Here is a 576,716-nt window from a genome sequence, read left to right as displayed (position 1 = left end):
TCTGATTTGGGCTAGCCTCAGGGGTGTTAGGTGGTATCTCAGGGTTGTTTTAATTTGAATTTCTCTTATGGCTAATGAATGGGAAAGCTTTCTCATATGCTTGTTGACCATATGGGTCTCCTCTCTAGTGAAAGTTCTTTTCAGTTCTTTTGCCCACTTCCTTAGGGGGTTAACCGTTTTCCTCTTTTTGCAGGTCATGATGGTGTTGGAGGTTTTAGTAATGAGCCCTTTGTCCGATGTGTCATTACTAAATATCCTCTCCCAGTCTGTGGGTTGTCTTGTCACCCTCTTGATGATGTATTTCTAGGCTCACAGGTACTTTATTCTTATTAAATACCATTTGTCAATTTCCAGTTCACCTGTGGGTGTCCCCTTCCCTATTGCAGTGAGCCTATGTGCTCCCTGGGCCAGTGCTCTCAGGTTTGTTCTGATTCCCTCCTTGATGGTCCTGATGGTTTGGGGTTTAACTTCTAGGTCTGTGATCCACCTTGAGTTTATTCTTGTGCACGGGGTGAGGTAAACGTCTTGTTTTATTTTTCTACATGTGGCTATCCATTGTTTCCAGCACCACTTGTTAGAAAGGGCCTCTGCTTCCCACTTGATGGTTTGGGGACCCTTGTCAAAGATCAGTTGTCTATATGCTGATGGTTTTATTCCTTGGCTTTCTATTCTTTTCCACTGGTCTAAGTGTCTGTGATTGTGCCAGTATCAGACTGTTTTGACCACTGTAGATCTGTAATAGGCATTAAAATCAGGTAAGGTGAGTCCTCCAACTGTATCCTTCTTCTTGAGGAATTCTCTGTTTATTCTGGGTTCCTTCCCTCTCCATATAAAATTGGTGATCACTTTTTCCAATTCTTTGAAGAGTGTTGTTGGTATTTGAATTGGAATAGCATTGAACTTGTAAAGTGCTTTAAGTAAGATTGTCATCTTTACTATGTTAAGCTATGTTCCAATGCTTACTATGTTACTATGTTTACTATGTTCCAATCCATGAGCAGGGAATGCTCTTCCATTTGTGGAAGTCGTTTTTGGTTTCCTGTAGTAGGGTTCTTATAGTTTTCCTTGTATAGGTCTTTATTATTATTTTTTTTGCTAAATATATTCCTAGGTATTTCACTTTGTCCTTGGCAACCGTGAAGGGTGCTTCTTTCTTGATCTTCTCTTCAATGATCCTGTCCCATGTGTATAGAAAACCTACTGACTTGTGTTTGTTGACCTTGTATCCTGCCACTCTTCCAAATTCCTCTACTCCTGTTGTGAACCTTTTGGTGTTTTCAATGTACAGGATCATTTCATCTTAAAATAGTGATAGTTTCACCTCCTTCTCTCCCATTTGGATCCCTTTGATGTCCTTCCGCTGTCTTATATTGTTAGCCAGAACCTCCAGAATAATGTTGAATAGAAGTGGGGACAGGGGGCATCCTTGTCTTGTACCCTTTATCAGTGCAATTGTTTGTGTCTTTTCTCTATTAACTATGATGTTTGCCATTGGCCTTTCATAGATAGCTTGTATCAGCTTGAGGAATTTACCTTCCAATGGTATCTTCATGAGTGTCTTAATTAGGAATGTGTGTGGGATATTGTCAAATGCTTTTCTGCATCAATGAATAGTATCATACGATTTTTATCCTTTTTCTTCTCGATGTGGTGTGTAATATTGATGGATTTTCAGATGTTAAACCATCTTTGTATCCCTGGGATGAATCCTACCTGGTCGTGGTCAATGATATGTTTTAAATACTTTTGTATTCTATTAGCCAATATTTTGTTAAGGATTTTGCATCTATGTTCATTAGAGATATTGGTCTGTAATTCTCTATACATGTGGGGTCTTTGCCCTGTTTGGGTCTCAAAGTTATGCTGGCTTCGTAGAATGAGTTTGGGAGTTTGCCATCCTCTTCTATGTTATGGAATACTTTGTGGAGGATCGGTGTCAACTCTTCCCTGAATGCTTGGTAAAATTCTGCTGTGTAGCCATCTGGCCCTGGGGCTTTTTTCTTGGTAGCTTTTTGATGACCCTTCTATTTCTTCTTTTGCTATGGGTTTGTTGAGGTTCTTGACCTCTGAGATAATCTAGGGAGGGACTGTTTTTCCAAGTATTTACCCATGTATACCATATTTCTGAATTCATTAGAATACAGACCTTCATAGTACTTTGTGATTGTCCTTTTAATTTCAGTGGGGTCTGTAGTAATTGCCCCTGTTTCATTCCTCATCCTGGTTATTGATGTTACCTACTTTCTATTCTTGATCATATTCACTAGTGGTCTAACTATTTTGTGGATCTTTTCATAGAACCAGCTTTTAGTTGCATTTATCTTTTGCATTGTTCTTTGTCTTCCCACTGGTTTAACTTTTCCCTGATTTTTATTATTTCTTTTTCTCTTGCAATTGGAGGGGCTGCTCTGCTGACTCTGTTCTAGTTGTTGGAGGTTTTGTATTAATGTACCTGTCCTAAGCCTCTCTTCTTTTTTCATATATGCATTTAATGATAACAAGCTACCTCTGATAACTGCCCTCACAGTATCCCATAAGTTTTGATGCATTGTAGTCTCATTCTCATTAGTTTCTAGAAACTTTCTAATATCCTCTCTAATCTGGGTGGGTAGCCATTTGTGTTGTAGGAGATCATTGTTCATTCTCCAATTGGTTGCCCTTGCTTTTCTGGACGTCCTCTTTTTAATCTCTAGCTTTGTGGCATGGTGATTTGAGAAGGACATCTGAATAATATTTATGTGTTTGAGTTTACTCAGGCTTGACTTGTGCCCTAGCATGTGGTGTATTCTTGAAAATGATCCATGTAGGCTTTAGAAAAATGTGAAATTTTGCATTTGGATAGAAAGCTCAATAAATGTCTATCAGGCCCCATTCCCTAATTACATTGTTTAGCCCTATGGCCTTTTTGATTAGCTTCTTTCCCAATAATCAGTCTTTCTCTGAGAGCAGAGTGTTAAAACCACCTACTATGATTGTTGTGTCTGTGATTTCTTTTTTCATTTTTTTAATAGTTTGTTTGACAAAATTCACCTCAAACGTATTGGGTGCATAAATATTAAACATGCTAACTGGTTCTTGGTTTACTGAGCCTTTGAGCATTATGTAGTATCCATCCTTGTTTCTTTTCAGGGTTTCTTTTTATGGCCCATTTTGTCAGAGATTAAGAGAGCCACCCCTGCTTTTTTAAAGTTGCCATTTTCTTGGTATACTTCCCCCAGCCTTTTATTCTTAGCATGTTTTTGTCTGTGTGCTTAACATGTCTGTCATGCAGGCTACAGATTAATGGATTCTTTTCTGAGCCAGTCCTCCAGCCTTTTTCTTTTAATCTACGAATTAAGCCCATTGGAATTCAGAGTTATTATCACTATCTGTGGATTCATAGTTGTTATTCCCTGTCTTGTGCTTTGCATGCTTCTAATTCCCTTCATATCAGTGTGCTGTGTTTGAGTGGAGAGTTTCTATTTTGTCTTCTTTCCCCCCCGAGACCCTGTTGTCCTGGTAATTGTTGCTGGCATGTTGGCTTCTATATGGAGATGGGCTATATGGTGGTCTCCTGTTTGTTCTTGGTGAAGGTTGATCCTCTGGCCATAATAAGTCAGCCAGTATCTTCTGCAGGGTCAGGTGACTTACAGCATATTCTTTGAGTCTTTTCTTGTCCTAGAAGACCCTTATCTCACCATCTATCATAATGGATAACTTGGCAGGGTAAAGGATCCTGGGGGGGTGCATTTTTTTTTTCTTTCAGCTTTTGGAAGATGTTGCTCTACTCTCTCCTCCTCTTCATGGTGTCTGCTGCTAGGTCTGAGTGTAGTATTACCTGCGCTCCTTTGTATGTGACTGTCTACCTTTCTCTTGCGGCTCCTAAAATTTTCTCTTTTTCCTTGAAGTTGAATATTTTTACTATTATATGTCTTGGCATGTTCTTCTTTGGTTTAGTCTAGCTGGTATACTTTCTGCTTCCTGTATGAGCACCTGCTTATCACTTGTTAGGGTGAGAAAGTTTTCTTCCAGAAATTCCTTTGCTATATTGCCTGTCAACTTGTGTGGTGTGTTGGGCTCCAGTAAACCAATTATTCGAATATTATTCCTCTTCATAGCATCTGTCATTGATCTCAGGTTATCTTCTGCTTCTTTAATTTTCCTATCTGACCGTCTTTCCCACTTGCTTAGGTCTGTTTGAGTGTACTTGAGATCACTGATGCGGTTCTCTGCCTCCTCAAGCCTAATCGTAACTTCTGTGACTTTTTGTGTGGATTCTGCTACCTCCTTAGTTAGCTCCTGTAGTTCCTTTTGGTGTATGGACTTCATCCCCTCTATTGTGGACTTCATCTCCTCTACCATTGCATCCTTATCCTGGGTTGCTTCCCTAAGCTCCTGTATTGCTGTGAGTGGACTTCAGAAGATTTCCTTCTGTTGCAGATCTGTATCTGATTCTTTTATGAGAGACGTTAGCTCTGCTACTGTGTTTTGTCTCTGCTTTTTTGTTGGGAGTAATGTGGTCTGTTGATTTTTCCTTGATCCTTTGTAGGTCCCATGCTTCTGGGAGACCAGGGCCCTTATCTGTGTTACTGTTAAGGATGCTTTCATGGGGCTGATTATGACCTACTATAGAAATGGGTCAGACTGCCATGTAGGCAGAGTTCCCAGATGGCTTAGTGGTCAGCAGTGGTGATAACAATAATACTGAAAACAGAGGAAGAGAGAAGGAAAAAAGAGAGAGGAAAGAAAACAAAGAAAGTAAATAAAGAACAGAAAAGAAAGAAAAAACAGCAGGAAAAATATATAAATTTTCCTTTCTATTTTTCTTCCAATTTCTAGCGATGCCTAATAGAAGGAGGAGGTGGGCAAGGCCTCGCGGCCACGGGAAGTGGTGCTGATCTAGGGCTCTGGAGCTGGTCCCTGCAAGCCAGTAGAGCTAACCCACTAGACAGAGGCTACACCTGTGGGAGACGCACCTCAACAGTGAGCCTCCTGCTCCAGAGGAAAGGATTGGGGCCACAAGAGATGCTGAGGGAGATGCCAGCTGCAGCGCCCACCTCCTATGGTGACTGAAAAGGGCTGTGGCAGCCTGGCTTAGAAACTGGTGCTGGGTACCCACAGTGCTCCTCAGTGGTGAGAGCCAACTGGAGCCGACAGAGACGGCTCCAGTGGGGACCACAGAACTACACCGTCAGGCTTCTTAGCAAGCAGGACACTTATCTTTTGTTCCGCTCGCCCTGTGAACAGCAGAGGCTCCACAGTGACGTGGTCTGAGCGGGAACGGACAGTGGGGGTTCCGGCGGAACACAGAGGGCAATGGCGCCCGCCCTCTGCACCCAGAGGAATGCGCTGGGGCGGGCAGGCTTAGCGCTGGGAGCTGCTTGCACTGGAAACCCTGCAGTGCACCAGAGAGGCCAAGCCGGCTCCCGCAGGGAACGCAAAGCCATGTCATTAGCCTTCTTAGCAGACATGAATGTTCACTGTCCAGGCCACCAGCACTGTGAGTGGCACAGGATCTGGGCTATGACAGCAGTCCACTGCACTGAGAAGAATGCACTGGGGTGGGCAGGCTCAGCACTCCAGGCTGTGGGCACAGTGCTTTGTGGTGATTCCAGCCAGTCTGAAGTGGCTCTGGGGGAAACGCAGCGCCGAGGGTAGACGCGGGATGTGCTCCGCAGTGGGCTGGCACTGGTGGGAAGTGCACAGCACTGGCGGTTGAGAGTGTGCCCCAGCACAGCCTCCCAGGCAGGAAGCTGAGTGGAAGTGGGAACGAAACTAACGGGAGCAGGCAGGCGGGCAGGCAAACGAGGTGTTGAAGAGGTCCCAGCAGCAATGGGGGTGGAACGTCCCCCGTGAAGGTCACCCAGCCAGCCACCGATAGATTGCAGGTCTGTATCCAGGGCCCTGGGTGAATGGAGGAATAGACCTAAGCCCAAGGGCAGATCACTGCCACGTGGGGAGAGTGGAACCGCGGAATGGAAACTTCTCTCCTAGTGGGGCCCCACGAGTGGGCAGCTGCTGTAGGGGGTCCCACCACAGCTACACGTGTCTCGGCAGAGGAGCCAAGCAATTCCAGGCACCGGGCACTGCCTGGGCTTGCAATGGAGTATTGCCGAGCGCAGCTGGGTGGCGGTGTGTGCTAGGGTTGCTCAGCTTACTGACTGGAGATGTTCCAAGAATTTGATCCTCGATCACTGAGGCCCCAGCTCAAGACAAATGTATGGGGTTGGAGTGGGGTGATGTCCCAGGGGGATCTTTCACTCACCAGACTCTTTCCACTTGGCTACCTAGACACTAAACCCACCTTCTTTGAAAGAGCCCTCAGAGCGTGCAGCTCAGCTGGTACACTATCTTCCATTTTTTCTCCCCTAATTGTTTATTTTTATTCCCTAGTTGTTCCCTTTTCTACATCATTGTTTGCTCACCTCTCCCTTCCCAGACCTCCTTTCCCCACTCAAGTCCCTCTAGAACTGTTGGTTCCATGGCTTTCACTTTGGGCTTGCTTCCCATACTATTAGGCAGGGTTTTCTAGAGAAACAAAACCAGGATGCTTAAGATTATATAGATATATAAAAGGACAGGTTTATAAGCAAGAAGGAATATAACTAAGGTGACCAGATTTTAACATTGGTAAAAAAGGACACCAGCAGGACACCATTCAGCTAATTACTCCATACAGCAGTACAGAGGGCTCAGTTCATCTTACATTTGTGGAACAGTTAATATACTGAAAGTCTTTCAACTCATGGAAGGGGCTTTGATCCAAGGTCAAGGAAGCAGACAAAAGTTTTCCCTCAGTCAAAACAGGCAGAGTCTTCCCACAGGCAGAAAACAGCAGGGTGGGTCAGGTATAGTCAGCAACATTCAATAGCACATGAGTTTAGAGAAAGCAGGCCCAGATGGGATATTGAACTCAAGCAATGCAAAGTGACAGGATCCAACAGCCTCAAGCTCAAGTAGTGTATGCACCAGCAGCATGGTAAAGCTCTAGTGACTTGATGTATGGGTTGGCTTGGCCAACAGGTAGCGTAGCACACAGATTGAAGCAGGCTTAGCAAAACCATTTATCTATTTGGCCTCCAATCAAACTGTGACCTGATTTAATCTCTGCCTACATGTTTCAATTGGCCAGGTTGGCACAATAAACCCAACTGTCACAGTCCACCCTTTGCCAACATGGCACCTGCACACAATTCTTTAGCCATATATAATTTCCAGATATTAATGGACTTACAGATAACATCAAATGTCTATCATACATACAAATGAAAACATACTGAATCTAATTGTATCTGGTATGTTGTACATGAACAAAGGAAACGTATTTAATAAGCACATATAAAGAAGAAATACAATCACAAACATTGCTTTTACAATTGACCATGTGGTCAAAATTGATAAGTAAAACTACGTGTTTTACTACCCATTCTGTATTTTCTTTGCCTTGAGCCATCACCTCAGCTGGCCATGGTTCTTTGCCTGGTGGGGTGACCAGACCTTCATTACTGAGAGGTCTGGGTCAGTTGAAGTTTTTTTCAGGATGGGGTTGCTGTAATTTACCATTTACTTTAATCACAGGACATGGGAGTACTAAGGGATGGCCTAGGGGATCTCCATGATTCCAGGCATATTTTTCTTTCCTCCATTGTGTCTCATCGGTCCAATTTCAACTTGGCAATCAGGGTCAATCACACCACTCAGTACCGGGACACATTTCTTTATCTGTTGATCCAAAGGCATGAGAAGCCCAAAGTGGCCAGGGGACATTCTTATTGCCAGTTCAGTGGAATCAGTGCTGTGTTTCCAGGCAGGAGAGCTCCTTCCTTTGGAACTAGGACCTCCAGGCCTGAAGAGTGTAAGGTTTCTAGGACAGGAAGCAAAAGTGCTACAAGTGAATCACTAGGAGTAATAGTGAGTGGTGCCACTCTGGCTTCCACTTCTTGTTCCTGGACCTATGAATACTGGCTATTGGAGACACAGCACCCTATAATGGCCACTGGTTTAGAGTGTATACAGCTTCTTGGAAAACATTTCCCCAGCCCCTCAAGTTGTTGCCACTTAGCTGGCACCATAATTGTGTCTTTAGAAGACCATTCCATCGTTCTATCAAACCAGCAGCTTCAGAATGGTGAGGAACATGATATGACAAGTGGATTCCATTGACATAGGCCCATTGCTGCACTGCATTTGCTGTGAAGTGAGATCCTTGATCTGAAGCAATGCTATGTGGGATGCCATATTGGGGGATAAGGCATTATATAAGTCCATGAATGATAGTTTTGGCAAAAGCATTGGATGCAGGGAAGGCAAATCTATATCCAGAGTAGATAGATGTCTCTTCCAGTAAGAACAAAATGCTGCCCCCTCCATGACGGAAGTGGTCCTATGTATTCAACCTGCCACCAGGTTGTTGGTTGATCTTCCCAATGAATGTTCCCATATCTTGGCCTCAATGTTGGGTTCAGCTTCTGAAGATGGGGTACTCAGCAGTGACAATGGACAAGTAAACTTTGGTGAGTGGAAGTCCATGTTGTTTTGCCCATGTATTATCTCCATCCCTACAATGATGTCCACTCTGTTCATGTGCCCATTGGTCAATGGCAGTAGTGGTGGAGACTAGTCTCCATAGTGAGTGTCATCTTATCCACTTGATTGTTAAAGTCCTCCTCTTAGAGGTAACCCTTTGGTAAGCATTCACATGAGACATGATTACCTTTACTTTCTTGGCCCATTCAGAGAGGTCCATCCACATACCGCTTCCCCACACCTCCTTGTCACCAATTTTCCAATCATTTTCCTTCCAATTCCCTGACCATCCAGCCGAGCCATTAGCCACATCCCACGAATCAGTATACAGTCTCACATGTGGCCATTTTTCCTTATATGCAAACTGAATGACCAGGTGCACTGCTCAAAGTTCTGCCCATGGGGAAGATTTCCCTTCACCACTGTGCTTTAGGGAGATCCCAGAAAGGGGCTGTAGTGCTGCTGCTGCTGCTGTCCACTTAGGAGTGGCACCCACATATGATGCAGGGGCATTGGTAAACCAAGCATGCATTTTCTGTCCCTCAATCAGCTTATCATAAGGAACTCCAAAAAAGGCCATAGGCGCAGACTGGGAGAAGGAAGGTACTGTGATAGCAGTGGAGACTGGGCATTTGGGTCACTTTCTTCATGCAGCTTACTTGTACCGTCAGGGCCTGCTCTAGCCTGAGCTCTTATATACCACTTCCATTTAACAAGGAGTGTTGCTGTGCACGGCCAAAATTATAACCCTGGGTCAGATAATACCCAGTTCATGATAGGCAGCTCAGGCCTTATGGTGACTTGGTGGCCCAAGAAGAGGCATCAATCTCCACTAAGGCCCAGTAACAGGCCAACAACTGTTTTTCAAAAGGAAAGTATTTGTCTAAGGAGGATGGCAAGACTTTACTCCAAAATTCCAAGGTTTACGCTGTGATTCACCAATAGGGGTCTGCCAAATACTCCACACTGCATCTCTATCTACAACTGACACCTCTAGCACCATTGGGTCAGCTGGATCATATGGTCCCAGTGGAAAAGCAGCTTGCATGGCAACCTGAACCTATTGAAGAGCCTTTTCGTATTCTAGGCCCCACTCAAAATTAGAGACATTTTGTGTCATTTGGTAAATAGGTCAAAGTAGAACACTCAAATGAGGGATATGTTGCCTCCAAAATCCAAAGACACCCACTAGGCATTGTGTCTCCTATTTAGTTGTTGGTAGGGCCAGGTGCTTATTCTTCACTTTACTAGGAATGCCTCAACATTCCCCACATCACTGGATCCCTAGAAATTTCACTGAGGTCTGGATGCTGTCTGAATCCTCATTGTGTTGATTTCCCAACCTCATGCATGCAGACGTTGTACTAATGAATCTATAATATTTGATACATCCTCCTTAGTTGGTCCAATCAGCATAATGTCATAAATATACTGGACTAGTGTGACGTTTTGCAGAAGAGACAGGCAATCAAGTTCCTTTCAGACTAAACTATGGTACAAGACGGAAGAGTTGATGAACTCCACGGGAATTTGTGAAAGTATATTGTTGCCCCGGCCAGCTGAAGGCAAACTGCTCTTGGTGGTCCTTTGAGACTAATATTGAGAAGAAGGCATTAGCCAGATCAGTAGCTGCATACCAAGTACCAAGTGAAGTATTAATTTGCTCAAGCAATGAACTCACATCTGGAATAGCAGATACAACTGGAGTCACCACCTGGTTAAGTTTATCATAATCCACTGTCATTCTCCAGGACCCTTCTATCTTCTTTACAGGCCAAATAGGAGGAGATGAGTCACTCAGGGTTCAGTGTAGCAACAATGAAACTCAAAACCTTCCTCTAGTTCCTAAACGCTTCCTCCCCTCCCAATTATCATGACCCCAATTCTACCTTGCGGACCTGGTTATACCAGAGGAAGTACAGCGGTGCAGTAGGGATCTGGAAACACAGGGAATCTAGGACAGACGAACCCCTCAACCCCAGCGGTGGGAGTGGTGACACCAGGAGGGAAGGGGGTGTAGAAAGGGAGAACCGATTTGGAGATCTATTTGTAACCTCCTCTCTGGGAGATGGGCAATGGGGAGGCGGATGAGGGGAGATACCGGGGAGTGTAAGATAAGATATAATAATTATTTATAAACTATCAAGGGACCAGGGGGGAGCGGGGAGGGAATTGATGTATGTACAGATTGTGATAAGAGCTTTATGAGCCCAATAAAAAGATTGAAAAAGAACCAGAGGAAAGTTGTGCGTTTCATCATTGCTATACTTCACCCTGACTGGCTGATCTCTCACTTTTGACCCTTCTGTGAGGGGATGTCCAATATTTACAGATGGGCTTTGGTTCTCCACTACACACACACACACACACACACACACACACACACACACACACACCCCTTCACATTGGTTATGATTTTGTTGTGGGTCTGAGATGCCTGATATCTGATCATCCCATCAACACCTCATGATCACACAGGCTGGTGTGCTTCCTCCATATGGGCTTTGTTGCTTCTCAGAAGAAATCTCTCTTGAAGGAGCCTAAAAGCTCCTTAGAAGCAAGGAGTTTAGCCTCACCTGACTTAGTATCATTCACTTTGGACATGTTACCAAGAGAGAATAATCCATGGAAAAGGCCATAATTTTCCTTGATAAAGTAGAGAGACAGAGAAAACAAGGGAGACCCTCTGCAAAATAGATTTGATACAAGGTCTGCAACAATGTGCTCAGATATAACAATTGTGAAGATGTTGCAGGAGAGAGCAGTGTTTTATTCTGTTGTACACCAGGTTGCTTTGAATCAAAACTGATTTGATAGCACTTACCAACAGCAGTAAGAAACAGATGCTGGATTTATTCATTCGCAGTGGTACTCCAAAGCCTGTATGCTTGGTATTGTGCTATCCTAAAAAGTGATAGGATAAATAGCAAATCAAAATAGCTTTCAAATATGCCTTCAAATTGATTTATTATATACAAAATTAAAAGAATCCAATTTCAAGATGTAAAATCTAGAGTGAGTGTTACTAATAATGGGACACCTAAAATAAATCTTCATAGATCTTCACCATGTATAGTTCTTGTCCCCAAACCACAGCATCTCCAGAAATATATTGAGAAGTAAGGATGGCTAAGAAATAGAAGTGGAATGTTTACCTGGCAACTGTCCCATTTTTCACAAGCCTTTGCAGATTCCATAAGTATTTTAAAAAAATAAAAAAATATTTTAAAAAATATTTAAAAAAAATAAAAGTTAGTGGTCATACATCCATTTTTCAAAGGGCAAAAAGTATACAATGGACATTTATTGCATGTCTGCTCGGAGGCATGGGGCATTACCACTGAGTTGCTAACCCCAAGGTCAACAGTTTGAACACACCTGTTGCCCTGAGGGAGAAAGATGAAGGTGTCTCCTTCTGTAAAGACTTAAAGTCTTCAAACACAAAGGGCAGCTCTACTCTGTCCAGTAGGGTCACTCTGAATTGGAATCACCCGGACGGAGGTGAGGTGGACATGTCTGACTTCCCTGGGTGGATCAAATGATTAACATGAGGGGCTGCTAATGGAAAGGTTAGAGGTTGAAAAGGAGCTACCCAAAAGAAGCTTAGAAGAAGGGGGGGGGCTCTAGTTTACCAGGCCCGAGGTCCATTTAAAGGATGGTCAAATAACTGCCTTCTCATCTGTGCAGAGGTTTCATAAGCACAATCACATGTTTGAAATTTCCTTTCATTGCAATGTTATCTATAATTTGTTATGACCCACATAGCCAAATGCCTTTGCACACCCAATTAAATACAACTAAACATCTTTCTGGTATTCTCTGCTTTTAGCCCAAATCCATCAGATGGAAACAATTATATGCCTCATCCTATGTCCTATTCTGAATTTCGCCTGCATTCTGTCAGCTCCCTGTTTAAAAACTGCCACAATAATTCAAAAATTATCTTCAGCAAAATTTTACTTTTATGATATTCATGGTATTGTCCAACAATTCCATCAGCCTGTTGGATCACCTTTCTTTGGAATGGACACAGCACAGATAATTTCCAGATAATTGGCAATTCCAAATTCCTTGACATACGTGAGTAATTGCCTCCAGTTGGGTCTACTTGTTAAAATGTCCCAATTGGCATTCTGTCAATTCCCAAGATCTTTATTTTCATCACATGTACTTCTTCAATCCCATCTCTTCTTGATCATGTGTTATCTCCTGCAATGGTTGAATGCCTACTACTTCTTTTTGATACAGTGACTTCATGTGTTCCTTTTTCCTTCCCTTGATGCTTCCTTCATTGTTCAATATTTTGTCCAGAGAATCTTTCAATATTGAAACTTAAGGCATAGGTTTGTTTTCCTTCATTTATTTCAACTTAAGAAATGTCAAGCCAAGATGAAAGTAAAAGGAAATAGAGGAAAGAACCAGGAGGCAAAGGACATTTATAGAGCCCTAAATACAGGCATGTACATATGTAAATATGTATATATGTATGTATATATATATATAATAAGAGGGGAATAGAACTATGTACTCATATCTATATGTTAAGAATTGAGGTTGCAGGTGGACATTGGGCCTCAACTCAAGTACTCCCTCAACACAAGAACACTTTATTCTAACAATCCGGCATTCTGTGATGCTCACCTTCCCAAAACCATCGCTAAGGACAAAGTGGGTGCATAAGCAAATGTGGTGAATGTAGGAGGCCATAGGCTGGTCCAGGTGTTTCTTGGTGTGTGACTAATTAGTCTCCTGTGCCTCTGTTTACCTTGCAGCTAAAAGCCTTGAGAGATAACTTAGTTATTTATGACCTCTTTAAGTTCTCTGGAACCCTGCATGTCATTGTGCTTGTTAGAATATAGTGATGTTATTATTCAAGTGTTTAGACACTGTCACTAGTTAAGTAATGTTTACATAGATAAGAAGTTCAGAATGTTTTTTTAATTAGTGCTTTAATGTTTAATTTGTAATCATTCCCTTGTAAGAAGAGTATAAAAACCAAGCTTTGAATATATTCGCTACTTCAGTACATCAGACTGTTGTCCTCCCAGTCCCATGCTTTGTACATGTCTCCTTCTTTTCCTTTCATCCGCACACCTCATTTCAGATGCAGCTTGAGGTGGGATAGCTGGTCTAATCGCCCACAGGTGAAGAAAGCTGATGGTGCTCGGCTATCAAAAGATATAGCATCTGACATCTTAAAGGCTTAAAGACAAACAAGTGAACATCTAGCTAAGAAGTAACAAATCCCACATAGAAGCACACCAGCCTGTATGATCATGAGGTGTTGATGGGATCAGGTATCAGGTATCGAAGCCCCAGAACAAAATCATACCCATTTGGGGGGGGGCATGGAGTAGAGATCCAATGTCCATCTGTAGACAATTGGACATCCCCTCACAGAGGATTCACAGGACAGAGGTGAGCCAGTCAGGGTGCAGTATAGCACTGATGAAACACACAACTTTCCTATAGTACTTTGATGCTTCCTTCACCCCACTATCATGACCTCAATTCTATGTTACAAATTGGATTAGAACAGAACATGCACACTGCTACAGATAAGAGCCTGCAACACAGGAAATCCAGGATAGATAAACCCCTCAGGACCAATAACGAGAATAGAGATACTAGGAGGATTAGGGGATGGTGGAGGGAGAAAGGGGGAATTGATCACAGGGATTAATGTAGAACCCCTCTCCCGGGGGATGAATAATGGAAAAGTGGGTGAGGGGTGACAGAGGACGATGTAAGATATGGAAATAATACCCTATAACTTATCAAGGGTTCACAAGGGAAGGCGGGCAGGGGAGGGAGTGGGAAGAAGTGGAGAGGTGATATCAGAAGCTTAAGTGGGAAGAGAATGTTTGAAAATGAGGATGGTGGCATATATACAAATGTGCTTGACACACTGGGTGACTATGGATTGTGATATGAGATGTAAGAGCCCCCAGTAGAGGTATTTTAAAAAGAAAAAGAAAGAAAGAAATGGCAACATGTTCTTTTATTTTGATCTTCTGATTTGAGGTCTTTGTATGACTTATTATAGTATTTTACTTTTTCTTCTTAAACTGCCTTTAAATCGTGTATTCAATTCTTTTATTTAATCTTTTCTTCCATGAACTTTAGCTACTCTATTTTTTAATATGGAACGCTTCACTAATTTGCATTTTGTCATGCTAATCTCTGTATCATTCCCATGTTAATATATGTGCTGCAGAAGCTACTCTAATTTCAAGAGCAAGTTTCATAGTCTTTTTTGACATGACCCTTTGATTTTTGTTTCTTCCCTGACACCTTAATAATATTTTGCTTTCTTTTTGCATGATATTTTTGATGTCATCCACAACTCAACTGAATTTGGCCATTGGTGCTCAGTGTGCCAAATCTGCTCATAAAATGATCACTAAATTCAGGCTGCACCTTGGCTTTTGTGGATTTGCAGCCTAACTTGAACTTAGCAATGATCAATTATTAGTCTACTCTGATTGATGATATTCAGCTTCCCCATTGTCTCTTTGCCCACATGTAGTCAATTTGATTAGACTATATGCCACCTGGCAATTTCCACATGGATAGTCACCATTTATAGTGTGGAAAGGGATATTTGCAAAGTTGTTGGCTTTACAAAATTCTATTATGCTGTCTCTGGCATTATTTCTATTACAAAGTTCATATTTTCCAATTACCAATCTTTTCTCATTGTTTCCAACTTTCAATCCAAATTACCAGTAAGGTCCATGTAGCTTAATTATATATTTTATCCATTTAAGACTGCAGAAATGGATTAAAATGTTCAATTTATTCATTTTAGCATTAGTAGTTGGTACATAAGTTTGAATAATACTCATATTAAGTGGTCTCCCTTATTGAAGTATTCTATCCCTGACTTTTTGATGATGAATCCAATATCATTCCTGTTAAATTAGTCTTATCGTCTGATCCAAATGGGCAACAGTAGCAAATTTTGACTCACTAATGCAAAATCCTTATGCATTACATTTAATTTTTTATTTCTAATTTTCCTAGGTTTATTCTTTTTACATCCCATAGTCCAATTATTCATGGATACTTACTGCTGTTTCTTCTAGTTTCGAGTCATACCACATCAGGAAATGAAGGTTCCATGAGCTTTACTCCTCCCATGGCACGAAGGTTGCCTCTCATTTGCGGAGGCAGCCCTCCCCCAGTCGTATTTTGAGTGCCTTCCGATTTTTCTGATTTGAGAGTTTCACCTGCTGATACGATATCAAGCAAATTCCTCTGCTATTCATCAAGTTTTCAGTGGCAATTTTTTCATAAGTATATTGCCAGCCCCTCCTTCATTGTCCGGAACCTTCACTGAAAGCTGTTCACCATGAGTAAACCTACTAATATTTTAAATACAGGCATCATAGCTTCTAGCAACACAGTAACACGCGGTCCTCCAGAATGTTACAAACTGACCAAAGAGTAGTGTATTACATTACCATAAAGATGATAATTAAATAAAGATAGTCAGAAGTAGATTTAGAGGTATTTGAAAAAACACTTCATATTCATGATAAAATCGTTTTCAAGTAACCCAAACTCTACCGCTGACTATCTTTGTGGTCTGCTTTGTTATTTGGGTTAAAGAAACTTAGTACACAAGTAATTCACTATGTGTTGCTTCCATAAACTGCCACTAGATGGTAGCATTTTTGTTATTTTCTCCCTGCTGTGAAACCTGTGTGTTGTGTTACATCTCATAACTAAGTCATTTATTCAAACCACTGGCACAACAGATATGGTGTACATTTAGACACATTTCTTGGGGGTTGAGAAGGTAAAGTAGGGAAGAAGAAACCTAAGCTGTCAACAATGGTGTGTCTTGCTGACAAGTCTCCTGAATCTTTGACCAGAATGAAACATGATGAGCATCACTGGATGCTCATTTGAATGAAACTTGGTTGCTTTCCTTTTGGATGGGACACTATGTGATGGCAGAAGTGGGGCGGGTAGAGATAGGTGTCAGGATAAAGCAAGTCCACTCCAGAAGAAACTGGGTGTTCTTTCCACTGAAGAGTGACTTCTGAAATGGGATAGGCAACTTTGGTGTCAGAGACATCTGGACTTGAATATTAATTGTTTGTGTGTTCTCAGACAAGCCTACATCACTCTCTGGCCTCAGCCTCTGCACTGATGTGCAACATCTAAGAGCTATCCTCTAAACAATATGTTCTTGGACTTCTCCTCTCTTCTTTTTGATGCTATTCAATAACCCCTGGGTTATGAACAGCTATGTTTGTACTTTAATAGTATGTAAATTTGCCCTCACTTTGAAAGGACTGAAACCACCCCACTCACAATACATTCATCATCACAATCACCTCCACTTGCTGCACTTGCAGGTTCTCATTACTGAAAAGGTTTAGAGCTGTTTGTTGTACGGAACTTGAAAAACATCTCACTACCATTTAGTCGATTCCAATTCATAGCTGCCTCTGTGGATTTCTGAAACTGCAACTCTTTATAGGAGTAAAACGTCTCATCTTTCTCCTGACTGGTCTCTAGGGGCTGTTGAATAGCTGAACTTTCAGTTAGCAGTCCAGAGCCTAACCCACTATGCCACTTTGACCCGATCCCACTTGTTGCACTCAGGCAAGGTCAATAAGAACTGGGTACACCAATTCTAACTTACCTTCAATTCCTGAAAGCCACATTAGAAAAGATAACTCATTTGTAAACTGAACACTGCCTTTAGCTCACTTTCCAATATTGCAATTCAAGAAGAATTCCTTAAGTGCTACAATAAAGACAAAAAGTATGGGTCTCTTAAGGGGATTCTAATGTACTGAGGCAAGAGAACTTATAGGTAGACATTCTAAACAGCATATGACCCGGTGCTCCCTTGGACTCTCTCTATGTTATAGGAATTTATAGACTGAGGAGAAGCACCAGTGGATATAAGAGCAAGGCTTTGAACTGGGTCTCCAAGTATCTTCAGAAGTTCAGCTGAGGTGGGGATGGAAGAGAAGATGCTTAATACAACATAAATATGACACTTGAAGACAACATGTATTTTGGCAATAGCAAGCAAGTAAACTTGATTCAAGGGATACGTAGGATGTATAGGAGCCTACATTGAATTACACACAGTTGAACTGTTTTTATTTTCTTTAGGTCAAAACGTTGAGTATATTAATCAACGAGAGGAATTGACACCGTGGCTGCCATAATGGGCCAGCACAGAACAACTGTGAGACTGGAGCAGGACCGGTTTCCTTCCGCTGTGCACGGGGTTCTTCTGTTGTGCACGGGTCACTATGGATTGGAATCAACTAGATGGCACCTAACAACAACAACAACACTGCTAATTAATTTGGACATAAGAAAGGGGCCCTGTATTGATCCCTGAGCAGACAAGAGGGTTCCTCCATCCGACACTGATAAGCCCCTTAATTAGTAGGCTGAACTTATTCCTTTTTCTTAAGTTGGAAATGCATTTTTGTTTTAGATATAAGGTGGGAGATGATTGTGACTATACCCTCGGTTTTTTACTTAAAATCATCAGCCTCCTCCCTGTATAATGTTTAAAAACAAGCAGAACAACTCAAGTTGTCAAGAGGGCCCAGAGCGGAGGCATTTTCTCACCTTCCTTTGTAACATTCTATTATCTCAGGTATTCCTCATGAAGCTCACACAGTCTTTCAACAAATATGTCATCCTTGCTTTAAGGCATTAAGAGGTAAGAAAAATCTAGTGTCTGATTCCAGAGGTATAGATAAAATCACCTTAAAAAAGAGGGAAACATAAATGATTAAGATATCATGTCAGTAGCTGGGGAAAAAAAAGAGTGGTATTACCAAATAGGAAAATTATAAAGGGAGCAGAGGGGAAATGTAGGATTAATTCAAGTTCAAATATTTATATTTTTAAAGGAATGTCTTTTATATCCTGGAAAGAGCCCAAGAGCTAAAGACTCATGAATTCCCATAAATGAAATGAGAACTTGGGTCGGGGTCCAGAGTTCCATACATTGACTAAAATGACAAATAACTATGACTCCAACCCTTGTGGAAACACTCACTGAGCTCGCAAGAGTTAAAAGACAGTCTTGGTGAAGGGTTGGATGAAATGACTAAAAGCCAGATGTCATGTTTGCTGTCAGGATCACGGACATGAATCTGGCTTGCGATTTTAAGTTGAAATCTCACTAGATTTATACACCCCATTGGAAAATCCAAGAAAACTTTTATCACATTTCTAAGTTTAATATACAATGCAAGTATGACAGTCAGAGTTTGATGGAACTTCCTTCTTTTTCTGAGTCTCACAAATAAATGTTCTACCTTTGATAGTGTGCAATCTTTTTTTTTGAGTGTGCAATCTTATTACATTTCTATTGCTCTCTATTAATGGGAAGTATTTGAGTTTTCTTTCTCTGATTGATTTAAACTTTTCACCAAGTCTAGTTTCCATGAATTTTACTGTATTCTATTTGTAAGAATTACTTAGGCGCTTAGAGATAGAGTCAAGATGGTGTCCAGGTAAAATACCCCAACCAGTGCTCCTGTTATTATATCAGAAAATTAAGAGGTAAAGAGGCCAATATTGGGAGGCTGGGTGCTAAAAGTAGATTCAGTGTACTAGGGTCTGGTTCAGGTCTCCCCCTCCAACTTTAGCCTATGGAGTCATTCAAGAACTCACTGAAATGCTCTAAGTTCATCGCATCTGCCCAAGGGCTCCACTAATCCTTTACCAGGTCCAGTGGGAAGGCATTTACCAGTCCCTTCCTGCATCCAAGATCTAAGACCCACAGCATGCAGTAATTTTCCCAGCCTGATGTGTAAAAGTGGTCATAATACCAGGTTTGAAGAACATTTCCAAGAACCAGCCACGAGACTTCACACCGAAGTTCCCCTCTCTGCTATTCTTCCCCGATCTTGCATTCTCAGGCCTTGCATCTTGCCTCCCCAGCCAGGAACAGAGTGACTACATTGGCATCCCCCTACCCCCATTCCACAACTCCATGCCTGCCAGCATAGGTAACTCTATAATTAGACATTAATTTGCAGCAGTTGAAGAGCCACTAGGATATTTACCTGGACAGAATGCAGATACTGTAGCACAGCATATAGAGCAGTTCAGGAGAGCTGAGAGTGACACAGGAGTGCAGCCAGGGGAGAATTCAGATCCAGTCAGTCCCAAATCCACTTGGCTAATCTGCTCCCCCTCCACTAGGGGATAGCACAGCACAGCCCTGATACCAGAGCACCCCACAAGCCCATTATAATAAATAGATAGATAGATAAATATGAGATGAAGTCCATGATAGAGGAGATGAAGTCCACCATAGAAGGAATTCAGTCCATGTACCAAAGGAAAATACAAGAATTAATGGATGAGATAACAGAAACAAAAATCAAGATGACAGACTGCGACAACAGACTAGAATAGGCAGAGAATCATACCAGCCATCTCGAAGACAACAAGACAGACTTCAACAAACAGGAAAGACAGTAAAACAAGATAAGCAAAGAGGCGGAAGAAAACCTGAGAACAATGACAGATGCTACAAATAGGGACAATATTAAAAAAATTGGTCTACCAGAATAAGACACAAAACTCTTATATATGAGTTTCTGTGGATTTGTTTCTCTAAATTACCCAGACTAATACAAATTGTGAGGATGACACAAGGTTGGGCAGTGTTTCACTCTGTTATATGATGAAGCCGTCTGACTTGACCACACTGAACAATAACAACAGGTGTCTTTTCTTCAGCTTATCGTTCTTGAAAATTGTTATTTTTCTTATGAAAAAGTGATATACATTTCTTATTTTTACATATAAAATAGGTAAAAGTGATAGTTCACAAAAGGCACATAAAGTGAAAAGTGAGCTTCTGCCTCATTTTACCAGTAGGAGTGTTGTATATATCTTTTCGGACATCTTATGTCCATAGTACTTTCAATATATTTTTTTAGTCCACAGTCCATAGTTATTTCAATATATATTTTTGCCAGCACCATAAACAAATGCACTAATTCTTATTTGATCTTCCTTATCCATTGTCCAACTTTCGGACATTCAATTTGGGTTTGATCTTGTCAAAGGAAATTGATGTTCAAGATAGGTAACTTGCCTTACTTCTTTTTTTAAGTTAGGGATATGAAATTTACCCTTAATGTTCTTTTCATTAAATGAAGCTTTCTCCAAATGATGACACTCCCATTGAGAGTACTACAGTGTAGTTCTATAGGACACACCCAGACATGCATCTGAATCACTTATGGAGCTATTAAAAATGTGTATATTCTTGTCTAATTGAACAAGTTGGTGGAGGGAGGCCAGGCATTTGTGATGACTGGCTTAGGTTAGTGATGCCTGGTCATGTGATGCTTGGTTTAATTTAACAATCACTGTTTAATGGGAGTAGTTTCCCAGTCACAGGTCCTGACTCTTAAATGTAGGCTAGTATCCTTCGTTCTCAATGCTCAGAACTGGTCCCAAGTGATCACAGTTGGTCCTAATTTAAAACAACACAAATAAATCATATGGAAACCTCTTTTTCTTAGGGGCTGTTTATAGAGAGATCATTTTCATCCTAATGTTTCATTATCATGAAAATGTATTTCTTTTAGCTGAAAATAGCTCTTTCTTATTAATGAAATAATGTATGTGATGCTTTTTAAACTGTTATATACAGGGCTTAGGTATGATATGACCATTATTATTCTATAAAGCTTGTTCTTCGCAGAAAGATCCATGATCATTAATGGCTGAGTGATTGCTTATTAAGAATCAAACTCTTCTCAAGCATCATCATATGTTATCCTCATAGGCATCTTATGGGGTAGATTCTATTGTTAGCTCTATTTTATTGATGAGGTAACTGAGGCTGATGGAAGTTAAGTGTCTGGCCAAATAAATAACACCCCTTCCCTCCCCACCCCACACACCATGCAGAGCTAGTCAGAGTTGGCTGCTGCAACTCTCTCCGGACCTTGCGCTCGGCCATGTGCGTGCTCAACCGGGAACTAGGAAGTGCTCCCTCAACTGGCTAGGGGCACGGACGTGCCTGCGTCTACCAATCACCGGCAGTCTTCCTCCGTTGGCGAGGGGCGTGGACACGCTTGAATTCCCCAATCACCAGCAGTCTTCCTTGGATGCGCCAGTGCCTGCCAATCCCTGACCACCTTACTAGACACAGGCCCAAGGCCAGCCCAACCGCATGTCTCCAGGGGATAAAAGGATCATTTGACTAGCCAGGAGATGCGACTCCCCAAGCCCGGACAATGCAGACTGTGGGACTTTGCCCAGGTGGGTTTTTTTTTTCCCCCTAAATAAAGCCTGTTTGCTTAAAATTCGGCTGATTCGGTTTCTGGCGCCTCTTGACTACCTTACATTAAGTAATTATCCAAATGTCTGACAGCAATGAAACTAAGGTTTAAATACAGAGCAGTCTCACTTCAGTATTTGAATTCTTATCATTTATGTTTTATGCGATTGTACCTGTTGTTGTTTGCGGCTTTTCAGAGACTTGCTAAATACTTGGGTATAGTCCAGTTACAGAGGTGGGAGGATTGCTATGGGCACCAGCCTCCTTGTCTTGACCATCTACCATCTCGATTCCTCTTCTTTTCCTGGATTATGGGAGCGTGAAACTAAGGTTTTTCAGAATATGACACACCCCTAGTTAAAATATTCATAACCCTTGAATTGCTACAATGTTGTTGGAAACTTTCTCTGGCAAAGCACCTGATACACAGTATTTTTATATTTTAAGTAGTCCATTTGGGTATTTTTGTAAAATACTTATACAGATGCACTTGACTGTTGTAGTCATGTTAAGTTGCTCTAAACATTTGTAATAGCAACTCTGAGTTTCTGAACTTATCTTGCTGCAGATAGTAACAAACACGTTTTCAGACTAACCGGTCCTGGCCTATAGTTGGAACAGCATTGTCTAAAGAGCTTTTTGCCCCTTTCCACCATATGCCACAAGCTGTCAGGGTTAGTCTTTCATAATAAAATAAGTTGCCTACCACTGTTGCAGCCAAAGACAGAGAGCAGGATGATTTGAGAAACTCTCAATGCTGAAAGCTTGATATAGAAGGAAATGGTATGATTTTCTACCTCCAAACTGCTTTAAAAATCTAATAAATATTAAGCAAGTTATAGATCCCAATATGACAAAAAGCAGGTTTTGCAGTGATCACAGGAAATGATCTAGACTTAGATTTCTCCGGGGGTTACCAGACAGGCATTACCTGAGTGCGTATGTTCTATTGTTTATCTAAATGGGGGATGCTTTGTGGATGGCTGCTTATCTTCATGGCCCCATTTGCTGCCTTCCTGACTTAGGACATCCTGTCTGAGTAAGCTTAAAAGGAATTTTTACTGCAAAGGAGGGAGCTATTGCATTTTGGATTTCCAACAGATGGAATCTTCAATTATGTTATATTTCTGGTAACTGGATTAACAGAAGCCTAACTCTTTCACCCCCTCTACCACCACCAAGGCTCCTTAAGTTTCCAATAAAGAAAAATTAGTGTAGCCCCCTCTTTGTGGTCCTTGCTGGGTTCTGGACAATGACAACATTTGCTCCATTTTCATTGTGGTCTCACATACTTGGCAGCTACCTGGAGTGGTTTTGTTTTGTTTTTGGACAAAATCATCGCAGCCCCACTTCCCTAAGACCCACTGGGACTTCCAACTCTGTGCAACGTGGTATAACTCCTCAGGGGTTGGGCCCCTGACCCAGTCGTTTCCCTGCATCATTCCGAGGAAGAAGTAGACACAACTTGCCAACACAGCTTTGCTGCTGTGGACAATGGTGGGCTTGGTTTTACTCATTTTCTATCCCTATCTTAGAATGGGAGGAGCAGGCTACCTCACCACCAAGAAAAGTCTCTCACTTTCCTGGTCGGGGTCCAGGAGGTAGGGAAGTAAAGAGAGTCTAATAAGGCCAACCATCATGGTGTCACCGTGGGGCTCTATCTGAGACCTCAAGCAATTTTGCACTATGGAGATGTCTTGTCTTAACTGCTCCTGGTTGGTAATGAGTGGAGGAATGTCCATGAGCTTTGAGGAAGGTCATCTGCATTAGTGATGGAGATTAGGAGTAGCTTCCTGTTTCAGACTCTGCTAGATCCCTGATAGCACCTCCTTGGTGAACAATAAGGATGCTACAGCTACTTCAGCATGTACAGGCACACATGTACACAATCCTTCAGGGCTGTACATTCCAGTTCACTTTGTCCTGAGCCTGTTCTGCCTTCTTCTACCCACAAAGACTCAGAAGAGTGGTGGGGCTGGCCGAGGTCAAGATGGGACTGGACAGTGCATCCTTGCCACATTCACCCTGGCCCCCTATCCTCCTTCCTCTCTCCTTGCCCCAGGATAGCTCGGGGCCCTTTTGTTAGAACTCTGAAGCGGGTTTCTCACGGTCTGAATCAGGTGAGGAGAAGTGGTTTTCACATGGTAGGAGTTCTAGCATTCTCTCCTTCCATGCAGGGTATGTTGGCTGCATCCTCATCCCAGTTACTTCCCAAAGCTGCCGCTCATCTGTTGGTGGACGCTCGCATGCTGCTGGGGTATCGAACCAGAAAAGAGTACAAAGGATCTCCTGACAGTCCCCTTCCACAAATCCAGGCAGTGAAAACCTTATGGATCATGAAGGTCTGGTCCTGCAGTCCACGGGGTTGCAGTAGGGCAGGGCAACTCAAGGATGCTAATGACGGCAGACATTCTCTAGAGACCAGACTTTTCACACACTCTGTCTCTCCTCTCAGGGAGGAGGGTAGTTCTCTGGTTATGTGCCCTCCCATCTCTATCCATCCCTGTGTCACTTCTAGACTTTAGAAGACAAAGGCAGAGCTGCAGCTTCTGGGGCAACTGCCAGTCCCACTGACAATCCCTCTCTGTGAGAAGACTGCTTGCAGTAACTCTCCCGCTTGTCTTGAGGCTGAGCTAACCACTCCCTGAGTCATTAGGAGTAGAGGTACTGGCAATGGGCCTGACTCTGGATTCTGAAAAGCTTCTCACAATTTGGTAGATGTGGTGTTGTTCCTTCGATTTGTTTATTTTTTAGGAGGGCACCATTGCCTTAAAGGAATGATAGCTACAAGGTCAGGGGTTTCAAACCACACCAGCCATTCTGAGGAAAAAAGATGAGGTTTTCTATTTCCATAAAGCCTTACAGTCTTGGAAACCCACGGGGGCAGTTCTCTGACCTATAGGGTTACTTAGGGCTGAAATAGGCTCTCTGACAGTGAGCGAGTGAGTGATCCCTCAGTCTTGTGGGTTATTGGTGTGTGTGTGTGTATGTATGCTGTGTGTATATGTATTTGTGTATGTGTGGGTGTATGTGTGTGTATGTATATGTGTGTGTGTGTGTGTATGTATGGTTGGAGGCCTTGCTGCACATCTTACAGCTGCCTCACTGACACACTGACAGTAGCAAGTGTGGTGCTTTCAAGTAAGAGCTCTCAGGTCTGCTTCCTCTACCTCTTGTTCTGGTAGAAATCAAATGATCTTTTAAAAGTCTTACTCCCTGGTGGCAGTGCCTGAGTGGTGCCTCAGTTAATGTGCTCAGCTGCTAAGTGTAAAGGTGGGCAGCTCTGGTCCCCTTTAGAATCACTTTGGAATAACTCCCTGCCATCCCATCAGTATTGGCTCATTACGACCCAATAGAACAGGGTAAATTTCCCCTCTGAGTTTCTAAGACTATAACTTGCCTCCACAAACCAAAGGCTGCATAGATTTATGACCTGTTAACCTCTTGATGTGGAAGCATAGAAACTAGGGAAGAAAGCCTAAGTGTGGCAGTCCATGTTCAGCTGATCAGAGGGTGGCAAAATGTTAAGGCTTAGTAACACTTAAAAGTTCATGCAGCAGAAGCACACTTGTAATCCACGTGACTTTGATGAGGGAAAGGGAAGTTTCAGGTTTTACAGTCTCAGAAAGTGCATGCTATATCTGGAAAGCATACAAAGCCTCACAGGATTTCTTGACAACACGAAACACCACGTGGAGAGAATGCTGCCACAGGAGCATGAAGCTGCCTGTGTGGAACCAAGAAATCCCCAGAGGCCACAAGTGAGGACTGAGAGGGAGCCCAGCCCCAGGGCCCAAGCAGGACATGTGCACAGGAATGTAGAAGAGATTCCCATCCTCCGGCCGCCAAGCACCCCTGAAATAAAGAGGTGGCTTGTCCTCAGTACTTTTATCCCCACTGGGGGTGGGGAGGCATGGTTAAGGATATTGGCTAAGTTTAGGTGCACCTGTGATACTGTGTTGCTGGTGCTAAGGTGAGTGTGCCCTGGTTTAGTTTCAACTATGCCTAGGTGCGTCTAGCCTGTGCATGCCCTGTTTGGATTTTCCCATAGGTGTCTAATGGGTGCATGATTTCCCTGTAGCCCCTTTGTTGTGGCCCGAGGGAGGCATTTAGGGAGGACTCCCCCCTTTCCCCTTAGTCCCTAATCTGTCTACCTAGAATTCCACACTTAAGGAGTATGGACCCAAATCTTTGAGGGTAGTGGTGAAGACAGTCTCTGGCTACTTCCTGCTGTTAATGGACACAAAATGGGGCTTCGGGTCCATCCATACCCCTCCTATTCTCTTGAGCGGGGTTGTAATCCTCTCAGGGGCCTGCGGTGGATGAGGTTGGGGGAGCTCCAGGCACTGGTGATCCTGGGGATGGCAACTTGACTCAGTGCCATTAGTAATCTGATTAGTTCTGGAAGAAACAAAGCAGGTGGACAGGTTAGGTAAGTCTAGGGCAGATGCTATGGGATAACAATACCCATGGAAGTGTGGGTAGGCTCACACTAAGAGATTCCAAAGGAAAAATCAGGAGGTATTAACTCTGAGCTGACAGCAGAGCCTGCAAGCTTACTTTAAACATGGAGATGGTGTCAGAGCGTTTACTAGCTGAAAGCCTGCTGTGTGCCTGCGTCCAGGTTTTCTATAGAGCACCTACGTGTCTCAGAGAGTCGATGAAATACGAAGCCGTCTAATGGGTCACGTGTACTTGTCCGGCTCCATTTAATCTGCCTCTGAAGGAGTTGGTTCAGATTGTTTCCTCTGTTTTACCTATGAGTTGTGGAACTTTCACAGCAGCAAGGCTAGAGAGAATTCCTAGGAATGAGCCTTTGGAGACTTGTCGAAGCTGGGGATTGGGGTACCCATTCTTCCAGGCTTTGATAAGAACTGAGTGTCCAGGAAGGCACACAGGGGTCGTGTTAAGTGTTGGTTAATTCTCTCTCATAGTTCTGACGATTGTGCCCTCCAGGCACAGTGGGGACAATAAACTATACGAAGTGTCAAGCTACTGCTTGGAGTCTGAGGAAGGAGGTGAGGAGAGAGTAGACAGCACCAACTAGGAAGAAAATGTACTGACCTACCTGTCAACATCCACGCACAACCAGAGTCCAGACCACTAACAACAATCCTTTGCAGTTGGGCCAATCTGTTTGGACTGTTTCAGTCCAGTTAGCAGTTGCAGACTGGCCAACAGACCACTCTCCTCTTGGGCTTTCCCCATAGACCGAGTGCTGCCAGTGGTCACTTTGTTTACAGTGATAGCATGGCCCTCGTGGAGGCCTATTTGGCGACACACATGGGACTTTGTGCCCTGCCAGGGGTCTTTGGAATGTGGGAGGCAGTAGATGGGCACTAATGAGCTTTAGAGACCAATATCTTGCATGCCTAATACCTTTCCTGGTCTCCTTTTCCTGAGTCCAAGCATTTTGCTTAACATCTGTAACTGTGAAAGGTTCATTAGCAATAGTTAAACATCTGTAGTACATTGGGCACAAAGGTCAATACTGTTTCTCAGAGGAGAAATTCCTGAACGTAGGGACTTCTGTTCACTTTCCCATCTTTTACACATGTTAGGTTCTGGCTTATTAGTGTGGGGAGGGAAAGTGTGCTATGTTCTGGTCAGGATTCCCATCACCCAGAATACACCGGGGCCAGAAGGAGTTGCAGACAAACACTCATTTCCACTTCTTTAGTGGCTGTCCCTCAAATCTAGAACAATAGACAGGATATAGTATAGAGGCATTGTCTGAGGGACAGGCTCCTGGTTGGTCGCCCATCTAGAGAGCACACAACAAATGGTTTGAGGGCCTCATGGTCCTTAACAAGAGGTTCCTGTGCACATGGTACCTAAGTGCCTTGGACACATCCCTCTGTCCTTGGGCCCCGACTGTTCTCTATACAGGAAGCCAGGCATTCAAGTACCACCAGCTAGGGTGGCATTTCAGCAACTTTGGAGGGGCTCACCAGCCTGGGTGATCCACCAGGACCTCCAAAGATCTTGGGGGACTTGTCTAATGGCTCCATCTGAATGAAGGCAACTCTTGGGAAACTGGAACCCTTGGCTGGGCATTCAATGACCCAGCGGAGTTGTATAGGGATGTAAATGGCCCGGTGTATGGGCCACCCAATGTGGAAGCAGGAGGCAAAGCTGTGATTAAAGAAAAACCAAAACAAAATAAACCTCTTGAGTGACTTTGGAAATAACAAGATTAACAATTGGTTAGTGACCTTACTTCCTAAATGCCTCTTGCCAAAGCTTGGAAAAAGGAAAAACAAACAGGAAGGAAAACAGACCAAACACTGAAACCAAAACAGAGACGCACTCAAGCAAACAAGGCATCCCCTTTCACCTGGCTTATCTATAAGCCCGAGCAAGTCGGAGGCACCTCAAGGACCTGAAGGGGAACAAGTCAGAATGGGTAGGGGGATAGGGGAAGGGAAACTGGGAGGGACCGGAGGGTCTGGCTAGCCAACATGTTCTGACCCCAAGAACTCGTGGTCATATCAGTGGGTGGAGCAAGAAATGCCATCTTGCTGCACCATCATGGTAAGGTCAACAGAGGATCACGTGTTCAGCTATCTTGCCAAAGAAAAAAGGTTCCCTACAGAGGGACCAATTGATTTTAACAGCATGGGTGAGCAGCAGTGTGGGGATTACAAGGAAGGTAGTAACATGAGCGAAATGTGCCAGAAAAGTAAAGGGAGGTGGAAGGGCTTTAGGTAATGGCGTACAGGGCCCGCACAGGTGAGAGTCTTTAAAGGGCATCACAGGACACAGGTTCAGGGAAGCGCAATTAGCGAAACATGGAGGAAGGAATTGCACGGGAGAGTAGAGACAGGCGCTGCAAAAACATGGCAACAGGAAAGCAGACACGCAGTGGGGGTGGGGGTAAGGGTTCCAACAGCTATCTTATCAGAGCCCATGTTATCAACGTCTCTGTGTGGCCCTGTGCAAAATCAGCGGCAAGTTCACTACCGTAGCCATAGAATCAGCTCCCACTGGCAGCAGCTTCAAAGGGCAGGGTTGAATTCCCTAAGATCCGCAGCTGAGTCTGAGAGAAGCTCCCATCTCCCTCCCACAAAGGCTTGTGGTTCCAAACGGCAAGCCTCATGGTTTAGGTCTGACACTCAGAAAGTTCGATCCCGCCGCCAGAGCTTTCCAGCATCTATCTATTCGGCAAGGTGAAATCCGAAAGGAAAGGTGGACTGAAATAGTGAGACAGTGAGCAGAGTGGGAAAGGTTTGCCCCTACTACAGGGACAGAAGAGTGTGCCGAGCTGGGCTTACCTTGAAGGTGGAGTCCAGAGGTTTTTATCCGAGTCATGGTCCCAAATGGATAGTTTTCTGGGTTGGGGTACCTTGGTTCTTGCTTTGCAACGCTGAAAGAATTCATGTGGCAGAAGCACATTTCTAATGCAGGTGACTTATATGAAGGAAAGGGAAGTTTCGGGCATTGCAGTGTCAGAAAGCACATGCCATTTCTGGAAAGCATGCAAAGTCGTGTGGGGATTACGAACAATGAAAAACACACTTGGAAAGAAGGCTGGAACAGGAACACAAAAGCATGTGTGCGGAACCAGCAAATCCCCAGAGGCCAAGTATGAGGCCTGAGAGTGAGCTCCGGCCCCAGGGCCCCAAAGTGCACATGTGCCTACCTGTATGTGAAGAGATTCCCACCCTCCACCTGTCAAGCACCTCTGAAAGAGAGAGGTAGCCTGCCTGCAGACTCCTTTTATCCCCACTGTCTGGGGAGGCATCTTTGGGGGTATTGGCTGATCTTATTGGTTGAGTTTAGGGGCACCTGTGATGTCACATCGCTGGTGCTAAGGTTGGGGTACCCAGGTTTAGCTTCACCTGCACCTCAGTGATCAGACTCTGTATGCTCTTTTTGGATTTTTCCATAGGTGTCTAATGGTTGTCTGATTTCACTGGCTCCCCTTTATTTTGGCCTGAGGCAGGCATTTGAGGAGAAACAACCCCTTGGTCACTATTCTGGTTACCTAGCAAGATGGCATAATTGTAGAATACACAGAGAGTAGTCAAAGATTTAATACAACCAACCGAGGGCAAAGGATCTCAATAAGTCGTCAATCAATCATACACCCAAATAATACTTTAGATATACTTACTTAAAGAAAAAGTAGTATTGCCATTAACGTCACCTGTTTCTTCTTTCTTTCTTTGTTGTTTTTTTTAAAGTGGGTACTATAGTGCTGTGCTGGACTCCAGGAGAAAGCTGAGCCTTTTAATTCCCATAAAGAGTTATCCACAGGGACAGCTCTAGTGTCTTAGAGGATGAATGTGAGTCAGAATTAACTCAATGGCAGTGAGACTTATTTTCTGTTTGCTTTGGTGCTGGTTTCTGTGGTGAAAAGGAAACTGGCTTTTTGAAGGCTGTAATCTGGTGGGGCAAGATGTAAAGGTCAACCACCAACACACCACCACAAAGGCAACTGTAAATGTGAACTATATTAGGCCATGCAAATTTGACAAGGTGGCATGAAAGTGGGCGCGCTAGATGCACATTGGCTGGCGGTCACATTCAATGAGGTGATTGCACCACATTTGTCCTCGATTTTCCATTTCTACAACCCTACTCTGACTCCAGCTCATTGTCTCAGAAACCAGCATTGGCTAATAGCTGCTCACCCAGTTTCTTTGCCTTCACCCTCTCCTTCCTTTTAATGTATGTTGTGTATAATTGCCAAATCAATCTTCCTGAAATGCCATTTCATTCACTGCCATCGAGTCAATTCCAAAATCCCATTTGGACCATGTAAATCTTTGCTCCCAAGCTTCTACTACCTCCCAATTGCTGGTAGAGGAGCCGTTTGCAGGGACCTCCTGAGGCTCTCATTTTTCACTGCTTACCAGCAGCTCCTGTGGAGAAAGACTGGGCTTTCAAATCCAGGAAACTGTTGCAATCTCAGAAACCTCCAGTGGGGTACACTATTGAGTCAGCATGGACTCTGTGGTTGTGTGTGTGTGTACCTTTCCCTTATATGGATAACGACCCAGTTCCTGTATCACAGATGGCAATTTTTGACGTTGGAGAACATTTAAAGCCTCACTTTTGCTCGCATGTCTTCATCCCTGCCCTGCATTGCCAGCTGGGTCAGGGATGCTGGAGTCCTCACATAATTCTTCCGATACCTTGTTGTACTTCGCCCACGGAAGGGTGGGGAGAACATGTCAACAGAATTCCACCCCTGCCTTTTAACTACCTCAAGAACTCCTTCGAGAAGTTAAATACTTTTCTCAGTCTCAGTTTCCGCATCTGTTAAAACAAGGAGGCCCAGGGTCATTGGGAGTCCCTTGGTACCGAAAATGGTTCACTATGTTCCTTGTTAACTGAAAGGTTTGAGATTCAAGTTCACCCAAAGTTGTTTTGAAAGCAAGGCCTGGTCATTTACTTCTAGTCATTAGAAATCTTAAAAAAACAAAACAAAAACCAAAAGCAACAAACCAGTTTATTTGGACATAATCCAAATGTCATATAAACCCATAGTTCAGACATATCAAGAAAAGTTGTACAACCATCACCACAATGAAGTTCAGTGTCCTTTCTCCTTTCCTGTCCTCCTTGTTATTTGCTGCACATCACCCCCGCCCACCCCCATGCCCCCAGGAACCATTAATCCAGTTATTGGTTCTATAGATTCACCATTAAAGACCATGCGGAACACAGTTCACTGGGACACACATGGATCACCACGAGTCAGAACTGACTCGAGGCAATGGCTTGGGAGAGGAATCTGCACCTCTTGGGGTTAAGTAGATAAAAAGGGACATTGTGTGTGAAGCATTTCAGAGGTAAATAGCCTATAAATTTTAAATTGGCCTCTGTTTCAGTGAATGGTAAACCAAATACATATTCATTTAGAGCTATGCCTCGAGTGACTTTTAGGCCTGATGTCATTTTGCATCGCTGTTGCCAGGTAGCTGTCCCCTTATATTTGTCAACGGGCTGTGCTTAGCGGTAGTGCTGGACAGGAAGCCTGGTGAGAACTGGAGTTGCTGGGTCATGGGACTGGATGGGACCTCAAGAGACCATGCACTGTAGGGTTCCAGAGGCCCTTTAAAGTGGCCAGAGTCGACCCAGCGGGGTCAATGAGAGGGACTTGTCAGTGCTTAAGGGACCTATTGTCTCTCTTGCGCAGCAGTCTAATGGACTCCTCTCCTCCAGACACACAAATCCATGTTACTGCTGGTTTCTCGCTTGCTTTTGCTTACTCTTAATAAATGTCTTTTCGGCTTTTCTTGGATCAGTGAGGAACAGTGAAGAAAGACATAAGATGAGGGTATGAGGGAAGAGAATCTAGCCAGTCCTCAACTGTGAAGTTTCAGAAGAATAACTGCTTCATCTCTTCCTTTGTAAGATGTACCTAGACCTCCTTCATAAGGCCTCCATAGCATTAAACAGATGACAGATATGGACAGGTTAAAGCCACACACAGATTTAAGCCGTTACCAATTAGCTGCCTCTCCTCACTTCAACTTTTGCTAGGACTTGGTATAAAGCCCACTGTGAAAACAAGAAGGCAGCTTGAGCCAGTCTCATAGGGGACATTGAATAAGCAAGACTGAAGAAGACTCAATGCATTTGAATTGCGGTGCTGGTGAAGGATTTTGGAAGTATCATGGACTGCCAAAAGAACAAACAAATCTATCTTTCTGAAAGATGTACAGCCAGAATGCTCCTTAGAGGTAAAGGTAGAGAGACTTTGTCTCACATTCTTGTGGAATATTGTCAGGTGAGACCAGTTCCTGGAGGATATCATGCTTGTGGCGTCGTAAAAGAGGAAGGCAGTCGACAAGATACATTGACTCAGTTGCTGCCAACAATGGGTTCAAAGATAAGAACAATTGTGAGGATGGCACAGGACTGGCAGTGTTTCATTCTGTTTTACATGGGGTTGCTATGAGTCACAACTGACCCAATGACACCAAAAAATAAAACAGGGAATATTTCTTACTGTCTTTAAAAAATTATTTTGTTCACCTAATTTCATCCACCTTCATATGAGGAACATTTTTTAAAACATACTACAAGTCAAATTAAGGTAAATTTCCCACAATGGGCTTTTTAGTTAGAGAAAAAATATCCTGCTAAACTATTCTAGACTTCTGCTTTTTATGGGTGGTCTATTTTTGAATACATGCTGTGCACACTTGAAAAGATTGTGTATTTATTTGCTTGTGGGTGGAGCCCTCTGACCATATCTATCAGGTCAAGTTGTCTGAAATTTCTAGTTCTGTAGCCTCTTTGCTTAGTTTCTCACTGATCTATCTTTCTTGGAGAGTGGTGTATTGAAGTTTTCTGCTGTTATTCTGGATCTAGTGATTTCTTTTTTCATCTTTTGAAGGATTTTGTTGATGAACTTTGTGGGTCTCTTGTTGGACATGTTTATGATTATAATGCTCATGGGCTCTTTGTTTACTGCTCCCTTAAGTACTATGTAGTGCCCATACTTATCTCTGGTTATGTCCTGCAGCTTGATTTTGCCAGATATAAGAATTGCAACTCCTGCTTCCTCTAGAGTACCATTTGCTTGATATACTTTTGGCCATCCTTTACCTGTTTTTGTCTCCAAACTTGAGATGTTCTTTGACTTTTAATGACTGAATTCAGACCAATGGCATTCAGAGTAATTACATCCAATTGTGGATTCTTTCGTGCCACCTCATATCTTTGTGCTAGGTATTTTCTTACCTCCCCTACTTGTCTTCTTTCCACTGTTGAGTCAAAGAAGTCTTGGGCGTTGCCTTCAGCGACATGACTTTTAGGCAGTGTTACACGGTGTGGTAGTCTCATGATTGTGCTTTGTAGATGTCGGTCTTCTGTCCAAAGTAAGTTGGAAAGTGATCGTTGAGGTGCTGTTTTTGTTTTGTTTTTTTTTACAACATATTTCTCAAAAGTGGTCCTAATCCAAGAAAACACTAACCCTCCTCTTCTATTTGATGGAGAGTTTGTCAGGATAGATGATTCTTAGGCTACAGTTATTCTCCTTGAACTCTCTGAAGATGCTATTCCATTCTCTCCTCATCTTCATAGTTTCTGCTGATAAGTGTGAGCATATTCTTATCTGATTACCCTTATAGGTGACTGAATTTTTTTCTCTCTAGCTCCTGTTATGATTTTTTCCTTTTCCTCATAGTTGGATAATTTCACTGCTATATGCCTTGGTGTGTTCTTCCTGGGATTCAGTCTAATTGGTGTCTCTCTGCTTCCTGGATGATTGTTGGATCCTGTTTTATCTTATTGGGGAAGTTTTCTTCCCCGCAGTGGCACAGGGAGAGTGGGCTGTTAGGGAGCAGGCTTTGCACCCTTAACCAGGGAGAGGGGCAGAGAGCACAATTGAGCAGCTGGTGGCCCGGGGACACACTTGTATCGAGCAACATGGGGTTGCTTCAGGGACTCACGGAGTGAGTGGGTGACTGGAAGCTTAGGAAGAGCAAGTGGGGTGGCAGCACACAGACTCAGTGTTTCTCTGGGAAAGTGGGAGGGAGTTAACAGGAGCAGCTGGTGCAGGAATTCACTGGTTTATTTTTTCTACCAGACTCCCTTGTAGACCCTGCACTTTCTGGAGGGAGTGTGCAGTCCCTCAATTACTGAGTCCCTCAATTACTATGAGTTCCTCAATTACTATGGCCTGTTTATCATAGGTTACTACATGACTCTTAGCTCCACACATAAGGTCCAAGGTAGAGAAAACTATTGGAGTGGGGGTGGGGCTTACTAGCCAGGAACTCTTTAAACTAAAAAAGAACCCAACTCACTGTTGCCAACTGATTCAGTGATTCTCCACCTTCCTAATGCCGTGACTATTTAATGTGTGGTGACCCCATATGTGGGTGTATCTGCATGTGGGCGGCCCGCCTGGAGACAGATGGAGGAGCAGTGTCTCTGTTCCTAATACCATTGGAAATCTGGTCTTAGGCAACCCCTGTCAAAGAGTCATTCGACCCCCAAAAGAGTTGTAACCCACAGGTTGAGAACTGCAGATCTAATTAATTCTGAATCACAGCATCCGTAAAGAGCAGAGTTGAACTGTCCTTTTGGGTTTCTGAGAATGTAAATCTTTTGAGGTGCAAAATGCCTCATCTTTTTCTTGTAGAATGGGTGATGGTTTTGAACTGCTTACTTCAAGTTAGCAGTCTAAAGCATAACACACTACATACATCATGAGGGTTCCTGTTGTTGTTAGGGACCACAGAGTCATACTTGACGCACAGTGACCCTATGTACAACAGAACTAACTGCTGGCAAGTAGTCCTGTGCCCTCCTCATAATTGTTCTTACCCTTGAGCCCATTGTTGCGGCCACTGGGTCAATCCATCTTGTTGAGGGCTTTCCTCTTCCTCACTACCTCTGTACTTTACCAAGCATGTCCTTCTCCAGGCACTGGACTCTCCTGACATGTCCAAAGTATGAGCCAAGTCTTGCCATCCTTACCTCTAAGGAGCATTCTGGCTGTACTTCTTCTAAGACAGATCCTGGTTTTTTTTCCCTTTGGGTACCCCATGGTACTTTCAATATTCTTTGCCAGCACCATAATTCAGTTACATCAATCCTTCGGTCAGTCTCCCATATTCAATGTCCAACTTTAACATGTATAGGAGGCAATTGAAAATGTCATGGCTTAGTCCTCAAAGGAACCACCTTGCTTTTCAACACTTTCAAGAGACTTTGGGCAGCCCAGGATTGCCTACACCCTCAGGATTAGCAGAAGTGTTTGCTCTTCTTGGCTAGAGGAGAGTTGTCTTACTTTGTTATCTTTGAGATCACTGATTTAGTTCTCTGCTTCTTCTAACCTTTTGGGGAGGTCTCTTACCATTTTCTTGGACTCTGCTGCGTAGTCCCATAACTCTTGTATTTCCCTTCAGTATGTGGACTTGGTCCTCTGGATTTTTTCATCCTTCTTCTGTATTGATTCCCTCATATCCTTTATGACTCTAAGCAGTTTTCTGTTTTCTTTCTTTTTTAACCCTATAACGCTGAGTGTGATGTTTTCGTAAATTTAATTAAAACGTATCTGGTACTGAAATGATAAAGCTTTTGGAGCCGACGAAGATGTCGATGAAATCGTCGCACTTTACTAGTACAAATGCATAATGCTAGTCACGCATTTTAGCGGCAAAATGCTTGACTAGTGGCACATATGTTGACCAATTGTTCATTTGAGGTTAAATGCTCATTTGCGTTCAGTGCATTTTAGGGTAATATTCAATCTAGTGAAGTTTTAGTGTTGATATTTTTGTATATATGTTCATAAAACCATAGTTTTTATGTCAAAGGTGTAATATTCATAAAGACATTATATTTATTATATATTTCCACTTTTTCAAAACATAAATTCATTACGTTTGTGTTTTGAATAGGCAGTGACAAAAATTACCACAGCATGGATTGTGATTTGTTTTATGGAAAACGGTGAATTTATGACCTACATTGAAGCAGTACAGACTCAGATAAGGAACCAGATGTTAATATGGATGAAACCGGTAAATAAAATTTATATTATATTTAAAAATTTTTATACTACAATATAAAATTTTAGTTATATTGCTTTTCAAACTATTTCACTATTATCCTGAGGTCACAAACAGAGGTAGATGCAAAAATGTAAATTGTAAGAGCACACCAGTATTTTTCTGCAGCAAATGCAAAGTTCACCTTTGTATCAAAAAAGAAAAAATGTTTTCTTCAATTTCACGCTAACTAAAATTATTAAACGAATAAATTTTGTATTATATTTTATAAATAAAATAAGTTTTCAGTTTGTTTTCTATTTAATAATAAAATAAGATGAAAAATAATATGGAAAGGAAGGTGTATTTTTTATTTTTATAAATCCATGGACGAATGTGACAATTTGGTTACATTTAAAAAACATTGCAAATTTTATATTTTAAAAATATATTTCAGTTGTTATATATAGTGATAATTATGGAAGTAAAGAATAAAAATAAAAAAATATTTCTTTCTGAAATAAAAAAATCAGGCATTATAGGGTTAATCAATATATTGGGGGCTCATACAAATCTTATCATCATACATACTTACATCAATTTAAAAAAAATCATTTTATTAGGGGCTCATACAACTCTTATCACAATCCATATGTACATCAATTGTGTAAAGCAGATTTGTACATTCATTTCCCTCACCATTCTCAAAACATTTGCTCTCCACGTAAGTCCCTGGCATCAGCTCTTCATTTTTTCCTCTCCCTCCCTGCTTTCTCCTTCCTCATGAACCCTTGATAATTTATAAATTATTATTTTGCCATATTTTACACTGTCTAATGTCTCCCTTCACCCACTTTTCTGTTGTCCATCCCCCAGGGAGGAGGTTATATGTAGATCCTAGTAATTGGTTCCCCCTTTCCACCCCACCCTGCCTCCACCCTCCCGGTATTTCCACTCTCACCACTGGCCCTGAAGGGACCATCCATCCTGAATTCCCTGTGTCCCCAGTGCCTATCTGTACCAATGTACATCCTCTGGTCTAGCTGGATTTGTAAGGTAGAATTGGGATTAATTAGTGAGGGTGTCGGGGGAGGAATCATTTAGAAACTATAGCAAAATTGTATGCTTCATCATTGCTACACTGCACTCTGACTGGCTCGTCATCTCCCCGTGACCTTTCCATAAGGGAATGTCCAGTTGCCAACATATGGGCTTTGGATCCCCATTCTGCACTCCCCCTCATTCATGATGATATGATTTTTTGTTCTTTGATGCCTGATACCTCATCCTTTCGACACCTCATGATTACACAGGCTCGTGTGCTTCTTCCATGAGGGCTCTGTTGCTTCTGAGATAGATGACTGCTTGTTTACTGAAGATTTATTTCCCGTGACAGTTCAAAGTCTGCTTCTTTTAAGTATGTTACTAGGTTACGGTCCTCTACAGACATTGTGATTGGTTTCTCTTGATTTCGTATAGTGCCCGCTGCTGTGGGTTGTGGTCTGTGTGGCATTTTGGTGGAGTTGGTACTCTGCCTGTGGTATATAGAGTGCCATGGCCGGGCCCTGCATTTTTTATCACAGAGGCTAATAAGAATAAGTCTAAGAACTACCTGGAGCCAGCAATGCCTGTTTCAAGCTGCATCTTCTCACTCACTGGGGCTGGGTCTCTCCCTAGAGAGCTGGGGTTATCGATCTGATTTGGTGCTGCAGTGGATGTGGATGGTGCCCTTAATGCTCTGGTGTCTCCACCACTTCAAGCAGGCATCTCACACATGCTCCACAGCCGGCTGTACTTTCCTGATGGTCCTGCGGCTCTCTCTTACTTCTGAGATGCCTCACTCTCAGCCCTTTACTAGTGTTCCACACCCTGTTTGAATGATCCTAGCCTATCACTGGGTTGGTGTTACAACGCTATGACTAGAAGAGCCATTGCCAGTAGTTTCACTTCAGTACTCACATGTAGTGGCTCCTGAGCTTAGAGAACACCAATATTTTAGGAGGCTTGCAAGCAAACCATACCAGTCTTTGACCTGGAAAGAGATCTTACCTTTATTAGCACACAAAAAGTGCTTTCTGGAGGAGCTATTACTCCTACTTCCCAACGCTGTTTGCTGTATAGGTGCTCCTGGGGTGACCGTCTGTTAAAACAGCTGCCTGTTTCTCTGCTTGGGAGACATGCAGAACTCAAAGACCCATGGAAACGGCCTCCCAACATACCCATCCCTTATTTCTGGACCATTTTCACTTGTAGCATTCTTTTTGTCATGAGTATTACACTCCATTGACCACTCTGATGAAGCTGACAAATAAGTGCTCAGACCAACCCTGTTTAATCTGCCTCACAGCACATTTCATTAAGGGGCAGTTCCACCATTCTCTAGGGCGACGTGGGTCAGAATGGACTGCATGGCAGTGAGTTTGACTTTTCAAAAACATCAACAGGACTCCAAGCAGCAGGGTGAGGGTGTCCTCTGGTATTGACAGCAGTCATTCCAAACCCTTTCCTGACCTCAAATGATCCTAGACTGAAACCGCTGAACAAACCCCAGAAACCAGCAGGTCTGCCTTAGAAATAGCGTGGACTTTCTTCTTGTTTCTGGGTTTCCTCTTTAGCCCAAGGGATTAATCTAGAAATCGTAGGATGTATTAGGGAGTACATAGACTCTTATGTGGTACATAAAGAAAAAAATCTAGGGTAATTCTCTTATACTAAAATCTAAGGTAATTTTATCATGCTAATTAGGACAATTCTATCACTCCGCCATGCTATGATTGGCTAGTGACGTAAATAACAGTGAGAAATAATATGGTGACATCTGTCGCTTGAGCTAATGTAAGGCATACATTTTGCAACATCTGTTTCTAATTGATTACTCCTCTTGTATGGAAAACTGCTGACAAGGTGTGACGACGTATTCAGTTACCCTCTGGGACGCTTACCCAAGTAATAAAGATTGTGCCGGTTCTGAGATATCTGCCTGTGCTATTTTTGTAAACATGTGCTGGTCTCTTAGAAACACTCTTATGGTTTGAGGCACAAAGATTTGGGAAGGAAGGTTTGCAATGCTTGGTTTCCCTTTAACCATTATAATCCTGAGATGCACCTGGTCTCCTTGGAAAGAATGTTGATTACAACTATTTAGTTTCTCCAGTAATGCTGCATCAGCGTAGAGGAAGGACGGGGGCTGACTTGCTGTCAATGTGGTCTCTGGGCCCGCTGGTAAGTCTTAGGGTTGGTTCTTAGATATGTTAGAATAATTTAGGTGAGACCAAGGTGTCCTGCCTGTCCAGGACACTGGTGAAGTGGCATTTACTCACTTCACAAAATGACAGAATAGGAGGCAAGAGACCTTCACAGGTGTTGTCAGATGCTTACTTCTGAAGAACTGTGAGTTGAAGCCATTATTTACTGGTCCCAATATACTTCTTAGGAAGGTAAAGAGGAATGGCTGTCAAATCATGGTTATAGTCACAGGGGCTGTAAATCCCAGCCGTCAGTTCAGTACAATGTTCTTGCACCCGTTTGGTAGAGCTCCATAGGTAGTTTTCCTCGAGGCGTAGTACCAAAGTATAAAGTGTCATTACTGTCCTTCTCTCCTCCACAAGTCCAAGTAGCTAAGGTGTTTCCTCTTAGGGTGCAGAGGATGCTGTTTCCCCTCCACCTCCGCAGAATCTTTGTCTGCTCCAGTAGCTATAATCCTCCCTGTTCCGAATCAGCACCTGTTCCTACCTAGACCTTTTATCCAGAAGAGTTGGGTGGAGGAGGGACAAGGGAAATTTTGCAACACAGACACATTATGTCCCCCAGTTTGCAGACATGGGCTATTGTATAAGGACTCAGTGAGCAGTGTATTCAACCCAGAGTTCATTACTCTTATGATCTAGAACCGTGTCGGCCCAACAAGGGGAAGGAGGTGGTTGAACTCGAATTAAGTTTCAATCCCCCAGGGCTCATTTTGAACTGGTTGTCACCGGGGGGTGGGGGTGGGTGGGAGGGTGGGGGAACTAACCTGGTGGGGTCAGTGTTGTTATTAAGACAGAGCGAAAAAAAAAGAGAGACATCATGCCCAAGAACAGTTAGAATAGACTCCTGAATTCATCCAGATCATTGCTCAAGGAAGCGGCCGAGAGGAGGTGCTTCCTTTCTGGGGGAGGTGAACCGAATAACGATGCTGCTTTGCTAAGTTGTGTGGACTGTGAGGAGGTGAGAAATATCAATTCAGAAATATATATGTATGTATTTCTTTTTAGAGAGTTAAACTTAATTTGGAGATTCTTGGAGATTCACATACAATGGTTAGAAATAAGAGTGAGAGCACGTGTGTACCTTTTACTCAGGTTTCTCCAATGGTAGCATCTTGACAATCTATAGTACAATATCCTAACTAGGCTGTTGACACTGATGCAGTATGGCGCAGGACATTTCCATCACCATCAGGATCCCTCATGTTGCTCTTTTGTGGTCAAAAATCTTTTCCCTCCTTCCCCTCCCTTCTGGAAACTGCTGTTCTGTTCTCTGTTTCTACAGCTTCTTAATTTCAATAATATTATGCAAAAGACTGGATACTGTCCATATATCCTTTGTGGTCCATCCATACGTCCTTTGTGATCCCACTTGTATAAGTATAAGGCTAGCTGTAGATTCTATGTAGGCGTTATTTAGCAAGTTAAGAAAGTTCCCTTCTATTGCTATTTTGCTCAGAATTTTCATGGTGCTGAATTCTGTCCATTCAACTGCTTCTGTATCAATTGGTATGGTCATATGATTGCTTTTTTTCCTTTAGGCTTGTATTATCTTGAATCACACGGACTGAATTTTGAATATTGACCAAACCAAGAATTTCTGAAATAAAATGCCTCTGTTTGTGATGTATAATTCTTTTTATAAATTGCTGAATTCAATTTCTGGATGCTTTGCTAAAGTGTTTGTGAATCTATATGTATGAAAGAGATACTGGTCTATAGTTTTCTTTCTTGGACTGTGCTGGTCTGGATTTGGTATTATGTAACACTATCTTTATACTATGAATTGGGAGGTATTACCCCCTTTTTATTTTCCTGAAGAAAGTGTGTAGGATTGGCATTATTGCTTCCTTAAACATTTTTTAGAAATCTCCAATGAAACCATCTGGATCTAAAGAATTTAAAAGATGTGAGTCTTTCAATTATACATTTAATTTCTTTAACAGTTAAAGGGCAATTCAAGTTATTTCTTATTGGGTGAACCGTGGCATGTTAGATTTGTCAAGAAATCGGTCAGTTTCATCCAAGTCAAGTTTATGCATGTAAAGTTATTCATAGTTGTGTGTCTCCTTTTGATGCTAATAGAAATAGACTGTGTTGACTCTAATATTGGTGATTTCTGACCTCTGTTCCCCCTTGTCAATCTTGCTAAAGATTTGTCAATTTTACTGGTGTTTTTAAAGAACTGACCTTTTTGAATAGATTTTTTCCTATTTTTGTTTCATTAATTTCTGTCTCTGTCTTCAGTGCTCCCCTCTGTTTGCTTTCTGTGGGTTTATATTGGTCTTCTTTTCCTGATTCCTCTGGTGAAAGCACAGACACTGATCGAAGATTTGCCCTTTACTGATGTATGCACTCAGTGCTAAATGAGTTTTGTGTCAGCATTGCTTCAGCTGTGTTTACAAATATTGATATGTTTGATTATCACTAAGTTCAATATATTTGGTGATTTTCTAGTTGATTTATGGATTATTTAGAAGCATGTTGTGTAGTTTCTAAGATTTAGGAGATTTTATTCTTTTTGTTATTGATTTCTGATTTAATTTCATGTGGTTAGAGAACACCCTTGGTATGATTTCAGTTATTTTAAATTTATTTACATTTATTTTAAATACTAGCATATGGTCCATTCATGGGCATTTTGAAATAATGGGTTTTCTGCTGTTGGGTAGTGTTCTATAGATGTTGGTTAGATTGCATTGGTTTATGTTGCTTTGACTTTTTTAGTATTCATAATAATGTTCTTTCTAGTAATTCTATTAATTATTGAGAAAAGGATTTTGAAGTTTCCCATTATAATTAATTGTGACTTGTCTATTTCTCTTTTCCATTTTGTCAGTTTTTGCGTCTAGTATTTTGCAGCTCTGTTGTTTGATGCTTGCACTTTTAGGGTTGTGTGCATTGGAATTGACTTGGTGGAGATGGGTCAGTCTATTTGTTTGTTATGTTTTCTTGGCAGATTGAGCCCATTATTATATGAGGGAAAGTCAAAAAGAATTGCTACAAAAATCATAGAAGCCTTTCTGAAATGAAAATTTCAAAATATGAAATACGGCTTTTTTACCTAGCCTTCATTTAGGTCTACAGACATCCAAAGGTAGTGTTTCCATTTCTCTAATCCTTCCCTGACTTCTGTGCTCTTTCTACCAGGTCAGAAAGGCAGTTTGAGCACGCTCAAGGGACCCAGCTCATGGTCCTTTCAAAGGTTCTCTGAGCTCTGGGAACAAAGGGAAGCCTGAGGGGCAGGATCATGGCTGTAGGATGGACAGGGGAAGGTTTCCTAATAAAATGAGAACAATTTTCCTGACCTTTTCCTCACCAACCCAGTTTTCATTTTCTTAAAACACTTTCCTAAGAAGCTCCCATAATCGTGTCTCTGAAGTATTTTGCAAGAAAGTCTGATGAAGCACTTTAGAATTCCAGAACACCGTCACCGTAACTTTCTGAGCTGACCTCGTTGCATTGAATTTAACGGGCCCAACAGATGCTTGTTGGAAGCCATTGTTTCAATATGATGTCTTTTTTGGAAGCACTCAGAGACATTGCCTGCAGCCATCTACTGATGGACTGACTCACTGCCATTGAGTCAGTGCCAACTCATGGTGCCCTCCTGAGGGTTTTCAAGACTGTAACTGTTGATAGTCTTTCTCCTGCGGATCTGCTGATGGTTTCAAACTGCCAAACATGTGGCTCACAGCCCAACTGGTAAGCACCTCACCGCCAGGGATCCATCCACGGATGACAGAGACATATGTAAACATGTCTTGTTTGGAGTGGACCCGTGCAGCTGTGACTGCAACCCTAGCAGCAATAGGTTTTCACTCACCCTTGCATAACATCCTCTCTGCCGCTGGTGATTTTCTTTGCTCTGAAATCTGCTTTGCTGTATCACTATAGCCACCTCTACTTTATTTTGATTAATGTTAACATGTTATAATTTTTCATCCTTTTACTTTTAACCTCCCCCAAAGTGAATTTCTTGTAGACTGCATATAGCTGAATAATGCTTTTTAATCCATTTTACCAGTATCTGTCTTTTAATTGCTACATTTAGACCATTACATTTAATGTAATTGTTATGTGAAGGCTCAATTCTGCCATAAAAAAATTGTGTTCTTTTCTTGCTGTCCTGTGAACTATCTGGAAATTTTTAAAAGTTCTATGTTCATTTAACTACCATATTTTGAGTGTATGTATTTGTTATAGCTTTGTTCAGTAGTTTCTTTAGAAATTATAGCAGTGGTTCTCAACCTTCCTCATGCCGCGACCCTTTACTACAGTTCCTCATGTTGTGATAACCCCCCAGCCATAAAGTTATTTTCCTTGTTACTTTATAACTGTAATTTTGCTACTGTTATGAATTGGGTGACCCCTGTGAAAGGGTCGTTTGACCCCCAAAGGGGTCACGACCCACAGGTTAAGAACCGCTGTATTACCAGAACCGTGGTGGCATAGTGCTTTGGGCTTTCAACCTTTGGAAGCATTAGTCACTGTTTGGGTGCAAAATAAGGCTTTTTACTCCCATAAAGACTTGCAGTCTTGGAACCCCACAGGATCAGTTCTGCTCTATTCTATGGGGTCACTACGAGTTAAAATCAACTCAGTGGCAGTGAGTTTGAGCTTTTTACTTATTCCATGATATGTACATAACATAATCCACTGGTGTTATCATTTTACTACTTCAAATGAAGAATAGAAAATTTGCTTATCTTCCAATCCCTTTATCCTATTCCACTTTTAATTGTCTTGAGTATTTTCTCTATTTTAACTTAGAATCATATTAGACAGCGCTATAATTTTTAATTGTACCGTTGGATGTAATTTTTAAAACTCAAGTGGAGAACTGAAGTCTATTGCACTTACCCATATTTTCGCACACTGTGTTCCTTCTCACATCCTAATGGCCCATGGTTCTGTTTAGAGCAGCTTCTATTAGCCATCTTGACAGAATAACTATGCTGGTAACTCATTCTCTTAGAGTTCTTTATTTGCAACTATCTTGATTTCCGTTTCTTTCCTGAAGGAGACTGAATGCAACACTCTCAGGTTGCAGTTTGTTTCCTTCAGTATTTGACAAATGTTGTGCCAGTTTTTCCCCTAGCCTCCATGTCTCAAATGAGAGATTCTTTGTCAAATCATTTCACTCATACAGGTAAAGTGTAATTCCTATCTTGCTGCTTACAAGAAATTTTTTCCCCATTGTCAGTTTCCAAAAGAGTATGCGTCTTGGTGGCAGGCTCAAAACCACAGGCTGTTCTGTGGGAGGAAGCTGAGGCCCCCTGTCCCTGTCAAGATTAACAGCCTGGGAAATCCAGAGAGGGCAGCACTGCCCTGTCCCCTAGGGTTGCTGTGAATCAGAATAGACTCAATGACAGTGAGTTTGAATTTTGAGTTTCAGTTTTCTAAAGTTTGACTTCAGTGTGAATTCTTGTTTTGTTTATCCTGTTTAGGGTTTACTCACTTTCGTGTGTCTGTAGGTTTATTTCTTTTGCCAAATTTAGGATATTTTCACCAATTATTTTTTTCAAGTAATTTTAAGCCCTACCTACTTCATTCTTCTCTTTTTCTTTTCTGGGTGGGTCTCTGATGAAGGAAACATTAAATTTTTGGTTATAATCCTACATGCTCCTTAGGGACTGTTTTTTTGTTTTGTTTTTTGAAGTTTATTTTCTCTGTTCTTCAGATTGGTTAGTTTTTTACAGTTTTATTGGCACTTAATCCACATATCCAACATTTCAATGGTTCAATTGTTAAGTCATAACAAGGATTGTACATTCATTATCACAATCAATTTTAGAACATATCCCCCCAAAACCCTGTGATAAATCGCCTTTAAAATGAATTGTGGAATCACAATCCGCTCTAGTGCTTCCTGCCCCCTCCCGCCTTCCTTTTTATTCCTCTAATTCCCTCACCCTTTATATCTCCCACCCCGACATTCCCTATAAACCCTTGCATCAGTTATTACCACTAGGCATCCACTCCTTCTATACTTCACAAATTGGGAAACCCAACAGAAACCACAAAACAGAAAATGGAAATAAAGTGATAGGGGTAAAACAATAATGATGCTATTAAGATAAAAATACATAATGAGTAAGAAAGGAAAGCTCACCCTAAATATTTTTAAAGCCAGGGAAGAACTTGTTGTCATGGAACACAAGAGATACTTGCACCTAGAACAAATTCACGTTGAGTAAGTAGGGAGGTTAATGGACCAAGTATCACGTTCGATCCAGCATAATTCAAGATTACAATGATCTCTGTCTGATGGTAAGGCTGTTCAAGACCCTTGGCTGTGGCTGGTAGGGGTCTGCCGGCGTCCAGTGATGTAATCTGACTAGTTACTGTGTAGATGGGTTTGGGGCTCCTACTGTCCAACACAGCCTTCTATCAATTGGGTGTTCATAATTTTAGTTCTGATACTTTTTCCTTCATTGTATTTGATTACTTTACATTGTCATCTTTGGATCACACCAGCTGGTGTGCTTCTTCTGTGTGGACTTAGTTGATTCCTTGCTTGGCTTAGCTGACTGCTTGTTTGAGTATAAGCCTTTAAGACCCCAGACCCTCTTCCAATGCATAACCGAGCATCATCTGCTTTCTTCACGACACTATGCACCGTAATCTTCAGTGATCCTTTCATGAAGGTGAGTATTGAGCAGGGCCATGTGATCAGAAATAACTGTTTGGGAATAAGGGCTAGAGTTAAGCAGGAGCCCAGAATCCATCTCCATGTCCATGTGATGTGCACAATTCAGGTTTACTTCATGGCCATAACGTGACAACGTCAAAACCCCATAAGATCAACTCCACCAATAACAGCAACAAGCAAACCAGCAAACAAATAAACAAATGGAAAAATAAAACACATGAAAGCAAGGAAACAAAAACCCGTAGAAACAGAAAAGTGCAACATTGTCCATCATCCCCCTGGGGTATAAGGCACCTATAAAATCGGCAATTTCCCCAGAGACATAGCACCCCAGATACTGTCGGTATGAGGAGTCTCTCCCAGTACATTTCCATCTTGAACTGAAGCTCATGAGTTGTTGCTATACATAGTTCGACCTCCCATTGAATTGAGCTGTATTTACCCTAAGCATGGCGATTTGTGCCAGGGGGAACTTGTGTGCCATGCCCAGCCAATAGAAACCTGTCATATCACCACGGGGGTGATTCTGGGTTCCTTTCTATTGGACACCCAACAAGCTGGGGGTCCCAACACTGCCACAGTCCCGGGTCAGCCAACTTCTGCTTCCTCAGTCCAAGGGTGCAGGCAACTTTGAGTTAGGGCTCAGTTCATTCAGTCTGGCCACTATGGTAAGTTCCTTCTTGTGTAGCTGTGTTATGCCATGCTGCCTGCAAAGTTAGTTTCCACAACCATCATGGTGCTTAGTCTATGGCGGGGTTCACTGAAGGTTGGACAGAAATTCTTAGCGTCTAACCAGGAACATAAGTTCTGGCTCATTGTCACCCTAGGTTTCCTACAATCATTGTTTAGCACCCCTTTCCAATATAAGGTTACTTTCCCCCAATCATCTATTATACTCACCAACAGACCTATCAGCATCTTCTCCAAAATGTAGATGGTCCCCTCCACTAGTCTTAGCTTGATTTTTCTGGCAAGATTCTCTTTCCATTCCTGTGGGGGGTCCATTGATGTGCCCCAGCCTTGTGTGGATGTCCTATAGTCTCAGGTGCATGGTCACCTCCCATTTTCCCAACTCTTGAAGGAATGACCCCGGCAACGTGAGGTCCTCCTAAAGGGAGGTGATGATGGTTCATGGCCAGTAGATAGCCTTCTCTCCTTTTGTTCAGGAATTGGTTTTTAATATTTGCTTGATTGGTGTCTCTTATCATACAATACTTGTCCTCTTGTGATTGGCTTACTTCACTCAGCATAATGGTTTCCAGGTCCTTCCATGTCATGCTTTTATCTCTGTTCTTTAGGGATGCATAGTACTCCACTGTGTGTATGTATCATCATTTCTTTATCCATTCTTCCACTGTTGGGCATTTGAGCTGCTTCCAGTTTCCTGCTATTGTGAAATGTGCTGCTTCAAACATGGGAGAACATAACTCCATTCCTGTTGCATCTGTTACTTTTTTTTAAAAGAGTATATGTCTAATAGTTGTTTTGATGGATCTTATGGGGTTTCAATTCCCAGTTGTTTTAAGTATCGCCATACGGTTTCCCACAGTGGCTGTATATAGTTACAAGTCTACCCGCAGTGTATACAAGTCATAATCTTTCTACATCCTCTTCAACATTTGTTGTTTTCTGTTTGTTTGGTTTTTTGAGGGGAAGGGCTAGCATTGTGCATGTCACTGGTAGCTCATTGTGGTTTTAATTTGCTCTCACTCATGGCAGTGATCAAGAACATTTTTTCATGTGTTTGTTAGCCATTTATATTTCATTTTTGGTGTACTGTCAGTTCATGTCTTTTATCCATTTCTTAATTGGGCCTCTTGTTATTTCTTGTGGAGATTTTGTAGAGTGTTGTGTATTTTGGTAATTAGCCCTTTGATGTCTCTTTGGTAAAAAAAAATTTTCCAGATTGGGTAACATACTGTTTCATTATTCAATGCATTGATTGTTTTCTCTATTCCCTCCATTCCATTCGATTACTGTAATATTTCTTTGCTGAAGCTTTACATATTTTTGTTTCAAGTGTTCATAATTCTTCATTGAAGCATTTTTATGATTGCAATTTCAAAATATTTGTCATATCATTCTAATATCTCTGCCATTTTAATGCTGACATTTGTTGATTCCCTTTCTAATTAAATTTGAGATTTTCTTGGGCTTTGCTATTATGAGTGATTTGTTGATAGAAACCTGAACATTTCAGCTATTATGTTATCAGGCTCTACATCTTCTAGGAACTAGGTACTGTTTTAACTGGCTTTCTATGAAGTCACTTCAGGAAGGGCAGAAGTATGTCACCATGCCATTGCCAGCTGAAAACAGAAGCTCAGGTCCACCACATGGCCCCATTGATGCTTGAGAAAGATGCACTCCTTATTACTGTTAAAGGGGAGTATTGGGAGTCTAACTCCCCACTAGGTCAATGCTGATACCTTCCTGGATGTATGGGGTAGAAATAACTTCTTATTGTTTTTCATGTCCAATTACACCCCTGGCATGCTGCCTGTGGGGATGAAAGTCAAGGCTTCTTACCTAGCCTACACTAATTCCCTCCCCCCCAGACCCCCCACCACCCTTCACACTAGGCTCAGTTGGAATACCTCATTATAACCTCTTTGGGTTGGAAGTCTAGGCTCCCTACTCAGTCTTTGCTGTTGAACTTGTGGATGAGGGCCACATTTTTCTGTGGTGTTTGGCTGACCAACAGTTATTAGGCAGCTTCCATTGTTTGCCTAGAGAGAATACAATTTTGTTTGGGTTTATTGTTGATGTTTTTGGGTTGTCACCTGCTTTAGATCTATATCTGGAGTACTTTTGTTCCCTGTCATCAAGTTGGTCCTTGATTCAATACATTCTCATCCACAATAGAGCAAAGCACCGCTTGGTCCTGTACCATTTCCTCATCCGTTGTGAATCAGGTGGTTGGGATACATACTGTTTTCACTGGCTGATTTTGGAAGTAGTTCCTAAATCCGTCTTAGTTCATCTGTGCTGATACCTGTCTAGCACCATAGCAGCACACAGTGTCCATTGAGAGACAGGTGGTGACTGTGCAGGAGTTGGATTGGCCAGAAGTCAAATCTTGTTCTGGAGGTGAGTGGTCCAAATCTGCATAACAGATTCTTCCTCAGTTGAGCCTCCAGATGAGAGTACAGCTTAACTGACAACTCAAATATGGTTTCTGTGAGTCACAGCCCATTGAATGGGAGAAGGTTTTGTTTTTAAAAGAGGCCTCTAGCTGACAGCTAGAAAAATGTAGGACCTCAGTACAAAGAAATGAATTCTGCTGAGGAGCTGGGCAACAGATTCTTCCCCAATTGAACCTCCAGATGAGAATACAGCCCAACTGACACCATGACTGCATCGGACCCACCTAAGCTGTGCCTGGGCATTTGACCTTCAGAAACCATGGAATAAGAAATGGGTACTGTTTTAAGTGACTCTGGTTGTGTGATGATGTTACACAATAATAGACATACCAGCAAGCAGAGCCTCATCTATATAGTGAAGACTTTGGACATCTGCGGTATTTACATAATCTCGTGGCAATTTGAGGATATTAAGAGTGAAGAGCTGGAGTCTAGCCTGCCAATTAGATCACAGCGTGATGATGCCACCTTGTGGGCATGGCCTTCTCATGAGGATTCTGGGAATTTCCACTCTCTGGCTTCCTTGGTCTCCCTGCTGGCAAGCTGTCCTGCTTCCCTTCCTGTAGACAAGCCACACGGAGTCACACTGATGGCAGCCAGAGCTCTGGAGATGCCACCACTGCATTGGATCCACAAGACTTTGCACCCACTGGCCTGTGGTCTTCCTGCATTTAGCATCATTGCATATGACTATATGGTCCGAAGAGTGATTTATAGACTAGTGCTTTATGGGCTACTATCAGATTTACGGACTTGATTTGTACTAGGATGGGTTGTTTTCTCAATATCAATTGATATCAATTGCCCTTTGATATAAAGTTCTTTCTTACACATGTATGAGTGTCTCCGAATTTATTCCTCTAGTCAACCCAGACTAACACAGACATCTAAAAGTAGAGCCAACTGACAGTAGAGACACCCCCATTAAATCCTGATGGATGGCAAGTGGCCTGAGAGTTCATGTACCTTTGCAGGGAAGACTGCAAATGTGGATTGGAGACTTTGTGGAATGCTGAGATCGGGTTCCCTGGGTTGGGTATTCTCAGCCGATGGAGGTAATTACACTACTTCAAAAAGTGGCTGTAAGTATGACATAGGACAATGCAGGTACAGGTGTTTAGTAAAAGGCTTGATACCTGCCATGTTAAGTGGTCCAGTGAATGTGGCTTTTGTCATGTAATATGTCCATGAAACCGTGTCTCTTGCTAACATCTATGAAATCAAATGGCATTTGATTTTCAGGCCTCATCCCTCACACTTCCCCTGCCTATCTCCCCTCCTCACAACGGGTCCACCTGCAGCCTCATCTGCCTCATCCCCCACACTTCCCCAGCCTATCTCCCCTCCTCACAACCGGTCCACCTGCAGCCTTGTCTGCCTCATCCCTCACACTTCCCCAGCCTATCTCCCCTCCTCACAACCGGTCCACCTGAAGCCTCATCTGCCTCATCACCCCCACTTCCCCACCTATCTCCCCTCCTCAGAACCAGTCCACCTGAAGCCTCATCTGCCTCAAGCCTCCACTTCCCCAGCCTATCTCCCCTCCTCACAACCGGTCCACCTGCAGCCTCGTCTGCAGGATCAGGGCATCCTGTGATGCAGTCCTGTCTCAGCCACCAGCGAACAAAGCAACACTTCTCCTTTGTCCACAGCTACACTAGCCCTCAAAACCCAACTCAATCCAACTGAATCTGTCCTAACGCCCCCCCCTACCAAACTCTGGGCTTTTCCACAGAAACCACCATTTTCTACTTAATGAAGACTTCAAGGAAGGATTCTTGTGAAATGTGGCCCCAAACTCCAGAATACCTGTCCCCAAGAAGCAGGCCTTTGAAGCTTCTATTTATTCTCTAGAGAAAGTGAGGAAATAAATGACTCAAGACATGCCCTGAAAGTCCATCTGTGTCCACTCAAGTACTCTCTCAATGCAAGAACACTTTGTTCTATTAAACTGCGATTCCATGATGGTCACCTTCCCGACACGATCACTGAAGACAAACATGTGCAAAAGCAAATGTGGTGAAGAAAGCTGATGGTGCCGGCTATCAAAAGATATAGTGTCTGGAGTCTTAAAGGCTTGAAGATAAACAACTAGTCATCCGGCTGAGAAGCAACAAAGCCAACATGGAAGTAGCACACCAGCCTGTGTGATCATGAGGTGCCGAAGGGATCAGTTATCAGGCATCAAAAAACAAAAAAAATCATATTGTGAATGAGGGGGAGTGCAGATTGGGGACACAAAACCCATCTGCAGGCAACTGGACATCCCCTTACAGAAGGGTCGCAGGGAGGAGATGAGCCAGTCAGTGTGCATTGTAGCAACAATGAAACATACAACTTTCCTCTAGTTCCTAAATGCTTCTCCCCCCACCCCCCTGCCCCCACTTGCCCCCCCACACACTATCATGATCCCAATTCTACCTTACAAATCTGGCTGGACCAGAGGATATACACTGGTACAGAGAGGAACCGGAAACACAGGGAGTCCAGCACAGACGATTCCTTCAGGACCAGTGGTGAGGGTGGCGATATCAGGAGGATGGAGGCAGGGTGGGATGGAAAGGGGGAACCGATTACAAGGATCTACATATAAGCTCCTCTCTGGGTGATGGACATCAGAAAAGTGGGTGAAGGGAGATATCAGACAGTGTAAAATTTTATCAAGGGATCATGAGGGAGGGGAGAGCGGGGAGGGAGGGGAAAAATAAGAAGCTTTTGCCAAGGGCTTAAGTGGAGAGCAAGTGTTTTGAAAATGATGAGGGCAATGAATGTACAAATGTGCTTTACACAATAGATGTATGTATGGATTGTGATAAGAGTTGTATGAGTCCCCAATAAAATGATTTAAAAAAGGAAGAAAGCCCCTCTGTGGCCCATAGCAGTAGGGGTGCCAAGCCCCTTCCAATCCCAAATGCAGGGGGCTCAACTGTGTGCTGGGTGCACCATAACTTCATCTCAAGCACTGATTGAAATCAATCTGCTTAAACAAACCAACACAATTACCTAAAAGAACAGGCAACGCAGCACCAGGGCAAGGGCGGTCCCTGGTGTCCCACAACACCCCATGTTCCTGGGCCCCAGCTCCCCCTGGGGTCTGTCTCTGTTACCAGTGCCACATCAGCACCTGCGCTGCACTTCCAGGTTCCTGCTAGGATGCAGCCAGCAGCCCGTGGCGGAGGCGGGCCGGAGGCTGGAGGGAGTGGCGGGCCGGCGGACCAATCGGCTGCAAACGGGGACCCAAGGCCACCTTTGGATGAAGTCTGTCCTCAGAGGGCGCTCAGCAGGGAACCAGATGAGGTACATCTGGACAGCTGCTTCAGGAAGCTGTGCAGCCCTTTCACGAACCAGACGTCAGCTGGGCACGTCCTCTCCTCCCAGCCACTTACTAACTTTCCCACAGAGCCACCAGACTCAAGTTTAAAACTGTTCCCTCCCTCTGTGGCTTGATGGGGCCAAATCCCATCCAACACTGTTTAGTTTTCATGGGGCTCTAAATCAAGAGAACAGAAATGGTGACAAGAGAAGCCCAGTCGCCGTCGGGATTAAGTTGGCCGAGTGGAAAAATCAGTGCTCAGTAAACACACCGAGTTGGGTAAGTTTGGGTTACGAGTGGAAAACGTGTTTTCTCCGCTGTGATCTCTACTCTGTTTCGATCCTGCATCCTCTTGGTTCTTGGCTAGTCCTTCTCTTAAGGAAGGGAAGACAAAATAGAAAAATATTTATTCCTGCCATGAGCTACGCAGAACCTTGGCGTCCGTCTCTTCTGCTTTGTGAACAAAGTTTGTTTTACTTTTGATCAGCTGTATGTAATGTAACATTTCCTGGGAACAGAGGTTTGACGAATTTCCTACTTAAGCCTCTCCTAACTCCAAAGTTAAGCCTACTGACAAATTTGTTTTTCTCTTAATCTCTGTGAGAATAGTGCATATATTTGTAAAGTTGGTATCTTTAACCATCCACCACCCCCATCCTGTTTTTAAATAGTGTATTGAGGAAACTACCAGCTTTTTTCAGAATTAGCAAAACGTTTGCTGCTGTGAAGGGAATGGTTAATATTAAATTATTTAAAAACTGAATTGTACAGCTAGTTGCTGAATTTTCACTGAAATTCAAAGGTGATTGTAAATTCAAGGGTATACTGTTTCTATATTCTCCTATAGCCAGAGGTCCACATTTCTTTATGTGTTAGAACTCACATTGCACAAGTGACAGACTACTCTGTGCATAATATGATGTGTTAATCCATGATTCTGTCAAAATATCACTCAAGGTGATTGCTGGTATATGTGTTAATTTGCAGATGACTCTGGTATATATATTTTAGGATTTATAAACAGAAATGATGGAAAATGTTTGACTTAGGTGAATGACCAGCATCCTATTTACAGCGGTTCTCAACCTGGGGGTCGTGACCCATTTGGGGGGGTGGTTCAAACGATCCTTTCACAGAGATCACCTAAAACCATATTTCTGATGGTCTTAGGAATCAAAACACTGCTCCTCTATCCATCTCCAGGCAGGTCCGCTCACATGCAGATATACCCACATACGGGGTCACCACAACATGAGGAACCATATTAATGGGTCGAGACATTAGGAAAGTTGAGAAGCACTGTTTTAGAAACATCTATAATTCCAACTGTTTAACACATTGAATTTATCATGTTACTTACAGTCATGGGAGTCTGGGCAAAATTGACCAATTTCTGGCTCAGAAAGCAACATGGGATAATGTGGAGATATAATAAATCTTCAGAATGTGTGTTTGATCAGAAAAGCAATGGGAAGAGTGGGTCCAACAGCTGGCATGGTTTTCAGGGATACAGGCTTGGAAGAAGGATTGCAAAGCACACAAAGAGTGAACATAAGAACTTATACCTATACAATAAAGGAACACCAGTGGCACAATGGATTATGAATTGGACTGCCAGACTCAAGATCAGCAGTTCAAAACCACCAGCCCTTTCTCAGGGGAAAAAGGAGGCATTCTGCTCCTGTCAAGTTTCAGTCTTAGAAATCCACAGTGGTAGTTCTACACTACTCGGTCCTATAGGCTCACTAACTTGAGCCTCAAACTCCCTCTCTATCGTGCACAGGATAGTTGTCTTGAAAAGCCAATAAGTTAACCTACATTAAACACTTAGAATAGTTTCTGGATGAGTTAGCCTTTGTCGTTCTTGCTCTTTTTGCCCTCCTCCCTAGCTCCCCCTGCCACTTATTAGTTTCCCAGCTGCCACTCTGATCTCTGTGTCAGCAACTGGTGTTTGCTGAGCGCTGGCTACCTGCTAGCCAGGCACCGTGAGAGGCTGTAAGAAGAGAGAAGCTTAGACAGGAGCGAACTCTATTATGTACTTTAAGAAGCTCTAGACTAGAAGGTCTGGAAGAACTGAAGATGAAAGAGGCCATCTTATTCTAGGCTGCCTTCATGGGAAAGATGGCTGTCTGGGAATTTTGTCCAAATTCTGGTTGAAGAGAGAGTCCTAGGTAGCAGTCAGAAGGAAGGGAAAGTATGAATAAAGTTCCAGAGTCAGAAAGTGTAGAGTTAGTCTTGACTACAGTGGGTTGTGCTATGGAACAGTATATGGAAGTCCAGTGGGAGGAAAGGTTGACTCTTTATGTTGCCTATTCAGTCTGGAAAATGGGTTGTGTTATTCTGGGTAGACCAGAGAAACAAATTCATAGACACTCATATGTATATAAGAAAGAGGTTTATATACAAAAGCAATTGAGTATTGCTTTCTCTTCCTTCAGGCCATTGTGCTGAGGCAGAGAGACCTCCAGTTCCGGTCCTGACTCTGCTCCTGACCACCTGGATGACCTTGGGTGAGACAGTGAGTTGTGACAGTCCTCTGTGATCTCATCTGTAAAATCACCTTGAACGTCTCTTCTTCCTTGGATGACCTTATCTTATTCTCCCTGAACCCTGGCACCGTCTGTTGGTCTCCAATGGCTATTTGATACATCGGTGACTCACATTTTCTGACCGCCTAATAGATACCAGACATTGTTCCGAGTGCTTTAGCTGTCTTAGCTCATGTAATTCCCGCAGCAGCTCTTTGAGGATAGGGACCTATGGTGTCCTGTTTTAGAGTTGGAGCCATGTTAGGTTAAGAAACTTGCCCAACATCCACAGAGAACAAATACTGGAAGCACAACCAGTCTATGTAATGTTAGAGCCTAAGCCCTAACCACAAGGTGACGTGCCCTTAGGTGTAGTGCTGGTAGGACTGAGGGCTTTTGCGTCTAGTGATGATGGTCAAGAGATCCATGGAAGGATCCAAACATGGAGAAGGGAATGGGACCAGTGCCTGGATTTTAAAACCCTAGTTTTCAGAACGCTATGGAGGCGAGTGGAAGCTCACAGTGCATTTGCTGGGTGTCTGTGTGAATTGAGTCCCCAGTGAACCCCTAATCCCCATAGACATGGAAAACGAACAGTCCTGATATCAGACAAAGAGCATTCATTATAAAGTGGATTTTAGTGGCTGAATGTAACACTTTGCCATTAGATTTCCCTTTGGACCCTTTGTGAATTTATTCTAAATCTTTAATATTCTCTACTTTCTCTTAGATTGAAGTCTTTCTGTCTTATGTGGGATCGTTGTTACTGGGTTCTTTTCTGCCCTACCCCATTCCACCCTCCATGCCTGTTTTGTATGTTTATCTGTATAGAGAAACCAAGACTGAAGGATTCATGAAGACAGTAGCTGGATTAATTATTGCCTTTGGGCAGGGAAGGGGAGGGTAGGGGAGGTGAGGAGTACACACCAAGGGATTAAAGAAGGAACAACATGTGCCAAAGTTGAGTATGGTGATGATTGCACAAACCTTCCTGATGTGATTGAATGATTATATTGTATGTGTTAATTATAGCTTTTAAACAAAGGGTTAAGTGGAAGGAAGCTCAGCTTGGGCAAATTTGGAGAAGGTGAGTTGGCCTGGAGCAGAGGGAGTGGGGGGTGAGGGAGGTTAGAGAATGTCAACATAAGCCTTTCCAATGGTGTGGAATCCCTAGAAATTACAGACATTTTACTTGTTTATTAGATGGATCTCATAGTGAATTGAGACCTCTGTCTTGTTATCTTGTTGGATCAGAACCTTGCATGTTGTAGAGACAGAAGACACGTTAAAAACCATCAGTCCAGTTCCCATTTCTTTCAGGGTTTGTCAAACAACATACACCCTTTTAGGCTTCAGCACTTGTGTCTGAAAGGCGAGTGTCCTATAAGTCCATGTTGCTATTCCCACCATTAGGGATAGAGGTGTCAAATCCGCCCCCCCCCCGCCCGCCCCATTTACACCTTTAGTCTCTCAGTGTGGCCCTCTTGGGAGTAATCAACCAGTTCAGGTGGGGTGCCAAGTGTTGCCCCCCACCCACCCACTCAGAAGTCTATGCTCAGGATTTTCCAGGGACTTTGTGTGTTCCTCCCATCACTGATCTGTTGCACTCCCATCTCCGGGCGGAGAGATCAGACCAGCTTCTCTCCCCAAACTGTATCATCAGGGCTGTCCTCTGTAGCACTGTCATCTCGGGAGAGGACGTTATATCTTAAGCTGCAGCTGGCCCTGCAGTCATCTCTGTGAACAAGCTGGTCTGAGTAGGAACGTCATCCTTGTAAACTGGCACAGCAGAAAGAGGTCTACTGTCACTCTCCCTTACCTGTGGAAATATAATGAGACCTTCCCTTTGGGTGGGTTAGTGCCCTGAAAACACCCTCCCCATTGCTATTGTTATCCCACCCCACCCCCTCTGGGCTTAAAGGCATATGCGAGGAGGGCAAAAGATGCCTTGGGACACAAGTGCTATCTGCATCTGGTGTTGATATGTATGAAGCCTTGTCTCTGGTCTGGCTCTTGCAAGTATGTCTGGTCCTCAGTCTGGGAATTGTGTGTTGTGCATATATCCTCCTTATACCCATTCTGCTGTTACCTCAGTGGATGCCATGTTGTATGTGACCTTTTAGCTTGGCTAATTTCACTCTGCATACTATCCTCCAACTCTTGACATAACAGGAGGTGTTGCATAGTTTCATCACTATATTTTAGGGATGCGTAGTATTCCATTGTGTGTATGTGCCAGAATTTTTTTATCCATTTGTCTACTGATGGAAATTTAGGCTGTTTCCAATTTTTTGAAACTGTGAAATGTGCAGCCCCAAACATTGTAGAGAAGATATCTGGCCATCGTCTCTCTCTTATTTTTCTGGGTATATGCCTGGTAGTGGAATTTCTGAGTCGTATGGTCACTTGATTTCTATCTGTTTTAAGTGTCACCAAATTGCTTCCCACAGTGGCTGTATGTAGACACAAGAACATCCGAAGTCAATAAGAGTTCCTGTCTACCCACACCCCCTCCTACATTTGTTGCTTTCTGTATTTTTTAATTGAGCTATCATTGTGGGTGTTAGGTGGTATCTCATAGTTGTTTGTGATTTGCATTTCTCAGATGGCTAATGATTGGGAACATTTTTGTTTATGGGTAACAATATATTTATTGGCCATTGGTCCTTTAAGTACTATGTATTTAGTCTTTGGATTTCTTTGGGGTACCTTGTAATTTCCTCTGTTTCAACCTCAATCTGGGCATTTACATGTGCTCCTTCCTATATTTTGTTAGATTTGCTGGTAGTTTATCAATTCTGTTCATCCTTTTGAAGAACCAGCTTTCTACTTATTTGAATTTTTCCTTTTTTGCTTGTTTGTTTTTTCATTTCCCCACTCACTTAACTCTGCCCTGCTTTTTATAAATTCCTTTCTTTTTCTATTAGAAGGATTATTTGTTTACTCTGTTCCAACTGATTAAGTGTTCTGATAAGGTATCGACCACGTCTCTCTTCTTCATATGTGCATTTATTGCTATTATTCATCCTATCATAACTGCCTTTGCTGAGTCCCATAGGTTTTGGTATATTGTATTCTCATTAGCTTCTATAAACGCCCTAATTTCATCTCTGATTTGAGCCAATGTCCAGTCCTTTTCAAAAAGTATTCTAGTCTCCATAGATTTGTCTTTGTTTTTTCTTTTGTTGATTTCCAGTTTTATGGCATAGTGATCAGAGAAGAAAATCCGTGTGACCTCTATGTGTTTGAATTTACTTAAGCGTGACTTGTATGCCAACATATCATCTATTTTCGATTACGTACTATGTGCACTTGAAAAAAATTTGTGGGTTTTTTTTTTTTTTGCATTTGGGTAGAGAGCTCTAATATCTCTATTAGGTCAAAATATCTGATTGTAGAGGTTATTTCTTTTTTTGTTTTTTTACATTTTATTAGGGACTCCTACAACTCTTACCACAATCCATACATATACATATATCAATTGTATAAAGCACATCCATACATTCCCTGCCCCAATCATTCTCAAAGCATTTGCTCTCCACTTAAGCCCTTTGCATCAGGTCCTCTTTTTTTTGCCCCTCCCTCCCTTCTCCCCACTCCCTCATGTGCCCTTGGTAATTTATACATGGTTACTTTGTCATATCTTGCCCTATCCGGAGTCTCCCTTCCCCCCCTTCTCTGCTGTCCCTCTCCTAGGGAAGAGGTCACCTGTGGATCCTTGTAAGCAGTTCCCCCTTTCCAACCCACTCACCCTCCACTCTCCCAGCATCGCCCCTCACACCCTTGGTCCTGAAGGTATCATCCACTCTGGATTCCCTGTACCTCCAGCCCTCATATGTACCAGTGTACAGCCTCTGCCCTATCCAGCCCTGCAAGGTAGAATTCGGATCATGGTAGTTGTGGGGAGGAAGCATCCAGGATCTGGGGGAAAGCTGTGTTCTTCATCGGTACTACCTCGCACCCTAATTAGCCTATCTCCTCTCCTAAACCCCTCTATGAGGGGATCTCCATTGGCCGACACTTGGGCCTTGGGTCTCCACTCTGCACTTCCCCCTTCATTTAATATGGTATATATATACATATACATATATACATATACACATATATACACATACATACACACACTTATATCTTTTTTTTTTGCATGATGCCTTATACCTGGTATCTTGGCACCTCGTGATCGCACTGGCCGGTGTGCTTCTTCCATATGGGCTTCTTTGCTTCTGAGCTAGATGGCCGCTTGTTTATCTTCAAGCCTTTAAGACCCCAGTCACTATCTCTTTTGATAGCCGGGCACCATCAGCTTTCTTCACCACATTTACTTGTTCACCCACTTTGGCTCCAGCAGTTGTGTCGGGACAGTGAGCATTATAGAGTTCCAATTTAATAAAAGAAAGTATTCATGCATTGAGGGAGTGTTTGAGTAGAGGCCCAAGGTCCTTCCGCCACCTTAATACTTGACCTATAAATATAGACACATAGATCTATTTCCCCATCCTCCTATATATATTTGCATGTACATGTCTTTGTCTAGACCTCCATAAATGCCCTTTGACTCCTAGCTCTTTCCTCCATCTCCCTTGAATTTCCTCCTGCCCTACTACCATGCTTCGTCGCCACCTGGGCTAGAGTATACCTCTTCTCGAAGCAACCTTACCCTTGATCATTTCAAACCAGGCCTGCCACTCCCCCCTCTCTACCATTTGGGGTCCCATGTTTTTCCCTTGTCCCTGTGTTTGTTAACACCACTTCCTTATCCCCCTTTACTCCCCCACCCCAAGTCCCCCGGAACGGTCGGTCCCGTTGTTTTTCCTCCAAATAGTTCATCCAGCCTGTCCTATTCAGACAGACCTGTGGAGACACTAACATGCATGAAAACAAGACAGAGGAAAACAAAGCAACAGTATACAACCAGAGGTTTTTTTCTGTAGCCTCTTTGTTGAGTTCCTTTCCTGCTGATCAGTCTTTCTCGGAGAGCAGTGTATTAAAATCCCCTACTATGATTGTGATCCTATGATTTCTTTTTGTTTCCTTTGAAGGATTTGGTTGACAAATTTTGCAGGTTGCTCCTTGTCAGGTATATGTTTATTATGGCCGCAGGCTCTTGGTCTACTGATACCTTAAAGCATTATATAGTACCCATGCTTATCTCGTGTCATTTCCTACACCTTGAGATTGATTTTGTCAGAAATTGGAATTGAAATCCTGCTATTTTTAGATTGTCATTCACTTGATATAGTTTTGCCATCCTTTGACCCTCAGCCTGGTTTTGTCTATGAGCTTGAAATATGTCTCTTGCAGAGAGCAGATTGATGGGTTTTGTTTCCAAATCCAGTCTGCTAGGCTTTGTCCTCTTAATTGGTGAGTTCCGACTCTTGACATACGGAGTGGTTGCATCCATCTGTGGATTCTTTGCTCCCATCTTATACTTTTTCTGTTAAATATTATCCTACCTTGCTCCTTAATGCACATTGTGTGTGGATGGGGAATTCATTCTTGCCTTCTTTTTTGTTGGGTCAAAGAAGTCTTGAGTGTTGCGCTCATTCTTTTATCTCACTGTGTAGTTTGATGGAGCGTTAGTCAGAATAGAATATTCTCAAGGTACAGTTACCCTCTTTCAATGTTCTGAAGATGCTGTTACATTTTCTTCTTTTCTTCATGGCTTCTTCTGATAAGTCTGAGAATATTCATATCTGGTTATCCTTATAGGTAACTGAATTTTTCTCTGTATGGTTTTCTTCTATTCCTCAAAATTAGATAATTTGACTACTGTATGCCTTGGTGTCCTCTTCTTAGGATTCAGTATAATTGGTGTCTGCTCTGCTTCCTGGATGATTGTTGGATCCTCCTTTATTATATTGGGGAAGTTTTCTTTCAGGAATTCCTCACTATTTTGGCTGTTGATTTTTTGTTATGTTTTCCTTTGGTATCCCAATTATTTGGATATTCTTTCTCTTCATAGCTTTGCTCCTTGTTCTTAACACATTGTGGGTGGATCCTGAGTTTACTCGTGTTTCACACGCCATCTGTCACGGATGGATCATGAGATAACTCGTGGTTTCCACACGCTGTCTTCAGATGCCATCTGCTTGGATATATTTTAACTACTTTGTCTATTTAGGTGTTTACATCAGTAGTGAATGAATAAAACTCGATTGTCTTCATGTTCTTTTTGTTTATTTAGCATTTTAGTGCATTTTGGTTAAATCAAATAGTTACTATTTGTTTGAATTGTTTTTCAAGGATCTGTGCACTTATCATGATCCAACCTCAGTGAAATGTAAAACATCACCCAAATCGATCAAGTGGTCTCCCATTACACAAAAAGACATGAAGAAATTCTTAGCCCTAATTCTTCTAATTTTTCAAAGTAATAATGATTATGTTGATGATTTTTACAAGAAGTTTATCATTTCATGAGGATTATAGTTTATCAAAGTGACAGTGTTCCACACACAGTGCAAAACATTGTTTAATCATGTGAGACAACATTTTATATTCAAAAGCTGAAAGTTATAAATAAATATGATAAAAAGTTGATGATATGTAAAGTCATTTATGGTTTAATGGGAAAAAAAACCCTAACAGCCAAAAATTACCCGGCCTCTTGGGTAAGTTGGTAAAAAAAAATCTGCTCTTTAATGTGTTAGGTTTTCTTCTGCTTCTTTAATTATCTTGTTTGTCTTTGATTATACTTTCACATTTGTTGTATTCTTCTTGTATCATTGAGGTCTCATTCAGTTCCCCACTTCTTCCAACCTACTGGTGAGATCTTTTACCATTTTATTGTTGGTTCTGATACATCGTCCCTTACCTCTTGTACTGTAGCCTCCATTTTTTCATCCTTTTCCTGTGTTGATTCTCTCATAACATGTATGACTCTAAGCATCTTTCTCAAGATTTCTTTCAGTGGCAGCCCAAAGTCTGCTTCTTCTGTGTAGGTCACATGGTCCAGGTCCTTGTCAGACATTGAGATGTGTTTCTTTTCCATTCTTGTTGTGGCTGCTGATGTAGGTTACTGTCTCAGTGGCATTTTGTGGAGCTGGTTGTGGTATGTTGCATGTGGTGTGTACAGTGCAGGGGACAGGGCTGGCTGGGTCTGTTTGTGGCACAAGCGGCTATGCAGTGTGGGCTAGTGTGGCCGGGACTGTGTGTAGCAGGTGGTGCACATGTAAAAATAAGGGTAGGGTGGACTAACTGGTAGCTATGGGGTCCCAGTTGCACCAGATGCTTGGTTGGCCTGGCTGCACTTGCAGAGAGGTAGGACTGGCTGAAGTCATGGATGTTGGGTGCTACCATTGGCATGGGCCATGTGCACTGGGTTGGCCTGATCTGTGGACCAAACAGTGTGACAAGGGCTATATCTCTCCCTGGCCTCAGCCTGTAGGTGACATAAATGACAAGCGTAGCAGTTATAGCCTGATGGATCCACAGGCCTGTCAGGCTCCCCCAGGCTGTGCAGGCAGGAGGGAGGGCACTCTTCAGTCATGAGACATGAGCAATGTGCGCATCGTGGGCTACATGGGCTAAGCTGACCAGAACCACGGTCCATTCAGTATCTGGAAGTGGATCTCACGGATCATACTCTCAATTCTGGCGCTTACTTGAGAAACTATCAAATTATAATTCTACATCAGAAATGCTCATGACATGACAATCTCCTCTCAGTCATGCTTGAAGGTATGCTCAGGTTTTAAATGTTCTCATGATGAACTTAAATAAAAAAGCAGTGGCTCTAACAGAAAAAGGGAATACTGAATGGTTTACAATCAGGAAATGTGAGTGTCAGGGTTGTATCCTTTTACCATAGTTTTTCACTTTGAATGCTGAGTAAATAATCTGAGAATTTAGACTATATGAAGAAGAATATGGCATCAGGATCAGAAGATGGTTCACTAACAACCTACAATATGCAGATTTTCCAACCTTACTTATTGAAAACAATAATGAAGTTTAAAGACTACAACCTTCACTATGGATTATACTTCCTTGTAAAGAAAACCAAAATTATCAGGCATCAAAGAACAAATCATTGTGAATGAGGGGGAGTGCAGATTGGGCACCCAAAGCCCATCTGTGGGCAACTGGAAAAGGGTAAAAATGAGGAGCTGATACCAAGGGCTCAAGTACAAAGCAAATGTTTTGAGAATGATGAGGGCAACAAATATACACATGTGTTTGACACAATGATATATGTATGGATTGTGATAAGAATTGTATGAGCCTCCAATAAAATGATTGGGGAAAAAAAGAAAGCCAAAAGTCTCACAGTTGAACCAATAGTTAACATCATGATAATCAGGGAAATGATTGACTTGTGGTAAAGTGAAATTTTAAATTATGGCTCATCTATCCATTTCTGAGGACCAGAAATAGACTTGACAGCTGTCACAGAAGAAGTGCTATTGAACCTTGGAGATAAGGTAGAGGAAGATAGGTTGATGAGGGAGGGACCAAAAGCTTATGCTGCATAGGAATGGGGAAGGGAGGGTCAGAGAGAGTCCTTAGAACCATAATGTCTTAAGCAGATACTTGTTGGGGTGAGGGGTCCCCAACACTTGAATGGGTCCTCAGGAGCGATTGTGTAAAGTAATCAAGACAGACAGTAGAGCACAAGGCCACCTCCTCCCATGTCAATACTGAGAGAGAGAATATATTTTCCAATGGGTATACATAGGGGGGCTTACAGATCTTTCATAAGGCATGCACATCACACGGCTGATATATTCCATAGTCAGTTGGTAATATCACAAGCAGGGTAACATAATTAATAAGCAATGATGATGAGTCAGATAACCATCAGTCATAGGGCAGTAGCCAGACACAGAAATGATTCATCTATTCTGGTAGTTCCCTTAAGGCTGCTCATTAGTGGAGGGCTATTACAGGGGGTACTTTATTCAGCCTAGAGAATGTGTATTTGAAACATTTCTATCTTAGAACAATGGAGAGATTTCTTAAAATAGGGCTAGTTTGTCACGCCCACAGTTGTGAATGTCAAAATAAGATCAAATACTTTCTACCAAGTCCTCAGTTTAACACAGATACTGAGGTGATACAGTGATTAAAGCCCTTGACTGCTACCTGAAAGGTCCAGGTTTGGAATCCACTGTGATAAATAGGGTTGACTGGTCTAATGTTCATGACCTAGCCCAAGGGATCTAGGCTTGTTGAGAATTTCTGATGAGGTCATGGTCTAAAGGCAAGACGACCAACGGGCACCCTGGTGAGGCTAAGTGAGGCAGCCCACATTGAGCTGACCAGAACTCAACCAGATAAAGAGAAGATTTTTGAGCCTGTGAATTGGTGTATATTGTTGCTGACTTTATGGATGGCCTGTCCTGATATGACTTTGCTTATGAATGCAGACTTTACAAGGTACAACTGGATTGAAGATTCTTCACGTCAAAGAATATGATTGTCTCCTCAGAGTACTGGGTTGTTGTAAGTGGGCGTAATAGAAATTGGATACCCAAACTTGGGGGGGAATAAAGGCAGTTAGTGGTTAGCTTACAAACTTTCATAGGTGGGGGAATATATTCATAGGGTTGTAGGATTAATATATAGGTGTTATTTAACTGAAATTGTTAGGCATAAGATTTTTTTTGTTTTGTTCACTTATAGGATGCTATGTTTAAAATGAAGGTGGCATACATTGAAATGTATGCATTTTAGTTTTATTCTGTTACATACAGATATTATTATTTGTTTGAAAATTATATATGGCTAAAGAGTTGTGTGAATGTGTCAAATTGACAAGGGGTTGTCTGTAGTAGTTATATAATCTGTTGTCAATTTGAGAGGATTACGAGTGAAGAGGTTGAGTCTAGCCTGTCAGTCACTATATAGTCCATGAGGCCTCTGAGTGGGATGTCCTTGCCCTGAGGATTCTGGGAATTGCTGTATTTCCTCCTTGGAGGTGGGAGGCAGTCTTGGTTCACTCCCTTGGAGACTGTCTACTGACAAGGCTCACTCCCTGAGAGACGCTCTACTGACAAGACACATGACACTATGCTAATAGACCCTGTGCCCTGGGAACTGGAGGAGCCACATGGAGACCCCTGCTAGCTCTGAAATGCTTCTACTGCCACTGGATCCACAAGACTTTGCACCCACTGGCCTGTGATCTTCCTGCATTCGGTGTCATTGCATGTGTTTTGTGAGTCTGAAGAGGACTTTGTAGATTGGTATTGGACATCTGATCTGGGATGTTTTCTCAATATTTCAACTGCTCTTGTACACAAATCTCTTACATATATATATATATGAGTATGTCTATGGATTTGTTTTTCTAGTCTACCTGGACCAACACATCCACTAGCCACTCCATGGGAGGAAGATGTGGCAGTATGCTCTGTGACGAACTGCACTCTTGAGAACCTTATGTGGCATTTCTGTTCTATGGTTGCTATGAGCTGAAGTCAACTTGATGGCAATGGGTCTTTTGGTGGTGTAGGGAAAACTGATAGCCCTTGTGTGAAGTAATAAGGAGCTTTCATTACAGCGTAGTGTAGTGGGTTAAACATTGGATTGCTAACCATGTCAACAGTTCAAACCTACCAGCTGCTCTTCAGGACAAAGATGAAGCTGTCTGCTCCTATAGAAATTTGCAAAACCTCAGAAATCCTACATAAGGTTTCCATGAGTCATATTAGACTTGATGGTAGTGGATTTTTTTTAAAAGGAGAACTGAGAACCCCTGCATGGTGCAAAGACTTCGCACTGTCTGATCTTCAAAGATTTGGTGTTTGAATTCCACCCAGAGACATCTCAAGACAGTCCTGATGATCTCCTTCTGGGGGACCAGCCACTGACATCCCCTGGAGGGCAGCTTTATTTGGATACACATGGATCTCCCTCAGTCAGAATTAATTTAATTGGGTTTTTTTTTTAAAGAAAGGAAAGCAGAGGCCCCCAACTTCTTCATCCTTGGTATCTCTTTTGCTTTCTACCTCACCCATCAGTTTGTGTGTAGTCCTGGCACAAAGCCTCAATGTCATGAGAGCAAGTTAACCTTGGGTTCTTATTGTTTCTATGCAGTTTTGGGCAGGTTTTTCCACTAGAAGGAACAGATGGGTGAAGAACATGTAATCCTCCTGGGATAAGTTTGGGAATTGTTCCAGACATACGAAGCCTCCTTTTCTTTTTAAAACAGTGGGCTTGTTACTCCATCTTTTAAAGAATTATTGTGTGTCTGGTTAGGGGTGGGGGAAAGGAGGGGCTTGTTAATGAAATAATGTAGGTGATGCTTTGTAAACTGTTTGCAATGATGAGACCATGATCCTCCTATAAAGCTTGTTCTTCACCGAAAGATGCATGACCAGTAATGGCTGAGTGATTGCTTTGAGGTATCAAACTCTTCTCAAGGTTCTTCATATGTTCTCCTCATAAACGTCCTATGAGGTAGATTCTCTCATTAGACCCATTTTACAGATGAGGTGACTGAGGCTGATAGACGTTAAGTAACTTGTCCAAATGTCTCACAGCAAAGAAACTAAGGTTTAAACACAGGGCAGAATCATTTCAGTGTTTGAATTCTTACCATTTATGTTTTATGTGATTCTGCCTGTGGTTGTCTGCTGCTTTTTAGAGTTAAATATTTGGGTATGGTCCAATTACAGAGGTGGGAGGATTGCTATGGGCACCAGCCTCCTTGTCTTGCCTATCTGTCATCTTACTTCCTCTTATCACCACCCTTGATCATGGGAACTTGACATACTAAAGCTTGTTAGAATATGACACAAACTTGTAACATTTTTATGCATAATAAGCCAGAGAATGCCAAACTACTGTCTGTGTGAATATTTTTTCTGGCTTCTGGTTAGCATTTGGTTGTATATCTCTCTCTATATATAATCTGAGGTTGTTTAAAAAATATTTTTCTGTGTTTTTTACCTCTAACCTACACTAGATATTGGCAAGGTGAGCTCAATAAAGATATTGGCCAACTACATCTTGTATCCTTAGGGATTGGTGCCAGGAGTCAGAGTATGGGATGGAGAACTAATTTTCTGAGGGAAGACTGGATTAAAGGAACTCGGAATCTGCAAAGGCCAAGCCAAGGAAGCCAAGGTCTCTTCCTATGTCTAAGGAAGTTGGCTAAGCCGGTGCCATAAGCCTCTGAGACCAAAAAGGAGCATATGGGAGTATGCTCACCTAAATGGACTGTGATTGAGACCAAGAGTCATGTCTTGACCTGATTCTCAGAGGTCCGTGCCTGGTTCAGGGAAGGGTATTGTGGTATTGATGGGGTGGCACCTGAGCTCCTCTGACTTCACAGAAGGAGAATGAAATGCAGTATCAGCCCAAGGATGTTTCTTGTGAAGGGATGTCAGACATGGCTCCACTCTCCAACAAATCCTGACACAAACCATCCCTCACATGGGACTCTACTACGCTATTGTGTTTGATAATTCTTTGCATTGGCCACACAGACCATAATCACAATTACTTGGGTTTACTAGAAATGCAGGATCAGGAACCCTTACGATACAGCTTTCCTAGTCAGGAGAGCCCCCTTTCTGTCATGCCTATTGTCATGCCCAGACCCTGGGCCTAATGGGTTGCTTGGCCAAATGTTAAAAGATTGTTTTAGCTCTTACTTCTCAGCTCAGGCTACTTGACTTCTGCCCTGCTTTAGTAAGTATAACGCTTTCAATTGAGTACCCATTCTGCCAATAGTCTCAGCCCATAGGTGCTCAGCTCTAGTTTCATGGGCTGGCAAACCTAGGTCCTCTGATTAAGTGTCCGGAGGCAGTCTACTTTGCTGGCGAACCTCCTGCCTGAAAGTGCTCACCTTTCTCACTACGTGGGCTAGGAAGCCCATGTCTCTGCCTCGTACTCTTGATTTTTCTGCCTTTGCGTCTGTGCCATGTCTTTTGCAGTCTCTGGTATTACAACTCTTTGCCTCCTAGGTTGAGGAGGTTTAGCTCACAGATCTCGGGGTCCAAAGGATATACTCAGTCACAGGCTTTTCTTCCTTGATGGTACTGAGATCCCCATGCTTGTCTGGGGTGTCTCATTATATATCTGGCAGGATGGAAAAACTGGCCAGTCTCCTTATTTGGATTCCATGCATCTTACTCATGTGGTTGAATCCTCCATAGAGTGCTGTGCACTTCATTGATATTAGTAGGAGCTATGAAATCACCTTGGTGGACCACAATTTGCAAATTTCTATGTAGTCATTTTGTGGGCATTGCAAAGATGGGCGAGATGGGCCATATCAAGTAATTCACTGTGGGAGCCAGACACACATAATTTTTAAAACAAGGATAGTAAAATCATATTTGAGCCTAACAGGATTAAACTAAAATGTATATAACTAAAAATGTGCCAACCTCATATTAACCTAATATTCTATAAATAAACAAAACAGAAACAAACCAAAAATATCCTGTGCCTGGCAATTGCAGTTATGTGGACACCGCTTTAATCCTATAATTCTGTGGACATGTTCCCACACCAATAAGAGTTTATCCAGTTTCTATACTGTCCACTGATATCAGCCCAGTAACAATAGGCAGAAGAAATCCGAAACCTAGTACAGCCAGATCCTGTACTCAATCCTGGAAGCAGCCATAGTCAACCCTTATCGTAACTATCTTATCTAACCTTTAAAGCAGTCCAATGTGACCTGCAGTTTTCTCGCTTTGTGTAGCTGTTCCCTGGTTTGGGTACCAGGGTTATGCTGGTTTTGTAGAAGTGTGCGGTCCCTTTCCATTCTCTGGGATAGTTTGTGTGCCTTCTTAGATAAGGACTTTTTTTTTTTTTACTATTGGATTAGCAAAAAGTCCTAGAATGTCACTCTGAAAAGCAGCAGTGAAAATCACTTGAAGTGTAGTTCAACACTGACACACATGGCTTTCCCGTGAGTTGGAATCGGCCCAGCGTTAACTGGTTTGGGCGGTTCTTTGTTTTGTCTTTTAGTATGACATGTCAAAGGAAATGGATGTTCAAGACAGATAACTTGTCTTATTTGTTTTGTAACTTGGGGATATGAAAATTGCCCTGAGTGTTCATTAAACGCAGCTTTCTCCCAGTGATGACACTCCCACTGAGAGTCCCACGGAATAGTGCTCTGGGACTTACCCTGACTTGCATCTGAATCACTGATGGCACTATTAAAACATGTCTGCTCTTGTCTAATTGAACAAGTGGGTGGAGGGAGGCCAGGCATTTGTAAAACCGCCTTGGTGATCTGATGCTTGCCCTAGTTTGAGACTCGCTGTTTAGTGGGAATAGTCTCCCAGTCACAGGTCCTGACTCTTAAAGATAGGCTGGTATCCTTCATTGTCAATGCTCAGAGCTGGCCCCAAGTGATCACAGTTGGTCCTAATTTAAAACAACACAAATAAATCATATGGGAACCTCTTTTTCCTTGGGGCTGTTTATAGAGAGATAATTTTCATCCTGGCATTTCATTATCATGAAAATGTCTTTCTTTTAGCTAAAAAATGCTCTTTCTTGCTAACAAAATAATGTGTGTGATGCTTTTTAAACTTGTCTCTATAGGGCCTTGGATGATGCAACCATTATTGTTCTATAAAGCTGGTTCTGCACAGAAAGATGCATGACCATTAATGGCTGAGTGATGGCTTATGAAGAATCAAACTCTTCTCAAGGTTCTTCACATTATCCTCATAGGCATCTTATATGGTAGAGCCTATTGTTAGACCCATTTTACTGATGAGGTAACTGAGGCTTGGAGAAGTTAAGTAACTCATCCAAATGTCTGACAGCAATGACACTGAGGTTTAAATACAGGGCAGTCTCACTTCAGTGTTTGAATTCATGCCATTTATGTTTTATGTGATTCTGCCTGTGGTTGTCTGCTGCTTTTCAGAGTTTAAATATTTGGGTATAGTTCAATTACAGAAGTGGGAGGATTGCTATGGGCACCAGCCTCCTTGTCTTGACCATCAATCAACTTGATTCCTCTTATCATTTTCCTTGATCATGGGTGCTGGAAACACTAAGGCTTGTTAGCATCTGACACACCCCTTGTTAAAGTATTAATCATCCTTGAATTGCTACAATGTTGTTGGAAACTTTCTGTAGTAAAGCACGTGATACATCGCTTTTATATTTTTAACCAATCTGCTTGGGTATTTTTGTAAAAAATACTTACACAAATACGCTTGAATGCTATAGTAATGTTGGGTTGCTCTACATTTCTAAACAGCAACTCTGAGTTTCTGTACTTATCTTGATGCAGATAGTAACAAACAAGTTTTCAGACTGACCTGTCATGGAATATAGTTGGAATAGCATTGTCTAAAGAGCTTCTTGCCTTTTATTTTTGCCCCCTCACTTCGTGACACTACTTAGATCTTTCAATGGATTCCCATTGCATTTAAATAGTCCAGATGTTTACCATGGCTCAAAAGGTTCCAAGCTAATTGAACTCTGATTAGAAAAACACGACTTTCCCATGTGCTAAAGAAGTATAATTAGGCTTTGAGTTAAAAAAAGTAAACGAAGAGGTTCAAATAGAGAACAAATAACAATTTGGAGGGTGAGGTTCACTGCAAACACTGGAAAAGTGTTTACATGACTTTCTAGAAGTAAGGGCCTATCCACTGGCTTCGTAATGACTATGACAGAAAAGACCAAGTCCCAGAAAGATTCCTGAACAGTTTTGCTTGCTAGCTCATCCTAAAGATGCTCATATTTAGTACGTGTGCTTTGCCTGTGCTGCCCCCCGCCTCCTCCAAATAAAGAAAGACTTTTTAGTCCCATAAATATTTACCGTCTTGGAAAGCCATAGGGTCAGTTCTACTCAGCCCTATGGATCTCCAGGAGTCAGGATTGAGTCGATGCAAATGAATTTATGTGTACCTTTAAACAGTTTGTTTTATTTCCAGAATATGGACCTGTTGTGAGCCAATATGGGATAGGGTCATCTTAATTCCTCTTAAGATTGGGAGTAAAATGTTAGCAGTTCGTTGCGAGGTCCCTGAGTGGTGCACAGTGGTGACTGCTTACCCACCAATGGAAGGGGAGTGCTTCTCACTCACCCACAGGCCACTGGAAGAAAGTCCTTGCCATGTGCTTCGGAGGGCTCACCGTTTAAAAGACCCTCTGGTGTGCACACCTCTGCAATACGTGGTTCAAGGAAGACTCAACAGTCACTGGTTTGCATTCTCATTTATTATGATTATTATTACTGTTGGCAAAGACCTTCTGGTGGTGTTATTGTTAGGTGCCCTGGAGTAGGTTCCGACCCATAGTGACCCAACGCGGCAGGCGACCAGCCATCCCGCTTTTGGTGGGACAGTCCCGATTTTTAACAATTTTTCCCACGTCCCATGGCATTTTTACAAAGTCCCGATTTTTGGAAAGAATGCACGACAAGCTAGGTATACGGTTTTCGGCTGCCATGTGGCTATTTCGTCAGGATATGAGTTTTATCAATGGTGTCCCGCTTTACCAATGTTAAAATCTGGTCACCTTCGGTTCTCACAATTGTTGCTATACTTGAATCCGTTGTTGAAACCACTGTGTCAATGCATCGCTTTCGCTGCACTTCCCCTTTACCAAGCATGATGTCCTTGTGGAAGGACTGGAGAAGAATCTCCCGATTCTTGGGTAGGGAGCATAAAAACCATTGTCGTGTAATTATTTCATGAGCTGAGGGGGAAATGAGCTCGTGGACCAAACAAACAGTTTCTGGTTGGTTTAGGTTTGGGTCTCTTGTAGGGAGGTAGCCCAGATTCTCTCTCCAGCTCATCACGGCTTCCTAGTCTCCAGATGGCACACCAACATTGTAAGGAATGGGAAGGAGGTAGTTAGAGCCAAAATGGATCAAGCTTTAGCCCCAGAGAGTCATGGTTTCTAGAAAGCACACCCTTTTGGCTGCAAGCAGGTGATGCCTGTCCTGGACATCATTTTAGACTGACCTGCCAACACCCTCCTTCACTTCTCCTGTTAAAACAACAGCACCAACAACAAGAACTCTTTATGGTGAATTAGGTGAAGATTTACAGAGCAGACCATCAGTTTTACATCTGAGATTTCATACACATTTTGTTTCAATACCTCAGCCATTGCCATCCCCCCAACCTACTGTCACTTATCCGACTTCTTCCCTGCTTTCCCCATTCTTTCCTTATCCTACACTTGTCCTCCAGAATATTCCAGGAGTACCGAGAGGCCGGGTTGCACATCTGCTTCCCCAGAATTCACATCCCTACCTGTTGGTTTCTGGCTGCATTACGGGCTCAGATAAATGATAGCCACTCTAATTTCTTGAAGTTCAGAAGAGTCTGTATTTAGTTAACCAGGCTTCAGGAATCTAAGGTGATTCTTTAGATTGCAGAGCCAATTGGAGAAAATAGCCAGCATACAGAGGCAAAACCCATTTATCAGGAACTTCCCTATAGAGCGAGCAGGCATGACAAAAGCAGAAAGCAAAATTAATGCTATCATTCTTTAGAGTCAGTGAGCATTGGGGGTGCACGATGGAATATAACATCAGAAAGGAAGAATATTAAAGAATAACAAAATTGACCATAACATTTGAATTAAAATATCAAAAGGGACAATCTTGAAGAATAACAAGATTGATCACAACGTCCTGATCTCGGGAAGATAGGAGTACATTCTAAAATCAATCGTTAGTGGGACTTCCCAGAGGGGAATGGGGAATGGGGAGAGGGCAGGTCATCTTGCGGTCAGCTTTCCAAGATGGGAGGGGAAGCGCACAGATCATGTAGCATTTGACACAGTGGAGTTTCTTTGGCCGGGGCTCGTCTGTCTCAGCGGGGCAGGAGAGGTCTAGGTGGGGACGATATGTGGCTTGCTTTCTACAGCTTTATGGATGCAGAGTCTCATCTTTCTTCTGCTGTGTAAAGAACAGAGGAGGGCAAAAGGAGCTCTTGAAATGGAAGTCAATTCGAGTTTTGAGAAAATAGAGTGCTCACTATGATATTGAAACAAACAAACAATGATATTGAAACAAACAAACAACGATATTGAAACAAACAAACAAACAAGGCCAGGACCCAAGAGGGAGCCTCCTTCATTTGCCTGTCACTGTTTATAAAACTAAAACCAAAACCCAGCCCATTGCCATTGATTGGATTCTGACTCATCCACCCCTACATAAGGAGTCCTAGGCTCTAAATTCTTATGAGAGCAGATAGCTTCTTCTCCCTCCCATGACAGTTGGGTTTGAACCACCAACTTCACGCTTAACAAGGGTTACTACACGGTGCCATAGGGCCTCATTGCCACTGTGTCCAATTATGATAATTTCTGAAGGCTTGGGTGTTTATATTGGTTTGGGGTGTCTGATCTGCACTTCAAAAATGATTGTGGAATTTGGCGGGTATTCTGGAAGGTTCTTTCCTGGGACCAGTAGGCATGTCTGCTTGGAGATAGCCGGCTTCGAGGAGACCACAGGGAAAGCAGGGTCCTGGAAACAGTGTGTCCTCTGCCTTTTTGTTATTGCCAGTCAGCAGTGCCTGCTGCCTCCTCCTCATCCTCCCCGTTTATTCACTCAGTCCTCACCCGCTTTTACTTATGAAAACAGTCATGCTTTGGGGGCACGGAATGTAATGTCTGGCTATTCCTTTAGACCTGTGTTAGGTAGTGCTAGCTGGGGTCAGGTGCTGGTGATTCTGACGCACAGGACTGATGTGACAGAGTGGAACTGCTCCGGGGGTTCCAGGCTGCAGTCATTACAGGAGCAGATCGCTGTCTTTCTCCTCCAGAGCTGCTGGGTGAACTCAGACCTCCAACCTTTTCCTTCACATCTAAATATTTATCTGCTGCACCTTTGTTGCTGGGAACAAGGGCCCGAGTTGCCTGCCTCTGTTTCAGCCAAAGACAGAGCAGGATGATGTGAGAACCCCTTAATGCTGAAAGCATGAGATAGAAGCACACAGTGGGATTTGCTACCTCCAAACTGCTTTAAAATCTCATTAAAAAAATAAGCAAGTTATAGACCCCAAACAGTGTGACAAAAAAGCAGGTTTTGCAGTAATCACAGGAAATGATCTAGACCTAGATTTCTCCTGGGGTTACCAGACCCGCATTCCCTGAGTGCTTATGCTCTACTGTTTATCTAAATGGGGGATGCTTTGTGGATGGCTGCTTATCTTCATGGCCCCATTTTCTGCCTTCCTGACTTAGGACATCCTGTTTGAGTAAGCTTAAAAGGAATTTTTACTACAAAGGAGGGAGCTATTGCATTTTGGATTTCCAACAGATGGAATCTTCAATTATGTTATATTTCTGGTAACTGGATTAACAGAAACCTAACTCTTTCACCCCCCTCTACCACCACCGAGGCTTCTTAAGTTTCCAATAAAGGAAATATTAGTGTAGCCCCCTCTTTGTGGTCCTTGCTGGGTTCTGGACAATGACAACATTTGCTCCGTTTTCACTGTGGTCTCACATACTTGGCAGCTACCTGGAGTGGTTTTGTTTTGTTTTCGGACAAAATCATCGCAGCCCCACTTCCCTAAGACCCACCGGGACTTCCAATTCTGGGCAATGTGGTATAACTCCTCCCTGCATCATTCCGAGGAGGAAGTAGACACAATTTGCCAACACAGCTTTGCTGCTGTGGACAATGGTGGGCTTAGTTTTACTCATTTTCTATCCCTATATTAGAGTCGGGGGAGCAGGCTACCTCACCACCAAGAAAAGTCTCTCATTTTCCTGGTTGGGGTCCAGGAGGTGGGGGAGTAAAGAGAGTCTTATAAGGCCAACCATCATGGTGTCACCGTGGGGCTCTCTCTGAGACCTGGAAGCAATTTTGCAGTTTGGAGATGTCTTGTCTTGTCTTGTCTTAACTGCTCCTGGTTGGTAATGAGTGGAGGAATGTCCATGAGCTTTCAGGCAGGTCATTTGCATTAGTGATGGAGATTAGGAGTAGTTTCCGGTTGCAGACTCAGCCTCACCTTGTCTGGGCTTATTTGGATCCCTGATCTCACCTCCTTGATTAAGGATGTTGCGGCTGCTTCAGCACCTACAGGTACGTGTGTACACACCCTGGAGTGCTGTCCTCCTCAGTTCACTTTGTCCTGAGTGAGCCCTTTCTTGTTCTGCCCACGCAGGCGCAGGAAGCATGGTGGGGCTGCTCTAGGGCCAGTGTCTCCTTGACACATCATCTCCTCTCCCCACCGGCCTTCCTCTCTCCTTGTCCCAGGATAGCTCGGGGCCCTTTTGTTAGAACTCTGAAGCGGGTTTCTCACGGTCTGAATCAGGTGAGGAGAAGTGGTTTTCACATGGTAGGAGTTCTAGCATTCTCTCCTTCCATGCAGGGTATGTTGGCTGCATCCCATCCCAGGTATTTCCCAAAGCTGCCGCTCATCTGTTGGTGGATGCTCGCATGCTGCTGGGGTATCGAACCTGTTTCAGCAGAGTACGAAGGAATTCCTGAAGTCTCCTTCCATAAATCCAGGCAGTGAAAACCTTATGGATCATGAAGATCTGGTCCTGCAGTCCACGGGGTTGCAGTAGGGCAGGGCAACTCAAGGATGCTAATGACGGCAGACATTCTCTAGAGACCAGACTTTTCACACACTCTGTCTCTCCTCTCAGGGAGGAGGGTAGTTCTCTGGTTATGTGCCCTCCCATCTCTATCCATCCCTGTGTCATTTCTAGGCTTGAGAAGACAAAGGCAGAGCTGCAGCTTCTGGGGCAACTGCCAGTCCCCCTGACAATCCCTCTCTGTGAGAAGACTGCTTGCAGTAACTCTCCCGCTTGTGGTGAGGCTGAGCTAACCACTCCCTAGGTTGGGGTGTCAAACTGGCTGCCCGCCGACCGCATGCAACCCCTGAGGTCATTTTTTGTGGCCCGAGAGGCTCTGCAATAAAATGAAAATAGAAAAAATGATATTTAATTATATTTCTTGAGGTGTTTTATGGTGGGGGAGGATCAAGTGATGATGCATCTCCCACTAGTTTGATTGATGTTTGCTTTCCGGGTCATAAGAATAGCACCATGTCTCGCCACCAGTAATGACCTTGGGGGAAAAAAGTCTGGGTCGCTTCAGAAGTGCTCTTTCAAAGCATGACATGTTTCAACGCTCTTTTTCCTGGCCATTCAGAACTGGAGGCACAAATTTCACAGCGACCCTTCTCATTCCCCAGTCTTCCATTATAATTCGCTGAACGGAGCCCAAGACAGTCCCGATAGCTTCCCCATCTCTTCAAAGGCCCATAGCCAGTCTTTGAGCACAAGTGCACGGATTTTGCAGACATTTTCATCAACATTTCACCTTTGTTTAAATGAGAAAATCACTCATACACTTTTTTTTCCCATAGTGCTGTCCTTGTAAGGTGTGTTCAACATCACAACAGTTTCTGGGGCATTTTTCCTGAGCAGGAAACAAATTTTTTTTGGGGGGGGGGTTATTTTTTTTATTTTTTTAAACGTTTTATTAGGGGCTCATACAACTCTTATCACAATCCATACATATACATACATCAATTGTATAAAGCACATCTGTACATTCTTTGCCCTAATCATTTTCTTTTTTTTTTTAATTTTAACAATTTATTGGGGCTCATACAATTCTTTTCACAGTTCATGCATATACATACATCAATTGTATAAAGCACATCTGTACAGTCTTTGCCCTAATCATTTTTTTCTCTTTTCTTCTTTTACATTTTATTAGGGACTCATACAACTCTTACCACAATCCATACATATACATACATCAATTGTATAAAGCACATCCATACATTCCCTGCCCCAATCATTCTCAAGGCATTTGCTCTCCACTTAAGCCCCTTGCATCAGGTCCTCTTTTTTTCCCCCCCTCCCTCCCCATTCCCCCCTCCCTCATATGCCCTTGGTAATTTATACATCGTTGTTTTGTCATATCTTGCCCTATCCGGAGTCTCCCTTCCCCCCTTCTCTGCTGTCCCTCTCCCAGGGAAGAGGTCACATGTGGATCCTTGTAATCAGTTCCCCCTTTCCAACCCACTCACCCTCCACTCTCCCAGCATCATCCCTCACACCCTTGGTCCTGAAGGTATCATCCACTCTGGATTCCCTGTACCTCCAACCCTCATATGCACCAGTGTACAGCCTCTGTCCTATCCAGCCCTGCAAGGTAGAATTCGGATCATGGTAGTTGGGGGGAGGAAGCATCCAGGATCCGGGGGAAAGCTGTGTTCTTCATCGATACTACCTCACACCCTAATTAACCCATCTCCTCTCCTAAACCCCTCTATGAGGGGATCTCCATTGGTCGACACTTGGGCCTTGGGTCTCCACTCTGCACTTCCCCCTTCATTTAATATGATATATATATATATACATATATACATACATATATACATATACACATATATACACATGCATACACACACTTATATCTTTTTTTTTTTTGCATGATGCCTTATACCTGGTCCCTTGGACACCTCGTGATCGCACTGGCCGGTGTGCTTCTTCCATGTGGGCTTATTTGTTTCTGAGCTAGATGGCCGCTTGTTCACCTTCAAGCCTTTAAGACCCCAGACACTATCTCTTTTGATAGCTGGGCACCATCAGCTTTCTTCACCACATTTGCTTATGCACCCATTTGTCTTCAGCGATCCTATCATGGAGGTGTGCAGTCAATGATATGATTTTTTGTTCTTTGATGCCTGGTAACTGATCCCTTTGGGACCACTCGATCACACAGGCTGGTGTGTTCTTCCATGTGGACTTTGTTGCTTCTGAGCTAGATGGCCGCTTGTTTATCTTCAAGCCTTTAAGACCCCAGTCACTATCTCTTTTGGTAGCCGGGCACCATCAGCTTTCTTCACCACATTTACTTGTTCACCCACTTTGGCTCCAGCTGTTGTGTCGAGGAAACAAATTTTTACAGCCCCACGCTGTTCTCTTCAATTGGCCATCACAGAAAACAAGGTTAGAGAGAAACTGCTTTGACAAAAAACTTCACTGTGACCAGAGAGCCTTCCCAGGCATCACCACTGGGTGTACTAACTCAGATTGAGTTGCTCAATGTTCACCTTAAGTTTTCAACAATTCCTTTATTTTGGTTACCAAAATGTTGACAGCATATGACCCTATAAAATACATCAGAACTTCGCCATAGGGTTTCTGAGGCTGTCCATCTTTACAGAAGCAGACTGCATCACCGTTCTCTGAGAAGTGCCTGGTGGGTTTGAACCACTGACCTCTTGATTAGCAGCATAATATTTAATCCATTGCAGCACCAGAATACCTTTTAATCTAACCCATCTGAATTCCTGTAGCCTGAAACTACAAAAGAAACGAAACACCATCCAAAATTCAAGCTTGAGTCCTCATGGTGTAGTAGACTAGTCATTGGACTGCTAACCATGAGGTCAGCAGCTTGAAACCACCAGTCACTCCTTGGGAGAAAGAGGAGGCTTTCTAATCTTGTAAAGAGTTACAGTCTTGGAAACCCACAGGGGTAGTTTGAATTTGTCCCAGAGAGTCACTGAGTCAGAATCAACAGAATGGTAGTGAGTTTGGAGTTTTTATACTGGGTTCTTAAATCTATATTTGTTAATTTGTGTAGAGGAACAATATTAATATGATGTCTGATCACATTTGGTCACCCTTGTGGAATTCCTTCTTACTTTGGGTCTTAAGGCTGTCGTCTCCAAACCAGTTTTGAGAACAAGTAAAGCGTCATTAATTCACTGGCTCTGATTCAATTGCTGTGGAAGCCTGGGATTCATGAAAAGGCCAGAAGAGCCAATGGAAATCATCTTTGACCAGTGTTTATAACTGTATTAAAATATGAATTAGACTCCTATTTAGTATCAGGATTTCTAGGACCTTTCCTCACCCCATCCTCCATCTGATTTTAGAACCTGTTCATTGAGAAAGAGAGACATGCCTGTAAGCTCACTAGTGGTCAACTGCTATGATACCCCAGCTCCCGGGATCTTCCGCTCACCTCATGGGACCACCAATAGTTTAGACTAGAATTTTCATTGTATGAATGAGCTGTAGGCAACACTATTGGCTAAGAAATAGCCTGAGGGTAATTGTTAAGATACAGCATGTTTTGATAGAGATTTGGAAATATTCAGATGTCACAACCAAGTCAACCTGGCATCCCTCTCACTGAAAATGAAATGGATTTCAATTCTTTTTTTTAATCGTTTTATTAGGGGCTCATACAACTCTTATCACAATCTGTATATACATCAATTGTGTCGAGCACATCTGTATATTCATTGCCCTTATCATTCTCAAAACATTTGCTCTCCACCTAAGCCCCTGTCATCAGCTCCTCATCTCCCCCTCCCTCCATGTTCCCCCCTCCCTTATGAACCCTTGATAATTTATAAATTATTATTTTGTCATATCTTGCCCTGACCGACGTCTCCCTTCACCCACTTTTCTGTTGTCCGTCCCCCAGGGTGGAGGTTATATGTAGATCTGGATTTCAATTCTTTGAAGATAAACTATCCCTGAAAATGCTCCCTGCCCTCTTTCTTTGCGTGTAGCTTTCCAGTGCTTAAGACACGTCAGCCTGTGGTTGCCGTGTTCCTTATTTCCAGGAAATCTTTAATGGGTTGCCAGATAGAATGTAGAATGTAATTCCACTCCTGTTGTGGACATAAACAGACAGCAGCAAGTTAAATGGACACACGTAGTATATATACATGTACAGTTACTACAACATTTTAATAGCCAAAAGGTGGGAAAAAGGCAAATTACCATTGATGGATGACTAACCCAAACCAAACTCACCACCATGGCATCAGTGCCAACTCATAGCAACCCTGTATGGGAGGGGAGAACAGCCCTGAGACTGTGACTGCTTATGGGAGTAGAAAGCCTTACTAGGCAGGTAGATTTGAACTGCTGACTTTGCAGTTAGCAGCCAAACGTGTCACTGCCTTGGAGTCAATTCTGACTCTTAGCTATATGCAGGACCGAGTAGACCTGCTCTTTAGGGTTTCCTGAGACTGCACATCCCCGTGAAAGCCGACTTCGTCCTCTTTTTCCACTTCAAAGCAGTTGGGCAGTTCCCCACCAACCTTTCCATTAGCAACCTTTCCTTTGCATTCGTGGGTTCATACTTAACCTACTGCAACACACACACACACACACACACACACGCACACACACACGAGGTTTTAAGACATCCTATAGCATGGATGAATTTTGCATTCAAAGTACATACCAAATGTTATTTTGTATCAGACACAAAAGCTCCAGTGTTGTAGGATCACACTCGTGTGAAGTACCTATAGTAATCAAATGCACAGACAGAAAATAGTCTCATGGCTACTGCAGACTGGGAGAAGGAGAGAATATGGTGGTTATACTTATTGGCTATGGACTTATAGTTGGGAATGATAAAACTGTTTTTGGAAACAAAATATGTTGATGATTGTACTACATCATAAATATAGTAATTGCCACTTAATTGTACACTTAAAAATTGTAAAAACGGAGGGTTTTGTATTATATATGTTTTAACACACACAAAATACAAGGTGCTAAGTCACCTTTGAATTTGCTATAAACAATGCAAGCAATTTTGGGGACACATTTAATGCAAAAAAAGATCATTTATGTGAGCATCAAATTTAATTGTGGGCATCCTACACTCCTAACATTTCCCCCTAAATTTGCTCCCCAGTCTCCAGATTTCTGCAGCTGTGTCAAGAGTAGAAAGGCAATGACTGACACCACGGGTGGTGGTGCCGCACAGCTGCCAACGCTGTTTGCTGACCTGTTCTCTCAGAGGCTACAGGCACGGACATGCAGCTTTCTCAGAGAGCCCTGCTTTTCTTCATGGACATACTCAAGTGGGACAGTGGTGGTCCAGGGACAGTTACTTATTCCTCTTGGTGCCCTTGGTACGTTTCTCATTTACCTTCGGGACTTTGTCATGGACCTGTATGCTTGTGAGGTGGACACAGAAACAGCTGTGGTCTTTGGGCTCAAGAAATGCTTTGAGAGTTTGGGTCAAGGAACAAGTGAGCAGGCAAGAGGAACGGAGAGTTCAACAGCTTCTGATTTTTCAGAATGGATTTCATTTCCAATTTGATGTTCTAACATTAGACACTATGCTTTTGGGCATTTTCATTCCTTGAACATTCTCAACTTTTTAACATGGAAAATATCAAGTGGATAAAAATAGAGTAGTACCATGTTCTCATGACATTTTATATATCTAGGTTCAACAATCATAATCTCATGGACTATTTTGTTAGGTCTATATTTTTCTTTATCTACCTTTCCCCTTGGTAATTTTGAAGCTTATCCAAATCATCATATTTATCATAGTATTTCAATATATATTTTTAAAAGGAAAGTTCTTTAAAAATCTTAACTGCAAAACTCTGAGTCCAAGAAAATATCCTCTGTTCAAATTTTCCCAATTGTATCCTAAGGATATGTACTTTTTTTCCTTGTTGGAATTAGAATTCAAATGCAGCCCATTTATTGCAGTTATAGATATGTTTCAGAATTCTCATCCAATCTCCCTTTATCTCTTTTTTTTAGCCTTACAATTTTTCTGCTGAATAAACTAGCTTTTCCCGTAGGCTTTTGCATTTTTTAGATTGCATCCCTTTTAATCTGCTCTGCTATACCTGTGTTTCTTGTATGCTAGTCATTACGTATATAGGTTGGATGGAATTCAAGCTAGTGTTTCCCCCTCAATAATGCTTTGGAAATTGTGTATATTTCCACTACATAGCACATCTTGTCCCAGTATCTGTCTTATGGGTATCAGTAGTTTTTTATTATCATTGCTCGAGTTTATTAATTCATCAAAACCAACAAACAAAAGCAAAACTGTTGTCCAGTTTTCAGTCAAACAATGGACAGGCCTACACAGGGAACAAGAACACTAGTGATGTATGTACCATATGTACTCGGGTATAAGCCGAGTTTTTCAGCATATTTTAATGCATTTTTTTGTGGTAAAAGGAGTTTCCTTGGCTGATACTCAGATCAGTTTATACTCGAGTATATACAGTACTTCTTAGAATGATCAACCATTTGAGATAAAAATGACACAAATCAGAAAGGTTAAGAAGGAAAGGTGAGCTGAAACAGGAAACAAGGAGAAAGTGGGGTACGTGATGTTACATTGTGAGGATTGCAATCAATGACATGAAACGGAATTTGTATGAATCGTTGAAGGGAAAACTGATTTTCCCTGTAAACTTTCAGCCAACTCATAATAAAAACTGAGCCAGAACAAATAAGCAGAAAACCAAGTAACCATTGTAAAAATATGAATACTACCCAAAGTGATATGCAGATATAATGCAACCCAATCCAGATTCCATCATAATTTTTGAAGAGATAGAAAATACTTATCAGCTTTATATGGACAGGAAGGAGTCAAATAAGCAACGTACCGCTAGAGAAAAACAAGGTAGGAAGCCCCACACGTATCGATCTAAAAGCCTCTCTGTATCCACTCTAGTTGACATAGCCCAGGAGGAGAGCAACGGACACAGAGCAATGAAACTGAATTGAGGATCCTGATGCAAGTTCACCCAGCTACAAACAGCTGGTTTTTTGTAACAGGCAAACGTTTACGAATTTGGGGAAGAGACAGTCTCTTTAACAGACAAACAAAACAGGCTACATCCCTCACACCATATTCAGGAACTAACCCAAGATGGATGAAATATCTAAGTGTAAACCTAAAACTAGAAAGATCATCAAAGGTGCATAAGGACTTTGCCAAAAGAGAAGCGACAGACTGGGGGAAATTTTTCACAACAACATAGCTTACAAAGGACTGATCCCCAAAATTTACAGAAAACTTAAAAATCTCACAACAAAAGGACAAAGAATCCAATTTTACAATGGCTTTTTAAAAATGAGTTTACTCTTCACTAAACACGTATAGGTGGTCAATGAATACATGACAAAATGCTAGAAATTTCTTCATTTCCTCATTCTAAGAAACTCAAGATCCAAACCCTTGCTTTTCAGTTGATTCTAACTCATGATGATGCTAAATGGGATTTCCAAGGTTTTGTACGTGGTTATGGAAGTAGAGAGCCTCATCTTTCTTCCATAAAGTGGTTAGTGGGTTCAAACTGTCAACTTTGCAGTTAGCAGTTCAATGCCTAGTTCAAAGTGCCATCTCAACTTCTTAAATGAATGCAGCTCAAAAGCAATAATACTATATCTTCAGCCCAGCAATAACAACAATATTCAAAGTAACAGAAATTAACAAAGGTTGGTGGAGGCACGTGGAGACGGGAGCCCTCATGCATTGCGTGTGAGGCCGTAGCTTGCACAAGCACTGTAGAAAACGGAATAGCACTGCCCTAAGACTTTGTAAATAGCAAAACTACATCCAGGAATCTCACTACTAGATTTATATCCAATAAAAATAAGTCATGATACTAACATATGCACTTCCATGTTCACGGAAGCATTTTCACAATAGAAAAAAAGAAGGAAATAAACTGAGTTCCCATCAGTGGATAAATGGTTATACAAACACTGGTGCATGCCCACAGTGGGATACTACACAGTACTGAGAAATGCCAGTGACTCTGCGAAACACGACATGGACGAGTCTGGAAGACATTATGCTGTGTGAATTAATTCAAATGAAAAGGATTAATATTGGATAAGACCATTATTATAAAGCGTAACAAAGATTTGCACAAACACATCCTTCAATGGTTACCAGAATTGGGAGTAGAAGAAAGGATGAATCATTAACTAAGAGGTAGTCACGGATGAATTTGGGTGAAGGGTAGGCAATGCACAGTAAAGGAAGCTCAGCATGAAATGACCAAGGCAAAGGAAGCCACTGAAAAGTACACAGGAGTTAAAGGCAATAAAGGTAAGTACTATTTATAAATACACTCAGTGCCATCAAGTCAGTGCTGACTCAGAGAGACCCCTCCCCGTGGGTTTCTGAGACTGCAACTGTTTACAGGAGTAGAAAGGCCAGTTTTTCTTTTGCGGAGTTGCTGATGTTTTTGAACTGCCAACCATGTGGCTTCCAGCTCAATGTGCAGCCTCTACACCACCAGGACTACTGTTTACAAATATGAACCTGCAATCACAGAAAGACCAGTAATCTATGAGTATATGGAAAGATAGATATGCAAGCTGAGCAGTGTGGTAATGTGAAGGGGACTACACCAGTGAGTATATATAGGAGCGACAGAAGATTTCATATATATTTATTTAAATGTGCTGCAACTGCATCCTATGTGCATAGTAGAGCATACGAGGGACACAATTATGGAAGCTTCTTAGGCATAAACAAACACCTTGGGTCACTGTGTGTGAGAGCTCAGGACTGTGCTCAATAAACATCAAGGCCAATGTGCATGGCACAGTCGACAAAGACAGTGGTCTACATCTGAATTGGCTGGGTAGCTACCTGGGTCTTAAAAGCTTGTGAATGGCCGTCTAAGAATCAACTATTGGTCTCTCATCTGGTGCAAAGAAGAGTGAAGAAAATAAAAGACACCTGAAGACAATGAGTCCCGTAACCAAATAGATTGTGAACTTCAGCCTTCGCTCCCCCTTAGCCCAGAAGACCTAGATGCTGCCCTCTGCTGACCACTCTCAGAGCAGAAGGGGTCCTGGATACAGTGGGAGCAACAAATGTGGAACAAAACTCTATATTATGGGGAGAAAAACAAAACAGGCTTACCAGTCTGACCGAAACTGGTACAAGCCCTGAGACCATGACCTTTGACACCTTTCAGGGTTGGAACCAAATTAACCCCATGACTTAACTTGAAACCAAAATATAGGCCTCTAAGTTGGCCAATAACACAAGGGAGGTTTGTACTCCTAGAACAATGTGCCCACGGCACAGAATTAACACAGAGACAAACTGACAGGAAGGCAGGGACATAAAGAAGGCATGAATGGCTGGGAAGGATATGGGAACACGGCATTGCAAGTAACATCACAAAACAAAACATGCGTAAATTGTTGAACTGAGAGCTAATTTATTCTGTACATTTTTACCCCCCGACAATAAAAATAAAATAAAACTAAATTCTACCTGTCCATTCCTTCCCCAATTCAACTGTCCCTCCACCCTGCCCTGTGCCTGTTCAGTTTGTGTGTCGTGCTATTGTGCTGAAGGTAGTGTCCATTTGGGGCTGAGTTTGAATCTCTGTCTCCAGTCTCACCAGCCTGACCTTTTAGGTAACCTTTAGCTGAATCTGGATGGTTTCATATGTTGAATTGAGGCCAATGACAGTGTGTACCTCAGAGAGCTGCCATGAGGATTAGCTCTTATTTGAATACAGAAGGACACAGAGAAACCCATCGATAAATGTGAGCTACTATTTTGACATGAGAAAAATTTAAGGTGAATTTATTTATTTATTTGGTGGTGTACAAGATAGATTAAATGGTTTGGTTTGGTTAATTTTATTTAATATTTTGCTTTTATACATGATAGAATTTTAGTTCACTGTCACACGATGTAGTTGTGAAGATCCATCGATAGGGATGAGGTAATAGGTCCATTGAAGTTGTCGGGACAATTCAATCTGAGGTTCCCAGCTTTTATTCTAGGGGTGTAGCCTGATTATAAATAACTTCCATCACAAACATGTTCCAGACTGCTGCAGACAGAGAAAGGCAGGGGGAACTCCTTTTTGTTTGTTTTTAAAATAAGACTCATTGGATATAAATTGCTTAGAATAAAATCCAATACTTTTAAGTCTAGAATTATATGAGTTTTGACAAATGTTTGGAATTTGTACCATAATCAAGATATACACTATTCCCATAATCTAAAAAGTTCCTCGTGCCCCTTTGTGGGCAGTCACTGATGTGTTTTTTTTTATCACTACAGCTATGTATATATAATTTCATATAAATGAAGCTGTCCTTTTTGTTTTGTTTTATTTAGTCGGGTTTCTTTCACTTAGCATAATGCTTTTGAGAATTATCCAGGTTATTTCAAGTATTGACTGTTTCTTTTTACTGTAGAGATGTAGCATGTTTCTTTCATCCATTCACCAAGGCATGGACATTTGGGCTGTTTAAGATTTTTAACTTCTATGAACAAACTTTTGTGTGCATAAATGTTTTCATTTCTCTTAGGTAATGCCTTAAGCAAGTGTACAACTTTATAGTTGAATCATCAATATGTGTATACTGTGTTTTAAAAACCTGATAAGCTGCTTTCCAAAAGAAGCTTAGCCTTTTTTTCTTGCCTTGAGTGTTTTCTGGTTCGTCCAGATGCTCCTCAGTACTTGACATTGTCAGTCTCTTTAATTTTAGTCTACTGAGTGTGTGGAGGTGTATTATTTTTGTTTCATTTATCATCTCCCAAATGATCAGTGATGTTGAGCATCTTTTCATGGGCTTCATTGGTCAATTTTTTGGGAAAGTTTAATTTTTTGTTATGTCCAAATTTATTCGTCTTTTCCTTCATGGTTTTGCTTTCTTTGTATTGTGTTAAAAAAAAGTTACTTTCCTATTCCAAGGGAATAAAGATATTTTCCTCTAGAAAATTTTAGTATCTGATTTTCCTAATTAAATCTTTAGTCCCCTTGTAGCTTATTTTTGAACTTCCTTTGAGTTAAAGCTCTATTTTATCTATGAATAGAAACACAATGATACCACTATAATTTACCATTTGAATCATCACTTGCCATATACTATATTTTCGTCTTGCATGGGGTCTAGTTTTGCTGGTGTCGGAAGCCCTGGGCACTCTGACTTTGGCAATGGCAGTGCATACTTTTGTGCAAAGCTTCATTCACCTCCTTCACATGTGCTTGCTTTGTTAGAAAGGGTTAGGACTAGTCATACACCTATTGTGCCAAACTTACCCAAAGGTACTTGATAAAGATTTTTGGATAGAGCTAATGGCAAATCTTTTCCAAGTGCTGCCCTGTTCTTGGGTGGTAGTAATGAACTCTGGTGGTACAAGTAGCCCGAGTTAAGTGCTTGCTAGCCCCAAAGTGGTCAAATTGAACATAAGAGTTGTCGCTCTATGGAGCAAAGACCTGTTGATCGTCCCCTGTGAAGATTTCAGCCAAGGGCACTCTCTGGAGTGTTGTACTCAGGCTTAAGCCATTGCTGAGTGGCGATCCACTCAATGCCACACAGCAACGTGGTGGGGGAGGGGTGGATTTGGAATTTGGTAGCGATATATAAAGATGTTGACATCTGTCTCTGGTCGTTGCTGACATTTATTAAAGCCGGTGGCTAATCCCTTGTAGCTTCCGTGTCTTCGTGTCTGTGGTGCAGATAAGAGCTCCTTGAGTTAGCTCAGGAAATGCGATGAGCTCGAGTGTGAAACATTCTGAGCACAGAGTCGGCCCTCTCAGAAGGGGCCCTGGCGGCACAGCGGGTGGCATGTTGGGCTGCTAGTGCAAGGGTGGCGGTTCAAACCCGCCAGCTTCTCGACAGGAGAACGATGAGACTGTTCCTGTGAAGACGCAGCGTCTCGGAAACCCGAAGGGGCAGTTCTAGTCCGCCTTATAGGGCTGGGATGACTTGGGATCGTCTCAGCAACCGTGGGTTTGGTTAGGGCTTCGGTGAATTCTAAGCATTTTCCCGTCTCAGGTGCACCGCCGGCCACAGAAATATCACAGGCCCGTATTTATTTCCAGGACTTGGTTAGAGTTAGGCGACAACGTGGCATTTGTTGTTGTTCTTTAGTGACTGATTTTATTTTTAAGACCCAGTCTCTGTCTTGGCTCACCCTATGTCATATTGACAAGTTTAGAGCGCTCTTTGTCATCTGGGATGTTTGGGTAAGAAGAGTTGACATGTGCGGTGGAAGGTTTCACTTGCTTAAACAAAAGGCAGAGGAATAGAAAGGACGATAAGAAGGTAAAATATGGAGAAAGAGTCCCTGGGGGTTATTATCTTCTGACTGAGTCAGATGATCATTTCGACCTTAGGAGCAGCTGTGAGCAACCCAACTCCCCATGCGAGGCTCTATCATTGAACACATCAGGGCTGATGATGATACTGCAGGGATTAGTAGGAATGGGGAGGTTGGTGGTGGTGATAAGTCACTCTTAATCAATTGGTCAAGTGTCATACCATTCCCACAGTGATTGCCCCATACTACACGCCACCAGTGGTACCTGAGAATTCCAAACTCTCCACACTCACCAGCACTTGTCATTACTGAACTTTGCTGTTGTGCTGTGATTAGATGTTATCTCATTGTTGCCTTCATTTGCTTCTCTGATGGCAATGATAGCTAGCATTTCCTCCTGTGACTTTTGGCTGCATGAATATCTTCTTTAGTGACATGGCTGTTCGTGTCCTTTGCCCTTTTAAAAAAATTGGATTGTTTTTCTTGTTGAGGAATGGAGGTTTTTCAGGATTTTGTTTTTCAGTTTCGTCTCTTGTTGGATATGTTGTTGCTGAGTGTTTTTCCCAGTCCATAGGATCTCTTTTTACTCTCTCAGAGAAATTTTTTTGATGTACGCAAATACTATTCTTTTGGAAGGTCCCACTCATCTAGGTTATTTGCTGTTTGTGTGCATTTTTTATCATGTCTGATAGTTTATGCTACAAATTAGCATCCCTAAATTTGCCTTTCTTTTTCCTTTGATGATATACATATGTTTAGATTTGACTTTCAGGTCTTTGACCAATCTTGAGTTCAATTTTGTAACTGGTGTGAGGCATGAATATTGTTTCATTTTTTAGGAAATAGATATTCACTCATTTTTTCCAGTAATTTTGTTAAGGAGGCTGTCTTATCCTCATTCAAAGGATTTCAGCTCCTTGTGGAAGGAAAAGGGCTTTGTTGTTGGCAAAGAATATTGAAAACATCATGTATTGCCTGGAGAACAAGCAAATCTGTCTTGGAAGAAGTATAGCTAGAATGCTCCTTAGAAGCAAGGAAGGCAAGATTTTGTCTCACCTTTGTTTCACCGACTTTGGCCATGTGCTCAGGAGAGGCCTGTCCCTGGAAAACCACATTATACTTGTTAAAGCAGAAGGCCTGTGAACAAGAGGAAGGGCCTTGAGGAGATGGCTTGACACTGGCTATAACAATGGGCTCAAACATAAAAACAATTGTGAAGGGGGCTCGGGATTAGCTCTTTCTTTGTGTTTTGTACACAGGGCTGTTATGAGTCAGAACTGGCTCAATGGCGTCTAGCAAGAACAAGAGCTAGTTTTTAGGTTTTGAAATGGGGGAATATGAGACCTACTTCCATTCTTCTTTTTCAGGTGTGTTTTGCTTATCTGAGATGTTTTTTCTTTCCATATAAAGTTATTTATTTGGTTTTTCATCTGCTTAAAGAATGCTGATGGTATCTAGATCAGGATGGTATTATATTTATTAATTCCTGGGTAATATGGGCATTGTAAAATGTACACTGTCTACTCATTTGAATATTAGGCTCTTCTATAGACGTGTGTCTCTTTTAGCTTCTTGTCGTGCTCTTAGTTTACATCTTGTGTATTTCTGATTCATTTTATTCTGAAGTATTTTGCCTTTTATTGCTTATCTTCAATGGTATTACTTTCCCGATTTTCTTTGCTGAGTTTTCCTTGTTGGTGTAAAGAATCGGACTGATTTTTGTTTGCTGATCTTGTGCCCTGCCACTTTGCCGATTCTTTCAAGTAGTTTAAGTAGTTTTCTTGCTGAGTTTCAAGGGGTTTCTATGTATCACCTCCTATCATCAGCAAAGAGGAATAGTTTTATTTCTTCCTGGCCAATTTGTATACCTTCAATGTTTCCTGCCTTGAATTATTGCATTAGCTAAGACGGTCAGTGTAGGAAAGAAAGACGGCCAGTGTAGGAGCCCTGGTGGAGTAGTTGTCATCCTTGGGGATACGATCCACAAGGTCTGAAGCAAGAATCCACCCACCACTCTCTGAAGAAAGACAGGGCTTTCTGCCCTGTAAACAGTCACAGTCTTGGAAACTCACAGGGGCAGTTCTACCTTATCCTATAGGGTCATTAAGAGTTAGCAACGACTTGATGGTGGTGAGTTACTAGTTTATCTAAGACTTCCAACACAATGTTAATAGGAGTGGTGATAGAGGGCAATCTCATATCCTTTCCATTCACAAAGAGAGTGCTTTCCATCTTTTTCCATTAAGAATAATGCTGGCTGGTGGTTTCACATACACAACCATGATTTTGACGGGTTTAAACAGTGGACAATCACAGCAGGGAGACATATCCCCGGAACAATCAAACACATGAGCTCAAAAGAGCAGTATTTGGGGAGGAAGTTCAGAAGGCAGGAGTAGATAGAAAAGAGGGGCGCAGGGAATGGGGAAGAATTCTGCTGATCGGTGAGTGCTGTAACCAGTGTCACCAAGCAAGGTCACATCTAAATTGTTGGATGGAAATGGACTTACTTTCACTCAAATAACAGTCAAATGTGTGGCTGTCTCCACATAGCCAAGGGTTTTGTTTCTCAAAGCGGTATAACACAAAAGTGTTTTTGGAGAGTGCTTTTTAAGAATGTTGAATCCTCACAATTAATTTTTTGAAATGCAAGTTCCTGGCCTGCTCCCTCTGATGGGATGGCATAAGGTGCCGGAATCTGTGTTTTCTGAACCACTACAGCTGTGTCTGATAGCCTTTGCCGCACAGGACACACTTGGAGAGACACTGATGTAGGGTGATGGGGGCCCCTCAGGGTTTGTGGAGGTGCAGGAACTCATTCACTTATTAGTTGTTTAAGCCCCTCCCCCCACTCCAAAAACAAAACAAAACAAAAACCCAAACTCACTGCCACTGAGTCAATTCTTACTCATCGCAACCCTATCGGACAGAAGAGAACTGCCCCTGTGTGTTTCTGAGACTGTAAATATTTGCAGAAATAGAAAACCTCCTCTTTCTCCTGCTCTGAGTGGCTGGTGGTTTTGAACTCTTGACTTTATGAGTAGCGCCCCAACACTGAGTAGGTGCACAGTATCATGGGAGATACAGTTTTTACCACGGGTTTAACATTGATAAGGGAACTAGAACTTGTATACTGACAGGATGAAGACTGCCCTCTTGGTTAGAGCCAGATTGTTGTTTCTCTGTTTCCATTTCAATCTATGGAAGCCTCTGAAAGGCTTAATAATAATTTGGGTTTGTCTCTCTATAAGATTGTATGATCCCTGAGAAGCATTTTGACTTTTTATCTCTTTATATGAAGCAAATGCCTAAATGCAGTTGATATCATTCAACTCAGTGAATATCAATAAGTGGACGGATGAGTGTAGTGGTACAAAGATGTTTTACAATAATAAGGGGGATAAATTGGAGGTTGATTGAAGGAGTAAGGAGGACTATGTTCAGAACATTAGGAAATGAAAGTATGGGACAATGGGATTTCTCTTAGCAACTGAATACATTGATAAAGGAACATTAATATTTGCATTATACAATTATATATTAAATATTACATACCACATTAATATTTGCATTATACAAGGAATTATTTCTCTTTTTTGTATTTTTATAAGTATATCTAGGCACTTTGGCGATAATACAGGTTTGGTTTCAGACCACCACAATAAAGTGAATTATTGCACTGCAATAAAATGAGCCACACGAATCTTTCTTGGTTCCCAGTACATGTAAAAGTTATATGTACTGTATGCTAATTAGTTTTAATTATATGAAAGTTAGAAATATTATTAAATTGTGACAGAGAGACATGAAGTAGGCATGTGCTATTGGCAAAATAGGTCCAATGGGCTTGATCAACATAGAACTCCCTTCCGGTTTCTGTGAAGCACAATGAAACAAGGTATACTCTGGAAAGTTATACCCTCAAGTTTGCGGTCCTCAAAGATTTTAAAAATGAAATACATCCCATCTGAAATAACTAGATGGGTATGGCAATATAAACTCTAGGCTCTTTTTGTGTTAGTTTCTATTGCTTTTTTAAAAAGTCATTTTATTGGGGGCTCATACAACACTTATCACAATCTATACATACATCAATTGCATAAAGTACATTTGTACATTCATTACTCTCATCATTCTCAAAACACCCGCTGTCCACGTAAGCCCCTGGCATCAGTTCCTCATTTCCCCCCACCCTCCCCGCTTCCCCTCCCTCATGAACCCTTGATAATTTATAAATTATTATTTGTCATATCTTACACTTTCTGACGTCTCCCTTCACCCACATTTCTTTTGTCTATCCCCCAGGGAGGAGGTTATATGTAGATCCCTGTAATCGGTTCCCCCTCTCTACCCAGCCTCCTTCTACCCTCTCAGTATCGCCACTCTCACCACTGGTCCTAAAAGAATCATCTGTCCTGGATTCCCCGTGTTTCCAGTTCCTAACAAGGAATCATTTCTTATACCCATTTCCTACATGAGTCATAGCAGGTTAAACAAACTGGACAGAATTGTGCAATGGTATTTGCAAATAACAGGGTTTACTCCTGAGTCCTGACTCTAAGTGTCTTAGAATTTGTTATGTAAATTCCTTCTCTTCTTTCCTTGATTCCAATAGGTCTCCATCTTGGCAGCGCCATCTAGAAAGACAAGGGACACACTCATGCTCTCCTACTTAGGGCGGTGGGTTGAGATCGGCTAAAAGAGAATGACCAAATGTAGACCAAAGAATGCAGACCAAAGCTCCTCTTTGGACATTCTTGTACACCCCTGAGGCCGATAACCACTGAGATGTCTCCTTCCCACGGAGTCCTGGAATCCAGGGTTCCTTTTCCATTACACTGGTGCACGGTCGGAAGAAAGAAGGGGAATTCTAGTTCCATCAGGAGTTAGGCTCAGAAACGCACCGAGGCAATGCCACCCTGTCCTGCAGGGTCACTGTGAGTCGGCATTGATTCCATGAGAGTCAGTTTGGTTTGGTTCCAAAATTATGTACTTCTCCATGCATCCTTCACATGTGGCACCGACGACTCTTGTTGGATATCTGAGTCATCCTAACAATTCCGACAAATTGTGTAACCAGTGTGTTAGTTAGGGACATACCCGAGTCCTTCTGTTTCCCTGGTTTCTTCAAACTGTGGCTAACTTTCTGAGGCTGGAGTCCACATTGGTTCCCCAGGAGGCGCCTCAAGCACTTGGAATACTCTTCCAAGGATTGTTTGTCCCAAACAGTAGCAAGTATGGGGGCATATCCTGAATGCTTGGAGGTTTATTGCTTGACGTCACAGCAGTTTTATTACACTACTCTTTCTTACTCCTGCAACCTGTGGGAATCTCTTAGTTGCCATAAAATGTTAGGAATGGTTTGTTTTCTTAGAAATTATGGAATGTGGTGTATGGTATTACTGCTTCCTCTGATCATCTTGCAGGTTGAGATGAGAGGTAGTAAGGCACACTCCTTCTCTGTCACTTCAGTTCTCACAGAAGGTGGCGCATAACTGGCCTGGGAGGTGGGGCAACAGGATCTGAAACTGCCCTATTGTGACGTGATTGGGCAGGCAGGCTATTCAAAGGATGTGTTCCCTGAATATAAATTCATCCATGCATTGTGAAAGTTTAGCTTCTCTACTTTGTACTGGGAAGTTATTGTTTTGATCTGCAAGCAGGAGGAGTTAGCCATTTTTAATTTGGGGTCAGTCAGCCTCTGCTCTTCTGGAGTCTAGAAACACTGTAAATTCTTGGGAGGAAAGAACTAAGTTGGAATTGACTTTGAGGAGAGAGTGAAGGTAAGGAAAACTGAGCTTTTGACACTGGGGAGGGAGGGAGGGAGGGCAAGGAAGAACAGAGGATCCCAACATTAAAAACTCCCTATGGCTGTGGACACTGCTTTGAGTGTGTAGGCAAATGGTAGAGTCGAGCTCAGGAAAGCGTTCGTTTGCTTGGTGTAGTGGAATTTGCAGATGAATTTTGAAATGTGATTCGTTAACTATGATTTATAAATATTTTGTTTGGCTAGATGGCTTAAGATAAAACTTTAGCCTTTCCTCACCATACTGTGTGTGTTTCAATATTGAAATTTTGCCTAAATTAACCAATTAATTTGCCTAATTGGTTGCAATCTCACCCCAAATACCCAGAAAGCAACAAACCTGGAGAATCTTTTGTTCTATGCTATTTTGAGTTCTCTCCTCCTTTTGTGCCTGCTTTGTAGTTTGTGTGGCCCTAACACTAAGAATTCTCACTGAACACTTGATTTAGATCTTGGAACTTTCCCAATCTGGTCCCAAGTTCTAGAGTTTGAAAATAATGCCTTTCTGGGGAGTAAGTGAGTCATCAATAGAAAGAAAGAAAAAAAAAAAGAACCAATGAAGCTATCAGGTCAATGTTGCTTCTTGTCCTCAGCCATGAGGATGCTGTTTTGTGTCAGTAGGAACAGAAGCTTTCGCTCTTTGAGGTCTTTGAGGTCTTCCCGCTGTGCTCTGTCCCCGCTCCCATTCCTGACTCACCGCTGTTCGCTCTTGGCGAGGAACAAGTCGGTCAGGAAGCGCCCTGCCGCCATGGCATTTAAGGACACTGGAAAGACACCTGTGGAACCAGAGGTGGCCCATTCACCGAATTAGAATTACTCTGACCAGCCGCAGTGTGACATCCTTGGAGAAAGTGCGTGCTGACTTGATCAGAGGGGCTAAGGAGAAGAACCTGAACGTGAAGGGACCAGTTAGGATGCCTACCAAGACTCTGAGAATCACGACCAGGAAAACTCCCTGTGGGGAAGGTTCTAAGACCTGGGATCCATTCCAGATGAGGATCCACAAGCGTCTCATTGACTTGCACAGTCCGTCTGAGACAGTGAAGCAGACCACTTCCATCAGTATTGAGCCTGGAGTAGAGGTTGAAGTCACCATTGCAGATGCTTAAATCAACTATTTTAATAAATTGTTTTATCTGTTGGTAAAAAAAAAAAGGAACAGAAGCTTTCCTGTAGTAGAGAAAGAACAGGAGTTTTTAGGATGAACTGCAACTGGACGCCGCTGGCTTGATGTTTAAGCACATTGCTTCAGGCCTGGGTGACCCTCTTTCGCCAGGAGAGAACGAGGGGTGGGGGCAGTGAGACAGGATACTGAGAAGGATTTCCTTTCTCTGGCGAATTTGCCTGTCTTCTCAGCTGGCTGCCAGCAGTTAAGTTCTGTTGTGGAAGAGAAAGACCCAAAGCTTTCCTTCAAGAAGGAACCTATCTACCCCTTGGATTTAAATCTAATCCAACTCCGATCACGTGGATTTTGAAAAGCAACCAGCTGTACTGCCAGCAGGGAACCAAACACCTGTGCGAGCTGTGACACCTGGCTGGCTTGTCTGGTCTTCCAAGACTTCTACCTTCGACAAGAGGCAGCTTGTCACTTTCTCTCTCTCTTCATGGAAACTCATTGTGTTCTCCATTCTGACACAGTTACATAAATTCCCACCTTTGCACGTCTCACTGGGAAGATTTATGGATAATCACGTTCTGGGAGCTATGAGTGAAATGATGTTTGAGGGTGTGAACATTCCCGCTCTGTCCCCACCCTCCGCCCCCGCCCTGCCATAATGAAAGTAAAGGAAACTGAATGGTATTCTCATTGCTAGGAGTGAGTGAGTCTGTGGCGTCCCTTCCAAAGTACCAGATTTAACCCTGTTGCCATGGAGTCAATGCTGAGTCGTGACTGCTCCAGGTGTTACAGACTAGAACTGCTCCAGAGAGACTTCCTGATTATACAGCCTTTCCGGAAACCCACCGCCAGGTCCTCTTCATGTGTCACTGGGTAGGTTTGAGCTGCTGGACTGTTTGGCTGCTAGCCAAGTGCAAACCCACTGGGCCTTAGCCAGACAAATCCAGCAAGTCTACTGTGACTTCATTTCATTTGGGTATTTTAAACAGGGAAAGATTGGAGCCACCAAATTGTTTAGTCTGCAGATACAGAAATTCCATATTTGAACTGGAAGCAGGAACTTATTCTCCCCCCTGCTCTGACCACCTCATATTATCCTGCTTCTCAAACCTCCAAATGATCCCCCATCACCTCCATGCTATAGATAAATGACCATGCTAAGATAGGTTGATCCTCTCAGCTCTGGGTCAGCAAGAGCCTCAAAGCTGGTCGTGGGGGTGGGTGAGGAGGACTATTTGTCTTGAAGTCTTAAAGTCCCTACAAAACCAAACTCACTGCCATCTGTTTAGCTGATGCCCACTCATAGCTGCCCCTGTGGGGGTTTGGGGGTGGGGGCTGTAACTGTTTACAGGAAGAGAAAGCCCCATCCGTCTCCTGCTGAGGAGCTAGTGGTTTTTAACTGTTGACCCTGTGGATCCCAGCTCAACAAGTGACCACTGTGCCAACAGGGCTCCTTTGTATTCACGAGTAAACTCAAATATACATTTGGATATTCTCTCCAACATAGGCACTATGTTTTGTGTGTGTTCTAAAGGGTTTAATTATTTACATCTAAGACACTAAAAGCAACCACAAGTTTTGTAACTCTGCTTTGTTATTTCTTCCTTTCTAATATTCCAGGAGCCTTCAAAAATGGAGATGGCCTCAACAATTAACCTCTTAGAGGCCCTAACTACTTGCTACAGAGGCTGTGCAGTTTCTGCCAATACAGGGAGGCTCATGAGGACAGGCCTTTGACACGGAATCACACAAGTCAGCTCCTACTCATGGCACATGCTGTGCGTCAGAGTGGAACTGTGTTCCCTAGTTTACAGTGGCTGACTTTGGGGGAGTACGTTCCCAGGCTTTTCTTCAGCAGATCCTCTGGGTGTTCTCAAACCTGTAACCTTTCACTGTTTGCCCCACCCAGCGACTCCTGAAGATGTAATGATTTATCTCCAGGTTCAATTGCAAATAGAAAGAAGAGTAACTTTAGGCATCCTACTTTCAAGGAGTTTCTAATTGCAGTCAGTTTGTTAAAGAACCATGAAAGATCTCAGTACCTCTAAACCAGCAGCAGAAGAAAAATCAGAGGCAGTTTATGCATAATCGCCAAATATTGTGTGTAGATGCTTCTTGCTTTCTGCAGTTTAAACTTGTTCATCTTACTTGACTCGGTAGTTTTCCTTGTTTACTTTTGTTTTACTTGGGATGAGTTGAGGATGATGTGACATGGTTTGCTAAGACTGTATTTGTATGGCTGCTTGCTTTGGAGAGATTCATTGTAATTCTCATTTGGTTTGACTTTTGTTTCTTTTGGCACTTTTACTTGTTTTCCTTGGGGTGAGTTGAGGATAGCATGAGCTTGTTCAATAGAGCTGTTTTTGCTTTTGCGACTATTTTCTTTGGAATAACTCATTTTAATTCTGACAGCAGTGCTATGAAGGACTCACTAATTCACTCACTCCATGCCCCATAGGTGGCAAATAAACCTTGACAGGAGCAGACAGCTTCATGCTTCTCCGGAAGAGGGACTGGTGATTTCACCCTGCTGATCTGCTCATTCAGCTCAATGCATAGCCACTAAGCCACCAGGGCTCCTTGTGTGCTAGGAGCTGGAAGCTTCTATTTGTTCCATTGTCTGGAAGAGGTGAAATAACTTGCTCAGAATCACAGAGCGCATAAGTCATTGTATTAGGCTGGCGTACTTGGGAAACAAATCCAGTGGTACCCATTACCGAGGAAACCAGTCCCCAACAATTGTATATGACTAGAACATATAAAGTCATGGAGGACAGGAAAGAGAGGAGAGAGAATATAATAAAGGAGTCAGACACGTTTTATGGTAGCATGCTCACCTCGGCTACTTTGGATGGTCCATGTGGAACTGGGAGAAGAGAGTGCGGCTTTACTTACTTGTGACATTTATAGGTAGCCTAAGACATGCATGTTCAGTAGTGACATGCCTCACAAGGTCTGTGGTAACTACATCACGGTGCCTGAGTTAATAGGTGAGGAAACTTAATTCCTGCCTTTGGGCTTGGGTAAAAAGGAAGGGAGAGATAGCAAAAGGATGTCTGCTTCTACAGGGAGATAAAATCAACCATGTGCTCACTTTAAGGCAGCATAGCTGTTAGGGGAGAAGCTGTGGGAATGATATTTAAAGCAGGATAATGTACTTGGGTTTTACCTCTAACTTACCAAAGTGGAGGCTTTTCTACCATGGAATACTAGCTTTCCAGGTTTCTTCTGAGTTAGGGAATATAGTCCTCATCATATTTCCTTCAGTGTTAGTTTCCAACAACTTATATATGTGTAAGAAAGAACCTTATATTAAGAAGTAAATGCGCATCAGGAAAACACCCAGCCTAGTCCAACTCAAGTCCATAAGTCCCTCTGCAGACTCACACAGCCACATACAGTAATGCCAAATGCAGGAAGTTCACCGGCTGGTGGATGCACAATCTTTGGATGCAATGCGGTGCTTTGAGCAGGTTTCAGAGTGGCTTGCCAGCAGGAAGGTGAAGGGACTGAGAGAGGGGTCACCCACTAGAGAGAGCCATTTATCCCAGTTGTACATCCAAAGGGGGTCACCAAGCTGCGAGCTGACTGACAGGCTAACTTGACCCACATATGCTAACAAGTGCCAAGTTAGCACCAAAAACATCCTTAATTATCACATTCATTAAGTTGAAATTCTGACCTAGCGGTATAAGTCCAAAGCCCCTTACCGTCAATTTTTAACCTATTAATCTTATGAATCCCCTATTATTTAAAAGATTTGAGAACCAGATTTTTACACATTGCCTAATTGTTCAGTGCACTAAGAACATATGAACCTATAGAGACAGCAAGGGGAGTGAGGGTTTGGGTGGGGGAGCGGGATTCAGTGGTGGATGGGGGTGTGAAGGGGAGACGAAGGGTCATGTAGAAAATGAATGTTTGGAAACTGATTGTGGTGGCAATTGTTCAGTTCTACTTGAAGTGATTGGACTATGGAATGCTAATACATATATATATATAATATTTGGTATCTATCATTTCCAATGATATGTTTAAGATAAATTACTCAAAGGAGGCATCCTTTACCAGAGGATATAAACCTTGTGAGGCTTCTTAAAATATACCAAGTTCATTACCAGGAAGCTGAAATAATTTACAGTCTGTAGGCATCTTCCAATCTCATCTGGGTGGCTAATGCAAACCAACAGGAGAGTTCAGTAATCCTCTGATAAAGGTGGTTATCAGGATACGGATCCAAGGATTTTAGAACAGGAAATAACTTCAGCTATCGTCTCGGTCCAACTCCTCCTTTTAGTGATTAAGATACAAATTCAGAGAGGCTAAGGGATATGGTCTAAACTCCGTCACTAGTTCAAGTCAGAGTTAAGACAGAAACCCTGTATTTAGCACCATGTGATAGATTCAGTCCCTTGTATGATTCACAGGGGCATACATATCCATAGGTGGGTGTTCTGAATTGTCCATTTATGGTTCCAACTGGAAATGTGAGAATGTAGTGTGTGAGTTAGCTTCACCGTTTCCTCTAAAAGCTTCACAGTGTGGCGGAGGGATGTGAAAGTTGCCCCATGGGGTCTGGGCTGAACTTGAAGTTACAGTGTTCACTAAAGTAGACACAGAACTCTGATAAGCTGGGGGAACCCTGAAATCCTCTTTCCTGAGTTCCCCTAGATCTGGCCCCATGTCACAACAATAAGGATGATGTTAGACTCTCAATTATTCTTCCAACAGTATAATACAGAATAGAGAACAATTCACATTACTCAAACACGCATTTTGAGGCAGATTTTCCACAGCGCTGACCAAAGATAAGAGATATTTCTGTTTATTAGTCCGAGGTGGCTCTATCATGTTTTAGTACTGGGAACAGATGGCATCATCTGATTTGTCTTGGCGTGGCTAAACTGGGCTCAGCTCTTACAACAATGAGCTTCCAAGTGTCACTCTTACTAAACACAATAGAGGTGTTGCTTTCAAAATCTGAAGCAGGTTGGTTGGCCTTCCTCTGTGTTGTAGAAATGTTATCTGAGACACGTAGTTTCTAAGGTTGCCTAGATATCAGCTAGATGGAAGTCCTCTCACTTGCCAAGTTGGAAACATGCTTACAACGTGACGGGCGGAGATCCTGGGAAAGCATAAGAAGGGGCACTCACACAGGTATTTGTTGAGCGCTAATGGTCTGGAAAAGGTCATCATGCTTGGTAAAGTAGAGGGTCAGTGAGAAAGAGGAAGACTCTCAACAAAATGGACAGACACAGTAGGCACAGTGGGAGCATAACCCCAGACTGGGCAGTGGTTCTCTCTGTTTGACATAGCGATGCTAAGAGCCAGAGCTCCATGTCAGCACCTCCCAACGACAGCAATGGTCTTCCACAGGCTCCATGCTGGGCACATCAAATGATCTATGTAGGGAATTATGTAGACACTTTCAACTTACTGCATTTCTTAAAGCATAAATATGGCTCTACCACGTTTTATTGTTGCTGTTGTTTTAGGTAAGTGCTGCTGAGTCAGTTTAGTCTCACAATGACCGTATGTATAATATGTAGAATGAAACACTGAAGCCCTACCTGGTCATGCACCATCCTCGGATTCCTTGCTATGTTTGAGCCCATTGCTGGAGCCACAGTGTCCATCCACATCATTGAGGGTCTTCTTTTTCCTTGACCCTTTATTTTACCGAGCATGATGGTCTTCTCCAGGGTGGTGGTCTTCTCCAGGGCCTGGCCTTGCTGGATAACGTGTCCACAATATGAGACACCAAGTCTTGCTATTCTTGCTTTCAGGAGACTTCAGGATGCACTTTTTCCAAGATAGGGTTTTTTGTTGGTTTTTTTAAATCATTTTATTGGGGGCTCATACAACTCCTATCGTAATCCATACATCCATCCATTGTGTAAAGCACATTTGTACATTCATTGCCCTCAGCATTCTCAAAACATTTGCTTTCCACTTAAGCCCTTGGTATTAGCTCCTCTTTTTTACCCTTCTTCTCCACTCCCCCCTCCCTCATGAGCCCTTGATAATTTATAAATTATTATTTTGTCATATGTTTCACTGTCTGACCTCTCCCTTCACCCACTTTTCTGTTGTCTGTACCCCAGGGAGGAGGTTATATGTAGATCCTTGTTCTATGCCCTCTTTTGAATCTAGCTTGAATATCTATCAGCTCCTGCAGTATGCCTGACAATGTAATGCTACAGCAGTTTTGTAATTATATTTAGCAATGTTTTATTTGCATATAATATTAAGAATGTTGTTTGATAATTTACACATTTTTGAGTCACCTTTTCTTGGAATAGGTACAATTGTGGGTATTTTCCAGTTTGCTTGACAGCTAACTGTTCTACAAATTACTTTGCAGATACCCCTGAGTATTTCCAGGGCTACATGTATGTGTTGAAGAATCTCAGTTCGTACTCCATCAATTCTTGAAGCCTTTTTCCCCCTGACAGTGATGGCTTCAGTACCGCTTGGTCATCATCCTTTGATACCATTGCTTGTTTACCATCTGCTACCTCCTGAAATGGCTGGACATTGACAGGTTCTTTTTGTTGTGTATTATTGTGCACGAATGACTGCGTTTTATTTCCATCTTCTTCTGATGCTTTTAGCATCGTTCAGGCTTTTCTTATAAAGTCCTCCGGTATGGCAACTGAAGGCTTGAATGCTTACATCAGTCCTCTTAGTTTGAGAAATGCCAAGCATGTTTTCTGTTTGCGCTTTATTTCATCTCCTAGAGCCACACTTAAAAATGCTCTGTCCAATGGCGTTACTTAATCATTTGTTCTGTTCACTTTAGGTATTTCCTTTAAATATGCACAGTGTCCAGTTACATGGTGACATAGATGTTAACATCAAAAAAATTACTTTGGTGTTTTTTGTTTAAATGAAATATTTACTTAATATCTGTGAGATTTGAGAGTCATTGAATTCTCTACCTCTGTATCCTAAGTTGAAAATGGTAAAACAACCTCATTTTTGTGAGTATGTTGTAAAGAACAGGATAGAGATTTCATATAAAACATTTAGAACAGTGCAGTGTGTCCAATACACTTGAATTTTCATTCTTACTGGTTTTATTGATATTGTCATGATGTGTACTACTGTCAATAGTAATATTTTGTCCTTTGCAATTGGTACTTTACACATGATCTTCTGAAGTTGGTATATTTTATAGGACTAATCAATGTTTTGGTCTTCATAATGTGTATCTTTTTGTTGTTTTAGATCAAGATGGGGACTTTCCTCGGCCATGCTCTCCCTGGAAGCTTTTTCTATTTCATGGGTCTGTGGTGGAGTACAAAATACATTCTGAAGTATGCCTGCAAAAAGTACAAGCGGAGTTGCTACTTTAATTCCAAATCATCATTTTATCGAATAGAAATTTTGGAGGGAATCATAATAATTAGCATGGCTTTAATTGGTGAGTAGATCATTTCTGTCTTCTATTTTCCCCTTTTGGTATTTTTTATGCCAAAAAAATACAATACCAAATCAGGAAATTGCTGAAGAGAATTTTTAAAAATTCTTAACACATTCTAATTATAATTTCTATTGCTGTAATTTCTTAGGAGAGTGATGACTATCCCATGACGAGATCATTATAGAAATTAACTTACCTGCCTAGACAAAGTGAATCTTCTTGATAAAATTAGTTTGGAACCCTTGAAATAATTGCATTCCAATTATTATAATATCTAAAAGAGTAGACTATACCAGAAATCATTTTCAGAGTCACACTGAAGCCAGACAGCAATGTACTGAATCCATTATGGGAAATCAACAAGAAGTCGTTGCTGTCGGGCTATATGGCAGGGTCGGTGTTGAAAAAGTCCTTGCCTTATATACTATGTTTGCTTGGTTCTGAAGGAGAAGAAAGAAGTCAGACCAGACAACTTCTAAGATCCTTCATTACCACGGATAGTCTACGAATGTGTGCTGTCTTCTCAGAGTTCTACTGTCGCCTTTCCTTTATGAAAAGGGCAACATCCCATTTCTCTAATGGCTTTAATCCTCTTTATTTGTGGCACTAGCTCGTTGCTAATGGCCTTCACATTACTGAGAAGATTATTCCAAAGAGATGAGTTTCTTTGTCAAACTCGATAGACTGAAAATTCAAACAGTGTCTCTAAACAGGTTCACTGTTTGCATAACTGACTAGGCCATATGCTCTATGAATCTAAACAGTTAAACTTGTTGGGGGAGCTGAACCCTTTAGCAATTTTATCTTGAACCAAGCACAACCTCTCCTTCATGACAGTTATCCAATGATGCAATTTCTAAGAAAGCAGTAATCATCTTCTATAGGACTGATCTCGCATATCCAAGCACCCAAATCATTCAGAATTCATCTTAAGCGCTGCATTGAAATGGGTAGTGGAACTAAGGTCATCAGCTTAGAAGATCTGAAAAAGCTTTGTGATGAATATTGATTATCTGAGTTATTATTTGAAACAAAAATAACTTCCACAGACCGATGCTGTCATTGGAAACATGTCTAGGAAAGGAGGGTCCCTGTAAAAAGGATCCTGGGCAGGGATGACGAGCCCTGGTGACATAGGGGTCGCATGAGGGGCTGCTCCCGCAGAGTCAGCCCGTGGAAACCACCAGCCTCTCCCAGGGAGAAAGACGAGGCTTTCTCTATATGCTCCAGTAAAGAGAGACATCTCAGAAACCCACGGGGGCAGTTCTTCCGTGCTGCTATGACTCAGAATCAACCTGATGGCCATGACTTTGGAGCTTTTGGAGATTGGATGGATCAATGGACTAACCTCATACCTTCCAACATCTAGGTAAGATTATGCAGACCATTGTTAAAGTCTTGTTCTTCTGCAGGTATCACTGCGGAACAATTTGTTCCTGGTGGACCTCACCTGACCTTATATGACTATAAAGAAGGCCATTGGAAGCGTCTCACCAGCTGGCATCATTGCACCATGTACTTTTTCTTTGGACTGGTTGGTGTGACAAACATCTTAAGTCAAATTTATCGTTCACTTCCTGGATCATTACCCAAGCTAATGTTGTCAAATGCCTTTTTTGTGGAGGGTAAGTATGAGAGAGGAAATGAGAAAGAATGATGGGAGAAAGTACAGGAGAGGGAGAGGGAGGGAGGGAGGAGGGAGGGAGAAAGAGAGAATATGAATGGTCCTCAGTTTTACTGAAAAAGTCAAGTTTTTCTACCTCTCCCTTCTCTCAGCTTTTATCTTCCACAACCACACTCATGGCCAAGACATGCTAGAGGTCTTTGTGCATCAGCTGCTGTCAATGGTCATCCTTGTGACAGGCATCCTTATTTTCATCGATTTCATGAGGAGCAACATTATTTTAGCACTGTTGCACACAAGCTTCCTGTTGCTTCAGGGGAGTTGGTTCTGGCAGGTGAGTTTGGACCTCTAGTTAAGGCACCGGGTGTCTCTGCTTCGGACCTTGTTTTCTGTTTTGTGGGACAGCTTGTTCAGGAACTCTGAGACTCCCCATGAAAGTATCAACCTGTAGTGAGGATATGACCCATGCAGGGCCCACCAACCCTGCTAGGAGTGCTGACTGAGCAGGCAGAAAGGAAGTGGCGTGTGCATATCTGTGTCACACACCCAAGGCTCTGTTACATGGGAATTGTTAGCTGGTGCTTTTAGTTGGAAGCAGTTCCTGACTCTGAATCAGCTCACAATCTTATGGTATTAAGCTTAAGAAATCCATCAAAGGTAAGAAAATGGAAGGGGCTATGATTTCTTGATAAACTGAGTACCCCAAGTTTCACTTTGCCCCACAAAATCTGGATCTTATGTGTTATCATCAGATAATCAGATAAGGAAAACTTATTGAAACCCCGTTATTTTTCTAGGATCACATAACTTTGGAACTAGGGTTCAAATGTGGATCTGTCTAGCCTCAAATCCCAAGTTTTTCTTGTAAGAAAGAAATGATTCTGTACTGTTGGTGAGAAATGAGTTCCAATCAGTGAACACATATTTTATAGAGATGGATAAATCATGTTCCTAGGTATATACATAAAAACATAAACAGTCAGTAAACACATATTTTATAGAGATTGCTAAATCATGTTCCTAGGTGTACACACACACACACACACACGGAGCATCTGAGATGGCAGCTGAATGAGGTGCAGTTAGGGAAAGGGTTTTGGTCACCAGAGAGACAGGTTGGGAGGATGGGGTTATTTCAGGGATTTGTGTTCCTCACGAGGAGTGTTCCAAAACCACTGGAGAGTGTTATTAGGTGCTGGTGAGTTGGTTCTGACCCATCTTGAACGATCCTCACAACTGTTAAGACTGAGCCCGTTGTTGCTGCGACAACGTGCGTCCATCTCCCTTTGAGGATCTTTTGCTTTTATGCTGACCCTCTACGTCCCCAAGCACGGTGGCCATGCGGGGACTGACCCTCCTGGTAGCACAGTGCCTTCATACTGTCCCTTTCCCCAGAGACATGATATTTTGGTCCCCTTGCCCCAACTTTTCTAATGCAGAACTCTAAGGTGAAAAACTTTGGACATAAATCTTTATAAGTAAAATAAGTTTTAAAAAGTGTTCCACCTACCAACATGTCTAGAAGAGTTTTGTTTTTTCCACCTGGTGGCCAGACTAAATAATATCGAGTCTTAAGGGAAGATGAGCAGGTAAGGCCACTGGCATCACACTGGCAGGAAATGGAGTTTAAGCCACGCTGCTTCTCTACAGAGACAAAACTGCCTGGAGACAACCGTGAGTTTCTTATGCTTCCATGTGTGTTCCAGGTGAGGGGGTCTTTAAAGAGTTAATCGAAAAACCCATTAGTTCCATTTCCTCACAAATATGTAGAAGGCCCCCCAGATGTGTGATACATGAACCTTTACGGCCGAGTCTCTGTCTTCAGCTCTTAACAATAATACATTGTGATGTATTTGTTGCTCTATATTTTCACTTGCTATTACAGCATATCTGGCTAATTTCAGTGTGTACAATATGTATGAATATATTAGGAAAAATACACACCTAGACTGTAAGAACCATAGGATGTAGATGTAAGCTGAAATGAGACAAATCCTCAGACCAGCTTCATTTTTATTACCCATAAACAAATAACTAAGTAATATGCAAATACAGAGGAAACTCCCTTCTCAATCTATAAAAACATTTTCTTTCCTGAATCACACTGCAATTGAGAAAAAGAACATTTTATCACTAACTTAGCAGTGTTATGCAATTTATAAAATAAAGACAAGACCCTTTAGAATGCCTCATCCTATGAATTGTGCTTTCTATCACTGCGTGGTGACTATTGCTAAACTTCGCTTTTGCTTGGTTACCTCTTGACCTCCTTCCAACTGAAGCTACAGTCAAGGTGGCCAGGGAATGAGGGAGGCAACCCAGCTACCTGTGCTACTCATAACTTTTAACATTGTTCCACTGCACTTCATAGCTCTGTTATCACCTGGGGACTTTGGCCATGACTACCTACATCACTGGTTCAAATTAAAGCTCAACCTACTTTTGTTTTTGAGAGAAAATTTCATTCTAAAATCGCAGAAACACCCAACTAAGGAACAATGCTTTGATATGGTCGATAAAGCACTTCTTTTGTGTTGAGACAAATACTAGGTCAACAATTCAACTCAATGCCATTGAGTCGATGACGACACAAAGCAACCCTCTATTGCCCCTGTGCATTGCTAAGACTGTAATTCTTCCCAGGAGTAGAAAGCCTCAATCTTTTCCCCTCAGGGTTGCTGGTGGTTTCCAACCTCCGACCTCTCAATTAGCAGCTCAGTGCTCATTGAGCTATACCACTACGCCACCAGAGCGCCTAATTCTTTGGTAAGATGACTTAAAAACATGAAAACTTCAGACTCTCAACTATATGTGATATGCCGTTATCTTACTGGCTACTAAAGAACTGTTTGAGTTTTAAATATACTAACTGTGCTAGACAGGGTTCTCTAGAGAAACAAAACCAGAACACTAATAATTTATATTTATTTATACAGATAGATAGATATATAACATAAGAAATAAACAGTTAATTAAATTATAAAGCAGTACAAATGGCTCAGTGCAACCCACTCCCATGAGACAGTTGTGAGAGACTGGCAATCCTTGAAGCCTTGAGGGGCCATGGGTAGTCCTCTGTAGAGAAATTCAGGCTATCTGGCCACAGGCAGCAAACAGCAAGGCAGGTGACCAACAGTCAGCCAGATGACAAGGTCCAACAGTCCCCAGCTCAAGAGATGTAAATTCCAATGGTGTGACAAAACAGGTCTTGAAGAAACCTCAAATTACAGCGACACAGTCCATGGGTTAAGTGTTCCACAGGGAGTGTAGTTTGCAAATTGAGGCACAGAACAAGCAAGGTAGCTGCACACTGGTTTGATGATCAAAGAGCAAGAGACAAGAGAGGTGAGGCTTACCAAGCCATTTAGCTCTCCTCCCTTGAATTAATCCCACATGTGTTTATCAGCTAGGTGGGCACAATAAACTACCGTATATACTCGTGTATAGGCTGAGTTTTTCAGCACAAAAAAATGTGCTGAAAAACGGATTTGGCTTATACATGGGTCAGTGGTACCCCAGCGAGTCCTGTCCCCCCCCCCCCCCAGGTAACTGACGAGTGCCCATTATTTCACGGGTGATTGCCATTTCTCTGCTGTTCATACAAAGCCCCGCTGACACTGCAGGGCTTTAAATGTTTGTTTACTCACATGTAACTAATCAGAGCCATCCTATGACGTGGACGGCTCCAATTCGCAGAAGCACCCATAGTGATTCACTTCTGCTAGCAGCTGAACTGGTAAGGTTGTGTCTGTGGCTGCACTCTGTCTCTCCCCTCTGGTCTCTGTGTTAATTCACATCCTGCATCCCCCGCGCGCCCGGACTCCGCCCCCGCCTCCTTCCGGATAACTCGTCACAGGGGGAGGGGCATTACCATGAAAGTTCTTTTTCAAAGTCTTGTCTTTTTATCCTATTGGAAATGGATACTCTTGAACCAAAACAAAAATGCCGGTAATAAGAGGCTGATTTCAACATGAAGGTTGTGTTAAGAGCAAAAGAGAGCAATAACAGTATTGCAAGTAGGGAATCCTGTGTTGACAAAAAGCAAGTGAGGGAGTGATGGAAAATGAAGGCTGACTTGGAACAGATTCCAAAAGCTAAAAAAGCTCACTGTGGTTTAACATCTTTTTATGGGGCTCTAGAGAGTGAATTGCATAAATGGGTTATGGAGTGTCGTTAAAATGGTTACTGTGTAATATGCATGGGAATCCGTATACGTGCTCTACAAATGGCTAAGGATGACAAATATAAAGCACCAGGCATTGAAAAATTTGCTGTGTCAGCAGGATGGTGTACCAGCTTCATGAATAGGTTTTACCTACTATGTTTGAGACAAAGAACAAAGATTTCCCATAAATTTCCACAAGACCTTGAAGAAAAAATGATGTCATTCCAGTCATTTATTATAAAACAAAGAAGGATTTATAATTACGACCTGACAGATATTGGGAATATCTGAAACTGCCATGACTTTTGATCTTCCAAGCCACAGAACTGTGGCAAATTTAGGAGAAAAAAACATTTTTCTCAAAACTATAGGAAATGAAAAAAAAAAAAAACACTTTACAGTTGTTCTGTCAGGTTTGGCTAATGGAACTAAGCTGCGTCCTGTCATTAGTTTTAAAAGAAAGACTTTCCTAAAAAGATCAATTTCCCACCAAGAATTACTGTGCATGCACATGTTAAAGGCTGGATGGATGAAGACGGAACAAAAAAAAATGGCTGGAAGAAATTTGGAACCGGCAACCAGGAGCAGCCTTAAAGAAAAAGCCATCATTATTTGTTTGGGATATGTTCAGAACCCACCTATCAGATGACATAAAAAAAATTGGCAAAACCTAGTAAAGTTATTTTAGCTGTTATTCCAGATGAGCTTACATCTGTACTGCAGCCTCTAGATGTATCTTTGAATACACCTTTTAAAGACCGTGTGTGAAGGATGTGGCATGAATGGATTTCATCTGGTCAAGTCCCACTAACGAAAGGAGGAAATCTCATGAAGCCTGACATAGAGTTAATATAAAGTGGGTTCGAGATGCATGCAAAGACATTCCAGAAGACATGGTGTGACGTGCCTTCCAGAAATATAGTATTAGTAATGCTATGGATGGCTGTGAAGACTGCGCTTTGTATGAAAATGACAGCAGTGATGGTGATGACAGCGATCTCAGTGAGGACAGTGTCTATGATGACCTCACACCAGCTGAAGCTCTGCATTGGGATATGGATGATGATGAGGAATCCGGTTTTGAAGGATTCTAACTCTTTACATTTTAGCTTGGTTGCTGATTGAGCTCAGGGAATAGTACTCTTAAGGTATCATTGTTGATACCTTATTGTTTTGTTGAACCTATTTTCCACTTACTTTGCTGGTTTACTAATGCTAAATGACTTCTTGTTCTTTCATTTATGTTTTTTATTTAAAATAAATATGTAAATACATTACCCCACTGATGTCTCAATTTTTAGTAATTTTATTTTCATTTGTTTTGATTATTGAAACTCACCAATAGCTTCTGCATTTTCCACCCTAGGCTTATACTCGAATCAATCAGTTTTACTGGTTTCCCAGGTAATAATTAGGTGCCTCGGCTTATACTCGGGTTAGCTTATATTCGAAATATATGGTAACTAACCCATTAATGGAGCTTACACTATTCAAAAAACAAATGTTCAAGAGTGGCATACAATATAGAATAAAAAAACAAATTTTTTGCTAGTCTTTTTTTCTCCTCCTCTTGAATGTTTACATTAGGAAACAACTTAGGAGACTAGATAAAAGTTAACACCTATTCCTTACTTACTACCTCACTACTCAGCATCTCACATTCATGACAGTAATAAGAAGTCTACTCATCGGGCCTGAACACAAGAACACTTTTTTGTAACAATCCAGCATTCTGTAATGCTCACCTATCCGACACAATCACTGAAGACAAAATGGGTGCATAAGTAAATGTGATGAAGAAAGCTGATGGTGCCCAGCTATTTAAAGATATAGTGTCTGGGGTCTTAAAGGTGTGAAGATAAACAAGAAGTTGTCCAGCTCAGAAGCAACAAAGCCCACATGGAAGAAGCATGCCAGCCTCTGTGATCATGAGGTGTTGAGGTACCAAGTATCTAAGACCTAGCACAAAATTATAACCAAGATGAATGGGGGGTGGGGTATGGAGTGGAGACCAAATGCCCAACAGTAGACAATTGGACATACCCCTAAAGAAGGGTCACAGGGAAGAAATGAGCTAGTCGGGGTGCAGTATAGCACTGATGAAACACACAATATTCCTCTAGTTCCTTAGTGCTTCCTTCCCCCCACTATCATGACCTCAATTCTATCTCACAAATTGGATTAGACCAGAACATGCACACTGCTACAGACAAGATCCCACAATTCAGAGAATCCAGGATAGATACCCGCGCCCCGCCCCCTCCCCCAGGGCCAACAACGAGAGTAGAGATACCAGGAAGATTAGGGGAGGGTGGGGGGAGAATTGGGGAATTGATCACAAGAATCAACCTACTATAACCCCCTCTCAGGGGGATGAACAATGGAAAAGTGGGTGAGGGACAACAGATGATGGTGTAAGATATGACAATAATCAATAACTTATTGAGGGATGGAGGGAGGATGGGGCAGGGAAGGGCAAGAAATGGGGAACTGATATCAGGGGCTCAAGTGAGAAGAGAATGCTTTGAAAATGATAATGGCAGCATATATGCAAATGGATTGTAAAAAGAGATGTAAGAGTCCCCAATCGAAGTATTTAATAATAATAATAAAAGCAGTCCACTATCCACCTTCTTGGCACATCGATAGCAGATGTCCAGCAGTAAGAGTGCTGGGCCAAGGTACAGTGACCGTGGCTATGGTGGTTAAGCATAGGTGTCAACTTGGTTGAGCCATCATTCTCTGGTTTGGCAGAATGAATCCATGGCCAAATTGAATGAAGAGAAATGGGAAATTTCCACAAACAAAGCTCCTGCACCTGTAATGCTTCGATCTGACATTTATTCAATGATGTGATTTAGTAGTCATGCAATGATATAATGTGAAAGTTATAAAATTTCCCCCGTAATACTGATTTCATGGAACAACCTGGTCTCAAGAACCTAAACATGCTGATAATGGAACAGTTGCAGTGTCTTTTATATTTAAGAGCATTTAATTTAGGATCTCAATTTCTTTTATTATCCCTTTTATTCTGATATGATCATGGAGTAGTTCTATGGATTTCCATGAAATCTTCTAAAGAACATCTTCAGTTTTCAGTCTTGGGCACTAATGGTCCTGATGCAATTAGCAATCAGAGGTGCTCAACGTTTCTCTTTTTCTGGTAAAATTGATGACAACTAGCGGAAATGACATGAGATTTAATTTGGAGGTTCCAAAAACGAACTGTGGGGAAAGTAGCAGACAATTAAAAATCTATGGATCTGCATCTGGAAGACATGGATTTGTGTTCTAGATCTCCCAAATGAACTACATGAGCATACACAAGACAATCTGTGCCTATAGGTTTCCTCAAGGAGTTTCTTGAGGGACAAAAAGTTAAACATTCCACTATTCACTGAAAGCTTGCTCAAACCTCTTGAAGGCCCCTCCAAAGAAAATAGAGGCTATTTGCTCCTGAAAGGCCATGACTTTGAAAACAACCTGATCCTAAAACATCTAGCTAGAGTGGCCATGAATTAGAAATGACTTGACAGCAATAGGTTTCTTCAACTATCAAATGGAAATATCTCATAGGATTATTTTGTGATTGATCTCTTGAGGGTGCTTTAATTCCAGAGGAAGAGGGGAGGGATGTTGTCCAGGAGAATGAGGAATTAAATTGGGACTTGCAAGTTGAATGAGGTTTACCAATCTATTTGAGCTTTCAGTTGTGGGATGTGATGCTGCTTTGCTTGTTTTGATCTTGACTGGGAACCTTTGCGGATGGCATTAAGGAGCAATGGCGAGACTGGTAAAAGGGAATTTAGAGCTAGTTGCTACCTCCTTCTACTAATTTTCCACTTCTGTTTATTTCCAAGAGCTGCTAAGAGGAGGGCATGAGAAGCAGAGTCACACGGACTTGATGCCCAAGTGTTAATGGCTGTCCTTGAACTGGAAGTAACTATGGGGCTTGAGTTTCCTTCATGTAGTTTCTTGGAAAATGTTGCTTTCTTCCAGGGGCTTCAGGACCTGGGCTTTGGGTACTTTGGTTCCCACAAGAGTTTCCCCAGTTCACTGGAATGATGTCTTGCAAAACATGGGACTATCTAAATAGAGATGGAATTTGGTTTTACTTAGTATCACAAACTATGTTTTTTTTTAACTAAAAGATTTCATTTATTATGAGTGTGCTCATGGACATGCCATTAAATGTCCAAATATTCTTATCTGGATAATTAGAATAATAATCTATGAATGGCACCAATAGCACATTTTTATAATGTAACTGCAAAAAGGGTAATCAATTTTGCAGGCTGTTGTAAGGAAACTCCTAAGCCCTGTAACTAACATTTAGCTAGCCATCAAATGATGAACATGCTTAACATTATCACAGTAAATTCAGTGTTTGGTTCATTATTTATATTGTTGTTTTTAGGTGCTCTCCAGTCAACTCTGACCCAAAGTGAACCCATGTATAATAGATTTAAGCACTACCCATTCCTGCACAATCCTGATAATCAATGCTAGGTTTGATTCAATCATCTTAGACACTGTGTCAATCCATCTCATCGAGAGCCTTTTTCACTGATGCCCTTCATTACCAAGCATGGAGTCCTTCTCCTGCTGACAAGTCCAAAGTACACGAGAGCGTCTCGTCAGCCTTGCTTCTCAAGGGCATGCTGACTGCACTTCCTCTAAGAGAGATGTGCTTGTTCTGGCCATCAAGGGAAACAACAAAGTTCATGGAAACATTCCATTATCTCTTTTTGTTTTTACCATTACTATCTAATTCCATTTTCAGGTCAACTTTCTAAATCCCTCTGATATTTAATATTTTTCAGAAACACCAAAATTCAAAAGCACCAATTTTTTGGTCTTCATTATTCATTGTCCAACTTTTGCATGTGTTTGAGGTTATTAAAAATACCATGACTTGGGTCAGGCACCATTACCTTTAAAGAGGTCACTTGAATGCCATGCATAGTTTGTTGTCCACACTGCTGCTTCTATGAGTGTTTATTATGGATCCAAGTATTATTATTTATTTTATGGAGGTAAAATTCAGGTAACATAGAATTAATCATCTTGTAGTACACAATTAAGTGTAACTTGGTACACTAACAATGTTGTGCAGCCATCTCTTCTATTTGCCAAACATTTCTATTACTCCCAAAGTAAACCTTGAACTCATTAAGTAGTCCCTCTTCGTGTATTCTCTCTTCAGTTCCTGGCACCCAGGGGCTGTCTGTCCCCATGCACTCACCTATTTTGAAGGCTTCATACACGATGCACGTTTCTGAGTCTGACTTCATTCATATAGCATGTTTTTGAGATCCATTTTTGGCATAGGAGTGTACTATTTTGATTATTCATCATTGTTCGATGACATTTGGATTGTGTTTCATCTTTCATCCACTATGTGGATAGTGTCTTAATGAGCATTCATGCACAATGTTTTTTGTTTTTCAGGGCGGGGGGTGCAGGGCAGCTGGTAGTGGTTTTTGCACAGAGAATTTTTCTTTCTCTCTTAGCAGAGAGAAAGAAATCACCCACCAGTCCACATGACTGGTTCTCTGGTTCTTCTCTCTGCCCACCCACTTGAAGCAGGCTTTTAAATATTCACAGAGAAGAGACTGTTGGGAAATTCCCCTGGAGCCGTCTGAAGATATTGCAGAGATTCTTTGTGTGCTCAGACCAAATATCCACCTTTGCTCCCATTTACCACATTCCCCTCTGAGATTCCATACTTAGGATTCTTTATGGAATCAAGATGAAGGTGTCTCTTCTGGGTCTACTTCCTGCGTTTGTGTGGCATGGTATATCATCGCCCTGCCTATATGAGTAGAAATCTCTCAATCTGTTGCATATTAAAGGAGAGCGAGCTCTTTCAGGTAGAGATTCTGGACTTAAGGCCATGAGTGATTCAGAGACACTGATCAGAAGACTTTCTCCTTCAGGATTGAGTGTGCCTCTTCTTTCAGAATATGCTAACAGCATCACACACAAAGGTTGTTCTAGGGGAAATTCTTAATTATTATGAGACCAAAGAAAACAGAGGCGAAAAGGGATTGGCACTCCTCAATACCACACCTGTATAAGAACAATACTAAAAAGCACAAATTGTTCTATGCTTCTCCCTTGTACTTCATTCATTAAAATTCTTTATTTAAGTGTTACCATAAAAACAGTCAGGAAGGGTTTTTTGGTCTAGCAGGATGAAATAAAAGAATATTTAAAACATTTTTGTACATGTTCTAGCTCTGAGAACATTTTTAGACTGCACTTTCTAATTTGTATGTGCCTGCATGTGTATGTGTCTGTCTCATGGGGACTGTGTGTATCATATCAAGGATAATTACACAGTCACCCACATATCTATTTTAAAGCATCCCCCCACATTCCATCCCCTGTTAAATTGCTTTTAAGATGATTTATGCAATCACAATCCATTCTAATGCTCTTCCCCATCCTGTCTGCAGTAGTCACTTCCCAAATCCCCTCTCCCGGCCGAATTCTCCCTCCTCACCCTGTATTCCATATATTCCCTTGTATCCGTTATTATCATTATGTCTCTACTTCTCCTGTGCTTCACACTCTGAGACCCAACAGAAAACAATGAAAACCAAAATCTCACTAAGGTGGTAAGGGTAAAAACAAAATAGCATACAGAACAAAATGCTAATAATGCGTAAGAAGGAAAAGACCCCCAAAATATTCAGAACGCCAGGAAAGACATTTCTGTCGTGCAACTAGTCAGACATACTTGCACAGAGAACAAAGTCAGGTTGCGGCTGTAGTTGGTCAAGTGGTCACACGTTGAATTCAATCTAGCTAGCGAGGAATACAAAGGTCTCTGGCGGGCATTAAGGCTGATGGGGACTCTTGCCTGTGACTAGAGGGGATCTGCCAGTGGCTCAGTCTGACCAGATACCCTGCAGATGGCTCTCTCCTTTCCCCATATCCTCCACATATTGGATGTTCATGATTTTTGCTCTGATATTTTTCAAGTTTTGTAATTGTCACCTTTGGATCACACAAGCTGTTGTGATTCTTCTGTGTGGACCCAGTTGACTTCTCACTTAGATGACTGCTTGTTTGAATGCAAGACAGACACTCTTCTGATGGATCGTCAGGCAACATCTGCTTTCTTCACCACACTTTGCTATAGCACTCTTTTCTTCAGTGATCGTTTCATGGAGGTGAGTATGTGGAAGGACTATGATATAAGAACTGATTGTTCCTAAGTTGGGTCTATTCCTGGATCTATGCCTTCATTTTATTTATTTATTTTAACATTAATTTTCTGTAAGTTGGGAGCCAATGCAGATGTCCTATTGCTCCATAGTTCAATCATGTCAAACATAATTTTACAATTTCTTGCATAATCATAAATGATCTCCAAAAGATACTTTCTTTCCTGGACGTCTTGACGTCCTCTCCCTCTTGTCTCCCCCACCCGGAAACACTTGCTATACTTTTTTCCCTGTAGACTCAACATCCCTGGGTTTCATTTACTGAAAAATAATGAAACAACACAGCTTCAGGAAGTTGAGGCCCAATGGCAATGTACCTCTGAGACACACTACAATGTAAATGAGCAGAAACAGAATATAACAGAATGGCCATCACAGGCTTGCTGCGATAGTACGTGTCTTAATACAGCATACCAGATGTTGATGTGCCAAGATCTCGTTTGTTTGCCAACCAACAGTACGCTGCTGTTGGTACGACTGTCTTCTTCCACCGCAGACACCGTGTGTTTTCTGGCTTAACTCCGTAGGGTACAAGTGTGTCTGAGGTAGAGTCCAGTTCACTCAGTGGAATTCCCATTTGGGGAATTATAGATGCAGCCTCTACATCATGACTTGCACTCTGAAGGTGAAGAGCCAGTGTCCCACTGCTCTGTGACACTCTTCCTGGGTGCCCAGATTCCCTAGATCAATACTGCCCTCCCACTGCACACCACTAAAGACCCTCCGCTGTCTCTCCTCTCCCACCTGATGGCCAGCCTCCCTCCAGCACACTTGTAGCTATGTTTCCCCTGACTTGACCATTCCTCTCCCCTCTCCTGTGCTGCCCCTCCCAGTAGTAAGCCTCATCCTCTCCAGGGGACTTCACCCCAGGTCCTCCCGGCTACCACTCAGTGGACAGCATCCCCCCTCTCTTCTAACCACTGGTTCCCAGTTATTTTGAGGTGCCCTCTGGCCAAGTGACCTGCACTATACTTACCTGGAGCAGACGATGTGTGGTTCATCGGCACTAGTCCGGCCCTTTAGCAGGTTCTCTGGTCCCCGGCCAGAAGACTGGATGCTCTACAAGCTTGGGCTTGTGCCCCTTCTGCTGCTTGTCCCTAGCGCAGTGGGCTCATGCGGTATTTTGCCCTTTTTGCTCAACCAACTTCACTCAGCATAATGTCTTCCAGATCCCTCATGAGGTCGGGTGTTTCGTGGTTTCGTTGCTGCTTTTAAGGGATTAGTAGTATTCCATTGTGACTATGTACCAGTGTTTTTAATTTCTTTTCTTATTTTTATAAATCAATTTTTGGGAGACTCTTACAGCTTTTATAACAATCCATACATCGATTGTATCAAGCACATTTGTATATATATTGCCATCATCATTTTCAAAACATTTTCTTTCTACTTGAGGCCTTGGTATCAGTGCCTCTTTTTTCCCTCCCCGACCCTCTCAGCCTTGTGACCCCTTGATAAATTATAAAATATTATTTTCAAGTCGTACACTGTCTGGAGACACAGTGTGGAAATTGCATCTGATCTGACCCCACCTCACCGAGGCAAAACACTAAGGTCGTGCAGCAGCAATACAGCAAGGGGAGCAGAGCAAGGAAGTCCTGAGGGAGTACCAAAAATAGACTTTGGGGCCAGGCATGGCACCCCATCAGACATTCCTAAAGGTCAACAAACAAACATTAAACTATTTACAGACTTTTCTCTTTTTTTGTCATTGGCTTTTTGTTGTTGTTTTGTCCTCTTTTCTTTTGCTGCTTTGCTTTGCTCTGTCTTGTTTTTGTGCATATTATTATCTCTGCAGGTTTATCTAGATAAGATAGGCTGGATAAACTGGAGGAGAAAACAATGGGACGGATGGTTCCAGGGGGACATGGGAGACAGGGAAGTGGGGGAAAGGAAGTGGTGTTAACAAACCAAGGGACAAGGGAACAACAAGTGATCAAAACTCGGTGGTGAGGAGGATGTAGAGGCCTGGGAGGGTTTGATCAAGGGTAATGTAATACTGAAATACTGAAATCCAAATGAAGGCTGAGCATGATAGTGGGACAAGAGGAACATAAAAGGAAATAGAGGACAGAACTAGGAGACAAAAGGCATTTATAGAGGTCTAAATACAGGTGTATACATATGTAAATATATTTATATATGATGATGGGGAACTAGATCTATGTGCATACATTTATAGGTTTAGTATTAAGGTAGCAGACAGATATTGGGCCTCCACTCCAGTGTTCCCTCAATGCAAGAACACTTTGTTCTATTAAACTGCCATCCCATGATGTTCACCTTCCTGACACAATCACTGAAGACAAACTGGGTGCATAAGCAAATGTGGTGAAGAAAGCTGATGGAACCCAGCTTTCAAAAGATATAGCATCTGGGGTCTTAAAGGCTTGAAGGTAAACAAGCGGCCATCTAACTGAGAAGGAACAAAGCCCACATGGAAGAAGAACACTGTATGATCATGAGGTGTCAATGGGATCAGATATTAGGCATCAAAGAACAAAAAATCATATTGTGAATGAGGGGGAATGCGGATTAGGACCCAAAACCCATCTGTAGGCAACTGGACGTCTCCTTACAGAAGGGTCGCAGGTAGGAGATAAGTCAGGGTGTAGTGTAGTAACAATGAAACATACAATTTTCTTCTAGTTCCTAAATGTTTCCTCCCCTAGCACCCCCACTATCATCCCAATTCTACCTTACAAATCCAGCTAGATCAGAGGTGTACACTGGTACAGAAAGGAAATGAAAACAGGGAATCCAGGACAGATGATCCCCTCAGGACCAGTGGTGAGAGTGGCAATACCGGAGGGTGGAGGAAAGGTGGGGTAGAAAGGGAAAACCGATTATAAGGATCTACATATAACCTCCTCCATGGGGGATGGACAACAGAAAAGTGGGTGATGGGAGACATCGGACAGTATAAGATATGATTAAATAATAATAATTTATAAATTATCAAAGGTTCATGAGGGAGAGTGGGGTGGGGAGGGAGGGGAAAATCAGGAGCTGATACCAACGGCTCAAGTAGAAAAAATCAAATGTTTTGACAATGATGGTGGCAACAAATGTACAAATGTGCTTGACACAATGGATGGATGGATGGATTGTAATAAGAGTTGTACGAGCCCCCAATAAAATGATTAAAAATTTTTTCCCCATTTTCTTGGTAAATTTTTTGCCACCCTTTAGACTCTCTGTCAATTTTTATCTGTGAGCTTGAGATGTGTCTCTTGCGGGCAACAGAGTGTAAACCATTTTCCACAGTTGCTGCACTATTTTATATTTCCACCAGCAATGCTGTAGCTTCCTGTTTCTCTACATCCTCACAAATGCTGGTTATTTTGTTGTTTTTCTGATTATGGCCCTCCTAGTGGGTAGAACATGGCATCTCATATCGGGTTTCACTTTGACTAATGATGTTGACTAATGAATACGTTTTCATGTGGCTGCTAGCCATTAGTCCTTTGCCCATTTTTAAATGAGTTTATTTGCCTTTTTGTTGTGAGTTGTTTGAGTTTTCTTCTTTTTATGTAGTCCAGGTACTAGACTCTTATCAACTACATTACTTACAATAATTTCTCTGATCAAGTTGTCTTTTTTTCCACTTCTGATAGCATCCACTGGTAAACAGACTATTTAAAATGTTTATGGAGCTCAAATGATCTAGTTTTTTGTTTCTTTTTTGTGGTGTGTTTTTGACATCATATCTAAGAATTCATTGACAAATCCCAGGCCATGAAGGTTTACCCTTATGCTTTTTTTGCTAAGAATTTCATTGTTTTACTTCTTACATTTAAGTCTCTCTTCCATTGAGTTAAGTGCTACATAGGATGTAAGTTATGGGTAAAACTTCATTGTTTTCCTTGTGACTATCCAATTGTACTGGAGCCATTACTTCCACCATTGGCTAGTCTTGGCATATCCTTATTGAAACAGTCAATCAGAGAGTCTAGTCGATCAGCTTTATTACATTATTCTATATGTCATTGATTATTATGCTAGTATCACACTGTTGTAATTATCGTAGCTTTGTACTTTTGATATTAGGAACTTGGAAAATATTTTTTCAAGATTATATGACCATATGGATTCCCTTGTAAGTCCATATAAACCTCATATGAACTAAGTCTATAAAAGAGAACACTGGGATTTTGATAGTGATTGCATTCAATCTGTACATAGCCTTGAATAGTATTGCCATCTTAACAATATTAGAATAATCTTTCAGTGTACAAGTCTTACACCTTCTAGGTTAATATTTTCTCAAATATTTTAAGTCTCTTGATGCTATTATAAATAGAATTATCTCATTTATCTTCAGCTCTTTCATTGTTGATACATAGAAATACAACTGATATGGGTGTGTAGCATATATATTTTTACCTCTTTTTCTAATTACCCTGGGTAGATCTTCCAGTACAATGTTGAATAGAGGTAATAAAAGCAGGTATCCATTTTTACTTCTGATCTAAAGGAGAAAGCTTCAATCGTTCACCCTTGAGTATAATGTTAAGAGTGGGCATTTGTTTATTTTGAATCTTTTTAGATCCTAATTTAGAAATTATAGAGAGTAACCATATTTCTTAGAAACCGAGGCTATTCTCTGAAAGTCCATGTATCTTCAAAGATAATTATTATTCATATCCTGAACATTGATTTGAAATATTATTTTAAATCTTCCTTTCTTAAAAAATATAACCTGGTTTAAACTACCCATATTACTAAAACAGGTACAACACCTGATGTTTTACCAATATTTTACCAGTGGCAGTTCAGACAATGGGGGAGTAACATGCCATTAATCTTGTAACCCAGTACTTTGAGGCAAATTGCATTTGGAAATGCGGTGATTCTAATGTGTGCTTTAAAAAATAAAATTGCAGATTGGTTTTGTGCTGTATCCCCTCAATGGCGGTCCTGCCTGGGAATCCACGGATCACAACAACATGATGTTCCTCACCATATGCTTTTGCTGGCATTACGCGGCCAGCCTGACTGTTATCGGACTGAACTTTGCCCTTGTCACCTGGTAAGTACTGACCTTAAAATTCAAGGGAAACTTCACATCTTAGTTCTCTACAAGACAATTTAGGGCAGGGTAATTTTTTTGCTAATAAAAATTCCCATCAAAAGAATAAATGGTGAATGAAGGTTGAAATAGCTCAACAGTGCCTCTGCTAGGCTTCTGGCCCATGTGTATCTCATCAGTGTATGTCTGTGCATACACATCTTTCTCTTTGCTGCTCTCCCTTCCTAAGTAGGCCTGTCCACACTCTCATTTAATTCTTCATTTGCTCGTGTGTACATAGGATTCACTCATACTTTCCAAAGGTGTGGTGTCATTTTAAAATACTTGTAATTCTTGTATGTCTCCTATGAAGAAGCCCCACTGGCGTAGTAGTTACATGTTGGCCTACAACCTGAATGGTTGAAAGTTCTAAACCACTAGCAACTCCATGGGCGATAGATGGAACTTTCTCCTCCTGGAAACATTCCCAGTCTCCGAAACCCATGGGGAGGGTCACTAGGAGTTGGCATCACCTCGATGGCAGAGAGTGAGCGATGTCTTCTGTTAAAAAATGCCTACTTAATTGGACATTTACTTGACTTCCTTTAAAAGCAATACACTTTTATACGCATTCTTACAGTGCTTCATAAGGGAGTTAGAAGCAATTTAACAGTGTTAAGAACCCACATTTCTACCTTTGCTACTTATCAGTTGTATTCTGTTGGACAAATCACTTAACCACTTAGCTTCACAATGTACAAAACTGAGAAAAATAATAGTGCCTAAATAAGATCAAGTACTTACGCTGCCTAGCCAGTACAAAGAGCTCAATAATGTTGTTGTGGTTGTTATTTTTTATTATCTTCTTCATATTGTCCTCTGCTTTCTCCTGCCTATGTATCAAATGAGTGAGGTATGGACTCTGCACATGAAGCGTGCTTGGCCTTATTGGGAGAGAGGAACGATTAAAATACAGTACAATAATTGAAAACAGTAGACTCAAACCAAATGGAAGTCTTCCTGCAAATGAAAATTCAGCTACAGCTTGAGGGATGTACAGGAATAGAGAGGTCAACACAATTCCTCTAAGGCAGTGGTTCTCAACCTTCCTAATGCTGTGACCCTTTAATACAGTTCCTCATAGTGTGGTGACCTGCTACCATAAAATTATTTTTGTTGCTACTGCATAACTGTAACTTTGCTACTGTTATGAATCAGGTGACATGCAATGATACTGAAAGCAGGAAGGTTACAGGCCAGTTCATGAAGTCTTATAGAAGCATCTCAATGTTGGTGTGGGTCTCCATGAGGCTCCTCCAGTTCCAGGGTTCTGGCTACATCAGTGTAGCTCCATGTGGCTTGTCAACAGGAATGTCAAGCAAAGAGAGTGTGGGTTCCACCTCCAGGGAGGAAGATAGGATTTTCCAGTATCCTCATGAGAAGGCCATGCCCACAAAGAGGCCCCATTGTTTATGACCTGATTGATAGGCTAGACTCTACCCTTTCACAAGTTGACAGGAGATTAAACAACTGCCACACAAGATGTCTCTTTTAGATTTGCAAGAAGGTTGGCTCTTTTGATCAAGCAGTTGCCCTCTTGCAGACATCTAAGTGACTTTGGGTGCTGGGAAACTACTTATTTCTATGAGTGCTGTATCATTCCCTTGACACTTATGGATGAGCTAGTCAGAATTGGGTATTCCATGGAGTGAAACATGGCTTCTCCTGCTGTATCAGGCTGATATCTGGGTCTCATCCAATGAGGGGTTGGGCAGGCTTCAGGAATAAACCCAGCATTCCAAGAACATCTTTACCTCCTACCAGTTCCTCTTCAGAGCCCAAAGAAGACTACTCTCTCTTCCTGTTTCTAAAACCTGAAGATACAGAAAGATACTCCTCTCTACTTACAGTTCTGTATAAACCAGAATTCCCACTTATTCTTTTCCCCTCATTTACCCTTTCAATTGCCCCTTTCTCCATTCCTCCCCACATCACACACCTTATTCTACACTTGTGCTGTGATGTCTACGTCATGTCCATGTTAAATGCTCATCTCCTTTAAAAAACTTTCTGTGACTACTCTAACTTGTTTCCCTCAATGAATTTTAAAGTACTTTGTTTACTCTCTACATACCTATGAGCAAGGAAGATAAATCTTGAGATGTTTATTATTAACTTCTCTGTGTTAGATTTGTCTGTTAATTGAATCTCACATCCTTGAAGAAAGAAAACATCACATAAGTTCTGACAGTTTAGGGTACTCTGAATAGCATTTGTTTGCTCTTTCAGTAGGTCTCTATTTCAGGGCAAGTGGAGGATAGGATCAGTAGGTTGGAAGTCATTTTTATGTTTGTCAGTTTTGTTCTCATCTCAAAACCCACTGCCATTGAGTCAAGTCCAAGTTATAGGCACCCTATTCAGGGTTTCTGAGGAGGTAACTCTTCACAAGAGCAGACCCTCTTAATTCTCCCCTGGAACAGTTGGTGAGTTTGAACCAAGGACCTTGAAGTTACAGGTCCAATACTTACCTGAGAGCACAACCAGGGCTCCTATATATACACTGTGGTAGTGTTCTTGAGAAGACATGACAACAGATTAGTGAACTGATATACTTCAATGAAAGTGTAAGCAACAACATAAACATATGTGCCTTTCAGTGAGATCACAGTGAACCTTGAAAACCTGTTTGTCAGGCATTGCCTGGGGAGTGGTTTGTAATTCTGCCACAGTTGATGGCTTGTTTAAACATTTTATCACAATTTTTTTGACAGAGCACAAAAATCACATTGAGATGAAACCAGGTTCTGGAATCTGTGGGGGACCCTTCACTGCGCAGGCTCTGAAGTGTGATTCTGTAGTTCATAACTTTCCATAACAGTGGTGTAAAGATTGCCTCATCTAGCCCCACACCTGTGGTCTTGATGACACTTCATCAGTGTGTCTGGGAATTTTACTACATGTTTTATATATTGTGGTCCATATTTTACCCCCTGCTCCATGCAACTTTTTAAAAGAATCTCTCTTGTTCCATCTTAAGATTGCTTTTCTAAGTAATGATTCATGTGAGCCATTTTGAAGGACAAAGTAGAGTCGCCCAAATTCTAATCAAATGCTACTTTCCTGGCAGTTCGCCCAGAATCTCGGCTCTTCTCTTTCTTATATTGAGAACAGGCAGAACTAGAAGCCAAGACACCCTGCTCCTCACTTGCTGGGGTTGAGTCACTCAGTAACTAGTCACAGTTTGCTCTTCCTTCATTTCTCCGTCTGCCCTTGGTGCCACTTTCATGTGCGCTAATACTGACAGCTAGAGGGCACATAAGGACTGAGTTAAGGTCTAAGGGTGCCTCCTCTTGGGGGTTTGTAGAAACAGCAGAAACAAGAGGCAGTAGGAGTCACTAGTCTGTTAACAATGGATCTGCAACATACATCTAGGTCTCTGTTTTATTTTCCCCAGGAGTCATGGGGTGGGTGGGGGTGGATGGGAGATGAAACAATTCAGGGATTACTTTCATTAAAATGATATATTGTACAACTGTGAGGGTTTTTAAAAATCCTGCATCTGGTAACTTTTGTGTTAGACATTTTGGTATCTCCCTCCTCAGCAGTGTGCTGGGTGTATGGGGAATTCATTCTTGGCTTTTTTTCACCATTGTTCAATGCCGTCTTGGGCATTGGTTTCACTGAGTTGATTTCCAGATAGTGTTACACTATACAGTGGTCTCATGTTTGTGCTCTGTGGGTGTTGGCCTTCTGTATAAAGTGAGTTGGAAATAATTTTTTGTTGCTGTTCGGGAAAATTCTTCCCGCTCCTTCTATTTTGATGGATAATTTGGCAGGAGAGAGAATTCTTGGGTTATTATTATTCTCTTTCAACTTCTAGAAGTTGCTACTCCACTCTCTCCTCTTCTTCATGGTTTGTGCCGATAAGTCTGAGCATATTCTTATTTGATTACCCTTGTACGTGACTAAAAGGGGGAGCTGATAGCAATGATGACTGTGTAAGCCCACTCTTGGGGAATGAATAGCATAATTGTAGGTGAGCAGGTTCATTAGATGGTGTAAATTTGAGACTTTCAGCCTATCAACAAGCCCAACATGTTTCATGGGTTCTATGTTGTGCAGCTAACTGCTAGATCAGAAGTTCAAATCCACCAGCCACTCCTTGGAAGAAAGATGTGGCTTTCTCCTCCCATAAACAGTTACCACTGTGGAAACCCATGGGTGCACTTTTATCCCCTCCTACTTGGTCACTGAATCAGACTCAGTATTTAATTAATAATTATTCAAGCAAATTATTTCAAGAGGTTTTCTTTGGCCCTTAATGAGTTTACAGATGGTTACTAATAGTGTGCTTAAAACCAAACTCACTGCCATCAAGTCTATTGCGACCCTAGAGCACTTGGTAGAGCTGCCCTGATGGGTTTTTTAAGTACACACCTCTATTCCATGGAACCAGTGGTAGGTTGAATTGACGACCTTTTGGTTAGTAACCCACTATGCCAACAGGGCTCCACTCAACCTGGCTCAGTTGTTGCTTATTTGAGGAGTAAATGGTGAGTTTAAAAGGCCTGAAGAATTAGCCTCTATGAGCTGGTGAGTGATATAAACTTCTAGAAAACGCCTCCAGTGGCTGTTGATTCATTAAAGGTATGTTCAGCCACTGCTTCAGGGATCATCTTTTACTTTAGAGGCAGCGCAGTAATTAGATGATGTCTCTGCTGTTATGTAACTTATAGTCTAGTGGGAGTCTGAGGAAGTCAAAGAATAATAGGTCAAGTCTTCACTGCAGAAAATAAAAGAAAAATATTTGTTTATTGGACTTGTTTGTGTTTTCCTATAGATTGGGGTGCATTAACCATGTTTCATTTATCTGGCGACAGAACAAGATCTACAAATAATCATAGACTGGAAAACCTTTGCATGTAATCTTGTTATATGCTGTTTTCTCTCATGAGGGAAGTGAAGGGTCTACAGTGTTTCAGACACTAATACCCTTCATGTCTTCCAACGTCAAAAATGATCATTGTGGCTTCCGCTAAGCCTACAAAGTCTCCTAAGCTATGAAAACCGTCTTAAGCGGTGACGGCTCTTCACACTGGTTAATTCATCATGGGCAGGACCGTTACATGCAGTTGAGCAGCACAAAAGTGCCCTGAGGAAGGGGCAGGGACGGCTAGAACCCAGCCTGGAGTCCACAAGGGGCTCGACATGGGCTCCCTGCCCTGGAGAAAGAGCTGCCTTTGCGTATTTCCTTTACAGGAGAAACAATGGGTTTTTTGGTTTGTTTTTTTGCAAGACACACCTAAGGAAAGCCTTTATGGAGAAGCTCAACTGAGCTTCATTTATGCACTCTCTATAGCTCATAGAGTTTCCAGCTTGATTTAGAAATGATCACAATCTATTGCCATTTCATTGATTTCAACTCATGGTGACATATCTAACTCACTGCATCAAAGTCAATTCCGACTCCTAGCTTGACCATATGGGCCAGGGTAGAATGGCCCCTTTGGGTTTCTGAGACTTTGTATCTTTAGTAGACAGCCCCATCTTTCTCCTGTCAAGAAGCTGGTGAGTTCTAACTGGTGACTCTGTGGTCAGCCACTCAGTGCATAGCCCATGATGCCAGGAGGTCTCCTGCTGGTGACCTCATGCGTTACAGAATTGAAGCAAGCTCCATAGGCTTGTCTTGATTGTAATCTTTATGCCTGTCTTCACCTGCTGCTGGGTTGTGAAAGCTAATATTTCCACTAGTGTTTGGATTGCAAAATATTTGCAGCTATCACAAAGACGCCCAGGGAAACAATTATTTACTACACTTCAAAGTCATAGTGTGTCCATTGTTTGCACCTGTTTTAATTCACAAGGTTTTCAGGTAGCTCCCAAATCAAATAAAGTGGCTTTCCTTTTTGGGTTACCGCTACCATTTGCACAGAGGATAACTTGGGAGTTTGCTGTACTGTGGCTGCATATTGCTCTGCTTTTTATTTTAAACCGCCTCTGACGTGAGATGCTCTTTCCTCCTCAGGTTGGTGAAGTCTAAACTTAGGAGGTCCTGCCCCACGGAGGTCGGACTCCTGACAAAAGCTGAACGAGAACAGGAATCAGAAGAGGAGCTGTGACTCTGATGAATCTTCCTAGATAATCCATTTCTTTTCTGTATTGTGCTCATGGTTTTGCTTTGAGACTTTTGTCTACAGCTAGCCTTCAGTGTACTATTTGTATTTTAATTTTTTTTTAGCATACTTGAAATGCTTTATTTATAGATATTAAAATTGGGGGTTAGTTTTTCCTGTCAATCATGGTATTTAGGGGCTGAAATGATTACTCAGGTCACCTAAGGGTTGATGCCTCCACTATGAAAAATATTTGTTTAGTTTGCCTTATAGTATGCTTAAAGTTTCTTCTCTTGCTGTAACTTAATAAATGGAATGACCTTGGTTCATTTTGTTAAAGCAATGATAAAGCAATAAATGCATGCATTTCAGATTTGTCTTCATTATTCAACTGCAGGCCGCGCATATGTCATGAAGAAGCTGTTCCCTGACAAGGAGAGGCCTCTTATGAGAGACTTCCCTTTGGGACACCTGAATTCTCTCCCAGTGTAGTAGGCAAAAAGTAGGCCAGAGTTGTGCAAACTTTCAGAAAATGTACAGTATCAACGCACATGGGATCTACAGGACACGTGGTGGAAGAGCATGGCAGAGTGAGAGTTGTGATGTTAAGAATAAAAAAATTTAAAAACCACACAGCACAGCAGGGGCACCTTACTATCCCTCTGCTGAAGGAGGTGTGAGGTGAAAACAAGAGAAGTATTTTCTGGACTCTCAGACTGTAGGTGAAGGAGCCCCATCTGAGGTCAGGAGTTGTCGTTTCTGGTTCTGGCTGTGCTGCTCGCCAGCCACCATGTAGCCAGGTGCTGTTGCTGTGCAGTAGACTCTGACTCATGGTGACCTTGTGTGTCAGAGTAGAACTGTGCTGCAGCGACGGGGGTGGGTCCATGACTGAATTTTCAGAAGTAGATTTCCAGGATCTTCTTCAAAGATGCCTATGGATGGCGTTGACCCTCCCACCTTTTGTTTAGTAGATGAGTGTATTCATTGTTTGCATCACCCAGGGACCCACTCACGATGCACTTCTCTCTAAGGAAATTGAACTCAATGGGTTCTGAGATCCATTACGCTGTCACACTCTATGAATTGAGAAACTTTGAGATGAAATTGAAGCACGTATTCAGCTATTTTCAGACAATGGTAGTCCGAAAGTCCAGTTCATTCTGTGAGCATAATAGGAAGGAGGGATGCCAGAGTCCTTGCACAGCCGTCCAATCATAAAGGAAAATAATCTGCCTTATCAGCCACTGGAGTTGAGACATGAGTAATGACAGAAGCACTGAAAACTCTAGTCTGATATATGTCATATGAACACTGAAAGAGGGCGGGAGAGCAGGTTCTTCAGACCTAGTAACTGGCTGGACATGTTTGTTATGTAAAGTTTGAAAAGAAAAGATGTGAATGCTTCCAGGTTTATTTTGCATAATGTGGTAAACATTAGTGCATTTCTGGGCAGGGCTTCAGACCGGTTTATTTTGGTTACAGTACTGAGAATTCACATTTCCATGGTGACATTGGACTAGTAAACACAAAGCCAGTAGTTCAAACCGTGGGAGAAAGAAGAGGCTATCTGCTCCCATAAGGACGGACAGTCTTGGAATCCCTCAGGAGCGTTTCTCTCCTGTCACAAATCACTCGTGGTCCGAATTGACTTGATGGCAGTGGGTCGGTTGGTTTCATTGTTTTGGGTTATATACTCCAGATGTAGTGCATCAAAGTCTACATTGTAATAAGATTTTCCAAGGAGATTTAAAATCACCTGGTGGTACTTTTGGCAAGATGGTGGTCTATACTGACATGCTACATAAACCATCTACTTTGAATGATTAAATGAACGAGAGATGGATGTGAGTCCCGGAACATTGAGCTCTAGCACGAAAGGGACCGAGACATGCATGGAGTCCTCCCTAGGAGAAGGAGCTGAGCAAAAGGAGCCAGAGCAGAGATAGGTAAATGAAGCGGCAGCTGAACTGCTGCAACATGGCAAGCTTCGAATTTTGCCAGCAGTTTCAGTCGAAACCAAATGCACTCCTATCAAGCTGACTTCAGCGCACAGTTGTATGGAGGTTCTGAGCCATGAATCTCTCCGGAGCACGTAGGCTCTTCTTTATGCCACGGAACAGCCATTGGGTTGGAATTGTTGACCTTAAAGCAGGCCGCAACAAAACCTGATGCACGCATTCAACGAACTAAGAATAGGAGGGAAATGATTCAAAAAAATAAAGGGTATATTTCAAAAACAACAACCAACATCAGTGAAGAGAAACTGAAAGCATTCTCCATGCAAATGAGAACCAGACAGAGACCCGGCATCGCCACTCTTATACAATATTGTGCTGGAAGCTTAGAAAGGGAAATTAAAGACAACCAAATTGGCAAAGAAGAAGTACAATTCTTTCTATTTGATCTCGTTTCATCGTGGTGCACAGGATTGCCCTGAGTCAGAACGGACTTTCCAGCATCGAATGACAATGTGAGCAGCAAAACTGTGCACAACCGAACGAACCACTGCCCAGACCCGGGCGGTCTTTACCATTGTTGCAGCCATGGTGTCCGTCTAGCTTGCTGAGGAGCTTCCTCTCCTTTGCTGACCTTCTTCTTACCAGCCATTCTGTCCCTTCCCAGGCGCCAGTCTTTCCTCATAACATGTCCGTAGGGTGCGAGATGAAGTCTTGTCACTTTCCCTTCCAACCGGCATTCTTGCTTCTTCAAAACCAGATTTATTTGGTCTTCTGAGAGTGAATAGTATTTTCAATATTCTTTTTCAATTACAAAATGCAGATGTATCAACTCTTCAATCGCCTCCTTTTTTCAGTGTCCAACATTCAGATAGATATGAGGTCATTGAAAATACCAAAGCTGTGTCCGACACACCTTAGTTCTCGAAGTAACATCGTTGCTCTTCAACACTGTAAAGAGATCTTTTGCAGCAGGTTAGCCTGAAGCAAGACATGGCTTGATGTCTTGCTTGCTTCTTCCATGAGCATGGGTTGTGAATCCAATGAAATGAAACTTTTCTTGGTTTAGCACGATGTTGTCCTTTAATCTAGTTGTGAGGCTTTTGGTTTTCGTTATACCGAGTTACAAACCATGCTAGCATCTGTCATTTTAAATTCATATCAGCAAGTGTTTCAAGTCCTCTTCATCTGCAGGCAGGATTAGTCATCTGAATATCACGGTTGTCAATAAGCCTTCCTCCAGTGTCCATGCTGTGTTCTTAGTCACATAGTCAAGATCACAGATTATTTGCTCAGCATGCAGACTGAATGAGAATGGTTAAAGAGAGAATCCTGACACATGCCTTCCTGATTGCACACCATGCAGTTCTCTGCTGCTGTTCTGAAGACTTTCTCTTGGTGTTTATTTATACAGGTTCCACGTGGGTACAATGAGATGTTTTGTAGTTCCCATTCTTCTCCATGCTATCCGTAGTTTGTTATGATCCACATAGTCTAATGCATTTGCACAATCAATAAAATACAAGGAAACATCTTTCTGGTATTTTTCACTTTCAACCAAGATCCATCTGATGTTAGCTATGAGTGTCCTTGTGAGTTTACCCATGATATCCTCTTCTGAATCTGGCTCAGGCTTCAGGCAGCTCTCTGTCTAGGTACTGATGCAAACATTTCAAAATGATCTTCAGCAATATTTTACTTCCATGTCATATGAATGATATTAAATAATTCCTACATTCTTTTGGGTTACTCTTTTTTTTTTTTTTTGGACTGGACACAGCTATAGACCTCTCCTAGTCAGTTGGTGAGTTAGCTGCCTTCCAAATCTGTTGGCATAGACTAGTGTGTCCTTCCAGTGCTGAATCAGTGTTTTGAAACATTTCAGTTGGTATTCCATCAGTTCAGCAAGTGCTGCTTTTATCTAATGCCTACAACACAGCTTAGAGTCTTCCTTCAAGACCATCAGTCTTTTTGATGATTGTATTGACATATAATTCATGTACTATGCAGTCAATGGTTTAAATACATTAAGAAGAGTTGGCCAATATCACAATAATCACCTTTCCTTTATTCCCTTACTCATTATTATTGTCTCCCCATTTCTCCCTAACCTACACAGCGATAAAACTGGGAAACGATCTAGTTACTGTATCTACAGATTTATTTATCTTGGGTTTTATATAAACAAAATGATAGCAACTCCCTCACCTCCCCAGAAACAACAACAAAATGAAACACAGAAAACCTGAACCCACAAGAAAGCAGAAAATAATAAAATGAAGACACATTAAAAATGTGTCTTATTTTAACCTAATTATATGTCCATTATCCACTTTCCAATACACTCTGAGCGCATTTGAATCCTGGTCAATGGTCTGAGGGAATTAAATGGAGGCTTATTCCACATGGGGATGCTGTAAATGGATTTTGGTCTTTCAGTATCATCCAAGTTGTTGTTACCTGTCATCAAGTTGCTTCCAATTTACATAATGCATAAAGGAAAAAACACCACCCGGTCCTGTGAGATCTTCAAAATTGCTCTTATGTTTGAGCCCGTTGTTGTAGCCACTGTGTCGATTGTTCTTGTCAGGGCCCTCGTTTTTGCTGTCCCTCTGCCTTACCAAGCATGCTGTCTTTCTCTAGAGACTAGACTCTCCCGGCAACTTAGCCAAAGTATGTGAGACAATGTGTCACCATCCTTGCTTCCAAGGAGTATTCTGACTCTACTTCATCCAAAGCAGATTAGTAAATAATTCCATTTACAGAAACCACCCAAAAGAGGAAATATTTAGTAATTAACACAACCAGAGAAAGACCTTTGCAAAGAAAACGCACTTAAAATTTACTAGAAGAAAGTTACAACAAGGGAAGAATATATTAGTGTATGGGAAGAGTTAACATAGTTAAATTGTGACTACTACCCAAAGCAATCTATAAATATAATACATGATTCTTTAGATATAGTGCATAATCCAGCATCATCCTCCAGTCAGAATGAAAAACTAATCACCACCTTTATATGGAAAGAGACATTAGGAAAACAAAGCACTACTATAGAAGAACAAAATAGGAGGCCTATCAGGTCCAGATCTCAAAGTTTACTATATAGCCTTGGTAGTTAACACAACTTGATAGTGATACAATGATAGAAACATAGACCAATGGAACAATTGAGGACCCAAAAGTAAACCCATCCACCTATAGCAGTTAATCTTTAACCAAAGGCCAAAAAAGCATTAAATGACAAGATATAGCCTTTTGAACATGATACAGAAGAATAATACAGGACCTATATTTCATACTATGTACTAGAATGAATTCAAAATGCATCAAAGACCCAAATGGAATGTCTGGAACTATAACGTTGATCAACAAAAGATAGGACTAAATATAGAGGTCCTAATACATGGCCAAAAATTCACATTAAGCATAATGAAAATCTCAGACTACAAACTAGATGATTGGGACCACATAAAAATTAAACATATATGTGCATCAAAAGATTTCACCAAAAGAGTAAAAAGAGAACCCACAAATTCAGGAGGGAATTGGCTATGTTATATTAGACAACCATCACTTGCTTGTTGTCTTTTGTACTGCTATGCGTTATATGTGTCTGTGATGCTGGAAGTTATGTCATTGGTATTTTCAAACACCAGCTGGGTTACCTAAAGTGAACAGGTTTCAGAATAGCTTCCAGACTAAGAACAAACTACAAAAAGTAATAGTCTGCGATTTCAGAGTAATTAGCCACTGAAAACCTTTGAAATGCAAATATATTACACTGTATGGATCATAACAGATATGGATAACCTTGAGAAGAATGGGAATCCCAGAACACTTCATTATGATCATATGGAGCCTGTATGTGAATCAAGAGACAATTGTGTGGATGGAATAAGGGGATACTGCATGGTTTACAATCAAGAAAGATGTGTGTCTTGGCTGTATCCTCTCATCAGACTTATTCAGTCGGTGTGCTGAGAAGCTAGATTATATAAAGAAGAAAGTAGGGCAACTTTCATGCTCGGAGCAGCTTGTTCACAGAGAGGACTGCAGGGCTGGCCTCAGCTCAAGACTTCACATCCCCTCCCTAGATGTCAGCGCTACAGAGAGCAACACTGAAGATACAAGTTTGGGGAGTGTGGTCCGTCTGACCTGCCCACATGGGTGCAACAGACCAACAATGGGAGCAAAGCCACTAAGTCTCTGAGGAATCTCAACTGTAGACTTCTGCTTGGGGTACCACTTGGTACCTAATCTGAACTGGTTGGGGAATATGCACAAGGGGGAGGGCACAGGGAAAGTCTAATGGTGTAATGGGGTCGGGGTGGGGCACTAGACTGCTCCATCCTCGACAGCAGGAAGAGCAATGGGGTCTTGTAGAAGACCCCTTTGGGCGTTCATGCTGAAGTCTAAAAGCATTTAAGTACTGTTAGGTATGTGCGTCCTGGGTTATGGATCCCTGAACGAAAAAGGGATGAAGTTAAGATGGGAAACTTAGGCGCCCTTAGCCTGGCTGATGTGGTCTTACACTGCGTGTCTCTGGAAATGGAATCCGCACATTATTCAAAATGGAAAAGTATTACTTTGAAAGCAAATTGGACGAGGATATCGTCACACCGGTTCCAGTTAAAGAGGAACCTAATGGAGAGCAACCAAGTGAACAAGGTGTTCTTACACCACCAGAAGTCAAACCGAAGAAGCCTCGGAATAGAAATAAAGTTCATCTTTGTCAAACAGGCAAATAAGTCAAAGTGCACCAAAAAAGTAGGACAAACACAGACCTTCCTTTGTTAACTATTTTGCCTCTGGTTGATGAGGTACATGGGGACAGTTGGCAGAAATGGCTGCAGCAAGTCAATTTGAATACCAATGAGCAGAAAGTGGAAGTTTATCTATGATTTCAGCAGTGTGTTTACCCTGACCAAACCAGGACATTCCTGACATACCACAGCAAGCCTAGAGACAGTCAAGGTCAAGGAAATACAAGATCAAGCAACCAAGACTTGAGGATAAGGAGACAGGAGTTCCAGAGACAAGTCACCAACGTTGTTGAAGCGAACTCTCCAGCTCCGGAGGCCACACTGGCATCCTGGGCAAGGATTTCCTCAAAAGCACTTCAACCGACTGCTGTGAACTCTCGTCACCTCCACTCTTCAGTTGAGGCTTTATTTTGCCACCAGGCTTTGGCAGCAGATGGTGTGTGGTCCACGGCAAAATCCTCCCTGCAGAAACAGAGGGCTGCATAAATATAGATATGCATATATGTAAATATGCAAATATATGCATTTGTAGAAATGTGTGTGCATATATATATGTATAAATACAATAATGAAAGATGTTCTTTGGGCTTCTACTTAAATCTTACCTCAATACAAGAACAGGTTGTTCTAATAATGTGGCAACAATTACTGAAGACAAAATGGGTGCATAAAAATGTGGAAAAAATCTGATGGTTCTCAGATATTAAAGAGATAGTATCTGGGGTCTTAAAGGCTTGTTGTTAAACAAGTGACCATCTAGCAGGGAAGCAAAAAGACCCACATGAAAGAAGCACACCAGCTAGTGCAATCATGAGGTGTTGGTGGGAATAGGAATCAGAAATTCAAAAACAAGCAATCAAATTGACATGAAGGAGTATAGACACGGACTTCCTGGAAGATGCTGACTGAGTAACATATACCAGAGGGACTCCACAGAAATCAGCACAGGAGAATTACTAAGAGGGAAATTCCACACTGCCAGGTTACAGGAGGAGCATTATAAAGATACGTTGGCACAGATCCACTAGGTTTTGAGGGGCTGGGGGCTTTTGGCTTATCACAGTGGAGGCTGGCTAGGGTTTGACCTTAGCCCCGCCACTGTCTCAGCCAGAGCCGGGATCATTTGGAGCTGGTGCAGGGGCTTTATCTCAAGACAGCCACAGCTTCCCGCAGCCCCAGGGCAGGTATTAAACCCCTCCAGCCCCACAGTCAGAGCTTGGGCTTCGGGTATATGGTTACTTTGTTTCCCTCTCGTCTCTCTATCCTCCCACAATCTCAGCGGCTGCGTTTCCTTTCCTTTTTCTTTTCCCTGTTCTCTCACACTCCACTGCCAACCTCCAGACCACTTCCCTTAGCCTCGGGCATTTACGCCTGCCCTCCACCCGGCTGGCAGAGTTCCACACTCTGCAGCATAAACTGAGGCTGGGGAAAGCCTACCCTCCCTTCACCAGGGGATAGCACACACACCTTATTCCAGGGGAAATTCCACCTACCAGCCCTCTGCAGTGCTTAACACATGGCTGGATAAATCCCAACCACCTTCTTCTGGGGAAATCCTGCCTGTGTGACTAGACAGGAGATCCTATCCATCCTCTGTGGTCCCACGTGACTGAGGGAACTTCCTTCTGCCTGACATCGTGCCTCACATAGCCTTAGGCAGCTCGGCCAATAGCCGCCAACATTCCGTGCTGCTGTGGGAACCTCTGCCCACCCTCCACAGCGATCTACCAGACCAGGGCAATTCTATCCACCAGTTGCGGTGACATACATTAAAGCAGGCAACCCATCAGCCTCCTGTGGCACTCCCATTTCAGCAGGCCCCCCTGCACATCCTCTGCAGTGCCCCCAAGCTGCTGTGGGCCACACCATCACGGCTTCTTGTGAGATCACCCAGTGCAGCACCGGGTCCACAACCACCCAACCAGCATCAAATGAGAAGACCATCCAACTTGCCCTCCAAATAACAGAATACTGGCTGACTAGGGGAAAAAGTGAAGCCACAGGAGGATAAGGTGGTAGGCCAATTCCATAGTGAATAAAACAGGAAGTTTTAGAAAACAAGAGCAAACAATTGGAGGATGAATAACTCTATTTAAAAAGGAGAATGAGCTGGCCCAGAATAGAGATGAAATTGAGAAATTTCTAGAAACCAATGAGAATGAGAACATGACGTACCAAAACTTACGGGACACAGCAAAGGTGGTTATCAGAGGAAGTTTCATAGCAATACATGCACACATGAAAAAGGAAGTGAGTCTTATGATTGATATCCTGGCACAAAATTTATAGCAACTAGAGCAGAGTCAACAGGACAATCCTACTTATAGCAAAACAAAAGAAATAATAAAAATCAGGGCTGAGATTCAAGAGAGAGAAAATAAGAAAACTATGGGGAAAAATAATGCTGCTAAAACTTGGTTCTTTGAAAAGATAAACAGAATTGACAGACTGCTGGCAAACCTAATCAAAGAAAGGAGGGAACAAATTTCAATAGCAAGGATGAGGGGGTGAAAGAAGGTACATTACAACAGACCCTAGTGAAATCAAAAGGATAATTACACAGTATTATGAAGGACTGTACTCCAATAAATTCAACAACTTGTAAAACATGGAGAAGTTCTTGGGAAAACAATCCGTCCCTAGACTATCCCTGATGGACATCAAGAATCTCAACATACCCACAGCAATAGGAGAAACAGACAAGATTATCAAGGGATTGCCAACAAAAAAGTCCCCTGGACCAGATGGGTTCACAGGAAAATTCTACCAAGCATTCAGGGAAGAAGTAACACCAGTGCTACACAAACTCTTCCAGAACAGAAAAAGACAGCAAACTCCAAAACTCCTTCTGTGAAGCTAATATAACTCTGATACCAAAATTGGGCAGGGATCCCATAAGAATCAAGAACTACAGATCACGGAGCATTCGGGAAGAGGGCGGGTGGGGAAGGAAAGAAAGGGGGAACAGATAGCAATGGTGACTGTAGAACCCCATTTGAGAAGAATGAATAACAGAATTGTAGGTGAATGGATACATTGGATGTGTAAAATACAAATATATCTTGGGGGGTAGGGAAGTGTAGGGAGGGGATAGAGAGGAGCTTATATCAAAAAGTTCAAGGAGAAAGAAAATGTTTTGAAAATGATGGTGGCAGCAAATGTACAATCATGCTTGATCTAATTGAATTATGGGTTGTTATACTACCTGTAAGAGCTCCCAATAAAATTATTTGAGAGGGGGGAAAAAAGAAGAGTGTGGTATCAGGATTGGAAGAAAGCTTATTAACAGCTGTGTACAATATGCAGATGCCATAACCTTGCTTACTAAAAGTTAGGAAGACTTGAAGCACTTGTGGATGAAGTACAAGGTTTGTACCTTTTGGTATGGATTACAATTTAGTTTGTACCTTTTGGTATGGATTACAATTTAGTGTAAAGAAAATAAAAGTCCCCATAACTGATACAATAAGAGACATCACAATAAATGGAGTGAAGTTGTCAAGGATCTCATTGTGCTTTGATTCATAATCAATGTCCATGGAAGCAGCAGTCAAGAGATCAAATGATGCATTGCATTGGGTAAATCTGTTGCACAAGGCCTCTTTAAGGTGTTGAAAAGCCAAGTGGTTACTTTGAGGACTAGCATTTACCTCATCCAAATCATGGTACTTTCAGTTACTTCATAAGCAGGCAAAAGTTGGATATTGGATAAGGAAGATTTAAGAATCGATTCATTACACTTGTGCTGGTGAAGCGTATTGAAAATGCTACCAAAAGAACCAATCTGTCTTGGAAGAAGGACACCTAGAGTGCTCTTTAGAACTGCAGATGCCGAGACTGGTTCGTGGACTTTGTACATGTTGTCAGGAGAGACCAGTCCTTAGTCAAGGACATCAAGCTGGATAAAGTAGAGGGGCAGCAAAGGAGAGGAAGATCCTCGAAAAGATGAACTGACACCGTGGCTGCAACAATGGGCTCAAACATAAAGAGTGAGGATGGCACAGCGTGCGACAGTGTTTCATTCTGTTGTGCGTAGGTTGCAAATCAGTCAGAAATGAGCTGAGGGCACCTAGCAACCATACAACATATTGGACAAGAAACTCACCTCAAACATTTACACAGAGCTTCAATACCTCAACAAAGCAAAGACCAGTAATCCAGTCTCTAAATGGGCAGAAGACATGAGCAGACCCTTCACCCCAGAAGTCATCCAGGCAGTCAACAAAACATGAAAACATGATCATCATTAGCCATTTAAACTGCCCTCAGTCCCTGGCACTAAGTCAACTCTGACTCCTAGCAATGCTGTAGGGCGGAGTAGAACTCCCCCTCTGTGGGTTTCTGAGGCTGTCAATCTTCTTGGGAGTAAAAAGCCTCTTCTTTCTTCCAGGGAGCAGTTGGTGGTTTCCAATTGCTGATTATCAGTCCAGCTCACAGGCCACTCTGCCACCAGAACTTATACATCAGAATGCACATATCACTTCACATCAGTATTAATAAGCTCAATGCCATCGCGTCAATGTCAACTCAAAGGGACCCTATAGGACAGAGTAGAGATGTCTGCTATGAGTCTCACAGACTGTAACTTTTACAGGAGTAGGGAGCCACATCCTTTTCTTGACCAGCATTAATAGCGAACTTAAAAAGCTAGAAAATGTTTCTGAAGGTACAGAGAGACTGGAACCCTCATACACTGCTGGTGGGATTGAAAAATGAGGCAACTGTTGTGGAAAGCAGTATAGTGCTGCCTAATAAGTAAGAAATAAAAATGCAATCTGATTCATCAATTACTCTATTTGGTATCTATCTAGGAGAAATAAGCACCATGATACAAATATATACATCCATATTCATAACCACCCTATTCACAATAAGCAAGAAGATGGAAACTTAAATGTTGATCAATGGAAGATGGAGCAATAAACTTTGGTTCATACGCACGAAGCAATAAAGAATAGCAATGAATCACCTCATAACATGTATTAATCTGGAGGATATTATACTGAGCAAATTTAGTCAATCACAGAAAAATAAATATTGTGTAAGATCACTGTTACTGGGAGGGAAAAGCAAGAAATGTTGTTCAAAGGGAAAGAAACAATCTTTGATAGTTAGCAGGGGTGAGAGGGGAAGAGAGGGAGGGGAAGTCATCAGATAAGAGGAGAGACAAGTATTACCTTGGGTGAAGGTGAAACCAATAAACAAAAAGAGGGAAAATTGGCAAAACACGATGGAGGCAGAGAGAGATAATGGGAGGTTCCAAGAGGTGAAAGGCAGCAGAGGCAAAGGCTGCTCTCTACATGACCCTGCAGCAATGGTGATGTACAAGCCAATGCTTGGGTAGGCACAAAGTCTGACCAGGCATGGGAGGGAGAGTGGGAATATGTGGGAATATTCCCAAACATATTCATAAATTCATTACAGCATACAGGAGGCAAAGGTATAAAAACTTCTTAGACATTAGCAAATATCTTGAGGGAATGACTCATTCAGTCCTGGAGTTTCGGAGTTCTAAAGGCAACTGGCACAGCAGAGTTTACAAAAACAGTGCTCTACATCCCACTGTAGCGAGCAATCACTATACTCGGAAAAGCCAGTGAACAAGTATCTAACATGTACCAGTTGTTCTCTCTCTGCTGAAGGGAAATAACCAAAATCAGCCAAACAAATAAGGAGGCAAAAACTCTCTGGCACTGAGCTGATTTCTACTCGTGTTTTTGTTAGAGGCAGTCGAATGGGTTCTGATTCATAGTGACCCTGTGTGCAACGGAACTAAACAAACACCGCTCGGTCTTGTGCTATCCCTCAGTTGTTCTTATCTCTGCTCATAGTGACCCTCTGTAGAGATTCTGGGACTGTAAATCGTTACAGGAGCAGATAACCTTATACTTCTCCCGGGGCGTTGGTGGTGGTTTTGAATTGCCCACCTTGAAGTGACAGTCCAATGGTTATTTCACAGCATCACCAGAGGGGGGTAAAAAGGTAATAAAAATTAATCCAATGAACTAATGGACCATGTAAACATCAGTCTCCATAGAACTAGATGGTGCCCAGTTTTGAAAAGTACCAATTGCTTTAAAAAAAAAAAAAGATCCTATTTAATGGGCCTGGGTAGAGTGATAGGAAAATGTGGACCAGAACACAGACAAGGCTTGACTGGACAGAGACTGGGGGACCCCAAGACTATGACCTTTAGTCATCTTCAGGTATGGAACTGAACTCACACCTGTGTTAAAATATTCAAGGTCATAAGATCAAAAGGGCAGCACACACCGAAGGACAGAGAGTTAGGAAAGGAGGGGGCGTTGAAGCAGCAAACAGTGGAGGAAGTGAGATAAGCCTGGGATCTTGAGAGGATTGAACTGGATGAGTTGAAACAAACTGTGTTTGAATGACATTCTGGTGATCTGATCTGTAAATCTTCACCCAAGCCACGATAAAAGGAAAGGGAGAGAAATAACCTGGAGACTTAAAAGAATGACATGAGAAATCTTGTTGAGACGTTGAGATGAAGATTCTGATTTAGAACGTCGGGGATGAAATGCAAACTCTTAATACAAGGAAGATCTAGAACGAAGGACCACCCCAGAGACTTGTTTTAGGGAAATTATAAAGTATTATACACCACAGCCCTGATTTCATCCTGGCGCGGGTGTGTTCCATATATCACGACAGTTTCCAGTCCAACAAGTTTCTGTGACTTCTAAATTTGGGTCATACAGGAGTGGGCAAGAGGTGCAATTATTTGAAAATGGGATTACTGGTATCTGGGCCTGTAAGAGGTAAGTTTTGAGTTAATTTGACTAGGTCCGCATCCTCAGTGTTTTGGTAGTAAGGCCTCCCCCATAATGTGACCCACTATGATGTGAACACCTCCTTACAACCTCTAATCAGGTCATATATTAATGATAGCTCCTGAGGGGTGTGGTCTACTTCATTTGATTAAACCGCTCTGTGGAGACCTCTCTCTTCTTGCTGATATGGATCCTGCACCTGTTGCATTGATTTCAACTTTTTTGAACCTGAACCAACAACCTGCGTTATTTATTCACTGTCGATCTTGGCTACAATCAGTGGCCTGCTACAACCCTCCATCAGTTTCTGTGTCGGCCAGCCATGGTCTCCCTGCTTTGTCTTCCTGCTTCATCCTCTGGCCTCCCAGTTTGTCTTCCAGCTTCATGAATCTCTGACTTCCCAAACCTGGGTAGCTATATGAGTCAGGAAAATCCTCCAGTCTAATATCTGACACAGACTTGAACCAAACTGGGCTTGACCACTTCGACTAGCTGCTCCTCTTAATATATGCTTCTCATTTCATACATATATGTGATAGGAAGGTTTGCTGTGCCAACCTGGCCAATGAACACATGTGAGGTTAGCTGAAGGGCAGAGAGATAAATGGCTCAGCGAGCCCCGCCTCTCTTGTGTCTTGCTCTTTGATCACCAGACCAGTGTGCGGCTGCCTTGCTTGTTCTGTGCCTCCATTTGCAAGCTACACTACCTGTGGGACACCTAACCTGTAGACTGTGTCACTGTGACTTGAGGTTGCTTTAAGTCTTGCTTTGTCACACTACTGGAAGTTATCTCTTGAGCTGGGGACTGCCGGACCCTGTCATATGGCTGACTGTTGGTGACCTGCCTTGCTGTTTGCTGCCTGTGCCCGGATATCCTGAATTGCTCTACGGAGGACTACCCAGTGGCCCTCAAGACTTGAAGGACTGCCAGTGAACTAGCTGTCTCATGGAAGTGAGTTGCACGGAGCCATTTGTACTGCTTTATAGATTAATTACCTTTATTTCTTGTGTTATCTATCTAGATATATATAATGTGTTAGTCTGGATAGACTAGAGAAACAAATTCATAAGCACACATATGTATATAAGGGAGGAGTTTGTATGCAAGAGGAATTGAACATTGAGAAAACATCCTATCCCAGTCCAGTCCAAGGCCATACATCTGATATTAGCCCATATGTTCAATACCAAGCTATAAAGTCCTCTTCAGACTCATGGAACACATGCAATGAAGCCAAATGCAGGATGATCACAGCCAGTGGGTAGAAAGTCTTTGGGTCCAGTGGCATTGTAAGCATCCCAGTGCTGGCAGGGGTCTCTCTATGGCTTCTCTGGCTTCCGAGGTCTGGTTGCGTCCATGTGACGTGTTTTCTGCAGTGTCTCCCAGGGAGTAGCAGAGAGAGAGAAGTGTCTTCCGCCTCCAAGGAGGAACTACCAGATTTCCCAGATTTCTCAGAAGAAGGCCATTCCCACACAGAAGTCTCATTAATTATCTGCAGATTGACAGCCTTGACTCCACCCCTAAACTCTTAATCCTTAAACTGAAACCAGATTAGGTAACTACCACAATATATCTGTCACTGGTTTTGTTTCTCCTGAGAATTCAGTCTAACACAAGACCCAAGTAGGAATTACAGAAATACAGTATTCATAATTAACAAATACTGATATGTATTCTGATATGTGCCACTATTTAGGTAGTCTATCAATTAGGTCCAGTCTCTACAAACAAAGAACTGAAGTGAGGTGGAGCCCCATGAATTCTCAGGAGATGGAACTTTGGTTCAGGTCTAAGGTCAAAGCCTAGGACTATTTGCCTCTAGTCCCTGAAATGAGCAATGTATTTGTACATTATCATAGTAACTTTGAAAGAAATCCTAGTGGCACTCTGGGTTAGGCTTTGGGCTGCTAACCTCGAGGTCGGGGGTTTATACCCACAAGGCATTCCTTAGGGGAGAGATGAAGCTCTCTGCCCCATGAAAATTTTGAAAACACAAAGAGGTTGTTCTACTCTGTCCAATAGGGTCTCTTGGAGTCAGAGTCCACTAGCTAGCAATGTTTTTTTTAATTGAAATCAGCTCAATAACACTGGATTTGGTTTAACTTTCTTGTAACTTTGTAGCTATGTTTTTAACTTTCTAAAAGCATGTCATAAAAAATAACAAAATATAAGCAGAAGCTGAAATAGGAGAAACTGGCATTTTCTTTATTGTGCTTTCTGGGTAGCAAGTGAGAAAACCTTTTCTAAATAGTGAATTAGAAAGTCTTAGGTCAAGAGATAGGATTTAAAAAACTGACTCATCAGGAAGCATATTTTAGTAAAATCTCTGAAACTGTGAAAAAGCTATAACAAAAATATTAGAAATTCCATGCTGTAAGAGTCTAGAATAGGGGGAAATAGCTGTTAATTCCCTTTATCAGCTTGTGTACCTAAGGTGTGCCTGAGCCAAGCCATGGTATTTTCAGTTGCCTCATAATGGAAAGTTGGACACTGAATAAGGAAGACTGAAGAACTTGGGTATTTGAATTGTGGTGCTGGTGAAGAATGTCCAAAGTACCAGGGACTGTTGAAAGGACAAACAGATCTGTCTGGGAAGAAGCACATATGGCCAGCGTGCTCCACAGAGGCAAGAATGGCAAGACTTCCTCTTTCACACTTGAGGCATGGTGTCAGGAGAGACCAGTCCCTGGAGAAGAACATCACGTTTGGTAAAGGATCGGAGCAGCGAAAAAGAGCAAGGCCCTTAATGAGATGAACTGACACAGTAGCTGCAACAATGAGTTCACACACAGGGGAAATGGTGAGGCCGGCGCCATAACGGGTTGTGTTTCATTTTGTTGTGTAGAGTCGCTATGGGTTGGAACTGACTCGATGACATCACCACAACACTTTCCCTAAGTGGTGAAATGGTTAATGAGCCTGGCTGCTAACCGGAAGGTTGGTGAGTAGACATGCTTTGCCAACCGACTTGTGAAAAATCAGCATGGGAAACCCCAGGGAGGAGCACAGCCCTACCCTGATACATGCGGCAGAGTTGAGTCAACAGCAAATGGATTTGCTCTCATGCATATCATGGTCACGTATAAAGCAATGTAAAAGAGCTAGAGATACAGTGGTACTCAAACTAAGGAGCCCACCTTCATTGACATGTTTCCATGGGAGACACAGACAATCAACAAGTCAACAAATAAAGTATACAATATCTCAGAAGAGCAAGCAATGCAAAGAACAAAACATGTGGGGACGCGCATTGGCAATGGTGGTGGTGGTGGTGGTGGTGTGTGTATGTGTGTGCGTATGTGTGTGCTATTTTTCCCCTTGTGTGCTTCCTCTCCCAGGGCTTCCCCTAGCACGCTACCATCTCTCACAGAACCTCCCCATCTCTCTCTATCATCACCCCAAAGTGGTCTTTTGTTTCCGGGCAGTGTGGAGACTCTGGAACCAAAAGGTTGCCATCACCCAGGGGTGTGGAGTGCCCTTCCTCCCTTGATGTTTGTGTTGTGTACAATCTCTTCAAGAAGACCTGAGGTCTCCGTTTCTGAACTTTGGCTTAAACACTGCTTCGAGGTCATGTCCTGCTCAATTTCCTATAGCCCAAGGGAAGAAACCCTTTGACTAATTCAGTATGTGCCTTTGAGTGCACTTGCCAGAGTAAGGAGGATTGGGATATTTGGGAAAGCAAAGTGCTGTGAATAGGAAGGCTTTGTGGTGATATATATTATTATATGGAAGAGGGTGGTGGGAGCTGATGATTAAGCAATATAAACATTGTAAAACTGTGAAATGTGTTAACAGTTCCTCGGTGATTTCTGAAATAGTCATGCTGCCTATTGGGGCATTGAAAACTCTGCTCATTATAGAAATAGGGATCTGGGTCATGACCATGACCATGACTATGACCATGACCTTACTGGTGTCCTCCTTTCCATCCCAGAGTCACCACAAACCCATTATTAAGAAGACTTTAGTGTTGGGGCCCAACTTTAAGCATAAATATTTAGATTTTGCTTAAACATTTATAATTGGATTTTGAATTCAATGTTGTTTTTTCCTTAAGACCTTCAATTAAAAGATATCTCTAAATTCTTAAGAATTCTTACAAATAGAATACAGTAAAACCCATGGAAGTTATAATCAGTGTAAGGTGGAAATCGGTCAGAGAAGGAAAGCTCACATACTTCCCATTAACAGAGAGCAATAGACACACAGTAAGATTGCACCCTAGCAAAAGTAGAACATGTGTGAGGCTCAGCAAGAAGGCAGTTCCACCGAATTCTGGCTCTCATAGTTTCATTGTATATTAAATTTTGAAATGTGATCAAACTTAATTTTACAGGAAACAACTTAAGTTTTCTTGAATTTTCCAAGAGCATGTATAAATCGAATGGGATTTCAACGTAAAGTCACAAGCTAGATGTTGTCAGTGACCCTGACAGCAAACATGACATCTGACTTGCAGTCAGGCCTTCCGTCCGTCCCTTCACCAAAGCTGTCTTTCAGGTCTTGCGAGCCCAGGGAGTGCTTCTCCACGAGCTGGAGTCAGAGGTACCTGTCATGTTAGTCTATTTATGGAACTCTGCATGCACACACTGCCCAAGTTCTCATTTCCCTTGTGGGAGTTTATGACTCTGTATCCACTGGGATATTCCCAGGATATGAAAGACAGAGTGATGAGGAAAACAAATGTACAAAAATGCTCGACACAATGGATGTATGTGTGGATTGTGATACGAATTATACAAGCCCCCAATAAAATGCTTTAATTGTTATTTTTTTTAAAACCCTTCCTTTTAAAAGTATGAAGAATTGAACTTGAAATAATCCTACATTTCCCCTCACAATTTCCCTATTTGGTAATACTATTCAACTTTTTTTTAACAGATGTTGACATATCTTTTTTTTTTTGACATATCTTAATAATTCATAGCTCACTCTTTTTTAAAGGTAGTTTCACCCATAGCTCTGGAATCAGACATTAGTTTTCCTGAACTCTTAATGTCTTAAAGCAAGGATGACATATTTGTTGAAAGACCGTGTGAGCTTCATGAGGAATACCTGAGATAATAGAGTGTTACAAAGGAAGATGAGAAAATGCCTCCTCTCTGGGCCCTTTTGAGAACTTGAGTTGTTTGCTTGTTTTTAAACATTATACAGGGAGGAGGCTGATGATTTTAAGTAAGAAACTGAGGGTATAGTCACAATCATCTCCCATCTGGTAATTTGTGTCTGAAACAAACATGCATTCAGGTGCTGAGACAAAGGAATAAGTTCAGCCTACTAATTAAGGAACTTATCAGTGTCGGATGGAGCAACCCTCTTGTGTGCTCAGGGATCAATACAGGGCCCCTTTCTTATGTCCAAATTAATTAGCAGTGTTGTTCTTGTTGCTGTTGTTGTTAGGTGCCACGTAGTTGATTCCAATCCATAGTGACCCACGCACAACAAGAGGAAACAGTGACTGGTCCTGCTCCAGTCTCACAGTTGTTCTGTGTTGTGGCCCATTATGGTAGCACGGTGTCAATCCCTTTTGTTGGTTAATATACTCAACGTTTTGACCTAAAGAAAATAAAAACAGTTCAACTGTGTATAATTCAATGTAGGCTCCTATATATCCTACGTATCCCTTGAATCAAGTTTACTTGCTTGCTATTCCCAAAATACATGTTGTCATTAAGTGTCATATTTATGTTGTATGAAACATCTTCTCTTCCTTCCCTACCTCAGCTGGACTTCTGAAGATACTTGGAGACCCAGTTCAAAGCCTTGCTCTTATATCCACTGGAGCTTCTCCTCAGTCTATAAATTCCTATAACATAGAGTCCAAGGGAGCACCGGGTTATATGCTGTTTAGAATTTCTACCTATAAGTTCTCTTGCCTCAGTACATTAGAATCCCCTTAAGAGATCCATACTTTTTGTCTTTATTGTAGAACTTTAGGAATTCTCCTTGAATTGTTATATTGGAAAGTGAGCTACAGGGAGTGTCCAAGTTACAAATGAGTTATCTTTTCTACTATGTCTGTCAGAATTTGTCGGTAAGAGAGTAGGTGTACCCAGTTCTTACTGACCTTGCCTGAGTGCAACAAGTGGGGTCAAAGGGCATAGTGGGTTAGGCGCTGGGCTGCTAACTGGAAGATCAGTGATTCAACAGCCCCCACTGCCCAGCGGCTACGTGGGAGATAGATGACGCTTCTAGGCCACGTCAGACCCACAGGGACAGTTTTACCCGAACCTGTAGTGTCGCAATGAATTGGAATCATCTTGTTGGCAGTGGGATTTTTTTTTGGTTAGTGCAACAAATGGCGGTAATTTTTTCAGTAATTTAAAAGCTAGAAGTGCAGCAAATGAAGGTGACCTTAATAAAGAATGTATTGTGAGTAGGGTGGGTTCCGCCCTTTCCAAGTGAGGACAAATATGCATAACATTAAAGAACAAACAAGTTATTCATAACCTGAGGGATTATTCAACAGGATCAAAAGGAAGATTGAAAAAGTCCAAGAACATATTGCGCAGAGTAGATAGCTCTTAGATGTTGTACAGAAGTGCGGAGCCTGAGGCCAGAGAGTGACGTAGGCTTGTCTGAGAGCACACAGACATTTAATATTCAAGACCAGGATGTCTCTGACACCAAAGCGGGCGATCCCATTTCAGAAGTCACCCTTCAGTGGAAAGGACGCCCAGTTCCTTCTGGGGTGGACTTGCTTTATCCTAACACCTATCTCTACCCTAATTGTGCCATCACATAGCGTTCCGTCCAGAAGTAAAGCTACTAAGTTCCATTCAAATGTCTCTAGTGATGCTCATCATGTTTCATTCAGGAGACAGGTCACCAAGACACACCATTGTTGACAGCTTATGTAAACCCCCTACTTTGTCTTCCCAACCCCCAAGAAATGTGCCTAAAATATATGCCATATGTGATGTACTGGTATTATGAAGAAATGGCTGCGTGCTCAGAAGTAGCACAACTCACTGACTTCTCCGCAGAGAGAAAATAGCAAAAATGCTGCCCTCTAGCGGCAGTGCATGGAAACCACATAATGAATTATTTGTGTCCTTAAAAGAAGTTTCTCTACCGCAAATAACAAAGCAGACCACAAAGATAGTTAGCAGTAGAGTTGGTTACTTGAAAATGATTTAATCATTAATATAAAAGTGTTTTTCAAATACCTCCAAATCTACTTCTGGCTATCTTAATTTAATTATCATCTTTATGGCACTGTAATACACTACTCTTCTGTTAGTTTGCCACACTTTGGAGGCCCGTGTGTTACTAGAAGCTATGATGCCTGTATTTCAAATATTAACAGGTTTATGCATGGTGAACAGGTTTCAGTGGAGCTTCCGGGCAATGAAGGAGGGGCTGGCAATATACTTACGAAAAAATAGCCACTGAAAACTTGATGACTAGCAGAGGAATTTGCTTGACATCATATCAGTAGATGAAAGTCTCAAATCAGAAAAATCAGAAGGCACTCAAAATACGACTGGGGGAGGGCTGCCTCCTCAAATTAGAGGCAACCTTCGTGCCATGGGAGGAGTAAAGCTCACGGAACCTTCGTTTCCTGATGTGGTATGACTCGAAACTAGAAGAAACAGCAGTAAGTATCCATGAATAATTGGACTATGGGATGTAAAAAGAATAAACTTAGGAAAATTAGAAATAAAAAAATTAAATGGGATGAATAAGGATTTTGCATTAGTGAGCCAAAATTTGCTACTGTTGGCCATTTGGATCAGACAATCAGACTATGCTGGAATGACTAATTTAACAGGGATGGCATTGGATCCATCATCAAAAAATCAGTGATAGGATATATCAATAAGGAAGACCAATTAATATGAGTATTATTCAAACTTATGTACCAACTACTAATGCCAAAGGTGAATAAATTGAAGATTTTAATGTATTCCTGCATTCTTAAATGGATCAAGTATATAATTAAGATGGGTCCTTACTGGTAATTTGGATTGAAAGTTTGAAAAATGAGGAAAGATTGGTAGCTGGAAAGTATGGACTTGGTGATGGAAATAATGCCAGCGACAGCATAATAGAATTTTGCAAAACCAACAACTTTGCAAATACCCTTTCCACAACCTAAATGATAACTATCCATGTGGAAATTGCCAGGTGGGATATAGAGCAATCAATTGACTGCAAAGAGACAATGAAGAAGCTCAATATCATCAATCAGAACAAGCCTAGGGATCAAATTCAGAGCAGACCAACAAATGATCATATCTAAGTTCAAGTTAAGTTGCAAGTTCACAAGAGCCAAAGGATAACCTTGAGTATATCTCACCTGAATTTTGAGATCTTTTCATGAACAGATTCGGCACACTGAACAACAATGGCCCAATTCAGATGAGTTGTGGGATGACATCAATAATATCATACATAAAGAAAGCAAAAGATTACTAAGATGACAGGTGTGTTAGTCCAGGGTAACTAAGGAAACAAATCCATAGAAAGTCATATGCTTATAAGAGAGAGTTTTATATAAAGGGTAAGTGTACATTCAGAAAGCATCCCGACCCAGTGCTGTCCAAGCCCATAAGTCTGATTTAGTCCATATGTCTGACACTGATCTACAAAGTCCTCCTCAAACTCACAAAACACACACAATGATGTGGAGGTGTAAGCACCTCAGCGCTGGCAGGGGTCCCCACATGGCTTCTCCATCACCCAGGACTGCATCAGGGTGAGTCCATGTAGCTTCTCAGAGGTGTCTCACAGGAAGTGAGCCTTGCCAGCTGAGGCAGAGAACTAGTTAGGCAGCCGCACATTGGTCTGACCATCAGAGAGCAAGAGACCCGAGAACCAGAAAGGCGAGGCTCACTGAGTCATTTTATCTCTCCATCCTTCAATTAATCCCACATGTGTTTATCGGCCACGTTGGCACGATAAACCTTAACCATCTCAACAGGAAAGAAAGAAAAGACCAAGGTGGACGTCAAAAGAGACTCTCAAACTTGCTCTTGAATACAGAGGAGCTAAAGTTCACGGAAGAAATGACTACAAGAGCTGAATACAAAATGTCAAAGGGTGGTTTAAGAAGAAAAGGTAAGTACTATAATAAAATTTACAAAGATCTGGAACTAGAGAATCAAAATGAAATATGCGTGGCATTTCTTAAGTTGAAATAAATGAAGGGGAAAACAAGCCTTGAGTTTCAACATTGAAAGATTCTGGGGACAAAACATTGAACAATGCAGGAAGCACTGAGGGAAGAAGGGAACACATGAAGTCACGGTGTCAAAAGAATTAGTGAACATTCAACCACTGCAGGAGATAGCACACGATCAAGAACACATGAAGTCACTGTGTCAAAAGGATTAGTGAACATTCAACCATTGCAGGAGATAGCACACGATCAAGAACACATGAAGTCACTGTGTCAAAAGGATTAGTGAACATTCAACCACTGCAGGAGATAGCACACGATCAAGAACACATGAAGTCACTGTGTCAAAAGGATTAGTGAACATTCAACCATTGCAGGAGATAGCACACGATCAAGAACACATGAAGTCACTGTGTCAAAAGGATTAGTGAACATTCAACCATTGCAGGAGATAGCACACGATCAAGAACACATGAAGTCACTGTGTCAAAAGGATTAGTGAACATTCAACCATTGCAGGAGATAGCACATGATCAAGAACATATGAAGAAGTACGCGTGGTGAATAATAAGCTCTCAGGAACAGACAATGCCAACTGGGGTGGCTCAACAAGTAGACTCAACTGGAGGCAATCACTCATATATGCCAAGGAATTTGGAAAATATCCAGGCTGTGTCCATTCCAAAGAAAGGTGATCCGACAGGCTGATGGAATTTTTGGGCAATACCATGAATAGCATATGAAAGTAAAATTTTGATGAAGATAATTTTTAACTTACTGTAGCAGTACATCAACAAGGAGCTGCCACAATTCAGGCCAGATTCAGAATAGGACATGGGATGAGGCATATAATTGTTTACATCAGATGTATCTTACCTGTGTTGGGCAGGGTTCTACAGAAACAAAACCAGGACACTTATGATTTTATACAGCAATAGGTTTATACAGCATGAAGGAATATAACAGCTAATTATTCCACACGGCAGTACAGACGGCTCTGTTCAACTCACTTTTGTTGAATAGTTAATAAAAAAGTCCTTCCACTCACGGAGGGGCCTTCGGTCCCAAGTCAAAGAAGCAAACAAACCAGCCAGAGTCTTCCCCGAAGGCAGCAGACAGCTGGGTGGGTCAGCGAAAGTCAGAAGCATGAGAGCTTAGCAAAGCAGGCCCAGATGGGATATCAAACTCCAGCAATGCAAGGTGACGGTATCCACCAGCCTCAAGATCATGCTATGTACACACCATCAGCATGGCAAAGCATATCTCAAAGGAGCCACAAGCTCTAACTACATGATCCATGGATTGGATTGGCCCACAGGTAGTGTAACACACAGGTTGAAGGAGAGAACTCGCTAAAGCAGAACCACGTTGGTAAGATCACCAGAGAGCAAGAAAGACAGGGGCAGGCCTTGCAGAACCATCTGTCTCTTTGCCCTCCAATCAAACTGCGACCTGATTAATCCCACATGTTCCTATTGGCCAGGTTGGCACAATGAACCTAACTATCACATTGGCTAAAAGCAGAGACTGCCAGAAGGATGTTTACTTCTTTGTAATTGACTGTGCGAAGGAATTTGACAATGTGGGTCAAGGAAGTTTTTTTGACAGTCCTTTAGAAGGAAACCAAGCTCAGTGAACTAGAAGGTCCAGCCTTTCTTCTGAGCTCCTTTGAACCTCTAACCTTGGCATTAACAGCCACTCATCCAACCATTTGCACCACCAGGGAAGCCACGGCCATCAAGTCGATTCCAACTCATAGGGGCCCTGTGTGACAGAGTAGAACTGTTCCAGGGGGTTTGGGGACTTTCAGTCTTTACAGAAGTAGACAGTTTCATCTTCTCCCTGGGGGCAACTGGTGCATTTGAACTGCTAACCTTGGAGTCAGCAACTCAGTGCGTAATCCACTCTACCTCAGAGCAGACATGCAATAAATGTCAATTGCATAATTTTCCCCTTTGAAAAATGATTTATGACCACTAATTAAAGCAAAATTTAAATAGAGACATCATGGAACATTCAAGGGCGTGTGGAAAACGGGAGAGCTGCAGGGTAAGCATTCCAGTTTCATTTCTTAGCAGTCCTAATTTCTCGACATCTTTCTGGAGATGCTGTAGTTTGGGGATAAGAACTTTTACTGGTGAAGATCTATGAAGGCCTATTGTAAGTGTTCCGTTATTACTAACATCCAACCTAGATTTTACCTTTTCCTGAAAGTTTGTGCTTTTAATATTTGATCTACTAAATCAAACTGAAGACGTCATTTGAAAGCTATTTTGAAGTGCCACTTTTCAAGGCAGCACACTGAACAAGCACACAGGCTTGGGAGCACCACTGGCAGTGAATAGGTTCACGATCTGTTTCTTACTACCACTGGTGTTGGTAGGTGCTGTCAAATCTGTTTTGATTCAAAGCAAACTGGTGTACAACGGAACCAAGCCCTGCTCTCTCCAGCAGCACCTTCACAACTGTTATATCTGACCACGTGGTTGCAGACATTGTGTCCATCTCTTTTGTGGAGGGTCTCCCTTCTTTTCTCTGTCTCTCTACTTTATCAAGGAAAAGGAGGCCAGTTTCCATGGACTAATCTCTACTGGTAACATGTCCAAAGTAAGTGAGAATAAGTCAAGTGAGATTAAGCTCCTTGCCTCTAGGGAGCATTCAGGCTCCTCCAAGATAACTATCTTTGTTCTTCCAGCAGTCCACAGTACTTTCAATATTCCTGGGCAACATTAGAATTCACATGCATCAATTACTTTTTCATCTTCCTTATTCATCCCCCAACTTTCATGACATATGAGGTAATTGATCATATCTTTCCTTTGGCCAGGTGCACCTTAGTTCCCAAAGTGATATTTTTGTTCTTCAACACTTTCAAGAGGTTATATGCAACAGATTGTCCCAAAGCAATACATGGTGTGGTTTCTTGACTGCTGCTTCCATGAACATTGATTGCAAGTTCAAGTACAGTGAAATCCTTGACAATTTCAATCTTCTCTCTGTTTATCATGATATTGCCTGCTGGCACACTTGTGAGAATTTTCATCGTTTTTATATTAAGTTGCAACATGCACTGAGAACTAACTGCTTCAAGTCTTATTTGTTTTCAGCAAGTGGGGTTGTGTCACCTGTATATCACACGTTTGTTAACGTTTATACTTTACTCCAATTTTTGAACTTACAGCTATAGTTGCCAGATAGATGTCTTTGTCCATAGAAGTTGAGTCTGTCTCTGTGCCTGTCGAAGTTGTATACTTTCACCATCATTATGCAATCTGTCTGCTGACACAATAATCTGAAAAGCTGGGCTAGATGAAGGAAGAAGTGACATCAGGATTGTAGGAAGGCTTATTACTAGCCAGCAATATGCAGATGACACAACCTTTCTTGCTGAAAGCTAAGATTTAAACACTTACTGATGAAGACCAAACACGGGAGCCTTCAATATACATTCTACCTCAATGTAAACAAAAATTCTTGTTACCGGACTAGGAAAATATCATGATAAGAGGAGAAAAATTGTTGTCGAGGGTTTCATTTGAATAAATTCTGTGTCATTGTTTGAACAATTCCTTGCTTTCTGGAAATAGCCCCGTCTAATTTAAGACTTTTCTTGCCTTAAAATAGCCATTTTTCCAAAGATCCATGTTAATTTTGTGGGGTAATATATTTAGAGATCAAGCTTTAAGCAACAGCTACCCTCAATGCTAAGAGTGTTACTACCTCCGGCCTTCTGAAAAGACAGAGCTAAAAAATATGTATTGATGTCAATGTGTTATATTTCTATATTACAAACACATATATAAGCCCATCTATATTTTTATAAAGAACCCTGGCGGCAGAGTGGATGCCAAACCATTGGTCTGCAAACCATTGGTCAGGAATTCCAACACACCAGCTGCTCCACAGAAAGATGAAGCTGTTGGCTTTTAAAAATATGTATAGCCTTGGAAACTCCAAGGGGAAGTTCTACCCTACCTGTGTTAGTCTGGGTACTTTATAGAAACAAATCCACAGAAACTCGTGTATAAGAGAGAGTTTTATATAAAGGTTAAGTGCACATTAAGAAAACATCCCAACCCAGTGCTGCCCAAGCCCACAAGTTCAACATTAACCCATTAACCTATATGTCCCACACCAATACACAAAGTCCTCCTCCACTTCACAAAACAGACGCAATGATGCCAACTATAGGAGGAAAGCTGAGTCAGTGAATGTGCAAGTATCTCAGCGCTGGCAGGGGTCCCCACACGGGTGCTCCAGCACCCAGGGCTGCATCTGGGTAGATCCATACAGCCTCTCCTCAGGGATGTCTTGCAGGAAGTGAGCCTTGCCAGCTGAAGCAGGGAACTGCTAAGGTAGCTTCACCTTGGTGTAACCATCACAAAGCAAGAGACCCGAGACTAGAAAAGTGAGGCTCACGGAGCCATTTATCCCTCCGCCCCACATGTGTTTATCAGCCAGGTTGGCACAATAAACTAACTCACTACCGTATAGGGTCATTGAGTCGGAATCAACTCAATGGCAGTGAGAAAGAGGGATTTATTCTTATAGTACTTAAGTGCTGGTGTGCATTGATAGGAGCCCTGGTGGCACAATAGTTAAGTCATTGGCTGTTAACTCAAAGATCTGGTGTGCAAACCCACCAACTATTAAGTGGGTGGAAGATGCTCACCTCGGAAATGCTATGGGGCCATTATTTTCTGTCCTATAGCCTTGCTATGAGTTGTGTTGACTTGTTAACACTAACAACAATCTACATATGTTAAAAAACATGAATGTGTATTCAAAATCAAAACAAAACCCATAGTGACCCTCTTTAGGGCTTCAGAGTCTGGAAGATGACAGTGGATGTAATTTGAACAACTGGCCTTTCATTTTGCGTCCAATACCTAACCCACAGCACCACCAAGGTCAGTTGAGTTTATCCGAATAAGTCCATTTCAAGTCAACACCTTGGGGTTCCTTCTAGCTTTCTCCCTTTGCATATTTGTAACTTGTCCCCCTCTTCGTAGCGTGAAGGAGCCTTGTGGAATACTGTTCCTTGGGAGAAAGATGGGGCTTATAGACTGAGAGACCCTAGGGAGCAGTTCTACTCTGTCCTGTAGGGTGGCTATGTGTAGGAACTGCCTCTAGATGAGCTGATTTGGTGTTGGGTTTGGTCTCCTGGAACGCTATTTGTGAAGATCAGCTCAACACTAATGAGCAGTTGGATATTTGTTGCGTAGAGTAAGAAACCACTCCTATTATTCTTTCTTTTACCTGTTTGATCCTACCATCACCTCAGCCTCAGCCACGTGCAGACACCCTTTTCTCCTGCTTTCGACTCTGATTCCCAATTCCAGGCTGCTATCTCATGCGGATCCCTTCCAAACTCCCCTCTGTCTTTCTGCTCAGAAAGCCCAACCCATGTAAGCACGCTCTCCTTGATTCTCTACATGTCTGAAGCCTCCATACGAGGTGGCCCTCCAAAGGAACACCCTTCCCGCCTCCCTCTCACTTTGAACTCCTGCATTGAGCTCCCAGGTTGATATCCCTCCCACCCTCCTTGAAGCCGGTCATCTCATACCACGATGCCCCATTTGGGGTCGTCCTCACCTGGATGGGCTCTGAGGGTTCACTTTCGATTCTCCCTCCCTGTGGCAGTTACACAGTCGCCTGTCTGCTTACGAAGGGGTGGAGTCTAGCCTGTCAATCAGGCCCTAGCCAATGAGGCCTCCGTGTGGACATGGCCTTCTCCTGAATTTCTGGGAAATTCTGTCTTCCTTCCTGGAGGTGGAAGACACTCTCTCTGCTTTTTCTCCCTGTGAGACATTCCTGTTGAAATGAAACTGTGTTGATAGAACCAGAGCCCTGGAGCTGGAGAAGCCACGTGCAGACTCATGCCAGCGCTAAAATGCTTCCACCACTGGATCCGCAGGACTTTCCACCCACTGGCCTGTGATCTTCCTGCATTCTGCATCACTGCATGTTTTACATCTGAGAAAGAGTATACAGACTGGTATTGGACATATGGGCTAATGCTGGACTTATGGACTTGATCTGGACTGGGATGTTTTCTTAATGTACAAATACTCTTTCATATAAAACTCTCGCTTACATGCGCCTGAGCCTCCCTGGATTTGTTTCTCTAGTCTACATGGATGAACACACTCTCCTGATCTCATTTGGGCTTTAGCACACTGCTTTCAGCTCCTCCCTCTGCCCACTAACAGATACCTACCACACTCATCTTCACTACAGTATTCAGTGAAGAAATTTGTTGCTCAATATTGTGAAGTTCGTGTCTGATCGAAGCACATGGGAGCAAATGAAGGGGGAAAGGAGAGAATGGAGCACATCCTGGCCCACCAGGCCTTGAGGATGATGTTCCCACTCAGAGCAGCCAGTCCACAGAGAGGACCACATGGCTGGCCCCACTATGAGACATGACATCCCTCACTGACCCATAGCCCTACAGGGGACAACACTGGAGACACAGTGTGGGAATTTCACCCAATCTGATCCCGCCACATTGAGGCAAAACACTAAAGGTATGCAACAGAACAGCAAGGGAATGGAGTGGCGAGGTCACCAGGGAATGCCAAAGGTGGACTTTGGGGCCAGGGCTTGGTGCCCCAACATACTGGACTGGATAACATTCCTAAAGGCCAACAAACAGGCCTTGAACTAACTACAAGCTTTTCTTTATTGTTGTGTTTTGTTTTGATTTTTTGTCATTGGTTTGTTGTTGCTTTGTTGTATATTGTTGCTTGGTTTTGCTCTGTCTTGTTTTTGTGCATGTTATTATTTCCACAGGTTTGTCTAAATAAGATAGGCTGGATGAATGATATAGAGGAGAAAACAAGGGGACTGACAGTTCTGGGGGACACGGGAGAGGGGAGGGAGGGAAGGTAGGAGTGTTAACAAACCCAGGGACAAGGGAACAACAAGTAATCCAAATCGGAGGTGAGGAGGGTGTAGAAGGCCTGGTAGGACGTGATCAAGGGTAATGTAACCAAGAGGAATTACTGAAACACAGATGAAGACTGAGCATGATAGTGGGACAAGAGAAAAGTCAAAGGAAATAGAGGAAAGAGCTAGGAGGCAAAGGGCTAGGAGGTGGAGAGCAAATGTTTTGAGAATGATGAGGGCAATGAATGTACAAATGTGCTTAACATGATTGATGTATGTATGGATTGTGATAAGAGTTGTAGTAGCCCCCAATAAAATGATAAAAAATATATATTGTCAAGTCATTTCCACTCACAAGAAACCTGTGCACACCAGCCTGAAACCCCTGCCTGGTGTTATGTCTCCCTCACAATTGAGTCTATTGCTGCAGACAATGTGTCAATCCCCCTCCTGGGGATCCTTTGCCCTTTTCAATGACCCCCTAATTTAACAAGCATGATGATTTTTTCCGCAGACTGATTTCTCCTGACAACACACCCAAAGTACATGATGTGAAGTCTCACCATCTTCGCTCCTAAGGAGGACTTTATACTTTTTCCAAGACTTCCAAGATTTGTCTGTTCTCTGGTAGCCTATTATACATTCAATATTCTTTGCCAGACACATAATTTATATGCATTTATTTTCTTTGGCGTTCCTTATTCATTGTCTAACTCTCATATGCACATGAGGTCATTAAAATGCCATGGCTTCATAGGTTTGTTGAAACATTTCTATTGACATTCCATGAATCCCTCGTGCCTTGTCTCTAACAGTTCAACTTCGACTTCTTCCTTCAGTACCACAGATTCTTCATCATACATATTCTAGAAATGGTTGAGTGTCAACCAATTCTCTTTGGTACAGTGATTCTGTGAATTCCTTCCATTGGACGCTTCTTATACTTTTCTTTCTTTCTTTCTTTTCCCCCATGAAATCCTTCAATATTGACACTTGAAGTTTTCATTTTTTTCTTGTATTTTTTTTTCCAGTTTGAGATGTGCTTAGCATGTTCTTCCCTTTGGACTCTCCAACTCCAGGTCTTCGTATATTTTCATTATCATAGTTTACTTTGTCTTCTCCAGCTTCCCTTTGAAATGTTTTATTCAGCATTTTTGTTTCTTCCATTTGCTTTAGGTACCTTACAATGAAGAGAAAATTTCAAAATCTTTTTTAGTATCCACTTTGGCCTTCTCTTTCGTTCTTGTCCATTTAATGACCTATTTCTTTCTCCGTGAATGATGTCATTCATGCCACTCTACAGCTAAGCAGGTCTATTTTCTTTAGTGTTCAATGCAACAAATTTATTCTTCAGATGTTCTCTGAATTCAGTGGGATATATTAAAAGTTGGCTTTGGCTCTTGTGTATCGGTTTAAATTTGCGTCAGCTTCAACCTGAATTGATATATGAGCAACTGATGGTCTTTTCCAAGTTGGTTCCTGGCCTTGCTTTGACTGGTGATATTAATTTCTCTATTATCATTTCCCACAGAGGTAGTCAATTTGATTCCTGTGTATTCTATTTTGTGAAGTTTTTTATGTTGTTGAAAAGTGTTTGCAATGAAGTAATCTTTGATCTTGCCAAATTCAATCATGCAATCTCCAGCTGTATTTCTAACACCAAGGTCATATTATTCCTTCCTCTTTGTTTCCAACTTTTATTCCATAACAATAATTAAAAATATATCTTGGTGGCATATTTTCTAAATCTCAGATGGAAAATGGTAGAATTCTTCCAATTTCTTTAGCACTTGCATTAGTGTTTGGTATGTAAATTTGAGTAAATGTTGTACTAATTGCTCTTATGTGTAAGGACATAGATATTGCCCCACCACAGACATTCTTCTTCCAGATAGATCTTGAACTGTTAGTTATGATGGTGAATGCCTGGACACTTAAATGGCTGGTCCAAGGTCACAGAAAAGATGTGTGAGAGCACATTGACTCTTGTTCATTATTTTGTCCTCAACACTTAGCACAGTGTCTCCATATACTAGGCATTCAGTGGATATTGAATCGAAGAACCAAATAAATGGATTACATCTGTTTAGTTCTTTCCCTTTTGTTTTTTATTCATATATATATATATATATATATATATATATATATATATATATATATATAGAGAGAGAGAGAGAGAGAGAGAGAAAGATCCTCATTTGCACAATAGTTATTTATAATACACAATAATCCATGTCCTTATACCAATGTCTTTATTCCTAAAATTCCAGGTCTGGCAATTTTTTGCACTCAAGGAATTTATAGAGTCCCGGCTGCATATTTGGCATGCTTCCTAAACCTAGTCTTATAGATGAGAAAATTGAGGCACTAAAAAGCCACGGCCATTGCTATATCCCAGGACTTCAGTACTTCTATTAAGTCCAGAAGGTGAGAAAGATATTTAAACACTACCAAAGTCAGTTTTCAATCATTAGACCATGTCCAATTCAAAACATTTCGAATCCCACATGAGAAAACACTGTGATCATAAGTCAAACACAGTTCCCATTGCCAGTGTTTTTAGGCATACAGTTCGAAATAAGACTATTGTGAATGACTATCAGGGCAATGTTCCAAAGGAACACTAACTCCTAGAGGTTCATCATAGAATGGGTTCTGTGGTCCAATAATGATGCGCATGGGCACAGTAAGGATTTTGAAGAAATCCTAGAGGTAATGTAGCTGCTTACAATTTTTTTTTTAGTTTTTCTCACATTTACTTAATCATACAACTCCTGTTAAGACTATTACCTATTCACCCTCATCTCCTTTTCATGCTATGGCCTAAAAGCGTCTGTTGCGTGAATCTATGAATATAAAGATATGTAAAGTGCATAGCACAGTGTTTGGTGTTTGATCAATGCTACTTTCTTGGCAGTTGGAATTCAAAAGTTGGAAACAAAGAGGAAGGATGAGTAGTTGGAAAATATGGCCTTGGTGATGGAAACAAAGCTGGAGATCTCAGGATAGAATTTTGCAAGACCAATGAGTTCTTCATCACATATTCCTTTTTCAACAACACAAATGGCAACTATGCACCACTCCATGGAACACACAGAAGTCCATTTGGCTGTATTTGTGTAAGAAATGACAGGGAAGCTCAGAGCCAGAAGCTAAAGTGAGATCAAGGGTCAACTGTGGAACAGACTATCAATTGTTCATATGTAATTAAGGTTGAAGCTAAAGAAAATTAAAAGACAGCAGAGAAGGGGGGAAGGGAGACCCCGAATAGGGCAAGATATGACAAAATAACGAGGTATAAATTACCAAGGGCATATGAGGGAGGGGGGAAAGGGGAGGGAGGGGGGGGAAAAAAGAGGACCTGATGCAAGGGGCTTAAGTGGAGAGCAAATGCCTTGAGAATGATTGGGGCAGGGAATGTATGGATGTGCTTTATACAATTGATGTATGTATATGTATGGATTGTGGTAAGAGTTGTTGGAGTCCCTAATAAAATGTAAAAGAAGAAAAGAGAAAAAAATGATTAGGGCAAAGACTGTACAGATGTGCTTTATACAATTGATGTATGTATATGTATGAACTGTGAAAAGAATTGTATCAGCCCCAATAAATTGGTAAAAAAAAAAGAATATTAAAATAATAGCAGTGTAAAAAAAAAAAGAAAATTAAAAGAAGCCCATAAGAGCCAAAATACAGCCTTGAGCATATCCTAGCTGAACATTGAGAGCATTTTAAAAACAGATTTGACTCATTGCACACCAGTGACAGAAGACCCAGTGAGCTGTGGGAGGACATCAAGAACGTCTATGTAAACAAAGCAAAAGCTCATTAAGAAGAGACAGGAAAGGAAGAAGAGACTCTGAAGCTTGCTCTTAATTGTAGAGTAAATAAGGTAAGTTGATGAAATGATAATGTGAAATAGCTGAACAATTTCAAAGGACACCTTGAAGAAATAAAGTGAAATATTATAAAGAAACTAGCAAAGACCTAGAGTTAGAAAACCAAAAGGGAAGAACACACTCAGCCTATCTTAAACTGAAAGAACTGGAGAAAAAAATTCAAGCCTCAAATGGAAATGTTGGAAAATTATATGGGAAAAATATTGAACTATACAGGAAGCATCAACAAAAATGATTGAAAGAATACACCGAGTACCTGTCTCTTAAAATACCAGTTAACCATTTTAACTATTCCAACCACTTTAAGAGACAGAATATGATCAAGAACCAATGGTGTTGAATGAAGAACTCCAAGTTTCATTGAAAGCATTAGCCAAAAACAAGGCTTCAGGAATTGGTAGAATATCAATTTAAAAGTCTCAAACATCGGGGAACTTGGAAGACAGCTACTTGGCCACCTGACTAGAGAAGATCTGTATTTGTGCTCATTCCAAAGAAAAGTGACCCAACAGAATGGTCAAACTAGAACAATATTATTGATAGCACATGCAAGTACAATTTTGTTGAAGATCATCCAACCATTGTTGCGGCGCTACATTGACAGGGAGCTGCCAGAGGTCTAGCCTGAATTCAGAAGAAGACATGGAACAAGGGGGATCATTGTTGATGTTAGTTGGATCTTGACTCAAAGCAGAGAATACCCGAAAGATGTTTACTTGTGTTTTATTGACTCTGCAAAGGCAATATATATTCTTCTCATCCATTCCACTATCTCTATGACCTGTGTGGTAGTTACATAATCTTCAGTCCTTACATGCCCATCCACCCATCCTGTGGGAGTACTTTATCAGACCTTATTAAAATATCCATTGTGTGTCTGTATATGTTTGAAAAGTTCTACTTTTTGAAGTGACTGCTGTAGAGAATTTTTTTTTGGGGGGGTGGGGAAGCGGATACCCATAGTTGTTTAGGTTAGTGTTGAATACACCTTTAAATTAAAAGGTTTTCCGTGTAAAAGCTTTCTTTTGTAAGACCTTCTTAATACCGTCTTAAGGAATTAATGGTCAGCTACCCTTTAGTAATTAAATTCGATAGTCTGTAATTATAATTAGACTTAGTGGTGCAGTATATTAAGCATTGGGCTGCTAACTAAAAGGTAGGTGCTTTGAACTCACCAACTGCTCATGGAAGAAAGAGGAGCAATGTGCTTGTAAGAAGAATCCAGGCTGGCGGCGTGAAAACAGGAAACATAGGGAGGAAGCTAGATCAATGGGGGTACATTGAGGGAACTGCAATGGATGAGTTGAAACAAAATAAGTATATGAATTGTTGGATGTCAAACTGATGAGCTGGTCTGTAAACCTACATATAATTTATCATAAAGCATAAAAAATACAGCCTTAGGAAACCTGTGGGTCAATCCTACTCTGTCCTACAGGGCTGGGGTTTGGTTCATAGGAATCTCATCCTGAAAGATGTGGGCATATGATTTGAGGTATATCATTCATGACTTGTAACAATCCTGACACACAAAAGGAAACTGAGTAAGAGTTTGATGAGTTGAGGGAGGATTCAGTGCAGACCACAGCATCTACTCGTTCTACGAGGAACAGAACTCTTCAGCTGATGGAGAGGAAGGGGCGATGAAGGAGATAGGACAGTCTGGATAAGAGAGGGTACAATGATTCACAGGTGTTATAATGCTGGCTTGTGGTGTTTTTCGAAATTGAACTCATAGCAGTGATACCTAGTCGCCAATTGCAGCCGTCCAGGTGTAGGCACTTTAAAGAGGCGCAGACTGTTAATGTCTCACCGACAGCTGCTTGGTATAAAGTGCCTGTGTGGCCTGAGGCGTCTGCTGCTCTGTTTCCACTGGATCTTCCTAACACAACAGCATAGGAAGCAGGCTTAGGCTCCACTGCCTTCCTCTGTTTCACTGTTGTTGTCCTTTCCTTCTCTGTTCCACTGCTTCACGGTTTTGCTTGTAACATTTACCCTTTGACCCCTTTGGTCGCTCCCTCCCCCTTCCTTATTGCCCTGCGTTATCCTTGTTTCCCCACAACTCTGATCACTCTTTCATGTTCTCACCTGGCGAAGTGGGAGGATTCTGCAAGCAGAGTGTGAACTTCACATCAGGTGATTCAGCTCCACATTGTGATCAACTGCAAGAATCCTAAAAAATGAGGACATCTGCCTGATCGCTGGAAGGAGGGCTTCCTTTCATTTGTAAGATTAATTTCTGAGTCAGGAGGCACAGGAAGACACGGAGCTCGTTGTTTTTCGTCCAGGAGTGCATCTGTGGTCTGGCTTCACTATGGTTTCCTGTCGCATCTGTACCCTCAGAGAGCTGGTCGCCATAGTGTGTGGGCTGCTGACCACCGTCGTCTTGGGACTGGGCATTTGGAGGTCGGTGGTCAGGATCCAGAGAGGTAATGTAGTGCTACGTTTCACTTTGCACAGTGGCAGGCATTGTGCCTCTGTCCCTGTCACCAAACACCCCAGCATTGGGAAGCAGCTTGTCTCAGCCGAGGCTGCCCAGCAAGGTGCCATGTATGAAATATCAAAGACAAGGGACTATTGATGGCTGAGCCACACGGGAGCGAGTGTGTAAAGGTGCAAGGTGGAGAATAACATGGCTGAGGTGGTTTCTTTATGCTTTTGATAAAAATTAATCATTGACTAATAATTAAAATGATTCTTAGTTCAGACTTGGGTTAATTTAGGCAAGCCCCAAAAGAGATAAATAATGAAGAGCACACACACACACACACACACCATCTAACACGCAGAATAAAATTTCATTTCAGGCAAGTTATGTATGCTTTCACGAGAGTGGTAAACCAAATGATTGTGTAAAACTTACATAAAATTCCTACTTTCTAGGTGTAGAGCACTACTAAAAAATTATCATTTAAAAACATGTGTAACATGGTAACCAAAGATGGAGTAAAAATTTCCCTTGTCACTTCAAATACAAATAATATTTGGCACCTGCTGTATTCTGCGAGTCATGGGTGGACAAAGTAAGGTCGTCACAAATACCCTCCCACAGGACTTTACAGCAGAGGCTTGCCATGGTCTTAGAAGCAGTTTCTTGGGCTGTGGAGGGTTAGCAAAGAAAGAGATTCAAAGCTGGTGTGCTGAACATTCCCGTTAGTAGAAAATCCAGAGGAAGTTTCCAATAAGCAAATGAGTGAGTAAGAGGAAAGAATGCCAGTCAAGAGAGGACACGGGAAAGTCCGTGTGTGGGGGCAGAGGGTTGGGGGGAGCCGCAGATGGCCCACCGGCATGCTGCAAATGGTCTCCTTCTGAAGACAAAAGAGGCCATTGGCTGTGGATGAAGTGGTCATCTTGATGTGATGAGGTGATGCTGCTGAAGCTGCTAAGGGGAATGTTGCAAAGAACTTTAGAGAATACTTCCTCTGAGTGCGACTGTACCTGGCTATCAACTGAAAGGTTGGCGGTTTGAGTCACCTAGGATGCCTCTTAAGAAAGGTTGGTGACCTGCTTCTAGAAGACAAACCGCTGTACCCCGCCCATCCCCCACCCCAACACAGTTCGACTGCGAGACCCATGGGGCTGTCCTGCGTTGGAATTGCTGGAAGGCAACTCTTATTTGTTTTGGTATTAACAGCGTTTAGAGACGAGGGTGAGAAAATTAACCAGAACAAAGCCAAATAAAACGTGAACATGGAAAAGTAGTTTATGTTTTTATCTAGGGTTTGTGAACGTAGTTGAGGTTTATGTGAAGGTTTATAAACAAGTGTGAACATTAGCTCTCAGCCTTATTATCATTATTGGGACCCAGTTGATCCCTGCCGAGTTGATCCCTGTTCTTAAAGACTTCACATGTGTCCTAGTAAAATGGAGGCCCACGGGGCTCTTCAATGGCTGCTTTTTCTCGGGTAGATTGCCAGGCCTTTCTTTGGCGCTAACTCGGTGTGGACTTGAAATTCCAGTCTTTGGGGGGGCACCTGAGTGTGCTCTTTGATATACTTTACTTAAAAGGGGTACTTCTAAGATGACTTCCTTTGTTTTCTTTTTATGACTCCTACTTTTTCTGCTGCGGTATGTACACACATACACGTATACAGACACGTGCACATACACACACAGGGACTTTGAAAACCTTGTGGAAAATGGAATTAAGACATAATGGAATTTTTCGCAATTTTTAAAAAATATATGTCAAAACAGTTGTCATTTTAGTGTGTTTTAGACTGTAAAATTCAGTGATGTTTTAATGCTTACTATGTGCAAATATGACTACTACTCTTATACAAGATTTTCCAGTATCATTAACAGAAATTCAATTTCCCCTACACAATAATTTCTCCTTTCCCTCTCCATTCTGCCCTTGGTAACCACTGATAAATTTTAGTCCCTAACTTTTCAATTCTAGATATTTGATATAAGTAGGATCATATAACAGGTGTTCTTGTGTGGCAGACTTTTTTCAGTGAGCGCAAGGTTCATCCATGCTGTAGCTTGTATCAGGACTTCATTTTCCAATATGACTGAGTAATATCTGACCTGGATTTTAAAGGGAAATCAGTGGTAACACAAAGGACACAGGTACAATAGAAACATTGTACAACATTACAACCAGGTCCAAAGGGCAAAACCGACATGAGGAAGAAGGCATGGTGGGAGGCCGAAATGACGTGAAGGTCTTGGCTGGAGACAATTTCTACAGATAAATCTAATATGTATCCCTGAGCATCCAGCAGGTTAAAACCCAAATGCAATTATTGTTGTTGGCAAGAGGTAGGAATGCAATGCGCTATCCATTGCGCCACTGAGCCTGGTCACAAATGCAATTATTCTGCAGAAGGTCCCAGTGCGATGATTCGGATCCTTTTCACAACCACACAGCATATTTCCTGGGGCTGTGCCCTCTTCACAATCATCGTTAGGCTCGGGCCCGCCCGTTGTTGCAGCCACTGTCAATCCTTCTCTTTAAGGGTCTCCCTGTTTTCCACAGGCCCCTGCTTTACCAAGCATGATCTCCTGGGGCTGCTGACCCCAAGGTCAGCCATTCCAAACCAGCTGCCCCTCTGCAAGAGAACCATGCCGTTTTCTACCCCTGTCAAGATTTCTCTTGTCTTGGGAAACCACACAGGCAGTTCTCCATCCTCTAGGGTCCTTATGAGTTGGCATCGATTCGTTAGTAGCAAATGTATTTGTGTATTCTCCCCTGATAACGTGCCCAAAGTAGTGATTTCTAAGGAGCATTTGAGACATACTTCTTCTGAGATAGTTGTTGTTGTTCTTGAAGTCTATGATCTACTCAGTATTTTTGCCAACACCATAATTCAAAAGCACCGAGTCCTCTTCAGGCTTTCTTACTCATTGTCTGAATAAAACAATGTTTTTGAGCTCATCTTTCACAAGTATATGAACTGATTGAAAACACCACGTCTTCCGTCAAGTACACCTTCATGCGCAAAGTGACATCCCCAGAAAATAATTTTTTTCTTGTTTTGAGCATAATTTTCCTTTGATTCTTTATGTAGCTGTTTGTGAAAGAAAATGACCAGCTTTTGAGTAAACCCAGTGGAAAAAAAGAGGGTGCTCTTATCATTTAAAGAAAAGATTGAAAGACTGGTACTGTTTGTCTTGTATATTTAATGCAAAGCAAGTTTTAGATGGTAAAGCCTGTCTCATTCCATTTTATTCACTTCGTTGCACCTTTTTCTTTTCCAGTCTCTCTCGTTCTATCTAATTACTGTATATTCTCATTTTGGTTCCTTTACGTGGGTATAGTGATAAACTGTTTGTGAATTTATTATTTGAGGGAAATCATGGGTATCTATGAAACACAGATAACAATCATGAATGCTTTCCTTAGAAGGAGACATGCGTACATACATAAAACTCAGTATGTTTATTTTATTGTATTGGAAATTTATTTTCTCAACTAAAGTAGAATATTTTTTTAAATCTTTATAATGAAATATATCTCTCTCCCTTTTTATTTTCAATGAAAAAATAACTTCATCCTGAACAAATAGAAAAAAAGACCAGAGTATTATTTAATGAGATATTGCTGATGTTTGGCTGTAGGGTGTAATTAGTAACTATATACCTGAAATGTTTAAATTCTTACTGCAGTCGAGACATCTTATATAAATATTAAAACAATACATGTTACATTAACAACATCGCATGCATCATCTCATTTATTCCAACAACCATCCTGCAGGCGTATGCTATTGTCTCCAGGCTACAGAAGAGGAAATGAAGTTTAAAGATTGTTTTCCTCAGAGGGAAGGCAATGGCAACTCAATTATGTAATCCACCTTTTCGTTATTGATTCTTTATACAGTTAAATATCAAACAAGTGCTTTAATGCTTTGAAGCCCCAGTGGCTGAAAATAGTAATTTACAAAGATATGCAGTAGCCAATAGACTCAGAGCTTACTGTGGGTTTACAAGGCAAATTTAGATTTCTTTGAGAAGTTGTTGCTTTTGTCTTCAAGTAGATTAAATCTGTTATTAATACTGTTCATAAAGGTGTGCGTTAGCACCCCTGTCTCAGTTTTAAGATTTTCAGGGTCTTCAAATGGTGTCTCTAGATTTTTGGCTGTGGCGAACTTGTCTCACACCTGCTATGATGTTGTGTGAAAGCACTTGCTCTAGCTTGTCAAAATCATATAACTTGATCTTCGATCCCCTAGTTCAGAACAGCAAAAGATATTGTCTTTTCTAGCAATATTTTTTTTGGTGACTGTCTTTGGTTGAAAGAATTCTGACACTGACATAGCCCCCAACATTAAACTAGCCATGCATGAGTTCATAACAGTGCTTTCATTCTGTTTATAGTGGCCTCTGGGTTATGAATGTCCAATTTAAATATAACCCGTAGTTACAAATCAACTCCTATAGAGCCAGTTAGATTAAAAATTCAAGACACATAAATGGTTCATAATAACAAGTGAACATTATTTTGCAACTCTGAGCAAAACATTGTTATTACTGTACTCTGGTATTAAAAGTGCTTAGGGTATCTAGGACTATTTCTTTAATATTTTTATGAATAGCAAAGTGTGCTATATGCTACATACTAAGAAAAAATTGGAATAACTGGTATTGGATACCAAGCGTTCCTAATTGTTCAAATTTACATTCAAATTTGATGAGGAGACAGATTTAGAACAGAACTCATTCATAATCCAAGGCCAACCTATATTCTAAAAGCAAGCATTCCTTTTACTTGTTTTTAATAAATCATTGGTTTAGATATTAAACAAGTGCTTTAGGATGTGGCCTTCAGAATGGCAGTGAATTCACGTGTGTGTGTGTGTGTGTGTGTGTGTGGCAGTAGTAAACTTTTCTACTCTGCAATTGCTTCTTCATAAATTCCCTTGTAAAAAGTCTCAGTTCAAGTGTCTGACCACGATAAAATTGAAAGCATTTCATGATAAGATTACTTTCAAGATCATGGCAAGTTATTGACATTTTTCTATGTAGCTGATGAAAATGGCAAGAAATAATTAGTTGGTTTTTTTTAACCAAAGTATCACAATCCAGAACATTGTCAAGTCTAACACTTCTCCTATCTGCCTAATCCATTTTTTTCATTTTGTCTTAGAAATCTTTTTCAAAACTAAGCATGACCTTTGTTATTTCCAAGAAGAGCTTAAGCCTTTTCTGTGCGCCTTTTGCCTGTAATGCTCTTCACCCGAGTTCCCCGCGGCTGTCTCCGGCTTGGATGGCTTCGGCCGTCGGTTATGTCTCCTCCTGGAAAGGACCTTTCCCACGTGGGCAGTCCACGCTATCATGTCGTTCGCTCTCTTTCACATCGACTTTCTTCGTGGTTCTTATCGTCTGAAAAACTCTTTCTGAATTGCTTATTGTTTCACTATCCATTTCTCCACTTCCAAAATGAAAGCTTTTAGAGAAGAGTCCTGACATTTCAACATGTGTTTCCTACACTGAGAACCACACTTGTGGTCGCCGGTGCACAACCCGCACTGCTATCGAGTGGACTGACTCCAGGGGGCAGATGAATAAATGAAAGAATCAAGTGACAACCAGAAACAGGCTGAGTTGCCAGATAGTTGTTATTCCAGGTGAAATGCTGACACTACCAAGACCACGTAATTTCTTTTAAAATATGAAAGGGCAAGCGATTTTGAAATTATTTCTATCATGTCAGAAAGATAGCATTTTATTGGTCTTTCTCTTTCCAAGTCATGAGGCTCATTGATAATTCCTGGGACTCTCGGCTTCAGTGAGATTTCCCAAATTGAGTGGCCTCGCTTATTTAATCCTGCCAGCAGTCATTTTGTAGGCTGGTTCAAGAAATCACTTTTATGTTTGAGCACATCTAATTTTTGCCAGAGCACTGGCCTCCGCATATTGGGCATTCTTCTGGGAAATATACCCACTTGGTCTGATGTGCTTTCAGAATGGAGAGGCATAAATGGTTCCTTACTCTCTGTTGGCTTCATGCTTCCACTACCAAGAAATGTAACACTAGACTTTTCACTCTCTTCATACATGATGATCAAAATAACATGAAAACATAATTAAGCTTTATTTTATTTCTGTTCCTTCAGGTCTTCCAACATACACTAGACCTGATAGAAATATTAACAGATTCCAACAGCCAATTATGTTTTCTCTAATTTCTGCCAATGGGGAGGTATTAGTCTCACACGATATTAGCAGTTACAACGATGACCTGTTCAATCATGTCTGGCCCCTCTCTTCACCCACAGTATTGCATGCTCCCTGTCATCTCAGCTTTCCCTCCCTCCTCAGCTGTGCTGGCTTCAGTCCCTCCCACAGGCCTTCTTATGACTCAGACTCACAGTAGACAGGGGACTGAACTGTCCCCGGGCCCCCTGTCGAACTTCACAGGGATGACCTTGCACAGCAGGAAATAGAGACTTCGGTAACCTAAATAACAAGGGAGAACTGCAATTTGTAGTTTCTCAGAGACAAATGTGTTCACAAAGATTGCCTTTCATTTGACTCAATTGTAACACATCCTTGAAGAGGTAAGCTCCGTTATAAATCAAATCCATGGGACTATATCTGGAGGACAATTGCAGTGTGTGCGTGTGTGTGTGTGTGTGTGTTCAAGTGTTTTCTGGGTTGAGGATGTTGGACGTTAGGAAGTTGCAGTGTTCATCAGTTTGAGCTGGCTGCTGTAAATCTCTCTTCTCCTTTGCCCATTTCTCTGGCTTTTTCCCTCCCATAACCACCCTCTACATTAAGAAAATAATTTCCATGAAAAGGAAGGCAATGTTTTTTCTGAGGAATAAATTTTGTCATATAATTGGCTGAGTGCCAGGGGTTATTTTAACATCAACATTTGTGAAGTTTAAAGTGCTGATCCTATATTAAAAGTATTTTCAACAAACAGGCCAGAATCTTAGCTTGGTAGGCTTGTTATAATTATTATTTCTAGGTGTGAGACATTGTTATAGTAAATCTAAATGTGATCACCGTCTGTGGATCTCTAATGACACAGATGGTTAAAGAAGATCTCTTATAGAGTACATTTCCAAGAGTTGTACTTTACAGTAAGCTCTGGACCTACAATGTGGGTTCGATTCCCAATGCCACCATTTACTCACTGAGTAGTTCGGTGAATATTAAATTCATTCTGCAGTAGCAGTCCTATTATGAGGATGATAATAGGCTCTACCTCATAGAGCTGTTATGAAAGTTCTGAGTTAGTATGTTTTAAAGTTTAAATAACATCGCTTGTAGCAAGCAAGATTGTATTATCTGCGTACTGCAGGTTAATATGCCTCCCTCCAGTCCTGATGACAAATTCTTCTTCATCTAGTCCATTCCTATGCTTGTTTGCTCCACAAACAAATTGAATATATGGTGAGAGGATACAGCCTGACACATAGCTTTCTTTATTTCACACCGCGCAGGATTCCCTTGTTCTGTTCGCACACCTCCCTCTTAGTCCATGTACAGATTCCACATCAGCACAGTGAAGGGCTCTGGAATTCCCATTCTCTCAAGCCTATGAGGATGGTGCAGGGCCAGGAAGTGTCTCATTCTGTTGTGCATAAGGTCGCTGTGGACTGGAAACCAGTCCTAATAATAATAAGAATAATACATAATAAGCGCTAAATAAATGTTAGCTAACCATTAACCAGGTTCCTGGGGGCCCCAAAGAGTTTGCACTTGGCTATCTCTTCAGAGGTGCATGAGAATAAAGGTCTGATGATCTCCTTCCTGAAGATTACAGCCACTGAAAACCCCATAGAATGTAGTGGTACTTTGACACACGTGGGGTCTCCCTGAGTTGAAAATCACTCAGTGGCAATAGGTCTGATATTCTACTTTGTGTTTTCTGATTTTAAGCTGGTGGTGCAAATGGTAAATGCCAGTGGTTAGAGTCCATCAAAAGGTGTTTCAACAGGCAAACCTAGAAATTTGTTCCTGAAATATCACAACTTTATAAAAACCCTACGGATTGCCGAGTTGGAACCGACTTAAAGCAACTAACAACCCCATGAGCGAGAACAGAGAATAATTTCCTCCACACCATGAATTACACCTTGACCTGTAGAAACTACTGGCTGGGTTGAACTTTTTATTGATACTCAAGTTATCAGACTGTAGGTGTACAGTAGGTTTACTCATTAATTTTAACTGACTACTTCAGAACAGAAACAGTTCTACGAACTGCCATATACTTTACCATTGTTTTATAGTATTTATACTATATTCCACCATCAGTATGGAATCTTATGAAACCATTTAACCAATTTATTGAACTATTTAAACCAGTAGTTAATAATGAACAACCTTTCCCTTAAATCAAGGCATATTGAATAAATTTCATTTGTACACATCTTTCAGGTTTTTTGCTTTTGCAATTGAATAAACTTTAAGGCATGTTTCTCTCCTTTGGGCTGCTAACTGCAAGGCCAGCAGTTTAAAACCACCAGCTGCTTCCTGGGAGAAAACCAGAGGTTTCTAGTCCCTAGAGCTACTGTCTCAGAAATCCCTGGGGGCAGTTCTACCCTCTCCTAAAGGGCTACTATGAGTCGGCAACAATTCAATGTCACTGAGTTTGGTTTTGGTTTAACACTAAAATTTATTCTCATACACCCATTTAAAATCCCTAGTCTGGAACATATGATAAATAACTGGATTTTAAACTTTATATCTATATCATCTATATGTATATATGCCAAACATTATAAAGAATCTCCAAATGAAATTTCTGTGATGGAGAAAAAAGTTTTTATTACCCCACATCAACAAATCTAGAAATTTCAAAGCAGATTATATACTTCTTTATAATATTAGGAGAAGAAATTATTGTTTTCCCATTTAGAGTTTTAAATACGATTTCATGCTATTTTTTCAAGTAGCATGAAGTATGTGTGTTCTATGATTAATTTTTCAAGATGTTCAGTAAAAGCAATGGAAATAGGTTTAGTGTTTCTAATATTATTTATTATATTTTTAAAATAGGAAGGTATAATTGTTGACATGCTGGGATAAGAAAACGGAGCTCTGTGGAGGAGTGGCCACACATTGAGCTGGCTACCCACAAGGCTTCGAAACGGCCAGCAGATCTGTGGGAGAAAGGCGAAGCTTTCTACTGCTGAGAGTCAGTCTTGGAAACCCGCAGGGGCAGTTCTACCCTGTCCTAGAGGGTCGCCATGAGTCAGAATTGACTCCGTGGCACTGAGTTTGGGTTTGGGTTTTCAGTATTAGAAGAGGAAAATGCTGTTATAAATATATTCCAGCACATTGCTGCATTCAGAAAACAAAGTGGAGGTTCCAGCTCGCTGGGGTAAAGTCAGGCACTGTGACGAGGGACTAGGAAGACTTAAATAGTAACCACAGGATCTGAGCCGTGCTACCAGCCTGTGGCTTTTCTACCCACTTCTCTGTAAATAGCAGGCAATATGGCGGGCTCTTGACTCAAATCCAAAGAACCAGAGGTTGACAAGCCAGATGCAGGATCAAGACTTGGCACAAAGCAGGCGAGTTGTCCACAGCATCTATTGATAGATGAAGTAGGCTGCACCCCCAAAGAACTGCCTTTCGATTGCATTAGGGCTTTGACCTGAGTTAGGGGGTGCTTTAACCCTACTCTGCTTGGTTACTCACAGCAGGTCCCATCGTGGAGGAGATTGGGTACATTATATTAGGTCATGCCATGAGGAATTACTAGACCTCAACCACTTAGAACCCTAGCCCGCTAAATCGTGACATAAAACCCAGCTATCGCACTTGATCTTGATTGCCTCGACTCTCATAGAAGCCCCCTCAGTTCTAGGAGACCCTGAAGTTGCAAAGGCATTCCTTTGGTTTCCTGTCACAGCCTTTTGGGTTTGAGGTTTGTTACCCATGGTAAACTGTGCTTTGATTACGTTGTGTTTATTCTGCTAACAAGCACCATTTATTGAAAACATTTCTTTCCTAATTGAATTGGGTTGGCATCTTTTGGGAAAAAACATCAGTAGGCCATATCAGTTTTATGTTTTGATAAAACCTTTATTCTCTTTGAATGATTTATTTGTCTATTTCTATTCCACTAGCACACTGACACCTGCCTGGATTGCTGTAGTTTATTAAAAGTTTTAAAATTAGGACTATTAAGTAAGCTGTCACTTCTCTTCATTCAGAAGTTTCCCTTGGCGTTTCCTGGCCCTTTGCATGCTGATGAAGATTTTAACTTTTCCATTTCTAAGAGAAATATTGCGAGATTTTGACTATCACATCTTGGGGAGGAGTGAAAAAAAAAGAAAAGGAAAGCTCCCAAACCCGTTGCCATCAAGTTAATTCTGACTCCTGGTGGCTCCCAGTGTTAGAGTGAAAGGGATCTAGGGGGTTCTGAGCTGGAATCTTCCTGGAAGCGGGTCATTAAGACTTTCTTCACGGCGCTGCTGCTCCTAATTGCGGAAGAGGCACCAGTGTGTAGGGTAGTAGGAGCCGTCAACTGTAGTGCCACCCAGGGGTCCTTTGAGGAGACTAGCACAATCAAAACCAGAACAATCCCCAAACTCACTGCTGTCGAGCCAACCCTGCTCATAGCAACGTGATAGGACACAGTAGAATTGATTCAGTAGGCTTCCAAGACTGTACACCTTCTCAGGAGTAGAAAGCCTCTTCTTTTCCCTGCAAAGTGGCTGGTCATTTTGAACTATAGACCTTGAGGTTAGCAGCCCAACGCATAACCCACTACACCACCAGGGATCCTTTGAGAAGAATAGACATGTTATTTTTAACAGCCTGGTCCACTTAGAGTTGATATTTTGCCACTTACCACATATCAGATAGTATTACAACAGTTCAATACTATTTAGCCTCTATCTTTTAACTATTGTTGTGACTTATTTACATCCAAATACATAAAAAATCCGATTACATGCTGTTCTGCTTTTAAAATGTTCAGTTGTCTTTCAGAGAACTAAGATTTTTAAAGATTAAGAATGAACTAATTTTTATGTTTGCCCACTTCTTACCCTACCTGGTATTTGCCATTCCTCCGGAACCTCAAAGCTTCCACCTGGTGTTGTGTCCTGTCTGCCTGAAGAATGCCAGATATTTGTTGTATTGCTGATCTGCTGCGCACACATTTTCTAAAGTTTTGGTTATATGACAGTACTTTCATAATCTGCTCAGAGATGAGGGGTATCTTCAATGAATGACACATTTTGGAAGGATGGCTTTGTCTTTCTCCACTTGAAAGATGACACTGGATTGTCTTTTGGTTTCTGCTGACACTGATGAGAAATCAGGCATAGTGATGCCGTTGTTCCCCTTGATGTTGTTGTGGTCCCCCCCCCCGGCTGTTTGTGGGAGTCTCGCTCTTTATCTTTGAGCTATAGCTATGTAACTGTGATGTGCTCGTGTTAGGCTGGGTTCTCTTGAGAAGCAAAATCAGTGGCAATTGTGTATGTAGGTCTATAGGAAGAGATTTATATTGGGAAATGGCTCACACAATTTTCAAAGTGGGTAAGTTCTGGCTCAAGTCCCCAGGAAAGGTGTAATTTTCAGGCTTCTCCTGAATCATACAATGGCAGGGGCTGATGAACAGGAAGCAAGAAGATGAAGCAGGAAGACCACAGGTTGGTGGACGCAGAGCTGAATGAGTCTGATGTCTGCTGAATGAATTCAGGTCCACATCCAGCTGCTGGCTCCTGGAGCTGGCAGGTGATATAAAAAAGAGCTCGACAAAGTAGATACGGGATCCAAATCCAGTAGAAGTGAACTAGCTTCTGTACACTGTCAATCTATACTAAGATTTGACTAGCTAGCACACTGCCTAAGTATAGTTTTTGTTGTGTATTTCCTGCTTGAGTATATGACAGGGTGGTATCCTCTCGCCATACTTATTCAACATGTAATGCCAATCAAATAATCTGAGAATCTGGATTATACGAAGAAGAATACAGTATCAGGATAAGAGGGAGGTCTATTAAAAACTTCAATGTGCAGATAACCTGGTCTTGCTTGCTGGAGGTGAGGAGGAATCGAAGCACATACTGATGAAGATTTAGAATTGCACCTTCAGTATGGATTACAACTCAATGTAAAGAAAACCAAATGCATCACAACTAGACCAAAGGGTAGTATCATGATAAACAGAGACAAGATAGAAATTGTCATGGATTTTGTCTTGCGTGGATCCACAATCAATGCTCATGGAAGCAGTAGTCAAGAGATCAAAAAATGTGTTTGTTGCATTAGGTAAATATATTATAGAGACTATTTTTTAAAATCTTTTTTATTAGGGGGTCGTACAACGCTTATCACAAAATCTGTACATACATACAACCATTGATTGTGTCAAGTACATTTGTACATTTGTTGCCATCACCATTCTCAAAACATTTGCTTTCTACTTGAGCCCTTGATATCAGCTCCTCATTTCCCACCTCCCCGGGCCCCATTCCCTCATGAACCCTTTATAATTTATAAATTATTATTATTATTTTGGCATAGCTTACACTGTTCAATGTCTATCTTCATCCACTTTCCTGTCCATCCCCGAGGGAGGAGGTTATATGTAGATCCTTGTAATCGGTTCCCCCTTTCTACCCCAACTTCCCTCCATCTTCCTGGTACTTTTATGCAATGATATTCAAAGGAACAATCTTACAAATAATGACTAAGTGGCTACAACCCCGAATGGAGAAACTAATCAATTACTTCATATAATATTTTTGTTCTTCATTGCCGCTCTAGGAAGAGCCCCATCCACCACCCCAATTGAGTTCTGTAGGAATGGTGGAACCTGGAACAATGGCAGATGTATCTGTCCAGATGAATGGAAAGGTCTGAGGTGCACACACAGTAAGTCACGTGGAATATACCACGGGGTGAGATTTGGGTGGCTCTTTTGTTAATAGCAACAGAAGCAAAGCTTCTGGAAGACTCATTTAACAATTACAGAAACACTAGTCATAATGGTAACGATGGCTAATTAAATGCAATTAAATGATGGTAATTAAAATGTTTATCAGTTCCACAACTACATCTTATTGATTTGTATTGAGTTAATGAATTTTCTTCCTGGGTGACAGACTTGAACAGTTAATATACCCAGTCTGTCTCCAAATGTCAAGCTTCTCTGTAAACCCACAGTTACATTTTATTTCTCTTGGCTGCGGTGTCTGAATGAAAGCAAAGCGTGAGATGCTGACCAAAGGTTCATTCAGCCAGTGACATGCCACGTGACTCCAATAAAAATATCACAATCCCAGCATAGTTAACAGTTCTGAAACCAGGAAGTGGCTTCCTGTCAGAATACTCATATACATTCATTCCGTTTTTGAGTTGTTTTTTCTCTTTTCCTTGTAGATTTGCTATCAAATCAGTGGTTTTACTTCTGTTAATGATGTCTTAAAATTAAAATTCAATACCACTTATTGACCTGAAGGATGCTTCTGAGTTAGTCTAGGTAGACTAGAGAAACAAAATTCATAGACATATTTTAATGAGAGAGTTTTATATAAAGGGTAACACATTAAGAACGCATCCCAACCCAATGCTGTCCAAGCCCATAAGTCCAACATTAGCCTATATGTCTGACACAGACCTACAAGGTCCTCTTCCATCTCACAAAACACAGGCAATGATGCCAACTGCAGGAGGAAAGCTGAATCAGTGAGCGTGTAAGCTTCTCAGCGCTGGCAGGGGTCTCCACATGGCTGCTCCAGCACTCAGGGCTGCATCGGGGTAGGTCCACGTGACTTCTCCTCAGGGATGTCTTGCAGGAAGTGAGCCTTGCCAGCTGAGGCAGGGAACTAGCTAAGGCAGCTGCACACTCCTCTGACCATCAGAGAACAAGAGACCAGAAAGACGAGGCTTGCCAAGCCATTTATCTCTCCACCCTTCAATTAAACTGCCCTTCAATTAATCCCATATGTGTTCATCAGCCAGGTTAGCACAATAAGCCTTAACTCGCACAACTTCCCAATACTCTGCATACTTTGTGTTGGGCACTTAGGATCCAGATCCCTAGAAACCCCACTTCTCTTTCTTCCTGCATTCCAACCAGTAAGTACATGACAGGAACCCAATGGTTTCAGTCATTTTTTCTTTGGATTTGTCGTCAGGATGCCTCTTGCCACTGAGAGGTCATCAGTTCTCAAGATCCTAACTAATCTGATACATGATTCTTTGCTCGGGTGCTAGTGTTCATAGCCCATCTCTACTCAGTTATAGGCCTAATAATAGGTTATCCCACCTCTACCTAGGTATATGTACTTTAAGGTTTAGGTATAAGAATCTCTGTGGGTAGAAGTGGGATAACCTGCTACCTCACTGACTATTAAACTCAAATGTCAGTAACAGTAACTAGATAGAAAAGCGGGACAGCACCTGACAGGTCCATGGGTCACGTGGACCTTCAACCACTCTTGAAATTATGCTGGGAAGGTTTGGAACTTTACCTTTCATTTGCTTTCACATTTTGGGTGGGGAGGGTCAAGTACAGATTTATGAAGAATATATTTTCCTTATTGTTACAGTTAATTTCTGCAATGACAGCAGCTACCAGAATTTCACTTTTGAAAAAATCGCAGCAGGAAGATATGGATCTTCCATAGAATTATGTGAAAAGAACACTCCAAATGGTATGTGTTTTTTCTCTCACATCTTTTTTTGGGGATAAGGAGCCTATGCTGAGTGATACCTCTAGTCCCTACAACTAGCCTCAGGTCCCCAGTGCAAGCAAGGTTTGATGGGAGAACTGGACTCCTTTTTGTGATCTTCAGAACCGAGGGTGATGGCTGTTGGTAGGTTCCGCCAAGGTAGTTCGGCCTCTAGTACACCAGAATGCAGCATTGCCGGGTCTTGTGCAGCCCTCACAGATACACTGTGACGGTTGCGGCCCTCACAGATACACTGTGACGGTTGCGACCCTCACAGATACACTGTGACGGTTGCGGCCCTCACAGATACACTGTGACGGTTGCGGCCCTCACAGATACACTGTGATGGTTGCGGCCCTCACAGATACACTGTGACGGTTGCGGCCCTCACAGATACACTGTGACGGGTTCATTGTTGTGGCCACTGTGTCCATACACCTGTGGAGCACCTGCCTCCTTCCGCTGGCCCTCGAAGCATGACGCCATTTACCAGCAACCGATCTCTCCTGATAACATGTCTAAACCACCCGAGACCAAGTCTCATCATTCTCGAGTTTAAGGATCACCCTAGCTTAAGGACAAAATTGTTGGCAAAATTGAGGCCGGCACCTTCCATAATCTTAATTTTCCTCAAAACGTTCAAACGAATCAGTCGCTCTTTAAATCCTTCTCAAATTGTTTTTTAAACATTGTTCTGTCTCCTTTTCTCTGGGCTGTCCATTTGTCCCAAGTTTGTATTATAAATTCGCATCATCCTCACTCTCAGACTCCATTCTTCCAGCTGGATCTGCACAGGGAAGTCCATCAGTCCATATAGGGTAGCAGTTCTTTATTTCTGGGGTCATGTTAGTTGTCTACCTTGGAAAAGTCTCTATTCCTCATAACTTTCTTGGTAAAAGAAAAGATTATTTTCTTCTTTATGATAACCTAAACGTGATCTATTTCCAAAATAAAGTAGCAAGTGGTGGTTCCTCTTTCAAATTTTTCATGATAATGCCTAGTATTGTTTTGAATAATTTTTAACTTTTTTACTTCGGTGCTTCTGTGAGCAATATTTTCTGAGGATAGCCTATGGAAATATATTAACCACAAGATCGGCCATTCAAAACCACCAGCTGCTCCTCAGCGGGAAGATGGGGCTTTCTACTCCTGTAAAGAGTTATTTCCAGTCTGGGAAACCCACTACCCTGTCCTATAGGGTCACCATGAGTCAGAATTGACTCAATGGCCGTGATCTTGCTAACAATTAGAGCTCACCATGCTATCATTTCCCCTAAATGCTTTGCATGCCCTTTGCTGACACATGCCTAAAATACGTATAAAGATTATCTCAATCATTTCTTCATGGCTGTGTTCTCAAACCATTCTACAGTAAGTGACGGAAAACAATAACGATTTCGATTTCTCACAGTGCTGTGGGTTCACTCTGTCAGCAGAGCTTCCCAAATGACCCCCTCATATGTCTGGTGCCCCTCTGCCTGTCCACTTATCCGGCAGCCGGTTAATCTACGTCCGCCCATGAGGATTCCAGGACACTGTTCTGAGAGGGCTCAGACGGATGCTGTGAGGATCTGGAGAAACCTTGGCTCTGGAACTCACCACACACTGTAAATGCGTCCGCATCCTAGTGGTCAAAGCAGGTCGCAAGGGCAAGGGCAAGGGCACCCCAACTTCAGGTATGGAGAAATAGGGTCCACCTCTTGTGGGCTAGGTTTGGGGTAGCTGCTCTGGGAAAACAAAGAAGCCATCTGTTTCCGTAAAGATGTCATCTCAGAAATGCTCTAGAGGGGACCACCAGTTGATGGTGTTCTCTTCTTGGAGACCCGCCAAGCCCCTTTGCAAAGAGGTTGAGGATACAGAACTGGTGGGTGCTGTGGAAACCTTAGCAAGCATTTCACTTCCTAAAAACTCTTTTTAATTAAAGCTGGATCTCCAAAGGCAACTCGGCTGTGCAACCTCACTGAGGATGGAGAGATAGTATTAGAAGACGCAAATATAGGAAACTGTAGCGAAAATCTGGAAACGCTGGAAAATAAGGTATGCTTGCCAGGTGGCCCCCAGGACGGACAACTGGAAAACTGGGTTTTCCAGCGTGCAGTGGCTCTTCGGGTGTGTTGTGGTCAGATGCATGGTTTGAAGAGTGTCCAATTAGAAACACCAAAAACTGGTTCCTAGAACCAAGCTTATTCTTTTGAAGTTGACATTGGGGAGTGGGGCAGGGGAGGTTAAAAATCATTGAGCTTTCTGCCCCACTTCATGAAACGAGGAAATGAGAAGATGGTGGGTTTTTCTCCCCATAGACTGTGTCAGGCACTGTGGTATTTCATCCCGTGGAATATCGTAAAGGTCTCCCACAGACCAGACGTTCTTGACTGAAAGGAAGTATTTGCTGTCTCAGATCCTTCCTGTTCTCAGAGAAGTACTTTTAGAGTGGATGGTTTTCAAACGCAGACCTTTATTTTCTCACAGCTTCAGCAGGCTAACAGTCAGAATGCAGGTGCAGGATAGAGGAAGGCATTCTCTGTCCTTGGAAAACTCTCGTGTCCCCAGCTTCTCTTTGTCAGTTTCCGAGTGTTGCCTTCTCCATTTGTACCCAATATGCTCTTTCTATATGTTGAAATCGATTGGCTTAAATACGCTCTGGGACTGATGTGACCTCATCAACATGAAGAAACCCATATTCCCAAGTGAGATTTACATCCACAACCTGCCAGCTTAAGTATTTCATGTCATGTGCCATTGAGGAGCTCTGGTGGTGTGGTGGCGTTTCGCAACCACAAGCTGCTTCACGGGAGAAAGAAGGGCTTTCTACTTTTCTTAGAGTTATATTCTCCTGCTTCCCTTACTTAGCCATCAGGGGAAAACACTGGAGACACAGTGCAGGAATTGTGCCCGATCCTAGCCCACCACACCGGGCAAAACACTATGGACATTCAACAGAGCAGTAAGGGGAGCAAAGCAATGAAGTGCCTGGGGAATACCAAAAATAGACTTTGGGGCCAGGGCATGGTACCCCATCAGACTCTAAGAGAAAACACTCCTAAAAGTCAACAAACATACCTGGAACTATTTACAAGCATTTCTTTCTTTGTTGTTGTTGCTACTGATTATTTGTTTGGTTGTTTTCTTTTGTTGCTTTGTTTTGCTCTGATTGCTTTGGTACTTATTATTGTCTCTGCATGTCTATCTAGATAAGGTAGGTGGGATAAACAATCCAGAGGAGAAAACAGTGGGACCAATAGTTCCAGGGAAACATGGGAGAGGGGCAGATGGAGGAAAGTAAAGAGGGTATCAACAAACTCAGGGACAAGGGAACAACAAGTGATCTAAAATCTATGGTGAGAAGGGTGTAGGATATCTGGTGGGGCTTGATCAAGGGCAATGTAGCCCAGAGGAATTATTAAAACCCAAATTAACGCTTAAAATGATAGTGGGAAAAGAGGAAAGTAAAAGGAAATAGAGGAAAGAACTAGGAGGCAAACGATATTTATAGAGGTCTAAATACAGGTATGTATATATGTAAATATATTTATTTTAATGATAGGGAAATATATCTGTGTGCATATACTTATATGTTAAGTATTAAGGCAGCAGACAGACATCAGGTCTCTACTCAGGTACTCCCTCAACGCAAGTACACTTTGTTCTAATAACCTGGCATTCTGTGATGCTCACCTTCCTGACATGATCGCTGAAGACAAAATGGATGCATAAGAAAATGTGGTGAAGAAAGCTGATGGTGCCTGGCTATCAAAAGATATAGCATGTGGGGTCTTAAGGGCTTGAAGTTAAATAAGCGGCCATCTAGCTGAGAAGAAACAAAGTCCACATGGAAGAAGCACACCAGCCTGTGTGATCATGGGGTGTCGATTGTACCAGGTATCAGGCATCAAAGACCCAGAACAGAAAAATCATATCATTGTGAATGAGGGGGAGTGTGGAGGGGAGACCCAAAGCCCATCTGTAGACAATTGGGCATCCCCTTACAGAGGAGTCACAAGAAGGAGACAAGCCAGTCAGGGTGCAGTATAGCACCAATGAAACATACAGATTTCCTCTAGTTCTTTAATGCTTCCTTCCTCCTACCCTCTATCATGATCCCAACTCTACCTTACAAATCTACCTAGACCATAGCATGTACACTGGTACAGGTAAGAGCTTGCAACACAGGGAATCCTGGACAGATAACTCCCTCAGGACCCATAATGTAAATAGAGATACCAGGAGGGGAAGGGGAAGGTTAGGGAGAGAAAAGGGAAACTGATCACAATATAACCCACCCACCCCAGGGAAATAAACAACAGAAAATTGGGTGAAGGGAGACTGCAGACAATGTAAGATATGAAAATTATAATAATTTGTAATTTATCAAGGGTTTATGAGAGAGGGAGGGAGGGAAGAAGAAGGAAGGGAGGGAGGGGAAGGGGAAAAATTGAGGAGCTGATGCCAAGGGCTCAAGAAGAAAGAAAATGTTTTGAGAATGGTGATGGAAAAAATGTACAAAAGTGCTTGACACAATGGATGGATGGATGAATTGTGATAAGAGCTGTTAGAGCCCCCAATAAAATGACCAAAAAAATAAGTTAATCTCAGAAATGCACAGGGGCAGTTCTACCCTGCCTATGGGGCTGATATGAGTCAACATCCACTTGATGGTGGGTTTGGTTTTTGCTTTTCTTGTGGGGGGTGGGATGGGGGTGGTGCCAGTGAGTGGATTCCAACTAATGTCAGCCCCATGTGACAGAGTAGAACTACTCCATGTGGTTTCCTGTAATCACCAGGTCTGTTCTCCTTTGGAGTACGGAGGCACAGGCAGGTTCAAACCACTGAGCCAAAGGTTGAATTAAGCACTTCATCACCAGACCTCCTCTCCACTAGTATGTTAAGATATACAACACATATTCAATACATAGCACTAGACACTGGAGACTAAAAGGAAGGTCTTTGGGTGGTCTCTTGTGTCAATATGAAGCAAGCCAAGAAATAAACAAAAACTCTGACCAAAACCACCGAGAAAGGGAGCTTGTAGCCTGTGCTGCTGAGCCGTCTAGATTATGCTGAGTGATCAAATGCTGAAGCACAAACGCACGAAGAGCCAACACTTAGGCCAGGCATAGAGAGGAAGAAGGGGGAAAACTTACATTTTTATGTAGGCCCATGTGTGTGCCAAGCACGTTACATGTGTTATCTCTATAAACTCCTTGTGAGGTAGATATTATTCATATGTTATAGATAATTATATTTCATAATGCCCACCAATTATTGAGCACTTACTGTGTGTCAGATCCTGTGCAGAGCATGTTACGTGCATTATTTTATACAGCGTCTGAGATCAACTACTAACCAAAAGCTGGGCACTTCCAACCCACCCAGCTGGGCTACAGGAGAAAGACCAGGTCATTTTCTTTCCTAAAGATTAGGGCTATGAAAACCCTACAGAGCTCAGTTTTACTCTGTAACACATGGGGTCACCATGAATCGGAACTGGGGGTGCTGATGAGAGGGTTTTTTTAACTTTCAACATGCATTTTATTTTTTATTAAAAGACCATTTTATTGGGGACTCTTACAACTCTTATTATAATCCATACATCAATTGTATCAGGCATGTTTGTACATATGTTGCCATTGTTCTTTTCTAGACATTTACTTTCTATTGAGCCCTTGGTATCAGCTCCTCTTTATTCCCCACCCCCTTCGTGATACTGTGATAGATTATAAATCATTATTACTTTCACCTCTCACACCGACAGACCACTGTCTCCCTTCCCTTGTAGTTTTTGTTGTTCGTCCCCCTGGAGGGGGGTAAGTGTCGATCATTCTCCTGGATCGCTATTCCTATCCCTGTTCCTGGATTCCGTGTGTCTGAGTTGTATCACTTATCCATACCTGTGCACTAGCCCAGAGTGAGAAGCCGTACTGGGGTCACGATAGTGGGGGGTGAGGAAGCCTCAAGGAACCAGAGGGGTATTGTGTGCTGTATCGGTGCTGACAAGAGATTTTTTAAAGCTCTTTAATCATATTTCATTCTTGTAACCATACTCCTGAACTTGTACATGTTGCTGTGAAGGGGTTATAAACAACGCTCTGGTGTGCCTTCAGTTTGCACCTGGTTGCCAGACTAAAGCAAGGAAAACAAGTTCTAATCTGATGGAATCCAAGTGCTCCCTTGGCGGTAGTCTTTATAAATGCAGATTGAGTGCCCCTTTCTATGGGGCTCTTGGCTGGGTTTAAAATGTGACTAGAGGTTAGTAGTTGGGTGCAAACTGCTTATGCTCCGGAGACCTTTACAATCACTGAATATCCGTTTCATAGGTGAGAAAACGGTGGCATGGGACGGTCGAGTATTTTCCCAGGGAAGCGCAGGGCGGCCATCACCTTCAGAGTCCGTGTACTTGGGGGGTACCACGCAGCCTCCTTATCACAGGTGGGAGAGGCGTGGCTGCCAGACATATAGCGAGAGACTGCAGATTTTACAGCCAGGCGAGTCACGCTCGGTCCTGTCTCTTGCAAACTGTGTGAACTTTGGACAAGCTCTTTAATCTCTCCGAGTCTTTCCCGATGAGAAAGGGGCAGGAAAATGTTCAACACGTGGTGGTTTGAGTGTGATAACACATCTAAAACATCTTGCACCTAGCGCGGCTCTGGCACCTGGTAACTGAATAATAGAATCATTTGTTCTGTCTGCCCGTTGATTGGCTATTGTTTCTAATTCTCCCCTAAGCATGAAGTTGCAGTCCACTAAGTGTTGGCGTGCTAACCTCAAGGTCATCTGTTCGAAACCACCAGCTGCTCCTTGGCAGAATGATGCGGCAGTCTACTCCCCTAAAGATTTACAGCCCCAGAGGCAGCGTCCCTGTGAGTCAGAATGGAAAGGGTGGCAGTGGGATTTGGTTGGTGTCCTTGGCTTAACTTTTGAAGTAATGCTGCCATCTAGTGAGAATTAAGACACATGCATGTTGACATTCAACTCCATGAATGGCAACACAAATGAACATGTTTTAACTCACAACAGAGAGTCATGAGGCCAAATGGTTCCTGAATAGCTTGTCTAGGCCAGAGGCTCCCAATCCATCTATGATTTAAAAAATTAAGAAAATGTCAATATATTGAAGACCAACTGTTTTATAAAATATAATAAAAATAAATTACAGAAAGATGAAAGGACAACATACATGGAATATAAACCAATTTTTAAAGCATTAGATCCAATAGAAAAATTTACTATATGAAATTGCCCCCGAACTATCAACAAAAGGCAATATGGATACATTAAACTTGGTCACAGTAGCTGCTCAGAGGTCTAGGCACAGGACCTGTGAGGACCCTCGCCATGGCCAACACTTACCCGTGGTGCAGAAGCGAGGCACCCTTGTAGGTCCCAGGCCAGAGACAAGTGTGTGAGATCCTGAGGCAAAGCCTCATTATAGCCAAGTGACACCGCGCACCCAAAGGCTCCGGGCCACCCCGGCTGATCCAGGACCCACAGCGCACAGCTCCCCCCCTCCCCTGCCCCTCCCCAGCATGGATCCTGTAAACCAAGGCCCTGCCTGGCCAGGTGCTTATGAAGATGCGGTAGACAGAATCCAGACCAGTGGACTAGGCTCCAACCTGTGCATTGGAAGACCGAAGGGGCCTTGGAACCCACCTGCCCAGTGGACTCAGGTGTGAATGGAGCGGCCGTGACTGCCTGTGGCCTCACATCACTGCCTGGACTGCTCCGCCAACTGCCAATGCTCTTTTTGTGTGAAGGGTTGGGAATAGGAATCTTGAGCCTGGATCAAAATAGAATTTCTTAAGAGTGGGGAATATGGAGGCGTTGCCTCAATAATTGTAGCATATTTGAGAGGGCTGCACGGAGCAGATTCAAGCAAGAAAGTCAAGAACGGGCTAACTCCAAGGGGCTGGATGAGAACAGTCCCCAATGTTGAAGGGGAAATGGCTAGCTTGGTCTTTGGGGGACTGCCTTCCATCATCACACGGTGGTTTAGTCTCTCCCTGGGTATCTGATGGCCCGTCACTCAGACAGTAAGATGTCCACACAGAGAGATGGGTGGATACTGAGAACAGAAGCCATCCAAACAGGTTCAAGCCACCAGAACCACAGCTCATTAGACTGACCCTTGTCGGATAAGCAAATGTCGCTGCACACAGAGACAGACAAATCTCAGAGCTGCACCAACAGACAGCCTCCTTCCAAGGAGCAGGCCACAACTAGGTGGATGGACTCCCAACTGAAGAGAGAGAAAAACCAACAGCGTGACAGCCCAACCACAGAGAGTTTGCCAGACAGACAGCATCCTTAAACGACAGACTCCTTAGTTACGGACATGGAGGGCACCCAATCCGGCCTCCTTTGGCTTCCCTATTATCACAAGGTGGAGGTTAGACATGCCTCCACACTCCCTCCATTTTACCTCTTCTGACTAACCAACCAGCAAGAAACAGTCCCAAAAAAGGAAAAAAATAGTTCCTATCCAGATAAGACATCAGATCAGACCATTCCTAGGCTGGCAGACAAGAGTAAATTTACCCATGATGCTCCACAACTATTATCTTGGTCTCTAAGCTCCCTCCTAATATGGTCTCCCAAAACAGATATCTATTCCAAAATGTCACCTTCTCCCTGGCAGTCTCTAAGCTGTTACTTCCAATCCACTGCCCCCCAGGCTGTTGTAAAATCATCCTGTATCTATGATATGCAGAATTCATGCAAGCCTCAGCCAGCTGTCTGTACAGACACATTTATGATTCATTGAGCTGGTATCTATAAAGTGCTTTGTTCAAGGTTAAAAAAAAACTTGGTCAAAATTTTAAACTTTTGTTCTACCAAGGACTTTGACAGTGGATGAAAAATTAACCTATAGCTCTAAAGAAAAAGTTTTGGAAACACTTATTGTATAAGGTTTTAATATCCAGAATATATTTTTAAAATACATATAAATTTTAAAAAAGACAAATGACCTGATCAAAAACTAGGCAAAGGATTTGAACAGACATCTCATCTAGGAAGATCTGCAAATGGTCAACAAGATGCCCAACACAACCAGCCATTCCTCCATTCAAACCCGTTGCATTGAAGTCAATTCTGACTCATAGTGACCTTATTCAATAAGTTGAGAGGCTCCACAACGTGTCCTGGGGTATAAACCATAAAGGAAACTGCCTACTACCATCTTTGTCCCATGGTGGGTACAAACTCCTTCCCTCCCAGCTGGGCTCTTTATCGACCGCACCACATGCTTCCTTCTTTTCCCATGGTGGTGGATGGTGGGAACCATCTAGCCTAGTGGTTCTCACCCTGTGTGTCGCTACCCCTTTGGGGTCAGACGACCCTTTCACAGGGGTCACCCAATGCATAACAGTAGCAAAATTAAAGTGATGAAGTAGCAATGAAAATAATTTTATGGTGGAGGGGTCACCACCACATGAGGACCTGTATGAAAGGGCCGCAGCATGAGGAAGGTTGAGAATCACCGGTTTGGCCAGTTCTGACACATATCAACCCCACGCACAACAGAATAAATCACTGCGCCGTCTTGACCATTGATTGTCCTGTGCCTGAGCCCATTGTTGCAGCCACTGTGTCCATTCATCTCATTAAGGCCCTTCCTCCTTCTCAAAGCCTCTTTACCAAGCATGAAGTCCTTGTTCAGGGACTGGCTCTCCTGACAACTTGTCCAAAGTACGCAAGTCGAAATGAGATACCGCTTCCCCCTCAATAGGAGTATTACGATAAAACAAAGGACTAGAAAACAGGTGGTGGTAGGAGACGGAGCAGCTGGACTCTTCACCCATGGCCAGTGCGAATGCAAAGTGCTGTCGCTGCTATAGAAAACACCGTGGCAGTCCCTTAAAAGCCCACCATGGAGCTGCCACGTGACCCAGCAAGTCCACTCCAGCCATATGCCGAGCACTTGAAAGCAAGGCACGAGCAGAGACATGTGCCCCGGTGTACGTTGTAGCGCGAGTCACAAGAGCCAAAGGGTGGGAATGACCTAAATGTCCCTTAGAAGGTAAATCAAGTGCAATGTGCATCTGCAGAGACATATGTCACACACGCACATATCATGGACTGCCACTCAGATATAAAGAGAAATAAAATTCTACATACTGCAACATGGATGCACTTTGAAAACATTAAACAGTATACAGCAAGTCAGTCACAAAAGATTATCATGCTATCGAACCTATATGAAATATCTAGAACGGGCAAATAGAGAGAGACCAAATTTCATTCGTGGTTTCCAGGGGTGGCGAGGAGGAGGAGGAGAAGAAAGAGTCTATGTTCAGGAATTGTTGACTTTCTGTTTATCACAAACAAATCCAAAACAAAGACCCCACCAAACTCACTGCCCATGAGTCGATTATGACTCATAGGATGGAGCAGCACTTCCCCTTTAGATCCCTAAGACTTAAACTTTACGGGGACAGAAAGCATCATCTTTCTTGCTCTGAGTAGCTTATGGAAGAAAGCCTTTGACCTTGTGATTCCCAGCCCAGTTATAGCCCACTATGCCACCAAGGCTCCTTGACTGTGTGTTTATTCTGATAAAAACCTAGCCGTGCACATTGGTGATGGTTGCACAAGATGGTTAATGTAGTCATTGTCACTAAATTGTATGTGTGAAAAACGTTGAGTTGGCAAATGAAATATTGTGTCAAAAACATTTTTACGATGAAAACATTTATATGCATAATAAAAAGAATTATACGTATAAAGACTTATAAATACACATTTATTTCCTTTCAACAAAACCATAAAGATGCTATGGGTTTCTGAACACATCATTCCAGTTCTGCGCGTGTCGCCATGCTGACTTACACCACGCGGTGCCCTGACATTGGTCCACAGACCACGCTTTGAGTAGTTGTGCTTAGAGTTAATTATTCTTAGAGTAGCTATCCTTAGAGTTAATTAGTCTGAGCTCTTGTAAAGACTGGGAAACCACTGACCTGCATGTACATTGTCCTTTACACAAAGAAATAAACGACAATAGGAAAAACTGAGCAGATGTGATGTTCAGGAGACAGGTAACTCCAAAAAATAATAATAATATCCAGTGGATTGCAACTCATGGCGATCATACAGAATAAAAAGTGGAACTGCCTTTGTGGGTTTCTAAGTCTACATCTTTATAGAAGTGAAAGGCCTCATCTCTCTCCTGAGGAGCAGCTGTTGGTTTTGAACTGCTGATCTTGAGGTAAGCAGCTCAATGTGTGACCCATTATAATGGTAGGAATCCTGAGGTTCAGGTAAAAAAGCTCTGTTTATTCTTTTGAAGTTCCTTGGAAAGCATTTAGACATAGGTACATAAAGCGTGGTTTTTGTGTTTTGTTTTTAACAGATAGAACACATCTCAAAGCTTTCAGATAATATTTCTACAGAAGCCCAGATTTTAACATCTGACGCTGCTAAGCTGACCGCCGATAACATCACTGCAGCTACTAATGTGGTTTCACAGCTCTTCAACGCATCCAGAAATGCCACATCGGAGGTAAAACGTAGACTTGGGGGACCTTTTCGTAATAGGTGAAAGCGAAAGCCAGGAGCTCGGACTCCAACACTTGCCGTGATAGGGAACGTGGCATGGTTTGGTTGCTTTGAAACATGTTTGCTTTGTTTCTGAGAGATTTTCAAAGGGAAAAAGAAGAACTCCTTGTTCACAAGTCACCTTTGGACGGTCACCGGAGCATAGCATTAGCATCTCAATTCTTCCAGAAACCCCAGAGCAAATAAGTCTATGTCACTTTATTAATGAGGTTACCAATTACGTTCAACCTCATCAACTTCATCCCAAGTAACCAGTGTTCCACAAAACTCACCTCGGAATATGTGGTCTTAAACGACCATCTCTTTCTACTAGTTGATGTGGATTTTTTTCTGGACGTTGGAAAAACTTTAAACCTGGTTTACACATCAAATAACCTACTAAGGTGCTTTCCCTGAAAATAATGACAGGAGTCGGTAATTATCAATCAGTACTGATTGAACCTTGGTCAAGCATGACTATAAACTCCCAATACAGGCTGCTCCAGTGTCAACCAGTGGGATAGCAACAGGCTCCGAAAATATTGGCTCCTTTCTTGATTCCTGTTGAAAGTCTTATGTCATCATGGTTTTACGTGGCCCCTGGTGTCTCCCGGGGTGGGAACTCACGGAGTCTCTCCATCATGAACCTAGTCTCGAAACAGACCGTGCAGACTCATTCATAACATTTACTACCGATTTTAATCATAGAATAGCAGGTGATAAATATATTTGCAAAGGACTTAAATACAATATTTATTAGATTATGTGACTATCAACCACAAAGCGGTTTTATAATATATATATAATGAATTGCAGGTTTATTAATTCCAACCCTCTTAGTAACAGAGTAAAAACCTCTTAAGTTTTTTCTCCTTTTCCTCGAGTTAGTACTCCATTCTCAAGAGTTCTTGCTAGAAGCTCCCAAGTACTACTTACTACAATCCTGTCATCAACTCACTAGAAAATCTGACAAGATCCGTGACTATGAAAACAGTAGGGGCAGGTGGGGGAGAGGGGGCAACCCATCACAAGGATCTACATATAACCAAGCATCTACATATAAATGGGAGATGGACAACAGAAAAGTGGGTGAAGGAAGACATCAGACAGTGTAAGACATGACAAAATAATAATAATTTATAAATTATCAAGCGTTTGGGAGGGAGGGTAGGGAAGGGAGAGGAAAAATGAGGAGCTGATACCAAGGGCTCAAGTGGAAAGAAAATACTTTGAGAATGATGATGGCAACAAATGTACAAATGTGCTTGACACAATAGATGGATGGATGGGTTATGATAAGAGTTGTATGAGCCCCCAATAAAATGATTTAAAAACAAAGCAGTAGCAAGGAAATGGCACATGCTTGGAGCATGTGTGTACTACACTCTATGACTCAGCATCACTGTAATTGGGTAATAATTCCAACTCTGACCAGAGCAGAACAGAAGTTCCAGAGAGTAAATTAGTATAGTGTTTTAGCTTTGTAGGTATACTGATGCATGTAAACTGAGCTTGCAAGAGTGTTCTTGCTGTTGTAACTAACTACTGGGCTATTTTACTTAAAACAATAAATTTCTGCTGAAACACTGCCCATGAATTTACTAGCCAGTCATTATCACACCACCCCTTCTGACGGGGTACAGTAGGTAGGGTCGGTGGGATGTAAATAACAAAAGGGATGAAACAGAATTGAACGGGAAAAGTACCAGCCACCAAATGAGGATCTTTGGGCGGAATCGCCAGTGAAGCAGAAGGGTAGCAATTCCCCACAGAGGGCAGTTCAAGGGGAAGAGCCTGCTGTCCTCCTCCTCCAAGGTTTTCCAGGTGGGAGACAACCTGGAAGGGGTTATCTCAAGCCCTGTCGTCATGGCGGCTGCCGTGGGCTGTAAAGCTGGAACCAGCAGAGCCCTGGCATTCTCTCCATTTTGTTTTGGCTGTTACACCCAGACTTGTTTCTTTGGGGAAGTATTCTGTCAACGACCTTGCTAGGAGGTCAGATCCCCAAACCTGTCTCCTAACTGACCGCCTCAACGTATATTTTCAACTCTGCCTTGTCTTGGGTCTCTCTGCCACCTTACAGAGACCAGCGACCAGGCATTTCATTCGGGGTGGTGGGGGGACTTACTTTCCCTTGCCATCCTAATGGCACCTCGCACTTTCAAAATAACTGTTGGTGAGGATAGAGAGGATGATGTGTAATATATGTCTTGCATGATTGCTGGTGCACTCTCCTTGGTAGGCAAAGAAAACTGCTGTGACGACGGTGAGTCAGCTTCTAGATGCCAGTGAAAACGTTTTCCAACAAGCTGCTGTTCTTGATGAGGACAATACCTTTAAAACGTAAGCACCATTTCCATTCAGAAAGAATCCTTGCCAAAGAGTTGTTTATTTTCTTATGATAAGGCATTAAGGGAGGTGTCTACATGTCTCTCGTGGATCTACTAACTGATTCACGGTGCAGGGACGCAGATGAAAACGTTGGCTGTCCACCTGCACTTCACTGACTAAAAATCTAAAAACATTGTCTAATCTCCCGAAAAGAAAAATGGCTTATGGAAAACGTTCATGTAATGTTAGGGTTGAAACCAGATGTTTGAAGAAGGTTCATGAACTCTGTTGCGCATCTATCCTAGAGGACTAATCCTTTATGTCCTGTTAGCTGTGTTCTTTTGGAAACTCGGTGTCTAAGCTGCATATAAAGTATGGGAAATGATGTCAAGGTCTCCGCCTACATCTTGTTAAGCGTTCAAATGTTGAACATTAGCGTGGACGGAAAACAGCTGATGACGTACACAATGGTGCAAATCTTAAAAACAACAACAACAAAACAAGTCACGTGTTGATTTCAATTCAGATAAACCCCATGGCAACCAAGAGGTGATTAAAAAGCGCAAAAGAGGCCTACATGAAGGCTTGATTATGTCTAGCTAAGTCATTATATTTATCAAGCAGTTATTCATGATTTTAGCTCTCTTTTTTATCTCACTTGGAGAAGGGCAATATAGTGTAGTTGGAAAAAACAAGGATCTTTGAATACGAAAAAACTACTCTTTAACGAAATAATTCCATTGCTGGGAAAATTAGGTGGAACCAATCGTCCTAAACCAATGTTCAGCTTGTTTGTTTGTTTTGCCAACAACAAGACTTGGGCACAGGTTTCTCACAGGAAACAAGAAAAAGATAGAGACTCATGGCTGTTCGTGGGTAACCGCGGAGGTCCAGGTTTCCCCCACTCGCTGGCATTTTCCTCCCATCTATCTTTGAACAGAGCCAAAGCAGAAAAGGCCATCATGAAACTGTGCAGTGTTGAGTCCATCGCCCATGCAGCGAACCCAGGCTCTGACCTTCCATGGTTCGAGATTCACTCGATGACAGTGAGGTTTAGAAATCTGTCCCTCTTCAGGGCCAATTTCCTGCCCTCTACACGGAAGACTGGTCTCAGTGGAGACAGTGTAACAGGAAAAGGATCCGCGGAAGAGAACCCACTGGTGTTGCCGGCGTGCCCAAGTGGCTGCAATGTCACGAGTCATGTGGCCAGGTTGTCATGGTGGACAGTGGGAGCGACAACTCGCCTGTGATTTTAAAACAAAATCTTTATGCTACTCTGTGGTGCTTTATTCTTCGCAGGCTTATTGAGCAAATGGAAACTTATTCCTTGACTTTGGACAACAAGTCAGTGGTGGAACCTAATGTGGCGGTGCATTCTGTTACCCTGTCTCCCACAGACACCGAAGGATCTTCCAGTGTTCTCTTCTCTGTGCTGAAAGGTGAGCTGCTTCTACCAGCGGGGCACTTTCCACTGTACAACAATGCGGACTTTTAAAATTCTGCTTCCTTTGACTCCTAGGGTCTAGCAATTCTCTAACTGATGACTCAACAATGATAAATACAGGCGTGGACACCCTGAACCCAAGTGAGCAGACCGAACTTCAGATCCTGGTCAGCACCAAACAAAGTAGGTCTCAACAACATGATTAAATTGAAAAATTCACTAAAACTCAGGAAGATGACTATGTAAAATTTGCTGAGGGAGAAGGTTTGTTTATTTAACTTACAATGAATGTATTTGAGAGGTGTGTTTGATCTCCTACATAGTTTGGTCATGTCAAACACGTTAGTCTAAGTCATAGAGATGATTTCTTTTAAAACTAGCATGTCAGAGAGTAGCAATTGAAATGATGGGACCAGAAACACAAATCTGTTTTACAACAAAAATCTTGCTAAGCAGTCTTATTTACATTGGTGCCTTTAAAACTACAGTCAGTCCACAATCTCAGCTCAAAAATACTAATGACAGCTCACTCATAGGCGTAGCCTGTGAACTTTCTCTTGGAATTTTTTATGGAATTGGTACAGTCCTTATTTATTAATAGTGAATTTTGGTATCTCCAATTTGATGTCTGCCATACCATATATTCCCTTAAATGTTCCCAGGTCTAACTCAAAAAGTCTCAAAAACTCACACAAAATCTCCATGATCAATAGCATTCTGTATCATATATCTAAATAGCCATGTAATTCTATATCAGAGTTGTATCAATTTATTCACCATCATGTATCCAATCTGTATGCCGAAGAAGAAATCCAAGAGGCGGGCTCAATGAAGAAGCTGGCTTCAGGATGGAAGGAGGCTTATTAACAACCTGGGATATGCAGCTGACACAACCCTGCTGGCGGAAAGTGAGGAGGACTTCAGGCACTTGCAGATGAAGTTCAAGGGTTTCAGCCTTGAGGAGGAATAAATGACATCTTAATATAAAGAAAACAAAATTCTTCACAATTGGCTCTGCAAGGCACCATCAGGTTACAGGGAGAAAATACTGAACTTTGCCAAGGATTTCCTTCCAAACAATAGCTTCCGTTCGTCGTGCTCTGGGTGAAGTGACAGAGAAGCCTGGCTTCCCATTGGGCAGTTTGCACAGACAGTGAGTGTTCCCTGGGGGCTACATTCTTCACAGAGCCCCAGCACGCTCTTCACGTCCACGCTGGGCTCTCCGTTTCCTGCTTTGCTGCCCCGGCCGGTCTTCTCGTTGTTGCTTTCGGAAACTGTCATCCTTTTCATCGTGTATCACGTGATTGGTGGAAAGGACACCTTGCTTTCAGGTGGTTTGCTCCTCGTTTGACTGCAAGATGCTCTCTCCAGGCAGGACTTCAGAAGGTGACCTTTCGCCAGTGTCTCTGTCAGATTCGTTGTTTTGTTTGTTTGTTTGTTTGTTTGTTTGTTTGTTTGCTTTACAACCGTCTTGTACTCTTTTTGAGAGCTGTTCTTGTTTTCCTTGGGGATCCTAGTCAGAGTGGCCGGTAGAAGTAGTTGAGCACCATCTTCCTCTCTTGTCTTGGGGGTCACATTGACTGTGGCCCATGTGATCCATTGTACCTTTGGGCTGATCGTTCCCCCAGCCATTGGTCATTGGCTTTTGTCACTCTTAACTTGGCTTGATGCAGACCAATAGTTGGCAGCTCATGAGCTTTGATACCCCCAGACACCCCTCAGCAGAGTAGGATGTGAAAGATTGTCTTTGTGAACTATGCTGAGGGATGCCTTTCCTTCACCATTATCAACACATGTAGAAGCCAGTGGGGGCACCATAGTCCCTTCCAAGAACAGGTGTTAAGTCCCATAAAGAAGCCACGTTGTGAGCCAAACATGGTGAGAAGTTCTTTGAGAAGACTGGCAAGAATCTTGTGAGACAGCCAAGAGAAAAAAGTCTGGTTGGCACCAGGAATTGGTAAAGGAAATTTATTTTCTTATATAAAGATTTTATGATTTTAAAAAATTGTTGTGAAGACTTTTCTGTGTTTTGTAGCTCTTGATCTAAAACCTTCTCCATTTATTAGAGATCCCCATTCACACTTCATTTCCCTCTTACAACTGAGAACCCCTGAACTCTACACTGATCAGAAGGTCATCTACCTGGCAGTATGATGGCTTTGCATTTGTCTGCTACCCTCAAGGTCAACAGTTTGAAAGCACCAGTCGCTCTGAGGGAGAAAGACAAGACTTTCTACTCCCACGAAGAGTTATAATCTCAGAGACTCACAGAGGCAGTTCTATCCTGTTTTATAGGGCCACTGGGAGTCAGAATCGACTGGTGAGTTGGATTTTGGGGTATACAGGTACAGTAGTATACAGAACAGTAGCGTTTGGGTGGTAAAGTAGAAGAAAGAGAATGGTTGGTGGCCTAGCTATTAGACAGGAAAGAGATCCCAAGGTTAGAGGAATAGAAACTTTTGGGAGACTAGGAAAGAGAAAACACAGCTCAGCAGCATAATGTGCCATACACAGCGTAAGATGGGAAGTCAGACGAGCAAGACTCCCTGTTAGGACCCATTTGGACCTACTTTGTGGGGGATAGTGACCCAAGAATGGATATGGTAACATTAATACAATTTTGCGATTAGATTTGTTTTGTTCTAGGGCCAATAAATGGGATGGAAAAAAAGGTATGCAGAAGGTTTCACAGAGAATCATTTTAGGATATTGAGTCCCATACATATTTAGGTTATCTGGTGTTTCATACACTCGAGTTTTAAGGTGGAATTCTTTTTCTGTTTTACTTTGTTCAGAGAATTCACTGTATCTAAGCTTCTGATTCTGTATCAAGTTGCTGATGTTTGTTATAGAATTATCTAAAAAATCTCAGTTCCTTTTTACTTACAAGAAAAACTATTTCTTGTTCCCTATTTAAACTCTAAACTCTTAATAATGACTGTAAGGAACGTTGACATATACCAGCTTACTTGAAACTTACAGTGGCAGCTATGGTTTATTTATTTGAATTGGTATAACAAAGCCTTTAAAGAAGAAATCTAAGCTGGTTTGGTTTAAAGACAGATGGGGTCTTATAGGTTAAGTAGTCTTGATATTGTGGAAAACTGATTCAATAAATTCATTTTAACAGAGTCTTTTGTGTTTACAACAACCTGAAAAGCAAGATATTTCCAAGTCACTTAAGTTAGCTATTGTAGAATAGGTTTCATCTGTATAAAAAGGTGATTTTTTATGGTGAATACAGTAATTCCAGCATGAAAAGAAGAATGTGTATGTGTATTTAGGTCAAATAATTAATATATTCATTACAAAAGGAGGTGGGAGATTTACGTTGTGAGAAATATATGACAAAGACAAAGGGTATTGATACATTTGCTCAAGAATTTAGTTTGATATGATGAAGGTCTTTTCTATTTGTAACTAAGTGTTTGATAGGTTAATTCATAAAAATTTTAAGTTTATGATGCCAAATAACAGTTAATTAGATTTTTCACTGTTAAAATAACAAAATTTCCCTTGGTTACTGAGTTAGAGAGTTATAATATTCTTATGTAGTTTACCTCAAAGACAAGGATCTTAACAGAATAAATCCTTGATCAAATGAAGTCTGAATAATTTAGAACTTCACGAAAAGTCATAAAATATTGTTCTGTTTGTGATAAAGTGCTAAGAGGATTTTATTTAATGAAAGAGGTACCTGCTTTTCCTTTAGGCTGAAAAATTATGCTGTTGTTTCCCCTTGTGTTCTCTTTACTGTTTAACAGTAGGCTCGTGGCATTGCATCAGAGTTTTGTCCGTTTAAATTCTATTGTTAAGCTTTAATGCAACTTTGCTTCTTTTAAATATGACAATGATTTTATGTAAGAGAGCTATTCTACTGACCCATAAAGTTTAATTCAGATACTTAAAAGCTTGATGGTTTGACATAGAGTACTGCTTCCACATGATAACGTGGTTGTTCATTTCCATTAATCATTTCTATTTAGAGACAATCTTGGGTAAGTTTTTGAATGGGCTTTATTTGGCTTTACATGGTTTTATAGATATTCCTCTTAAGTTTCGAACTTCTCAATGGTATTATCATTATTAATTAATTACGGCCCCGTTACCATTTGCTATCCACAGTTAAAAAGAGATGGTGGCTGTCGTGTGTAGGGCCTTGCCGACATTCTGCATAGCTACCTTGATAAACAAGGAGCAAAATGCACCCTAATCTGCAGACAAAAGGGAGTAGCTTCAAGGTCATCCACTTGGAGGACACATTCTAAGGGTGAATTCTCTGGTAGAAATTCCAATTGTAGTACCCCTGAACACCCGCTTGCTCAAGACCCACCCATCTTCACCTGAGAGGGACATCAGTGGGCATTAAACTTCACTTCACTTGGCCAATGGCCAGAAGTAGATGACTATAAGTGGTAGAGAGTTTATCCTAAGATCCTGGAAAAAAGTCACTGAGGAGATGATGTGGGGCCTTATCTGACCTCCTCTAGCTTCAGGTGGAAGAAGGAGAATCCAACTCCACACAAACCTAACACCACTTGCCACAAGGCAGAAGGTCAGACATGCCTCTCCTCATCCCTCCTCCCAGCTCCCCCATCCTTGTCTACTCTGACAACAGCCACGCGCCCCACCACACTCTACTTCTCACAGAACTCACAGACAAGACTCAGGATTTTGAGGGTTTGTTAGAGAATCCGACAGGTTACAAAATGGTAAGAACATACTCTTTTTGCCTGTAGTTCCTCTTCTAAGCCATGCTGGCAGGCATGTCACTCTGGTCCTTGGTCTCTCAGCCACACGGTACTCTGCTCTAAATCATGGGCTCAGCGCTATGGCCTCTCGTGCCTCTGCTGCCTCTGCCAATTTAGACAGGGTCCTTGCACATGCTGTATTGGTCACGCTCTTCTTCCTTGCTGGTCCTGGGAGTTCCTCTCTCTGCTTATGAGATGGCTCTCTCACCCCAGAGGAATGGCAAGACTGACCAATTCCTTCTCGTGATGCTGTATATTGTTTTTGTTATATTTGCTGACTTGTTACTATTGCATGCCCTTAAAATTGCAGCCTAGATAGGTGGGAGTTATTAGAACTAGTGTTTCTTAATGTTTGCGTGTGCACTGCCATGCCTGACTAGTGTGGAAATAATCAACAGAAATTCCTTAAGTCACTCACCTAACATAGGCTACTCCTTTTAAAGAGTCTTTCTCCTCTTGATAAGAAGTCACTGATTTAATTCATGTCATTAAGAATGTATCTGCCACAATAGAAGAAGTAACTGGTGGCATTGCCGATATGTTCAGTTATTCAGTGAACTTAGGGTTTAAAGCTTCATAGTTACGTAACAAGCAAATCATTCCTCTAATGTGATCCTACTCCATACGAATGTTTACCTAAAGGAATCACTGAAAATTGGGTGCTATTGTTAGACATAAATAGGAAATTAGATGTCCCCATCTATCAGTAAGATAATGTCTCAGATCTTAGAGGATTGTCGCAGAAAAAGCAAACATCTAATGAATTTGTGAAACAATCCATGCAGAATAAAACACACCAACCAAAGTGTGATACATAGAATTTAAAACAAAAGTCATAATCAAAAGAAAACAAGTGTTGGAGTCTAATTTCAGAAGCAGTCAGCGTGTGTAAGCCACAGGTCTGAAATTGGAGCCCTAACTCTATCTTAGGTCCTGATGTGAATGAGAGAATCCCTGGTAGCGTAATGGTTTTGAGTTGGCCTGCTAACCAGAAGGCCAGCAGTTCAAAGCTACTGCTCTGAGGTTGAAGGCCAAGCTTTCTGGCCCAGCACAAAGTTACAGTCTCAAAACCCACAGGGGCATGTCTACCCTGTCACATGAGCTGGAGTGAATTTGATGGCCTGTGTTAGTTGACATGAATTGTCAATCCTGGTCAAGCGTAAAGACTGCCTGTCCTGCAGCAACTGTCCAGTTTGACTCTACTCCTGTCTTCCACCAAAAGTATGGTCATAAAATGTGATTTTTTTTAAATCATGCAATTCCATTAATAATAACATCAATAACTTCAATGGGGGAAACGATACCCAATGTTTTATAGAAATATCATAATATTCTTCAGAAGAATTCCCCAAGGTTCCTCCTATTGAAATAAGAGAAATAACTATTTCAAAAATACCTTTTGAAAAATAACTGATAAGAGGTTTGACTAACACCTGAGATGGGTCATAATGGTCCCTAAAGGAGTGTGTGTGTTCAGTTCACTTGTCCACAAAGTCTGCGAAGAATTTGTAAAACCATGGCTAATGCTTGGGATGATCTTCCCCATTTATTAACAGAAGATAGACCCTCTCTATTTTTAATCCTACCAGGAGGAGCAATTAGGGTCTTTACAGAAGACCTTGATAAGTTGGCCTGACCCATGGTCAAGCCCCTGAATACAATATCTCAAGCAACAGCCCCTACTAGCCAACAGGTAGACATGGGGGCAGGGAAGGCTCTAAGATTGATGTGGTGAGAGAAATAAAAAGATTGATGTGGTAGTGATTGAATAATGCCTTTTCATATGATTGAATGACTGTACTATTGAATTTTATGATGTAAATGATGTCCCAATAAAGCTCTTGGGTGGGGGGTAGAATTAGAACAAATCAAAGAAACCACTTTGGAGAATCAAGTCATACTAGACTACTTTCTGCTCAGGCATAATTATAGAAGTTCAAGATTAAAAGACATGTGCTGCACCAATCTTGCTTATAATTCTAAGTCAATTTGTCACTATTTTCCCAGGCATTTTCCTAGGCATGTTTGTGGGCTGTGCTCATTGTATTCCATTTATTTGATCATGTTTTACTACCTTGTAAGTTTGCTCTTGCTAGGTGTCACATTAAATATGAGGGGTTATCCCCCAAAAAAACAGAATTGCGCTGGGTGGAGTGGAACTTTTTTTTTTAACATTTTATTAGGGGCTCATACTACTCTTATCACAATCCATACATATACATACATCAATTGTATAAAGTACATCTGTACAGAGTGGAGCTTTCATAGTACATTTTCCCCCCACTAGGTGAGCATCCAGCAACTCAATCTGAGTTATTTCCCCCAGTGGTTTCTCCTGGGAAGGTTCTCTCTGGTCAAAGCAAATTTTTTGTAAAAGCAGTTTCACTTAAACTTTGATGGCCAATTTAAGAGCATAGCATGTGACTGTGAAATTTTGTTTTTCTTTGGATAAAAAGCTGCAGAAACTATTTTGATGTTGAACACAGCTTACAAGGACAGTGCTATGGGAAAAAATCAAGTGTACAAGTTTTCTTGTTTCAAAAAAGGTGAAATGTTCATTGATGACAAACTTTGTTCTGGACATCCGTCAAATTCCTAGACAAAAATGATGACTGGTAGTGCATTTGAATTTCATTCCACCAGGTCAGACTGTTAATCAAGCTTTCTATTTAGACGTTCTGAAAAGATTGCGTAACAGTGTGCAAGGCCTGATTTGCGGCAGAAGGTGGGCACTGGTTTTGCCATCACAACAAGCACCTGATCATGCAGCCATCTCAGTGTGCCAGTTTTTGGCAAAAAGCAGCATCTCTCTTGCTCCATGCACCTGACCTCACTCCGTGTGACTTCTTTTTGTTTCCATGAATAAGGAGGGACATGAAAGGACAGAGATTTTATGATATAGAAGAGATGAAGAAAAAGAAAAAAGGGAGGTGCTGTCAGCCATCCAAACAGATGAGTTTGAAAAATGTTTCCAAGGATGGAATCACAGATTTGGCAGATGTATTAAGTGTAATGGAGATTACTTTAAAGGTTGTTTTGTAAAAAAAAAAAAACACCAATTAATTCATAGCTTTTAAAAAATCCATTTTAGGGGAGTATCCCGTCATATAGTAACCTGTAGTGATTTGGGTGAGTGTTAATGTCTATTAATAGAGGCCTGGTATCTCAAAGGGAAGATTGTGATCATGACTTCAGCCATTTCTGTTCTAAGTTAGTCATGTTGAAGTATAGTCGATTCTGTTTAAGGCTTCATACGTTTCCCCCTGTATACTTTAGTTGTTTCTCTAGTGTTTGATCAGGTCTTTGGAGTATTTACTACCATAGCCCCCCTTTTGGGATCAGCTTCATCCTCCCATTTCCTGGTTATTGCACAAGACCTGACGAGGTAGCCACCTAGAAAGAAGATATCAAGATATTTTTCAAGAGAGTTCTTCTGTGTGTGCGACTCTGCTGTGTGATGTTTTTAATGATTTGTCTTATCACCTAAGAATTCTAGCATACCTCGATGTATTACATGATTGGTATTGTCGCCAAAATGAATTGAACACCCACCCATCTGCCTCTCTGCACCATTAACCTAGCTTTTCTGACAAACGGCTTTTCTCTTTCTCTGTTTTCCTTGGAATAGTTATTAATCGGGTCTGATAACTCTGAAGCATGAGCAAGTTTTCACGTAAAAGTGCTCCCTTGATCTGTTTGGGCAACTGGGAAGAGTTTCTGCATGAGTGTTCTGAATTCCCGTTCTTCACAATATTGTCCATGGTTTGTTATGGTCCACACAGTCAAATGCCTTGGTGTGCTCAATGAAACAGAAGTAGACAACTGTCTAGTATTCTTTGCTTTTAGTCTCTTCTGAATCCAACTTGAAATCTGACAGCTCCCTGTTGATGTGCTGCTGAGATTTTGTTTTAATTATTTTCAACATTTTTTTGCTTGCATATGATAATAAAGATATTGTGTGTTAATTTCTGAATTCCATTCAGTCACTTTCCTTTAGAACAGGACCTAATATGGATCTCTTCTAGTCAGTTGGCCAACATTGTTGAATAACATTGTAGAGAATGGGAATTCCAGAGCAGTTCATTGTGCTCCACCTGTACACAGACTAAGAAGTCATTTTCAAATAGAACAAGGAGCTACTGTCTGGCTTAAAATTAGGACAGGTGTGGGTCAGGCCTGTATTATTTCCATCATACTATTCCATCCGAATACTGAGCAAATAATCTGAGAAACTGCCATATGAAAAAGAATGGTGCATTGGAGGAAGGCTCTCTAACCACTCTTTATAAGCAGGTAACACGGTCTTGTTTGCTGAAAGTGAGGGATACTGGTATCTCTTACTGATGAAGATCAGTGAACGCAGCCTTTGCCATAGATTGCATGTCAATGTAAAGAAAACAGAAATCCTCACAACTGAGGCAATAAACAACATCATGATCAATGGGGGGGGAATTGAAGTCGTCTAGGATTTTATTTTACTTGGATCCATAATCAATGCTTATGGAAGGAACAGTCAAAAAATCAAGAAATGTATGGCAGTGGCCAAATCTGCTGCAAGGGCTCTGTCACTAAAATGTTAAAAAGAATAGGTATCACTTGGAGAGCTATGGTTTTTCCTGATCCAAGTCATGACATATTCAATGGCCTCACCTGTAAGGAAAAGCTGGACAGAGAATAAGAAAAATTGCAGAAAATTTGATGTCCCTAAATATGGCATCACCAAAGCATACTGAGTGCACCACCATTGAGAGGAACAAATAAATGTGGCTTGTAACAAGAACAGTAAGGATTTCCCTTAGAAACAAAGATGGCAAGAATTTGTCTCATGTACTTTGGATATGTTATCAGAAGGGGGCAGTGGCTAGAAAATGACACGATGGTCACATAGAGACATGCTCAGCAGAATCGAAGGAGACAGTGGCTGCAGCAATAGCCTCAACCTTCCCAACAGTGTGAGGATGGCAGGAGACCAAGAAGCGGTTACTTTACACGGGGTCACTGTGTGCATACGTATATGGAGGCTTCGAAAAGTTGGTGGAAAAATTAAAACGAAAAGATAACCACATTTTCCCACAAACTTCTTGACACTCCTTCACATATACCAAGATCTAAATTGCTCGTTATGATTAGGTCATGTCTTAGACAGCAAACCATTATTACTGTTCGTTATTCAAATGTGCAGTGGGTATGAAGTTCAACAATGACGTGACGGTTTTTAAAAATTAATCTTGGGTTCATATATTGATTTTAATGTCTCTATTTTCCCCCACAGAAGACATTGACAAATATGGTTTTGTTGTATATCAAAACAATAAACTTTTCCAATCAAAAACGTTTACAACGGCATCAGATTTTAGTCAAAGAATTATCTCAAGTAAAACCAATGAAATTCAGAGAGAACAGGACGTGTCTGTTGAAATGGTTTTTAGTCCAAAGGTGAGTTTTCAGATGAACATAAATAAAAATCCAGCCCTTTCTTGCCAACAAAAGTAAGAGTAGTTTAGATAAAGTATATTCCAGATAAATTTGAAGATTCAGTGAAAGTATTTATTTTATCTTTCTCCTTCCTTGTATCTTTTGTCAGACTAGCTGGGGGAAAAATTAACTAATTTGAATTATATGTCCCTTTTCTGGGGTGGAATGATGGGACTGTGTGCCATTCTGTTGCACAAAAAAGGTCAGTATGTCGAAGCTGACCAGATAGCAAGAGAAATCTATGACGACGGCGTCAATGCTTAGTAAATATTTCATTGATTTCTGGTGTGCCCACCCTATCTTTCTACTGAATTAAGCATTTGAAAATTAATTATTTGTATTGTCTTGTCAATTCACAGTACAATCAAACAGAATTCCAACTCCATTCTTATGCCTGTGTCTTTTGGAATCTTTCCAAGAATGACTGGGACACCTATGGTTGTAAAAAGACCCAAAAATTCGATGGATTTCTGCACTGCAGCTGCAACCACACCACTAACTTTGCTGTGTTAATGGTGAGAATGAAGACAATAATTTCTACCCAGACAGGAAGTTGCCGTCTACACACTTTTTATGCTGCTCAAAGGAGATCAAGTTGGGGTTTCCTTTGCATAGGCACTTAACCTTTGGGACTCCCTGAGGGCAGCTTATGTACAGATGTGCTTGACCCAATGGATGGACGGATGGATTGTGATAAGAGCTGTACGAGCGACCAGTAGAATGATTTTTAAAGTGAAAAAAAAGTAACAGAGTAATCAGGGGACTAGTGAGAAACAGTGGGACAGAAAAGTAAGAAAAGATGGGTCTTGTGGTTTTTACAAGCCTGTGTAACAGGATGGGAATTGTCTATAAAGAAAGGGGCTACTGCAGTAGTGAAAGTAGCCGGTATTTGTATAAGGATAGATGTTTAAGCCCTTGCACCTTAGAACACAGAAGTCAATCCATTCACATTTGGGCAACTGTTCTTTGACAAATGACCCAAACCCACTAAATGAGGAAGGGATAGTCTCTTGATCATCTGGTTCTATCATAGCTGGATATCTATTTACAGGAACATTAAACAGGATCCATATCTCTCATAAGATACAACTAGCTCAAGATGGAGCCAAGACCTAAATATAACATCTCAAGTTGTAAAAGTTATCAAAGAAAATTAGGGACCTATTCAGGCACCCTAACCCATGGTCTAAACATACTATCAAACGTAAAAATGTGCCAACAGCAGAAGACAAACTGGATGACTGGGGCCTGCGCATTAAAAGACTTCAGCCAACGAGTCCAAAGAGAACCTACAGACCTAGAAAGATGATTGACAGGTACATATTGCACCAGGGGCTAATATCAAACATTCACAGAAGCCCTCAGCACTTCAACTACAGCTCCATTCGAAAAAGGGCAGAACACGGCAACAGAGAAGACAGTCCAGGCAGTTAACAAGCACATGAAGCAATGCTAATAACCATGAACTGCCAAAGAAGGCAAATCAAATCAACATAAGATGTCATCTCACACCAGCATTAACAGCAAATTGAAAAAAGGGAAAATGCTACATCCTGGTGAGGGTTTGGAGAGACTGACACCCGCAGGAACTGCTAGTGGGGCTGTAAAGTGGTGCAGCCACTGAAGAAAATCGTGAGGCACATCCTTCTAAAGTTGGAAATAGAAATGATTTAGCAATCCTTCTACTAGAAACACATCCTCTAAAAACAAGATATATGTACCCCAGATAGGTGCAAACAGATATATGTACACAACATTCATTGCAGCACTAGTCACAAAATGATGGAAACAACCTACGTGTCAATCAATGAATGAATGGATTAAAAAAACCATGGTACATATACATAACATAATATTGTATGTTGTTAAACAATAACCAAAAAATCCATAAAACACCTAAGAGGATAGAGGAACCTGGAGGATATGCTGAAAAAATTAGTCAATCGCCAAAGGGCAAATCTGTCTGAAACCACCACTGCAAAGAAATCAAGAAAAGATGTACACACAGAATCATCCTTTGAAAATTGCCAGAGGAGGGAGAGGTAAGTCCCTAACTAGAGGGGAGGCGCATCGTATTAACCTGGGTGAAGGGAAAGGTCATATTCAAAAGGAGTGGTTAGCACAAAATGACAAAGGCAAAGGAGCACACTGGGAGGCACACAAGAGTTAAAGGCAACAAAGGTAAAGACTACGTATATGATCATGCATCAACAGTACTAATAATCTGTGGTTGATATATAGACATAGAAGAGTGGTGGGAAGATGGGACGACACTCACGAATATATATAGAGAGACAACAGAGACTATCTCTACAGGAATATGGGACTTTCTACTCCCAAGAAGAGTTAATCTTGGCAACTCACAGGGGCAGTTCTACCCTGTCTTATTGGGTTGCTATGAGTCAGCATCAACTCAATGGCAGTGAGTTGTTTTTGTTTTTAATCTACATATATATATATATTTATATGTGCTGCAAATGTATCCATGAATATAGTAGTGAATACAGGGACAAAATTATGAAAACTTTTTGGCCCAAACCCAACACTTTGAGGAAATGAATCCCAGGGCCTCGGGGCTCAGGCCCATAGTTTCTCAGGGGACGACAAGGCCAATTGACATGGCCTAGTCCACAAAGATCCTCTTTGGGTGGTGGACTGGGATCTTAAACATTCATGAACAGTCATTTAAGCTGAAACTATTGGTCTCCACTCATCGAGAGCAAAGAAGAATGAAGAGACTTGAAGGTACAAGGGAACATTCAGTCAACGAACTGGTCCATGAGAACCTTAGCCTCAATGACCCGAAACCAGAACTCGGGGATACCTACTGCTGCTAACCACTCCAAAGGACCGCCAGATGACTGCTGGAAAGAGCTGGAGACCCTGAAACTTGACATCCCCATAGCTCAACTTTCAGCCTGTCAGCAGGCAGGCCTGGAAAGGGAATAACATCTCCAGAGAGATCTGCACTTCTCGCAGGAAGCAATCACGTGATCACAATCTGCATCGATCCAGGGATACAGCTCAGAGGCAGAAAGGGTGAGAGAAGAGGCCGAAAGAAGTGGCAAATACAGGGAGGAAATGGGAAGAGGACTGTTGCCTTGTGGGGGTTCCAACCATGAATCTAACTGCGATGACTCCTCAAATAGAAAACCAAATGGCTCTGTAAACATTCACCATTTTAAACATAAAAGGAAAGAAAGAAAGAAGGGGGCAGAGAGACAGAAAGAAAAGGAACAGTTAGCAAAAAAGTGGGGAATGGGGCATGCTTTTGATGCTTGTAACAGGGTTACCGTAAGCCAGAATGTACTTGACCATAACACATTACTGCCGCTACGAAATCCCCAGGGAGAAAAAGACAGTCTTTCTTCCTACACTAGGATGCGGCTGTATTTAGGAAGCCTATGGAGATCAGTAGACGGACGGGGATAGCATAGAACATCAAAGGACAAAGCCTTGCCTTAAAAAAGGGGGGGGGCAGTTCTTTTTTTTAAATTATCTAAACACTTATTTTAATTGGTTTTGCTGATGTCTTTACTAACTTGTGCTACTCCACGGTCTGCTTTCTCAAGCAGCTGATCTACAAGATCATTTCTTAAACCTTATGTGTGTGTGTGTGTGTGTGTATGTGTGTGTGTATCTTGAGGCCATCAGGACTGTTGGCTAGCTATACAGATGTGGAATGACTAAGCTTACTTTGTCTTCATTGTCTTATCGATGTTACCAAGTTAGTTTTAGGTTTTGAAATTAAAAAAAAAACAAACCAACTGATCACTAACCAAAGACACAGGCTTTGACGGCTAAGGGGGGTGACAGGGGAAGAGAAAAGTGGGGAAGTAATAGGGCAGAAGAGAGACTTGGTGAAGGGAAAGGTAGTCGCCAACCAAAGGGAGAAGGGAAAAAAGAGGGTATGTGGAGCACAACTATAGGGAACTCGATAGGTTGTTAAAACTGTAGAAGAAAAATATGATGATCTGATATGTGAACCTCCACATAGCTCACAAGGAAAAACATTTTTAAGACTTAATAGGAATAGTAAGAGTAGATAGGTTGAATAAATAAATTTCTGTGACCCAGAGACCTAGGTAGACTATAATTCTTTGTGCATCTACTCGACCACTACGAATTCTGTATACCAGAAACACAGTGACATTTTTGTTTTGTGGGGTTTTTTTCAAAGTGGATTTTATTATTTTTTTCTACAAAGGAAACTATCCCTGTTATGTAAAATAGGACGGTTTATGTAATAGATGTAAATACGTTGATAAAGAGGAGCATTTAGAAACGTGCTTCATGGGATTTCCAGGGTCTGATTTAAAGCAGACCGCCAGGTCTTTCTTCCACGGTGCTTCTGAGTGGACTCGAGACTTCAACCTTAAGGTGAGGCTGGGTTTAGTGTTTGCATCAAACTCAACCTCACTACTGTGGGTCAATTCTGACTCACCGTGATTCTGCAGGACGGGACAGCACTGCCCCTGGGAGGTCTGAGACGGGAACTCTTTACGGGAGTAGAAAGCCCGTCTTTCTCCTGCAGGGAGGCTGTGGTTTCAAGCTGCTGACCTCGCATGATGTAGCCTAAAGCCAGCAGGGCTCCTCCCATAATGGTGGGTAGCCAGTAGGAAAGACAGGCATTTCCTGGTGCTTATGTTTCTATATCAATTTCCTGATTTACAAGTAAGCACTGGGTTGTATTCTAACTGTAGCAATTTTAAATATCAGAAAGTCAGACAAGCAAACCATTCCATGTCATCACTTTTCCGATTGTTTTCTAAATGTAGATACTCTAGGAATATTCTTTTCTATGCTATGTACCAAGAGTCTTGGCAGTGCAGTGGTGAAGGCATGTGACTACCGATCCAAACGTTGGCAGTTCCCTCTCGAGAGAAAGGGGGCCAGTCTGCTTCTGTGCAGTCTGCTTCTGTGAGGATTAATAGCCTGGGAACTTCTATGGGAAAGTTCTTCTCTGTCCTGGAGGGTCCCTGTGAGTTGGAATCAACTTGAGACAGTGGGTGAGCATCATCTCTACCTGCTAGAAACAGGTATATTATATAAAAATGTACCACCCTTCCTAAAAAAAAAAAACACAACATTATGAAAAGCTTTCTATGTCCATGAATATATTTCTGCAACTTTGACTTTAGTTTAGACATGCAGGTCTTCCCTCGGACTATAGTGGCATATGAAAATTAAAAGTATCTTTATAAAAGTATCAATTAAAATAAAATAGTAACATAAAGTAATGGATAAAGAAAACCACTACAGCCAATATAAGTCAATCCAAGCAATTTTTACGGTAAACCTTGAAGAAATGTTCATATATTCTCCCCTAAGTTAATTAGCTGATCATCCCTCTCATCAAATCCCTTGGGTTGTTTGCGGTCTGTTTCCTTCGCTCAAGTCTCTAGGGAAATGGTTTAGTGATAAAAGGGTTCAGATAATATCAGGTATAAATAGCTTTATCATAAATAAAGATAGGGCTGGCACTTTTTGCTCCCTTTACTTGTGCTAATTCTTCATGGGGAGATCCTGTGGGGCACAACTCTGCTGCTGACGGAAAGGTTGGAGGTTTAAGTCCACCCAGCGACCCCTGGAAAGAATCTCCTGGTGGATGAATTTTGCTAAATCATCCATCGACGACCCGATGGAGTAGGATTCTACTCTCACAGACATGTACTCCCCTTCCTGGCATCTGGTTTGTTTTCTTAGTAACTCTTCATAACACTGACTTCCATAGACAATTTACGGATGATGATTTAAAATATGTAAAATCTTAACTTCCTTTCAGAGTTTCCAAAGAAAGTATAAATACCCTAAGTCACTGGATATATTATCCAGCGTTGGATGTGCCCTGTCTATCGCCGGCCTGGTTCTCACCATTATATTTCAGGTCGCCACCAGGTAAGACTGGAAACAAGTTCTTCTTGATAGAGCTCCTGGTCTTGTTTCAGTTGTTATTTGTTTAGGTCACTGTGTACCCACTGTGTACCTGGCCCATAGTTAAGGAATATCTGTAGAAAAAAATAGTAATTATGCATTTCTACCCAGTTTCCCCTTCAAGAGGTCTCACGAATCTGTATTTCCTTCAGAAGCATCTCTCTTCACAATTTTATTGACAGCTATTGCCTCAGGTGTGTAGAGTCAGAATTTAATGATTTATTACAGAAATTTTGCTTTTATGAAAATTTCACCAAAGTTTAATTTGAAAAACTAAAAGCCTCCAGAAAAATTGCAACAAGAGCACACTGAACACCCTTAGACCCTTCACGTAGGTTCACCAATTATTAATATTTTTGTCACTGTTAAATAAACTCTATTTCTTTCCTAAAATTTTGAAAGTATGTTGCAAGTATAAAATATTGCTAAAATTTAACCACGCATCTCCTAGACACAAGGTTATTTAGAATGATGCTGTTACCCCTGCTCATTAAAGTTATTTCAAGAAATTGAACATTAACGCAAAAATGCCATCATGTTAATGTCTAATCCATAGTTTGATTTCTCCATTGTCCCACTCATGCCCTCTGTAACTGCTTTCTTGATGATGACGATGATGATAATGATTACTTAGTTTGTTTCCCTGTTTCCTTAGGCCCCTATAGTCTAGACATTGGCTTGTTGAGAGATCCAGGCTGGAACAGTTGGGCCTTGCTCCCTTTCATATGCCCCAGGCCCTTCTCATGTGGTTCTTCACCAGAATAGCTGGATGGCTTTCAGGGACTCAGGACTGCCCAGAGCACCAAAGAGGACGTTGCCACCTGGCAGTTATTAGGACTTGCATGGGTTCTAGGCACGTTTGCCTTTGTAGTACAGTGCTCACACACACACACACACACACACACACACACACACAATTGCATGGCATGACTTCATTGACACAAAGATGGCTGTAGCAATGTTACATGCTCATGTTTGCCTTTGTAGGATAGTGCTCACACACACACACACACACACACAATTGCATGGCATGACTTCATTGATACAAAGATGGCTGTAGCAATGTTACATGCTAAGGTGTTTTTTACCTATACAGTTCAATGGTTTCTTCTGAATTTTAAGCAGAATTAAAATATGTTATGGGTCATTAAAAAATTGTAGGTCCTAAACACTGTGCCTATTATGTCTAATGTGTCAGTCGACCCTGACTGCCAGACCTACTGCTGTAGTGTAAGTTAAGTCACTGGCTGGCCCTGCAGGGAACTGCATAACTCATCAGTGCTGGGAAATACGACTCACTGGGGGCCTTTTGGGGGAGTCTCCATCACGTGTTTACCAGAACACGGTTCCTAGAATGTGTGCATCAACCTGTTCCCACTAACCCACTCTGCATGAGAATGAGGTGAGAGGTGGGAATATTATGCTTTTCTGACATTCTTGGGAAGGCGGGTTTACCAGTTAACCCCCTGGGCTATGAGTTAGATTTGCAATGAATGATAAGTATTCTGTTGTTCTCTCACAATTTCGCTGGAGTTTTTCTTTTTCCAGTTGTTTTGCTTTCTTTGTCATCCGTTCATCTATCTACTTACAGGAAAGGCAGAAAAACCTCAGTAACCTGGGTGTTGGTCAATCTGTGCACATCGATGTTGATTTTCAACCTCTTGTTTGTGTTTGGAATTGAGAACTCCAACAAGAACATACAGATGAGTGACCACAACATTCAAAATAGTTATTCCGCTAATGAAATGCTCAGCAGGGACACGGTCGACATCTCGAACCCCACGTGCACTGCGGTCGCTGCTTTCCTGCACTATTTCCTGTTGGTGACTTTCGCTTGGACTGGACTCAGTTCTGCCCAGCTCTTCTTCCTTCTAATTTGGACCATGAAACCTCTTCCTCATCATTTCATTCTCTACATTTCCTTAATTGGGTGGGGTAAGTGTTTGCTGCTTCACTGACTCAGGAATTTCATTGTATGGAAATCGTGTCATTTAAACAGGTACCTGTTGAAAACCTAATGGTCTAAGGCTTTGAGGTAGGGCTTTGAAGAGATAGGGCGCAAGGAATACCTTTGGCCTAGGAATTTACACTCCAGTGAACAGGGCCGCAGAAGTCCAGGCAAGTTTACAACATATGTAGTGAGGTAACTTAAAATTAATAAACTCTGTTTATTAACTTGATTTGAGGTGTGGAGCACAATACAATTCAAATCCTCACTACTTTTAAAGAAAGATTACAAAAGAGATGATCAATGTGTCTTTAAGAAAAATAAGTAGAAAATTTTACTAGATACCAACAAAGGATGTCGTTTTAGAAAGATGTTTATTTTAGTGATAGGTTTAAATCTACTTGAATTAAAAAGAAACTAGACCTTTAGGAATGATAATGTGGTAAAACATACGAAGAAATCAGAAATCCTATAGGGTTGATATGTCACTCCGCCACCCAAAGGGAAGGAAAAACAGAGGAAAATCGCACCTATTGTTGATCTAAATATTTAGGATCATTTAAGATACGAACCATGGTGGGAAGTACAATGATACATCCTGAAAAGGCTCCGATGTATGATTCATTCGTGGTCTTTTATTATTAATCCTTTGTCTTGGGTAAATTATTAATTCTTTGTCTCTGTTCGTCACACAGGAGTCCCGGCCATTGTGGTGGGTTTGACACTGGGAATTATTTATTCTCAGAATAAGGATAACTTCCCATGGGAGTTAAAATACCGGCAAGAAGAAATGTGAGTTTATATGTCTGTATTTAGATGGCCCTTTCTTGGTGCCCTGGTGGTGGTTGTGGTCAAGCGATCCACTTGGTCAGCAACTCAAAACCACCAGCAGCTCCAAGGGAGAAAGCCTGGGCTTCCTACTTGATGTAACCAGAGTCTTGGAAACTCAGAGGGAACACTATGAGTCAGCATTGACTCAATGGCAGCTAGTTCTCGAGGGTAAGAGAGTAATTAATTAGTGTTCTTGAAGTGGTTTCATAGTACATATATCTCTTATTTTATAATAGTCACTTTTAGCCAGAAGCATTTCAAATTCACTAAGAGCACATAAGTCATTTTGTAACGTGAACTTCACAGAATCTCAAACTTTCAAATATTCAATTTGTCTTCTTTAATTAAGTGTGGAACTCACGTAAGACAATAAGCATAATCCTCAGTGACTCCTTATTGTAGTTTTCTCATCACATCTTATTTCTTAATCAGGATAATGACATTAGTCGTACCTACTCTGGGCTTATTGCACGAAGTCAAATAAGCACGAAACATTTCATAAGTAGAAAGGCACTTGTACAAAACAAGTCTATCTTGACATTATTATAATGAATATTTAATGATTATTTGTCGCCCATAAATTCTTCCTGGGACTCTTGTATGATTAATTATCGGTTAATAACAAAAACAGCTGATGGGGTGCTGTTTGCTGTTTATGTGGAAAGAAAGAGCAGAAAGCTGAGCTGAATCAAAACTCAACTGCTTCCCTGTAGGTTTGCCGCCACCCTGAGCTCCTTCCTCGGGTCCCCTTTCAGAACCAGCTAACCATTCTTCACCAGATTCCACCTGACGTCCCAACCAACCCAAATGAAAACAAAGCTTGTAGAAATATGTATTTCCTCTGAAAATACACCCACCAGAAGATTGTGGGGTTGACAGCATACTAACCACTCCCCAGGCCTGGCCGTGCTGTAGACTGGGGGGCTGCCTGCGTGGCTTGATTTCAGGAGCCAGCTATGCACAAGCATTGCTTTCTTCTTGGTTAAATTATAGCTAAATGTCTTTCAATGGGCTTCTGAAGTTTTAATTCCACCCAGAGAGACAGGGGGTAAGGTGAAGTTACCCAAGGGAAAAGCAATACCCTTCAGATCTCGTTCTTATTCTGCTGCTCAAAAAGAGGCAGAGCTAGACCCACTCCTGTAAAAACCTGCAGGCAAAAGAAACGACTGGCTTCCATGTATCCACAGTGAGCTATAAATAATTGAGAGCAGATCCTTTCGTGGGCACAGTATCCAATGTCGGGGAAGACATTTGTTCATTGCTATTGAGCCACTTTTAACTGATGGGGTCATGATATGTAGCAGAAGAAGATACTGTCTGATCCTGTGCCATCTTCATAATTACTAGCGTGTCTTCGGCGCCATTGCCATAGCTACTGGGTTATTACATCCCATTGAGCGTTTCTCTCCCTTTGTTGAACCTCTCCCAAACACGATGTTGTTTTCTAGCAAAGGGATGACAGGTGGCTGATAGCAAAAATGTTGGGGAAAAGGACAGGGTATTTAACCTGACTATTAAACTCATCTTGGACTCCTGTTCTCATTCATTCTAAGCTTTCTTCTCCCAAAACCCACTCCCTTTGCCCTCTTTCACTTTTCCCAATCCCTATTTCCAGCCCCTGTTCCCTCCACGTCCCGCTCTACAAATATGCACAAGAAGGTCACAACAAACCTGGGTACATTGAGATCAAGGAACCCGAGGGGTACAGTAAGGAGCCTTGGAGGTGTGGAAGTTAGGCATTGGGCTGCTAATCCCGAAAGCAGCAGCTCAAAACCACCAGCTACTCCAAGAGAGAAAGACGGGGCTTTCTACTCTCATGAAGAGTTCGTCTTGGAAATCCACAGGGGAGTTCTAACCTGTTCTAAAGGATTGCTATGAATTTGCCTCAACTCAATGGCAATGAGTTTGGGTTTTGTGTTTGTTTGGGAGTGGGGCAATTGCTTAAGTGTTGGGCTGTTAATCAGAAGGTTGGCATTTGAATCCAGCCGCTCCAGGGAGACACAATGAAGCAGTCTGTTTCCATCAAGCTTTAATGCGTTGGAAGCTCTGTGAATGCCTCTACTTTTTTTCTATAGTAGTGGTTCTCAACCTTCTGAATGCTGCGACCTTTAATACCGTTCCTCATGTCATGGTGACTCTCATTGATACTTCATAACTGTAATTTTGCTACTGTTCTGAATCTGGCCGCCCCTGTGAAAGGGGTTAAATAAGGTTGCAGTTTAATTGAAGGGCAAAGAGATAAATGTCTCAGTGAGCCTCGCTTTGCTGTCTCTTGCTCTCTGAATATTGGACCAGTGTGCAGCTACTACCTTAGTTAATTCTCTGCCTCATCTTGCGTGCTGCGTTGCCTGTGGGACACCCAACCCGTGGACTGTGTTGCTGTAGTTTGAGGTTCCTTCAAGACTTGCTTCACCATACTGCTGGTGTATACATCACTTGAGCTGAAGGCTGTCAGACCCTGCCATCTGGCTGGCTGTGGGTGACCTGCCCTGCTGTTTGCTGCCTGTGGCTGGACTGCGTGTATTTCTCTACAGAGGACTCCACTGTCTGCTTCCTTGACTTGCACCCAGCAGCCCTCGTGAGTTGAAGGACTGCCAATGTATGAACTGTCTCATGGAAGTGAGTTGCACTGAGCCATCTGTACTCCTCTGTGGAGTATTTAGCTGTTTATTTTTTATGTTCTATCTGTCTATCTATCTAACAAATCATAAGTGTTCTGGTTTTGTTTCTCTAGAGAACCCTATCTAACACAATGATGCTCATTTATTTTGGGGCTATGAGGGGATAGTGCATTTGGAGTTCATTCCACCAGGTCAGACTGTTAATCAAGCTGTCTATTATGAGGTTCTGAAAAGATAGCATAACAGTGTGTAGCCAAAAAGGGGACTGATTTGTGGCAGACAGACAGGGGACTGGTTTTGTCACCGTGACAATGCACCTGCTCATGCGGCCATCTCAGTGTGCCAGTTTTTGGCAAAAAACAGCATGCCCCTCTTACCCCACAGAGCTGACTCACCTGACCTCACTCCATGTGACTTCTTTTTGTGTCTACCAATGAAGAGGGACATGAAAGGGCAGTGCTTTGATGACATAAAAGAGGTGAAGTAAAAAACAAGGACAAAGGCGGTTCTGTCTGCCATCCAAACAGATGTTTGAAAAATGTCTCCAAGAATGGAATCACAGATTTGGCAACTGTATTAAGTGTAATGGAGAGTCATTTGATGGTAATAAGGTTGTTTTGTGAAGAAGAAAGAAAGAAAGAAAATATATAGCTTTGAAAAAAATTCCAATTGTTTTAGGTACCCCCTCATAGATATCAGAAATTTCCCCCTAAAATATAAACGACTCCAGTCTGAGATGCATAAAGATCACTATTTTTCTAATTGCCCCACAATGTCTAAGTCTTCCTTTATTCAATAAAGTTGTTATATCATAAGCAAAGTGTAAAAGTGATGTGGTGAAAACATCTGACTTCCCCTAAATCCATGGGGGTGGGGGGGGGGGCAATCACCATCAGTCTTAGCCCAAGCTCATCTCTATAAAGAAATCTCTAATCTTTTCACCAATTTTGAGTCAAGCCATCTTCTTTCTATGTCCCTCCTGAGTTTGACAACTCATTGCCATTGTTGTTTTTCTTCTTGTTGTAAGGTACCATCAGGTCAATTCCAATTCACAGTGACCCTTTGTACAGCAGAATTAAACACTGTCCCATCCTGGCCTGCTTGATCTCACAATTGTTTTTATGATTGATCCCATTGTTTCAGCCATTCGGTCAATCCTTCTTGTCTAGGGTTTTGCTCTTTTTCTCTGTTCCTCCTTCCGTCCCCAATTTACCAAGCATAATGTCCCTTTCCAAGGAATGGTCTCTCCTGATAACATGCCCAAAGTACCTGAGATGCTGTCTCACCGCCCTCACATCTAGGTGGCTTTATGACTTCACCTCTTCCAAGATAGATTTGTTTGTGCTTCAGATGGCACACAGCATGTTCACTGTTCTTTCATAATTCAAACGCACCAGTTCATCTTTGTCCTTCCTTAGTCACAGCTAACTTCCACATGCATCGAATGAGGTGTCTGAAAATATCATGGCTGAGGTCAGGCACACCTTAGTCCTCCAATGGCATCCTTGCTTTTTTAACACGTTAAAGAGCTCTTTTGCAGGAGATTTCCCAATGCAATACATCATCTGATTTCATGAATGCCGCTGCCGTGAGTGTGGATTGTTACTCTAAGTAAAACGAAATCTTTGACAACTTCAACATTTTTCTGTTTATCATGGTCCAGTCATGAGGATTTTTGTTTTCTTTCTATTGAGCTGCAACCCATATAGAAGGCTGTAGTGCTTCAACGTCTCCTAATGTTTAGCAAGCAAGATATGTCATCTGCACATTGCAGGTTTTAAGAAGCATTCCTGCAATCCTAATGCTGAATTCTTCATCACGGAGCCCAGCTTCTCTGATTATTTGCTCCGCATGTAGCCTGAGTCAGTACAATGAAAGGATACTCGAGGTACACCTTGCCTGATTTTACACTAAAATTCCCTTGCTCTCTTGGTCGCTGTACAAGTTCTTCATGAGCATGATTAAGTGTTCTGGAATTCCCACTCTTCCCCCAAATTATCCATAGTTTGTTACGGTCCACCCAGTTGAATAAGACACAAGTAAATAGATTTCTTATATTCTCGGCTTTCAGCCAAGATCCATCTGGTGTCAGGAGAGCTATCCCTTGTTCCACAATGTCTTCTGAATCCAGCTTGATTTTCTGACACTTCCCTGTCAATATACCATCGCAGGTGTTCTTGGATTATCTTTAGCAAAATTTTACTTGCATATGATGTTAATTATATTGTTCGATAATTCCTGCATTCTGTTGGGTTACTGCTTTATAAATATATTTATATATAATTACTATCAATCTGGTTTGTCTCTCTAGAGAACCCTGTCCAACACGGTTACCTTTCTCTGGAAGGGACCCAAATTTCGATCTCCTCTAGTTGGTTGGCCACATAGCTGTCTTCTTCATAGACTAATGAGTGCTTCCAGCGCTGTGTCAGCTTATTGAAACACTTCAGTTGGCATTTCATCAATTGCTGGAGGCTTATTTTTCACTAATGTCTTCAATGCAGCATATCATCGGTCGTCATATTCACCTCTTAAAATGATTGCATGTCAACCAATTCTTTTTGATAGTGACTCTCTGTATTCCTTCCATCTTCTTTTGATGCCTCCTGTACATTCAATGTTCTGCCCATTGTATCTTTCAACTAGAGACTTGACATTTGTCTTTAGTTCTTTCAGCTTAAGATATGCGGAGGGTCTTCCTCCTTTTTTGGCTTTCTAATTCCAAGTCCCTGCATTTATCATTAAATGCTTTACTTTGTCTTCTCAAGTTGCCCTCTAAATATTTTGTTCACTTCTTTTTTTGTAGAATTAAAAAAAATCATTTTATTGGGGGCTCGTACAACTCTTATCACAGTCCATACATACATCCATTGTGTCAAGCACTTTTGTACATTTGTTTCCCTCATCATTCTCAAAATGTTTGCTTTCTACTTGAGTCCTTGGTATCAGCTCCAAAAAAAAAAAATCATAGCATTGTGAATGAGGGGGAGTACGGAGTGGGGACTCAGGGCCCATCTGTGGGAAATTGGACATCCCCTTGCAGAAGGGCCACGGGGAGAAGACAAGTCAGTCAGGGTGCAGTGTAGCAATGATGAAACATAAAATTTTCCTCTAGTTCTTGAATGCTTCATCACCCCCAACTGTCATGATCCCTAATTCTACCTTACAAATCCAGCTGGACCGGAGGATGTACAGTGGTACAGATAGGAACTGGAAACATAGGGAATCCAGGACAGATGAATCCCTCAGGGCCAACGGTGAGAGTGGCAATACCAGGACAGTGGAGGGAAGGTGAGGGAGAAAGGGGGAACAGATTACAAAGATCTACCTATAACCTACTCTCTGGGGGACTGACAGCAGAGAAGTGGGTGAAGGGCAACATATGATGTTGTAAGATATGACAAAATAATAATAATTTATACATTATCAAGGGTTCATGAGGGAGAGGGAGCAGGGAGGGAGGGGAAAATTGTTCACCTCTTTTACGTTATAATTTCTTCATTCATTTAAGTTACTGTATATTCAAGTGCAAGTTCCAGAATCTCTTCTCACATTCATTTTGGTCTTTTCTTTCTTTCCTGCCTTTTAAATGACTTTTGCTTTCTTCCGGATCCCTAGTGACATAGTGGTTATGAATTGGGCTGCTTACTGCAAAGTCAGCAGTTCAAAACCACCAGCTGCTTTTCAGGAGAAAGATGGGCCTTTCTACTGCTATAAAGAATACCGTCTCAGAAACTCACAGGAGCTGTTCAATCCTGTCCTACAGGGTCACTCTGAGTCGGCATTGACTCGATGGCAGAAAGATTTTTAATTTGTTTTCTTCATGCCTGATGTTCTTAATATCATCCCGTAACTTGTCAGATCTTTTGTCATTAGTGTTTAATGTGTCAAATCTGTTGGTGAGATGTTCTCTAATTCAGGTCGGATATACTTATGGTTGCACTTTGGGTTTCATGGACTTCTGATTTTAGTCAACTTCAACCTGAACTCACAATGAACAATTGATGACCCGTTCCACTTGTCCCCTGGCCTTGTTTTGGTTGGCAACAGTGAATGTTTCCATCACATATTTTCACAGATGTAATCTGCCTGATTGCCAGGTGTTCCACAGGTTGAAGTCCTGGAGTACAGTCATCTCTTATGCTGTTGAGAAAAGGGTTTTCCAATATGGATTCATTGATCTCGCAACTGTATCATGCAGCTTAATTGATATCACCAATGCCATACTTTTAACAATTTTATTGGCACTTCATCCACACATCACACAATTCAATGGTTCAATCATATCAAGAAAACTGAACAATCATCACCACAATCAATTTTAAAACATTTTCTTCTTCCTTTCACTTATTGTTATTCACATATTTTTTTAATTGTGGCAAAGATATACACAACAAAACATTCTTCAATTCAACAACTTCTACATCAGTGTCATGGATTACACTCTTCATGGTTTCCACCCATTATTGATATCCTTTTCCTAATTATTCTACCACCATTAACATAAACTCAATGCCTCCTAAGAAAATAAACTTCCTCCTTCACCCATGGTAACAATAGCTCAAGTTGGTGTGTTTGTTTGTCTGTTTGTCTTCAGCGGTAGCTTTCTTGATATGATATTCACATATCATACACTTCCATAGTTAATTCACTTTTTGAAAGAGTTGCAAGTACACCATCACAATCAGTTCTAATGCTCCCTTCCCCATGCCATGTTCACTGTTTATTCTCCAATTCTCCTCCTCTGCCCTCTCCCCCACCCAAGTCCCAGATAAAACATTGCATCAGTTAGTGTCTCTACACATCCACTCCTTCTGTGCTTCATAAATTTTATAGGTTTCTGGAAAACCTAACAAAAAAAATAGTAATCAAACCAAAAATGAAACAGAAAATAATAGTATAAAGATAAAAATAAAGAGTAAGAAAGAAAATATCACCAATAATAATTTTTAAAGCCACAGAAGAAATGTATGTCATGGAACAAGTGAGAAATATTTGAGCCTAGAGAAAATTGAGATTGGGTCAAGAGGGAGATTAGCTGACCAAGTATCATATCATACCATGGTTTGATCCATTGTCCTCGACAGCCTTCTACAAATTGAGTGTTCACAATTTAATCTCTGATACTTTTCCCTTCATCATATTTAGATCTTATTATCACCATCTTTGGATCACACAGCCTGGTGTGCTTCTTTGATGTGGGCCTAGTTGATGCCTCACTTAGATGGTTGCTTGTTTGAATACAAGCCACTAAGATCCCAGGCGCTATTCCAATTGATAGCCAGGCTTCATCTGCTTTCTTCACCACAATTTACTGTACCACCCCTATCCTCAGTAATCTCTTCATGAAAACGAATATTGAACAGGGCCATGTAATAAGAACAACTGCTTTTGGATAGGGGCTAGAATTACATGGGAGCCCAGAATCCATCTGCTTGTCCATGGGTTATGGACGACTTTGGTTTACTTTGGCAATCATATTATGACAAGGGGGTGGGGGGGACAACAAGAACAACATTTTTTAAAAAACACCAAATCAAATAAACCCCCCAAAACCAAAGAAACAACAAAGATAAACATTGTCAATCACCCCCCTGGGGTATAAGGCGGTTGCATTAATAACATCAATAATTTGTCCAATGACATAGAAGTTAAGGTACGGTTGAGATGAGGAGCTTATGCAAGTAGAGTTCAACTGCAAGCTGCCATCATGAGCTGTTGCTTCATACAGACTGATTTCTTAATTGATTGAGCTCTGTTTGCACTGAGCCATGCAGTTGGTGCTAGGGGAATTTTCCTGTATCATTTCCTGCAAGGGCAGGTCCTTGCCTGTCAGATTAAAAGCTGTCACATCAATGCAAGGAGAGCATTGAGGTACTTAATGTATGGTGGTTTGAGGCCCCCTTTCATTGGACACCACTAGGTCAGGGGTTCCACCCAAGGTTGAACAACTGCCATTTCCTCAGATTCACCAACACCGTGTTTTCCAACTACTGATCCTGCCACTTTGTTTCCAACTTTTGCATTCCAATTGCAAGTAATTATCAGTGTAGCTTGATTGCGTCTTTGGTGAACTTTAGACTAAAGAAGTTGGTAGAATTCCTCAATTTCTTTTTCGTTAGTTTTAGTGATTGGTATGTAAATTTGAATAATATTTGTATTGACTGGTATCACAGATAGCATTGTACTAGATAGATCTTGAAATGTTCTTTTTGCTGATCATCAATGCAATGGTATTCTTCCTCTATTTGTGATTCAAGGCATAGTAAACTATATGATTGTCCAACTCAAACCGACAAACGCCAGTCTGTTTCAACTGACAACTGACTAGGACATAAAGATTTATACCTTCATTTTTGACAGCTTCTCGCTTTCCTGGATTCACGTGTAATACCTTCCACCTTCCCATCATTCATGGATGTTTGTAGTGGTTTCTTCTCATTGTGAGTCAGGCTCCATCAGCAAATGATGGTCTGAAAGCTTTACTCCATCCTCGTCATTTGAGAGGGCGACTCTTTCTCAGCCATATTTTGAATGTTCTCCAACCAGGGGCTCACCTTCTGGCACTCTGTCTGCCCGCCTTATGCAGCTATTGGTAAGGTTTGAGTGGACAGCTGATTTCTTCCTCCGAGTCTGTTCTGACTCTGATACCTCACTCCACTGCAACCGTTTTAACATGGCAGTCCTGCCAGCATGTGAAGTACAGATGACATGTTCCCAGCATCATCCCAATGCATAAACCACCACAGTATGCAGTGGTTACACCGAACTCACAGAACCTACTAACAGCAGTGTGATTTATTAGAGAAGCAACAAATTACAATTCAGGATTAGGAATAACTAAAAAAAAAAACAAAAAAACCCAAAAACAGAAACAACTCAGTTGTAATTTTTGATCTTGGCAGTTTTTCCTTCCCCTCTGTTGCTGGGACACCAGCGTCCCTTGGGGAATGTGTCTCAACTCCTAACTCCACGGATCATCGATTCTCACTGAGAGTGTCTGGCCTTCTGTCTCACAGAACCGTCACGGTTGCCAGGCCTGTGCCACCATCTCTCACTGTCTTTCTTGTTACAACTTGTCTCTGGAGTCCAGGTGGTTCTCAGTCCAGGGGCTGTGAGTCCCGCGAACAAGATCTGCTCCTAGCTTATTTTCTTGGTGATACTGAGTCCCTCCCCCCTTCGCCCCCCACATCTGCTTGGGGGGGGGGGGCTCATTTGAAACCTCGTGCGATGCTAAAACTGACTAGTTCATTCATTAGGGTTTTGTAAATGTTTGTCTGTTTTTTGGCACGGTGGTACCCCCAAAAGGGTGTCATGTACCTCACCTTTATTTGCATCATTAGAAAATTCCTGAGTACCTTTAAGGAGCTCTGGTAGTGCTGTGGGATAAATATTGGGCCACCAATAGCAAGGTCAGAGATTCAAAACCACTATCTGATCCAGGGCAGAAAGATAAGGCTGCGTGCTCAATATCATTTTTCCCTCCGACAAAACGTTTCCATTTTAAAAAGAGACAACCCCCTACACACAGGTCCACATACCATACACTATAATTCTTTTTATTATTTAATCACTTTATTTTGGGCTCTTACCTCCACTGCATATGTTGTAATTCTTACCCTGACTGTCTACTTAATTTTTCTACATGGTATTTGTCACCATATGACATCATTAATATTTTACTTGCTTGTTTGCTATGTATAGTTTTCTCCACTAAAGTATAAACCCATTACAGGGGGGATTTTTGGTCTATTTTGTTCAAAGCTAATACTTTAGTGTCGAGAACACTGCTGGTACATAGCACAAATTTCATAAATACCTTTTAACTGAATGAATGAATTCTTTCAGCAATGCCATGATGTGGTAAAGTGAGAGTGCTTTCATATAGCAATTGTACCATGTCTTTGTAAATCCCACCAAATGATTGGGTGGGACCATGCAAAGAAGATATGTGAAACACCGAGAGAGGGGCTTGCTCACTTTTTCCATTCTGGGAGTAGTGGTAATAAGTCCAGAGAGCAATCCCATGCTCACCAGGAAAGAAAAGCCACCATCAGAGCCCAGCAGGGGCCACCTGAGGTCACATCGTGCTGAGACCACAAAACAGAACAGCGGAGCCAGGCTGAGGCCAGGAGGCAGAACAGAGGAGATGCACAAGGAGTGCAAGGTAACGAGATGGGCTTTCCTGACACAGAGCAAAGCAGAGGCCAAGGGACATCACGGCTGAGAGAGCTTGAGAGAGGTACGGCTGCTGGCTGAGAGAGGCACCGCGGTAGAAAAAAGACCGATCTCGACTAACTTGTCAAATAAACAAACTACAAGCTCATGGCCATCGCATCGATGATGCCAGGGTAGACGTGCCCCTTGAGCTTCTGGGACTGTGGCGCTGTACGGAAGTCAGAAGCCCCATCTTCTGCGAGCCATTGCAATGGCTCAGCAAACCCAGCGGAGAAGGAATGGCTGATGTCCACATAGGGTGAAGAAGGATGGAGGGTAAACACATGCCTGACTTCTGCCTGGTGTCGACTTGGACTCTTCTCCTTACTGACGCCGAAGGAAGTAAGACAAGCTGCCCACCCCTCCCCGCCGATGCCATTTCCTCAAAGGTGATTATTATTCTCTGCACTTTACAGAGGTGAGAAAGCATCATCACTACGACCACCGTTACCAACCACGAGAAATCCACATGCACTAAATTCAAGTAAATCTCTCAAACGCTTTTCGACATTACTTTGTAAAATATCCATCAAGAGGAAACTATTAAAATAGGTTATTCTACATGAAGACAAAGGAATACAAAGACAGCTTACTAAGTAATGAGGATAGTGTCATCTGATCTGGAGTGATCGTCAAGATACATGGTTAAATCAAGCATATATTATCATTTGTTTAAAAATTCAAAAAGACCATTCATGGGTTGACTTCAAGTTGCGTCAGACTCACAGGGTTTCTGAGGCCGTACATCACCAGGAAGGCGGAGAGGTGCGTGTTTCTCTTACTTGGCAGCTGGTGGGTTTGTACTACCTCTGCGCAGTGTAACAGTCTACCACTTACCCAGCAGCACCACTAGGGCTCCTGCACCACCTAACGCTAGGAGACAGAAACACTGATCGTCCCTGGGGGTGGAAACGGGGTGGCTGAGGAAGGATGGAGGAGGGAGTCTTGTTACCTTTTCATATTTAAAATGATGTAGATGTGTTACTTATTCAAAAAATAAACAAAAACACCGATAGCTTGCTTAAAATCAGATACCAAGGGAGTAACAACTTAAACGCACGACTTCATTGACCCAAAAGTCCATGTCGCCATATTGGCTCACAGAGAAATATGCCAGAACCAACGTACTTCACTTCGGTAGTGGATGAAATTTTTGAAGGTCATTTCAAAGGCACACCGCGTGCCTGGGGATTGACTTCTAGTAGATCCTTTCGGCTGAGTGGCTATCGACAGTTAATGGCATAGGGAAGCAGTCCGGATGTTTCCCTTGATCTGCTGACACGGTTTCTGTTTTCCTCCATAGCTGCTGGCTGGCGGGTCCAGAAGGCACCGATGTAAAAAACAGTCCCTTGTTGTGGTCATTCCTCCTCCCGGTGACGATTGTCCTCATCAGCAATGTTATTATATTTGTCATCATCACAGTCAAAGTCCTCTGGAAAAACAAGCAAAATCTGACAAGGTAAGATCCATGGAGGGGCTGCAGCCCGGCAAAGCCCGTGAGCGCGTTGCAGCTCGCTGGTCTACGCACAGTACGTAAGGCGGCTCGCGATTCTGGGATACTGGCCAGGGCACGGGGTTTGAGGACAGTTTCACTTAACATGTGGACCCAGCAAGTGGATTTCCTCCCTCCTAACAGCAGTGCTGTAATATATATCTGCTATGTTCCACTTTGGGGCTAATAAAGTCCACCTTCAAACACAATCCGATGAGCTGAAAGGGCAAAAAGTTTCTCCCCTACCCCAGATAGTCAAGAAACCAGAATTGAACTAATGATGAAGGGAAGCGTGTGAGAAAATGCTGGCTGGCTGCTATGTTTCATATGTCTGCTGTGTTGGATCACCCAACAACTTCATAATTTTCAAATTGGTATCAAGCATTTAAAAATGGGAATGACTTCACTTAAAAGTTAGAGGGTTTTTTTCCTTGACAAATTGGGACTTCTGGGACACTGAGCCCACATTCCCTGCCGATGGATCATACCGACTATTTTCACGGTACCTGTCCAGACAGCTCCTCTTCTTCGTATGACTTCTCCGGCCCAGAGAAGTATTTATATTGTCATCCTGATGTACAGCAAGAACGTTCAGTGAGAGAGACCAAGAACAGGGATTGTGAACTATACACATGCACATTTCCCCTCCCCCTCCAGCATTCACTTGGGGAGAACATTTTGCTCAAGAGGCTGGGGATTCAGTTTGGAGTTCACAAGACTCTGCTCCACCCAAGTAGACGTGCCCTAAGTAAACCTGCCAGCTCTGTGGGTCACCACGTCAATCTTGATAGAAATGGGTCAGTGGAAGTCACCGTCATCAGTGGAGAAAGAATCCTGACTATATGCTTTATGGCTCAAAGGTGAGTGGCCTTTGTGGAAGTGGACTGACACATCTTCCTCCCACAAAGTGCCTGGTGGCTTTGAATCACCAACCTGTCGTTTACTAACTAACGACTTAACCACTGCTCCACCAGCGCTCCTACACAGGGATTACATAGTGAGAGGAAAGATAGGGAGAATAGTACTGGTCCTCATAAAAGCCTGCCTTTTAATTGTTAAGCAGAGGAACCTTGGTGAGCTCATTGCAATATAGTAATAAATGGTAACATTTTGGGCCAACCAAATTCAGCTGTATTTCTAAGCTTTGCCTCATAGTCGATGGTTTTTATAGCATCCTCATTATAATTAAGAGCATGCAAAGTTAATGGTTGAAAAAATTATCTTCTCTGAGTCAGCTAGCTTTTACTGCCTGGCACACCACCCCAACACTTAGTGACTTCGCATGGAAAATGTGTTTTAGTTGTCGCTAGTTTGAGTGTTGACCGGGTATTTCTGGCCTTGGCTGACTTGCAGGCAGCTGGATGAACTAGGAAGGACCACATTCCCACTGGGTGGCAGTTGGTTGGGCCTCAGGGAGAAAGTGTAGTTGGGAAAAATCATCTCTGTTCCAGAGTCTCTCATGTCCTATTCCAGCAGCCAGAAGTTTTTCACACAGCAGCCACAGGGTCCAAAGACCAGTGAGCGGGCAAGCTCTTGTCAGGATACCAGCCCTAACACATCATCACGGGCCCGGTAGGCGCAACTGTACAGTGGTAATAAGTCAAGATTACAGTAAACTCGTGGAGAGCATGAGAGATAGAAGAGAGGCTGAAGTAATGGAGTCAGACGCATATCATGGTAGCATGCTCACCTCAGCCTCACTTGGTGGTCCACGTGGAGAGACAGATATTGCTATTCAAAGCTTTTATATTCTCTGGGGACATGCAAAGCCCCTAATTATAGGTAAAGACATATGTCACAGGATAGGGTTGTGCTATAGGCAATCCAGCAATGGGAGGGGGTGATCTAGGGGTATCCATGTAATAGGAAGGGGAGTATTGGGGGTATACATATGACAAGATGGGCAGATCCTAGATTCACATGGCAGCCTAACTTTAGATGTCACTGAGGTGGTTTGACCTGTTCTCTGACTCACTATAGAAACCATTATCAGTAGGGTGTAAACCCACCCTGCAGGGACCAAACTGGTGACTGCAAGCCTTTAGAGAGAAATAGCCCATTGTACTTAACAGCAGGGAGTGCGCCCTATTTGTGGTGGGACCAGACAGTAGTCTGGCAACTGACTGCTTTCAGGGAGGTAACACGACAATCATTTATCATTAGCTGCAAGCAGTGTCCTAAGTCTAACATATATTTGGGGGAGACAGCTTGGGAGAAATCATTCTGTTTCTCACAATCTACTAAGCAAATAATTTTTAAGCCTTAACTTATGGCATATCTGCGAACATCCCCGGGGTCAAAATAAGTCCCATAGTGAGATTCCAAGGGTGTAAAAAAGAATTCTGTGTTCATTTTTTACAGTCAACTGCACTCCCTAGAGCTTTCCAGGGATTCTCCTTAATTTCTTTTTTTAAAAATTATTTTATTGGGGGCTCGTACAATTCTTATCACAATCCATACATCCATCCATTGGGTCAAGAACATATGTACATTTGTTGTCATCATCATCATTCTCAAAACATTTGCCTTCTACTTGAGCCCTTAATAACTGCTGCTCATTTTCCCCTTCCCTCCCCATCCCCCCTTCCTCATGAACCCTTCATCATTCATATATTATTATTATTATTATTATTTTGTCATATATTACACTGTCTGATGTCTCCCCCTGCCCTCTTCTCTGCTGTCCCTCTGTAGATTCCTGTAATCAGTTCCCGCTTTCTACCCCACATTCTCTCCACCCTCCAGGCATCACCACTCTCATCACTGGTTCTGGAGGAGTCATCTGTCCTGGATTCCCTGTGTTTCCAGTTGCTATCTGTACCAATGTACATCCTCTGGTCTAGCCAGAATTGTAAGGTAGAATTGGGATCATGATAGTGGAGGGGGGGAGTATTTAAGAACTAGAGGAAAGTTATGTTTCATCGTTGCTACCCTGCACCCTGCCTGGTTCATCTCCTCCCCACAACCCCTCAGCAAGGGGTGTCCGGTTGGCTACCCTTGGGCTTTGAGTCTCCACTCTGCATTCACCCACATTTTCAATGATATGATTTTATGTTCCTTGATGCTTGATACCTGATCCCTTCGACAGCTCATGGTCACACAGGCTGGTGTGTTTCTTCCATGTTGGCTTTATTGCTTCTGAGCTATATGGCCACTTGTTTATCTTCAAGCCTTTAAGACCCCAGACGCTATATCTTTTGATAGCTGGGCACCATCTGCTTTCTTCACCACATTTGCTTATGCACACATTTGGTTTCATTGATCATATCAGGGAGGTTGGCACTCACCGATATGGTCTTTAGCTCTTTGATGTCTGATAACTGGTCCCTTCTGCACCTTGTGGTCAGACAGGCTCGTTTGCTTCTTCCTTGTGGGCTTTGATGCTTCTCAGCTAGACGGCCACTTGTTTATCTTCAAGCTTGTAAGACCCTAGACGCTATGTCTTTTGATAGCCGGGCACCATTAGCTTTCTTTACCACATTTGCTTATGCGCACATTTGTCTTCAGTGGTTGTGTCAGAAAGGTGAGCACCCACTGATATGATATCTGACAACTGGTCTCTTCTACACCTCATGTTCAGCCAAGCTGGTGTGCTTCTTCCATGTGGGCTTTGATGCTTCTCAGCTAGATGGCCGCTTATTTATCTTCAAGCCTTTAAGACCCCAAACACTATGTCTTTTGGTAGCCGGGCACTGTCAGCTTTCTTCACCACATTTGCTTATGCACACATTTTTCTTCAGTAATCATGTCGGGAAGGTATGCATCATGGAATGCCAATTTAATAGAACAAAGTGTTTCTGCATTGAGTAAGTACTTGAGTGGAGATCCAATGTCTATCTGCTGCCTGAATACTAAACCTCTAAATATATGTGCATAGATCTGTTTCCCCACACTCATATAAATATATTTACATATGTACATTACAGTCTTTGGACCTCTATAAATACCCTTGGTCACCTAGTTCTTTACTCTGTTTTCTTTTACTTTCCTCTTGTCCCACTATCATACTCAGCCTTCATTTGGGTTTCAGTAATTTCTCTCAGTTACCTTGCCCTTGCTGACTCCCTACCAGGCCTCTCACACCCTCCTTGCTACTGATTTTGGATCACTTATTGCTCCCCTGTCCCTTGGTTGGTCAGCACCACCTCCTTACCCACCATCTTCCCTTCTCCCATGTCCCCCCAGAACCATTGGTCCCGTTGTTTTCTCCTCCAGACTATTCATCCAATCTATCTTATCCAGATAGATCTGTAGAGATAATAATATGCACCAAAAATCAAGTCACTGCTAGATAGGCAATGAGTGAGAACACAGCTGTGACAATAAAAAGGGAAACCAATTACCCATAGAAGAATAAATTAATTAAAAGAAAAAATGTTAAAGAATAAAAAAAATGAAAAAAATTTTAAAGAAAGAAAAACCTGTAAATAGATAAAGGTCTGCTTTTTGATCTCTAGGCATGTCCTTCAGTCAGGCCCAATGGGGTACCATGCTCTGGCTCCAGAGTCTGTCCTTTGTACTCCCTTGGGGGCTCCCTGCTCTGCTCCCATGTTTGCTGTGTTGCATGCTTTTAGTGCGTTGCCTCAGTGTCACAGGGTCAGTCTGGGCCAGTCCCGACCCTGAGTCTCCAGTGTTGTTCCCCTTAGGGCCCTGGGCCATCAAGGGATGATGAGTCTCCTAGTGGGATCAGCCACACCGTCCACTCTGTTCATTGGCTGTTAAGAGTGGAGATATCATCCTCCAAGCTTACTGGGCCAGGATGTGCTCCACTCTCTCTTCCTCTCCCTTTTGTGCTGATCTGACATGCCCCTATCCCCTAGCTGGAGCTTCAGTGCCGTCCTCTCAAGTAAATTCTTCTGGGGTGAGGGGCAGTTGTCCACGTAGCTGGGTTGGGAGCCGAGCCCTCAGGTCCCTCCACTGGCTCCCCACTCCTTGTAGGCACACTGCAGTCATCTGGCACTGGCTTTATATCTGGACCCTCTTTCCCTGTAGAGACACAAGCAATACCCTCCCCTTGGGTGAGTCAGTGCCCTGTTCCCCCATCACACATCTTTTTTTCCCCCTTTCCCATTTCCTCCCTCCCCACCCATTTTAGTTGGTTACCGTATGTACCCCTGGGTTTGGTCTGGCCCCTGCCATACTATCTAGACCTCACCTCTGGAGTGTTTGTATACAGTAGCTTTTTCCCTGTGCTCCTTTTACACTTACCTTTCTGTTCTCTCTCTCTCTCTCTCTCTCTCTCTCATGTTATACTTGTCATTTTGTGCTTGGCTCACTTCACTTAGCATGATTTCCTCCAGTTCTTTCCATGCATCGATATGCTTCATGCGTTCATCACGGCTTTTTAGTGATGCACAGTACTCCATTGTATGTATGTACAACATTCGTCTGTTGATGGACATTTGGGTTATTTCCAACTCCTTGCAATTGTGAACTGTGCTGCAATGAACATTGGGGCACAGATGTGTGACCGTGGTTTGTTTCTTGCCTCTTCTGGGTATATACCCAGTAGAGGGATTGCTGGGTCATGTAGTAACTCAATTTCCATCTGTTTGAGAAATCACCAAATCGATTTCCATAGTGGCTGTACATACCTACGGGTCCACCAGCAGAGGATGAGATTTCCTATCTCTCCACAGCCCCTCCAACACTTGTTGCTTTCTGATTTTTTGAATTGGGCTATCCTTGAGGGTGTTAGATGATATCTCATAGTTGTTTTGATTTTCATTTCTCCTATGGTCAATGAACGAGAACATTTTCTCATATGTTTATTGGCCATTCGGATTTCTGCCCCTGTGAAACTTCTGTTCAGGTCCTTTGCCCACCTCCTCAGTGGGCAATTAGTTTTTCTCTTATTGAAGGCTTGCAAAATATTGTAGATTTAGTAATAAGTGTCATTGCTAAGGATGTTTTCCCAGTCGGTGGACTCTCTTATTACTCTCTTGGTGAATTATTTCTATGTACACAGGTGTCTTACCTTCAGTATATCCCACTTGTCTATTTGTGACTCCTCAGTGTTTGTATCCTTCCCTATTTCTTGCAGCCTATGTAATCCCTGTGCCAAGGTTCTCAGATTTGTCCCTATTCCCCCATTGATGGCCCTAATTGTTTGGGGGTTTACTTCAAGGTCTGTGATCCACCTTGAGCTTATTTTTGTGCATGGAGTGAGGTCAGGGTCTTGTTTCATTTTTCTGCAGGTAGATATCCATTTTTTCTAGCACCACTTATTGAAGATGGCATCTGCTTCCCATTTGATATTTTCTAGGCCCTTATCAAAGATCAGTTGCCTATATGCTGATGCTTTTATTTCTGGGTCTTCAGCTCTTTTCCATTGGTCTGAATATCTGTCATTATGCCAGTACCACACTGGTTTGACTACTGTTGCCTTATAGTACGTGCTGAAATCAGGTAGAGCAAGCCCTCCCACTTTGTCCTTCTTCTTGAGGAGTTCTCTGCTAATTCTGGACTTCTTCCCTCTCCATATGAATTGGTAATCTGTTTTTCCAGTTCTTTGAAGAAGGATGGTGGTATTTGTATCAGGATAGCATTCAACTTATATAGTGCCTTGGGCAGAACTGACATCTTTATTATATTCAGTCTGCCAATCCACGAGCATGGGATATTCTTCCATTTGTTGAGGTCATGCTTGATTTCTTGAAGTAGTGTTTTATAATTTTCCTCATACAGATCTTTCGGTTTTTTAGTCAGGCATATCCCTTGGTATTTCAATTTGTGCTTGGCAATTGTAAAAGGTACTACCTTTTTAATCGTGTCTTCTGTGGTCTTGTCTGATGTGTAGAGCAGTCCAATAGATTTCTGTTTGTTGATTTTGTATCCTACCACTCTGCCATATTCCTCTATTGCTTCCAACACCCCATTTGTGGAGTTTAAGGGATCTTCAATATATAGAATCATCATCTGCTAATAATGATAATTTCACCTCTTCCTTCCCCAGTTGAATACCTTTAATATCTTTCCTTTGTCTTATGTTGTTAGCTAGGACCTCCAGTACGATGTTAAATAGGAGTGGGGACAAAGGACATCCTTGTCTGGTCCCCTTTTTCAGTGGAATTGTTTTCATCCTTTCTCCATTAACTACCACATTAGCTGTCGGTTTTTCATATATGGCTTGTATAATATTGAGGAATTTTCCTTCCATTCCTTATCTTCTTAAGTGTCTTAAACAGGAATGTGTGTTGGATGTTGTCGAATGTTTTTTTCTGTGTCTATTGATATTATCATGTGGTTTTACCATTTTTCCTGCCAATGTAGTGAATAGTGCTGATGGTCTTTCATATGTTGAACCATCCCTGCATCCCTGGTATGAATCCCACTTGGTTGTGGTGAATTATTTTTTTAATATGCTTTTGTATTCTATTGGCTAGTGTTTTGTTAAGGATCTTTGCATCGATGTTCATTAGGGATATTGGTCTATAGTTCTCGATTCTTGTGGCATCTTTGCCTGCTTTAGGTATTAAAGTTATACTAGCTTCATAGAAAGAGTTAGGGAGTTTTCCGTCTTTTTCTATGTTCTGGAAGAGTTTGTATAGGATTGGTGTCAGTTCTTCCCTTAATGCTTGGTAGAATTCTCATGTGAAGCCATCTGGCCCAGGGGATTTTTTGTTGGAAACCCCTTGATTACCTTATCTATTTCTTCCTTTGCTATGGGTCTGTTGAGGTTGTTGACATCCATCTGGGATAGTCTAGGGAGGGATTGTGTTTCCAGATATTTGTCCATGTCTTACAAATTGTTGAATTTGTTAGAATATAGACCTTCATAGTACTGTGTAATTATCTTTTTTATTTCATTAGGGTCTGTTGTAATGTCCCGTTTCTTCCCTCATCCAGTGTCTTGTGGCAGGAAAGAGAGTGAAAGGAGAGGAAAAAGAGAGAAAGAGGAAGACACACACTGGGGCAATAATGCCAAGAAAACTGACACCCACACACCCACATACACCTAAAGTGCACAGAATAAACAAAGGTGAAAACAGTACAATAAAAGAAGCAAAAGAAAACAACTCTAAAGGAGAACTAAATCTGTTGAGGCTGTGATAGAAAATAGAGAAAACCTTGAAGGAGAGGAGAAACGAAGAAAACATGTAAGAAGATTGCAATGAAAGAAAAACAAGAAAAGAAAAGGAAGGAGGAGAGAGAATTTTAAAAATAGTTAAAGAAATAGCTGACCCTGTGCTGTGCTGTGTGTAGCACTGTCTTAAGGGTCAGCCTGCCCACTGGAGGACAGGGTTGCCCCAGGCTGAGTGTAGGGGTCTGGGAACCAGCAGTGGTATGTGCAAGGAATGAGAGGGAGCAGAGAGAATCATACAAGCTGAGAGAGAGGTGAAGAGAGCAATGACAGAGAGAGAAAAGAAAGAAAAACAGAGTAAAGATAAAGAAGGAAATAAACCCAACTGACTTCACTAGGGTTGGCTGTGGTGGTAAAGAGGGAGGAGAGAGGGAAGGATGAAATAAAGAATAAAGAGATAGCTGCTCCCTGATTGCTCGGATGTTGGGCCAGAGGGGTTTAGACCCTGCCCCCTAATGGTAGGTTGGTGTGCTCTTTTAATGCCGGGACCCAGTGGTGCTGGGCAGAATTGTCCTAGTTGACGAGATCCCCTTAGAGGTCTGAGGGAGATTCCCTCAGCAGCGCAGCACAGTGTGGGTGTTTGTCCCAGGTGCCTTGTGTGGTGTACAGCAGCACTCCCTCGGAGGGCAGGCTGGAGTTCCTCCTGCTATTTAGGTTGATTTGCCCTAAGCGGAGGGTAGTGACCCGAAAGCCAGTAGTGGCATATGATAGGAGAGAAGAGGAGTAAGAGGGGCAAAAGAGGGGTGAGAAAGAGGGATAAAGAAGAGAGAAAATAAAACCCCAACACAAACCTGAGCTTGTTGAGACTGAGTGCGGTGGAAAAGTTAGAAGGGCTAGTGAATATAGAGAGAAGAAATAGAGTAGTAGGTAAGGAGATAACTGATGCTTGATCACCTGTCTATGAGGCTGGAGGAGTTCCAACTCTTCCTCCAGGTAGCGGGGTGGGGTACCCGTTTGGTGTAGGCTTCCCCAGATGCTGTGTGGGGTTACTTCAAAAGCAAGCTTGCGCAGTGGCCAGGGTCACTTGGGTGCTGGAGTTCGCTGGTGTACCTGCCTTGTGCTGTATATAGCACTGCAGGAGGGGCTGGGAGGGGGGCACTGGGGTGTTCCCTCAGCCCTGTCTAGGGCCCCAGGATAGGCAGGGCCTCCCCAGCTATGGGTAGAATCACTGAGAGGGAAGCTGGGCTTGTTGTCCTATCTAGTCTGCTGGTGCTTACTAGATCAGAGAATTTTATTTAATTCCCCCCCCACACACCAGCTAGAATAAAATCAAATGAAATTGTCTCTTGCATTCACTGGGCAGCAGCTCTAGCTGTTTACAGCTGCCTTTTGCTACAGCTGGTCTTTGTTATGCTAAAAGCCGCCAGGCCCTGTAGCTGAGTTCTGGCATTCTTTAGCAAGGTTGCTTCTTATGCTGATTTATATGAATGGCCTCCACCTACGTGCTCCTTGGAGCTGAGCAACCAGCTTTGGGTTTGAGTAGTTTTAAACCAATAATATATATTTCACCCTTCTTCTTTTTGCTTGCAATGTGCTCCTATTTGGGGGCTGTCAGGCTGACCCCCAGAGGGGGAAATCCAGCTTATTATGGGGGTTATTTCCTTCTCTGCCAATTGGAACTAGGTTTGCTCCCTGGACTCCCGACTTTCCGCCTATGTTCTCCCACACCGCGATCTTCCTAAGGTAATAATATGTTTTTTCTTTTACTCTAAATTATGGATACCCATCGTCACTCCCCTGGGCATGAGCTCAAGACAGCCAACCATGCAGAGAGCTCCGGAGTGGGATTTCCCTCGTGTCTGGGATTCTGTCCCCTCTCCGCTGTCTATCTGCAGAAATCGCTGCCCCAGCAAGGGCACAGCCGGGGCCTGCGGGCTCGCCAAAGCTAGAGCACTTTAGAGCGTTCTTAGTTTGCTTTGTGAGTGGAAATCCCACACACAAAAATGGGTTCAGGAGAAACCCTGGTACCCTAGTTCTAATTTCAAGACTCCACCTCCCCGTTTCCTTTGCCTTCCCTCCCAATTCTCTGGTCTGACAGCAGGAGCTCCAGAGGGATGAGTCCTATCTGGTCGCCATTTTCTTCCCTCTCCTGGTCTATTCTTTGTAGAAGTAAATTGCCAGCTCTTTCTTCCTAGACTCGCTACTGTCTGACGTCTCCCTTCAACCACTTTTCTGTTGTCTGTCGCCCAGGGAGGAGGTTATATCGATTCTCCTTAATTTCTATGAAAACAGAAAACCCGGTAAATAGTCTTGAGGCTTGGCCAGGGTTGGTCAGCCTGTGCCCCGCCACTGTTATTACCATGCGCAGATGTGCTTCTCCTCGCCTGTCGCCTCTCACACACTGCAGCCTTTTGCCATCCATTACTTTCCCTGTTTGGAGAAAACAAAAGGGGACACTAGCTGATGCACTAGTGTTCAACCTATGAAGCCTAGATGCAGGGCTAGTTCAGAGTTACATCCCAAAGCTTTTAAATCCTTAGGTGCACCCAGACTTGGCACCTTGATAGTTAACCATTTATTTTGAGTTTTTCCCTGGCAAGGATTTCCTTCTGCAAAAACTATCAAAAGGCACAATGCTCGCAGGGCCCACAAGCCCACTGTCATTGGGTTGATTTGGATTTACAGGGACTCCGTGGGACAGAGCAGCACTCCCGCCTCTCCTCGGCTTTCAAGTATGTAAACCTTTCCGGAGCAGCTGGGCACTTTTGAAGTGATTAGCAAGTTCCTCATGATCATGATGCGGGCTGCAAGGGGTCTGGAAAGCCTGCCATTGTGTTATCCCCAAATCAGAGACTAGGTTGATTGGAGAAGTTCACAGTTCAATCCTGCAGAAGGAACACCGCCTGGTTTCCCCTCTGAACTGTTTCAGAGTTCAGTCAGTGGGTTAATCCACTTTAAACTGACTCAGTAAGTTAATATACTTTAAATTATGGGACAAGAAACAGGTTTCTTTAAACTAATGATCGTAGGTTTTTACAGTGATCACCAGATACAATTGGTACTCTAGGAAGGCAGATTTTGCAACAATTAGGAAATTATTCTTCATGCACCTTATTTATTCCTTTCTGAGTCAGGGTATCCTTGCTGATTAAGCTTAAAAGAAATCTTTACTGCAAGGTTGGGGCTGTTACATTTTGGAGTTTTAACAAACTAAACCTATTTTTTAATTAAAAGATCATTTTATTGGGGGCTCTTGCAACTCTTATAACAATCCATCCATCAATTGCTCTCAACCATATTTGTATATATGTTGCCATCATTCTTTTCTAGACATTTACTTTCTATTGAACACTTGGTATCAGCTCCTCTTTTTTTCTCTCCCTCTCCACCCCCAACCTCGTGACCCCTTGATAACTTATAAATGATTATTATTTTCATATCTTACACCGACTGCTGTCTCCCTTCTCCCATGATTTCTCTTTTTCTCCTCCTCCCGCTGGAGGGGTGTGTGTGTGTGGTTATGTGTCGATCATTGCAATTGGTTCCCCCTTCCTCCCCTCCTCTTCCCATCTTCCTGCTACCCTTCTGGTATTGCTATTACCATTCCTGTTCCTGGATTCCATGTGTCATGAACTCTTATCTCTTATCTGTACCTGTGTACATGCTCCAGTCTAGACAGAAGTGAGAGGCAGCACTGGGGTCCTGATAGTGAGGGGTGAGGAAGCCTCAAGGGACCAGATGAATATTGTGTATTTCACTGGTGCTTTACTGCACCTTGGTTGACTCATTCCTTCCCTGTGACCCCTCTGTGGGGGGATTCCCCATTGTCTACAGATGTGTTTTGGGTCTCTGCTCTGAGCCCCCTCATTCTCAACAATATGGTTTTTGTTTGTTATGGTTCTTCTGAAGCCTGTTACCTGGTCCCAACAACACCTATGATCACACCAGCTGGTGTGCTTCTTCCATGTGAGTTTGTTGCTGTTCTGCTACATGGCTGCTTGTTTAACTTCAACCTTTTAAGACCCCAGATCTTTTAATAGCCAGGCACCATCAGCTTTCTTCACATTTGCTTATGCACCCATTTTGTCTTCAGCAATTGTGTTGGGAGGGTGAGCATCACAGAATGCCGGGTTATTCTAACAAAGTGTTTTTGTATTGAGGGACAGTTTGAGCAGAGGGCCAAATTCCATATATTACCTCAGTGTATTGCCATATAAATATGTGTTCATAGGCCAATACCTCTATTTTAAGGAATTACTATATTTACATATGGACACACCTATGTTTATACCTCTATCCATAGCTTTGCTTCCTAGATCATTCCTTTGAATAAACTAAATCTTAAATTATATTATAGTTCTAGTATTTTCATTACCAGTAGACTACTCTTTTACACTTTCTACCAATCATTATTGTTTTGTGACTTCCTATTACTAGTAAAACATGTTACGATGATTGAGGATCATAGAATATAGAGGATTTATATTTCTGGTAGTTAATAAGAGAATGAGGCAGCAAGAGTCATTATATCTCAGCTGTAAAAGGAAAGCAAACAACAAAAAACACGAGAAAATCTTGTCATTTTTGATAAAGAGCTGAGCATATATAGCTAGCCTGAGGTGCACTATGAAATTTCATGTTATTTTTATTAATAAGGCAATCCAAAGTCATGTAATTGAAAAGTTTATTTTCCTGTCAATAATAACTAATATATTATTATAGTACATTAACTGAACTTTTAAAAAATCATTTTGGGTCCAAGTGATGTGTTTCCTAGACTCTCTCAGATTAAATTAGATTAGATTAGATTTATGGGAGCTGACATTTCTTATTTGATAGTTGTTTTTTTTTTCTCAAAGGGGAGACTCATTCTGTCTCAACAAAAATATGACAAGCGAGAATAAAACCAGCCAGAACCAGAGTGGGCAGGGGGCCAGGACCTGGGCTGGAAAAAAAAAAAACTAGCCAGAAGTACTATATTTCAAAAGCAAAAGATTATATAAGCAAGCCTGTCATTAAAAGGCAGTTTCTTTCTGTCACTAAAGGAAAGCTTCGTAGATTCTTTAAATGGATCAATGACATGAAAACTATCATAATGTTGTTATTATGGATAGATTACTTATATGAATCTTATTATTTATCAGGTCCTAAGCAATTTATATGTTCTCTCTCACCCCCAATCCTGGTACCAATAATGTGTTAGTCTGGGTAGACTAGAGAAACAAATCCATGGGCTCACGTGCGGGTAAGGAAGAGGTTTATATACAAGAGCAATTGTACATTAAGAAAACATCCCAACCCTGTCCAGTCCAAGGCCATAGTCTGATATTAGCCCATATGTCCAATACTGACCTATAAAGTCCTCTTCAGACTCATGAAACACATGCAATGAAGCCAAAGGCAGGACAATCACAAGGCAGTGGGTAGAAAGTCTTTGGGTCCAGTGGCATTATAACCATCTCAGTGCTGGCAGGGGTCTCTCTGTGGCTTCTCTGGCTTCAGAGGTCTGGTTGCATCCATGTGGCTTGTTCGGCTCAGGGTACTAACATAGTTCCATGTGTCTTGTCAGCTGCAATATCTCCCAGGGAGTGAGGTAGTGAGAGAGGGTATCTCCTGCCTCCAAGGAGGAAATACCGGATTTCCCAAAATTCTCAGGAGCAAGCCATGCCCACACAGAGGCCTCATTGGTTATCATCCGATTGACAAGCTAGACTCCACCCCTTCACTCTTAATCCTCAAAGTGACAAACGATTCTATATCTATCACAGGTCATGTTCCCAAATCTCTGAGTTGGGTAATACTCCCTCTTTTTATAGGTGAGAGGGAAAAAAAGGTTTAACATGAGAGAGAAGAAGATCATTCCAGGCTTTAATAACTTTTGCTTCCCTTATTAGCGAAAGCACAGGAAAGAAATTCTTTGAGAGCAAGATTCTGTATTAATAATTTTAATCACTAAATTCAAATTCTCTTTTGGAGGTTTTCCAACCGACTGGCATTTGCTTGCCATAGTATTTTGTTGTCTTTAAATTGTGTTTATTCTGTTGTTGAGAAGATACACAGCAAAAAGATACAGCCGTATCTACCTGTGCAATTTTGTGATGTTGATCATATTTTCTGAGTTTTTCAACCATTTTCACCGTTCTTGTTCGTGCTGTTCCTCCCTCATTAATATAAACCCGCTGATCCCTAAGTTTCTATCTAGTCCTTCAAATTACTGCTGTCACTTCGATCCCATAAAGGTAGTTCTTTAAAAGGCATAGTGCCTGGTAATTGGATGTTGCTAATTGGACGCTTTTAACCTAGTTTTTATTGGATGCTTTTAACCTAGTTTCTAGTCAATCCTTGGTGACCCAGCCCATGTGCTAGATCCTACTGGGATTTAAGATTCTGTTCTTTGGTGGCACAAAACATCCTTCATTGGCTAAGTAAACCAGACCTACCTCGAACTCACCTGTAGACCTTAGACTTAGGGCTGAAACCTCCTAGTGTAAGAAGAAGCAGGTGACTGCTATCCCAAGCATGTAGAACTGATGGACAGTGGACTTGGGTTCAGTGCCTTGCCTTGAGGCTGCCCAATGAATGGTGGGCAGTTCCGATCAGATACTTACAGGTTTAATGCCCCCTTGCTTTATTATGACATGTACTAATCTGGTAGGCAGTGTCCATGAATATTACTGGAAGGTTTGCCTTATCACCAACTCCCATCCATTATTTGTGTAGAAAGTGTCTAGCCACTTAAAAGCTTAATTTGTAAAAATCAACTATTCAAATATTGTGGTTCATAGTGGGTTTATACTTATATAATTTCCTTTTCTCAACTGTGTTTTAAATTCTACACCATTAGCTAAATTAATCATGCTATCAGTAGAATTACCTTATGGTCCAGGGAGATGATTGATAATATTCCCTAGCATAAAATGACACTGATGTTCTCTAAGATGAACCAGAGATATATACAAACCAGAGATGTAAAGAGAAGAAGAATGCTCGAGGCAGGCCTTTATGAGTAATTAAGCTAAACGATTGTTCGGGGGGTTTATGTGTAATGATTTTTTAAAATCATTTTATTGGGGGTTCGTACAACTCTTATCACAATCCATATATATAACCATTATGTCAAGCACATTTGTCCATTTGTTGCCATCATCATTCTCAAAATATTTCTTTCTACTTGAGCCCTTGGTATCAGCTCATTTCCCCCTTCCCTCCTACCCCCCCCATGAACCCTTGATATTATTTTTAACCCCTATTATTATTTTGTCATATCTTACACTGTCCGATGTCTCCCTTCACCCACTTTTCTGTTGTTTATCCCCCAGGGAGGGGGTTATATAAAGATCCTTGTAATAAGTTCTCCCTTTCCACCCCACCTTCCTCCACTGTCCAGGTAGCTCAACTCTCAGCACTGGTCCTGAAGGGTTCGTGTGTCCTGGATTCACTGTTTCCAGCTCCTATCTGTCCCAGTATACATGCTCTGGTCTAGCCAGATTTGTAAACTAGAATTGGGATCATGATAATAGGGTGGGGGGAGGGGGGCAGGGAAGCATTTAAGAACTAGAGGAAAGTTGTATGTTTCATCATTGCTACATTGCACCCTGACTAGCTCATCTCCTCCCCGCGACCCTTCTGTAAGGGGATGTCCAGTTGCCTACAGATGGGCTTTGGGTCCCCACTCTGCACCCCATCTCATTCACAATGATATGATTTTTTGTTCTTTGATGCCTGATACCTGATCCCTTCAATACCTCGTGATCACACAGGCTGATGTGCTTCTTCCATGCGGGGTTTGCTGCTTCTCAGCTACATGGCAGCTTGTTTATCTTCAAGCTTTTAAGACCCAACACACTATATCATTTTTTAAAAATCATTTTATTGGGGGCTCATAAAATTCTTATCACAATCCATACATACAATCACTGTGTCCAGTACATTTGTATATTTGTTGCCATAATCATTCTCAAAATATTTGCTTTCTACTTGAGTCCTTAATATCAGCTCCTCATTCTCCCCCTTCTTCCCCTCTCCCCCCTCCCTCATGATAATTTATAAATTATTATTATTTTGTCATATCTTACACTGTCCAACATCTCCCTTCAACCACTTTTCTATTGGCCATTCCCCAGAGAGAAGGTTATATGTAAATCCTTGTAATTGGTTCCCCCTTTGTACCCCACCTTCCCTCCACCCTCCAGGTATCGCCACTCTCAGCACTGGTCTTGAAGGTGTCATCTGTTCTGGATTCCGTGTTTCTAGTTCTTATCTGTACCAATGTACATCCTCTGGTCTAGCCATATTTGTAAGCTAGAATTGGGATCATGATAGTGGGGGAGGAAGCATTTAATAAGTAGGGAAAAGTTGTATGTTTCATCATTGCTACCCTGCACTCTGACTGGCTCGTTTACTCCCTGTGACCCTTCAGTAAGGGGGTGTCCAGTTGCCTACAGATGGGCTTTGGCTCCCACTCCACACTCCCCCTCATTCACAATGATATGATTTTTGTCCTTTTGATTCCTGATACCTGAGCCCTTTGACATCTTGTGGTCACACAGGCTGAGGTGCTTCTTCCGTGTGGGCTTTGGCTGCTTGTTTACCTGCAAGCCTTTAAGACCCTAGATGTTATATTTTTTGATAGCTGGGCACCATCAGCTTTCTTCACCACATTTGCTTATGCACCAATTTTGTCTTCAGTGATTGTGCCAGGAATGTGAGCATCATGGGATGCCAGTTTAATAGAACAAAATATTCTTGCACTGAGGAAGTACTTGACCGTCTGCTACCTTAAAACTAACCCTATAAATATACGCACATAGAGCTATTTCCCCACCATCATATATAAATATATGTACATATGTACATGCCTGTATTTGGACCTCTATAAATACCCTTTGCCTCCTAGTTCTTTCCTCTATTTCCTTTTACTTTCCTCTTGTCCTGCTATCATGCTCAGCCTTCATTTTGGTTTCAGTAATTCCTATCAGTTACATTGCCCTTGATCAAGCCCTACCAGGCTTCTTCCACCCTCCTCGCCACTGATTTTGGATCACTTGTTCTTTCCTTGTCCCTGGATTTATTAACACCACTTCCTTTACCCCACCTCCTCCCCTCCTATGTCCCCCCAAAACTGTCTGTCCATTGTTTTCTCCTCCAGATTGCTTTTCCAGCCTATCTTATCTTGATAGACCTGCAAAGATAATAATATGCATGTAAACAGACAGCAAAACAAAGAAACAAAACAACAACAACAAAATACCAATAACAAAAAAAGAAAAGCCTGTAAATAGTTCAAGGTCAGTTTGTTGACCTTCAGGAGTGTTTCTGGCCAAGTCTGATGGAGTGCCACTCCCTGGCCCCAAAGTCTATTTTCAGTATTCCCTGGCGACTTCGTTGTTCTGCTCCCCTTGCTATTCTGTTGCACACCCTTAGTGTTTTGCCTCGGGGGCGTGGGGTCAGATCAGGCGCAATTCCCACACTGTGTCTGCAGTGTTGTCCCTTGTAGGGCTATGGGTCAGTGAGGGATGTTGTGTCTCGTAGTGGGCCCGGCCTCTCTGTGCGTCTGCTGCTCTGAGTAGGGATATCATCCTCAAGGTTTGGTGGGCTAGGTTGTGCTCCACTCTCTCTTCCTCCCCCTTCATTTGCTCCCATGTGCTCTCATCAGACATATCCCTTTTCCTGAGCTGCAGCTTCAGTGCTGTCCTCTGAAGGGAATTCTTCTGGGGGGAGGGGCAGCTGTCCACGTAGTTGGGAATGGGGCCGGCCACTCAGATCTCTCTACTGGTTCCCTGCTTCGTGCTGGTATGTTGCATTCACATATTGTTCAATTTTAAAAAGACTCCAGGGGACATTTTTAGTTTAAAATTTAAAAATGGAACTGATTACAAGGATCTACATGTGACCTCCTCCCTGGGAGATGGGCAACAGAAAAGCGGGTGAAGGGAGCCGTCGGACAGTGTAAGACATGACAAAATAATAATTTATAAATTATCAAGGGTTCATGAGGGATGAGGAAGGGGAAAAATGAGGAGCTAATGCCAGGAGGTTAAGAGGGGAGTGGATGTTTTGAGAATGATGAGAGCAATGAATGTACAAATGTGCTTTATGCAGTTGATGTGTGTATGGATTGTGATAAGAGTTGTATGAGCCCTTAATAAAACGATTAAAAAATCAATAAAAAAAGATTTAAAGATAACGTCAGGGCAATAGTTCCAGGGGTGGTTCCAGTGGCATTTAAGGTCTTTTATGCTAAAGCTTTTAAGCCAATATAAATATCGGGGGGTTTGTCCACTTATTTCCCCCATTTTAAATTATTTGTTATGTCACTGTGTTTTTTTAAAAAGTTTGCTTACTGAATTCTATTTTCTCCAGAGTGACAGAAGTTTGCCCACCAGAGCATGATATTGATATTAACAATATTGTGCAGAGATATGAATAGCATCACACAGTACAGCAATGAATGCTCTGAAGTAAAATCTGAATGAACTGCATTTTCCTTCTTGGTTTCTCTCATCTAGCACCAAAAAGGTTTCATACATGAAGAAGATTGTTAGCACCTTATCGATTGCCGTGGTTTTTGGAATTACCTGGCTTCTGGCGTACTTCATGCTAATTGGTAATGAGGACTTAAGGATCATCTTCACCTGGGTCTTCTGCGTCTTCAACACTACTCAGGTATGGCATGCGTTGGTGTGGAAGTAGCAAACCAAGCAGAAGTGGGATGCTATCCCTCTAGGTCAGTTTTCTCCTTTGTATGTTCCTGAAGGCCATTTGGCTACTAAGTGAAAGGCCAGCCATTTGAATCCACCAGCTACTCTGGAGGGAATGGTGTAGCTGGCTTCTTCCATGAAGAGGAGTTTTGGAAACCTTACAGGGAATTTCTATTCGACTCTGTCCGCTTGCTATGAGTTGGAATTGACTCAACAACAATGGGTTTCTGTCATGAGATGGCCACTGCTTATTTTTAGAGGACTCTATTTTTCTTATTACTCATAAACTCTTTAAGACATATATCCCTATTCCTTCTGTTCTGGGCTAGTGGGCACATGATATAATTGCAAAGTGTTGTGTCATTTTAATCTTCTGTTCTGAGTAGAAGGAGGTCCAATGGCGCAGTGGGCAAGCTTTCTGCTGCGAACCAGAGGTCAGTAGGTTAAACTGAGGCTCTGCAAGAGAAAGAGGTGGCAGTCTGCTTCTGTAAAGGTCACAGCCATGGAAACCTCTTGGGGCAGTTCCTTCTTGTCCCACAGGCTTGCCAGGCACTGGAATCACCTGCGTGGGAATGAGTTTCATTTTGGGTAGATTTGGAGTAGAAGATATTAATCAAGCATCTAGCTTGGGAAACGCCTCCTTTCCCTTTTCCCCAATGCAGCGTGTTTGTTGTATGGACAGTGTTACAATTTTTACTCCAGCTTGGACTCCTGTGGACGTGGCTGAATTTTTTTCTTTTGATTATTTAAAAAACATAATAATTCAGGTTTGCATTGTGTCCCAGAATTTGGTGTATTTTAGTGAAAACAAAAACATTTGCCCTTGACAAAAAGGAGTATTCTGTCGATAGAAGGTTCGAATGGTTGGTGGCGTTGTTCAAGTCTTAGGTGGTTACCTATATATTTGTCTCGTTCTCTTATCTGATAAAAATATCCAAGTATGATCGAATATTTATCTATTCCTCACCATAATTCTCTCAATTTCTGCTGTATGTATTTTGAAGCTGTACTGTTAGATGCATATAAAATTATAATTTCTCGTCTTTTTGGATCAACTGATCTTTTTAACATTTTAAAATGTCCCCTTAAAACTAGTAACCCTCTGTCATGAAGCCTAGTCTCCTTTACCTTATATCCAGGATGATATTAATATGCTCCAGCCTTCTTCATGTGTACTGTTTACATAGTGCATATATTTGTCATTCACTTATTTTCAATCAATCTGTTCCTGTATTTTATTTTTAAACAGTTTCATTGGCATGAAATCCACAGATCAATACAATTCAGTTGTTCGATCATATTAAGAAAAGCTGTGCCATTATCAACATAATTTTCAGACATTTTCTTCTTTCATACTCATTCTTATTCTATCCTCATTCCCTCCCCCCCCCCCCAGCCTCCTTGAATTGCTCCTAAGTAGTTATTAGTTCAGTTACTGTCTCTATATATTTAGCTATCCTGGATTTCATATACAGAGAATTAGACAAAACAGCAAGAAACAACCTTCCTCCCAAACAAAAAAGACAAAAGACACCCCAACCACAATGTCAAAACAGAGAAAGAAAACCTCAATTGAAAATAAAGCAGAAAATAATAAAAACTGAGACAACTTTAAAATGAGTCAAAGGGAGATCAAATGATAAAGTATATCATTTTTAACCTCACTATTTCTGCCATAATCAGCTTTACAATGCTCTCTGTCTGAGACCCAGGCTATTCATGTCCCTCAACTGTAATCAGAGGGGATTCACCATAGGCTAAACCCATATGAGGACCCTGCAAATGGATTTGGGCCTCCACTGTTATCTACAGCACACCAGTTATTCACAATTTAAGTTATGTTACCATTCCTTCCTTCAGATTTGGATTTTATTAGTACAATCTTTAGCCATAGCAATGACACAATGGACAAGGGACAAATTACTAAAATCTATAGAAATCTGCAACATCTCAATAAGGTAAAAAAAAAAACCAATCCCATTAAAAGGTGTGTTAGGGACAACCATTGAAGGGCTAACAAACACATGAGGAAACGCTCCCGATCACTAGCTCTCGGGGAAGTGCAAATCAAAGCAATGATGAGTTATCACCTCACATCCACAACAATATCTTAAGTTAAAAACATGCAGAATAATAAATGCTGACGAGGGTGCAGAGAGATTGGAATTCTTATACACAGCTGATTGGCATTGTGCACATTCTACAACCACCGTAGAAAGGGACATGGCACTACCTAAAAGAACTCAGAATAGAAATACCATATAACCCAGCAATATCTCTACTGGGCACATACCCAAAAGAAGTAAGAGACAAAACTCAAAGAGGCGTATACACTCTCATGTTCTTTGCAAGAATCTGGAAACAAGCCAAAGACCAAGAATGGATCAGGAAACTCTGGGACAGACACACTCCTGGAAACAGTTATGCAGAGTGAAGTCAGTCAATCACAAAAGGACAAATATTGTCTGACTACACTACTACAAGGATAAACAGCAAGGCAGAGGCAGGTTTCTGTTCTCAGGCCATATAATCTCATCCCGTCTCCCAAGCAACCAGGGAGTGGGCCTATCTACTTAGTACTCATGGACCATAAATCATCCCCTTCATTTGTACAGATTGAAAAACACTGTGACAAAGGAGACCCCCCTCTAGCCAAGGTCAGTTTCTCAAGAAGGCGGGCAGAGAGAGAAGACAATTCAGTTACTGACATACAGAATTCTCCTACAGTCGTCCCAAATCGACAGAAATTCTGAAAAGAGTAACTAGTGAGACCAGCAATAGGCTCACGGGCTGCAGCCCTTTGAAGTGCCAATGCCAGCTCTAGCTGCACTCCTTTAACGATGAATTAAATAAGTAAATACATTTTATTATCAAGGAAAATAGAATTACTATAGTTTTATAAACTGGTGTGTCCCCTTTCTCTTGACATTCAAACTAGCCTGTAATACACGGACGTCTCACTTCCTCAACTAGAATGTCAGCCTTTGCATGCAAGAAACATACCTGTGTATATCTTCCAAAGGGTATATCTTCCAAAGCAGACAGTGTCGTATTCAATACCAGGGCTATCGGAAAAAAAGAAGAAGAAGAAACAACAAACCGCTGCTGTCCCTCCATTCTGACTCACAGTGGACCTGCCCGCTGCTGTCCCTCCATTCTGACTCGCGGTGGTCCTGCCCGCTGCTGTCCCTCCATTCGGACTCACAGTGGTCCTGCCCGCTGCTGTCCCTCCATTCGGACTCGCGGTGGACCTGCCCGCTGGTGTCCCTCCATTCGGACTCGCGGTGGTCCTGCCCGCTGCTGTCCCTCCATTCGGACTCGCGGTGGACCTGCCCGCTGGTGTCCCTCCATTCGGACTCGCGGTGGTCCTGCCCGCTGCTGTCCCTCCATTCGGACTCACGGTGGTCCTGCCCGCTGCTGCCCCTCCATTCTGACTCACAGTGGACCTGCCCGCTGCTGTCCCTCCATTCGGACTCGCGGTGGACCTGCCCGCTGCTGTCCCTCCATTCGGACTCGCGGTGGACCTGCCCGCTGCTGTCCCTCCATTCGGACTCGCGGTGGTCCTGCCCGCTGCTGTCCCTCTATTCGGACTCACGGTGGACCTGCCCGCTGCTGTCCCTCCATTCGGACTCGCGGTGGACCTGCCCGCTGCTGTCCCTCCATTCTGACTCGCGGTGGTCCTGCCGGCTGCTGTCCCTCCATTCGGACTCGCGGTGGTCCTCCTGCTGCAGAGGGAACTGCTCCAGAGACTTTTGTAGCTGTAATATTCTGAAAGCAGGTGGCAAGGGTGTTTTGTCCAGGATGCTGCTGAGTGGTTTGAAACGGCCAACCTTTTGGTTAGGAGATCAAAAACTGCTGTCAGTCTTGTATGGTCCAATTGAGGCAGCCATGTGGCACAAAGCATCGTCATCTTATGTAGGCTGTATTCCAGCCTCGTCATTATCGATTCATATGACGGTAGAGGTTGGGGTCAACAGCTGCTCTTATGACGTGCGTTGAGTCCATTCGACTCACAGTGGCACTCCTGGTCATCCCCGACATCTTCCACTTACAGCAAACTACAATCTCTGCTTTGCTTTGGCTGAGGGAAGATGGGGCACCGGCACATCTTACTGTAGCCATAGGTACTACATGTAATGTTGCAGCATGTAACTCCCAGATGTCCACTTGCACATGCTTGCATTTTTTCCAAATCTCAGACAAATATCCATTGTATTTCTGAAGATACTGATAATAAAAGGACGTAACAACAAAAGAAAAATAAAGAGTTATTCCACTTACATGAGAGCAGCGGATGATGCGGTCATAGTAATGGAATCCTGTGCAAAGCCAGGAACTGCCTCTGTGTTAGGACAGAGTAGAGCTAGCTGCTCCTTTAGAGTTTCCTAAGGTGCGACTTTATGGAAGCCGACCGCCAATTCCTTCTCCCATGGTGGATTTCCACTGCTGGCCTTTTCCCAAAGCACTTCAGGTGCCGTTTCACCAGGGCTCCTTCAGACCTCCGTGCTTTTGTGGACGACTTCGGAGGTTGACCCATGAGGTTACAGAGAATCCAAATAGCTTATGGCTTGTTTATGCCTTTGTCACCATGTCTTTGATTAAAAATGAAAATTGTTGGAAAAGGCATTCGGCAAAGGTGACTTGGCCTTAAATGTCAACAACTCAGAAGGTGGAGCCGCTCGGCTGTCTGAGATTGCCGTGTTTAGTGTTTGTCATTAAACCTCACCGGCTGCCCTGCGTCACCCTCCCTAGTGCCTTTAGGGAATAACTCTCGGACAATGGATGCTTGCCCGCCACTGTGTGAACGGGTAGGCGCTACTTCTGTGAACGCTCAGTGGGAATCCCCCTAGAAGGACAGTAAATAGGGTGTATTGTTTTGGGATTGCCAACTAGCCCATGGCCTTGTGGCTCTGAGTGAGCGGGGCTTTGGAGGAGAATCGGAAAGAAGGCATGGTCTAGGTCCTTTTCTTCTCCAAAGTTTAAGCTAAAAAACCCCAGACAACCTGAGACCACTGCCATAGAGTTGATTGTTGTGCATAGCGCCCCCTTCAGGACAGGGCATAACTGCCCCTGTGTGTTTCTGAGACGGCACCTCTTTATGGGAGGAGAGAGCCGGTCTTTTGCCTGTTGGAGCAGCTGGTGGTTTCCAGTCGCTGCTCTGGCGGTTACCAGGCCAACCCCCAAACACCTTGACGCCAGGCTCCTCCAAGTTTAAAAAGGACAGTTACACAAATAGAGGCGCAGTCAGCGTTACGTGGAATAATCGAGGTGCTGCTGCGGCACAAAGCCCGGTCATCTTGGTTCATCTGTATTCCAACTTTCCCATTCATAGGACTGTAAAATTTAGCACCCTATCATTTATCTCCCTTATGATCCATTTACATTTCTTCTAGTTTTGAATGACTTTTGCTTTCTATTTGATTGGCATTTTATCAGTTTTAGTTTGTTATTCCTGTTAGTTTTGTTTGTTTGTTTGTAATGTATTTGTGCATATGAAATCCAGGATAGGTAACTCTTTAGGGAGAGTAGCCAGATGAATGGTTCCCTGAGAGTATGGCAGGGGAGGCTGAGGGGAAATGGGGAGCTAACAAAGACGAATACAAGAATGAAGGAAAAGTCCTAAAGCTGATGATGCTGGTGATTGTACAGCTCTCCTTGATGTGACTGAACTTTTGAATTGCATGATATATGAGTTATATGCCAATAAAACTGTTGGAAAGTAAATAAATAAATAGCCACCCCCCTTTCCCCCCAAAAAAGGGGAAAAAAACCTTGGGAAAATAGCACTCAGCCCTTTGTGCGTTTGATTCCTCGTGGGCACCTGTTATTCCTGGATGAAGTGCAAAGCACAATGAGTAGGAGGGATCTTCACAAACTTTGCCTTTACGCGCACCACCTTTCTAGCCATGTTACCAACGCTCCAGCAAATGTTGAATCATCGAATGTTAGAATTGGAAGAAGAATTAGGGACCTCACAGCCACCTTCCTTTAGGGAAAGGAAGCTCACAGTGATCAGAAACCATGAGCACCCTACACAGTCAGCGAATCCATCACACTCCTGCAGGTACAGGTAGCCCTTTACGGGGAGGGCCTTGGCCTCCACCGCCTTCGCAGGTGTGCTGTAGCTGCAGACTCACATCAAGTGGGGGAGCCATTGTGTCTGGTGGAAGGGTGGCTGGTGTGAACAGAAATCCAAGATTCACATCAAAGCTTCGCTCTATCCGCAGGGACTGCAAATTTTTATCTTCTACACCGTCCGAACAAAAATCTTCCAGCGTGAAGCCTCGAAAGTGCTGAAGTCGCTGTCATCGTCCGCTGGGAGAGTGAAGTCCCTGCCCTCAATGACCCCGCTGAGGCTTCGATTAAGAGTGTACAATATGATCAGGTCCGTTCCCGCCCTAAACGAACGCTTTCGGCTCCTGGAGCAGCCTTTCTATGCTGAGGAAATGTTCATCTCTCACAGTGAGGAAGCCAGCGTTAGCGAGTAGACGGTACGACTGTTGCCGTTTGTGGTGCTCTTTCTGATCTACACACATGCCTTTCTGGTTTATCTCCTTCCTTTATTACCCGAAACCTTCCCTCCATCTATTTTGCTCAGGATTAAGAAGAAGGTGAGGCTTGTTTATTAACACCATAGATAATGGCTTTCGTAGCTGCTCCCACTTCTATAGATTACTAGCTGAATAAAGTGAAGAACTACACACAACATGCATAAAATACCCATGTTTTAAATCATGAAGTCTATGTGATAAACTTTGATAACATTGTAGAACCTGAGTGAAATTCTTTTACAATTTATTATAAAGGATGTGAGGTTGAGATTTTGCCTTCCACAGGGAAAAAAAAGATTCCTGGAGAACATTGTGCGTATACACAAGGAGGTTTTAAAATTCTTGCAGAAATTCCATTCTTTCAATTCCATTGTTCCATAAACTTTTTGAACTCCATTTTTGATTTATCGGTGCTTTAAAATTCTATGTGCTTGTGCTTCTTCCAATTAATAAACTTGTGCTAATTTAGTCTCTGGAAAGAAAAAATGAAGAGCTGATACCAAGGGCTCAAGTAGAAAGAACATTTTTTTAAAAGGATGGTGGCAACATATGTACAAAGGTGCTTGGTACAATTGATGTATGGATTATTATAAGAGCTGCGAGAGCCCCCAATAAAATGGTTTTTTAAAGAAAGGAAAAACAGAAATATGTTTTTTAAAGCATATTATGTGACTCAAGGTATTGGATCTATAAAATGAGTTGGGCAGAGGAGTTGCTTGGTAAAGTCTCTGATTCCAGTTCTTGATAAAATGCTTACAGGTGCTCTTTCTATTGATGAAATGGCACTGAATCCGTTACGCTGAAAAATTATTGACAATCACTCCTTATGGTTTATACAAGGTATAGGTGCTCATGGACTTCCAAACACGTTGTCAATGATGAGTAGTTACATTTTTAAAATGCCATCACTTGGGTGGGGAGCACTCCCTCTCCCACTAGCCTTAAGAAACAGTTTTGCACGATGTCCCTCACTGGCCCATAGCCCTACAGGGGACAACACTGGAGACACAGTGTGAGAACTGCATCCAATCTGATCCTGCCACACCGAGGCAAAACACTAAGGGGGTGCAACAGAACAGTAAGGGAATGGAGCAGCAAGGTCCCCAGGGAATGCTGAAGGTGCACTTAGGGGCCAGGGCTTGATGCCCCAACAGACTGGATGGGAAAACACTCCTAAAGGCCAACAAACAGTCCTTGAATTAACTACAAGCTTTTCTTCCTTGTGTTTTTGTCATTGGTATGTTGTATATTGTTGCTAGATTTTGCTCTGTCTTGTTTTTGTGCATGTTATTATCTCTGCAGGTCTGTCTAAATAAGATAGGCTGGATGAACAATCTGGAGGAGATAACAATGGGACCGACAGTTCTGGGGGGGATATGGGAGAGGGGAAGGTGGGGGAAAAGGTTAACAAACCCAGGGACAAGGGAACAACAAGTGATCCAAATCAGTGGTGAGGATGGTGTAAGAGGCCTGGGAGGGTGTGATCAAGGGTAATGTAAGCTAGAGGAATTACTGAAACCCAAATGAAGACTGAACATGATAGTGGGACAGGAGGAAAGTCAGAGGAAATAGAGGAAAGAGCTAGGAGACAAAGGGCATTTATAGAGGTCTAAATAAAGGCATGTACTTAGGTAAATATATATATGAGGGTGGGGAAATAGATCTATGTGCATATATTTATAGGTTTAGTATTAAGGTAGCAGATGGACATTGGGCCTCCACTCAAGTACTCCCTAAATGCAAGAATACTTTATTCTATAATGTTCACCTTCCCAACACAAGCACTGAAGACAAAGCGGGTGAATAAGCAAATGTGGTGAAGAAAGCTGATGGTGCCTGGCTATGAAAAGATATAGTATCTGGGGTCTTAAAGGCATGAAGGTAAACAAGTGGCCATCTAGCTCAGAAGCAACAAAGCTCACATGGAAGAAGCACACCAGCCTGTGTGATCACGAGGTGTTGATGGGATCAGGTATCAGGCATCATCAGAACAAAAAATCATATTGTAAATGAGTGGGGGAGTGAGGAGTGGAGACCCAAAGCCCATTTGTAGGCCACTGGACATCCCCTTACAGAAGGGTCTCAAGGAGGAGACAAGCAAGTCAGGGAGTGATGTAGCAATGATGAAACATACAACTTTCTTCTAGTTCCCAAATGCTTCCTCTTCCCCCACTATCATAATCCCAATTCTACCTTGCAAATCTGGCTAGACCAGAGGATGTACACTGCTACAGATAGGAAATGGAAATGCAGGGAATCCAGGGCAGATGTCCCTTCAGGACCAGTGGTGTGAGTGGCAATATTGGGAGGGTAGAGGAAGGGTGGGTTGGAAAGGGGGAACCGATTACAAGGATATACATGTGACCTCCTCCCTGGGGGATGGACAACGGAAGAGTAGGTGAAGGGAGATGTTGGACAGGGCAAGATATAGCAAAATAATAATTTATAAATTATCAAGGGTTCATGAGGAGTGGGGAGCAGGGAGGGAGGGGAAAACTGAGGAGCTGAGGTCAGGGGATTAGGTGGAGAGCAAATGTTTTGAGACTGATGAGGGCAATGAATGTACAAATGTGCTTTACACAATTGATGTATGGATGGATTGTTATAAGAGTTGTATGAGCCCCTAATAATACGACTAAAAACAAACAAAAAGAAATGGGAAGAGATTCTGATTTGTAAAAACAAACCCATCCGTTTGCTCTCGAGCTGATTGTGACTCACGGTAACCCCAAGTGGCACAGAGAAGAACGCTCCACGGAGCTGTCTTGGCTGCTGAAGACATCGCCAGGCCTTCCTTCCTAGTGTGGTTGGCTGGAATCAAATCTACAGCTGTACCTGAGTGCAGACCAATCGCGATACCCAGGGATCTTAGGCTTGGAATATAAAGTGTATGTTAATGTTAGCTTTAGCTCTAGCTAGAGCAAAATGTTCAAAGAAGGTGTTAGGGTTCTTTGTCTGTCCTTGTTTCCTGGCTTTGTTTGCCTTTATTCTCTATTAGGTTTTAGGAGACTGGACATTGGTCACTAGCTCCTTAATCCTGCAGTTTTTCACTGCAATAAGAAGAGACTTCTTCCCCCTTAGCACCCAAAGATCAAATCTAATAGAATGACTATTTCTACCCAGTGTCCAACAAGGAAAACAGAAGGTATTACAATGATTTAAAATAGAGGGAATTTTGGATAGGCACTTAGTCAGGCGACATTGGGGGGGGGGGGGGAACAACCTAGAAGACAAAGTAGAATACCACCATGAAAACACCGAGAATAGCAAATGGAGAAGGCTGCACCTTTGCTTAGGCTAGAGAAACAAAGTGGGAACTTCCATAGCCAGGGAGGGACTGGGGCTGAAACCATGGGGCTAGTGAAGGGAGCAGGAACCAAGGAGGGCTAGACTGCTTAGGCCAAACAAAAGGGAAAATCATAGCCACAAAGTCACTTCTGACTCATAGCGAGTGTGTTGTCAGGGGAACTGTGCTCTGCAGGGTCTTCTTGGGCTGACTTTTTGCATGCAGAATGACAGGCCTTTCTTTCCTCTGGAAATTCAGACATCCCACCTTTCTGTTAGATGGGGTCGTTAAGTGCACTACCCAATCACTCCTGGCCTGGGCAGGACCCTGAGTCCCTCCTCCCTTTGTGCAGCATTCTGTCTCCGTTGACTACAGCTAGCTGGAGACCGGCTGAGCAGAAGCTGCAGCATTCAGACCCCACGTGAGCAGAGCAGGGGCCTTGTTAGCAAAGGACCTGCAGGTCAACAGACCCACATTACTAAGCCCTGTGCCTACAGATAGTGTGCTCAGGGGTGATCGGCCACTGGAAACACACCTACTGGGAACTCAGCTGATTGGACAGTGCAGTGACCAGCATGGAGGTGGCCCTATCTGACCTCCTCTGGCTTCTCTATTCCCACGAGGCAGGGGTCACACAGACCTCCACTCTCCATCTATCTTGACCCTACTCTGACTCCAAGCTTTCTTCCCACAGCACTCTCCACTGATCCTGGGCTCCACAAACAGTTGCAAAAGCCACAGAGGACTCATGGACAATACTAATAATTAAAGGGGCTTATTAGGGGAGGGATAGGTTAGCAAGTCAGTGAACAATAAAGATAGAGACCTTGGTCCACCAGAGCACCTCTCCTCAGCCAGCAACCAAGTCTCCCTCTGGCCCTTAGCATCTCAACCACTTGGGTCTCCAAGGCTGTATGTAAATCTTTAGGAGAGCAGAAAGCCTCTCTCTTTCACCTGAGAAGCAGCTAGTGGGTTTGAACTGCTGATCTTGGAGGTAGTCTGTCATCCAACACTGGCCACAAGGGGGCGAGGATGGCACGGGACCTGGCAGTATTTCCTTCTGTGGTATATAGTGTTGAGTCAGAACTAACAGCCACAGTGGTGAGGAGACTGGAGAGCTACAGCAAGAACGGGGTTCTGGCAGCAAAACGGGCAAGGTGTTTTCCCCACACCGGCTGACCCAATGTGTGCTGGGAAATGAGCCACTTTCAGGCTCCCCAATCATTTCCTTCTCTCTGAATGAGCCCATTCTGTCATTGTCTGAGCAGGCTTAGAATGGAATCAACTGACGGCAGGCCACTATGCGGGCACCGACTCGCTGGCAGTGGGTTTGGTTAGGATTGAACATGGGCCTCACTGAAGAAACCCTGATGGCACAGTGGGTAAGAACTCTGAGAGGTCTTGGGTTCAAAGTCGCCAACAGCTGCATGGGTGAACGATCTGGCTGTCCGCTTCAACAACGATTACAGCCCAGCAACCCTGGAGGAAGCACGACTGTCCTACGGGCTCACTCTGAACTGGAATCGACTCCACAGCAATGGGTTCTATTTTCTTAATAAAACATCTCCTTTCTGCCTTAGAGTTACTGTTGTCGACTTGTTCTCCTAGAGATAGTTCCTTCAGAGTGCAGTGCTCAATGGGAACATTCTCTACTGACGGAAGTGATGTTTAGTTTTATTATGATGCCAGCGGATAATTTTGGTTCATAGTTTAAAGATTTCCTTGCAGCAAGTAATGCAGGGCTGCCTCAAGTACCCGTGGGTCCTGTAAGTCTAGATTCTATAATAATCTGGAGTTCTGCCCCACGTTTCTCTTCCCTTTTATCAGGGTCCAGTTATTGAGCCTTTGATCAAAGTCTTTAGCAATGGCAATTGGGTACTATCCAGCTTTCTGGTTTCCAGGTCAATAATTCAGTAGTTCGTGAAGGCAATTAGCCTTGCCTGGGTCTCCTTCGTCCTCTGCTGCTCCAGGTGAAGAGACCAGCTGTTGTACTTTAGTTGGCTGGTTGGCAAGCTCATGTGACCCAACGCACTAGAGCAGTGATTCTCAACCTTCCTCATGCTGAGATCCTTTCATACAGTTCCTCGGGTTGTGGTGACCCCTCCCCCAACCATAAAATTTTTTTCGTTGCTACTTCATAACTGTAATTTTGCTACTGTTATGAATCGGGTGACCCCTGTGAAAGGGTCATTCAACCCCCCCAAGGGGGTCGTGATCCACAGGTTGAGAACTGTGTGACTAGAGGGAAGAGCAAACATTTAAAAAACTAATATTAGGCCGATTGGGCAAACCCATGTAGTCAGGACCCTAGACCTCTAACCAGGATAATCAAGACTAGGCAAACCATGGTATAATAAACTTAAAAGATTCACAAAGTATATTTCTTTTTTTTTCCTTCAAAGCCATTTTATTGGGAGCTAATACAGACAGCACACCTTCTTAGTTCAATCACCTCCTGCAGTGTTTTATAATTGCTATGACTCCATAATTACCTACCTTATTGTCTATTTTCACATATTTTTATGCCTTCTGTCTGACTACATAAGAATTTTACAGAAATTGTAATTATAGTAAATTAAGTTTTATTTTAATTTTCACTTCCAATTACGAAGTAATGCAATCCTCATAATACTAAGATTTGCATAACTTACTAAGTTCTATTGTTAACTATTTATAGCATTTCAAATTTTATTTTTGTAGTAACATGGTGATGGATCAACTGGTACATATACACTCTTTCTATTCTTTTATTTGCTTATCATTAATTCCTTGAACTGGATTAAATATGTCAAAGTGTAGGAGCATTATTTTAATATCCTTGATATATATTATTCTATTGCTTTAAAATCATTACATTAATTTATAATGTCATTCACTCATTAAAATTTCGAGTAAAATTAACTTTTTTGTATGTGCTTGTCTATTCTGGTATTTTTAAAATGCATTTTGCCAATATAGCAACAGAGCAATTTTTTCTTGATAAATTTCTATTTATAAAGTACATATTTCTTATTTATTATTGATAAATTCCCCCCCAAACAACTCTCTAGTCCATTTTAATCCCCTCAAAAATTTAACTGATTAACTGCTACATAGTAAAATCCAATGCACCACAACCCTTTTGGACAGAGTAGAACTGTCCCCGTGGGTTTGCAAGAGAGTGACCTCTATGGGAGTAGAAAGTCTCAGAGAAAGAGGGTTGTGGTTGTGAACTGCTGGCTTGACCGCAGCCTAACTCAGCCCACTGTGCTACCAGGGCTCCTTTCCAACTCACACTTACCCCAAGGGACAGAGTAGAACTGCCCCATAAGGTTTCCAAAGCGATGGAAGCAACTGCCACTTCCTTGTCCCTGGAGTAGCTGGTAGGTTCAAACCACTGACCTTTTGCTTAGTAGCCAAGTGCTTAATCTCTGTGCCACCAGGGCAGATATTGCCCCTTTGATCGTATTTGGTGAAAATATTTTTCCTAATTTATTGTTTTCTTCGCTTTTTAATACAATAAGATGCTCACTGTGTATTTGATTCAGATTGTCAAAAAGATTAATAGAGCATCTTACATTTTCTGAGTTTGCACATCCTCACAAAGAGACTATTTTCTATTTTTTAATGAAATACATTAAGAACAGTGTAGAAACTTCTAAAAGGCAGAACAAGGGCATCCAGGTGCCAAGAGAGGCCAGATGAATCATGCTTGACAGGTTACATCTCTACGCCTTCATTCTACCCTATAAGCGTGGGGTGGAGTTCCGTGACAGTGTTATTTTTACCATTCAAATACATCTCTGTCTCTACCTCTATCCACCTTTTCATTACCAGGAAATACACAACTTAAAAAGAATTTATCACATAATTACTTATTAGCACATGCACATTTTACATTTAATGTAATCATCTACATTACTTTGTTTACATAGGAGGGAGCTTTTCAAAAAGTCTGTGGGAAATTAAATGGTATAAAGATTTTAAAAATTGGGTTTCCTTTATTTGGACAATGGAATTAGTACTCTGTTGTACAGGTTTAGTAGGAGTCTTGCTTTTTCCACTTTGACAGTGGACGTAATTAGTGTATATATACAATGAATGTGCCGATTTTAAATGTCTAGTTAGATGAGTTTAACAAATGTATCCACCTAAAAACATCTCATCACTTCATAACCTTTTCTTGTGTCTTTTCTGCATTCAAGCGTTTCCCCTGACTTTAACTTAACGAGGCAATTATTGAGCTGTTTTTTATCACCATAAGTTAATGTTTCCTGTTCCAGAATGCCATCTGAATAGAATCAAATGGAATCTCCTCTTTGGCGTCTGGTTTCTTTATTCGGCATAATGTTTTTGAGATTCATCCATGTGTTTATAAGTGGTTTATTTTTATTTATTAATTTTTTTGCTGAGGAGTATTATGTTGATCAGATATAGCACACTGTGATTGTGCATCTGGTTGTTTCCAGGTTTGGCCTTTCAAAATCAGAACCACTACTGATATTCCTGCTTATATGTTTGTGTGAAGGGGTGTTTTCTAGTATATTTGCTGAGCTATAAATTAAGTGTATATTTTACTTCATACGAAATCTCCAGTGTTCCAAAGTGGTTGTGCCATTCTATATTCTCACTAGCACTGCATGAGTCTTTGGCATTAGATCATCTGATTTGCGAATGATTTTGTACAGTGGAATTAGTGTATAAATCTTTTTGGAAAATCATTGCTGGTCATGTTTCTGGGGAAGCGGGGAACCCACAACTCATTCCTGAATATTTTGGCCCTTTAAAAAATAAAAGCAAAGTACAGTGGCATAATCTACTGCCATATTGCTTACAAACTGTATTTCACAAGGAACTAGAGTCCAATTCTTATCAGCAATTTCTTCCAGTGGACTTTTTGTACATGTGGAAGTGTGACACTTAGAATTCGACGACCTTTGATATAAGTTGCCATGAAACTGTGATATGATCGTCGAGACCTCTGGGATTATTTGCCCTAACAAAGGTGACCGTGTTTCCAATAGGACATGGAGTGTGGGAGATGTGGCATCAGTGACTGGTTGAGGAAAGGCATTTGTCTCCTCCGGGGGGAGAAGCTGGAGGTGCTACCTTGTTAAAGGAACTGGCAGGCTTAGATGAACGCCAAACTATCGCCTCAAAAAGTTTAAAATTTGAAATGCAGACTGAATTATTTTGAAATGTACTTAAAATTATGTGTCCCACCTAATACATGAGTACATTTTTCTTAAAAGGAGGGACGGCATTTTAGATGGAGCTAGAGCTCCTCTGACCACAGGCTCCTCTCCTCCTCCCCTTTCTTCCCAGACTTAACCAATGTCATGCTTTTGGTGTGAATCCTTCCAGAGTAGTAGGAAATGCACCCATAGAAATGCACAGGATTGACTGTAACTTTGTTTTACACAAATGGTGTGGGGGATTCCCTGCAGTCAATGATTGATTCCCTAGGGAACTCAGAGGACTAAGCCCGTGGGAGTCCTCGAGGCGATCTCTTATTGCACCGAAAAGATACAAGACAAACCAACAAAGGGAAAGGCACATGGGAGGAAGTCTGGGAGAAACTAGGAACAAGCTCCCAAGAGTCCTCTGTCGTGGAGTCACACAGAATCGAAAAATCCTACCCGCTGCCACCAAGTTGATTCGAATGCATAGCAACCATCGGGTTTGAGACTGGAAATCTTGACCGAACTCACCTCTTTCTCCCGTGGAACAGTTGGTGGGTGTGAAGAGCCAAGCTTTTGGTTGTCAGCCCAACATCTCACCCACGGTACTACCAGTGTTCCTTATAGTTACACAAAACCACCTTTCCACCCCCACCCCACCCCCAAACCTCAACTCATTGCCATCGAGTCAGTGTCAACACATAGAGACCCTGTAGGACCCTACAGAAAACCCTGTGGGTTTCTGAGACTGTAACTCCGATGGGAGTAGAAAGCCTCCTCTTTCTCCCACAGAGCAGCTGGTGGTGTCCAACTGCTGACTAAAGCACAAGCACTACTCCACCAAGGCACCTTTGGAATTCCTCCTTTGGAATTCCTTTGTGAATTAATCACAAGACATGATTAATTCCGCCAATGGCTCATTGTGACAACAGGGTGAAAGGTTGTCTACCAGGGAAGTTTATTAAAAACTCAGTGCCCTTGCATTGAGGAAGTACTTGAGTGGAGACCAAATGTCCATTTGCTACCTTAATACTAAGCCTATAAATATATTCACATAGATCTATTTCCACATCTTCATATATAAATATATTTACATATGTACATGCCTGTATTTGGACCTCTATAAATGCCCTTTGCCTCCCAGTTCTTCCCTCTATTACTCTTACTTTCCTCTCACCCGTATCATGCTCAGGATTCATTTGGGTTTCAGTAATTTCTCTCGGTTCCATTGCCCTTGATCAAGCCCTACCAGGCCTCTCACACCCTCCTTGCCACTGATTTTGGATCACCTGTTGTTCCCTTAGTCCTTGGTTGGTCAACACCATCTCCCTTCCCCACCTTCCCCTCTCCCATGTCCCCCAGGAACCATTGGTCCCATTGTTTTCTCCTCTAGACTGTTCATCCAGCTATCTTATGTAGATAGATCTGTAGAGATAATAATATGCACAAAAAAACAAAGCATAGCAAGACAAAGCAACAAAAAAACCACAACAATGACAACAAAAAAAACCCAATGACCTAAATAAATAAACAAAAATTTTAAAAAAGAAAAACCTGTGAATAATTCAAGGTCTGTTTGTTGACCTCTAAGAGTCCTCCAGTCAAGTCTGATGGGGTGCCATGCCTTGGCCCCAAAGTCTATCTTTTGCACTTCTTTGGGACCTCCCTGCTCTGCTCCCCCTGATGTTCTGCTGCATGCCCTTATTGTTTTGCCTTGGTGCGGTGGGGTCAGATCAGGCCAATCCTGACACTGAGTCTCCTGTGTTGTCCCCCGGAGGGCCATGGGTCAGTAAGAGATGTCGTGTCTCATAGTGGGATCAGCCATATGGTCCACTCTGTGCTTTGGCTATTCAGAACAGGGGTATCATCCTTCAGGCTTGGTGGGCCAGGATGTGTTTCACTCTCTCTTCCTGCCCCTTCATTTTCTCTCATGTGCTCTGATCAGACATGTCCCTCTCCCTGAGCTGCAGCTACAGTGCTGTCCTCTGAAGTAAATTCTTGGGGCAGGAGGGAGGGGAGAAGTTGTCCATATAGTTGGGATTGGGACTGAGCCCTCAGACCCTTGCACTGGCTCCCTACTCCATGCTAGTATGCTGCATTCACATCCCAGAACACCGAGTTTAATTCTAGTCCCTCTTAAATTGGCTTTCCATGATGCACACCTTCCCAACATGATCGCTGAAGACAAATGTGTGCATAAGCAAATTTGGTGAAGAAAGCTGATGGTGCCCGACCATCAAAAGATATAGCATCTGGGGTCTTAAAAACTTGAAGATAAACAAATGGCCATCTAGCTCAGAAGCAACAAAGCCCACATGGAAGAAGCACACCAGCCTGTGTGACCATGAGGTATCCAAGGGATCAGGTATCTGGCATCAAAGAACAAAAAATCATATCATCATAAATGAGGGGGAGTGTGGATTGGAGACCCAAAGCCCATCTGTAGGTAATGGGACATTACGGGGTCACTGGGAGGACAGGAGCCAGTCAGGGGGTATTGTAGAAGCGATGAAACATACACTTTCTTCTGAGACTTAAATGCTTCCTCGCACTCAATATCATGATCCCAATTCTACCTTAAATCCGGCTCGACCAGAGGATGTACATTGGTACAGATAGGAACTGGAAACACAGGGAATCCAGGACAGATGATCCCTTCAGGACCAGTGGTGAGAGTGAGGATAGAGGGAGGGTGGGATAGAAAGGGAGAACTGATTACAGGATCTACATATAACGTCCTCCCTGGGGGGATGGACAACAAAAAAGTGAGTTGGACAGCATAAGACATGACAAAATAATAATAATTTATAAAGTATCAAGGGTTCATGAGGGAGGGGGCAGTGGGGAGGGAGGGGGAAATGAGGAGCTGATACAAAGGACTTAAGTAGAAAGCAAATGTTTTGAGAACGATGAGGGCAACAAATGTACAAACGTGCTTGACATACAATGGATGGATGGATGGATTGTGATAGAGTTGTATGAGCCCCAATAAAATTATTTTAAAAACAAACAAACAAACTCAGTGTCCTATCACATAGGCACCCTTTGCTTAGCACATACCGAAACTCCAGACTTCCAGGAGGAAGGGGTCTTGACAAACAGCAGGTGTTCTGTTAAGTCATATGGTGCAAAGCTCCTCGTTCATCCTGGGGCATTTCCCTTTCAATTCAAACTCAGAAAGGATGCACAGTGGTCATGCAAAACTGTCTACAGGAGACACATTTTTTTTTTTTTAAAAAGGAACAATTTCAAGTTACTAAGAGCTAAAATCTTCTACTCCTAGGGAGCTAGGAACTCTTTGCTGGACCGCTACTCCTTTTTTGTGTGTGTGTGTTTTTCCCCCCTATAAAATGATGGTGAACTTCATTTTCATTAAATACATAGAGGATAAGGTTATAGGTTGGGCTGCTAAGCATAAGGTCTGCATTTCAACATCACCAGTCACTGAGGAAGAAAGAGGAGCGTGTGGGAAATCCACAGGGAAGTTCTACTCGGTCTTTAGTGGGTCACTGTGAGTCAGAATTGACTAAATGGCAATGAGTTAGAGGGGTTTGGGGGATTTTTTTCATGATATGATCTGCTTTTCTTTGGAGATACAAAACTTTAGGAACTGTCTTCAAGGACCAATTTCCCTAAAGAAAGGTTGGAAGTGTGTACCATAATAAGGCAAAGACGTGTTAAAGTCTCCTAGATGTGCAGCTGACAAGAGAAATGAAGGCGTTTTGCTTAGTTAATGCTCAGAATTTCTCACACAGAGTAACCTACCTAGGAAGAATAGCATTCCTTTCTTCTCCACCATCTCCAAATGGGAGTGGAAGCTTCTTTTGTTTCCGGAAGCATATCTTTATCTTGAACCAGTGAAGGGGAGGCGGGACTGCCCAGCTGGCACCTTGGGGGTTCCCATGAGTTTCCCCTTCATTTTGGAGACCTCATTGGCTGATGGCTGCCATGACAGAGCAGGACCGTCAGGGAAAAACATGATGTCTCTTTCAGAAATTCTCCTCAGGGAGGGACTTATCTCTCTATCTCTTAAATCCCCCATGAGGATGTCTGGAGGACAGAAATTTTCAGAACGATTCACACTGATTTCAAAAGAGAGCATGATGAAACAGTCTCACCCAGTTTGCTTGTAAGACCCAGTGTTTGTCCTATTTCCCAGCCACTCTGAAAATCCCTTTCTTACAGGCTGAGCTATACCTCCTGAAATACATGTTGGGATCCTGATTGCTACACATGTGACTGTAAGCTCATTTGGGGCTCAGGTTGCTTCTGCTGTCTTAATGAGGTTGGATCCTTCTAGGGTGTATCTTAAGCCTTCTCTGAACTTACTGTAATTCTGAGCTAGAGAGAAGGCACCACGGCACAGAGAAGCACACAGGTACAAAGGAGGAAAGACAGGGACCATGTGGAAAAGCTCCACCACCAGTGCCCTGCCTGTGGACTCCCAGGCTCCTACAGAAAAGACAAAGATGCATTGACATAGTGGCTTCAACAACGGACCTAAATGTAATCGCTGTGAGAATGATGCAGGATCGGGCTGTTTGCTTCTGGGTTGCTAGGAGTTAGAGTCAGCTTAACAGCACATGATGACAACAAAGCCTCATAAACTGTGAAAATAAATTGTTCTTCATTAGAGCCGCTCAGTTGTCATATTTGTTACAGCCGTGCCAAGAGCCTAGCTAGGTAGACTTTCAGGGGGCAGAGCAGGGTAAGTCCTTGAGGATGACTGCCTCTCTGAAGAACTTCAATTGCCTCGAATCCACAATCCAGGCTCATGAAAGCAGCGGCCGAGCAATCAAATGACATATTGCATTGGGCAAATCTGCTGCGCAAGACCTCTTTGAAGGGTTAAGAGCAAAGGCGTCACTTTGCGGACTAAGACGGGCCTGATCCAACCCATATCATTTATTTTTTTACATTTTATTAGGGGCTCATACAACTCTTATCACAATCCATACATACACATACATCAATTGTATAAAGCACATCCACACATTCTTTGCCCTAATCATTTTCAAAGCATTTGCTCTTCACTTAAGCCCTTTGCATCAGGTCCTCTTTTTTTTTCCCCTCCCTCCCCGCTACCCCCTCACTCATGACCCCTTGATAATTTATAGATTGTTATTTTGTCATATCTTGCCTTATCTGGAGTCTCCCTTCCCCCCCTTCCCTGCCATCCTCACCCAGGGAGGAGGTCACATGTGGATCCCTGTCATCAGTTCCCTCTTTCCAACCCACTAACCCTCCACTCTCCCAGTATCGCCCCTCACACCCTTGGTCCTGAAGGTATCATCCACCCTGGATTCCCTGTGCCTCCAGCTCCCATATGCACCAGTGTACAACCTCTGCTCTATCCAGTCCTGCAAGGTAGAATTCGGATCATGGTAGTTGGCGGGAGGAAGCAACCAGGATCTGGGGAAAAGCTGTGTTCTTCATCAGTACTACATCGCACCCTAACTGACCCATCTCCTCTCCTAAACCCCTCTGTGAGGGGAATCTCCAGTGGCCGACAAATGGGTCTTGGGTCTCCACTCTGCACTTCCCCCTTCATTCACTATGGTATATATATATATATATATATATATATATATATATATATATATATATATATATATATATATATATAAATTTGCATGATGCCTTATACCTGGTCTCTCTCTAGCTCAGAAGCAATAAAGCCCACATGGAAGAAGCACACCAGCCTGTGCAATCACGAGGTGCCAAAGGGACCCATAGCATTTTTAATCAGAACCCGAAGAAAAAGTTAGAAGAGTCCTGGTAGCATAGTGGTTACACGTTAGCTGTTAACTGGGGGTTGGGGGTTGGGTTGAGGTTTCTACTGTAAAGAGTTACAGTCTCAGAAACCCTCAGGCAGTTCTGTTCTGTCCTATTAAAAAAAAAAGATCACTATAAGTCAGAATCGACTTGATGAGAGTGTGTGAGTTCAGAAGCCCTGGTGGTACTGCCCAGGACACAATTAACTCTGGATTTCTAACCAAAAAGTTGGCAGTTAAAGCCTATTGGATCCTATAGGGTCACTATACCTTGGAATCAACTCGCTGGCGGTGAGTTTTGGTTCAGAACCATAGTTAAGATCATGATAAATGGATTGATGATGTCAAGGATTTTGACTTAGTTGGATCCATAAGCAATGCCTATGGAAGCAGCAGTCAAGAGCTTGACAATGTACAGCTTTGGGTCTGCTGCACAAGGCCTGTTGAGAAGCAAGGGCATTACTTTGAGGGGTAGGATGCACCCGCACCAAGTCACAGTATTTTCAAATGCCTCAGATGCACGTGAAAGCGGGACATTGAATAAGGAAGACTAGAGAAAAATAAATGCATTGAATCATGGTGCTGGCAAAGAATAAGCACCATGGATTGCCAAAAGCACAAGCCAATCTGTCTTGGGAAAAGTACAGCCAGAATGCTCCTTTGAGGCAAGGATAGGCAGACTTTGTCTCCTGTGCTTTGGACATGCTATCAAGAAAGACCAGTCCCTGGAAAAGGACATCGTGCTTGTTAAAGTAGACGGGCCGTGATAAATTGGAAGGCCCTTGACAAAATGGATTGAGACTGTCACTTCTACGACAGACTGAAATAAAGAACAATTGTGAGGATGGTGTGGTGTTTAGTTCTGTCGGTAGGAAGGTCACTATGAGTTGGAACGGACTGGACAGCACCTAACAACAACAACACATGCGTGTGAAAGGCGGACAGTATATAAGGAAGATCGGAGAAGAAATGGTGCATTTTATTGTGGTGTTGGTGAAGAGTCTTAACGGTACCATGAACTTCCAGAAGAACAAGCACACCAGTCTTGAAAAAAGTACAGCCAGGATGCTCCTTAGAAGCCAGGATGGTGAGACTTGGTCTCGTTTTGGGTATGCTATCAGGAAAGATCAATTCATCGTGCTTGGTAACGTTGAGGATCTGTAAAAGAAGAAGATGACCCTCAGGGTATGCGGTTGACACCATGGCTGCAGCAAGGGGCTCAAACGTAACTGAAGTCATGAGGGTGGCACAGAACAGGGCTGTGTCAGAGCGCCTCTCAAACCTAAACACAGCCTCTCTTCAACCACAGTGCGACATACACTTCTTCAGAGGTCTAAACATGGAAGTGACCTTTGAACTGCAGAGCCTCATCTCTTCTCTTTGTGCGGGCTGGGTCAAAGGGTTTTCCTTACACGGCTTCTGTTTGTTTGTTTTTTTACAAAGTCTTAACTCTCACATACTAATTACTGAGGATTTTTTCTGACTCAAAGCTATCTTTACAGTTTATTTACATGGGGCAGAAGGCCAGATGTGCTTGAAGTTCAGTACCTAGTTCAGTTCAGTTCAGTTACTCTAGTTCAGTACCTTTCTAGGCTCCAGCTGTAAAAGCGAGAATCAGATGTCTTCTGATTAGCAGGCATTGAAAGGCGATTACTTAAAGAATCACTGACACAAGGACAATCTTCTTAATGTTATGCTTGATGTTCATTCCCACTAAGCATGACCATAAATACTTAGTAAATGATCATGTAACTTTGAACGCTGTCTTCACTAATGCAAGGCAGCATTACTAACATCAGTGTCTACACTTGCTATGGGAGAAACTACACTCTTGGTAAGGCTGGTAATTAGTTTAATGCAGGTCATCTGTAGATGGTCAGTTAGTACCTGTATTTTGTGGGATTCTAAGTACAAAGACCTCAGCAGCTGTGGGTATTCAGCACAGAATGAGCAATAACTACTCCACTGACTCAACAGATATTCATGGAATGTCCACTATTCACGCGGTGCAACGCCAGATGTAAAGGGCAATGACTATAAGCACTGCCCTCAGAGGAGCTAAAGGTACAAACACTCTAACGCAGAAAGATAAGTAAGAATACAGAAAATGACAAGGGAGTTCATAAATAACTAAATGTCTATTTGTCAAACATTTGGTACACAGAGGGTTAGCCTGTAGTCTTGGTGATCTTGAGAAAGACCACAAAGTACTACTTACACATTTCAAGTAAAAAAAATCTTCACCCTACCAAGTGTTGGCATCATCTTAAGCAATGAGATACTTGCATAATCTACCATCTAGCAATTTGCATTAGTCTGTAACCCTGGGAAACTCTCTTAAGAGGCCTAGACAAGAATGTCCATAACACAGAGTGAAAAATGGGAAACCACTTAGACACCTTTGATGGGAGAATGGAGACACACACACACACACACACACACACACAATGTGGTATGATCATTGAGAAAAACCACGTCAGCAATGAAAATAACTCCAGCTACATGCAAGTGCATGGGTTTATCTTAACATAATGTTGACTGTAAGAGAAAACTGCACATACATGATCTGCTAGTCAACACATATCCCAAAGTTCCTTCAAGGGCACGTTCAGGCAAGTCCTTAAGGACTAGGCCACCCTTCCCTAGACTGCTTCGTGGTGGTAGTGATCCTCTTTCTATGCATTCTGCCCGAGGGCAAGACTGTTCACATTGCCGGTAAAGGGTCACAAAGAATTTAGTGGTGGCTTTCCTTGCGGACACTTGAAATGCACCTTGGGCTTTCACTGTAACCTTAGCCTTCCACAAACTTCATGCTTGGAATTTAAGCTCTAATATACACATGTAAGAGGTCTATTGCTGCAGGTTTGCCCAAGACAATATATCATTAGATTTCTTAGCTGCTGCTTCCATGGGTGTTGACTGTACAGCTAAGTCAAAGGAAATTCTTGACAACTTTAATCTTTTCTCTATTTATCATGATGTTGTCTATTGGTCCAGTTAGGAAGGTTTAGCTTTCTTTATGTTAAGGTGTAATCCCAAGTGAAGACTGTAGTCTTTGATCTTCATTAGTAAGTGTTTCCAGTATTTTCATGTCAGCAAACACGGTGGTGTCATCTGAATATCACAAAGAATGAGTGAGTCATTGAGTAAAGACCTGAGGGCACATCTGATCTCCTTTGGTTACACCAAGTAGAAGAACTGGACTCCATGCCAGCCCAGGACTGCTTGCCACAGGGCATCGATCAGACCTGTGTCCCTGTTCCATCCATATTTACTCTTTTCTGACATCAATATCTACTTGTGTGTTGGGCTCAATAATCTATTGCAATGGCCACACAGAACTCAGACGATCCTCATGATTATGGTGGTTACGGAAGCTAACTCGTTCCCACAAGTCAGGATCAGAAAACAGTTAGGAAACAGCCTTTGGTTGATAGCAGAGCCTTACCTAAGTCCCTCTCTGGTTCTCAGCCCCTCAGCAAAGAGGGGCTTGGACTCTCTCCCTGGGCCAGGAAGCCTGCCTGCCACTCTACCTCACTGTCTCATGGTTTGAGGGGTGCAGACTCCCTGCTCTGTGTCAGTGTGGCTCTTTTGTTCTGTCTCATAGTCTCAGTGCCCAACTTTAATCAGGGATTCTCAAATGTTTTCTACTGGTGGCCCTTCTTCCTTGAACTAAACAAAACAAAATAACCTAACTCACTGGAATTGAGTCGATTCCTACTCATAGCTACTATGAGTCTTTCTGGAGGGCCTTGGCATCCTTTCCATTGCTGCTTCTGAGATTACTCTTACATGCACAACTGATCCATGCCGAGGTAGCGCCCTCTCTACTTTATCTTCATAGTCTCACCCAGTCAGTTGATGGGAGTGATAGAGGACTGGATGGACGAGCCATAAGCAACGAATTTCACTTCAGCTGTTTCCTTCAACTCTGTACTGCATTCTTCATATGGCCCAGCTTCTCGGGTTTGCAGATTGAGACAGTGTAGTGAAAGGATACAACCCTGACCTGAAACTTTCCTGATTTCAGACCTTGTTCTGTTCAAAGGGCTGTTTCTTTGTCTGTGTACAGATTCGGCATGAATGCAATGAAATGTCCTGGGATTCCCGTTTGCAGTGTTATCCATAATTTGTATGATCCACATAGTTGTATTTCTCTGCATAGTCAATAAAATACAGGTAAACATCTCTCTAGATCTAGCTGACATCAGCAGTGATAGTCCATGCCCTCCTCTGAATCTGCCTTCAATTTCTAGCAGTTTCCTGTTGTTGTACTGCTACAACTGGTTTTTCAATTATCTTCAGCAAACATTTACTTGAGTTTGACTTCATGATATTGTTTGACATTTTTCACTTTCTGTTGGATCATAGAAACCTTCTGGAATATTTCTACTCTGTTGAATAGGGTGACTATAAGTTGGAATCAACATGATTGCAATTGGTTTTGTTTTATTGTCTTTGCTTTTCTAGCTAATGGCTTGGGAATGATGCACAAGGGAATTGCAGCATGGAAATCTGAAAATGCTTTCAGAGCCTCAAAGTTGTAGCTGTTCACAAGGCCATCTTTTTTTATTTTAAACATTTTATTAGGGGCGCGTACAACTCTTATCACAATCCATGCATATACATCAATCCATTGTATAAAGCACATCTGTACATTCTTTGCCCTAATCATTTTCTTTTTTTACATTTTATTAGGGGCTCATACAACTCTTATCACAATCCACACATATACATATATCAATTGTATAAAGCACATTGTACATTCTTTGCCCTAATCACTCTCAAAGCATTTGCTCTCCACTTAAGCCCTCTGCATCAGGTCCTCTTTTTTTTCCCCTCCCTCCCTGCTCCCCCCTTCCTCATGAGCCCTTGATAATCCACAGATTGTTATTTTGTCATATTTTGCCCTATCCGGAGTCTCCCTTCCCCTCCTTCTCTGCCGTCCATCTCCCAGGGAGGAAGTCTCATGTGGATCCCACAAGGCCATCTTATGTGCATTTCTTCCTATATTCCATCTGGCCACACTGTAGTAGGTGTTATATTACTCCTTATTGGCAGAGCTTTTGAGTACTTTCTTCCTGGGAACCTAGAGGAAGGAATTCCAACACCTCCCCGCTCCCCACCCCCTACCCTTCACCCCCCACACTCCCTCCACTGTGCCCCTTATAAGGTAAGTGTTATACATTGGGATGCTAACCACCAGGTCAGCAGTTTGAAACACCAACTTCTCTGTGAAAGATGAGGCTGTCTGGTCTTATAAAGCATTATAATCTTGGAAATTCATAGGGGCAGTTATACCCTGCTCTATGCTGTCACTATGAGTCAGAATTAACAACGGATTTACTGTTGTTGATGTTGTTTAATACCGGAATAGGGTTATCTCCTTATCTACTATTTCAGCATGGCATCTCTCTAGGGAGGAAGGACAATGGCATAATTTACTTTCTTCCGGGAATATTCTTTCTCTGTTCACCTAAGTGATGTTTTAGCCAATAATCCTTATTTTCTCATAAGTACATTTCTTCAAAATTGGATAATTCTATTATAAATAGCCAGCAACAAAGTACCTATTTGCTTAGTCTCTACCTTAAAATATAGGTCGCTTGCTACTTTTAAAATAGTATTTTCTCTTATGCTTTCATCATGCACACATCACCACCACCCCACCACCACCACCACCACCTCCACCACCACCACCACCACCACCACCCCACCACCACCACCACCACCACCACCACCACCACCACCACCCCACCACCACCCCACCACCACCACCACCGCCACCACCACCACCACCACCCCACCACCACCACCACCAAATATTTAGTGCTCAGTCTGATCCAGGTCACTCCTTCTATAAATAAGCACAACCAAACAAATGCTTAAAGGAAGAGAGAAGTGTAGGGTAGGCTCCAATGCCTTATTCGCCAATAAAACATCTGGAAGTATGTTTGTTGTTATGTGTCATCAGATTTGTTCTGGCCCTCAGTGGATACTTTACCTATTCCAGGGTTTCAAACCAGCTCCATCATTGCCAGCTCAGTGATATTAGAACAGATACTAAGTTGCAAAATATGGATGTACTACAACAATAACTGGAAGGGGAAAAGTTATGAGTTGAAGCTGTAGGAGACTTGAAAGAGGTATCTAAAAGGAGAAGGGAAAACTCAGTGCCATTGAGTTGATGCTGATTCCTAAAAATCCTGAAGGACAGAGTAGAACTGCCTCTGAGGGTTTCTGAGACTGTAAGTCTTTGTGGGATTAGAAAATCTTATCTGTCTCCTGAGGGGCATCTGGTGGTTTAGAACTGCTGACCTTGAGTAACGAGTAAACCAAGGAGTTGAGCCTACTGAGTGATTGAGCTCACCAAGTAACACATATGGATGTTGTTGCTCTATGGTGACACTGAGTCGTTTCTAACCTATAGTGACCCTATGCACAACAGAACAAAACACTGCACGGTCCTGCATTATCCTCACAATGGTTTCCACTTTGGAGCCCATTGCTGCAGCCGCAGTGTCAATCCAATTCCTTGAAGGCCTTCCTCTTTTTCACTGCCCAGCTACTTTAACAAACATGATGTCCTTCTCCAGGGACTGGTCTCTCCTGACAACATGTACAGACAAAGCCTTGCCATCCTTGCCTCTAAGGAGTACTCTGGCCATCCTTCTTCAAAGAAAGATCCGTTTTTTCATTTTAGCAGTTCCTGGTACTTTCAAAATTCTTCTCCAGCTCCACAATTCAAACGCAGCCATTCTTCAACAGTCTTCCTTATTCAATGTCCAACTTCTATATTCCTATAAAGCAACTGAAAATACTATGGCTTGTGTCAGGTGCACCTTAGTCCTCAAAGTCATGTCTTTGCTTTTTAGTACTCTGAAAGTCTTGTGAAGCACATATATCTAATGTAACTCATCCTTTGATCTCTCGACTCCTGCTCCCATGAGCATTGATTGTGGATCCAAGCAAGACAAAATTTTTTGACAACATCCAGGTTTTTCCCATTTATTCTGATGTTACCTCTTGGACTGGTTGTGAGGATTTTGGTCTTCTTGACGCCGAGTCATAATCTACCCCGAAGGCTGCAAACCTTGGTTTTCATCAGCAAGTGCTTTGACCCTATTCACTTTCAGCATGCAAGGTTTTGTCATCTACTTATTAATAAGCCTTCCTCTAATTCTGATGCTATATTCTTCCTCAGACAATTCAGCTTCTCTAATGATTTGCTCAACATACAGATTGAACAAATATGATGTGAGCATACAAGCCTGACACACACACTTTTCTTGATTTCATATCGTGCAGTTTGCTCTGTTCTCACATGTGTAAGTTCCATGGACAAGTTCTCTATGAGTACAACAAAGTGTTCTGGAATTCCCATTCTTCTCAAGGTCATAGCTAATTTGTTATGACCCACACAGTCGAATGCCATTGCAAAGTCAACGAAACACAAGCCAATGTCTTTCTGGTATTGTCTGATTTCAGCCAAGGTCCATCTGACACTAGCAATAATTTTTCTTTTGCCATGTCCGCTTCTCAATCTGGCCTGAATCTCTGGCAGCTCCTCTCAATGTGGTAGTGCAGTCATCGTTGGATGATTTCCAGTAAAACTTCACTTGCATGTGATATCAGTGATATTGTTCTGTAATTTGAGCATTCTGTTGGGTCATCTATCTTTGGAATGGGTACAAGTATGGATCTCTTCCAGTCAGTTGGTCAAGTAACTCTCTTCCAAATTTCCTGGCAAAGAAGAGTTAGTGCTTCCAGTGCTTCCCCAATTTGCTGAAACATTTTAATTGCCATGCCGTCAATTCCTGGAGCCTTGTTTTGGGCTCATCTTTCAGTGCAACTTGTTCTTTTTTAAGCACCATTAGTTTCTGTTTAAATGCTACCTCCTGAAATGGTAGAATTCCAGCTAGTTCTTTTTGGTACAGTGACTGTGTATTCTTTCTTTTCTCTTGATGATTCATATATAATTCAATATTATTTCCATAGAATCTTTCAATATTGAAATTTGAGGCTTGAATTTTCCCCTCAGTTCTTTCAGTTTAAGATATGCTCAACGCTTTCTACTACTAATAAAATATATGCACACTCAAAAAAAAAAAGATATGCTCAGTGTGCTCTTCCTTTTTTTTTGACTTTCCAATTCTAGGTCTTTGCACATTTCATAATATTTGGCTTTGTCTTCTCAAGTTTCCCTTTGAAAATATCGTTTCAGCTTTTTGACTTCATTCTATCTTCCATTTGCTTTAGCTGCTCTATGATTAAGAGCGAGTTTCAGAGTCTGACATCCACTTTGAACTTTTCTTTCTGTCTTTTTAATGACCATGATCTTCTTGATGTCCTCCCACATATCATCAGGTCTTCTGTCATTAAATGTTCACTGCTTCAAATCTGTTCTTGTGATGTTCTCAAAATTCAGGTGGGATAGACTTAAGGTCATATTTTAGCTCTAGTGGACTTGTTTTGATTATCTCCAGCTTTGTTCTGAACTTACACAAGAGCATTTGGTGATCGGTTTCAGAGTCAGCTCCTGGCTTGCTTTTAGCTGCTATAGAGCTGCTCCATTTTTTCCCCCTCACAGATGTAGTCAATTTGATTTCTGTATATTCAATCTGAAGAAGCCTTTTGTGTTTTTGAAAAAGGTATTTAATATGAACATGTGTTTGGTCTTGCAAAATTCTATCTATCGTGTGTTCTCCAACTTTGTTGCTGTGTTAGTCTGGGTAGAGTGAGAAACAAATTCACAGACACAAATATGTGTATAAGGAAGAGTTTTATATACAAGAGGATTTGAATATTGAGACAACATCCAAGCCCAATCCAGATTAAATCCTAAATCCGATATTAGCCCATATGTCTGATACCAATATATAAATTCCTCTTCAGACTCATGAAACACTTGTAATGATGCCGAATGGAAGAAGATCACAGGCCAGTGGGTGCAAACTCTAGTTGATCCAGTGGTGGTAGAGGCATATCAGTGCTGGCAGGGGTCTTCACATGGTTCCTTCAGCTCCAAGGCTCTGACTGCCATCAGCCTGTCTCCATGTGGCTTGTCAACAACAATGTCTCTCTGGGAGTGACCATGTGGCTTGCCTCCAGCAAGTTATTTATCTCCTCAGCTCCTCCAAATGAGGTCATAAATCTGCCTGATTGACAGCCTAGCCTCCACGCCTTCACTCTTAATCCTCTCAAATTGACAACAGATTATGTAACTACAACAGTTGCTCTTACCAAGTCCATATACAATCCCTTCACAGATAGCACTCTACTTCATGATTTTGCAATGTCATTTTAAACAATGAATGGCATGTCATTCTTTTTGTTGATTGTGTTACTCCCAGCATAAGCAATCATGATTTTCTGATACAAAATGGCAAATGCCAGTTCATTTCAGCTCACTAATACCTATGATATCAATCTTTATCTATTCCATTAATGATGACTTCCAATTTTCCTAGATTCATCCTTGGCACATTCCAAGTTCTGATCATTAGCAGATTTTGCAGCTTTTCTCATGATCGAGTGTCCTCTATCAGCAAATGAAAATCCTAAAGGTACCACTCCCAGGCTTCACCCCACTCACATTACCATGGTCGACTCCACGCAGAGAAAGCAGCTCCTCCTCAGCCAAGTTTTGAGTTCCCTCTAGCCTAAGGATCTCATGCCCTGGGCACTACCTCCAACAATTTTGGGTTTCCACTTTTTAGGCCTTTAGTACTCGACAATGTATCAAAGCTATGCAAACGGTTTTCAGTGGCTGCTTCCTCCAAAGTGGGGAGCCAAGACCTTCATGGTCTGATTTGAGACCGGAAGCTCCACTGAAACCTGTTAACTTTAGGTGACACTGTTAGGCAGATAGGCAGGGATGGGATGTCCATTGACGCATGCCCAAGAGAGCCAAGCATAGAACAAAAGCCTAGGTTTTCCTGCTGGTGGGCACGGATGGGCGTTAAACTTGGATCAGCCCACCTGGGCCAGGTGATTACAATTCAGCCAATGGGATTGACCTGGGGTCATTCACCATGCCTCCCCCGGGAATCCTTGTAAAGGCAGGAGACAGGGGGAGAGAGGGAGAGAAAAGAGAGGAACTGGGGAGAGAACTTGAGAAAGAACTTGAGATGGGTCTCTTTTGGAGGAAAACTTGGGAGAGAGATCTTTGCGTGACCCCGAGCAGTCTCTGCCAGGCTGCACGGTGGAAAGGAATCCTGTGGGTGCTGCGTAAAACCTGAAGCTTCTTTTAACTCTCATTAAATTCACTTGGATCACGAGCCAGGCTTCAGCGTGAATTCTTCCTCGTGAGGAGCCAAGGACCAAGGTGTAACTCTAGCCTGGAGAGAGAGATCTTACAACACTGCTGGCATCTGAAATGCCCACGACATAGCTGCCAGCCTCACAGCAACTCACAAGGCGCCACAGTCTGACAGACAAGTGGTGGAAGAGGCATAGGAAGCCCTTTTAGACACTTACTGCGAGATAGGACACAGAGTAGTCGCACTATTACCATGTGAGACATTCATTATCTGGCCTCTGGAAAATGACACTTTCAGAGTGAGGTAGTCAGCTGTCATTTTTTGAGGGAGGCACCCTTGGGTTATCCCAGACTCTGCTGGCCAATTAATTGCTGTCCAACATGCAATGGATGTTGCCCCCGATTTTGAAGAGGAAGATTAACTTTCTAGCAGGGTGTTGACTCTATTTCCCTACATTTCACAGATTCAACCATATTTTAGAAATTTGTGTGGTTCTTGTTTTACATAGGACTGACTGGACTGAGAATTGGCTTGAAGCCCAGAGGATTCACTCACAGCCTGGCAATATACAGCTTTGTCTTGTCTCTTAAATGCCGTACTCCCTGCTGAATTGGGAACTCCTCCCACAAACGGATTCATCCATATACGCAGCACAGTGCTTGGGAGCCTAATGAATGAATGAATTTATAGAAGGAAACGGCGAAAATGGGTATTTATTTTCGAACTATGAGTAGAAAGAACTACAAAGATCAGAGAACGAGAAGAATAAAAGCCCAAACTTGGACAAATTTCCACTTTCATCTAATTCTTAAAAAACGGTACAGCCTACTCAGCCACGCCCACAGGTGAAGGGGGAAAACACAAGGATTCCGAAACACCGGAAGTTCCTGGCCCCGCCTCGCGCATGCGTGCAGCCGTTCTTCTCGCACTTCCTACACTTCGTCATCCAGTGAGAAGGCGCGCAGAGCCACTTCCGCCGACGCAGACCGCGCTCTGCCGTCGGGCTCCGCGCCCTTCGCCACTGCGCGTGCGTCCCGAGCTGAACGCGCTCTCATTGAGGCGGGGCGAAAGGAGACTTCTTTCTTGCGCCCGCCCCTCGTCTCCCCCACCTGCCACGTACTGGCCCGACGCGCGCTAGGCCGGGTGGGTCCGCGCGATTGGCCAGGGCTCTAGCGAGCCGGAGACCCACTGTGGCGGCGGCGGCGGCGGCGGCAGCGGCAGCGGCAACCAAGCGGGTGGTGACCGCAGCCTCCCCCTGACGCCCCAGGCCCCGGCGGCGCCTCACACCGGCCTGGCCCAAGGCGACCTGCGGGGGACGGCAGCGGCGGCCTCCACCAGCCGGTAATGATGACCCAGGAGCCGGGGACGCCGCGGGCTTGGAGCAGAGAATCCCCAGAAAGGCCTCGCCCCGACCTCCGGCCCGGACAGGCCGTGGGAAAGGGGCTGGAGCTTGGGGGAGGGGGGGGCGGGCGGAGCCGCTGGTGGGGGAGGGGTGGCCGTGGTCTGAGGTGGCTGGGGAGGGGAGCTCGGGGGTCCTTGGGGCCGCAAGTGCCGGGCTCTGGAAGGGCGGGGGTGGGGTGGGTGGGCGAGTAGGGGAGTCGAACCCGAAGTGCCTTTGGGATAAGTTGAATCTCGTTCTTAGGCTGTGTCAGTGTTCAATCCAGCGCCGTCTGCAGGCCCAGCTTGGTTTTATTTGTCGTAGCTAACTTTTAAGAGTTTTACTATTTTCTAGGCTCTATGTTAAAAGTATCCGATTCTTGGCAACCGTTGAAGGCAGGGTAGATGGATTTCCGAGACTAATCTTTACAACAGTAGAAAGCCGCCTTTTCACAGAGCCCAGCAAGCCCACCAGGGACCCCACGAATGGGAATTGACTCTGCGGTAGTGAGTTTGACTTTCTGAGTGTTGAGTATACAAATCAGGGTGGTGCACTGGTCATAGCTCTGACTGCTGATGCCAAGGTGGTCAGTTTGAACCCACCAGCCGTTGTGCAGGAGAAAGACGTGACAGGCTGCCTTCTGTAGAGTTTACAGCCTTGGAAACCCTGTGGGGGAGGTCTGCCCTACCCTGGTGGACCCAAATGAGTAGGAATAGGAACTCAAGGAAGTGGGCTCGTTTTTGTTTTTGTATTAAATATTTTAGAGGCAAGATCTCATTATCACAAGGATCCGTCCAAACTTCCTGATGATTTCAATTTTGCTGATGATGAAAATGAGTTTCTGAGAAGGATTTGCGCGAGGTCTTACAACTAGTTATGGTAGTCTTTAGCATTGTCCTACACAGGTTACGGTCAGGCAGGATTTGGGGCCCCTGGCAGTCTTTACAGGAGCCCTCATTGTGTAATAGTTGTTACAGTTACACAAGCTAAATCACAAGGTCAGCTGTTCAAAACCACCAGCTCTCCGTGGGAGAAATACAAGGCTTTCAACTCATATAGAATTACAGCTTGCGAACCCAAGGGGCAGTTCTACTCATCCTGTAGGGTCGCATTGAGTTGGACTCAGCTCCATGACAGAGTGAGTTTGGTGGTGGTTGAGAGTATTCTTTGGAGTAATTAAGGGCTGATGCTGCGTTGGATTTTCCACCCTTGTGGAACAGTGGTTAATGGCTTGGCTGCTAACTGAAAGATCTGCAGTTCTAACCCACTAGCCACTTAGTGGGACAAAAATTACAGCTCTGGAAACCCTTTCCGTCAGTTCTGCTTTGTCTTCTAGGGTTACCACAGTCAACACCAGCTGGGTCACCATGAATCAAATTTAAACTCCTCACTGCCATTGAGTTAATTCTGACTCCTAGACTGACAAGAAACCCTGTAGAACAAAGTGAACGGACCCTGTGGGTTTCCTGAAGTGGGAATCTCTCAAATACTCACTGCTAATGAGTTGATTTTGCCCCCTTGGCAACCTTATAGGACAGGGTAGAACTGCCTCCTTAACCAAGGCTTGACATCTTCACCAGAGGAGTCTCTTTCTTTTTCCACCACTGAGGCTCCTCCCACCACGGGTAGAGGTGCCTAAACTGTCCCTTTGAATTTGAGAAAGCCCCTCCCCTCACCATTAGTGGAGCTTGAGGTTTGACCACTGAATGTAACTCTTGGTTCAGGAGGCAGACTTTTTGTATGTGCCTTTGGGCATGTCTCATTCTCCAGTGTGGAGGGGAATGTTCCTCTTGAAGGATTTTCTAATTAGGTTAGTGGTCATGAGTTTTCAAGAATTTAGAGGAGGTGGAACAAGGACCATTTGGGGCAACAGAATACCTTAAGGATCTTGTAGGCATTCCTAGGAGTAAGTTGTTCATACCAGTCTCTTACCAGTACCTGAAATTGGGAGGGGAAAAGAGGAGCAGAGGTTTTTGGGTTTTTTTTTAAACATAAAGAAATGTAAAAGTTTGAGATTCCCTCCTCACAAAGCGACAGTTTTCCGACACACTGAATTTATCATTCCTTTATGATTCCTGGAAAATGCTGACACAGACTGGGAACAGCTTTAGGAAAGATACCCTGGATCCAGGTGCCGGCCCTCTGTTGTTTTTTGCAATCAGTGACAAATGCCCAGGAACTAGCTATTCTTAGTGTGTTAGGCTAGAGAGAGAAATCCAGTGGCACTCCTATATGTATAAAAAGTAGTTATCAAGCAAGCACCCCAGCCCAGTCTGATACTAGGGCATAAGTCCTCTTTCAGACTCACACAGCCTCCTGGAATCATATAGAACACAGGAAGATCCTAGGCCAGTGGGTGCAGAGTCCTGTGGGTCTAAGATGGTTGGCAACATGGCCGGGCTTTGCAGCTCCCAGTGGCCAGCTGGGGAGACGGGGGGGGGGGGGGGGGGGGGGAAGTCCTCCTTAGGAGAAGGTCACACCCTAGGAAGCACCATCATCAGGTTGTGACCTGATTGACAAGCCTAACAACAGCCCTAGCCAGTTGTGTGTGGTTGGTGCAGATACGGCACTGAGTGTATACATGACTCAGGCTTTAGAGCGGTTCGAGTTGAACATTAATAACCCCGTTTGCCAACCAAAATGATGAATTAATCGGTTATATATGATGTAGGAATTTTGGAGCGTTTGCCGATACAGTGAGTCACTTCTAGCAAAGCAAGGAAGATAGGGTGCAAAGGTTTGCTTTAGAACACTGCAGCTTTCTTTTCTTGATCCCATTTTCTGCACTTTTTCATTCCTCATTCACTTTTTAGAGAACAAAAACTTTAGATACCTACTGTCAGGCGTCATACTGTCCTCCAACATGGGACACGCTATTCTATATGTCACACATTCCTTTGTCCTATAGGGTGCTGTGAGTCAGAAATGTTTTGATGAGTTTGAATATTTTAGCGCTGGAACCCCTTTGGGTTAGTTCTTATTTCTATGGGATCTGTTGGATTGCTCACCAAAAGGTTGGCAGTTAAAGCCACCAGCTGCACCCTGGGGGCAAGTGAAGGCTACTGGCTCCTAGAAAGGCTTATAGTCTCTGATAATAGGGTTACTCTGTTAATGGGTGGTGGATTGGGGTTTTAGGGTTTGTTTGTTTTTTTTTTGCTATTTGGGGTACTGTGTGTCAGGGACTATTCAAATTGCTGCTAGGAATAGGTAATACTGTAAGATCTCTCTCCGGGCTAGAGTTACACCTGGGTCCTTGGCTCCGCACGAGAAAGAATTCACGCTGAAGCCTGGCTCGTGATCCAAGTGAGTTTAATGAGAGTTAAAAGAAGCCTCAGGTTTTGCGCAGCACCCACAGGATTCCTTTCCACCATGCAGCCTGGCAGAGACTGCTCGGGGTCACGCAAAGATCTGTTCCTCCAAAAAGCCCCTGTCTCAAGTTCTCTCCCCAGTTCCTTTAGTTTCTTCTCTCTCCCCCTGGCTCCTGCCTTTTCAAGGATTCCAGGGGGAGGCGTGGTGGACGACCCCAGATCGACCCCATTGGCTGGATTAAATTCACCTGGCCCAGGTGGACTGATCCAGGATTAGTGCCCACCCCTGCCCACCTGAGGGAAAACCTAGGCTTTTGTTCTCGTCTTGGCTCTCTTTGGCATGCCGTCAGTCAGTGGACATCCCATCCCTGCCTATCTGCTTAACAATACCACATAACCAGCGCTAAGCACTAGTCTGTACCGACAATATAGGTTTACACATCTGGTAGATAAGAGAATGAATTACTGATTTCTTGAAAGATCTCCCTTTGGCTGCTAATGAAACCAAGGTCCTACTAATACTGAAGTAAATGTACACCAGAGCTGTTGGGTAAATGTTTTCTGGTTGAACAGGGCACGTGTGCTTAGCAGATGAAGGGTTGTATTGGCGAGAGGTTTCAGATCATTTGAGTTTTCTTAAGAAAGTTGGGAGATGAAAAGTTAGCTGTGTTCATATTTGCACTTGGACATCTAGATCGTGAAATGAAACCCACTGTATTCTGCCTAGATCTTGGAGGGTTGCCCCACTTTAAAATGGGTATTAATAAATATTAGGTGAACTAGTTAGTAAGAGGTCAAAAAAGACCTTCATTTAAGGAATGGCCTGAGGGGTTTATGTAAAGTGGGGGTGGGGTAGGGGTGTGGGGCGGGATCCATGAATTTTTAAGTATTTGAAGAGTTAATACGTTAGGAGACAGGTAGTTGTAAGGCCGAATGAAAGCCAAGTGTGAGACTGATGGAGGAGCGCATTTTAGGAGGGGCCTGTGAGTGCTCGGTTTTGCTGAGTGCGGCCAGCAAGTGGTGGCTGCCCAGCTTAAAACAGATTATTGGTTTCGGAATAAAGGGCTGATGTTCAAGAAATACTTGTTGGCTATAGATAACAGTGTTTTGGACATGTCATATAACCATGTAGCTAACTCATACATAGAAAATATGTGTAGGAAACTATGGGAGGCATTGCTAGGCTTACCGAAAAAGCCTGTAGTGCTTGTTACGGTATTGGCCTTGAAAGATCATGAAAGATAATTTAGTGCTTGCTCTAAGTTTATTCTCTGCCATTGCATAGTGACTGTTTTGGTTACTGTAGAAGCAAAGCTGTTGGAATTACAAAGTCATCACAGAATAACCATACAAAGCCTGACATATGCTGAAAGCAAACTTCAAGAGAAAACTTTGTAACAATGAAGTATTTAGTAGCTAGGAGCTGTGGCAGGGCGGTAATTAAGAACTTCCCTGCTAATGGAAAGTGCAGCACTTTAACCCACCAGCTTCACCCAGGGAGAAAGATGTGGGCTGCACCTGTGAAGGTTTCCAACCCTCTGCGGCAGTGCTACTCGGTCCGTAGCGCTGTGTGAGTCAGAATTGACTCGTTGGCAATGGATTTGGTTTGGTTTTTCTTTTTTTTAAAAAAACATTTTATTAGGGGCTCATACAACTCTTATTACAATCCATACATACATCAATTGTATAAAGCACATCTGTACATTCTTTGCCCTAATCATTTTCAAAGCATTTGCTCTCCACTTAAGCCCCTTGCATCAAGTCCTCTTTTTCCCCCTCCCTCCCTGCACTCTACTCAATACATATTCATTCAAGTCTGGAGGCGGGTATGAAATGTGCAGCACAATAATGGACAGTTTTCTTGGAATCTCAGGAAGAGCATTTTCGGTTGAAAGGGAAGATCTCTGAGAACGCGGTATTGAACAGGGGTCTGAACGATGTGAGAGTTATGACAGAAAGAAAGGTGCAAGGCAAAGGGAGCAGCTGGAGTGGGAGCACACGGGTGCCTGTAGAGGTGTGATGATGGCAGGGGAAGGTGGTGAAACGGGGAACTTTGGCCTTAGGCCATATTTAGTTAGAAGTCTCCAGAGTGCTGATTTCTGGCCTGCAGTTAATAGATGTGTAAAATACTGCCTATAAAAGACTAATTAAATTTTTATATATAATAAAATTACTTATACATAATAAAAGGGGAGTCCTGATAGTACAGTGGTTAAGCAGTAGACTGTGAACCAGAAGGTCTACAGTCAGAACCCTCCAGCTGTTGCCTCAGAGAAAGATGAGGCAGGCAGGCTGCTTCTGTAGAGCTGCCAACGTTGGAAGCCCTAGGAGACAGTTCTACTCTGTCCTGTTGGATCACTGGGAGTCAGGATTGCTTTGAGAGCAATGGGTTGGGTTGAGTTTGTATAATAAAACGAAGTTGACCCATTCTTTGGGACAGTGAGCGATTCTGTTTTGAGGGCCAGGGTGTCTTCTAATAGTGCTCTGTTACTGGCTATTTAAGTTTTCATTGCTTTGCTTTTTTTAATTGCCAAAACTTTCTTTTTAATCAGCCTTTCTTTAGAGTGGTGCATATAGAGCATCCTGGAGTCCACCATGAATGGACAGTTGGACCTAAGTGGGAAGCTCATCATCAAAGCTCAACTTGGGGAAGATATTCGGCGAATCCCCATTCATAATGAAGATATTACATATGATGAATTAGTGCTAATGATGCAGCGAGTTTTCAGAGGGAAACTTTTGAGTAATGATGAAGTTACAATAAAGTATAAAGATGAAGGTAAGAGTGTTCTTAAGACGAGATTTCCAATCTAAGGATTATATGTGTTCGTTTTCATTGGGTCCCTTTCTATTCTGTTCTCTTCCATAGGAATTGAGTGTCAGCTTTTATTTAATAGGTGTTTATGCAGATATTACAATTCCTTTATAAGTTAAAAATAGTTAACATGATTGATCATTATAAAAAGTTTTAAGTGATAAAATGCTTTCACAGACAATTTTACAAGCCTTTCTTTCCTTTGTCCATATGACTGGTTTTTTCTTATGAAACCAAGCTTCTGTTTTCCCAAATTAGAGAGCTATTAGTAGATGTTGAATGAGAAAGGATTTCATTACCAAGTAGGTATGGGAAAGTTGGTTTAAATAAAGGTAAATGTGTTTGCATATTGCAGAAATTCTCAGAACTTGTAGTCTGTTGTGTATGTTTTTACTATGTTGTGTTCCTAGGCTACAGAGCCGTGCCTCATACAAACTAAAATTTACCCAAACACAATGGAATGATGGGTATCCTCCTATTTGCTACTCATTTACCTGCTTTCTTGGTTAGCATCTGCTGAAATTAGCTCAGTATCCTTATTGCTGAATTTACTTCCAGCCTTTTACATTTTGATGCCAATCTCTTTGGCTCAGGCATCCACACCACTCTGATTCCTTAACAGCATCTCTGATGCTGTGCTGTCCTGCTTTCCGGTGAACCCTGTCTCTGAGTGTTGCTTTAAATTCCAGCTCTCATGAAATCATTCTAGGATCCAAGTTGACCAAAGCTCTTATCTTCGCTTCATGGCACACAAGCTACAAGCTCCTCTTGGGCAGTGATCTCCAGCAAGTAGTGGGTAAAGACAAAATGTGGCAATCGGAGGTTTTACTTGCCAAGTCATAAGTGTTGTAGATGTCACATGACTGCTGAGATGGACGTGGTTGGGAAATACAGTTCCAGACTGGGCAGCCACTTTCCATCTTAAAATTTTTTTTGTTTTTAAACATTTTATTGGGGGCTCGTACAACTCTTATCACAATCCATCCATACATCCATTGTGTCACACACATTTGTACATTTGTTGCTATCATCATTCTCAAACATTTGCTTTCTACTTGAGCCCTTGGTATCAGCTTCTCATTTCCCCCCTCCCTTCCTGCTCCCCCTCCCTCACAAACCCTTGATAATTTATAAATTATTAATATTTTATCATGTCTTACACTGTCCAACGTCTCCCTTCACCCACTTTTCTATTGTCTGTCCCCCAGGAGGGGGTTATATGTAGATCCTTGTGATCTGTTCCCCCTTTCTACCCTACCTTCCCTCCACCCACCCAGTGTCACCACTCTTACCACTGGTCCTGAAGGGTTCATCTGTCCTGGATTCCCCATGTTTCCAGTTCCTATCTGTACCAGTATGCATCCTTTGGTCTAGCCAGGTTTGTAAAGTAGAATTGGGATCTTGATAGTGGGGGCGAAGAAGCATTTAAGAACTAGAGGGGGGGGGAGAACTAGAGGAAAGTTGTATGTTTCATCGTTGCCACACTATACCCTGACTGGCTTGTCTTCTCCCCCGACCCTTCTGTAAGAGGATGTCCAGTTGCCTACAGGCTTTGGGTTCCGACTCTGCACTCCTCTTCATTCACAATTATATGATTTTTTTTGTTCTTTGATGCCTGATACCTGATCCCTTCGACACCTCGTGATTACACAGGGTGCCGTGCTTCTTCCATGTGGGCTTTTGCTTCTGAGCTTGATGGCTGCTGGTTTACCTATAAGCCTCTAAGACCCCAGACGCTATATCTTTTGATAGTCAGGCACAGTCAGCTTCACCACATTTGCTTATGCACCCGCTTTGTCTTCATCGATAGTGCCGGTGAGGTGAGCATCATGCACTGCCAGTGTAATAGAACCATTAAACTAGCCTTTCCTGAGAACTGTTTCAGAGGAATAGAAAACCCCATCTCTGTCCTGCAGAGCCACTGGTGGTTTCAGACTGCTGACCTTGCCATGAGCAGCCCGACTTGTAACCATGAGAGCATAAATCATAGTAATCAGCTAAGCTGAGCTGCGGATGGACTTTTCCTGCTTCGTGTAATATGTGATCTAAGAGCAGCAGAAATCACTTTTTAGGAGTTCCACACATTAGGCAAAAATGGGGCAAAGAATGAAACCCAGACTCCCTGCCATTGTGAGTTGATGGGTAGAGCTTCTTTGAGTTTGAGACAGAACAGGGAGTAGAAAGCTGTGTGTTTCTCCTGCGGAGCACCTGGTGGTTTCAGGCTGCTGACCTTGAGGATTTCAGCCCACAGTGTAACCACTACACCACCTTGCAGTGTACTGAGTTTGACTCAACAGACACATGCCGGATCTGGCCTTAACTTGACTGGTGTATTATTCTCTTCACTTTACAACTCAGAACTTTTCTCTGTTTTTAACCATAGTATTGGGCGCTACTACAGATAATCCTGTTGTCCCATAGTTCAATCACATCAAGCAGTTTTGTGCATTTACTACCACAATCAGTTTCAAAACATCCTTTTCCTTCTTGAACTGCTTGACATCAGCGCCCTGTACTCCCCAGAAACTCATTCTGCGTGCTGTCCCAATAGCTCCTCGATCCTGGGTCCACAGACTGGAAAACATTTTAACAACAATTCAAGAGAGCCACCCCAAAGACCAAATACCTCTGAGATGAACCCTAATATGAACAAACAGAAAATTACAGAAAATGTTGGGGACCAGATCAGGCCCAGTGTGCATCAGAGGGGGATCGAATGACAAGGTTTTCTCGGCTCAGGTCAGGTTTACCGTTTTGATCTTCTGTAGTCATCTACCCAATGCACTGTTTGGTAAGCAGTTCCTTCCCGTCCCACCATTATGGATAGAGAAAAATCACCAGAGGCTTATTTCCCGTGTAGATGTCACAAAATGTATCTTGGGCATACTTCTTTTGCTAGACAGTGAAAACTTGTTTTTGTTGTCAGTGAGTTCATTCCTGCTCATAGTGACCCTGTGTGCAGGAGGGTTGGTTCCAGCTGCCAGCATCTCAACTTTTTAACCATGTAGTCCAGTGCTCAACTGTTTGTGGTACCCGGGACCTCCTGAGGAGCACTGGCCGCAGAGCAGTCATGTGCTGGACTGCTGCCTACAAGGGCTGCAGGTTGAAACTCGGCTCCTCCTTCTCCGGAGAAAGAGGATGGACGCTTTCTACCCTCCTGCAGAGTTACTTACTGTCTCGGAAACCCAGTGGGCAGTTCTGCCTAGCTTTGCCCTGCCCTGCAGGCTGCTGTCAGTTGGAACCCGATATATGGCAGTGAGTTTGAGAAATTCCTGACTTCAGATTTAGCAGATTGTAAAACAACTTCACTGTTTAACTGGTTTTCTTTTAATGCCTTTAGTTTTAAGAGAGGAGGACACGTTTTCTGGAAAAGGCAAGACAATATATATTTGTCGACCACATGCAATCTCAATCTCATCTTTTTTTACAAAACAATCTTTACAAATGTAAGACCCATTTGTCCATTGGTTCTCATTTGCCATCTACTTGAATTTTTTTTAACATATATACTTTATTTTCTTTAACATGTGTTTGAGTAGTATCCCCCAGAACTGAATGTTGCTAGACATATATGTTAGAAAAGGTAGGTCTGATCAGAGAAAGCTGAAAATAATGCATAGGATCCTTAATTATAGCTTTTACAAATATCTTTGTCTAAAGTTAGTGCAGCACAGCATCCCCTCTGAGCCGCTCTTCTAGCTGTGTCTGCCAGGATACGCTGTGCAGGCCCCTGACCCCTGGGCCAGTTTGCTTTTCTGTTCTTACAGTCTTTACAGAACATTTTCCCCCCTAGCCCCTTGAAAGCTTTGGGGCCATGCAGTTGATATGCTAATTATAGCATTCTTTCTCCCTGGCATCTGGAGGATTTCAAAGTCTTAAATGTGCTCTATTTCTACATATCAGGGACTTGCAAGAATTGGTAATTACCATCTTAATATCAAAATGATAGTAACCAGAAAGACTCCATTATCCTTTTGCAACTGAGTTATTGTCAGTCATGGCTTCTTCTCCACTAGTATCAGTGACTTGTGGGGAAGTAAAAGAAGTAATGCTACTAGGGGTCAAGGTCATACATGCATGGCTTTATTTATTTCTAAACGTTTAACCCTGTTTGTAATCAGTGCAGGGCTAGAGAGACAAGTTTTCCCCGTGATACAATTGTAGTCTCCCGGGGTGCCTTCAGAAGAGAGGTCCCATTAAACCAGTGGCTCCCAAGGAGATCTACTGGGCCTAATATTGAAGGCCGAGAGTTCAGCTCAAGGGGTTATGGTGACTGCAAATTCCAGAGAGATCATATTGATAGATTTCCTCACAGGATAGAGGATGATCGTGGGGGCTTATTCTGAAGTTTCAAGAAAATAGAAAATTGCATTGGTAAAAGGCTGTCCTCTGAGAATTTCATTGGGAAACCTCCCCCCATTCATCCAGTAGAACTATTTGTAATCTTTACAGCCCTGTTCTTGGCTCTTCAGACTTCTTTTTGTTCCCTAGATGCAGAACATTGAAAAGGGACATGGTTTGGGTCTCTAGGATGCCAACACTGCTTTGATGTGTAAATGAAGAGCTCAGAATTCTGGGAAGCATTAGAGATGGAAATATTTGTTCCTAGTTTCACAGTTTTATCTTTTTAATTAGGTTCTCTCTGATTATATAGCAGTATTTTTAAATGATTCCCATTTTACTGGAATGAGAATTTTGAATCTTTAAAATCCCTTTTAATAAAATTTTTGAGAAATACCTTAAAAGTAGGGGAAGGAATATTTTCAGCCTCCTAAACCAATGATTGGTTGATACTCCTATCTAATAGCTCCTCCTGGTGATTAATAAAAGGCCATTTAATTACTTAATTTTAGCTACACTTTTGGCTTTCTTAATGAGGAAATCTTGCTATAGAGTTGTAAAGAAAATTGATAAATTTTTCAGATAGGTTTTTCCCGATTCCTTTAAAAAGTTTTGTGTGAGATTCTAATTATGCTCTGTAATATGTGTTATGGATTTTAACTTTATATATGACCTAGTTTATTACTGATAAAAAATATGAAATTATTTTTTTCTTTATTCCAGATGGAGATCTTATCACAATTTTTGATAGCTCTGACCTTTCCTTTGCGATTCAGTGTAGTAGGATACTAAAACTGACATTATTTGGTAAGTGGCCCACACTCTAGTAAATTTGTGTTATTTTGGTTTTCTTAAAAACTGGATATTTTCCTTTTAAAGACAACAATTAAGTGATAATTTATCCAAAGTGTTTAAATTAATTTGCATTAAAGAACAGTTAATTATTTTAAGCTTCTGGCTCTGTGTGTGTGTGTGTTTTAAATGAGAAATTTAATTCAGTTACAGCTGAGTGTGTTAACATTTTGTTTTTAACAGATATAGCTTCCATATCTCTAATAGAATCTTACTGCCTTTATTTAACCACATTAGAATTTTTGAATATAGTCTTAAGATTAAAAACTAAACTTACTGCTGTAGAGTTAATTCTGACTCATACCCACCCTTTAGGATGGGAAGACCTACCCCTGTGGATTTCTAAGACTGTAGCTCTTGACAGGGCTAGAATTTATCTTTTTCTCAGAGTCTTGTGGTTCTAAATGCACCCCTGTCAGTTACCAGCCCAATGCTGTAACCCAATAATACGCCACCAGATCATCTTAATTGGGTAACGTTCCATATTTTGGACAGTGAAGTATATCTTAAATTCCACTTCTGTGTCTAGTCCTGTTCGACTCGATGACAGTGAAAATTGAACTTGAGTTGTGTTATTTGTGTGTTTCAAACCTGGGTGGAAAATGATTGTAGGTTTAATACTACTTTTATTAATCAGAGTTCCTAAGAATTTATCATTATTTTTCCTTATAATGTAGTATGGAGCCCTGGTTGGGTAATGGGTTACACATTGGGTAGCTAAAATCAGCTGTTCAAATACCGCCAGCTGCCCCATAAGTGAAAGATGAGGCGTTCTGCTGTTGTAAAGTTTTGCAGTCTCAGGATTACATGGGGCAGTTCTTCAAGGTTGCCTTGAGTTGGACTCAACCAAATATTTAGAAAATGTGTGCTTGCAGACTTGTACTTTATGGATGGTTTTGCAAGGAGTGGTAAAGATTTAAGACAGTTTTGTTTAAGAAAATCTAAGACTCACGTTAATCCTTTTGATTTTCTTCTAGATGTGACAGGTTTCCAAGATAAAGCCAATATAAAGTTGAGGTAGACATGTGATTATGTAAGAAATGTCATGGGCCTTTGTTTGTGGGTATTTTATTTAGCACTGAAAAATAGTGTTGCACCAAACCCAGGGAATTTCATGAGACCCCCCTCCCTCTTCATGATCTCTGGAGTGAAGTGTCATCTTGCCCTATTAATTTGTGTTTATTTAATCCTCATTCAGGAAGGATAAGTAATAAGTTAAAATGTTTTTATAGCAAGAAACATTGAAAAACTGTAAACATTCAAGATATCTTTGTATAACATTAAGAGTTCTTGGTGGTGCCTGTAGGGCAAGCCTTGGGCTACTAACTTGAATGTTGGTAATCCCAGCCCACCAGACACTCACAGGAGGAAGATGAGGTTATCTAGTCCGAAAAGATTTATGAATTGCAAAAACCGGTTTTCAACCAGTGGGCCGTGACTCCTTTGGGGGTCTCACAACCCTTTCACAGGGGTCGACCCATTCATAGCAAGAGCCAAATGACAGTTATGAAGTAGTAACGAACATAGTGTTATGCTTGGAGTGGGGGGGAGTGTCACTGTATTAAAGCGTTGGTGGCATTAGGAAGGTTGAGAATCACTGCTCTAGAGAGTCGATCTATGTCAGAATCAACTTGATGGTAGGGTGGTGTGTATCATTTTGAACCTGACTAACACTGAAAAAGCCAAGCCCACTGCAGTGAGTCCATTTTGACTCAGAGTAGAACTACTGTGTAGCTTTGAACTGCCGACCGTTTGGTGACCGCCCGGTCCTTAGCCCCAGGGTGGGTAGGGCTCCTTGTAAAATTAGGTGGCGTGAAATGCCCTCCAGAAGTGAGCACCTGCTGCTGACAGACTATTACAAATACATTTTGAGTTAAATAGGTTGACTCTCCTGGATGTAAGGAGAAAATTCCAAGGCCCAAAGTAGATGGACAGAAAAGGCCAAGGCTAAAGGACTGTAAACTAAGGTTTGGGGTGCTCTTGATGGCACCTGTCAAGGCTTTTCAACTGTGTATTCTAGGGGCTTCGCGATTAGTATCTAGGTTTCTTGATTATCTAGGCTTGTTGTAACACAAATACAATGGGTGGGTTTCAGAGAACAGATTTATTTATTTGAAGTTCAGGAAGCTAGAAGTCTGGATTCATTGTCTAACTCTACAGGGGAGGTTTTTCCTTACCTGTTTCTGTTTTATGCTTGGCACTTGTTGAGTTCTTAAACTTAGAAAGCTCATTGGCCTTCTTTGTGTTCAGATAGTGTCTGTTTTCCCCTTTTATGTGCCCACTTTTGAACGAAACAGGCTCTGTTACTCAGAATTATTAGGTTTAGGACCCAACCTCCACCAAGTTAGCCCTGTTGACATTAGCATAGAGGACCCTGTGCCCCCAAGAGGACTACGTATTCCAATACATTGGGGGACAGAATTCAATCTACAGCAATATGTATAGGCCTTGGGCCCTAGGCCCTTAGGGTTACAATTTTTAAAAGAATATTCTAGAAATCCTGTGGTAGAAAAGTGAAGGAAGCTTGACTGTCATACTCTGGTCTATTAGCAACTTAAACATCTTCCTTGAGGATCTCTAACCCTTGTCTTGAGATAGCATAGATAAAAATTTAACATGTCTACATATTTTTAGAACTCCCAAGTCCTCAGCTATTATAAGTTTACTAACAGAAACAAAGACAAAAACATTGTTAGATTTCTCTGGAGCTAGAGTTATACCTCGGTCCTTGGCCCCGCGCAAGAAAGAATTCACACCGAAGCCTGGTTCGTGATCCAAGTGAGTTTTACGAGAGTTAAAAGAAGTTTCAGGTGTACACGGCACCCGTAGTTCTCCCGACCATGCAGCCTGGCGGAAGTTGCTTGGCATTACTCAGAAAAGGCATCTTGACTCTGGGCTCCTGCCTTTAAAAGGATTCCACAGGGAGGCGTGGTGGACGATCCCTGATGGACTCCATTGGCTGAATTGAATTCACCTGGCCTGGGTGGGCCAATCCAGGTGACTTAGGTGGGCCAATTCAGGTTTAGGGCCCACCCATGCCTACCAGCAGGAAACCTGAACCTCTGAGCATGTGCAGTGCACCACTCTGTTGTTTCCGTAGCTTGGCCCTCTGGGCATGCTTTATCGGACATTCCCCAGCCCTACACTAGCCTACCGAACAATGTCCCTGGAGTAGAGCCTTAATTCAGGTCACACAGGTGGCTCTCTATTCTCTTGATGGATTTGAGTTATAAGTAAGATATATGAACAAAATTCACGTAAGGAAGAAAATGGAAACTAGTTCATAGACATTACTACTGTACAAGTTTTTAAAGATAGAAGGAGGGGTCAGTGTATAAGGCACTATGAGCAAAGAATATTTTAAGAATGAATTTATGGCAACTTTGAAAATGAAATATAATTATTGAAATGCTCAGTGGATGGAGTAGATTCAACGAGTTGCTCTTAAGCTGACTAGTCACAGGGAGTTACCGACTGTCAGAGAATCTAGCTGAATTACAGAAGCTAGCATGAAAATCCAGAATGAAAAACCAGAAATGGAGAACATGAAAGAAGTTGAGGAAAAGTTAGCATAATTCTAAGAAGTTTAAAGAAGGAAAGGAAGGGGAACGGGAAATGTTTGAAGACTTCTTCAGTGTCATCTAAGTGAACTATGTCACTGGAATGTATAAAGAAAGATCATCTTAAAAGCGGCCAGAGACAGAAAGAACAAGAATGATCACCTCCAAAGCACTTGACTAACAGACGTTAGACCAATAAAACAACATCTTTAAATTTACAAAAAACTGAAAAGGCACCACTCTTTAATCGGCTGAACTAGTTACTCACTGGTCTTGGGACTCTGTCTGACCTCCTCTGGCTTCACAAAAGGGAGGGCACATCACACTGCCCTGGGGCAGAGGTCAGGCATGCCTCTAGCCTCCAACTGCGGACCTGCCCTCTGGGCAGCAACCACCCCACTGCCCCCATGCACGGCTGGGTTTTGTAATCCACTGCAGTGGCCACAGACAGTATATACAGTTAAGGGAGTTTAATGGGAAGTTAGCATGTTACAGGTCACATCGGGGATATAGTGAGTGCTTTTGTCCACAGGGCCTCTTCTCTCCTATACGTGCGTTTGGCCACATGCTCTTTGTGACAAACAGAAGCTTTTGTTGTAGGAAATAAAAGCTCCTTTAGCTCTGGTAAGTGTCCAGAGGGCACTCCGCCTCCTCCCCAGAGGCACTTGGCTGTGGAAGTCTACCACTGTGGCAGGTGCTGCTGCTGCTGCTCCGCGCTGTCTCGTGGTCTCGGTACTGCCCTTTTGCCTCCTCTCTGCGGGGCAGTCTCAGTGCTTTGCACTCGTGGCTCTTGCTTCTGGGTAGTCATGGGAGTCTCTGTTCCTATTTCTGAAATGACTCACCTTATACCTACTGAAGTGGCAAAACTGACCTATCCTCCTCTGTCTACACCTTATTTCCATGCTGCTCCACCAAGCCATTTGGTGGGGAGTAACAAAGAGCCATACCAAATAATTTCACTTTACTATACTATTCAAGATTTTGGAGAAATGACGGTTTCCAACAGAGGCTCATAGATACCTCTTTTGAATTAAAGTGTTAAAGGTGACTCTTTAGTAAACAGGACATTAAAAGCAGGAGGAAGGCGGAAGGGGAATGATAAAGGAAGCAATTGTGAGCACATACACTGGTTAGTGTGAAAAATTACACGACCGTTGACTATTGACACGCTAGTTTTAGGAATATAAAAAGCTGAAGCTAAAATATTGAGCACTATATGTAAGACAGGTACAGTTGGTAATTTTATAAATATTTATAAATATAAATACTTGATGGGAGGTAGGAGTTTACTTTAGATTTTTATTCATTGAGGTATTTAACACTCAAAGATGACTACTGAAAAACGAAATAGCCAGTAGATCGGAAAATGTAATCTAGGCTTACCTACTCAGCTCACTAGAAGAAAAGAAACTTGATTAAATGGAAGGCCTAACGAATGTAGTAGTCACAATACATATAAACTGACCAAACACTAATTAACCTCCCTGGCAGTCTAATTATGTCAGTAATTTCGTACCCAAATTCTTCCATTGTTTCTGAAGTTAAAAAATTTCATAATCGGAAAAACTATATTCTCACATGATGCCAAAAAAATGGAGTTGCAAGTAATTTGTTGGTGGTCCAGTACCATTTCCGCAGGGGTTTCCCCACCACTCCCTGAGGTATTATTAGACCCAGAAATTTCCTAATGTCATCTTTCGTCACTGGTTCCCACTTTCTGCTATTGAAAACTTAGGAAGCAGAGTAGCGGATTGTTGCTCTTTGTACCGGTTTGTCTCCAGCACAATTTTTCAATGACCTCATTGGTCAGAAATAATTGTAGGTACGCCATAGGGTTGTTGTGGTCAATGTCTGCTTTCATACCAGGTGCTCCAGTAAACTGGAATCTTGGAGTTGTCTGATCCGTACCGCAGACAATAGAGCACCAAGTTCGCACATCGGTGAGTTCAGGTGCAGAATCCTCACTGTTGTCCCTTATCTGATCAGTGTCAGATGATGAATTTACCCCTGAACCGCTATCACTCGATTCTGCAAGTAATTCTAAGTCACTGTCACTTATCTAGTCTAAAACTCCTTTTGTGCTAACGTGACACTTTTTTGATGCCACAAACAAAAAATTTTCAGGCAAAAAAGTTTTCAAATGACAGTTCAAGGGCAGCCAGGGCACTGGATCTAGGGACAAATCTGAGGTGATATGCTTTGATACAATGTAATCCTCACATGTTACACTGTATCACTGTGTGTGTATGTCTCTTTTAGACTTGCAGTTTGAATTTCCCGCCTATAGTTCCACCCCGGGCAGCGACACTGCACACAGAACGGAATGGAACAAACAGAACGAGGAAGTCAAATCCCGAGTGTGGCTCGGGGTTACTGCTTCTGACAGTTAACATTTACCCCAGGCCACACTCGGGATTACTGCCAGGGAGATTAAAAGACAGCATTTTAACTGGTGTTTAGAAAAAGGTAAAAACAAAGTCCCATTAACCAATTGGTAACAATGGTAAATGATGAGATGGTTGAAGCTATCAAGGATTTTGTCTTACCTGGATCCATGAGCAGCAGTCAGGAGATCAGAAGATTCATTGCATTTGGTAAATCTGCACAAGACCTCTTTAGAGTATTGAACAGCAAGGATGTGACTTTGAGAACGAAGGTGTGCCTGACCCAAGCCATATTTTCAGTTGCCTCGCATGCATGTGAAAGTTGGACATTGAATAAAGAAGACTGAAGAAGAAAGAATCAATGCGTTTGAATTACGATTCTGGAGAAGAATAGTGAAAGCACCGTGGAATGCTAACAGGGCAATCATCTGTCTTGGAAGAAGTCCGGCTAGATTGCTCCTTAGAGGCAACGAGGCCTCTGCTTCTCTTACATACTTCGGACATACTGTTGGGAGAGACCAGACCCTGGAGAAGGAAAGCATGCTTTACTTGGTAAAGTGGAGGGCTGGCGAAAAAGAGAAAGGCTTCCAATGAGATGGATTGACACAGTGCCTGTAACGAGGGACGCAGGCAAAGGAGACGGTTGTGAGGATGGCCCAGGACCATGCTGTGATTCCTTCGGTTGTGCACAGGGTCGCTGTGGGTGAAAACCGACTCCGTGGCACCTAATAACAATAATGCTGCTGCTTGTAAGATAGATACCTAGAAGATTATTCTTCAAATTAAAAGAAAGGACAAACTCAGCAGCTGATTTTTAACAGTGTGTGTAGTCTCTAAGTAATACTTTTAGTAAGTCACTTCATAGTGACAAATCACTAGGCCAGCATAATGCTTGAGAACACACACACTCGAAGTCTATGAAGGAGAAATTGAGAAAAGGAAGAATCCTTCAAGTGAGAGCTGTCAGCACTCAAACAGGCTCAAATTTATTAAACGTAGAAAAAATTGGAAGTCAGGTAACCAGCTTGATTTTATTGAACAGCAGTCAGGAGTGAATACAATGTTTATTCAAATTGACTATATATCTCTTAGTAAATTCCACTGAAGTAAATGGCCTCAGTAGACACCCTTGGACAAAAAAAGATTACTTAAACTTTCATACTTTGAAATAAAGACATGTTGTATATAATACAAGTCAAAGGGAAACATTAGGAGTTAGAAAGTGTCCTAGAGTGACTTCTGCATGGCAAGGCTTCTAGAATACATTAGAGTTGTCTTTGGAGGGACATTTATAGTCAAATACTTATCTAGCAAGGTGACTGGAGGATGATGAGCTAAGCAATGATGCAAAAAGAATGTCAGCGGCAAAGGGCTGACGTCGGACCATCCGACTTTTCTCAAGGTCCATTTCTATGAATCTGAGGTCAGACTTAGCCCACCTAAGGTGACCAGACATCCCGCTTTTGAACAATTTTTCCCGCCTCCCACGGCGTTTTTAAAAAGTCCTGATTTTTGGAAAGAATGCACGGCAAGCTAGAGTATATGGTTTTGGGCTGCCATGTGGCTATTTCGCCAGGTTATGAATTTTATCAATGGTGTCTGCTGGTGTCCTGCTTTACCAATGTTACAATCTGACCCTACCATATCTACACCAACTGCCCCTCCCCCAGCAGACTAGTCAATGTAATGGCCACAAGAACTCAGATAGCACTCATACTTTGGGGGGGTTATTCAGGAAATGAATAGGTTACAAAGAAAGCACAGCAGATGGTTGCTCAGACATAGCAGCATCTTCTCAGCAGCGCTCATAGGCAGGTCTCTCTGGTCTTTGGCTTCACAGCCATGTGACCATTGCCCTCTGTCCTGTCTGTGCAGGGTTTCAACGCTCAGCTCGGCTGCCAGTAAGTGTATAAAGGGTGTGGCTCTATAGACCTCAGATCTGAAGGCACTCAGTTTGTGCTCCTCTCCCAATTAAGTGCCTGGAGGTACCCCACTCCATCAGCCAGCATCCTGCCCCAAAGGCACTCGGCTTCCCTGGCCTGTGGGCAGGGAGGGTCACCGCCCTGGCTCTGTGTTTTTTGGTGGTGCTGCTGCTGCCAGTCGTTTACTATGACTCAGTTGTTCTCTGGTATCACAGCTGTCTTCTGTGGTGATGATTTCTTGTGGAAGAATTAATACCAAACTAGTCCCAAGAAGTTGGAAATTGAAAAAGCTCTAAACCTGCAACTCCTGCAAGGTGATCGTTGCTCCTTTGCCCACTCCCCCGTGTCTGGGCTCTGAGAATTGTTGCAGTACCCCATGAGGTCAGGAAGGTGAGGGCATGTTTCATGCAGCAGTGGGTACAGTTCAGTCCAGAGGTCAGGCAGGGTTGAGCCAGATTCTGGGACTGGACTGGAGGATACACTGCACTCCTGGTTCTTTCGCTGGTGATGAGATCGCACCGCCTGCTTGTCAGTGGGCTCATTTTATACGCAGCATATGGCATTGTAGGGTGACCTGTTCACAGGTGAATCTTATCCATATCTTCCCTTAACCCAGACCTGTGGAGGATCACTTGGTGGGAGATATATGGTGCAATCAAATTTCACCCAAATGTAATAATCTAGGCTCCACTCCTGGGCTGTATCCTACATTTATGCACATAGGACCTGATTGGCTGTCTTAGTAAGTCTTATTAAAGTGAGAAAAGTGGAATGAGGCCAAAGCTGTAATTGATAGAGTAGCGGCAATCAGTGATGGGATGTTCCTACTTTTTGTGAGTTCTGGCATGACTGGAGCCATCTTAGTCTTGTCTGATGTTAACAAGCAAACAGCCTCCCTGAGAATGCCCAGCCGGCGTGTAGCAGCACTGAGGCCCGTCCGTCCCGTAGCATCTGAGGAGCTGCTTCTCCTAGTCTCGTGTGGGGAGAAAAGCAGTCGGCCCAGCACAGTCAGTCATTTATGTAGGTAGAAGATTTCATTCAACGTCCTTACGCTTAAAAAGGGAGTGTGTAAAATACTCATGAACTGTCTTCTGGAAGTATACCGTGTACTCCTGTTAGTAATTTGCCACTTGGAGCATGTTTAACAATCAAACAATCGCTCTAAACCTTTATCACATAGATGCCCTTCATTATGAGGCACTTCAGGACTTTGTGCTTAAAGCATTTTAGTTTAGTTTTTGATCACTTGTTTTGAATTTGCATGTAGAGATTTGGGTCACTGTTTTTCGTCTCTTGCTTTTTTTTTAGTCAGCTGAAATTTGGTTCAAATAATTAAATCACGTTTCATTATAGCTAAATTCTAGTATGATCTGGCATCCAGAAATGTCGATGGAAGTAATTTATTTAGCAATCAGTAATCCTTTCCTTGAAGTTAGTGTTCAGGGGCTATCAGTTGGTATCTTGTTTGCACTTTTTATAGGAAGCTTATTTTTCCATACAGCATTGTTCTGCATATACATGTATTTCAAAGACATCTGATTTTAATCAAATTATTCCTTTTATTCCAGTTAATGGTCAACCACGGCCCCTTGAATCAAGCCAGGTGAAATACCTCCGTCGAGAACTGATAGAACTTCGAAATAAAGTGAATCGATTATTGGATAGCTTGGAACCCCCTGGTGAACCAGGACCTGCCACCAATATTCCTGAAAACGGTGGGCATGTGTTTACTGTGTCCTGACTTCTTCTCTCCCCTGTGGGTCTTATTTTCCCGTAAACGCCTCTTCAGTTTGAAGAGGTTGGCGCTGTCAGTGGTGCTCTTTCTCGTTCCTGTCTCTCCCGGCGTTCTTGGCTATAGTCCCGGGCCTGATTGTTGATCAGGGCCATGGGGAGGCTTCTTTCCTGCACGTACCGGTACCCGGTTGACTGTGGTGTTCCTGAATCCCCTTGGTGAAGTACCCTCTTTGTGATGAGTCTGCATCTACTGGGCTTGGCCTAGTTCTGACTCAGCACATCCACCTACAACAGATGGAACACTGTCTGCTCTGGCACCGTCTTCGTAGTTGCTGCTGCCCCGAGGCTCCTCGTCATAGCCATTGCCAGTCAGCTTGCCCTGTTTTCCCTGGTCCGCTTTGTCAGGGCATCCTTACGCATTTTCCAGCCTTTGTATGCACGTGACGTGATGGGGCTTGGGCTCGGCCCACCTCTTCCCTCAGAGTGACGGGGATTGCACATGTAGGATGATGGGCTCGGCCCACCTCTTCCCTCAGAGTTACGGGGAGTGCACATGTAGGATGATGGGCTCGGCCCACCTCTTCCCTCAGAGTGACGGGGAGTGCACATGTAGAATTATGGGCTCGGCCCACCTCTTCCCTCAGAGTGACATGGAGTGCACATGTAGGATGATGGGCCCGGCCCACCTCTTCCCTCACAGTGACATGGAGTGCACATGTAGAATGATGGGCTCGGCCCACCTCTTCCCTCAGAGTGACATGGAGTGCACATGTAGGATGATGGGCTCGGCCCACCTTCCCTCAGTGACATGGAGTGCACATATAGAAAGATGGGCTCGGCCCACCTCTTCCCTCAGAGTGACATGGAGTGCACATGTAGGATGATGGGCTCTGCCCACCTCTTTCCTCAGAGTGACGGGGATTGCACATGTAGGATGATGGGCTCTGCCCACCTCTTCCCTCAGAGTGACGGGGAGTGCACATGTAGGATGATGGGCTCGGCACACCTCTTCCCTCACAGTGACATGGAGTGCACATGTAGAATGATGGGCTCGGCCCACCTCTTCCCTCAGAGTGACGGGGAGTGCACATGTAGGATGATGGGCTCGGCACACCTCTTCCCTCACAGTGACATGGAGTGCACATGTAGAATGATGGGCTCGGCCCACCTCTTCCCTCAGAGTGACATGGAGTGCACATGTAGGATGATGGGCTCGGCCCACCTCTTCCCTCAGAGTGACATGGAGTGCACATGTAGGATGATGGGCTCGGTCCACCTCTTCCCTCAGTGATGGGGAGTGCACATGTAGGATGATGGGCTCGGCACACCTCTTCCCTCAGAGTGATGGGGAGTGCACATGTACAATGATAACAGGTACTCTGTGTTCTCCTTGTTATTCCTCCTATTTCTAGATGCTGTGGATGGTAGAGAGGAAAAACCTGCTGCTTCTGATTCTTCTGGAAAACAGTCTACGCAAGTTATGGCAGCAAGTATGTCGGCTTTTGATCCCTTGAAAAACCAAGATGAAATCAACAAAAATGTCATGTCAGCATTTGGCTTAACAGATGATCAGGTTTCAGGTAAGTCGGTTTGGTTAGTCTGCCTTGTTCATCCCGTCCCATCCCATCACTTGTGCTTCCGTCGGTTCCTCCTTTAACTGAGGGCTCTCTTAGATGTGACCTTTGTAAGGCTCACGTGTTCCGTGCAGTCCTTTTTTATGGGTGGGCACCTTTCTAAACATCAAGTAGATCAGGATGTACATGTTCCCAGCACCCCAGCAGGATTTTTGTACCCTCGCCCAGTCCATAGCACATAGCACTCTCCCCTCTAAGAGATAGGCACTTGTGGTCCCGATATGTTTTGTGAAAAATAGAATTAGAATTATTTTCATAATATACACTTGATAGGAATTATCTTTTCTGATCTTAAATTAAGAGAAATTGGAATTGAAACTAAAATGTGGTTCAGATACTGGGGGGGGGTTGAACGTACTTTTACAAGAATTTTTTTTAACCTTAAAGCAACAGCAGTGCTGTGATAGGTTATTTTTATATTTCGGTCATCATTTTCAGCACCCCACCCCCCCCCCCATGCTGGGAAAGAGCTTGATAGTGTCCCACAGGTCTTTATTCATTTTCTTCTTCTCTATTAGAGTGGATGATTTCTCTATTATATATTGATTTATCTTTAGATTTACTAGTTCTTTTCACCTTTTATCTGCTTTTGGACCTTTCTAGTGTGTGCTTCATTTCATTTATTACACTTTTTGCTCTAGAGCTAACCCTTTGATTCTTGTTATAACATCCATTTTTTGTTTGAGATTCCTTAATCTTATACTCATCCGGGTTAAATTTTCCTGTAATTGAAAGTATTTATAGTAGCCTTTTTCCCTGATGAGTTATATGGGTCCTGCTTTCCCTTTGGCTGAAAACTTACTATTGAGGTTAATATGGTGGAGAGCCTTGGGGTTCTTTTGAGGATTGGTTATGTGATTTTCTATGGGAGGATAGACCTGTGTGAATTCGGGCTACCTTGTCTGCCCTGTGTTACGTGGCCGCTGAGCTCTGAGCAGCGCGCTCAGGTCTGGTAGCTGCTTTGGTTGCTGAAGTGATCTGGGATACACGCTGACACAGGGTGACCTGCCGCTGGCTTTGCTGGAGAGCTGGGCAGTGTGTGCTCAGATTGTGGGTCTCACTGCTGCACCTTTCTCGTGTTAAAGGGTTCCAGCTATGCCAGGTAAAATCACTAACGCTGATTTTCTGCTAATGGTGTGCAGAGGCTCGGCTTCAATTCTTACCCACTACAAATTCATTGGGAAAACTTCAGGCTTCTGCCGACATTTGCTGGACTTCATTGATCCACTGAGTTTAGTTGCTTGGTTTGTTTCGGGTTGTTTTGTTTTGTTTTGAGTTTTGTCCAGATTTTTAATTGTTACTCATGAGAGGGTTTACTGGCTAATTTACTATTACTGTTGTTATTAGGTGTGATTGAGAAAATAAAAGGTTTGATATGTTTGTTTTGTTTTTCTTTGAGAGATTGTTGTGAGATTACTCACTGAAGAGAATGAAATTCTAAAGAATATTTGTGTATGACATGTTTTTGACACAGAAAAGATAGCAATCAAATGATACATGAAAATAAAAAATTTTAGAGCAACTGAACAATGAGTTAATATTCTACCCATGTAATATTTAAGGCTTCAGGAAGCACCAAGTAGAGGTGTCAATAGTTGAGGTTAAAAATTTACATTTGGATCATCTTTAGAATGTCTCTTTTGACTGCTGCTGTACTGGACTCTCACCATTGAGTTGGTTCGTTATTGTAGGAGAAGTTTTCTGTTGCTCTCTGGTGGACTGTAGCATAGGCATTTGGCTGCTGACATTAAGATGAGGCTGTCCCCTCCTGGAAAGATCAATAGCAGCAGATACCAGTTGGGATTGCTCTAAGTTGGAATCGACTGAGTGGAGTTTCAGTGTGTCTGTTAGAATCCTAGGCCTTGTGAGCAGGCCCAAAGAATCAGAAAGGGTACTGCTCATAGGTGCTTGAAGTTTAAGGGAAGATGAGGCGTGTAAGAAATGCAAGGTACAAACTGGTAAGGATCGTAAGTCTAACGTATAGAAGGTAAGAAATAGTATATATTGACTCAGAAGACTTGCTAGATGTGGAATTATAACTGGGTTTAAGGATTTCACTTATGTTTAAATGTGTGAACATGGAGCAGGGGTAGCGGGGATGAAGATGAGCGGATGGAGGAAGCATACTAGCTTACAGTACAACAGGGAGGTCAGATCAGTAGGTGGGGTGAGGGGGCAAAGTTTGGACATGCGCAAAGAGCAGCCATGAGAAATACTTGGATTAAACGCGATTTCTGGACAGTGGAATGAAATGATACTTTTGGTTGATAAATAAAATGTATTTCTTAGGCGGGCGTAGGCTCTTAGCATTGTGTGGAGGACTGTTGGTTTTTGCAGGTGAGGTTAGGCTCACAGCATTCTAGTTGTAGCTATAGATCCCTTAAATCCTGGAGCAAATGCGAAAATAAATGGCATGCTGTTCATTGCAGTTGAGTTGAGGGCCCCTTGTGTGGAACGAACTGCTCTGTAAAAGCAAGATGGCCAGGCTTGTCTTGTCTCCCAAGGGGTGCGCAAAGTGACTTCACACTGGCCAGTCTTTTGGGTGGTTGTTGAGGGCTTAACTGTTGGTGCCACCCTGCCACTGAGGGGGTTCCTGAGAGTACCCACGCTTACAAAGCTGCTTATTCTACAGTACTTGGATTTGTAGTTTCTGCCTTTTAAACAAATCTTGTCGGGCTCGTTAAGGGAGTGACATTGTATTAGGCACTAAATTTGACTTTTCATGACCCCCCCAGGGCCACCTAGTGCTCCTGCCGAAGACCGCTCGGGAACGCCTGACAGCATTGCTTCCTCTTCCTCAGCGGCTCACCCACCAGGAGTTCAGTCACAGCAGCCACCATACACAGGAGCGCAGACACAAGCAGGTCAGATGGAAGGTAAACTAGAGCTTAGCGCACTGGTGGGGAAAGAGCTTCGTGCCAGGGCCTTTGGAGCACCGTTGGGAATGGTGCACAGTGTATGTATGCATTTGTGGCTTGAACAGAGCTGTGAAAGCTGTTGATTTACTGACATGGTATAATTGGAGGTTAAAAGAATAAGTAGAATGTGTCACTGGGCTTCCAGTTATCAAAAGAGAAACCTAAAGAGTGTTTATTTGAATGAAAATGATACAGGGATCAGGAAGAATTCATACCAAGTAGTGACTTGTGGGGAGGGAGTGGAATTGAAAAGAGGACATCACCCTTCATTTTGCTTATGCTTGGATGTTGTTTTCTATACTTTTCTATCGCTCCTCTGCCCCAAACCAAAAACCAGAACCAAACCCATTATCCGGGGATCGGTTCCGACTCCTGATAGAACTGCCTGCAGGTTTCTGGGAGTGGAACTCCGTGTCGGAGCAGACAGCTTCACAGTTCTCCGAGCAGCTGGTGGGTTTGAACTGTTGAACTTGTGGCTGGCTCAACACTTGACCCACAGTGCCACCACCCCCTGTGTATTATTTTTGTAATTAAAAATATTCAATAGCGACCAACTTACAGAAAAGTTTATGTACGTAGATAACTAGCACACCATGTCTGGGGAAGATTAATAGCTCTTTATATTTTTGCGCTGTTAGCAATAAGGCATTTCATTTATAGAAAAAGCAGTGTATTTTAAGTCAAGCTGTTCTCTAAGTAAATAGAACTTTGAGTAATTTAGTCTTTCTAGGTTCCGATAAATTCTCACTGCAAATTGAGTGTCAGGCTAAATTTTTGGGGTCAAGAGAATACCTTTAATCCTGAGTGATACGTAACTTGAAAGCTCAGTATTTATCACCGATAGAAGGATAAATGGCTGGTGTTGAAGGGGGTTGAGGGCCCGAGCACATTAGCTACCCATTTCACATAAAGACAGACACCAGGTGGTGCTCTAGTTGTGCCTATCAAGGAGATGGGAAAAATACATATCACAGCCTAAAATGAACTGGTAACTTAGAATGTGGGCCTATCCTCTTGTGATAAGCTTTCAGTGCGATCTCCTGAGTTGAGTATTAGTCATTAGGAACTAGCATGTGACCTTGTGCTTGGAACTTCAGCCTCTTGAGTCGGAAGCAACTTGATGGCAGTAGGTTTGGGGTTTTTTCACTCCTCTCAGCAGCTTTAGCCACTTTGCTTGTCCTGAGATGCAACTTTCCAGGACGGGACAAACTTTCCCTGAAGCAGAAAGGAGTTGAAATAGAGGAGTAAAATGAACAGCTCTGCCAGGTGAACTACAGACTGTTGGAACATCCTCTTTTAAAGTAGTGTTTAGTGTTCGCAGAGGGAATGAGAGCTGGCAAGGTAATTTTACCAGATGTTTGCTGTTCACTTAACAAAAGAATGGAATGTAATTCTACTAGTAATATCTCAGTTTATTATATCAAAGTTTCATTTTAAATGAATCCATTTTTAAAATATGTAAAATTTAAAAGATGGCACAAAGTGAAACGTCTCCCACCTACCTGTCCTCCAGCAACCAAGTACTACCTGTGACCAGAGGCACGTGATGACCATTGCTTGGTGTGCATTGTAATTTCTTCCAACTGATATTAATTGTGCTTCGCCAAAACCCACTTTTAGCTTATGTTAAAACATACAGCTTGAAAAATATGCAGTGAAGAAGATGTGACTTCAATCAATAGATTACCATTTTGAAGGTAAAAGAAATACAGTACTTCAAATAGTCACATTTGAGAAAAATTAAAATTTAGTATTGCATATTGTTTAATCCAATGTAGATGAAAAGTTAAGGGTTTACATTTTTTCTCTGACTTGATTTTGGAAATCCGGTGGCACTGAAGCGTGCCACATTCCAAGATGCAAACGGCATACACATAACACTTTCCACTAGCCTCGCTTCACATGCTCCGTAGGCACCTCTGGCAAACGATGATGGCAGTAGCTTTCTTTCCAGTTGTTAGAATAATTGGAAAGGAGAGATGATAATGACAAGCAATAAATCTTACTTTTTGTAAAGTAGTAGCTGCAGATGTTTAGAACATTTCTCCATAGGAGCCGTGGTCCACTGACTTCAGATTATTCTAACCCTCTCCAGGGTTAGCAGGTCTGCAATTTAAAAGCACAGCGCGGAACCATTGCGCTTTATCCGATGCCATGTTTTGTTAGGGCAAGCAGGTGACAGACGTATTTTTAAAGCCAACACTTATCAAACCCTGGACGGTTATTTTGAGCTCTGAAGTGAAAGAATAGTATGTAATTCATTCTTACTCAAAGGGTCCTATTGTTCGATAACAAATTCAAGTCCAAATGATGTAGTTGATTGGTGTAGTGCTTTGGAAAAGATCCAAAACCACTAACGGTATTGATTCCTTGTCTCAGAGTTTTTATTTTGCTGCTTGATTTTTACTAGACGCAGAATTGTTTTCAGTGTTTATCTGTTAGTAGTTCAGGTGTGAAAACTTGCTTTTCTGGCGGTGGTTATGAGGTGGTAGCTACTAGTGTTAGTGTGTGGGAAGTAGTCATGTGCCCACTGCCAGTTGGCATGTGGGAAGTAGTCATGTGCCCACTGCCAGTTGGCATGTGTTCTCTGCAGTGAGCCCACCACAGAGAGGTCATGCTTTGTGTGTGTATGTGTTGGGGGTTGGAGAGAGAATGTACATGTACCTGTAAAACCTCTCCCTCAAGGTTTTGGCCCCTTTTTCTTTTGTGTGTGTGTGTGATTGTGTGTTTTAGGTCAGATGTACCAACAGTACCAGCAGCAGGCCAGCTATGGCCCTCAGCAGCCGCAGCAGGCCCCACCGCAGCCTCCACAGCAGTACGGTGTTCAGTATTCAGGTGAGCAGATGGTCCCAGGGACTCGGCTTGTGGTCTTTGAGCTGTTTCTATGCTCATTCACTTGAAGCTCTTTCTCATAGTTCTTTGTGGTGTGTACGTTATCGGAGAAAGGATTAACTTTTTTAGTGGGCAAAATGTTACCTATTTTACTTTTATACTTTTTACAGAGCTTCTAGAAATTTTTATTGCCAGTCAGCCTATAAGTTTCTCAGTGGACAGAAAACTAGCAAATGATCCCCTTTGTAGTTATGAACTTGCAAACCTGTCTCGTTGGTGTAATCCGCATACCTTTTAAGTGACTTAGACTACAAACAATGCAAGATTCCCCCCCCCCTTATGTGTGTAACTCTTGTGATAGACAGTAGTGTGCTCTTAGTATCTGCTGAAACACTAAACTTATACATGGAAAGGTGTTATGTAATAGACAAAATTAAGCTACTTACGTTTTTTAGTCTCCCAAAAGTATGTTGGGATATCATGAAAGTAGAATTATCTAAAATACTTTAGCAAATCTAAGCTTAGTTCTCCTTTTGTTTAAACCAGAGGTCCTCAAACTTTTTAAACAGGGGCCAGTTCACTGTCCCTCAGACCCTTTGGAGGGTCGGACTATAGTTTAAAAAAAAACTATCAAATTCCTATGCACACTGTTCATATCTTATTTTGAAGTTAAAAACGAAATGGGGCAAAAACACCCAGTGGGCCGGATAAATGTCCTCAGCGGGCTGCAGTTTGAGGACGCCTGGTCTAGAGTGTCAGTATCATCGTTTGTAGAAAAGACGTAGTCATCTAACCAGAGGTGCTTAAGAATCAGCTGGAGAGCCTTCTGAAGTTAACATGGACCCTACTCATAGACTTTTCAATTTGGTCAGGAGTAGGAACCCACCGCACTGTTTACCAGTTGCATTCAGGGACTCTGTAGGGCAGAGTAGAACTACCCCTCTGAGTTTCTGAGACTCTTAACTCTTTACAGGAGTAGAAAGCCTCGTCTTGCTCCTGCAGATTGACTGGTGGTTTCAAACTGCTGACCCTTTGGTTAGCAGCCAGCATGTAACCCCCTATGCCAGTAGAGCTCCAGGAATAGGATAGGCTTTGGTCAAAAAAGAGCCTTGCAGGCCATTTTAATGAGCTACCAGGGTCTGGTACCACTGATTGGGTCCCCATCCCGTGAGGATCCTGTCAGGGTCAACGACTGACATGTCCAAGGATGCACAGCCATTACGTGGGAGAGCTGAACCAGAACCCAGCTCTGGTGTTACAGTTAGGTGCTACTTACCACGCGGCATCCGCCAACCTCGACCTGGGCTTGGCAGATTTGTGTCATGAGAAGGACTAGGCTGGTGGACCTGTGACTCCCTGTAATAGAGGTAGGAGGGAGACTACATGGACACCCTAGGAGAATTGCTGCGCAGTGGTCAAGACTGGTAGCCTGCTGCTAATGAAGTGGCATCCCTAGGGTGATTTCTTTAACCGAGCAATAATTACAGATTTGATTGCCTCAAGATGCTGTTTCCAAAGGAGTTTCAGTTACCTGGTTAAAATGGAAGCAGTTCAAACCAATGTTGTGTTGTGAATTGAAGAGACACTTGGCAGCCTAGCTGCCGAATCCCCCTGTGTCTCTGAGATCTTAAAGTAAAAAAAAGGAGTTATGATTTTTTATGTAGAGGATAGGGGGAAATTGTATGGCAATCAAGATTTTATCCTAAATTGATCAGTCTTAAATGAAATGGTTCCTGTATTTGATTTATTTAGAAAAATTATGTGTACTCTTGATGATCCTAGTCAGGGTCCTCACTCTATTTTCTCTAAATTATTATCTTTGTGTTTCTGATCCCCTTAGTCATTTTAGCTTGAGTTTCATTGACTTTGGAGATAGGGATTCCCCTGAGTCGTCCTAGCCTGAATTTTGTGGACGCTGGAGCTCGTCCACAGAGGACTGACTGCTCGGGGGCTGTTACGTGGCAGTGCTGCATTGGGCCATCTTTGACCCTGTTGACAGCTCCCTCTGTAACGTTGTCTGGTTCTGTCCATGGATTTTATGTCCAAAAAGTTTCTTTCATGAGTAAATTTTGAACCCAGGTTCAAGGTGAGTTCAGAATATACTCAAATTTATTTATTCAATCCTTTTATTTTTTTATCTAAATACAGGGTTGTTCATATTTTAATAATTTTCTATTGTATCTGGTGTTTAATGCTGACAGGATTCCAGTCAATGGAGAGGTTTCATTGCAAGTAGCTGCAGGTGTGTTTCATGGTAGAGATTCATTCCAGTGAAGCAGACTTTTTCTTTAAAAAATTTTTTGCAACCTATTACATAATGACTTTGGACATTGATTTTGCGGGGCAGAATGGTTTGCTTTTTATGTGTTATACTGTTACTGTTACTGTTAAATCAACACTTTGAATTATTATGAAAGTAGAAGTATCAGATACCAAGTCTAAAAGAAATGAAAGATTTTGAAAATGGGTACTGAGGGTTTAATTTTAAGTGGCCTAATTTTTATACATATGAACAACCTCTAATTTTTATAGATAAGAACAACCTTAAAGCACCTCACTAGTGAAATAAGATGTATTAATTGTTCCACTTACAATCATTCATTCTCTGCAAAATGTCTTTATTTTGGACGAGTATAGAGCCCGCCCTCAAGACCAGGTTAAGAACTGCTCTGCTCTAGCCGGTGTGACTCTCCTAGCCAGCACAGTGTAACAGTTATGCATTTGTCACTTGAGCACCTGTTCTGTACTAGGAATTACGCTGGGACAAGGTTTTTGCCCTAAGGCATTCTATAGTCTAGAAGCAGTTGTAATATGTGTCATGTTGTCAATTTAAGAAAAGGTTTAAATATATTACCTATTTAGTTTTGAAATAATATACGATGAACTCTACCCCTTCGTTACGTAGAAGTTTGTTAAAGTTAGCACTTTACATAATAGGTTGTTTATTTTGCCTTTACAGCAGCAAACTATAGCCAGCAACCTGGGCCTCAGCCACCTCAGCAGTTCCAGGGATATGGCCAGCCACCACCTGCGCAGGCACCAGCTCCTGCCTTTTCTGGTCAGCCACAGCAACTGCCTGCTCAACCTCCACAGCAGTACCAGGCCAGCACTTACCCTCCCCAAACTTACACTTCCCAAGCGTCTCAGCCTGCTAATTACACGGTGGCCCCTGCCTCACAACCTGGAATGGCTCCAAGCCAACCTGGGGCTTATCAGCCAAGACCCGGTTTTACCCCACCCCCTGGAAGTACCATGACCACCCCCCCTCCCAGCGGGCCGAACCCTTATGCACGTAACCGTCCTCCCTTTGGTCAGGGCTATACCCAACCGGGACCTGGCTATCGATAAGGAAGCTCCGCCACGCTGATGCAGGTAGGGTTTTGTCTCCTAAAAGACTCCAATACTACTTATTTTAATTTGTATTGAAGTTCAGAAATTTAAAAAGCGGAGCATTTTTTACGATATCATTGTTGCTGTTAAATTGAAAGTATAATTTGCTGGAAGATAGAAAAGACAAAATGAACATTTTTCTTTCCCTGCTTTAAAATGTAGCAGCTCCCTAGTCATTTTATTTTGGAACACTACTCTTAAATCTGTGTAAAGTGATTGACTTTCTAGCTTGCCTTGTTCTGAGGAGATTAAAAATGATAGGTTTAGCCAGCTGACTCGGCTTTTTATTCTTAACATGATGTACTAAAATAGATCCCCTTTGAGAAGTCAACTAGATATTATGTAAAAATGTAACACTGATAGGCTAATAAAGATGATTGAATCCAGTCATGGTCGTGTATTTAATTTAGTTATTAACATTACACACACACGACAGTCATACTTTGCAGAACCCCCTTTTGTGGGTGTTTGACGTTAAAATGAAGCTTAAGTGAAGTGAAAGCATATTAACTCACAGTGTTCAGTTTTTCCCCCGTTGAATCTTAAGTAGATTTTACAGGAAGGCAGACTAGCTTCAGCTAAAAACACCAGGCTGCAGGGGAGTTTGGTAGATCCCGACAACCTCAGACATTCCTTAGAGAGATAAACATTCTTAAAATCAACAAAAACAACTTTAGTGCAGCATTTATGGTTGAAAAATTGATTTGATAAATGAAGCATGTTGAAAACTAAACACAGGAGAAAGGGTCTTTCAGAATGAGGGACATAATGCAGCATTCTACCTCCCTCCCCAGATGAAGGAAAACAATACTTTTTCATAAAAAATGAGTTAGATTTTTATTACAGCTTATGTTAAACAGAATTATGAAGACATTTTATGCATTCATTCTTAGCGATCTTACATATAAATACAGCCTAAATTGTAAAATGATAGGGAGCACATCTTGCATTAACTTTTTGTGCTCAGACTTCACACCCAGTCTCTGCGTTCAACTTATTGAGATCAGATCAAAAACATGAAGACGACTGCAGAAAAGCAAGTTCACTAGGACTTTACAACAAGTATCTGGGCGGGGAAAGAACAAAACACAATGGGAAACAATCTACTGGATTCCCATCGTGTTATCAGCCGAAATGAAAACGTACGGATTCGAACAATTCAGCAATTTGCAGGCATTTCAAGACGTGTTTACTAGTGTGAATGTTTACTTAATCTCTTCAGAAAAGCTATGCAGCTGTTGCTAAAGTTTAAATAAGCATGAATATTAAGACTTTTCTTCCCTAGGTATGCTGAAGATGATTTGATCCAATAAGTTAAACTAAGTAGAGATTTATGGAAGTGACTCACCAGTTAAAAAAGTATATGCTTATAAAGTAAGTATCTTCCCAAAAGAATAATTGATTTTTGATGTTAATTTTGCGATAAAACTATCTCAAAAACATTACAACACTGTGATAAATATACAATCTCTTAAAATACCATGACTAGGGAGCCAGCTTCCCCAAAAGTATTATTCTGTTAATATCTTGCTTTCTTAAAATGACTTTGTAAAACCTGATAAATATTCAGTCTTTTCTAATAATAAACATCTACTATTGCTATTAAATTTTAAACTTTTACACATAGTAAACAGAACAGCTTAAATGATGCGACAAATCCTGTCGTCTCCCTCTCATTTTGCCAAGATGAAGGAAAAGGTCCGTTTCAGCACGGTGACAGCATTTACCATTTCCCTGGAATTGTTGTCCCGCACTCGTACCACTGCACGTAATTGATGTGCGTGTGGCCACCTATTTCTCCAAACTGGACGGGCTCCTGGCGAACCGCTCTGAAATAGCCTGAGAGAGAATCACACACTGTCACATTGGCCCCATTACACTTTCGCCCTCCCAGAGTGTAGTCTGAAGTATGTCATGGAGTGACTGGAGGTGACTTGGTGAAGCAGTATATTGCAGGGGGACACCCCCCCCCCAAGAGCCCCCAGTGCCTTTCCAGATGCAGTAATGGCTGGTTAGAATTGGCCGTCTGGAGAAAGTTGGCATGTGCTCACCAAGTTTAGAGCTGAAGAGAGGTGGTGATGTTTGGATGCTGCATGTCATTGCCTACAGGAATGTTTTCTTTGTGCGTATGAAAGGCTACTGCTGTCTGAAGAACTGGCCCGTTTCCCACAGAATAGGAGGACTTCAAAATGAGGACAGTTCTGAGATGGTTAAACTTGTATGTATTTAACTGACCTCGAGCTGTGACATAATTGAAGATTTCACCGAGAAATGTTACAGAAACAATTCACAGTGGAAATCCTATGAGGTCATTTGAACTGCCAGGTAAATGGATTCCCTGGACGCGAGCCATCAGTTGGTACTGATGCTCGTTAGGCTGATACCTTTTGAGTATGTGCAAAATGTGTTGCTGAAAAACCTGTCATCATAATTATTGTATTAAATAGTCACAAAGACCCTGATGAAAAACGTCCATTTTGTCATTCCATTTCCCCACAGTCCTTTTGAAGCCGCCTCCTATGCTGCATAGCGCTAATGTGCCTTCAGCAGAAGGGCAGTCATTGGACACACTTGTTCTCATTGAGTTGTCTTTACAAGGTCCGTCAGTTCTGTTTATGGCAGCAAAGCTTTTATTTTTTGAAAGAATAAAATAATGCAGGTGCTGCTCGGTAACCCACAGAGGTACCTGAATGACAGATGTTTGAAAAACAGTGCTTTTATATTGCTGTTTTCCAAATTCAGATTTTCATGAGGTATAATGCATTCATATGTGTGTGTTCCCATATTAAAGTCTTAATTTTTTTCTAGTCTGAAAATTAAAGCGTGGTCCTATGAAATGAATTCTGTCATTGATGCTTTCCTTTCTGGGTTAATCTGCCAAGTGCCTTGTAGCTGAGGATCGAACACTTACCTTCTTTGGTGGGTAACTGATCAGAGGTGAGTTGCTGTCCTGTGCGTCCGTCTAAGAAAGAATCTACGAACTGACAGTGATCTTCACCGTGACCCCTCAGATCACCTATGTTATAAAACTTTCCTGAAGAACCAGAAATTGAAAGGATAATGGTGTTACTTTCTTTGCGATGTGGCAGTCATGAAGTAGTCGTTTCAAATCATTATCTTTCCTCCTCTTAACACCTCCCATCCTTGACCACACCCCCATCCCCTCGAATGTGCTAGGTCAGGTTACCCATGCTCCCTGCCTGAACCATTGACTAGTCTCCCCATTGGCCTCTGTTTCATGCTCATCTCCCTATAATAACGTATGCCTTCCTCCCCACTCCCAGAGAGCAGTGATCAAAGCCCTTCCCACGGTTCTAAGCCCCACGTGACTTCATGCTACCTGTATGCCAGGTCCTATCAAGTCCCGTGCTTCCTCATGGGGCTCAACTGCTGGAGGAATGGCTTTGCACTTCCTCGTCCTCTGGTTCCAACCATTCATCCCTATTATCTTTACAATGTTGCTCCCTTCTCACTTATCGGAAGCACAAGTGATAATTCTCAGAGAGACCTTCCCCAACTAACCATTCTAACTAAGGGCACTTCCAATCTGCTCAGCCACTCTTGTTTAAAAGTTTGCTCCAAAGCAGTGTGAAGGGATTTTTATTAGCATACTCTCTTGTCTCCACTAGCAGGAACTCCTTATTGATTGATTTGTCTCCAGCTCTGGCACAAAACCAAACTCCCTGCCCTCGACCCTGTGTGTTTCCAAGACTAACTTTATGGGAGTAGAAAGCCCAGTCTTTCTCGCCCAGAGCTGCTGCTGGTTGCGAACTGCCAACCATGCAGATCGCAGCCCGACTCAGCCACTACCCCACCAGGGATCCTTGGCTGGCACAAAGCAGATCCTTAATATTTGTTGAATGATTGAACAAACAGATGTCTAGGTTGGACCCAATCTTTTTTTCTTATGAACACTTGTGAGTATTGAAAGTAAAATGATCTATGGGGCTCTGAGCAAGAGGTTTATAGCCCTTCTGGTCTAATGTATGTAATTATTCTCTGGCAAATCTTAAAAGTTGTTACATTTTATTACCAGGCTTTCATCATCAGATGGCTAACTATTGAGCTTTCATGTGCTAGACCCTCTTCATTCTATTTTTCCTTGGTGCTGTTACAAACCGCGTTCCCTGTTACCTTTTAATTCCATATCTCAAATCCTGTTTGCTAGACTGATAAGTATTCTAATGACACCTTTACGGAGGAGGAAATTAACTTGTATTTACATCACACTAAAGCAGCCGTTCTCAACCTGTGGGGGTTGAACGACCCTTTCATAGGGGTCGCCTGAGTCACAGTAGTAGCAAAATGACAGTGATGAAGTATCAGTGAAAATAATTGTATGGTTGGGGATCACCACAACATGAGGAACTGTATGAGAGGGTCGCGGCATGAGGAAGGTTGAGAACCGATGCACTGATGGATAGAAATCTCCCTAGGAAAAGCCCAGTGACAGCAGGCTTTCCCCTGAAGGGAGACACCCACAGGAGGCCCGGCCCCCTGCTTACCTGTGAGGGAGTCGCTCAGGTAAATCTTGTACCTGAGAGAGTTGCACAGCTGCACCCCAACGAACTTCTTGTACCACGTCCTTTTGACATACTGCTTGCCTTTACACTCTGAGTACGAGTCTGAACTAAAGGGTCTCTCCGTCCAGATGGCATCTCTCCCTGCTGTGGGAAGAAAGCACATCCCACTGAAGGGCTTGCCCGGAAAGCCTATAAGGCAGCAGGTACTGTTCTCTCTATTGCCAAACCAGGATAAAGGATCCAAAAAGGGTTCTAAGAACTAATGCCCAAATTCCTGCCCCTAGCCAGTGTGTAGACATTTAGTAGCCTCTGCAGTTCAACATACAAATAGCACCCTACATTCTTCTTTTGAAGCACAATACAAAAAGCTGAACGGCTGCTTGAAAGCTTGTTTTCCGAAAGCAGGAATGAAAGTCACAGCCTATTCTCATTACTAACATTGGAGCTGGTCTGGCAAGACGGTGAAGGCACCTTTCAAAAAGATCCAAGTGCTCCCAGCCCAGGTTTTAGGTAAACATTCACACCTAACTTACATTCTGAGATGACAGACTGGCAGGATGTGAAATCCTGGGGACAGATCTGCCTTTCTTGCCAAATGGGATTCATGTATCGGAGTATATAGCTGGGTTCCTGTTCAGGCAGGGTACTTACCAGATACCGGCTCACTCACTAGAGGATCCGCTGAGGAAAAACAGTAAAAGATGTTTAAATAAGTCACTGCCCGTTTTCCAAGAAATGGTACAGTGAGACAGTATAACATTGGTACTTAATGTGTGTTACAAAATCCCACCACTGTTAAAAGAAATAGCCCAAGACAGATTTTCCACCAAAGGGGACAGACAAGGTTGCCAAGGGGAGGGGGGCAGGAAAGGGAGGAATGATGGAGCGATAGACTAGGGTTAATTGGTATTAACTTGGGTGAAGAGCAAGGTAGTAGTCCAAAGAGGGAGAAGAGAGAAAGGGAGGGGGGGGGGCTGTTTCTAAGTAGTTTAAACAGTTGAATACAAAAGAATGTCAGCACCCACCTAATTTACACACACACACAATGTTTTAAAAAACCCTAATTGCAATATGACGTTCATGCTAAAGACTGGTGCTTTGTTTAGAAATGGTTGCAGAATCTCCCTCTACCAGGGCTCAGCTGTATCTGGGGCATGCGATTTGAGCAGTGTCCAAACCGTTGCTTTTGTTTCACAGAGCCCATTGGCAAACCCGTCAAGATGCCGAGGACTGCAGTTGGTGTAAGAATTACGCAAATAACGCTGTGTACAGATGCAGCTCACTTAGGACCTGGCACCCAGAAGGCTGGATTATAAGGTTTCACAATGACTAAACATAAAAAAAAAACAAAACAAAGCAAAACCCTATCAAATGAATCCCCTTTTAGCATGCCTGCTTTTTGGGCACTTGTCACACAGGTGCCCGCTCACCAGATTTTTTTAGTATAGATTATGCCCTTTTTGTATTTTCTTTTTAATTGATAAGTTTTAACTCCTCACCATTCTCTCACATCTAAATAAAGGAGGAAAAGCTTAAGTGGGACTTCCTTTCAGTTTGCCCTTCATTGAACGCTTCAAGAACTTCAGTGCCTACATGGTTTCGCTGGGTCTCAAACAAGTTCCCTTGGGTAAACCACTGCTGCAAGGTGGCCCTCTGATACTTGTTAGGGAGGACTGCCGATGCGATTACCTGATTCCGTACTGAAGGTCACAGTCTTGCTGGGTGGGCCTTCACCAAGCGGGTTTTTGGGTTTCACTTCAAATTGATAGCTGTTCCAGGGGAAAATAAGAATTGTAACATTCTCGGGGGATAGGAAGTCACATACTGAAAGCCCTCCTGCTTCTATTGTGAACGCACCATGCTGTTGACGGAAGCCTATTCTAGAAGCAAGTTGCTGAAAGAAAAATTGCTCTAATTTTGCTTTTCAAGCCAGCTTGTCTTCAAAACAAGAATCTATGTTTTGTATAAAACAGATTAGATTTAAAGAGATAGCTGCATTAAAGAAAATCCTAATTAGAAGAAAATGGGCAAGTTGGTAATGGGCATGCCAGGAGAAAGTCATTTAGAGGACCCCGGCTAATTTCCATCTTACTTTTCTTCAATTGCCTGTTACTGCCGAGAGCAAAGAAATGGAAAAGCCCCCTTTGATTCCCTTCATAGCAACCTTGAGTACGCTGTGGGGCTAGATGGTGGCACTCTGCTTTAGGCATTGGACTGCTAACTAAGGTCGGGTTTAAGCCCACTAGCCTTAGCCATCCTAGGAAAGCTAGAATGAGCCTGTCTGTTTCCTTTAAGATTTACCCTCTAAGAAACCCTGCACAGAATCGCTATGAATGGGAACCAAATCTGTGACTGGGTACCTAGGTCAGAATCATGATGGTGGGAATGGGGGCTGTTCATTTAAAAAACAGTTGTCCCACCCACCCTAACTATTGAATCTTTCTGAGGCTGAGGTAGGAGTCTCTAGCAAGTTCCCTAGATGAGCTTGATAACCCACTGAAATGGGAGCACTTCAGTCCTCAGCTATAGGAACAAATGCACATGAAAATGTTTCTTGTTGAGGACTGCCTGGCTGTAGCTCTGGGAACTCAGGTTGACTGGCCCACAGAAGCCAGCTGGCTTCAGGACAGGTTGGACAGACAGTGTGGCTCATGAGGAGGAGGGGTACAAGATTAAGACTTTGATCTCTAAACTATACTCATGGGCCAAGCCTTGAACACTTTCTGATGATGATTTAAAATAAAAAGCAAGTTCAGATCCTTTGAAGTTGAATGCTTTTGATTCTGTCCTTCAAAACTATGCATTCAATTGCTGTATCTGTCAAATTTTATCCGCAAAGTAAGTCTTTAAAGGAATTCAGACAGGAAAGTGATTTGGCATTTGCTTGAAAGAAGACTTTAAAAAGAAAGGAGAAGACTTCAGGAAAATAACTGAATGCAAAACCAAAAGTATCGTCTGAATCCCACATTTGTACACAGCTTTGGGAAGATAATTGATTTCCATCTTTGAGAAGCTTGTTATTGAAGGAAGCAAGAGAGACAACCCAAAAGATTGAAAGGTATTTTCTACACAAGTGAAGACAGAAGAAAGGTAGTACTCATAGTTTGGCACTGGCTGCACAAAGTGAGTAATTAGCACATCAGAAGTTTCTGGGGCTCCAGCAGTTCGCTTCTTGAGCACAACATTGCGTGCAGATTCTACCAGAATTACCTAGAACACGGCTGGTTTCTAGCAGTACAACAGGGACAGCAAGTATTTGTGTGCTTCCTGTATACCAGGCACTACGAGGACCGTTAATACACAGATTTATTACATGTAGCCCTGGGAGATGTGTATTGCCTCTGTCCGTTGAGAACAAGGAGGGTCGCGCGATCATTGCCTGACTTTTTCAGGTATCGGGTTCTTTGAAACTAAATGAATGCATTGCCCTTTATAAGAGTGTTAATGAGAGCGTGCACATTTTTAAACGGCTGTCACCCACCCATCCCACCCCCCAAAACAAAACAGCATACCCCCTGACCAAGTTGATGAGAGCTCAAAGTGACTAAGGAGCCTTGGGGGCACAGTGGGCTAAGTCCTGGGCTGCTAACCAAAAGTTGTGGGGGGTTCAAACCCACCAGCCACTCCTGGGAAGATGAGGCTCCCCACTCCTATAAAGATCGATCTCCTAGGAGAACCCTCTGGGGTTTCTGAGTCGAAATCAACTCCACGGCAGTTTGTTAACCACTAGCATGAGGTGCTTTTGCGATACTCAGAATGCAGATACAAAAATCCCTCTGCCACTCATTTAAACAAGCCATACATATGGGGTCTTTGGGTATTGAGTTTTTTAAAGATTAAAGTCTTGTTGAGAGGCCTGGCAGCCTGAGTGGGGAGGGGAGGGAGAAAGTTGCGATGGACTGAAAACGGGGGTGGAAACTCAGAGGCGTCTGGACTGTGGGTCCGGGGGCAGTACATTCCATTCCCGAGCCCGTGCTGAGCCAGGCCTGCTGAAGGCAACCTCCCCCAAACCCCCATCTTTCTAGTCCACACTTGTTTACACCGCAGCTCCGTTGGCAGCACGGCCACATACACGTGGGAGCTATTTTCCTGGTTTGTGAGGTGGGAGTCGGGGCCAACATTTTATGGGACTTGACAAGTTTTAAAGGAAATATTTTAAACTAAGTTTCATGACTAGCATGGGAAATTAGAGGCACGTGTTTGGCCAATTAAACCCTAAGCAAACAAGTTACCTGGTCAGGGAAAAACCTTTTTTAAGAATCACATGCTGCCAGCAGGTGTGGGACAGCCCAGGATGGAGAGCCCTGTCTCCGGGAAGGGTATTCATTGTACTTATGAACTAAGCATAAAGCACAAGAATGCCCTTACCATTTTTCAGAGAACAGAAAAGGTCCTTGAAATAAAGTTGTTGCATGAAAACAAAACCTAAACAAGGTTTGGAACGACATTTGAAAATTTACAAATATTAGACAAAAAGCCAGACAGTTAGCCAGCGACCACAATAACCAACTAAGAGGAATTCTGGAAGAGAGCTCAGGGGGAAAGAGGGTGGAAAACTGTCCCAGAAAGTGTCCAGATGGAAGGGCCTACTCCATGCTCATTAAAACAAAATAGAAAAGATGAACTAGCACATACTCTTTGCAACATCTCACAGTAATGGAGATACCAGTGATGCTGTGGGCTAGGCTTTGGACTGTTAACCACAAAGGTTGGTAGTTCAAACCCACCAGTTGCTATGAGGGAGAAATAAGGTAGGGCTGTCTGCTCCTGTAAAATTTATACCCTTGGGAGTGCTATAGAGGGTCACTATGAGTCAGAATGCCCTCGATGGCAGGGGGGTTGATTTTCTTTTGGTTTGGGGGGGGGGTATCCTAATAGCTTCTGAGAAGAAAGCAAGAGGTCCCATTCATAGGATTTAGAATCAGGATTGGCATTTGATTTCTTGACAGCAACACTACCCGCCCCCCCCCCCAAAGTAAAACATTAAAACTTAAAACTCACTGCCATCAAGTCAATTCCAGCTCTTAACAACCCTGTGTACCGTTTGCGAGACAGGAATCGTTACGGGGACAGAGATGGTCAACACCTACCCCACAGCAAGACCAGGGCTCCCTACCAACAATGAAGCAATAGCTGCACAATTCTGAGAAACTCTTTTTGTCTTAAAATTTCATTCTAGGTAACTCATCACTTAATTATCAGAGTAAAGCAAGGAGTCATAGCTGTGTTCACCCATTAACTTTGTCTCAAGATGTAACCTCCCCAAACGAGGGCAGGAGCAAAGAAGGGAGATGAGGGGATGCGGGAATTAAGAAATCCCACACAGGAGAAGGGCAGAACTGAGCGCCAGGAGCAGTGTTGTCAGACACAAAAAGTGGAGGACTTGAGCAGGTCACTATCTTGAAGAATCAGCCAGAAATATGGATTCCACCTCGTAGACAAAGAGCAAAAGTATTCAGAAATGGTTGCCTCAGAAACAACACAGGAAGAGGAACTTCTGTAACGTTCTTCAAGATTTAAAACCTAGTAAGACTTAGTACATCAAATTGAGTATCGGAATGGAGTATAGTCTGGGTAACAACTGCATCAAGCCTCTGGGCCTCACAGAGGACTGAAAAAAAAAAACCAACAAACCAAAACCTAAAAACTCACTGTCCCTGAGTCGATTGTGACTCATCATGAACCTATATAAGGTTTCTGGCACGATAGTCTTTGTGGGAGCAGAGAGCTTCATCTTTCTGCTGCAGAGTAGCGATGGGCTTGAACTGCCGACCTTTACATTAGTGGTCCAACCCTTGCCAGAGAGTGCCACCAAGAGAAGCCCAATAAAGACCAGTCCTCACAGAATGCCGCAGAACACACACCTGATGGGTCATGCATCCCACAGAAGTACCTTTCCCGCAGCCCTATTGGGAGGCAGCACTGCGACGTCAAGACTATGGACTCTGCGGTCAGAGAGATGTGCCTTCAGACCATGCTCACATTTTAATGTGAGACGTTGGGCTAAATTACTAACCTCTCTGACTTCACATACACAACGAGGACAATCCGGGGTCGGCCAGGAGGCTATCAACCATCTCTTCATAGAGGGATCAAGGGATCCATGAGGGGGGTTTGGTTTGTTTCTTTCTTGGTTTGTTTTTGTGGTGTATAAGGAAAAAAAACGATTGTTGGAAACTTCTGGAGGTTGGGTGTCTGAAATCAGGGTGTTTGCAACATGGATTCCTTCTGCAGACCCTGGGCATGGCCGTTAGTCTTTGACCTTCCTTGGCGTGTAGACCCATCGCTCTGAGTCCATTATAGAATATACTCCCTGCGTCTTTTCTTTTCGGAAACAGTTTTATTGCCATATGCTTTACGTATCACATGATTTAATTGTTCAGTTACATTAAGGTTTGTGCCATCACCACCACAAACAATTGCAGAACATTTTCTTCTACTCATAGTTGTTAGCTCCCATTCCGCCCCCACCCCCGCCCCCACCCTGCCATCCTCTCAGGCAGTTATCAGTCCAGTTACTGTCTCTCTGGATCTACATATCCTGGCTTTTACATATAAAAAAAAATCATACACAGCATAACCAGGAAGCAAACAAAACAACAAGGTTGTTTGTTTTGGTGAGGATTAAATGAGAAGACATACAAGCAAGGACACAGTAACTGAGTATGAAAACTAGCATGTGTTATATTATGTCTCTAAGTGTATACTATGTCTTTAAACCCCAAACTTCCTGCCATCAAGTCGATGGCAGCTCATAGGAGCCCTATAGGACAGGTAGAACTGCTCCTGTGGGCGGCCGAGCCTCTCGGGGGATAGAAAGCCCTGTCTTTCTCCCAGAGCAGCTGACCTCCAGTTAGCAGCACACCCATAACCACTGCCCCTCCACAAAGGCGCCCTATGCTATGGAGAACTTGGTAAGCACTCCCTTAGAACGCCTCTATGTCTCAACTACTCGCCTTTGTGCCTGGGAAGGGTATAATAGAGGCAGAGTCAAGCACTCGTTGGCAAGATGGAAGATGTGTCAGGCAGGTGAATCTAGCTGCCTGTCATCCAAACAGCCTCCACAAGCCAAGCGGAAAAACCACCTGCATACAAGATTTCAATGACGACACCATAGAGCTCTACCTGCATCATCCTAGAGGGGTGCGATGGTGAACTAGAGGGTGAAGCTTGCGGCTCACCGTGGGAGATCAATTGTTAAACGCCGCACAGGGAGGTACAAATATGCCAATTCACAGAAAAGCTGAAAGCCAAGGTTTCAAAATGTAGGATTACAGTTCATGTGTCCAGGAATGCCAGAGGGGGCTGGAGCACGGTTCTGTCTTTCCCCCACCCCGCTCTAGAGGCCACAGCATTCAAAGCAAAGGGTAATGCAAAGTGGGTGGTGGTAGGAGAGGAGGAATTTTCCTTTCATGGACCAGCGGCATTGCATGCCCTTCAGAGAGTGCTCGGCGCTGCAGAAAGTGGTTAACTGAACCGTTGCTGCAATTCCTTCGTCCTTCACCGGGAAGGCATTGCGCTCCTGCTCAAACCTAAGGTCAAAAGCAATCAAATGCTGCGACTTTGGCTGCCTCTTAGACTTCTCTGCACAGCCCAGAGAAGAGGTGTCAAAGGTTGACACCGAATCTGTAGCACCCAGAACAGGGCCTAATGGCTCTTCCGCAGGCCGCCTGCACTCAGCCAGCCTGGCAGTTCCTAACCAGCTGCTGCCTATCTTCCAGCTCATGTCCTGAGCCGACATTTTACTGAATTGGACAGCTGAAACAACAGCCCCAAACTGCCCTGTCTGCCAGCTACAGGATTCGGGGGTAGGTTTTAACCTCAGGGAAAGAAGTGTTCTCCCAAATCCTGCCAAAGCACAAAGTTAAAAAAAAAAAAAAAAAGCACTTGAACAGACTTAAGTGGATTTGATTTATCTTCATTACCCAGACAGAGCACATTTTCCACAGGCAATCGCTAGACCACGCGTCTGGCACGCTTAATGAATTCTTCAGCTTTTCTGTCCAGATGTGGGGGAGAGGGGCTCATGGGGAGAGAAGAGTGGAATGAACAGGCTTTTCTTCGTTCCTTTGGAGGAAACGGTGGTGTGTCCATTTGTATTTCTCAGTCACTTCATCAGGAGGAATCTAGTCCATGGATGCATTATCAAAACGTGTGCTAAGAACACCTTATCTAGAAACAAGTTCTAGATTTCGGACATAGATAAGAGTCAAAGGACATAGTTTGCCAGAACCGCTCTACCAGCTCAGCGACTGACGGGTTTAAGTTCACGTTCAGTAGCAGTTCTTCCACTGACTGCAGGCATGGCTTCAGAGGCCACAAAATAAGATCATTTTCAAGCTCAGAGAGATCAACTAGTTGAGATCAACTCGTCCCCACCTCCTGTCCTTGAGCAGTGGTGCCCAACTTCAGCAGTGCTATTCACAGAGGTATTCCTGAGTGGAGGGAAGGGTTACTGCACTTTACTGCTGACCAACAGGTTGGAGACTTACCTCCATCAAGAGATGCCTCAGAAGAAAGGGGTGATGACCTGCTTCTGGCAACCCCTCTGGAACACAGTTCTCCTCAGACACATCTGGGGTGGCCAGGGGTGGCTTGATGATTAGAAATGGCAGAAGGGGACATAACATAGTGGCCTTTGCAGGCCACATGGCTGTGTTTAGATATGAGAGGCTCTTCTTGGTATTTTTTTTATTAGAGCAACAAGTGCCAGGCATTGCCTGAAACAATAGAGTACTGTGTTCTAGAAAAAGAAATGGTGCTCGGGGATAGAGGTGGGGCAGGAAAAGCTCCTCCTTTCTCTCCCCCTGCTGTCTAAATCCAAGAGAGCCACTTCTAAGGAGATCACAAAGAGAAGCGGCCGCTCTCTTGCTGGGTTGTAGGGCATGTAGAAAAGTCAACCTCTGTGATTTGGGCCAATGCTGCCCCAAATGTTTCCTTGACTGCTTACTGCTTTTTGATATTTTATGTTTTCTTTGGCTTTGTACTATGATGTTGATTAAAACACTCCTACACGGCATGAGTCCAGGTGCTTCTGATGTCTCGTCTTAAGATACAACACAGAATACTCAGGGTCAGTTAGGAATCTGGGAAGATGGGAGGAGAAGTAAGGGTGGGTTACCCAGACGTACTAGGGTATTGGTCCCAGTGACATCACAAGGAGAGATGTTACCTTCTGTATCTCCCAGAGATGGTATCTCCCCAGAGTTCTACCCCATGCCAGACCATACAGTCATTAATATTGGGCACTATTGATTTTCATCATAGAAAAATAAGTGATAGAGATGTAAGTTACCTAAATGCCATATTCCTTAGCTATATAAATACTAACAACAAAATTATTTTATAAACTCAACACTGAATTATAAGATTATTAGTAGCTGAAAGGAAGCTTTTTAAAAAAATCATTTTATTGGGGGCTCATACAACTCTTATCACCATCCATCCATCCATCCATCCATCCATCCATCAAGTCAAGCACATTTGTACATCTGTTGCCATTATCATTCTCAAAATATTTGATTTCTACTTGAACCCTTGGTATCAGCTCCTCATTTCCCCCTCCCTCTCTGCCCCCTCCCTCACGCACCCTTGATAATTTATCTTATTTTTTCATGTCTTACGCTGTCCAACATTTCCCTTCACCCACTTTTCTGTTGTCCATCCACCAGGGAGGGGGATATCTGTAGATCCTTGTAATCAGTTCCTCCTTTCTACCCCATCTTTCCCCCACCCTCCCAGAATCGCCACTCTCAGCACTGGTCCTGAAGGGATCATCTGTCCTTGATTCCCTGTGTTTCCAATTCCTATCTGTACCAGTGTATATCCTCTGGTCTAGTCAGATTTGTAAGGTAGAATTGGGATTATGATAGTGGTGGGGAGGAGGAAGTATTAAAGAATTAGAGGAGAGTTGTATGTTTCATCATTGCTATACTGCACCCTGACTGGCTCTTCTCCCCTCAACCCTTCTGTAAGGGGATGTCCAGTTGCCTACAGATGGACTTTGGGTTCCCACTTAGCACTCCCCCTCATTCACAATGATATGATTTTTTGTTCTTTGATGCCTGATACTTGATCCCATCAACACATTATGATCACACAGGCTGGTGTGCTTCTTATATGTGGGCTTTGTTGCTTCTCAGCTAGATGACCGTTTGTCTTCAAGCCTTTAAAACCCCAGATGCTGTATCTTTTGATAGCCAGGCACCATGAGCTTTCTTCACCACATTTGCTTATGCACCTGCTGTGTTTTCAGTGATCATATTGGAAAGGTGAGCATCATGGAATGCCGGTTTAATAGAACAAAGTGTTCTTGCATTGAGGGAGTACATGAGTGGAGGTCCAATGTCCATCTGCTACCTTAATACTAAACCTATAAATATATGCACATAGATCTATTTCCCTATCATCCTATATAGGTATATTTACATATGTATTTATATGCCTGTATTTAGATGTATTTATGTACATATGTACATAAATATTTATATGCCTCTATAGATGCCCTTTTCCTCCTAGCTCTTTCCTCTATTTCCTTTTACTTTCCTCTTGTCCCACTGTCATGATCAGCCTTCATTTGGGTTTCAGTAATTTGAGAGGAAACCTTTTTTACTCTACTTTTTACCTTTAGTTACTACCATGTCCTCAAAAAAGCTACTAAGATAGGTTCACATATGCTATTTATCAGAATACGAAAGCCAAAAAATACCAGAAAAATGGATAAAATCCATGACTGAAAACAGCAACAGAAACAACAGTACATGCTTCTGAAACCGTGTGGTTTGGAGCATCACTGTAATTGGGTAATAATGACAGCTCTGATCAGAGCACATTCCAAGGTTCAAATGGTTAGCATAGAGTTTTAGCTGTGCAGTTATACTGGTGCATATAAATTTGGCTTATGAAAAATATCTTCTATTGCAACTACAAATTGTTTACAAACAAATTTATTTAAAATCTCACTGGAATAACTGTTCTATGTTCTGGCTCTGAAGAAACAGGTACACTTGAGACACTCAGAGACCGCATGACTCAGAAAAGGAACATAATGAACATTTAGAAACTGGTTGTCTTTCAATGATGATGCTATTACACAGCCCACTTTAAGCCTATGATATGACCTTATTTGGCAATAGGGCCTTTGAAGATGTTATTAGTTAACATGAGGTTACATGGGAGGAGCCTACTTCATAAGCCCATCTTATTGATGTCCTTATAAAAGAGAAAAAACAGAGTGACAGAGGACAGATTGAGGTGTGGAGATGCATCTATAAGCATAGGAATGCCCAGGGTTACCAGAAGTTGAGAGAGAAGATAAGATCTTACTCTAGTCTAGAACCTTCAGAGAAAATATTAGCCCATTAAAACCCTAAATTCAGACTACTAGCCTCCAGAGCAAGGAGATAATACATTTCTGTTGTTTAAATCTACAAACTTTATGGTACAATATCTTTGATGTCACATGAAAGTAAAATTTTAGGATCATCCAAAAACGGTTGTAGTGGTACTTTGACAGGGAAATACCAAAGATTCAGGCTAGACTCAGAAGAGGACCTGGAGCACAGGGTACCATTGCTGATGTCAGATGGATCTTGGCTCAAAGCAGAGAATACCAGAAAGATGCCTACTCGTATTTCATCGACTGTGCTGAGGCATTCAACTATGTGGATAATAATAAATTATGGATAAAATTATTGAGAAGAATGGACATTCTAGAGCACATCATTGTGTTCATGAGGAACTTGTGCATGGATCAGTTTGGGGAACGGAACGAAGGCATACCACATGGTTGAAAATGAGGACAGGTATTTGGCAGGGTTGTATTTTTTCACCACACTTATTCAATCTGTATGCTGAGAAATCAAAGAATGTGGATTATATGAAGAAGAATGTGGCATCAGGATTGGAGGAAGGCTTATCAATAGCCTGTGATATGCAGACGACACATCTTGCTCACTGAAAGTGAGGAGGACTTGAACCACTTGCCAATGAAGATCAAGGATTGCAGCCTTCAGTGTAAATTACGACTTAATGTCAAGAACACCGAAAGCTTCACAAATGGACCCATAAGTAACATCCTGATAAAAGGAGTAAAGGGTGAAGTGATCAAGGATCCACAATCAATGCTCATGGAAGCAGCAGTCAAGAGATCAAATGATGAGTTGCATTAGGTAAATCTGCACTGGACTGCTTAGGAATAGAAGTACAGAAGGGCAAGGATGGTACTTTGAGGCCTAAGATGCTCCTGAGTCAAGCTGTGGCATTTCCAATGGCCTCACATGCGTGTGAAAGTGGAACACCGAGAAAATAAGACGGAAGAAGAATTGATGTGCTTGAACTGTGGTGCTGGAGGGAATTATTGAACGTAGCATGAACAAACAGATCAGCCTCGGAGGACGTTCAACCAGAGCATCCTGGGAAGACTGAGGGCATGGTGTCAGCAGAAGCCAGTCCCCGGAGAAGGCCATCATGCTAGATAAAAGGGGAGGGCAGGGGAAAGGGAAACGCCTTTGATGAGATGGACCGACACAGTGGCTACAGTGATGCGCTCCGACCGCGGATCAGTTGTGAGGACGGTGCAAGCGTGGGCGGTGTTTCATTCTGTTTCACACAGGGACACCATGACTTGGAACTGACCCGAGGGCACCTAAAAACAATACATGTAACCGCAGAGGAATCTGGTGTGTGTACCGAAATCCATGGGATACAACGCAAACGGCACTCTCCGTAAAGACAGGCCACTGTAATGTCATCCTGCGGCTGGGGCAACGCCTTTTGCATTCTCGACGCTCACCATGCTGTGAGAGCATGGTAGCTTACCTTGTGTTCGGTTTTAGATTTTCCACTGTAGAAAAGGTTTGATTTGTAACTTGAATGGATTTGTTCTTCCGGCTGAATGTGCCGTTTTCTCTGGATATAACTTCATATTCTGAAAACGGGGTAAAAAAAACAGCAGTTTCTTGATTTTTATGACCTATTTAATTGTCCCTAAGGAGAACAGCAAAATAAAGTCACTCTCACAGACGTGAGTCATTTAGATTAGTAATCGAGAGACATATTGATCGTATACATTGGCAAGATCCAGATGAGGAAGACTAGTGATTGAGGATGGTCCCAGCCCTTTTGGCACTTGCTAGTTGAGCATCTGGGACCAGCAAAGCCAGAATGTGCTCCGACGGTTGCCCTGGGTAGTGGTGACCTCTGGGTCTGTGAGGTGGCTCATATCCAATCATTATTGGAAAGCCCATGGCAGGAAAAGCATCTCAAAGGAGTGGTGTGTCTGTCTGTAGAAGTCATGATTTCTACTCGAGAGGGCTTTATAACAGAGGTGTGACAAAGACCAAGGACAGCTAAGTGTTACCGCTACTACAAATGGCTGAGTGAAAAATCACAATAGCAAGGCACTGTACACTACACAGTAAGGTATACATTTCTGTAGTTCACTAGTTTGAACTATAGCCTGATGGCATTTTTGCAACTATACCATACACAAGAGATGCTCCCTCAATTATTTTCTTGCTATTGAAGAAAAAAATTCATGAAGGTCTACGTGATTTTCAATTAAAGGCATCTTTCTATGAACTTGAAGGGCTAATCAAAAGAGAAAAGCCTTCAGAATAAGAGAAGATGCTCTAAAAAGTTCCTAGTTTTTCTTGCTTTCAAGTGGAATTTGGTTTAGTGCATGTGATAAGATTACATCACTCACTCACTCACTCACTCACTCACTCTCCTCGAGTCGGTTCTGAATCAGAACAAGCCTAGAAGACAGGGTAGAACTTTTTCTGTGGGTTCAGGGACTAACTCTTTAGGAGAAGAAAGTCTCATCTTTCTCCTGTGATAAGAATAGAGAAGTTTAAAAAAGAAAGAAAAGAGTAGAAAAATCAAATGACCACACAAAAACCTCACTCAAGATCAGTACATGGATGTTGGACATCATGGAAAGGTGGTAGGACCAGAGGAATTGGTAACTTATTAGAGATTTCTGCTGATAGCTCCCATACCAAAGGCAGGAGATGGATATTGGAAGTAAAATAGAAACTATTCTACATAGACCTAAAATCACTCATTTTTATTTTTGAAGTATTAATCCACTGCTCACATATTGACATGATTAGGTTCTAAAGAAGTTGTTGTGCAGAAACTGGCATTGTGGATAAATGAAGGATGACCATGTCAGATCTCAAAATGGAGGCTGATGACATCCTCACCCGACTGCCCTGGCCACATAACTGTCACCATTACAGCCCGCTGTGTGACTCTGTCCGACCACCTCAATGCTCATTTGTGCAAGGCGCGTGTCATCAGTGTGCACAATCAATGGGAAATGCTAATAATGAGCTAGTTGATAAAGGAGGTTTGAACCCCAAAAGGCAGAAGGACTCCTGAGCAATGTTGCAGGAGTTCCCCTCCACGAACACAACATTTCACTCCAGGGCAGCAGGCAGCATATCTGGATCTCACCAGGACAGCCCTTAGACTCCAACCATCAGAGGATTAAGCACTGGTGTTCAATATTGGCTATGAAGACGATTTGTCATTCAGTTCCATTTTGATCCCAGCCTTACTCTCAGTTGAGTCTATTCTGGTGGAGAGAGGAGTCTCTTAAATCCATATCTGTCCATTTTTTATCGTTTCCTTAGTTGTGAGGGAATATTTGCTAGAAGTATTTATTTCAAAAGTAATAAAAATGAAGTAAAATTAAATTTTAAAAATGGAAACAGCATAGTTTAATGGAAAAAGGCAAACCACTTTCCCTAAATTCACTGTTTCCCCTTCTGAAAAATGTCAAAAATATCTGTTTCATATTGTTATATGTGATGATTAAATTAGGAGCATGTGAAGAGTGCTTAATAGTATTTTACATTAATTTCGCTCAGCATGTGGTAGCAGTTATTGTTGCTTTTATTATTGCTACACTGGTTTTAGGAAACGCTAAAACAATTTCCCTGATTTTGTATATTGACTATAAAGGTCAGAAACAAACTCTCCTAAACTAAGGTTATTATTTTTCATCACAGTGTTCTAGCATCTAAATAAAATATATCCCATGAGCTGGGAAAATAAGTTCATTTATTCTCCTATGGGTTTACCAGAAAAGAGACCAGTTCCATTTTATGGCTCTGTTCCCAGGCGTTTGTATTCTGCACAAAGTGGACGTTTGGCTCGAAATGAAATTACTCTGGTAATGGCCGAAGGGGTGTGGGGCTGGTTTTCTATTTAGCTACAACATGTTTTCACGATCCTCGGTGTCCCTTGGGCGTCAGTCCTCGTGCTTCAGCTGCCTCCGAGAGTTCACTTCGACTCTGTTTTCATGGAATTTATTCCATCTCGGCCTGCACATCCAGGGTTTGGAATCCATTCAACGGCAACAACTTTGTTTCTACTGTGTTTTTTGGAGGCTTGTATCAGGATATAGAAGGGTCCCCCCTCAATCTGCATCATAAACTCAGTTTGTGAGAACCAAGATGGAAGATCATTAGAGACTAGATAGTGTCTTCTTCCTCTAGAAGGATACTCCCTGGGATAGCAGCCATGAGCCATGGGCCGAACGAGCACTTGAAGTGTGACTAGGATGACCAGGGAACTACATTTTGAAAAAGTATTGACTTGTGATTAATTTTAAGTCAGATAGCCAAGTAACTGGTGGCTGCTGTGCTGGACAGTCCAGTTCAAGGTTCTCTCAAATCTCTTAGGTTCAATCTAGATGGTCAGAAAGTACTAGACTTCAGGATTGTTTGCCTTGGGAAATTATTTTCCCAAAGGTCCTTGGGAATTATGAACAGTTCATACACAAAAGAGATATCAAAAAAACCCTAAAAATGAGTGGCTATCTTGGTTGTAAAGGGGCTGTTTTACCCACTGCTGTCAAGTTGACTCCAACTCATAGCAACTGCATACAACAAGACTACTCCCTAGCATTGCTGAGGTGGCAGATTTTGGGGGGGAAGATGGTCTCTTTTTTTCTTCTGTGGAGTCGCTGCTATGTTTAAACTGCTCACCTTCCAGTGAGCAGCCCAGGGCTTACCGCAGTGTGGAGCCCAGGCTTCTTAAGGATGCTGTTAATAAAAAACAAAAGCACACACACCAATAAAAGCACTGCCATTGAGTCACCTCTGACTCATAATGGCCCTATATGGCCACAATTCCCGAAGTGGGAGATACTGCCCCCTGTGGGCTCTGCACGGATGCAGGGAGGCTGCCAAAGCAGATACCTACACTTTATCTCAGATTATGGGCTAAAGTACAATCGTTTGTAATTGCCAGGATAGCAATGAGGTTTTTTTCTTTTCTTTTCTGAGAAGGGATTGGTAGGCCCACTACATTTGCAAATCTGTCCTTTATAGGGTTTCTGAGACTCTAAATCTGCGAGGGGGCCAGCCTTATTTTTCTCCTGTGCAGTAGCTGGTGGGCTTTGACCTGCTGACCTTGAAGCTAGAAGCGCAAAGCTTCCCCACAGAGCCGCCAGAATGCTATTACGAAAACTCATTGTAGCTATCAGGGACTTTTCAGTTTCTCTAGGCTGTTTTTATCTTTTAGACCTTGAGAATCATGTGACTGATGAAATCTCTCCACCTCTCTTGGGGGAGGCTAACAGAACATACCAGCTCAAATTGGAGACTCACAGGTGGAAAATGTGCAGGATCCCATGGCACGGGACCGCTGTACTCACTTCTCCCTGGTCCCAGTCAATGGTTTTCATTCCTTGTTTAAGTCATCCCTTTACCCTCTATATTTTAATATATAAATAACATTTACAATTTATAACAAACAATATTTATCATTTGATTGTATTAGTATATTGTTTTACTAACAAATACTTATTATAAATAATATGCATTTCCATGTATTTATTATATAACTCTTGAGAATTTGCATAAGTCGTTTTAAATCGAGGCAGTGTGTTACTCACTACCATCCAGTCCATGCCGACTGAGGGTGACCCTGTAGGCAGAATAGACCGGCACCTGTGGGTCTCTGAGATGGTAACTCTTGTTGCAGTAGAAGGTCTTATCTTTCTCCTGAGGAGACCTTGCAGGTAACAGGCCAACCTGTCACCACCATAAAAAGGCAGTATTGGAGGATCAATAAACGAGCCGTGGAGAGATGCCTGCTCTGAGACTCCCTCGCGTGTTTGCTGGTTAGGCAGCTTTCCTGCAGCCCCATCTCTAGAGGAGGGGCTGGCCCAAGCAGGACTCTGATGCAGTGATTTGTTTGACTCCAGTGGTCTCACTGAAACAAGTATTTCTGTCAACTAACTGTTCTCTTGGTAAAGGGACTTGTTTAATTTAGTCTAAGAGGGAGGAATCGTATCACTGCCACACTGTAGAAAAATGAATGCCTTACAATATTGGTAGAGCCAACCCTGCTTCAGCACCAAGACAACACTTTCCATGACCTGCTATTTGGTTATGTATCAAAGAATCAGCTGCAAAGAGCATCTTTGGTTTGGGACGTTCCTCATCTGCCACGTGGCCGTTTCACTCTTTCTGTACTTGAAACTTTGGTGGCACATTGTGCCAATTTTCATTTGGCCCAATTTTTAAACGTTTATTTAATAATATAAAGGGGGTGGGTGTCAGAAAGTCATTTTTTAAATTCCATTTTCCATGAACTTTCTGAGAACCACTCATTTTTTCACAAAAGATTAGCACTATCAAAACAGATCTATAAAAGCTCCATTCATAACTTTAAAAATATAATTTGAAAAAATTTGATCCTTCAAAACTCCAGTTTTATAATATTCTTTTTTATGAACTATACTTTCACTTTTAGCATTTTAATCATAATGGCAGTTTCACCAACAACATGATTAAAATGCAATGCTAGTGTTTATGTTAAACATTTTGAGAGTTGACTGTATTTAATGTGATACAAATATGGTAAAAACAGTCTTTCAAGTATGTGTCCATGTTTCTTATTTACAAACATTGTGTTTTATTTCTAGCTTAATAACATAAAGAAGAGCCAAAAGGACCTGACAGAATATTTGGTCATCCCTCCTAAAGGCTTTTGTTGTTTTCTAGCGAGCTAATTCACTTAACAGGGAAATTTATGTATTGATAAGATTGGAACATCAATTTCTGTATTGATAAGATTGGAACATCATAGGCTGGGCAATATCACTCTAAAATAACAATGGCAGCACTATTTCTAGTCCTTCTACCGCACTGTTGTCACGAATGAATGACAAACATTAATTTAACCAATTCTAATTTCTGCTACACATTCAAGTGTCCTGTTTAATTTTAGCATCACAATAAATTGGTAACAATAGGACATTATTATCCCGTTTTACAGATAAGAAAACTAAGGCTTAAAGAGGCTAATAATATACCCAAACCTGCATATCTAGAACAGAGCCAGTCTATAATTTAATCTATGCTATTGTGCTCTGGACATATCACACCCAACAATTTATAGTCATTTAACTTTAAGATGTCCAAGAACCCACGCTGTGACCAGGTTCTCGGGTGGGCGCACTTCTACTTCCATGTAGAAGGAGCATGGAGAGCAGTGTGTTAGAATACATGCACCACAGTGAATGTGGGTCTGTCAAATAAAAGGATTAAACAGAAGTCAACTCGGGAGAAAAGTTTTGTGGGGGGGAACCTCAATTTCACTCCTTGCCCACTCTCCACCCTGTGTATCGGATTGTCCTAGTTTACCCGACAGCCTCTCGGGTGGCCCCTCTAATCCACCTATCTTCATCAGGTGTGGCGGTTCCTGGACTCCAGGGACTTAGGTCGTTGCTATGTTCTCCCCTGAATGGAGGCTGTTTGCCACCCTCTCCCCTGGCTCTCCTGGGTGGTAACATGGTCTGTGTTCCACTGTGGTAGTTACAGAATTTCGTCTGAACTTGATAAAGTGAAGGGGTATAGTTAGCCTGTCAATCAGGTCACAACCTGATGATGCCTCTTAGTCGGTGTGACCTTCTCATGAGGAGGATTCTGGGAACGTCCTTCCTCTCTTTCACTCTGGAAGTGGGCTACACTCTCTCTCTGCTTCACCTTTTCTTCTTGAGGAGACACACTGGAGCGGGGGAGCCACGTGGAGCCATGCTAATGGCAGCCGGAGCCCTGCAGATGTGTCCACTGCCACTGGATCCACAAGACTGTTCACCTACCGCCCTGAGATCTTCCTGTATTCTGCATCATTGCATGTCACTGAGTGAGTCTGAAGAGTGATGTATGGACTGGTATCAGACTTATGGGCTAATATTGGACTTGATCTGTACAGAGCGGGGATGTTTTCTTTTTCTTTCTGTTTTGTTTCAGTTTGCTTTTTACAGTGATTTCTGTGATATACAATTGCTCTTCCCTAGATTTGTTTCTCTGGTCAACCTGGACAAACACATCAACTATTTGCCTAAAGGCTGGCACTTCAAATCTGTCCAGTGATAATGTGGAAAAGGGGGCTGGAGATCTGCTTTTCATAACGGCTATAGCCAAGAAAACCCTGTAACACATGGTGTTTCCACGCATCACAAGCAACCGGATGGCAACAAATTTGGTTTTGTATTGTTGAAATTTTCTTATTTGACTATCACTAAGGGTCAAATTCTCTTCTGATAAGTTAACCACATTCAAGACACAACTCAGTCTTTTATCTATTACAATCACTTTCGGAGTATAGGAAGTAAAAATAAAATATAAGAGGGTATAGAGTGAAAATTTCATGAGATGAGTAGAAAATTGAGCAAGAATAGATAACTTTAAAATTTCTCCTAGAACTATGGTAATAACTTTGACCTGTGTTAAAGGCCTAGTCAATCTAGAGTTTGGGTTGGCGAAGGAAAGGTATTTTTTAAATATGTGGTGTTTCTGTCGAAAGACACACAGCAATAGTTACTACGTGTCCTGCTCAGTGCTGTCAATCACACTCTTCATGTGGAATAACGGCTGCCACCCTCAGGAAAGTGAATTCACAAATCTCCAGCAAGAGCAAAACAGCTCACCTAATTTATGTGATTCTCTTAGATTTACTTCATGCTGCGAAAAAGCTCAAGAGCACACCTTAAGAGAGCTGCTAACTTCCCAGAGAGCCTGTAATAAGGAAAAGCTCCAACACCTCCAACACTGCCTAAGCCCGTCCCAACATATAAGACTTTTGTAAGCTGCTCCCGGCCGGGGTCCACCGGGACTTGCTCCTCCTTCGGCAGAATGCTGAGGTCAGAATTTCAACCGAAGCACCCGACTTTCACATTTATGCCATTATCAAAGTTCCTACCATGGTCAAGGCCCTTGTGCCATGATCTTACCAGTGACAGTGTCGTTGTGTGGTTTCTCCCAATCTAAGATGACAAAGGAGGGGCACCCTTCCACGGTGACCACAGTGAGGTTGGTGGGCGGGTTCTGCGGCGGGCTGCTGGCATTCAGCTGGGGAACCTCTTCTTGGGGGAACAGCCTGACGGAGTCGGTGATGGAGCACGGTTGATTGTCAGGCTTTGGGATGTATCGCACGTGAGACGCTAAAAGAGAATGCCGAGGTTTAGCATCTGCGAGCCCGTGATGAAGAAAATGAGCTCAGCAATACGGCGGAACCTTCGAGGGACCCTGGCCTCATGTTGTGAGCAGATGGAGAAAAACCGTGCTGTGGACGGTGTGCAATTCCACAAGCTAGTCCCTGGGATACACGCCCTGGAGTCCATCACTTGGGGCTACCAGCAGAAGCTAAACCTGGTTAGAGAAGTAGATCGCCATCCTTCTGAGCATGGCTTGAATGAGGGGACGGAGCCAGACGTGCTGAACACGGAGAGGAGGTGCTGACCACACTTTACCCAGACCCCAGGCGGAGCCATCACAGAGCAACAGACACGTGGCTGTGCCACACGAAGTCGGTGCGTGCAATGGTTTAGCTGTGTGAAATCTCATGCTGTGTTGCTTTTGCTGTTCATCCGGTCTTGCCTCAAAGAGGTCACACACGGAGAAAAAATATTTGCAAAAGCATATATCTGAAAAAGGACTCGTTTCCAGAAAAATATATAGACTTTTGAAATGCAATAAGAAAAAAGCAACTTAGCAAAGCAAGGCAAGTAATTATTTTGAACGAACACTCCATCAAAAAACATATATGTAGCACCAGTAAGTACATGAAAAGATATTCACTGGGAAGATGAAGCACTGACAAATATTACTCCCCACTACCTATAAAAGCTAAGATAAAATGACCAACCCTAAAATTAAAAATATTAAGTGTGTCAAAGAATCAGAATTCTGATCTTGGAAGATAATTTCTTTGGAAAATATAAGGAGACTTCAAATTTTCATGGGCAAATGGAATTAAAAGACAATGAAAAAATTCCATGAGCTTTTTGTAGTAGGGCAGCTCCTTAAAATGTTAAATATATACCTATGATATAGGCTGCACTTCTCAGGTATTTATCCGAAAGGAATAAAAGCACATGTCTATCCATACATGAATATTCATAGTAGGTGTATTGGTAATAGTAAAAAAAGTAGAAACAATCCAAATTTCATGAGCAGGGTAATGAATAAACAAATTAATGTATATCATACAATAGAATATTAAAAAAAACAAACAAACACCCAAACTAACAACAAAACCCCAAACTCACTGCCAGTGAGCCATTTCTGACTCATAGTGAACATGTAAGGCAGAGAAGAACTACCCTGTGGGTTTCTGAGATTATAACTCTTTACAGGAGTAGAAAGGCTCACCCAGGGACTGACTGGCGGATTTGAACTGCTGACCTTGAAGTTAGCAGCTCAACGTGCAACCCACTATGCCGCCAGGGCACCTCAATGGAATACTAGTTGGTAATAGGAAAGTAGTGGACTATTAATATACCATATCTACTGTGTATAAGCCGAGTATATACTCATGTATAAGCACAAAAATGTGCTGAAAAACGGGTTCGGCTTATACACGGGTCAGTGTTACCCCAGCGAGGTGTAACATCTTACTGTGATTGCCGTTTCTCCACTGCTCATTCAAAGCCCCGCTGACACTGCAGGGCTTTGAATGTTTGTTTACTTACATTAACCAATCAGAGCCTTCCTATGACGTGGACAGCTCCGATTCTCAGGAGCACCCATAGTGATTCACTTACACTGGTGGCTGAACTGGTAAGGATGTGTCTGTGGCTGTGCTCCGTCTCTCCCCTCTGGTCTCTGTGTTAATTCACATCCTGCATTTCCCACCCTAGGCTTATACTTGAGTCAATCAGGTTTTCTGGTTTCCCAGGTAATTATTAGGTACCTCGGCTTATACTCGGGTTGGCTTATATTCGAGTATAAACGGTATTCAGCAATATGGATGGATCTTAAAATCTCCACTACACAGATGTTGAAGTAAAGAGCCAAAAAATGTTAAAATAAAAAGAATTCATACTGTTTCATTCATATAAACTTCCACAAAAGCAACCAATCCATTGTATAACAGACCTATGGTTACTCAGGCATGGAGGCAGGAGGACAGAGTAAGAGGGAGAGATTATGAAGCCCCTTGGGGACCCTTGCTCATTATCTTGACTGTGACCGTGGTTATGCGGATAATAAAATGCATCAAGTTACAGGCCTTATTCTAAACTGTCACAGAGGGCAATACTGGCTCCATGCCATATCAGGTTTCCCCTGCTGTGCTATGATAACGGACTGCTCCCCACTATCCACTCCACACCGGGCGAGGAGCTTCCTCCCCAAATCCTGGAAGGATGGAGGGCTTGGCTTTGGGATTGTCTTTTGTCATGAATATTGGCACACTCTACACAGACAGAGCTTGAAGTGTGCCTGTTTGGATGGCCCCTCTTTGGTAGCCCCTTTGGCCGGAGACCATCTGTTCTTGGGTTATGATTGCTTCTTCCTCTTGGGCCCCAGGATGAACAGGTGTGCACAAACCTGAGGCCGACTCGTCAGAATCTCAGCTGTACGCAGTGCTCAAAGCAGAACCACCCAGCCAAGCACTTTCTTCCTGAGCTCATACTAGGTTAATTTACAGAAAATTCCACAAAAAAGCAAGCTTTCTAAATTCATGGGTCAGAGACAAAGAAATCCTTAGCGTAGTGGGTGACTAAGCTTTTGGAGTAATTTGTTACATAGCTGACTAATACCCTCCCCAAAAATAGCCCTGTGAAAAGTGATACTCGGAGCTAAGTTTTGCATACCTGTGAATCTGGGCTTCCCAAGGCGGTCTGTTTCTCTGGTTGGGCTTGTGTTAAAGTCAGTTATATTACCTGTGAAGAGAAGAGTATAAACAGTTTGGGGAAAAAAAAAAGATTATAAACAACTTCACAGTGCAATGAAAAGTATTGACAATCTCTCTGCCAGTGATATAAACTCATTGTGACCCTTGAGGACAGGGTAGAAGGGTCTTTGTGGGTTTCCAAGACTGAGACACACACACACACACACACGATTACTACCTACAAGTTAGTGCTACTTCATAAATTAACATAAACACAATAATTAGTAAAGATATATGATTTAGTAAAAAGTATGAGATAAGCATTTTTAGGAATCAAGTGCAAGACTTTGATTCTTTAATCAAATACTGAAAATAAACAATTTTAAAATATAAAAGAATTATGTTAATCAGAAAATTGAATAAAATAGAAGATACAACTTGGAGCCTTTCCCTAATCTATGTGAATCTGTTGTCCCTTGTACTCAAACATCCCATTAGAACAGGCTGACATACTAACCAAGTTCTTCTCTGGAGGCAGGACTTGTTGGCTGCTTTTGATCTTTCTCTGTGCGTTCTCTGGGGACTTCAGCAGGCCCCAGTGTTGCCCTCAGTGGGGGGGAAGTTACTCGGCCTGATGAAATGATCCCTGTAATGATAAGTTAGAGTACTCAGATATATAGCTGTCCTGCTAACTTTTAAATTTATTTATTCACTAAATATTATTAGGCACTAACCATATGGCTTGGTACTAGAAGGGGGGGCTTCCAAAAGATCATGGAAGAGGTAGAATGAAAAGATAATGGGATTTTGTCACAGACTTTTGGAAGTCACCTCACATAGATAAGCTTAGTGAGAAAGCAAGACCTGGTCCTTGATGAGGATGGCTGGGCAGACCCGGTACATCAGTAGACTGAACCATTACGGATAGTGTGAAATCACTAGGAAGGCAACGAAAGCGGGTGATGACTCTAGGGGTAAAGATGGAGACTACTGAGTGGGCAGGGATGGGTTATAAGAACATACCCGAGGATGTGTCCATGAACAAGACGAGCAGTCGGTAGCTAGACATGAGAGCTGTTTACTGAAAAACCAAGGCAGGGAGTTTAGAAGACCCCACAACAGTCTGAAGTGGCTGGGGCAGTGAGACATGAGAGTGGAGGGGCAGGCAGGTCATGTAGGGCCTAACCGATCAGGCTAGGATTGAACATGATTTTTGGCAACAAGGACCCATTGCCCAATTCAGAACAGGAAAGTAACCTAAGCAGAAAGACGGGGGATTATTTGTTAGTGTGTAAGGCTAGTGGCATAGATGGAGGGCAAGAGACTCAGGCAGTTGTGTATGCGAGAAAAGGTGCCCTTAGGACAGGTGGTATTCATGGTGAACATATGATTGCTAGCCAGCAGGGTGGCAGTGCAAGTTCACCCAGAGGTGCCTTGAGAGAAAGCCTTGCTGAGCTGCTTATGCAAAACCAGCCACTGAACAATTTTTTTATTTAAATTTTTTCTTTTTAAAATCATTTCATTGGGGGATCATACAACTCTTATCACAATCCATCCACTATGTCAAGCACATTTGTACATTTGTTTCCCTTATCATTCTCAAAACATTTGCTTTCTACTTGAGCACTTGGTACCATCTCCTCATTTTCCCCCTCCCTCCCCGTGCCCCTTCTTCATAAACCCTTGATAATTTATAAATTACTATTATTTTGTCATATCTTACACTATCCAATGTCTCCCTTTACCCACTTTTCTGTTGTCCGTCCCCCAGGGAGGAGGTTTTAAGTAGATCATTGTGATCAGTTCCTGCTTTCTCCCTCACCCTCCCTCCACCCTCCAGGATTGCCACTCTCACCACTGGTCCTGAGGGGTTCATCTGTCCTGGATTCCCTGTGTTTCCAGTTCCTATCAGTACCAGTGTACGTCTGGTCTAGCGGGATTTGTAAGGTAGACTTGGGATCATGATATTTGAGGGGAAGAAGCATTCAAGAACCAGAGGAAAGTTGTATGCTTCATCGTTGCTCCCCTGTACCCTGCCTGGCCCGTCTCCTCCCAGCCACTGAACAATCTATGGAGCCGATTTCTACTCTGCCAAATGGGAGGCTGTGTGTGGTGGAGCTTCCTCGAGGGTGACTGTGGCTTGAGGCACAGAACAGAAGAGGCTGTCCGTGGTAGCAGTTGTGGGATTGGAGGCAAGGGCATGCACAAAAGTGATGCAAGGAAATAGAATGACCTGCCATAGAAATGCCGTGAGAAGGCGACAAGAGTGTTATGGTAAGTACTGCGATTCCTGCCTGGTGGCCTGAAATGTGCTCTCACCAATAGGGACTCCTCTCTTCTTGTAAAGACAGGTATAAAGACCCATTCCTCTTAAGGCCTTTTCAAATCAGAATAATCAAATAGAACTTTCCCATTGGGATTCTGAGGCTGTAAACCTTTACAGAAGCAGTGGGCTTGAACTGTCAAGCTTTCAGTTAGTTGAAAACCACTTAACCAATAAGTCTCAATGGCTGTTATATATATATATATAACCTTGTATTGCAGTTTCATATAGGACAGAGGAGAACTATTCCATGTGGTTTCCAAGGTTGGAAATCTTTATGGAAGCAGACAGCCTCGCCTTCTCCCATAGAGAGGCTGGGGGATTTGAACCTCCAACCTTCCCATTAGCAGCCCATTGTTTACCCCCACTGAACCTTAAAAACGTGTAGGCCTCCAATTGGGATGCATCTTAAGTTCCAGGCAGGTCTGGGTATTGAGAGCAGTAGAATGGAAGCTAGATTGGGTTTCATGTTCTTCATTGACAATTAACTATTCTCAAACAATAGACAGAGGATACAAGACTGATCCAAGGACCATGCCCATACGGAATCCCAGCCTGGGCCACACAAGAAGGCATGGGACAATCAAGAGAAGTTGACCTGAAGTCTGCATGAGGTTTTCAGTTAGCAGTCATCAGGAAACGCTGGCCCAGTGGTTTCTTCCAGACCGAGTCCTGGAGGACACGCAGGCCTCCGCAGACTGGACACAGGAGGAAAATAGAAGCTATTCCCGTATGGCCTAGTGGCGTGTTCATGGGCGCATGTGAGAGAGCCTGAGAGGACTCCCAGAACGCTTTGTTGGCTTCCCAAATCCAGGATGAACTTTCTGCATGCGAAGCCGGCCAAATCCACACACATGCTTTTGACTACACCCTCGGTGTAGTCACTGCCTTTGAGTTAGAAGTAGATAGCAAGAATAATGAGTCTCAGTTAATCTCAGGACACAATGTGTTTTCAGGCCTTCTACATGCGCGTTCATACTTAGTGATGGAAACGAACACGTAATTTAGATGGTAAGTACCAGCTGTCGCTCAAGACGTGGACTATTTTGCTGAAGAAGTCCCCCGAGTCGCCCATGGGGGACATGCCAGCTATCGCTTTCAGTCTGTGACTCATTCCGTCTGAGCTGCAGGCTATTGGAGCTCAAGGCAGAGCTGTTAAATTAATGAGTCAAACATGTTCTTGTGCAGGGAAGACTGAAGTTAAGGAGCAAGGCCTTGAAAAATCAGCCGTTGAGAACCCGTGTCGCCAGCACAGGTCTACCGCAACACACACGAGGCTGGCTGACCTGGGAAGGCACTGGCAGCGGGACGAGAGGGAAAATCATCCGAGGGCTCACCGTGCACAGGATACACCCTAAGAGCTCTGCACCCCCTGCCCTCTCTACCTCGTGACAAGAGCCACGTAGTTACACCCGCTCACCAGTTTCAAATTTCACAGTGTACTTTGTCTTGATTCCAACTGCGAAATACTGAGGAGGTATATATTGATGGGACAGGAGGAAGGAAAGATCAGGAACATGCTATGATTTTTCTAGCAGGTCCTGGTGGAAGGGCTCCTAATAGAAACATTGCCCTGGACTGGGTCTATTCTCATCGATACTTAATTTTGTTTCTTGATTCACTGTTATTACTTATCAATTATCCATGATGCATGAAGCACGGAGCTCCCAGGAATCCCACATGGCTAACTCCCCTCGGAACGGTTGCCTTGAAAGACAGGCCTGGCAACTGCTTCTGGAAGGCCATGGCCTTGGCCTCCTCTGGAGTTCTACTCGACACTTCCGGGGTCACCTTGAGTCAGATGGACTTGATGGCAACTGGCTTGGTTGTCGCCGTTGCTTTAATGCCGTCGCTACTGGGTTTGGTTCCAGGAATTCAGATAACAGACCAAGGTCTCTGTCATCACTGAACTGGCAGTCTCCGGAGGGGTGACAAGTGTGCAAACAATTAATTGCTCCGATGGAGGTATGAATCCGGCATCAGGGAAGCAGAGAAGAACACGCCAAGGTGAAGACAGCGTCAAGAAAGGGATGAGATCTGAGCGGAAGTATGCCAGGTGACTGTACAGGGGGTGGGCGGCAGTGGGAGAGGGAGTGCCATTCTGTGAGGATCGGCATGCAGGTGAGAGGTGAGAAACAGCTTGGCTTCTGACACCTGCTCCGGCCTCGTTGCACAGGCTACACCTGCATAGCCACCCTGAATATTCCTGTTCCAAGACCACACCACCACCACAGCACCATCATGGGGGGACCAACATGAAGGCTGGGGGCGTGGGCGCTTTCCGTGAGATGTATGGAGTTTCACTCCAGGAGGCAGTCATGATGAGCTGGTGACAGGGATTCACATTTCCATTTCTCCACCCCCTCGCCCCCGGGGTTGACAACACTCAGCATCCCAAAGAAATCTACTGTTGTTAACAAGCAGGAGTCGGGTGGGCTGAGGCGCCAAGCACACGAACACGTGGGAAGAACGCTGGCCAGGCGCACAGGGATGGCTTCTGTTAGCCCATCCGCCCACGGTGAGGGCAGGAAGGTCCTTAAGGCTTGCATGACCCTGTTCAGGCCTCAGGTGCAACGCGCCAACTGGACTTGTCCATTGCCCGGGCTCTCGTGCAAACACTGTGGTTGGCTAGCAGAACCGAAATCAGAGGCAGGAGAAAGGGAGCGATGGCATACCTGCACTCCCGGGCTTTCCAGTGACGTGGTTTCGTGGTAACGGCTTCCTCTGTACCGGCGTAGGTCTGGGTGGCAAGGGCGGCCGGCGAGTGCCTGGCATGGTGGCTGAGAGATAGAGCCGTCAAGTGGAATCACTATCTAACACCACACATTTCCTAACGGGACCTAATAGCACGCTGGTGTATGGGAAACACGTTCAAATTATAGATGAACCTTGATAGACATAGCTGCCATTTGAAGGACGATGGAGACGTGAACACTCTCAGTTTTCTGTGGTGCAGTTTGAAGCACCGTTATCCGCAACTGCCTTTGCTCTTGAGGCTGATTTCTTACACCATCTTACCTTTTCATGTATTCCCTGTTCCCTTTTCCGGGTGGCCCGCTTTATCCTCCAACTTTGTCATTATAATTAGACAAATATATTACAAGTTTCTCAAATAACGGCACCGGAGTAGCCCTAATGATAGAAGTTAGAAACCAGCGTCCGTGGAGAAGGCAGCTCTCCAGGGGTGGTCGTGGCGGATGCACACGCCACAAGGGCGCCTGGCCGGGCTTTGGTGGTGGAGTGGAAGTGCAGTGAGAACTCACGCTCCTAACCCACCTCTGAGCCCCGACCCACGGCTGCCAGCCCAAGAGGAGAGCACGTCTCGAACCTGCAGCACTTGGAACGGGATTGGAAAGGCTGGGAGTGCCTGGGGAATTTCACGTCAACACAAAATTCCATTGAAGTCTTGTGCGAGAGCTTAACTATTCTTCTCTTGCTTTCTATAGGAATATATGTTGGTTAAGAAATCTTCATGTAAAATAGAGCCCTGTGACGTTCAGTCCTTCCGGAGTGACTCCGGAGCACTGGTGGCGACTGACTGTGGTCTGTTGTCGGGAATGTGAAACATAGCAGACACAGGAGTATGGCACCAAACTTCACAAAAGCAAAATCTCAACACGAGGGAAACTAGACCCACAATGACTCTGACATCTGTCCATTGTGCCCCTTTAAAATATCATGAACAGTAATGATAAAACTGGTACCTGTTCGAAGTTCCTACTGATAATTCATTTGTCTACACAGCGCATTTTCATGGCACCTAAAGAGAATATTTTGGTGTGTTTCTCTAGCAGGGCTCTACCCTGTCAGTACAATGCCGACACTTTGGGGACCAACTGGCTATTTCTGTTTGGGGTACGCCAGGTGTTGTCCACATCTCAGAACTGAGTGCCTGTGAGGGAGCCCGCGTCTTATTCCTTACCTGGTCGTTTGGTGGAGTGGGTTGAGACCACTGACGTGTTTCGGCCAGTACCTGGGATGGGCTGCTTGACCCCTGTGAACAGCAATAATTGAAGAAAATAGATATAAATTCAGCAAGAGCATGCCAAGCTTTGGTACTTGGTAGGGCTGATAGTGATGTATATATTCTTTGTCGAGCAAAGGCAGCCTTTCTGTGTGACTTTCATTGGGCTTCTGCCATCTGGTGGCTCTGTGGGTGAGGTATTGACCATTCATTCCCTGCCCCAGTTGTCACAAGTGAGAGGGATTGTCTGCTAGCCTAAAGATTTGCTCTCGCCAACCCTATGTACAGTTGCTATGAACTGGAATAGACTCAATGGCAGTGGGTTTGATCCAGCTCTTAACATATGGCTATATAAAATCTTTCATAATCTTCCATTCATTGTTCTGGCCCTCTGAAGCAGCAGCATTTGATTGTGGATTGTGGTTTTGTCTCAATTTCCCTTGATGCCGCCAGCCTGTGCTACTGGCCTGGGAGGTCTCACCTGAACAGGTATGATTTCTTCTAAGGTGAGTGGCCACAAGTTTTTCTAATACTCATTTTTTGCTAATATCCATGGGTTCATTTTTGGGGTTAAAACAAATTCCCTCCTGGGTTTCTGCTAACTGAGTTGACTTTTGAAAATATTCCCAGAGAGGCCAGGGCTGGTGAGGCCACAAGTGGAATCCCTTACCTTTGTGATTTGTAAATTAAGCCAGAGCAAGGAGAGAGCCTCAAGTTCTGCTATTGTCAAAAGCTAATTGGAAAACTCTATTGAATGGTATTTACTAGGATAGTTGTTACACAACCATTCTCTTAAATTACTCATGCTTGAATTTTGAGTCCTCTAGGGCAATGAGAACCAATTTAGGTTTTGCCCTGTGTAATTTAGTATCATTCTTTTACATTTTAAAATAAGTTCCCTAATGTGATGGACAAATATCCCTGATGGATTAACGATGATGTGCTTGGCTTCTAACTGGAAGGGCAGTGATTCAAACACACCGGCCACTCCCTGGGAGACAGATTCAGCAGGGTGCTCCCATAGGATGACAGCTTGGCAGCTTTGTGGGGCAGCTCCACTCTGTCTTAGAGAGTCCCCATGAGTCGGAATTGACTTGGCAGCAATGGACTGGCCGTAAGAATTAAGAAAGAATGAAAACAGGCCATTTTAGAATTTAAATAGTAAAGGTCACATTAGGTAGACTAAGACAAGTTGAATGTGGCTCATGGAGACCCTAGGTGTGTCAGAGTAGACCTGTGCTCCAGGGGACTGTCAATGGCCGATTCTTTTTTTTTTTTTTTTTTTTTTACTTGCTAAGAAAACAAGGAGAGGTGTAGCTTCCCCACTCAAACCAGAAGTCTGTTCCCTTGGCTGATTCTTAGGAAGTAGATTTGTAGGCCTTTCTTCCTTGGTGCATCTAGATGTATTTGATCCTTCAACCTTTAGATTATCAGCTGAGCATTTTTTAACCGTTTATACAACCTATCAAGTCCTTTAGATATAATAGTTCATCTTAAAAACATAATCCATACCCTGGAGATCCAACTCTAACTTATATGTTTAAAATATGAGTGAAAGTTGGTTTAATATGCTAGCTATTACATGTAAAGAAAACAAAAATCCTGTAACTGGATCAATGGACACCCTGATAAGTGGATAAAAGATTGAAGCTGTCAAGATTTTAATTTTTTGGGGGGTGTAGCCTATAATTAATGCACATGGAAACAGCAGCAGTCAAGAAATCAAATGGTGTATTACACTGGGAAAATCTGCTGCACAAGACCTCTTGAAACAGTTAAAGAGCAAAGATCTTATTTTGCGGACTTAGGTACACCTGACCCACGCCATGATATTTTCCGTAGCCTCCTGTGGGTGTGAAAGCCAGGTAAAGACTAAGGAAGGCCACAGAAGAATTGGTGTGTTTGATTGATGATGTTGCTGAAGGAAACGAATCTGTCTTGGAAGAATTACAGCCAGAATGCACCTTGGAAGTGAGGCAGGTAAGACTGCATCGTGGGTATTTGGAAATATTATCAGGAGAGACCAGTGCCGGGAGGGAGGTCATGCTGGGTAAAGGAGGGGGTCAGTGGAAAGAGGACGAGCCTCCAGAAGGTGGACAGATGTAGGAGCTGCGAAAACGGGCTCAAACACAACAGCCGTGAGGATGGTGCAGCCTGGGAAATGTTGGGTCTGTTACACAGAGGGTTGCTATGAGTGGGGGCCAACTTGATGGTCCCTAAAAACAACCACAATGACAGCAACTGTTTTCCAGGGACTTTAGTGACATTAGACACTAATATTTATTTTACTTGTACACCAAATACTGACTAAATGTATAACAGATGGTTTTCTTGCCATAAATTAGAAGGTGCTTCCAAATTAGTCTATCAAAATTAAGAGAAGAAGGCACACACAGCCCTTTGAAAGGAGACGGAATCATCTTCATCCTTAAGAGAAGATGTGCATCACATTCCCTGGAGCCAGCTTATTCCAGAAACACAGTGGAAGGAGTTTCTTTCCCTTGCAGCATTCAAAAGGAGCCCTGGCGGCACTGTAGTTAAGCACTGGTCTGTGAACCACAAGATAGTATATAAAACCACGGGGGGGGGAGGGTCTTTATATGCCACCATGAATTACATGTTGCTTCTTTAAGTTAGAAAAATATATATATTCCCAGGGACAACGTTGTAGCTAATCCCTGGGCCCCACTCTCAGTAGCTGCACAACCAGGGAAGTGGCCCAGCATGTGGCTACCCCATGAATGCTTTAACCACTGCCATCCACTTGATCCCATCTCTCAGTGAGCCTCTATATATGGTTTCTGAGGCAGTGCATGTCTATGGGAGCAGACAGCCTCATCTTTCTCTCAAGAAGTGGTAATAGATTCAAACCGTCAACCTTGTGGACTCCAAGCATCACACGAGATAAAACAATACAGTCAAGCACAATGCCATTGAGTCGATTCCGGTTCATAGCAACTCTATGGGACAGGGAAGAACTGCCTCTGTGGGTTTTTAGGACTGTAACTCTTTGTGGGGGCATAAAGCCTGGTCTTTCTCCTGTAGAACAACTGGTAGTTTCAAACTGCTGACCTTTTGGTCAGCAGCCCGACATGTAACCAGCAGGGCTCCCAGGAAAGTGGCAGGAGGCCCTCATAAATCCACTACCACCCAGCATGAGCACCTTTGGGTACCTGGTAAGTTAGGAATTCACCAGTCCCATAGAAAACCCATGTCTCTTCAGGGTTATGTTGATCAATTAGACCAATGATATGGATTGTTCTGAGCTTGCAATTGGGGGAGACATTGAAAAGAAACGATATTTTCTGCCACGTTTTGTATGGGTAAATGCAGAAACATTGTACTGTGGCAGTCCTTAGCGAGATGCCCGGATCCAGAGTTGTTGCTGTGCCGCATGGAGTAGATAGGCACTCGTGGTGCAGCGGATCACCTTTTAGGTGTTAGCCGACAGGCCCACAGCTTGAACCCGACAGCTACCTCCCAGGAGGTGCACGGGAGAACAGGTGGCAAGCTGCATTCTCAAAGATCAAAGCCTTGAACCCCGACTGGGCTGTTCAGCTTCAAGTGGGATTGAATGGGCTATCCCCAGATACCCGGCTGTCTTCAACCTGTGTGTGATGCTCTCGGTGGCTATTGGGCTGGCGCCACAGCCACGGTGATCTGAGTATAATAACACAAACTGCTTCCCAGTTGTCTCCCCGGCTCCATGATTGGCTGAGCTCCGGACTGCTGAGGTTCACAGGGTTTTCATCGACTGGGTTAGTGAAGCTGATGCCAGGAAGGTGCCTCTGCCCAGTCTGTCTTAGTCTAGAGAGAAACTCTGCTGACGCCTGCTCGGCATCACAGCGACACACAAACCTTCACTGTCGGATGCGTGAGGACTGTGCAGGAGGTATATGAGGAACTGAACCCAGATCTCCCACGGGGCAGACCAGGATCCTGCCACAGAACTCCAATGCTTCCAAGCAAGAGCTAGCTTGGAATGGCTGTGTTGCGAAGGGTCTGCAAAAGGCAGCCTTGAGACTCAGTGGAAAGGAGGCGAAACTGGGGGACAAGAGACTGAGGTTTAGTTCTGGCCCTTCCTTCATCTAGCTGTGGTGGACGCACATCATGGGGGCACAAGAGACACAGACACCAGTGAAGCGTCTCTGATTCTACACTGGAGCAGAGCAACCGAAAGCCAGCGGCAGCAGCGAGGCGATGGGAAGCAAAGGGGGACGCCCACGTGAGGGAGACTGCTGAGAAGGATTCCTCGGGAACTGGCCCTCCGTCAGCCAGTCTGGTCCAGCCTGTGGCCTGGATTCCTTTTCCCCCAGGCAGGATTAATCAGCAGACTATCCAAAGGGCAAGAGTAGACGCTGTGAGCAACCAAGACTCAGCCTCAGAATGAGCCCCCAACTGCCATCTGGGAAATCTCCAAAAATCTCTGGGCTTGCATAGTTCACCTCTTAGCAATTTACTGTCAAGACTAAACTAACAATTTGAATATTTTTAACCATAGTAACAAAACCTTTCCAAACAAACACATTAGACTGGGAACTGATTTCCAAATGTATTAGAGACTCAATTCCCTGTGACCAAGATAGGGTGCGTTGTCTGCAATATTGATCTCTGTACTCCTGTCCCCTGGCTGGACAGCCCGACGCCGGGGAGGGCTAGCCGACTGGAAGATTTAGCCATCGTCCAGAAAAACACATTCCTCAAGTTGGGGGCATCCGGCTGTCAAACACGCTCCCCGTGGGGCCAGAACCCCGCATGTGGTTTCCTCATTAAGCTGTAGAGAAGAGAGCTTGGGGATTCAGGTGTGTCACATCTGTCAAACCACCGGCACAAGGTAGTTTCAAATGTCCACATTTCCTGGAACACACTGGGCCTTCCATAAATGCAGGAACAAATGAAAGCATAATTGTTCCGTTTAACAAAGCTTTTTTTTCCCCCAGGGAGAAAGCACAGATGTGGGCTAACTTACTCTACAAAGAGCCAGATTGTAAATATGTTTGGCTATGTGGGTCATGCTATCTTCGGTAACCTACTCAATCTACCACTGTATTGGGAACGTCAGCTGTGTTGCAATAAAACTTTATTTAAAAAAAAACAGGCAGTGAGCCTGCTTTGACCTGTGGGACTACAGTTTGTTGATCCTGCTTTTGTCCACGGCCTTGTTACATCTAGGCAGTAAAGTCTCATGGCGGTTTTGACATGCAGATCACACCAGCTAATCTGAGACGCCAACCTAGAAACCTTCAAGAAGTGGCATGCTGGAGAAATGTTTCAGCAGCCTAAGCAGGCCACTTTGTAACAGTGAAGTGGAATCTTTATACAAGTAGGTGGGAAATACACAGAAAAAATGGGGCGAAGCTCTGATGATGTTACCAAGCAAGACATGAAACTCAGCTCAAGATGGTTTCAAAGATTCCCGAGGTTTGTGGAATCATTGCAAGGTCTGTAGTTGACACAGATTGCTTGCAATTGATCCCCCCAGTGGTAGCACGGGAGTAAAGGCCTAGAAATCTGCTTCCATTAAGATTACGGTCTAGCAAATTCTAAAGAGTGCATCTTCTCTGTACTGCACAGCAAACAGCTGGGTGCCAACCACCAACCAAATCAGTCAGATCATTGAGGAATTTTTGAGAAGCTCCAGTAGATGAGGGAACGTAGTCTTGAGCCTCATCCCCCCCCCTTCCTTTTCCCTCCATTTTCTGAGAGCACAACCTTAGGTGAGCGATACCTACAAGAGTAAGTCCTACAACTCTTCACTTAATCATCTACCAACCGACTCTTTCAAATGTGAATCATCCGGCTGAAAACCCAGTAAGAAAAGTATGAAAAATGTAGGTAAGACTGATAATAAAGATAAATACGTCAGGCAAGCTGTCAAAGTTAGACATAGAAGCTGTTGCCACTGAGAAGGCCTCTTTTTAAGACCGGCTGGCTAACTAATGTAATATTTAGCACCTCTGCACTGTCTCCTAATTAGTTGCATGGCACCTGGGGTCTTAAAAGACTGAGTGGCCATACAAGTTACAACAGTTGGTCTCTTTGCCTGGAGCAAAAGACATAGAAGGAGATCAGGAAATGGAGGAAGAAATGAAGTGTGTGGTTAATTGCTCCGTGAACAAATGCGTCCTTGGCCACGAGACCGGAGAATTGAGGCCCAGCCTCTGAGTTCGTAGAGGCTGGATGAACCCCTCAGAATATTGTCCTGAGATAATCTTGAAGCCTCGAGCCAAAAATATACCCTGACGTCTCCTTAAAACCAAGCAATGGCTGACCTTAACTAATAAAAGCATCCGCGTCGAGCAGTATTCTTTTAAGATATGGGATATCTCTATGGGACAAAATCAACAACAACTTGACAGATAATCTAGAAAATTCAGGAGGCACTGAGTTTATGCTTCCCAGAACAAACCAAACAAGTTCCCTGCCATTGAGTCAATGCTATCTCATAGCGACCCACACGGGGTTTCTCAGACTGTAACAGTTACAGGGTAGTGAACCCAGTCTTTCTCCCGTGAAGCTGCTGGTGGTTTTGAACTGCTGACCATGTGGATTGCCACCAAACACACAACCACTACACCCCCAGGGCTCCTGTATGTTACTAGGGAAGAACTTGAGGGAAAAAGGTGAAAAAGTTTGCACAGCTTATAGAATGTAACCAATGTCACGGAACTGTATTTGTAGTAATTGTTTGATTTCTGTACAATGCCTGTGGATATTCTCAGTAAAAACAAAAAAGAAAATAAATGGTATATTTTTAAATAAAGATCAATTGGCTAAGAAGGTGTGATGTGGATGTGATACAATAGCAATGGGAAGTGAATGTGAACTGATTCAGAGAAGGAAATAGGTTATGGGAATACCTACATCTCTATAGACAAGGCACACCCAAAGTAAGCATAATTAGCATAAGGCAGACACACCTAAGTCTATAACCTGGGGAGCAAAGATTTAATTTGTTTTCTTTAATCAATATATTAAAACATTTTTTCTGAGACAAATAATCTGGGAACTACTCAATTTTCCATTCATAATATTCTACAGAGGTAATCATGTCATATGTGATTCCTAATTTCTCTGCCTTTTACTTTCTTCCTGGTCTCATTATACTGGCTGAACCCTCCCCTGCTATATTCAATACAAGCGATGAGAGTCAGACTCCGTTCTGCGTGTATTTTTAAAATCCATCTATTGCTGTGAGGCAGCTTCAAAAGGTTCATGGAAAAATTCCATTATCTTTTCAGTCCATCTTTACACAAACTTTCTGAAGCCTCTTCATACATATAAATTATTTTATTATATATACTCACGCTGTTGATCTCACATGAAAAGTATTCTCTTTCACCATTAAGCAGGCAGGTAACTCTAGATGTTCATAGAAGAGTTGACCATGTTGAAGAAACGTCCCTCTACTCGTACTTTGTTGATAGTTTTCATCATAATTATATTTTGAATTTTTTCTATGGTTTATTTTTCCCATCTATTAAGATCACCATTTGAGTTTTCTCTCTTGGTCTCTTAATAGGAATCACACTGCTTTGTATGAGTGCTGATGCCACTTACATTGCTGGGACAAATCTCATCTCACTGTGATGCATCGTAGAGTCACTCGAAGATGGAAGCGAGCCAATGGCCGTGAGAGTGAATTACTGTGGTTGCCATGAAGTGTCACCCAGCACTCCCTTCATGACACTCTCAGCTGAGGTTGCCCCTGAAGCGGTTGATGGCTGGACTACACCCTCTGCTCTGAATAATAAGTTCTGCCTCGAAGGGATAGCCCATGGAGAAACAACAGAACAGAATAAATACAACAAATCTTGGTTTGGGGAAAAAATAAGATTAAGGGAGACCATGAGCACTGCCTCGTCTACACATGCCTACTACAAAAACCCATCACTGCCTTCCAGTTGATTCTGAGTCATAGAGACCCCACAGGGTAGAATAGAACTGTTTCCATGGGTTTCCGAGATATTAAATATTTACTAGACAGCCTCCGTTTTCTTCTGTAGAGCAACTGATGGGCTCAAACCATTGACCTATGCATTGATTAGCAGCTCACAGCATATAGCCCACTACAGCACCAGGTCTCCCCATCCATATCCATTAGCACACTACATTCAAGAAGTCCTGTCATAAGAGATCACCCTTCCATAGCTCAATTGAATGACTTATTCTTATAAAGATTACTTAATTTATCCCCAAAGTAAGTCGATATCAGTTTCCTATGTAGGTAGCTCTGGGAAAATGTTTATATAGCTGATAGACTAAAGTTGAATCATGTTTCTATTTGTTCTGTGAAGGATTAGCATTTTTCTAGAGATCAGTGCTAATACTTTGAAGCTTAATGGCTTTTAAGTTTTCTTGTTCTTTCATTTCCTTTGTAGACATCTCAATATTTTCTTCTCTCTTTACTCTCAAATTCCAGGGACTTGCTTTGAATATTAGAAACATTGTACATACTTATTTTCCCCTTAGAGTATCTTAGGGAAAGTGGTTGGCTCTCTGTAGAGACAGATTGCTTATGATAATCAGAAACTATGCAATGCTTAATCCTACAATTGGGAAGAGTAAAAGGAGCGGCTAAGCCCAGATGGAACTGGAGTGATTTCTTGCTTTTCAGGAGTCAGGAATTTGTAGTACTGGCCTCATTATTTGGTTTGAAGAGAGGTGAATTCCTAGAACTTCAGATACTATAATGATCAAGTCAAACTCCAAAAACCACATTCTAAAACAAATCCAAATTATTTTTAGGATAAATATCTTTAGGCATTATTCACATATATTTTTCACTAGAATTGGGTTCATATTATTTAAAAATTACTTCAAAGGAAAGGTGTAACCCCGTGAGAAATGAATGCAATGACTACGATTTACTCACTTGGTGAGTTTAGTGTTTACACATTGATCAGACCAATGTCCTGGTTATCTAGCTGATATTTAATTTCACACCTAATTGGATCACTGAAGGCCATGGGAACAGTAACAGGACTGTAACTAGAGAAAATAATTCCTACTTTCTTCTTGTATAACAATTGCATTCAAGATTGCTAACAAATATAAACTTTTTGGGAAAAATTTCAATGGTCCTCGTGAAGTTACAATTTGAAAGCCAAGCAATTATAGTTACAAAGATTGAACCTCTGTATGAAAGGGTTTTGAAATTAGGGAAAGAAGCTATTTTGAATTATTTTTGGTTAGAAAATTTAAATTTAATCAGAATATTAAAGAAATAACCCCCCTCCAAAAATAAACAAGATTTGATGTGGTAGATTAGGTTTTGAAAAGTAAAAAAATTCTTCTTTAGTGTTTTCATAACCACGTGAAGTTTTCAATTACTGCTTTCAATTTCAATTCTACTAAGAAATTTATCCAAGTGGTGAAAGATAAATTGAAGTGTGAATTCAACAGCATTGTAGAGACTAGATAATTATATTTGTTAGTTTGATAGGAACAAAAAGGAAATAAATTAGCAAAGATTACCTGTTCTTACTCCATTCCCTTTGGGTATCCCACTGGGTTTAGGTCTAGGCTTTGCAATGGTTCGATTCATAGCTACAATCAAATGGAAAATAAGTCATTCAGATATTTTCTCATCAAAACCTGGAAAACAAAAAACTCATCAGAGAATGGCAAGTCCTTTTCTTGGGATGAAAAGCAAACTATATCTTACTGAAAATTATCATTTACAATATAGGAAATGGAATTCTGGCATAAAACTCATACATTTGCATTTGGAAATGGAGACTTGAACTTCTACTGTTTGTTAACTCTCGGCTTTGTTACCTGACTTGAAGAAAAAGAAAAAGAAACTGGCGAGGATGTTATAATTCAAAGTGATCATACTCCAAAATGGAACTGCAGAAAAAGTAGGGTTACATACGCTTCATGAAAACCAAAATGCGAAGTATATTTACTTATCAAGACCTGGATTTGTAAACCGTCACTTTCCCCTCCGGTTTCTCTAGGTAGAGATGTTCCTTCATGATCGTTCTGTACAAGGCTAGTACTGAGCACAAGACGAGGCTACAAGTATTTGAAGGTACCCTCTGTAGAGTCATAAGATTACCCCAAACTTTATTAAGTCATGTATTTTATCCTCCATTTTGGATATACTTTAAATAAAAGCTAAGTGTATTTTGATTCAGAATGCAAGTCCTGCAACCAGATTGTTTAGAAACGAATTTCCTTTTGAGCTTCTTAGTTTCCTTTGCTGTACCTCACTGGGCACCACAGTAAACAGTCAATCAAAGTGTGTCATTGTTGTTATCGTATCATCTTGAAGAGATGTTTGATATCACTAGCCATGTATTAAGCTCTCACCCCGTATCATATAACAAAGTCTGATGGCAATGTAGTCCTTTATTAAGTATTTCCACATGTAATTACTTTTACGTTTTGGATGATTCTTATAAAACTTGTGTGGATTGTGATAAGTGTGCATGAGCCCTCAATAAAATGATTTTTAAAAATTTTATAAAGCAGAGAAGACAAATTTGTTCTTTCTTCCATGTGTATGGGGAGTTGTTCAATAAAAACATTCATTTATTAGCAGGCGCTATCATTTAGAACTTTAAGAAAATTTTTCAGAATCATAGGAAAACAACAACAACAAAAACCCAGTCAGAAGCCACCAGAAGAGTTTGGACCTCCTCAGATTTTCGTGTAGGAGCAATTTACATGAACCAAATCAACATCTCTAGGCTAACTTCCCCCTAAACAAGCCCCAGGGAGGGAGACCCTTAGCATCTTGTTTGCAGAATTTAGGGAACTTAAAATATCTCCCAGGACAGATTTATTTATACAGTTAACAATGGATAAAATATGTTGTAGCTCTTTAGGGAAATGTTCTTTTAGGGGCAAACATCTCTTTATGACTACTTTTCTTCGAAGACAAATACAAATTCACAGTAAGGGGTGTATCATGTTGCACACTGACAAATAATCCCCAACCCTGGATGAGGTGAATCAGAAAACAGCATCAGGGTTAGAGGAAGATGTGTAATCAGTCTGCTGTAGGCAGATGACACAATTGGACACATGCACTGATGAGATCAGAGACTACAGTCACCAATGTGGATTACACCTCAACATAAAGAAAGCAAAAGTCCTCACAACTAGCCCCGTAAACACTATTGTGACAAAGAAAAGATTGGAGTTGTCCAAGATTTCATTTTACTTAGATCTACAACCAATGTGCCTGGAAGCAGCAATCTAGGAATCAAATGACATAGCGCATTGGTTGGCCCAATCTGCTGCAAAAAGTCCAAAGCAAAGGTGTCACTTTAAGGACTAAAGTGTGCCTGACCCAAACCATGGCATTTTAACAAATCTTATCACATCCATGGAAAGTTGGCTAATGAATGATGAGGAGCAAAGAATTAGTGCCTTGGGTGTTGGCAAAAAATCTTGCAAGTACCATGGACCGCCAGAAGAACATATAAATCTGTCTTGAAGGAAGTTCAGCCAGAATGCTCCTGAGAAGCAAGGCTGGTGAGACTTCGTCTCACTTATTTTGGACATGTGACCTTGCAGGGCTAGTCCCTGGAGAAGGATCTCGCGATGGGAAAAGCAGGGGGTTGGAGACTAACAGACGGACGCTCTGTGAAAAGGACTGACACAGTGGCTGCAACAAGGGGCCCAAACAGCAAGAGTTGTGAAGGTGGGGCGTGACCAGGCGGGTTCCTTCTGTTCTCCATTGGGTCGGCATGAGTCAGAATCATGTCAAAGGCACCCGGCCACAATAACAACAAATATGCCCAACACCATACTTTTTATGGAAAATTAAAAGTGTATGAATGCATATCGGCAACACACACAAAAGCTAATTTGAAAATACTTTCATATCCCCAAAGTCCTTTGATGAAATTTCATTGTAGTTTCTGAATTCAACAATCCTTAAAATTCTTGATCAAATCTTGTTACTTTTCTGGATTCATTAATGTCTCTTTGAGCCTCAGAATTTTGGTATGCTTTTTATTATAATTAGTAAGTATAGTAAACGTTGCTGCATTTAGTTATTTGGATATAAGCTTTGTAGTCTCGAGACTCAGTAAGCTACTATGCAGGTGAAAGCGAGGCTGTGAGCCAGGAAGATGGAATAAGAATTGTTGCATTTGGATTCTGGTGCTGGTGAAGACTGTTGAAAGTACCATGGTTGACCAGAAGAACAAACACATCTGTCTTGGAAGAAGTACAGCCAGAGTGCCACTTAGAAGGGAAGCTAGTGAAACTCCACTTCATGTCCCTTGGGCGTGTTATCAAGAGAAACTGGTCCCTAGAAAAGGACATCCTGCTTGGAAAAACAGAAGGTCAGTGAAAAAAGAGGACCCTCGATGAGGTGAATTGACACAGTGGCTGCAACACGGCCCTCAAAGAAAGCGACAATGGTGGGGATGGCCAGGACTAGGCAGTTTCATACCTTTGTACACGGGGCACTGAGTTGGCTATAACGCAACACTGCCTAACAGGCCCCTAGACTTTCCAGTTATTCAGGGTACATCAAAAAGTGACACCTTACCAGGTTTGATCTGTGATCGGTCGGGTGTTCTGGGCCTCATAGGAGTAGTGTACAGTCTGTGTGGTGCTGAAACACAAGAAACATTTCCTATTTAACAACAGACCCCGAAGCCCACTAAAAGGGGGATTTAGTACCCTGGGGAGCAACAACTCGTACACTCTGCGTGGAAGTCTAAGGAATGTCCTGAAAACTCCAGGTATGCATCGCAGGATCCAGGCTAAAGGAAAATAAAACAAGCAAAATCCTTGATGCCTGGAAATGGAAAGTGCACATAGGTAGAGTAAGGTAGGCCACTTAGAGCATATGTTAAATATTCGTTAGTATTAGGTTCACGATTATCAATAGCATTCACTTTGCTAGAAGGTTGATGAGCAGGGGAATCACATATCCACCCACCCCCCGCAATCATCATTGTATCCATTTAGCTACTCATCCAACCATCATCCACTTATCCATCCACATCTCTCAATTAGTTGTCATCATGGAACAATATTTCACCAAAGAAAGCCAGCAACCTCAAAGGCAAAATGAGAAATAACTGTAAGGTGGCAAGATTAGAGGAGCAGAAATACGCAGTCTCACCATGAGTCCTAATCGACTGGATGGCAGTGAGACTGGCTCAGGTCGTGAAACCCCGGTGGTGCTGGCAGAAAAGCCCTGGCTGCTAGCCATGAGCAGGCAGCTCCAGCAAGAGGAGGCTTTCTGCTCAGGTCAAGATTGACAGCTTTGGAAAAGGCACAGGGGCAGCTGTACTCTGTCCTGTATTGTCACGATGAGTCGGAATCGACTCGATGGCAGTAGGTTTATATAAAATCATCTCTGCTCATCAACCTGACATGAATAAACATGCAACCCTGTCCATTCTGTAAAGCTTTAGGAATGATAGCGCCTGACCATCCAAAGAGAGATAACATGGAGCAAGAACACAGACAAGTTCTCATGCCGTCCGGTGGCCTGACTTCCTGCTCCTGTTATCCCCTGCGTGGTCCAGCGACCTACACAGTGAGAGCTCCCAACCAAGACCTGTTGAATAGATAAATACATGCATAAATAAATAATCCTTGTAAACAAGCAAGTTCCTGAGAACCTCTGATGAGATATTTTTTTGCTTCCTACAGTTTTAAAATGTGCATTCTTACTGGAATTCATCCATCCCACCCCTGCTCTCCCCTGCCTCCCCAGCACGTCACGTTGCCTCCTGCACTCACTTAGTTGGTAATGCTGTACCTAAGACTGGATTTTTTTCTTGCAAACAACTTACCTACATTACAACATTTCAGTGGCTTTGTTTACACATTTGAGTGGTTATTCGTATAACCATAAATCAGCAATGTCTCTGGCTTCCAAGATAAAAAAAATACACCTGTGAAATAGGTCATAATGTAGCTCATTTATACGTTTCCAATGAAAAGATGGTAATGTGGAGACTTTTGCCCTGCTTCCAGCCTGAAGCGGCAAACTGATATTGACATTCTCTATAGGTTTAGATCAGTGGTTCTCAACCTTCCTAATGCCGCAGGCCTTTAATACAGTTCCTTATATTTGGTGACCCCCTCCCAAATAAATTATTTCTGTTGCTATTTCATAACTGTAATTTTGCTACTGTTATGAATCGGGCAACCCCTGCGAAAGGGTTGTTCGACCCCCCCCCCCCCAAAGGGTCGTGACCCACAGGTTGAGAACTGCTGACTTAGATGGACCTTACCAAGTAACCAGAGTGGACAGAGGTACTGATGTCATAAGAATTAATTTACACAAATGTTAAAATGTATGTTGATGATGGGCAGATGTTTTCCTTTGGGATGGTGGTAAGAGTCCCTGTAAATTTAATCTATTCCAGCTTTTCATATAAATCCATTGCAATGCCAGATTGCTTTTAAATCACAGAAAAGACTTAGAGCTTTTGGGGTGAGCACTAATTCACTGTCAGCAAGTCCATGCCCACTCATAGAGACCTTATGCACAGTTTCCGAGACTATAAATCTTTCTGGCAGCAGACAGCCTCATCTTTCTTCCACAGTAAACTAAGGTAAATTAGAACCAAATGCAATGGTAACCTTCAAATCCTCGAGCACTACCTATCTGTAAACACACTGGCTGTTCATATAATAATATCAGGTCCTTGATATAAATTCAATCCACTTTGAAACTTACATCCAATAAAAACATAATTCAGAAGGAATTTGACAAAGATTACATATGTACTAGTACTGGTACTTAATTTTCACTGAAATTACGATCTTTTCTCTTGAATTTTGAAATCCATAATATAGAAACTCTTTTATCTCACCTGAAAATCAAACTTTACATAGTTGTTTAAATAAGTGTCCATTTATTATAATTATTTATTAATTTTCTGCAAAACATTGTTTGCTTATGAGAACTAGCTATTTTCCATTAAATCAGAGACTAAAGAGACTTTTAAAAATAACAAAAATAAACATTAAAAATGTGATGGGTGTGTGGCTATAATATAAACTGACCATCTGTTGTGAATTGTTGAAACTGGCAATGGCTATGGGAGGCTTTATTAATAACAAACATTACTTTTCTTCCGTTTATATTTGTAAGTGACCATTACTAAGAAGTTAAGGTATTTTTTAGTATACTACTCTCAACAATATTTATTTAGATTAAATATTGCCTCAATGACAAAAAGAATCACTTAAAATTCTATTTATTTGATTGATATAAGTTCTTTTTCTAATTTAAACTTATCTCAGTACGTTCTTCATATAAACAGAACTCATATGGAATAGAAAACGCAACAATCACATTGGTGGTGGTGGAGACGCTCGGTATCAGCACCTGACACCAGGACAGAGGCTGGCTGTGGAACAGACCATCTGTCAGTTCAGGTTGAGGCTGAACGGATCAAAACAAGTCTACCAGAGCCCAAAGACGACCTTGAGTCTATCCCACCCGAATTTCAAGAAGTTCTCAAGAGCAGATTTGAAACCTTGCACACGAATGACAAGAAGACGTGATGAGCTGTGGGAGGACATCACAAACATACATAAAGGAAGCAAAAGGTCATTGAAAACATAGGAAAGGGGGCAAGCCAAGAAGGGAACACAACAGACCAGTAACGGGAGCAAAGCCAAGCCACAAAGCCCCTAAAGAGCAACCCCCCCCCCCAGTAGATTTCAGGCCAGGAAGGACAGTTCTCGGAATTCCCCCAGGACCAGCGGAGAGACAGGCATAAAGGTCAGCAGACAGACCCAGAAGCAAGCATGTTTTTTTTTTTTTGCTGTGGTTGTTGTGTTTTCTGTATTTGTTTTGTTTTGTTTCTGTTTGGGAATTTTTTGTTCATTTCTGTTTTGTGTTTGGGGATTATTTTTCTCCCTCTTACTTCTCTCTTCTCTCTCTCTCTCTCTCTTTTTTGATCAACTGTTTGTTTCCTATTGGATAGCTCTGTGCCATTGTTGGTATGCCTACTTACACAAGACAGGCATGGGAGGCAAGCTCGAGGAGAAAGCAATGGGACCAATGGTCCCAGGGGGACTCGGATGGGGAAGGGAGTGGGGAAAGGTGCACGGGGCAAATGGCAGCACAGGTAGGCGAACAACTAGGGAATAAAAACCAACAACGAGGTGGATCTAGAGATCCTGGGAGCGCTGGTGCAACAGCAATCTAGCTGAGAGGAAGTACTAGAGGCACAAGGAGGGAGAGCGTGATGGTGGGGTAAAAAAAAAAAAAAGGAAGGTACAAAGAAACAGAGGAATGATCTAGGAAGCAAAGCTATGGATAGAGGCATGAGCATAGGGGTGTCCATATGTAATCACATTAATCCATAAAAATAGAAGTATTGGCCTATGTACATATATTTATATGGCAAAACACCGAGGTAGTAGACAGACTTTTGGCCTCTGCTCAGACCCTTCCTTAATATAAAAACACAAGAAAGAAAGAAAAGATCAAAGTGGATGTCAGATGAGACTCAGAAACTTTCTCTTGATCATATAGTAACTAAGACAAATGAAAGAATTGATGAAGTCAAAATGCTGAATAGAAAATTTCAAGGGCATCTCAGGAAGACAAAGCCAAATATCATGAAATGTGCAAAGAGCTAGTGTAATCATGGATGAAAGACCGCTAAATCGTTATCTTCTAATGGTGTGATGGCTGTTACAGAACTATAGAGACTGTGGAACTTAATTTTAGATTGAAAATTCAAATAATAGCAATACCTTAATGACACTATATTTCATAATACAACTGAATATCAATGTTCTTAGTTTTCATGAAAAATTCCCTAGGCAGTAGAGATTTTGAACTCAAAGTAAGATAATTGAAGTGTTCCTCCTGTAATACAGCCGCAAGAATAATTCTCTCAGAGAGCAGGTGAACATTCCAATGTCCACGCAAGCCGGAGAGGAAAAATACGAGAGAAGGATTCTGAAAACCTAAAGATGTCATGCACAGCGTATGTAGGTGAACTCACTTGGTAGAAATCATTGTGGTGGTACTGCTAGTGCCCTTGAGTTGACTCTCCCCAAAATTAGGGAATCCTAAAGTAGAAAGAAAAGTAGGAAATCCCGGAGAACACCTAGCTACCGTGGTCGCTTATACAAACTGTGTCAGTTACATAATCTCCTTTCAACTTGCAAAGGGGTGGAATCTAGCCTGTCAATCAGGCCAGAGCCAAGGAGGCCTCCGTGGGGGCCCGGCCTTCCCCTGAGGATTCTGGGAACTCCTGTATTCCTCCCTAGAGGGGGGAGACTCTCTCTGCTTTGTCTTCCTGCTGACAGGCCACATGGAACTACACTGATACATCCAGAGCCCTGGGACTGGAGGAGCCAGGTGAAGACCCATGCCAGCACTGAGATGCTTCCACCACCACTGGATCCACAAGACTTTCCACCGACTGGCCTGTGATCTTCCTGCATTCAGCATCATTGCATCTGCTGTGTGAGTCTAAAGAGGAATTTATGAACTAGTATTGGCATATGTGGTAATATCAGATTTATGGACTTGATCTGGACTTGGATGGGATATTTTCTTAATGCACAATTGCTCCTTGATATAAAGTTCTCTCACACACAAAGGAATGTCTCTGGCTTTGTTTCTCTAGTCAACCTGGACAAATGCCCAAACAAACATTTTTCTTAATAGTTTCTTTCCTGAGCTACAATAACAGACTCAAGGCATGAGGTCAATACAGACTCAAGGCAACCCAACCCATGCCAGAGTCAAACAGTGCCCACAGGGCTTTCATTGGCTGATTGTCAGCAGTAGGACACGAGCCCACTTCTGGGTGGGCCTGTACTCCCGCTCAGTTGATCAGCAGGTGAGTGTGGACTGCTTTCTCCACACAGGAATGCCCAGACCCCAGATCAGCGTGTGTTGACCTGAAGCAGAGGAGACAGGGGGAGAGGGAGGGCTCTGTTGTGGCTCACTGCCATCTCGTTAATGCATCTCGTTAATGGTACCTCCTAGCAACCCTGTAGGACAGGGGGGCACGGCCCCTGTGAGTTTTCCGAACTGCAACTGCTGATGGGAGTAGAGAGCGCCATCTTTCTCCCAATGAGGAGGGTAGGAAGGAGGGGAAAGTTCATGAAACCTTTCATTTATCAGATGTCAAATGTGTGAAGCAGATGTTGTGATAAAAGACGAGAGCTTCTATTTTTAGCTTTTAGCATTACGCAGGTGATCACACATTCAACAGTAAGTTCTAACGAAAGAATATGTCGTCTCGACATTCAGCAAACACTTATTTTAAGTATTCAGGTTTGGCTGATGTGGTGCATCGATGAAATAATGGAAATTTACATTCTGAAAAGAAACCGTCTTTCCGATTGAAAACAAATAAGGAAAAGTTAGTGTTCAGAGGTAGGAAAGTAGTCTCACCCTGCGTCGTCCTTGTCAAATAAGGTGTTCGTGGAATCTTAGTTGTGAAGTGTTCTTGGGTAGATTGGTCCGGTTCTGCTGGGGAAAAGCACAATAAGATGGCTTGTTTTAAATAATTATCTGGAAACTTGTCAAAAAAATCATGCTTGATTCTTCCCCATCTAATGATAAAAAGACAAATTGCCTTTCAACATATGAAACATTATAATGACTTGATTTATTGTATATTGATTATATTTTCTGTGTATGAAAAATATTTTCATAATTATTATGTTCACCTCTTTGTGCTCATTCAGAACCTGTACACACACCAAGAGGCAGTTACTGGATTAGAAAAATGACATATTATTCTTGACATAAAAAAGGATAGGTCAACATGTCTCTCCCCATATTTTAAACATGGTCTAAATTCTGGAGAGATGTGTGTCAGGTTGGACCTTTGCACCATACTTCTTCAACCTGCATGCTGAGCAAATGGTGAGAGAGGCTGGACTATGGATGCTGACTGTGGCATCAGGATGGAGGAAGACTCATTAACCACCTGTGATATGCAGGGACCACACCTTGTTCGAATCCTTTACTGATGGAGCTGAGAGAGGACAGCCTTTGGTATGGATCACACTTCAACCCAGAGAGATTAAAAATCCTCCCTATCGAACCAATAGATATCAAGATAAACAGAGAGGAGATTGACACTGTCAAGGATTTCATTCTATTTGGATTCATCATCAGTGCTGATGGGAGCAGCAGTCAAGAGCTCAGAAGACATACTGCGTCGGCCAAATCAGCTGCAAAAGACCTTCTCTTGTGTTGGAGAAAAAGATGGCACTTTGAGGACTAAGGTGTGTCCGACCGACTTATAATCACCTCGTATACATGCGAAAGCTGGGCAAGGAATAGGGACGACCAAGGAAGAATCGATAGCATTTGAATTATGGTGTTGGTGAAGGATATTGAAAGCACCATGGACTGCCAGAAGAACCAGCAAACCTGTCTCGGAAGAAGTACAACCAGAATGCTCCTTGTAAGTGCGGATGACCGGACTTCATCTCTTGTATTTTGGGCATGCTATCAGGAAGGACTAGTTCAGTGAAAGTGAGGACGACTCATTCGTGGGGATCAATGCAGCGCCTACAGCAATGGGCTGAAACATACTAGTACCTGTGGGGATGGTGGTGGGGTGGGCAGGGTTTTGTTCTGTTGTACACAGGGGCGCGGTGAGTCAGACCTACCAAAGTCACCTAATAACAAAAGTATACTTAGATGCAATTGCACTATGAACGCCCCTAGCTGTCTTGATGTGCTATCATCTCCATTTCTCCCTTCCCGATCCCAAAAGTTCACAAAGAACTTAGATGAGCTTAAGGATTTAAAACACATGAAAAAGGTGTATTTACATCAGACAGCAACAAATATTCCATGTTCCTTGTGTGAAAACATCTCCATGTTCCTATTGTTGACACAGGACACATTTTACCTGGTAAAAAATTACTTTCATCCCCATATTACCCTGAAAGCATGAGACCACACAGATATGGAAAATTACATTGTGCACATACTGGACCCAAAGAAATACTTGGTGCTCCGAACATGCGGTAATATTCTGCTGCTCTGTTTTATACTCTTGATTCTGCTCACAACATAAACGATTTTGACAGTTGACAAGTCATAGCTCTTGCTTATATAAATTAAGAGATATTAAAAATATAGAGAGCAGAAATTGGATGTTTTTTAGTTTCTTGAAAAGGACTTTTGATTTTGTCATCAAGGGTGTGTTGACTTTGCAGATCCACATTAGAACGGATGAGCAGTAATCACTCATTCACTAAGGTGTGTTTGTGCCTTTAACTGTACATTGAGTATTGAATTCAATTGTAAATTGAATTTCCTTAAGAAAACGTCATTTTAAATAGGATCCATAACTTTATTTCATCAGAGAAATACAAAGAAGGGCTTTATTTGAAGCAGGATGAAAGGAAGAAGGTACAGACACTGATTTAATCATAACCTTATGGGTTGTACCATGGACAGGATAGAGAAATGAATACACTTAAGCCTAGGATTCTTGTTTTCTGGTTCATTTTCAACCGAGTCAGGTAAACAGGTTTTCCACACTTGGAACAAGTTCCTTCTGAACTCCAAAACCTAAGAAGCTCATCCTAACTCACTTGCCTGATTTCATCCATCCTGGTTTCTCCAGGAAACCCATGAGCTCATCCGATTAGTCTGGCCGCCATTCCCTGCCTCTTCCCTATCCTGTCTTTTGCATTTGTGAACCTTCAATTCTCACTCCAACTCCTCATGCAAATGTCCCATCCACTGTGCGGCGTCCTTGCTGCCCCAAGCACTCTCTTTGCTCACCATCTGGTGACCGTCTCTGCCACACTCACTGTATTGGAGATTGTTGTAGACAGAGATAAAAGTGTCGGAATTCCAACCCTGGCTCTGATACTAATTGCGTGCCCCGGGTCAAATTGCTCAACGTCTTTTTTCCTCAGTCTTCCACTCATTCGAATGGAGCAAGCGAGAGAACCTAACACACAGAAGTTTTGTATGATTTAAATAAAAACTATACGCCGCACTTTGGCTGAGTCAGAAAAATAATTATTGTCACTCGCTCCTGTCATCACGGGGAGGTGTTTGGAATGAGAACTCTCCCTTGACGAGAATTTTGTTTTAGAATTCTCATTTCTTAATATTGCACTTAGCACCCAGCTCAGTAAGTTCTCAATGACTGATTCCCTGGTCTCCTCCCCAAACACAGTTCCAACGGAGCTCAAAAGGAACGCCAAACACAGCATTTACATACTTTGCAAGTAATGTTTTCCTTTTAGAATACTTAGGATTCAGTCAAAATCTCGTGTAAAAACATGTTCGTTTCAGACTGTACAATAGCTGGCCCACACAGTCGTTGTGAAAGCATCAAACGGTAAGCACCTGTCTCATAATGGGGACAAAGACATTTGACTGGAGACAGCACATGAACAGAATGTGCAGTTAACCATTTTATGGGAAATCTCTATAAGGTCCCTTAAAGTCCCTCATTGACTGAAATAATAAAACAAAACATTACCCTGAGTGGCTTGTGGCTCCTGTTGACCGGGACTAGGTGAAGCCATGGGTCTAAAAGGGCTGCCCCGAGTCTCGACAGAAGCTGAAAAGAAAAGCAGCAAGGTGTGAACTACTAGATTCAGAAGCCAGCGCCAGACCAGGTGGGCATTCCACGAAATGCCCGCATGCGAAAGAGAAAACCCACAAGACAAAACAATAAAGTGAGTCACGGAGGAAAACCATGTAGAGAGAAATGTTAGGAAAACGAGCGTGGAGTGTGAGAATAATGGTTCTCAGCTGTTTCTCCACCAGGACACCTCATCAAGGACATTCTATGGCTGGCACGCTCCATAAGCACACCCCACTGGGAAGGAACATGCGTTAGATGCAGTCCTGGTGTGTTAACCGTTATTCCATCCTTCTGTCTCTCAGCTAAGGGAGCATATTTTAGTATGAGAATAACATTTGTATAGGGTTGGTTCTTGGATCTTCTGAAGTTTATTTGAAAATATAAATCACTGGCAAATTTTAGAATTTTAACCGATAGCAAGAAGGCAGAACTTGCAGCATCTTTGACACTTGTAACACGCCAACATGTAAACAGAACACTAGAGTTGAGAACCACTGACCTGGCAGAAAAAAAAATTTAACTAGAAGGACATGAATAATGTGGGATCATTTTCAACATGGTGCCAAAATGAGGTAGGTGAAGATAGACCCAGTGCTGAGCTGTCTCAGTATTCAGAAAACAGTCTTTCTTTCTAGCTGTGAACCATTGCTTTCCTGCTTCGGAGCAATTAACATAAGGAGGCAGTGCCAAGTCTTCAACGGCAAAAAGAACCCCAAACAGAGAGTAAGTGAGAGAATAAAACGATGAAGTGGATTGAGAAGAGATGATGTCTCCATACGATCGTATGAGAAAGGCTTACTACATGAGTACAAAGGGAACAAAAAAATGAGACTCAGTCAGTTTGGGAAAACAATTACCTATTGTTGTCTTTGGTGGATCGATTCTATAGGTAGCGGGTTGCAGGACTAGGCCAAAAGCAAATGAAAGAAAGAATTATGGATTTACAATCTGGTTTCTGCACTTATAGACACATTCATTTGACCATGGACACAGTCTCTAACAACCACTAAAACTGTGAAGAAAGTCTGTTGCACAGAGAACTCAGTTTAGCACAAACTTTAAGATTCTCATGCACTGTTGTTTTGAGAACAATTTTTCAGCAGTATCCAAATTTTGTATTAAAACTATACAACATTTATAATGACAGCTGACTAGCTACATTTACATTTTCAGCAAAGGTGAAAATGGTTAGCTCGGTTAATAATTATATCTTATAATTAATACATGATCTCTCATTCAGCAAATGCATTTCTGGAGAAAACAAATTATAGACCATTCTCCTTATATTAATCAAGAAAACATATCATATTGTACGATTAAAGCCCCACCAAAGGAATATACATTATAGATCCATCATTTCCTCCAGTCTTCTTCAATATCACAACCATTAAAATATATGTTTCAAGGATAATTCATTTAAGTACACTTTGAGGTTTGGAAAATAAAATAATCTATTTACCAGGTTCGCTCAGAGAGGCTTCCGGGTCTGGTTTATGGGGAAGGAGACGATCTTCTGGCACTGTAAGGAGAAGCCCAGATTATAAGACACTGTATATCCAAATGCCACACGGGGAGTGTAAGGTAACCCCAGCCAGGAAACCCCAGAAAGCACGACTGAAGCAGTTATTTTCATGATGGTTCAACTCCAACACTGTGATGACTACTCTTTTCCAAACGGAAACCTGGCCCACAGAAGGTTCCGGTGGATACAACAGAAACCAAGGCACTCACGGCTAGTTTGAAGCCTTGTGGAGGAAGGAAGGGAGGTTGGGGGGGGAGGGGGGCTGCTGCAATCAAACCTTCGAGATGCACGCCTCTCAAATCTTTCAGAAAGTCATCAAAACAGAAAGTCGGTTGGGGCCACACAGGTTGGCTGCCACGTCACAGTTCCACTGCTAGCAAGCAACCTAAAACGCACATATCACGGCCTGCAACTTGAGCACAAGGTGCTCATGAACAGCTTGAGCGGACGAGGAAACGTCTTGAATAGCTAAGAGAAGATCAGTTTCATTCTTAAAAAGCACCCATTGTTGCTGTGGGTAGAAAATAAACAACAGAAATCACCCATTCATTGGGAGATCATCAAAGCCAAGTTCATTGCCATTGAGCCTACTCCATCCGAAGGACTGTCCCATGGTGTTTCCAAAGCTATTACGTGACCCGTGTCGATGCCACACCTCCTCACCCAGGGAGTGACTGTGGCTTTGAACCGTCCACCGTTCCACCAGCATCCGAGCTCCTTGCCACCGGGGCGCCTTCATTAAGAGAAAGCTAGCCTTATGAGTCTGCTGTTACATGTTACATGCTGGATAAATGCTAGTTGTGGTCCTTCACGCTGGGGGTTGAGAACGTTAGGGGTCAGGGCTGCATGAGAACATGCAAACAAAAGCCAACTGTCGGCTCATCATTCCATTCCTGATATCCGGTGCGATTTTAATGCCTGCGCCAGCTTCCACTTTAGCAGAGTCAACAGGAGGCGGGGGTCCTGGCATCTTATTTCCCACTAGGGGAAATAGCTGGGCGACTGGCCTTGTGCGACTCCCTCTGATTCTCGGCAGGAATCTCTTTAGGCTTTTCTCAGTCCTATTCTCTGTCTTAAAGGCATTCCTACCAAATGGAAGATTTCATAAACACCAGAGTATCTTTGTAATCAGTGTCCTTTTTCTCACACAATACTGGGGAAATTTTAGGATTTAGGCTAAACTCTGTCTAAGAGAAAGATGAAGAAAACACTTACCCCCCCCCCCAATTTTTTTGGTCTCTAATTCCAATTTACTACCAGTGTAGAAATATGTTATATAAAACAGACTTTCTCCAAAAATAATAAGACATTCACTTTTAATTTCTTTTTTGATCACATGTAACTTTTATACCACATTGGTTTAGTCTAGGCCATTAAGACCAGTTAAATACTTTAACTTGGCACTTGGGATACAAACTTAATTTAGTTATAGATTCCTTAAATTAAAATGTAATATCCAGGGGTATCTGAAAATGTGATCTTTTAACTTTAAAGGAAAAAGAGAACTTCAAGGGAATCAGTAGTTTGCAATTTAAGAAAAACCCACCAGTAGCGTGAACTCTTTCCTATTTGATTTACAATGTTTTGGGGGTTTGAAGGGTCAACGTTTAAGAATTTCCAGTTGTAAATCAAGGCCAATGTTTATCTGGGGGCTGGAGGAGGAGGCACTTTGACTTGATCCTGCAAGGTCATGAGCATATGAAACAGCCTGTAGTTTACAAATGCCCTAATTTGTTACAGAACTAGTGTATTCAAAGCAGAGCTGGGATTCAGGGAAGTAGAATCTGGCGAGAGACAGGAGAGCAATCAATCCAGCATCCTGTAGATACATTCCTCTCTGTGAGTCGTAACTCAGGAAGAAAATAAAGTGAAATGGGAGCAGATAGGGGGGATGCCTGCTGCAACAATGGGTACTTTCCTTTTCAAGCATGGAGCGTTGGTGCAACACCATCCACAGCACACTTCCTAAAGCAGGTGAAATCAGTGAAAGGAAAGAAATCAAAATATCCCCAGGAAAGGGATATGAATTGTTTTCCTACTTGTTCAACTCCACCTCCAAGAAAGGCAAGTTTGTTTTCCTTTCTAATCCCTGTGTGACATTCCTTTGTTCATTAAATTGAAGATGACCATGGTGTCTCAGCCTAGGTCTTCCATTCTGGGAGAAACTCCTCAGAGGTGCCTTTGTTAAGGTAGCTTTTATTTCCTTGTAAGATCATCTACCACCATTATATTTTAGACTCAATTATATGAACTAATTTATGATTAATATTAGTCAATCCACGACACTGCCTTTTTGAATAAATACCTCTCCAATTAAAAAACTCAGCTAGCACAAGACCCTGCAAAACAGAGAATGTCCAATATGTGCAAAATATAAATGAATGCGTGAATTGTTTTGCCAGAATATGCGAGGGAATTAATGTGCTATTATCTGTTATGGAAGTAGCCCTGGGTACTCACTGGGCTGCTAACCAAAGACTGGTGGTTCGAATCCACCAACCGTTCCACAGCAGAAAGATGAGGTTGTCTGCTCCCATAAAGATTTCAGCCTTGGAAGCTCCATGGGCCATTTCTTATTCACCCCACAGTCGCTGTGCAGTTGAATTGACTTAATGGCAATGGGTTTGTTTTATTTTGTAGCGGGTTAGCACAGTAGAAGGTAAAGTTTGCAATCAGGTTTCAAAGAGACGATTCGGTTAGAAAAGTAATAAATGTAGACCTGTGGACCCATTTCTCCCCTGGAGTCTCTACTGATTTTTTTCTGCCTCCCTATTTTTAGGTCCAGGCAGAAAGGAAGTCAGGCCACCAGCCTTTTGTGAGGCCATTTCCCTGGCTATGGTTGAGCCCACTGTTGCCGTCAGTGTCAATCTTCCTCTGTGAAGAAGCACGATGCTCTTCTCTAAACTCAACAACCCACACGCTCGGCCATCAATCCAATTCTGCCCCATGGGATTGCCACGGCTGTCGATCGGTCTGAGAACAGGGATCCTTGATATCCTTGCCTAGGTCCCAGCCATTTCATTTCCAAAAGGCACTTCTCGAGGTTTCGCCCTTTCCCTCCTGACCACTGTTAGTTCAAGTTCTCAAAACCACCCTTTTAGAGTCTGGGTTCTCATTCAGATTACTGGGGGAGGGGGGGAAGTAATTCCTTTACACCGATCACTTTATCATTTTTTATCCATGTGTTTCATCACAGCTTTCTTTTAAAAATATAGATGCTCTTATATTACTTGCATGATTTTAAAAAGCAAAAGAAAGCTATGCGCACAATTTTACATCTTCTCACTGCTTCCAGAAAAAAGAAAAGCCCAATCCTTCCAAACATAACATAAAAAGTCCTCAATACTTGAGATCAATCGGTTTGTCTGGCCTTTATTGCCCAATCAGCTTAGCCAACTGTCAGTGATTTTTTCTTAATTCTCAACTCTTGCTGCTGCTTAGCCATTAGACACATTTAAATCTAACATTTTGCTTCTTCACAAAATCAATAACCATAATATCAATAACCATATCTTAAAAATCCACCAGAAAATTATATTTCTTCGTAATGCCTTCCATAATTCATACATTTAGAATTTATTATTACCTGTAATTTTATTATATTTTGTTTGTATTCCTGTCACTCTATTACTTATATCTATTCCTATTTTCTCTAATGTCATGATTTTAATGGTAGTGATCATTTTCAATTTCTCTTTATAGTTCCCACAGCACAGAACCAATATGTAGAAGGCAATCAGTGAAGAACTTGTTGAATTGACCACGTGTTGGTGCATCTTTTGAGAGCAAATGGGAAAGATGGACCCTTTTACTGAGCCTGCTTTGTACTTTGCTGGACAGCATTTTAATGACTCCAACACATAGGTCTCAAAAGTTCCCAATTCACTTCCATCAAGTTATGAATAATGCTAAAATTCTCTTTATTAAGTCATTATTATAATGGACACATTTTACACTGAAACTGTAGGGAAATGATTTACTAGTGTTATCAGGAGCACATTTGAACTTAATGAGGCTTTGTTGCTGCTGAGGCAGCAAAAAATAAAAGGAAAAAGCATATTTGTACTTAATAAGCCATGTGGTATGTTAACACACTCCCGATAGCTCTTTACGTTGATTCTTAAATGTGAGAAGGCACCTTTCTTTTAGAAAAAGAAATAAAGGAACCATGTATTTTAACAATGATAGAATTACACAATGCATACTTTAGGGGAATCAATAGGAAGCTTTTGGAAAAAATGACAAAATATCTAGAAGATGATACTGATTATAAAGCGGAGAATGAGAATGGTGTGTTCTGTATGTACGCGGCTTAATACAACTCCTCCCTTGATAAAAACCAAAGCTAGGTGCCTTATTCCCTATAGTGGTCTTGGCTTGCTCAGCTCTAAATGTATTATCATCTAAGACTGCTTCAGAAAGCAAAAGCACCAGCTAACTAGCACATTCATGCTTCTCCCTTATGCAAAATAACCTGGAAGCATTTGAAAACATGTAATCCAAACAAACGACTGCTTTAACAAACTCTAATTCTTAAAAACACAGCACAATTCGGGAAATAGAATAAAACACTCACCCTTAATCACCTCACACAGCCACAGCCACACACAAAACTCTCTTTAACTGAAATTATGGAATAAGCTACAAAAATGCCAAGGTCTGTGGCTTCAAGTCAGAATTACCAAAGACAGAGATGGAGAACCTTAGGAGTGGATAGCTGGCTGGAAGCTAGGTTTTCCTCCTGGTTGACTCTTCATGACTGAAGTCTGCCCAAATGCCCAAGGCACCAGAAGGGTGGCCTCAAAGCCAGCACGGTATCTGGGGTAGAACCCCAATCCACCCGGCAGGCACAGGGCTGCAGAGCCAGCTGCAGCACCACTGTTACCAACAAGCACCATTGGGGCCACGGATGAAGGGCGAGCTGGAGAGGAGCCACTTCTCGTGTCTCGTCTCTGCTGGTGAAACGCCTTTATTAGTGGTTAGGAAAAAAATTATTTTTTTCCCCTTCAACCATATGGTTGGTTCCATGCCGGGCGACTCACTGCAAAGTGGGCAGTTTGAAGTCACCAGCTGCCCTGTAGAAGACTGACGAAGCTTTCTGTTCCTATAGCAACAACCCTGTCATATCCAGTGACTGTGAGATGGCCTTGACTTGATGGCAGTGAGTTTGTTTTTAGTTTAAATATTTAACTGGGTGAAAACCTTTGTTATAATCAGGAGTCCCTGGTCCAGAAGATTCTGGAAAGACTTCCTAGTTGATGCAAGTCTAGAAACTCAAATTTAGTTATGCTACCTCTGAGATTTTGGTAATAAACTTAACAACATAAGAACACTGTCCTGGATCAGTTCTATATTCATACATAATCCTCCTAGTTCATATTAAATATGCACATGATTTACACTCTGGCTGGGATATAAGACTAGTTTTTTTTAATTAAAGCAATCTGGAAAACATTATAGGAAAGTGAATTTGGGTTTGTCTCCAAAATGCCATCATTCCAGGCTACAGCATCAAACTACCTCCGATGTTCCTGAGAGTACCTAGGAACTGCTAACAGTTGGCCACTGAAAAGGAAAGAGGAGAAAACAAACACACACTGCAGACTTTTCTATATTTTTTAGTTGGGAGCTTGGTTTGGTTGACTAGAGGATTGTTTGGCGAGCTTTGGCTTCCTGAAGCCACCAGAGGATCTTGTGCAAACAGTAATGGTTCCAGTGCCATTGAATTTTTCTCACCTCGGATGTGTCAGAATTGACCTGTGTTCCGTAGGGTTTTAAAGACTGATTTTGGGGGAAGTATATGGACAGATCTTTCTTCTGAGGAACTTCGGGGTGAATTGAAATGTCAGCCTTTGGTTAGCAGCCCAGTGCATTAACCATCCAGAGACCCCATAGTCCCAGAAAAGGTCTGGTTCCTTGAAGTACCCCCACCCCAAGTCTCTTCCACCAATATCAAATCACTCTCTGTCCCTCTGTAAATGGGCATAAGGTCTTCCCAGAGGGAGGGAAAAGAAGCAGATTTGTGGCTAAAGAAATCCTTTTGTCACGAAACACATTTCTTCTTTCTGAATCATTTTCCTGGGGGCTCATACAAATCTTATCACAATCCATAAATCCATGCATTGCGTCAAGCACATCTGTACATTTGAAACAAATTTCTTAAGCCAAGTTACTGCTCTATAAATTTGGAAAACAGAATTTGGCAGAAAAAGGACACAACGCTGAATATGGTACAATCTTGGATCCCAGGAGGCTAGTTGGACATCATTCCCCTTGATGTTGGAGCACAGCCTGGTTAACACTGATGAGTTTTTATTTGCATGTCAGAGAACAAAACAAATATGGTTCTAGAAGAGGCATTTGATTCTACTTTTCAGCCTATGGCTGTGCCAATAGCTTTACAAATGCATTTGGACAATCTTAGGAGATCTCTGAAATAGTCATGCGATTTGATATCGCACAGTATTTGAATATAAGTGAAATATTGACCTCAGACTAATCAATTCCCACGTTTCATTGCAGCAGAGTATGGCAGTGGAATGCATTCGGCTTACACGTAAAATAAAGCATTTACCAGTTGTAGTGTATGACACTTCTCCGCTTGGTGGTGTTTGGGGTTTTGCAATTATACGCTGGGTCTCCTTAGGAGCTGAAAGAGAGAACTCAAAATATGAGTCATTTCATTTCAATTTTTCCCAGTTATACTTAACATACCTTAAACCACACTGCCCTCTACTCCCCTACTCCCAACTTCAGAGAATCTGAGATATAAGGATTTGGGGTGAGTGTTTGGAATTATAGTCAAATTAAGAATAAACTGGATGCTATTAATATTTTCCTTTCCCCAGATCATTAATTGTAGATGTAAGTCTTCTTTTAGGAACACTGTGTCAGTGAACCTTAGCTACTCTTTGAAAGCGTGTGTATAGATGAATAGTTTCAAATGAGACCACTAGTAGGGGAAAGCACACTCAGAGACAATGAGGTGGGAGGATGGAATGTTATCCAGGTGGGAGAAGCAAAGGGAGCAGGCAGAGTTTTCTTTCAGAGAGATTCCATCCTTTTCCAGCTCCATTCCAATAGTATAACAACCATCAGGAAATCTTTTTGGAATAATCCGTTTAAGCATTGTACCTTTTGATAAAGTCTAAAAATATAGTTATTAGGATAAAGATGATATGATTTATGTAGGTTAAAAACCAAATGGGATATAGTTTTGTTGAATATCTAATCCCACTAACCTCAATTTTTCAAGCCCAAATATGTACACCATTTAAATTTTACCTGGGCGCCCTTGTGGGATTTTTGGGGGTGGCGATGCTTTGGGCTTAGCAGGAGCACGGGGTGTCTGCTTGGGAGCTAAAAGAAAGCAAACGGGTTTCCAGCTCTTGAGTCTCTCAAGAACCCAAGTGCCCAAGCCTAGGATATCAAAGATGCTTGTTGAGCGACTCAAGACTCACATACACTGCAAGGAACATAATAAAAGCTACCAAAGAAACACATCCTATCCAAAGATACTGTTTTCACGTAATAGAAAAAACAAACAAACCGAACAACATCTTATGAGATGACAATCAAGACATCCAGCTGGCAAAACGAAACCATTTAGACATTAGAAAAACATACTTAAAATAGGTTCAATAGATAAAAAGAAATGTAACAGCAAAAGCAACTCTCTGTTATTACAAGTGTGCACCATTTATTCAGACACCCAGATGTAATCCGTTCAGTGCAACTAGGTACACTGTCTTATAAGTTAAAAAAGTTTCCATATTACATCCCAAATATACCTAGAAAATACATACATTTGAATATCAAGTGCCAATGTAAAAAATATGCTGGTTAAGCAAAACATCATTTTTACTGCCTATATTGAGGAAGGGAAATTGAACATCAACTCTACATTGCAGTAGAAAGTTCGTCTTTTGCTGAGAGAATCCAAAGAAATTGGAGATTCCGTGTGGAAAGCACTATTTTCTCTACTAAGGAAATGAAAGGTGGATCCTGCTGGAAGAGCGTGGTTCCCAGACGGAAGTTTACCGCAGATTTAACGTCTGACTTGGTTGAACTAGGACTTGTGATCGGGCTAAGGAGTGATAAGAAGAAACAGAATGTTTATCAAGACCAAGCTGCTTCCAACCTTAACAAAAGCCTGTAGATAAAGTGTGATTAGACAGCCAACATTTCCTGAGGCACTTTCTGCTGCAAAGATCCAGAAAACAGGGTCTTCAGTGAACTCAAGGAATCCCCTTGCCTGTGGAAAAATGAGCTGTAAGAAACAATAGAGATTACACTGCTTTTGGAGTCTGGAGCCTGGAGATTTAGAGATTTTTCTGTTAGTCATTAGATCTAAGCCTTATGTTTTCCATCTAAGGATACATGATTTTTGAGAGTCCCTAATCCTAAAATCTTATGACTAGAATTTCTCTCAGACTTGTGGTACTCCTACTCTCAAATTCCTTGCTAGCTGAGATTCTGGCGGATAAGCTCTTTGCTCCCCCCATGATATAAAAACCAAACAGAGACTGCGGCTAAAGTCACGTCATGGTATGGTTCCATGAAAAAGGATTCAAAATAAAAATCATTAATAGCAGTACTTATAATTACATATTGCAATACTATTGATCATCATAGTTCTTAAAAAGAATAATCTGGAGAGGTCTGAGACTTGATCAAGTCATCTCAGACATGAAATACAAAATAATGTATAAACCAGGGTTGGTCTGATGCTCAGCTGATGTGGGTAGGATTCTACTTTTGGAAGGCAGGGGTGATATTTCTGTGGAACGTAAGTAGGAACGGCTGCCTTGGATAAAACAAGTCCTTGACAAACCTCCTTCAGGACGGCGGACAGGAGGAAGGGGAAAGGAAAGAGGCCAGGGAGGAGTTGCATGTATACAACCACACAACACGCCTGTCTCCTCCCAATGAACTTTGTTTCAAAATACTTATAGAAACCAGATTGTGAAACAATTTTCAAAGTACAGGGGTTACAAAATGTACTCAAAGCATGAACCTTAAAAATTTCCCTTGCACCCTACCTCTTCACCAATAGCACAGCGATCGGAGGGGGTTTTGAAAGGTTCAAGGAAACATGGAATTGAAAGATAATATACTTTATTGATGAAAATCTCAAAGCCCACTCACATTCCTACCCAAGATTAAAGGGGGGAAAGGGGATTCCAATTGTGTTATCACAGGAGCCAGTCAAGAAGCATCCCGTTTTACAAACACCGAAGAAGCAAAAATGAAACATGTAAATGGATGTGGCAGAATGAGTGTTAATGGAAAACATGGTACTAGGTCATAAAGTAGAAGTGGACCATTATACACACATGACACACACAAATATTATCTGAAATATGTGACACAGCACCAAGGTAGCAGAGCAGTCAATGTTCAGGAAAAGACTTAACAATTCAAGAGACCAAAGTCTTGACAGGACAATGATAAGAGCAGGGATGTTTTGGACAATGGTTCCGCATGAAAGCATCCGGATGGAAAACTAGCTGCGTGACACAGAATGATGTTGCAACATGAATTCACAGTGAAAGAACACCTGCGGTGCTCAGGTGATGGCGACAAGAGGGTGGCAAGCACATGGAGTTAGATTGTTGAAGTCATGCCATTACCTATGCTGGTCTCAGGTGGCTCAGACACATTTGTAATAGATTCCACAGCTGTATCAAAACAAAGGAGAATAATTTTGAAAATTGTAATATGCTAAGTTCTATCCAGTAATTTTCTTTGAATAACTATAGCCCTGTTAAGGGTTCAAATGTTGTGATGTTTTAATACTTAGATGTCAGGAGAGCCACAGCAATTTATTCCTAGATTAGAAGAGCCGATTATCATTTTAAATTTTGGTTTAGATACCTCTTAAAATTGACTCAGTTATACAAAATGCCATAGCTTGAACTACTTCATGTTCCATTGGCCTACTGTACACTAAGATAAAAATGCATTGAATAATTGACTCGAAGAACAAAAGCCATTACCAGCTCCAGTCGCTGGCTCCTCGGGCTGCAATGGTTCTGTGGGGGTAGGGTGTACAAGACGAGGGTCAGCGGGTGCTAGAGAAGAAACGGTGGTGGTTAGTGATGGTGGTGGGAAGCCTGGCACCACCAGTAATGGGAACTCTGCTGGTGGTTTGAAGAGAGGTCAGCTACCTTAAGCAGATTGTTCTTGAGAGTAAGTAGCATTCAGGCAGATGAGGAAGAGGACTGTAATTTAGGAGCATGAAATGAAAGCAGGGAATGGTGTCCAAAAGCTATTGGGGAAATCACCCACGCACGATAACTACAAAACACCCACCCAGCACAAGGCAGATCATTTCATTCCTTACAGATTTTCATTTAAGGATTAACATAAAATTGAAGCATCGAAAGCCTTAGAAAGCATGGGGATAAATCCTACAACTGATCACAAGACTGAAAAATAGGATATGCAGATGTGGACACATGCATATTGAAAAGAGCAAGAAGAATACTGAACACATCAGAGTTTGCATTCAGAATGAGAGCGAGTTAAGTCAGGGGGATTTGTGAGATTTCTAAAGCAAGACCACACATGGGCACAACACACTGGATATAATATGTAAAGCTATCAAGGTCTAAGGGATGCACACAGACGCGATGTGATGAGCAGGTGTCTGAAATGTCACAAACACGAGAGCATCCACAGATGACGTAGGCAATGGAATGGGACAGCGCAAATGGCCCTCCCCCCCACCATCTTTACCTATGGTCTCTTCCACTAATGACTCCGGACTAAATGTAGTCGACTCCAGGACGCCAGAGGCTAATGAAAAACACAATATGGTTTAATGGATCAAGAGTGGCTGTGGTGTGCAATGAATACATTAGTACATGCCAAGTAGGTGAGCAAGTGCTTTGCAAATAATAAGCATTTAATGTGAGTGCTTATGATAATAACAATATTATCATTAGCATTAAGTTCGAATACCTAGATTCACAGTGTTGCAGGTTTCTGGTACCAACTGTATTTTGTACCTTGCTCACCAGTACCGCCGTGCCAGTGAGCGAATTCAGAGAGATGAGGAATGATGAGGGGCCTTCAAAAGTTCATGGAACAACAGAATGAAAGGATAATGTAATTCCTCCAAAAGCTCTTTGAAGCCCCTTGATATGCCAATCTTTGGGGAAGGAACAAGAAGGAAAGGACCCACAGTTTTCAACAAAAGAAAGAAAGAAAGAAAGTACAGCAACAGCGCAAACATTGCTGAAGCGCACACCGAAGTGCTTCCAGTCTTGGAGGGCGGTGTGCTCAGGCTCACGCTGTGTTGGGAGATGTTCTGCTATCTGGCCTGAAGTGAAAGTTTCTCCTCATTGGTTGGTCTCTACCAAACTAGCATTCTTTTCAGATGGCAGATCACACGTTTAACTGACTACGAGGGAGAACCACAAATTCACGAATGTCCATGAACAACAAGGGTAAGGAAAAAAATCAAGAGAAATGACTATTTCTAAAAGGGTGCAAAGCAAAATCAGTAAAATGAGGGCCACTATTAATCATGTAGCACAATTAACATTCATAAAGCATATTATTAGCACCAATATGCAACCGTGGGAAAGGTACTCCATAATGTGTAGAGTGTGTGTTAATGTATAATATCCAGTGTGTGTGATTTTTGCACTTTCATCTTTGGAAAAACAAAAGTTGGAACATGACAGGGTGTCTCCTGAAGCTTACAATGCACCCAGATGACCAGGAAAAAACAAATTACTTTACCAGGTTCACTAGGTGGTATTTCTAGGCTTGGTGGAGATGTCACAGGTTTCACATGAGGAGTTTGCAGTTCGGTGGGAGCTGAAAGAAGAGGATCTGAGTTGTCGAAATACATCTGAATATTGTAGATTTATGTAGTTATGAAGTCATGCTTTATAAGAGAGGGCAACAAACAAAGAATGCCTTTCCATACCTGGGCTCCTGCCTGCTCTTGCACACCCTCCAGACCTACCAGTGCCGTTTATCTTTTCTTAAATGATGGAAGAGTAATGCTTTGTGACATCTGGCAGTTACATAAAATTCAAGTTTCAGAGCCCATTGATCAATTTATTTGAATAAAGACATACTCATGGCCTAAACTGATTCAGGACATACTTAACACTATATCACTCTTTGTATAATGGTCGTTGAACAGGATCGAGTAGTTGAGGCAGAAACTGAATGGCTCACCAAGTGGAAAATACTTATTTTCCAAACCTCTATGGAAAAATATTTGCCAACCTCCGATTTACAACCTTCTGGAAAAGAAGCCAGTGCCTCTGTGGAAAAACTAGGGTCTCATCGATGATTGTTTCTGAACCAGCTTTCAAGTGGGTTTTCTAAGAGCTTCCTGCAGCTGATTTCAGGATAACATCATCGACAAAAGGTTGGGTACATCTATGAGGGATTTGTTTTCTGTCTCTGTTGTCCACTCAACAGGTGTCCTGTCTTTTATGATCTTTGCTTTCCCCACTCCTGCCTCCACTATCTAAACCCCAAACTAATTTCAAAGAACTCAATTAGGCTCTTTCAGTCCACACCGATCCTGGGCTCCTTTAAGTGTTTGCTAAGTATAATTTTGCATAATTCCATAGAGAGAAAGATCTTTCCTGAGTAAAGAGTGAGAACCATTGCTGAAGTGTGGTAAAGAGTAATAATAGTCAAACCAATGGTGGGGTGGCCAGCTGTTTATCCTGATGGATATTGTAGTTTCAGGGAACGATTAACCCAGTTTACACAGGACATCTCACCCCTTAAAATCAGGAGAGAGGAAGAAGAACACCACGCCGAGCATATGAGAAGTAAGTAGTTGAAAGAAAGGGCATGGTACAGAACTGTTGCGGTGTTAGATTTCTCTATACCGAATAGAAGGAGCATCATTTGGGCCTCCGCTTTAAGCCTGAATCATGCAGGTGCAATAGAAAAAGGTGTTACGGCAGATGGAGGTCTTTAGTGAAATCCAAAGACCTCTGTTCCCAACAATCAGTAACCTTCGCCTACGGATCCTGACTACTCTTAAGACAAAGTATGCAATGGAGCGGCAACAGCAATCTTAGCTGGAGGGGATCCGGTGACGGCGGTGATATGATTCGGTGAAGATCACACAAAGGCATTTACCGAATGTTGTCCCTGGAGCCCCAGAACTATGAACCACGGGATCAAAGCCTGTAGCAGCGAATGATCAAGAGCAAAACATGAACACAAGAACGTTTCAACATGTATGTGAAGCCTTATTTTTTCACTAGGTTTAAATGATTGCTTTTTAAAATTCAGAAATCGATGGGAAACAAATAGTTCGCTGAAGAGTGGATCAAACTGTTGCCACGTTCGGTGAAGACAGTTTTAGCCTATGACCTCTCCAAATATATATATTCAATGTGAAATGTTCCTAGTTGCTCAATTTTGAGACTCTATTATGGAAATATTTGCCTTGGAAAATCTGGCTAGGCAATATATATGAGAAGAACTTGAATCTTCTCTGGGAAGTTGAAGACAAACTTGTTGTGATGCATATAATCATGCTATAATAAATAGACAATGCACCTGGATGCAGATAAAGCTCTGCACAACCATGGGTGAGCATGCCCAACTTGCTGTAAAAACATCTGTAAAAGGAGAGCATTAGCCAGACACACCAAGTTACAAAAAGAGTAGACGTAGAAGTCCCCAGTCATAGTCTACCAGACGGCTCCCGAGAGAGAGCAGCAGCCAGCCATTCCTCCTGTCTTGTCTAACTCGCATAGGACACATGATGGCTGCTGTTTCCCATGGTGACCTTTGTTTGGGGACCCCACTGGGATAGGCTCCTAGGTTCACCCATTTTACCCGATCTGCTTTGAGATGCTTCCGGGCTTGGTGTGGTTTTAGATTTCCGTGGCGGGCGACGTGTTCGTTTTGATGTTTTAGAAGCTGAAGGAAGAAACTTCGGATTACTCTAGTGCAAGTAGTTTCAGTAACAAGGTTCTAACGTTGTCTAAGTTTTAAGACATTTGTATTTTAAGGTAGACAATATCATCAATTAAAGAAAAATCTCGGATGATTCTTGAAGGACAAAGTCACATGTGAAATAAAGTCACGGAGTGAAGAGTCGCATAAGTAATTGACTTTAAAACCCTGTGAGAACTCTGCAGAGTGAGACCCCTGGCGCGCACACTCGGAAATTTACAGAAAGATCTGTGTGGCACACGCATTGTTGGGCTTCAGTCACTCTATGTTTTCAGTGTTGTTAGATGCCTTTGAGTAAATTTTGGACCCAGAGTGACCTTATGGGACAGAGTAGAACTGCCCAAAGGGTTTTCCAGCCTGTCGTCTTCACTGGAGCAGCTCTGTCCACGAGTCTTTCTCCTCCAGAGCTGCTGGGTGACTTAGAACCACTGGTCTTCAGAGAGCGCTGAGTACCTAACACTCGTGCCTCCAGCACTCCTTACAGACAAAAGTACATGATACAGATTAAACAAGGTTCCATGGCTAACCGATCGTCTAAACAAGACCTGTTTGTCGCAATTTAAAAATTACGGATGACTTCTTTTGAAAGACCTTGGTACTCTTAAGAAGAATAATCAAGCTGAATGACAAAAGAGGATGACAAGAAAGTCGTCAGAAACTAATGAAAATGTGATGATGATGATGATCACTGTGATGATGATGATGATCATGACGGAATGGCTTTGATCATGGGGGGTGGGGAGTTGAGAAACACAGAATACCATTACCTAATGTTGTTGGTGGAGGTTCGGTTCTAAGAGTGACAGGTTCAAAAACTGTAGCGAGAACTGGCCAAAAGTAAGAAAACAAATAGAAGATATTTTAAAAATTAATTTGAATATTCATTTCACAAGTTGATTTTAAAACATCAGAACTGAGAGGAAAACACATGGTCAAAATACATGGTCAAGCTGTGACCAGATACCTGTTCATCTCATAAGCTAGACATAACATTTATTCTCTATCAAATATCACTATGTAACCAGCAAGGAATTTTTCTGGATTATTTGATTCTTGTTAGTAAGGAACACTGTGCTAGACAATCTTTTACACCAATTACACCAAGTATATTTGTCGAGTCTACAAGAGAAGGCAATTGTGGATCTATTTTACATATATTCTCAGGGCCATCAAGCCAATGGACTCATAGCAACCCCCTGTGGGTTTCTGCGACTGTAACTGTTTACAGGAGTAGAAAGCCTGTCTTTCTTCAATGGAGTTGCTAGTGGTTTTGAACTGCCAACCATGTGGATCGTAGCCCAATGCATAACTACTTCACGACCGGGGCTCCTATTTTACTAAAAAATACTATTAACATGTGTTATAATAAGAGGTGGAATCAGCTTATTCTATCGTGGTGGCTCATCACATAAACTCTCAAGGCTTGAACACATTTATAAATTTGAAAATTTACTGAAATAGGAACACAGAGTTCCTAGAAACAACAAGTCCATCGGTATATTACAGCAAAGGGGAGGCCTTCAAACGAATGTGGAAAATCCCATTAACTTTTGATTCTATTTTCCCCTGAAGTGTTTAAAGCCTTTTGTAAGTTCTAGTCGAAGTGCCTTGGTGGGGTGGTGGTTACGTGCTGGGCTGTGTTCCACATGGTCGGCGGTTTGAAACCACCAACAGCGCCAAGGGAGAAAGTCTAGGTTTTCTACTCCCAAACACAGCTACAGTCTCGGAAACCCACAAGGGGTCGCTACAAGTCAGCGTTGACTCGATGGCAGTGAGTTTGGTTTTCCTGTTAATCTATTTAAAAAGAACACAAATTAAAAAAAAATACCAACAAAAAAGAATATAAATGCTGACGCATGGTACTCCCACAATTGATGAGGACTAAACGGTACTAATGGAGGCCAGCCTGGGTCTAATATTTGAAATGTAGTCAATATTGTTTAAATAATGCACATGGTCCACGACATATTGTTGAATATTTGCATGGTAGCTATGGTGTCCTGAGTTTGGGTTCATGCATACCCATTGCCATCTAGTGGATGCCAACTCATAGTGACCTTATAGGATGCCTTCGAACTGCCCCGCAGGCTTTTCAAGGCTGAAATCTCGAGAGAAATAGACCATCACAGCGTTCTCCCACCGAGCAGCTGTGAGGTTAAACTGGTGATCTGTTACAGTCAGTAGCTGAACATTTAACCACTGTCATCAGAGCGCCTTAGTTCATGTACAGTGCTCGTATTAAACAGACAGCATGACATAGAACCCAGCACAGTCTGCAGATGAAGACCGTAATAGCATGACAACAGAGGACAGGCGGTGTTACGATGTAAGAGAATCCATGAGTGCAACGGGGATGGAATGAGGATGGCAATGAGCAGGACATGGAATGTGTGAAGAGCGTACGTTTTCATTTTTCATGGTTTTTCCAGCTAGAGTTCCAAGAGCAACAGGTACAAGATCAGTGACGGGAATGAATTAAATTAATGCTATCGTTATTTCAATACGCATTTCTCTGAAAGTAAATGTTATTTGAAGATTTGATCATGTTTTAGCCAGGCAAAGATCCTTTTATGAGACAGTCCATTATTACCAACCCAATCAGTTAAGTGTCTACCTTTGGATATTTTAGCTACTGTGTAGGATTTCCACTAGAAAACTGCTTACACACACACACACACACACACACACACACAATTATCGAACTACTCTGGCACTAATTGGCTTTTATATGGAAATATTGGTTTTAAAAGCCTCAATCAGAATGGGAACAATAAATAACAAGTCTGAACGGAGATACATTAGAAGCAACCTGAAGCACGCTCATTTTGCTGAGAACTCATATTTGGAAAGAGTCGACCTCAAATGAAGAAAGGTATTCAACAAACAAAGCAAGATTGGTAGTCTCAAAGGGCAGTACTCAGGAGATGCTCTGTCTCGTCACAAAGAGGCAGCATCCTATACTGGGAGGCAAGACTGCTGCTGAGGCCTTTGAGGTCAGATACGAACTTCTGAGCAAGACATTGGGGCTTCTTTCTTGTGGGCGCTATGGCCTCTTGCAGGTGCGGCGCCGGCAACATTACTTAGCCATCGGCCTCTGCTGTGTCAGGCAGCCTGTGCCCGCTGGTTGCCTCTACATATGAGGATAAGTAAAAGAGTACAACTTCATTTGAAAAATAACAAAATTTGAAGTGATTGTTTCTTAACATATTCTCCAGCTAGATGTTTATATTTATATCTATGTATCCATCTATCTATGTATGTATCTATCTATGTATCCATCTATCTATGTATCCATCTATCTATGTATCCATCTATCTATGTATCCATCTATCTATGTATCCATCTATCTATGTATCCATCTATCTATGTATCCATCTATCTATGTATCCATCTATCTATGTATCCATCTATCTATGTATCCATCTATCTATGTATCCATCTATCTATGTATCCATCTATCTATGTATCCATCTATCTATGTATCCATCTATCTATGTATCCATCTATCTATGTATCCATCTATCTATGTATCTATCTATCCATCCATCCATCCATCCATCCATCCATCCATCCATCCATCCATCCGTTTATCAATTGCTCTCCCAAAAAACTCTGCACTCTTTGGTTTGCAGAACTCAAACTCACTGCCATGGAGCCAACTTCAACTCTCAGTGGCCCTGTGGGACAGGGTAGGACTGCCCTTTGGGGGTGTTGGCACTGTAAACCTCCTAGGAGTAGAAAACCTTATCTTCCTCCGGGGGAGAGCGGGGAGCGGCTAGTAGCTATGAACGGGGGGCCTTAACCCGCTCTGCCATCTGGGCTTCTTTAATTTATCCCACATCAAAGTGGCAGCTTTGCCACCCTCGAGGGGCTCAGGATGTGTGTCTTTGAAACGATCTTTGAGTTGTGTGGGGAAAGAAGTCTGAAGGCGTAGCCCTTGCTGCCCTTGAAAAACGAGCGGGCGCAGAGTCTGGATGAAAATCATCCTCGGGTAACTTTCCTGCCCCTGTTCTCCTGGCACGGTTTTCAATCGTATTTTAAGAAAAATTGTTGGTGACTGTTGTTGTTGGGCTGGCTTCACGTTGGTTCCAACTCACGGTGAGTACCCTCTGTACAAGAAGACACTCCCTGGCCCAGCAGCAGCCTCACAGTGGTTACATTGGAGTCCCTGCTTGCAACCACTGTGCCTGTCAATCGGGCTAAGGGTCCCTCTCTTCTTATGCAGCCAAGCAGGACATCCTTTTCCAGGGATTGCTCTCTCCTGACCACCTGTCTAAAGCCCACGAGACAGGCTCTCCATCCTTGCTTCTAAGGAGCCTTCTGGTAATTGCTATCAAACTTACCCCGCTGGAATTCCAACCAACAGTCAGAGTAACTTTCGGAGCTGACCTCTGGCTTGTATTTAATGGGCCCCGGGAGATACCTTCAGAAGCCACCACCTTCCCTGGACTGTTGTTGTTGCCTGTTTTCTGTCAGGCGCCTTATTGAGACTGAGAGAAGTGTACTACTGAGAGGTGGTCCCGAGACATGATGGAGCATAATTTGTTCAGAATAAATATGTGTGGAGGAACTGGGATCCTGGTAGCAATCCTTTTTGACTTTCCTTCATGTATCCTTTTTTCCTCATTTTGCTAGCTCCTCTTCTTCTGAAAAAAGACGCCTGGGGTGGAGTGATTACGCATTGGGCTGACAGCTGCAAGGTCAGCAGTTCGAAACCACCAGCCGCTCTGTGGGAGAAAGATACGGATTTCTACTCCCATGAAGAGTTACAGCATCAGAAACCCACAGGGGCAGCTCTACTCTGTCCTACAGGGTTGCGATGAGTAGATATCAGCTCGATGGCAATGAGTTTGGTTTTTGGTTTTCTTCCTCTCAAGGGAGTCCTGTAGTAATGGAAATCCTTCACAAACGCTTTCTCTAAGCACACAGGTGTTACTTGTACGCCAGAAACAAGTGTGTTTCCACCAAGGCACTGCTTAGTTCATTCTCAAGCTATTTCACACGGGGGTGGAGTTTGACCTGACTGCACTTGGGATTGAGAAGTAAAAACACGCTTCTAGCTTCTATGTGATCCTCATAGATTCTGATATGGCTCTGGAGAGATGGAAGGAATTTAATAAATGTTTGTTTCTTGAAGTGAAAAAAAAAGCTTGTTTCTATTTAAAACATCTCATCTTAAAGAGCAGTGTGGAATAAGAAAAGTAAACCAAATGTTTAAGGAGAAGAGCCTTCTATGCAGGAAGCACAAGAAATTCAGCCACCACACAGGCCTCCGCGACTATGTTCTCCTTTGCTCATGCCAATGACGCCGACGCCTGCACCCCCTGTGGCTCATCGGGACTACTCTGTGCACGCCAGACATTGATCTCAGACCTCCCAGAGCGACTAGTATTCGATCCTTGAAGCCCGAACCTACATTTACCAGGTTTGGAGAGAGGTGATGCAGGCGTTGGTTTCTTTTTAGGCTTGAGAGATTGATGATGGGTCCTTTGTGATGATTTAGGAGCTGAAGAAAGAAAACCTTTCGTTACTGTAGAATCTACATGCATTATATAACACCTGACCGTGGAATTCTTAAAGCTTATTAGAAGTTCTTGGTTTTCAGGAGTTTTATCCTTTTACCTTTTTAATTGGAAACTCTCACTCTTACTACTGTAATACTATGTCTTCTTTTACAATTGAAAGTTCATTGAGAGAAAGAGTGATATATATAATTAAATTGTTAAGAAGCTAAGCATAGATGCTAGGGCTTCTTTTATTGCATACAAAGATGAAAGGGATCACTGAGTTATGGTGTCATGATGATCAGAAACAATTTCTTTGGCGGTATACTAAAATAGCAATACACAACCGACTAAAATGTCAACCAACCAACCAACAACAGGTAACAACGATGACAAGAAAAGTGCAGAACTTAAGAGCCACAAAAAACTGCCTGACATCACAAAGTGGTTAGAGACTTGTTTTTAAACTCAGTTTTAACAAAGCATTAGTTGAAGAAAACACAGAATGACAAAACAATTTCTGATGGCTACGAACTCAACAGATAGCCTGAATCAGGTTCACACATGCCTTCCTTAAAAAATAAGAGGCCACTTGTTTTAAGAAGAAAGATGATGGAATGACAACAGAAGGTGGTGATGTTGCTTTACGAAGCAAAAGAGCCCAGTGGCTACAATGGAGACGGGATGAGTTTGACAATGAGCAGGCAAAGCACTTGCTGTAACAATAACAACGATTACCTTGTGTTGTCAACCAAGGCTCAGTTCTGTGCATAACAGGTTCAAGGTCTTCAGTAGGAACTGACCAAAAATATTAAACGATCATTTTAAATTAAAGCCAAAACATTTTCTTGAAAACATTCAGAGTAAATCTTACCAGTATGATAGTTTCTAGAATTGCAACGCTATTAAAACAAATGCCAACAACAAAACAATTGTGGATCAGAGAAGTACACAGCTGATGTAGAAATGTGGACATCCTAATGTCAACTACCTATTTATTTCACAAGAGAATCATTCATAGCCTTTGCCCTCTGCTATGGGTTTCCACAAAGTCAATTTTAAAAGTCCCCCCTCTTTATCTATTTAACTCTAAGTAAGATGTCAAAATGGATCATGTAAGATGTCTGAGACTCGTTCTTCGGAAGCAGCCTAACGATGGATCAAGTATAGGACATCCTTTGTTCCGAGGGAAAAAAAAAAGGAGCCCACGTCCGTGCGGAAAGAGTAACATACGGTGTCGACTGCAGCCAAGCCGAGAGAGGATCCAAACTGCTCCCCCAGGGCCGAAGGACCTCCCCATCCTGGGAGTCCATAGACTCACCAGGTAAAGCAAGGCTCGACCACCGTGGTCTAAAGCACCCTCTTTACCAGGCTCTCCGCTCTGGTAGGTCCCTACCTGCACCCCTGCGTTCTGATTTTATTCATCCCCCTGCTTTTGTTCATGCCTGTACCATATTGATTTCAAGTTCCTAGACTTCCTGATCTGTCTTTCCCGCTTCCGACATGTAACCAGCACGTTATTGGGAGCACCCAGTAGTTAACTTTTTATTTCCATAGACACTGCCTAATGCCATATCCTCCTCTATTGATAAAGGCTCTTTTTCTCAGGTGATCGGTTGCTCCATGGCTCTTGTCCAAATGAGTCCCTCTGTCTTCTCTACAGTGGGAGCCACTAATGACCATGCCTCGTCCCTTCACTCTTACACGGGATAGTGGTGACTATTCCCAACCACCGGGATTGCACTTGTGTCCTTGCTAGGTTAGGCTGCTGGGGCTTTTCAAACCAGGGAAACATGTTTACCTGATTTTAATTCAGGGGGTTCAGGACTTGGTGTGCTTTTAAGTCTGAGTTGATAGGTCCATTCTGATGTTTTGGAAGCTGAAGGGAAGAATTCTTTGGGTTACCATATAACTGCATTTTTATGACTCTGTGGGCAATGGATACATGAAGCTATAACTCTGGGTTTTCTACAACTCGGATGGTTGCCATTTGAGATTTTTTGGGCCAAATACAGTCTTATAATTAATGATCCTTTGAGGATGAGTCCCACCCAAAAATCCACTGCCATCTACTCAATTCTGACTCAGAGGGACCTATATTGTTTTTCTAATGCTATAAATCTTCCTGAGACTCACTAACTTCATCTTTCTCTCCAGGAGCATCCGGTGAGCCACTGACCATGTGGTTAGCAGTCCCACACTTACCTGACAACACCCCCGGGCTCCTTTTGAAGATGAATGCCATGTGTTATACCAAGTTGTTATGACCTAGTTGTTATAACCAGCATCTTATGAGGCAGTTTCACCAGGCACCCAAAACCCAAGAACCATGGCTGCATTTTATGGAGACTAGAGAGTATGTGCTGTAGACTAAATCTAGGATTTATAATTCAACCTGTCAGTTTCTGTATCCTTATTAAGATAAGAACAAATTATTACCCAAAGGGAAATAAAACAACAAAACATGATGCAGAGAGAAAAGAGCAAAGCAGATGGGCAACCGTCCTCATTTGGCCCAGGAGAGCTGTTAATGGCTCTGTCCACGTGAGAGACAAGAGGACAGGGGCCCTTTAATCAACACACACATTCACGGACACGACACAATTTCAAATGGGTTGCATGACAAGTACCCCCAGGTGAACACGTGCATGGCTAGCACTCTCTCAGACAACAGGTACTTTGTCTTAAGAGTCTTCACACTTTGGGGAACGTGGCAACACAAATGGACAATGTAGTCACATAAAGCAAGAAACTCTGGGCTGGACAATAAGCAGGAGAAGAGCTGGGAATATATAATTACCTAATCTTGTTTCTGGAACATCAGGTTTTAGAGTGACAGGTTTAAGACCTGGAGTCGGAACTAAATCACAACAATAAAAACACGGTCATCCAAAGAGATATTTAAAGCACATAAGATAATAGAATATTGCCCTCCAATCAATCTGACCAGTAATGTAAACCTTTCCAGAGGAAAATGTTTAAAGTAGTTAATTTCTTAACTAAGGGGAAGCATTGATTCCCTCTCCCTCCCTTATTTTAAACGTTGACCAAATTATAGTTGTGGCATAGTCAGCCTTAGTGATAGCTCTTGGCTTGTGGTATGCCCAAAGATGACAACACAGAATTATCCCAATTATATAACAATGGGCTGAAAATAATTTCATGCATTTACTTGCTATAGGCTTAGAAAATATATTACCTTTAAAATTATGATTAAGATGACTCATAGATTAACTCTGATTAATTATTCTCCTGTGGGAAGCTTAACATGGGCACTTAATATTTTTAAGTAAGTGTGGAGGCAAAAGAAAATTTAGATGTTTGAAACAGATATACAAATTAATCACTGAGGCGGCCTCTGTTGATCTAGCCAAGAATGCATGGATGGGGTCTGGACCTCTCTTCAAAGCAAGGGGCATACAAGCACAAGCTCTACATCAGGGGTTCTCTGCCTTCCTAAAGCAGTGAGCCTTTAGTACAGGTCCTCAGGTTGTGGTGACCCCCAACCATAACATTATTTCCGTTGCTACTTCATAACTATAATTTTGCTACTGCTATGAATCAGGTGACCCCTGTGAAAGGGTCGTTTGACCCCCAAAGGGGCCACAACTCACAGATTGAGAGCTGCTGCTCTTGCTAGTCCTTCCGTCTAAGGTAGCCAAGGCAATAGCTTCAAAGAAGCCTCTTACATCGGAAGAGTAAAGCCCGTGGGCCCCGGTCAGGTTTCACATTCTCCTTGACCAGCGGGCAGAGGAGATGCTACGGATGCTACTTCGTGGCTTCATGATTGGGGGGATGAGGGCCATTACCGCCCACCGGTGAATTCATGGGGATGGACTGCGGGCGGTCAACCCGAGGCCTGGGAATCGCACATTTACCCGGTGTGATCTGAGGTTTCTTGGGCCTCCGTGTGGATTTGGGTTTTTTAACTCGGCGCCGTCCTTGGGCTGTGGTAGCAACTGCAGAGAGAAAAGCCTGTCACTCACTCTGGGTCATATGGCTCCGGGGCTGAGGTCACACAACGTTTGAGGTGTTGGAGGGTTCTAGAAATTCTTATAGTTTGAATTTTTTACTCCTCTTATGCTGTGCCTTAAAAAATAATATTCTTAAGGATACGCTGGAGGCAATTTTGGGGTTTTCATTTAACGTATAAAGATTGGCAATTAGACTCACACACGTAGAAAACTTCCTGCTGGAGGAAAGTGGCTGGGAAAGGAGTCCCCCACTCTCTTATAAGCACATCAAAGGGCCTCATCAGTGAAGAGACCCTTTTTTGATAAAATCTGAGTTTTGAATGAATCCCCCTTTCAAATGAATGGCAAACTCCATTATTACTTAAGATATTACCAAAGAAACAAGAAGAGGTCCTACAAATATTCTGAAATCAAGATGTGCAGCAAAGCGGAATAATGGGCATTGCTGCTGAGCCTAGAAAAGAGATGGTCCCCCTTGACTGGAGTGAAGCTTTGGCAGAGAACATTACAGGAAGCACAGGCAAATGTGACCATCTCAAATGGACCATGTGGCAGAAAAAGGTTTTCAACTAAGCTTAGGCCTGGCTCTCATAAAAGCGCCAGAAACGTTGTTTTCCAGAGATCTTAGTGACCTTAAGATGGAGAGAGTGATGGAATGGATGAGGGCAGGGAATGAAGGGGCTCATGATGAGGAAGCCATGGGCGTGGGCATGGAGAAGGGCCTGCACAACGAGCAGCCAAAGCAACTGGCGAATAGCACGAGTCATTACCTAATGGGGTCCCAGATGTCCGAGCTCTAAAAGTAACAGGTTCAGGGTCTGTAACAGGAACTGAATAATAAAATAAACAAAACCGTTTCTTTCAAACTCTGATGAGATACAGCAGTCATCCTAAAATGAACTTGCTAACAGAATGTTCCTGCTAGAATATATATATTTCAATTTCTTGATAGCTTTTTTTTGATAACAAATCAATCATTTGTTCAGATTTGACCACACTTTAACTAGGACTCCTCCAACTCATAAGACAGCTATCACTCTTGATCTCTACATAGCGCCATAAGTGACAAGCAGTGTCTTTAGTTAGTGTTTGATTATCAGAGTAACATGGCAGGCAATTGCTTCGATATGCTTCCAGCCATTCTCCAAAAGTAAGTAAAGAACTAACTTGTTGAATAAAGAAAGCGTTTACATTGTTGATCCAATTAGGATTGCAAAAACAGTTCCACAGGAATCTAAGCAGATAGGACACTAATGACCAAGAATGGTCATTGTGAGAAGTCAACGTTCAAACAGCGGGTGACTTCTCTCTGAGTTAAAGTCAGGGTAAGGGCGGCCACGCAGTCTGTGGCTTCTAGGAAAGACCTCGCCCTTTCTCAGGAGAGGACAAGCAATGTCTGATGTGGGCACCAGTGATTTCCCAGGCCCACATCATCAAACTCCTGAGTCAGACTCTCCAGTCTTCTTTCAACTTCTTCTGGAGTCCTTCAAATGTAGAATTAGCAACAGCAACAAGTTTTTACCCAGAAGCAGCAGGATCACTGCCCCCCTCTGGAGTGCCTCAACATGCTGGTTTGACTTTCAGGCCCCAACTCTTTCCTGCACTGAACGGAAGCCCCATTGGGTTTTGACGTCTCTAAAACCCTTTGAGGAGGCTAACGCTTAACACTGATCTCTCTCTCCTCCCGCAGAAAATAAACATCCGAAACCTGTGCACGCCCTCGACCTTCTTCTTCAGGAGGCATGGGACGCAGTGGCGGTTTATATGCTCAAGGGGTCTGAGGACTGGGAAGCAAAACCTGTTTTTGACTCCCCGGATTTAAAGAGAAGACTCTGAACGTCGCTCTCTCTTCTGAATGTAACTTTTTGCCAAATCTCAGAAAGTTATGGCTCCCTATGACTCACCCACTAGAGGGGTTATGGGTTAAGTGTCCAACAAACGACCAACTCCCAAGCTCCGCTTTCTCTGTCTGTTCTAGTCGTGGACACACCTGGTCTCCGGGTGGTTTTGAGCATGGAATGCTCATTGGGATGCTTTTCAGAGGTCAAAAAATGAAGCAAAATATCTGTAATTACTTTCAAAGCATATGGTTCTACAGATTATCGGTTTTAAAATACTCTTACTTCAATTTTCCAAAGCTTATGGGAGCTTCATAAGTAATGGAAGTATATCTTCCTAATGTGGAAATGTTGCCCCTACTATGCTATTACAATCAAATATATCCTGAAAGAAGTATAGTGGGAATGCTCCTTAGAAACAAGGAGAGTCAGATTTTATCTCAAGTACTTTGAACCCATGTCAGGAGGGACAGTCCTTCGAAAGGGACACCATGCATGGCAAAGAGGAGTGTCGAGGGAAAACAGGACCATCACGGCGATGGATTAGCACCGTGGCTGCAACCGGGGCGCCAGCACAGAAACCGTGGGAGAAGGGCGCTGGACTGAGCCGTGTTTATGCTGCCGTGTTTACAGCCTCTCCTGGGTTGGAACTAACTCATCAAACAACATCAACAACATGCTACTTATATTGCATCTTCTTTTGTTAGTGAAGATACTTTGGGGCCAAACTGGACATAAAAGTGAAATGATTAATTCAGACAGTCAGAGTAGTATTCTTATCATGTTCGCATAAAGTTCTCTGGTGAAATGAAAGAGCCGATTTCTAAGCCACAGTGGAGTGCAAGGAATCAGATTCACACTCCAAATGAAGCTTATTATTTCATTAAGCAGTCTAGCCTTGCTCATGTTATTTTTACATAACTCGATGAAAGTGCATTACCCACTGTTTACAAAAAAATAATAACATGCATGTACACGGAACTATAGAGAAACGTCCTTGCTCGATTGGCTGGCATAGGTCAAGGTTAGATAGTCACAAAGATATAGGAAATGGACCTTTGCAGAGAGCCCTATTTAAGCTAAAAGACATAAGGTAACACAATTTTAAAGTAAGTCACAGGGCAGGAAGCTGTGTCAAAGTAGGTTCTGAAACGATTCTCTTCAAAACAAGACGCAACTTGTTTTCTGCATTTACAACTCTTAAAGAGGAGGAATGCAATGGAATGACAGCACAGAGTGCAAAGGAGTGGCCAGCAGCAAAGAAAGCACTTGATGGAGGTCAGAAAGGGACGTTACCAAAGGCTGTGCCTGGAGCCTCTTTTATAGGAGTGACCGGTTCAAGCACTGTAACAGGAAGAGAGCAAAAATAACAATGGAGGAGGGGAGGGGGAAGAAATGTCAACAATGTGTACAGCTCAATCCACTCCCTCAAAGGGATAATAATGTTTCTGAAAGGGCAAAGCAAACACTGTTAAGCTTCAGAGCCAAGGCGACTTGGTACTTGCAGGAAGCTACCCATGCACTTCGCACTCAGAGAACTAGCCCTGTGACCAGACACGCGAATGTTTCACAGTCTGAGGAATTGCGTCTCCTCAGTGTATCAGAGAAGACCTTGCCCATCCTACTGAAAAGCCATCTTTAGAAAAAGAGCCTGAGTCATCCAAATCTGTAGTGGCTTCACGGCTCAGGTCGTTTCTTTGGATTCCACCCCCTCAGAGTAAGAAACAAGGCTACCCATTGCCATCAAGTTGATTCAGACGCAGGGCGTGGTCGGGGATTGAGAGCAGACTAGCACAAAGGGGTTCCAGTGTACATGGCCTTACGAGAAACACCAGGCTTTTCTCCCAGGGCACCGCTTAGTGAAGGTGAACCACCAATCTTTCACTGACAGCCAAGCACCTAGCTAACCGCGTCATCCAGATTCCTGGACCTCTCGTGGCTATCAAGAAATAATCTATTTGCATGGAGACGCATTTCATTCTCTAGCCGCTCTGATCTATCCCCATGTTCAGTATGTGAAGGATATAGAACTGCATGAGAAGATTCAATGACTAAGTAGAGAAAAGGTACAATTTGCAAATTGGGTTGGATCCAGTCACTACATGGACCTCCCCACCAGGTGTTAACCACCTCGTCTGGAATTGAAGCACATCCCAGCCATGACTTGCCCCTTCGCTTTCCCTGGTAAGGCTTCCTCAGCCAGCATCAGTTCAATTACCGAGTTCAGGGTGAGGCAGTGGTGGTCTTGGTGTGGGTTTACGTTTGCGAGATGGATGGCGAGGTCGGTGAGGCATTTGGGGAGCTGCAGGGAAAAAACCTCAGGTTAATAAAGTGATGTTGGTTCCAGAAGACATCGATAGGATAATGTATTATGACACCTTGAGTTTCAGGAGGTTTTTCTTTGGAGGTCAAAGTAATAACCCTTTTTTTGGCTTCTCTCTCTCTCTCTCTCTCTCTCTCTTGCCATATCATTTACATGCAGATTTCTCATAGGAATAAAAGTCACACAGAAACTCAAAGTGCTTGTAACCAGGCTTTTCTAAGGACATTCCCAAAGGGGCTCTTACATGAAAAGAACTTGCTATGTTCTAGTGGTGGGTTTAAGAAGTAGATTAAATCTCACACCAGCGCTCATCTTGAAACCTCCAAACGAAACCCACTGCTCTCAAGTGGATTCTTACTGGTAGTGGCCCTACAGGACAGACTAGAACTGCCTCAGATAGTTTCCAAGGCTATAAATCTTTTCGAAGCAGGCTGCTACACCTCATTCCCACTGAGTGGCAGCAGGATCAACTCATTGACTTTCAGTTAGCAGCCGAGCACTCTAACCCCTGTGCCACCAAGGCTCAGGTAATGGGGCTGACAACCATTTAAATGTACTAGCCTTGTCTATTCTTTCTATTTCACTGCTACCGGAAACAGTATCATGTAATTCTCTTAAGCAACCAACAGAAAGCAAATCAAGCAGGCGGTCAAAGTGCCGGCCATTAGATCTGCAAGAGAAGTTGGCCACCGTAACAGCTATTAAAATGTCCTCAGTCCAGATCAGGACTAGGCATGCAGAATGCTGACTGAAAGGCTAGATGAAGGTGAGGGGCCACAGATTCAGAGACTTTACGTTGCAGACAGGCATACTGAACGAATAAGCTCAAGCTTGGATGGCTTAAGCGAACGAACAAAGGAGGAGCTATTTTCATGTGGCTTAATGTTTTAGGAAGCAATTGGGTCACAGTGGAGGACAACACAGAGCCCTGAGGAGCTGGAGAAGCGGTAACTGCGATGGTGACGGGCCTGGTCTGAAAGGAACATGCAAAGCAGGCCCTGGGGAGCAGACGTGGCATTACCTAGTGTAGTCTCTGGAGCATCGGTTCTAAGAGAAGCTGGTTCAAGGACTGTGGCAGGAACTGACCAGAAGGCATCAAATAAATCAAAGAGATGTTGTGAGTGCAATTATCAGAAAATCCATCTTACCAGTAAAAATAAAGGCTTTTAAGGCTGCAAAGGCGACTTCTAAGATTATCCCTAACTCACGAGCAAGTGGAAGCAAGTGGAAGGTTTTTCTGTTTTCCTTTTGAGTATCTCCCCAAGCTTTCACCAAGTACTCATTTACCTTAGAAGACAGTCTCTGGATTCTTTAAGTCTTTCAAAGTAAAATCTGATGGGGTAATGAATTAGCTGATGTGACAAATGGAAGTCTCTCCCCCATAAAACTGTGCAGACTTGTTTGGTTTGGTTTGAAAAAGACATGGTGAACACTAACGAGCACTATTATGAAAGCCCCAAAAAATCCAAATAAAGACTAATAAAAATCATAGTGGTGCAATAAACAGTTCATATGGTTGAAAGACAACACAGCGTCAGACAGACAGATCTTATGGTGGCCCCTAACCATTCCTGCTGCCAGTGCTCACAGGCGTGAGTGCTATCCCTGCCTGTTGAGGGTGGGGCTTGACCAAAGAAGAGGAAGCACGGCTTCACAGTGTGTGTCCTTAGGCAGGGCAACTTCACTTCCATGAACACAAAAAGCCCAATCATATGCGTAGATAAGGACCACTAAAACCCCCTGGGTCCAAGCTAAGCTTTTAGAGAGACACCCCAGCTCCCTTCTAGCCCATCCTGTGGGCCCACTCACTGAACAGGCAAGCATCAACCCAGTTTGCCCTCTTTCATGTAAATCATCCTCTGCCCAGAGCGCCCAGGACAGTGTTTGTTCCCTTGTACCTCCACTCAACCCAATTCTGGACTGACTTCTTCCTTAGTTCCTTGGCTATTTTCCTCCCCACAAATTTACCAAGTTAAACCATGCATTTAGGCCATTTAAGAAACGATTTCCCATTTGAATACACTTGGTGATCTTCATTCTTTCCCACCAATGTAGTACACAGATTGTGGGAAGTAAGGCACCTCCTACTGGCCGTGTATCCCATAGCTGCTAACAGCGCTTAATTAAAGGAGTTGACAAGAGCTGACTGTACTGACGCAATGCTTTCTGATTAAGCCTTAGCTTTAGAGCATGAATGGAATCTAACAGTAAAAAGTATAAATAAAATGATTGTGAATAAAGAGCAATTATGGAAACACTAAGTACTTGGCTGTCTCACACATTTCTTGCAAAATTCCCAAGCTGACAAGTACCATTTACTCTGAAAAGAGGGTAGAGTTTTCTAGACAAGTGAATTTGTCCACCATCGTTATCATGCATACCCCTAAATATCCGCATAGCATTTAGGAGCCCAACTGAGGGTAAACTTCTCGGATTCCCTGAATCAGAAGCCCCATATTTACCCAGTTTGGTTTGAGGGACAGCTGGATGGGGCATGGGTTTAGGTTTGGGATGTAGATGATGGGCCACTTTTGCTGTTGTTGGAGCTGAGGAAGAAAAAAACTTAGGATTAGCATGGTGCTTTGGCTTGCTAAACTGTGAATATATTTAAATAATCTGGCTCTAAGATCCCTAGGGCTTCTTAGATTCTCTGGCTGGAGCTTAAACATGATTATTTTAAATGATCCCGAGCCTACATCAGATTACGAATCACTATGATAGTATGCAAGAAACTAATTCTATAGCATTTGTCTATAAAACAAAAGAGCTAGACTTGTCTGTATTTTTTTACTTAATGATTTACTATGATACATAAAATTTTACAGAAGAAAATAATACAGGAATTAAAATATGGAGAACAAGATGTTTAAAGCAGTTTCATGGTGTCATCATACTCGATATCAAATCAAAGGCTATACATCAGGAAACTATGAGTAGATGCGGAATTATATTTGAACTTCAGCCTCTAACAAGATTATTTAAAGAGAATGCAGATGGGTATTGTGCAGTTTCAAGCTGGGATATATAGCAAATAGCTGTTTTGACTTAGGCTTGTATGAATATTTCCATTAAAAATAAGAGCGCCTTCAGAATTTTAACACGAACAGAGTTAGTAGTATGTATGTCAACAAACAGAGAAACAGCCATATATATAGCAACTTAGATATGTTGACAGTGAACAGGGAAAGTACTTGCAAAAATGAAAGCATTACCTAAAGATGTCCCAGGAGTAATGGGTTCAAAGCCTGTACCAAGAAGTGTTAGGGGAAAAATGTTAAACACGTGATAAAAGTCATTAAAATCTCTTGAAAATGTAGTTGGCTTCTTTCCCTTTCTTTTTGACTGTACAACCAAAGCTACACTGGCCAAGCTCCGAGGTCAGGGTGCACAGATACTTGTTCTTACAAAATGCTCACATCCTTAAAATGTCTGCATAGGTAGCGGTACACCTTGCTAATGTGAACTAAAAGAACACGCCTTGCTTTATGAAAACAGAGAGCATTCACCTGCCCATGACACTAAAGATCTATTCAATATCGAAAGCCTATGGGCTGTTTAATTTCTCTCTCTCTTTCTCCTCTCTCTCTCTCTCTCTCTCACACACACACACACACACACACACACACACACACACACACAGAGGAAGAGACTTAAATCATTTTTTTAATTCCATGTTTCCACAAACTTCTGAAGCCCCTGTGTGTGTGTGTGTGTGTGTGTGTGTGTGTGTTTAATTTAAGAAGTTATATCTATGCCTTAAACCTCAGCGAGCCTTTTGAATCGGCCTCATTTCCACACCATTGTTCTCAGGTGATCAGGCTCAGTGAAACATTTGAAACTTGTTCTTCCAGAAAACAATAGAGACCTAATGAACATGCCCTATTTCTAAGACCCCAGAGGTTTTCTGATCATGGCTCACGGATCCTGTGGTTGTCTTAGCAAGATTTCTATTATTCTCTTCTTTACAAGTGTTGAGTTTATACTGCTCTCTTTTAAGATTGATATATTCTGACATAATCATCAACCCATCGAACATTTTTTGTTCCAATTTCCTGATGGATTGATACAGAATTATCCTGGAAATCTTCATCAGTTGGGGCACTGATGTACTTGATAATGATGTGTTGCCCAATTTTATTGTCTATTAAACCTACACAACCACCTGTGGTGCTTGCATGTTACTTGATAACACAATAGAAAACCTTACTAAAATAACCGTGTGCTTAACCATTACTAGCAAACAAGCTCCGGGAATACTTTGTTACCAGTGCGCAGTGGTGCTCTGGCCAGGATGGACACAATTAGTGGTGCAGCTAAGTGGAAACAGTAAAATGGATAACCACACTGGATACTTTGTTTTCTCTTTCTGATGCTAAGAGCCACTTCGTCCAAACAAAGGCACACAAAAGAACAAGGCATGGTCATTCAGTCCACGGGCTAAGTTAGTGCACCTCTGTCCGGAGGACAGAAAAGCCTGACCCTGGAGGTAACCACTTAGCTCAGACTCAATCACTGAAGGGAGACACTCAACGCCATTTTTATGGACTAACTCCAAAGCAGCATCTCCCATCAGAATGTTCTACCCTTTGCTTAGAGAATGCTGCCTTTCTCTCAAGTGGGCTCACTTCTGCTGTTGCCCTCACAGATATCAGCCCCCTCCGGCCTCAGTTTATACTACTTGTGCTCATCCTTTGAACAAATCCACAAGGAGCACATCACACTCAATTGCCCAGGAATCTTTTGTTTCTCTAAGAATTAATCACATGCCTCACCGTTGTTAGTAACAATGAAGATGAGGGGGAAAGTTCACGGAGAAATCGCGTTATCATATAATGCCATTTTCCATGGAGATTTTGACGTCTCTTCTTACGTTGCTTTTGCCCATGTTTCTTTGTTCCTATTTATTGACTGCTTGACGCTAGAGCACCTTCCTTCCTCAACCAAGCCAAGTCACTATTTCTGACCCTGTCCTCAGTTTATTCAGATTCACAAATATTAACTGCCAGTGCTGCATTTAATAAATGCGTGACAGTTTGAACCAATGTGATAGCTAGATATTTAGTTAAACAAATTTTTAAGGAGCCAGAATCAAAAAAAAACAAAAAACTGAGCGTTTAGAGAAGCAAATAAAATGTTCCGATTGAAGAGAGTCCTCTGTAAGCTGCATAAAGAAGTCTGGGGATCCAGGTATCATCACAACACAGTAGTAAGGCAGCTACTTTCCTATTCTGGAACTTTTCCTATAGGGGCCTTGGGACTATTCCATGAGCGTTGCACTACCCCCACCCCTGGATCACAGCTAGTGGGATCCCAGCAGGACCAGAACCCCCATATTTACCGAGTTTTGTCGGAGATGTCACTGGGCGCGGTGTGGTTTTATGTTTGGAATGTGGGCGACGTTTTTGTGTTCTTTGTGTTGTTTGGGGAACTAAAGAAAGAAAACTAGTTATTGTTGTCTCACAGCCCCAGAAACAAAGAAAGAACCACTCCTAACTCTAAGTTTTCTAAAACTTTGCTATATTTTCTTGAGTGGTGAAGTAGGTAACTATTTGGTTTGGAATTTTCTTTTGGTCGACTCTATTCATCCTCACCACCACATTGTTGTTTGTTTGCCTAGTGATAGTTCTTTGGAGAAGACAGAATACATAATATTATTTTACTAATCTAAATGCTTTATGATCAGGCTTTCCAAGAAGACCATGCCCCAAGGGAGGCCCAAGCACAGTATTTGCACAGGGCATCCAGAAGGATGCAGGTTTGCCTGCTTTGGGGAGATTGTACTTATAGCTTTCTTTGGCTCAGGCACACATCCTATTCAACACCAGTAGAACCAGCACATTTAAGTTCTTAGACAATAGAAATGCATATCTTGGAACAGCGTAGGGCAAGATGTTCAGATAACTGTAATTGATGCTTATAGGCCCCAGAGTACCAATCAGATTGAAATTCAGGTTTAACCTAGAGCACTGTTTGACTAAGATCAGTACTGTAGAACAGTAATGAATCCTGGATTGTGTGGAAGGTAAATGCCGTGCCCTAGCTGCCTACAATGATTGAGTAACTTCTTTTAAGCATCTTCAGTGTCTTCAAGATGAAGAATGGAGTTGAATGATAAGAGAAGATGATTAAAAAAACTTGTATGAAGGAAAATTCTTAGACTCAAATGATGATGGACTAGACTGGACGATGAGCAGAAAGACACGCGCTCTCAGACAAGCCATTACCTAATGCGGCTCCTGGCACCTTGGCTCGTACAGTGGCAGGTTCAATGTCTGTGGCAGGAACTGATCAGAAAGCAATACAATTAAAAAAGAGAGCAAGATTTTCAAAGTACAAAGAAAGCAATAAAGTTACCTTGAAAATTAATCTTTTCAACCCTACAGCATTTAAAACGCATTTCTGAATTCCGGGAAAATAGGCTGTTTGTCCTCAAACGAATGACAGTTGTCTGGTGTCTACTTATCTCATGAAATCACCATCACCTTTGTGATTTGCTACGGAAAGACTATGGAAAAAAAAAATTTTTTTCTGCATTCAATTACCTGGTTCCAACCACATTGAAAATCTCAAGAAAATTCTTTCCATAGCCTGGAATGTAATTTCAAATTACTCTGGAGAATTATTGGTAATTGATAGGCTTTAACTGCTACTGTGATTTGTTTTGAGAGTTGGCAGTGGTGGGGAGGGTTAGAAAGATATCTCCACCCCAGCTATCCGGCTGGAGGATTGTGAGAATTACAGAAGGATAACCTTTGTAATAAACCTGATTCTGTCTCTTACTATCCATTTCAAATGCATAACTAGATCACATTTCAGGCAGAAAACAGAAGAAAAATTTTGAAAAGTCCAATTATTCAACTTTGAATCAAGGTAAATCAGATTTCTGTAATTCTATCATTCAGTCACTCCTCGTTTATTGACATGGTTAGGTGACAAAGAGTATGTATCATGTGGAAGTTGGTGTTGTGTGAAAATGGAGGATGACACTTCAGGCCACACAATGGAGGAGGACTATAAACCACTGAGCATCCTGGCTCAGCCAACTCGACTGATGCCTCTTCCTGCCATAGTCAGTGTGTCATACTCTCAGGCCACCCTTTCTCTGGTTGTTACTGCCATCTGTACACCACTAATGTAAGAGGATTAATACTATTATCATAACTGCAAAATCTCAAAGAAAGAGACCGTTGGCAAGTGAGGAGCAGGGGCCATCACGAAACGATGCAATTACTCACAGAAAATAAAGAGCAACAGCTCTGTGCTGTTAAGTTTGTGTCTCTGTTTCTTGTTCCTTAAAGCTGAGAGATTAGCCACAACACTGAAAGGCGTCATCGGCAAATACGTAACACGTTTATAAGGGAGTGATAGCGTCAACATGCGATGGAATGCCCCTCCAGGGGTTCAAGAACCAGAAGCATACAGGTGTCGGCAGCTGAGCGGCACAGGTGAGAGGGCCTAATTGGATGCTAAAATGGCCCTTGTTGAATATATCATAAAACCCGTGAAAGCCAGGACCGGTGTGAGGTGGACATGGTCAGAGAAGGAAAGGGCAAATGCTCTCACGACAAAATGGGTGGCGGGAAAGCGTTCAGACTGCACTGCCGAAGGAGGACCACACGGGAGACCCGGATGAACAAGGGCGTCCACCGTCCACCGAGTTCTGACTTTCATGAGTTTTACTGGATCAACAAGTTTTAAGACTACAGGGGAAAAAAAACCCCAACAACCACAAAATGAACAGCAGAACACAGATCATGACAAGAGACTGGAGAAGCAAGCTCAGAGAATTACGACGCACGCAGACCAAGGCACGGTAGCTACGGTGATTAAGGACTTCATTTCAGAGGTAGCAGGATCAAAGGCTACCCCAGGAAAAACAGAGACGTAAGTAATGGAAGTGGAAAGGCTAAACTGTTCAGTGCATACTGATTCTTAATGCTGAGGTAACAAACTGGCTTGTTCTAAATTGATATAAATCACCTTCTTGATAGACTTATTATGACATGTTTCCTAAGTAAATTAGCATTGCGCACTGACTGGCATTTTGGGAGAAATTTTTATCTGCAAAGCTGTTAAATTTTCAGAACTGCTGTTAGACATAATTCCCATTACATAATTCCTATTACTATGTAAGTGCCTTATTTGGTGGGAAATCGGTTCATAGTTACTGCTTTAAAATGCCAATAAAGGATTATCTTTTTTTTCTTCTGCCTGGTTATGGTTACTAAGTTACTTTTAAACATTACCTAGATACAGAAAACAGCAGGCTCCATTCACTATGAATCAAAACTCATAAAACAAGGCCTAATAATGGATTAAGAAAAGGAATCTCTCAGGCCATTAGATAAAACATTTTCTTATTTTCTACACATTTGTTTGCTCAGTTAGCACATAAGCATCAATGCGGCCACTTGAAGGAATCAATAAAATCATACTTTGTGGGTTTCCACCTTTTATATGCTATGGAAGCTTATAAATATTTTTAAAGCAACATTTCAAAAAAGCAAAAACTGAACTAAAACAGATGAAAGTAATGGGAATTATGTCTAACAGACTGTTGGTGGCATGTCCTTGGTTTTGACTTTTAGGAAGTAAGTACTTTGGTGGTTTTGAATTTAAAAAATAACAGGGCAGTGTGGTTGGCCTGAGTGCTTCTCAGATGCCAGGGTGGCAAAACTATTTCTCATGAACTTTGTACACATTGTCAGGAGGGAGCAGGCTCTAGAGAAGGGTATCCTGCATGATGCAGTGGAGGGGCAGCCAAAAAGAGGAGGGCTTGATGAGCTAGACTGAAGGATGCAGTGACTGCAACATGGACTCAGAGCATTGTGAAGCTGGCCCAGGACCAGGCAGTGGTCCTATTCGATTGTCCAGGGGGTTCCACTGAGAATTGGGACTTCCGGGACGGCACCTAACAGCATCAGTCTAAGTACTGTCCTAGCAGAACTGCAAAGGCGAAGATGAATTACTTGCATCCTGCTTCCTATTTCCAGTCAAAGCTCAGAAAGTCAAATCAACACATCGATTGCCAAACTGGGTTTGGGTTGTAGCTAGTCAACATGTGATGTTAGGTCTTTTGGGATGATTTAGATGCTAACAAAAAAAGTTGTATTAAAGATGAGCATATTGGACATGGCTGTGCCCATAAAACTGAAGGGCATGCATGCTTGAGCAAAGATACGATATGGGTTCAATAAACGTACACCCAAATTAAGACCGAGGGTGGACAAGAAGCCAGAAAGTGCCCTTGTGAGCCGCACACTTTCAGTCAAATGAGAGTTTCCTTTTCTCTACGGGAAATATTTTCAGAAAATGATGAATAACTGTTTCCTTGAGCAAAAGGAATGGGAAATGTAATATGACCCTTTTCCTATCTAAGCAATTTGAAATATGATCAAGTACAGAACTTCTCTTTCTTTGATTCATAGGCTTGCTTCAGTCTAAATACAGTAAGGCAGTATTTAAATGTTGTTTAGAAGGGAGATGTGGGACAATTTAAACAACTATTAAAAAGTACATCACAGGGAAAACAACTTGTGGCTCTGGATTTTTGGACTTTGGACTTCCATCAGGAAACGTCAGTGGACTTAATGCGACTGTTGAGATGCTGAAATGAACACTTGGGGCCCCAGCATGAGCACTAACAAGAATAAAGCCAGTTTAGGACTTCTAATGGCCTCAGGTTACAAACATCCCAGCTAGCTTTGTATTGGCCCCTGGAAGCAGAGTGGTGCATGGCTCTAGTTATTCAAAGAGACTCAAAACACATTCCTCAAGGAAGCGCAGAAGGTGAAGAACCAGTGAGGTTTCAAGCGCCTTTTAAACGTTTGCACGAGGGAAGCAATGGGAGGAGCATGGTGGCCTTAGAGTAGCATGTTGCCACGTGTCCAGTCCAGGAAGAGCATGAAGTCCCGTGGAGGGAAAGAGCGGGTGACAATCTCAGCACCAGGACACGCGCGATGGAGAGCAGAAGCTGCAGGAGAACCCAGAAGTTGTGCCCAAGGGCGCAGCCCTTCCCTCAAGGAGCTCCTCCCCTGAAGGATTCGTCCAAAGAGCTCTTGAAAGAATGGTAGAGGAAACGGGCAGGGGAAGTGATGAGGTGGTAGAACCGCAGTCAGGCCTGCGATGAGAGTGAGGAGAGCCAAAGCGATGCCTCCGGAAAGCTACCAGAGGGGGTGGCACTAGCGATTGTGGGCACTGAGAGCTTCGGTCTTATGGTAGCAGGTTGCAGAGCTACAATAGCAACAAAACAAAACAAGAACAAAAGGCATCCCTCACCCCATGCTGCAGCACTGTGAAGGAGGACACAGTGCTCCCGAAGCCAGGGAGTCTTCCGTGTGGAGCACTCTCCTGCATGTGATTTTTATTTGTTCCATTGACTCCTCCCTCATCCCCACTCTCTTGGTTTGCTTCTAACTGATGTAACATGAAATTGTATAATAGAGATTTTGAAGGTACATTTTTAACGAGTGTATTTAGTGAGTCAGGTCACTGCTGTGTGTACCTTGCAACGCTGCACACTATGAATAAGCCCAACCACAGCTCGGCTCCTTGCTGTTGAGTTGGTCCCCATACACAGTGGCACAATGCATGCAGAGTTGACCTGCCCCACAGGGAGGTCAGGTTGCCAGGCCTGTCCAGCGAGGGGCCTCCAAGTGGGTCAATATGCAAACTTACTGGTTAGTAGTTGAGCATTTTACTGTTTGCGCCACCCAGGGACTCAGAAAACAAGCTCCGTTGCGGATACCTATACATTCAATATTCCTGTCCCTAAAGCCCATTCTCTTTCTGTGTCCACTGCAGCCCCGAACACCACAATTACCAGGTTTGGTCTTGGGCACTTCGGGACTACGTGTAGTTTTAGGGCGGCGACGATGACCTGGTTTCCTCCTTTTGGAAGCTGAAGAAAGAAGTTGAGCTAGTTACTAACAGCAGGAATGGTTATGTACCCTGACAAGACTATTTAGCTTTCAGAAGCACAATCAAGCCCTTCTCTTTTATTTGGTTATACATCTTTCTGCCGTAATTCACTGTTGGATGAGGTCCTGAAAACCATGATTGTTCAAGAGATTCTTCTATTCTTCCATGTTAAGACAGAAAATCTCAAAATCTTGCACAACTATGAGAACGCCATCACATCAACGTATGCAGCAGTGTCTCCAATGGGAGCCTAAGCAAAGTGACTTTTAAGAAACCTCTAGAGATGAAAATCAATATTCTCTTTGGCCCCAGTTTCAAAATGGTAACGTTTTTCATTTAGCATTAAAGAAATCCACAAACCAAGATATGCGACCAGGTTCTGAATTCAGTGATATGCTTTTACGAGGAGTGGTTCTTTTTATGAAACACACTTCTTAAAAAGACAGGATTGAAAACTTTTTCTTTGAAAACAAGAATAGGGAATCTGCAATAAAAATGGTTCTTAACATATAGGTTTTTAAATATGAGCCTAGCAACAAAAACCCTCCTATTGCATGAAGTTTTGGTTAGTTGAGGATATGGAGTGAGTAGAACTTTGCCCCAGATTCAAAGCAGTGAACGGAGTGCTTTAGGAGATTCCCCTAAGAGGCTGGATGTGAGAATTTAGCTTGTGAATAAGCTTTTGTTTTCTATATATTCTCTTTAACATATTTTTCTCTAATTTGAAGACGTCAATCATGAGAAAAAGGAGAAACAGAGGGCACTCAACGATGGCATTACCTAATGTAGTTGTTGAAGGTTTGCTTCCCTCTGTTCCAGGTCCCAAGACTGCATAAAAAATTCACCAGAAAGAATCAAAATTAAAGGAAAAAATGATGAGATGCATTTAAATACAGAATATACTTGATTTTTAATTACTAGGTTCCACAAATATCAATGGTGAAACATTTATTTACCCACATAAAATTTCAACTAGATTGCTGTGCTTTTTAGACAGAATGAACAAAAACATAGCCAATCAGTTAAGTTTGGAAAGAGATGGAAAAACAAAGGTATGGTTCTCATCTGGCAGATGGGAATGTAATAAAGTAACCAGCGCTTCACTTGGGCAAGGACAACCCGGGTCCGTGGCAAGGACGGCATCACGTAGAATACACGCTTTGTTATTTTGGGAGAACCTTTGAGGAGTGGGCATGGCTCTGCCTTTTCTCTCTTTGCATGGACTTCCTTGTGACAGATTGGGGTCTATTAGATCTGGGAAGACTACAGTGGAAACAACAGAATCTGCAAACATGTCAGAGCTTCGAAAGGAGGGAAAACATTTCCAAAAATGAGAGCACTCATATGCCGCCGGGAAGCCGGGGCCCTTCGCTAGGAATGAAGATGTTAAACAAGCCCTAGACATAGTTGCCCCAAATATCAGGACAGTCGAGACTGTGTCAAGCCCAAACCCATGTTTGCAGGTCAGAGAGGACTGCCACTTTGCAGGGGCTCTCAGAGCCCTGCCCAGTCAAGTACCTGCAAAGAGTGGTTCTTCTGCAAAAATGGCCAGGGGGAAAAAGGTACGGCGGACGGTGCAATGGAAGCTAGAGACAAAACAACATTTGTAGGTGCCTTCAACCTATTCCAGGTCATGACAACCTTGTGTGTGTCGGAACTATGCTCAGGAGGGTTTACAGTGGCTTTTTTTTTAAAGGCAGATTTTTAGGACTTTCTTCTGAGCCCTCCGAGTATACTCGAGCTTCCAATTTGCAGGTTAGCAGCTGAGCACATTCACCATATGAACGCCCCCAGGGACCCTTCAATTGAACCCAGAGAATGCTCAAGCAAGATGCTATGTTTTCACTCGCTAAAGCAAACCATTACCTATAGCTGATGGTGAAGGTGGCACAGTCTGAGTTTCTGGGGCTGCAAAACAAGCAAGTTATGTCAAAGTCAGTGATGAATAATAACATCTCAACCAGAAATTAGAATCTTCTGTTCATAAGGAATGTTCTTTAATTTATTTTTTAAAAAAAGCGAATTCTACTGGCTTGTGACAGGAAAGCTCAAAATCGCCTTGTCCCCAAACCACAATAGAAAAGTTGAAAATTCTGATTTGGGGTTGACTTTTAACTATTCCTCCCACTACTCAATAGTCTTAAGACTGGCACCTCCTTCCCCCCCCGCCACCCCCCACCCCCCGGACTGTGGAGGAAGGCAGCCTCCTGGAGTTTGTTCTAAGAGTCCTGTAACCCGTTGTTTTACTTTCCAGCAGGAAAACCAGGTTCTTGCGAGAACACAGAAGAGGCAAGAGCTACATCGGACCAGCTGCCGTTTCTGTGCTCTTCGCTCTGAGTGGTCTTCAGGTTGGTGAAAATCGATACTCTTTGATGAAGGGTAGAATTGAACTGGCGGTCCAGAGGGACCACGAGTTTCCATACTTCCCATATTTACTAGCATTTGTGGCTGATGCATATGGATTTTCAAGTGAGGTTTACTCCATGGTGCTTAGTAAATAATGAGAGGAAAAAACGAACAGTCCTGGATTTCATGAAACCCTGCATAATGAACTGAATATTACTAAATGTTCTGCTAGATACTAAGTATCGATGTTCATTCAAACTGGCATTCGGTACATTCAATTTCTTCTAAAGGTAACTGGATTAGAATATCTGTTTATGCTTTTAAAAGGAGATCATCAAAGAGATTGCTTCTTATTCTACAGCAGAAAGAGTATCGTCTTTAGAAGGGAAGTGACAGAAAGAGCTCTATTTTTAAACAGCAGGAAACATAAACACCAACTATTAAAATTCCACGATTAAGAAAATTATTTTATGTTGTAACAAGTGTCTTTAATGTCATGTAAAATTTGAAGACACTGGAGAACAGGTAAACTGGGAGAAGAATATAGATAGAATAAAGACAAATATTTCCTAAAAGTGAAAATCCTCAAAGAATATGCGTGACACAATTTATACAAGTGAAAGATAATAAAAATCCATATAATGTAATTGAATGGTATAGATAATAAAATTAATTGGTTGTTTAAATCCCTTAAATATAATAGAAGTTTTATCCTTATCCCTCAAATCTAAATACTGTTCTTTTGTTGTTGGTTGTTTTGTCTTACAAGGAGAAATTAAAATGGAACGAATTGGCCATTTGCTTACAGAAGGGTCACGGGGAGGAGATGAGCCAGTCAGGGTGTAGCAGAGCAATGATGAAACATATAACTTTCCTCTAGCTCCTAAATGCTTCCTTCCCCCACTATCATGTTCCCAATTCTACCTTACAAATCTGGCTAAACCACAGCACGTATATACACTGGTACAGAGAGGAACAGGAAACAGGGAATCCAGAGCTGATGATCCCTTCAGGACCAGTGGTGAGAGTGGCGATACTGGGAGGGTGAAGGGAAGGTGGGGTACAAAGGGGGAACCAATCACAAGGATCTACATATAACTCCTTCCCTGGGGGATGGGCAACAGAATAGTGGGTGACAGGAGACATCAGACAATGTAAGACATGACAAAATAATAATTTATAAACTATCGAGGGTTCATGAGGGGGCACAGGGAGGGAGGGGGAAATGAGGAGCTGATACGAAGGGCTCCAGTAGAAAGCAAATGTTTAGAGAAGGATGATGGCAACAAATGTACAAAGGTGCTTGACACAATGGATGGATGGATGGACGGTGACAAGAGTTGTATGAGTCCCCAATAAAGTGATTTGTAAAGATTCAAAAAAAAAAAAGCCACCACCACCCCACACCCCAAAAAAATCCCTGAAATCTTTCTTTCACAAAGCTGCTGGTGGTTTCAAACTGCTGACCTTGCAGTGATAGCCCCCAAAGTAACTACTATACCTCCAGGGCTCCTAGTACAGCACAAAGTACTACCGCTTCAAGAAACAACATGCGCTGCATGTCTATAGCAAGCATTCTCTGTGCAAGAATAAAGACTAACACAGGTGTGAGAGACCACAATGAAGCAATGATTAAAAAAATAAGACAGAGCTTTTCCAGAAATAATTCCCATAGACAACAACACAGCCATAGTGATGTATCAGATTGAAGTCCATGAAAAACCTACGGCCACCCTTTTGATCTCGACTCCTCGTGACTCGATAGGCCAGAGTAGAACAACCCCATCGGGTTCCTGAGGCTGTCAATCACTATGGAAGCAGTGGGTTTGAATCACTGCCTGTTAGCTGAGTGCTTAACCTAGGGGTGTGTGTGTGTGTGTGTGTGTGTGTGTGTGTGTGTGTTAGAATGGAAGCAGATGTGTGTGTGTGTGTGTGTGTGTTAGAGAGAGAATGGAAGAAGACAGGAAGAGAGAGAGCTCACACAATGATATAACTGAATACCTTCTGTGTATTTCCAATTCTAAAAAATAGGACAATAAATGTCAACACATATCAATCTGATAAAGCCACATATGAAAACAGCAAATGTTTTGAAATCCTTCTGATGCTGTTGGTTTGTAATTCATGTTTTAAATCCCACAAAATTACTTTCTTTAAGAAAAGATTCAGAGAACTGGGTAGTCCCACTGGACTCTGACGCTCCAGGTTTCAGTATGAAATCAGAATGTTTTAGTTTCTGACGAAGAAAAAAACTAAAGAAAGATAAAGCCCCATCAATTAAGCTTCAAGTTTAGCTGCATCTAAAAAACAATCAGTGTTACTTCTAAAACCAAATACATCGAATAAGACCTCCTCTATTGGACAGTCATAAGGTGTTAAGACTAAAGATATAAAATTCCATTTGAAAACTGAGTGGTAAACGGATGACTGCTCACTTCAGCACAAAACAAAGGAAAAGATAAGCCATGCATGGGGGTCAGGTTCGTAATGAGCAGACTTCACAACTGTCTCCACCACATAAAAGAAACATTTATGAAACAAACATTTGTCGTGGGAGATGTATGAAACAAACAAACAAAAGAAAATTGCATGAAACAAACATCTGTCGTGGGAGATGCCCTCCTTTTCTCCCAGCCCGTTAAAAGCTTCGGAGAATGTCCTTTTCAACTATGAAGATTAAAGCTACAAAGGAGCAATTCTTATTGGATGAGGTAAAACTGTTGGAACATGGGAGGTGGCTGTGGTTTTTGAGAAATGCACTGGAATCCACCTATAAAACAAACCAAACCCAAGGTAGACTTTTACTCCTTGGCTTAACCCCAAGGGAAAAATGAGTGAGGCAGCAGTCCATAAGGAGAGGAAATGTAGAAACGAGAGGTTGAAGAGAGGGCTGGAAAAGGCAGCGGATTAGTCTCAGCAAACAGTCTTTGCTGATTCAGGCATCTGAGCATTGGCTAGAAATGGAAATCTTCAACAAAAGCATCCAGGCGGTCTGCCCTAATACATACATACATACACACACACACACACACACACACACACACACATCTATAAAGCTAACATGAAGGCAGCAGTGTGCAGAGGTCCACCCAGTACTGTGTGGCCTCTGGCCACTGTATGTCAACAGGAGTTGGGGCTGATTGCAAAGTGGTTAGACTTGCTGTTGGGGAAAATGAATTCATTCTTAGGTGAATGGAAAGTCGAAATCAAAAGAATATAAAGTCAGAATCTTCCACATGTCTTCACCTTGGAAAAGGAAATGTCAGTTAAGAAGGCTCTTTGCTGAAACACCACAGAATGGCAAGACTGTATCTTTCCACCCCCCCTTCATTTTAATATTATGATGAATTTTCTCTCTGAGTTATTTCTTAAACCCTCTGAAATTGGGTTGACATGTGTTCACTTGGGTGAAGGGGAAGAAGAGAAAAGTGAGGAAGAGCCCCTGTAATTAATAATGCACCTTATTAGAGATAAATTAAAGTTTTGGGGGAATTTTTTGATGTCTTCAAAACTTATAATAACAGAAATACTTCAAAATAATGAAATAAACACCCACTTACTTCTTGATCTGCTTGCCAACTGCTTTCTATTCAACACACAGCATCAATAGAATGGCTATGACTAACACAGCATCAATAGAATGGCTATGACTATGCCATTGGGTCAATTCCAACTCCCACGGACTCGGTGTGTGTTAGAGTAGAACTATATGCCAGGGATGGTCAAGGGCTGGGTTTCAGAAACAGGCGGCCGAGACTTCTGGGTTGCTCAGTTAGCTTGGACTGCCCACCTTAACTATTTACACCACCCTGGCTTCTTTTTAACCTAAAGAGCCCTCTAAGCATAGTTTCTAAATAAGTGATCAGAGATGTCAGAGCTCCCTGATTTAAATTCCAGGGCTCTTAGGTTACTCGGCCTTCCGAGAATAACTTCTCTGGGTGCAGGTTTTCATTCAATGCTTCTGACCTGTAGTCCTCACTCATGGCCACACTGTCAATGAAATCGCTTTGCCTAATCCCCAAGTCCCTTCCATCTGGCAATGTCACCCACTGCCTCTTCCAAGAGAGTCAGAGAAAGTCTTTCTCTGAGCAGGTACGTATTCCCCCTACCCACCTCACGGTGGTTTCTTTGATTTATTAAAGCATGCCCAGTTGAACTCTGATTGTGTGTGTGGTGGGTTACCTGTTGGGTTGTTAACCACAAGGGCAGCAGTTCAAAACCACCAGCCACTCTGTGGTAGAAAAATGAAGCTTTCTACTTCCAGAAAGAGTTAAACCCTCAGAGAACCTCAGTGGCAGCTCTACTCTGTCCTGTGAAGTGTCTATGAGTTGGAATCAACTCAGTGGCAGTGGGTTTTTGGAGCAAACATGCCATTAATGGAAATTAAAGTTCAAAGCCAATGTAATGTGAAGGAAAGAAATAGATCTTTCTCAATCTCTTAAGGCTTTAAAATTTAGATGACCATGATAAGGAAACTGTGCCAGTCGTTACCGGATTCAAACTTATTTTTAAAAGTCAACATGTAAGACTACTCTTTGGATGCAGGGTCAATAGAAAATACAAAGTTTTACTCTTATGCAGGTAATTGTCCAGAGTATACATACAGAATAATCTCTCCCTGCAAGTACGGCTTCTACTCTTTAGCTAAAGAACATTTCTATCCCCTGAGCAGGAAACAGAAACTGTCATTTAAAAATCAGTAGCAATTTGGAAGGAGATGTGGCTCACCAGGGAAATGTGACCCCTGCTCATCTTGCAGTGTGTGACCCGAGAGGCCTTCAAAGAAGGCAGGGCTCTTTGGGGGATGGAAACACTACTTGCATTTCAAGCTGAAAGACTAGTGTGCAGTGTGATCGGGATTCCAGGCAACTTTGACATTGGAAACTATTTAGTAGTCCTAGACAAAGGAGTCCTCAATCAGTCAAGTCGTTGCATGTCTCTGTCTTCTCTGTGGCGGCCCTGTGCATAAAGACCCACTCAGCTCAGAGCAACCCCGTAATGATCTCAGAGGGGCACGCTCTCATGAGATAATTCCATTTGCAGTTTTGTACTTTCTATGGAAAAGTGTATCAAATACCCAAAAGAAAATCAGAAGGTCTTTTTTTGGAGATACATACATGACACAGTCTTTCAACTGGAGTTTTGGAAGATTAAAAAAAAAGGCTTAGGCTCATTACCAGCTTTGGTGGGTGTCACTTCTGGGCTGAGAGGGAATGTAGGTTTCAACGTAAAAAATTGTGTTTTACTTGGAGCTGGAAAAACAAAGGGACAAAACAAGCAACAAATAACGTTTAGACATTTCTGTGTCATAAGTCACAAAAGGAAAACCTGTAAGTTAACTATACATTTCAAGTGTAATTAACTCATCTTTGTGGAAGAACTTGGAAATACCCATTTAAAAGATGCATACTCCATTCACAAAGAATAGAAAGGTAAATACAGTGATATATTTCCATGTGATTACAAAAAACCAGAAGTGCTCAGTTAGCCTCTGTAGAAGAAAAACATAACATTGCAATATCCCAAGAACTACACAGTGATTTCACTCCATGATTTTAAAACATCAGTCTGCTTCATTTTTCCCTTACCTTGTATTTCCCAACATTAGCTTTTAATCCCCAGGAAAAAATTAAGTTAATATTAACCAATAAGTAAAGTGATATGATCTGAAACATAAAAAACGATCATTAACACCACAGTAGGAAGACATTTTTCCAAATGAAGTCAGAAGTTGAACTTGGGGGCCTTACTAAGAGAACTGTAGACAAAGTTCAACCTCAAATTCAGTAACTGAACAGAAGGCAATGGCCCACTGGCTTTCTACAGCAGATGAGGATGCATCATTGCCAATTTCAAACTTCCTGATTATGAAACCAGCTATGCACCACCTGGGTATCCATGAGCTCCTCACAATTGTTCAGATGAGCCGCTTAGGATAGCTATTGACACATTAACTAACAGTCGGGGTACTGATTGTCCATGGTGGAACTAAAGATCGCATCTGCATGCCATTTTACCCGGTGTTGTTCCAGGCTTGCAGTTCTTTCTGGTGATGAAAAGGGGACAGGGAAAGACAAGGAGGGAAAAAGGGAAAGACACTCTAGGAGCAACAAAGATTTATCTTCCCAAGAGGAACTGAACGAGCTGCGCAAAGTCTTGGAATACAATGACTAGTGTTTCCCAAGCACACGGTGTGTGAAGGCTTGGGGAAAGAATGTTCAAACTCGGTCATTAGGATAGAGCCAAGCCAATCACCTCTGAGTCATTTCCGACTCATAACCACCTGCTCTTTCGGAGCCGAGCGCTTCTTGGGTTTCTAGGGTCTCATTGCCAACTTTCTCCAGAGGAGAACAAGTGGGTTTGCAACACTGAACTTTCTGTGAGCAACCAAGCACATTAACCGCTGTGTCACCAGGTTTCTTTCCTAATAATAGAGGTCATCGAGAATGTTACTAATAATACAATGTGATACGTGAAACACATTTTGTTTAGCATGAGCCTGAGAAAGCTATTACACAATGAAAAAATATGAAAGGGCTTCAGAAGGTTTGGGGGGAAATGCCCTTATATTTTAATTCCAATAATTTAATTTCATTCCAATAATTTTTGAAGTCCCTTCCGATTACTTCCAGGTTGGTAAGCTACTGTTACCATTAAAACCAGTGCTGTAATCTATATTGTTCCCTCCTCTTTTCTTCTGGATGAATCCTACAGGTCTTCTGAAGACGGTATTCTAAACTCTTAGTGTTTTTCTCCCAGCTTCTACACAAGCATCCTCCTTCCATCTCAGACACTGCCCCTGTCCCAGCTGGAAAAATGTAAATATAATGCTCAAACTCCTGCCAAAGTCAGTTCTTTCTCCCAGAGGCGCTGATGGGTTGGAATCACCAACCTTGTATGCTTACCTGGCAGCTCCACCAGGACTCCTCATAAGCTTGTTAGCTACCCCACAATTCTCAGACTGATTAGCCTATTAATATTTAAAATAGATGCATACTAAGAAAATGAGCTACAACACACTCTTATGTAATGGCATGACTCATTACTAGGTTTACACCATTCCAGCCCATAGACCAAATAAAGCCAAGTGCCTTGGGCAAGAGGCTTTGTGGAGTAGTGTGCCTCTTGGTACTTAATTGGGGGAATTGGGTTTGCTGATCCATAGAGTTGGAGCTTTGCATTGAGTGACATGTCTTTGGGCATTTATTTTTAGCCCTAAAATAGTTTTATAAAATTGCTTAAGCAGGGAAGCCTTCAGACCAAGAGGCTAAGGGCCACAGAGAGGCTTGACCTGACTGAGCAGCTGTGTCTCTCAAGTATTTATTACATAAATTCATACCTATTAACTTCACTGGTAAACCTCATTATCAGGAGCATCGTCTGTAAGTTCTGTCAGGCCACTGCAATGAACGATGGAAGCCAGCCGCAGAAGGGAGGGATGGTTGTTGTCTGAACTGATTAAAGGGGTTTTGGGTGAAGGTATGCGTGGCTTTAGTCTTGGGGCCATCAGAGATTAGCTATGGCTGCCAACACCAAAACTTATATGCAAGAACATCGCATGCCAATTTGCAATAAAATTGTACTGGAAAGTTCAAATTTTTGTTATCGCATTACCAATTATCCTTTGGCTTATTTCACATTTTGTCAAGAAGCTGCTATATGATACGGAAAATGGCATTTTCTATTTGAAATGGAGGTGTCGCTCGTTTTCCAAAAGTTCATTTTATGCCACTTTGCTATTATCCATGACCTACATTAGTACCTGGTTTCACCAATCAAAAGGGATCTGAAGAGCTTTTTTACTCTCTCCACCCCCCCCCCCCCAAAAAAAAGGATAAAAGTTGAAACTAGCATTCAGAGCTGGGTTGGCGGTGAGCTTTCAGAGCGGCGGCAGCAGCGTGGCACCGCCAAGTGCCTTCCCCTGAAACGACACTCGGCATCATAGACAAAGCTGCCCCATCTCTGTTGAACTGTCTGCGAATACAACGTGAGCAGTGTTACTTTTGACTTCGTGTGTTATCTGCTATGATTCAGTAGGTCATCTTTGGGATCTGGAAATGTGCATTTTCCCATAAAAATGAATGGCAATTATGTCTTCATCTTGTGTATGTCATTTCGACGTAAACAAAAGGTTTTTCGTAGTAATGCTCTACTTTCAGATTACAAGGGAAACTCCAACCCGATCGGTTATAGAGATACTTATTTACCAGTTTTGGTTCTTGATGGTTTGGGTTTTGAGCGTCTTTTAGGTGTAGAAGGAATAGATGTAGTTGGCTGTGGAGCTGGAAAAAAAAAGACTTAATAAAACATTGATAAATGATATTTTCTGAGGTCAAACCATATGCGCCTGTTACCTGAGTATAAATATGGGTTATTTTTTTGTATCCCTAATGTTCCCACATCATGTTTAGACACAATAGGTGATAAATAGAAATGTGTTGGTTGGACCAAAGTGAACTTAATTTCCATATGAAGGCTAAAGGTACGAGGTCCAATTCAATGGAGTGGGACTTGGGCATTCTGGAAGCATTTCAGAACACCTGTTCTATAATTAAGAACTCAAAAGATAATTTAGTGTGTAGCAGAGGAGAAGCACAAATAAACAACTTAGGGCTTAGAGAACATCTTTAATTATGTAGCTCATTATTATCTTTGCTGTGAGTTAGTAAAATTTTATTACTCTAATAATTTTCTATTGTAAAATTTAGGTTTTATTTCCCCTCTTTTTCATTATGTGAAGATTACAGAACCTCCTCTGCAGTCTTTGTACCATACATATTTGGAGGGAAATACTCTGCCAAAAGAGGAATCTAAATATGCTAAAAAGAAATGTGTTTTTAAATAATTAGGATTGATAACCCTCCTGGCATTTTCCAGTTGGAAAGCGTTCCAGCTGGAAGAACTGAAAGGAGGGAAATCATTCTTTGAAACACAGAGACGTTAGCATGAAAGAAGTTCTTTGAAAACCATCACCAGGCTAAGGATGATACATAACCCAGACCTCTGCATGGTGAGGAGCGAAGGAAAATGTTTAGTAATGAAAATATGCTCAACAGGCCAAGTTGGCTGATTCTTTCCCCCATCCAGATATTTGTTATTTCCAAGCATCTAATTGCACGAGTGTCATTAGTTACCAGGTGTTGTCGGTTGTAGATCAGGAATAGTTAGGATTTCCGGTTTTTGAGGAACAAATGATGTATCCCTGGGAGCTGAAATTACAAACAACCCATCCCATTATAGAGTCCCAGTTGAAATGAGGTATTTAAAAATTTTTTTTAGCATGCATTTAGATGGTTCAAGGCACATGCTACAGTACACGGTTAAAGATGAAAATGTATGTGGTCCTGAATGCTGGTGGATGAAAGGATGATGTACAGAAAGGAAGCAGCCAGGGGGAGAACTGTTCAGTAGTCAACTTCAGGCAGTTTCCGTGCATGGGGATGAGGTAATGCAGGCCACAAACACACAAGATGGAAAAACAAGAAGGAATTCCATGCAGTTTTCAAAGCTCTTCAGCCCTTACGGAGGGGAAAAATCATTGATTATATTTTAAAGAGAGTAAAAAATGGAATGTAAAAGATGCCAATGCTTTATGAAGAAGCATACATAAATTTAGAAATAGGTGATAAATGATGAGATGTGATGGAATGGGCTTCAATGGTCATTTAGAAGAAAGGCATTCACATGAATTTTCTTTTGGTGGAAAACAAAGTAAAATTTTTCTGTTAAAAACATTACCCAGTGTTGCCCTTGGCCGTTCGTGAGTTCTAGAAGTTTTAGGTGGGACAGAATCCAAAATAGGATCCCTTGTTGCTGTTGGAATAAATGTCAACATTTATAAAAGCAGGACCAGGTCCCAGGAATAAAATACAAACCCACGAGTAATAAATTATGCCACAGATAGGGAAAAACATCGAGAACACTCGAGAGATGGCTGACCAACGTTTTTCAACTAGTGATTCATTAGGTGTTGAAGGTGAACTCATTTTTAAAGCATACATACTTCACATTTCAGAAATCCTAATAGAAGTGTTTCACACATGTGGTGGGTTTTTGACTTTTTCCTTGCAGATGTCAACTATTTCACAGTTGCTAGGGGACATTATTTTCCACACTCTATTGAAAGTTTTAGTTGTGTTGCTATTTGAAATTTGCCCCTAGTTAGCACGACACAAACAAAACTATTTATCCCAATCACGTCAGATCTTGGCGTGGGTCCGGCTAGGACGGTGATTTGTTCACTTTGCTGCTCCCACGGTACCTCAGTCCAGTACCCGTGAATCAATGCTGGTTGCAAGGGACTCTTGGACTGAGTTCAATTTGTGGATGATCAGTAAGTGAATGCCAAAGATTAGACATTTATAGACAAAGGAATGGCATGATCACTCGAGAGTAGGATCTCGCACCTTGGCACTACTTGTCTTTGCACTCATTCATTCTTTTCTGGGGACCATCTGTGCCTTGGAGACTGTTTAGCAGGCTAGATGTCAGTAGCCTCTCCCCCAGTGTGTCCAGCCATTGCCAATGTGCCCTGGGAGGTGGGCTGGTGGCAAAATCACCCCCCATTGGCGAATCTCTGCTCTAAAAAACTGTCAAGGTGCCAAAGACCTTTTAGAATGAGTCTGAATGATGCAAGGACAGACTATGACATACTTTGCCTCAGATAGCAAAGCCGCTTGCATCCGTGACACATGACAGGGCTCGTTCCCTGATGGATGTACAGAAAAAACGGGTCAGTGGCAGGAGTGGGTAGAAGACCCCAGACGTCCTTGACAGAGAAGGCCATTTCCTCCACAGGGGGGCTCCACGGAGTGCCCCTTTACACTCTGCAAGGGAAGACCGAGGCTTGGAATTGCCAGAACGCCTAGGGTCCAAGCCAGAATGGAGAGGCTGGGTATACCTGCGCTGGGCTCTGCTATTTCAGGCTCATCTGACGTCGGGGGGCTTCCAAAAACAGGTGGTATACCATAAGTTGTGGGGCTTCCAAAAACAGGCAGTATACCATACGTTGCTAAAAAGTGGAAGAAGAAAAATAGAGAGAGAGGATAAAACAAATACATTAATTAGAAAGCTCTCATTTTGTGACGCAAAGGTAGCTGAAGATGGCCAATTTTATCTGGGGGCTGGCTGCTACAGGCATGAGTGGATAGCCTTGCCCCTGGGGTGTAAGCATGCCCCAGGCTTTCTTTTGGTCCTTGTTGCCCTGAGCTAACGCTTGCATAAGACCAGCCCTGGCCCACTGGTCTCCGAGGTGAGGTGAACACAGTGCTCTGTATTTATGATGAGGAATTGCCAGCTCTAAATCCAAAAGTTTCCAAGAGGGTGAACAGAAATGAAGTCCAAGGGCAGCGGAGGGAAAGATCGCTAAAGGAAAGGAGGAAACCGGGGCCATTTACACAGTCTCCAAAGGGTCCCTCTGCTTAGTCAACACTACTGGCCTGATGTCTTATATTTGAACAGTACCGCGCTCTCATGTCAGTTTCCTTAATCCCCTGGATGTCCCTGACAAAGAGGTGAGGTAGATATGATCCCCATTTGCTTGATAATGAAGTTGAAGTTCAAGGAGGTGAAGAGCTCCGTCAGAGAGCTCACACTAAGATGGTGAAGTTCAAGGTATTTTCTACTCCATCGCAGGGCCAGGAATGGCAGCGCTAAAGCCAGAAGTGTCCTCTCCCATCACCTCTCCTGCCCTTTCACCGAAAGACAGCTTTCCTCCCGAAGTCCACCATGAAGCCGCGAGCCCTTCTACAATTGAGGTAGATTTTAAAAATACATTATCTAATCTATACTGGGTTAAACAAACAAACAAAAAAGTAGAGTGGATTTCAAACCAAATTTAAGTGATTTTGACACAAGCAGAATTTCCAGCTTCACATGCAAGTTGAATCTGCAAAAATAGTACCCAAACAAAAGTGCCCTGAGGCATACAAGGCCTGCCACTATGGCAAGGAGAGGTGAACGAAAGCATAGGTGTGATGAGGTAGACACTGCTCTCCAGGCTCATCTACACAGAAACCAAGTAAAGGAAGGGGAGTACCTGGGAAGGCTTACTCACTGGGTTACATGTAATTCAGACACAATGCGTTTGTAGTCAGTTTAAGCTATTGCTGGTTGAAGCTGTGGGACACATCATATCAGACCCCCAAATCCACACTACTACACAGAGAGAGCACTTTACACTGCACAACATAAAGAAGAGGCAGGAAATAGATTTTGTGAGGGTGAATTCACAGCTTTGCTAAATCATCAAAAAATAGAAAATAGTGTGAACACAAATAGCATATTAAGACATTCTGAGGATTTTTAAAAAACACAACCTTGCAGTGTAAAGTTTTGTTAAGTCTAACTGCAAATTTAAAAGGTCCTCTAAAAGCAAGAAACAAACAACGCTCACTGCCGCTGTGTCAACTCTAACTCACAGCGACCCCGTAGAACAGGGTAGAAAGGATGGGGGCAGAAGCCTTCTTCTCCCTTGGAGCAGTGGGTGGTTTCAAACTGCCCACCTGGTGGCTAGCAGCCCAACACATAACCACTACACCATCAGGGCTCCTAAAAGATCTAAAAGGGGTCACTGATCTTTTAAGTACAACAATGCTGGCAAGTCTTTGATCTTCAGCTCACTTTAAGCCACCTTCCAGTCATAGATCCATAGTTAATACGAAATACCTTAGGAAAGTTCTCTCAATTTACATTTAACCATCTTACATTAGGAAAGAAATGATGCGTCAGTAGCTGGACTTATTTATTTTATTGTTTTTGAAAATTGCCACCACTGAGTTTATGCTACTCTAATTCCCATAGCCCCTTCCCTCTAGTGACACTGGACCAATTTTCCTTAATTGTGTGCTTTTTATTCTAAAAGATGATATATATTCATCCCTTTTCTATTTACTTTACATATTTACAATTCCCTTCCTATCTGGAATTCCGAGCCAGCTTGCCATCTTCCCCCCAGTTATTCCGATGGCATTTCACTGAGGAAGTTAGGCGTCCATCCGTCATCCTCTGGCAATTCTGGCTCATGTCTGGAAAGTCCTAACCGGCAGGGAACTCGCATTTCCAAACATTTTCTAAAACAGACTGCAGAGTGAAAAACACATCTGCCAGTAGACTCTGCTCCTGATATTTCTATTTGTGGAATTTCTGAGAGTTAAGTAATAAAGAATAAAGGCTGTTAAAAATACAGCAATCCCATCAGCCCCTCAGAGTTTCATGCTGTCTGGACAGCTGTCAGAAGCACACCACCACTTCATTTCATTCTCGGGTTGGACAAGATGCGTCGGCTCCGCAGTGAGGGCTGTTAGGGGACAGTGTTGAAAATGGAGCTCTCTAAAAATCAACAGCTCTTGCACTTTAAAGAATTTATTTACCAACTCCCTTTACTCTTATGCCAGAGTAAAATACATGACATGGCTAGGCCTGCCTGGTTTTCAAAGGATACTCCAGCTATGACATTGACAAACAGGTGTGAACCCTTCTATTTTATACAACTTCCATGCCAACATATCATATCTGGAGGCAAGCACATTCTGTCTCATGGGGACATGTCAGTGCAGTGGTTCTCAACTGTGGGTCGCGACCCATTTAGGGGTCAAACTACCTTTCACAGGGGTTGTCCGATTCATAACAGTTGCAAAATTACAGTTATAAAGTAGCAATGAAAATAATTATATGGTTGGGGCTCACCACAACATGAGGAACTGTGTGTATTGGGAGTCACATGCTTAGTGGTTGAGCTAGCCCTTTGACATGAAGCATTGCCTGTGATCTTGTATTCATAATATATACGTGGGGCCAAAACTTGTAGACAAAATCTAATATATGGAAAGTAGGGAGTTTAATTCAAAGCTATAAAAGTCAACATTACTTGCTGTGGCCAAACAGTGATGACTTGTAAGCATGACAACGCAATTGTAGGCGTCGATTTTCCAAAGGAGACATATTTGCTCTGAAAGTACCCAGGGGTAGGAATTAGACCCTGTTACTTTACTCTTTGCGAAACCACACTGTTAGATTACATTTCTTTGGTTGTACACTTTTTGCTTTTTTCCCCCTCTTGTCTGATTAGACCTAACTTCCTCAAGACAAAAGCATGTCTTGATACTATGCTGGAAATATGAAGAGGCTTCAATACGTTATAGGAAAATTTCATTATCTTTTCATTCCATTGTTCCACAAACTTTTTGAGGCCCAATTGCATATGATGACACCCAGACAATTTCAAATTATCAAGAATTTACCCCTTAATTTTATTCAAGCAGGATGAACACTAGTGATTATGTGAAAGAACTTCCTCTTTTAAATGTAACTTTTCAAAAAAAATGTAACTTTTCAAATGAAAGACAAGAAATGGTGTGAGTTGTGCTTACCGTGTACCCCTAGATTGATTGATCCCAGAGCCTGATACAGGCAGGACACGCAATATGCAAGACGTTCACTAAATGAACAAATGTGAAAGTTGGACAGTCTAAGTCTCCAGTAAAGACAGGTGCATTTGTTGCTTAAAGAACAAAGGAATATGTCCTTCAATCGTTCCATGGTGTGCAGGTGGGTGCACACAAGTCTCTTCCGCTGCCATAGGTTCCAAAGCTTACTTGGTCCTCCATCCCCTTTTCAGGGGAATAATAATTCAACATCTTCTTGGCAATTGAGGCTGTTTGTATTATAGCTCATAGTCCAGGATATCTGCTTTTTAGCCCCCCTGGATCATCCCAACACCCCACTGGAGGGCAGTGTCAGCACTTTGAGAAACACCACTTCATACCCCACCCACCATGTGCTCAGGCGATCACACTCTGCCATGGGAGAACCATGGGAATGACTGACTACAAACACAGACATTTGCCACACACACACACACAAACACACACACACACACACACACACAAACACCCCCAAAACAGGTGTATCAGTAAATTGCTGAAAGACCAAAAACATATGTCAATACCACACACAAAGTTCTCAGAACCATGAACAAAGCTGTTTTCAGTCCGTGGAAAAATAAAATACTTTTCTAGCAGCCTTGAAATTTATTTAAACACGTTACTTGAAAGAAAATGCTCATGAAGCAAAACAAAAGACTGAGACTATAAATTTCTATGAGACCACAATAAATCTGTGAACCATCTGCTGCCCCTGAACGCCATCTCCCAGCAATCAGACTGTCACCACCACCACTCACTCGCACTTCTTTCCTTCCCTCTAGAGTTGGGTGGGCCAGACCGGCACTAAGCAACACCTTACTAAGCAGGCAGTGAGGCCCAAATATAGAGGGGACCTCCTCTCGAGCACCCTGGGCAAACTACCTGTGGCCAAACTTTCTGACCAGGATATCGCTGCACCTTCCCAGTAAGCTAGACAGCTTAAGTTTACCTTGTACTTTGCTAAAGTTCTACAAAGCACTGAAAGAATTTAACACTGAAAATAATTAGTGATCAATTCCTAGCGAAGCCCGAAGAGTGAATTCAAACTAAAAACCTGAGGCCAATCACGATCAGTTCTGATGCTGCCAAAGAAAGCCGCTAAGCATAATTGCTGGTTGTTGGAAGTTGAAGAGAAATAATTTCATCAGAAGACATCCAAGTAATTGGACACGGCAATTGCGAGGGTGAATTCAACTCGTCTAGCCATATTGGAGAGAAGAAAAGCCAGGGAGGGATTTGCTAAGCATGAGATCAAACAGATTGAATCATCGTCCGTTTGTGATTATTTTCTTGAGCTGTAAGTTCCTCCTGATAATAAATTATTATATTTCAAGGGAAGCAACAAGTCAATGAAGGAGACTTAATACATAATTCATGGTATTTTCAACCACCTCACATGCATATGAAGCTGATCCATGAAAAATGAAAACTACAGAAGGACTATGGGGCCCTGGTACGGTAGTGGTGCCTTGTTGGGTCGTTAACTGCTGCGAGTATGGGGTACCATCTCCTCATCTGGCCTAAGACTGTGGCACTGAAGGACAGTGACACAGGGCTGCCTTCCTGGCCCATAAAGCAAAGACCAAGGGACCATGTGACGGAGAGCCTGAGGATGGAAGAGAGACTTGGCTACAACATGGCTGAGAGGCTGAGACCTAGGAGAGACTTGGCTGCAGGTTGACCAAGGATTATATCCTTCAAATTTGATGATCCTAACTGGTGGTAACCTATTGACTTCCCTAATCACTCCCCCCTTAATTATGAGTATCGTCTGTGAGTTTTGTGTGGCCACTGCAAGAAACTACCAAACCCAGTACAGACACAGAGTGTCCTGAGAGGAACAGAGCATGGAGGCATGTGTGACACCTACCCCCCTTCCTGGCCCTAGGGAAGCCAGAGGAGGTCTGATATGTAATAAACCATTCCGTTGTAGAAGGATTAAGGGTGGAGCGCAAGAATTTCAATCCCATCACAGCCCGTCCCTGTAAGAGGAATTTTCTTGGGGAATGGCCTTTCAAATTTTACCCTTTTATTTTACAAAAGAGAATCAAGCTGCAATCAGAGGAGCCTACTAACCCCAACAGAAGATCTGGGAGTGGACCTGGGAGCCCTGCACTGAGCCATTCCCAGACCCCGGGCAAGATTGCTCCCCTGCACATGGAGCTCTCCCAGGCCTGATCGGCCTAAGTGTGCTGAAAGCAGACAGGGACCTGGAGGCCGGAGAAAGACCTTCCCCGGGGCTGGCATTCTGAATTTGCACTACTGGTCCCCAAACAGGAAGACCATCCAATTCCTATCCACTCTGGATGTTTCTGTTACCCTAGCACCAGAGACCTAAGACAGTTATCTATTTTTGTGACTGGTGCCTATTTTTGTTATTCTATGTCATTAAAGGCACCTCTAGATGAATGGCGATTCATTTTGCTTTTGAATTGGGACGAAATGAGATTCACCCAATTGTCAAGAATGGATTAGGCTTTTCTATCTACTACACAGTATAGTGATAATCAATGAAGGAACCTATAACAATAAAGAGAAGTGAATATTATAGTTACAATGTTTTTTTTAAAGAATACAGTTACCAGTTTGAGGCTGTAGAATTTTGGAATCTTCAAACATTTTAGTTGCAGGAGGAATCCACAGCTTTGTGCTTGAAACTACAGCAAAAAGAAATGGAATTTGCTGAAGACGTTTTGAGAGGTCCAGAGCCAGAAGTGTGCGGTTGATATGGCCTTCAATAAAGACCACATACTGATCCGATTAGAAAGCATTACACTTGAGAAAAATCAACATGCACTCATCCAGCGAGCATTTGCTTAGTGGCTAGAGAGAGACTGCAGCTTGTTACACTTCTAACATTTTGAAGGGCAGAAAACCAACCACAGGGGCTACAGAGAATTGAGATTGATAAAACTCACTGAGTGTATAGAAAATACAGTGAGTCGATTTTATTTTAACCAAAGCAACCACTAATTTGACTGGGTTAATTGATCTCCAATTCATTGGGACTTGCCGAAAGATGTGACCCCTTCCCATGGAATCCTGGTGGTTTAGTGAGTCCGACTTGGGTGGCTAGCCGCATGGTCAGCAGTCGGAAACCACCAGTGAACCATCAGCAGTCCTGGGAAGCCGCAGGGGTCTCTCTGAGTCAGCGTTGACTAGAGGGAAGTTAGGTTGGTTTGGTTAACCCCCTCCAGAGTTAGGCAATCCCACCGGAACCCCAGATGGAAGGTGCTCTCATTAGCCAAGTTGTCCCCAGGTGTCTCAAAAGGAAAGTGTGTTTTTGCCCAAGGATATTCTGGAAGCCTGTTTGGAGCTGGAATGAAATACACAAGAAAGTTATGATATGAGGTATAAGTGGTCGGGGTGGCGGGCATTAAATCTCAAGCTTGCAAAAACAAAAAGGCAGATTTTACTCTGACCAGTGAGGTGCCTTTCGGCAGCGTCCTAATTGCTATTTCAATGCTAGTTAGACAGAAAGTGTCTTTTTCCTATTTTGTTTTCTTTCAAATATACAGTAGTTGCTAAATTCGAAGGATATAGTCTTCGTAAACTAATTAATTTCTTCACTTATCTGTATTCATGCTGTTATATATAGCTTGTTGAAATTCAAACCAAGCAAATCATATCTGGACAAGATTTAAAAATAGAAATATAAAAATAAGATTAAAAAATAGATTTTAAAAATGGAATTTCTATAAGGACGTGGCTTATGATCCTTCCTCCCCTGCGCTTTCTTTATATTCCACACAGAGAAATTCTAGGATTTCTAAGAGGCAATCTGCAGAAATGTCATCAATCTATCTTCTCTGTTAAGGAGCAATTGAGTAAAATTATTTTGAGAAAATACAGAGCATACCAATTTATAAAGTAGAACAATGATGTCAAATTAAAATAAACAAGCACAGTATCAGTATACGCCAAACACAAAACAAAAAAGGAACAAAGGACTTGTCCTACAGGACAGCCTTCTTAGAATCCTGAATTAAGAATAAAGATCCTAAAACATTAAATGGCTGGAGTGTTGAAGAGTTTATTCCAAAATCCACTGGTCCATTCTTTCCTGGGAGGAGATCAAGAGGATGAGTCAGCTTTGAAGCTTTTTTACGAGCATGCGCAATGCCAGAGATCCAGTGTTGAATAACATTTACCTAGAGTGCTTGCTGGCAGGTCAAACCTAGGTGTCAGAGTAGTTTGTGGCGTTTCTGGGGTCCTTTCGCCGAGAACTGTAATAAAGAAGGGTGCAGTTAATAGCCATCGTGGCTCGATCATGACCAAGCTTCATCGCAGGGACTCTGGTGTGCACATGGCATGAGGCTTTTCCTGGAAGTGCTGGTTTTCCCTGGAAAACTCTTACGTTACGTTCAAATTTGATGGCATACCTTCAAAGGGCCGAGGATGGCATGCAAGACGAATATTAGGAATCCTGATTTAAATACAGGCTGCTGCTTTCCCTCGGGGTAAGAAAGCAACAAAGAAAGTCTGATTCTCGTGTCTCTTGCTAGGACAAGGGACACCGAATTCTGACAGAAAGGAACAGCACTTTGGAGGAATCTGTACATGTCTAGTAGGCACAGATTTTCTGAAACCAGACATAGTCAACACTTCCAGTTCCCTGCCGCCCACCCTCCCCCACCTCCCCTTGATGGTTAAAAGGCGGTATTGTGTTTTTGTATACAACCCAAGGGCCCTATAAAATGAAGCTCGGTCAGCATCTAGCACCTTCATTTGCCTCAAATGCCAGCAACTGGGCTTAAGCATGTGTGGTTCTTTGGGAGAGTTGGTGCAAAAATGAGGAAATTAGACTGAGACCAAAAGAGAGGGACATAAATAAAGGATCTACAGTGTTGAAGTGATTCCTCTCCTCCGTGGCGAGGGTTCGGGGGTTTTGTTTTGGAAAGAAAGAAAAGTTCTTACATTCACCCAGTGCTGTTTCTGAGATGTCTAATGCACTAGACGCAGGTTTAGTGGGTTTGGTGGCTCTTGGGATGGGTTCAGGAGTCACTGAGAAGGGAAACAGACAAACAGCTTTCCAAATGAAGATAGTAATGATCAAGCAGCCAAAGACCGGGAGTCATTTTCCATCGGCCTTTAGAATTCACAATTGATGTGAATCTAGCCTGTTTCCTATGCATAAGTTGTACAAGAACACCCTGCTTCCTGGCTTGCCCCGGAGGCTGAGCCTGGCATTCATTCCTCCCCGACCTTCCTCGCTGTGTTGGATGCCCTTCTGTCTGCTTCAAAGGCACACCGAACTGACCTCCACATTTAAGCATTTATCTTCGTGACCACAATGTTTTAATTTGTCTGCCTCATTCACTTTTAATCCAAGGGCTTAACACAACATCTGGATATAGGAAGCACATGTTAAGTGTTTATTAAATGGATTAATAAATGGACAGATGAAAGAACCACTGGGAGGGGAAAAAGTTTATTTAGAGCTATTTTAAGAATTCTCTCTTCCAAAATGAAGGCCACAGGCAAAGACTGAGAGTGGGTAGCCATCATAACTCGGTCTGCGGCAAAGAAGGCTCAGGTGAACAGTTTGGGAAAAAGAAAACCCAGGGTCAGCGAGACCTGGAAGATATTCTGAGCTAAAAAGCCTTATAATTTTCCAGAGTAAGGACATGAAATAAACATAATAACACGGAATAATAAGTTTGCTCAAGTGTTTCTGAAGTGGAAAATTCTGAGGCAGGATTGGCAGAGAACAAAGGAATTTGTAGACTCTCCCAGCAACACAGCGCCAGGAGATGAAACTGTAATTAGGAAAATGGGTAGAATCTTTGAGGCAAAAAGGACTTGGTTCCTGCTTATGCTTTTTGTTGCAGTGAAAAAATGATATTGGAATAATTATAGTAATAATTACTAGAATATGACCTAGGGCTTTATATACTACTAGATGAAGCTAGCCGCTTAAATCCCTTCCAGTTCTGTTCTGAATTTATTACGTTGGGGCTGAAAGACCAGTCTCTCTCTTTCAAAGAGGACCACACCTATCTCGCTCTCTGAAATATGTTTATTTGAACAAGTACGGGTTTTTGAAATCAAGTTATTCTATCCCGCCACCAATCTCTATGCAGTGATACTGCAAGTTATAAGACGTTTACAATAAAAAAAACCACTTAGAGTTACTTTGCTAAATGCGATGGTGGGACATTCTTGCCAAATATTCGTTCGGATGAGGTGTTTCTGCTTCAGCAAGAACTTGGTGGTTCATAGAACACCGTCTGCTCAGCAGGCTGAACTTGGGTAGTTCAGCAAGAAAATGATGAACGTTTGTTAGGAACAGCTGATAAATGACGGGGGAAATGCTTCCCACATTTATTCTCTTAAGTGGTTTGAGTTTGTTTGGTACCAAACTATTAAATGAGAAGGTTTCAAAGAGTTCATCGAAAAATGGAATGAGAAGATCATAGAATTTTTCAAGAAGCTTGTTGAAACTCCCTCGGATGGTCTATACACGAGGATCATGCATTTACCACAAGACACTTATTTCTAAAGGACCCCAACGTCTTGGCATAGGCATCAAGCTACGGACTTAGGAGGGGCAGCGGACATCTCACCAACAGACCACTTGTGGCCGTAAACGAAAGAAACATGGCCTCATTTCTCCCAAGAAAAGAAAAGGGGTGAACGCCAAGGTGTCACATTTCAATAGAAAACCTTTCAGAATGTTGAGGTAGGAACAATTTCACTTAAAAATAAAATCACAACTTCCATGCAGTACACATGATCCGATAGTCCATCTTTCATCTCTTTTCCTTAAGGGCCTAGACGGTTTCATTGTTTTGTGCTTCAGATCAAAATGGATTTTCTATGGACTCATCACTGCAAAAATGCCCATTTACCGATCATTTAGTATTTGGAAAACACGCCATTTAGTCTTTCACAAATCAACAACATAGGACTCTCGTGACCTGTGATGGGCTGTGCTGGAACTTTTTCCGCGTCTGGTGTTTTTGATTCAGCAGGTAATGCCAGGGTTTCATTCTTAGCTGAAAGACAGAGAGCAAAAAATTTTACTTCACATGCACTTAACACATGCCCTCTAACAGCTTTTTCAGAACACAATCGAATACCAATGAACCCAGTAAATCCCTCTGGCTCACCAGTCGTCAACAACCTCATTAGGGACTAGTATGACTTCCTTCTCAAGTTCGCGCTTTAGGATTTCAATCAGGGTGTAACAGGTAGATGTGTCAGGACATGCTGATTCCCAAAGAAGTTTTAGAAGACAAAGGCCATAGTTCAAATGCTCTCCAGAATTTTATATTCAATATTTCTCATTAAAAAGGAATTAAAATATGGGAAATTTCCATTAACCATGGCAAAAAATGTAACATGTAGGTTATGACACTGAAATTTAGCAAAACAAATTTCCACATAGGAAATAAATTGTTGAATACATTTGTCATCTCAAAAGAATAAATATTACCAACGGTTACTACAGTTTATGTGAGCCCCGGGCTCACATGAATCTTCTCTTTCAAGCCTTGTGGGCCTGTGAAGAATAGAGACATGCCCTTCCCCACCCCCCACCCCCCACCCCCGCAATTTTATACCTATTTGGGCAACCATTTTGGAAAGGCTTCTGAAATCGCTATTTTTTGTTTTGTTGCTATGTATAGTTTTACTTTTCTATCCCAGAGTTCCCCAGCGATGAAGCTAGTCCTCATCTCACAAATGAACTTAGCATGAACTACATTCAGTAGCTTAATGAATTAATGACTCATGCACAATTATTTGAAACAATCCGTGCCATGAAAGGATTCATGTACGTCTATGAAAAACACCAATCTTTCCCGTTCAAGTGCTCAAAGTATCTTATACAATGCCCATATCATTAAATGGGATTTCTTCAAGTCCTTTGAGGGCAAGTGTCGGACCGCTAGCCACAAGGACGGCAGTTCAAACCCACTAGCCTTTCCTCGGCAGAAACATAAGGCTGTCTGTCTGCTCCTGGACCGATTCACAGCCCTGGAAACCCAAGACAGGGTGGCAAGATGCCGAGACTGACGTGATGGCAAGTGGTTATGACTATGCAGAGCTTGTTGTGCTTCTCAAGTTCATCCCTCACGATTGTTGGCCAGGTACTCGGAGCCGCTGGGCTGTGCCCTGGGGGCAGCGCAGGCTGCCTCGGCGCCCCCACCCACGGAATTCCACCCAAACTGTCGTCTGTTATTACCAAACACCTTTTGGGGGGAATTTTGGTTACAGTTAAGAACTACTGATGTAACTTATTCTCTTCAAGCATCTTGAGGACACAAATTCAATAGGGTCTTTGGTAGTTCACATAAGTGTGATCAATGAAAGCGTGTTCTCTTGTCTAATCCAAAGAGTTAAAGAAAAACCATATTCTTTTCAGTTGAAGTGGGCACATACTCTGTTTCCCCGAAAGTAAGACAGTGTCTTATATTAATTTTTGCTTTCAAAGATGCACTAGGTCTTATTTTCAGGGGATGTCTAATTTTTGCTCTCAAAGATGCATTAGGTCTTATTTTCAGGGGATGTCTTATATTTCCATGAAGAAGAATACTGTACACATTTGTTTATTGTTTTATTAAGAGAGACCTCACACTTCCTGTCTGCTCCCACTGTGCTGTGGCCAACAGTGAGCTGTGTGGCGATGCCCATCGCTATGGTCCGAGTCCATAGTTATGGCAGCTTCGGGGGGGCTTATTTTCGGGGAGGTCTTATTTTGGGGGATGCCTTAAATTTCAGCGAGAGGCAAAACTGTAAGTAGGTCTTATTTTGGGGGGATGTCTTACTTTGGGGGAAACAGGATAATATTTATTTACTTCTGATGGCTTTAAAGGGAATCATAAAATCATCTCATTGTGTTTATAGAAGCCAGTCAGTTTTCAATCTCTGTTGATGGAAGCTGCGAATTAGAAATTAGCTCAACTCTACATCAACCCATGAAGGCATGCGTAGATGCCTACACCGCTTTCAGAAATGATTTAAATACTAGAAACAAGTGCCACAAATTGAGTGCACCAGCACCAAGGGTCAGGTGTGTTTGGATGCCTGTGACCACGAAGTTACAGCTCAGGTTTACATGACAGATGTCTTTAACATCATTTTTCAGTTAACTTTGGGCATAAAGGAGCACTCTATGTAAAAACTAAAGGAAAAAAGGGACTGATGTAATTTAATAACTTTTATTTTTTTAATGTCAAAATTTTATCAGAATCTGATAGCATTCTTTTCCTGCTTCATGTGTAGCGACAACATTTATTTAGATCCAGTCTGATTGTTACCACAGGAAGGAATATTCAAAATCTAAATTATTTACACACTATGGTCCTGTTATGAATAAGAACTTTTTAACAATTCATTTTTAATAATATTGTTAATAAGAACATTTACAATAAGAAATTATAATTTTTCCTTAATGGTCTCTTCCTTTTTACTGGCCTCGTCTTTTTCAGGACACTTTGGTAATCCTCCTTTTCCCACTTAATAATCTACATTCTCCTTGCCTCCTGGCTGACTGCTGTCTCTTTTCTGGTTTGACCTGTGGTTACAGACTTTCATAGGAAATGCTCTGAACGGCTTGGCTTTAGCTCCTCCTCCTCAAAGAATGCTGTTAGCCGCAAGCCACATTAACCGAAAGTAAGCTGCCAGCGAAGAGAGACAGCAAATGACCTTCCTCAAAGGCGTGTGCATGTTTTCATCCATCTCTAGCGCCCCAGTCGAGTCCTGCAGTTCCGTAGGCAAGCTCTCAGCTGCCAACCCAAAGGGTGGACTTTTGAACTTGCCAGCTGCTCTTGTAAAGATTCTAGCCTTGGCCACCCTAGAGGCAGTCTGCCCTGTCCAACAAGGTGGCCATGAGTCCCAACAGCAGGGGCTCGATGCCCTGTAGGCATACTACTCTGTTCCCAAATATGACCTTACAAGCCTCGGAGAAGTTGGTAGATCGAGAAGCTATTTAACTGGGGAATTCTTGTGTTTCCTCCATAGCAAGCCCTGAGCAGCTGCCAAAGCCTATCTCTGGACAATTTTAGTCTCCGGCACGGCAAAGTAAATGCTATCAGAACATGACCTGAAGCCCCTGAAATTCCTTTTCCGCTAGTTTCCCTTGCTATCTTTTTCCAACACAGTTTTCCCCCTTTCCTTTTCGGCAGGCCAGCATGCCTCTGGCACACTCTGTGTCTCCCTGGGAGATGTGTGTGCAATACTAGCTTTCTTGCTTATTTCGCTCATTACTCACATCACGTGCTCTTAGAAAAAAAGTGATTACATGTCTGAGGTCCCGTGATGAGCCATGCTGGGACTCAGATATTATTTTTAGCATTAGCCTGCTCAAAAAGTATGAATTTATTGAATTTCAGGGAAGTTAAATTAATTATAGGGATACGTATTTTTACATTGGTAGTATAACAGACTATTTATCCTCACATTCTCTCGTTTTCTTTAAATAGTAAGTTAAAATGTGTTATTTAAAAAATATATATCCTATTGAGATAGTACATTTGAGAGGTTGGATTTTTTTAAACTACAGGCTACCACCTCTTTAATGGATAAGAACTTTGTTATATGTAAAGTTCTTCAGAAATATAAGGAGGATGTTTATTTCTTGCAAGATTTTTTTTTCATTAGAATTATACTCCTTAAGGAAGATAGTTTCCTTTAAGGAATATAAAGGAATATGCTTTTTCTTAAGAAATACAGTTTTTCTTAAGGAGTATAGTTCCTTAGGAGAACTATATTCCTAAAAAAGAAAACTGAACATTGACACTATATTCCTTAAGCGAGCCAGAAGCATAAATACACTAACAATAACCAACTCCTTTTACATCTCTAAATTAAACACGTTTTTAAAAGCTGAGCCAGAGTTAGAGTAGGATGTGGAACTTCGACATGTCACCCAAGATTAGGTAGCAAGGACTAGAAAACTTGGATTTTCAGCCTCATTTTCAAATTCTGTTTTTGTTTTTGTCATTTGGGTAGCTATCACGGAGGTCACGTCAGCAAGTTTCCAAGCAGCTTCCCTTTCCCCTTCTTCCCAGCGTGTATTTCCCATGCAAGGGGCACATCCGACGAGTTCTGAGTGAGGAACGGGTGAGTGCATTTTCAAACCTGGGGTCACGGAGAGCATGTCATTGGGAGGCTCCCTGGCCCCACAACCGCTACTTGTGTAGCACTGTGCTTGCACCACCCAGAGCCGAGCCAGAGCCAAACTGATAAGCAGTGGCCACCAACATTATTCCCAGGACAATTGCCCCTTTCTTAAGTGGACTCTGTGGTTTTAATTGTCATTGCCATCCTTTGTTTTAACTGTTAAATTGCATCCACCTCTTTCTAGAGACAAGAAACAGTATCAATCTGACATTAAAACGAATTCCAGTAAGTCAGACCTTTGCATCGGTTCGCAGTGTGATAACCGAGGGGCTCTTGTAGCAAGAGCAGTCATTTAGACTGATGGTTATTGGAAAAGGAAACTGATCTGGAAGGGCAGATTTGGGATGATTTCATAAATGTCCACTCTTCTTTTATAAATTGAGAATACAAGCTGTAACGTTATTTTGTTTGGGGACGCTCTTTTTCTTAACCTTTCTAACTTCCCTTCCCCTCACTTTTCCCTTTGAGACACCTCAAGCAAACCTTTCCCAATTCCCTGGCCATCTTAAGAATGTCAACACAGGGCATCAGTCACGGAAAGCAGTTGCAGCTGAGTCGATTTTGTTTGTCCGAGTATAGCCGCGGACTATAGGGTTTTCGATGGCTGGCTTTGGGGGATGAAGACCTCCAGGCCTTTCTGCTGAGGCATCTTTGGGTGGACTCAAACCACCCACCTTTCAGTTAGCACCCAAGCACCCAATTATTTGACTCCTCAAGAGACTCCACTCCCTCCCCACCAAGTTCACATACAGACATGCCTGGCTTACTCAGTTGTGTCTTGATTGCATCAGAGATCTCAAACATTATGGATGTGGGAAGCTTGATGGTGGTCTCATTCAGACCTGGAACAATCAGATGGACTGCAATGGAACAGAAACGAATCAGACAAGGAGAGAAAACACACCGCATCATAGCAGAAAGCTCGGAGGATCAAAACAATATAAGAACACCTTCTAAATACTCCCTCTTCTCATGATCACAATGGAGCTTGTAAAATTCTCTGGATGCTACTTCTTAGACTCAAAACTTACAGTGTATGTAATTGCATGGTCAACCATTAGTAATATTTTTTTCAAAAGAGCGTTTCAATTTTTTTGAAACATTACAAATAATCCTGGGGGTCAAGTAGACTGGGCTCCATCACTCCACCCAAGCATGGCCTGGAAGCAGAACCCTGGTGGGTGTAATACGCAGTAGGTTAAGGACTGAGCTGTTGCTAATCACAAGCTAACAGTTTGAAACCACCAGCTGTGCCTAGGGAGGAAGGGGGGGGGGGCGTTGTGTTCCTGTAAAGCATTACAGTCTCCCTAACCCATGGGGACTGTTCTACTCTCTCCCATGTGCTGAGTCAGAATTGACACAATGGTGGTGAGAATGGCCTAGACACACCCTGATTGACAGAGCACCTCCGGCCCCCAGCATGGGATGGCCAATGTCAGGGTGCTAAACAATGAACCAGCATGGATGAGCCAGACCTCTTCACAGTGCAAGGCCTATAAGGGCCCCTGTATCAAAACATCCCCTGACTTTGTAGGTTCGGGCACAGACTGGGTGACATACTTACCTACTATTGTTCCTCCTAAGGGTGTTTTGTCTGGGGATTTGATGGAAGCCCTGTGAGTAACATTTTGAATCACTGTTGAAACACACAAAGACAATGATGTCAGAAATAATGTCGGATAATGAGAAACTGTTTGCTTTAATCCAACTTTATCATTTCGACTTGATCGACCTTATCAATGAATGGAAATCGGTTTACAGAGCTAGCTGAAGAGTCAGCCAAGGACTGAAAGGCACTTCTTACCTTAACACCTATGACTTAAATAATGAACGGTTATTCTGTTATAAATGTGTCCCTTTCTAATTACATTGTCCTTCCTATCTCTACCTCCTGTAGCCTGCCCTATCGCCTAGTCCACAGCTTCTAAAACTGTGGGTCTCCACCCCATATGGTCACGTGTCTGAATGTGGGGGACAACAGTAAACATTTTCTGATCTAGCAATGCCCCAAATCAATTCTAAATCAAACCTGTAATGAATCTGAGACATCTCTGGCAACGCTTGCCCGCATTGCAAATTCCTTGGGTGAAAAAGTGTCTCAAGTGGAAAACGGTTAAGAAGTCTTGCCCTAGTCAAGAAGAACTCACACAAAATGAAGCCAGGGTGGCCCAGTAATTTATAAAATAGGAAATACATAAATTCAGATCAAAGAATCTTTGGATAATTCAAATTCTAACCCCGCACCTGGCTTTGACAGTATAGTTGAGATGTTGTGGCTTTTGTTTAAAGGACTATTTTAAGTACTCAGTCTCCTCCACAACGGATTAAATATAATAATCATGGACTCATTTTAATACTGGAAATAACTGGAAGTCAAAACAAAGACAATTGTGTACTGAAATGAAATAAAACACCATAATCCATGAAATCCGGATGTTTTCCCCTAAAGTGACCTCTAAAATCACAGCTTTCCTTTACATCCATTTAAATGTCCTCTTAAAGGTTTTCCTTATGAATATTAATTCATACTGAGCAAAGCCAAACATACTTGGCTTCCAAAAACAGTATTTGAGATGGGTGTCTAGATCAGACAGTGGCCAGCCAGTGTGGCTTGTCCAGTGCTCGGCATGTTGTTACAAGTGCCAGAATGATCTGCTAACTTCTAATTTACTTGACCTTCCTGGGTTTTGTTTCTTTTCTTCCAATTAATAGCAATCAGAATGCGTGCTATGCCTAAGCACTTCATCGAAAAGTCTAGTTGAAACGATTCTAGACCCATACCCAGAACAGTCACATGGACGTTACCTTGCTTGATGATTGTTATTGGGATTGGCTTCCTTGGGACATATGATGGCTGGAGAGAGAGAGAGAGAGAGAAGCTATTGAGTCAATGCTCACAGGTGTGGATTAGGTTTTGGTTTTCAACAAAGCTTACTGTGACACAGATGAACAGTTACTGGAAAGGCCTTTCGTTCATGCCTGTGTGTGATATACCTATAGCATATTCATACATATCTGCACATGCATACAAAAAATATAAACACAGACAGATTTTTTACATGTGCTGTGTCTTCATAACAAGCTCGAAATGTGACAGCAGTGCTTTTTCCAGAACACATGGGAGCCTAGAAAACTCTCACTGACTCTTTTTGATGAAATGGTCAGTTTGCTTAGAAAATGTGATGGAAAAAAATTAAATCCTCTGGATTGAATATTAGTTTTGATCAACCCGGGGCTCTGTGCTTCCTGCTTCCCTCCAAACTGGACGTTTTGTGGCGGCTGCTGTTGAACAGCTGTATTGGTACATCGTCCGCACATGATACAAGGCAGTAGTTCAGTCCCATCAACAAGAGGGGTGCAGTCATCACCACAATCCGTTTTAGGACGTCTTACTCTTGCTTGTCCTCATTGTCAGTGGGCTTTCCATTTCCTCCCAACCTCTTCTACCACAGCCCCACGAAGCCACTGATCCAGTTACGGTGTCAAGCGACTTTCCTGTCCTGGATTTCATACAGAGAACACCACACAAACTGGACAACAATAACAAAGTAAAACAGAGAAAAACCTCAAGCAAAAAGAAATAGAAAAGTGAGAGCAAATTTAAATGGGTCAGAAGGGAGATCAAATGATAGGGTGAAGATTTCTGACCTAACTAGATCTGCCATCTCAATGTCTCGTGGCTGGAACTCAGGGGAGGGTTCCTGTCAACACCGGGGTCCTGTTGAGTCTTTCTTGTGAGGCCCCAGGGAAGACACCCACAGAGAAGGGGTGCAGGTTAGGAGAAGAGCAGGAAGTACACACAGGAACATTAGAGTTGGGCAGGTTCAAGAGTTGGCTGACCTATTTTGATGCGTGGTTTACCTGTATACATAAACCTGGCATCCCATATCCCAGCCACGTTAATACAGGAGGAAGCACTAAATGTTAGATACTTACCACATAGATACTGACAGACATCAATGGAAGACATTTGTTAACATGCTTCCATTCTAATAACACTACCGAGCTTGCTGTTAGCTTTTTATCTTCTGGTGGTAAGGTCTTTATGGATAAACCCACAAATAGTAAGTGTTTGTTTACTATCACTAGATGATTTTTAATGGGAGTATCAATATCTATTGACTGCTCATTTTCTCCTTCTGACAATTTACTCTAAGAAATTAATCAAAGACGCAAGTAATCACTTACATATGCGAATTGCTACAATTTGAAACAACTCCGTTACCCCGAAGCAGAAGTTTTTGATAAATTGTGGTTTACGTTTTTGAAATTTCGTAATATGCAAAACATAAGCAATTTTATCTCCAAAGGATGGTTCAATTTTATAACCAAAGATGAAATATCCAATAGTTGGGGTCTTGACAGTAGTTATCTGATAGGACACCGGAACCAAACCCACTGCCATTGAGCCAGCAGATTCTGACAGCTGGTGTTCATTTCCTGCCGTTTGCCTTTGTACATTGTCCACATTCTTTACAACGTGAACTGCATTTACAGTCAGGAAAAGCTATTTCAATCGTTGGTATATTCTGGCTCGCAGAATAGTCAAAATCTACAGGGTCACGATGAGTCAGAGTTGACTCCCTGACAATGCGCTTGACGGTTTGGGTGATATGCTCAGCTACATGTGTCTACAGAGCAAAACGCTCACTGATTCTGACCCATGGGGACCCATGCGCGTCAGAGCAAGGATTTAGTCCAGAGGGTTTTAAATGCCCGATTGTACAGATGTAGCTCATCTTGCTTCTGAGGGTCCTTTGGGTGGAAGGAGGATGGTGCATGGCTGCTGGGGCACCTGACCTTCGCAGGGACCAAACGTGGTTTCTGTGACCATGGTGACTACGAAGTTATAAAGAATTGGCACGGTCGGTCCTGTCTGCTGCACAAGCCCTGCCAGTTTTGGAGTGTGATTGTGCAGGATGGGAATTGTAGCCCGGACACACTTAGCACACAGTAGCAGAACTGCCTATAGGCTGCTGCCGTGGATGCCTCTGAATGGCATTCCATTTGTATTGAATTTGTAAGGAATTTTGTATTTCCTTTGTTGTAATGATTTGTTTCAAACTGTGTGTGTGTGTGTGTGTGTGTGTGTGTGTGCTGACAAGAACAAACGGAAAATATTTCACTCTCACATGAATGAAGATTTCTGTCCGAGCTCTTGCTCAAGTACAGACAGACCAGGGTTCTATGAAGATGAGGACAACGCTATATGGACATTATGTGCTGCCAAAAAGAAGGAAATCACTTCGCTGCAGAATCCAATTCTTTCTAGGCTTGTAATTGCTCTGTTGGCTAATCCGCATCTCTGAAAATGAACTAAGGCTGCGGTAAAGGAGCAAGCAGCTGCCTCTTAAAGCCCGGCCACCTGATATGTGTTTACGAAAGGGTCTAACAAACAGAAATCTGCATCGTGACCTTTGTCTGTCTCCTCTTCTGAAAGTGTACAGGGCTATCTTTGGCTGCACTCATTCGGAAACTCTGACCGCTTCCACGATGAGTGTTTAGCCAGCGACGAGTGATGTAAATGTACATGTGGTTTGGGTTGTTTCCCCCCTAAAGGTACCAGGCGTGTGTTCTCGGCTAGTTACTAGGAACATCAGTGTGTCGTGGAGTCACAGGCGGGATGGAGTAGGATGTGGTGTGGGGCGGAGCCAGTGGAAGGACACGGCGACTGCACAGCTCATGGTAGGTGTGCTGTGCGGCCCCCATGCCTGCTACTGTTCAGGTACCACAATTGCCCTGCTCTCCTTGGGTCATGTTCTGGCTGGCTTTCATCTCCGTTGCCTCCCACTCCCGAGGCCAACCACCTGCACGGCTTCCTTACCCGCCTCTGAATTCACCCTTCGTAGCGTCAATGGTTAATGCACCCAGCTGCTAGCTTGGAGGTTCAAATCCACTCCGAGGAGGCATCTGGGCAGAATAACCTGATGGCCTAATGCAGAACCAGTCACCAAAATCCCTCTGTGGAGCACAGTTGTACGGTGGTACGAACAGGGCTGTCACGAGGCAGAATCTAGTGGATGGCAATCGGCTGAGAGACCAGAAACTAAGCCATGGCCCTCCTGTCCATGAGCGATGCATGCTTTCCTCTGGGGGGCGGGAGGTGGACGCCGAGGGGGAGGGAGGTTGCCATGTCTTGTCCTAGAGGAACTCAGCTTTCCCTTGAAATGCTCAACTTGAGTTAACCTTTGAACTCCCAAACCCCAAAATAGCTCTTAAAATTTTCTTGCCACTGAACAATAAGATAGTTTCACTGGTAAAGAATCCGTGCCCTAAGCATCTGCCTTCCCAAGATCTAGCGACGTGGGACCATATTGAAGACAGCCACTAGAAAGGTTAGTTAGGAAACTTAGAGCAAAGAAATCCAAATCCTCACACCTGGACCACAGCAGAGGGGAAGACTGCGGGGCCCACCCTGCCGTGTGCTAACTGATTCCTGCTTGTTTGGGAAGTGCGTTGTAGTTTGGGAAGTGCGAGTGATGCCACAGGGGGCCATTGCTTTGCAGGCTGTCATTTTTGTGGGTCAGAATATCACTGCAGGTCTCACTCTATTTCCGGGCGCTGAGATAAAGGGAGGGCTGGCCAGTGGAAGGGAGTCTTGTGCTTGCTCAAAATCGGATTCCATGGCGTAAGTGCCGAACCACATGGGAACAACTTGGGATAGTGACAGCCTGATTGTAATTCGTTTGTAGCATGTTCTAATGAAAGTTACGAAACATGCTGATTCAATCTGACACCCGGCTAAAGTTTATCTCATGGTCTACTTGCAAAAGTTGACAAATATTTGGTAAGCTGGTGAGGAGTCAGACCCTCACCTCTGATTATATTGTGTCTGAGATAGAAAACAAGTTTAGGTCTCCAGGCAAGCATTGCTAAGGGTGGACGGAGACCCAGTCTATTCATCTTATACAATTGTAAAAGGATACGATTGTTATGTCATTCGGCTTTGTCATTTCCTTTATCATTGGGTACTGTTAACACGTTACAAATGTGAGTAATTTCTCTCTCTCTCGACAGTAACAGAATTTGCTTTCTGAAAAGACGGGTCAGTCTCAGACAAAGAAACAAGAAGTTCAAACTAACATTCTATCTCAGTGAACACAGAATGTACAGAGTTTGGATGAACTAATCACATTTGTAGTTGAACATTTCTAATAATAACGACTGCACACTTGACAACGAGATTCCACTGAATCAACTAGTTAGACAGTCAAGGTTCTAAAATGCAGAGACAAGGTTCAATGTGAGTCCAATTAGCCATCATGTTTTCCTTCTGAATTCTCAAACCGGAGCCCTGGTAGCATAATGAGTTATAAGTTCAAAACCACAGGAGAAAAATGAGGGTTTCTCCTCCAGTAAAGATTTACAGTCCCCTAAGCCCACAGGGACAATTCTACCCTGACCCCCAAGGTCACTCACTGTGTGTTAGAATGGACTTGCTGGCAGTGAGTTTGTGTCATGCCGTTAGAGATCCTCACAGTGTACAAGATAGTGCAATCATCGTAAATGTGTGTTATTTCTTCTGCAGTTGCAGGGAGCCTCAATGACGTGATTCATATCATATAGAAAGAATTACAGTTTCATTTATGTACGCACCTCTTCCCTGATTTTGTGATGCTACAAGTAGGCAGGGAAGTTATTGGCAGTATTTAACAACTGGCACAACGAAGTCCTAACCGATCAAAAGGTGCCATTCAGTTATACAGTATAAGAATCACAATGTGTAATTGATCAGATGTGTAAGATAGAGCTACATTGGACATTTACATTTCAATTGAAATAGTATTTACTTCTAGAAAGGACAGCCTAAATTTACAATTAATTTTCCATTGCAAGTGCTATCTTTTTTGTTGTTGTTGATATAGTAATTTTATTTTGTCTTCTATTGTCCATGTACATATGTTGGTTGACTTATTTATTATCATTACTTTAAAAATGCTTTTATTGGGGGCTTACACCTCTTATCACAATCCACACATTCATCCCGTGTGTCAAGCACATGTGCACACATGCCACCACCATCATTTTGAAAGCATTCTCGTCCCACTTGAGCCCGATATCAACTCCCATTTTCCCCCTCCCTCCCCCTCCCTCCATCCTCCCTCATGAACCCTTGATAACTTATTATTATTTCCAAATCTTACATCATCCTCCATCACCTTTTCCATTAATCGTCTCCCCTGGGAGGGGGTTCTAGTTGATCCTTGTGATCAATTCCCCCTTTCTCCCTCCAGCATCCCCTAATCCTCCTCGTATCTCTCTTCTCTTTGTTGGCCCTGAGGGGTTTATCTATCCTGGATTCCCTATGTTGCAGGCTCTTATCTGCAGCAGTGTGCATGTTCTGGTCTAATCCAATTTGTAAGGTAGAATTGAGGTCATGATAGTGGAGGAAGGAAGCACCAAAGAACTAGAGGAAAGTTGTGTTTCTTCATTGCTATACTGTGCCCCTCTGTAAGGGGATGCCCAATTGTCTTAGGATTGGCATTGGGTCTCTACTCTATGGCCCTCTCCCATTCACCTTGGGTATGGTTTTATTCTGGGTCTTAGATGCCTGATGTCCGATCCCATCAACACCTCATGATCACACAGGCTGGTGTGCTTCTTCCATGTGGACTTTGTTGCTTCTCAGCTAGATGGCCGCTTGTTTACCTTCAAGCCTTTAGGGCCCCAGACGCTATAGCTTTTGATAGCTTGGCACCATCAGCTTTCTTCACCACATTTTCTTATACACTCATTTTGTCTTCAGCAATTGTGTTGGGAAGGTGAGCATCACAGAATGCCAGATTGTTAGAACAAAGTGTTCTGTGTTAAGGGCATATTTGACTGAAAGTCCCATGTCCATCTCCAACCTTAATTCTTAACATATAGATATGAGTACATAATTCTATTCCCCTCTCATTACATCTATATTTACATATGTACATACCTGTATTTAGACCTCTACAAATGTTTTTTGCCTCCTGGTTCTTTCCTCTATTTTCTTTGTACTTCCCTCTCGTCCCACCATCATTTCCTGCCTTTATTCGCCTTTAGTAATTTCTCGCTGCTACATTGCCCTTTCTTAAGTCCCACTAGGCATCCTACAGCCTTCCTTCCATTGATTTTAGTTCACCGTTTCCTGTCCCTGGGTTGGTCTCACTCCCCCACCCCTATCCTTTCTCCCACCGCCCCTTCTCCTGTATCCCCCCCCCCTCCTGTATCCCCCCCCCCTCCTGTATCCCCCCCCCCTCCTGTATCCCCCCCCCCCCCGTAAACATTGGTCCTGTTCTTTTCATCCAGCCTCTCTTATCTAGATAGACATGCAGATACATTAATAAGGCAAAGCCAAATGAAACAACAAAGGAAGTCAAAACCAACAAAACAACAACAGCAGAAAGCAAGAACAAAATAACAACATCAAAAAGAAAGCCACTGATAAAAATGGAAGTCTATAGAGAGTTCAAGGTTGGTTTGTTGGCCTTTACGAGTGTTTTCCAGTCGAGTCTGAAACGTCTATTTTGCCACTCTGCTGCATGCTCTCAGTGCCTCACCCTAGTGTGATGGGGCCAAATGGTACACTATTTCTGCACTGTGTCTCCAGTGCTGTCCCCCTCAGCCCCATGGCTCAGTGAGGGATGTTGTGTCCCCTGGTGGGGCCAGCCCTACGGTCCTCCCGGTGCGCTATCTGCTCTGAGCAGGAACATCGTCCTCAGGGTTTGGTGGGCCAGAATGCCCATCCCTTTGAGTTTCTCCCATGTGTTCTAATCCAATGCACCCTCTCCCCAAGCTGTAGCCTCAGTGCTGTCCTCCAAAGTGCATTCTTCTGAGTTAAGGGGGCTGGGGAGCCTCTATATTGGTTTCCCAGTACATGCTGGTATGTTGTATTCATGTCTTGATGTGTCTGGTGCAAGCACTACCTTCTAGAAGCACTACCTTCTAGACTTCGCTGGAGATAATGTTTCTGTGAAAAACAATAAACCAAGCCCATCACTGTGGACTTGACCCAACCCAGGCACTGCCCAGTCAGAGGATTGGCTACGGAGGGACACCTGCTGCGCAGTGGAAGCGAGTCTAGAAAATTCTCTTGACTGTAATCTTCACCAAGTCAGACCTCCAGGTCTCTTGAAAGTCGCTCTCCTTTCATGTGTAGTCGCTGGGTAAGTTTGAGTTGAAGCTGCCTGCAGCATGGAGATCTTAGCATGGATTTATGAATAAATTCTTTTTTGCCCAATAGGTATTTTTTTCTTCTTAAAACCTTACAAGTAAAAACCTTTTGCCATTAATTTCATATCTTGACATACCTTCTGACTTCTAAGACCAGTTCCAGAGAAGAGATATGTGGACATTTGGATTGATATAGACTTGAACTAAAATACACCTTTAAGATATCGAATCTATTTCCAGGATCCACTTTACACGATTGAGCAGGGTGATAAAGGTGTTCGCAGGCAGTTCATGTTGAATTCCCCACGTTCCAGAGCTGCCCAGGTGCACAGCTGTCGGGTCAGACGACATGCTCCCCCTGCTGTCCAACGTAACAGTGGAGAAGGCATCACAGAGGGGTTTGAAAATATCTTTGTGGGGAACTTGGGTTTCCCTGTGGAAATAGCTGAGATCTTTAAACCATAGCTCAGCAGAGCTGGCTGGAGTTGGGTTGCCCCACCTCACAGCTTGAAGTCCTAAAATGCCTGGCTCTGCCTCAGACATCCAGGAAGTTGCTTCTTGACCCCTCCTGGCGTTTATGACGGGAAAAAGAAATGAGATTTTCTTGGACTAAAGCATCAGTATTCTCAGTCTTGCTGAGTAATGCACCCCAAGTGACACATACTACCAGAATGAAGACGACTTATTGGGCCATGATAACTGAAACCAAAGAATGAAGTAAAAACCATCGAGCCCCATGAAAATATGAGCGCCCAGGACTTCAAAGGTCAGATATGCTTCCAAGGAAACCAATCCCACCACAGAGAGGGGATGGTTCTCCAAAAGAAAGAAAGAGCAACTGTATGCCATTTCTTCCCCACGAGGTACGGCAGATTGGTCTCCTACCCACTGACCGGGTTTGAGAGAAACAATGCCAAAGGGAATGGAGGGAGTAGCATAATTTAATTCAGGGTAATAAAAATTTAAATTAAAAATAATTTAAAAAACCAGAATCCACAGATTTTTTGTGGATTTGGACTCATGGTGACCGCCCCTGCGAATTTCTGAGACTATAATTTTTATGGTAGAAAAACAAACCAACTTCATCTTTCTCCTGGGAGCTGGTGGTTTCAAAACTGCTGACCTTGCAGTTGACAGTTCAATGTGTAACCAACCCCTACTCCACCGGGGCTCCCATTCATAGCAATCAAATTAAACAAACCAAAAGCCTCAAACTCATGGCATCGAATCGGTGCCAATTCATAGTGACCCTACAGGACCTGGCAGAACTGGCCCTGAAGATGAACTCTTCACAGGAGCAGAAATCCCTGACTTCTTCCCATTCATGGTAATAGGTTAGGTTAATTACTTAGGGAAAAATATTATACCCTAATCAATGTAACTTAGCTATATACCATATAGCAAAACAAAATCCACATAGGTATCTTGTGGTTATTAAAAAATAAAACTTATAGGAATTATTTTTTAATTTTTTTAAATTAATACTAGCCAGGTCCCACGTTGTTGCTTTGAATCCCGTGAGTTTGAGGCCAAGCACAGACACTGCTGTTTTCCCACTAACTCTCAAACTGGAGATGCTGATTGGAGTTTGGCTGAAAGTGTACAGACCAAAGATTTCCAGTCAGTAACTTAAATGCTTTGCTTTGTAGCACTGGTCCCAATTCCCTCAACGCAGCGGCATTCTTCTTGCACCTTCCCTGGGTTCCCCATTTCCATTAATCCTTCTTTCCTGTCCCTTCCTACCTTTTGAACCTTGTTTGGGGCATATATCACCAGGAAGGTCTTTTATGGCCATTTACTCTAAAGAGTCAATGCCTCATGGACGTGACTGTTTACTTTATAGGTCTTCTTGTTGTTCCATTGCAAGGTGATCCCAGGGATGGGTTCAGATTCAGGTCTGCCAGGTGTCTAAGAAAGATGTACACATAGAAACATCTGGGGGTTACTAAGTCCATCGGTTCAAAACCATAGGACAAGACAAGGCTTTCTTCTCCTGTAAAGAGTTGCCGTGTTGGAAACCCACAGGGACAGCTCTATGCTGCCCTATTGGGTGTCTGTGAGTCCACATCAACTCCATGGCAGTGAGTGAGAGAGAGGAATGGAGTAGAGTAGAAGCAATGAAAAATCACTACCGAGGTAATGACCAGGCATTGATGTGGGTAAAGGGAAAACAGTGTCCATTAAGGAAGAGATCAGCACAATCTCATTAAGGCAAAGGACGGCACTGATTAGTCCCCAAAGATTTCCTTTTGCTTGCATCCACAGTCCATAGTTCAGCAGGCAGGAAACCAAAGGATGCATTACCCTGGGAAAATCTTCTGCACTAGACATCCTTGAAGTGTTAAAGAATAACGGTGTCACTTTGAGGACTAAGGTGTTCCTGGCCCAACCCATGGTATTACGACTTCACAGGCACACGAAGCTTGCACAGTACATAAAGAAGACTTCAAAAGAACTGAGGCATTGGAGTTGCGGTGCTGGGGAAGAATGCAGCAAATACCATGGGCTTCCCGGAGAACAAACACTTCTGTCGTGGACAGAGTACAACCGGAATGCTATTGAGAAGTGAAGATGACACTTTTTAAAAAATCATTTTATTGGGGGAATCATACAACGCTTATCACAATCCATACATCTATCCATTGTGTGAAGCACATTTGTTGCTATCATCATTCTCAAAACATTTGTTTTCTAATTTAGTCCTTGGTATCAGCTCATTTTTCCTCCTTCCTCCCTGCCTCCCTCCCCTCATAAATCCTTGATAATTTATAAATTATTATTATTTTGTCATGTCTTACACTGTCTGACGTCTCCCTTCCCCCACTTTTCTGTTGTCTGAGCACCAGGGAGGGGGTTATATGTAGACCCTTGTAACCGGTTGCCGCTTTCTACCCCACCTTCCGTCCACCCTCCCGGTATCACCTCTCACACCACTGGTCCTGAAGGATCATCTGCCCTGGATTCCCTGTGTTTCCAGTTCCTATCTGGACCAGTGTACATCCTCTGGTCAGGCCAGATTTGTAAGGGAGAATTGGGATCATGATAGTGGGGGAGGTGGAGGCATTAAAGCACTAGAGGAAAGTTGCATGTTTCATCATTGCTACACTGCACCCTGACTGACTTGTCTGCTCACCATGACTCTTCTATAAGGAGATTTCCAGTTTCCTAAAATGGGCTTTGGGCCCCTACTCTGCACTGTGCCTCATTCTCAATGATGCCTGATACCTGATCCCATTGACACTTCATGATCACACTGGCTGGTGTGCTTCTTTCATGTGGGCTTTATTGTTTCTGAGCCAGATGGCTGCTTGTTTACCTTGAAGCCTTTAAGACCCAAGATGCTGTATCTTTTGATAGCTGGGCACCATCAATATTCTTTACCACATTTGCTTATGCACCCTCTTTGTCTTCAGCAATTTTGTTGGGAAGGTGAGCATCATGGAATGCCAGTTTCATAGAACAAAGTGTTCGTGAATTGAGGGAGTACTTGAGTGGAGGACCCATGTCCATCTGTGACCTTAATACTAAGCCTATAAATATGTGCACATAGATCTATTTCACCATCATATATAAATATATGTACATATGTACATGCCTGTGATTAGACCTCTATCAATGCCCTTTGCCTCCTCATTCTTTCCTCTATTTCCTTTTACTTTCTGAAGATGAGAAAACGTTCTCTCACATAGTTTGGACACATTTTCAGGAGAGACTAGTCCTTGGAAATCCATATTGGTAAAGTAAACTAAGTAAACAAAGATACTCACTAGTGGAAAATGAGTGTGGGTAGAGTGATTCAGGTTCAACTTGTCCATCTAAATTCCATCGATACTTGAGGAAATAGATCATTCAAGGCAACAAAAAAATGACTTGAGAAAAATGAATAAAAAATTCCCCTCACAGAGGGATGGAGGGGAGGAGATGAGTCAGTCAGGGTGCAATGTAGCACCGATGAAGAACACAGCTTTCCCCTAGATCCTGGATGCTTCCTCCCCCCCAACTACCATGATCTGAATTCTACCTTGCAAGTCTGGATAGAGCAGAGGTTCTACACTGGTGCATATAGGAGCTGGAGGCACAGGGAATCCAGAGTGGATGATACCTTCAGAACCAGTGGGTGAGGGGTGATACTGGGAGAGTAGAGGGTGAGTGGTTTGGAAATGGGGAACTGATTACAAGAATCCATATGTGACCTCCTCCCTGGGGGACGGACAACAGAGAAGGGGGTGAAGGGAGATGCCGGATAGGGCAAGATATGACAAAATAATAATCTATAATTATCAAAGGCTCATGAAGGAGGGGGGAGCGGGGAGGGAGGGGAAAAAATGAAGGACCTGATGCAAAGGGCTTAAGTGGAGAGCAAATGCTTTGAAAATGATTAGAGCAAAGAATGTACGGATGTGCTTTATACAATTGATGTATGTATATGTATGGATTGTGATAAGAGTTGTATGAGGCCCTAATAAAACGTTTTAAAAAATGATCCTCACAGAGATTTAACAGGATGCTATCACTGTAAAATGCGACAATGATGGCATATAAAAGAATCATAGCTGAATAATAAAATAATGTAATCAACAGAAAATGTTATCAGTAACAACGGTGAGCACTATTGCGAACACGATCCTGCCATTCGGTAATAAGGAGCAGTAATTTGCCAGTGGATACACAGGTAGATGTGCAAGCTTAATAGGTAAGGTTAGGTGAATGGGACTATGTGTATGATTGCATCCAGGTGTGGCAGAGGGTGTTTCTACATACATTCCAAGGGGTTCAAAAAGGTGTGGAAAAGGATATCTTCTCCAAGACCTTTTTTGGAATCCCCTCATATCTCTTGCTGCCATCGAGTCGTTTCCAATTCATAGTGACCTCATAGAACAGGGTAGAACACCCCTATCCATCTCCAAGACTGAGACTCTATAGCATGAGAAAGCCCGCATCGCTCCCTCAGAACAGCTGGTGGTGCTGACCTGGTAGATCGCAGCTGAACTCATTACCACTACACCACCAGGGTTCCCTCTCCAAGCTACACGCGCTATACCCATATCCATGTATGTAAGGAGGGCAAAAGAGGAAAGGTACGCAAACTTCTTAGCCAGAACCAAGCCCCTTGATGCCGTGCGACACTGGGCCTGGGCCAAGGCTTTGGGCAACAGTATTGACGACCCACGAACGCAGCTGGCATAACAGTTTACAAAAGCAATACTCCCCAACTCACGCCGGTGACTAGTGACTATAGTTCTGTGTGTAGACGACAAAGTGAAAAAGAAGGGGAAAGAAAAACCAAAGAAATAATTAGTCCCAACTGCCAACAAACCGTGCAAACAGAGCCCCCTGAGCCCAGAAGAGCTGCGTGCTCCCTGGTTGAGACCGTAAACGGTCCTGGACAGAGTAGGAACCAACTAGAAGACAAAAGTCTAAAGCCGAAATACGACCAGATTTACTCATCTGATAGAGACGGGTTGTAACCATTGAAACTATGGATTTTTTAAAAGGGCAATATTTATCTTTTCTCTGGATAGAGAAGGATGTTTTAAATTATAATACAATCAAAGACATAATTTTTTAAAGTCTAATATTTTAATTAAGCAAAATTTAAGATATCCTATATTAGGAACACTTTTAAAAGTAATTGGTAACAGATGTGAGGAAAAAAAGGTTTTTAGATGCTATCACAAAAGTCAAGGTTCTTTAAAATGGAAAATCTTTAAATATTCCAAAAAAGGAGAGAAGTCCAATAAATAAAAACTTGAAACTAAGGTCATTAAATGGAAAATAATAAATGTCTAGAAATCAAGGGGTAAAAAAAAACCATGTTGTTTTGTTAGCAAGTGAGTACTTTCACCTAGGTACCATCATCAAGGTACCAATTCTTGAAACACTAGTTAATTCTTGGAACACGTCATATTAAAGAACAACACATAGAACAGATGATAATAAGCAGAACCTCAAAATACCTAGAATCTTAAAGCACTAAAATAACCATATCAAATAGAATTCTAGGACTATAAACAAATTAGAGATAATTTGGTCTTTTGGCCTTCACCCCTTTGTGGAGATTAAGAAACTAATTTCTAAAATATTATTTCATAGAACACTTTCAGCTGGTCAGGCGATGCAAAATTTCAGTATCTTGTCAATAAGATTATCATATTTAAATAAAACTATAATGCACACATTTCAAAATATTCTTAAAATCAATAGGTACATACCACTTGGTGGACTTGGTCATAGGTACTTTGGATTTTCCCATTGACTTTTTTACCTGACAAAACAAGAGGAATATGACATTCTTTCCCATCGACTAGCTCCTAAGTAATTGTAAACTATAAAGACAGCCATAACAGCCGCTCTGGTTTGCACACATTATTTCCATTCTTATCACTTCAAAAAACGATTCTCATGAAACTTGAGTGAAGAATTTTCACGAGGCAAGTCCAGTGCTCTCTAACACCACTTACCATCCACTTCCTAAGTTTCCATTCAGAACCTTGGCACAAATACTGGTTTCTTTGCTTCCAGGACAAAAGTTCACTTAAAAATACTACAACGACAATGATGTGTTGTCAATGGAAGCTGTTAAATATTAGTGCATCACTGATTTTTAAAAAAGAAACCCATTTGCTCTGATGATTTTGAAATATCAATATTTTACAAATTTGGTTGACTGGAATTTTCTCAAATCCTAGAACATCTGAATCACGTATTTTATATCACAGACCTCATAAAATAATTGACAGCATATACATAGAAAGTTTACTTATAAAAGAAGTTCCAAGTACTTACTTCCAACAATAGTCTTGTGATTGAAAATCTTACTCCAAATGCCACTCTCCCTATTGTCCTTCACTCCGAATTCATAAACCGTGTCGGGTTTCAGATTTTCCACGATCGTTTCAGTGGATGGGCAGAGTTGAAAAACCCATTTCTTTTCCTTATCCTTTTCTCTATACCGAATTGTATAAAGCCTGTTGAATAATCAAAATGAAATGTCTGATAAACACAGAGGTTTAGAGTGTCATTTCAAGTTTTACAACACATTCCTGAATCCCACTTGCTTCAGATGGCTATTTTTGATATTGATGTCTACTCAAGTTTCCAAATAAACTTGCAGAGAAGATTAGAATTTAAAAAAATAACTCAATGATTCTTGAGCTTTTGATGTCTAATTACAAGTTAGAGGCCTGTAGGAAAGTATAGCTTTGGTGTGATAGAAGTCCAAACTTCTCAGCTTCATCATTTGCTATTTTGCAACATAAAAGCTAGAAGTTAGTATCATTTTTGATCCAATTATAAATAGAGAAGAACAGACATATTTTTAAAAATACTTAATATGTTAGAGTTTTATAATTTTATACACTCCATGGGACTAGGATCTTCTTGATTTTGTTGAAGCCACGTTATAGATCACTTTGCTCAAGTTTTTAAAAGAGGGATTCAAAGATGCATGTAAGGCCTTGTATTTTAAGGATGAATTTTTTATATAAAAATGAATAATCGAAGACTAACAAACATTACAGTGAGAAAACAGCATCACAAAATCCCGGTTAGTCATTTGTTTACGGTTTCCTCATACTCGGATTATATTATGGCAAGGTAATAATAACTCCCACTACTTTCCTTTTTCTTCCTATGTTTTTTGCAAATGTTAGATTTTACAAATATTATTCCATTTATTTGTAACAAAAATATCTTCAGGGGCAAACACATTTTTTAATCCTGTTTTACACACATTACAATTCAGTTTCAGGAAGATTACGATCTGGATAGAGTTTATGAACAAGACAAAGTCAAAAAGTTCAAAGCTTCTGCCATGGACGTGATTCCAACTCCTAGTGACCTCTTGCTGGACAGAGAAGCATTTCCCAGCTGGGTTTCCGGGACTGAAATCTTTATGGAGTCAGGTCTCCGCTCTTTTGCTTCCCCTCAGAGTGGCTGGTAGGTCTCAACCACTGTACCTTGGGACGCCTGACAGAGAAGATAAACCAGCTCCTGTGGAGTCCATTCAAAACCCATCGCAACTGTATGTCGCGTTTCTGAGGCTAAATCTTCACAGGGCCTGGCAGCCTCAGTTTTCCCCTGCAAAGTGGCTGCTGGGTTTGGAACCGCCAACTTTTACTTTACCAGCGCAACACCTAACTTACGGCGTCACAGTGAGCACAGAGAGCAAATTGCAGTATGATGCACCAAGTTTCAAATCATTCATACAAGTCTGCTAAGTGGAAGTGACATGCATCCCCACCCCCTTCCTCTGCCAGCCTTTCAGGACTTTAGAGAAGTCGTGGGAGGGTAAAGTCAGACATGACAGGCTACTACATTGATGGGGGCCTGTCCCAGATCTCTGTCTGAAACCCTGAGCTGCTTGCACGATGCAGGAGTCCACTGCTGACCGCACTGCCAGAGCCAGATTCAAACATTTCCAATAAACTTGATTCTGCGTCATTTTCTTATGAATAAAACAAGACAGAAACATGCTGTTCTTTCTTTATTTTAAAGCAGAGACTATCCACATTTTCTCATAAAAGAAAGAGAAACTCAACCTTTTTATTCTGTTTTGATCACAAATCATTTAAAATACCTTTATTTTCATAGAGTAAAGCCGGCAGAAATTAGTAACATAAATATTAAAACATTTTTTTCACATGTGCGTACAGTCTCTCTTGAAGGAATATATCTGAATCTTTGCAATCCTCCTGGAACTTCAGAAATAAAACAGAAAATAAGCACGACCTACAGCTAGTTTTGATGAAATATTGATCAACTTCCCTCCGAGCTAACCAAAAAGAAGACACAGTTTACTCCCTCAGAAAGAAAAGAGGCAGCATCACAACTGATTCATAGATATTAAAATAACATGAATGGCTCTAACCCCACAAACTTGATGATTTATATAAAGTGGACAGGAACTCACAAGAGGAGAAACAGATCATCTGAACAGGCTAAAGAAGTTAAAGCAACAATCAATAACTTTCCCAAACAGGCCCAGATGGTTTCATTGGGGTTCCTGGGAAACATTGAAAAGAAAAAGATGTTGAACTTTCACAGCCTCATCCAGGAAATATCATACATTATTATCCGAAAACCCAAACCAGACCGATAACAAAAAGGGAAAGTTACAGACCAATATCTCTCATGAACATAGATGTAAAACCCATCAAGAAAATATTAGTAAATGGAGTACAACAGTATATGAAACCTATGTTGTATAATCAGGTAAGATTATTCCACATATGTAGATATGACTTAATATTAAAAGTCAATTTACATAAGTCATGATATCAATAGACCGAGAAAATTAATGTAATATCAATAGATGTAGAAGAAACATTTGACAACACATATTCATGGTTTAAATTTTTTTTCTCTGTTTTAAAAAATGATTTTATTGGGGCTCGTACAACTCTTATCACAATCCAAGAATAGAAGAGAACTTGCAACGGGGAACTGATCACAATGATCTAGCTATAACCTTCTCCCAGGGGGACAGACAACCGAAAAGTGGGTGAAGGGAGATATCAGTGTAAGACATGAAAGAAATAGTAATAATTTATAACTTATCAATGGCTCATGAGGGAGGGAGGGAGGAGGAAGGAGGGGGAAAATGAGGAGCTGAATCCAAGGGCTCAAGTAGAAAGAAAATGTTTTGAAAGTGATGATGGCAACAAATGCACAAATGTGCTTGACACGGTGCGTGTATGTATGGATTGAGATAATATTGGGAGCCGTACGAGCTCCCAATAAAATGATTTTTTAAAAATAGAAGGGAACTTGCTCAACCTGATAAAGACATCTACGAAATACCCACAGTTAATGTATTTAAGGTGAAAAATAGATGTTTTCCTCCTAAAATCAATAATGCAGTAATGATGTTCTCTCTACTTCTCCAACATCATATTGGAAATTCTAGCTAATGTAATAAAACAATAAAATGAAATGAGAGTTATACATATTGAAAAGAGGAAATAAACCATTTACTTGAAGATATGATTTTTCTTTCTCAAGAATCTAAAAGAAATATAAAATCAAAGGCAAAACATCTGGTATCAAAGAACAGTTACAGTAAGGTTGTAGATATAATGATAATATTTAAAAATCTATTTTTCTCTATGTACCCAAACTAAACAATTTATTTTGGAAATTAAAATATAATAAACTATGTATATGATCTAGATAAGGAACACTAAAAAACCCTGGCAAAATAAAATAAAGATCTAAGTAAGTGAAGGGATATTTTGTTTATAGGGAGAAAGATTCAATACCACTAAGGTAACAGTTCTTCCTAACTTGATTCAATGCAATTCCAATATAATCTCAGCAAAGTATTTTATAGATGCCAATAAACTATTCAAAATTTTATATGGAAAAGACTCAGAATAAAGAACACAATACTGAAAAAATAAAAATGAAAAAAGCACACAATACTGAAGAAAACAAAATTGGAAGACAGATTTTAAGACTTACGATTAAGCTGCAGTGATCAAGAAAGACTACGCTGTTTTGACAAAAGAAAAGACAATACAATGGAATATAACAGAGAAGCAAGAATCAGGCCCACAAAATATCTAGTCACCTGTTGTTTGACAAATGAGTAAAGGCAAATTGCTGGAGCACAGTCCAAGAGATACAAGAAGAGGGGACACAAGAGGGAGAGGGAGAGGAGAATAAAAATATATCCAGACACACAGATCTTAAGACCTCTCAAAAAAATTAAGTCAAATGGATCATAAGTGTCAACTATAAAACTGAAACACTTCTAGAAATTACATCAGAGAGAATCCAAACAACTTTGGTTTAACAATGACTTTGCATATACAAAGTAAAACTATCAATGAAATAAAAAGTTGATAAGATGAACTTCATAAGTTAAAAAACTTCTGCAGTGAAAAAGATACTGAAAAGAGAATTAAATGACAAGCCACAAACTAGAAAAAAATATTTGCAAAACATATTCCTGATAAAGGACTTGTATCCAAAGAATCCTCTAAAATGAACATTAGGAAAATAAACATCCAAATTACAACCCAATTATAAAATGAGCAAAATATTTGAAGAATCACATAATTAAGGGAAAATACACATATGGCAAATAATCACAATACAAGATGTTCAACATGATGCCTCATTAAACAATTACTATTGAAAACCAGCCACCACTACTCCCCTAAAAGCACGAATATGGTTCAAAACACGAACGGTTGAGTTATGTTCATTCGTTACTGGAGGGCCTACAAAATAATGCAGACACTTGGTAAGACCGTTTGGCAGTCCTTACAAACCTGTTTTGCCATATGATCTAGCAATCACGTTTGTAGATAATTACTCAAATGAGATGACCGACACACAGATTTTTACAGAAACTTTGCGCGCGCTGGTTGCCTAGTGGTTAGGCACTGGGCTGGGGTCCGCAAAGTCAGTAGTTGGAAACCGCCATCTTCCCGCAGGGGAAAGACGATGCTTTCCACTCCCATAAAGAGTCACAGTTCTGGAAACCCACAGGGGCAGCTCTGTCGACTCAATGGCCCCAAGATGCCCTTCAATGGATGAACAGACAGACAAACAGCTGCACAATCAGATGATAGAATGTTATTTGGCTAAACAAAGAAATGAACTGTTAAGGTATGAAAAGACAAGGAGGAGCTTTGAAAGCATATCGCTAAGTGAAGTAAGCCAATCTGAAAGGGCTATCTATGATATAATTTCAACTGAATGACATTCTGAAAGGAAAAAACAAGCAGAACTACATTGTTGTTGAGAGACTTGAGTTGGCTTCTATTCACAGTGACCCTAAATATCACAGAATAAAACTCTTCCTGGTCCCGTGCCATCCTCACAAGCGCTGCATCTCGTGGTTGCAGCCGGTCTCAATGCATCTCATTGAGGACCTTCCTCTTTTGCTGAAAGTGCGCGAGACGAGGTCCTTGTCATTCTTAGTTCTCCTGAAGGAGCATTCGGCCTGTATTTCTTACAAGAGGGATTTCTTCCTCCGCTGGTAATCCGTGGTACATTCAATCTTCTTTACCAAGCCGGTAAGTCAAAGGGATCAGATCTTTTCGTTTCTGTTTTGGCCTTCTTGAGTGATTGAACAGCTTTTGCATATATGAAGTGAGATGAAAAGACCATGGTTTGGATAAAGTCTACCTCTGTCTTCAAGCTACATCGTTGCTTTTCATTTCCCCATTTAACGCTTTGAAGAGCTCTTTTGTTAAAAGTCTGCCTATCGATGCAGTATGTTATTTAATTGACGGCTGCTCTCCCAGGGTGTTGATTTTGGATGCAAGCAAAAGGAACTGAAATTGTGAATTAGAAAATTTCAGTATTTTCTCCATGTATCATGATGTTGCTTATTGTCCCAACGGTAAGAATTTTTGCTCTTGTTTGTTTGCTTGCTTGTTTTACATTGACGTATAATCCATATTGAAAGCTATAGCCTTGGCTCGTCATCAGTAAATACCCAACATGCAATTCACTTTCAGCAAACAATGTCGTATTACCAGCATGTCGTGGATTGTTAATAAACCTTCTTCCGATCCTAATGTCGTATTTTTCTTCATATAGTCCAGTTTCTCAAAATGTTAGCTCAGGATAGAGTTTAAATAAATGATCAGAGGATACAGCTCAGAAGACTATAGTTCCTGCTTTCAAACCACTCAGCATCCCCTTATTCTGTTCAAACGACTGCGTGTTAGGTTCTGCACGAGCACATTGAAGTGTTCTGGAACTCCCGTTCTTCACAATATTCTCCATATGTTGTTACGGCATACAGCGTTGAATGTCTTTATACAGTTCATCAAAAGCAAGTAACCATCTTTCTGCTATTCTTTGTTTTCAGCCAAGATCCACCTGATGTCGGTAAAAATAACTCTCATTCCATGTCCTCTTTTAAATTGTCTTGAATCTCTGACAACTCTCAGATGATGTACTGCTGAAACCGGGTTTGAATTATCTTCAGCAAAATTTTACTCACATATGATATTGTTCAATGACTTCTGCCTTCCACTGTGTCATCTTTGGAATGAGCACAAATATGAGTCTCTTACAATTGGTTGGCCAAGTAGCTGGTTTCCATCTTGGGATCGACGAGCAATGGCCTCAAATTCTGTATCAGTTTGTTGAAACATTGCAAAATTGTGGAGCCTCAGTTGCTAGAGCCTTATTCCTTGCTAGTCCCTTCAGTGCACCTTTATATCATTGGTTCTTGATCATATACTTCCCCTTAAAATGACCGAACGTCAACCAATTCTTTTTGCTACAGTGACTCTGTGTATTCCTTCCATCATATTTTGTTGCTTTGAGCATCCTTCAATATTTCAACATGAGGCTTGAATTTTTTCTTCGGTTACTTCAGCTAGAGAAAGGCTGCGCATGTTTCTCCCTTCTGGTTTTCTCACTCTAGGTCTTGGCACACTTCATTGCAATATTTTCATTTGTTTTTTCTAGTTTCCCTTTGAAATTCTCTGTTCCGCTCCATTACTTCATTCTCTGTTCCAGCCATTTTAGCTTCTGCATACTCAAGAGCAAGTTTTAAAATCTCTTCTGACATCCATTTTGGTCTTTCCAATCTCACTTTTCTTTTGAATGGCCTCTTCAAATGTGAATCTTGATATTACCACCCCCCCCACATCTGCTCTGATCTTTGGTCATTAGTGTTCAATGAACAAAATATATTCTTCAGATAGTTTATAAATTCAGTGGGATATACTGAAGGTTCTATATTGGCTCTCATGGGTGTATTTTCATTTTTTTAAAATTCAACCTGAACTTGTATATGGAAAATTGATGGTGTGTTCTCTTGTCAACTCCTGGTCTTGCTTTGACCGATGATACTGAACTTCTCTATTTAAGAACGTAAGTATATACAAGTTCACAGACACACACACATATATTTATGTTTTTCAAAGCAGTATTTGTAATGAGTAAGTTGATGGTCATGAAAAATTCTATTATGCAATTTCCAGTGTAATTTTTATCACCAAGATTATATTTTCCAACTACTGATTTTCCTGTTTCCAAGTTTCAATCACTAGTAAGTATTAATCTGTCTTGATTGAATATTTAATCAATTTCACTCTGCAGAAGTCAGCAGAATTCTTAATTTCTTCTGTATTGGATTTAGTAGTTGGTTCAAGATTTATCTTGAAGTATCTGCATCATTGAAGAATAATGAAAAATCTTCAAAACATACCATGGATGAAACACTTTGTTGGGTTCTAGGAATGGGAGAGGAGGCAGAAGAAATCAACTAGGGAACAGGCCCATGGTAAACAAAGGTGAAGAAAAAGGTAATATATGGGAATGGTGAAGGCAGCAAAGCGTGATCAATGACAGAGGAAATCACTGGGAGGTCCACAAGAATAAAACACAACAAAGGTAAATACTACCCTACATACAATCATACAGTAGCACTGATAACAAACAATATCAAAAGTAGATTCATGGGTAAAGATGCAAGTTGAGTACATGCAGGAAGGCGATTGGGAGTGCATTTAAGTTTATATAGGTTTGGCAAAGGATATGTCTACACATGTATTTGCACATGCCACAAGTATACCCAATGATAGTGCAGAGTATGCAGGGGACAACGTTCTGAAAATGTATTAGCTGTCACCAACCCCCCTGAAGAAATAACTCATTGGATTTGGGAACTTAGGACCACAGTCTTGGGGGGACAACTAGATCAATTGTCATAACACAGTCACAAAGACAACATTCTCTAAATCTTGCAAGTAGCCATCGAAGATGCAACTGCTGACCTCGCCTCGTCTGGAACAAAGGAGAGTGATGAGAATGAAAGATCCAAGGAGATCATTAGCCCAGAGGACTAAGGAATCAGAGCAACAGAGCTCACACTGGCTGGAGACCGAAGAACGCGATGGTGATCAGCCACCACTATCTACAGGATGTCCTGGTTAGAGGAGGGGAAAGAAGAGTAACACTCAGAAACATCAAAAAGACCAGGCTATCTTTTCCGATAGAGACTCAGGGCACCCCTAGTCTGTGATTCTCAGACACCCCTAAGGATCAACTGTCAGCCTGACAATAGCTAGGTCTGTGAAGTGAGCGATAACTCTAGAAGAAATGTCCTGGTCAGTACACTCAAGCACGTGAGAGCGAAAGACTCAAGTCCCGAGGGTAGGACAGGCTAGAGGAACACTGGGAGGGAGGAAGAAGAGCGCCGTGTCTCTGAGGGGACTGCAACCAACGCCACAAAACAAAATGTGCAGAATTTGTTGAATGGAAAACGGGTACGTTCTGTCAACGATCACGCAAATTTTGATTTTAAAAATACATTAGCCAAGTCAGTGGGAATGGAGGGGGAAGAGGGAGAGGAAGAGGAAATGGAGTAAGAATGCTGCACTGCAAATCTCTTGTAACGTTTAGCCAGTCTTGCTATTGTCTGAGGAGTTCTGGGAACTAACACTGGGTTCCCCTTGTTCTGTGGATGATTCCATTTGGGCTCAAGTACATTGAGAAGGAACAAGACTTTTCCAAATGCAGGTAGCAACCTGTGACTGTCCTCAGACTAGACCTCTGGAAAGTCTGCCTCCGGCAATTTGGCCTTGAAGAACATCTCATATCCTAATTAACTAGTAAGAAGCTGTTGAGACTGTATTTGGTTTAATTGGTATTATCGTGCCAGCGTGCTTGGACTTCACTGACAGTCACAATGACGACGAGCATTTCTAGTATGGCTTAAACAAAACTCAAAATGCAGTGGAGAAGGCAGGTCATGGCTTGGATACTATTTAGCTACAAACTAGTAGGCGCACCTCATCTACTCATGAGCCTTTCCCTTGGCCGGAAAAGGTAGGAGGTTTGAATTGCACAATCTTTGAAATCCATTCCGCTTCTATCATTTTCTTCAAGAAAGCAGCTAGACATTCCACTCGAAAAGCAAAGAAAGGAAGAGCCCAAGACAAAGATAGAAACCACACAAATAAAATTTATGATGCAGTCAGCAATGAATTATATGAAATGGAAAAATTGAAAAACATAAAAATAAATGTAGTCTTCTCACAATCTAGTCTAGCTTGACCGACATGGTTGACTACGTTTCAACTTTCTGGGCATTCTTCAACCAGGCTTTATTTCTATGTAATAAACCTTTATTGCCTCTTTGTAAACACGATTCCACAATTTTTGTTTCTTCACATCAAAGTATTCTTAATGTTTGATTACAACTGCAGAGCTAAATTTTGCCCTCGCTTCCTTGATCTCAAAGCATCTTCCTCCATCCTCTCATTGCCTTTTTCTGATCTCAGGGCAGAAGGGCTGCCTTTCTGCTCAGATATAAGCCTCTTGGTAATTCTTCTCACTTCTGTGTTCCATCGGATCTCCAATCTTCCTCTTGATTCTTTGACATCCTTTCTCTGAGTCTACACATTGTTTAAATAGTTCCCATTTTACCAAAGCAAAAACAAAACTAGTACAGTTCTAACCTGCCCCCTACCTCTTAATACAAAAATCTCTTATGGATAAACTACCGTCTCCCTAAACCACTGTGCAGCTTGGTGTTTGGAGTGAAGTTAAATTGATTAATATGGCTTTTCTAACTCAGTAATTCCCACCAAATGATTGGGTTGGACTGTGAAAATAGTGTGTGAACCACTAACGGAGCGAATTGGTTGGTTTTAGTTGTTATTCCCTATGTATTAAAAAGCTATCTCTGAAACATGAGCTGAGAGAATTCCTGAGACCATCCAGGAAGAAGACCTGCCAGAAGAACTGATTCGAGATCCTTCCTTGTCTGAAGTGGCAGAGGCAACAGAGGTCCTGCCGTGCTGAGACCAGCGGCTGAGGCAGAGAGACCATGATAACAGAAGACCAATGCCAAGACTGTGAGGCAGAGCAGCAGGTGGGCTGCCAGGCCCATGGAGGCAGAGACCAGGGGACCACCTGGCTGACAGGCTGAAGACAAGCGACTAAGCTGCTAGCTGAGGAGAGGTGTTAGTGTGGATCACTGACTGTAGCCTTAATGTTTTCTGATCTAGCTTGTGGTAACCTACTGACTTCCCTTATTAACCCACATAATTGTGAGTGTTGCCTGTGAGTTCTGTGTGGCCATTACCATGAATTATCAAACCCATCGGAAAAGTCCAGGAAAGCTTGCTGTCGGGATAAGAGTAAAGAAAGATAGAGGGGGGCAGTGTGTCTGACCTATACCTTGTGCCACTTGGTCGTGGACTGGTGTGGAGATGGATTTGTGTACTTTGTGTAGCCAGAGGTCACATGTGGTCCCATGCTGTCTTAGCACTGTCTGGCTGCTGCATTACAGTAAAACTATTTCTTAATCAGATCCAACAACTGAATTTTTATATACTCAGTTACCTTGAGATCTAGGCATGCTCTTCCTCTGTGCGATGTTTCTCTTGTGATATACACTTCTGTTGACATTAGACTCCCTGAATAACTTTTTCCATGAGATCCAAACAGTGGACAACCTTGCTTCTTCCTACATTTTCCCTCTTACACTTGTTTCTTTATTCCTAGAGACATTGTCACAGTTTAAGTTCTCAAAGATCTTCTAAGCTTTGGAATAATTGTAAAGCAAGTCAACCATTTCCAAATACCCTTGCTTCCTTTACCATCTCCCACTGACGACGGATCTAAGTTCAATCAAAGAAAGAAGGATTTAGTGATTTTAGTGCTATGGGAAATGAAGTCATTTTTGATTAAGAATCTCAAATATCAAAAGCAGCAAGAAAACAAGCAGCATTCACAGCACTATTAGTTGTTATTTTTATGGCATTTGACACCTAGCATTTTTCATGTGACATCCCACTTAAGTCTGGCCATTGTAATAGACATGGTTATTATCCCACACATTTTACAGGGGGAAGAACAAATCTCAAGGCATTAGATAACCTTTCCAAGACACTCTGTTAACAATATATAGTTTGGGCTTTACGTTAATCTGACCAGAATTTAGATACTTCAACTTTATGCTGTATCTCCATCCCTGGAGCGCTCATTATGGATCCTGGATGACCGATTTTGAAGAGAGTGTTCAACAAGGGCTTAATGGATTTATTAGAAAAGTGTTAAGGTTTCCTTAATATTCCAGTAGCTTATTTCTACCAATGTTGAGAACTACTATTGTAAACCACGATAATAGACTTCAAGAATGAACTCGGGGTGGGGAGGGGCATGTCTAGGTATTGCCTCTTCACCTGAATGAGCCTAAGGGAAACACTACTGCAGTGATATAAGCAGGCTGGCTTTAAAATTCCATCCCGGTGGTGTGACTGAAAGCAGGTGTTCTGTCCAGGTTCAGGGGAAGTAAAGGAGGCCAGATTTCAGTCTCCCCTCAAAAGCATGACTTGTTATACATTCTTTGAGCCACTCCATGATGTCTTTCGCTGGGAAACTGGGAGCTAGAAAGATTTTTCAGCAGGTGAACAAAGCTGAGCCACAACAAATGAAGGTATTATTTCTCAAGAGTGGAATAATAAATTTGAAAGACATTAGGGGGGATGAAACTCCATCAATACACTATCCTCCAGTAGTGAGACAGCATGTGCTAGCAAAATCATAGAAGAAACAGAATAAAGAGAAAGATAAGATCAGCTCAAAGTTATATGTCTAAGAATGGTGAGACCAAGCTACTTAAGTGCCAAGAGAGTGAAAATAAAGAGCGAACTTGAGTTTTCACATTTGAAAGGAGGGTCATTAAAGTTGCAGAAATGGAGTTAATTTAGTTGCACCGACGACACTATTTTTGTTGGAGTTTGAGGTGCTGGTTTCTATCTTCTGGCTGACTGAAAATGCAGTCTTTGGACTTTGGAAATGGATCAATGGAAGCAGAAGCTAGTAAAAGAAAATTGGGCCATGAGGGCATAGGGCATCAAAAAAGAAAGAGAAAATTCAATGGACATCTTTTTTTTTAAGTAGGGGAAATTTTGATTCTGTTTCCTGCCGGGATGTGGGTACCAGAAGCAGTGCGGGGACAGAGACGTGCGAGATAGGAGATCCCTGGGGAAACAGAGACTTCGAGGACATGGGCCAGGGGCAGCACAAGTACAGTCTGAAGTCATAAATGTGCTCCTTGGGAGGAGAAATAAAAAGGTGGTTGAGCTAAAGACAAATCTTTGGAGGGGAAATTGTGAGCTGATGATGGATAGCCTAAATTTCCCCAGGATCGTGGAAGCCAGGATAGAGCAGGGCGTGGAAAAGAGTCAGGGATTGTAGCCAGGATGCTGTTGCCAGAGCCCAGGGTGAGGTGAGGGGTGGTCTGGATTGGACTCGTTACTGAACCACTTGGAGAGTAGGAGCTATGGATACAAATAAAAATAATTTTCTAGGCAAAAATCAATATAACATTGTTCCTTATAAACGATAGGATATGAAAAGACTGACTAAGGTCTTAAATGAGGTTGGTGGAAACATTTTCAACTGAAAAAGTTATTATTAAAAAGGCAAGAGAGGTAGTTTTTCCTTATAAAATCATTTTACTGGGGTCTCATACAACTCTTATCGCAATCCATCCATACATCCATTGTGTCAAGCACACTTGTACATTTGTTGCCATCATCATTCTCAAAACATTTTCTTTTTACTTGAGCTCTTCATTTTGCCCCTTCCTCCCCACCCCCTCCCTCATGAACCCTTGATAATTTATAAATTATTATTTTGTCATATCTTACACTGTCTGATGTCTCCTGTCACCCACTTTTCTGTTGTCTGTCCCTCAGGGAGGGGGTTATATGTAGATCCTTGTGATCAGTTCCCCTCACCCCCCATTCCTCCACACTACCAGTATCACCACTCTCACCCCTGGTCCTGAAGGGATCATCCTCCCTGGATTCCCTGTGTTTCCAGTTCCTATCTGAACCAGTGTACATCCTCCTGATCTAGCCAGATTTGTAAGGTAGAATTGGGATCATGATAGCGGGGGAGGAGGAAGAATTAAAGCATTAGAGGAAAGTTGTATGTTTCTTCGTTGCTATGCTGCACCCTGACTGGCTCGTCTCCTCCCCGTGACCCTTCTGTAAGGGGATGTCCAGTTGTCTACAGATGGGCTTTGGGTCTCCACTCTGCACTCACCCTCATTTAAAATGATATGAATTTTTTGTTCTTTGTTGTCTGATACTTGACCCCTTCAACACCTCATGGGCACACAGGCTGGTGTGCTTCTTCCATGTGGGCTTTGCTGCTTCTGAGCTAGATGGCTGCTTGTTTACCTGCAATCCTTTAAGACCCCAGATGCTATATCTTTTGATAGCTGGGCACCATCAGCTTTCTTCACCACATTTGCTTAGGCACACATTTGTCTTCAGCAATCATGTCGGCAAGATGTGCATCATGGAATGCCAATTGAATAGAACAAAGTGTTCTTGTATTAAGTACTTGAGTTGAGATCCAATGTCCATCTGCTGCCTTAAAACTAAATCTATCAATATATTCACGTAGATCAATTTCCCCACCAGGAGGTGGTGTTGACCAGTCCAGGGACAAAGGAGCAACAAGTGATCCAAAATTAGTGGCAAGGAGGGTGTGAGAGGTTTGGTAAGGGCAATGTAACAGAGTGAAATTACTGACACCCAAATGAAGGCTGAGGATGGTAGTGGGACAGGAGGAAAGTCAAAGGAAATAGAGGGAAGAGCTAGAAGGCAAAGACCATTTACAGAGGTCTAAATACAGGCATGCACATATGCAAGTATGTTTCTTTAGGATGGAGAGGTGGTTTTTAAGAGGAAAACTGTGGGTTCACTTTAGACATGCTTTATTTGAGGCAATGTTGAAGAAAAAATCAAAATGTTATAGGCATTTCATTATTCATTCAGTCCTTTTGCCTGTATGTGGAGAACTTACTATATGCCCGACCCTGGACCGAGGAGACAATAGCATGCTATCTGCACAAAACCTTTCAGAACGATTAAGGTTTACGTGGCAAGACAAATGGCAACAGAGTATGGAGCTTCACCAAGTGAGAAGTCACAGATGCCTTAAAAATGGCCATTAAAAAAACTTGGAAAAAGTAGCCTGAGGGTGGGGAAAATGGGTCAAGAGGCTGTTCTGGGCCATCTCAACCAAAGATTTCTCCATCCTCATTATTAAAAATAAATGTGTGCAATATGAAATGTTAGAAAATGTTAAATGATTTGTAAATGAATCATAAAGCTTTAATAAGCTGGCAAAGAGGCGAACCCTAAACCAAACTTGAAAGCTTTAACAAGTTGAAAACATGGGAAGGGAAAAAGTAGTGATTAATGTTGGTTGCAAACATCTTGCTCTTCATCAGAGCCAATTTGGAAAGCTATCTTTTGACCTTAAGTACTTGGAGCACAAGGGTGCGCAAAACTTTAAATTAAGCACACACATGCTCCAATCAGAGCAAACAAATAATAACAAATAAACAAGTAATTTGCTCAGTGGAAAATTAGCACACAAGCACTCGGATAAAGTAGGTTTACGGTCCAAAGCCAAAAAAACACTTCTGATATGTTATTTGCATTTGCTTGGAATAAATGAGGTAAAAATAAAATAAGCAGTGTTCTTGTATAAAAGATTGGACAGAAGGTGTCAAAGGTTTGCATTCAAAAGATTAAAAGGACACTATTTGGTATCTGTATAGCCAGGCAGGGCTCTTCAGCTTCTAGTGATTTTTAAAGAAGATACTCATCTGTCCTATAGGAAAGCTACAATTGTGCTAATCTTCCCATTTAGAAGAAGTAAGCAGCTCTTTTAGCCTTTCTGGCTTATTCTGACCTACTAGATTAGTCTAAAATCTCAAGGATTAGTCCAACATCTGCCCGAACATACGATGATGCATGTTCTTTGTGTCTGCTTCTTATTACACTGTTATAGTCTGGGTGGATTCATTTGGGTACTTGCAACGTGTACAGCACATCCTGAGCTTTTAAAGAAAAGTAACATTTTTTTTTCTCAAGCACCACAAAAATTTTAAATGTCAGTTCTTTATTAACCGTTTTAACTAGGGAAAAAGAGCATGAAATGAAATTTACAAGCACAGGCATTCCTCTGGCCTGCTCTTTCTGTCAGCACCTAGTTCATGGGAAACGCGAAGGGTGAGGGTGTGTGTGTGCGTGCGTGTGTGTGCATGTCCTTGGGGGATGGCCTCAGTATCTTGGACCTCAGCGAGGATGGCCTCGTTTTCAATGCTAGCTTCATGAGGCTGCCTGTTCCTCTTTAACTGATTGCTGTCCAGTGGACAGCGATTCATAGCTACATCGATGGTTGATGCTTACAAAGCAGTCACTGGGCCTTTCTTTTCAGGCGCTCTGGATGGATTCACAGCCTCCAATTTTTTCGTTACAACTGAGTCTTTAATCATTTCTTCATTTGTCTGCCCCAGAGACTCCACTTGTTCTTCTTCCTTGTGCTGGTGCTAGCAAATCACGGCAACATCTAGGCACCCTTTAGGATTAATCCCCAGACACTCTTTAGTCAGACCTGAGTGAAAGTAAGCCTGGAAGGCTGGGGCGCAAATCCCGTCCACATTCTGCTACATGAATCTTCTAGGTGGCTGGATCTGATCAAACAAGTAATCCCAAGGATTTATCCAGCAAGCTGAACAAACATCAAAATCCAGCTGCTGTGTGCTACAAGAATGAAATTTCCTTTCTTCCTCTCTGTCCTTCCTCCTTCTTATGCTCTGTTCCTGTCAACATTCTTTAAAAATTAAAGTGACAAAGAAAGCAGCCCATCCAAGTGTTTGTTTTCTCAGCACCGGCACCGTGCACTAGTGTATCAGAAACCAGAATTATCCTAAGAAAGCATGTTCTTGTAAGAGCCCATTTCCCAGGCAAACTATGGGCTTAGTGGTGCAAGAAATAAGAATATTTCACTTTCTTTGAAACATATCAAAAATAGTTTTCCAAAAGATTTGATTTTGGCCATATCTTCTCTACGCCTTTCCCAAACATTTATCCCTTCAAAACATAGGCATATGAAGGAAGTTTGTCCTTTTGTCTTTTCTTTTATTCCAGATTTCCTAACCAAAGTCACATAAAAGTTGCTTTTGAAAAAAATAAATGTTTTAAAGCTATTTAGTTTAGCTTTGTTTAGACAAATAAAATACTAAAATCAGCTAGACAAATATCCAAAATGTACATGAAATGTGCAAATTAAAGCTGTGGTGAGCTACTACTGCACTAGGAGGGCTAAAAAGAAAAATGCTGACGGCACAAAGTGACGGCGAGGACGTGGAACAGCCAGAACCAACGTGTATTTCCTGTGGGAGTCAACTGCAAAGCGAGGCAGACATCTAGGGAATCCCCTCTGACCACAGGCCCAGGGATGGGAAAAGCTTGCTGTCACACAGAGTGCATTGAGAGTGGATTCTCTCAGGTGCAGTTAGGTTACAACGTATCACCTTATCGTCTGAGCTCCGTGTAACCCATTTTATTTTCTGGTATGTTTTCTACATATAAAACCCAGGATAGGCAGATCTAGAGCCACAGTAACTGGATTAAGGGTTTTTGGGGGGCATGACAAGAGAGGTGGGGAAGGAAATGGAGAACTAATCACGAGTCCAGGAAAGAATAAAATGTTCTAGAATGGATTGGGCTGATAGTTGTACATCTCTCTTAAATATACTTGAGCTATTGAATCATATAATATGGGATTATGCTCCAATAAAACTGTTTAAAAAGAATAAACAAACAAAAGCCAGATCCGGAAAATTCCATTTCTAGGTACACAGAGAAATTAAAATATATGCCCACAACAATTCTTATACAATAATGTGTGCACCATCCATAATCATTAACAACTTAAAACAGAACATCATGAGTATTGCACAAACATGTACTTAATAAAAGAAGAATGAAATTTGAGAACAGGCTAACTCATTTGTACTGAAATCAAAGCAGTGTTTTGTTTTTTTCCTGGGGGGTGATGAAAATGTATTTCTTGATGAGGTAGGTCACCTAGTCACATGCATTTGTCATAACTAATCAACCTGTATTCTTAGGACCTGTGCATTTTACCAAGTGTAAACTGTGTTTCAAGAAAAATTCTTATTATAAATCGACACTAAAAATTAAATATCACTTTGAGTAGATTTAGGATAAAAATGTTTCTATAAGCAATGTCTCAGATGAAAATGGAAAATTCTGAATGTCCAAATACTATTTTTTAAAACTTTCAAAGTAATTTAGTTAGTGAAGGTTTATTGTGCCAACCTGACTGAAAAACACATGTGGGATTAATGGAGGGGCGGAGAGATAAATGGCTCAGTGAGCCTTGCCTTTCTAGTTCTTGGGTCTCTTGCTCTCTGATGGTCGGACCAGGATGCAGCTGCCTTAGCTGGCAAGGCTCACTTCCTACAAGACATCCCTGAGGAGAAGCCACATGGACCTACCCCGATGCAGCCCTGGGTGCTGGAGACCCTTGTGCCAGCACTGAGATGCTTACAAACTCACTGACTGGGCTTTCCTCCTGCAGTCAGCTTCATTGTGTGTGTTTTGTGAGATTGAGGAGGACTTTGTGGATTGGTGTAGGACATGGGTTAATGTCAGACTTATGGGCTTGGGCAGCACTGGGTTGAGATGCTTTCTTAATGTACATTTACCCTTTATATAAAATTCTCTCTTATACATGAGTTTCTATGGATTTGTTTCCCGAGTTTATCCAGACTAACGTGGTAATATTGTAAATATTTATGTCAGCAGATACCGTTTTATAACAGGTTTAGAAGAATGGTGTACAATTTAGCTTACTGCCTAGCCAAATGCATGAGTTGGATGGATCAATGGATGCATGACAATACTTTTAACAATTTAGATGGTTCTTATTTTATAATACCAAAGATGTCAGTTCATAACTTCAGTCCCGACTCTGTGCTTTTCCTTTACCTACGTCATTTCCTGAATGTCTCTCTTCAGTTTTCTAAGTCAGTGATTCTCAAAACTTCAGTGGCAGCAGACTCACCTGGAGGACTCCTTCACTGGCAGATTACAGGGCTCTACCTCCAGGTCCTGATTTAGCAGATCTAGCACAGAGCCTGAGGATGTCCTTTTGCTGACTGATTTTGGAAGCCCACGCTGAGAACCATTCATTGTGCCCTACTCCTCTTCAAACTGCAGATCAAAGACCTAGCCTTTTCTAGTCAATGATGATCCCTCCCCCCAACCCACCCCCATAATGTTCCCTCACTGCCTTCAGCCTTTTCCTCTTAGCTATTACTAAGAGCTGTTATTGTGCTTTTCCCAATTTGTTATTTGGTTATTTTCCCTTGTAGTTTAAACTTTTAGAAACAACAACAAACATTTTACAAATTTGCATATGCTTTTTTTCTTTCAGGTAGATAACGCTCTTGAAAGTTGGAGCCCCCCTGAGCCCCGAGGACAATATTCCTGATCTGGGCAACCAATGCAGAGAAGATCACAGGGCCGGCCCCACCCCTAGACACAACATCCCTCACTGACCCATAGCACCCTGGGGATACAGGGTGGGAATTGTGCCGGAACTGACCCTACCACACTGGGGTTAAACTATAAGGGCATTCCACAGAGCAGCAAGGGGAGCAAAGCAATGAAGTCCCTGGGGAATACCAAAAATAGACTCTGCAGCCGGGCATGGCACCCCATCAGACACGACCAGAAAACACTTCTCAAGGTCAACAAACAGGTCTGGAACTATTTATAGGCTTTTCTTTATTTGACCTTGGGTCTTTTTTGCTTTGTTGTTGTTGTTATTTTTTGTTGTTTTGTTTTTATTTCTTGTTTTGTGTGTATTATTATATCTGCAGGTCTACCTAGATAAGATAAGCGAGATAAACAATCCAGAGGAGAAAACAATAGGACCAACTCTTCCTGAGGAGACACCAGAACAGGGGAGGTGGGGGAAAGGAAGTGGGTGTTAACAAACCCAGGGACAAGGAAACAATAAGTGATCTAAAACAATGGTGAAGAGGGTGTAGGAGGCCTGACAGGGATTGATCAAGGACAGTGTAATTAAAAAGAAATACTGAAACCCCAATGAAGGTCAAACATGATTGTGGGTCGAGAGAAAAATAAAAGGAAATAGAGGAAAGAACTAAGAGGCAAAGGGCATTTATAGGGGTCTAAATACAGGCGTGTACATATGTAAATAGGTTTATATATAATGATAGGGAAATATATCTATGTACATATAGTTATATGTTAAGTATTAAGGTAGCAGACAGACATTGGGCCTCTACTCAAGTACTCCCTCAAGGCAAGAACACTTTGTTCTAATAACCTGGCATTCCATGATGCTCATCTACCCAACACAATTGCTGAAGACAAAATGGGTGCCTAGCAAATGTGGTGAAGAAAGCTGAGGGTGCCCAGCTATCAAAAGGGCCTTAAAGTCTTGAAGATAAACAAGTAGGCATCTGGCTGAGAAGCAACAAAGTTCACATGGAAGACACACACCAGCCTGTGTGATCACAAGGTGCTGATGGGGTCAGGTGTCAGGCATGAAAGACCCAGAACCAAAAAATCATATCATTGTGAATGAGGGAGAGTGTAGAGTGGAGGAGACCCAAAGCCCATAAGTAGATAATTGGACATCCCCTTACAGAAGGGTCACAAGATAGAGATGAGCCAGTCAGGGTGCTGTATAGCACCTATGAAACATACGACTTTCCTCTTGTTCTTTAATGCTTCCTCCCCACCACTTCCCACTATCGTGACCCCAATTCTACCTTACACATTAAGCTAGACCAGAGTATGTGCACTGGTACAAATAAGAACTGGAAACACAAGTGATTCTAGGACAGATAAAGCCCTCAAGACCAATAATGAGAATAGCGATACCAGGAGGGGAAGCTGAAGGTCGGGGGAGAAAAGAACAACCAATCACAATGATCTACATTAACCCCCTCCCAAGGGGACAGACAACAGACAATTGGGTGGAAGGAGACATTGGTCAGTGTAAGACATGACAAAATAATTATTTATAAATTTTCAAGGGTTCATGAGGGAGAGAGGGTGGGAGAGGGAGGAGAAAAAAATGAGAAGCTAATACCAAGGGCTCAAGGAGAAAGAAAATGCTTTGAAAATGATGATGGCAACCTTTGTACCAAGGTGCTCGACACAATGGATGAATGGATGAATTGTGATAAGAGCTGTATGAGCCCCCAATAAAATATTTTTTTAAAGACAAAAAGAAAGTAGGAGCCATGATTTATATTTCTTTCTGCTTCTTGCCTCTCAAACAGTATATACCACTCAAATTGTACAGCCGGCAGCTGACCAGTAAATTCAGATTGTACAGCTGGCAGCTGACCAGTAAATTCAGTAAATTCTGGAGTTCTAAAGTCTTCCAAGCATGCCGGCTGCCATCAAAAGCAAGCACTACCTTCCAGATGAAAAGCACAGCCTTCCGTGACAGTGACTTACCTGTCATTGGGACAATGACTTGGCAGTGTCCAGTCATGGTGCGGGTTGATGAGGAAGCCCCAGGACAGAAAGACTGAACTTGGCGTCAGAGTGCCAATCACCAGCTGGAGAGGTTTGCGAGTGCGGCTTTTGCCTGTGGGGGTAGCAAGCAGAGTTAATTCTTGCAACAGCCAGTGTATTTCATGATTCAGTAAAATTGCGGATAGGAGACTTGGTAAGAGCATGGTATGACTAAAACATCAAATTCGTGTCTTCATGTATGATCCAGAAATGCAGGGAACATCACACAGTTACTGGGGCCATGTCAGGAGGCAGTGGGAGGCCTGGTGCATGCTGCAGGGCCCATGGAACTGCACATGCCACTCACTAACGCTTCAAAGGTCCTCATCTTGCTTCTTGTCCCATGAACTTAATTGTGAAATGAATGAAATGCTTTCTTTAGTTGTGTGTGAGGAAGATCATAAGGTACTGCTACCAGGTCCCAGCTCATGCATGCACGGGTTTAGTCCCAACTAAGAATATCTAAACATGTCTCTGGGACCAGTGGGGGCTACAGACAAGTCCTCACAGCTCTACACTTGTCTCTATTTTTCTTAGTGGACTTCAAAGAACAAAAAGGTCCATATTTCCCCCACAGGGTAATCTTCATAGATATTCTTAAAGGACTCGGGACAATCTGTGGGCTTGTTCTGAAGATGTTTTTTAGAAAGAGAAAAACCACGTTGGTGAGAAATATACCAGGAACGTTGCACGGAGGGATTTTTTTCCATTCATGACAGTGACGCTGTTCGTTCTTTGGTGGTGGCATGGGCTACCCTATTAGAATTGCATCGGAACCTTTTCTGAATACCACCCTATAGCCCTGACCTTCCTCCTGCACACCTTCCTCTTATTCCCAGAATTCAAGGAACATGGGAAAGCCTACAATTTGAGTCCCTCAAGAAAGCCAGAACCATTGCTTTCACGTGGCGTAAATCCAAGTGAACAGAATTCTTCAGGGGAGGATTAAAGACATGGAAACATCGCTTTCTGAAGCTCACTGTGCTAGATGGGTGATCTGTCAGGAAGCCAAAACTTCATTTTGATTAGTTTTGCTTTATAAAGGCTTCTCTATTTTGGAGTAATAGTTTTAACTTATGTTTGTATATAGATATGTGTTTGCATGTGTATGTGTATCATTAATGTATTAGTATATATGTATATATATGAATTACATACAAATACACAACATTCATTTCTTCTACAGGCAAAATGAAAGCATACTATTTTCTTTTTTTAAATTGTATTTATTTTTATTTTAACATGTTAACTGTGCATTTCCAAAATAGCAGGCTTTTCAAAGGACTAAGTCAGAACTGTAAACACAAGGTACAGTGTTTTTGATGTCTGACAATCAGTTTCACAAATTCATATACTATACATTCACAGGTGGGGTTCAGCCTGTCACCCATTTATTTATTCCTACAATTGCATAAGCATAATAAAAACATCTCATTTTAAAGGTCACTTAATGTGAGTCATGTTGATTTACAGTATGTTTCCATTCAAGTGCAAAAATAGCTATTTGCTTAATTCTCTCTCCACTATTTTATTTTTCAGCTGTGTTTTGTGGTGCAGCTAGACATTCATGGAGAATTTCCTATGCCCGGATACAGGGCAGGGCAGCCCGCACTTAACCACTGAACCTGGCCGGTCAGCTTCCTTTCAACGCTGTACTTTTCTCTCCTCACTCCTGTGCTGCCCCACAGCTTGTCTATGAACTAACTGACCTGCGACAAAAGCAGTGGTCCCTTTCCATAACCCTCCTACCCAGTTTCCTGTGAACCTCTACTTTCTGTTAGCAGCAGGCTTTCCCCTGATTCACCCAGTCCTTGTTCTGACAGGAGCTGTAATATTTACAGATGCATAACCCTATCTGAACTCTGCAGTGTCCTCCGCTCGACTGGCCCCTCTCCCATTCTTCACGGCAGAGCTACATGGAGCTTTGCTCCATTAAGTATTGGAAAGTAAATTTACTCTGTTCTCTTCCTTACCATTCAATACTCCTATCTCTCACAAAAACAACACAATAAAAATGGACCCATTTACATAATGTTTAGAAATTGTATCTATGCCTCCCCCAGGCACTTATATCTCATACTGGCACTTATAAATAGCATCACTTATTATACAGAATCTTAGAAATTCAGTCAGTTTGGCTTTATTCATTCAGCTAATTAGAGGCCCACTCACTATAAAGCATACTATTTTCTTACAGGACTAGAAAATAGAATGAAATAGCATCTACAAAAAGAAGCCTATTTGGAAGAGTCAAATCCCTTGTTTTAATATTTTAATCAGCATATTATTTGCAATGAGTATATAAATAGAGAAGTGGCCTGTGTTTTTAATAATACTGCCGAAGGGCATGAAGACACTGAGTGCTGACTAATCATACTGCTGAGGGGCATAAAGATACTGAGTGCTGAGTAATCATCCTGCTGAGGGGCATAAAGATACTTAGTGCTGAGTAATCATCCTGCTGAGGGGCATAAAGATACTGAGTGCTGAGTAATCATCCTGCTGAGGAGTATAAGACACTGAGTGCTGAGTAATCATCCTGCTGAGGGGCATGAAGATACTGAGTAATCATACTGCTGAGGGGTGTAAGACACTGAGTGTTGAGTAATCATCTGCTGAGAGGCATAAAGATACTGAGTGCTGAGTAATCATCCTGCTGAGGGGCATAAAGACACTGAATGCTGAGTAATCATCCTGCTGAGGGGCATAAAGATACTGAGTGCTGAGTAATCATCCTGCTCAGGAGTATAAGACACTGAGTGCTGAGTAATCATCCTGCTGAGGGGCATAAAGACACTGAATGCTGAGTAATCATCCTGCTAAGGGGCATAAAGATACTGAGTGCTGAGTAATCATCCTGCTGAGGAGTATAAGACACTGAGTGCTGAGTAATCATCCTGCTGAGGGGCATGAAGATACTGAGTAATCATACTGCTGAGGGGTGTAAGACACTGAGTGTTGAGTAATCATCTGCTGAGAGGCATAAAGATACTGAGTGCTGAGTAATCATCCTGCTGAGGGGCATAAAGACACTGAGTGCTGACTAATCATCCTGCTAAGGGGCATAAAGATACTGAGTGCTGAGTAATCATCCTGCTGAGGAGTATAAGACACTGAGTGCTGAGTAATCATCCTGCTGAGGGGCATGAAGATACTGAGTAATCATACTGCTGAGGGGTGTAAGACACTGAGTGTTGAGTAATCATCTGCTGAGAGGCATAAAGATACTGAGTGCTGAGTAATCATCCTGCTGAGGGGCATAAAGACACTGAGTGCTGACTAATCATCCTGCTGAGGGGCATGAAGATACTGAGTGCTGAGTAATCATCCTGCTGAGGGGCATAAAGATACTGAGTGCTGAGTAATCATCCTGCTGAGGGGCATAAAGACACTGAGTGCTGACTAATCATCCTGCTGAGGAGTATAAGATACTGAGTGCTGAGTAATCATCCTGCTGAGGGGCATAAAGATACTGAGTGCTGAGTAATCATCCTGCTGAGGGGCATAAAGACACTGAGTGCTGAGCAATCATACTGCTGGGCTCTTTTCAAGGATATAGGTGGCAGGTGTATGGATTTCTAAAAATATGTGAAATTTCAGAAATGAGAGAATCATGAAAGAGGAAAGACACTGAATTGTAGTCACCAACTCTGACCCATAAAACAATCAGGGCACTACTGCCACAAAAGAGTCTAAGAAAACAACCTAGAACACAAAGCATCCGTGCTCTGTATTTCCATTGTACGCCTTCTTTCATCTCCTGAGTCCTTGTGTTTACCTTTATGAAAGGAAGGCCTTGTGCTGCTTCAATCTAACAGAGAACCAAACAGCAACACAGCCTTTTGTAAGGAGCCTAATGAAGGTTATCTAAATCAAATTACCCAGAACTCTGCTATGCTTGTTGCCTCTGTTAGATTTAGTTCTGTGAGCTGAACTAAATGGGAAACCTGAGATGAGAATATGCTTAACCTATTGGTAACAAATTGTCTTGCTATAACCCAATTCGATTTTTAAAGACCTCTGGAAAAATTTTCAAATAGAGTTATTTCTTACTTGGTTGCAAATATGCATTTGTCTTTCCCTATAAAAATTCCAAATTCTACCCATTACAGTGCTTATGATGGTCACAATTCACATAGTCCAAGTGTGACCCCCAAGGAGGGCAGTTTGATCCTAGGCTGAGGATGGGGTATACCTGTAGTTTGAACAGCTCTCAGGTGGTTTTGATCTGTGTTTTCCCAGCGAGGACCAGCAACTTCCAGGGTGTGCAAGATTGCCTTGAGAGCAAGCTCAATATTCAAATTCATGTCGCCTGAGTCCTAGTCTAGTTTTCTTTCTGTACATTATTGGTTAAGCTAAGATAATGCCAGTTACCAAAAAAAAGATAAATTATGTCTTTCCCCAGTAGGGAACTTAGACTTATTGGCCATCCATTGATGATTTAACTAGTAAGTTTGACCTTAATATAAAAGTGATTCAATAATTAAAATTTACATGGCAGATGCTGATATAAAACACGTTGAATTTAATTCATTATTAACTACATCATTCTCAAGTAAAGACTATAAAAACAAAAATTATGTCTATTGACTGGAAGGAAAGATGAAGTATTATATCCTGGACAAGAAGAACCTTTCCGAAGGTGGTTATCAGAAACTGGAAAAAAAATTCTGAAATGTCATAGAGTCCTAGAAATGGTATTTGATGAATTTAAATAGTGCTTACGTATAATCATTCTCTTGACATCCCTTATGTATTTTATTATAATTTTATCATATTTTTATTAACAAACACTTCAATGACTATGGAGCCAGAATCCCATAGAATCCTACTTACACTTCTTGACTTTTATAGTTCAGTGTGTTGAAGCAGAGCCTTGAAATATTGACAGCTGTTATTTTTTAATGTATGGAAAGCGTCTTGGAAAGCTCAATAACAAGTTGTAAGGAGCAGTGGAAAATTCCTTTGCAATTTTTGGATTGTAAAAGAAGTTGGGGAAAGCCATTTACAGTTTTCAAAATGTTTGACTAGTCAATGCCTCCCTTAAAAAGGGGGAAGTAACAGAAATGCGGAAGGGAACGACTGCAAATGGTCTCTGGCAAACTTGGTTTGGGTGGATGCATCTACGGGACAGAAGACAAAACTGCCAAGAACCTCTTTTGCTTAATATATTTGAAAATTGTCTGCTCCTTCCAGAATTCCTAGATGATGCGGATGGCTAAGGCATTTGGCTAATAACCAGAATTTGAAGGTTTGTGCCCACCCAGAGGTGCCTCACAAGAAAAACTAGTTGATATCTTTCTGAGGATTCCGCTATTGGCTTACTTGGGTGCACAGATCTACTCTGACACCATGGGGTCGCCAGGCGTCAGAGTCACCTAGATGGCAGGTTGGAATGTTTTTCCCATCCATATTACACTTTTAGGGAAAGCAAAAAAAGCAAACAGAAAATAAAAGGAGAGAGAGAGAGAGAGAGAGAGAGAGAGAGAGAGAGTGTGTGTGTGTGTGTGTGTGTGTGTGTGTGTGTGACATCCAGTGTACAAAAGAAGATAACGATGAGTAGGAACTACTGGAGAACAACTCGCGTAATAAAATTGGAAGTCAAGCAATATAATGCACTCTGTCCACATGGTTATGAAGATGTGCAAGCAGTGCTATCAGAAGGTAAATGTGTGCTACAAGCTTCTGTCAGGTTCTTAAGGAGCCCTGGTGTTGGGTTGTGCTTGAACTGCCAACCTTGCGGAAGCAGTACAAACTCACCAGTTACTCCTTGGGAGAAAGATGAGGCCATGTGTTCCCATAAAGATTTAGTCTCAGAAACCCCAGGAGACAGTTCTACTCGTTTCTATTAGGTGCTATGAGTCAGAATTGATTTGATGGCTGTGGGCTTGAACTTGGTTTATCAAATTCTTCTTTATTGTAATGGTTTGGTTAATGAATCTGAGAAGAACCTTTAGTATTGAAATTTGACAGTATAGGATTTTTATTCTTTCCTTTGGCATGCAGAAATGTTTCTACTTATCATTGTTTCATGAAAGAGCCCTTCCCATGCATTCCACTATTGGGAACCCGGTGTAGAGAAAGCTAACCCCAGGTCATTTAACACAGCTATAACGCAAGTGACCCTTTTCACATGTGAACAATTACTTTAACCAGAGGCCGGGCATAAAGTCTCATCTCTAAAAACAGAACAGCACACCAAGACCAGTGGCCATCACATCAGTACTGACTCCCGGCAGCCTTCAGTTGTGCGCAGTTCACAGGGCAGAGCTGCGTTTCATAGGACTTTCAAGGCTGTGGACTTTTAGAGGTTTATTTTTGGTGGATTTGAATCACTAACCTTTCCGTTAGTAGTTGGACACTTAACCAGATAGCTCCCGAGGGTCTCTGAAAGGTAGAATAGCAGGCAAAATAGAGACAGGCTAGTGGGCGTTCACCCTAAGTGAGCACTTACTATGGGCCAGTGTATCTATGAATCCATTAATCCTTTGAATCCACCCAGGAAGCCTATGGTACAACAGAAAGATGCACAGACAAAGCCTCCTAACTGACCCAGGGTCCTGCGGTTTCCAGATGATGCTGGTGCTGCATCAGAGGTCTGTTGGTTGGAGGTTGGCATTTTCTCAGAAGCACCTTGGTAGCAAGCCCCGCCTGGTGATCTACTTCCCAAAACCAGCCACTGAAACCTCTAAGGGTTACAGGTCTATTCTGACATACGTGGGAGGCGACGGGGTCACGATAAACAGCAACGAGTGTTTATTATATCTTCTAATCGGCAGTTGTAAGACATCCCCAAGGTACTTGGTCCCCATGGGTAGGAAAGAGAGGCAACGTCACGATTCAAAGTGGACACCAGGTGGGGGGGCGGGCAGGGGGGTAGTAATGAAAGTGCTTTACCTGAGCACGATTTCTTTTGACTCCGAGGGGGTGCAGGCCGCACAACAATCAAATATTTAGGCTCTGCATCTGGAAATAATAAGAGTGTTAGTTACTCAGGAAGGGCATTCGCAATGGCACATCCGAGTTTGGACTCGGTGTTCTCTGCGTTAGTCGTTAAGACTCCTCCCCCGCCCACCCCACGAGAAGACCAGAGACCAACGCGGCAGTCCTGAAACCGTACCACGTGCAAGCATCTTACACTCATCGCTAAGATGATCTACCAAAATATGCTCAAAATCAGTCAAGCTCATTAACCCTTTACTGAACACATGATGGCATTTTACATGACAGTTACAACTGCATCTTCCTTGGTCTAAGATGGGCTCAAAGTGTCCCGCCTCAGCACCCCACCCATCGCCCGTTTTTTCTCTTTCTGCACTCGGCAGAGCAAGATTACACCATCTGGCGTGATACACGGAGATGCTCCAATACGAACATACTTGTTTGAACCTGTTGAATGATCTCAAACAGCTGGTGGCGCGAACCATGATGGTTCATAACAACTGCTCAGTGCTGTGCCCCACCCCCAAACTCCCCACTCTTTCAAGTGGTACCCAGGGCAGGTGCCCTGCCTGCCAAACCTTAGCCAGGCCTCTGGACAGGGCTAAGGAATCTGGGATGTCAATACTTCCTGAGATGGCTCGGTCCATTAAAGGTTGAAAATGGAATCCAGATGATCAAAAGCAAGTGGACAAGGGTGTGGGGAGAGGCCTTGCGGAAGTCAGGCCGGCGCAGATTGCATGCTGTCATTTAATAGTCTCTGCGAAGTTTTCCTTTTTGTAATCCAGTCACAGACTTTTAGATTTCCTGTCCCTTTCATGAGGGGAGTAGCACCAGGCTTTAAATACAGAGAAGGCAACTAGGAATTTTGCATTTTGTACAACCAAAAGCACTTTTATGGAAATAGGATCATTTATAATGCCCAACCTAATTCCTATTATATTTGTATGATTTGTCAGTCTATTTTTATATCCAATTGTCCTGTGAATGCTTTTTAAACAAAGACCTGTTGATTTGCTTTTATTTTAACCTCGAGTAGACCAACAAAAAAATAAAATTGTAGGGAATATATTTCTTTAAATGTCAAACTTTTAAGTAAAATGATGCTTAAGTAATTTGTATGTGCTAACTTGGTCAAATGCTCATAATTTGTCTGCTAACATTTTAAAAATAGATCTTTCCAAGATGCATGCTTGGTTGGAAAGTATAGAAATAAACCAAATATGAGTTGCACACACACACAGCATTTTATCCCTAGCGCTGCTGGACTCACTGGCGGGCATTCTCTCCAGTATTTCTTTGAATCCCCACTGACTCTCACTCGGATGCCAGCGTCAGGCAGGGGCACCCCTGCTTGCTCAGGCAGCCCTGGAGTCTTTGTGTGGTATCTGGGCTCCCACATGCCACCTCCGCTCCTTTGGAAGAGAGGCCTCTCTGCCTGAGGTTTTGCAGAGCTAAACGCCTTCTCGGCCAGAAGCACCCTGGCAATTGAGCTGCTTTTAATGACTTGTGCCTTTGTCTTTCTTTGGATCCTGTGTACAGACCTATGTATCTATTAGCCATACCAATGACCATGAACTACCAGGCAACCTCATGAACTCACCGCAGAGCTCGACTTACTTATTGTGTCGTTGCCCGTGACCAAGGCACAGCAAGAGAACATTTGTTCTGTTTCGGTCCTGAGTGTTGGCGATTTTAGAGTTGCTCGTGTAAATCCAAATCAAACAGGTTCCCTAGTCGGAGTACAATGGCCCCTTCCTGGCTTCCTTTAGGCTAGAGGATGATCATTATTCAGAAACAACCATGTACTTTTACGCTTTCTATGTGCAAGCTATAACACCCATAAGTAACTCCTCTCTACCCAGCATGCTCTGCTATCAGCCCTCTTGGTAACTGACTCAGGCTCAGGTTCATGGGCTTGTAACCTCTGCAGCGTCACCGGGTCACACGGTCAGAAGGCAGCATCCTTGGTTGAATGCCTTGCTTTCACCAACTTCAAACTGGTCATCGTTCCAGCTATGACTCCAGCTTTCGTAAGGAAGTCTGAGGGACCAAGGGAACATGTGTGTGCGCAGACAGGATGGGAACAATATATACATCGGAATCTCTTGCCTCCTCCATTCACATATAGCCTCGAAGATGCCCACGAGGGCAGGATTTTGGTGGCCCCACCACGGAAGGGAGTTTGGAGCGACTCAAAGCATGAACCAGGGAAACAGCTGGACAAACACATCTCAGACTGAGTCGGCAGGACACGGAGTGCCTCAGAGCTTTCTTCCGATTCAGAAGGACTGGCAGTGTACGAGAGGCACGTTCTAAATGGCGTGGCTCTCTCCACCACATTAGTCTGCTCACACCGAGGAGATGCTGGAGGAGAAAGGAAGGGGGCGGAGACCACAGGGTCCTTTGCTCTTCAACTCCTCCTCGCGCACAAACGAGACCGAGGGAGAGAGTGGTGCTAGGCTATCGATGGATCAAGAAGCGAAATAAACACAGTGGAGGGAGCTCTGTACTGCTTCTCCACTGCTCTGAGAAGGACAAGATACGGGTGTGCCTCAGCACCCCAAAATATAAATTGTGCCACCTCAGCGATCATGTGGAGGCATTACAGGTCTTCATATTTGCATCTAAAGCCGGCATGGCGTAAGACAAAGAGTAGACGTCTGGCGGATCATGTAACCGCTACTTTCTTTTTACTTAGACGGCCCTTAGACAGCAAACAAGCAAAAAAGCCACTGTCCCAAGGGGCGAGAGATCACGAAGGTAGAAAAAAAGCTTGGGAGTTTAATATCTTTAAAGGCCATTGTGTACTTGCTTTCTCACAATCCCCCCCCCCCCGCCACCCCATTCTCATTCTGTATAGGGCCCTACAAGTGACACAGACAGCCCCGCAGTGGGTCTCCTGGAAGCGATGCAGCATGCACAACATCCCACGGGGAGCAGTGACCTCGTTTAATGCTTATGCCAGCAGCAAAGGCAAATTCCGAATAGTTTTCTTTACATCCCACTCCTACCATGAGCTAGTTCTCAAAACAGAAAGCAGAGCTAAATTTCCAGCTTTCTTAAATGATTCTCAGTATGCCCCAACGTGTCTTAGAGCTTCCTCCTCTTAATTTCCTTCCTTTATATGGATTCACATAATTATGCCTCTGCCAACCCACTGGCATTCAGTCAGTTTGGACTCATCGCAACTTTGTAAAACTTTACAGATCAAACACCTTCATCTGTCTCCCTCAGAGTGCCCAGTGGGTTTGAACCAGAAACCTTGTGGTCAGTAGTCTGATGCTTCCTGACGGTCCTCCTAGGCTCCTTAATTATGGCTCAGCGGTTGACAAGAGAACTGGAAATACTCCACGACTCCAAACCCGTGGCCCGGAACAGAGACAAATGGCTCCACGAGTGATTCAGAAAACTCAGTTTTTATTCTGATCACAGATTCTTTTACATAAAGCATAGGCGGTTACAAACGGCAACAGATGTTGGAACCTGTGCATATCTCGCCTCTCCCGCCCATCAAAACCTTCCAACACACCCGTATTTCAGCAGTCTTTATGCTCCACTGGGAATACAGATAAGGACAGACGAAACAACCTCTAATCAAATGTTCTATTTCTGTTTTACACTGCGAGATTCTTTGTAGGTTTGTAGGGCCCTGGAGGTACGTTCCTCATCAGCTGACCAGGAATCCTGGCAGCCCAGGCTGAGCTATTTGACTTCACTCTTAGAGAAAGCCTGCTTCCAGCGGGCAGAACTATACAAGCTGCACTGGTTCAGAAAGCTGGCTCAATGAGCTTCCTTTCCACCTGGCAAGCTTCCACCAATAAACATAAAGCAAGTGCGGTGGTTACATCATTTCAGGTCAACTTGATAAATTAGTGGAGGGGTGGCGTCTAGCCTATCAATCAGGTGACAGCCTGATGATCCCTCCTTGTGAGTGTGGCCTTCTCCTGAGGCTTCTGGGAACTTTCCCTTTCTTGATTCTGCTATCAGAAGAGGCAGCTCTCTTTCTCTCCCCCTCCCCCTTCCTTCTCCCTCTCCCTCTCTCTGTCTGTCTGCTTTCACCCTCCTGTTGACAAACCACATGGAGCCATGCTGAGGAGCCAGGCTCAAAGAGCAGCAGGAGCCACGTGGAGACCTGCACTAGCCTGAGATGCTCCAACAGCATTGGATCCATAAGACTTTTCATACACCGGGCTGTGATCTTCCTGCATTCAGCATCATTGCATGTGCTGCATAAGTCTGAAGAGGAATTTACGGACTAGTATCAGATATATGGATTTGGGCTGGACTGGGTTGGTTTCTCAATATACAATTGCTCTTCGATATAAAGCTGTCTCTCACACACATTTGAGTGTCTCTGGATTGTTTCTCTAGTCAACCCAGTCTAACACAGCAAGAACATTGGGTAAGGGGTCTGAACCAACATAAAACAATGGATTTGTTCTTGTATCTTGTTAGTAGTTTGATTTCATGTGAAACAAACTTCTGTATAGGAATACATGGATTCTGTTGCATAGCGCCAAATTCTGCTCAGCTACTTATCAATATCAGGCAGAGCATGTGTCCTCTGCGCACTTCAGGTTCCTCCTCTCACTGCCCTTGAGTCGATTCCAACTCATAGTGACCCTGTAGGACAGAGCAGAGCTTCTCCTGTCTGGGTTGCAGAGACTAACTTGTTACTTAAGGAGAAAGCCCCATCTTTCCCTACAATGCAGCTGTTAGCTAACATGAGTATCACTTTATTTTGGGGACAGGTGTCTGTGAATGAAGAAGTCTGAGAATATAGTAATATATATATTATATACATAAAATCATATATATATAATTTTGTAAAGCCAGCAGGAGCCCTGGTGGCATAGTGGATCCAAGTTGGGATGCTAACCAGAATATCAGGAGTTTGAAATCACCAGTCACTCCATGGGAGAAAAAGGGTTGGTTAGTATCACTAGCCCACTGGGCTTAAAACAAGCCAGCCTAGAAGTAGTAGGGGGAGCTCACCAGAATCAAGAAAGAAAAGCCAGAAGAGGAATAGGTCCTTTGGACCCAGGATCATTTGTTCAAGAAGACAGAGAGCGGGGACACTAGAGAGGTAGAGATGCAGTGGCAGAGACACACCAGCATCAGAGGCAGCAGCACCTGGAAACCAGAAGGCTATGGGGTGCTGGGCTTCCCGTCTTTGGGAAGGAGGCTTGCTGGCGGAGTGGAGTGCCTCTAGGAATGGACTGGCAGAGCTGCCCAGCTAAGGCAGAGGCGGTAGTGCCAAGACATGCCTGCAAGCACGGCTAAGGCGAGGCTGTTCTGATCGCAGGACTGCACTGAGTGTCCCTGACTGTGAATGGTGATACACTTCTTCCCTGGAAAGGCCTACAACTGCAAGTGGTATCTGAGTTCTGGGTGACTTTACAAAGAACTGTTGAGCCCAGCAAAGAAGAAGAGAAGCATCTGAATTAGTGAAAAATCTTGTGCACGTCTGACCTTGGCAGCTCCAGCATTTCCTCCCTACATCATGATGTCGATCCCTAGTGAGGATGTTGGCTTTTCCGGTCGTGCAATCTATACTAAAGCCTAAGTAAGTGCTTCAAGTTCTCTTCCGTATTGCACGGAATTTCATGAAGTGTGGACATTACACGTTGTTAATGAGTCTTCCTCCAATTCGAATGCCTGTCCTTCTTCATAGAGTGCCGTTTCTCAGGTTATTTCCTTTGCTGGTTTTAAGCTCCGCAGAGTTCCCTAGTTCTGTTCGAAGGACGGCTTCTTGGTCCGTGTACAGCAACCACTTCTTTTGCTCCACGTCCTCCTCTGAATCCAGCTGGAATTGCTGGCAGTTCCCTGTCGATTTTACTGTTCTGAGTTTGTGAATTATCTTCTGCGACATGTTATCCATGCCAAGTAATTTTGATTTAATCTTTTATAGGCAGCTTTCTTTCCACTTGGGGTCTTCTCAATAGGAAGCCCTGTGAGTCTGGAACTATATGTTGTTCTTCAGCCCGTGACACAGGTTCTGTAACTAATTGTTGGTACTCTTTTAACTAGAACGCAGAATTAATGTTTAGAAGTTAGATTGCAACCTTAGTGTGTTGCGTAATTCATTTGGAGAGCAAAAAAGTTCTACTTTTTTTTGGAAGTATCATGCATTGATCTTACTGCATTTCCAAGAAAAAATAGATTTGGAGATAATTTATCATTTAAATGAATTTGAGCAGACCATGAAAACATTATATTTGAATTCAACAACAACAAAAACCCCACGCCTAGTACAGTATCTTTTTTTAAAGACATGATGAAATGGTCATTTATTATAAAGTGTTTTGTATAAACTTATGGTGAATTGTGTAAGTAATGGACATTTACTAAGAAATTAATACTTCATTTTCTTGTAACGCCTTTCTTGGGCTTTTCCTGAATGTCTGCTAAATTGTCACACTTTAGAGGAAAAGCAAACAATTCTGGGATTTCTAAATTTTCCTATTTTAAAAAATTGGATTAGTCTTGAAGATTCAATGCCAAATAGTTCTCAACTGCTAAATTTACTACCAGAGAAATAACTGCGAATTAGATGACATTCTGAGAATAGTTTTTAAAAGACTATGTATTTTAAATGTGACCGACAGCTGTTTCAAACACCCTAGTCCTCTTCCGCTCCTTCGGCCATGTGAACACACATGTAATGCACAGAAATGATACTACCATGTTTCTGAAGGTTCTAGCAGAACAGGCTGATGCATATGGCCGATCCGCTTTCAAATGTGAATTTGGCCTCATGCACCCTAATTTAGCCATCTGAAAAGGTTGCTCTTGATTGCACAAAGAAGCTCCAAGAAGTTGCTGGAGGAAATCCCATTATCTTTATATTTCATTTTTCTCAAACTTTTTGAAACTCCCTTCTATTTGTATACGAATGGCATAAGCCATGCTTAAGATATCAGGAGCCAAGTTTGAGAGTATCCCGGTCATTGGAAAATAAGGTATTGACACTATGTTGGCTCTGGGAGAATTTGTGGCTGGACCTGACTATGGTGGAGTTTCTTGTAGCTGCTACACACCAGGAACATTGTGCTGGGGACAGGTGGACTGTCAGGTGGCTGTGCAGCTACCTGAGCCTGAGCTAGTCCCATGACATGTAGGGGCCTTCACCATCCACAGTCACACTCGGGTCCCTAAGTGTCAGGCCCACTTGGAGTCAGGCTGCAGAACATGGGGAGCACAGTGCACACTGCCCCAGTCCTGTGGGGCACCCTGGCGGCCAGTCAGCCTCGTCTCGTGCAAGTTAGGGTCATGTAACCCTTTGTGCCAGTGGCCTTCCCAGTCACCTCTCAGGCACAGGTGCCCATGGAGGTGGGAGATTCAAATGGCTCTGCCACCCAGGTGAGGGCTGTTTCCATAGTCGAAAAAATGAGTTTTTCATGCGTTGTGTCAAGTGGTCTTCAGAGCAGGGAAGGAATCCTGCTAGAAAATAACTACTTTAGAAACGTGAGGGGAAGCTGGGAGTTTGGCTGTGAGCCAAACCTGTACATCAACAGGTACCAAGACAGATTTGACATTAAATTTGCTGGACAGGGAAAAAAAACGAAATGGAAGTCTGTAACATGTGACAAATTTTGATATACTATGTTTATGAAAAGAATGGTAGGATGTGGCATAAAATATGGCAGTTCATTTAGTTATTGTGTTTCTAAATTTATGACAATATTGGGACTACAAGGAAAAAATTAAATTCTGATGTCTCTAAGGTCCTTAACTTCTGGGAGGGAATTTACTATTTAGGGGTAGCTTTGGGGAGAAATGGCACACTGACTTAAAACTAAGTGCAAGCCATTGACATCAAGAAGCTGATCGACACCAAGGATGGTCACAGACAGGGATATAAATGTCAACTGCAGTGGCCAGAGATGGTCTTGGAGAGCAAAGAGGTCAGATGATGGTGATAGAAGGGGTGGCGGGGAACTAGTATACAGGACCCCATAAATGCTCTACTTATCTTAAACCAATGGCCCATCCATAATTCATAAGCTCTTCCCCCCAATAGTGTTTAAAAGGCATCATGGAAAGAACACATGGGGCATGTGGATTTACTACTATGGAAGAGAATATAAACTTCTCTAAGCACAGCAATTAAGAGCTAAGATTCTAGAACCAGATTTCCTGGGTTCAAGTCCTGGCCTTGCTTTTTAGTAGCAGAATGCATTGTTATTAGGTAACTCTGAGTCAGTTCTGATTCATAAATTTGCAGCCACCCCGTCGATGCAGACTCATAGCAACCCTATGGAACGGAGAACTGCCTCTGTAACTGTTTAAGGGAGCAGCTGGGGGAGTTGAACTGCTGATCTGGAGTTAGCAGTCCAGGGAAAACCCACTAAGCCACCCGCATTCCATAGTAAATCTATCTATGAAGAGTAGAATTGCCCCACTTGAATCCTTCCAGGGCCACATCACCAAGACATTCCGCTAGGCCTTCAGATGGAAACCACGTGCGTAAGGATTGCACCACCAGATCTTCAAGCCGCCTTAGGAAGTCTATTTAAACTCTTGAGCTTCCATTCGCTTGGGTTTCTCAGTAAACTAGTAAGACTACCTGCCCTGTTCTTGCTGCTTTCTCTCTTGCCTTATATTTGCTGCCGCCTACCATTCAGCTCTCTCGCTATACGCTTCTTATTACTCCTCCAAGGGTTTTGCTGGAGAAGAGGGGTGCCCAGCTGGTTTCATTGGGCCTCACTACATCTTTTCCACTTGCTGGTTTAACCCTCTCCTCGTTCACCAGTTACAGACACTTTCAGCCGTCTCAAGTTGTTTCTTTAATGAAAACACCATTGCCTTCCCTGTGGTATACTTAAAATACTTAAAAAAATCTTTATTCTTTAGTGTAATAAACTCACTGCCATCCAGTTGATTCCGACTCATAGCAACTCTATAGAACAGAGTAGAACTGGCCCTGAGGGTTTCCAAGACTGGAGCTTTTTATCTTTTTATGTCGTCGTTCCTCCCCCTCCCCCCCCCCACCCCACGCATGCACACACACACACAGTGGCTGTTAGTTTCAAAAAGCTGACCTTGCAGTTAGCAGTCCAAAGTAGATAATCACAACACCACCAGGTCTCCTAGTATTACAAACAGTAGCAGTCCCATTTTTTATAGTTCATTCCACTCTCATAAAAATGAATCGAGCATGCTTTAAAACTCTGATGACAGAGATAAGAAAGAACAGCTGAAAATTCCAAGAGTAACCATGAAAAGAGAAATTGAGTCTTTCTTTCTGCTTTCTGTGCATATTTAAAAATTAAAAGTAAACCTCTAGGGGTTTAAACTATATCTAAATTAATCTTCATTTCACTAAATGTCCTAAGTACAATATACATACTCATCTGAAACAATAACTATAAACAAACTTCATTCAAATTTTCTAAAATATTCATTTTCTCCCATGAAATTTTCAAAAAGTGAGAAACTTCAGAATAAGAAATTGAATTTCGGACAATGAAATTTTGTACTGAACTTGAATGAAATGGGACTTCAAACTGATTTGAACCAGTTTCGTCATGGTCAACAACAACCAGATCTGAATTTTTTGTGTGTGTGGAACCTGGAACCATAACCGAAATGAGATAACACAGGTTGAAACCTGGAATGGATTCAGAAGAGAGGTAGAGGGCCCTTTCAGGAGCGAAGTGCCGGAGGTGGGATTGATGGTCAGGCTCATGGCGAGGGAGAGTGCAGCACATTCAAAGTGGCCAGCTTTGAATGGGGCACCGCCATCGCCAACTCTGCTCAGAATCTGATAGACTACAGATTCGGTTGTTTTTTGCTTCTGAGAGAGAGATGACATTTCTAGCAGGGTTTCAACCCATATTTTTTTCCTGTTCTGATTTACCCTGATTTTAAAAGTTTTATTTTCTCTTTCTCAGCCCTGGAAGGTAGCATGCATGGACCATGCTCTTATTTAGTGTAAACAAAGAAACTAAAACCATCTCCATCAAGAAACTATCTATTTATAGCAACGCTATCAAGGATTTATGAGACTGTAAATCTTTATGGGAACAAGCAGCCTCAGTTAGTCTCTTACAGAGCTACTTGTGGGTTTGAACCACTGACCTTGTAGTTAGCAGTCCAATGCCTAACCCAAAGCACAACTCAAAATAAAACCCAAATCAAACTCACTGCGATTGATATAAGCTATAGATTATTAGAGTCCCCCTTTCAACTCTGTCTTTTAGGAAATGACCACATGCCCTTTGTGTGGCCACAATGGTGAAATTCTGAGAGCCATAGCTTGTTGAGTGCACTTAACAGGCAGGCTCACCCCAGGAATCTTCCCTGCTGGTATGAGGATGACCAAGGCTGGGAGACCAGGGTTGCCTGCCCCAAGATTCCTTCTTCCCAATCTTAAGTGATGATTGCTCTGTTGGTTTGCTCATCTGTCATGTTTGCACTCTTGTCCCTCCCAAGAAATTATACTTGGGTGCAATAGACAGATAAATAGGGTCATTTTTATCAGCAACAATATGTTTTATAGTTTTACTAACACCCATTCCCCCTCCTCACAAAAGAGCTCCCAACCCAAACAACAAAACAGCCCCACAGTACTGCAATGTACACCGAGGGTTTTCAGTCTAAGCACTAACTCGTTAGTGGTGTTTAGCCCAATCATAACTAACAATTGAGACAAACCAAGTTGAGAAAGGTTCGGTAACTATCCAAGGACACACAGATTGCTTTCCAGCAGCTAAGAAAACTTTAAAACATACTAGTCTGTGTTAGAGTGTGTATTAGCTGCCTTGCATAATGTATTCACATTCACTGTACTCTGAGAAATAGATATTAGTCTTTATTTTATATCTCAGAAAACTGAAACTCAGAGAAGTTAAATCAACTGCTCCATTATGAATATTGAGGTTGAATTTGACCCCGGGCATGTCTGACTCAATGCATGTCCACATCCTGCACCACGGATGTCAGAATTTTAATCCAGGTCTCTTTTCCAGGTCAGGTCGTCTATCAAAGCCATTAGCAGTGGTGGGATCTGGCCAGTTCACCCGTTTGGCAGAACCGATGCCTAGTTCTTTGTTGAGTTTGGTGAACGGGTTGTTAAAATGTCACTTGTGATCAGGGTTCTCTCTCAGGTGGGTTTTTTCTAAGGCTGAGTAACCGCCCAGTGTGGAAACTAGAACTTTTCATTCCTCATTCTTTGTTATGTTCATCCCTATAATAGCTCATTCTAAGCACCTGGACTAATGTTCATTCTGTCGATGGGTATAAAATGAAACAGAACTATACTTTTAATATTTATTCGTTCATAAAACTCATTGTGGCAGTTACATAATCTCCTGTCAACTTGCGAAAGTGTGGAGTCTAGCCTGTCAATCAGATCATAGCCAATGAGGTCTCTGTGTAGGCATGGCTTCTCCTGAGGATTCTGGGAACTCCTGTCTTCCTCCCTGGAGGTGGGACATACACTCTCTGTTCAACATTCCTGTTGGCAAGCCACATGGAGTCACACTGATAATAGCCAGAGCCCGGGAGCTGGAAGAGCCATGTAGAGACTCCTGTCAGCACTGAGATGTTTCCACTTCCACTGGATCCACAAGACTTTCCACCCATTGGCCTGAGATCTTCCTGAATTCTGTGTCATTGTATGTCTTGCATGAGCCTGAAGAGGAATTTACAGACTGGTATACATATGGGCTAATATCAGGCTTAGGGACTTGATCTGAACTGTGCTGGGATGTTTTCTTAATATGCAATTACTTTTTATATAGAGACCTTTCTTATACACAGATGAGTGTCCTGGGTGTGTTTCTCTAGTCTACCCAGATGACACTCATTATACTTTTGGTGAAATACTATGTTTTTATTCTTTTATGTTTGTTACTTCAGTGAACAAACATATAGCTTAAGGTGAAAAGGTGCCAAACAACCAGAGGGTGACATACTTTCAATCACTTCAGCTCTGTGTTACACACCATATTCCCACAAGACATTAGGAGTGAATTAAGCAATTTCCGAAAGTGTCCAATGAGTGGGAAAATATGGTGATAACTGCTGTAAATTCAGCAGAAGCAGAAAGAGGTTTTTCAAAGATGAATACAATATATTCAGAGAAATCACCTGTTTCTAATATATCTTGGCAATTACATAATCTGTCAACTTGCAAAGAGGTGGAGTCTAGTCTGTCAATCAGGTCATAGCCAATGAGGCCTCTGTGTAGGTATTCCCTTTCCTGAGGATTCTGGGAACTCCTGTCTTCCTCCCTGGAGGCAGGACACACAGACTCTGTGCTTGGCATTCCTGCTGACAAGCCACATGGAACAATACTGAAGGAGCTAGAGCCCTGGAGCTGGAAGAGCCACATGGCGACCCACACCAGCACTGAGATGCTTGCACCACCACTGGATCCACATGACTTTTCACCCACTGACCTGTGATTTTCCTGGATTAGGTGTTATTGCATGTTTGTGTGAGTCTGAAAAGGAATTTATAGACTATCAGACATATGGGCTAATATCAGACTTATGGACTTGATCTGGATCGGGCTAAGATGTTTTCTCAATATTCAATTGCTCTTTTATATAAAGCTCTTTCTTATACACATATGAGTGTCTATGAATTTGTTTCCCTAGTCAACCCAGACTACCACATATATCAAACACCATGAGTATTGTCTAATTCAGTGGTTCTCAACCTGGGGGTCACAATCTCTTTGGGGGTTAAACAACCCTTTCACAGGGGTAACCTAAGACTGTATTTCTGATGGTCTTAGGAACTGAGACACCACTCCTCTGTCCCTCTCAAGGCAGGTCCTCCCACATGCACATATGCCTACCTATGGAGTCACCACCACACGCGGAACTGCATGAAAGGGTCGCAGCATTAGGAAGGTTGAGAACCATGCTCTAATTGGTCTCCCTCAAAAGGAATGAGCTCCTACTCCTACAGGGAAGAGAGGGCAAATCACACAGCCGTGATGCTCAGATTACAATGAAGAATGCTGCAAGTGGGGGCACCAATCAGAAAGCAATGAGGAAATATCTTGAATAGCAGGTTATTGGTTTTGCCGGGTAGCATTTAATAATTTTTCATTGACCTTTTACTCTTTCTTATAACGTAATCTAGTTGTATGTACTTCTTATGGCTCTTATTAACCATATTAAAGAGTAAACTACCTTTAAGTGCTTTTATACTTAAAATGATCATTAGGGCAAAGAACTGGCTGTTAAATTATTTGAACCCTACCACTGGCTCTTAGTATCTAGAACAGACTCCCTGTGAGGGGTTATGGTAAGGGAGCAGCTGGACAGCATCCTGGAGGGGCATTGACTGAGGAAAAGGTGCTCTTAGGGAGGTGAGAATCGGGGCTAGCAGCTGTGAGGACACGAGGATTCAACACTGCAACTTCTAAGTCTTTGGGGTCCTAACACCTGTTCGGGAGGCAAATTCATGAGTCAGGATTTGTTGTAGTGGGGCAAAAAATATTTTCACTTATATCTTTAATTTGCAGCTTTCCTTCACTTAAGAACACTAAAATTCCTCCTCAGTGTCCACTACATAGCCAGTAGAACCAATCCCAGGTGGTACGGTCCAAGTACTTTTAGATGTCAAACAAACATCATAAATACAAGTCTGTGAAAGACTCAGAAGTCAAGGGCATTTTCATTTTCGCTTCACGGCATTTGCAAAACTATCAGCAGCTGCACATAAATACAGTAAGCAAAAACTGGAGGCTTCAACCCAAAGTGAGACTGCTCATAATAGGGATGAAAGGAGGAGGCTGCCGGGTGGAGCCTTGCAGCAGGCCCAGCATCCTTCCCCATGCCCCTGGGGACTTCTCGTGGCTGTTGAGTTAGTAAGAGCCACCTGGGGAACGGCTACTCTGCCGACTGCTGCAGCTAACTGCTGAAATTGCACATTGTTCATTTTTAATATTGCAAAGGGAGACTTTTTGTACTTTGTTGTGTAAGATGAGTGACTTTTGAAAATGCCTGTCAAATATATTTGTTGCACGTGTGTATCAAGATTTCATGGACATATCTCCATATATGTATATAATAATCATTAATCAGCATATTAGCATGTTGGCGCCTGATATCTACATCTAGTGGCGTAATGGGTCACACATGGAGCTGTAACTGTACACTCACTGGTTCCAATCCACCAGCGGCTCCGTGGGAAGAAGGTGAGGCTTTCTCTCCTGTGAACGCATCCAGTCCCGGGCAGTTCTCTCTGTCCCATCGGGTCACGGTGAGTTGGCGTTGGCTGGATGGTGGTGAGTTGTTTCCCCCCTCCATGCAGGACTTTCAGCACAATGTAAACTAGCACAAGGCAGACTGACATCCTTGTGTTCCTGATCTGAATGAGAAAGCTCTTAGACTTTCTATGGTGAGTCTAATGTTAGGTGGTTTTGTTTTCAATTAATCATTTTATTGGGAGCTCTTACAGATATTATAACAATCCATAATGCAACTAGATCAAGCACACTTTTCCAATCTCGTCTGTTTTTGATTACTGGTCTTGGTGGCAAACAGCTATGCGTTGGGCTGCTAAGCACAGGTCAGTAGTTTGAAATAAGCAGCCACTCGGTGTGGGGAAGGTGAGGCATTCCACTGCAATAACCATAAGTTTCCGAAACCCACAGGGCAGTTCTGCCCTGTCCTATAAGATCGCTCTGAGCCAAAATGGGCTCAATGGCAGCGAGTTTTCATGACCATGAGGAATCTCTCTCCTTGTCCCATTTTCTCGTGGAATGATGTATTTTGTCAAATGCCTTTTCTCCATCTAATGGTATGTGGTGCTTCTTTCCCGTGTTCTGCTCATGTGTGTATTACATTCATTACATAAATCTCATGTGATCATGATATTCAATCCCTTCTGTGTATTTCTGGATCTGGTTCTCTGATCATTTTTGCTGACTATGTGTATGTCTAGATTGATGAAGGATGCAGGCCTGCAGTTTTCTTTCCTTGTGGTGCCGTGGTCTGACTTTGATATCAGAGTAATAATCACCTCATAGAATGAGTTAGGAAGTATTTCCACCTTTTTTTAAAGTTTAAAATACTGCTTATAAATTTTGGGTAGAATGACTTCAGTGACATCATCTGGTTCAGCACTTTTGTCTGTTGGGAGATGTCTTTCCTACCCTTTGAACCAGTGCAGGGAGTTTCTGCATCGGAAGGAATGGGTCTAATTCCCTATGTTGTGGGATTTGTTGGCATACAGCTCTTCCTAATATCCCTTGACAATTTGTCTTTCTGTAGGGTTGGTTGCGTTCTCTCCAAATTAGTTTCTAATTTCAGATGTTTGCATCTTCCTTCAGTCCAACATCTCTTACTTTGAAGATGAAGAAATTGAGGTTTTTTTTACAATAAGAAAATGAAACGTCTTTGTTTTTTAAATTTTGCAGTACCTTTCACTCAAACAGTTTAAATATCACTTTATGATCATGAACTCATTAACTTATCCTCCACACATCTGTGAAAAACAGAACTTACTGCCATGACACAGGAAGGCCAACAAAAGCCAAGGACCCCTGATGGTCCCTCTGTTTTGTGGCTGCCAGCCACCTTATGCATTAGACAGAGCCCCGTACCCTTCGCTACCTGTGAGCACATGTAAGCACACCACTACTGTGGTGACGTTAGTCTGTCTCGTTGAGGGTTCCGTCATTTGAGCTGATGCTCTGCTCCAACAATCGAGCGACTCTTCCTTTCTGATGACATGTCCACGGTGAGTGAGTTGAAACATCGCCATCCTTGAGTCCAAGGAATATGTCGATTGTATTCCTTCTAAGACTGATGTGTTCATTCTTCTGACTATCCACATATATTCTTCACCAGGGCCACAGTTCACCAGGGCCACAGTTCACCAGGGCCACAGTTCACCAGGGCCACAGTTCACCAGGGCCACAGTTCACCAGGGCCACAGTTCACCAGGGCCACAGTTCACCAGGGCCACAGTTCACCAGGGCCACAGTTCACCAGGGCCACAGTTCACCAGGGCCACAATTCACCAGGGCCACAGTTCAAATGCCTCAAGTCGTTGTCTTCCTTTTATCACTATCCCCTCTTGTATGAATATAAGGTGATTCACACCATGGTTTGGATCACGCATATGGAATACCTCATTCAATGAAGTCACCTCTTCGCTTTTTTAGACCCACAGATTTACCTAATTTTATTTCTTGACTGCTACTTCTATGGAAATTAATTTTTTTGATTCAACTAGAAGGAAATCATTGATCTCATTTTCCCTCCATTTTTAGCCTCTAAAACCCACTAAACCCACTGCCATCGAGTTGATTATAACTCAAAATGACCCTTCATAGGATTTCTGAGGCTGTAGGACTTTAGAGCTGCAGATAGCCTGCTGTGTCTCCCTCCTCTGGAAGCTGGAAAAGGCAGGAAAGAGATTGCACAGCCTCCTGAAGGGAATGCAGCTGGACACACACCAGGATTTTAGCCTAAGAAGACTGCATGTTGGGTTTCTGACCAACAGACCTGGTTGGTTAAGATAATAAATTTTTTATGTTTAAAGTTACCAAGCTTATGGTAATCTGTTACACTGGTAATAAAAATTAACATATAGCTGTGTAATCAATTAAGAACTAATGCAAGCACAATCATTTGGAAGGCTTTATACAATCAATATAAGTGAGCAAAATATAATGCAAAGAAGAAATATGTAAAATCAACGTGTTTTTTTTCTTTCCTACCAGAATCCAACCAAACCAAACACAACAAAACCCTCACTGTGATCCAGAGGACTCTGACTCCCAGCGGCCCTATCGGACTGGCTAGAACTGCCCCTGTGGGTCCCCAGACAGTAACTCCTACAGGAGTGGAAAGCCTCATCTTTCTCCCGAGGAGCAGCTGGGTGTTCTGCTCTGCTGATTTTCAGGTTAGCAGCTGGACATGTAACCACTAGGCAACTGGGGCTCCTTTCCCGCTCGAATATTAGGAGAGAAGGGAGACTGATCAAAATAACATCGAGGCAAGAGTTTCCAAAATGCTGCTTGGAACAGCTTTCTAGGAGAAGCTTTAGGATCCCTGTCTTTTAGAGTATTTAAAGCATAAAATTAATTTTCTATATTTAACCCAATGACTTAGAGATTTACTTGTTTGATGATAAAAGTCTAGATTAGACAAGCTCTAGACTTCAAAGTAAATCTTCTACACACACTTGCATTTATTCAGTTTAATGCCAGAAATATTTGTTGCCAGCACGAAGTACCTAACATGAATCCAAGGAAAAGACACAAATCCTGACTGCAAGAGGGTCACAGTGATCCAGGCAGAAAATAAGAAGAATCAGAAGAGATGGATAAGTAATATATTAATTAAAACCCAATAATGATCCGTGATAAAATTAGTAAAATATAACAAGATGAATCATTTGAATGAATAAAACCACAAATATAAAAACTCAATATATTCTCTCTTATATTAAAACCAGTAAACAATCTCATTGGTCACCATTGAAGGTTAGCAAGTACCAACTTCAAAAGATGAGAATGTATTCTACCTTTCTTAAAAACACTGTATAGAAGAGCAAAAAGTTGAGAACATTCTCTTTTGAAGAATCTCAGTTAACATATATAGAAGGAAGACTAGGATTAGAAAATCACTATTTGTGGTGCTCAGGCAAGAGTTGGACTATGAACCACAAAGTCAGTATTTCAAACCCACCAGCCTTTCCAGGGGAGAAAGATGAGGCTATCTGCTCCTATAAAGATTAGTGAAGCCCCCCAAACCCTGTATAGGGTGGAAATGATGGAATCAGCTTAATAGCAGTGGGTTTGCTTTGGGTATGACATAAGGAATCAAGACAATGATCATCATTAAGCTAAATATTTATATTGTATCAACCTTTCACTGATAATTTATTAAATTTAGGCAAACACAATAAAAACCAAATTTGAAAATGAAGAAATGTTCCAATCATCTGTAAAGTACGATTTCTTCCATCCAACTCATCTAAAGGGAAAGGGCAGGTTATAATGTTCAGGGGTGCAAACATCCACTGTGTCCCTCATTACCTTCTCGCTGAGGTTTTTGCTCTAGTTTCTTCATATTTTATTCACATATAATTTACATACTGTACAACTCAGTGGCTTTATCATTATTAAAAGAGGTTGTACAATCATCACCACAATCAATTTTAGAATATTCTTCAACTGACAGTCTTCATTCTTAGACTCCCCACCCCGACCTCCCATGCCATAATACTAAGCAAATAAGAATCCAGTGCCTGGCTCTACAGATTTACCTATCCGGGATTTCATATATAGAAAAGCAGAGAAAAAGGGAAAAATCAGTAACAAAACAGAGAAAAACCTCAAATAAAAAGAAAGCAGAAAATTCTAAAAACTAAAACAAATTTCAGATAAATCAAAAGGGAGAACAAATGATAAGGTATTACACTTAAACCTAACCACATCTGTGCTAATTCACTCTCTAAGACTCCTGTCTGGAGCAAGGCTAGTCAATCCCTGGTCTATGTCCGGGGAGGATTCACTGGAGACAAACCTGAAAATGGATTTGGGTCCCAGGCAAAATATTGATGGGGAATTTTATAATGTAGGGATAAGGCTGAACTACTTATAAAAGCCAAGCAACCTTAAAATCTAGAAAATACACAGTACCATTTGTGTGTATTCACTTACTCTGCTCTCCGGTCCATGTGGGAACCCTGCTAATGGATTTGGGACTTCCACTTCACCCTTCGACTTCTGCAAACTAGATATGGAGACTTCGAGCTCGGATGCTGTTTCCTCCTTTGGATTTAGAGTTTATTATTTATAATCCTTGGATCACACAGGCTTGTGTGTTTCTTCCAGGTGGATTTAGTTGACAGCTCAGGTAAATGGCTGCTTGTTTGAAGACAAGGCTTTAAGTCCCCAGACACTATTCTTTCTGGTATCTGAGCACCATCTGGTTTCTTTACCACATTTTGCTACAGCACCCAGATTTTCAGTGATCTTTTCAGGAAGGTAATTATCGAGTAGGGTCATGTTATAAGAACACATTGTTCTTAGATTTGGCCTAGAATTAAGTGTGAGTCCCAAATTAATTCACAAACCTATGATTTACAAAGCATATCTTTTTTCATTAGCAATTTGGCTTCAGTTTCTTTAAAATCAGATACCTTTTACTTCATATAGAATGGAAGTTTTCAATTGACCAAAAAAATCAATCTACATAACTGAAAAACTATCAGAAATAAATGCTACTTCTAATGCTTGGTAAAAAAAAGGGGGGGCATAGATCTGTTTCTATTTGTGTGGGGTAGGCGTACAGCTTCTAGTAAATACAGCCAGGAACATCTGCAAATTTTGAAACTTGTGTTTTTCTATGGTCAAGGTTAACGTTACATTTGTCAAAGGTACCTAATTCTCTAACACTGTCTTGAGTAACAAACAGTAATAGGTTTGCTTCAAAGCCATGATATGACGTAAAATCTAGTCTAGACATTTAATTAACATGGTTACACATTTGCCTGATTTGTGAAATACAACAGAGCCCTCTGTACTGAGGCAGGAGGGGAGGCAGGAAAAAGCAGAGTCATCTCCAACATTCCCCACATATGTGCATAGATGCCAGAGAGGCTATAAAGTAGTTCAAGTTACAGGATTGGTTAAACTTCTGAAGCTCCTGGAAACACTCTTCAGCAATGATCCTCGAGGTAGAACACAATGTAAGTCACATCTAGACTAATGAGCCAAGACCTTACAAGCATTCACAATTCAAAAGGGGTCTTTAAAGACAGAATAAGCCAACGCTTTGAAGACTGGATCCTTTTCTGCTTTAACTATTTTGTTAGACACCATGCTTTCAGTAATGGAAGACATTTTAAATGAATTATTAAAAAATGGTTGAAGTATTTTGATACAATTTCTCACTACTGTTGCCAGCTCATAGCAACTCTCCCTAGGTTTTCTAAGACTGGTCAGTTTGAACCACCGACCTTGTGGTTAGCAATCCAGTGCTTACCAGAGGGCAGCGCCAGGACTCTTTGGGTACTATTAGTGAGGCAGGTAAGTTTCAAGGCATCTCTGAGGTTGGGGTTGATGGGATGACATGCATTATGCAACCCCCCACCAGAGGGAAGCATGTGTTAAAAGCGGGATAAAACCTTCCCACTAAATCCCAGCGGCAGAAAATGTAAGGCACACTGTACTAGGTCCTGAAAAAGGTTGAAAAATGCTTTTGAAAAGGATTTTTTTTTCAAGGCTTGAGTGTGTTATTTATATTCTTAAATTATATTTCAATGAAATTAGGCAACATTTTAATAAAATATGAAAATTTATAACTTATACAAACACTTCAGCTTTAAAATCTGAAAGGCTCTGAATTTAAAAGAAATGGAATACATGTATTTTTGTTTTAAAATTAACATCACATGAAGAGATAGTCGGAAAGCTACAGTTATCTTCTACAAGAAGAAAATAAAGCGATATCAAGGGGAAAAAACATCGAGTATAAACAATTTTGGTACAGAAATGTACACCCTTGCATTGTAGCTAATTTCTCCTGTGTGTTTTTAAGCTACATGGTCAGATATGTATAGTGTAATGAAGATGGAGACGCTGCACGCACGGAATATTTCACTAACATGGAGGACTTTGCTAGGGGCTACAGTGAGTGGGAAGACGACCTGTGGATTCTGACATTCTGTTTGAAAGGGGATGCAGAAGAAAGTTTCTCTCCCTGAAGACTGGCACGTACTACCTCCACTCCCCCCAAGCTTGAAGCAGAAACAACTTACCAACCACAGCCTCCGTGTGTTTCCCGTCTGCTGGGAGAGGAAAGTACTGGTTCGGCGAGACATTGCTTCCATATCCCAAGAGAAAACCTTCAAGCTTTACATTTGGATTTGGACGCAAAAACTTCAAGAAGATGGAATCACTTGTGGTATTGACGTGGACTTTCAGACTTGGCCTTTTTCCTGAAGATGGAAAAGAACAAATGGGGGTAGTGGCCTGGTTATTTTACCTCTTTAGTATCCCAGGACAAATTTGGAGCAAAGGAGTCTCTGGATGGCACAATTAAGGGTGTGAACATGAACAACAAGTTCACCGTTCAAACTGGATCCCATCCAGAGGTGACTACGAAGCAAGCCCTGGCGATCTGTTTCTGAAGGGCCATAGCCTTGAACACCCTTGGAGAATAGTTCTCTCCTCTGCATTCATGAGTCAGAGTCAAATGGGTGGCAACGGGTTTACCTTTTCACTGATGTTTTCTCACCTTTTTAGGATCCCAGGGCAAGTAGGGAGCAAATGTTAGAGGCATGGTTGCTAGTAAGTGTATCATCTATATACCTACTATAAATACAACATATTCCAAGATGGTCAAAATACAGATAATTTTGAGATCAACAGAAATGTGCTTAGTAGCCTTTAAAGCAGCCTAGACTGCAAAGTCAAATCTTGGAACCAATATTTGGGAGCTTAAGGCTAGTCACAATTTGTTTGACCCGTCCTTTCATGGGAGGAGTCTGTCCCAGTAGTTAAGACCTTGGCTGTCTGAGGAAAGATTGGCAGCTCAAGCCTTTCAGGTACCCTGTGGAAGAATGATGCGGCCGTCTGCTTCTGTAGAAACTGTTGTCTTGGAAACCCTATGAGGCAATTCTCCTATAGGATCACTCTGAATCAGGATTGACTTGGTGGTCATGGGTTTGATTATATATATTTGGGGAGGTTGATTCTTTGTTTATTTTAATTTTGTCCATACTTTCAAGATTCAGTGAAAAACTTTCAAATTTTAAATCTCAGGATTTAATTCTACACTTTAAAAACATTCCTTCCTCTGCCACTTCACCTCACAGGACTCTGACTGATAGAGTTGAAAATGGAAGGAAGAAGCAGTCGTCGTAGAGTGAGGAATGCTAAAAGAGAGGGGAAGTAGAGTTGATTGTGCCAACCTGGCCGATAAACACATGTGGGGTTAATTGAAGGGTGGAGGGATAAATGGCTCAGTGAGCCTTGACTTTCGAGTTCTCCGGTCTCTTGCTTTGTGATGGTCGGACCAGGGTGCAGCTGCCTTAGCCAGTTCCTTGCTTTACCTGGCAAGGCTCACTTCCTGCAAGACATCCCTGAGAAGTCACATGAGGAGAAGCCACATGGACCTACCCGATGCAGCCCTGGGTGCTGGAGCAGCCATGTGGAGACCCCTGCCAGCACTGAGATGCTTACACACTCACTGATTCGGCTTTCCTCCTGCAGTCGGTGTCATTGTGTGCTTTGTGAGATGGAGGAGGACTTTGTGGATTGGTGTCGGACATATGGGTTAATGTTGGACTTGTGGCTTGGACAGCACTGGGTTGGGATATTTTCTTGATGCCCTCTTACCCTTTATATAAAACTCTGTCTTATACATGAGCTTCTGTGGACTTGTTTCTCTAAAGCACCTAGACTAATACAAGAGGCTTTGAAGAAATCGACATTATATTCCATTTGGGGTTTTCTGGGTTAATGGAGATGTCCAACAGACAATTGCCCAATTGTGACATTTAGGAATGGGGTACAGCACATCTGGGTGTCACAAGCTTGTAAGTGAGAAATGGATGGATTTTTCTAGAGAGAAAGAGAAACTGTGAAGAGTATACACAGGGGTCTTGTTAATCTCACAAGGATTTTTGTGTTTTAATCATTTAAACAGCAAGAGTAAGGAACCATAGTTCTTGACCCAGGAGAGAAGCGGCAACAACCCCGTGCCGTGTTTGTGGAGCCGCGCCCTGGTTGTGCCTCTTCCTCATCAGCGTGGGCTCTCGCACCTCAGCCCCACAGTTCCCAGTTTGCTAACTGCACATAACAACGGCTGTCTAGCCAGGCTCTCTGCAGAGACTGGACAAATGGTACTACTAGTCTACCGAGTAACTGGTTTCGAATCCTTTGATCACAATTCAAAAATCCAAAAAGGATTGCGCATTTGTTATAAGTTTGTATTTGGCACTCAGCCCCCATCTGAACCACCAGATAGCCAGTTACAGCATTTGTAAAATCCTGCTCAGTGAGACTCTTTACACTCTTCATAATGGATCTATGAGCATGTTTGTTTAAGTGGTTGGTCAAGAGCGCATGGAAAAGGGTGCTTTAATAAATAGTCTTGGCATTCTACTTTTTCTAACATACATAAATATTTGAATTCCAAAATATAACTGGCTCAAGTGTTCAAGTTAAAGAATTATGAGGCTGAATTATTTTGATTCTCCAGAGATTTCATTTTAAAAACATTTTACCTGTTGGGAAGATTAAGTATCAAGGGAGCAGATAGACATTGGGCCTCTACTCAAGTCCCCCTCAACTCAAGAACACTTTGTTCTAATAACCTGACATTTTATGATGCTCACCTTCCCGACAAAATTGCTGAAGAAAAAAATGGATGCATAGCAAATGTGGCAAAGAAAGTTCAAGGTGCCCAGCTATTAGAATACCTAGTGTCTAGGGTCTTCAAGGTTTGAAGTTAAACAAGTGGTCATCCAGCAGGGAAGCAACAATGTCCACATGAAAGAAGAACACCAGTCTGTATGATCACCAGGTGTCAACGGGATCAGGTATCAGGCATCAGAGACCCAAAACAAGCAATCATATTGATGCAAATGAGGTGGGACAGAGTGGAGGCACAATCTGTAGACAAGCCCATCTGTAGACAATTGGACATCACCTCACAGAAAGGTCACAAAGAGTGGGCAAGTCAGCCAGGGTTCAGTACAGCACTGACAAAACACACAACATTCCTCTAGTTCTTTAATGTTCCCCCCCCCCCATCATGATCCCAGTTCTACCTTATAAACCCAGCTAGACCAGAGAATGTCCACTGGAACAGATAAGATCTATCAACACATGGAATCCAGGACAGTCAAGCCCCTCAGGAACAATGAGGAGAGTAGTGATACCATGAGGGTAAGGGGGACGTGGGGGGAGAACGGGGAAACCAATCACAGGGATGGACATATATATACCCCTCCCCTTTCCCCAAAAGGACAAACAACAGAAACGTGGCTGAAGGGAGACAGCAGATGGTGTAAGATATGCAAATCATAATAATTTATGATTTATCAAGGGTTGATGAGGGTGGAAGGGTCGGGGAGGGAAGAAAATAATGAGGAGCTGGTACCAAGGGCTCAAGGAGAAAGAAAATGTTTTGGAGAGGATGATGGCCACATATGTACACATGTGCTTGAGACAATGGATGTACAGAGTGTTGTAAGAGCTGTTAGAGGCCCCGATAAAATGATTAATAAAGAAAAGGAAAATAAAGCAGAAACTATAAAGTAAAAAATGACTTATTAATAAAAATGGAAAATATGATATTAATAAAGTTAGTAATTTATATTCTATGCATTATTGAAAGACTTATACTGTATAAATACCAATTAACTTGCTTGTACCACATGGGCTCCCAAATGTCACTATACTGGATTTATGCTATTCTAGCCAACGTCTGCCAGGAAGCTATGACAGAGCTACATAAAAGGTTCCTATCATGTCTTCCCAACAAAACAAAACAAATGTCTTCTTGGATACCAGGTTGTTTGAACAAGTCTCAAATCTCAGTAGTCGGCACTATAACTTCCAAGTATGTAAGCAATAATTTGTAATGCCCCAAGAATTATTTCCCTGGCAATTAACCTCCATTGTTTGTGTAAATAGCATCCAGCCACGAAAGGACTGATGCTGTGCAGTGAATAATTCAGGTACTGTGATATGAAGCTAGCCGACATTTGCCTGATATCCCTCTCTCATGTGGGCTTTAAAAAAATCAGTACCAGGGACTAATCAAAGACAATAGTAATAGGAGATGGTTATGCCCCAGGAGGGTGAGCGATATGGCTTTGTACCACAACATCAACAAGGTGGTTTTGAAAGGGGGCCAGAGGCAGATTAAAACACACACACACAAACACACAAACACACACACACACACATATATCCAGGAGTGGGTTTTGGGTTCTCACTAAATCCTAGTTCCAACTTATGAACAATTCGTTCCGACATCATGGCCCTGCTTGCTGCTCACCCTCAGGAAGGGGACACAGAAGAGATGGGTGCTAGAGCAAAATGTGGTGAACAAAGTAGATGGTGCCCAGCTATCAGATAAAATAGCACCTTGGGTCTCAAAAACTTGTCCCTGAACAAGCCGCCATCTACGTGAGATGTCACCAACGTCCACATGGAAGAAGCACACCATCATCAGTCACCGGAGGATTATAATCATATAATCTAAAATTCAAAGAAGGCTTAGTATTAGTCCCTAGATTATGAGAATCTGTTTGCAGAAAGCTATGGATGACACTGGGAGCCCAAGATACATTTGTGGGATCTACCAGGAAATCAGCCTCGGGTGATCTCCCACTTTAATAATTGAGGGATGGCAGGAAAGTAGTTATTAAACAGAGTGCGTTGGAAAGATGAGTGTAGATCAGAGAGATAAACCTGACTTGAACAGTTAAAACTGTGTCAGTTGATAGCCTCTCGGTTTCAACATTTTCTGCATTTTTGTTTCGTTTTTCGTTTGCTCAGAGTAGAGTTCATCTCAGAGGTGTCATACCATTGGGGCTCACCCTCTTGTTGTATCATATGCCTTCCTGTGTTTCTGCATATGTAACCCAGGATTGATGAGCTTATATGGACAGCAAGTAAAATAAAGGTGTTTGGGGGGAGGGGGGTGTTAGGGGGGAGTAGTTGTGGTAAAAGGGAGACGATGTCAAGGAGTCCAGGAAGAAAAACAATATTTGGAAACTGACTGTGGTAGCAATTGTATGATTCCGCTGGACATGATTGAACTATGGAATGATATGACAGATATGAACTCCCAATGAATAATACTTTAAAAAAATTTGATGTAATTTGATAAGCTTTTTGTTCCTAAGGCTGCTTTTCCTAAACCTGTTGCAAAATTGAAACTCAGAGATACTGAGTAACTTATGTGAAGCCCACGAGGGTGCCTTCGACTTATCTACTCAGGCTGTCTGACGGCGCAGCGACGAGACCAAGGCCACTTCCACCTCTGTGAACTGCAAGTCACTGTCAGCTTCTCAGCGCCCGGGCTCCCAGCTTTCCTTTCGTCATTTCCTCAGAGAGTGAAACGAGGACACACCCCAGACCATAATGAAAACTCTGTCCCAACCTCACTAGGTTTGATGAGATGATTTATCCTTCAGATAAAAGCACATACTTAATCCACGTCAAATTTTCCTTCCTCCACAATGAGCCTAAATGAACTAACTCTATAATCAATCCACCCTAATTATAAGTAAATATTATAAGCAAGCACATTCTGCTCCTTTGGCTGGTTGGCAGGTCTCACGAAACTCAAACCTGTTGCGGACACCCTCCCGAGGAGCAGACACTAAGGAGTGGGGTGAAACCACTTCAGCGGCACTCGTGTCTGACTAAGAGCCAAGATTCGGGACAGCATCGTCACATCAGACCTTTGCTCGTGTGCTCTGTCCCGCTGTGCTTCATTACACGTCCCCCGGGAGAGTGGAAAGGACGGCTACAGCAAGTGATTAAAAGAAAGGTCGTAAACAGATCCACTGCCCAATCGATGTGGAAGGGATCGCATTTCTTCTGCATAGGACTTGTCAGGACTCCACTCTTTCTCCCTTTTTTGGCACACAATTTATGTCAACAAAGACGTCAATGTCACACGGCTTTTCTTCTACGTTCTCGAAAATTCCAATCATACTGTGCTCAAGCTAATCATTTTTAAATTCCTGCAAAAGAGAGCTATGTGTAAATCGTATCTCAAAATAGCATCCCAATCTTAGTATGTTGAGACAGTCATTTCAGTTCTTTATTTTAGAGTTAGAAATTTAAATCAGTGCATTATTTTGCTACTCACTACCTCATTTCTTATGACTTTTATAATGGTTCATTTAACTAAGTGGTTCTCAACCTTCCTTTCATAGAGTTCCTCGTGTTGTGGTGACCCCCAACCATAAAATTATTTTCATTGCTACTTCATAGCTGTAACTTTGCTACTGCTATGAATTGGGTGACTCCCGTGAAAGGGTCATTCAACCCCCAAAGTGGTCGTGACTCACAGGTTGAGAATCACTGATTTAACTTGAGTCTGAATAATCATCTCACATTCTGCGATATAAACACGGCCTGCCCTCTGCTTAGGCTATTCACCCATTGTGGATTCTATCCTCCTTGATTTACCTGCTCTAGAAGCCTCTGCTCTTCCACTTACTCCCCCAGTGACCCTTTCCATGTCCAGCAAAAATGGTTAAGCAACTCTTGCATCTATAGTGGGAATAAAATTCTCTATCAGGAAGTAGATTCTGATTCACGGTGACCCTGTAGGACAGGTTAGAACTGCCCTGTGGGTTTCCAAGACTATGTGAGTCTTCATGGGAGAATAATGCCTCATCTTTCTCCTTCAGAGAAACCGGTGGGTTTGAACTGCTGACTTGTCAGGGAGCAGCCCAATGGACACATTGATCAAATGAATGTTTGAGTAAGTATTCAATGCACACTTTACTCAGGCATTTTCTCCAGTATTTTAAGGCATATCTCCATCTACTCTGTGCTCAATTATCTTTACCCTGAAAAAAAATCTGACCTAATAGTTTGGAATGAGTTATTTATTTATTTTTGTTAGTAACTATGGTGACATCTAAGCAGGCAATTTAAGGTAGAGATGGAAAATATACAACATGACACAACTCACCCATTATAATACTCATATTTATAAGAAAAAATGACATACTTGTCACCAAGAACAATGGAATAAGGAACATTTTATATTTTATATGAGAAACTAGCACAGGCTAGAGCAACAGACAAACAAAAAGAATGAACATCTCAGAGATATAATACAGATAAAGAGATCACAGATTGGCAAAGCACGATCTTGAATTTCTCCCCAAGGTTCCCCTAAATATTTCCAAGGGTGTTGTGAAATCCTAAAAAAAAAAAAAAAAAAAAATTCCAACCCCTCCCCGAGGACCCATTTTGCTCTCAGCTCTAGAGGCAAAGTCTATCTTAACCAGACTTAAAGTGTCCTCACCTCCTGAATGGGCCTCTTCCCTCTCTTCTGAAGTGACTCTACATAGATAAAAATAAACAGTAAGAACTTCCAAACAAAATTAGAATTAATCCTTTCCTTTTTATTTTAAGAAGTAAATACAAGTCCTGTGGCATTAAAAATAATACAGAAGCAGGTAATGTCCTGTGGCATTAAAATAATACAGAAGCAGGTAGAGTGGCTGTTGTGGAAGCAAAGTCTCATTTGCATCAACAAGAGGAGACAGGTTACAACTGTGGCTTTACGCCCAATTGCTCAACAAGCCAGTCTTCGGAGCCTAATGAGGATGTCTACAAACACTGGGAAACCGTCTCTTCCATTCTTTCTCACACAGCCTTGAAGCAGCTCGGCCGGGACAACTATCGTGATCCTGACCCAGAGAATGAAAACCTTGTCTCGATCTCTGTACGTCCAAGTTCCTTAGATGGCACAGATGCTGTACACTCTCGACTGCCAGCCTAGAGGTCGGAGGTTTGAATCGCCCCCAAGTACCAGAGAAGAAAAAGTCTGCTACTCTCTTTGCTAAGATGAAAGCCAAGAAAAGCCCGGGAAGCAATTCGACTCCATGACACATGGAATTGCCCGGAGCTGAACTCAACAAGGACAGCATCTACATCAATAACTATGTCACGTGTGGAACCTGGTGTTACAAAGTCATACTAATTACTGCTTTGTATTCTTCACAACTCTAAATGACACCATTCAAGCAATCTTCTCTTTGTGGCTGTGTACCACAAATATAAGCCATGTTCACAAAGGCGATGTAAAAATCATTGCTGTTTATAACTGCGGATGATTTGATAATGGTAACCAATCTGTCATTCACCAAATCCCTTCCTATAGTTTTCAAGCTGCCCTAACTTTGGGTTCTGTCTTCCCTGTATTCTAATCCCGTGGTCACCAACTATGATGGTTACTTATGATAGGAAAGCTAGTTTCTTGGTACAAGCTGAGTACGGCCTCTGTCTTAAACACTCTAGGATCTGTGCTCCCTCATTTACAACTGAAATTGCTTCACTGACTATCTAAAGCCAGATGATAATGCATCAGGGACCTGAACTACACATAAGAACACACTGATCTGAAAACACAATAAAAATATCCTTCTAAGGCATAGATAAAATATTGAAATCTAAATTAAATAATGACATTATATATATATGAAAAATAATACATGCCACATGATCAGCTTTCAGGACCAGAGAATGGGGCAGGGGTCTTTAAACACACTCAGGATTAGACTTTTTCAAACGTAATCATGTGTTAGCAAGACATTCGAATGGCAACGTCCTGTGATTCTCACTCCAGGGCAAACAGACCAGCTCATTCCCTTTCCAAGATGCCTACAGTGAGTCTGCCAGCTGAGGACATGTTCCCACATGTAACATGGACTTTCAGAGTTCAGGAAATGAGAAGTCATCCCAGCCCACCTGGAGCGCGCCCCTCATACTGACACACCAAAACATCAGTTGGCAAGCCAGAACCCCTGGGAGTCGGCTAGGTAATGTTTCCTTAGTAGAAGCCCAAGATTACCAACCCTCCAAACGATGTTTATTATTGAGTTTGGAAAGGAATGCCACTTTATGAAGCATTGGGGAGGAGGTGAATATACATATTTTTTTCCTAATGAGCACTTTAAAGCTGTTTGTCCAACTGTTGGTATAACTGAGCCCTCTTTCAGCTCCAACAACCACAGTTTCCACCTAGGTCAGAATGGACAACGCTGCCGATTCCAATACTTCATCGTCTGGTGACTTCAGATGATTGAAGGAGGCAAACGGAGCCTGCCAGCACTCACAGCTCCGTGCCGTTTGGCAGAGCGAATTGTTTCAGCAAAGGAGCAATACCTTCATTAACCCACTTTATAACTGGACCAGCAGCCTAATAGGAAAGTACTTCCTTTTTTATTAACCACTTTCCAAGTCAACATCTCTCATTGTTAAGGGAAACCTGAGACATACACAGTTGTCCCTTGCACACACTCCCTCGGTTTCATTCTCCCCCCCCCCCCAAAGTTTGTTTCTTTATTTATTTTCATCTAAAGCGTGTTGGGTTTGAGGGAGGTGGCTGGAGTATGCAGCCAATGACCATCTGTTTGCTAGGAAGTAAGCGAGTTGATGTCAATCAACCAGAACGCAATAAAATGTATGTTTGCTTTGGGGACTCGGTATTTTTCTTCATTTCTCCTTCATACCCATTCATGAGTAGGTACTAGACATTAGTGACATAAATTCAAATCTCACATGCCCTTTTTCCACAGACTTTGAATTCCATGAAGTGAGACAGGTGAATCAGTCAATAATTTCAGTACAGCACAGTCCATCCAGCTAGTTGCACTCTGACTCAGCAGAGATGGGAAGAAAAGATGTACAAAGAAGGGGCCTCTTTCATTGAGTTAAAGGACAGGAAGACCCAGGAGGCTGTGCCAAACGCAGGGAGGAAAACAACGCAAAACTTCTTCCCACGGAGCCGGGCTCTACTCACAGCAACCCGATAGGACAAAGTAGAACGGTCCTTGTGGCTTCCTGCGACTGCCACTCTTAAGGAATAGAAAGCCGCTGTTTCTCCCATAGCACGGCTCGTGGTTTAGAACTGCAGACCTTGTGGTTAAGAGCCCAACACTACGCCAACAGGTAGCAAGTTAGGGGGAAATACTTAAATGTCAAAGTGTATTTTGTCATACTTTCTTTCTACCCCTTAGGAGAACTCGGAAGACTTTAAATGGTGGAAATTCTTAACATATTGAGTTGTTAACCATAAAAACTGGAGGTTCGGGTTCACCCAGAGGTGAACTTGGAAGAAAATCCTGGGACGCTACCTCCAGAAAATTAGCCACGGAAAAGATTTTAGAGCATGGCTCCACTCTACCCACATGGGTAGCCGTGAAGTAAAGTCAGCTCAGTGGCAAATGGTTTAGGAGGAAGAGTAGAAACTTCATAATTACTGTTTTTAATAAATGAAAAAGGAAGGGGAGACATTGCACAGGCTAAGAAATTTAAGAATTCACCCCTCTCCTTTTTATTTACTTTGTGTCTAAATTTCACAAAAACCCATGTTCTCTTGTACTGAATGTAAGGAGCGATGGCAGAAGGTGAGTGGGAGGTAACTGCTCCATGCGGTGTTCTCAGAGTAGTCTGAACCACGGCATCAGCATCACCTGCGAACGCATTAGAAGGGCCAATCCTTTGGCCATCATTCGATAGCCATTCAATCAGAGCTCTGGTGTGGAGCCCAGCATTCCATTTTAGCAAGTCGTTCAGGTAATTCTGATGCCCACTTAAGTTTGAGAACATGATTTGGACATCCATTGGACTAATGCAAAGTTAATGGTTCCAATGACTTTTGACAGATGCAGAAATGCAGCACAGTAAGGAGGAAAGAAAGATGTTAGGCACAATACTATTACACTTGCAACCATGAGAACTAGCTACCTACATATTAACATGCAATATATGACTAATATTTTATTAACTAAAGTATGATCATTTATTATACTTTAGTTACATATGCGTATATATGTAGATATAAATGATATATATTTTGCCTTTCAACATCTCTGTGAATTACGATTTTATAGAATTTTAATTTCTGAAAACATGTAAGATCACATGTAAAAATGTTTGGAAAGTTACTCTGACTTCTGAACATCAATTAAAACCAAACTAGACCCACTCACTTCAGGACAGTAGATTTCAACCCATAGCAACCCTGTAGGGGAGAGGAAATAGAATCGTTTCCAACGTTGTAAATTTTTGTGGAAGCTAACTCCCACATCTTTCTCCTGTAAACATTAGTTAGGCATTTGTCTATTTAAATATAACCAATCTCGTATAAGGGTGCTTTACTCAATTGATGTATGTATGGATTGTGATAAGAGTTGTATGAGCCCCCAATAAAATGCCTTATTAAATAAAAAATATATAACCAATCTCTAGAGACTTAGAAATAAAAAATGGATTATTTTTCAACACTTAATCGTGGCAAATATAAAACACAGGAAAAGTTGAAAGAATTGTAGGGGGCGATTCATAGAATCACTTTCAAAGGTCTATGATTAATATTTTAATGTTAATATGATCAATATTTTACTTTTTATCACATATTTATCCATTATCCTTTTCCAAAAACTGAAAAACCAACCACACCACTATCAACTCAATGCAGACTCACAGCAACCTGACAGGACAGGGTCAAACTGCCCCTGTGGGTTTCTGAGACTGTAACTCTTTATGGGAGTAGAAAACCCCATCTTTCTTCGGCGGACACATGAGTTTTTCCATTTCATCCATTCAATCACTTTTAGAAATTAGGCATTCGTAATATAAACTCAAGTATGACATACCTCCATCTTTTTATCTCTCCATAAACCTATCTTATTTTTTAATGCATTTCAAACTGGGTTGGATTTCAGTGCCCTTCTCTTCTTAACACAGAATCTGCATATTAACTAGACTTCAATGTTTATGTTTTCCATTTGAAATAAAATTGTCATATGAAACATATATACATCTACACTGTACCTTTGTGGAGTTTTTCTGTGTAACTCTCACCATGCTAAGAATGAGAGTCAACCAGAAAGTTTCTCCCTGCTGCTTCCCTATCTGGTCTGGTCCCATCCGCATAGAGGCAACTACTCTGCTGATATATTTTTTTTCAGTATAAATTAGTTTGTCCGTTCTACAACCCTCAATTAGCAGTTCACATACCGTATACTCTTTCCTCTAAGATTTCTTATACTCCACAAAATGCTTTGCTTTGCTCTGTTCGTTAGACCACTATACTTTATTTTTAAAGATTTTAGTGTGGCTTGGGTAAAGGTGTATAGAGCAAATCAATTTTCCATCAGCAATTCATGCGCACTTTGTTTCAGGTCATTGACTGCTTTCCCCACAACGTAATGTCACTTATTTCACTTGCTCCCTGTGTTTCCGGATTCCATTCCTCCTTTCTACCTGCTTCCTGGCTTCTGAACTTTGTCGTTGAGCAAATGCTGCTCTTCGATCTCAAACAGGGGATTCACCTAAGGAGTACTGTACTGCTGACGCCCTAGACCTACTGCTTGGCTGAAACTTGAGCTACAGGCACGAATTCACTTCCAGACCTGAAGGGTGGCGATAGGTCAGCCTCTATCAACCTGGTTTGTTTGTTTGTTTCTACAATTTTGAGTTTTATGTTTTCCTCCCTCTACCAAGGACCCTCTATTGTGACTGTCCTCGGAGTGGTCAGCAGTGGTAGCTGGATGCCGTCTGATTCTGTTTACTTTGCGCACACTCCTATCTGTTCATCTTGCCTGTCTGCCTGTTTCCACTTGTAGATTATTGTTATTTTTTATGGTGCAGGATTTTGGATGGAATGGTGCTTATCTTTGTGATCTGTAACTCTTATGCTCCTCTCTGAGTCGTCCATTCCTTTAATTATTTGTGTCGGTCACCTCTTTCTGGTACTTCAGGACCCTTCACTTGGGGTTCAAATGAAATGAAATTAATGTGATGAATGAAATCCCTCTTCCTGTTCTGAGTTGGTTGTTTTATACCCAGCAATCTGATGGCAATCAATCATAATTATTCATTGATTATCTCTCACAACTGAGCCATATAATCCTACCCATATCTCCCCCCACCCCCAGCCCCCAATCAGGAAAAGAATGATTGGGTGGGAGTTACAAAGACTATTGCTATTAAAGACAGATTAAATAATTCACTGCATTGCAGCTTTGCCTATGTGGAAAGCAAAACTAAAAACTCTTCTGCTTTCAATAAACACTTAATGATAATGCCTAGTAAATTTTTCATGAGCATGGCAGTACATAGCATGGGGGCTATAGCCAACCTCCTCCAGCTTCCCTATAGCAAATAACAGGGCAGAGGTCAGATATAAAATATGAGCTGGAGCAAGAGTCTATATGCCATTATTGTTTATTTAATTGTCACCATCATGAATTTTTTAAAAATGTACAAATAGCCACTGAGACTATTCTGACTCATAGGGACCCTCGGGGACAGAGTTGAACTGCCCCCTGTAAGTTTCCCAGGCAGTAAATCCCCGTGGGAACAGAATGTCTCATTTTCCTCCCAAGGAGGGCCTGCTGGGTTCAAACCCACCATTCTCTCCAGGCTTCTTGATGCGTTTAGTTAAGGAGCACTCTGTGCCGATGGTGCACAGCTCCTTATTTTGAGATTCCACAGTCTTAAAGCCTTCTATGGACTGAAGGCAAACGGTCAGTCTGTAAGAGGAGTTGATCAGGTGACTTCATATACTATGGCAGAAAGGACTATGAGATGGGGGCTCTAGGAAGCCATTTGGGGTCAACCCCATAGCTTGGCATCTCATCTTACTGATACATCGTAGAAGAAACAGGAAGGATTATGGCAATCACATGGCCTCCAACTGTGCTTGGCCTTAGGAGACCGGTCTTCTCTAAGGCAAGGTTTTCTTCTCTATAAAATGAATTACAGAATCTCAAGTCCAGTTGAGTCTAATATTCAAAGATTTCTCTAGCACCTCATTTATGCAAAGTACTTTTTCTTCTACTAAAATACAGGGAATCCAAGTAAATTAAAAAATGGCTTTGTTTATGGAAACTCTACCCTAATAATTTCCAGATAACACTTCTTTTTCTTGGGTCTCCCAAGTTGCACCTCAGATATGAAAATACAATGAATATTTTTGTAGGCACATGGAGACAATGTGTGCGGCCGCTACATGTAATTTTTCATTGTTTTTAAAAACTAGTTGCCATTGAGTTGGTTCTGATTGATGACAATGTTGAGTGTGTCAGAGAAAAGCTGTGCCCACGGGGTTTTTTTGGTTGACATTTTTGGAAGTGGTTTGCTAGGCTTTTACTCAAACCTTTAACTTTTCAGTTAGCAGCCAAGTACATTAACCATTTTTGCCACCCAAGGACTTAGCAGCTGTAGTTGGTTATAACTTACATGCACTATATTTATTCACTGTAAGTGGACAGTTCAATAATTGTTAGTTAATATGTAGATTCTGATTTATAAAACTTACTAAATTCACCACTGACTGGTTTAAGGACGTCCACGTCACCCCATCATGTGACATTTTACCCATTTGCAGCTAATCCCAACTCCCTCTTGTAGCTCTAGTCACTCGTCAGGTTTCTGATCTCCGGGTAATTTAATACACGTGACCTCACAGGACATGGGATTCTGTGTGGCTGGCTTATTTTGCTTACCATGATGGTTTTGAAATGCATCCATCTATGTCACTAGCTTATTTCTTTTTATTGCTGAAGAGCATTTCACTGTATGCCTGTTCTACATTTTGTTTACCCATTCCCCAGCTGATGAATATTTGGATTATTGTCAGCTTGGGGTTATTATGAGTAATATTTCTATAAATGTCATATAGAAGCCTTTGAGTGGATACAAGCTTTGAGGGTTTGGATGACTCCGTATAGAATTTCTGGGTGACATAAGTGTGTATTGAGCCTTCTTCAGAAAATGCCAAACTGCTTTCTAATGTCATATTACTTGGGACATTTTTGAATATTCCTCTGTGAACACGTAGCAAATGAACTACACTGCATTAAGAGTTGGATTCCATATATAAGGGAGCTTCCAAAGTGTGTGGGGAAATGCCATTCCCTTTTCATTTAATTTTTCCACGAACTTTTTGAAGCCCCTCATATGTTATAGAATCAGATGGATAATTCTGAGCCATGGGGAGGTATCTCTTTAGTCGTTGATTTAGAAAAGAATCATTTATCTTCTCATACGAATTCTTTAAAAAACATAGTAAGTCTAATTCGTACAGAATGCAAGAAACACGAGCTGTGATGCAGGATAGCTCCCTTTGTCTTCTAAACCTCCGGTGATTTGAGTTTTCAGGTTATTTACCCTCAACTTTTTATGTGAATATTTGTTCACTACAGAATCGCCCAAGGAGAGCCCTGGTGGCAGAATAGGTTAAGCGTTTGGGGCTGCTAACTACAAGGTTGGTGGGTCAAACCTACCAGTCACTCCATCCGAGAGAGAGGACAGCATCTTCTCCCATAAAGACTTAGAGTCTCAGAAACCCTACGGAACAGTTGTCCCCATCTGATAGAGTCTCTGTACAGTGGGAATAGACCCAATGGCAATGGGCAAATGCTAACCAGTTGTGGATAAATTTAACTCTATTATTATTTATACTTAAACTTGAGGTGTAATTTGATACTAGATTTGACCTGGTAAACCAAATGCTTTAGCTGGATTCTTCTGACTATGGAAAGAAAGGGCTATCCATGGCAATTGCGGGTTCATTGCTATTTTAAGGATATCTGTAATTCCCCCCAAAAATTAACAATAAGAAAACATTTTAATATTTATCCCACTTTTCATTACTAGTAAAATATTGGAATTTCTAATGTCAAATGAATGTTTTGTATGTACACGGTTCACTGTTCATTTCTTGTATGATCTGTGGTTAGGGTAGTAAATTTTTCTAAATGAGAAAATGAACGCCAAAGGACTTGGCACGATTGTCCATTAGTCTGACAATATTAAAATTCACCTGTCCTGCATGGTGCATGTAGCCAGGTACTTAAAATAGAATTTTCTAACCTTTATTAAATGTTAGCAACTGATTTAACGGATGAAGACACTTGAAAAGCCATCTTGCCTTCTAGTTAAAGGAATAAAAAGAAAGACTGCTTATTAACTACCTTTTAAAAATAGAACAAAGTTGACTTTTCTTTTCCTTCTACTAGAGCATCTTTTTCTTTCTATCATAACGTTGCCACCGCAATGACTTCCCCATCACTCCAAACTCCAACCTTAGAAATAAATGAGACTGTCTGTTGAGCATTCTAAGTACTCGCTACAGGAAAGTAGTCCAGGTGTCAGGAATCCGGGAAAGAGAGGCCAGGAGACACAATGAGGGTCTGAAATGGGCTGTGGTTGAGATAGTAAAAGCTGTTAGGCAGCTGATGTTAGAAAGTTGAGGAAAAAGTTAAAGAAAAGAAAGATGAGTCTATTGGTAGCAGAAAATATGACAACCTGGGCCATGTGCTATATAGTCTACTGGGATTTAGACTGTTCTTTCGAGGTGCACAATATCCTCATAGGCCACAGAAGGACTTGATGTGGAAATCCCACTGAATGGACTGGGCTTTAGCTCAAATTTACCTGTAGCCTTTGCAGTTAAGACTGGAACTCCCTAGTATGAGAAATAAGTAGGTGACTGCTATCCCAACGGTATGGAAATTAGAATCTCTTGCCTTGAGGGTGCTCAATGAATGGTTGGTGAGAATTAACATATACTTACTATTTTAATGCTCTCTGTGCTTCATTGTGACATGTCCTGATCTGGTAGCAATGGCTCTGCCATTGTGAAAGAATATTATTGAAAGTTTTGCCCGGTCACCAACTTCCTTTTTTTTTTCTTCCCCACAAATAGTGTCCAGTCATTTTAGAGTTTAGTCTATACACATCTGCGATTCATGTATTTCAGTTCAGAGTTGGCCTGTACTTATATAATTCCTTTTCTCAGTTGTGTTTAAAATTCTATACCTTTGGCTAGACTGATGACACTATCAATGCATAGTGGTTACGCATTGGGCTAACCACAAGGTCATCAGTGCAAAACCACCAGCTAGCTCTGAGGGAGAAAGATGAGGCTTTTTTCTCCTGTAAATATTTAAAGTCTCAGAAACTCACCGGAGCAGTTCTACCAGGTTACTATGAATCGGCATTGACTTGATGGCAGTGGCAGTGGTGCCCTAAGGAAATGATTGATAATGTTTTCTAGTATAAAATTTTGTCATTTAGATGTCCCTAAGGTGAACCAGAGACATATATAATCCATAGATATATGAGTGTATTTTAGGCTTGTATTTAATTGTAGCCCCAACCTAAGAGCAATTGGCTCTTTTGGCATGGTCCTGTTTAGGCCCACCTTAATGAAGAGATCACTGAAGATATGGGTACGACAGCAAAGTGTGGCGAAAAACTACATGGTGTCCAGCTATGAGAAGAAATAGTGTCTGGGACTTAAAGGCTTGTCTTCTAAAACAAACAAAAAAACACAGCCATCTAAGTGAAGCATCAACTAAATCCACATGGAAGAAACACATTACCATGTGTGATCCAAGGATTGCAAATAAAACAATCCAAATCCAAAGGATGGAACAGTATCAGAGCTTACATTGTAAACACCTGGTTTGCAGAAGGCTATAGATGACAGTGGAATCCCAAAATCCATTTGCAGGGTCCACACATCGGGCTAATGAATTCCCTCTGATCATAGTTGAGAAATGTGAATCGCCTTTTTATCAGACTGAGAGCATCGTAAAGTCGATTGTGGCAGATGTAGTTAGGTTAAAATGTAACATCTTATCATTTGATCTCCCGGTTGACCCATTTTAAAATTGTTTCAATTTTTTTTAAGTGAAGGGAAAAACATGGAGATTAAGTGTCTGGTGAATCCCCTCTGGGCAAAGACAAGGAGTGTAAATAGCTTTGAAATCCTGCAGAATGCGTTGGAAAGAGGGTTATGACAGGTGCAGTTAGGTTAAAATTTAGCACCTTATCATTTGATCTGCCTTTTGATCCATATTAAATTTGTTCTACTCTTTAATATTTTCTGCCTTCTTTAGAGTTGAGGTTTTTATCTGTTTAGTTTGCTAGAATTTTAGTTAGTTTTAATGTGTTTCTGCCTATGATATCCAAGATAGGCAAACCTGTAATAACAGGAGATGTTTTAATGGTCTCTTGGGGTGTGCCAGGAAGGTTGAGGGTAAACCGAGCAGCTAACAAAGAGGAGCTCAAGAACTACGAAAATGTTCTAGAATTGACTGTGGTGATGATTGTACAATTCTTCTTGATATGATTGAATTGTACGATATGCAAATTACATGTCAATAAAACTGTTCAAAAAAGAGAGGAAGGAATAGACGCAAGGAAGCGCTAGGGAAAAGTCTAAGCTCTTCTACTCCTGGCTTGGCCAGGACTTCCACAAGTCCGTAGCTGCTCTCAGTTCTGGCAGCCCCAGTCAAAGCTCATGATGTGGAACCCTCTCCCCATACTTCTCGGTACCCAGGCAGCCTACACTAGTCCTGCTGCATCCAGGCCCAGGATTAGGACACATCATCTATGTAGCATTTAGTTTTCTCTGCCTACAGTGAAAGAATATTCTAACTGACGCGTATCATACTGGTGTGCTACATGACTACCTAACAGGGACAAAGAAAAGTATGGCCATTGATTTTCAGAGGCCAGCCAACAAAAGCCCCACAGATCTCAATAGTCAAATCCACCATCAATTGTGGGCATGACATGGGAGCGGGCAGCATTTCATTCCATCGTGCGGACCGGTGCCAGTCAGGGGCCAACCCAAGGGCAGAGGACCAGGACAGGGGAAGTCAGGTATGGCTGACCTGAGGAAATGGCATTTAAAGGACAAGTGAGACTCGGTCAGTCCATTTGTGGGTACGTGTGGTTGGGAGGGAGGTCAGGGACAGTGCTCCCAGACACAGGAAATGGCCTGAGAAGAGGGAATGAGGAAGAAAGAACTGGTGCATTCAAAGAAGGCCTGCATGGCTGCATTGTTGAATGTGGGTTCAGGAGTATGTGAGAAGCAGACTCCATGTCCGAAGATTGATTGTCATAAATCATAAGCAAACCTAAGTTGATTTTCTTCGGTAAGCCCATCTCACACACACATCGCAATACTAAGAAATTAAGGCTATTCAACATTGAAATCTTAGGCAATTATAAAAGATACCCATTGAACAGAAATGTTGCCTCACAGACCTGTAGCAGAAAACAACTCAAATTAAATGCTGAGAGCAAGATTTGATTCAAGTAGGGGCGGGGAGAGACTTTTAAAAATTTAAATATAGCTCTATAAGTGCAATTAGATCAATGCAGAGCCTCCTGCCGGTGCTTAGAAGTTTTCATAAAATTCAATTGAATGATTCTGTTTGCTAGCCAAAAGTTAAATAAAAATAAAGCAATTGGCTTTAACTGACTATTAGCAGGGGTGGCCTGAAAATGATGTCACTGCATACCTACTGCAATGTTCCCTTCGCCAAGGCAACTCATTCATTGCACTCACTAGCTCACCACGTTGGATGCACGCGGCCTATTCTCTTCCTAGACATGCGCTTCTCTGTCCCCCCACCTCAACAATGCCCCCACATTTAAACAATATACACTGAATACATGTTTACTTTAGTAGAAACAATTAAAGAGTAGCAAAAGAGGAAAAATCAATCACCCATTACTTACCATGCAGAGAGAGCATTTGAAAAGATCCCCCCCCCCCCCACGCACACACCCCCATTAAATTTCCAGATGGATTTTCTCCTGGGAGTGATACACAGGGGGGCTTCAAAAAGTGTACGGGAAAAGTGGGATGAAAAGAGAATGGGACTTTTCAATGAGCTTTTTCAAGCCCACACATTTATAGCAGTTTGGAAAAACAGGATTATATTCTCAGTGCTGTTTTATGATTTGCATTTTTCTTAAAATAAAAATACCTCCATGTTAGGGTGTAAGAAGCCTGGTAGGAATTGATCAAGGGCAATGTAACCAAGAAGAGTTACTGAAACCCAAATGCACAGCATGATAGTGGAACAAGAGGAAAGTAAATGGAATTTGAGGAAAGAACTAGGAGGCAACGGGCATTTATAAAGGTCCAAATACAGGCATATATGTATATAAATATATTTATATATGATGATGGGGAAATAGATCTATGTGCATATATTTATAGGTTTAGTATTAAGGTAGCAGATGGACATTGGGCCTCTATTCAAGTATTCCCTCAATGTAAGAACACTTTGTTCTATTAAACTGGCATTCCATGATGCTCACCTTCACAACATGATCGCTGAAGACAAAGTGGTGCATAAGCAAATGTGGTGAAAAAAGATGATGGTGCCCAGCTATCAAATGATACAGCATCTGGGTTCTTAAAAAGCTTGAAGATAAAGAAGCAGCCATATAGCTTAGAAACAACAAAGCCCACATGGAAGAAGCACACCAGCCTGTGTGATCACGAGGTGTCGAAGGGATCAGGTATCAGACTTCAAAGAACAAAAAATCATATCATTGTGAATGAGGGGGAGTGTGGAGTGGAGATCCAAAGCCCATCTGTAGGAAACTGGACATCCTCTAAGGGTCATGGGGAGGAGATGAGCCAGTCAGGGTGCAGTGTAGTAACGAAGAAACATACAACTTTCCTCTAGTTCTTTAATGCTTCCTCGCCCCCCACAATCATAATCCCAATTTTATCTTACAAATCTGGCTAGACCAGAGGATGCACACTGGTACAGATAGGAACTGGAAACACAGGGAATCCAGGACGGATGAACCCTTCAGGACCGGTAGTGAGAGTGGCCATACCTGGAGGGTGGAGGGGAGGTGGGGTAGAAAGGGGCAACTGATCTCAAGGATCTACATATAACTCCCTCCCTGGGGGACAGACAATAGAAAAGTGGGCAAAGGGAGACATTGGACAGCGTAATATATGGCAAAATAATAATAATTTATAAATTATCAAGGGTTCAAGAGGGAGGGGGAATGAGGAGGGAGAGGAAAAATGAGGAGCTGATACCAAGGGTTCAAGTAGAAAACAAATGTTTTGAGAATGATGACAACAAATGTACAAATGTGCTTCACACAATGGATGGATGGATTGTGATAAGAGTTGTATGAACCCCCAATAAAATAATTTTTTAAAATCCCTCCATGTCACCACTTTTAATAACTACACTCCCCCAAAAAGTTGCCTGTCAATTTAATTATGACTTAGGGTAACTCCAACTATGTCAGAAGGGCACTGTGCCTATAAGGTTTCCAGTAGCTGATTATTTTGTTTGTTTTTCAGAAGAAATCTGAAACAAAAACCCAGAGTGTTTTTGAAATCCCAAGCTTTCTGTCCGACGCCAGCTACCCTGTGGTCTTCTAGTTAACTCACTAGCTACGGGGGTCTTTTTCTGACAGGGAGGGACTCGCCTCCTGGGGAGGTAGCAGAGTTTATCAATCGACTCAAACATTTTATGATCTATTTTAGGGACGAGGAATGAGCTTATAGAATTAGTTTGATCTCAGTGTTTCATCACAGTTGGCATCTGCCCTATAAGCTCTCTCTGACAACTGGATACCAAATCAAACCACTTGCCCTTGGGTTGATTCTGGGTCACGGCAACTTACGCTGTTTGTGAGATTACTGCACATTACTTTTAAAAACACGGGGTGCAGGTATTCCTGCTTCCTCTCATTCTTCGTATGAGTTTACAAGGAGTGGTGCTCTGCTGGGAGAACAGTATCTGGTGGAGAGACATGGCGTGTGGAGCCAGGTTAAAAGTTCAATTGCACTTGTTACAGAAATGACTCTCATAGCACCCGAAGCTGCTTTCTTCCCTGTAAAACAAATTCATCATTGCTACTCTCAGAGTTCAGAGGAGAATTAAATGAAACGTTTTTCGAAAACCAGGGCCCAAAATGTCGAGCTCAGCAATCATTACTACTGGTGTGACCTTACACATGGCTTCTGTTCTAATTGGGCACAGTGCGAATTTCTAAAGTTCCTTGAATTTCAACCAAAAATGTATTCTATAAACATAAAAATCGTTTCTATGGAGAATAGAAAAGTACCTTCTATACAGAATGTAGGCTACACAAGACACCTTCTCTGGTGTGGTGTCTGGCATAGACAGGGTATTCAATAAATGTGTTTTGAATGAATAAGCAAACACAAACACATATAACGCCTTCCTTACATTACCCCCCCCAAAAAAATTTGTGCTTGATAAGAATTAACACTAAGCAGAACAAATGAGTCTCTCCAAGGAAATTAGACTATGTCCCAAGTTAATTATAACTCATAAGAGTTATAATTCAATAAACTCACTGCCATCCAGTCCATGTGACCCTACAGGACAGGGGAGACCCCCACCTCACCAGGGCCCCTACACTCAACAAAGTACCCGCACTGGAGGGAACCGCATGCCGAGGTGATCAGCGGAAGGCTAACTAATAGAAGCGGATGAGTAAGGGTTGTGTCTAAGCCTGGGCTTGAATGTCAAAAATGACTTGTCCGCAAAACAGGATGGAGTCTCAGACTGGCGGAAAGCAAAGATGAGTGTTAGGGTGTTGGCAATTCACTCCACAAGCCCTGATGTAAGGCATGAGTTACCCAAAGCTCGTGTTGGTCAGAACACTCGTTCCTCCCTACTTTACAATGAATGCGGTGTTGTAAACATCGTATGCCCTTTAAGCCCTTCCCACAAGAAACATCTTTATGTCAAGTGTGGTGTTATTCCTATGAGTTGGAAATGCCCCCCCAAAATCTGCATCTTTCATCCCCGCGGTGCCCATACTCTTCCAGAGTTCCCATGTTCATCCTTCCTGGGAGCACCGGGTCCACTTTCTTGAAGCTGTGGGCAGCAGGGAAGTGGAGACGCGCCTCCGGCCTCTCTAAAGAGCAGCGGCGGACTACGTAATTCCCAGCGTTCACTTTCTCCAGCCACTGTTCACGGGAGAGAAGCGACAAAGCTACTATTTCCCACATAAGCATGGGGCGGGGGCTAATGGTTTTAATGACACTAGCAATGCCTGGGGCAAGAAGTAGCGCAGATTGGAGAATTTCATATATCAGATAATTTTTATGATAAATTCATGTTCTCCATAACCTCTTTACAGCATTTAACAGTTTTGATCATCTCAGTGTGTGTGTGTGTGTGTGTGTGTGTGTGTGTGTGTGTGTGTGTGTGTGATCTCTCTTACACACAAGCATTGTAGTAACTTACTCTGAAATCTATCCTTATTTGTTGTGGTTGACTATTTTTATTAAAAGATCATTTTATTGGGGGCTCTTTTTTTTTATTTCGACAAACCCTTGTGTCGAGGGCTGACTTTCAATAGATCGCAGCGAGGGAGCTGCTCTGCTATGTACGAAACCCCGACCCAGAAGCAGGTCGTCTACAAATGGTTTAGCACCAGGCTCCCCACGAACGTGCAGTGTGTGACGGGCGAGGGGGTGGCCGCGCCCCGTTTCCCGGGACGAGGGGCACTCTACACCCGACCCGGTCCCGACGCGTGGCGGGGGCGCGCGCGCGGCCTTATTGGGGGCTCTTACAACTCTTATAACAATCCATACATCAATCGTATCAAGCAGATTTGTTTATATGTTGTCATCATTCTTTCTATACATTTACTTTCTATTGAGCCCTTGGTATCAGCTCCTCTTTTTTCCCTCCCTCCCTCCCGCCCCCACCCTTGTGACCCCTTGATAAATTATAAATTATTTTCATATCTTCACCAACCACTGTCTTTCTCCCTTGCCCCATGATTTCTGTTCTTCTTCCCCCTGGAGGGGGATTGTGGCTATGTGTCAATCATTGCGATAGGTTCCCCCTCCCTCCCCTCTTCCCACTACCCCTCTCTTTTTCATTTACAACTTCTGAAACCTCATCAGACATCTTGGTGCCATCTTTCTTCCTTATCATTCTCCAAATACAGTTCTTCAAGACCCCCATGCAAAGCTGCCTCCTCATCTTCTTTAGGAACTGCATCTCTGTGCCTGCAGCCTCCACAGATGTAGCCTCAAAAGACCCATCAACCTCTCCATTCTTATAGTCATGAACCTTATCCCTTCTCCAAGCCAGGCTAGCCATCATACAATGCCCTGTGCTGTCCAGTCGATTCCAATCATGGCGGCCCCATGTGTGTCCATGTAAAACGGTCCCTATTGACAAAGCCCAACAAACAAGAGTTTAGGGTGGCTGATTTTTTTCTTTTTCAGAAGTTGGTCATCAGACTTCCTTCTTGACTCATCTAAGAAGATTCAAACTGTTGACCCAATAGGCTCGCTGTCAAGCACCTAACCTTTTGTAGCGCCCAAGGACTCCTTAATCATCACACCATTGTGCTTCCTTCTCTTACTTCCTCCTGTTCCCACTCCAGCACCATAACAGGAATCGATTCCCCCAAGTTCACAGTGGAAAGGTAAACATCGAGCTAAAATCCTAAATTGTAAGGAAAGTAGACAATTACAAAAGACGGGTGGAAGAACAAGCTAAATAATAGATATGGAAACACCAATGAGGTCTTTTTTTAGTCTTTCACTCTGTCAGGGTAGTAAGGGCTATCCAGGTCTAAGAGTGAGTCCTAACATATGAGCAAGCTCTATGCAGAGTCCCGTATACCAAGGAATCAAATGAGTGCTGTCAGGCATGGAGAAAAAATATTTTTAGGAATACTTAAAGTAATATTTGTGATTTTTGCCCCCTCTCTTTTGGTTTACCAGACAGTAGGATCGACTATCGCTATGCCAGGAAGTGTTCGAATGACGTCAGAGGGGCTAGAGATTTTTCTCCAGGGGAAAGGGTTCATGGGAGGCGTGGGGCTTCCGCTCAACAGTGACAATAGGAGTCGAAGCAAAGGCAGTGTTTGGAGGAGGCAGAAAGTAGAAGCAGAGACCCATGCTGAACTGCAAGCCCTGCACATCGTTACAGAAACATAAATAAATGAAGTTGGTTGAAATGGAAGAATGTGTTCATAGACACTTGGAATTTCAGTGTTGGAAGGGACTTAAGAGTCACTGTGCCAGCTCTCTCTCTTAATGACACTAGACAGATCTGCTAGAGCCAGACTGTGGATTTGCTCTCAGCATGAACTGAGAACCTTCCTGCGTTGGGTTAACAAAGCCCAACAAACAGTGAGCCTGGGCACTGCCTTCTGGTTTTCATCAGAACCTTCCCGTCTCAAGGTTGGCAATTAGGAAAGTTCAGGAGAACCAGAAGTAGAATTAGAGCGAATTCAGAGGTCCTCCGACAGTTCTTTTCTGGTGTGGCATAATAAACCAAAATTTACAATCAGCAATACAAACAGGAAACATTCACTTCAGGCCAAAAAGGCAACAGCTCTGATTTTTGGGCAAAATTACGGGAAGGATAAAGCGGGAATCGTGAAGTCCTGGAGTTTCCCTCCGGATAGGGTTTCACCGGCTAGTCATTAGTCCGGAATTACTTTGAATCAATTCAGGGATTATTTTCACTTAAGTGCTCTCCCGAAATTCCTTTCATCACGCTTATTTTTAGGAGAGTCATCTGCTCGCCCGCGGAGCCCCTATCTGTCTTGGCCCCCCCCCCCCCCCCCCCCCCGTCCTCTTCGCTGTCCCCATCACTGGTGCCGCAACACCTAGCTTTGAACTCAGGAATCGGGCACACAGCCACGAGCGCAGTGAGTCTGCTAAAGGAGCTGTAGCTACGTTGCAGCAGGTTCCAGCCCCTTCCGCAGTCGCATGTGCTGTGAGGCAGAACGCAATCCAAGCCTTTGAAGGACCCGTCGTTCCACCACATGTAGGACTGCACAACTAGATACGCCTAGTCTCTAATCGTATCGGCTAGAGGATCAAGATAGTCCATTTAGGCCATCTATATTAGAATGCAATGAGTGTCGGACCCCTTTCCTCAACAACACCAAAATCAAACCAGTTGCCATCAAGTCAACTAGGACTCATGGCAACCCCAGGTTTTCAGTCCTTAATTGTTTAGAAATAGATGCCAGATCTTTCTGCTGAGGTACTTTGGGGTGGACTCGAACTTCCAACCATTCTGTTATCGGTGAGCTATTAACCCTCTGCACCACTCAGGGACTCCTTCCACAATACAAGCCAAGGCAAGCCAGTTGCTTTTGAGTCCATTCTGATGCCTGACCCCACACGTGCACATCCTGGTGTTTCCAAGGCTGCCACCTTCTGAATGCAGATCCCCAGGCTGTCCTTTGTGAAGTGCCTTTGTGTGGATTTGAACTACCCACCTTCGGGCTAGCAGTTAAGTGCTTAATTACTTGCACCACCTACTGCCATCAGGCCAATAGGGCAGAACAGAAGTGCGCCCAGTGTTTCCAAGGCTATAAATTCTTATGACCACAGTCTCATCGTTCTCCTATGGAGAGCCAGCATTTTGGTTAGCAGCCCAGTACTTGACCCCTTGTGCCACCAGGACCCCTTCATCCACCATACTGAAAATTATAAATCCAGGTGTGTTGTCATACAAACTGACTAGACACACAAGCACACATGAATACCCTTTAGTAACGCTAGTATCATTGCTCATTTCCATACGAGCAGGACATGTCACCCTCATAAAACCAGCAAAAACTTTCCACCACCACCCAGAGAGCAATCAGCATGGGTGTAATTGGGCAGAGATGAGCGTTTTGATGTGGAGAAGTCCAGCTATGTGTTTCCAGCATGAGGACCTTGTGTCTGCCAAGTAAACCCGGAGAAGCGGCCAGGAAGAGGAGCCAGATGTGGTCTCTGTTGAAACGAGAGCAGGGAGGCACACTGGGCTGGCTCGGGAGGCGTGCGCCTTGAAGATGAGGACGCTGCTATCAAAGTTGAAATACATTTTACTGTCACTGATGACTGCGGGCCCAGTGTCCCTTTGACACCTGTTTGCTTTACAACATTCTTCCCCCGGGACCTAACAGAGAACCTTGGTTATGCAGTGGCTTAAGCACTCTGCTGCCAAATAGGTCCCCATCAGTCAGAATTTATTTGCTGGCAACACGTGGGTTTCTTGTTTGGTTTAGGTCAATAATATAGCAAGGTCTCTGTAACACTTAGCAACCCTATTACATGCCTGAGCGACACATTTCTTCACAATACTTCCAATTAGGTTGTTAATCATTCATTTAATTAACAAATCAAATTTTATTTAATTAACAAATATTTATGGAGCATCCAGAGTATGTAAAGTTCCCTTCTAGGTCCCAGAATACAATAGCAAACTAAGCAGAAGAAAGGCATACCTTTGTTAATCTCCATACTATTGAAAATAGACAAAGAAAGTTTAAGTAAGCCACGTATGTCAGATGACAGGGTAGGCCCGTTACTGTTTTTGATCTCTTTGGACACACTGTATGTTGCCATTCCATTGATAATGTCACAAGGTGCTATCAAGTCTGCAGGACAGAAAGAACACTGCATGACATCGCCACCGTGCTTAGACAATCCATGCTCTTGAAAACCTTCCTCTTCTTGCTGCCGTTCTCCTTTAGCGAGCATTGTGTCGCTTTCCAGGGACTGATCCCTTCTGAGAACAAGTTCAAGTTATATGACACAAAGGAACCCCTGGGGAGGGGCGCTGCGGTATAAGTGTTGGACTGCCAACTACAAGGTCATCAGTTCAAACCCACCAGCCTCTCCCAGGGCAAAAGATGAGTTCATGTGCATTCCTAAAAATTTACAGCTTTCAAAACCCTACAGAAGGTCACTATGAGTTGGAGCTGACTCCACGGCAGTGAGTGCAGCCCTTGATATTAGTATGAACAACTAATTTGGGGAAAGAGGCACTATGTCAACTGCAGACTAATATATGAAATTGTTGGTCTAAACCTCTCGAAATGTGTTCTTCCCCAGCTGCAGGGCAGCACTTGATCTGCCTAGCTCTGTGAGTCCATGACTGCCACAAAGGACAGAGGGCCCTGGCAGATGGCACAGGTAAACAGCCACGCAAGAAGTCGCTTTGTGTTGCTGTGAAGTCACTGGGTTTGAGTTTGTTATAGAGACATAACTCAGCCTAACCTGACTAGAACAGATGGTGACATGTTGTAGGGAAGGGAATAAAGCAGGAAAGCAGACAGGCTCAGACTCGGGCCAGAAGGCTATGACCTCTCATCAAGAGGAACCGAGAAGACTCCACTTTGGCATAAAGACCTGACAGAAGACATCATGCAAGTCACTTTGCTATTTGGGAGAAATAGTCCAGGCTAATTGGCACCAAGTGTGAAAAGAGCCTGAAGGAGTGAGTGTGCCCAGTCCCTGTGACTTTGGAAGATGAGTCAAGGGGAAATGATTAACAGAGAAGACAGACTGGTGGGGCTTTCCAGGATACGAGAAGGATTTGGGTCTTTACGGAGTGTCAGAAGAGGTATTTCAGCAGAGGTATTCGAAGATCCGATCGACACTTTAACAGAATCACTCTCCAGTGCTATGAAAGTCAACAGCAGGAAGACCAGTTAGGACCAAACCAAAACCAAGCTCACTGCCACTGAGTCAATGCCTACTTATAACAAACCTGCAGGACAGGATAAAAGTGCCCCCTGGAGTTTCTAAGACGTAAAGTGGCTGGTGGTTCCCAACTGCGGACCCTGTGGACCCCAGCCCAAATGCATGACCACTATGCCACCAGTTAGGACGCTACACCCATCACCCAAGTGAGAAATTATTGCAACGTGAGCCCGGGATGTTGTAGTAGGAGAGAGGACGGAAAGAAGGAAACACGACACACAACATTCTTAGCAAATTTTGAAAGTGGGGATGAAAAGATTTGCTGGTGAATCCACTAGGAGAGGTGCAAGAGGGAAAGAAAAGACTGTGTTTTGGGGTCCTGAGTAACGGGCTCGATGGAGTTATCGTTAACGGAGGAGGAAAGACTGAGGGGAAACAAGTTTGGGCAGAGCTGGGATTAACGCTTGGCTAAATCTGCTAACCAAGTTGCGAAGTTTCCCAGGGACACGTGGGGTTGGCGTTAAGGGGAGTCGTCAGCGCTCCAGATATAAATTTTCAATTTGTTTGTGTTTCGATGCCATTTAAAGTCATAAGACCAGATGAGATCACCAAGGGAGTGCGAGAAGATAGGGGAGAAAAGAGGTCCAAGAACTCAGCCCTGAGTTCTCCAGTTTAAGCAACTGATGAGAAGAGAATGAATCAGCCAAGAGAGGAGCAGCCCATGAGAAAGGAGGAAACACAGAGAGGGACACTGAAGTCCCAGGATGCTACATTACTTGGGAAATGAGAATCAGACCCTAGCGCTGATTATGGACCTCCAGGCTCACAACTCGCGTTATTGCATAGGAAGACTGCTGCTGGTTTCTCCTTCGTTGTGTCTTTCACCTTGTCCATTTCATTATTCATTCTCTACAGAAATGGCTTTGGGGAGATATTTGTAGAATCCTTCACCCCCCCAAAAAATAATAATAAGGAAACGCCAAACCCCAGATCCAAGAAAGCACTAAGCAGAATAAATAGCAATAACAGTGAGAAATATCTTCCCCAATCTACTGAAACCAAGAGCAAGCGAAAAAACACTGGAAAGCAATTGGGTCAGAAAGACACATTGTATAGAAAGGAACCAAGATAGGTCCTGTGAGGTGGTAAAAAGAACCCAGCAGATAGAATTTTAATTGAGCACCTTAAAACAAGGAGATTCTCATGCATTATCTAAGTGGATCCAATTACCCTGAAACCCAAACCAAGCCCCCTGCTGCCAAGTTGGATCCAACTCCTAGCATCCCTGCCGGACAGAAGAGAGCGACCATAGGGTTTCCACAGTGGGAACTGTTACAGCAGCAGACTGCCACGTCTTTCTCCTGCACAGCGGCTGGCCAAGTGAATTGCCAACCTCCCAGTGAGCAGCTGGCTGGCTAACCACTTAGCAACCAGGACTCTCTGGACCTTTGAACGCAGAGAACTTGCTCCAACTGGAAGCACGGGTCTATAAGGCAGATGGGGAGGTCGGTAAGATTCAGGAGAGAACAGCATCCACGAACATTTGCTGATTTTGAAGGTGGAGGAATGGGGCCACAAGGAATCCAGCCAATGTCTGCTTACTGGCAACAAGGCAACAGGTTCAGTCCTACAACCACATGAAAGTAGGTTCTGTCAACACTCTCAATGAGACTGGAAGTAGATTATTTCTCAAGAACCTCCAGATAAGGTTCTATGCCTGCCGGTATATCTTGATTTTCATCTCATAAGAACCGGAACGGTCAAATGGATCAAGTGTGTGAAGATTTCTGACCCACAGAACTTTAAGAGAATAAACTTGTATTTTTTACAATTTCTGAGTGTGGTCGCTGGTGATGGCAGCGATAGAAATGAGCGCTGTGTCTTTAGACCAGGCCATTCAGAAGCCTGCTTTCTTTCTAAACAGGGAGGCTCAGCAATGGCGCACTCTGGGGAAACAAACAGATGGGGTTTGATTTCAAGCACTGAAAGGCTGTCCCCCAGACTAGCTGCTCACAATCACGCTTGGATTTTCCATATTGAAATTAGAGAGTCCATCTTAGAGGCAGAAGTTGCCTGTGTTGATGACCAAGAGATAAGCCGGGTCTGGTCTCTCCAGCTCCAGTATAAATTCCATCTTTTATGAAGATCACTACAGGATGCAACAGGCCTGGCAGCAATAAGCACTAATTATGGGATAAAGAAGAGAAGAGAGCCGGCCTGTAAGTAAGGCTTGGCTGGCACATGGGGCTGATCATAAAACAGCACAAATAGGGGGAAGCAGCCTCATTCACAATTAAACGCAATCGAGTCTTGTGCCCAGCTATTACTTCCACCATCATAAGAGGTCAAATCCAGGTTTTGTAAAGTTTCAAGTGTTTACGAGAAAAGCACTCTCTGGTTGAGAAATGTTCACATGAATCAGACATAAACTTATCATCAACAAATCTGTTTCACCTCCAGAACCACTGATTCACTGCTCATTCTCCAATCCCAACCATTTCTTCTTGCAGCCCACTTGTGAAACAACCCGTCTGACCATACTTAGATGTCATTGCAAACAGACGCTTTACTTTCTACCACATCTGAAGTTTCCTTAATAATGTATCCTTAGACTCCATGGTCCATCACTGTCATAATAGTCTTGCCAAATGTGACGTTACTTCATCCGCCTGGTTTTCATTACAGCTTTCTGGTGATATCTCAAGCCTGGATCAACCCAACAGCCTGCATCCAAGTGGAAAGGTCTCCTAACGAACGTCACCCCAACCAGGAAAGACGACGTCACTACGCATGGCCACTAATCTCCAGTTCATATGCCTTCTTCTCCCAAGTAACTATGTCCAACCTGCAGACCTTTGCTCAGAAGTTACCCAGCATAGCATCATTCCACCAAAATACGAAAGCTAACACACCTCAAGACGGCCCCCAGAATCTCACTTCTGTGGCTTGAACTCACCTACATCGGCACCTATTGTCCTCTCTTCTGCTGCCTGCCAGGACTTGTCTATTCTCTAAGGATAACTCTTCTCCCTAACCCTGCACTTGAGTGTGTGCTGAAACTGCCAGCGAGCGGCTCTGTGGGAGAAAGGGAGGCTTTCTGAACAGGTGAACCGTCTTGACAAGCCACCAGGGCAGTTTCCCACTGCCTTCGAAGTTGCACTGAGTGAGAATCAACTCGCTGGCAGTGAGTTTGGTTTTCTTTAACTTTGAAGTTTGTCCCTTCTTTTTCTTTCCCCCCACTGACGTTAACACTGTTCCATCCCTTTGCTTCAGGTTGACACTTACCTATGCAACGTAGAAAACAACACCACCTCTTAAACATTCTTCAACATTCTCTCCCAGTTCCTGCCACCTCCCTCGTCTTCACAAATTCTCAAATTCTTCACTGCTTCTACAGGCCACTGCCCACTGGCTCCCTGTGAGAGAGCTGCTTTCTGTTGTGCAAGTGAAGCACCTCTCTGTGAGGTGAGCTGTGGCGATATTTTATTAGATTCAACAAGACACCAAAAAAGCCAAACCAAGCCCATGCCATCCAGCCCGCGACACTTGACGCTCACCTTACTTGTCCTTTTGGTAATACCAAGCACTTTTCACCACCCTTACCCCTTCTTAAAAGTCTATTTAATTTACAGGCCCTTTTGGTCTCCTTTGTAAATACAAATGCCCCCAAGTAAAAATTAAAGCCCAAGCGCAATGCCAGTGAATGGATTTTTGGCTGGTAGACTGGCTACTAATTATCGGAGATCCTTGCTGCTCATTCTGAAAGCTTTTCATATCTTACTCTCGACTCTGTTGCTGATGGATTGCATTCATTTCCTTGCCTTCAGCTACTGTGCATTGATAACTCCTATCCATAATGCTGGTTCAGACTTGGTCAACGAATTCTAGGCTCATATGTGACACACCCTACTCAACACTCCACCAACGGTCTTCAACCTGTCGGTCGCGACCCCTTTGGGGGTCAAACGACCCTTTCACAGGGGTCACCTAATTCATAGCAGTACCAAAATGACAGTTATGAGTAGTAATGAACATACTTTTATAGTTGGGGGTCACCACAACCTGAGGAACTGTATGAAAGGGTGGCGGCATCAGGAAGGTCGAGAGCCCTGCTCCAATAGAAGTCTCCAAGGCTCAGACTCAGCATGCCTAAGACTGAGTCTTTTCTCTGTTTGGTGTTCAGTTTATCACATGAAGGAGTTACACTAGGCTAGGGTAAAAGTGGTCCCTACGTGGTTACACTACACAAGAATAAGACAAAAAGATTGCGATGCAACCACAGAAACCTGTATGAAACAAAAATATCAAAAGATGTAACTACTGTGTCTTAATATATCCTGCCTCTAAGTCTAGACTTTTCTGTTTTTTATTCTGCTCTGTACACTTCTGAAAGTGGTGTTTTTATCTCTTCCCCACAGAACTCTTTCTTTGATTTATACCATGGCAAAAAGGACAAGTTTTGCACCCTTGTAGGATGCAAATAATGTTCATTTTAAGTGTTCCGATTCATTCCAGGAAATCCTCTTCATTAGCTTGGTCCCTGCTGTTTTTGCTTCAGAGACTTGATAGAAAGATCGGGCCTTTCTGCTCCTGCCTTCCATCTTCGTGTCACCCATGCTCTCAGCACCCATCATTCCCAAAGCCCGCTGAGGCCCAGGCATTGGCTCAAAATTAGATGCAGAACCATGAGAGGCTTGACACTTCGGTAGCTCTCTATGGACAATCTCGTTGTCTTCCACCACTTCAGTTTCTTCTGCCATCAGGTTGACCGTCTTGTCTTTTGGGACTCCTCTTTATGGGACTCCAGACTCTCCCTAAAATGTGCGATCCATTTAGAAACTGTTGTGTCGGGTGGGCCAACAGTCCTGTAAGCTAATTTTAAAGCTTAGTTGATTTGGGGAAGTGTCTACTTGAGTTTCATTAAAAATTTGCTATTAGCCCTGACCTCAAAGTTTGTTTTTTCAATGGCACTAAAAGTATGCTTTTTTTTTTTTTTAAGGCACCACTGGACTAAGATAAGCGGATCACTTCCGGGACTTCTCTGTAGCCACTCAGATAAGTGAATTTATTAGCGTCTGTGAACAGACGGTGACCTTTGCTGCAATACCTTTGGACTTACCCTTGTACAAGTTGTAAGGACTTAGCTTGTGACAAGGGACAGAGGAAAATTTCTACTCATTGCAAGGAAGTCCTCACATAAGCTTCTGTGAGCCACAAGCACTTAAAACTCATGAACTTTCAAATGGTCTCCTTGGCCCATCCAATCTGCACAAGGTCCTGGCCTGGGTCCCTGCACTGGTCACCCTACAGCTGAATCACTTCTCCATATTCTGGATGCTCAATCACAGGATCACTGAAGACAAATTTCTTCTGAAAGATCTTCGCTAGTTTCTTTCTGTCGTCCTCATAGCAATCCCTTAGATAGTAGGAAGGGTCTTCCTGCTGGTCTGCTGTTGAATTCTTATCTGTGTACAATCCTCGGTCCCTACAGGAAGCAGGTCACCACCCTGACTTGCATCAGCAGAGGGTCAAAAGACGAGGTTCTTGATAGTGGACACACAACACGATTCCTTTTCTTCTTGGCCTGAGGAAGTCAGTGAGAGAAGGCAAGTGGCAGGGAGGAGAGTATAAAGTCTTAAGATGTGGGCTGTGACACGGTCACTGTGGGAGCATATTCTTTAGCCCATCAATAGCTGGCGTTTTCCGAGTATCCTCTTCTCTAGAGGAATGACTAGCATTCTTACGGTAATGCTGATACTAATGTGCACTACTTATTCTGAGTCAGAAACTGTTAAATACTCATCTATTTCACTTATTCTTCATACAATTCTATAGCATGGTGACTAATACGTTCACTTCAAAGATGAGAAAACTCAAGAGCAGATAAGCAATTGGCCCAAGCTCACACTTAAGTTAAGTGACTTGGGAATTAGAACAAGGGTAAGATTAGGGTGCACGTTCTCAATCACCACATTGTTTTTGCCTGTGTTATATGTGTAGATGAGAAATCTAGGTATCATCTTTAGAGATCTGAATTCATCCTTTCTCCCCAAATATCTGGTTAGTAAAGTTTGTGTATTTTCACTCTAAATATCTCACATGTCTTTGTCTCAGTAAATTGCAATACCAGTCCAAACCACTATCATCTCTGATTTCAGCTAGTATGAAAGACTCAATAGACTAATTGTCAGACATCTCTGAAAAATATAATCTGTTTACGTCACTCCTATTTAAACTCAAGGGTTCCCTTGCTCTTTGACTGAAGATTAACATTTTCGATGTGGATACACCCTAGTGTAAGATTCAGGTCTGCCTCTGTCCAATCTCATCACTCCCTCCTTTGCTTCCTACCTTCCAGTCACACCGTCAGCTGTCAGTTCCTCCAGTTCAGCACATCCATAGCAGGGCCATCTGCTCAGACCTAGCCGCTCTCCTAGGGATGCGGTCACCCTTCTGTCCCATGAGGCCATTCACCACTGCTCTCACACAGCTCACCTCAGGAACTCCTAATTGCCCCTCACACTTGGCTCTGAGTTCTTTTCTTAGAGTGCTCCTGGATAGCCTCACCTCCACTTGGTTTCTCTGGTTGGAGCGCTCCTTCACGCAGAACATTTATCCACTTGTAATTGTTTTTATATACTCCATGACTGATGTCCTCTTACCCACCAGAAGGTAAGTGCCAGGACAGCAAGAACTGTGTTTGTTCCCTGTGGTATCTTCGGTGCCAGGCTGCCAGGGGGCAAGAACTATATTTGCTCCCTGTGGTATCTTCGGTGCCAGGGTGCCAGGGGCCAAGAACTATGTTTGTTCCCTGTGGCATCTTTGGTGCCAGGGTGCCAGGGTGCAAGCAGCATGCAGACGGTGAAGCAGGTATCTTCCGCCCAAGCTTTCTGACTCTGAGATGCAGCTAGCCGGACTTTCTGTGTTTATTGGTTTTATTTTGAAAAGGCAGTAACTTGAAATACTCAAATCATTTGAAAATGATAAGAATTTGCAAAGAGCTTCCACGTGCTTGCCTTAGGGGAAAAAGGCTGTTTTCCCGGAGTCCAAGAATGTCAGCATCATCTTGTCTCCCATTTCAGCTCATTTACTCAAATGTCTTGTGCCCACCATCCTCTCTGCCCTTTGGCTCATGGGTTTCCCATCTCTAATCTTTGATTGGTTGCAGTTGTCACACTGGAAAAGAGTTGAAGAGTTATATCTTATCCTCTCCCACTAAGTCCATTCATACTCAGAGATCCTATATTGAATTACAGAGTGTTGTAAATCTTTATGGGAGCAGAGTGTCATCTTTCTTCTGCAGAGCACTGGTGGGCTTGAACTGCCAACCTTGTTGTTAGCATCCCCATGCTTCCCTGAAGGTGCCAGCAGACCGGTTTTTATACACCTCAGTGGTGGATAAAGCAGACTCTGCCTTCAGCATGCTCCACACCATGTCTCTGCTGAATGTCACAAGTAGTAAATGCTACCACCACGAGCTAAAGGTGTCTAACCCCCATAAATCTGTCACAGCCCTGGCTTTGGTAGGGTTTTCCCTGATGGCCAAATGAGGCAAGAGAAAGACTGAGGATCAGCTCCAGTTCTGGGACTAGCTTAGCTTTCTTGTGGGAGCACAGGATCCACTTTGTGACTCTGAGAACGCCTGTGCTCTCCAACCTGGCCGTCACACTAGAGTCACACACTCGTTTCCATAGCACGCAGCTGTGTTAAATTCCCACGACAGACTATGACCTCATGTGCAGACTACGAGTGCAGGCAACAGATCTGCTACCAACAAACCCGGCCTCTAATTTACTACTCTTGAAAGCGGGGGAGCCCTTTACCCATCAGCTTATCTCTTGCCAACTTCGTGGATGTTTTCCAATGAGAAAATGCTATCTCAATTCCATACTCCAAAGGGCAAACCATGGCCCATGGGCCAAATGCAACCCACCACCTGTTGTTGTAATAACAGCAGGATTAAGGGGCGACAAATATGCTATGGCCTGGAAGGCCTAAACCATTTACTACCTGGTCCTTGACAGAAAAAAAAGTGTTCTAGCTCTTGCTATACAGTTAAATAACTAAAAAAAAATCAAAACTCAAAAATTAACATGATTGTTTTTATAAAATATACTTTCTTGCTTAGTTGAACCTGTAAAACTACAGCACAGATTAAACTACAGAAGGTTCATAAAAGCAAAGATTCCAATGCTAGACGAGATTGATCAGAGAGCGTCTGTAGATCCAATACTGTTGTATAAATTGTGACACCCCTAGGAGATCATAAGCCCTGTCTCTGTATTCCCTGACCACTCCCACCATAATGAGCATAGCATTTCGGATATAGTAGAAACTCCAATGCTTTTTCATGTGCAAAGTTTGGTGCTCTAGAGAAGTTGTATGACTTCTCCCTGTACTCCCCGCAGTACGAGAAACTACCTAGACATACTTTGGGAGGCCCAGTTTTGTCCTTGACACACTGAGATCATGTTTAAGTGACTTAATGACCCTCAGCATCTGAGGCTATGGCCTGAGAATTGTTCAGCTGGTAAGGCAAATCTCACCCTGTTTCCATCCATTTCACGGGCAGGTCCAAGTTTTTGTCAAATATGACGTGAGATTAGAAAACTGCCAGTCAAGCTTCAGATGTGCTGCCTCCAATATTAGGGAGCTGCAGTACAACCCAGAGCAGTCTGACCTGCACGCACGTGATAAGGAAGAACTCCGCTTCCATGGCGATGTGCCATTGTTGCCATACAGATAATCTTTCTGTAACTATCTGATTCCAGTGGGTGCCAAAACTTCTTAATTGCTGTCCCGAGCCTGCAATTTACATTTGAATACATTAATCTAGCCATATAGATGCATCGAAAACCATCCTATGAAAGGTAGAAGTTGCCATCAGCAATTAGTCAAATCGCTTAGATCAACCTTGCCTTTATGGAAGCATACGTTCACACAGGTTGAGAAAAGCAAAAGTCAAACGACAACATCCGTGTCAGTCGTCACTCAGATTGGTGAAATACACGAAATCAAGTGAGATCAGGAAAGGGCTAACTAGAGGATGGTTCAGCTGTTATCAGAACCGGAGCCCTTGCCTTCAGAAGTCATAAGCAAGGATTGCCAAGGATGAATTTGGGGGATTCTAATACAGCCACCGGGCCACGCCTGATCCACATGATGGATATGATTGAAAAGAATGGGAACCATTTCCATCAGTACAATACGTGGCTTCGAATCCACGAATCCTACGAAGAAAAACAGGTCCTGAATTAGGTATTTCAGAGATTATCCATAGGATTTGCTGCCTTTAAAGAAATGCAGACGTGCCTGTCTCTGCTGCCCATGGCTTAGTGCAGACGTTTCTCTTGGGAGTTGTCGAGCTCTTTCAACCCGCAGGAGGAATAATCTATTTATTCTCAGTTCACCAGTAAGGTCAGCTTACTCGGATCCTTCATCTTACTTGGATGCAGTGTTTGACACCAAGGGTGGGGAGGCAGAGACACCATCTAAGTGATGCAAATCATGAAGCAAGAAAGTCACAGACCCGAGCCGGAGCCAAGATGGTCACGCAAGCAGCTCTCAATAACCCTCAGGGGCAATTCCCAGCTCGATCTCACATCTTACGGAGTACAGCATGCTGAGTTGTAGGGGTAGAGGGAAGCTCAAAGACTGTAGACCCAGCTCTTCATTGTAAAGCTGAGAGAACTGAGCGGAGCAAGGTAAGTGCAGTGTAGGGCTTTGGCGTGAACCGGTGGCATTGCCAACACTGGAAGCCTAGCTCTTGGGTCCGTACACCTCCTGCTCTCCCTGCAGACAGAACAAGAGCCAAGTGCTGATGAGAGAGGTCCACCCAATCTGCCTGGCCCACGGTGGTCCCTGATTCTGGATTTTATCAACTTGAAAGGGAAACTAAACTGTCCCTCAACCACCAATGTATATCCTAAATGCTATATTCAGAACGGCATCTTGTCCCCAAAGCACACATTTTGAAAGAAGGGCAGAGAAACTCTAGCATCCTCATACCTCAAGGCACGGCTCAGAACAGACAACAGAGCGTCCACCCATTTCATTAAGAAAGAAGAGAGAGGGGAAGTGGGTTGGGGGGTGGGGGGTGGTGATTTGTGCTCTTTTGAAAAGGAAGAAAGGAGTTTGCTGGAACAGACTCAGGGTGGACTAGGCGGAGTCCTCCATCTGAGGGTGTTCACTCAGCTTTGCAACTCATGTGCCAAGACCAGAGGAAATCCCCAGTAATCGCAACAGAGAGACGCTATTAGCTTTCTTTCTTTTCAAGGTTTTGGGGAAAACCGTATTCCGGACTTTTTTTTCCCCTTGCTCACATAACAGTTACCTAAAGCAAAATTATCTTAAACATCCCTCAAAGGAAATCTTTATGAAATGGCCCTTATTTACAAACTTCATTCTGCAGAAGGAGTTCCTACACTTTCTTTCCACAGAGTATCCCTCTGGGAGTATTTCCACATCTACAGATCCAGCCAAATCTTGGTCATCGCTTTAAAGTCTTGCTGCGGCCCAGATTCCCTGGCAGACACATGCCTTCGATGACCAAGGGCCTGTGTGGCTGTCCTACAGGATGGGAGGGGCACACCCATCTCGACCTAGTCGCCTTTGGGGCCTGGACCATAAAACCCACTGCACCCCCAGGGCTCAGGTAGCCCCTTATTGGCTGCAATGGAAGAAACGTAGGGAGGATCCTACGCTTTCATGAAATCAGGCCCTCTCGCAACCTCCCTGCACAATGCCACAAGAGGAGACCCTGACCCAATTCTCTTGTATCAAGAAGGTGAATAAAGAAATCTCTTTCCACAAAAGGCAAATGCCTCAGAGGGACAAGACATTGACTTGTTACCATGATTGGCATCTTGGTATGACTGAGACTAGCAGGTTACTTTGAAGGAGTAGCCTGCCAGGCATGGGGCACTGCCTAGTGAAAATCTCACAGAAGACTGCTGGCCCCACGTCTGAAGCCGAAAGAATTTCCAAGCCAGCCTGGACGGATCCTCTGCATCTTCAGGTCATAGAGGAGCTCAAGCAAGAGAGCATCAGTGTGAGGGGAGCTGGGCAAACCCCAAAGCCAGAGAGCACAGCCTTTATTTTTGTGCCTACTACCAACTCTGGGTTTCTTTTTTAATCCCCTAGTCTGGAGGCAGTACAAATCATTCATGTGCTTAGCTGACCACTGGAAGTTGGAGATTCAAACCTACCCAGAAGAACCTTGGAAGGAAGGGCTGGCAATCTACTTCGGCAAACTCTGCCACAGAAAAGCCACAGAACACATTTCTACTCCGACACCCACGCAGCCCATGGCTGTTCCCCACGTTCTACAAGGGTCCCGGAGAGAAAGCAAAGGCAATAGTAAGGGCAGGGTTTCATTCTCTGTAGGTGTTTAAACTCCAAAACAAACTACTGCCACTGAGTCAATGCTGACGCACAGGGACCCCTGTGGGTTTCTGAGACTGTAGCTGATTAGGGGAGTAGAGGCCCGTCTTTCTCTGGAGGAGCTGTTGGTGGTTTTGAACTGCTGATCATGTAGATCAACATCCAACGTGTAACCACACTGCCACCAGGGCTCCTGGAGTAGGTATTTAGGAGATGTTTGTAGTTGAATCTCATGCATCTGATTACCAAGGTGTTCTTTTTCTCTGTGTACCCAAGAAGACTACAATGTTTGTTTGCTTGTTTCAATAAATGAATCAGGAACAAGGTAATTAAAACTAGATTCTTAAAATTAAAATGGAAATTAAAACACAAAGAAGGGATGTCGTTAGGGGCCTGTCTAACGGATTTGCACCTAGCCAGGAGTGGAATCACTGAACAAATGCCTGAGAAAGGCATGCCTTCCTCACAACGGCACAGAAAGGAACTGGGAAAGCAGTCCCCTTAAGCACTGGCTTCTCACGAAAGCCATCCTGAGAATGTTTCCTCAATAAACTTAGTGATCGGCATATTGTCATCATTACACTCATGAAAAAGAAGGTCTGGCAGTGCCATGGCTACGCATTGAGCTGGTAATTGCCAAACTCCAGCAGCTCAGAACCTTACCAGCTGGCTCCAAAGGAGGATGACGCGGCCTTTGACGCCCATAAAGTGTCACGCAGAGCAGCAGATCCACCCTCGCCTGGAGTTGCTGAATCAGAATTGGCTCAATGGCAGTGAGTGAGTTTGCATACAATTAGGATGGCCATTAATATCTATACTGTGTTTTCAAAAATGAGGCCATACCATAGAAATTAAAGAAATCAAAGTATTATGGGGGAGAAAAACCCCAAACATATCTGTACTGAAAGGCATCTACAAATAAACCACCAATTGAAAGCATTTATAAAGCTCCACTGAGATTAAAAAACATAACACAACTCCTCTCTGGGCCAAGAAGAGAGTAAGGACCACTGATTTGGAAAATGGTCTCCCCTGCACCTGTGAATGTACAGGCAATCAGGTTGAACAAGACCTTATCCCTCCTTCAGAAACTCCAACATTCGAGTTTTTATTTTGGGCCAGTCAGATCTCTTCATCTTGATGTTATGTTCATATGTCAACGCACATTTTGGGGGATGAACAAGCAGTACCTGTAAAGTTCTCCAATTTCCCTGATTTGCTTATGGTCTTTGAGGTTCGTTGAGTGAGATACTTAAAAGAACTGAGACCTTTTTCATTCTTTTGTTTTGCTTTTTTAAACATTTTAGTAGGGGCTCATACAACTCTTATCACGATCCATACATATACATACATCAATTGTATAAAGCACATCTGTACATTCTTTGCCCTAATCAAGAAAAAGAAAATCATTCTTTTGTTTTTTTTAACAAATAAAGGGTTCCGATTCCTTTTACCCAACTGGGAAAACACCATGTTAAATAATAATAACAGCACCCCCATGTCTTAACATTAATAATATACATGACCTAAACCATGACATCAAAAACAAAAACCAAACTCACTGCCATCAAGTCGATGGCGCCTCGAAGCAACCCTGCAGAAGAGGTCAGAACTGCCCCTTTGGGTCTCCAAGAGTGCAGTCCTTCATGGGAGTAGAAAGCCCTTGTCTATTGCCCTCAGAGCAGCTGGTGGTTTTGAACTGCTGGCCTTGCAGTTAGCAGCCCAGATGCGTAACCACTACGCCACCAGGGCTCTTCCTTGATGGAACAGGAGCAGGAAATGTGCTCTGTATTGGTTCGATGAGAAAAGCGAGGCCCAGGGAGAGTAGGTGACAGACATCCTCAGAGGCCAGTTAGAGGTAGAGCACGGACGAAGCTCAAGCTGTTTGGATTTCAAGTCCAGAGAATGCTTTCCTACCCCTCACCTCTCTCCAATCCCCTCTTGGCTTCTGAACAAAAAGAGAAGGGCTTTCATTTCTACATACCTGGGCTTCCTACACTCAGTTAGCATGCGCTTCTCCAGAGCACCTTCTTCCAGGTGTGTGTCTGCTTCTCTGGGCATCCCTGAGGGTGCTGTGGTAGGCGGCGGGAGAAACCCAACAGGCCGAGCTCTGAATCCCAAACTCCATTTCAACCACCATGTAGTTGTCAGCTGCCTTCCAAGCATGGAAAATAAAATATTGCCTGGTCCTGTGCTCTCCTCATCATTGCGGTTCAAACCATGCGATCTGGGGCTTCTCAGTGGTTCGTTTTCAGTAGATCACCAGCCTGCTCTCCCTAGTCGGTCTTCCTTTGGAAGCTTGCAGAAATCTTGTCACATCGCCACGTATACAAGCCTGCGTGAGTTGCATGGGTCAAGAACCAAGCCTGGGTCAGGCAAAAATGATACGGCTAAACCAACAAAGATCTCGCAACCAGAACAACTCCACTTTAATCTCATGACACATTCACTTGTACATAAATTAACAACAGCAACAACACCGGATTTGTAAGGTAGAATTGAGGTCATGATAGTGGGGGTGGGGGGAGCGTTAAAGAACTAGAAGAAAGTTGTATGTTTCATCGGTGCTGTACTCTACCCTGACCTCTATGCTACCTTACAAATCTGACTAGACCAGAGCACTACACTGGAACAGATAAGAGCTCGCAACACAGGGAATCCAGGACAGGTAAATGCTCAGGACGCAAAAATGGGAATAGAAATACCAGGAGGGGAAGGGGCAGGTGGGGGGAGGAAAGGGGAACCGATCATAATGATCTATATTATATAACCCCTTCTCAGGGGGATGGACAACATAAAAGAGGGTGAAGGAGACAGCAGTTGGTTTAATACATGCAGGGAGGTGGAAATTTATAAATTATCAAGGGCTCATGAGGGAGGGAGGGTGTGGGGGAAGATGAGAAGCTAATATCAAGGACTCAAGTAGAAGGAAAATATTTTGAAAATGATGATGGTAACATATGTACAAATGTGCTGGACACAATGGATGTATGGATGGATGGTGATAAGAGCTACAATATCCCCAATAAAATGATTATAAAGAACAACAAATTCTGAAGCTAAAATAGGTAGTAGGTGGGTAGGTAGGTTAGGACAACCTTGCTCTAGAAGAGACATCTCAGATTTTTCAAAAATTTAAAGCAACAATTCCTAAACTTCGTTACACATAGAATAATTTTGGAGAGAGTTTGTAACTATCCAGATTCCTGGTTCCATGCCTGACTTCCTGCATCCAAATCCCTTGAAAGGGTAGCAGAAATGTAAATTTTAAAAATTAGGGCGGTGTCTAGACTAACAGACTCTCACATCTCCCCAGGGCTGACCCCCCACGTGGCGGAGTGGTTACATTTGGGGCTGCTACCCATCAGGTCAGCGGTTCCCAGTCACCAGCCACTCCACAAGAGAAAGAGGCGGTTTGCTCCTCTTTCTCACCTCAGTAATCTACAAAGGGCTGCCATGGTCAGAATTGACTTGTCGGCCGTCGGAATAGAACCCTGCCCTCCACATGCCTCTCATTAGCAGCCCAGGGAGGGTTAGAACAGGCTCTGTCTCATTCTCCATTCCACCGTCTGAAAATTAGCATTATGGAAGGAAAAAGGCACGGGAACTGAGTGGCAGGACATATTTTACTGGGGGACACTTAAGAGTCACCCTGAGTCATTGATAGTCTGTAATGTCTCTGATGTCATTTCTGTTGTTGTTGCTGCTGCTGCTGCTGCTGTCAGGTGCTGTCGTGTTGGCTTCGAGTCACAGCCCCCTCTGTACAGCAGAGTGAAACACTTCCCTGGTCCTCTGCCATCCGTACAGGTGGTCTTACTTTGGACCCCATTGTTGCAGCCACTGTGTCGGTCTATCTTGTCATGTCTCTTTTTCACGGCCCCTCTACTTTACCAAGCATTGATGTCCTTCTCCAAGGACTGGTCTCTTCTCCTGACAACATGTCTAAAGCACACAAGACAAGGTCTCACCATCCTTGACTCTCAGGAACATTCTGGCTGTACTCTGAGACGTATCTGTTGTTGCTTCTGGCAGTCCATGGTACTGTCAATATTCTTCACCAGCACTGTAATTCAAATGCAGCCCTGCTTCTTCAGTCTTCCTTATTCAATGTCCAACTTTCACATGTTTATGAGGCAATTGGAAATACTTTGGTTTGAGTCAGGTGCACCTTAGTCCCCAAAGTAACATCCTTGCTTTTCAGCACTTTACAGAGGTCTTTGTGAAGCAGATTTACCCAATGCAATGTGCATTCTTTGATCTCTTGACTGCTGCTTTCATGAGCATTGATTGTGGATCCAAGCAAGACAAAATCCTGGACAACTTCATGTTTTTCAATCTGTTAGTTATTGGTCCAATTTTGAGGATTTTACTTTTCTTTACATTTGAGTTGTAAGCCATACTAAAGGCTGCAATTCTTTTTTTAAATCATTTTATTAGGGACTCAGACAACTCTTACCACAATCCATACATACATCAATTGTGTAAACCACATTTGTACATTCATTACCCTCATCATTCTCAAAATATTTGCTCTCCACCTAAGCCCCTGGCATCAGCTCCTCCCTTTTTCCCCTCTCCCCACTCCCCACTCTATTATGACCCTTGATAATTTATAAATTATTATTTTGTCATATCTTGCTCTGTCCAATGTCTCCCTTCACCCACTTTTCTGTTGTCTGGCCCCCATGGAGGAGGTCACATGTAGATCCTTGTAATTGGTTCCCCCTTTACAGCCCACCCTCCTTCTACCCTCCCAGTATCTCCACTCACACCACTGGTCCTGAAGGGATCATTCACCCTGGATTCCCTGTGTTTCCAGTTACTATCCGTACCAGTGTACGTCCTCTGGTCTAGCCAGATTTCTAAGGTAGAATTGGGATCATGATAGTGGGGGAGGAGGAAGCATTTAGGAACTAGAGGAAGTTGTATGTTTCATCATTGCTGCATCGCACCCTGACTGGCTCGTCTCCTCCCCAAGACCCTTCTGTAAAGGGATGTCCAGTGGCCTACAAATGGACTCTGGATCTCCACTCCGCACTCGACCCCTCATTCACTATGATAAGATTTTTGGTCCTGAAGATGCCTGATACCTGATCCCTTCAACACCTCGTGATCACACAGGCTGGTGTGCTTTTTTGCTTCTGAGCTAGATGGTCGCTTGTTTACCACCTTCAAGCCTTTAAGACCCCAGATGCTATATCTTTTGATAGCCGGGCACCATCAGCTTTCTTCGCAACATTTGCTTATTCACCAGTTTTGTCTTCAGCAGTTGTGTCGGGAAGGTGAGCATCACAGAATGCCAATTTAATTGAAGAAAGTTTTTTTGCATTGAGGGAGTACTTGAGTGGAGGCCCAATGTCTTTCTGCTACCTTAATACTAAACCTATAAATATATGCACCTAGATCTATTTGCTCATCCTCATACATAAATATATTTGTATATGTACATGCCCTTATTTAGACCTCTATAAATGCTCTTTGGAAGGCTGTAATTCTTGAGCTTTCTCAGCAATTGCTTCAAGTCCTCCCCACTTTCCACAAGGGTTGTGCTATCTGCATATTACAGGTTGTTAATAAGCTTTCCTCCAACTAGATGCCATTACTATACAGAACATAACTCAATTTACCCTAATAGCCCCCATCTGAAAAATGGATCATTTTCTCTAGGCAGTTTTTAGTTTACTCGGGAACTCAAATTTGAACTGAACTGATGCCTCCTAGGACTTGGTCAAAGGCAATGTAACTGGAAGGAATTACTGAAACCCTAATGAAGGCTGAGCATGACAGTGGGACAAGAGGAATGTAAAAGGAAATAGAGGAAAGAACTAGGAGGTAAATGGGCATTTATAGAGGTCTACATAATGTTATGTACATATGTAAATATATTTATATATAACAATAGGAAAATAGATTTATGTACATATATTTATATGTTAAGTATTAAAGTAGCAGATGGACATTGGACCTCTACGCAAGTACTCCTTCAACACAAGAGTACTTGTTCTGACAACCTGCCATTCCTTGTTGCTCAGCTTCCCGGCACGATCACTGAAGACAAACATGTGCAAAAGCAAATGTGGCAAAGAAAGCCGACGGTGCCCGGCTATCAAAAAGTATAACGTCTGGGGTCTTAAAAGATTGAAAGTAATCAAGTGGCCATCTAGCTGAGAAGCAACAAAGCCCACATGGAAGATGCACACCAGCCTGTGTGATCACAAGGTGTTCATACCAGGCATCAAAGTACAAAAAAATCATATCATTGTGAATGAGGGCAAGTATGGAGTAGAGCCCCAAAGCCCATCTGTAGACAACTGGACATCCCCTTACAGAAGGTTCACAAGGAAGAGACAAGTCAGTCAGGGTACAGTATAGCACCAAGGAAACATACAACTTTCCTCTAGCTCTTTAATGCTTCCTCTTCCCACACACCTGCACACTATCATGACCCCATTTCTACCTTAAAATCGGCTATTCCAGAGCATGTACATGGGTACAGATAAGAGCTGAAAACACAGGGAATCCAGGACAGATAAACCTCTCAGGACCAATATTGAGAGTAGCCATACCAGGAGGGGAAGGGGAAGTTTGGGGTAGAAAAGGGGAACCACAATCACAATGATCTATATATAACCCCCTCCCAGGGTGACGGACAACAGAAAAGTGGGTGAAGGAGACACTGACCAGTGTCTGGATTCTTCCCTGGATTCTTCCCTGGTGCCTCAGTGCTAGAGTTCTTACCTTCCCTGCACGACGCCTGGATTAAATTCCTGGCTGATGCATCTCACGCATAACCACCACTTGTGTCCTCATGAGTGTGACGAAAAAAGCCAGATAGGTGCCAGTGTAACTTCCAGACTAAGACAGGCTAGGAAGAAGAGCCTGGTAATCCACATGTGACAATCGGCCAGTGAGAACAGTGTGGATCTCAAGAGTCTGGCCTGCATGTAACCAGGGGGATGACGCAGGAGGCAGCATTTCGTTTGTGCCTGGGATCCTCACGAATCAGGGGCCCCCTAGATGGCAGCTAACAAGAACAACATAAGACAGGTACTGTAGCATAAGTAAACCAGTGAAGACAAAGGAGTTCCCTGCGTCCAAAGACCAAGATGAGAAGTGATTATAAAATGCCTGGTGTCTGTTCCCAGTTGTTACTCTTCTAGTGGCACCCTGCTTGTTTACATGGTGGTTTAAGATCCAACTCAATGGACTGCCTTCTCCAATTTTTCTCTTTGTCCATGGCGCCCTTCACAAAAAGATCCTGCTTCAAAGGCCTGAATGTTTTGCTTGCTTAATTAGGTGTGTTCCTTGAGAATGGATAAGGAGGCAGTGGGAAATGAGCTGTCTTAAACTACAAAAATACTCCTTCCCTGGCAACTCTGATAAGATGCTCTGGGAAAGTCAAGTTCATGGAGCCTTCAAATCCCAAGTGAAATCCACTGCTAGAGAGTTGATTCTGTGTCACAGTGACCCTCTGGGACACAGTGACTCCTGCCAGGAGCACATAGCCTCATTTTTCTCCAGGAGAGTGGCTGGTGGGTTTGAACCTCCATCCCTGACATTAGTAGTCCAATGCTTGCCCTACGACATCACCAGTTAGAGCACCCTACACGGTCTGGGGGAGTCCTAATTTACAATGATGCTGCCTGGACTTTAAAAAAATACGTTCACATTTCCCAGCTGACTGGTTGTGGTCAGGAAAAATTGCACTTTTCACATGTAATACATATAACAACATTCCTAGACCAGAGGAGAAGTGCCTCTTTGGGGTTTTGACACTTTCTGACACACCAGACTTTCTGGAGTCATAAGGGTTGGCTAAACCCATGAAATGATTGCCTTAAAACAATCCTTATAACTTAAACCAAGAATCCCTGAAGTTTATTTCAAACGGAGCAATAGCCTAGTTTAGTAAATGAAAACTGTCTGCCCTGAGCATCCTATTCTTTTAAGAACAATCTCTATAGGATCAAATTGATAATAACCCGAAAGTTTAGATAAGAACTTTTCCGGGTCAGTGAATTTATGTTAATGAGAGAAGAAGTCTGAGCTAGAGGATGAGAATGGGTATACAATTCAAGAGCGTATTAAATGCTGCTAAATGAAACATACAGAAACGGTTGCACTTGTATTTGTTTTGCTAGGTACAGGGGGTTTCAAAGTGTTCACACAAGTGTCTCATGCTCTTTAAATTCCGTTTTTCTATGAACTTGTTGAAGAGCTCTAGCATGCGCTCCGCCAAAGCAAAACATTCTAATGTCTTTATGTAAGCGAGAAGACAATTTTACAGACGCCTACTCTGGACACTAATTACCTAAAGACCGCCAGGGTGTAAACCTGCATCCTGGAGTCAAAGCTAAAGCTTAGGAGAAGCGGCTCTGATCCAAGTTTGGCCCAAGAGTCCCATTTGATCTCCAGGTTGGATCTTGGTTCCGACTCTCTTAGATCTGTCTTGGAGTCAGGCTGAAGCTCCTCCATGACACAAGGACCAGCACAGACCCACCCAAGGGAAAAGGGCCTATCTGAAATGGCTTAGCAAATGAAGAAACAAGGCCATCCATTAAGACTTTATCAAGATATGATCCTTAAGCTGATCTAAACTACCAAACATTTTTCATGAATTTTCTTTTAAAAGATATTGATTCATAAACTTTTCTAATCACGCTTGGATCAGCACTTAGACCTACCTTTCTGTGGTTCTAGGGGGAAAAAAACTTAAACGAATCCAAAAATATTCCCCCAGAATTTATTTTGATTTACCTTTTGTAAAACTACATTTCCAGAAACATTCCAATAGGTAAAATGGTCTGTAGTTAGCACTTTATTTTTACTCTGCTGAGTTTTTAAAATAAAAAATCAGACATACTCCCTATGTTCGTTACTGTTGCTGAATAGTAAATTGCCATAATCACAATCTTACTGTCTTAAATAATATGCATTTATTATCCACCCAGTTGCTGTGGCTTATGAACCTAAGGGAAATTTAGCAGGGACGTTCTAGCTCAGAATCTCCCATGAGCTTACAGTCAAAATATTAGCCAAGGCTGCAGTCATCTGAAAGCTTGACCATGGTTGAAGAATCTACTTCCAAGGTGACTCGGTACTAGCTCTGGGCAGAAAGCCTCAGTCCCTGACCATGTGGACATCTCTATAGGACTGCTTGTGTGTCCTCATGACATGGCGGCTGATTTACTCCAGATTAGGCAAGCCAAGGGAAAGAGCAAGTTGTCCGTCCCAATGGTGTTTACGATCTAAACTCAGATGTCGCACACCTTCACTTCTCTCCTACATTCTAATGACTACACAGGCAAGCCAAAATTCAGTATGCAAGTAGGCTCCGAAAAAGTCTATACAAGGCTGTGAACACCGAGAGGTGATGACCATTGAGGGTCACCTTAGATACTACATTTCCACACCCAAGTCAACTACATCACCTGAATTGTGTCTTGATGTTTCAGTTATGAAGTTTGAAACTTTTCATGACCATCTCAAAGCTCTTTCTGTCTGGCCTGTAGTCCTGATCCTTCCAGCCACTCGCTTGATCCAGGTACCTGCATGCTCTCAGCAAAAGATATCTGCCTAGACATGCACTTCTTAATGGTTATTGGGTCTTCTATTTCTTTGAGAAGCTGCAGATTCTAAGGCCAAGCACACTGGGAAGATGCACAGGCCCACAGATGCATTTGTTTATATATGTCAAGGGTTTTGTGATTCCCCAAACTAAAAAGAATCTCTAACCTAAAAACTACACACACACACTGTTTTAGCCGATTGCCAAATAAAAATGTCACAGTTAAGGCTCAATAGGCTGGTGTCGAAAAATAGCCGAAGAACTGGCTAACAGTCCATTGTAAGTCAAAATGACAGAAAACATTTACACGAAGTATCAAATTCATCATGTGTTTCAGAATTGTATTTCTCTTGATTGACCTAGTAAACTCGTCTTACTTTATAGTGGGCTTTCTTGAGCTTAGTTTACACTTAACAGATGTCTTAGGCTTGTATCGTGCACTTGCACATACACACACGTGGAATGCTTCTAAAATCTCATAATGTCGCCAAACCCTTCCAACCCAAACTTTAGACATGACTCACCACCAAACACAGTCAGGATCTCAACTAGCTGTGGTGAAGGATACACTTCGAAGTAAAAATGTAGCAAGCAAGTTCATCACAGAATTCATAACTTCATGTTTAGCTTTTGTGTGTGTGTGTTTCCCTATAGACATATTTCACAGACTGAACAGAAAGCATGGACTTGCCAGCTGTATAGAAATATAGTAATTTAGCTAAAATAATCACCTCCCAATTCACTGTCAAAAAGTTGATTCTGACTCACAGGGAACCCTACAGGACAAAGTAGAACTACCCCTTAGGTTTTCTGAGACTTTGGTTTTGTTCGTTTGTTTGTTTTAAATCATTTTATTGGGGGCTCATACAACTCTTATCACAATCCATATATACATCCATTGTGTCAAGCACATTTGCACATTTGTTGCCATCATCATTCTCAAAACATTTGCTTTCCACTTGAGCCCCTAATATCAGCTCCCCATTTCCCCCTCCCTCCCCACTCCCCCCTCTCTTATGGACCCTCCATAATCCATAAATTATTATTTCAGTGTTTAAAGGAACAGACAGCGTCATCTTTGTCCTTCAATTAACCGTCCTTCAAAAAGTCAAACTCCCTACCATCAAGTTGAGGCTGACTCATAGCATGCCTGTCTCCTTTCAAACCAACCTCACTGCCACTGAATCACTATTAGGAGAGACTAGAACTGCCCCTGTGGGTTTCTGGCACTAACCCTTTAGCGGGGCACAAAGCCCCATCTTTCTCCTTCTGAGCAGCTGGTGATTTCAAGCTGCTGACTTTGTTGTGAGCAGCCTCACACTTAACCACTATGCCTCTTTATTTGGCACACTAAATTCACGGCTAATATCCGCAGCATCATGGGGAATAGTTGCTCAATATGCAGATGATCAGACCTGCTGACTCGGTGTATGATGGATTAGTAGGAGCGGGGAGAGAAAGGGTGGAGGATGTAGGTCTCCTCATACTTAGTAGACTCACCAATTCCGTGGCTTTTGGAATACTGTCCTAGAATCAGTAGCAGCAGAATCATTGGCTGAGAGCTTGGGAGAAATGTGGATTACCTTCCACCTCTGAACCGGCACCTCCGGCAAGGAGGCTCACTGTTCCCAAAGTTTAAGCAGCGCTCCAGGTGTTGCTGATGTTTTATCCGGTCTGAGAACTCTGCAAAAAACCCTGGAGGCTCAGCAATTACCTCTTTGCTATCAGTATATTAAGCCCACCAGTCACCCCACTGATGGACGACGACACCGTCTGGTCGGGAAGTATTGCAGTCTTGAAAACAATATGGGGTCGTCCTCCTCTGTTCTAATAAGGCCTCTGTGAGTCAGAATCCGCTCCACGCAGTGGGTTTGGTTTCCAATTTAACTCCCACAACATACTTTACAAATGATTAGTTCTAGGTTAAATGAATGTAATTTCAATAAAACAACCCAAAAGGTTTCTTCTCCTGTTCAGATCTCATCATCTTCCACTAGGCTTGGTGAAAATGAAGATGCAAGGTGGAAGAGACTCTTCAGAAGATATTAATGAAGATACATGTTTCTTTTACAAGTGAAGTAGTTAGTTTGTTGTGCCAACCTGGCCGTTAAACACATGTGGGGTTATTTGAAGGGCAGAGGGATAAATCGCTCACTAAGCCTGGCCTTTCTAGTTCTCCGGTCTCTTGTTTTCTGATGGTGGCACCGGGGTGCAGCTGCCTTAGCAGTTCCCTGCTTCAGCTGGCAAAGCTCACTTCCTGCAAGACATTCCCAAGAAGTTACCCCAATGCAGCCCTGGGTGCTGGAGCAGCCATGTGGAGACCCCTGCCAGCGCTGAGATGCTTACACATTCACTGACTCAACTTTCCTCCAGCAGGCGGCATCATTGCGTCTGTTTTGTGAGATGGAGGAGGACTTTGTGGATTGGTGTTGAACATATGGGTTAATGTTGGACTTACGGGTTTGGGCAGCACTGGGTTGGGATGTTTTCTTGATGTGCACTTAACCTTTATATAAAACTCTCTCTTGTACATGAGTGTCTGTGGATTTGTTCCTCTAATATACCCAGAATAATACAAGTGTGTCATATACCACCAGCACCACACTGCTCAGGAAACAAGGAAAGTCCCTGGAAAGAGAAATCCCCGTCTTTGCTTCCGTCATGTTTATCCTCTAATCCCTTTTAGATTATTTGCTAACATAATTCTCAGGATGTTTATTTGGTGTTTATGTTTGTGGTGCCTTTGGTGGCCTCTCAACCTCTAGTCATGGGAAGGCATGTTTGTAGTGGATGTTTCTGGGAAACCACAAAAACCTCCGAGATGACATGTGAGTGGTGGGTTTATGACGGCGTTGGAAAATACTAGTGTAAATTCTTGTCTTAATTTTCTAACCTAAGTGAAAACAGATGTTTGGATTGAAGAGCTGATTCAGAAACAAATGTTATATAATGCAAGTCAACCGACAAATTAGCCATTGTAAACGTAAACGCGTGTTCTTGGTAAACAGCTCAGAAAGCTCCCGGAAGGACTGCATCTGAAAACGCAGACCTGCTGGCAAAAAATCGTGAAAATGACCTTGCTTTGCCAAGGGGATGCCAAGTAGGAATTTTTGCTAACCCATAATGTGAGGTGACTGTTGTTTTCACAAGTGATTTGAGGATATTGTTTTATTAGTAATTCCAACGATTCCCTTGGAATATTTAAATTTAAAGTTGTTGGTCCCTAAACAGGAAAACAAAAATAGCCATTCGCTTCAGTGTCAGGATAGTTCAGAAATAACTTCATAAATACTGCTTATAAACAACTATGCTTTGTTCTGCAGCCGGGAAAGACCCTAAGCCCCAGCACGATCATTACGTTGCTGAGTCCAAAACCATGGCTCCTCTCACCAAATGCTGTTATTTCTTGAGCAGCCGTGTGTTTCATATCCGTGTGTATGACGCAGGACCAGCCAACACCTCAGTCTCACGCGCACACACACCTGGGTGTAGGAAAAAGTCAACTTTTACATGCTTGTTAACTCCTAGTGATTTCTGTATGTCATGGTTGAAAAGACTTAAAGGTCAAAGTTTCAAAGGCAGAGATAGTGCAGGGTCATCCAAACACAAGGGTTGGGGCGTGAAAAGAGAGGTGGGGAAAGGAAGGGATGGAGACAAAGAATGAGAGGGGATTTTGGAAGTCATCTGTTGAGTACCTTGAAGAAAACAGTGAGCCCAAGGTTTGGAGGGGTTAAAAGAGGTAGGCTGGTGTGTGTCTGGGTATATTAGAGAAACAAATCCACAGAAACTCATGTACAAGAGAGAGTTTTATATAAAGGTTAAGTGCACATCAAGAAAACATCCCAACCCAGTGCTGCCCAAGTCCACAAGTCCAACATTAATCCATATGTCCAACACCAATCCACAAAGTCCTCCTCCATCTCACAAAATAGACGCAATGATGCTGACTGCAGGAGAAAAGCTGAGTCAGTGAATGTGTAAACATCTCAGCACTGACAGGGGTCTCCACATGGGTGCACCAGCACCCAGGGCTGCATCAGGGTAGGTCCATGTGGCTTCTCCTCAGGGATGTCTTGCAGGAAGTGAGCCTTGCTAGCTGAAGCGGGGAATTGGCTAAGGCAGCTGCACCCTGGCCCGATCATCACAAAACAAGAGACCTGAGAACTAGAAAGATGAGTCTCACTGAGTCATTTATCTCTCCGCCCTTCAATTAACCCCACATGTGTTTATCGGCCAGGTTGGCACAGCAAACTAACTTCCTCAACTGGTGTGTGGAAATGGTATTGAACTCCTACAACTCTGATCCAGTTGCCAGTCACATTCCAGGAGGACATCTTCACAAAAGGCGCCTTTCACAGAAATATTGGCAGTAAGTCAAATGAAGAGAAATGGGGCATCAACCTAAAATCTAGCTCAACAAGCTGCTGGAAAGCAGCAACGTTTCTGCAAGGTCTTCCAAATACCGGGCTTCTACAAAACTCCAGGAGCAAATCAATAACCAGCCTTACGAAAGCACACTATAATAGCTGGCTTTTCTTGTGCGTAAGTTATTGCCATAATTCAGGGACTATTGACTGATATCATATTCAAACCCACTTAAGAATCAACTGTGATGTGATGTGATGTGATAGATATGGTTAGTCCAATCTGATATGCAGAGTTTATCAGATGAATGCAAATGTGTGCTTTTCAAAACTTGCAGATGCCAAAATAAATGAACGTGAAGCGGTATCATTTTCCGTGCAAGTGGAACATTTAGCATGACACAGAAACACCCACTCCAGCTTTAAAAAGAAAAAAAACTGTCTTCCAAAGCAATGATTCCTGTCGTATCCAAACAGATGCAGAGTCAGCTGTGGAGAGAGGCCACGGGCCAAAGTGGCCAGCAGGAGTAGTTAGCAAATGTTCTGAGAACTCTTGAGATACCGAGGGGAGGGGAGGGGTGGGGAGAAAGAGGAAAGAATGAAGTGGGCAAGGGAAGAGAGAAATGAGCAGGAGTCTGAAAGGAACAGACAAGAGGAGGCAGCGTGGGTGATTTCCCGCCAACCGTAATCAAGGGATGGAAATAGCTTGGTTGTCAGACAGAGCACTGGAGAGATGACTAGAGCCAATTGTAATGACCAATCTGACTCGAACGCTTAAAACCTGGTCACTTGATCTCCTCACTGATACATGTTGGGATTGATCTGGGTTTTAATATTGTTTGGTGATCTTTGTTGTAACTTGCCATTGTGACTAGCCTTCTTGAGTCTTTGTTATGTGCTTTTCTGCTCAACATCAGCAGCTAAAACCAGTCCAGGCGCTGACTTTGGAATGGACTATCAATTACTCATACATAAGTTCAGATTGAAGCTGAAAAAAAATACAACCTTGAGTGTACCCCACCCAAATTTAAGAATATTTCAAGAACAAATTTGATTAATTAAACACTAATGACAGAAGGCCCGATGAGCTGTGGAAAGACATAAAGAACATCATTCATAAAGAAAGCAAAAGGTCATTTAACAAAACAGGGGAAAAATATCAAGGTGGAGGTTAGAAGACTCTGAAACCTGCTCTTGATCAGACATTAGCCAAGGCAAATGGAAGAAATGAAGAAGTCAAAGAGCTGAACAGAAACTTTCAAAGGGCAGCCAGAGAATTCAAAGACACATATTATCATAAAATGCGCAAAATCCTAGAGTTGGCAGTATATCTTAAACTGAAAGAACGCAAGAAAAACATTCAGGCACCAAGTTAGAATATGGAAAGATTCTAATGGTAAAATATTGAATAGTGCAGGAAGCGTCAAAAGAAGAAAAAATACAGAGAATCACTGTACCCAAAAGAACCACTCAACATCCAGCCATTTCAAGATGTAGCAGGAGCACAAACCAGTCAATCAATCAAGGAAGAATTCTAATCTGCACTGAGAGCATTAGACGAAAGCAAATTTCCAGAAATTGATGTAAGACCAATCGAAATGTCTCAACAAGCTGCTGAAGCACTGGAAGCCCTCACTCGTCTATGCCAATAATTTTAAAAGACTAGGCCAACCAACTAGAAGCGATTCCTATTTTTGCCTTTTCCCAAGAAGGTGACCCAACAGAACACTCAAATTCTAGAACAGTATCATTGATATCCCATGCAAATACATTTTTTTCTGCAGATCATCCAACAATGGTTGCAGCAGTTCATTGACAGGGAGCTCCCAGAGGTTCAAGCTGGATTCAGAAGAGGACATGGAACAAGGAATATCAATGCTGGTGTCAGATAGATCTTGGCTAAAAGTAGAGAATACCAGAAAGATGTTTACTTGTGTTTTGTTGACTATGCAAAGCCAATGGAGTATGCGGGTCATAAAAGAGTAGAGATCACTGAGAGAAAATGGGAATTTCAGAATAGTTCATTGTCCTGGTGAGGAACTTATATATGGCGAAGCAATTGTGTGAATAGAACACTCACGGTTTAAAATTAGGAAAGGTGTGTGTCAGGGTTATAGCATCTCACCACACTTATTCAATCTGTATGCTGAGCAAATAATCAGAGAAGCTGGCTTATGTGAAGCAGACTATGGCATCAGGACTGGAGGACGTTTTATTACCTTGTGATATGCAGGTGACACAACTTTTCTTGCTGAAAGGGACTGGGACTTGCAGCACTTGCTGATGCAGATCCAAGATGGCAGCCTTCGTTATGGGTTCCAGGGCAATGTAAAGAAAACCAAAATCCTCACAACTGGACCAGTGGGCAATATCACGATGATAGGGCAGAAGATGGAAGTTGCCAAGGATGCACAAGCAAAGCTCATGGAAGCAGCCATCGAAAGGTCACAGGCTGCATGCCACTGAATCAATCCGCACAAAAAACAAAGATGTTTCTCTGAGAACTAAGGCACATCTGAACCAAGCCATGGTGTTTCCAATGGCCTCATATGCATGTGGAAGTTGGACACTGAAGAAGGAAGACCAAAGAAGAATGGATGTGTTTGTATTGTGGTGCGGATGAAGGATCTTGTACCATGGACTTCAAAGGAACAAAGAAGTACTGCAGGAAGAAGTACTGCAGGAATGTTCCCTAGAGGCAGGTACCATGAGACTTCCTCTGCCATAACTGGGACATGTCGGGAGAGAGCAGGACATCAGTGCTTGGTGACGTAAAGCGGCAGCGAAAAAGAGGAAGACTTCGACAAAGATGATTGACAGGGTGGCTGCAACAGCAGGCTCCAACAGAGAACAATTGTGAGGGTGGGGCAGCACCTGGCAGTGTTTCGTTCTGTAGGGCATGAGGTCCCTATGAGTCAGAACACACTTGGCAGCACCTCACAGCACAATAGACCTGAAACTACCCCTGGGTGGCACAGTTTGTATCTTATTACTAACCCCAAGGCTGGCCGTTTGCACGCACCCAGCATCACTGCAGATGAAAACCCTGAAAACACAAACAAAAAAGCACTTTCTAAAAGATTATAGCCAGGAAGATCTCGTGGAACAATTCTACCCATAGGGTTGGTGTGTGTGGAAATGGACTCACTGGTAATCCTAACATAAGACAGACAAACAAACAAAGAAGGTAGACTAGAGTATACACACAAAGTGCACCATTTACTGAACCATTTCCAAATGAATTTCCTATCACCTGGATATTCTGAACACCAAAATTAATTGCACATCTGCTTAACTCCTGTAGCTTGCATGGCCTAGAGTGTTTTGCTTTTCTTAACATAGTCTATGAACTCATCTTTTTCCTTCCTGTGATGTCACATAATGGTAGCACAGTGACATCGTGGGGTAGCTTAGCTCCTACAGAAGTTAGCTGTTGAGTAAGAGTGAAGAACCGAGATAGCACTAAACCAAAACCCACTGCCACCTATTTGACTCCAACATGAGCAACTTTACAGGACAGAGTTAACTGCCCGCATGAGGTTTCCAGGATTGTGTATCTTTAAAGACAGTGACTGTCATCTTGTGACCCGGTATGGTCGTCTATAAAATACTAAATTTAATTAGTGAGTGCAGAACAGTATCTAAGTAAATTATTTCAAACTTCAAATCCTAAACATGAGGGTCTTAACATCAAAACAAATTTTACTTAATGAATTTTCACATTCTCCATTCTGTGGGGAAAAAAACATAATAAAATATTTGTCAATTCAGTATTTTTTCAAGTCTAGTGCAATACCATTGATTCTGTTAATCTCATATGATAGCTTCCTTTTCTGGCTGCTATTTCACTAAGTATAATTATATTCCCGACATAAGGCTTACTTGTAATAGCACTGCAGCTCACTTATCTTTGCCAGCAGGTACTCAATAAACATTGCTTGAATAGACTAGAAAATAAACAAATGCATTTGGTCACGAAATTCTCTGATTATGAAAGATGAAATATTTCTCCAGTGGTTTTCTGTTTTGTTTAAGCAGTGAAAGTATTTTTTTTGCAATGCAATCTTGAATAACGTCCCACTCATATGCATAACTCAAATATAAACAGAGCTCTACCCACCAGGCTTCCTGTTGCAGTCCTCACTACTCTCTCTCTACCCCAGCATCGCTGGCCTAAGATTGCAAAGATCCCAGCCCCTTCCAGCATCACCAACCCTTTGGCTAAATGGACGAAGCCACTGGAGTGACACCCAGTTGCTTCCTTCTGAATGAGGCTGGTCGGGCTCCGTAGCAAGTGAGAGGCAGTCTCCAGGTGGGTGTCTGGAAAAGTTGACCAAGCACGGTGTGGGAGGCTTCCTCTCCAAAGTCAACATTCTACTTCCTCCTGGTCATCAATCTTGTGGAGTCGGGGCAGAGAGTCGAGGAAGGCACATTTGTATTCTGTGTGGGTTTCCCAGTCTTGGCCTCCCCTCTCGGCACGTCAGCACCAGCTGAGCACTGGCTCCTGGAGTTACCCTTGTTGTACAGCTGCCTCTGCAGGGCAGACCCCTCACCCCTCAGTTCCTGTCCTTCCTGCCCTACTCACACTGTCGTTCAGGCTTGCGCGACTCATTTTCGGTCCATTCTTACCTTTCTGTCTGGATTGGGCCCATTTGGCTGCTCCCAAAAGTTCTTTATGCTTAATCTATAGGGGTCTCTCTCTATAATTATTCCTTGATTCCTTTGTTATCTCCCTTAACCAGGCAACCCTCTATAAACAGGTGGTAAGCCTCGTCTTCTCATTCTATGTGATTTGTATATAGAATGAATACACTATTAATTGAACACATTTATCTTTATAATACAGGAGGTACGTGATATTGCACAGAAATTAAAGATAGGGTATTTAGCTTCTTGCTAAATTCTGAGGTGTAATTTTTGGATCTGTGTAAAGGGAGATATAAACACCTGCTTTTGAGGGGCACTTTAAGTATTTAACTAGCGTTCTCACATAAAGAATGATTAGAGCTAAAACACCACATGATGTTTCAACTCAAAAAATATTGCCTAGACAGCAGTATTAATAATAGGTAGTTATAACTAAGATACCTACTAGTCTTCTACCCACGTTTGGGGTTATCTCCAGAGGCAAGATTTCTTTCCTCTCAGGTAAGAACCCAAGAAAGGATCCAGCTGCCTCTGGCCTCTCCCAGATGCCAAAAGTCACACCCAAGATCCTCATGCCCTCTGGCCATCTGATTATACTTGTATAGGGATGTTTCCTGGTGGTTTGCCTCACACATGCCTGGGAGCCGTGACAGGCTTGCAGAACAAAGCCTTCCCGCTCTGGCTGATTATGATCTACTGTCCACAAGAGCTTCTGCAAAGAGGTGTGTCCAGCGGCTGCTATCCCATTGTAAGCTTTGGTTGGCTCCTTTCACTACATATTGTTCTTTGTGGTTTTGATTTTCGCTGTTAAGCTAGGAAAATTTTAGAACAAAGTAACATCCCTGGTGCCAAGAAAAAGACTCTGAGAAGTGGTAACTGGAGTACTGGTGCTTTCAAAGGAATAAAACAAGATGGAAATTCTTTAGGGTCTTTGTCTTACTTTCTCTCTCTCTCTCTCTCTCTCTCTCTCTCTCTCTCTCTCTCTCTCTCTCTCTCTCTCTCTCTCTCTCTCTCCCTGAAAAGCTCATTCAAGTGGATCTCTCACCAAGGCGTCACAAAGCCTTACCCATCTCCTAAAACAAAGGTGCAACTTCCCATAGAGAATAGTGCCTTGCAAACAATGGGCAAGGCAGACTAGATTTGAAACCTTCCCGTTGTCTTGTGGTGTGATCCTTAATTCCTTTGTAATGCCTTCCCACCAGCATTCCACCTCCTGCTTCACCCCCAAGAGTTGTTTGTGTCTTACAGTTGGGTTACAAGATCATACATCATGTAATGTGCATCCTTTTTGAACATTGACCCACATTTCTGGGATAGTGCCCACGGTACGCCTGCTATGTGTGCGAATCTTTAAGTTTTGTGTTTGGTATGACAGACTCTCAACAGATCAAACTAAAGTTCTAGATCTCTGGATTCACTTAGGATAATGCTATCAGCTAATTATCATGATTCATATTTGGCAAATGCAAATTACTTGCCAAAGCATACAATCATTTATTGGTTGGCCTGAGAAGAGTTATAAATATTAACATTCATCTGGACCCATTGCCACTGAATGGACAATTCATTGTGATGCTCTAGAGAGCAGGGTAGAACTGCCCCTGTGGGTTTCTGAGATGTTAACTCCTTACAGGAGTAGAAATCCTTGTTGTTCATGCAGAGCTACTGGTGGTTTCAAACTGCTGACCTTGTGGTAACCAGCCCAATGCATAAGCACCAGGCCCTAAGGGCTCCTATGTTAACATTAGTCTAACTCATACTCTAAGAGCCCTGGTGATGGAAACAGCTAAGCACCTCAGCTCCTAAGCAGGAGGTTGGTCATTTAAACCCAACCAACGATTCAGCCCTGAAAAGGCCTGGTGCTTTGCTTTTGTGAGGACTACAGCCCAAACCAACCCATAGCGCTACTCCGTCACAAGAGATTGCGGAATCTAAGTGGACTCACGGCACCCCACAACAACTTATGCTCTCTGCACTCCTGACGTAAGCAAGAAACGTCCAATAACTTATTCTCTACGAGGTATATGACTACGTATGCATACAGCCATCAACACATGACAAGTCATTTCTTATATATACGACCAAGATGATTACAGCAAAGGTGATGACCACTATGTTACCTCACACCCTACTCGCATCGCCTCTCTCTTTCTCAAAGATACATGGTTGAGAAAATGTGAACAGTAAGCTGATATATTTTTGAGTTTTAGAAGAAACTTTTTAAAGGAAAGGGTAGCGTTCACGTGCAAACTTCAGAAAGGGTCCAGGAGAGGCTGCTCGCTGAGGGAAGAGGCGAGGCTGAGCACAGATTCTGCGTCAGAGGCTCATCCAGTTCCAGCTTAAGAACGTTGCGCAGGTCCCCAGCCCTGCTTTGTCTTCATTTGCAAAACGAATGCTTAATAACTAGGTCCGGGGTTCCCAGAGGGTGAGCCGTGATTACGTTTTCAACAGCCTGTGGTGACATGAGAAACCTAACAACAAGGGGCTTAGTCGTTGTGGTCCTCACCTAATCTGGTGTCAATTTAAGGATTCAGAGTAGGGGTGGAGTCTAGACTGTCAATCTGGAGATAGCCAATGAGACTTCTGTGTGGGCGTGACCTTCTCCTGAGAATTCTGGGAAATCTGGTACTTCCTTCCTCCGTGGACACGGAAGACCCCTCTCCTTCTCTGCTACTCCCTGGGAGATATTGCAGAAACAAGCACATGGTTGCAACCAGACCTTGGAAGCCAGAGAGACCCCTGCCAGCACTGACATGCTTACAACATCACTGGACCCAAAGACTTTCTACCCACTGGCTTGTGATCATCCTACATTTGGCTTCGTTGCATATGTTTCATGAGTCTGCAGAGGACTTTAAAGATTAGCATCGGACATATGGGCTAATATCAGACTTACGGCCTTGAACTGGACTGGGTTGGGATGTTTTCTCAATGTTCAATTCCTCCTGTATATAAATCTTTCTTATGCACATATGTGTGTCCATGGCTTTGTTTCTCTAGTCTACCCAGACTAACACATTCGTGTAGCTAAATTCATTTGATTTTTTAAAAATCTGTTAAATGGGCTTGCTTTGATGAACAAGTTCTTGTGGTTGTTCTCCCTCCCCCCACCCCAACCAACCCCCGCCTGAACATTCTTAAGTGGCAATGTCACCCTAGGTATTGGAACCCTGATTGAAAAGTAACATTTTAGTGGAGTGCTGGTGGCACAATGGTTACCAGTTGGGCTGCTAACCGCAAGGTCAGCAATGCGGAACCACGGACTGCTCCTCAGGAGCAAGACAGGGCCTTCGACATGAGTAGTTCCAGTCTCAGAAACTCACAGGGGCAATCCGACTCTGTCCTATGGGGTCACTACGATTGCATTCGATGGCAGTGAATTTTATTTTTTTGGCTTGGTGGCAGAGTGGGGTTACTAGCAGTTTGAACCCACCAGCTGCTCCGTGGTTGGAAACTCTATATAAATTTACTATGAGTTTGCTTTCGTTTGGAGTATAAATCTGTGTTACGCAGGGTTCTCTAGAGAAACAAACCCAGTATACGATATAGATATAGAGATAGAGATATATAGATATATATGGATATATACAACATAAGAAATATACAGCGAATTTGTCCACAGAGCAGTACAAATGGCTCAGTTCACTCACTTCTATGATGTATAGTTAATATGCTGGCACTCCTTCAACTCACAAGGGTTGCTGGGTGCAAGTCAAGGAAAGAGACAGATGAGTCTGCTGAAGAGCAATAAGACAGTCTGGCCACAGGCAGCAAATAGCAGGGCAGGTCACCAACAGTCAGCCAGATGACCGGGTCCGACAGTCCCCAGCTCAAGTGATGTACATACCAACTGTGTTGTGAAGCAGGTCTTGAAGGAGCCTCAAACTATAGCAACACAGTCCACAGGTTGGGTGTCCCTCAGGTAGTGTATCTCACAAGTTGAGGCAGAGAACTAGCTAAGGTAGTCACACACTGACCCGAACATCAGAGAGCAAGAGACAGAAAGGCAAGGCTCACTGAGCCATTTATCTCTTTGCCCTTCAATTAAACTGCAACTTATTAACCCTACATGTGTTTATTGGACAAGTTGGTACAAATTCCAAAAGTCTGGAAGCCACTAGACAATGTGATTGCTCGTGTTCTTCCATGCCAAAAAACAAACTCATTAATATTAAGTTAATTCCAACTCATAGCAACCCTATAGGAGAGAGCAGAATCACGCCCGTGGGTTTCTGAGACTGTCACTCTGTTGGGAGTAGAAAGCCTCACCTTTCTCCCAGGGGGTTTCCAACTGCAGTTAACAGACCAAGGCATGAACATTACATCACCAAAGCTCTTGGCTTTACTACCTCCAACAATCTCTACAACAATTAAATATGACTGGACATGAAAATAGCAAAACAGAAATGGGCGGGGGTGGAACCCTTCTATCCCAACCACTCCCCCAACCTTTTTTTTTTTCCTTCTAATTTCACTCAGCATTTCCCAAAATATATTTTAGGAAATACAAGCCCCTGGCACGATGCTGTGGCTTTTTTACTCACAAAAGGATTCCTGGTCACAATGGTCTGGGGAAGCAATGGGTTAAAAAGTTGGACGGGGTGCTTAACTGAGAGATTTTTTCAGATCCGTAAAAATGCCAACATCCACTGTGATTTCACCAAAGCTGGAGCTGCTTCGGGAGTCATAGGCGGGAGGCAGATAAGTCCACACACACAGCCCCTTTTAAGGTGAGAACACCTTTCCCGGAACTCGGTTTGAGCACAGCAACTTGAGCTCACAGAAATTCCCCCATGACTTTCATAATTTAAAAGAAAACAATAGAAACAAAAGGGCGGGTGGTTGATCTTATAATTATCATCATTTGACAAGTTTTCAAACTACACAAACTGCAGGTGAAAGCACAAAGAACCAGAAAAAAAGTTTTATCCTGATTGACGATTGTGATTTCTCTTCCACCATTGCAACAAAGGGGAACTTGTGTCAAGAGCTCTTTGCCCCGGGACTGGAACACGATCATTGGGGCGCTTGAAATCCGCAGAAGTTTACGGTAACAAAACTATGGCTGTCACCCACTGCAGCGAATACAAACCAAAATAAAACCGTCTGTAGGTACTGAGCCGCAGAAAACGCTGAGTCTGCACAATGGTATGCCCCTGTCGAATAGTTCATCAGTAATGACAAGTAATTTGGGGTGCTATGCTTCATTACTGACGTGTGTAAACACTTTTCCTACAGCAGCCAGGGACAACATTCTTTGCAAAAGAAAGAGCTCTCAGAGTGTTTGGCTGTATTTTCTTTTGCATAGTTTGGAAGCCACGGCTGAAAGGTTTAAGGAGTCCTTTTTTTCTTACTACTTTCACACCATCACGTGAAACAGCAAGAATGCAAACTTGTCAGCCTTCCTCTTCAGAACTCCAAGTTTCACTTTACATTCTGAGGGGAGATCAGCTTTCACTGGGGGCCAGAGGATCCTCCAGCAAAGTGTCCGGAGAGAGGACCTAGCATCCATCTTTCACTTTGTCAAGCACAAGCCACCTTTCTGGTGCTATATGCACCTGGCTTTTGACCAGCCCGTGGCCCTACATTACTCCGTTCAAAATTTTCCATCATAGCGGTATCATAAGCCCCAGCCCGTTTTTCACCATCCTGCTGACGCCAGCTATCTGCAGCCATAAAAAGCCTTTGCAGACCAGGAACTGGCTTAGAAAAGTATTTCTGCAAAGAAACAAAAGTGCGGGCAGCAAATGTGTCCTCAGCCAGCACAGCCTCTCGAGTTGGCGCTGATGGGTTCAAAGGGTCGTTTCTTTCTAAGGTCTACATTTAGAATTTCATTTGCTTCCAGTGGTATTAGTAAACAAAATGCCAACACAAAAATGAGAGCAAGTTCGCAGAGAAAAGGGGGAGTGTGCTGTCCAGCAAATCAGACCCTCGTGCAGACACTGGAGCGAAGTGTCTACCGACAAGCACACGACCCTGCATTGGTGCTCCCCGCTGGTAAGTCTCAACCTTCCCGCGTTCAGGTATATATGCAATTTAGCCCAAGCATTCTAGCTTACAGAGTAAGCTTCTTGTCGACTTTAAACTAGAAGTGGTTTCCTATCTGGGTAGGGAAATATGCACACCAAACAACACGTTGTAACAGACTATCATGCCCAGCAGCACAGGGTGATTCAATATAGAGACCCTGCAGATGGAAACTATCCCACTCAAGCCATCATGAGCATCTGCTAAACCAAGAAGTTGGCTTTCATTTTTGCAATAAAGACTCCAGCCGTAAACAGCAGAGGAGAGGGGCAGGAGGCAAAAGTTTAAATGACTCCTTGACCTAGGTGGACTTTTCATTTCTGCAGACGAGCTCGATTCCCCCATCTGGTAAAGCAGATCATATTTAATCAGCAACCTTCAAAACTCGTATCTCGTAAGCATTATTCTTAAAGCATAAAAGAGCAGAGCTACTTGCCTTTTGGCAATTTCTGTGCATTTCCCAAGGCTAGAGCAATACTTCCACAGAGAAGCAGACACCCCAGGCTGGAGAGCATGTTGCATTTGCCACCTCCCGGGCAGTGATGCTGGTGAGTGTCTCGCAGCCGTGGAGCTGCATTTAAGTGGACTGTCTCCCAGTGACATAGGCGGGCGGCTGCACTTGGTGGTGCCGTAAGCTTACTCACAGGGGGTGGAGACTAGATGACATCACACCTTTTCCCACACATCCGAGCAAGGAAGAAAAAGCACAACAGCAAAAGTGTCTCACCACACTTCCCTCTGCTAGCCTGCTCCTGGCTCTCTCCTCGCCCCTCTGTGACATGACACCGGAATCATGGGTCAGCTCTCTTTGGAAAAGAAATAAAAAATGATGAAGGCAATTTTGAAACCTTCAATGAACTGTCTTAAAAATCCAAAAAGGACATGCTTCCAGCCATTGGAACATACAAGCTGTAAAATAAAACCCAGTGAGGGAGGAAACTGTTTTCAATTAGCCAGTAAGCCATCTAGTTCTTCGAGGTGGTGATGAACATATCAAAATAGACTTGCACATAGTCCGCAATTCCAATGCTATGGAAGTGTGCAAGAGTACGTCCCTGGCGCTGCGGTTATGAAGTGCATATAATGCAGCTGGCTGTCTACATATACTTATGCATACATAGATGCACACGCGCATCCACAGACAAGCTGTAGAGAGGAGAATGCTATTGCTGCTTGATCTCCAGCTCTGGGACAGGCTGGGCACCAGCATCTTTACCTGTATTATTTCACATTAATACACATAATGACTGTGCAGCCAATAGCTTGCTACCTTGGTTTTATCAAGGAAGATTGAGACTCTGAGAAAACCCTAATCACACCAGGATATTCAAATATTTAAGAATGAGGTAACATCTTGGGTAGAACTCACTGGGTTTCAGTATTTTTTGTTTGGGAGTTTGTTTGTTTTTAGCTTTTTCCTACTCCTGGATTGTTTTTTTATTTATTAATTGGGATTAATACATATGTCAAATCATTCCATCGTTCAATCACATCCTGCACACTAGAAAAAGAATGCTTGGAAATGGATTGTGGTAGTAAATGTACAATTCTACTGGACGTGATTAATCAATGGGGGTTAAGTTTTGTCTGCCTCTTATTAGCTATGTGACCTTTAACACACTCCATCTGCATAATTTCAGCATTGATTAAACTTAAACAATCCCTGCCAGACACTATCTAGCCAGTGCCAACATAGTCCGCACATGCACTCCACCCTAAAGCAATCTAGGAGGCAGGCATTATCAACACGTCCACTTTTCAGGTGGAGAAATTGGGCCCACGGGACTAAATGAGAGGGCCAAGCCCACAGAGCTAGGGAGCAAAGGATCTGGCATTTTAAGAAGCAGTGAGGCCCCAGAGTTTCCCTTCTACCCTTAACTGCCAAACTTTAAATTCCAAAAAAACAATGATCGACTCATTGCATAAATTTGCTAGCAGGATTAAAGGAAAGTGCCGGCCCATAAGCAGCATTTGATAAGTGGCAGGCATTGGACACGGCAGTAACAAGCACAGGGCTCCTACCGCACAGAGTGGAACAGCTCCTTAGGGTGACTGAGACTGCAAATCTTTATAGGAGTGGGGAGCCTCGTGTTTCTCCTGTGGCGTGACAGGGGGATTCGCGCCAGCAACCTCACAATTAGCAGCCTAGTGCTTAACCTGTTGCACTATTGGGGATTCTTACAGTATGATAGTGATGACAATATATCCCCAAAGTTCAGTTAGAATGATGAGTTAGTTAAAGTTTATTGTACTAACCTGGCCGATAAACACATGTGGGGTTCATTGAAGGGTGGAGAGATAAATGACCCAGGGATCCGTACCTTTCTAGTTCTCGGGTCTCTTGCTTTGTGATGGTCAGACCAGGGTGCAGCTGCCTTAGGCAGTTCCCTACTTCAGCTTGCAAGGCTGACTTCCTGCAAGACATCCCCAAAGAGAAGCCACATGGACCTACCCAGATGCAGCCCTGGGTGCTGGAGCAGCCATGTGGAGACTCCTGCCAGCGTTGAGATGCTTACACATTCACTGATTCAGCTTTCCTCCCGCAGTTGATGTCATAGTATGTGTTTTGTGAGAGGGAGGAGGGCTTTGTGGATTGGTATCTGACTTATAGGTTAATGTTGGACTTGTGGGCTTGGGCAGCACTGGGTTGGAATGTTTTCTTGATGTGCACTTACCCTTTATCTAAAACTCTCTCTTATACATATGAGTTTCTGTGGATTTGTTTCTCTAAAGTACCCAGACTAACACAAATGGTGATTCTAAATTGGTTGTGTCTGCCTCTAAAACGGACTTTTCCCCCCTAAATCATATTGTCCCAAAGAGGCATGCTGTAGGAATGACTAGCTTTCCTAGCTGCTGTGGTAAGGTTGACAGAGACGCGCAGTGACGTGAGGTACAAGAGAATGCAACATCTCCAGCCCCGGGGCATCCTCAGCATTGTCCACTGTGGCAGCCCCTGTGCCAATTCCCCACGTGGAGGGTTCGTGCTCTCGCTGGGCTGCTTCGTCCCGGCATGGCGTCCTCCTCAGAGAGTATCAGGCACCTGGCAGTTCTTCCTCCTCTCAGAGAGTCCTTCCGTGTTGTTTGCAGTTTTGCAGTGGGTCTTTGAAAATACGGGTTTCATGGAGTTTCTGTATAGACCAAACTCACGTCTGTTGAATTGATTCCGACTCATAGTTACCCTAGGACAGGATAGAACCCCGCCCCCCCCCTCCTGGATTGCTGAGATTAAATCTCCATGGGAACAGAAACCCTTCTCTCCGTCCTGCAGAGTGGCAGGTGGTTTCCAAGGGCTGACCCTGCAGTTAGCAGTCCAACGTGTGACCCTGCACCACGAGGGCTCCTCTGTGAAGTTTCCGTCGTTGAGCCGACACGAGTCGTAGAGGAACAGCAACCAAAGGAAGTTCTTGCCAGAAACTTAACCCAAATGAAAGAAAGATTTAGGAGAGTCCTCAGCTTCTAAATAAAACGTAAGGTGGCACATTGTTAAAGTCATTATAGGGCTGGCGGGTCTACACTGTCTCTGTAGGAATGTTCTGGCCCTGGGCGCGGAAGGGGCCCAGCTACCTAACAGGTTCTTTTCATCGTTAATTTTTCACTTCAACGGGCAGCTCTCTCTGACTCACAGACCCAGCACTCCTGGGCCTGCTCCTCTATGTCACTCCATCCACTGGGCTAGCAGGAAATGAGAGGTTTTGTGGGATGAGAGGTCCAGCAGAAAGATTGAAGAGAAAGTACGGAAGTGAGGAAACTCAGGACTCTGCCTCTACCAGGCTCACAGGCTCAGCCGGTCCAAAGTAAAACTCCACCCCACCACCACGCAGTCATGCCTGCTCACCCAACTGTTGTTGTTGTTGTTGTTGGTGGTGGTGGTGGTGGTGTTGTTAGGCATAACATCGAGCTGATTGTGAGCCATCGTGACCCCGTGCACAACACAACAAAACACTACCCAGTCCTGCACCAGCCTCACACTTGTCCTCTGCGTGAGCCCACCGTTACAGCCACGGTGTCAGTCTGTCTCCTCGAGGGTCTTCCTCTTTATCGTGGCCCCTACTTGACCAAGAATTGTCCTCCTCCAGGGACTGGTCTCTCCTGACAATATGTCCAAAGTATTTAAGGCCAAGCCTTGCCACCCTTGGCTCTAAGGAGCACTCTGCTGTACTTCTTCCAAAACAGATCAGTTGTCCTTGTAGCGATCCATGATATTTCCAATATTCACCAGCACCACCATCCAAATGCATGAATTCTCTTCAGTCTTCAATATTCAATGGCCAATTTTCTTTATTTTTTTAGATTTTCCCATGTGTATGAGGCAAGTGAAAATACCATGGCTTAGGTTAAGCCCACCTTCGTCCTCTTCTAGTGCAGCACATTTACCTAATGCAATTTTTTTTATCTCAACTGATGCTTTTATGAGCGTTCATTGAGGATCCAAACAAGACAAAATCCTTGGCAATTCTGCCAGTACTGACCCTACAAAATAAAACAGAGCTGCCTGTTTGGGTTTCCAGGCTGGGCATCTTTGTGGGAGCAGAGAGCCTTATTTTTCTTCGGCAGAGTGGCTGGTGGGTTTGAACCACAGTCCTTGAAGTAAGAAGCCTACCTCTTCTCCCACAGTGCCACTCGGGCTGCCTTGTCCAAATCAGCACTCACCATTTCAGTTTGGAACTGATTTGAGGCTTATTAGCGAAAGGTCGATTTTCAGTCGCTGTGTGAGAAAAGGATGGTGGCATTGTCTTAGCAAGTAGGAAAAATGTGTCCTCAGGCAGTACTATTAGGATTCTACGTGGAATCCAACGAGGAAACGTTGGAGAAGAAATGGATCGTGTTGGGGTGAGTGTGGGGAGAGGGGGTCTTTCACCTTCCCAGTGACCAAAGACTTTTCTGTCACATCAGAGCCTCAACTCAAATAAGAGGTATATAAAAAAAAGGGGGAACTGTAAAGACCTCAAAGTGTGTGTGTGTGTGTGTGTGTGTGTGTGTGTGTGTGTGTGTGTGTGTGTGGAGGTGGAGCAGGGGGTTCTAAAATCCGGTCTGCTTAATCATTGGGACTTTTAAGACAAAAAGAATTGTTGTCTTATCACAAGTATGTTGGAAGAGACGGTGGAGGAATTTATACAGCCCTGTTAGGTCTCTCAATTTTCATGAGTGAATGCAAACTCTAGTCTTGGTTTAAATGCCTCTTAACGTATGTCTGTCTGTATTCATTCGGAAATAGAGGCAATGTTCAAGATGCTTGTGAGATAGAATATTGAATTGCCATCAATTGTTTATGAAGTATTTGGTGAATGACTGATAAATGTACAATCCATAAATTCCTCAGATAGCCTGAAAGTTCATTTTGGACAACGCCAGATAAAACTGTACTATTCAGAAGCCCTGGTGGCATAGTCAACTCTGTATGGACTGCAGAGTCAGTGGTTCAAACCCACCAACCTCTTTGTAGGAGAAAAATGAGACTTTTGCTCCCATAAAGATTTTCAGTGTTAGAAACCCTAGAAAGTTATACTGGGAAAGCAAAACATAACTGGACATTGCACCTGGACTGTCGAGTGACTGGAATCCACCGCCCCCCCACCCCTCATGAGGAGAGGAGAGACACTGCTTTTGCGCTCCGACTGGCCTGGAGAAAGCAGTCCCTGGAGTTGAAGACGCTTGCTAAAGTGGAGGGGCAGCAAAAAAAGAGGAGGGCCTTCTCAGAGATGGATTGATACAGTGGCTGCTTCAATGGGCTCAATGCACAAGCAGTTGTGAGGATGGCCCAGGACTTGGCAGTGTTTCATTCTGTGCACTGAAACCAACTCAATGGCACCTAACAGCATATAGTGCACAGCGTTAGAAAATAGAACTCTCCAGGCTTCGTTCACATGTTAAAAGATTCCAGTCTAGCAGGCCAGTACCTCTCCACTGGCGGCATCCTCTCGCCTTCCCATGGTCCTTCGCTCCTGTCTACATCTGAATGGGGAGTGAATGACAAGGAGTACAAGAGGAAGACGATATCTAAAAGTGATTGTGGTGATGACTGCAAAGATGAATTAACAGTAACTGGTGGTGTCGTGTGTTATGCATTGGACTGTTAACCAGGAGGTCAGCATTTCGAATTCACCATGGAGAGAGACGAAGCTTCCTACTCCCATTAATAGTTACAGTCTTGCGAACTCACAGGGGCAGTTTTACCCTGCCCTACAGGGTTGCCATGAGTCAGAACTGACTTGATAGTGAGGGTGGCTGGTTCTTGGTGGTATGCTGACGTTGACCGTAAGAAAGAGGCAGCTCGTCAGAAAGAGCAGAACATAATACGCTCCATTATGGAGAGCGAGAGTGACTCGAGACACGACTCATTAAGTTATATAGTGCCCTCTTTTTAAAACCTTGGAGAAACGCCGCTGACTGTTCTTTGTATAAAGAAAATTTATAACCTTTCTCTGAGCAACTGGGACTATTTTGTGGACCTTGTAACCATGTTGGGTTTTTTTTTTTAATTGACTTCAAAGCCAGAGCCAAAAATGTCCCCCACCCATACTGAGTGTTTAGGTCTTTGTGGTGTGTGCTTTCTCCCCTCCACTCCTGGCTTCGTTTTTGGATCCCCACCCTCATTACTGCTTATTGCACTCTTAGTTCATCTGTGCGGTTTTGTAAGTTGCCCGAATATTTTTCTGGAACAAGGTGAGGTATAAACAAACAAAGTCTACACACGAGGTCAAGTGTCAAAACTATGTGAAATGGAATCTGGGGGCCTGTTCTCTGGTCGCCTTTTCTACACAGACGTAGACCCAGATGGAATTCTAATAATCATATAGCACAATTTCTTCAGAATTATGTTTCATTTGGGAAGTGAAACAGCAGGGCACGATAGAGCATTCATAGCTCCCTCCAAAGCTGGAAGCACATTCTGTGAACAGACTTATCAAGTTTATATTTTGTAGTGCTCGGTTCAATGGGTAAGTAGAAGAAAAAGCATTGCTACCAAGATTGCAGTTCACACACACACACACACACACACACACACGTTAATGTCACACGCAAAATGAGACATGTCTCTGAACGCAGATGACAGTAGACACGCTCTCAGTGACCCCTGTGTCGTACTCTCATTAGAGCAGTTAAAAAATAACCCCAACACACACAGTGCTTTCTGAAGAGACTTGCTTGGCCAGTTAAATTCAAGACATAGAGGTCAGTTCAGAGGTTCATGGCGACTTTTTAGGGACTCAAAAGGGGTAATCTCGGTATAGTTGTCTTAAAAGTCACAGGATGATTGCCTTTTCTCAACTAAAGCCATCCAATATCCCCTTGCTCTGGTCAAATGACTGCCTCTCAGTCTGCCTCCTGCTCTGTGTTCAGATCCCCCGTGAGTGCAGCTAAGTATTCTGAATGCCCACGGTTAGCCATGTTAACCACAATTATGTTGCCATCTGCAAAATCCAATGCTTTCACAAATCAATAAAACACGAGTAAATACCTTTCTGGTATTCTCTGCTTGCAGCCAAGATCCATCTGATAGCAGCAATGAAATCTCTTGGTTCCATCTCTTCTGAATTGGCTTGACTTTCCAGCAGTTGCCTGCCAAGGGAAGGTTAGAGAGATGGATGAATGTCAGAAATGTACAGACTCAGACAGAGAGTATGTTGAGAAACAATAGCTAGGCATTTTCATATTTTTGTAATAAAGGGTTTGCTGATTTTTTACCCCCTCACTGCCATTGAGTCGATGCCAAATCACTGGTGCCAATCTAAAGTGACCCTATAGGACGAGTAGCTTCCCCAAGGAGGAGCTAGTGGTTTCAAACTGCTGAACTTTCGGATTGCAGCCCAATGTGTAACCACTACACCACCAGGGGTCCTTATAATTTTGCAGCAATATTCTTTTAAACCCTGGTATAAAGTACCAGAATATACGATGTGTTTTAGAAGTTACTGATAAGAATTGTATTATGATTTGTATTTGAAATGGGAATCTTACTGCTGCATTTTTCATACTAAATCTTGTTACTTTAGTTAATACACTGTCTATGCCCTAATCCCATTAGATAGGTATCCTACTCCAATGAATACATTGGCCAGAGCATAAAGTAATCTCTCACCATGCTCTTTATTGCCCAGGGCAGGACCACTCCTTAAATGCCTACGTGATAGTTACAGGCTGTTCTCCAGTTTGTCTAAAATTATCTTCACTGATAGATTTTTGGCTCCATAACCGTAAGGTAATTAGTAATGTATGCTTGTAGAGGCATTTAAAGAATCATTTCTTTCTAAAAGGCTGGAAATATGCTTGTTTACGACCTAACTTATACAACTCTAAGTTATGAAGTTTATCCTCCTTGTGTTGTCTCAATTCTTCTTTCCTCGTGGAGCTGACCAGTGCCTCGCCGGGCTTTTGACGGGAACATGTTTTAGTTGGAATGGCTCAAGTCATTCCAATTGGGAGGAGTCAAGAGCTGAGAAGAAAACACAGGTTCATCAGTCAGTGAGAACAAAGATGGGTCACAAGAGGATGCTGGAAGTTTGAAACCCGCCATTCAAGGATGAGGGGACGTAAGTTGGAGGATGGTGGTCTTCGGATGCTAAAGATCCAGACTCCACAGTGTAAGAAGCCACAAACACAGCTCTTCCAGCCAAGCTTTTCAAAACACTCTAGAACTCCCTCCACCACAGGCAGTGATGTGTAAAAGTCAGCCTGCTGGAAGAAAGCTCCTGTCTGGGATAAGTCAGACTCAGCATCCTTCTGGCCAAGCCTGCTGTGGACTGCTGAGGTTCCCTTCGTAGACTGCAGAATCCAGATTATATCATGGAAGTGACGCTTCTCGGGGCCCTTCCGCACCTCGTTACATCGTCATTTTCAAGTCTGACAGCCAGTAGTGCGTGCAGTTTTTAGCGAGGAAAGACCCTATGAAGCACATCTTCCCTGTCAGGTGTTCTATGGTCTCTGTTCTCTAGCCCCTCGTTAAAATAAGGAACAGTCTTCCAGAAGGGTCCAGTGTTCTGTTCCATGGATCTATTTGTCTGTTTTAGCACCAATAATACAGGATTAAATAAATTGAGGCGTACTAACCACCCCAATTCCCTTTCCTTTGTACAGTCACATGAATTTCAGAATTAACTTTGCAATATGACCACACACGCAAAAGGAGAAAGATCTTGGCGGGATTGGGATTGAAATTCATTGATCAAGTTTTGGGGATAGTGACATCTTAACCAGATTGACTGTTTCAACTCATAGACAATAGACATCTTTCTCTTTACCTCTATCGTGACTAATTTCTCTGTGTAACATTTTGAAGTTTTCAATGTACAAGCCTTGGACATATTGCGTCCAAGATTTTTTTTTTATGCAAAAAGCAGACTTCAAAAAGTTTGTGGAAATTTTCCAACATCTTTGAGTTTACTTTTCCGTGAACTTTTTGAAGTTTTTGAAGGCCCCCTCAACATTATCAATGGTATTTTTCTAATTTCTATTGTTAAATTTTATTGCGAGTAGATAGAAATATGTGTACAAATGGCTTTGGGATGTTAAGTCTTTATCTTGGAAATTACAAAATTCACTGATTAAGTTTAGGCATCTTTTGGTAGGATCCATAGTTTTCTTACAAGTTCATAGTATCTGTAAGTACAGACAGTTTTGCACCGTTCTTAGCAATTGGACGCTTTTCACTCCTCTCTCTTACCTTGTTGGATGTCTTTTGATTTCTCTTTTAGCTTGCCGTGAACCTCCACTAGAAGGAGTTTACAGAAGGACTGCCACTGACCACACCTGTCCTTCAGCTGCAGTCATGACGTCGGCTTGGACTTTTTGCAGGAGCTCTTTTTAGTTTACTGCTTAATGAAAGTGGTCTCCTTTCATCAAAAGTAGGTATTGGATTCATCAAATGTTTCACTGCATTATGACATACTATTTTTCTATCTTCGTTTGTTATTATAAAAAAATTATACTGATACTAGCAGGTTAAACCAACCTCACATTCCTGAGAGAACCCTGGCTTGGTCGTGGTTACCTTTTTCCATAGTTTTGGACTCATTTTAAGGATCCCAGGTGGCACAATGGTGAATTAGCTTGGCTGGACTGTTTACCAAAAGGTCAGTTATTCTAACTCATCAACCACTCCGCATAAAGATTACAACCCTGGAAACTTCATGGTGCGATTCTACTATGCCCTTTGGAGTGTTATGAGTCAGAATCAACTTGGCTGCAAAGGGTGTGGTTGAGGGGATTCAATTTGCTAACATTTTGCTCAATATTTTTGCATCATGATCAATTAATAGCCTGCGTCTCTTTGATTTGTTAAGTGTCTTTGTCAACTTTTGATATGCAAGTAATGATGGATTTGGAAGGATGGCTTCCTCTACATTATTCTGAAAGAATTTATGGAGAATTGCTATCATTTCTTCCTTAAATGCTTGGTAGAATTTGCCAGTGAAGCCATCTGGGTCTAAGTGCTTTCTTAACTAAAGTTTTTGTTTTGTTTTACTAATAGTTTTATTCTTTTAATGGATATAATGATGTTCGAGATGAACAATAATACCAGTGACATATTAACTCCTTAGACTAATCAACTATTTGGGATCAAAAGGGCGGCTGTTGTCTTTGGACAAAGTTGAGAAGGCAGGAACATTTAGTAAAGGATAAGGATTGGAAACAGAAAGGAATCAGAGGGAGGAAATGGATAAGCATTATTATATTGTGGGGATTGCATTCTATAACATGAAACAAAATGTGTATGGATTATTGGATGGGAAACTGATTTGCCTTATAAATGATTAAATGCATAAACTTAAAAGTGAAGAAGATTTCAAATGTATCAGATGCAGGATATGGGCTATGAAGAAAAGTAAAACAGGTAAGGTTGATAGGATGTGTTGGAAGAGGAACTAAGCTTGAAATTTTATATAATGTAGTAAGGAAAGGCCACCCCCCCCCAATGATATTTTTCTACTAAGATGCTTATTTTTTCTGGTTTTTAAGACTGGGTTATTAGATGTGAAAGCCTTTGGCAAAAATATTGCAATTGTTCCCAAAACCATTTTATTGGGAGCTAACACAGATAGCATATCATTCCCATATTTCAATCACATCAAGCAGTATTGTACAATTGCTACCACAATCAGTTTCAAAGCATTCTATTATTTCTTGACATCAGCTCCCCTTTACACACCCACCATCCACTGTACCCCCCAGGAACCCTTATTCTATTTGTTGCCTCTATAGGTTCATCAATCCTGGGTTTCGTATACTGAAAAGTAGAAAAATATGTAACAAAAATTCAAGAGGGTTGCCTCAATGGCAAAATACATGTTGAGATAAACCCCAATATGAAAACAAAAAAACCCACAGACTGTTCAAAATCAGATCAGGCCCCAGGTGCATCACAGGGGGATCAACTGACAAGGTTTAAACCACCCAACTCTGGTTTGTCATCTTGATCTCCTCTAGTCATCTCTCCAGTGCACTCTGCTTGGTTACCAACTTCTTCCCACTTATCTATTATGGATAGGGGCCAATCACCAGAGGTCCATTTCCTATGTAGATCTCACAAATGTATCTTGATCTCCTCTAGTCATCTCTCCAGTGCACTCTGCTTGGTTACCAACTTCTTCCCACTTATCTATTATGGATAGGGGCCAATCACCAGAGGCCCATTTCCTATGTAGATCTCACAAATGTATCTTGGGCTTCCTCTGTCATCCATAGTTTTCTGCAAACCAGAATCTCACAATTTAGGCTCTGATACTATTCCTTCCTTTGACTTTAGGGTATATGATTTACTACTCTTCCGTGACTGATGTTGCTGTGCTTCTTCCATGCAGACTTAGTTGATGTCTCATTTAGATGGCTGCTTGTCTGGAAACAAGTCTTTAAGACCCCAGGCGCTATTTCATCTGACGCCTCATGATCACACTGGCTGGTGTGCTTTTTCCATGTGCTTCATCTAATTTCTGCACCACCCTGCTAGAGCATGTTTTCTGTGTTCCCTTCCTGAGGGCAAGTATCCAGCAGGGCCCTGATAGAAGAACTAATTGTTCTTAAATTGCAGCTAGGATGTAGTGCGATCCCCAAACCCATTCCTGGATCTATGGGTTTTAGTCTGTCTTTGGCTCTCTCTAGAGACCTCCTGGTTCATTTATGGTAGAGAGTCTTATCAATCTTCTCCCCGGAGCATAAAGATCTTCCATTTATAATGTCTTTGATTAACTCCTGGTAATAACTCTTCTTTTTCTAACATTTTTTCTCCCAGTCTTTTGCAACCAAGTTGGCTCCCTTATCTTCACATGAGTAATGCACTCTGAAAACAGAAAAATCTAACCTTTCACCAATTCATAGTAAAAAGTTTAAATATTTTTTTAAATCAAGAGGATATCAAGTGTACCAAGTGGAGGAGGTGGGCTATGCAGCAAACAAAACAGGTAAGGCAGATGTGTTGTAAGAGCTTGCGAATTCCTCTGGAATATTCTTTTTATAATTAAAAGATCATTTTATGGGGGGGGCTCGTACAACTCTTATTAAAATCCATACATCAATTGTATCAGGCATATTTGTACATATGTTGCCATTGTTATTTTCTAGACATTTACTTTCTATTGACCCCTTGGTATCAGCTCCTCTTTATTACCTCCCTCTCCCCCGACCCTCATGGCCCCTTGATAGATTACAAATTATTATTATTTTCATATCTCACACCACCTTCTGTCTCCCTTCCCCCGTGGTATCTGTTGTTCTTTCCCTGGAGGGAGGGGTGGGTGGGTGGATGGGTGTGTGTGTGTGTGTTTGTGTGTTCATCATTGAGATTGGTTCTCCCTTCCTCCTGTCTTCTCACTCCCCTTCCCCACACCCTCTGGTATCACTATTCCCATTCTGTGCCTGGATTCCGTGTGTCCTGAGCTTTTATCTCTTATCTGTACTTGTGTACACGCTCCAGTCTAGTCCAGAGTGAGAAGCAGCACTGGGATCATGATAGTGGGGGGTGAGGAAGCCTCAACAAACCAGAGGAATCTTGCGTGTCCCAAAGGTGCTTTATGGCACCCTCGTTGACTCAGCCCTTCCCTGCGACCCCTCTGTGTGGGGAATGTTCCATTGTCTACAGATGGACTTGGGGTCTCTGCTCCAAGCTCCCTCATTCTCAACAATATGTTTTTGTTTGTTTGTTTGCTTGTTATGGGTCTTCTGATGGCTAATACTGGGTCCCAATGACACCTCATGATCACACTGGCTGGTGTGCTTCTTCCATGTGCTTCTTTATTTTTTTGAACATAGCTGAAACCATTCGTTTTCTAATTGGAAGGAGCCCCAGTGGCACACTGGTTAAGTGCTCAACTATGAACTGAAATTTTGGTGGTTCAAACCTACCAATTACTCCATGGGAAAAAGAAGAGTCTGTTTATGTAAAGATTTATAGCCTTGATAATTGGGGTACTTTCGAATTTTTCAATTAAAAAAAAGTTAGTATAACTTTCTTCATCACTATTTATTTTCTGGGAAAGAGCTAAAGCATAAGTCATAGTGTAAGAATCCCAATATTTATCAAACATTTAGCGGTATCAAACATCTGCCTTTTCCAGAAGTGCTATGTTTTTCTCTTTGAACAGAGCTTATGAACACAGAACGAAATAAAGAACAGAGCTGGAAGAGACTGGATTTCTGAGAAGAAATGGGAACGATTCAGAAACTGAAGCCAGGTTCAGCCTAAAGACCTAAGTCAAGTTCAGGTCTGGGCTATTCTTAAAGAATATTGCGCTCTATAGAGGACCTTATTCGCTTATAGAGCCCCTTCTCTTTGAAAACCATCCATTAATTTATCCATTGGTTCTACTTTGTTTTCAGTCTTTTGTTCTGCCTCCAAGATCAACCCTGAGAACTCCTCATAATGTGAGCGACTATGGGAATATGGGCAACCCAGCCCAAGTTGTGCTTAATTCAAGACTACTTCTGGACAAAGGAGAGAAAGAGGAAGCAGTCTACTTCTGGAAAGAGTTGGTCTCAGAAACCCTCAGGGGCAATTCTACCCTGTCTTATTGGGTCTCTACAAGTTCGACGTGTTTCCATGGCAGTGAATGAGTCTGGACCAAAGCCAGTCTGCTACAGTCTCTCAGCTTTTCATGGTTGTGCTCTACAGTGGAATCAGTTTACTTAAGACAACACACTTCCTGCACCACCATCAAGCCTAGTGGAGGAAGAAATTCAAATCCTCCAGAGAAATCCTTTCACAATTACTATCCCAAGCAAATGCTAAGAATATCATTCTTTTCCTAACTAAAGTTCTTCCTAAAGTGAAACAACTTTCTTATGATTCACCAAAAACATCTGACTTTAATTCTAAATTCAACAATGAGTAAAAATGAACAGGGAGGGTCTGACAGAGTTCACTGCATGAAATCTAGCCGCCACCTCTTACTTAATGTCCCATCATCTCTCACTGCCTGCACTGAGAAGTTAGGAATTTTCATTATTTTAAATATCTCATTCCTATGCTTTGGCGCTAGTGCCCAGTAAGCACAATAAATGGAATCGAAGAATACCATTCACATAAAACGGTGCTCTCAGATTTCTGAATTCTTTCCAGAAGACCAGCATCTCAAATCCAAAAATCACCCAGTCCATTGGCCAGCAGGTATTTCCAGCCAGTCCAGTCATCACATGCCACCTGGGCTGCAGTAAGTCAAACTGTAAGAACCCCAGAATCTTACCCTATGTACATATATTGGTTTCGAAGGGTTGCTATAATAAAATATCACAAAGTCAGGGGCTTGAATGATCAGAAAGATATTGTCTCAAGGATCTGGTGGCTTAAAGTCCAAATTAGGGTATTAGCCATGTTGGTGCCTTTTTTGGGCCCCCAGAGAGAAACTGTCCCACACCATCTTTCTGAGTTTCTGGAGAGTCCTAGAAATCCTTGGCTTGCAGCTAAAGCATTACAGGAGTTATATGTACCATCTCTTTAATAGAGACACCAGTCAAATAGGATGAGAACCCACCGTATTTCAGTGACATCTCCTGTTAATCTAGTAGATGACCTCTTTAAAGTCCTTATTTCCAAGCAAGGTCACATCTACAGATATAGGAATTAGAACTTAAACATATCTTTGGAGAGATACAAGTCAATCCATAGGACATCATCCAGATTGTCAGCCTTGGGCAGGTAAAACATAGTGACACCATTCTGTGACAGTTTAGGTTTTGTGTTTGGCAGTTAAGCAGTTTAGTAATCCCTCATTGCTAAGATCTTCTGAGAGTATGGCCTGCTTCCAGTTAAGCAGACGCTGTGGAAAACATGCTTATTTTTGTTGGGTCTGGATCCTGGCTTGTCATATAATTCTAAGTTCTTTGAACCTGAGGCAGAGACCAGGCTGTATTACCTACGGATTCTGCAAGTTGGCATCAGCCTGCCAACTTCCCAGCTGACCATGGATTCGTGGATCTCCGAAGCCAGTCTACTATGTGCCTTTCGGATCTTGGGAGTCAAGCCTGGATCCCCTTCAGTCAAGAGAGGCCACCAGTTTAATATCTAACAGGCAGACTTGGAACTTGCCTGGTCTGCAGTGAGCCAAGCCCTCAAAATAAACATCTCTGCTTTGACGGCCCCATGAGTGAAACATGGGACTGCAAATGCAAAGGTCGCCAGTTTAAACACAGCAGCAGCTCTATGGGACAAAGGTAATGCGCTCTGCTCCTGAAAGACGTTCAGCCTTGTCGTGGGGAAACTCATGCATGCATTTTTTTTTCTTTTTAAATTTTTTTTATTTTAACAATTTATTGGGGCTGATACAATTCTTTTCACAGTTCATACATATACATACATCAATTGTATACAGCACATCTGTACAGTCTTTGCCCTAATCATTTTTTTCTCTTTTCTTCTTTTACATTTTATTAGGGACTCAAACAACTCTTACCACAATCCATACATATCCATACATCAATTGTATAAAGCACATCCATACATTCCCTGCCCCAATCATTCTCAAGGCATTTGCTCTCCACTTAAGCCCCTTGCATCAGGTCCTCTTTTTTTTCCCCCCCTCCCTCCCCATTCCCCCCTCCCTCATATGCCCTTGGTAATTTATACATCGTTATTTTGTCATATCTTGCCCTATCCGGAGTCTCCCTTCCCCCCTTCTCTGCTGTCCCTCTCCCAGGGAAGAGGTCACATGTGGATCCTTGTAATCAGTTCCCCCTTTCCAACCCACTCACCCTCCACTCTCCCAGCATCGTCCCTCATACCCTTGGTCCTGAAGGTATCATCCACCCTGGATTCCCTGTACCTCCAACCCTCATATGTACCAGTGTACAGTCTCTGTCCTATCCAGCCCTGCAAGGTAGAATTCGGATCATGGTAGTTGGGGGTCAGGAAGCATCCAGGATCTGGGGGAAAGCTGTGTTCTTCATCGATACTACCTCACACCCTAATTAACCCATCTCCTCTCCTAAACCCCTCTATGAGGGGATCTCCATTGGCCGACACTTGGGCCTTGGGTCTCCACTCTGCACTTCCCCCTTCATTTAATATGATATATATATACATATATACACATACATATATACATATACACATACATACACACACATATCTTTTTTTTTTTTGCATGATGCCTTATACCTGGTCCCTTGGGCACCTCGTGATCGCACTGGCCGGTGTGCTTCTTCCATGTGGGCTTATTTGCTTCTGAGCTAGATGGCCGCTTGTTCACCTTCAAGCCTTTAAGACCCCAGACACTATCTCTTTTGATAGCCGGGCACCATCAGCTTTCTTCACCACATTTGCTTATGCACCCATTTGTCTTCAGCGATCCTATCATGGAGGTGTGCAGTCAATGATATGATTTTTTGTTCTTTGATGCCTGGTAACTGATCCCTTCGGGACCACTCGATCACACAGGCTGGTGTGTTCTTCCATGTGGACTTTGTTGCTTCTGAGCTAGATGGCCGCTTGTTTATCTTCAAGCCTTTAAGACCCCAGTCACTATCTCTTTTGATAGCCGGGCACCATCAGCTTTCTTCACCACATTTACTTGTTCACCCACTTTGGCTCCAGCCGTTGTGTTGGGAGAGTGAGCATCATAGAGTTCCAATTTAATAAAAGAAGGTATTCATGCATTGAGGGAGTGTTTGAGTAGAGGCCCAAGGTCCTTCCACCACCTTAATACTTGACCTATAAATATAGACACATAGATCTATTTCCCCATCCTCCTATATATATTTGCATGTACATGTCTTTGTCTAGACCTCCATGAATGCCCTTTGACTCCTAGCTCTTTCCTCCATCTCCCTTGACCTTCCTCCTGCCCTACTACCATGCTTCATCGCCACCTGGGCTAGAGTATACCTCTTCTCTAAGCAACCTTACCCTTGATCATTTCCCACCAGGCCTGCCACTCCCCCTTCTCTACCATTTGGGGTCCCATGTTTTTCCCTTGTCCCTGGGTTTGTTAATACCACTTCCTTACCCCCCCTACCCCCCCACCCCAAGTCCCCCTGGAACTGTCGGTCCCGTTGTTTTTCATCCAGAT

General features: G+C 42.5%; 4 protein-coding genes across 16 annotated transcripts; 3 read left to right on the top strand and 1 right to left on the bottom strand.

The window, feature by feature from the left end:
- Nucleotides 1-52,557: 52,557 nt before the first annotated feature.
- TMEM45A (transmembrane protein 45A) lies at nucleotides 52,558-126,792 on the top strand. 6 transcript variants are annotated; one of them, XM_075542623.1, is made up of 8 exons: nucleotides 52,558-52,905; nucleotides 55,065-55,144; nucleotides 102,075-102,270; nucleotides 103,683-103,895; nucleotides 104,047-104,228; nucleotides 115,151-115,243; nucleotides 120,184-120,329; nucleotides 126,334-126,792. In XM_075542623.1, exons 2-8 carry the CDS (start codon nucleotides 55,127-55,129, stop codon nucleotides 126,425-126,427), a joined length of 942 nt encoding a protein of 313 aa, XP_075398738.1. In that variant the 5' UTR covers nucleotides 52,558-52,905; nucleotides 55,065-55,126; the 3' UTR covers nucleotides 126,428-126,792. The 6 variants fall into 6 exon arrangements, with proteins under 6 accessions (XP_075398738.1, XP_075398734.1, XP_075398735.1 ...); XM_075542619.1 differs by having other exon boundaries at nucleotides 115,112-115,243; XM_075542620.1 differs by having other exon boundaries at nucleotides 52,559-52,905; nucleotides 55,065-55,136; nucleotides 115,112-115,243.
- Nucleotides 126,793-162,165: 35,373 nt separating this feature from the next.
- On the top strand, nucleotides 162,166-248,734 carry ADGRG7 (adhesion G protein-coupled receptor G7). Its single transcript, XM_075542968.1, has 16 exons — nucleotides 162,166-162,290; nucleotides 175,045-175,148; nucleotides 176,828-176,932; nucleotides 178,875-178,987; nucleotides 188,298-188,447; nucleotides 190,722-190,822; nucleotides 192,110-192,249; nucleotides 192,330-192,437; nucleotides 202,281-202,441; nucleotides 202,840-202,995; nucleotides 208,266-208,378; nucleotides 210,006-210,349; nucleotides 211,058-211,154; nucleotides 223,335-223,490; nucleotides 242,055-242,211; nucleotides 248,474-248,734. Exons 1-16 carry the CDS (start codon nucleotides 162,166-162,168, stop codon nucleotides 248,732-248,734), a joined length of 2,391 nt encoding a protein of 796 aa, XP_075399083.1.
- A 25,612-nt stretch (nucleotides 248,735-274,346) lies between these two features.
- Nucleotides 274,347-306,732, top strand: TFG (trafficking from ER to golgi regulator). Of its 2 annotated transcripts, none has more exons than XM_075542618.1 (8): nucleotides 274,347-274,619; nucleotides 280,517-280,743; nucleotides 285,844-285,927; nucleotides 295,407-295,553; nucleotides 296,985-297,152; nucleotides 299,942-300,070; nucleotides 302,858-302,959; nucleotides 305,916-306,732. In XM_075542618.1, the coding sequence occupies exons 2-8, from the start codon at nucleotides 280,560-280,562 to the stop codon at nucleotides 306,302-306,304; spliced, it is 1,203 nt and encodes a 400-aa protein (XP_075398733.1). In that variant the 5' UTR covers nucleotides 274,347-274,619; nucleotides 280,517-280,559; the 3' UTR covers nucleotides 306,305-306,732. The 2 variants fall into 2 exon arrangements, with proteins under 2 accessions (XP_075398733.1, XP_075398732.1); XM_075542617.1 differs by having other exon boundaries at nucleotides 299,942-300,082.
- A 449-nt stretch (nucleotides 306,733-307,181) lies between these two features.
- ABI3BP (ABI family member 3 binding protein) lies at nucleotides 307,182-559,802 on the bottom strand. Of its 7 annotated transcripts, none has more exons than XM_075542610.1 (58): nucleotides 559,658-559,802; nucleotides 494,993-495,172; nucleotides 474,203-474,271; nucleotides 467,246-467,378; nucleotides 446,703-446,884; nucleotides 446,129-446,181; nucleotides 432,579-432,627; nucleotides 431,338-431,409; nucleotides 430,541-430,633; nucleotides 425,567-425,644; nucleotides 423,564-423,650; nucleotides 422,798-422,872; nucleotides 421,229-421,303; nucleotides 415,124-415,234; nucleotides 413,962-414,036; nucleotides 413,358-413,432; nucleotides 412,431-412,505; nucleotides 409,401-409,475; nucleotides 403,744-403,785; nucleotides 402,658-402,705; nucleotides 401,780-401,857; nucleotides 397,182-397,241; nucleotides 396,296-396,385; nucleotides 394,170-394,202; nucleotides 393,420-393,503; nucleotides 391,979-392,038; nucleotides 390,853-390,936; nucleotides 389,931-389,978; nucleotides 387,567-387,626; nucleotides 386,701-386,781; nucleotides 385,623-385,682; nucleotides 383,561-383,620; nucleotides 382,735-382,824; nucleotides 378,086-378,145; nucleotides 377,199-377,282; nucleotides 375,117-375,194; nucleotides 374,106-374,165; nucleotides 373,364-373,438; nucleotides 372,998-373,045; nucleotides 370,650-370,724; nucleotides 369,940-370,014; nucleotides 363,303-363,362; nucleotides 362,701-362,748; nucleotides 361,736-361,816; nucleotides 358,663-358,740; nucleotides 352,813-352,878; nucleotides 349,776-349,847; nucleotides 340,257-340,328; nucleotides 339,010-339,114; nucleotides 334,529-334,657; nucleotides 333,992-334,060; nucleotides 331,127-331,336; nucleotides 323,689-323,797; nucleotides 312,559-312,638; nucleotides 311,521-311,550; nucleotides 310,852-311,013; nucleotides 309,258-309,380; nucleotides 307,182-308,185 (listed from the first exon to the last, which is right to left on the bottom strand). In XM_075542610.1, exons 1-58 carry the CDS (start codon nucleotides 559,734-559,736, stop codon nucleotides 308,070-308,072), a joined length of 4,779 nt encoding a protein of 1,592 aa, XP_075398725.1. In that variant the 5' UTR covers nucleotides 559,737-559,802; the 3' UTR covers nucleotides 307,182-308,069. The 7 variants fall into 7 exon arrangements, with proteins under 7 accessions (XP_075398725.1, XP_075398726.1, XP_075398727.1 ...); XM_075542611.1 differs by having other exon boundaries at nucleotides 358,663-358,737; XM_075542612.1 differs by having other exon boundaries at nucleotides 382,741-382,824.
- Between the last annotated feature and the right edge of the window lie 16,914 nt (nucleotides 559,803-576,716).

The sequence above is a fragment of the Tenrec ecaudatus genome, chromosome 2 (genome assembly GCF_050624435.1).
Source record: "Tenrec ecaudatus isolate mTenEca1 chromosome 2, mTenEca1.hap1, whole genome shotgun sequence".
Lineage (NCBI taxonomy): Eukaryota > Metazoa > Chordata > Mammalia > Afrosoricida > Tenrecidae > Tenrec > Tenrec ecaudatus.
The sequence above is the reverse complement of the archived record's forward strand: the minus strand, read 5'-3'. Positions and strand labels throughout refer to the sequence as shown.

Coding starts and splice junctions, on each gene's coding strand:
- TFG (XM_075542617.1), top strand. CDS start 280,560: ATGAATGGACAGTTGGACCTAAGTGGGAAGCTCATCATCAAAGCTCAA. Junction 295,554..296,984: donor CACCAATATTCCTGAAAACG/GTGGGCATGTGT, acceptor TCCTATTTCTAG/ATGCTGTGGATGGTAGAGAG. Junction 297,153..299,941: donor AACAGATGATCAGGTTTCAG/GTAAGTCGGTTT, acceptor TGACCCCCCCAG/GGCCACCTAGTGCTCCTGCC.
- TMEM45A (XM_075542619.1), top strand. Junction 104,229..115,111: donor AGGGGAGTTGGTTCTGGCAG/GTGAGTTTGGAC, acceptor GTGTGGACCCAG/TTGACTTCTCACTTAGATGA. Junction 120,330..126,333: donor AACTTTGCCCTTGTCACCTG/GTAAGTACTGAC, acceptor TTTCCTCCTCAG/GTTGGTGAAGTCTAAACTTA.
- ABI3BP (XM_075542610.1), bottom strand. CDS start 559,736: ATGCTCTCCAGCCTGGGGTGTCTGCTTCTCTGTGGAAGTATTGCTCTA. Junction 393,504..394,169: donor TACTCCTGGGACATCTTTAG/GTAATGCTTTCA, acceptor TTTCTTCCTCAG/CTCCAACAACAGCAAAAGTG. Junction 370,725..372,997: donor GCCACCTGAGACCAGCATAG/GTAATGGCATGA, acceptor GCTTTCTTTTAG/CTCCCAAGCAGACACCCCGT.
- ADGRG7 (XM_075542968.1), top strand. CDS start 162,166: ATGGTTTCCTGTCGCATCTGTACCCTCAGAGAGCTGGTCGCCATAGTG. Junction 202,442..202,839: donor AAATGGTTTTTAGTCCAAAG/GTGAGTTTTCAG, acceptor GTCAATTCACAG/TACAATCAAACAGAATTCCA. Junction 223,491..242,054: donor AACAAGCAAAATCTGACAAG/GTAAGATCCATG, acceptor TCTCTCATCTAG/CACCAAAAAGGTTTCATACA.